Source organism: Schistocerca piceifrons, chromosome 2, assembly GCF_021461385.2.
Source record: "Schistocerca piceifrons isolate TAMUIC-IGC-003096 chromosome 2, iqSchPice1.1, whole genome shotgun sequence".
Taxonomy (NCBI): domain Eukaryota; kingdom Metazoa; phylum Arthropoda; class Insecta; order Orthoptera; family Acrididae; genus Schistocerca; species Schistocerca piceifrons.
Genome location: NC_060139.1, coordinates 1,000,506,866 through 1,001,083,581, shown reverse-complemented (window position 1 = coordinate 1,001,083,581; position 576,716 = coordinate 1,000,506,866). Strand labels below are relative to the sequence as shown.

The 576,716-nt window shown below is 43.3% G+C and overlaps 2 protein-coding genes across 2 annotated transcripts; one reads left to right on the top strand and one right to left on the bottom strand.

The window, feature by feature from the left end:
• Nucleotides 1–133,382: 133,382 nt before the first annotated feature.
• Nucleotides 133,383–525,543, bottom strand: LOC124776049. The gene is made up of 14 exons (XM_047250889.1): nucleotides 525,358–525,543; nucleotides 523,390–523,435; nucleotides 194,960–195,061; nucleotides 185,860–185,988; nucleotides 176,889–177,039; nucleotides 167,520–167,695; nucleotides 166,722–166,824; nucleotides 163,586–163,774; nucleotides 157,702–157,935; nucleotides 153,534–153,616; nucleotides 153,289–153,458; nucleotides 147,751–149,602; nucleotides 139,823–139,970; nucleotides 133,383–134,510 (listed from the first exon to the last, which is right to left on the bottom strand). The coding sequence occupies exons 1-14, from the start codon at nucleotides 525,409–525,411 to the stop codon at nucleotides 134,411–134,413; spliced, it is 3,537 nt and encodes a 1,178-aa protein (XP_047106845.1). The 5' UTR covers nucleotides 525,412–525,543; the 3' UTR covers nucleotides 133,383–134,410.
• Nucleotides 255,729–256,889, top strand: LOC124775476 (methylosome protein 50-like). Its single transcript, XM_047250309.1, is given in 2 exon segments — nucleotides 255,729–256,169; nucleotides 256,172–256,889. Coding segments are annotated over 2 exon segments (1,062 nt in total). The 5' UTR covers nucleotides 255,729–255,745; the 3' UTR covers nucleotides 256,810–256,889.
• Nucleotides 525,544–576,716: the final 51,173 nt, after the last annotated feature.

Sequence of the window (576,716 nt, the reverse complement as noted above, 5' to 3'; positions counted from 1 at the left end):
GGGTCGGCCCTGTTACTATGGACCTGGCAATGTTACTGTCAGAGGATGGCTGGATGCCCTTCCTGTCGCCATCCCGTACCCTCTTGAGACGGAGGTAGTGTACCCCAGCTGTCTGCGTCTAGTGTAAGCCATGAGATAGTGCGAACGTTTTCGTACGTCTGCTAGTCGTGCAACTGAGGCGGGACATGAGGACCAGTCCGGTATTCACCTACCAGGATATGAAAAACCACCTAAAATGCACATCCAGGCAAGTCGGCACACCGGCCCTCGTCGTTAATCCGCCGGGCGGATTCGGTCCGGGGCCGACGCGCCTACTCGAGTCCAGGAAGCAGCGTATTAGCGCTCTCGGCTAACCTAGCGGGTTCTGTCTGTACAGATACGTTTCTAAAATTCTCTGTAAAGGTGAGCAGGTGCGTTCGAGGTTTACGCCGAACTCGGGGGTCTTAGAGCGACGCTTTGTTATTTCAGTCACGCGTGCATCAGTGTCGCGTCCCCCCGGAACCACGCAGCAGGAGGACAAAAATAGGAACTCTGAAAAAGTATAAGCACTATTCGCTGCTTTGGAACACGTTTAAATTTCATCGAATGATTTGAAACGGTCCCTAGTGGTTCCATCACGTACGCGAGAGCAGGAATTGCTGTTCAGCTGTGCTCCAAACGGGTGCGATCACGTTCGACTGTTGCAGCCCTAGAATGTCCTTAGAGGAGGGATGAAACGCCATGGGGAATCTGCAATGTCATTTCCGACAGCGAAATCGGTGGGAATCAACGGCCCAGGAAATGGGTTGGTTTTACTGACGCCGTTTATTCCACGACCCAGCGGCCTTTTCCTGCCGATTCTGAGCGCCTGTGTGTCTGTGTTTTTCTCGGGTACTCATAAGAAAACCACGTAACTTCAGCGCTGGGCATCGCGGCTCTGACCTTCATGGCAGAGGCGTCAAAGAAAAGGGTGAAATATGGGTAAGAGAGGCTGACACGTTCACGGTGCCATTTGGTAGAATTGTGGTGAAGTTTGGTGCCAGTGTCACATCACTAGCTAGCCTTTCACTTCTCATAAATTTCTGAGCTGTGTCCATTGTTCGTAAGTGTCGACACCTTCTCGAGCCCGAGAGTGGAGTTGCAAGGTGCCATCTTTTTGCATCGTTAGAGAGAAAGGTTTCACGCACTTTTGGGCCAAATTTCAAACTTAAGCGTTGCAATAGGTGGGAGTTACTGGGTTTTGGAAAATTGTTCCTTCAATTCTGCTGCGCAGTGTGCTATGGCGTCTTCTCTGGTGCAACTACACGCAGTTCGGAGATTTTCGAAATTCAGGGTACACATGTTGTGTTAGCACGAATGTGGATTGCTTGATAGTGGACCAAGGTCTGACCCTGTTTGCCATTTCGTAATTTTATTGAATCATGGTAATTTGCTAATGATTGTCATCCAGCTTGCTGGAACTGTGTAAGTACTTCCAGTTAAGTTTCACCATCGATCTCGCAATGGATAATTTATTGCTCCTCTTGCATCAGAGCTCCACAACAGGCAATCATAACGTATACTGGCGCCGTTTTTGGTATCCTCAGTTATTCATCCATTCAGGATGATTTCGCATTAACAGAATGTCAAAATAAAGTATGTTTTTTCTTCAACGAAATTATAACAGTATAATACAGCAAAGCATAAACGATCGACGGAGCGCGTAAGACTGCTACCGTAACGTAAAAGTATTAAAGCTTGTCGGTAAAGTGACACACTGGCCGTACACATATTTAACGTGAATAACAGATTGAAAAAATAAGAAATAACACTATACCACACGGTACATTACGCAAGCAGTAGGGAAAACCAAAAGAAATTCTGAAGCAGGATTACAATTTAGGGAAAAGAAGAGAAACTTCTGGATTGTCGATTACACTGGAAATCTGACAGGGACGCGTAGGACTTTGAAGAGCAGTTGAACATAATACATAGTGCCTCGAAATGGGTTTATAAGATGAACTTCAACAAAAGCAAAGCATGTTACTTTAAGGAATACAGCAGCGAACCACGTTTTATGTATTTTTGTATACTAAAATATGCATTTCGTGCTTTCGCTCATCTTCAGTTGGCGTAATATATATCTCATTCTAACAGTAAGTAGCTAGTTAAAACATCAATAGCAATTTTGCTGCTGCAGCTGGTCTGTGCGAAATAATAATTTAGTTCAGCTATTACACTTCTCGAGTTGTATACTTATGGTATATTACTCGTTATGTGTAGTTACTTGCTACTCTGTCCGATTTTTGCGTTTCTAGATTTGGTACAACCATTTTCCCACTTGTATCTTGTACAAAAACAGCGCAGTACTCGCCATGTTGCCGAGTGACATCATTGTTAATATAGGAAAATTATATGTTTTATCAAAGTAATATTATACTTACAGTTTCTGAAAGTACTACTTCCAGATTAAACTTCTCCAGGATGCACTAAAATTCCCGTTACAAAGTTGTAGGACTTGTAGAGGAGACTGAGTATACAATATTTTGAAATGGAACTCACGTCCGAAAAGTACCGTTTCCGTGTTACTGCTGTTTGAAAGCATGTTTTCTTCGTAGGTAATCAATAGAGGAGACCTGACGGGGGGGGGGGGGGGCTGCTTAGGTCGAATCGGCTGTTGTACCTCTCTGACATGGTTCGAGCCTCATTCACGTCTCTGTGAATGATACAGAAACATAGTTGAGTACACGTTTGCAGAATACACCAATAAGTTTCTTCTCTGTAACGAAGCTCAAAGTAGTGGAAGAGCTGCTCCTCGTCTTTATCAAGATCATTATCCTCATCGCCCGACTCCATCGCAAACCCTGTACGCCACAATAACGCAACGGCTTCGAGAAAAGGGTACTTACACAGTAAGCAGACGTCACTATGATTTTTCAAGGAGGCGCCGCGCACCCGCAGAGGTCGTCTGCATCTCGTGGTCTAGTGATTAGTGTTGTTGCTTCAGGATCTGAGGGTCCCGGGTTCAATTCCTGGGTGGGTCGGAGATTTTCTCCCTCGGGGAATGGGTGTTTGTGATTTCCTCATCATTTCTTCATCACTTGGGAAAATGGTGGGAGTGGACAGTGAAAAGATTAGGAATTTGTACGGACGCATGTTAAATGCATCGTTGAGCTCCCTACAAACCATAAAATCGTCATCATCATCGTCATGGAAGAGGCCGTACTGCAATACTGCGAAGAGAACCCGCCATCGAGTAAATGATAAATTGCGCGGTTCAATGGATGTTGCTCCCAGCACGCTCTGATAATTTTGCATGACCAGCAACTGCATCCATACTACCTCCAAAGAATACAGTCACTAATGCCAGCAGATTTCGAACCACGCATTGAGTTCTGTACGGAGTGTCTGCGCCACTGCATCAACAAGAGCCCTAAAATTTCCATGGTGCATTCCTTTCACAGATGAATTTAAATTTACTAAGGATCATATTCCCAGTTCACGAAACAGCCATGTGTGAGCAGACGAAACCCACTGTTACCCAAGTCCAGGAATTCCAACACAAATTTCGTGTCAATGCATGATTAGGTATCAATGTATGGGCAGGTACTCTGCATGGCCATTTGACTGGACCGTACATGCTTCCATCCAAGCTCGCGGGTGCCATCTACTTGACATTCCTACAACAAGTATTGGGCATGTTGTTCGATGCTGTGCCACTTAACGTCCCTCGAGACATGTGGTTTCATCATGGCAGCTCACTTTTCATGTCGATTCCGGGAACATCTGGGCCAATGGTTCAGACACAGATGGACAGGCAGAGAAGGTCCAATGACGTGGCCTTCACGATCGCTGTATTTGACTCCAATGAACCTCTTCCTCTGGGATCCAATAAAGAGTTTTGCTTATGAGACACCTGCAGAGACAGAATATCTGGTGGGATAAGTAGTGATCGCTACAGGACAGCAGGACAGGCTGCAGAGACACCAGGTGTGAAAAAGTGTATGTCACATCATTCGTAGCTGCATTGTGTCCACCGAACCTTACTTGTAGTCGATCAGTACCATAACCCACCTGTGATAAGGACAAAAACGGTTTATGTTTAACTGCAAACAACAGTGATTGTGAAATCTGATGAAGTTTTCTTTGATTATTATGAGTGGAACTGTAAAATAAGAGAAGTAATAGGTCACGCCTAATAAATCACTTGTAAAACTGGTAACGTTAGCACATGCTTTCAAATGGTCGTAGCACGGAAACGGTACGTTTCCAGACGTGGGTTGCAGTTCAAAATATTATTTATTCAGTCCCGTCTATAAGTCCTAGAAGTCTGTAAGGGGAATTTTAGAGCACCCTGTATATGACTAAACTCCGTCCGAACAGGTCTTGGAAGGCCCAACGGTACCGACCGGCCACCGCGTCATCCTCAGCCCACAGGCGTGACTGGATGCGGATATGGAGGGGGCATGTGGTCAGCAGAGCGCTCTCCCGGCAGTATGTCAGTTTACGAGACCGGAGCCGCTACTTCTCAATCATGTAGCTCCTCAGTTTGCCTCACAAGGGCTGAGTGCACCCTGCTTGCCAACAGGCCTGTAAACAGAAAAACAAGGGTAACAGTGTGTCACCGAATTAAATCAGGCGATTAGTGAAAGTAACTGTTGCTTTGCTATTAGGGGTGCAAAATCATTATGGCAGGAATAATGTGGTTGTAAATTACAGATCTGCAATAGCAAGAGAGGCATTTCTGGAATTGTGCGGCACTTTTAACATCTAGTATGAACTGTGATGAATTCATTTTTAAAAGTGACCGGGGAGTAGGTTAGTGTGGAAGTAATGTGTGGACGACAAACAGTACGAGGTGTATTTATTCATGCACATCAGAATTGTCCCCGTCATAGCAATAATATTCAGATACAATACACTTGCGTCGGCCTTTTTTTAAATTTTAGAAGCACTTTTAGACTCACTTTTCGTTATGGTGCTCGGTTCCTACAGCTATTCTGCTTTTATCTCACCAATCGTGGCGAAACAACGTCCTTTCATGGTTCTCTTCAGCCTCGAGAATCGAAAGAAGTCCTAGGCGGCCATGTCAGGCGAATACGGTGGCCGAGACCACATAACGGTTTCGTTTTTTGCCAAACTATTACGAACAAGCACTGAGGGTGTGACTGAGAGCGTTATTGTGATGAAATTTCCACGAGTGGTTTTACTACAATTCTGGTCGTTTTCTTCTGATTGCTTCTCCCAAAGAGCGCATAACTTCCAGGTAGTATTCGTTATTCACCGTACGACCACGACAGGAAAACATGATGCAGCATCTCATTGTAATCGAAGAAATCAGTGAGAAGAACTTTCACATGTTGATCGAACTTGTCGATTTTTTTTTTCAGTCTTCGCTTTCCAATCAGTTTCCAGTAGCGGCTGGAAGTTCGGAGTCCAATTTGGTCTCTATAGTCTGAGTTGGAGACATCCCGACTTGCAGTTCTCTGCAACAATATGGGACAAGTCTACACTTTGACGTCCCTTCAGCAAGTATGTTCTGACTTTACAAAAATTACGTACTTCTGACAGCATCGAAAACTCCCAGGCAAACTACAGCAGATCTTGAGAGTCCCGATCAATACAAATTTTATAAACAAGTTTAACAATTTTCTACTCTTGCGGATTTTGTCATGGTTAACCGATAATGGTGTGGCGTTGGAGAGAAAGAAGAAAATTACATGTCAGATTTCCAGTCATGACCAACTAAACGCCTTGTACATAGACACGCTCAGTAAACCACGACATCTACCGAAATAATTAATGTGAGCCAGTCACAGAACTCCGTATTCAGATCTAAAAGAAATGACTATACTGACTGTTGGTGTCCAAGTCATAAAGTACACGAAGTATAATGAAACCAACCAGAACTTCGACTGTAATATACTTCTTACATTGCTATGCGGTGCGGCAACTTCCAGTAGCTGGTGCCCATGGCTTGAAACTCTGCTTTTTCACCTGGCTTTCAAATCTTGTCGCTATGAAGAATCCGGTCAGCATCTCGCCTGTTTATCTGGAACGTACTACGGCCTTTGCTACGCTGCTGCTGTTTGAACACAGACCACTGCTATTTACCTGTTCTATAGCTGAACGGAGGCGGTTTCCATAACCATACAAATTTGTGACACCTCGCACCTCCTAAGTTAACTTCCCAGTCGCGAACCTGCTGAAGAAAGCCTCTGAGTCTACACGAATAACAGGTCTCCCTCACCGTATTAAAAGGAATAGAGAAGAGGAGTAAATAGCGGTGGAATCATTATGAATAGTTAATGCTGTCTGAGTTTTCATGCAGTGTCAAAGAATTAACTATAGTGACTATTGGTGGCCGAGTCATAAGGTACACCGAGTATAATGAAACAAGACAGAAACTACAACAGTAATATACTTCTTACATTCGTCTGGTCCTACTTGACAATTGGACAACAAATATATAGTTTCCAAAGATATGCTGGTCGAATTTTTCAAATGCCTCACTAAAAAATGTGCTGTGAAATGAAATGCAGTGTCCGAACCAACGTGATGTTTGTTCTACGATTACTTCGATATTTATTTTTTATTTCTGATGTATTTCTTGGTTCTTCGTTAGTTGTCTGTTTGCAAGTGCTCTTTTACTTTTATGGTATACGTATACAGAGCACGTAAAATGATGGTCACTTCAGCAAAGAAAGAAATCTTTTCATTCTGGACTTGAGGTCTTGCCTCTTAAGTTCAACCTGTCAATAAAATCATACGACATTATGTCTTATTATTAGTCTGTTAATGTCGTGGTCATAATTCTAACGACTGATGTGATGGAGCTCTCCACTATAGTTAGTCCTGTAAAACATTCGGCATATCAACTGAAATCTAGTTCTAGCTGAATCTATTGACTGTGATCAAGCTTTGGCCTCCCTCTACGATTATTATTCCAAGTACTACCCTCCATAAAAAAATGAAATAATCCTCAATGTATCAAGGTGTATTCTACAACCGATACCCTCTTTTTATAGAGTTGGACTACACAGTTGTTTCTCCCCTGTTCGATTTAGTACCTCTCCACTAACTTGGGAATCTCCTGTAGCACTACATATTGAGAGATTTCTGTTCTCTTCTTGTAAGTACGAGGTGTGGTCAAAAAGTAAGGAAATTTTTTGATTTCATGGGTTTTGTACGTAAGTTTTTCAATTTTTTTCTTTTGTCTTTTTGTACATGTGCTCCTGATGTATGTTCGCATATTTAGCTCTTTTAACAGTTTTGAATATTTAGTTTACTGTTGACAGTCGTGTTTTCGTGTGCTCGTAAATTTTGGTTTTTGAAGAAGATGGATCAAAGAATTTGCATTGAATTTTGCTTGGAAAGTGGAATGTAGTGCAGCACCGCGTTCTAAATGTTGACTGTAGCTTTTGGCGAATGTACTATGAGGAAGAGAGCTTACCAGTGGCATAAATGTTTGAAAGATGGCCGATAAGACGTTTAACGCGACGACAGCCCGGATCACCCTAGCACATCAGTTGCTGCGAACAATATGGAAAAAAGAAAGAAAATGTTTCTGGAAAATCACCGAATCACTACCAGAGAGTTTCCTGAAGATGTTGGGAAATCCTTTGGCTCGTGCCAAGCATTTTTTCGAATGTTTTCGGCACGAACCGAGTAGTAGTAAAGTTTGCTCCGAAATTTCGACCAAGAACGACGAGGCAAAGACAGGTATCGAAACTTTGGTGTGGGGGTAAGACATCGATATCAAACCCCAATATTCCAAATAGAAACTGGGTGGAAAGCGAAGACTGAAAACATTCGCCAAGCTCGATCAACATGTGAAAGTTCTCCTCACTGATTTCTTCAATTACAATGGGATGGTGCATCATGATTTCCTGTCTTATGGTCGTACGGGGAATAACGAATATTACCTGGAAGTTTTGCGCTGTTTGCGAGAAGCAATCCGACGAAAACGACCAGAACTGTGGCAAGACCACTCATGGAAATTTCATCACGATAACGTTCCCATTCACACCTCGGTTCTTGTTCGTAATATTTTGAAAAAAAAAAAAAAAAAACCAGAACTGTTATGTGGTCTCGGCCACCGTATTCACCTGACTTGGCCGTCTACGACTTCTTTCGATTCTCGAGGCTGAAGAGAACAACGGAGTGACAACCATGCCTGTACGGATCTCGCTCCGTCTGCCGCCAACAGCAGTCATAATAGCGGTTGAAATCCTGATGAAGGGCCGAAACCGGTTGCTAAAAAATAAAAACAATTTGAAAATGCGATCGAGACTGTTTTTATCTGATTTTTAGCATTTTATACTGATCGCTGTGTCCAATTACAGAATGCTTTCTCAAATGATAATATCAATGGTTGTGGCAATTCCACGAACTAGGTTCATTGGAAGGGACGACTGGGCTCACATGAACAAGCTATCATCAGCACGTCTCACGGCAGCTGAAACTGTGCCTCAAAAACATTTCCTAACTTCCCATTCTCGCATTACATTGAAACGTCTTACACAATACTACATTGCCTGACAAACAAAATGAACCACCCAGAACTGGAGCAGGAAACGAAATGAACCTTCATGCGTCGAGAGGTACGTGATGATATTTAATTGATTACAAAATTGAGTCAGATTTAAAAGGAACTTAACAGTGTGAGCCGACTTGGCAGTATGAGTTACACCACCTCGGGCCTGGACGCATACACTGATTTGATTGGGAAAAGTCTCACAAAACCCTTGTATTCTTTCCAGAGGCAAGTTGGCCCACAGCTGTTGGATCTAGTCCTTGGCATCTTGGGTACAGACACTGGGATAGAGGTGAAATCCGAGCTAGTCCTAACATGTTCTGCCAGGGACAGATGTGGGGATTTTTCTGGCCACGGGACAAACTCACCATCACGCCGACGGTTCATGCATCCATCTACGTTAGGTAACGTGGAAAAATGGTAGCACGAAACTGTCACATGAGAGATAACACATAATGATGCAGGATGTCGGTGACGTGCCATTGATCGTCAGAGTCTCTTCAGTCAGAACCAGTCCTGACCTGAAGTCATACCCGATGGCCCCTCACGTCATGACATCAAGTGTGACACCATCGTACCTCGTTGAAAGATTGGACCTCTCCCCAGAACACCACTGTACTCATCGAGGATGGAAGGCAGCCTCCTGTGCTTTCCGACAATTTTTTATGCTGAACTGCAGCTTGTTCTCCCTGCCAAAATGTCGTCTTCATAGCCAGCGGTTCATCTGAACAGCGATGGAATTCAAAGGGAGCCAAGATCGGGCTTTATGACAGGTCATCAAACACTTTCCATCGAAAACACTGCAGGAGCGTACTCATTGCCCTGCAAGGGGGCAGCCGAGAACTGTCATGAAGAAGGAAACGCATGTCTGCCAAATTATGTGCGATTGCATAAAATTAGGCGAAATCTTCCGACAGGCACCCAGACACATAGGTTGGAAACTCTATTTTCTAGGCATCTTTACACGCTCACTGTGCGCTCAGAGCCGGGAAGAGCAATTTATCTACGACCATACTAGAGACACTGCCCAGCACATACGTCCAAGGTTTCATCTCACTTCGCGACCGATCGTCTTTTACTTCCAATTGCCCTCGTACACAACCGCGATTCATCGTTGAACACAGTGCGACGCCACTGACCAGCTGTAGATGCTTGCAAATCATGGAATCATTCCAAATGCAGCCGTTTTCGTTGTTGGGTTAACGGCAATCTACGCACGAGGTGGTAATTCCTTAGTCCCCCTGCTGGTAGTCTCTGACCAACGGCGCGCGATAGCACAGAATGTTTCAGAGAGTCCATTACTTGTTCCTGGCTGGCAGGCGCAAATGCGAATAGGTTACGATGTGCTTAGTGCACAACACGGCCATCCTGTAGTGGCGGTGGTGGTGGTGGTGGTGATGGTGGTGGTGGTGGTGGTGGTGTGTGTGTGTGTGTGTGTGTGTGTGTGTGTGTGTGTGTGTGTGTGTCCTTACAACGATTAAAATTAACGAATATGCATAAAATGGCTAAAAACATTGTCAAACAGTGAGGGGTAACCTTACAAAACGACGTTCACTCACTCAGTCTCACCTTATTCGCACTGATCCACGCAATCACTCTATCTCACAAGCCTTAGGAGAACGGAGAAAAGGCGAAAAATGCTGTACCTGTCAGTAAAACATAAGTGAAAGGGGTTAAAATAGCCACACAGTGAAATGTGACAGACTGACCACTTTCAATAACAAGCATGTACCAGTCTGTAAAATACCTTAAAGGTTCTAAATACGACAGAAAAGCTAAAATAGCAGCGTAGGGAAATCTGTCTGGTCTTGTGATGGTCAGACGTGGTCGACTGGAACGTTTACCACGAGCATCACTCAACATCTGACGCCGTTCACGCCCCTTATATGCCCCGCCAGGCCTGATAACAACATTAATGCAATATAAATGTGACTTAAAGTCGTGCAGGAGGCATGCGACCGTTATTACAGTAATCAGTAGTTCCTCATTCAGGCTGACTGGGTCGAAAATGGTAAAAGTCAAACGCCAGGCAAGGAATGACCTCATAGCTCATATGATGAGTTTCAGAATTCATGCATCATCAGATAGTTACAAATACTCAGATACAAAAATATGTTATTAAAGATAGTAATATGTGGCTATTGCATTTCTCTTTTATTGAAAATACCTGTCACAAACTATAATACAACTGCCCAGGAGCGATTGTTGCACGTAGATAACGCGTTTCCAGTTGTGTGTGAAACAGACATTCCCTGACTACTGACAGAATTCCACAGAGTGCGGACCAAGGCAACATTTTTGTCGCTAGGTGATGTTACAAAATGTATAGTGGTGTCAAGACACATCAACTATTGTCCATTTATTACACCGTGTCTTCGATGAATACGAAACAACTTATTATAAAAGAAATACACCGCCGGGAAAGAATTAGTACACCTGCAAGTATCCGATGACGGCATGTGCCACCTCGGCAATAGTAGATGTACTAATAATGGTTTCAACGTCGTTCGCCAATATATAGGCAATGCTCACAGCCAGACGGCTCAGTGTGGTGCAGGCGTATGGAGCAAGCGGGAATCCATGCCACAGGGACGACTCGTGCTTCCTACAGCAAACTGAGCGAGTCTGAAAGGCGTCAGATTGCGGCCTTCCGAGTGGCGGGATGGACCTTCGATAACTGTCACTCAAGTTGGACGTGCTACGTCAGTTGTGCAACGAAGTTGGTATCAGTGATCACGTTAACATCCTCGCACCCGCAGACGAGGTTCTGGGTCCAGATTAGGATCGTTGTGTTTTAAGAGAAGCAGGGGCAGTTCGTGCAGCTACCACAGCACAGATAAGAGGGTTTGTGAGCTCAGACGAGTCAACATGAACTGTTGCGAACCGGTTTCTGGCAGTGGTCATAAAAACACGTACATCTGTAGCCCGTCTTCCACTCTCGCCACAGCATCGACGTTCACGGCTCGACGGACCTGCTGTCTCGTAGAATGCATTCGTCCAAGACAAGTTGGTTCCACCCCAGGCCCTATCGTCTTTAGGCCGACAAGCTACAACTCTCGTTCGTCTTTGGTGTTTTTCGAGGTAACTACAGCTCGGTACGTGTAGAATGTTGTTATACCCGTTCTTTTGCTGTTCTTGCGACGGGAAGGTTATGTGTTGTTTCAACAGGATAATGCTTGTCCATACACTGTCCGTGATACTCAACGTGCTCTGCAAGAAGTGCAGCAAGTCCAGGACCATCTCCTCCAATTGAGCACATGAGGGATATGATGGCACGAGAAGTGAATCGTGTGTCTCGCCAACAAACAATACGTATAGAACTACATGAACAGGTCGAGCAGGGTTGGCGTAACGTACCCCCAGGTAGTATTCGCTATCTTGAAAGGTATGTGCTAAGTTCTGATCAGGGTAGCTCCAGAAAATAAAGTCTGTAGTTGCCAACCGCAAGGTGGAACGAGTATATCTTTTAGTAAGGGGATCTTTGATGGTTAAGAGAGCCGGGCGAGCACAGTAAAAAAAACCGGGGAGTCGCAGCTAGGTGCCCGGAGGAAGCAGACGTGTGCAGACAGCGTTAAGGTAGGTCGCTGCCCCTGAACAAACTTTAAGACGTAATTGAGAGAAGATATATAATCATTTCAAATTGGTTTTTGTTAGATAATGTTCAGAGTTAGAATTTGTATGTCCAAGGTTTGACGCAGTAAGCGTTTTGTAAAATTTTTTGTAAGAGTGATTCGTGCTACGAAAATGCTTGAAATGGTAGGTTTTGTGTATGATTTAAAATTTTAACAATATATATATTGAGATCAACATTGTGTTTAAATCTAACAGCATGAATCATAATCTACATCCTTTGCTTATACTGAATATGAAAATGAGTAGCAAAGTAAAGTTACCCACCAATGAAAGAATGTAAAGAAAATGAGGCCTCTATGCAAGTGCAGCTCATACTTTGAAATCGATTTTGGTATAACTAACGTTATCAGAGCAAAGTTATTTCAAATAACTAATTTTACGCCATTGCACAACTAGCATTATTCAAGTCAAGATATAATTTCATTAAGTAAACATCAGGTCCAAAAGTTAATTTTCCAGCACCATCTTAATGCCATTGCACAAACGGCATTATTCTCTTAAACTTGATTGCTGAGTCAAATACATGTCACATTTCTCGCAAAATGGAGGAATGCAAAAAAAGAGTTCACAGTCGCAGTCAGATGCAGGTTTGTTGAAAAATTAATTTAGAACAATCTTATCAACGATACTCACAAAAAATGTAACAATTTTGGTTAGATACTTTCAATCTGCACCATTGAGTGAATTTCAGAGTCAGCGCATGCATTGCCGCCGGGGAGGCTACACTGAGTACTAATATCGGCGTTTCAGCGTTGATTGATACCTGGTACTCAGAACCGCTCGTGATACTGATCTGTAAATGTAATTATTTCATGTACGCCACACGCAGTATTGCAACAATAAATCTTGCGTGAGTTGGAAACCTCTAAAAAGGTTCACCAATTTTTTTCAGGCAGTGCATTTCGTTTACACTAATGGTAACCACTTTCCGGTGATATAAGGTTACACAAAATATTGGTTTAATTTGTGAGAACGTGTATCTGATTTTTTTTTTGTCGTTATCTAATGACGGACAAATTCAGAAACACGTGTCTGAACAGTAGAGTCCTACCTTCTTTTACTATTAAAAACAGTCTTGATCACGATTTATTTATTAAGGTGACCAGTTTCGACCACTACTGTGGTCATCTTCAGCAGAAAGAGGTACCTGCTCAATGGTCTGAAGATGACCACAGTAGTGGTCGAAACGTGTCACCTTAATAAATAAATCGTGATCAAGTCTGTTTTTAATAGTAAATATTTGTAAGTCACTGATCACTGCCACCTCCATAACGTATTCAAAAGTAATTAAAGTCCTTCCTTGCCTGATGTTGGCTTTCACACAGTCAGACCGAAAAAAACAACTGATTATTAATACTAAAGCAGTCTGGTGACCGTTGTGTCTGAGATGACTGCCATCTGTGTGTACCTGTATGAAGTTACACTCATGGCACTGTAGCGTGGTTCTTTAAACGACACGATGCCACATAAGTGAATCTAATGAAGGCTAAAACAGAAAGTTACGCTGTCAATCAGGCATAACATGTAAGAAAATAATGTCAAAATAATGCTCGTATAAACTTCTGAAAGCCCGTCGGTAAATTTAATCTTCGCCGTGTACTCGTTCGTGTCATGACCACTCGCTGCGACGTCTTGCCTTCTTACCGGAACGTTCGACGGCAATCGTCGCAGTGTTTGGTAGCTCGTGGCGGCTGTTCGCCAATTAGCCGCCCCTATTTTTAGGTAAGCGAGAGGGAACACGCAGGACCTGGCGCCGTCTGTGCGTTCACCGTAATTAACGCGGCCCCGCCGTCCCACCCCGTGGGAGAGGAAGGCAACTGCTCTGACGTCATCGGGACACTGCGCCGCGCCGCCGTGTGTCAACACATCCGCTCTTTATACCACTTCCCTCACTGCCAACCGTGACCACCGTTCCGCTCAATTTACAAGCGCTCTAACCCCCCACTAATTCAGGCAGGTCCACTGCTACGTCTGGTTGTTTTGGTGGTTGCCTTTTTCAAGTTACGATAAGCCAGAGTAACCAGACACGAGATAATTTATCACGGTAATTTACTTGGTACAGAACCTGAAGTATCCTGGACATGGAACACTTCCACAAGAAACGCGCGAGCATTTAGTTCATTCTCTATATTTAACAACACAATGACTTGAACACAAATGACGTTCGTTGGCCGTCATAGACAACAAACTTTGCAACTAATTCCTAACAGGAAAATAAGTTCACAACTGAACGCAAGTATTTGGAATACAAACATTGGTTGAGAAAACAATATGATGAAAGTTTCTAAAGTCAGAGTTCGTTCTCCACTAGTTTCACTAACATGTGAGTTACGAACTGTACGAATTCACAGTCTCTACAGTCTTGCGAAATGAGCCCGACAGGAGACCAAGAGGTCCGCGAGCACTTTGCCGAGGTCTCTTGGCTGCGAAGGCGGCGAGCGGTCGAGGCAGCATTGGATCCGGAGCATACTTCTTTCTCTTGGCTGGGTCTGTCGTAACTGACGTGATCGGCAGAACGCGGTCTTAAATACCCGCACGCCGGAAGTACACTTCATCCTGATTGGCCGCACGTAACATTGACGGGTGCAGCTAAAACGACCTCTCTTGCTGATTTACGTGAAGGCTCTCTGCAGATCGCGCTGGAAAAGGCGCAGCCGGAACGTCATCGCAAAGGCTGTACTGGCAACCAATGTGGCAGCGGTGAATTGCAGTGTAGCGTCGGCGACTGACGGCTTTTGCGACACGTCACTAGCAACAACAAAACAACGAAGGATTAAAGTACAAGAAATGTTCATCAAATACACAAATTCCATGACATTATAACTCTTACTTCTTTGGCTGCTTCCTTGCGGCGAAATGCTTGTCGGCAACCCCACCCCCCCTCCCCATCACCGCCGGCCGCTGTGTCCGAGCGGTTCTAGGCGCTTCAGTACGGAAAAGCGCTGCTGCTACGGTCGCAGGTTCGAATCCTGCCTCGGTCATGGATGGGTGTGATGTCCTTAGGTTAGTTAGGTTTACGTAATTCTAAGTCTAGGGGACTGATGATCTCTGATGTTAAGTTCCATAGTGCTTGGAGGTATTTGAATTTTTTTTTATCTTCCATTCACCCTTTTTTAATGTGTGGGGGGCCAGTAATGTTGGGATACTGTTACTTGATTTGACATGCAGTTCTCGTAACAACAGCCCGCGTCTCTTCTGTCGTATATCGGTTACCCATCAGTTAATCGTTGACCTCTGACGAGGTGAACTCGGTAAGTGCCATCACCCTATTTCCCAGGAACTTGGCTCTGCAGAAGAGGAGTCGAAATGTGCCAAACACGTCTGGCTTATCAGTAGGTATTCGGCCGTTCCTATCACGCAAGATGGTTCAGTGGTTAGCACAATGAACTCGCGTTCAGTTGGTTCAAACAAGCGTCTGAACAGCCAGATGTCGATTTGCCATCATTTCCCTACATCGCTCCAGGCAAATGGCGGCATGATTCCTTTAAAATGGCATAAGCGATTTCCTTCCCCATCCCTGACACAATCGGAGCTTGTGCTCCAATGACGTCAGACGGCCGCTGCGGCCGAGAAATTCTAGGCGCTTCAGTCCAGAACCGCGCTGCTGGTAGGGTCGCAGGTTCGAATTCTGCCTCGGGCATGGCTGTGTGTGATGTCCTTAGTTTAGTTAGGTTTAAGTAGTTCTGAGTCTAGGGGACTGATGACCTCCGATGTTAAGCCCCATAGTGCTCAGAGCCATTTGAACCATCTAATGACCTCGATGTCAATGGGTCGTTAAATCCAGTCTTCCCTACTTCCTTCCTTCGACCGTTTCTGAAAAAACGACCGTCAAAGTTTTCGAGGTACTTGATGTGCCCTTTACTTTGCAATATCGTCAGACGAAACGGTAGTTTGGATGTTGCCGGCACGGTAGCTCACGATGTTCGGTCAGAAGGGTAGCTGCCCTTTGTAAGAAAAAAACTGAGTGTATAGATGAACGGTGAACTTGAACAAGCGTCACGGGACGTCCGCCCCGAACAAATACAACGACCAATAACGAACAACATGACATTTAAAAAAAGGTAAAACTGTTTATAGCGTCGCGGTGTCTCAACTTTACGCCCTATGTTCGAAACCCGACTCTGTTTTTATTTAGATTATTTTATTTTTATAATTTTCATTTAACTACCAATGTCCGTAGAAGATTACTACAGGAATGTTTCTTATCAAATTAGGGGATACAAGAGCGTTATATCAATTGTAAATTTATATATGATTGACATTGTCAATTTGGGGAAATCTACGTTAATATACAAACAGCAGTACAACTTCGAACAGCCAAGATCTCTATTGTCCAGCATTTATTGTGATGACTGGTTTCAGCAAACTGCGTTTTCGTCATCAGATCTTCTGTAGTACATTTCACTGAATCTTTACCAAATATCGTATCTTATTATAGGACGATGCTTCATGAACATGAGAACACTAGTACGAGGGTTGGAACTTTAACAGTGGCAACTATTCATTTACAGCTCGTACAAAACAGTTACGTATTTCAAAGTTTTACTGACCTTCAAAATAGTCACTAGCATTGTGTATAACCCCTTGCCAGCGACGTGGAAGTCGTAGGATACTCTTAGCAGTGCCAGTTGTGTTGACAGATCGAGCGGCGCGGTCTCTTGCCCGTCGAATTTGTAGCAGTTCTGAAGCGAATGACGTGAAGTGTTTCCTTCAGGTTAGAAATCGAGTTGAACGTAAGTCAGGTGAGTGCAGTAGGTGGTATTTCACTTAACAGCCCAATCAGTCAAACAAATCAGTAACAGCTTGCACTGTACGTGCTTGAGCATTGTCCTGCAAAATGATGGTCAGGTCCTGCAGAAAGTGTCACCACTTCTGTCTCTAAGCTGGTCGTAGGTTGTGTTCTAAAAATGAACAGCAGAGGGACAGAAGTGATGACACTTTTTGAAGAACCGGACCATCATTTTGCAGGACAGTGCTCAGGCAGGTACAGTGCAAGCTGTTACTGATTTGTTTGCATGATGGGGCTGCTAAGTGCTGTATCACCTGCTGCACTCCCATGACTTAAGCCGTCCTAAGTTCAACTCGATTTCTAAACTGAAGGAAACACTTCACCGCATTCGCTTGAGAACTGCTACAAATTCGTCGGGCAATAGACCGCGCCCGTTGAACTGTCAACACAGCTGGCATTACTAAGAGTATCCTACGACTTCCACATCGCTGGCAAGGGATTATACACTGCTGGTGACTACTTTGAAGGTCAGTAAAACTTTGAAACACGTATCTATTTTGTACGAGCTGTAATTAAATAGATGCCACTATTAAAGTTCCAGCCCTCGTATATCACAAGTCAAATATAAAATAATACATACATCAATGTACATATCGAAATGATTGTACAAGCTCATGTTCGTACGTTATCAAATTGGAGACTCTACAAGGAGCTTCAACCCTTCTCTAAGAACGTTGTGACGCAGTATCCCCATCGAAGGTGATCACATCCGTTTGGAGCGCAGCGTGACTGAAATTTTTGTTCTCGTGTACAGGCTGGAACCACTAGGGACCGTTCAAAACCATTCGACCAAATTTGAAGGCGAACCGAAGCAGCTATGATTATGCTTTTTCAGCTCTCCAACGAGCTAATAGATCATACGGGATGAGAGTGTGTCAAAGGGATTGTGCAAGCGCTTAGCACGTCATCACGGATTCTGTCTGTACAGGTGCATTTTTAAAATTCTCTATAATGGTGGTCGTGTACAATCGAGGGTTTTGCCGATGTGGGCGGTGGGGGAGGCGGGGGGCGGGGCAGGGTAGTATCTTAAAGGGAACCTTCGCGGATTCACGAATGTGTCAATGTCGCATCCATCCGCGATTATGGCACAGTACACATAAACAGGATCTGCTTATTGCGTTCCAGGGGTGTAGGAGCAGGCTATTAAGCAGCTAGTGACCATCATCTTGGTGTCGAAGCTCTAGTAGGTTCTGTGTTTGTAGAGTAATTGCAGGACGTCAGATCCGCCTACTATAAAGACGACTTTTTTTATACTGTAAATGACCAAGCACATTCCAGCACTTTTGTTATACCAGTATACAATACTGTAAAGAGGGTCCTTGTAAGAGTCCGCCTATTGCCGTAATGCTACTGCATTTTACGTGACGTTCTAGCGACGAGATCGGCTAAATTATGTAATTGATGGATGGTCAGCCGAGAGTACAGACATGATCCAAGAAGTGGAGTTTCCATGTTTCAGCGCTGTGATATATGTCACAGAGTGGTTTGATACTTGTGGGCAACGCTGTCAGCCACGATTAAGATTGAGTACCTGACCAATGACTGCACATAGGCTGGTCCAGGATGCTACGAACACCAAAGAGAAATATTATCGACAGCCGCCGCCAAAGACGAAATGGAACATAAAAATTAATATTAGATCTGTTACATCATTACTGCTGTAATATTCTAACAGCATCTTGAAACCTTGTCAACGAAACTTCGACTGTAATGCCTGAACTTCATAGTTCGTCAGGAATTGGCTGGCGCAGACTTGTATTACTTATGAGAAAATGTAAGAGTGGTTACTACTGTTGGACGTAATTCGGTAGTTCAGGCACATTTGACTGGAATGGCTGAGCAGTGTGATGTGTAACGTGACAATTTTTCAGTGATTCATCGCTGAATTTGATTATGATAAGTAAATTAATGATTCCAGGATGAGATTTTCACTCTGCAGCGGAGTGTGTGCTGATATGAAACTTCCTGGCAGATTAAAACTGTGTGCCCGACCGAGACTCGAACTCGGGACCTTTGCCTTTCGCGGGCAAGTTTGGAAGGTAGGAGACGAGGTACTGGCAGAAGTAAAGCTGTGAGTACCGGGCGTGAGTCGTGCTTCGGTAGCTCAGTTGGTAGAGCACTTGCCCGCGAAAGGCAAAGGTCCCAAGTTCGAGTCTCGGTCGGGCACACAGTTTTAATCTGCCAGGAAGTTTCAAATTAATGATTGGTTCGTGTGTATATTATATTTGATTTATTATGAGCATGTGGGTTATTCCTTGACATCCGTTAATGGAATAGGAAGGTTTTACACTCGACTTCTTCTGATTAACCACAGTTAATGCGAAGTCAGGGACTATAAATGACTAGCAAATGTCGTGTATAAGCAGGGGATAAAATTTTTGTACTTCAGCCCTCGATTTCCGTGGATTCCACAGGGGTGGTAATTAAAATTATATATATATATATATATATATATATATATATATATATATATATATATTCAAGGTGCATTATGATAACGAGGGCTTGCCTTCTTATTACGTTGCGCAGGCCATGGTGATGCACACTTCTTAGCCACTACCCGTGGCCACCACCAGGCAGCAAAACTATGCTAAGCTGGGGAAGCCACGGGCACTGTTGCTCACATACCAACATGTAGAGGTGGGGATGCGTGGAGTTCTTTTGTGTGTTCTTTGGTATCATCTTTTATTTACTTACAGCAATACATTTTCTTTTAAAGAAAAAGACGTGAATCTAGAAGCAGAAAAATATTTACTGCAAAATTTAAGAAGAGAAGGAAAAGAAGACAGGAAAGGGTAGATGGAGATGTCCCTTAACCAACACCACTCAGTGAAGGGGACTTGATATTGAACTTCAACTTCCGGCCGCTATGGCCGAGCGGTTCTAGGTGCTTCAGTCTGGAACCGCGCGACCGCTACGGTTGCAAGTTCGAATCCTGCCTCGGGAATGAATGTGTGTGATGTCCTTAGGTTAGTTAGGTTTAAGTAGTTCTAATTTCTAGGGGACTGATGACCTCAATTGTTAAGTTTCATAATGCTTAGAGCCATTTGAACCATTTTTTTTAACTTCAACTCCAGCGTCTCCGTGTGGTGTTAACCATTTCAGTATTATTCGCATGAACATTACTCATCGGGAAAATTCAATATGTTTGTGTTCCTGACATGTTCAATCTCGGTGCAATCTGCATTGTGTAGAACTGAAGAAAACGTCATAAGTCGAAATCCCTAAAAAAAGCATTATATTAAATGAGTGGTTTCTAAGAGCTATGCTGTCATCATCAGATCTTACTCTTTAAATTTTTTACATCTTTTTACAACTAATTTTTGCACTTTAAAAGTTTTACTTCATATTTTAAAGCATAGCATCCGATGATGACAGCATAGCTCTGTCAAAATCAGTCGTCCTGTAAAATACTCATTAGCGTTCTTGGATTTTGAAGTTTTCTTCAGTTATCGATTTCTTCAGTCCAAGCGGATCTAATCTAAAATATGTTGGTGCTGTTTGTTACCGTGGTGTGCGAGTTAATATTTGCTATGTTCCATATGAGCTAATTACTAGTCTTCAATACTGTCCTTGTTAATTTTGTATATATTGCGTAGTCCGCTTGATCTGTCCCTGTTGTATATTAATATTGTTTGAATTACTGCTTGCATGCTTTATAATACATTTATATTACATTCACATTACTACATTTACAATGATGTGTCTATTTTACTTAACAATCTTGCGTCCAGTTATAATGTAGATTCTAGAACAATATATATCCACGGACTATTCTAATTTCTTCTGCTTTCAATTACATTCACGCATAATGAGGTATAAAATGCGAACTTTGACTAATGTTTATGTTACTTTTTGCGTATGGCTTATGTGTTTCGTGTGTCTATGCTATATCAGTGTTGTCACTATCACTCATTTCATCGTGCATACTGGACCTACTCGAGCTATCTATGTCGTTCCGTCTTCTGGGCCTTCCGTGTGGATGAGTCTGTATAGGTGAAACTTGTTTGTATTTCAACCTGACTGCTCTACAATGACAACAAGACTTCAAATAATTAACACAAAAGAATGGCCCTGAATTGGAAGGCAGCCTAACAATAACTCGTATTTTTCATAAGTCATTTACCTCACAGAAAATCTTCATAACACGAACTATAGCAATTACAGCAAGCAGCAACTGCAGCCAGCTAAATAAAAGGATTCACGGGTTTAGTTAAACTGCTGAGTGCAAATGAACCCTTCCATCTCGTTACTTATTTTTATCATTTGTACACTGACATACGGAATTTTCCCTGACAAAGACGACACAAACTTAACCTATTTATAAAAAAAAAGAAAAAAAATCTATTCATTTTTTACCCACAATATACAAGACCAACGCAGTCTCACTCCTCTACAATGACAACATGACTTCTAATAATTAACAAAAAAAAAGTGGCCCTGAATTGGAAGAAATCCTAACAATAACCCACACTTTTCATAAGTCACTTACCTCACAGGAAATCTTCGTAACACGAACTACAGCAATTACAGCAAGCAGCAACTACAGCCAGCTAAATAAAAGGATTCTACTACAGACTCTAACTACTAGTAGGCATTTGGTTAGCAAAGGACAGATTTTGTTGAAGAGCAAACAATATATTTAGTAGATTTTACCTTATTCATGTGACATCCAGTTCCAAAAATTATATAGCCGTCAATAATTCCACTACCCAACAATGCCAACTACTTCCACCATCATTTTACAATGTCTGTCCTACCAACACTGAGTCTCCACGAAGGACACACATCCAAGCCGTCCGCTCGCTGACTGCTAACTGCTGGCCCGTCCAACCACATAGTCTCTTACCGAGGGCGCAGAGCACGGTCAGCGACATTAATTACAGTCTATAGCGCCTACAACAAACAAACATATGAAGAGGCTACTTACGTATGTTATCTTCTGCTTTTGAAATGTTGTTAGGGATTGCGTTCAGCTGTGTCCATGTATCTGAGTTCGCTTGTTCTTCGTACCGTGTAATTTCAGCTATGTATTCTATGTTGTTAGGTAAGTGCCTGTAAGCCTATCAAACGCATTTCAAAGGGAAGTGGTCTGGGTAATCAGTTTCCTCCCACGTGCGCCAACTGCTTTCTGAAAGGGACACGTGCTGCAAGTACGTGGAATAAGAGGCATTTCCAGTCACGGAGTGAACCATGGCTCAGCTAGAGTTGACATGGCGCATCCGTAACCTCCTGGATATTCAAGAAAAATGAATATATTCGACGGCCCGTATCACTCTTGACCCACTATTTTTGCAAGATGTCCACACGCCAATGTTTTAGTTGGAGCCTGTCTTCTATGTTTTGTCCAGTGATCTGCAACACTACCTCGGGGCTACCCATCTTCAGCCAGTATGTTGCAGCCTGATGTCTGATGCTTATAACGAACTGGTATATTCCAAGAACCACACACAGCGAATCGAACGACGTGGTGCAGAGTTCCTCAAACAGCCTAAGTAGCACATTCCTCTGCTGTCGCCTGACAGTGATCCTGTTCACAGTAAGTGCGAGTCTGTGCTCTAATGTATCAGCCGAAAAGCTCAATATCGACTCAAAAAACGCATAGTGGTACGTCATTACGTGAGTAAGTAGTAGTCTCTATCTTGTCGATTTTAATGTCGCTAGTTCGTGAAGTATGCTTTCGGCTTTTTCCATTATTAGTCTATGTGTCGTTCGTCAGATATCGAGTTACAACTTCTCGTTTTATGTCTGTGTTGTTGAATTTAACTGTCGGTTGTCTCTGTAGTGATCCTTTAAGCGTTATATACGCTGTTTTATGCACTGCTATGGATAATTTGTTTTGATTGTACCGTGTTCTCCAACACTGTCCTTGTGTTGGCTGATATCACAGCTAACAGGTCGTCAGCATACTGAACAATCCCACCTGAACACTTGTCTCAATCGATTAAATTCAAGAGAGGTTCAATTGAAGACATGCGCGGAAAGACGGACTAACCTTCAAATGCAAAAACTTAGAGACAAGTACATACGTTTTTGGATACGGTACACCGCTAGGAAAACACAGTTTTTTTTTTTAAATCCCGAACATGTTTTACTGCTGTTGCAGCATCATCAGTGGGCTTTTATTTTATCGCTGTTAAACATAAAGAATGTCTTTTACTGTATGTATACATGTAAATATTAGATTTTAATCGTAATTACAGATTTTTGAAGAACACTCACGTGGAGAAAAAACAAAGTGAAACACAATGTAAATAGACACACACTCACACACACACACACACACACACACACACACACACACACACACACACACACACACAAAACCTTCCACATAGAATTAACTTCAGGCATAGCCATAACAGTTCCCAAATCATAATTTTGCTTAAATAATTTGTCTACATTAAGTTGTATATGGTTGCAGATGACATACTGTGAAAGAAAACAGGCACTATAAAAACATAATGCATCAGGAAAACCACACCACGTGGTAAAAAGGTATGAGTACATAATATTATATGTCCTTCAAAAATCCATGATTACGATTAAAAACTAATATTTATATTATACAAACAGTAGAGAACGTTCTTTATGTTTAACAGCAATAAAATAATAGCCCATTGATGATGCTACAACTAAAATGAAACATGTTTGGGATAAGAAAACAAAATTCTGTTCTGCTAAAGGCGGATCCTATCCTGAAATACATGTATTGTTAAAGCAAACACGGACAATAGAGCCTAAGCTTCAAGGTGATTTGTAATATTTGATGAAGTCTGTGTGCCTCTCCTCATAGTTATCCCTGCTTAATATATTTCAGACAGACACACAGCCGTTTGACTGTATTGTTGTTTATTTAATTACTATCCAGGTTTCGTTCTATTAAGTAATTTTCAAATGATTGAGAGTATGTCATTAACATATATTGCAGGACATCAAGCTCAAAATTGGCCATAAATTAAGAAAAATATTCTCTCCCCACGAAATTCCAGATGCAAAATCATTAATATATGTCTGTCATAGAATCGTGTGTGATCTAGGGCTGTTGATAAACGATATTTTATATATAAATCATTATCGCCATATATATATATATATATATATATATATATATATATATATATATATATGGCGATAATTTTCTCCCGATAAATCGTTATCAAAATGGCAATATCGGGCGCCGATATTTTCATTTTATATTTTCCTTTTTCACAATTTGTTGTTTTGAAATTATAGTAAAACATAATTTTACACTAACAGCGTGAAAGAGTCTTACTACTATTTGAGTTTACATCACGACCAATCTTTCTCTTTGATTATTTGAATCAAGTATATGCGGCACAAAAGATGTCGTATTGCAATGCGGGTTGGCGGTGTAAATCGAAGAAAAAGTTTCCGATGTCAGGAAATAGCACACCAGTTGCGTTAAAAGACAAGTTTTAACACAACTGTTGTGCTGTTTCTTCACTCTGGCATTTTTCAAAGCCTTTTGCTGAAAATGGTGAACAAAAATCTAAATTAGAAGATTGGTCTTTGCTGTGAGCGGCGACGTGTGAGGGGAAATGCTCACGTAATCGGCACTCGTTGCTACTAACAGAAACTGCAGCGTTTACTTTCACCACGCAATTTTGACACTACAGTTGCCAGGTGACTGGTGGTGGCGGCAATAGAAAAGGAGGGCATGAAGTGTTGTGGACAATTCCGACAGATGACGAAAACGGACCCATCGGACTACTTTTACTGTGCCACTTCCGAGCAGTTACCATTGTGAGTGAAGTGGTTATCGCCAAGTGTAAACGTGCATAGTTTGCCTTTCAATTCTTGCTCTAAGCGGGATAGAAAAGCTGCTATCTCGTTGACGTGCAGAATATCTAATAGTAAATCAATACTTAAATATACAGCTCTAAAACTGGCAGTATGTTCACGATGTACAGTCGATATTTTTAGAGGCAGTGTGCTGCCACAGGCTTAGACCTGTCCCACCCCTCATTAAATCGACCAAGACCTATACGAATAATTGTAAGAACAGTTATTATTATTATTATTATTATTATTATTATGTTCTTTAAGTTTGTTTTTGGATTTTCGGAAATACTGTGGGAAGAAAGTTTATTTATGTTGCAGATAACGTGGAAGACGTTGCCCAACGATCACCACGAAAGTTCGACGTAGCGGCAAGTGGGCAAGGAATAAAACGAATGCTGCAAACTACCGCGAGCCATGGAAGAGCCTGGGCCGCGAGGGCGTAGAACTTCCTAGGTCGTTGTTGGACAACGTCAAAGGCAGAGATATTCTGCTTTCTCTTTGTAAACAGATCGATCGAGTCTTGAAAGGTTCATGTAAAACGTATAGGCGGGTGACACATTAGGTGGGACCCGATGCCTGTAATACTTCCGCAGTTATTAAAAAGTTGTTAAACGGCAAGACCAATAGTTCATCATTTATATAGATAAAAAGTAGTAAAGATATAGGAAAGGAAGAGTTGCGGCGTCAGAACGAAAAGTGATACATCGCTCAGCAACGAAGAAGGACGTAAACAGCGGGCGTTACGTGGTGAAAACAAATCAACTGATAAAATAGTAAGTCTGTAATTAAGCATAAAGCCACGTAACACTGGAGCAGGTAAGTCTTCGTTTTTTCCGTCGATATATTGATGTACCGTATTTCTTTCGATATATCGAGACAATAATGTTATATTTTTAATTATCGATATCTCGGTTTCCTGATATTTTCAAAAATATCAGCAGTCGTAGTGCGATCTGCTTTAGTCTTTGTGCTGATGATGACTGCATTATGATCGCTTGTGGTTACATTCAGATGTACACTTGTCCGTTTCTGTATTTATAGCTGTAGTGTTAACTATGGTCAAGTCTATATTGCTACTGCCACCTGTATTTCTTATATATGTAGATGTTTGTCCTTTTTTGTTGATAGTGTACGGGTTGTTCTCACTTAGGATGTCGTTGACGATCTGACATCAATCATCATTCCTACCACAATGCCTCAAGGTGGATATGGCATTGATGTCTGCTGCAGTGATCATCATCTTCCCTCTTGAGTAAAGTGCTTATCTACTGAATCATGTCTGTCTGTGGTTGAATCGAGTGCGAACAGAGGCGTGCAATGAAGCCAATACGCATGTGTCTGCACCCTTGCGGAGCTCTACTGATACACCTTGTCTTTCACACAACTGTGTAATTTTTGCAGTCTGACACTTGGTGTCCATTGTCTCTATAGTCACTATAGCAGACATTAACTCTCTATCTTTTCTCATCTGAGTTGTCTGGCTGAAAAACACATTAATTTACTATTTTTACAGTTTGTATCCTGAGGACACGTCAAATCAACGTTAAACTCTTGTACCAGCATTGGGAGTTTCTCACATATTATTCTGCTCACAGCATTGAGCTGAAAGATATTTACGGCTGCCTTGTACATATGTAGCACTTCAATACCATCTGCAGTTGGTCAAAGTACACCCTCACGTGAACCCTGACAATGACTTTGTACATTTTCTTAATGTTGAGAACTTCTGAACTCCGCCTGCAGACCTTTCTCAGCAAGCTCATTCCAATGAGCTGGGGAAGTTCCCGTGCGAAGGATTATCCTATCAATCTACTCCGTTGAAGGGAAGCAAATGAAATCACCCTCCTCGCTGCGCGGGATTAGCCGAGCGGTCTAGGGCGCTGCAGTCATAGACTATGCGGCTGATCACGGCGGAGGTTCGAGTTCTCCCTCGCGCATGGGTGTGTGTGTTGGTCGTTACGATACTTTAGGTTAAGTAGTGTGTAAGCTTTGGGACTGATGACCTTAGCAGTTAAGTCCCATAAGGTTTCACACACATTTGAACATTTTCACCCTCCTCGTATAACTAATCTTTGTGAAGTTTACAGCATACCCCTCTTCTCGAGCCTACTGAGTATTACGTTCAACTCACGCATACTTCAAGTACAAGCCCTCAGGTTTCAAGCACGACTGACGGTGGACTACTCCCGATGACAATACGAGGCCGACTGATAAGACAATTGCCACATACTAAAGAGACCAGCAATGTAGAAATTAACAACTTAATGCAAGAACCCGCTGATGAAGATGCTGAAACATGTTACGGCATTTATAAAAAACGTTTCCGCAATAGGTGGGCCTGACTTCCTGTAAGGTGGTCACAATGTTTCGGCTCATCAGTGTAAAGCTGCCCAGGCCTCCTTCCTTCCTCAACTAGTCGAGAGCTACCACAGGTCACACCTGGATAAGACGCAAAATTCCACTTTGTCCTTCTCCTTCCTTTCTCGCAATGCAGCAGAAGGTGTTTGGTGCAGAACATGGTGCACCATACCTGCAAGCAGACTTCTCCTGTTAGCCACCGTTGTTCACTCGATCGGAGTTCTCTTCTCGGGAAGAGTCAATAAAAAGGGGAGAAGGGCCTTCGACGTTGCCTTATAGGCGACAGTGGGGAGGAAATCACGGTGGCCGCCAGCTCCCCCCCCCCCCCCCCCCCGCCCCCACTGAGGCAGAAAGACGTAAACATCCCGGCGTGGTGCCTCTTCCAACACAGCTGTTGCGCGACGCAGTATCTGCCAAGCTTCTAGGAAATGCGCCGCGATTACCTGGCCACAGAGGGACGCTTTGACGCGGCCGTATTAACAGGGCCTGTCTTTGTGGCGGCGGTTCCTATCGCGGGCTATTGTGCGCCTCGCGATATGAGCTGCCGTGGAAAAGAGGAGAAGCGGAGAGCAGCGCAAAAAAAAGGAGCAGAGCGCGCCTGCCGTATCCTCGCAAGTGGTGGGGCACAAACGACACAGAATTTACCACGTTGCTCGCTCGCTCATAAATCCTCTTCCATTATTTTTCCGAGTCCCTTGTTTTAATTGAGTTATAAAACAAAATACCGGCGTCCGGTCCGGCCGCTAACTCGGTGTTCCCCGCGTCCTTCCACCCCCGCCCCTTCCCCCCACCGGCCGCTGTCCGCTTTACGCCTCGCCCCTCCCTTTCCGCCGGCGACGCGTCCGCAACACATTGTTTCCGCGTATAAGCAGAGCGCATTCTTTCTGGCGGGGCGGTTCGCTCGCGTAATTTACGCCGGCCGTTAGACTAGGCGCGGCTAACAGGCTTACCCGCAACGGTTAAGTCCCGCAAGCCAGATATCACCATTTGCCAGCCGCTCGACTGCTGACAAATGCAGGGCGGAAGGAGAGAGAGAATGCCAAAGGGATGTGTGACACGCCGGATGTGGGAACAGAGAGAAAGAGAGAGAGAGATACAGTGACAGATGCTGACGCAGAGCGGTAATGAACCGTAACAGGTTTCCTGCGGCGCATCGATATTCCCGCTCTTTCTCTTCGCGTCGGAAATTATATGCCGGTAATATCGTTACTTTAGTGCGTGCTGTAATACGGCTGAGGTGAAGCGACAAAGGCTGGCTTGTGAATGGTGAAGCGTTTTACGAATTGTACCTTTATATACATAATTCAGCTGTAGTACAATGTAGTGGCAACGGAGATAGAGCTAAGCCTGGTGCAAGTGGTGCTGATACGTAACTGAAATACGTCATGTACCCAAATCGCCAAGAGGTACTGATAAATAATTCTTTAATTACTATCGGTTTCAGTCTTCTGATCGTCTCCAGATACAAAAAAATTATTTACAGCAGCCTCCGTGGCAATGTTATCAGTGTGGCGTCAAATAAAACAAAAGCAATTCTGCTGTTAATAGTAGAATACGTGATATGTCTATGGTCAATAGTAACATAGATCACTATGTAGAGTGTGTCGATGCTAAAAAATAGAGTCTGATTAAGGCAATATACAGACTGATTATATTGACGGTAGCGACTCACGGCGGCTTTTATTTTAGTTGAAGCCGCACCAAGGAAGTTTCCATGGAGCTATATTACCCACCTCTTCTGAAAATGGGCTTCAGAGTAACAATTTATTTTCTATCCTCACATTGTGATAATGGCAAATGGGATGTTGTGTCTATCACTGAATGAAAGTATCCTTCTTTGTATCTTAAGGCCTAAAAGGATAATCGTGTGGACTGTAACGTCGATACACAAAGATTTCCTAAAGTTGCTGAAGGTATTTAAAAACGATTAAATAAGGCAGTCGAGGATGTTGTTGTTCTCATTTACGAGGAAAATTTTATTGTTCGGTGCATGGTACATTATTAGAAAGCGACGTGCCTAGTACCTTCCCGACTCCCATGAAACAAAATTATCGCATCTTCGACATATATTTTGTAATAAGGCGTTAGATCCCCAATTTCACTTCTACATTGTTTATAGAAATGTCTGCTTCAGTGGCAGTTACATCATTTCCTGCAGCCAAACCTCAAACTGTACATACGTTTTGTCTTTAAAGTGTCAAATTAAAGGCCGGCCGCGGTGGCCGTGCGGTTCTGGCGCTGCAGACCGGAACCGCGGGACTGCTACGGTCGCAGGTTCGAATCCTGCCTCGGGCATGGGTGTGTGTGCTGTCCTTAGGTTAGTTAGGTTTAAGTAGTTCTAAGTTCTAGGGGACTTATGACCTAAGATGTTAAGTCCCATAGTGCTCAGAGCCATTTGAACCATTTGAATTTTGTAAAATTAAAATGAAGTATCAACTCCGAAAACTCTATCTACTAAATTCTAAGTAACCTAAGGACAGCACACACATCCATGCCCGAGGCAGGATTCGAACCTGCGACCGTAGCGGTCGCGTGGTTCCAGACTGAAGCGCCTAGAGCCGCTTAGCCACACCGGCCGGCAAAACTATATCGATTTTTTAATTTCAACTATATTGGGTTTATCATATTTTACTAAATTGTTTTTAATAATTGTTGTAGTCTCCTTAACTAGTACATCTGCGTATATATTCTTCACTCCTAGCGATACGAATGTGAAGTCTAGAGGTACTTCAACTTCTTTTACATTACTTTGATTATGCATAACATAAAAATGATTCTGTGAAAGGACACACATGAAAAGAAGTTTTTCATCATCTCGGTTCCGAGAGTTCCGGAACCTGTACTGTTAATTGGAATAATCAACATAAACATCATTTCCTCCTCTTTTAACACTCATGAAAACCACACGTTGCATGTTGTATAACCTAGCAACCAGATCTTCTGAGGTGGTGGTCCAGATTGCTGTACAAACCGGTACCTCTAATACCCAGTAGCACGTCCTCTTGCACTGATTCGTCGTGGCATACTATCCACAATTTCATCAAGGCATTGTTGCTCCAGATTATCCCACTCCTCAACGGCGATTCGGCGTAGATCACTCAGAGTGGTTGGTGGGTCACGTCATCCATAAACGGCCCTTTTCCAATCTCCCAAGCATATTCGATAGGGTTCATGTCTGGAGAACATGCTGGCCATCTTAGTCAAGCGATATCGTTGTCCTGAAGGAAGTCATTCACAAGATGTGCACGATGGGGGCCTGAATTGTCGTCCATGAAGACGAATGCCTCGCCAATATGCTGCTGATATTGTTGCACTATCGGTCGGAAAATGGCATTCATAAATCCTACAGCCATTACGGCGCATTCCGTGACCACCAGCGGTGTACGTCGGCCCCACATAATGCCACCCCAAAACATCAGGAAACCTCCACATTGATGCACTCGTTGGACAGTGTATCTAAGGAGTTCAGCCTGACCAGGTTGCCTCCAAACACGTCTCCGATAATTGTCTGGTTGAAGGCATATGGGACACTCATCGGTGAAGAGAATGTGATGGCATTCCTGAGTGGTCCATCCGGCATGTTGTTGGGTCCATCTGCACCCCGCTGCATGGTATCGTGGTTGAAAAGAAGGATCTCGCCATGGACGTTTGGAGTGCAGTTGCACATCATGCAGCCTATTGAGCACAGTTTGAGTCGTAACACGACGTGCTCTGGCTGTACGAAAAGCATTATTCAACATGGAGGCGTTGCTGTCAGGGTTCCCCCGAGCCATAATCAATAGGTAGCGGTGGACCACTGCAGTAGAAGCCGATGGGGCTGCTTGAACGAGGCATGTCATAGACAGTTCCTGTCTCTCTGAATCTCCTCCATGTCAGAACAACATCGATTTGGTTCACTCCATGACGCCTGGACACTTCCCTTGCTGAGAGCCCTTACTGGCACAAATGCGGACGCGATCAAATCGCGGTATTGACCGTCTAAGCATTCCTGGTGGAATGATTGGAACTGATCGGCTGTCGGACCCCCTCCGTCTAATAGGCGCTGCTGATGCACGGTTGTTTACGTCTTTGCCCGTAAATTCGAAATAGAAGGATTCACAACTCTGGGACGAGAAACACGAAGTCATTTTGTTTTTTTCGTGTTTCTGTTTGGAATTTAATAGCCAGGTCCTTTAGATCTTTAAAATTATTTCCAATTTTAAATTTCGTTTTCTCTGTGTACTTTTCAAAATGTTATCTACTTGCTCATTCATAGATCATGCGATTATCTTTTGTCCATTTCCTTTTCACTCTGGTCTATATTTGGAGAACTTTAAAATCAGTTATCTTTAAAGCAGTGTCTAAATGTTCAAATCTACTAAATTAACGATGTCCACTTAAACGACAGTTACCTTCAATTGTTTATAATGAAATGCACAATTTTAAATTGTATCCCAAACCGTAATTCGATAAAGATTCCTACTCTTTGTTAATGTAACTTTGGACAAATTTACAATTCTTTCATAAAATAAGGTTACATAGATCGGTTACATAGTATCTTGTAGCTTAAATCCAAGTTAATGAACTTTTTCTCTTGTCATTTCACTATGTTATTTTGTTGTTTCACGGTTCCACGATCAATTCAATTCCTTACACAATGATAACATCACTTTTGCATGAGAGCGACTTTCTTATGAAGAAGACATTTACACTTCACGACTCTGGAAGTTGAACATTAACCCATAACTTTTCATTTCACCTTACACGCAATACACGATTTACCTTCTCTTTTTATTTTATAATATTTTGAGATTACGTCGCTTTGTAAACAAATATTCTTAAGCCTCATCTTTGTGTTCCATTTCATAATTTTAAACTTAAATTTTGGAATTTCAGTATTTCTTCTCTCGCCTTAAAAGAATGGTATTTCACAATTTAAAATATATTATTCAAAGGTCACCGTGACCGCATCCATTGTGTAGGAAGACAAACATAGTTAATGTTACTTTGTTATTTTGTTGGACAACGGATCGATCCAATTTTTGGTCGTTCTCTGATCCATTAATTACTAAAAAGAAAAGGAAAAATGGTATGATAGTACAGATATAGTTGTAAACTGACACAAAAATACATACACGAATGATCACAGTTTTCTGCTAGATGCAATGTTTTATTGTATTTTCTGATCCTTGTCCAAAAAAAAAATAAAAGTTAAATCAAAGCTAAATAAAATGCAGCAACTGTAAAAAAAAAGAAATTTTATGAAGGAGAGTGTCGTAAGAAAGACACCAATACCTTCAGTCAAATGAAAAGTGTTTCACAATGAATTCCTTGGCCAACGCTACCAAAGATACTTTTCTGTTTCCACGTCTGTGGGATATGTTGATTACAGTTTCGTTCTTGTGTGGACTATAACAATTATCAGTGCAGAAATAAGTCATTTCTGCAGATGAAGGATGGTGTCACTGCATGATGCTGTTTTGTATGTGTCTACTGGAACTCTTTAGGTGCAGATCCCAAAAAGCATGTCCAGAGGACATGCACATGCTACATATCACCAACATTTGCACTTTGAAAAAGTTCCAATCATTGGCAGATTTCAGAGATAGTTAGCTGTAGAACAGTGACTGCAGATTCAGTAATAGTGACATGGACTCAGGACCACAGAATAGCAAAAGAGTATGCACATGCCCTTCAAGAAAGAGTTTACCTTGAGAAGTTTAAGATATTTGAATGATTATAATTTTTCTGGGTATCAATATACATTACTTTAAAATATCTATACTATATAACTGACTTTTTGGCCATATTCGAACGGCGTTTCTCAGCGCAAGGTTGGTTATACTGGAGCAAAGGAGCCCCTACTTATTACAAGACTGTCGGTGTGACTACATCAAATTTCTGGAAGTGTATTGGCCCTAGAATACCTGCATTACACAGCACTAATGCATGTACTGATCGGGTCTATACCACCACAGTACGGAAGTCTCTTGTTATAGGCGACGTCACTAGATGCCAGGTTTTAGTGAAACAAATATGCCTGAGTGTGATATACCAATGGTTGAATTTTGAGGCAGAAGCATTCTCGTCGCCTGAGTCCAGCGGCACGACCATGATGCCAGTGCCATGCTCGATAGTGATACGACTAGTAAACGCATGCAGCAACCATGTGTTCGAAACCACCAGCACCTGCCACCAGCACTAGTTTCCTCTGGGGCTTGGTGCCACAGTCCAGCCAACCTGCCGTCTGCACCTGTGGCTGCCAGAACAGAGTTCCCGCCCTGGGACTTAATGGGACAGCACCTGCCGCCCTCCAACTCCTGCCAGAGAAGGGCAGATCAAACCCCCCAGACACAGCAGTCTTCTTGCTGCCAGTGATAAACTGCAGAGCTGATGGCCCGGCCCAGGTGTAGTCGCCAACAGAACAGTAGCACCCCACAGTCACCATGGTCGTCACATAGAGAAGCCACTTACTGTCGGAGTGACTGCTGTCAGCACTGTGGGGCACCTACTGAGCATCCTCTCACCAGGGTGGAAGCTGTTACCTGTATATCAGCGCCAGCCACGATCAACTAAGTGGGGCGTGCTTTGCCGCATTGAGCCCTGAGAAAGCAGGTACCGAGACCTGCCCGTTACCATGCCCACTCGCCACTCTTCAGTGCAAGTGCACCCTTCAGGGGACTGGTCATGATGAGAGAGAGATGGTAGGCAGAAGGCTACTCGTGGACTGTCTTGTCGATGTTTGCCACCTGTCTGAAAATCAGTGTTTCCCTTCTGGTGAGCACGTTTTCTTCCTGGTGTGTGTTGTTTGGATTCAAATTGATCTGTAGTGAAGAGGTCCTCCAGGATGTAGATCACGAACTACACTGTGGGCTCTCACATCCTTTCCCAGTGAGACTTTTTCCTCATGACCACGCGTGGTCTGTCGGAATGGTGTAGTTGGGAGCCAGGACATTTCTCCCGTCATGCAGAAACAATCCGACTAACAAATAAAAGAAGGAGACAGGTGTGACAATCTCCGAGTAATAATATTAGACTGCTGCAGTACAGTGCAGTGTGCGGAGAAATAAAAGGGGCCTGGAGAACTGACTTCCAGGGTAAAAAGAAACAGGAAAGAAAATACAGTACTAATCTGACTATAGCAGAAAGTACAGTGGTAATCTGACTACAGCAAATGTTGGAAGTAACCGCCATTCTTCTCTTGGCACTTTTGGGCCCTGGTCGGCAAGTTTCCGAAGGCGAATCAGAAGTGCTGGAATTGCTGCAGTCTCATCTGAAATGTTCTGCTGCAGTTTCCGGATGCCTTAGACTTGAGGACTTCCCACACAAAGTAATCGCACACTGACAGATCAAGTGACCTGGGTGGCCAGCTGGGGCAGCGACCAGAGGTATTGCAGAAGATCGTAGAATTTTTGGAATGTCTCTGACAAGAATGGACAGTGGAGCATTGTTTACTGGAAGCTGGGTAGAGGTCTTGAGTTGCCATGGGTGAGATGTGGCTGTAGTCTATCCCCAAGTTAATGAATCTGTGCATTGAGTGAACTTTAAAAGAAACCAATGTGAAATTTGGAAATGGTATCAAAGAAATAAGAAATTCGAAGTCTGCCGAAGACACAATTCTGACAGATCCAAACAGGTCTTGAAACATCAAATGATTGGAACCTGGACAGTCTTGGAAAGAGATTATAAGATGAACGACAGCTCCAAGACTACACTGGACTTGCAGTATGATTTGAAAGGTTATAGGCGATCCTTAGTTTATGCCCTGACAGTAATCACTTTAATTACTAAGCCTTCCACTTGACTACTTGGCCTATATGTTTGCTAAACTGATGATGTCCTTCGACTGTGGTTGCTATTGTTGTTGTTAACCTGCATTAGAGGTTATCACAGAATCAAAATTGACTTGAATGCTTAAGTAATCTAATAAAGTGGTGGTGGTGTCATTATTGTAGACAATTGTTAATGTGTGATTATTTTACACTGGACTTGCAGTATGATTTGAAAGGTTATAGACGATCCCTAGTTTATGCCCTGACAGTAATCACTTTAATTACTAAGCCATCCACTTGACTATCTGGCTTATATGTTTGCTAAACTGATGTTGTCCTTCGACTGTGATTGCTATTGTCGTTGTTAGCCTGCATTAGAGGTTATCACAGAATCAAAATGGTCTTGAATGCTTAAATAATCTAATAAAATGGTGGTGGTGTCATTATTGTAGACAATTGTTAATGTGTGATTATTTTATCAACATTGGTTTGATCTCTTATAAAAATTATTGCACAGGTTTATTGAACATAAAATAGGACAAACTATACAAGCTAAGCCTGATGATAAGTAAGTCATGATATGTTAGCAACACAAATAGATGCTACAAATGATTAAAACCCCGCTGGATGGCGACTGTTTGACAAAGACTAAGGTTTTTCTGATTAAGCTATTTACTCTGGCTCAACCATGGATAAAGCAGTCTGAAATTATCTATCGCTCAATAGACTTTGATGGATTTACCTTACACAGAAGTTATTCTACGCGAGACTGTAATTCTGTTTGCCTTAACAAGCTGGATTATCAATGCTATACCCCTTTCTCGATGCGTAGCAGTGTCTTAGACGAAGGTCGTGGTTCGAGCTTCTGCAGTGCAGTGATGTGCAACACTTATAATTCGTTATCGTGGGCTGTACGTGGATACCAAGCCTCAAATGTCCACTGTAAGATTTACTATCAAATGAGAAAATTGCCTGCTTGTTCTTAATTCCAGCAAATGTTATTCGAAGGGGAGTCTCCATAAATATCTCACAAGCATTAACAATGTATTTGCTCCCGTCAATACCTGCTTATGTTGATAACTTTCTGTCATCTCACAAAAATGATGTCATGGCTGTAAAATCAAGATTAAAGGGTAGCCTTGAATATGAAAAATAGTGAGAGAGTGACATGTTCTCACTCAAAGTGAAACAGGTTTAGTGGAACAAAGATCAAGTGATACTGAGGGATTTAGATTAGAAAATGAGACTCTAAAAGCAGTGGATGAGAATCACTACCTACCTGTTTAGCTAGTGAAATAATAAATGGTGGCCCAGGTGTAGAGAAAAAAATGCAGACAAGCAAGAGCAGAAAAGCCTTTCCTGAAGAAGAGAAATGTTTTAACAAGTAAAGTAAATTTAAGTGTCAGGAGATATTTTCTGAAAGAATTCATACGGCGTGTACCCTTGTACAGCAGCGAAAAGTAGACGCTGAACAGTTGAGACAGGTATAGAATATAGTTTATGTGGAGGAGCAAGGAAATGCTAAAAATTAGATTGTTAGTTCGTATAATTAATGAATGGTTACCGAATTTAATTGAACAGAATAGGACTTTATGATATAGCTTTATTAAAAGAAGGGATCGATGGAAAAAACACCCTGAGGCAATTTGGTAATGGTGGTGTGTGTAGAGGAAGGGGCAGGAATAGTAATAAATGGAGATTAAGGGTTAATTACAGTAAGCAAGCCGGCCGCAGTGGCCGTGCGGTTCTAGGCACGTCAGTCCGGAACCGCGTGACTGCTACGGACGCAGGTTCGAATCCTGCCTCGGGCACGGATGTGTGTGTTGTCCATAGGTTGGTTAGGTTTAATTAGTTCTAAGTTCTAAGGGACTTATGACCTCGGATGTTGAGTCCCATAGTGCTCAGAGCCATTTTGAACAGTAAGCAAGCCCAAGTGGATGTAGGTTGAAATAGTTATGCAGAGATGCGTGGAGAACTACAGAGTGGGGCAAACTAAGTGGTCCGGACGAGTGGGTACGAATGAACGTGAATGTATGCATATAACCACGCCCTGTGACGTGAAAACCATTTGTACGTCCGCCACCTGATTCCCACTTCAGAGCGTAGTGTGGGGTGTGTTACTGTGAGGGGAAGAATCCAAACGATTCAGTGGTACTCACAGTGGAACAGTGGGTGTTCGTTGTGGAAACTTCAGTATAATAACCTCCATTTGAAGCACGGGCCGCTGCAGAACGTGCAAAAAGAAGGTAAGTGAGGCTCTGTGAGGCACCGAACTGGGGTGTGGAACCATGCTGAGGCCCTTTCAAGTTGGTCCCGCAGATTCTCGATTGGGTTTAAATCCTGAGAATTTACGGTAAACTCATCCTGATGCTCTTAGGACCACGCACGTAGAATAACGGGATCAGCCAGGGAATGACACTAAAACATTCCCCAGAACACATCGCCATATACACGCCAACGGCCATCTATGCGATGGAGCATCAAAGATGATTCATCTGAAAAGGCCATCTGCCACCACTCAGTGGACGTCGGGTTGTGGTAAATTGTAGCCTTTGTCGCCGATGAACAGTAGTCAGCAAAGGTGCATGAACCAAGCGCCTTCTGCGGATTCCCGTACGCAGCAACGTTCGCTGGTAGCCCCTTGGTTCGTCTTGGCGGTCAGTTGTTCAACAATTGTTCGTCTATTCGCCCGTACACATGTCTGTGGTTAGCCCCTCTCACCTACATCCCACGGTGCACCACGGTTCCTTCGGCGTCAGTTTTGAGTAGTGTCATTTCGCCATCCTCAGTATAATCACGGCGGAAAGCGAACAGTTTGCAAACTTAGCCGTTTTGAAAATACTGCCTCCGTTGGCGGAAACGCCAATAATCGTGCTCTTTAGGACGTCAGGTATATAACTCCGTTTCAGGATTACGACAACGACGTTTCTGTGTCCCCTCCCCTTTCCCCGCCACACTTTATGTACCTTGCACTGCTAGTGCTGTCATCTTCCGTCAGTGAGTGGTTACTGCACGGTGATGTCCAACATAGACAGTGGTCACATGTGTATATTTATCAGAGAAACACACGTAAACGGAGTTTATAAATGCCTTTAGCAGTGAACACAAAGCTGATGTTGGCCTATCAGAATCACGCTGACAGCATTAAAGTTAGCATCCGTCTGTGGGCAAAGAGTGTACTGAAATTAAATGAAGCAGCACGATGGAGCACACGCACACAAACATTATGCAGAAAACCCAGTTACAGCAACAACTCATTGCTGTACTGCAATTAGTCATTGCAGGGACTAATTTATCCAATGGCGTTACCAGAGTGGAAATAACGGAGTATGCAGGAATGGAAAGTGATGGTGGGACAGTGTCACCTCGTAGACAACTCTTCACATGTTGGCGCGGCGGTTGTGACGTAGGCGATACAAACGGCTGCGTAACTGAACTAAGAGCTTAACAACAAGATGCTGGCGGCCTTACAGCTACTCAGATTTTCCGTTGAGTAGGTCCCCTGGCTCCGGACTACAAATCAAGGGGCGGTGACCTGAAAGGAATCACCCCTGACTCTTCCCTTGGACAAGGCAAGGGTGAGGACCTCCCATAGTTGGCAGGAATTGGCCATATACCACCTAAGGCAGCGGACGTGCATTGTGTTTTCCTTTCTTGGAGCCAGTTATGTCGTGACTGACTATTCTTCCGTCTAATGGCCAAACTTGGCGCCCTTTTCACATCACCAAGACTTTTGAGCAGCAGGCATAAAAATATTTGCTTTGTAAATAAAACCACCTTTTCTTGCTGCGCTGTATATTATTTCTCCTAGACGCGTTTCGAATTTTTCGCTTTAAGGCGTCACCTGTGGGATAGTTCTTCGCATTTTTGATTGGCATCTGCATTTCCTCTCATCTAGTCACATGCTGGAGGTCTCACTACAAGTCTATTTACGAAACATAAGCATGTTTTTGTGTTCCGAACTTTTCATCTTGTTTGCCCTTATTGTTACGATGCACAAGTGTTCTGTCACTGGTTATAGATATTTGATCAAAATATGTATAACTCGTGACAGAAGACTAGAAGACTAATAGCGCATCACAGAAATAAGGAAAATTCTTAGACTGACCATTTTTTCAAAGGAAAGGGTACCGTTCAAAGGTAAAGATGACAATCAACTGCCACTCGCATTTTGATATTACAGCTGCAAAACTGAGATCCTTCGTTTATAATACACAACTAGGTCTTGAGATAACGGTATACAAAAAAATATGGATAAAGAAATCCTTAGGTGTGCTATTAGCATGCATGAAGAGATATGAGGGTACTGAAAGGATAATTTGGTACTTAAAGGGAGGTTAAAATCCAATAGTCGTGGGAGATTGGACTACGGTTGCAGGGGAAGGAACAGAAGAAAGGATTACGGGAAAATACGGGCTTGGCATAGGAATGAGAGAGGAGAAAGACAAAGTGAATTCTGCAATAAATTCCAGACGGTAATAGTGAAATACACCGCTCAAGAACCCAAAGAGTAGGAGGTATATCTGGAAAAAGTCGTGATAAACAGGAGGATTCCAATTAGATTACTTCATGGTCAGGCAGAGATTTCGAAATGGGATATTGGCTTGGAAGGTGTACCCTTGAGCAGATTTAGACTCAGACCACAATTTAGGAATTATGAAGAGTGAATCAGTGCGCAAAGAAGAACTATACGGAAATACTAAAAAATGAAGGGACCCACTTGAAGTTTTCTGGGGCTATAGGTGATGCGATAACGAATAGCTAAGCAGACAGTTCAGTTGCAGAGGCAAGTACATCTATAAAAAGGGCTATCGCAGAAGCTGGAAAGAAAAACATAGGTAGAAACAAGTTAACTACGAAGAAACATTGATTAGTAGAGGAACAGCCAATCGACGATGGAAGAAAGTACAAACACGTTCAAGGAAAATCAAGAATACAGAAACACAAGGACGTTAGGAAGTGCAGGGAAGCTAAGGCGGACTGGTTGCACGAAAAATGTGAAGAAGTGGAGGAAGGAATGATTGCGGGAAGGACTGACTCAGGACGTAGAAAAGTCAAAAGACCTCCGTCACTAGTTATAGATATTTCGGTGAAATTAAAATGGTCGTATCATGAAGAGTGCAATGGGAATTACACTGTTAAGTGCAGCGGATAGAGCGAGTGGGTGGAAAGATTCCACTGAAGGCAGGGGTTGTCTGACGTCATAGAAGAAGAAACAGGAGTCGACAGGGATGAGGTAGGGGGTCCACTACTAGGGTCATAATTTAAAAGAGCTTTGGACAACTTAAGATCAAATAAGGCAGAAAGGATAGATAAAAGTTCATCAGGATTTGTAAAATAGTTGGTGGAAGTGGCAACAGAACTACTACTCACGTTGGTGTGTAGAATGTATGAGACCGTCTATATACCATCCACACAATTCCGAGGATAGCAAGAGCCGGCAAGTGGGAGGATTATCGAACAACCAGCTTTACAATTCACATTCCAAATTGCTTACAAGAATAATATACAGAAGAACGGAAAAAAATTGAGGATCTGTTATATGACGATCAGTTTGGCTTTAGGAAAGGTAAGAGGCAGTACTTAAGTAGCGGCTGATAATGGAAGCAAGACTGAAGAAAAATCATGAAACGTTCACAGGATTTGTCAACCTGGAAGTCCGTTCGACAATGTTGAAAGGTGCAAGATGTTCGAAATTCTGATGAAAATAGGGGCAAGCTCTAGGAAAAGACAGTTAAAATACAATATGTTCCGGATACAAGAGGGAACAATACGACTGGAAGACCAAGACCAAAGAGCTCGGATTAAAAAAGGAATGTAATCTTTTACCCTTACTGTTCAGTCTATACACCGAAGAAACAATAATGGAAATAGGAGAAAGGTTCAAGATTAAATTAAATGACAAAGTAAAAGATTCGCTGATGACATTGCTACCCTCAGTCAAAGCGAAGGTGTATTGCAGGTTGTGTTGGATGAAAGTTGGATGAAATAAAATGTAATGAGTGCAGAATGTTCATTGAGAGTAAATAAAAGGAAGACAGAGGTAATAAGAAGCATGAAAAATGAGAACTGCGAGAAACTTATCACCAGAATTGAGCCCACTATGTTGACGAGTTAAGGAATTCTGCTACCTAGACATCAAAATAACCCATGATGGGCAGGGAATGGAGAACATAAAAACAGACTAACAGTGCAAAAGAGGTCATTTCAAACCAAAAGAACTCTACTAGTATCAAACATTGGCCTTAATTTGACGAAGACATTTCTGATAATGTACGTTTGGAGCACATGTTCCTTACCCACGACTGGCATGTTCCACATCCACGACAGTCATCTCGTTTTTTGGGTCTATGGAACGAAAACTGAATCTAATCCAATCCGACAGCATTGTACGGTAGTGAGACATAGACCGGAAGAGAAAAGAATAGAAGTATCTGAGATGAGGTGGTGCAGAACAATGTTGAAAATCTGATGGCGTGTCAAGGTAAGAAATGATGACGTTCTCCCACATAACAGGCGAGGAAAGGAATGTATGGAAATCACTGACAAAAGAAGGTACAGAATGATGGGAAATCTGTTAAGAAGTCAGAGGACAACTTACAAAGTTTTAGAGGGAGCTGTAGAAGGTAAAAACTGTAGAGGAAGACAATATTGGACTATACCAAGAAAATAATCGAGGAAGCAGACTGCAAGTGGTATTCGGAGATGAAAAGAATGGCGCAGGAGAGAAATTTGTGGCGGGCCGCATCAAACTAGTCAGAAGACTGATGACGTAGGGAGAAAAAACAGGTTTCGTATTAATCCTATAATTATGTCACATAGTTTACATTACCAAAGTACCCATATGCAAAAAGTCAGGAGAAATCTGCCAAGAAAATTATTTTATCTGGCTTGAGTCCATCATATTGTACCGTGTTCAGTGATTCGAAAGTCAGCACGTCCATTCATCATTACGCATCCAATGTAATACATGGAACCCCAGAACGCTCGTGTTCGACTATGTTCCTGGGTACCTTAGGTGTTCCCATCTCTCGCTTTCTGAGGCACGTCCAGCATTGATGAATTTGAGCCAGATTTTCAATTTATCGATACTTGTGCTGCTTTAGTGTCATTTAATTTAGTATTGAGGACTAATGTAACTGCCGTTTGTTTTAGTGGAAGCTTTGTGAGCGTTCTTGTTTAATATTTATTTACGCATTCTTTTATGCAATCAGCCTGAGTTATTCGTATTTTATCCAAAGAGTTCAAAGATTTTTCCGATACTGTTACGGTCTTTATGTTATGCTTGCCCATTAGTTTTTCATTTGTTGGGTTTACAGATCTCAATTATGTTGAATGTTGATGTACTGTTTTCTTTAGAACATGTGTTAACTGAAAATTGTCTGAGTGCTCTAATAATGTCTGAATTTCCAGCCAGTGTTATGCTATTTTCATAGAAGACGCCCGTTACCACTCTCGCTGGCTACACTGTTTCACGAATAATAAAAAATTTCAACTCACTTTCATTTTCTTGCTGTCCGTGTTTAAAGATAATATGAAACGATACTGTAGTGCGGGAAAGCCATATTTGCCAACGGGCGATGTAAACGGTTGTTCGTACTTTATTTTTAATTTTATACAGTTGCTTTGTTACGAAACGCGCTACGAACATGGAGGAATTTCCGTGTTACATTATTTATAGAGTCAGCAGCAAGAAGCAGCTTATACCTGTATTATTACTAGAACTGCTAACAGGTAATAAGAATACATTACAGACTGAGACAAATAGTTGTGTGATGTTACTTATTGTTATATTCATTGATGAATAAATATGATATGACACTGATAGAAAATATACAACACCAAAAAAAAAATATCATGTAGAGAAATGATATTTCTCGCATACATTCGTCTAGTTAACACATCCAAGTGATTAACATTGCAAGATCGTAGGTTAATGTAAGCACGAGGTAAGCCATTGCAAATGTGAAATGCTGGCACATCAATAGCCTGTGTAACCGTCAGAATATTGAATGCAAGCATGCAAACGTTCATGCTTTGTACAGGTGTCGTATGTCAGTTTGTTGGATGGAGTTACATGCCTGTGGCACTTGGTCAGTCAATACATGGACGATTAATGCTGTTTGTGAAGTACACTGGAATTATTGCCCAATAATGCCCGGTATGCGCTCGATTGGAGACAGGTCTGGTGACTGAGCAGGCCAATGCGACATGCAGACACTCTACAGAGCACGTTGGGTTACAACAGCGGTATGTGGGCGAGCGTTATCTCGTTGGAAAACATTCCTTGGCATGCAGCTCGGCCGGCCGCTGTGGCCGAGTAGTTCTAGGCGCCTCAGTCCGGAACCGCGCTGTTGCTACGGATGTAGGTTCGAGTCCTGCCTGGGGCATAGATGTGTGTGCTGTCTTTAGTTAGTTAGGCTTTAGTAGTTGTAAGTCTATGGGACTGATGACCTCAGATGTTAAGTCCCATAGTGCTCTGAACCATTTGTTAAGTCCCATAGTGCTTAGAGCCATTTCAGACATTTTTTATGCTGCTTGTAAATGGCAGCACAACAGGTCGAATCATCAGACTGACGTACAGCTTTTCAGTCAGTGTGCGTGGGATAAGCACGAGAGTGCTCCTGCTGTCATACGAAATTGCACCCCAGGCCATAAATCCAGTTGCGGGTCCAATGTGTTCAGCATGCGGACAGGTTGTTTGCAGGCCCTCAAGTGTACTCCTTCTAACCAACACACGGCCATCACTGGTACAGAGGCAGAACCAGCTTTCATTAGGAAACACAACAGACCTTCACCCTCCCCTACAATTAGCTCTCACTTGACACCACGTAAGTCGCAAATGGTGGTGGAGTGGAGTGTTGTCAGTGAAATGCTCGCTACACGGCGTTTGGCTCGGAGCTGTCCTTGAAGTAACCTATTTGTAACAGTTCGTTGTGCCACTGCGGTGCCAACTGCTGCTCAGATTGCAGTACGATGGACCAGAGCCATACGCCGAACGCGATGGTCTTTCCTCTCGGTAGTGCCCGTGGTCGTCCGGAGCACGGTCATCTTGCGACCGTAAATTCTCGTGACCTCTGTCTGCTGTTAGTAATCATGTACACTGGCTCCATTCTGCAATATCTCACAAGGAACATTCAGCTTCTATTCCACGACAGCGTTCAAACTGAGTGAAATGTTGACAATGGCTTCTTTGTCGCCTTAAAGGCATTCCTGAATAACATCAACTCACCACGTCGATCTCGCAGGTAAGTGACTCTCACGACCGTTACAGCGTGTATTTAAAGCAAACCTGATTTGCATCCTCACAGTGTCGCTAGTAACGCCATTCTTAAGCGACTCATAACTCTAAGGCTACTATTAAAGTAGTAATGTGCCGATAATGTTATTCTAGTGAAAGGCTTTTTATTTTGTAACCGTGACGGTTTGCAGTGGGAAGGTATGGAACTAAGTTCGTTTCCCTAAAGCAAACTGTTGGGTATCGAATCAAGGTTATATTAGTAATCTATTAAACTGTAATTTCGTGAAAAGAAACTGTCGCCAGCCTGATGAGGCAAAGTTGTACCCAGTACAATCACGCTTCATAAAGACACTTAACTAATGGGGTTGACTTAACTTGATGTGATAAGATACAAGACTGTGGCACAATTTTGTAAGCAATGCACCATTGATTGGACTTGATCTACACAGGACGAGTATTAATCCGTTTGGGAAACAACTGGCTCTCAGTAACACTTACTAGCTGTGCATTAGTAGGAAGATAATGATTATTACAGGCAAAAGATTATTACTGGTGGAGCACCACTGACTTCGGCAAGATAACCTTTTGTCAGTTTAACTGTAGGAAATTACTTTACTGAAATAGTTATGAAGTAATATTATCTTTTGTACTAACTTTTATTAGTATTTTCAAGGAACATTCAATTCCTTATATTATTTAGCTCAGGTGGACTATGTGACACAAGGATCTAGTACAGTATGAATATGTGTAGCCAGTTGCTTACTCTTGATTACTGTTATTGTAATATATTTAAATGTAATTCAACTATGAGCATGGGAACCCAGAAACCAATATATCGGTAGACTGAGGTCGTGACTGAACACTTGAGTCACACACACACTGTTAACTACACAGGGTGGTCCACGGATCGTGACAGGGCCAAATATCTCACGAGATAAGCATCAAACGAAAAAACTACAAAGAACGAAACTTGTCTAGCTTGAAGGGGGAAACCAGATGGCGCTATGGTTGGCCCGCTAGATGGCGCTACCATAGGTCAAATGGATATAAACTGCGTTTTTTAAAATAGGAACCCCCATTTTTATTACATATTCGTGTAGTACGTAAAGAAATATGAATGTTTTAGTTGGACCACTTTTTTCGCTTTGTGATAGATGGCGCTGTAATAGTCTCAAACATATGGCTCACAATTTTAGACGAACAGTTGGTAACAGATAGGTTTTTTCAATTCAAATACAGAACGTAGGTACGTTTGAACATTTTATTTCGGTTGTTCGAATGTGATACATGTACCTTTGTGAACTTATCATTCCTCAGAACGCATGCTGTTACAGCGTGATTACCTGTAAATACCACATTAATGGAATAAATGCTCAAAATGATGTCCGTCAACCCCAATGCATTTGGCAATACGTGTAACGACATTCCTCTCAACAGCGAGTAGTTCGCTTTCCGTAATATTCGCACATGCATTGACAATGCGCTGACACATGTTGTCAAGCGTTGTCGGTGGATGACGGTAGCAAATATCCTTCAACTCTCACCACAGAAAGAAATTCGGGGACGTCAGATCCGGTGAACGTGCGGGTCATGGTATGGTGTTTCAACGACCAATCCGCCTGTCATGAAATATGTTACTGAATACCGCTTCAACCGCACGCGAGCTATGTGCCGGACATCCATCATGTTGTAAGTACATCGCCATTCTGTCATGCAGTAAAACACCTTGTAGTAACATCGGTAGAACATTACGTAGGAAATCAGCATACATTGTTCCATTTAGACTGCAATCGATAAAATGGGGGCCAATTATCCTTCCTCCCATAATGCCGCACCATACATTAACCCGCCAGGGTCGCTGATGCTTCACTTGTCGCAGCCATCGTGGATTTTGCGTTGTCCATTAGTGCATATCATGCAAGTTTACGTTACCGCTTTTGGTGAATGACTATTGTCGCTAAATAGAACGTGTGCAAAACATCTATCATCGTCCCGTAATTTCTCTTGTGCCCAGGGTAGAACTGTACACGACTTTCAAAGTCGTCGCCATGCAATTCCTGGTGCCCAGAAATATGGTACGGGTGCAATCGATGTTGATGTAGCATTCTCAACACCGACGTTTCTGGGATTCCCGATTCTCGCGCAGTTTGTCTGCTATTGATGTGCGGATTAGCCGCGACAGCAGCTAAAACACCTACTTGGGCAGCATCATTTGTTGCAGGTCGTGGTTGACGTTTCACATGTGGCTGAACACTTCCTGTTTCCTTAAATAACGTAACTATCCGGTGAACGGTCCGGACACTTGGATGATGTCGTCCAGGATATCGAGCAGCATACACAGCACACGCTCGTTGGGCATTTAGATCACAATAGCCATACATCAACACGATATCGACCTTTTCCGCAATTGGTAAACGGTCCATTTTCACTTGGGTTATGTATCACGAAGCAAATACCGTCCGCACTGGCGGAATGTTACGTGATACCACGTACTTATACGTTTGTGACTATTACAGGGCCACCTATCACAAAGCGAAAAAAGTTGCCAACTAAAACATTCATATTTCTTTACGTACTGCCGGCCGCGGTGGTCTCGCGGTTAAGGCGCTCGGTCCGGAACCGCGCGACTGCTACGGTCGCAGGTTCGAATCCTGCCTCGGGCATGGATGTGTGTGGTGTCCTTAGGTTAGTTAGGTTTAAGTGGTTCTAAGTTCTAGGGGACTGATGACCACAGATGTTAAGTCCCATAGTGCTCAGAGCAATTTGAACCATTTTTTTTCTTTACGTACTACACGAATATGTAATAAAAATGGGGATTCCTATTTTAAAAAAACGCTGGTGATATCCGTTTGACCTATGGCAGCGGCATCTAGCGGGCCAACCATATCGCCATCTGGTTTCCCCCCTTCAAGCTAGACGAGTTTCGTTCTTTGTAGTTTTTTCGTTTGATGCTTATTTGGTGAGATGTTTGGCCCGGTCACTATCAATGGACCACCCTGTAGAAACCATGACATTGTAAACACTATTTTTTTTTCAATAAGAAAAATCTTTTAACTGAATACTTTTACTGTGCATTTACATGTAGTTTCACAAAACTTATTCTCACTAAATACACTCCTGGAAATTGAAATAAGAACACCGTGAATTCATTGTCCCAGGAAGGGGAAACTTTATTGACACATTCCTGGGGTCAGATACATCACATGATCACACTGACAGAACCACAGGCACATAGACACAGGCAACAAAGCATGCACAATGTCGGCACTAGTACAGTGTATATCCACCTTTCGCAGCAATGCAGGCTGCTGTTCGCCCATGGAGACGATCGTAGAGATGCTGGATGTAGACCTGTGGAACGGCTTGCCATGCCATTTCCACCTGGCGCCTCAGTTGGACCAGCGTTCGTGCTGGACGTGCAGACCGCGTGAGACGACGCTTCATCCAGTCCCAAACATGCTCAATGGGGGACAGATCCGGAGATCGTGCTGGCCAGGGTAGTTGACTTACACCTTCTAGAGCACGTTGGGTGGCACGGGATACATGCGGACGTGCATTTTCCTGTTGGAACAGCAAGTTCCCTTGCCGGTCTAGGAATGGTAGAACGATGGGTTCGATGACGGTTTGGATGTACCGTGCACTATTCAGTGTCCCCCTCGACGATCACCAGTGGTGTACGGCCAGTGTAGGAGATCGCTCCCCACACCATGATGCCGGGTGTTGGCCCTGTGTGCCTCGGTCGTATGCAGTCCTGATTGTGGCGCTCACCTGCACGGCGCCAAACACGCATACGACCATCATTGGCAGCAAGGCAGAAGCGACTCTCATCGCTGAAGACGACACGTCTCCATTCGTCCCTCCATTCACGCCTGTCGCGACACCACTGGAGGTGGGCTGCACGATGTTGGGGCGTGAGCGGAAGACGGCCTAACGGTGTGCGGGACCGTAGCCCAGCTTCATGGAGACGGTTGCGAATGGTCGTCGCCGATACCCCAGGAGCAACAGTGTCCCTAATTTGCTGGGAAGTGGCGGTGCGGTCCCCTACGGCACTGCGTAGGATCCTACGGTCTTGGCGTGCATCCGTGCGTCGCTGCGGTCCGGTCCCAGGTCGACGGGCACGTGCACCTTCCGCCAACCACTGGCGACAACATCGATGTACTGTGGAGACCTCAAGCCCCACGTGTTGAGCAATTCGGCGGTACGTCCACCCGGCCTCCCACATGCCCACTATACGCCCTCGCTCAAAGTCCGTCAACTGCACATACGGTTCACGTCCACGCTGTCGCGGCATGCTACCAGTGTTAAAGACTGCGATGCAGCTCCGTATGCCACGGCAAACTGGCTGACACTGACGGCGGCGGTGCACAAATGCTGCGCAGCTAGCGCCATTCGACGGCCAACACCGTGGTTCCTGGTGTGTCCGCTGTGCCGTGCGTGTGATCATTGCTTGTACAGCCCTCTCGCAGTTTCCGGAGCAAGTATGGTGGGTCTGACACACCGGTGTCAATGTGTTCTTTTTTCCATTTCCAGGAGTGTAATTATGTACTTTGCAACTCCACAAGGTTTGATAACTTTTGTTACAGTTCAGTAAAACAGGATCCTCGGATTCGCAGTAGCACTTGTGATAAGACCCTGTCTAGGTAAATGCCTAAGGATAAAATACGGTGGCCGAACGCAAAGCTTACAGAACACAAAATTCTTACTGAAAACGATATCACATAACCGGTCCATCCAATGATACAGTACCCAACTGATAATTTGAGCTGAAGGTAATGGCAGCGTCGATCTCCCGTGATATTTAAAAAAGGGCGGCAAAAGTATCCATGGCTCTTCCTGTCTAACAAGCTCTGAAAATTGTCTTCTTAGCGTCGGATTTTCATAGCACAGAGCTAACCAAAGTATGCCTTGAGTGATAAGCCGCATTACTTCTTCATCCAAAGTTATATTATGTTATCATGGCGTTCTTCTCGTTTCTTTCAGTTGAAAGATGCGAACTCTTTGCCTGCTGGCTAACGGCCGACTCATGCCACACAGGAGTCTTGCAGTTCGACCGCCAGGTCCCCCTTTTCTATTCCAGCCTAGCTAGTTTCGTTGCACAGCGACTTCCCTCCAATTTTTAGATGAAAACAAACCTACTATCTCTATCAGGAGACCAGTATTACAATTAACTTTTTAGCTTTTACATACCTTTACAACATTTTACTTTTGAAATTATATTCATAGATTAATTACAATCAGATAAATTATCACAAATAAAGAATAAGCAATTTACATTTATGTTACGAGGGTTGCCCTGAATATAATGCACTGTATTTTTTCTACAACAATTCTTTATTTAACTCAATGAGAATTACACGAAAGAATGGTGTTTTATCTACCCACCCTTTTTTTACACGTAATCTCCATCCCGTTCTATGGCCTTCCTCCAACGCGTAACAAGGGCGTGTATGCCCTGTCCGTAGCAATCCTCGTCCTGGTGGTGGAGTCAGTTCCTCTCTGTGTGACTCACCTCCTCATCCTCCTCAAAATTCCGAGTCGCAATGCCGTGTCCTCTCGAATAACATCAGCTCGCTGCAACGTATCAGGTGTGACAGCCGTGGATGGTCTCCGCAACAGCTGTAATCGTGGAACTCCGCCGAGCGGCGTTCTGATTACCTCACCCTCCGTGCTCAGCGAATAACTGCGCTTCTGTCGACAGCTGATGCTCCTTAGACCGTGCACAAGCGTTTGTGAGTATTCCCCACAGTTTCTTTCTATGCCGTGAGAAATCCAATGACGGCACGATTACTGTAACACACATAACCTACAGACGCCATTTTGAAACTGTCCTGCAGCTGTGCTACCTGTCGAAAGTAACGGAAACTTGGCGGTCTCACTTGGGAGACTTCAAATAATACATACGTAACGTTTTGCTCTAAGGCGCTGCAGTCATGGACTGTGCGGCTGGTCCCGGCGGAAGTGTGAGTCCTCCCTCGGGCATGGGTGTGTGTGATTGTCCTTAGGATAATTTAGGTTTAGTACTGTGTAAGCTTGGGGACTGAGGACTTAGCAGTTATGTCCCATAATATTTCACACACATCTGAACATATTTTTAACGTTTCGCATTCGTAGCATTGTTTTCGGCTGAGAAAAAAAAATGCGGTGCATTACTTTCTGGGCAACCCTCGTAGAACAAAGAGCATAGTTATGCAAAAGTCACATTGAGTAAAAGCCGATGTAATTTTTCTTCCTATCTCTGTAATTATGTAGTTATGTAGTTCTAAATTCGTTCGAGCACTCAATCATTCATAATAGCAAACACAGTCATAACTCAGTCACTCAAAATGATTCAGAAATTTTACTTGTTAGAATGAAATCAGGCGATGATTCTTCTTCTCTGCAGGCTCGTGCTTTGCGGCAGTCTCCTAATCTGTACAAATAAAATGCCTCGTATTTTTGGGATCCATCGGGAAACCTCAGATCAAGCGGATATTTGGCTTTGATGAAGTTTAACCTTCTGAAGAGGTAATGGAGCTCTTGGATTATTAAATGCAGGTTCGTATCCAGTCTTTCGGATGTTTCCTTCTGATTAACAACTACGCAATATATCAATGAATATCATTAATTCTCAAATGTCAAATAATGTAAATTGTTACACACCTTTTGAATGAAGGCGCAATATATATATATATATATATATATATATATATATATATATATATATATATATATATATATATATATCCCTTTTAATCGTACAATTTCGTACCAGTTATCTTCTGTCATAAATCTCAATATTTAGATTACAATTCTTCAAACAACCACCAGAGAGAGTACTACAAAGAATAATTATACACTCATGGCATAGCTATTGTATGAAACTACTTTTCGCATGGATTCTGCGAGTATGAAGATAGAAAATTAGTAAACGTGATTCAAGGGTAGAATTGTATCAGAATAATTCATCGAATATAAAGAGATATTACACCGAGAATGAAGTTAGATAAGACCATTACAGGTAATATCGATAATTGTGTTAGTGGCTGGCGCGGAATTTGAATATATATCACCTTTCAGATGTCGAGACACACCTGCCAACTTCTGTTTATATCGCTTAACTTGTCGATGATTTGTTGACATTGCACGTCCCTGCCAGCGACCTCGGCTAGTGGACTGCAAAACAAATGCGCAGCGTCTAGAACGACTATCTAAGATACTGCTCACATTTCGGCGGAGATGTAGTAAAAGCGAAGAGGTCACTGCGTGTGCACCACACAGATCGTGGGAGCCGAAACTCGTTGGTCGTTTTCTCCAGTGGCCACCGAGTCGGCTGCCCTCGTATGTATACCGGAAAGCCCGCGGCGGCCCGCCTGCGCAATCCACTGTGCACTGTGGCCGCGCCACACGCACTGAGTTAGTAGGCCAGAGGCGCCGCGCTGTTCGCGTCGGCTGATGCGACGCCAGCTTTCACCGCGCGGAAATCGGGGCTCTGTGCGCAAAGCGTACATTCGTATAACGCGGAACACGAATTTCCGACGAGCGGGCGTGTTCCGTTACTCGCACGCCGTGACCGACCCAACCTCCTGATTTCTAAATGCGGTCGAATTACAGATCACCGCCATCTAGCAGCGATGTTGCTCAACACATCCTCTGCCTCAAAGACAGGTTTCTGAGCCTGCGAGGCAACCTCTACAATACTGCACCGTTTTTCTGCTGTACACCTCCGCATCTGACCTTTGTTGCTTGCAGCGCAATGAAGGCCCATCGCAGAATCCGCTGTCACAAACGTGCAGCAGCAGGCACTAACTTATGCTACAGTTCTCGACCGTCCAGGGGCTGCGGTTCAAAAGGAGGTTGAAAGTTACTGTGACAAACTGTTTCGTACCATTAGCCAATCACCGAGCGAGGTGGCGCAGTGTTTAGACACTGGACTCGCATTCGGAAGGACGACGGTTCAATCCCGCGTCCGGCCATCCTGATTTAGGTTTTCCGTGATTTCCCTAAATCAATCCAGGCAAATGCCGGGATGGTTCCTCTGAAAGGGCACGGCCGACTTCCTTCCCCATCCTTCCCTAATCCGATGAGACCGATGACCACGCTGTCTGGTCTCCTTCCCCAAAACCAACCAACCAATTAGCCAATCACTGTTGCTAACTCAGGAGCTCAATAAATTCAGAAAACTACACACGCTATTGAATACACCTCCCACCGCCTTGATCCCCCTCACCCCCTGGTTGCTCCTGTCCTCTCCCGTCCCCAACCCCTGCCACACCTTAACTGTTGTGTCCCCCCTACCCTCCATCTCTACACCCATCATCTCCTTTCTCAAGGTGGCTTCCATCAACGCCCCCTCCCGGATGATGCCCTCTCTCCCTTCATTTATCCCTCCTATCAACTCTCATCCTCCCCCCCTCCCTTCCTCCATCCTTTCCCTGGGATCCCTCTCCCCCCCTTGCATCCTATTTTCTACCTGCCTAACCTCTCCTTACCTCCCTTCTCCCCCCCCCCCCGAGTCCATTTGTATTCCCCTCCTCTGCCTTCCCCTCTCCCTGTCACGTCTGCCCAGCACCCCCCACCCCTCTTATGGCTCCTCATCCTCCATCGGCTCCTTTACCCCCTCCCTCCTTACGTTTTTCATCTCCTTCCCCCCTTTTTATTTTCCCATCATCTGTCCCGTTTCCCCCCACCTGCTCTCGGCTGTGGTCTGTCATATTTACCAACTTTTAGTGCAGTGTTTCAAGTGAATGTTCCGTGTTTGTTCGTCTTTCCAACGTGTTGCGAACAGAAACCATGCTGTCGCTGGGTGTGAATTTTATGTCTTTTGCGAACAGAAACCAGACTGTCGCCGTGTTTTTTTTTACCAGTCTGCTTCAAATGTATTTGGTTAGCACCATCATCCCTTTGTTCTATGTTTTAAGTTCCACGATTTTTTTAAGTCTCCGATTTTATCGCCTGTATTTCTTTATTATCTTCCTTTTTAAAACAAAGTCTGTAAGCTGAAGAGTGGCATACTAAGCTGCTGCCACCCCGCCCCCTTCAGGGAATCGAAACTCAATAAAGAAAAAAAAATCACGCTATTGACAACTGGGGCTGCAAATGAAAGAACTAGTTCAAATGGTTCAAATGGCTCTGAGCACTATGGGACTTAACATCTATGGTCATCAGTCCCCTAGAACTTAGAACTACATAAACCTAACTAACCTAAGGACAGCACACAACACCCAGCCATCACGAGGCAGAGAAAATCCCTGACCCCGCCGGGAATCGAACCCGGGAACCCGGGTGAAAGAACTAGTATCAGCTGGAACAACAGAGCTCAGATCTGTGAGGCGTCCCTATGAGGATCCCAAAATAGAGTAACTTGAAGCGGGCCCTAGACAAAGAATGTCTGGGAAAGCCAGTAGAAAATTATTACTTTACGTTTGTTTGTTATTTTTCCCCCAAGATTTCCTTCTCGTGCGCGACCGAGAATTTCCACTGGGATAGCTACGTCAATGCTCTCTGCGGATACTAATGGCGTATACCAAGATGATACTCAGCGCAGTAGCTGATGGGAGCGACCATACAGGCATTTTCTTTTACTTGTTGACACGCAGTCTGATCATATATTGGAAAGTAAGATGCGATATGTCGCGAAATGGAAACGACAGAGAAAATCCCATTAAGCTTTGCACGGGAGTATTGGGCAGTGTCTCAAGTGTGCCTGTCGGCCGAGTCACGTCGCTCCTTTAAGTTCTGAGCACACAGTGAGCACAGCTTACTATGTACCATGTTTATGTCTGTAAATAATTTTTGTTTTTCTCTATTTTTTCTATATCGCGTCTGATCGGATCTCACTTTCCGAACAGTTCTCGTATATTTGTGTGCATGGTTTTCCTTGTTTGAAGATCAACATGAGTAAATATAGCCCCTAAGATGTTCTCTGCCATACATTAACTTACGGGCTGTGAAAAGAATATTAACAACCAATATCACTTCTTATTTTTTAAAAAAAATTGTGGAAACGACTGTTAGGATGCATTTGCCTTATTGAACTTTCTCTAAAATGAAATGTACTTGCATCTAATAGACGATACGAAATCAGTACACTACATAAATTGATTAAAACATTTATATATTTTATGTTTATTGACTTTTATGGTACACTTTACACCTCTTCTGAAACATAAAGCTAACTAAGGAGTGTAATCATTTTAAACTATTTCCCACCCCTGCTCTAGTGCCATGGAAGTTATTACCTGATGTGTTAATACATATCCTATAATCGTGTCCCTTCTTCTTCGAGTATTTTCCAGATGTTCCAACTAAGGAGTGTAATCATTTTAAACTATTTCCCACCCCTGCTCTAGTGCCATGGAAGTTATTACCTGATGTGTTAATACATATCCTATAATCGTGTCCCTTCTTCTTCGAGTATTTTCCATATGTTCCATCCTCATTTATAAAATTTTTCTGTACCACGTCATCTCAAATGCATCGAATCTCTTCTTTTCCGGTTTACCTACAATCCATGTTTCACTGCAATCCAATGCTTTACTCCAAACGTACATTCTCAGAAATGTTTCGTCAAACTGAGGCCTATGTTTGATACTACTAGATTTGTCTTGGCGGAAAGTCCCTTTGTGCCTCTCCTAGTCTGCTCCTGACGTCCTCCTTGCTTTGTCCGTCATGCATTACCTTTCTCCCAAAACACTTCGTCTCTTTCGTGATCACCAACATTGGTGTCCACCCCCCGCTAGCTGAGTGAACGCCGGCACGGTAACTCAGCGTGTTCGGTCAGAGAGTTAGCTGCCCTCTGTTATAAAAATCTGAGTTAATGGATCAACGACAAACAGAAACGGGTGTCTAGGGACGTCCGCCCCGAGCAGATAAAACGAACGAAAAAAACCTCGTCGAATTATTGCCGGCACGGTAGCTCTGCGTATTCGGTCGGAGGGCTGCTCGCCCTCTGTAATAAAAAAAAACTGAGCAAAGGAATCAACGATCAACTTGAACGGATATCTTGTGACGTCCACCCAGATCAAACGCAACGAACAATACCAAATAAAATGGAAAGAGAGAGGGAAAAAAGTAAGTGGTCAGTGCGACAGAATATCAATCCTAAGGACCCGGTTTCGATTCCGGCTTGGTCGGAGATTTTTCTCCGCTCAGGGACTGCGTGTTGTGATGTCCTAATCATCATCACTTCATCCCCATCGACGTGCAAGTCGCCGAATTGGAGTCAAATCGAAAGACTCGCACCCGGCGAACGGTCTGCCCGACAGGAGGCCCTAGTCACACACGACATTTACATTTTACCAACATTGGTGTTACATTTATCGCAAATTTCATTTCCGCTACTCCCCGTTACTTGAGTCTTACACAACAACATCGTACCTAGCAACTACGCAGGTTTAATGGCACAAACAAGTGTCGGTGTGGAAAACTTTCAAAATACGATATCTTGTAAACGACTCACGTCAGAATCCTGCAAGAAACACCACCAACATTCTAATTTACTCTACTTTTACTTTGTTAGTGTCAATAGGCATTGTTCCATTTAAAAAATAGTATGAACAAAAATATACATTTTCTAAGTATTATTACAGTCCGTCGATTGGGTAACAATGCGATCCCCTGACTACCAATCTATTCTGTAACAACTGCACATCAATAGTAGTTTCCATTTCCGCAATGTTTGCGGTGCACGTTTTAGGTGATTCACCTTATATACCGTGTAGCAAGTCCCTCTATTCACTGGGAACGTGACACTGGTGAAAACAATTAGATGTATATGGATTCTGGTCGAGTTATTCACAAAAAATAAAAGACAGCGATGTTATTTCGTTAGTTACACATCACGTAATTTCGACAGTAGTAAATATAGCACCAATCCGGAAAACATTGCAAGTTTCTCTACCGTCTGACTTACCCAGACAAAAATCATGACATGGTTTCCGAATAGCGATCCGGCACACAGTTTCCTAGGGTTTAAATACAGACAATCTAAGTCATACGTTTGTGTTTTGGTTAAACAGCTAAAGGTACAAGAGAAGTAGAAGGACCAATGAGAATGCCAACAGAGGCCAGTCCATTAGGCACTTCAGGGCTGTCTGGCTGAAAAGTTTCAGCATTTACATACTTTCTTGAGATTCTTTGAATTCTTTAGGTACTGGAGTCAACTGGTACGCCTCCTGGGTGTGAGAGAAGCCGTCTATCTATAAACGAAATTTCGTTGCACGAAAACATATCGGGACTATGCTTTTCGATTACTTACATTAACTTTTGGAGTGCACACACACACACACACACACACACACACACACACACACACACACACATACAAGCGCGCGTGCGCTCGCGCTCGCGCATGAACAAAGGAAGTAAGTTAATTTCAAATTTGGTGCCAGTGAACATCAGTCATCACCCAGCGATAGACACACAGCAGCAACACAAACGTTGTGATATTTGAAGTGCAAAAGTGGAACAAGATCTGAGTCCTTGCGAACATGTATCGTATTTCTGTGTGCATTTCAACAACAAATAAGCATCCAGATAAGGACGGGGACCTCGAAAAGAAATGTAAGTAATCCAAAATAAAGTCGCGAAACATTTTCAGGCAACAAAACAAAGTTCATTGATAAAGTGAGTTGTTAACTCGGCAACCAGACTCACAGTAACACCATTTTATTACAGACGTCAAGCTACCGGCATACAGTAATGTAAAAATTGTCTGCTGAACTAATCAATGTAGAAAATTAGGTAAGAATCATAACAGACATGAACGGTTTTATGTCTAAATTTCGTTAGAATAAATAGTACTATAAAGTTAAAACATATATGTGCTTTAGAGAACCGAGTAAAAGTACTCACTGATGATGTGACAAAGGTGCAGAAATATGTTTTCGTTATTTATAAGCAACAGTTATTTGCATAATATCCATATCTGAATTCGTGTAACTTCATTTTAAGCAATCAAATACGTGAAGGAGGCGGAAAAAGTGGAAGAACTCAGCGACCGAGAGAATTTATGCCAGAAGAATGATGCAAGGACGTCATGAGCAGATATTGCAGACAAAAATATCGACCCGGGGATACTGAGGTCATTAATGAGGTGCGAATATGGGCAGATATGTACAGCTGCGTTACAGATATATGGTTCAAATGGCTCCGAGCACTATGCGACTTAAGTTCTGAGGTCATAAGTCGCCTAGAACTTAGAACTAATTAAACCTATCTAACCTAAGGACATCACACACATCCATGCCCGAGGCAGGATTCGAACTTGCGACCGTAGCGGTCACGCGGTTCCAGACTGAAGCACCTAGAACCGCACGGACACATCGGCCGGCCGTTACAGATATAACTAGCATGGGATGAGATTTGGAGATGATTAACTAGCTCGCAAGAACTTCCACAGAAAGTGATGTGTGCGTTTAGACAGTGAACTTTATATAAAAACAGTAAGCGATTGCTACTTCCCAGCTGCAGACATGTGACGTAAACTTACCTTAATGTTTTACTCTTCCCTCCTTCCTACGACCTTTATGTTTTACGAGGAAAATGTGCCAAATCTAAATTAGCGAACGGGGATTGAGACGCGTTCACTCTAATACCCACAAAATACGTCCACAACTTTTAGCTATAACAAACTCAAACGTCTGATAAAACGGGCGTAAGACATTCCGGCAGTGTATTGCAAAAAAAACAAAAAAACAAAAAAAACAAAAAAGTGTGTGTATGTGTGTGTGTGTGTGTGTGTGTGTGTGTGTGTGTGTGTGTGTGTGAATTCCTAAGAGATCAAACTGCTGAGGTCATCGGTGCCTGGACTTACACCTACTTAAATTAACTTATACACTGAACAATCACACACACACACACACACACACACACACACACACATGCCCGAGGGAGGAATCGAACCTCCGGCGGGAGGGTCCGGCTACCTGTACCACTCCGCGCGGCTTCTGTATTGCCATTTTGGTTAAAATGCATCTGATGATGCATTATTAATAGAAAAGGTGGAAAATAAACTACTGGAAAAGTACTTTCAGTAGCACGATATGATTCGTCGGCAAGCTTTTGAATGTTTTTGTTTCCTAATAATGAAACAAATTATTGCCATAGCAGCCAGTTTGCACCGGCGAGTTGTGTGTATTTACTCTTCCATTGAATATTCACTGGACGCGCAACTGTCAATACTATTTTTCATTTTCATCACCGATAAAATCAGTCAGAACAAAAACAAATTGCAGCCTTGGATTATCTGCAATGCCAATTTTCAGTAACAACGTAACCACTTATCGAGAAATTGTTTTTATTGTTTGAAATACATTTGCTTATTTCTGTGACATTTTCATTTTTCTGTTGCTTTTAGGACACTCACTATGTCAAAGAAACAAAAAAACATGAGATGCATAATAAAAATGTAGCAGGTATCGGTAACTATGCGAAGATTCGTACATGGTATAGCACATGTAATACTTTCAGAAACATTATTGTCGCTGATTCGAGCTAAAAGAAAGAAAAAAATAAAGAAGATATTGAAAATGAGTAAGGGTATGATGAGTTTTACAACAAGGAAATAAGGTAATACACAGTAGGAGGTCAGAAAATACTGTTGCATGAGAACCGACATTACATACGATTTCCGAAAGATTGTTAGGAGCAGAACATCGCACGCCAAAGGAAGGTTCTGCGATAAAAGCGACCATTTACTGGCAAGTATTTGTCAAAAAATACGAAAAGAGTTACTGTGACTGGACTATCGGGGCACAGTAAGACTATATTGCATTTATGAACCTTTAATGACGAGTGTCGTAAGGAGCAATAATCCGATTTGACTTTTGATTCGAGCAAGGACTTTCCTTAAATCTATCCTGATAGACGGCTGTGGCTTGGGAAGGTGACCCTGACTGTTACTGCCCAACAGCTGGAGAATGGAACATTTACCGCCAGTCCACAGGTCGAGTGATACGTGCTGTGAATCCAGAACTTGAGGGGCTGGTTTTCCCTAATTCTTTTAAAGTTAGCTGTTCGATAGATTCGTGATATGCTTGCTGGATGTTGGGCTTCACGTCTGTTATGGTGGCTTAAAGGTGGAAGATTATCCGAATGCCTTAGGTGTTCTCCCAGTACCATAAAGATGTTCTTCAGTCACATTATAATCAGATATCGCTCTGCTCATAGCATTTCAAATTGAAAAACTGCCTGTGCCTGATAATTTTGAAAATCGAACGAGTTCCAGTAGCAAAGATTTTTGATAATAGCTATTGTGTTACACCATGCATGCCTACCGGTTCCCCCAACAAATGGAACCCAATCAAGGGGACACTGTACCGTGTGGTATTGGAAGTATCTGATTCGGTAACACTTTTCCTTTATTTGCAGATGTGAATCAAGATGTCATATTGAAAATTAATTAGCCTAGTCGAAGCTTATCATGGGGATGTAGGCGAACATGGAGGACAGTATCACAAATTCGACTCCTTAGCTGTGATATATTCTGCATTCAAGGCTTACAAAGCAATACAAAACGAATATTAACTTCTGAAATCAGGAGGAGGGATAACGCTAAAGTGCAGTATCAAGTTCACATGTTATCGGGTATCTGTTCACATAAATGTTACAAAAATGAGGTGAATTAAGCTCCCATATCTTTGAGACGAGCAGAGAGAGAAATATTAATTAACAGTCGGGAGTAACACTGAAGCATCATGGCGCGTAGGCCGTAGCACCTCGCCGTATTGCGCCGATAACGACTGCCGTTTTTGCAAGTGGGTCTCTGTGATGAACCATCACGCTACGTGTTGAATAAAGTGGGCGTAAGTGACGGACGCTACTGTGTCGCATTTAAAATCTTGGTCTTCCCTCTTTTCTCTAGTTCCTTTTTTATTGATTAATGATATGATAATCTTTAATAACAGAAAATATTTATACTTGCAAGAAAACGAAGCTATCCACTGACAGACATTATTAATCACATTAACAGAGAGTGTTGATAAGTCCAGAAAATGTACGTGGCGAATGTAAAGCCACTGAAAAATCTGGATATGTATACCTCACTAGTCTTGTTATACCGCATCTTGTTCTTCGGAGCTCAAGCTGGACAGATGTAGGTTTCGTAGTTGTCCCATACCGATTAATGTTATGGCTCAAAATGGTTCAAATGGCTCTGAGCCCTATGGGACTTAACGTCTGAGGTTATCAGTCCCCTAGAATTAGAACTACTTAAACCTAACTAACCTAAGGACATCACACACAGCCATGTCCGAGGCAGGATTCGAACCTGCGACCGTAGCAGCAGCGCGGTTCTGGACTGAAGCGCCTAGAACCGCTCGGCCACAGCGGCCGGCAATGTTATTCCAATGTATCTGTTTTGACGGCTCTGTCACTGGTTCGAACCACCACCTTGTCTCCTAAGCACGTGCTTTGTTTACTTTGTGATTTATATATGTTTCAGGAAAATAGATCGGCGGCGGATTGTTCGGTGACTTTTTTTGCTCGTTCGTTGATATCTTTTTTTAGGGGCCAGAGCCCCGTGAGATATTTAAGCCGATCACTTTTATGCTGTACGAAATACTGTGTAGGAAATATTACGCTAGTTTTATCGGTTACTGTTTCCGAATCCTGAAACCAGTCAACCTACTCACTGACATGATATGACGAAAATGACTGTCTAAAATAAGAGAATTGGCTCCACTAAGATAAATTAATTAGTGTATTTCTGGAAAGTTTTATATGTAGTACTGCAGCGTGCAACTTATGGACACGATAGCCATCCCTAATGTGGATTGCTTTCATGTCGCGACTGTTACATTTACAGAACATTAAATTGAAGTCGCTAATTTTGTAAAAAGTAGTCTACACTCCCCTAATTGCAGTGAGAAGAGGGCAAGGGCACAAGGCATTTTTTTCTATTGCCACCATAAACGGCAGTTCCTACAAAAAGTTACTTCTGTCTTAGCAGCGAGTTTTGAGCGAACTCTCCCTATCTGTTAAGTTGTCATTACCTGGCTGTTCCTGACCGCTAACTTCCTCGAAACAATGTCTTCCTGCCCTCCTGGTATTCTTATTCAACGGTATTATTCTAATGGTCACAGGCATCTCGGTGACAACAAATGATTATAGTTTGGAAGACGATGCCTTAAAATTAACTGTCCCAGAATTACCCTTGTGAAGAGCAAATAATCTTAAGTAATTTCTGTCTTACTGTTGTCTCGCGAACACACAGAAAATCGAAAGGCAAATTCCTTTTTATTACATTTTATAGCTTGATTCCCCAATAAAATAAATGTAGTATCACAGGTTAATATAGGTACAATATCATTTTCGATGAGCTACAGGACACAATCAACCAAAAACACACCAGTTTGGGAAGACGCTCCAGGATGCAGCACAACGGTACACAAGAAACTTACACGGTGGCGCACTAAATGTGTGACCAATTTGTTTTTGAATAAACATTTTACTGTCAAGACAAATTCAAAGAAATATAAAATACCATGGAAAACTCTCTGTGGAGTGTTGTTCTAACTTAGCAGATGCTCAGTTTGTCCACCATTCTGATTCCTTACTTCCTCCCATAGAAAACTGATGTTAGCGATAAACCTACGGCATCTGTCTTCCGTGATTTCGGTGCAAGCTTGAAGAACAAGGCGTCTGGTCTCCATTAAATCATGTGGACGTTTCACGAAAATTGTTTCCTGTAGTTATCGCAAAGATAGAAGCCACGTGGGTTGAGGTCTGAGCTATTGGGGGTCCAAAATTGCCCATTAATGAAATGACCTGAAAATCTGTGTGAAATGTGTGCAGTCCTAAAGCGTCAACTGCACACCGACCAGCGCAGCGCGTCGAATCGGCATCAAGAAGGCGCTGACCTGCGCGCCAATGAAAAGAGGGGGCAGTGTCACGTCACCCAGGAGGACAGAGGTCAGCGCCCTCTGTAAATGCTGATTTAATCAGCAGCCATCGCTGGTCGACCCAGTTCGGTCGTAGACATCGAGCGCATCGTTAGTGAGTAAACAGGGAGATGATACTTATACTGCGTTCTGCGAGTAGTAATAGATTGTCAAAATACTAACACCTAGGAGGCAGAAAAAGTTAATTGATGGGTCTCTTCTTTGTAAAAATCAAGCATTATATTAGTCTTGAAGTTTAATGTACACACCATTTTTGATTCCTGCTACCGGGCATCGCAACTTACCTCCTTCCTTCTTTGTGTCGGTGCTGACGGCCGCAGTAGCCTACACATCTGGCTACCTACACATCTGGCTACGAGGATTCCAGAACCAACGCTGCCTTCGATCTACGCCGCTATTTCACAGCCCGTCACTAATATTTTTCTCTTTTTCTTCAGAGGCTCATTAGTACTAATTACTTATAAGTGTTTATATAACTGTGGTGCTACGCTCCTTGCATTAAAATGGCCTCAAATTCGTTCCTACACCACCTGCGCTTACGCCTCCGTCTACTGTTGGCTTTGACCTATTGCAGTTTATTTAGTTTCAAAACCACCAAATGTCGCAGTTGAAGACCGTCGTACAGCAGCTCATTAATGCCCAAGCCGCTACTGCTTGAACTCCGTCACAACAACCAGCCACATCCATGAGACTGTCTCTGAGCATTCCATTGTTCCCAGCTTTCAGTGACCAGCAAGAGGAATGGAATGAATACTACACTCAGTTCAATGCTATCTGTGCTACGTGTACACTGCAAGGAGATTACCATCTCACTCAGAAGTTATTCTGTAAGTAGGCTGTTGAGGTTTTTATGTTGGTAACGACACGTAGCGCTCTGTATGAAAATCACTGATTGTGCTGTGTGCAGTCTGTGGCTGGTGGAAATCGTTGTTGGAATATTCGCTTGTGTAGTGTTGGGCAGTTGGATGTGAACAGCGCGTAGCATTTGGCAGTTAGAGGTGAGCCGCCAGCAGTGTTGGATGTGGGGAGAGAGGTGCCAGAGTTTTGAGCGGACAATATGGACGTGTGTCCATAAGGAAAAAATAAATTTGTTTAAAAAGGTAAATAAACTGTTCGTTTTCTATCAAAATCTTTCTTTTGCTAACTATGCCAATCAGTAGTTATTTAGCTGGCAGTATTGGCGCTTACTGTATTGCAGTAGTTCGAGTAAAGAAGATTTTTGTGAAGTAAGTGATTCACGAAGGGTATAGGTTATTGTTAGTCAGGGCCATTCTTTTGTAGCGATTATTGAAAGTCAGGCTGCGTTGCGCTAAACATATTGTGTGTCAGTTTAGTGATATCAGAATAAGTAAAGAGAAAACTGTCTGAGTAGGTTGAGTTTTTGCCCAGCTGTTTGAAAATCAAATAATGTAAGAGTTTTTGCAGCACTGTCATTCATAATTTTTCTAAGGGGACGTTTCAATTCCCGACTAGTAGACCGGAGTTGCTGATTTTTGAAGATCTCTGTTACGCCCTCACTAAGTACACCGAAGTGCCAAAGAAATTGATACACCTACTTAAATATTGTGTAGGACCCTCACGAGCATGCAGAAGTGCCGCAACACGACGTGGCATGGACTCGACTGATGTCTGAAGTGATGCTGGAGGGAACTGACACCATGAATTCTGCAGGGCTGTCCATAAATCCGAAAGAATACGAAGGGGTGGAGATCGCTTCCGAACAGCACGTTGTAATACATCCCAGATATACTCAATAATGTTAATGTCTGGGGAGTTTGGTGGGTAGCGGAAGTGTTTAAACTGAGAAGAGTGTTCCTGGAGCCACTCTGTAGCAATTCTGGACGTGTGGCGTGTCGCCTTTTCTTTCTGGAATTGCCCAAGTCCGTCGGAACGCACAGTGGAAACGAGTGGATGCAGGTCATCATACAGGCTGCTTACGTACGCGTCACCTGTCAGAGTCGTATCTAGATGTATCAGAGGCCAACTGCACACGCCTCAGACCATTACAGAGCCTCCACTGCTTCAACAGTCCCATGCTGACATGCAGGGCCCATATAATTCCTGAGGTTGTCTCCATACCCGTTACCGTCCATCCGCTCGATACAGTTGAAAATGAGACTCGTCTGACATGTTTCCAGTCATCGACAGTCCACTGTCGGTGTTGACAGGCCAGGACGAGGCGTAAAGCTTTGTGTCGTGCAGTCATCAAGGGTCCACGACTGGGTCTTCGACTCCGAAAGGCTATATCGAAGGTGCTCCGTTTAATGTTTCGCACGCTGACACTTTTTGGTGGCCCAGCATTGAAATCTGCGGAAGGTTGCACTTTTGTCAAGTTGAACGATTCTCTTCAGCCGTCGTTGGTCGCGGTCCTGCAGGATCTTTTTTCGGCCTCAGCGATGTCGCAGATTAGCTGTTTTACCGGATTCCTGATATTCACGGTTGTTGTTGTTGTGGTCTTCAGTCCTGAGACTGGTTTGATGCAGCTCTCCATGCTACTCTATCCTGTGCAAGCTTCTTCATCTCCCAGTACCTACTGCAACCTACATCCTTCTGAATCTGCTTAGTGTATTCATCTCTTGGTCTCCCTCCACGATTTTTACCCTCCACGGTGCCCTCCAATGCTAAATTTGTGATCCCTTGATGCCTCAAAACATGTTCTACCAACCGATCCCTTCTTCTAGTCAAGTTATGCCACAAACTTCACGGTACACTCGTGAAATGGTCGCACGGAAATATCGCCACTTCATCGCTACCTCGAAGATGGTGTGTCCCATCGCTCGTGCACCAACTATAACACGACGTTCAAACTCATCTAAATCTTGGTAACGTGCCTCTGTAGCAGCAGTAACCGATCTAACAACTGCGCCAGACAGTTGTTGTCTCTAGGTGTTGCCGACCGTATTATGAGAAACAGGTACAGGTTGTTGCAACTCGTTACAAGTTCTTTCGATTTCGGAAAAAGCCACAACAGGCATGCCGTCAATGGTCACCGAACATAAAAAAAAGGCTCTAAGCAATATGGGACTTAACATCTGAGGTAATCAGTCCCATAGATTTAGAACTACTTAAACCTAACTAATCTAAGGACACCACACACATCCATGCCCGAGGCAGGATTCGAACCTGCGACCGTAGCAGCAGCGCGGCTCCGTACTGAAGCGCCTAGAACCGCTCGGCTGCCGCGACCGGCTCAGTGAACTTCAGGTCGTTTTTAATGTAGCTGTGGACAGTACTATAGTGACGCAATGATTCATGATGCAGTTACATACAATTTGCCAGAAAGCAGGAATCGTGAACAAATTTTTAAACATTCTGATCCTACTTTGAATTATTGAACGTCGGGACCCGTGTGAAGGGCTGTGGAAAACTTTGAAGTAACTCCCATCTGCAGTCTAACGCAAAGTGACAAACAAGTCCGGCCTTGCGACCGCCCGCAGCATGCAAATAGGTCACGGCGCTGTGGTCAAAGTATACAAGTGTCAACGCATGTGTCTGCTCTCAAATCGTGTCCCTGCTGCTTTTACACTCATACAAGACAAAACTGCTCTTTGCGGAACGCGACTTGCTTTTCTTGTGGGGAGCCAGAGTCGTGTTTGTGTTCTTGCAACAGAAAAGAACTCCACCAAAGCTCGCTTTCGTAAGCATGAAGCACCATCTCACTCAGTGAATGCAGTTTTTTTCTAAACCAGGTACCAGTACTAGTAATGACTAAATTCTGGATGTACCTTCACCCCAACCAAATGCTGTGCAACGGCAGTCAAACAAAAACTGTGAACTTAGTCATCGCCGGATGCTGTCTGCGACTTCTGTTAGACACTGACGCTTCCGTTACATTGCTTTATCGTGCCACTTATGAACAGTTGGGCTCGCCACAGTTGACAAAACTTCCACACAATTTACTGCGTATAATGGTCAGACACTACAGTGTTTGGTACATGTAGTTCGCCTGCCACATTGCACTCCCACACCAGAACAGTGACATCACCATTTCGCTGTGAAAATATTTTTAGATTAGTTTCATTTGATATGTCTGGTCTTCGTATTCAGGACGATGAACTTTTGTTTTCTGCTTTCAAGCCCAAAAGACTGCATCACTCAACTGAGTAAGCAGTTCCCTGATTTATTTTCTGAAGGACTTGGCAGAGCAAATAAATTTCTAGCCCATGTTACAATGAAGGACAATGGGCAAGCTAAGTGTTTTCGGGCGCGTCCCTTATGCACTTAGAAACAAAGCTGCAAGTGAGCTTAAAGACTGGTAACACAATGGTGTTATTAAAATTGTGTGCCGGACCGAGCCTCGAACTCGGGACCCACAGACAATAATTGATACTTATTCGTTCCCTCGCCCTCAGAAATTTATGGACAGGCTTATTGCAGTCTGCTATTTTTTCAAAAATTGACTTACGTAATGCGCATTTACAAATTCCACTAGCTGAGGAGTCTTAGAAAGTGTTCGAGGTCAACACACATTTACGGTTGTTCACATTTTTCCGCTTACCCTTTGGCTGCGCTTCCGCTCCTGCCATATTCCAACGCTATCAAGAACAGCTTACTGCAAAAATTCCATTTTGTTCCAATTACTTGGAAGATATTTTGGTATCAGAATGTACACCAACGGAGCATGTCAGTGACCTTCGTACGTTCTTTCTTGTGGTTTCAGCTGCAGGTTTCAAGTGTCGGCTGGACAAATATGCCATTTCTCTGTCTGAAATACTGTACTTGCGCCAAGGAGTTAACCCCCTTCTGCCACATTTTCTGGTCTATCGAGGACCTCAGTGCCCCGTGGTACGTAACGGAATTGCAGTAAGTTGCAGCCCAAATCGCGGCTCCATTGCATCGTTTGCACCGGAAGCATGAACTTTTTGTTTGGACCAGAGAGCGTCAGAACGCATTGCAAGCCTTGTTGAGTGACAGAGGTCTCGTCCACTTCTATTCCGCTAAGTTTTTGGTTTTGGCGGTGGAGGCTTCTTCGTACGGAATCGGAGCTGCGCTCTCGCACAGATTTGGTTCGCAGGACAAACCGATTGCTATCGTTTCCAAGTAATTGAATAAGATACAATTTAACCTTTCCCAACATGAAAAGGAAGTGCTCGCTGTTATCTATGGTATGACAAAGTTTCACTATTATTTGTTTGGTCGGAAGTCTAGCTAGGGACGAGCCATAAGCCTCTCCAGCCTTTGTTTCTTCCGTCCAAACCTGTTCCGCCACGCACAGTTCAGAAGCTTCAACATTCGACTTTTTTTTTTACTATTCAAAAATGGTTCAAATGGCTCTGAGCACTATGGGACTTAACATCTGAGGTAATCAGTCCCCTAGTACTTAGAACTATTTAAACCTAACTAACCTAAAGACATCACACAAAGCCATGCCCGAGGCAGGATTCGAACCTGCGACCGTCGCGGTCGCGCGGTTCGAGACTGAAGCGCCTAGAACCACTTGGCCATAATGGCTGGCATTTTTAGAGTGCCAGAGCGAAATATTGCACCGGCCTACGTCGAAGCATCCAAATGCAGACGCTCTTCTTCGCCTTCCTGTTGGTCCTTATTTTGAATTCGATGCTACTACCACGTCTTGTCAAATCGATGCGCAGGACACTGAAATTTTACAGACTTTTCCACTGAACTATAGGAAAACTGCTCAGGTCAGAGAAGCAGACCCTGACCTGAACTTTTTGTTGCACTACGTCCGTACTGCTTGGCCTCGTTCAGTGAAAAAAATTCGGAATTCTTTTGTGCGCCGACATTTTTCTCGTCGGCATAGCCTCTCCGTCCAGTACGGTGAGATTTTAGTGCAAAATGACTACTGACAATCGCGTATGCTTATTCCAAAAGTGATGGAAAAAGATGTTTTGCGACAGCTCCATCAAAGACATTCGGGAATTGAACGCACAAAACATTTAGCGCGTAAGCATTGTACTGGACCGGGCATGGATGCCGACATTGAACTGATGTCGACACAGCCGCAAACATTTTCGGCTTGGCCAAGGTCTCCATCGCCATGGCAGCGAGTGCATATTGACTTTGTTGGTCCCTTTTGCAGCATTCGTTGGCTTAATTTGTGGACAATTTTTTTTAGAAAATATCCGTTTGCAATGCGCATGAACTCGAGTACGTCACATGGTACCTATCAGGCTTTGTCATCTACTTTTTGCTTCGAAGGTTTGCCTAAAGTCCTGGTTACAGACAACGGAGCACAGCTATGACTCACGACTTTGAATTGTTTTGTACAGCCAACGGTATCACTCATCTCAACATTGCTCCGCTTGATCCCCAGTCGAACGGAGAACCTGAACGATCTGTGCGTACCTTCAAGCAAGCAACAGATGAACAAACTACGTGCCTCCCGCAACGCAAGCTACTTTTCCTCGCAACGTACCGCCCCAATCCCGCAAGGGTTCGTCGCCGGCGGAGCTTCTACACGGCTGGCGCCACCACACGCTGCTCTGGTTGCTACACCCACCACAGCGCAGCACAGTTTTTGGTCGCACCAGGCGCTAACAGAGGGGATGATTTTTTTTTTTTTTTTTTAATTTGCGCACTTGCAGATATTAAATTCAACATGCTACTGGGTAGCTGCACCGCCATCCAACCAGATTTTTTTTACTGAGATTCGCGTCCTAACAGCATCTAGCGGCCAGCGTGGCCGCCCCAGGATGCCTCTTGGAAATCGCCTGCTTAACCGGTAGAGCAACACCCATCGCCTTAGCCGCCGCAAAAGCTCAGCTTCCCGGCGCTCGTCCCGGCGCCCGCCGAGGACTTGGCGGCGTCGTCGTCGTCGTCCTTGTAGTCATCGCTCCCGCCGTCGCCATCGCCGCCCTCTGCATTTTTCGTCGTAGCGACACAGGAAGAGGGTTCCCGAGTTTTCGGGGTTTTTCCGACCGATGTCGAGGCGCAGCCGGGGGGCCCGGGGTCGGTCCCAGTTTCAGCTCCCAGCCCCTTGCCGCCACCCAGCTTCCTGCCTCCCCCCCCCCCCCCCCCCGACTCCACTCACCCATCAGGTGTCGTCAGATGGCTCCGTACACGACAACTGTGCCGCATTTTGGGGGGGGGGGGCGGCGAGAAATGTGTAATCCTTAAGCTGCGACTGTACACCGAACAGCGCACTGCCGCAGAATGTCATCAAGAAGGCGCATGGGATGCTTCCATTTTTAGACGTTATGGTTTATAAAAAAACAGATGGTACTTTGGGACACAGTGTTCACCGAAAGACGACACACAGGGATTGGTATCTGCATCCTAAGAGTTGTCATCCACTACACCAACGGAGTGGCGTCCTTAGAACTTCGGTACGGAGAGCATATGCCATTTCCGACGCAGACAGCTTAACCCAAGAACTTGAGCATTTGATGGCTGTTTTTAAGGAAAATGGATACACCGAGAAGCAGATTCGTTGGGCTATGGAGTTTGGACCATCTCCGGAAGTGTATGAAGAGGAACATAGATCTGTGGCCTTTCTTCCTTATGCTGGAGGCTTATCGTTTAAGATAAGGAATTTTAACATTAAGAGTGTGTTCCGTCCACCTTCTAGATTAGGGCTCTGCTCGGCTCTGTGAAAGATGATTTGGGGCTTAGGAAACCCGGTGTGTACAAAATTCCGTGTTAATGTGGGAAAGCTTACATTGGCCGTTCGATTCGCACAGTGCATGACAGGTGTGTGGAACATCGCCGTCATACGAGGCTATAACAGCCGGAAAAACCGGCAGTAGCAGAACACTGCCTAAATTAAGGACACAATATGAAATTTGATGAAACTGTGGTAGTTGCTAAAATTTCCGGTGTTTGGAACAGTGTCTATAAAGAGGTGATTGAAATTAGGTTGGCTGATAATTTAATCAACAGAGACAATGGATTTACTCTTAGCAAGACGTGGAATCCTGTACTATCTCGTATCAAAACTGAACGTTCTTCGGTGCGGCCTTGATTGCGATATATCGTTGCCAGCAGTGTTTCACTAACGGCGGCGCCACCTCCCTGTCCTGGAAGGCAGAAACCGTGATGGGCGGCGCATGCGCCGTGTACTGAACGGTGGCCTATATAGGACGTCGATTTGCAACCTGGCGTCAGTTCTCAGCGGGGCTCATCACCAGAAGCAGCATTTTCCTGAAGATGGCGACCAGTTGGATCGCCGAAATATCGAGTCAAGTTGATTTTAGAATCCGGCAGCAAACCCGAAGAGACTTTCAAGACCCGCGCCTTGCTAAGAACGGGCAGCGCCACACCACCGAGAGGACCGAGTTCATCGTCCCCTGCCAACGCTGATTTAGCTAACCACCCGTCGCCTGTCGCCCCAATTCGGTCGCAGACTTTGAGAGCATCAGTATTGAGTAAATACGAAGACGACAGCACGCATTCGGCGTGCAGTAATACACTCCTGGAAATGGAAAAAATAACACATTGACACCGGTGTGTCAGACCCACCATACTTGCTCCGGACACTGCGAGAGGGCTGTACAAGCAATGATCACACGCACGGCACAGCGGACACACCAGGAACCGCGGTGTTGGCCGTCGAATGGCGCTAGCTGCGCAGCATTTGTGCACCACCGCCGTCAGTGTCAGCCAGTTTGCCGTGGCATACGGAGCTCCATCGCAGTCTTTAACACTGGTAGCATGCCGCGACAGCGTGGACGTGAACCGTATGTGCAGTTGACGGACTTTGAGCGAGGGCGTATAGTGGGCATGCGGGAGGCCGGGTGGACGTACCGCCGAATTGCTCAACACGTGGGGCGTGAGGTCTCCACAGTACATCGATGTTGTCGCCAGTGGTCGGCGGAAGGTGCACGTGCCCGTCGACCTGGGACCGGACCGCAGCGACGCACGGATGCACGCCAAGACCGTAGGATCCTACGCAGTGCCGTAGGGGACCGCACCGCCACTTCCCAGCAAATTAGGGACACTGTTGCTCCTGGGGTATCGGCGAGGACCATTCGCAACCCTCTCCATGAAGCTGGGCTACGGTCCCGCACACCGTTAGGCCGTCTTCCGCTCACGCCCCAACATCGTGCAGCCCGCCTCCAGTGGTGTCGCGACAGGCGTGAATGGAGGGACAAATGGAGACGTGTCGTCTTCAGCGATGAGAGTCGCTTCTGCCTTGGTGCCAATGATGGTCGTATGCGTGTTTGGCACCGTGCAGGTGAGCGCCACAATCAGGACTGCATACGACCGAGGCACACAGGGCCAACACCTGGCATCATGGTGTGGGGAGCGATCTCCTATACTGGCCGCACACCACTGGTGATCGTCGAGGGGACACTGAATAGTGCACGGTACATCCAAACCGTCATCGAACCCATCGTTCTACCATTCCTAGACCGGCAAGGGAACTTGCTGTTCCAACAGGACAATCACGTCCGCATGTATCCCGTGCCACCCAACGTGCTCTAGAAGGTGTAAGTCAACTACCCTGGCCAGCAAGATCTCCGGATCTGTCCCCCATTGAGCATGTTTGGGACTGGATGAAGCGTCGTCTCACGCGGTCTGCACGTCCAGCACGAACGCTGGTCCAACTGAGGCGCCAGGTGGAAATGGCATGGCAAGCCGTTCCACAGGACTACATCCAGCATCTCTACGATCGTCTCCATGGGAGAATAGCAGCCTGCATTGCTGCGAAAGGTGGATATACACTGTACTAGTGCCGACATTGTGCATGTTCTGTTGCTTGTGTCTATGTGCCTGTGGTTCTGTCAGTGTGATCATGTGATGTATCTGACCCCAGGAATGTGTCAATAAAGTTTCCCCTTCCTGGGACAATGAATTCACGGTGTTCTCATTTCAATTTCCAGGAGTGTAGATTGTCAATGAGCCGTGCTGCAGTTCGCGTTGGTGCTGTTTGTAGGTTTCCGCCCTCTGTTGGAGGCCAGACGGTATCGTTTAGTTGGCATAGTTACCGTTGTTTGTCTTCTTCTCGTGTTGACTGGCGCCACTCTGTTTCGCAAGCGTTGCCTGTCCGCTAGTGGCAGTAGCGGCGGTTATTGATATGTAGTAACTGTTGCCCTATCTTTGGGGCGACGTCGTTGTTTTTCCGGTTCGAGTGAGTGGGCCAGTTCGGTTGGGGACTCAGGTGGAACCAGGTCCGCGCTGTGCCAGAACATGCCGGGACTACTGGCGGCACGCATGGACTACCGGATGGAATAGCTGTCGTCACCAGGGTGTACGACTCGTCGTAAACCGGATCCAGCAGCCTTTGAGAAGAGTGCATTTCAATCCAAGTAGAGAAACCTACACGACTGTGATATCTCTCGATTCTCCAATGACTTGGGTTCGTGTTGCTGCTCGTGGTGTCGCCAAGGCGAAGAGCAGCAATTGGAGTGCTTGGGGAAGGCGGATCTGAATAGCTTTCCTCGACTTCTTATTACTATTTAGTGCGTTCAACTTATTACAGTTTGTTAAGTTAAACCAGCGGTAATTTTTCTTGCCTGGTGGCCGCTAACGCTCAAGTTACCTGCCCTGGGGGGTTAGTCTATGTAACGGCTGTGTACCTTTCCTCGCCTTGCCGCTGCTGTCCGGTAAGGCGTGTAATTTTGACAGTTTTCTTGAGTGTAGGCCGGTTTGTGACTCTTCTACTCTGGTGGTAGTGATTCCCTTCTCTTTCTGGGCGCTGTAAAAACAGTATTCTGGGGACGTAGCGCAGACCGCTGATTCCGGCATTGGCGTATTGTTCCATTGTTGCATTTGGTTTATCGGACGTCAGGTAGCTTCAGCAAGATTATCATTAGTCGTTAGTTAGAGTGCCACTTGTCGGAGCTACCATCTTGTGAAGTGAATGCAACTCTTGGCTGCCTATCTCATCGATCGCGAAAGTGTTTGTTGCCGGACCTTTTCATAGGCCGATTCCTGGAGTACCGTCTGTGGCCCCTTGGTTTTTGTAAGACGTGTGTTCTAAAAGGAGGTCTGATGGCCAGTAGTTCAGTGTAACGCTCCTTCGCGACACGCCTTCTGCGGGTATAATCTGCCTCAGTATCCTTTAAGGAACTTATGTACTGGTCGTTGTGTTTTATTATTGTATTATTTATTACAATACAATGCCTACATTATAGGTTATACTTGTCTAGTTAATAGCTCTGTTCCCCTTCTGAAATAATTCTAGCAGTATAGTGTTCAGTGGATGTCAAGGCTACTGTTACAAAGTTCACCATCATCTTATTTCACCCGTTTGGTGATCAGTTTGCTTGTTTTTTTATTAATCTTTGCTATTGTATTTGCTGTTTTACAGCAGGTTTCTAAATTTTTTATATTATTGCTGTTCCTGGCGTGTAAGGCCTTTAGCCGTGATTGTGGTCTTTTGCCTTAAAATTCTAATTGGTATTTGTATTTTAGCAGTAGGCCTTAAAACATATTTACTGCCATTCTTGGCGTGTGATGCCTTCTGCTCTGTTTGTGGCCACTTGCCTTTAATGTTTCAATACCTGTAATTTGTAAGTTGCAGCCAGTATTAAACAATTCTTGATTTATTGCCATTCCTGGGGTGTAAGGCCTTCTGCTCAGATCATAGAGACTTGCTTTTAAAACATTATCTGCTGTATCTGTATTTATTGGTGATTTTCTAAATTGTAACTCACTTAAAACGCTATTTTTCACACAGTTGTTTATTCCTTCATTATAACGTGTGATATTTTTATTTATTATTGAGTCTAGAATTACTGGTTTAAATGAAATTGTAACTGTAGAAGGCAACCAATAGTAACTGATTGCGGCCCCGTGCACAATCGTAACCGAATCCTGCCTTTCCTTGACTACCAGGTTTCAGTCAATGTACGTGGACGTAGAAGGCAGAACAAGTTAAGTAACGTTTCTGTTCTTTGCAGAAATAAAACGTTATATTAATCTTAAAGTTTACTGTCCAGATTATTTTGGATTCGTGCAGCTGGCCATCGCAACTACTTTCCTTTCTTGTTTGACCCACTTGACGAAACGTTCGTGTAAGAAATCCAATGCAGTATACGGTCTTGCTCCATCTTGTATGAACCAGTGCGTGTTGAAGAACAAAGCAGTAGCAAAAATATGTATAACGAAATTATTGCGGTGCATGCTCAAATAACAACGCACTGTTCGCAGTTTCTTCAAAGAAAAAAAGTCCAATAAGTCCGTGACTGAAAACTGCGACCCAGACTGTAATCCTCGGAGCATGACGTCGTTCATGAATCATTTGCGGACTATCAGTAGCCCCTTAGCGTACATTTCGTTTGTTAACCACACCATCCAAATGAAAATACGCCTCGTCTGAATACCAGAGCTGTTGAGAGTTTGTTCCCTGTCCTCCGCCCTGTGAGCAAACAATAGTTTCAACCACTTGTGTTCTGCAGCGAGCTTCCGATCAGAGGTCATCTTGTAGTCCATATCAGGAGGTCACGTTTAAGAATCGTTGAACAGAGCGTCCGCGTAAGCCCAGTTGCACTGCTGCCTTTCCACACGGTTTACCATTGCCTACCTGTGGCGCAAGTAGTACCGCTTCAATTTTCTCCGGCGAACAAACAGGCTTCGGCCGAGGTCGCTTCGCTTCCAGTATTGATCCATCCCGTACAAACTGATCAGCTGTTAATGACTGTCTTGCAAGAGGCCCACCAAGTGTTAAACTTATGTCTGAACTGTCAGTCGCAAAAGCCTTTTTGTTTCGTGAATAAGTAACACAACGGCCGATATTTGCTGCGTTGTTAGCCATCCATTATCGGCCATGTTCTAAACACTAGTCTTCCAGCGACGGTATTGTTAACTGAGCGTCATTTCGTAGCTCAGTTAATTCCCTATGCCCTACTGCAGCCGCTGTTGAGATCTCTAGAGTATATCTAATGCGACATATACATTATGTACGAAACAAATGGTGCCACATTTAGTGCGCCACTCTGTATTTCGGGGGGAGTAGGTGATGGCCAATGACAATTCTCGCACTCGAGGTAAAAATGCCAGGACTTATTATCTCAAAGGCTTCAGTGATTGAGCAGTTTTGTGAGACGCTTGGAGCTCATGAAACAAGGGGTTTGCCGACGTCCTTCTCGGGTGTAGGAGGAGTTGTAGGCCATGCGCTCCAGAGGTGTCATTTAAAAGCGTTTTGGGAAATTCCAAGTTACTGATTCAGAGTGACCCCTAAATTACCGCGTCACTACAAAAAACTTACAAGAAGTCACAAAGCCATTCCTGTACGCGGGTGTGGAATTCTGGTAAGTGAGCCGTGGCTAGCTCATGTTATGCGTTAGATTAAACCTTGGTTGCTATTCTGTGTTTAGTCTCCCGCGGTTATCCTGATTATGCTGTTATCCTCTCTCTTCGCGAGTGGCAGCAGCGGTGTGTATCTATATTCGCCCCTTGTACTACTTTTGGCCTGTCGCTTATAGTTCCGGCTGTGCGAGCAGTTGGTCGGTTGGCGTGGAGCAGCGAGGAAATCTCCGCGGCGCGTAGTTTGGCCGAGGCCGCTGGCGGCGTCCACGCGCGGTCGGAGTGTGGGAGGCGCTGCTCCCATTGCTACGAGATCCGTGGCTCGCCGATCCTGAGTTTTGACCTAATCTACCAGCAAGTCACGACTGTTCACACTGTGTCGATGATTTCGTTGTCGGCTGTTGGGACATTCCCGCGAACATCAATGTGTGTTTTCAAGTTGGCAAATTTTAGCCACCCTCCAGTGGAGTTTAACTGTACTTGGTTATTTTTGAATTGAAGTGCACTATCTGAATCTTCTGCCTTGTAGCCGTTTACGTTCTGGTTAGCTGCCCTGGCCGTTGGCGTAAATTCAAGCAGTGTATTGTCCTCATCGTTTTGCTGCTGTCCACCACGGTGTGTAGTTTGGTAGCTCCCTGTATGATCGGTTGTGGGCGCCAATACCTTCTACGTTGTTCCATTGAACTTCCTGTTGTGTGCTGGGCAGTTGGAGTGGAAGTTATCTTGTCGGTGGGTCCGTTGACTGTCTGTCGCTTGGGCTGTCATCGGTTCGAGAATGGTTGGACCGACTGCCTGTCTCACCTAAGCGAGCGTTAGTGTTTGAATTCCAAGCCGACCCTCGAAAACTTCTGAGCGCCGTTGGATGTACTCCCTTTTCCTATTTGTTCTTATTGTTTGTATTAGAATGGCTCCTAGTCGATTTTTTACATTAAGGTAGTTTTGCCCTTAAGGCGTAAGATTGTTTGGGCCTTCAGCCTAATTTAAAGAACTGTTTTAAGGTAAGGCCTTGGCCTTTTAAAAATTTATTTTGGTTTGAGTCTTAAGTGATGGGCCTTCAGCCGATTTTTAAATTAAAGTTGTTTTGCTCTTAAGGTGTCAGATTGTTTGGGCCTTCAGCCTAATTGAAATAACCGATTTAAGATAAGGCCTTCTACCTTTTACATTTCTAATTTTGGTTTGAGTCTTCAGTTATTGGCTTTTAGCCGATTTTGAATTAAAGTGATCTTGCCCTTAAGGCATGAGATTGTATGGCGCATTCAGCCAGCGATTAAGTTCAAAAAATTAATGTTTTTTTTTTAATTTCTTGACTCTTGTAATGTTTGGTCAAATAAATAAAGTTGTATGTTCGAGTGTAACTGACAGCCGCTTATTTTGGCCCCTTTTCACGATTTAAACTACCTGTCGTGTCCTGTGGGTTTAGCAGAGCGTCTCAGTAAGTTTTCTTCCAGTTGTTGCGGTTTTAGTGAACACACATTCGCAGGCACAAGCCTCGTATCTTTGTATCTGATCATGGCACCTAGTAGAAGGGGGCGTTCGACAGAAGACACAGACTTGATGCGGTTTAATAAAAGGTACAAAATGGCAACTGTCTGAGTACGTGTGACCCTACAGTTACGTAGTTTTAAACTGTTGCGCTACTTTCTGCTTGAGGAAGTTTCTGTTTGTAATGAATCTACTGATTGCTAGCGATCTACGTTTTCCTGTCAATTGGTCGGATTTGGAGTCTTTTAGAGTGCAGTTATGACTCTACCTGGCGTTTATCATTATCAACAGGTGGATTCCATATTTCTAGGTTTCCGTAAAGCCTTTGACACGTTGCCACACTGCCGACTATTAACGAAGATACATGCATACGGAGTAGATCCCCAGGTACGTGAATGGCTAGAAGTCTTCTAGAGTAACAGAAAGCAATACGTTGACCCCGACTGCGAGTGTTCATCTGAGACAAGGATGTCACCAGGAGTGCCCCATGGAGTGTGATGGGACCGCTGTTGTTCCATATATAATCTGGTGAGCAGCAATCTGCGATTGTTTGCTCATGATGCTGTGATGTACTGGAAGGTGTCGGCGTTGAGTGACTGTAGGGGGCTACAAGATGACTTAGAAAAAACTTCTAGCTGGAGTGATTAATGGCAGCTGGTTCTCAGTGTTAATACAGATGAGTAGGAAAAATAAACCCATAATGTTCGAGTACAGCAATAGTGGCCTGCTGCGTGACACAGGCACGTCGATTAAATACACTCCTGGAAATTGAAATAAGAACACCGTGAATTCATTGTCCCAGGAAGGGGAAACTTTATTGACACATTCCTGGGGTCAGATACATCACATGATCACACTGACAGAACCACAGGCACACAGACACAGGCAACAGAGCATGCACAATGTCGGCACTAGTACAGTGTATATCCACCTTTCGCAGCAATGCAGGCTGCTATTCTCCCATGGAGACGATCGTAGAGGTGCTGGATGTAGTCCTGTGGAACGGCTTGCCATGCCATTTCCACCTGGTGCCTCAGTTGGACCAGCGTTCGTGCTGGACGTGCAGACCGCGTGAGACGACGCTTCATCCAAACATGCTCAATGGGGGACAGATCCGGAGATCTTGCTGGCCAGGGTAGTTGACTTACACCTTCTAGAGCACGTTGGGTGGCACGGGATACATGCGGACGTGCATTGTCCTGTTGGAACAGCAAGATCCCTTGCCGGTCTAGGAATGGTAGAACGATGGGTTCGATGACGGTTTGGATGTACCGTGCACTATTCAGTGTCCCCTCGACGATCACCAGTGGTGTACAGCCAGTGTAGGAGATCGCTCCCCACACCATGATGCCGGGTGTTGGCGCTGTGTGCCTCGGTCGTATGCAGTCCTGATTGTGGCGCTCACCTGCACGGCGCCAAACACACATACGACCATCATTGGCACCAAGGCAGAAGCGACTCTCATCGCTGAAGACGACACGTCTCCATTCGTCCCTCCATTCACGCCTGTCGCGACACCACTGGAGGCGGGCTGCACGATGTTGGGGCGTGAGCGGAAGACGGCCTAACGGTGTGCGGGACCGTAGCCCAGCTTCATGGAGAGGGTTGCGAATGGTCCTCGCCGATACCCCAGGAGAAACAGTGTCCCTAATTTGCTGGGAAGTGGCGGTGCGGTCCCCTACGGCACTGCGTAGGATCCTACGGTCTTGGCGTGCATCCGTGCGTCGCTGCGGTCCGGCCCCAGGTCGACGGGCACGTGCACCTTCCGCCGACCACTGGCGACAACATCGATGTACTGTGGAGACCTCACGCCCCACGTGTTGAGCAATTCGGCGGTACGTCCACCAGGCCTCCCGCATGCCCACTATACGCCCTCGCTCAAAGTCCGTCAACTGCACATACGGTTCACGTCCACGCTGTCGCGGCGTGCTACCAGTGTTAAAGACTGCGATGGAGCTCCGTATGCCACGGCAAACTGGCTGACACTGACGGCGGCGGTGCACAAATGCTGCGCAGCTAGCGCCATTCGACGGCCAACACCGCGGTTCCTGGTGTGTCCGCTGTGCCGTGCGTGTGATCATTGCTTGTACAGCCCTCTCGCAGTGTCCGGAGCAAGTATGGTGGGTCTGACACACCGGTGTCAATGTGTTCTTTTTTCCATTTCCAGGAGTGTATATGGCGCTACGTTGGAAAGAAATATGAAATGGAGTGAACATGTAAGGATTGTAGTAGGGAAGCAAAATGTTTGCTCGCTTTGTTTCGAGAAACTTGGGGATGTGAGGTTCATCTGTAAAGGAGACAGCATATAGAACACCAGTGTGACCTGTTATTGAGCACTGATCGACTGTTTGGCATCTGCACCATGTCGGATTAACGGAACGGGCTGAAGCAGTTCGGAGATGGGCTCACAGAAATGTTGTTTGAACAACAAGCAAGGAATACGAAGATCCTTCCGGAACCCAAATGAGAATCACTGGAGGGAAGGCGCCGTTCTTTTCGAGGAGCACTATTCAGAAAATTTTGTGAACCGGCATTTGAGGCTAACTGCAGAATGATGTTTAATCCTTTCTCGGATGTCAAAGCGAAACAGGCAAATGTAGCAGTACTGAGTTTCGCCCACGATGTATGTGATACTTTGCGAGAAACCTCAACACCACGGAGAAGCCGTAGGAACGTTACAAGTGGTGGATGGCAGTGAAACATTGCCAAGTTAGCCCAGAAGTGAAACACAGGAAAGGGATTGACAAATAAGACAAGAAGAAATTGTTGGCGTAGGATATTAGAAACTATTTTATTACCAAATTTCCCCACAACGATCCTTTTGCAAATTTCCTCTGCAGTTACAAGATGCTATTTGTATGTGTACACATACTTCCCTTAGTGCATCAAGGTTAATGTTTCCAATACAATAGGCAGTATAGCTCAGCTATAACGTCAGATGCTGTGCTCCAAGGAATGTGAGCTCTCGTCGAAATACTGTTACTGTTGCGGTCTTCTTTACGAGACTGTATAGATGCAGCTCAGTAGTCGAAACTAGCCGTTCCAGTGCAAACCTCTTCACCTCTGCGTAACTACAGGATCGTACCTTGCACTAGTCAGGCTTGGTATCTCTTCACATCCTCTCACACTTCCTTACTTACCAAACTGACGATATCTTGATGCCTCCGAATGTGTTCTATCAAGCAGTTCCTCGTTTTAGTCGAGTTGTGGTGTAAAAGTCTTTCCTCCCCAAGTCCATTCATTGTCTAATTTGTTCAGCAAAACTGTAAAGACACTTTTTACAGCGTGTATTATCTACTTCTTTGAAATTTCTGTCATCCATGTTTTACTTCCGTATAAGGATACATTCTTGCAAATACCTCCATGAAAGATTTCCTAACATTTAAATGTACACTCCACGTTAACAAATTTGTATTCCTCACAAACACATCTATGATACTGTCATCCTGCATTTTACATCTTCTCAACTTCGGTAATGACACATACACTGCAGCGCCAAAGAAACTGGTTTAGGCATGCGTATTCAAATACAGAGATATGTAAACAGGCAAAATAGGGCGCTGCGATCCGCAAAGCCTATATAAAACAACAAGTGTCTGGTGCAGTTATTAGACTGGTTACTGCTGCTACAATGGCAGGGTTTCAAGATTTAAGTGAGTTTTGACACGGTGTTATAGTCAACGGACGATCGATGGAACACAGTATGTCCGAGGTAGCGATGAATTTGGGATTTTCCAGCCGTGAATATCAGGGATCCGGTAAAACATCAGAACTCCGACATCGCTGAAGTCGGAGAAAGATCCTGCGAGAATGGGACCAACGACGACTGAAGAGAATCGTACAACGTGACAGAAGTGCTGCTCTTGCACAACTTGCTGCAGGTTGCAGTACTGGGCCATCCACAAATGTCAGCGTGCGAAGCATTGAACGGAGCACGATCGATATAGTCTTTCGGAGCCGAAGGCGCTCTCGTAGACCCTTGATGACTGCACGACACAAAGCTTTACGCCTCGCCCTGGCCCGTCAACACCGACATTGGACTATTGATGACTGGGAATATGTTGCCTGATCGGACGAGTCTCCTTTCAGATTGTATGGAGTGGATGATCGGTAACGGGTATGGAGGTAACCTCATGAATTATGGACCCTGCATGTCGGCAGGAGACTGTTGAAGCTGGTGAAGTGTCTGTAAGGGTGTGGGGCGTAAGCAGTTGATGTGAGACCCCTGATACACTTAAGTACGACTCTGACAGGCTACAGGTACGTAAGCATCCTGTCTAATCAACTGCATCCACCCATGTCCACTGTGCATTCCGATGGACGTGGGTAATTCCAATAGGACAATGCGACACCCCACACGTCTAGAATTGCTAGAATTGCTACAGAATGACTCTAGGTACACTCTTCTGAGTTTAGATACTTCCGCTGGCCATCAAACTCAACAGATATGAACATTATTGAGCATATCCGGGATGCCTTTCAACGTGCTGTTCAGAAGAGATCTCCACTCCTTTGTACTCTTAGTGATTAATGGTGTCAATCCCTCCAGCTCTACTTCAGACAGGAGTCGGCCCATGCTAGGTCGTGTTGCGGCACTTTTGCGCGCTCGCGAGGGCCCTACAGGATATTAGTCAGGTGTACTAGTTTCTTTGGCTCTTCAATGTACTCGTATATTGAGGCCTAATTGATAGACCTCATCTACTACTTTTCGTGTCTCGTTTTCTACTCCATTTTCTTCAGAATCCCTTGATATAACTACACTCCATTATCCCAGTTCCATGAGGGGCGTTCAATAAGTAACACAATACCATTTTTTTTTCGGGCAAATTTCGTCTGAAAAAATGAAGATTTCCCTATTCACCCTCTATAGTTTTATCAAGTTTCGATAGGTTGTAGTACTAAACGTAGCCCTCACAATGTGGTGTTAACGGAGATGCGTTCTAAGCAGAGACTGTCACTTTTGGTGGGAAACAAAATCATCGCAACTACGCACAAATGCTTGTAGAATATCTACTAAGACCTCAATCAACAAAACCATCATCAGTTGCTGAGTGAGGCGTCTCTTATCATCGGCAGAAGGACGCACAGACCATCTGATCTCCATCATGCTGCCCGGCCGCACACAGCACTGACTCCTGCAGAGTTGGAACGCACTTTCGTTCGACGTGATCGACGGGTCAAATACCTCGTTGCTCAATTGGACGTCTCTGCTGGTAGTGCTGACACACTCGTCCACCAGCTGGGGTACTCAGAGATGTGTGCCCTCTGGCCTAACAGAAGATCATAAAGAGTAACGAAGAACCGCCTTTGCGGTACTACTTGCGCATTACGAAGCTGATCGTGACAGGGTTTTATAGAACATCTTCACAGTCGACGAAACAAAACGGCAATCAATGGAGTGGCGCCAAAACACTTCTAGTCCGAAGGAAGTCTTCAAAACCGCTCCGTCAGCCATTAAAATCATGGCGACGGTCTTCTGAGACACTGAAGAGGTTGTTCTGTTTAATATCTTCCCTTATGGTACAAAGATTAACTCTGCAGTGTATTGTGCTACTTTCAGGAAACTGAAGAAGCGATTTCAGCGTGTTTATTGCCACAATAATGCAAACGGACTGCTCCTTTTTCATGAGCACCCGAGGCCTCAAACAAGTCTGCACAACCGAGAAGAGCTCACAAAACTTCATTGGACCGTTGTTTCCCATCTACCCTACAGCACCTTCAGACTTCCATCTATTCGGCCCAGTGAGGGACCTAATGCACGGTAAGCAGTACTTGGATGATGGGGAGGTTATTGATTCAGCAAGACGTTGGCTCCGACGTCGCCCAATAGAGTGATACTTCGCGGTCCTACGCGCTCTCCCAGTAAGATGGGGTAAGGCCGTCACATTGGAAGGAGGTTACGTTGAAAAATATAGTTTCGTGACAAAAAGAGTAGAGAATAATATGGTGTATTGGAATCCTGAATAAAACCAACTTGCTTTCAGAAAAAAATATGTTGCATTACTTAGTGAACATACTTCGTACTTTTGTTAATTTTCTTCTCATAACTTGTTTTCAAGACACTATCCATTTCGTTCAAATCATCTTCCAAGTCTTTTGCCGTCTCTGACAGAATGTCAATGTCATAGGTCGGTCTTAAAATTTTTATTTCTTCTTTCTAAACTTTAACTCTGTTTCCAGATATCTTACTCAATCAACAGATTAAATAATGGTTCAAATGGCTCTGAGCACTATGGTACTTAACATCTGAAGTCATCAGTCCCCTAGAACTTAGAACTACTTAAACCTAACTAACCGAAGGACATCACACACATCCATGCCCAAGGCAGAATTTGAACCCGCAACCGTAGCGGTCATGCGGTTCCAGACTGAAGCGCCTAGAACCGCTCGGTCACTCCGGCCGGCCAGATTAAATAACATCGGTAAGATGCTACAGCATTGACCACTGCTTCCTTTCCTCGGCCTTCGATTCTTATAAATGCAATCTGGTTTCCGTACTTTCAGAAATACAAACATTTTATCGGGGTCAACATTGTCAAAAACTTTCTCTAAATCTATAAATGCTATTAAGACAGCTTCTCTCCTCTTCGATCTGCCTTGAAAGATAAATCGTAGGGTCGCTGTTCCCTCCTACATCTCTGTGGGATCCGTACTGATATTCTCCGACATAGGCCTCTACCAGTTTTCCATTCTACTATAAATCATTTGTGCGAGTGTCTTTCAGCACTTTCTTCTTTGGAACTGGAATTATTACGTTCTCTTCTTCGCCTGTTTTATATACGCTCTAAGTAAGAAAAAAATCTATGTATCAGCAAAGCAGCAAAGAATTGTCCGAATGGATCGAAAATCGGTAGTTGTGATACACGTTTAAAGACAAAGAAATGATTACGGTTTCAGAAAAAAACTGGATGATTAATTCAAGAGAAAGAGCTTCATAAATTGAACAATACAATAATGTTTCTAGAATGAAATTTGCACTCTACAGCTGAGTGTGCGCTGATATGAAACTTCCTGGCAGTTTAAAACTGTGTGCCGGACCGAGACTTGAACTCGGGACCTTTTGCCTTTCGCGGGTAAGTGCTCTACAGCGCACTTGCCCGCGAAAGGCAAAGGTCCCGAGTTCGAGTCTCTGTCAGGCACACAGTTTTAATCTGCCAGGAAGTTTCAATACAATAATGCGTTGGCCCACCTCTGGCCCTTATGCAAGCGACTATTCACCTTGCCCTCGATTGACAGAGTTGTTGGATGTTGTCCTGAGGGATGTCGTGCTAAATTCTGTCCACTTGTTACGTTAAATAGTCAAAATCCCGAACTGGTTGGAGGCACTGCCCGTAATACTATAAGTATCTAAACTGGAAAGAGATCCGGCGACTTTGCTTGCCAAGGTAGAGTTTGGGAAGCACAAAGACAAGCAGTAGAAACTCTCGGCCTGAGCCTGTGGGCATTACCTTTTTGAAATGTAGACTTAGAATGGCTTGCCATGATTGACAACAAAACGGGCAGTATACTATGGCCGACGTAACTCTGTGCTGTAACAATCCCGCGGATGAATACCCAAGAGGTCCTACTATGAAATGAAATGACACCCCAGACCATCACTCCTGGTTGTAGTACCGTATATTGGGAGACAGATTGGTATCGCACCACTGTCCGAAACGTCGCTAGACGCATCTTTGGTCTAGAATATCATTGACTGGAGGAGAATTGACTTCATTGTTGATGTGATGAGTCCTACTTAGAGCTTTCTTTCTTTTTTTATTTTGAGTGTATTTTCCGTACGACGTGGAATAGTTTGTCATGAAGGATATTAGTAATTCCGAGGTAATATCATGAACTCTGGAGCCTTTTTCCGATTTATCTACACTCCTGGAAATTGAAATAAGAACACCGTGAATTCATTGTCCCAGGAAGGGGGAACTTTATTGACACATTCCTGGGGTCAGATACATCACATGATCAAACTGACAGAACCACAGGCACATAGACACAGGCAACAGAGCATGCACAATGTCGACACTAGTACAGTGTATATACACCTTTCGCAGCAATGCAGGCTGCTATTCTCCCATGGAGACGATCGTAGACATGCTGGATGTAGTCCTGTGGAACGGCTTGCCATGCCATTTCCACCTGGCGCCTCAGTTGGACCAGCGTTCGTGCTGGACGTGCAGACCGCGTGAGACGACGCTTCATCCAGTCCCAAACATGCTCAATGGGGGACAGATCCGGAGATCTTGCTGGCCAGGGTAGTTGACTTACACCTTCTAGAGCACGTTGGGTGGCACGGGATACATGCGGACGTGCATTGTCCTGTTGGAACAGCAAGTTCCCTTGCCGGTCTAGGAATGGTAGAACGATGGGTTCGATGACGGTTTCGATGTACCGTGCACTATTCAGTGTCCCCTCGACGATCACCAGTGGTGAACGGCCAGTGTAGGAGGTCGCTCCCCACACCATGATGCCGGGTGTTGGCCCTGTGTGCCTCGGTCGTATGCAGTCCTGATTGTGGCGCTCACCTGCACGGCGCCAAACACGCATACGACCGTTATTGGCACCAAGGCAGAAGCGACTCTCATCGCTGAAGACGACACGTCTCCATTCGTCCCTCCATTCACGCCTGTCGCGACATCACTGGAGGCGGGCTGCACGATGTTGGGGCGTGAGCGGAAGACGGCCTAACGGTGTGCGGGACCGTAGCCCAGCTTCATGGTGACGGTTGCGAATGGTCCTCGCCGATACCCCAGGAGCAACAGTGTCCCTAATTTGCTGGGAAGTGGCGGTGCGGTCCCCTACGGCACTGCGTAGGATCCTACGGTCTTGGCGTGCATCCGTGCGTCGCTGCGGTCCGGTCCCAGGTCGACGGGCACGTGCACCTTCCGCCGACCACTGGCGACAACATCGATGTACTGTGGAGACCTCACGCCCCACGTGTTGAGCAATTCGGCGGTACGTCCACCCGGCCTCCCGCATGCCCACTATACGCCCTCGCTCAAAGTCCGTCAACTGCACATACGGTTCACGTCCACGCTGTCGCGGCATGCTACCAGTGTTAAAGACTGCGATGGAGCTCCGTATGCCACGGCAAACTGGCTGACACTGACGGCGGCGGTGCACAAATGCTGCGCAGCTAGCGCCATTCGACGGCCAACACCGCGGTTCCTGGTGTGTCCGCTGTGCCGTGCGTGTGATCATTGCTTGTACAGCACTCTCGCAGTGTCCGGAGCAAGTATGGTGGGTCTGACACACCAGCGTCAATGTGTTCTTTTTTCCATTTCCAGGAGTGTATTTCAGTACTTTGGCAAATTCTTCTCACAGTCTCACATCTTACAAAAAATGGTTCAAATGGCTCTGAGCACTATGGGACTCAACATCTTAGGTCATAAGTCCCCTAGAACTTAGAACTACTTAAACCTAACCAACCTAAGGACATCACACACACCCATGCCCGAGGCAGGATTCGAACCTGCGACCGTAGCAGTCCCGCGGTTCCGGACTGCAGCGCGAGAACCGCACGGCCACCGTGGCCGGCTCACATCTTACAAGTTCCCCTTTCCTTTGTATACTATTGTAGCTAGATGAAACATTATGAACTAAAGTCACATTTAAATAGGAAATATCAAGAGCTATTGTCTAGTCGACAATGACGTAATTGCAGAAAGAGCGCGAGGAGAATAAATCGCCATAATTTTTCTAATATTAGTCAAGGTTTTATCATGGCACTGTCATGCTTGTTAATAAAGGTGAAGGGCGAAGTAGACAGAAGAGGAAAGACGTATGCAGGAAATACTTCAGAGCGGAAGTGGCCAGATTAGTACTCTTTAGAGGTATAAAAAGTACCAAAATTGAATTTAAATGCTATTAGCTAATACAACACTTAAGCAATTATTGAGTGTGAATTGGAAGTTACAGGTCTTCAACTACTAAAGGGATAAAGTAGAGAGCGAAAAAAAATTTGTGAAAAGTATTTTGCACTTAACTTAATTCTCCTCGTTTGTTGAAAGTTCTTGCTCGTGGCACACTCGTCGTAGGTTAATCATTCGTCATGCCAACGCCGAAAAACGGTGTTCTGTCTATCCACACATTAGAACAGTAAAACCATGGATCTGGAATGTATTTTCTCTCCAAAATTATTTTATTCCACATTTTTTAGCCACGCGGAGTAGCCACGCGGTTAGAGGCGCCATGTCATGGATTGCGCGGCCTCTCCTGCCGGAGGTTGGAGTCCTCCCTCGGGCATGGGTGTGTGTGTTGTTCTTAGCAGTTAGTTTAAGTTAGAGTAGTGTGTAAGTCTAGAGACCGAAGAAAATGTCCAAATGTGTGTGAATTCCTAAGGGACAAAACTGCTAAGGTCATCGGACCCTAGACTTACACACTACTTAAACTAACTTAACGCTAAGAACAACACACACACCCATGCCCGAGGGAGGCCTCGAACCTCCGGTGGGAGTGGTCACGCAGTCCGTGACATGACGCCTCAAACCACGCGGCTACTCAACGCGGCTAGAGACCGAAGACTTCAGCAGTTTGGTCCCTTAGGAATTCACACAGATTTGAACACATTTTGCACTTTTTACAAATTACCACAATTCTTAAAAAGAGCTGCTAACTTTCAACTGTTAAATTTCATAACAACGGCAGCTTTTACAACTACATCGCAATTGCCTCTTGCCAAAAATGAACACACGCTCCAAGTGAACACGAACAGAGATATATCAGTTTCAGGACGAAGATACGTTGACATGACTGATATAGTCGAATGTCCTTTACCAAAGATTACCAATTTTATTAATATTTCATGAAAGCGGAAAGAGATACAGGCTTCTATTCATTTCACCTTTTTGAACAATTACTGGTAATGTGGGTCTATAAGAACTAAATATTCCCGACGTCACAAATGAACAAGTATGTGAAGCACATCAGAAAAACAAAAACAACCACATCTCTCATAAAAGAGTTAATTTTGTGTCAGGAGTATGCTTCGTCAATGTCCATTTACATCAGAAGTATAGAAAATTATAATTTTCGATTTTAATACTTTTAGAACGGATTGTGGACTATAACTATCAAGTACTTCGATACTCGACGAAGTAAGAGGTGTACTGAAGACTTCCATTACAATATGCAAAAGTATTTGGTACCAAAGGAAGCAATTTGGGGAAGAAATTTCAGGGGCCGACTAAGGCCGGAGTAAGAATCGCAGATTTTTGGGGAAGTAGGGGTAGCATTTTATGACGCGGTCATTGTCGTACGACTGTTATTCGCCTCGCCATATACGGCAGTCTTTTGCTTTCCGCCCGTTGTTCCCATTTGAGATGCATGCCGCCAGGCGGTGCGTGGGTCAGACGGCAGTTGTAACACTTGACGGTGGCTGAAACTGGGATGAACGTAAAACTCGTGGATTTTTAACCACCTGTCGTGACCAGCGACGCGACAACATTTTATGTATTCATGTAGGCACGAGGCTGGGCATTCATAAATTAAAGCGCCATGAATATTCATAGAACTCAATAGTTTGTGCAATATATTTTTGTCCCTGGGAATAGAGAAGAAACCGAAAGAAATAGTAAATAAATAAATCGCATCACATTTATGTCATCATGCCTCTCAAGCACTTATTTCTAAATATGTTGAATATTTTAAGATATTATATCCACCACCATGCCATCGATGTAGAAATATAAGGATGACGTGAGATTCAAATAGACGTCTTTTTCTGAATTGTAAAAATAGTCTCTTGTTTTGATATCCTTTTATTTAGCCTACCAGTTTCGACTCCACAATAGGGTCATCTTCAGGCCCTATACAGTAAAAATTACAAGCCAAATACATAATTATCAGACAAATACATAATAAGATATCATACACAGTATTGTACAAACGAAACAAAGGTACGTATTAATACATATAAGCAAAAGGATACCAGGAACATAATACATTCGGTGTACAACCTAGGATACGTTGTAACGTATTTTGCAATAGTTCAATAGTCACCTATTAGAAATAACTCATAGAAACAGTAGTGTTATTGCAATACAAACATTGATTCTATATATGCATTGTCTAAAACTTTGTAAGAATATAAGTGACAAGGGCCATAGTAAAATGAAGAACAACATCAGAGAACTAACGTAAAATTTTAAGAAATGTAAAATAATAAATAACGTTATTAGCAAAATGATCCTACTTATTAGTCGACCAACGTCGTGAGCCAAAGGTGTCAGCGCTACATAATATGAATAATTCAGTAAAATAGGCGTTAGTGTCATTAACCATCATCATAGTAGCAGAGCAAGGTAGTATAAGAAATGTGGGCCAGCTCAAAAATGGTTCAAATGGCTCTGAGCACAATGGGAATTAACAAAAATGGTTCAAATGGCTCTGAGCACTAAGGGACTTAACATCTGTGGTCATCAGTCCCCTAGAACTTAGAACTACTTAAACCTAACTAGCCTATGGAGATCACACACATCCATGCCCGAGGCAGGATTCGAACCTGCGACTGTAGTAGTCGCGCGGTTCCGGACTGCGCGCCTAGAACCGCTAGACCACCGCGGCTGGCTGGGAATTAACAGCTGAGGTCATTCGTCCCTGGAACTTAGAACTACTTAAGCCCAACTAACCCAAGGAAATAACACACATCCATGCCCGAGGCAGGATTCGAACCTGCGACCTTAGCAGTCGCGCGGTTCCGGATTGAAGTGCCTAGAACCGCCCGGTCACTGCGGCCGGCTGTGAGCCAGCTTCCAATAAAAGAGTATCAGGTCGGTCACTGAGCGTTTAGACATCCTGTGAGCACTAGGTGAATCTACAAATAATGAAACACCTGAGGACAATCCGATTCACAAGCGAAAAAGTAATAGTTACAACTTAGGAAAGTGTCAACAAGATATTCATACTTACTAGCTACTGGACGAGCTTCAATCAAACAATAATGTCAATCAACGTACACGAAAGTACAAATTAAGGACAGACAGGAAACATTCAGAAAATGACCTGTGTTGAAGAATATTACGCAACTAAATCAGCAAGTAGGCCTGAAAACTGCACAGCAGTAGGCGACCTGGTCGTCAGTGAAATGAGGAAAACGTAAACGAAGTATCATATGCAAAGCAGAATCAACATGCTATAAAAAGCGAGGAGTGCTGCTACTCTTCGTTAACGAATAGTCTTACAAGATGATATAAATGAGGAAGGGATCTGACAACAGTTTTGACGAAAAATGACAACCGTACTCAACGGCTATCGGAAGAATGTCGGTAGAGAGAAAATACCAGAAAGCTAAAACAAGAAAGTATAAAAATGTGAAAAAATTCACATAAAGAAACCAGTACTGGGACTGTGTACATGTTGTGAAAATTGGTGAATTTACAGATAAAAGAAAACACGTAGAAAAAATTACTGGTGTAGCCCGAAGGCGACACTCGTAGCCTGCTAAACAGTTTTCGTAATCCATCATGGCAAACGAAAATATGAGATGTGAACATGCAGTAACAGTGCAGTGACATATGGTGTATGGGAAAAGTACATCATTTACCTGAATCACAGTACAAGTCTAAAGAACTGTCAGGTCGTCTAGCAAAAAGGATGAAGACGAAAACTGAAATATTATACGGAAAACGAGAAGACTGCTCAGTAGAAAGTAAGAGGTCACCATCCGAAACTGACAGTGTTCGGAATAATACCAAAAAGCAAAAACAAGAAAGTATAAAAATGTGAAAGAAATTCACATAAAGAAATCAGTACTGGGACTGTACTTGTGAACAGTTATGCTTATCAAGAAGGCAATGTCACCAACATCTTGCCATATATAGCATAATGAAATCTAAATATGCCCTGTGTACCTTAATACAAACATTGCATTAAAAATACTAAACGTCCATGATAACACCTATCATGAGGTGAAATGCGAATATCTGGGTTAGAAAAGGAAGGAAGAAGATGGGAAGGCTGTTAATTTTGGGGAAGAGGAGGGACGATGGAGGAGACGAAACACAATTTCCTACAAAGTAAAGCTCAGGACTTCTGAAAAACTGTGTGAATTAACCACCAGACAAACTAAATTAGTCACTTTATAGCAGTTGCCTACTAACTACATTATTCTTAATGGAGAGAGTAAAGACAAATTTTCACCTTGTCTGCATATCATAAGCGATTAGGCCTCGGAGGAGGGGCAACGGGGGATAAAGAAAACCGTTCCCTCTACACAGGTTCGCTGTGGCCTCCTTTCTGGGTTGTTAAAACTGACAGCCCTTGCTCTTCCTCAAGGACGAGAAAGTGTCGCCATGTTGCACGCACCTGACTCTTCTTTGACGTCAGAGGACGCTATCGCCCTGCCATGCAAATAGCGACACGGGAACTGTTTCTTCGGCGCTGTCGTTGCTCGCCCCTGCATACTAACACTGGTTCCGCCGATATCATATCTTGACGTCCCCCTTCTCTTTCTTCTGTCTCTTTCTCTCGCTCTCTCTCTCTCTCTCTCTCTCTCTCTGTCGCTAGCACGAGCCGCACACCACTTTTGAAACCTTCGGGCACATACAAACAGTGATAAGCCAACGTTATAACCATACCCACCGAGGCGTTGGATTCCGCCTGGTGGCGTTACGGGCACATGCCGCGGTAACACATAACGCGGTAACGGAAGTACGTAAGCGGAGCAGACAGGGACAGGGGACCACCTTAGTGAAGATATAGGCTGCAAATGGGGAAATACATTGAGATAAGTGACTCTGACAAAGGGCTCATTATTGATATGCAAAGCCTGTGAACGAGTATTTCGAAAATGACGAAGCTGAATGTTGACTTGATACTGTCGTGAGCATCTACGAAAAGTGTGTAAGGACACTAGGTACTAGGTACTGAATGGTTGGACGTCCGCGTTTCTTCACAGTACGTGGGGCTCGGAAGCCTATGTGTTGTGTAAAATAGGATAGATGGTGATAATGCTGGTGGAAGCACTAATGTTACGGAACATACCGTTCATCGCGCATAGCTGAACATTTAGCTCCGCCGCCGACGACCCCTACGTGTTCACATACTGACCCAACGACATGGTCAGTTACGACCAACGGGATTCCGCAGTCGAACAGTGGAAAAGTGTCGGCTCTTCGGGTGAATCACGTGTTTGCTGCTCATGGTCGCTGGTCGTCTCCACAAACGCCGTCATCGAGGTGAACGGCGGCTCGAAACGTACAGCGTGCCACGGACGCTGACGAGTGGGAGCTATATTATGTTATGAGAGACATTCTCCTCCGCTTGCATAGGCCCTTTGCTACTAATAGAAGACACACTGACAGCTACGAAACACCTGCATCCCTCCATGTTTGGAACCGATTACCTCGCTGTATGGTCCCCTCCCCCGAATCAACCAAACAATCTTAATGCTTAATGTCTTCCCCGACGGTGATGTCATCTTTCAGCGGCATAATCGTCCATGTCTCGGACCCAGAACCGTGATACAGTGGTTTGAGGAGCATTATAGTGGACTCACGACGATGTATCGGTGACCAAATTCGCCTGATGTAAGTCCTGTGGAACCCACCTCGGGCGCCATCACCGCGTACGCAAATCAGCGGTCCGTTATTTACGGGAAGTACATGCCCTGAGCGTAGACATCTAATGCCACATTCCCCCACAAACCTACCAACGAACTGTCGGATGCCTGATATGCAGAATCAGTGACGTATTTTGTTGCAAAGACGGACAAATAAGCTATTAAGCAGGTGATCATGTTGGTTTGGTTCATAAGTGTAGAGTTTCTTCTAATACTAGCTGTATTGATGTGAAGAATTTGAGGATTCTCCTTTACATTAATTTCCAGTCTTTGGATCGTTGTAAACCAAGCTTTTTACAACTACTTTTATTCTTAACTTTCGATTGTTTCTTTTTGTGTTTACTTAGCAACTAGTGGTGCATCAGTCCCGAATGCTGACAGAGTTAGTGATGACGGTAATTATGTCTCATGATCATCGTCTGTTTCACGCTTGCGGATCTGTTCCAGTACAATCTTCCCTTGTCTGTCCATCATCTGCAGTTCTCTGCAGTTCATGTATTTAACATTAATGATATCAGTAAATCACAAGAGTTCCAAACGGAGAACATCATTTCCTTCTTATGCCTCTAACATGTAGTGCATGAATTTGCCAAGGTAAATCCACACAGGGACGAACGTCGAAGGTGACTTCTGACACGAAAATGAACAAAACGTTCGTTTCAGCAAGTGTCTCGAAATGGACTGTGAATTTGTAATAAAAGAATTAGTACTGGTTTATTATTATACATATTAAATGGTATTAATTCAGTATTTAATCTATTTTATTATATGAAGACAAGTCAATGTTTAATGTTGGTACCAAAAATCTGAAGAAATGTATGACTGGTTTACTTCAGATTTTTAAACGATTCTCTAATAAGCATTCAGGTGGACATAGGCAATATTAAAAAAAAAAATAATGTACAGGTTTCATGTTAAAACTAAAAGTGAGAAAGAAAATGCTGTGCTATACTGAACCGTAAAAATAGGTAGTTTCTTTTACTTTCTCCCAGTCATTTTCAATTACGACAGCAGGGCATATAAGCCTTTCGATAAATTGTTTCCCTTATACACTGAAGCGCCAAAGAAACTGGTATAGGCATGCGTGCTCAAGTACAGAGATATGTAAACAGGCCGAATACTGCGATCTGCAACGCCTATATAAGATAACAAGTGTATGGCGCAGTTGCTAGAAAGGTTACTGCAGAATATCCGAGGGAGCGATGAAGTGGGGATTTTCTTGTACGACCGTTTCATCAGTGTACCGTGAATATCAGAAATCCGGTAAAACATCAAATCCACGATATCGCTGCGGCCGGAAAAAGATCCTGCAAAAAACGAACCAGCGACGACTAAAGAGAATCGTTCAGCGTGATAAAAGTGCAACCCTTCTGCAAACTGCTTCAGATTTCAATGCTGGGCAATCAACAAGTGTCAGCGTATGAACCATTCAACGAAACACCATCGATATGGGCTTCGGAGCCGAAGGTCCACTCGTGTACCCTTGATGACTGCAAGACACAAAGCTTTACGCCTTGCCGTGGCCCGTCAACACCGACTTTGGACTGTTGAGGACAGGAAACATATTGCCTGGTCGGACGAATGTTGTTTCAAATTGTAATTAGCGGGTGGAAGTGTATGGGTATGGAGACAACCTCATGAATCTATGGACCCGGCATGTTAGCAGGGGACTGTTCAATCCGATGAAGGTGTAGGGCTTGTGCAATTGGAGTGATATGGGACCTCTGAAACGTCTAGAAACGACTCTGACAGTGACACGTACGTAAGCATCCTTTCTGGTCACTTGCAGTGATATATGTCCATTGTGCATTCCGACGGACTTTAGCTATTTCAGCAGGACAATGCGACACACCACACGTCCAGAATTGCTACATAGTGGCTCCAGGAACACTCTTCCGCTAAACACCAAACTCCCCAGACATGAACATTATTGAGCATATCTGGGGTGTCTTGCAACGTGCTGTTCCTAAGAAATCTCCACCCCTTCGTACTCTTACGGATTTATGGACAGCCCTACAGCATGCATGGTGTCCATTCCCTCCAGCACTACTTCCGACATTTTTCGAGTCCATACCAAGGGCCGCGTGCTCGTGGGGCCATACACGATATTAGGCAGGTGTACCAGTTTCTTTGGCTCTTCAGTGTATATACAGAGTGAACATTAATAAAACCGACAAACTGGAGTGACGGATTCCTGAATGAAAATGCAGGAAAAAAGGTACGATGAACATATGAACATGTATCCAAAACTGGACGGCGTGCGTTCAACGGCAACAAATCGTCCCGGAACATAGAAAAAGCTGCGTTCCATCTACGTCACAACAGATGTTCAAAGTGGCCTCCATGAGATTATAGGTGATACGGATAGTAGCGGTTGTCATGTAGGGACACATAATCGTACTTTGACTTGCACCAAGTCTGGGGCCACTGGGGCTTGGACAAGGGTTCGTCTCGATATCCCATAAAACCTGGTCCTCCCTGTCTGGTGTATGCACAATCCGCCGTCTCCCTGCACATTCGTTTGTGTGAAAGGACCGACGGTCACACAAACGCGAAAAAAGGGCTTGAAATGATGTGTGATGTGGTTTTGTCTGTGAGTGTGCTTGTTTTTGTATAGCCGTGCTACCTCTCGACCGTTTCCATCTGCCTGACCGTACACAAACAGCATCTCGGCTTGTTCCAGGCATGAATACCGGACCATTCTGTTGCTTACAGTACGCTGTGTCAATCACACGGCCTGCAACGCACAAGGAACACACGACAATCCTCGACACATGTTCTTAGCACCTTTTATCCTCCAGTTCCAGTCAGAAATCCATTCCTGCAATTCGTCGGTTTTCCTAGTGTTCACCATGTATTCTTTCTGGTTATGCTGTACATAAATCGAGACAAAAATTGTACACACAACTATGTGTTCTGTGGTTACCTTCCTCGCTGTCGGTTTTAATAGAAATCAGGAAAATTGCAGTCATGGTTTTGCAATCCTACCCATTTGCGGATTAAAATTATGGGAAACACTGTCATCGATGCTATTATCCTCACAGATACCGTGTATGCAAATCAGCCCAACCGATTTACCCATTTATTTTAAGTAACTTAAAATTGCAATCAAGGTTTCATTGGCTATAACAATAAATTGCTAAATGGGGGAAAATTAAATGGACAGTGAGGGGGGGGGGGGGGATGTGGAGCCATAATGGATATAGAAAGGAGGGGGGAAGAGGAGACGGAAAGAGAGAGGAGGAAGAGCAGGTGGAGAGTGATGTGGGGAGGAGGTGGACAGAGAGGGGGAGAGTAGATCAAAGAGAGGGGAGAGGAGGAGATGGACAGAGGGGGACAGAAAAAGATCAGAATGTATATCTAGTTCCCATACCCGTACGTACGTAGCATTTGCGAAGCATTGCTGGGTGCGTTAGTTAATGCGTATACTCCTGTTACGAGCGACATTATTGTCTGTGTTATCGGTCGTATTCACGAAACGATAAGCATCAAATCCCTCAGCCTGGAGACAGCAGTGGGATTAGTTACAGGTCCGCATACAGTGTTATTTTTCGACGGCGTGGCCGGGGTGGGGGAGGGGGGAGGATGGCAAATAGAAAATCTAATTATACCTGGTGTGACTTTTTTTGTTTTTGTCATCAGTCTTCTGACTGGTCCGATGCAGCCCCCCACGAATTCCTCCCTTGTGCTAACCTCTTCATCTCAGGATAACACTGGCAACCTGCATCCTAAATTGTTTGCTGGATGTATTCAAATCTATATCTTCCTTTACAGTTTTTGCCCTCTTCAGCTCCCTCTAGTACCATGGAAGTCATTCCCTCATGTCTTAACAGATGTCCTATCATCCTGTCCCTTCTCCGTATCAGTGTTTTCTACATGTTCCTTTCCGATTCTGCGAACCTTCTCATTCCTTACCTTATCAGTCCACCTAATTTTCAACACTCGTCTGTAGCACCACATCTCAAATGCATCGATTCTGTGCTGTTGGGGTTTTCCCACAGTCCTTGTTTCACTACCATACACTGTTGTACTCCGGACGTACATTCTCAGAAATTTCTTCCCCAAATTAAGGTCTATATTTCGTATTAGTAGACTTCTCTTGGCCAGGAATGCCTTTTATGCAATTGCTAGTCTGCTTGTGATGTCCTATTTGCTCCGTCCATCATTGGTTACTTTACTGCCTAGGTAGTAGGATTCCTTAACTTCATCTACTTCGTGACCATCAACCCTGATGTTAAGTTTCTCGCTGTTCTCATTTATCCTAGTTCCCATTACCTTCGTCTTTCTTCGATGTGCTCTCAATCCATACTCTGTACTCATTAGACTGTTTATTCCGTTCAGCAGAGCATGTAATTCTTCTTCACTTTCAATCAAGATAGCAATGTCATCAGCGAATCGTATCATTGATATTCTTTCACCTTGAATTTTAATCCCACTGCTGAACCTTTCTTTTGTTTCCATCATTGCTTGCTCGATGTACAGATTGAACAGTAGAGGCTAAAGTCTATATCCTTATCTTACACCCTTTTTAATAGGAGCACTTTGTTCTTGGTCGTCCGCTCTTTTTATTCCCTCTTGGTTGTTGTATATATTGTATAAGACCCATCTCTCCCTATAGCTTACCCCTACTTTCTTCAGAATTGCGAACATCTTGCACCATTTTACATTGTCAAGCGTTTTTCCTGTGAATGTGTTTTCATTTTCCTTTAGTCTTGCTTCCATGATTAAACGCAACACCAGAATTGCCTTTACCCTTCCTAAAGCGAAACTGATCGTCATCTAACGCGTCCTCAATTTTCATTTCCATTCTTCTGTATACTATTCTTGTAAGCAATTTGGATGCATGGGCTGTTAAACTGATTGTGCGATAATTCTAGCATTTGTCAGCTCTTCCCGTCTTCGGAACTGCGTGGATGATGTTTTTCCGACAGTCAGATGGTATGTCGGCAGACTTATATATTATACATACCGACGTGAATAGTCATTTTGTTGCCCCCAGTAATTTTAGCAATTCTGATTGAATATTCTCTATCCCTTCTGCCTTATTTGATCTTAAGTTCTCCAAAGCTCTTTTAAATCCTGATTCTCATACTGGATCCTCTATCTCTTCTGAATCGACCCTGTTTCTTCTTCTATCTCATCACACAAATCTTCCCCCTCATAGATGCTTTTAATGCATTCTTTCCACCTATCCGCTCTCTCCTCTGCATTTAATAGTGGAATTTCTGTTGCACTCTTAATGTTATCACCCTTGCTTTTAATGCCACCTAAGGTTGTTTTGACTTTCCTGTATGCTGAGTCTGTCCTTCCAATAATCATTTCTTTTTCGATGTCTTTACATTTTTCCTGCAGCCCAGCCATTTCCTCTTAGCTTCCCTGCACTTCCTATTTATTTCATTCCTCAGCGACTTGTATTTCTGTATTCCTGAGATTCCCAGAATATTTTTGTACTTCCTCCTTTCGCCGATCAATTGAAGTATTTCTCCTCTTACTCACGGTTTCTTCGCAGTTACCTTCTTTGTACCTCTGATTTCCTTCCCAACTTCTGCGATAGCCCTTTCTACAGATGTCCATTCCTCTTCAGCTGTACTGCCTACTGAACTATTCCTTACTGCTGTATCTATAGCCATAGAGAACTTCTACCATATCTTGTTATTCATTAGTACCTCCGTATCCCGCTTCTTTGTGTATTGATTCTTCCTGACTATTGTCTTAAACTTCAACCTACTCTTCATCACTACTACATTGTGGTCTGGGTCTGTATATGCTCCTGGGTACACCTTACAATCCACTATCTGATTTCTGAATCTTTGTCTGACCATGACGTAATCTAACTGAAATCTTCCCGTATTACCCGACCTATCCATGTATACCTTCCCTTGTTGTTATGTAAGTAGGCTGTTTAGGTTTTTTTATTGGTAACGCCACGTAGCGCCCTGTATGAAATCACTGGCTGTGCTGTGTGCAGTCTGTGGCTATATGTAAGTAGGCCGTTTAGGTTTTTTTATTGGTAACGTCACGTAGCGCTCTGTATGAAAATCACTGGCTGTGCTGTGTGCAGTCTGTGGCTAGTTTGCATTGTTGTCTGCCGTTGTAGTGTTGGGCAGTTACACTCCTGGAAATTGAAATAAGAACACCGTGAATTCATTGCCCCAGGAAGGGGAAACTTTATTGACACATTCCTGGGGTCAGATACATCACATGATCACACTGACAGAACCACAGGCACATAGACACAGGCAACAGAGCATGCACAATGTCGGCACTAGTACAGTGTATATCCACCTTTCGCAGCAATGCAGGCTGCTATTCTCCCATGGAGACGATCGTAGAGATGCTGGATGTAGTCCTGTGGAACGGCTTGCCATGCCATTTGCACCTGGCGCCTCAGTTGGACCAGCGTTCGTGCTGGACGTGCAGACCGCGTGAGACGACGCTTCATCCAGTCCCAAACATGCTCAATGGGGGACAGATCCGGAGATCTTGCTGGCCAGGGTAGTTGACTTACACCTTCTAGAGCACGTTGGGTGGCACGGGATACATGCGGACGTGCATTGTCCTGTTGGAACAGCAAGTTCCCTTGCCGGTCTAGGAATGGTAGAACGATGGGTTCGATGACGGTTTGGATGTACCGTGCACTATTCAGTGTCCCCTCGACGATCACCAGTGGTGTATGGCCAGTGTAGGAGATCGCTCCCCACACCATGATGCCGGGTGTTGGCCCTGTGTGCCTCGGTAGTATGCAGTCCTGATTGTGGCGCTCACCTGCACGGCGCCAAACACGCATACGACCATCATTGGCACCAAGGCAGAAGCGACTCTCATCGCTGAAGACGACACGTCTCCATTCGTCCCTCCATTCACGCCTGTCGCGACACCACTGGAGGCGGGCTGCACGATGTTGGGGCGTGAGCGGAAGACGGCCTAACGGTGTGCGGGACCGTAGCCCAGCTACATGGAGACGGTTGCGAATGGTCCTCGCCGATACCCCAGGAGCAACAGTGTCCCTAATTTGCTGGGAAGTGGCGGTGCGGTCCCCTACGGCACTGCGTAGGATCCTACGGTCTTGGCGTGCATCCGTGCGTCGCTGCGGTCCGGTCCCAGGTCGACGGGCACGTGCACCTTCCGCCGACCACTGGCGACAACATCGATGTACTGTGGAGACCTCACGCCCCACGTATTGAGCAATTCGGCGGTACGTCCACCCGGCCTCCCGCATGCCCACTATACGCCCTCGCTCAAAGTCCGTCAACTGCACATACGGTTCACGTCCACGCTGTCGCGGCATGCTACCAGTGTTAAAGACTGCGATGGAGCTCCGTATGCCACGGCAAACTGGCTGATACTGACGGCGGCGGTGCACAAATGCTGCGCAGCTAGCGCCATTCGACGGCCAACACCGCGGTTCCTGGTGTGTCCGCTATGCCGTGCGTGTGATCATTGCTTGTACAGCCCTCTCGCAGTGTCCGGAGCAAGTATGGTGGGTCTGACACACCGGTGTCAATGTGTTCTTTTTTCCATTTCCAGGAGTGTATTTTAAAAAGAAAATTTATATATATATATATATATATATATATATATATATATATATATATATTATTATTATTATTCACGTTTGGGCCCTACTGGACCACGCGAAGTACAATCACGGGGCATTCAGTTATTTTCTTTTAGACTTTCTCTCTGCCCAAATTGTTTTCATTCTCTCGGAACGAGCTCTTTTCCTTTCATCAGACCATGTGGTTCCAGTTTTCTTTGGTTTTTCAGCTTGACCAACTACCCAGTCATGAATTTTTTGCCCAAATAATTTTCTGTCTTGAATTTCATCTTGTTTTATATCTGCCTCTTTCATGTCCTCTTTTATAGCAGCAATCCATTTTATTGTCTCAAATTTAGCTTTACTTCGATTTTCGTAGAATTCCACTACTTGTTTAGTTAGTCTGGTATCATCCATTCTTTTAATATGCCGATAAAATTTTAATCTGCGTTTTTTCATATCCGAATATATGCTGGTGTATTGTTGAATTTCACTATTTGCTCTTAGCCTGTATGTTCCTTCTTCAGTATATTTTGGACCTAGAATTTTTCTGATTACTTTTCTTTCTCTTTTTTGGATTTCTTGAACGTCCTTTTTTCTGTTTAAAATTAGCGTTTCAGCCCCATAAAGGCACTCTGGTTTTATGACCGTGTTGTAATGTCTCAATTTAGAGTACCTCGAGAGACATTTTTTGTTGTAGATGTCTTTTGTAAGTCTAAAAGCTGTCTCCATCTTTTGACAACGAATTTCATTTCCAATTTTTTCTAGACCAGTCTCTGAGATTGTTTCACCTAAATATTTGAATTGCGAAATTCTTTTGATTTTTCCATACTTAGTTTCCAAAAGTTTGGGTCCCAGTTTGTTGCTAGTCATATACTGTGTTTTTTCAAATGAGATTTGGAGACCTACTCTTTCTGCTGTTTCTTTAAGAATTTCTATTTGTTTCTGAGCAATTTGGATGTCCTGCGTTAGAATAACCAAGTCGTCTGCAAAGGCCAAACAGTCTATTCGAATATTTGTTCGTCCTAATTTCACTGGTTGGTCAATTTTGAACTCCAATTTTCGTTCGCGCCACTCTTGTATTACTTTTTCTAGAACGCAGTTAAATAGCAACGGAGAGAGTCCATCACCTTGCCTCACGCCTGTTTTTATTTCAAAGGATTCTGAAATTTCTCCTCTGAACTTTACTTTTGATTTTGTACCAGTTAGCGTGTCTCTGATAATTGCCGTGGTTTTAGGATCCAGGCCTTGTTCTTTCACAATTTGGAAAAGAGATTCACGATCCACTGAGTCATAAGCCTTTCTAAAATCTACAAAGGTACAAACTAGTTTTTTATTGTAAATTTTTTGATGTCTGAGAATTAGTTTGAGGACTAAAATCTGTTCTGGGCAAGATCTATTTGGCCTGAAACCTGCTTGATATTCGCCAATTTTCCATTCAAGTTGTTGTTGTGCTCGGTTCAGAAGACATTGAGAGAGGATTTTGTATGTGACTGGAAGAAGAGAAATTCCTCTGTAATTATTAACATCAGTTTTGTCTCCCTTCTTATGAAGTGGGTGAATCAAGGCGGTTTTCCATTCATCAGGAATTTTTTCAGTTTGCCAAATGTTTTGCATGATTGAAGTAATTTCTTTAACGGTTTTTGGACCAGCTGCCTTTAAAAGTTCTGCAACAATTCCATCTTCACCAGATGCTTTGTTGTTTTTCAACCTATGAATTTCTTTAATGATTTCCTCTTCATTTGGTGCAAGTGAAACTGGATTGCATTGTTGGGGAATTTTTGGTGGAAATCTTTCTGTGGGCTCGAGGCAATTTAGAAGATTCTTAAAATATTTAGAAAGTTCTTTGCAATTTTCTTGGTTGTTAAGAGCCAACTGTCCATTTTCCTTCTTGAAGCAAAGATTCTGGGGTTGGTACCCCTTTATTTTGGTTTTAAAAGTTTTATAAAAATTTCTGGTATTGTATTTCTGAAAATCTACTTCAATTTCTAAGAGTTGACTATTCTCATATTGTCTTTTTGTTTGTCTAATTAGTTTTGAAGTGTCTTTTCTAGTTGTCAGGAATGTATCATATGTGTCTTCTGTCTTGTTGCTATTCCATGCTTTAAATGTCTCTTGTCTGGCTTTGATTGCATGATCACAGTTTTCATTCCACCAAGCATGAGCTGTTTTGATAATCTTGTGTTTGAGTTGTTCCCAATTTTGTGCACTTGTTTTGTCAAATTCGTCTGCTAATAATGATGGTTGGATTTTACTGGTGTCAAATTTGGGGATTAATGGTGTCCTTTTGTTGAAATTTTGGGGTTTTAGCTTTAGTTTCACACGGGTTAAGTAATGGTCTGAGTCAATATTGGCGCCTTTACGGACTTGAACATTTAAAATTTCTTTGTGACATGGATACGAGATTGCAATATGGTCAATTTGGAATTCACCTATGTCCTTGTTAGGTGATCGCCATGTCTTTTGTTTTGAAGGTTTTTTCTTAAAATGACTTGACATAATTTTGAGATTGAAATTTCTGCAAAATTCTACCAGCCTCTTTCCATTTTGATTGGTCCATTTATGTGCAGGGAATACACCGACCGTTTTTCTAAATTTTCTCTCTTTCCCTAACTGTGCATTAAAATCACCCATTAAAATCTTTACATAATTTTGAGGAATTTTGGAGACTGTATTCTCTAACACTTCCCATGACTTATTTACTTTTTCTGGATTTGTTTTATTCTCCTGGTTGATAGGCATGTGTGCGTTAATTAAACAGTACATTTTATTTGCACATTTCATGGAAATTGTCATTAGTCTGTTGTTTACTGGATTTACTTCGATTACGGAGCCAAGAATGTCTTGCGAAATTGCGAATGCAACACCCAGATGCGGAGTGTTTTTAAGAATTCTTTTGTCTGTTTTACTTTTAAACAATCGGTAGTTTCCAAAATCCATGGTATTCTCATCAGGCAACCTTGTTTCTTGCAGGGCTAAAATTTTGATATTTTGTTCTTTTAGTGTGTCTCCTAATTTATAGAGTTTTCCTGGTGTCAAGAGAGAGTTAATATTGATAGTTCCAAAAAATGTTTCGACCTTGGGCATGAGTCGGTCAAAAGACTTCGATTTCCTCTGGTTTGGGATATAGCGTTTCAGCCTAGTCTCCCCAGAATCCGATAGACTAGTTGCGCCACTGATGGCGGAGGATTTATTACCACCTGGGGTAATTTTGTAATTACTAAAACGCTCCATAATAGTACTTAGAATCAAAGGGTTGAGCTCAGAAAAGCTCAGTGGTTAAGACTATATATATATATATATATAATTCTTTTTAAAATAACTGCCCAACACTACAATGGGAGACAACAACGCAAACTAGCCACAGACTGCACACAGCACAGCCAGTGATTTTCATACAGAGCGCTATGAAGTTATTTTAAAAAGAAAATTTAAATATATATATATATATATATATATATATATATATATATATATATATAATTCTTTTTAAAATAACTGCCCAACACTACAATGGCAGGCAACAACGCAAACTAGCCACAGACTGCACACAGCACAGCCAGTGATTTTCATACAGAGCGCTACGTGGCGTTACCAATAAAAAAACCTAAACAGCCTACTTACAGTTATTGCTGTGTTTGTACGGACCTTTTCTTCTGCTCCTTCCCCTACTACTGCATTCCATTCCCCCATGAATATTAGATTTTCGTCCCCCTTTACATACTGCATTACCCTTTCAACATCCTCATACACTTTCTCTATCTCTTCATCTTCAGCTTGCGACGTCGGGATGTGTACCTGAACTATCATTGTCGGTGTTGGTCTGCTGTCGATTCTGATTAGAACAACCCGGTCACTGAACTGTTCGCAGTAACACACTCTCTGCCCTACCTTCCTATTCATAACGAATCCTACTCCCATTATACCATTTTCTGCTGCCGTTGATATTACCCTATACTCATCTGACCAGAAATCCTTGTCTTCTCTCCACTTCACTTCACTAAATAAAGATTTGATTAAACTTTTTAATAAATCAGTCAGGCGGAGAAGAAGTAATTTTCTGTTTTCTTTCTCCTTAAGTGATCCATAAACGTGATAATATCCCCAATTTCCACAAAACTACTAGATAAATTTAGTTTACAGCAATGTTACTGGAGTATCAAGTGTTGCGGCGTAAAGTCAGGTGCTGGCACGCCAGGTGGGAACGACAGGGAAGAGAAGGCTATGAGAAGAGATCAGCCAATCGCAAGCTGACCGGACATCACTCCAGGACCACAACGCGACAGCAGCGGCCCCTATGTGAAGAGGACATAAGCGCCGCCCCAGTCAAATAGCAGCTTGATAACAGCGTCTACGTTAGCGACTTCGATAGCAGTTCAGGAATGACTTTTGTCACTTAGAGATCAGCATTCACTGCAAAGACTGATTATTTCGTATGTCGCCCTTTGCTTGTGACACATCTGTGTGATTGCCAAATGAACTATTCCAATAAAACTCATCAATACAACTTGTTTGATTGTTTGTCTAGCGAACCGAGTATGCAGGCTTGCTAGAGACTACACCAAGTTCATTGCTTAATAGGTTATTGTTTGATTACTATTATAGAACTGAAGAATAGGATCCTGTCTAGCTAAGTTTGTTACTCTATATCAAAATGTTTGAAATACATAAAGCTGCACTTGAAATTTTATACTTTTTTCACCTAACTGGTTGGTTAGAGCGCTTTACTGATATCCCTGAACTCATCCTCAATGCATTACCCAGGTCGTGCCTTCCGCTTGTAAGAGTATCATACAACGTGACCTACCTATATAGCGGAAATACGACTCTGAAATAAGCTCATGGGGGCAAAAGCGATACAATATAGGATCTGTTTGAAAAATTTCAACGGACTGGGAACGTGACGGATGAACGTGCTGGAAAGGTAGGGCGACCGCGTACGGCAACCACAGAGGGCAACGCGCAGCTAGTGCAGCAGGTGATCCAACAGCGGCCTCGGGTTTCCGTTCGCTGTGTTGCAGCTGCGGTCCAAATGACGCCAACGTCCACGTATCGTCTCATGCGCCAGAGTTTACACCTCTATCCATACAAAATTCAAATGCGGCAACCCCTCAGCGCCGCTACCATTGCTGCACGAGAGACATTCGCTAACGATATAGTGCACAGGATTGATGACGGCGATATGCATGTGGGCAGCATTTGGTTCACTGGCGAAGCTTATTTTTACCTGGACGGCTTCGTCAATAAACAGAACTGGCGCATATGGGGAACCGAAAAGCCCCATGTTGCAGTCCCATCGTCCCTGCATCCTCAAAAAGTACTGGTCTGGGCAGCCATTTCTTCCAAAGGAATCATTGGCTCATTTTTCAGATCCGAAACGATTACTGCATCACGCTATCTGGACATTCTTCGTGAATTTGTGGCGGTACAAACTGGCTTAGACGACACTGCAAACACCTCGTGGTTTATGCAAATGGTGCCCGGCCACATCGCACGGCCGACGTCTTTAATTTCCTGAATGAATATTTCGATGATCGTGTGATTGCTTTGGGCTATCCGAAACATACAGGAGGCGGCGTGGATTGGCCTCCCTATTCGCCAGACATGAACCCCTGTGACTTCTTTCTGTGGGGGCACTTGAAAGACCAGGTGTACCGCCAGAATCCAGAAACAATTGAACAGCTGAAGCAGTACATCTCATCTGCATGTGAAGCCATTCCGCCAGACACGTTGTCAAAGGTTTCGGGTAATTTCATTCAGAGACTACGCCATATTATTGCTAAGCATAGTGGATATGTGGAAAATATCGTACTATAGAGTTTCCCAGACCGCAGCGCCATCTGTTCTTGAAAATTGTAACTACTGTAATTTCGAAAGTTTGTCTGCCTGAAAATGCACTGTTGTCCCAAGCAGATTGCAACAAACGGTGTATTTCTATCGCTGCTCGTTTAGTTTTTATTCCCGTTTCAAATATACCGGTCATTTTTGAAACACTCTGTATTATCAACTAATGGGAATATTTACGCAAATACAGATTTAATAATCTTATGAAACTTTTCACTATCTACAAGTGTTGAAGCCTCATAGAGTTTCGTGGATCTTCCTCTGCTGTTATCCGTCAGCTTCTTCATACCTGAAACTCTCTCCAATTAAGTTTCGTTAATGCTAAAGAATGAATAATATTAAGAAAACATTTTGGTGCTGGAAAATTTCCATTGTATCTAGTATAGATATCCCCTACGTGCAGGCCTCACTAGTCAGGACAAAAATCTCTCCAGTACTGACGTATTTCATGGAAATCACAGAACCATATCTCACAGTGAGAAACCTAACAACATTAGAAATAATTAAGGCAAAACAAATAAAGAAAGTGATCGCAGTGTCCAAGACTACACGATCCAGACCCATGTAGCTGCTGGCGAGGGATTCTTTCCGTGTTGAAGAACTCCGCACATACCAGAGGCTACCCAGCACCCGCGTTGCCATCTTGCTACGAATGTTGAAGGAGAAAGGGAAGACATACCTCCACAATTTAACGACATCGTGGCCATGACTGACCGAACATGGGTGAGGAAAAACTTCTAGATGAGACACATGATTACCAGAATGGCAGCCCGTAGTTACCCTTCTTACACGCAACAACGTATCAGGAACAAATCACAACGCGTGAATGTAAACAGTGCAGATGAATATGCGGACATTACCAGACAGAATACGGCACTAGAAGGACACGGTCAAAAGTAACTACACAAACTACACTCATGCTCATAAATTGAGGATAATTGCAGAATGTGGTGCCACACCACATGGCACTACACAAAACTGGCGCTAATAGCATAGGCACATAGGGAACACACACAACACAGATCTGTAAGTCCACGGTATTGGTGATAAGTTGAGAAAACCGTCCCGAAACACATATGCCACAACACGCCACTGTTTCCTACGCATGTACCCCGACATCAATATGGGATATGATCACCATGCACACGTACACAGGCCACACAACGGGTTGGCATACTCTGGATCAGGTGGTCGAGTAGCTGCTGGGGTATAGCCTCCCAGTCTTGCACCAGTGCCTGTCGGAGCTCCTGAAGTGTCGTAGGGGTTTGAAGACGTGCAGCGATACGTCGACCGGGATCATCCCAGACGTGCTCGATGGGGTTTAGGTGTGGAGAACAGCCAGGCCACTCCATTCGCCTGATATCTTCTGTTTCAAGGTGCTCCTCCACGATGGCAGTTCGGTAGGGCCGTGCGTTATAATCCATCAGGAAGAAGGTGGGACCCACTGCACCCCTGAAAAGGTGGACATACTGGTGCAAAATTACGTCCGGAATACACCTGACCTGCTACAGTTCCTCTGTCAAAGAATGCAGGAGTGTACGTGCACCAATCATAATCCCACCCCACACCATCAAATCACGACCTCCATAAAGGTCCATATCAATGACATTAATGGGTTGGTATCTGGTTCCTGGTTCATGCCGGATGAAAACCCGGCGAGAATCACTGTTCAGACTATACCTGGACTCGTCCTTGAACATAACCTGGAACCACTTTCCCAATGACCATGTAGTGTTTTCTTGACATCAGGCCTTACGGGGTCTCCTGTGACCAGGTGTGAGTGGAATGCCCCTTACAGGTCTCCTGGCGAATAAACCATGTCAGTCGTCTGTAGACTGTGTGACTGGAGACAACTGTTCCAGTGGCTGCGGTAAAATCACGAGCAGGGCTACCTGCAGAACTCCTTGGCCGCCTGCAGGCACTGATGGTGAGATATCGGTCTTCTTGTGGTGTCGTACTCTGTGGACGTCCCGTACTGTAGCGCCTGGACACGTTTCCTCTCTTCAGGAATCGTTGCCAAAATCTTGAGATCACACTTTGTGCCCCACGGAAGGCCCATGCTACGACCTGCTGTATTTGACCAGCCTCCAGTCGCCCTAGTATTCTACCCCTCATAACGACATCAGTATGTGTTCTTTGAGCCATTTTGAACACACAGTCACCATTAGCACGTCTGAAAACGTCTGCAAACTTACTCGCTGCGCCGTACTCAGGCATGCACCAACACACCTCTGCGTATGTGGATTGCTGCCAGCGCCACCGTGCGACGACCGCAGGTCAAATGCACCGCTTGGTCATACCCCAAGGTGATTTAAACCCGCAAGCCGCCCACCAAAGAGTTGTTTCACCATGTGTCGGCATTATCCTTAATTTATGAGCATTAGTGTAGATGTGTAATGTTTCTATTTTCTAAACTTGTATAGTTATTTGGCTGCAATAAATGTGTTATTAATATACGAATTTTTCCAAGAGCATGCGATATGATTTTCGTCCCTGGTTAAACCATGTATACGTATGTTTTACCACAAGTAATAAACTGTTGCATTTCTCGTTTTCTCATCACTGCAAGCTTAAGAGCTAAGAGTTCATTTGCTTATGTTACCAAAGGTTTTGTATCAAGACGTCTGCGTGTGTTTTAAATATATCCTTGCAAATGATGTAAATATTTGAATCTGTTTCCTATCTGTTTTTGACCAGTTCTAACTAAGTTACTGCAGTGAATAGAAACCACGAACCAAGTTTCATGAGATTTTTTGCAATCTGTTACGTATATGTTAAGTTAGTCAAGAGTGCTTTATTAATCTCTATATCTATATCTATATCGTAGAGGGAGACCAAGAGATGAATACACTAAGCAGATTCAGAAGGATGTAGGTTGCAGTAGGTACTGGGAGATGAAAAAGCTTGCACAGGATAGAGTAGCATGGAGAGCTGCATCAAACCAGTCTCAGGACTGAAGACCACAACAACAACAACAACAACAATATCTGTATGTGGGCAATGTTAATATAAGTAGGCTCAGTTCTTTTTACTCCGTTTACTAATGTTGACAACGGCTGTGTTCCCAGCACGTAAGTAATTTTTGTCAACAACAAATCTAGTTTATTTCAAGGAAGTACTGCAAAACACGTCTGCGTTTTTCCAGTGTTATGTTTAATTTTAGTGTTCATTACTGACTGCAGCATAACCATCACAAAATGACCTAAAATTCGAAATTGTAATTGTGTAAACTGTACGACGTCGATGACGAACGTAAAGCGCTTTAATAAATCGCAACGGTCAAAATCAGCAGTGATTTAGCTTGACTCCCGGACGATAGGATTAGGGGTACATTCTGCCTAGTCAATTTGATTTTTATTTTCTGGGGTACCTGAAAAGAGCAAGATCGCAAGAGCCGACAAGTGCAAAAGAGCTCATTCATCCAAGTTGCTGAGGACAATAATATACAGATGAATGGAAAAGAAAATTGAGGATATGCTAGATGACCATCAGTTTGACATTAGGAAAGGCAAAGGCAACAGGTGGCAGTTCTGACGTTGCGGCTGATAGACGAAGCAAGACCGAAGAAAAGTCAAGACCCGTTCATCGAATTTGTCGACCTGGAAAGAGCGTTCGACAATGCAAAACGGTGCAAGATGTTCGAAATCATGAGACAAATAGCTGTAAGCTGTAAGGAAAGACGGGTAATATATGTAGAATATGCAAGTACAACATCTATGTACAATGACCAAGAGAGAACAATGAGAGTGAAAGGGCAAGAACGAAGTGCACGGATTAAAAAGGATGTATGATAGGTACGTAACCTTTCGGCCTTTGTGTCCAATCTATACATCGAAGAACCAATGACGGAAATAAAAGAAAGATCCAGGTGTGATATTAAAAATTAGGCGAAAGGATATCAGTGTTAAGATTCACTAATAACATTGCTATCACTCAATGAAAGTGAAGAAGAATTACAAGAGTTGTTGATTCGACTGAACAGTCATATGAGTACGGACAATGGTTTGAGAAGCTAGAAGCATCAGAAATGAGAACAGCGAAAACCTTAACATTATAATTGGTGATCACGAAGTATATGAAGTTAAGGAATTCTGTTACCTAGGCAATAAAATAATCCATGATGAACGGAGTAAGAAGGGGATAAAGGACTAGCACTATCAGAAAGGCCATTCCTTGCCAATACAGGTCTGTTAGTATCAAACATAGGTCTTAATTTGAGGAAAAAGTCTGACAATGTACCTGTGAAGCACACTATTGTATGATAGTAAAACACTGACTGCGGGAAAACTGGTACAGAAGAGAATGAAAGCATTTGAACTGTGGAGCCCTGGAAGCTTGTTGAAAATTAGGCAGACTGTCAAGGTAAGGAATGAGGAGGTTCTCCACAGAATTGGCGAAGAGAGGAATATATGGAAAACACTGACATAAGACTGATGACTCAAAAAAGAAAAATAGTGCTTAGCCAGTTGCTGATGTCCAGACCCTTCTTGCTCAGCGTGTTCTTGTAGTGTGACGTTATTGGGCTACAGCCTGGAATACTGGAAAGAATTAGGGAATCCATGTTGAGAAGTGTGAACTCTTGCATTCCACAGTATGCCAAGGTGTTAAAACTTTGAACATCTTTTTTTACTTGGAGGTAATAAATAACGTGTAATGTACCAGTACTTACAGCTTTTTTGTAAACTTACTGTCAATTTGCTGTCGTACGTTGATATTACCAGCTCCGCTTCTGTACACGTCAAGAGTCACATCCTGAAAAGTGTGTCTATATATACTTCATGTGTAAATCAAGACGAAATAAATTCTGCATTTCTGTCTACCAGTGCTAGCGAATGGTAATTATGCGGGAACAATGAAAATCTGTCAACTCTGGATTTTGTGTTTCGTATAGCTACTCTCTCCTGTAATCAAACATGTGTATTACAACAAGAATCCTGCATGTGTTTTGTATGCATAGTAGTGCTGTCTACCACAGAAACATCGGCTTGGGGAGGAAATTTAGTACCTCATATACTGGTTAAGGTTAATGGCTCCGTGTCTTTTTGTATGTGAGATATCACTCCAAACCAAGCATTGTGTCCTACCAAGTCAAATGTATACAACTGCCAAAATAAAAAAAAAGATAATGCTAGCCAACTGTTGACATCGGAATTACCCTATCATGGGATTATTATAATGTACAACAACTGCTACAATTTTGTTGGAACATGGTAATGTACGGAACAATTTTTTACAAATTTGCTTGATGCATATATGTAACCGATAACATTATTTATCATCTAGTAGGTGAAACAATGTGGTGCAATTTGTTGCAGTTAACCCTTAAAATGGCGATGTATCACCTAGCCTCCATTGTACGGAACCATTAATGGTTCAAATGGCTCTGAGCACTATGGGACTTAACTTCTGAGGTCATCAGTCCCCTAGAACGTAGAGCTACTTAAACCTAACTAACTTAAGGACATCACACACATCCATGCCCGAGGCAGGATTCGAACCTGCGACCGTAGCGGTCGCGCGGCTCCAGTCTGTAGCGCCTACAACCGCTCGGCCACTCTGGCCGGCGAAACCATTAAGAGCAAAGATCCACAAAGACGTGTTGTTTTCCATAACCCTGTCTTGGAGGTCACTCAAATATATGAACGGCTTTTTCACAAATAATACAGATAATTCAGGCATTGGTCAATGCAACTGTATTAAAAAAGAAACGGAAGTACTCGGGAACTGTAATGGGCTTCCATGGAAGAAATACAGCGTAGTTTTCGTCAAACTGTGTTAGGTAAATTTCGATAATCTGTATTCGAAAAAGGATGTGTGTGCATAATACTACAACTACCGTATAACTCTCATAGGGATCGTACGAGAAAGGCGATTATGACACAGTCATTTTCTCCCCATTTTTGATAAACAAATGGAATACGTAGAGTATAGTAATCTGTCCAATGTAATTTCCGGTTGCTTGTTAGGTTCATACCTGGTACAATAACTCTCAGTGCATCTGACGCCGCTATCGTGGTGTTAATAAGACGTAATATAGGATCCAACAGAGTTTAACAAGGTCAAACCGAAAATAAGCAGGAGACAATTGCAGCAAATTTACTAGACGCATATAGCGACACTGAGTTTAAGTGTTAGGCTAACATACGAGGACTGTTCGGAAAGCAACATCCGATCGATATGCTAAACAGAAACCACATTGAAAATCTAATGAAACTGTGCATAGATGTGTTGGACAGTGTCTCTAGTATGCCCATCGATCGCATTACTTCGCTCTTTTCACTACTGAACACACAGTGAGCACGTAAAATGTCTATAAAATAGTGTGTCTCCCCAAGTATGAGTTCGTGTGAGAGATATCACCTGATTTCATGTAGCCCGCATAACGTAACTGTCATGCGTCTCCTTCTTCACTACAATTCTCGGCCGCGCATTGCAGGGCTCAGTGGACTTTTCTGCAGCATTCTCGATGGCAAGTGTTTGATCACCCACCACACAGCCCGCACGTGGCTCCCTCTGATTTCCGCTTCTGCTCAGATGAACCGCTGGCTATGAAGACAACATTTTGGCACAGACATCGGATTGCAGGTGAGCGTAGAGAATTGGCAGAAAGCACAGGTGGCTGCCTCGCATGGTATGGGTATTGGAAAGTTGGTACAATGCTACGACAAATGTCTCAATCGGAGCGGCGACTGTATGGAGAAGCAGCTGGAAGGGGTAGGTAACATTTTTGATTTTCATTTTGGTTTCCATTTCGCGACTTATCGCATCTTAGCTTCCGAACAGCCCTCATACAAGACTTGCATAACGTTAAGAATTTTTAATTGCGGGGGCAGTGGGGGACACCACCGATCAGTCTTCTAAATTTTAAAGGCACGAAATAACCGGAAGTGATGACATTATCACGCGATCTGAAGTGTCAATAACTTGGATCTTAAGAGTATGTAACAACACTTGACAATAGCAACTAATTAGTCCTTTACGCATGTCTCACTCCTAAGTGCTCTACATCCCTCAGCTCTTGAAGAAGAAGATGAGACCAACTGATGAAAGTTTTGCTTGGTGGTTATTACTGAAGAACCTACTGAATCTTGTTACTGATATTGGTAATATAAATTACACTGAAAACAGTAAGCTCCTCAACAATAAAAATTAAATTGACTTGCACTCATTACAGAACTGTTTCGTGAGAACGTTATGGTGGTTAAAATCTGTGATCAAGTGGACTATCAAGAACAATTCGTAAAGGAAAAGTGATGTCAACGGGAACTACCATTTCTCCTACGAGGGAACACTAATTCGATAGGAATACTGTAGAATGGTCAAGGAATCACCTCGAGGTGAAAAAAAAGTCCTGTAGCTGTACTATATAAAGGGGAAGTGGCTCAGTTTCTAATCGAGCAACTGCCTTGACATTTGCAACAGCTTTATGAAGACAACTGTTACCTTGTGGACCGGGCTATAACACAGGATTTTGCTGGGATTTTTAACAAAAATACATATGTGATCACGTAACATCAAACGACGACTTCTAATTGCAATGAGACTACCAAGGAAATGACAGAGTGATTGTAAACAACGATGACAGAGTTTTAATAAACTGTTTAATTCGGAAGAGCTCCAACTATAGAATAAAATGTGGAACAAATTTATGTGCCGAATCACAAGCCCAGGAGAAAACAAAGTTACTGTAAACCATTTTATCGACTTTATGAAGTACCGTGACATACATCTATGAGGAATTTTCACATCTTTGGCTAAAGAATATGGTGTTTCCAGTCTAGAAGCTACAGTATATAACTATGGATGGGGTGTTTGACCCTATGGAACACCGTCTGAGAATATTCCACGCCAATTAACAGTATTTACAGCATGCTCCACTGTACTCTGTACCAATAACCTATATGCTGTGTACATTCCTGGATAGCTTGCAAAACAGCTGCCGTGTTGTATTTACCTGTATTCTTCAACTTGTTCACTGAGGCAATAATGACACACAAATGTGACTGGTGTGCGAGTCAAAGTTCTGGAGAACCAACAATGCGAAAAGATTACAAACTTTGGCCTGTCGACCTGTTGTTTTTAGCATTTACCTGTAAACTATATGAAGATTGTTAAAAAGATTTCAATAAAGACAACATAAGTAATATACATGAGTGTCACACTGCAGCTAGAGAAACATATTTTTCTCAGTCTAGGACATCTCCACAATACCGGCGAATATAGGCATTATGAAATTAGGACTGGTTTGTGTTAATAACGTTATTCCACAGGTCTTAAGAAAAAGAATCAATGTATCAAGAACATTAAACTATCCTCTATTAAAGAAATTGCTTCCTAAAATGCAGTTAACATATTATACATACGACATTTAAAACTGAAACTGGAATAGGTTGAAGTAAAGAAAATAAAACTGGATTATTTGCCGAAAACATTTGCCATGGAGCAAGAATATAAACTGCTACTGGAAAAATTGCAAGCCATTTCTAAAGTGAGAGAGAGACTTACAAGTTGCTGTATGCACATCATAAGGAAAAATCTGGATATGACTGGGAAATACAAGATATAAGCGTTTACTGTGAACAGCAATGGAAAGTGCTCACATTTTTATTATCTCTATGTCCATTTGGATCTGCTTAAAATGGTGGGTACAGTTTATTTAAACGTCGTGGGCTGCACATGCTAGAGCAGAAAATTCATTTGCAGAGGTAAAACTGATGGAATAACTAATTTAATAATAGTTCGTTGGCTAAAGATGTAAAGTTCCATAAAGGAATTCCACAAGAACGTGGATGATAAGAATCGCCAATCTACACCCAATAAGATATGGCTTTCTTTGACCTTTGTGTAATACAGGAAGTAGAAGGCAACAATAAAATTGCCGAATGCTCTGGCTAGAAGCATTGGAAGAGAGCCAATTGTTGAGGGAATAAGGCAGATAGTTTACAGAAAAAAATATTAGATACATATTAGAATTTGAGTGCATACCTTATTTGCCTTATCGGCATATTGGTTGGAAAAGAGTTATATGACTACGATGTAAATTCAAATCATATATGTTAAAAGTTAAGCTGTATGCTATCAAAACTATTCCACACAAACGCAAAGAAAGATTGCTTTCTGTGAGTAAGATTTTATACAAGTGTACCTGTTTCCTTATTCGTTTCCCTACCAGGTGTATGGAGATTTCCTTAGCATCTAGCAGTGTTTCAGGTTCCATCACACAGCCAGAGTATGTACAACGAGTTTGAAGGCTCATTTCTTCTTCTTCATCGAAATATCTGATCAGAAAAAGAAACTTTTGTGAAGACAGTGCTATCTGTCAGAGCCACTAAATATACTCGTACATACTGAAACACATGGATTATTCTGGAAGTGACATTATTTCAATATTATAAAGTGGATCGTAGATAGGTGTGCTGACATTAGATGTCACTTTATTACTACCTAACGGAGGTGTCACCCATTTTTACTTTCTCTTATGTTGGTAAAACAGAATACAGATCAACTGCGGCTATAGAAGCTACTTGTTTTCTCGGAAGATCGACGATCTATGCAACAAAAGGGTATAATGTTCGAGGAACTGACTCATTCAATTCTGAGATCGTATCCCAATTGCACTATTTGGTGTGCACTTTTCCAGCCATTAATTAGATTAATACAAATAAGATATGAAACCTCCTGGTAGATCAATACTGTGCGTCATACCACGACATGAACCTGGAAACATTGTTGGGCAAGTGTACTACTACATGACCTATCCAAGCACGACTCGGGACCCATACTCACAGCCATACTTCCACCAGTACCTCATCTCCAGAGGTTCGTCTGCGGAACTTGCAGGACTAGCACTTCTCGGGGAAAGGATATTGCGGAGACAAGGCTTAGCAACAACCAGAAGGATGGTTGTCAGAATGATTCTCGCTATGCAGTGGGGAATGCTCTGATATGAAACTCCCTGGCAGATTAAAGCTATGTATCGGACTGGGACACAAACCCTGGACTTTTGCCTTCGGTGGGCAACTGTGCTAAAGACTGAGCTATCCAAGCACGAGTCACGATTCGTCCGCACAGATATATTTCCTCCATTATCTCGTCTTCTACCCTCCAAACCTGACAGAGGCTCTCCAGCGGATCCTGCAAGACTGGGGCCCCTGGAAGAAAGGAAATTGTGGTCATCTGGTCTAGCAACAGCCTGGGGGGTTGTTTCCAGAATGAAATATCACCTTGCACAGGAGTGCACGCGGATATGAAACTTCCTGGCAGATTAAGCAGTTATGCAGGTAGAAGGGGCTGAGTGGAGAGAACTGGGCGGTTTTTACGTTAGAAGAGCTCGGGAAAGTGTAGCAAGAGATTCAGTTTCAAAGGCTGCACGATAGACGAACCGTGTTCAGGTAGGACAGATTACAGATTAAATACTGTTGTGGTTGAGTGTTTATTGCTGTAGTGAAACTGAAGTAGGTAGTTCCTATGAGTTAGTATGGGTAGAGGCTATACTTCACAACAGAATAGATTATTAACTGGTTTCTTTTACAGACCCCGGACACAGATGATACAGTTGTTGAACAATTCAATGAAAACTTGAGTCACATTTCAAGTAGGTACCCCATTCATACAGTTATAGTTGATGGCGACCTCAATTTACTCTTTATATGTTGGCGAAAATACATGTTCAAAGCCGGTGCTAGGCATGAAACGTGGTCCGACGTCGCACTAAGTGCCTTCCCAGAAAATTATTTCGAACAACTAGTTCAGTAGCCCATTAAAAGTGTAAATTGTTGCGAAAACGTACTTTCCTGTTAGCAACAAATAATTGTGACCAAATAGGGAGCAATAAGACGGATACAATGGTTAGTGACCACAAGGTTGTTGTAGCTAGACTGAAACCGTAACATTCAAACTCATCATCAGTAAACGCAAAATGCATCTACTGAAGAAAAGCAGATAAATGTTCTCTTGATACCTTCCTAAGAGTCAGTTTTCACCCCTATGAACCTAACTGCGTAAGCGTAGAGCAGATCTAGCTAAAATTCAAACAACTGGTATCGACGGTAACTGAGAGATACATAGCAAATAATTTAATAAGAGATGGTACTGATCACTCATGGTACTAAACACAGGTGAAACGCACCTGCAGAAGCAATGACAAAAGCATGCCACGTTTATAAGAACGCAAAATCCTCAAGATTGGCGAAGGTTTATAGAAGCTCGAAACTCAGCACGAACTTCAATGCGAGACGCTTCTAATAGTTCCTACGACGAAACTTTATCTCGAATTGTGGCAGAAAAGCAAATGAGATGCTCGTCGTACGTAAAGATTACCAGCGGCAAAAGCAATGAATACTGTCACTGCTTGATAACAATGTTGACATTACTGATGACAGTAGCGCTAAAGCAGAGTCACTAAACATCTGCAAACAGTTTTTCTGCTGCTAGAAGCAGCGTGTTCAGTATACCTCATAGAGATACAATGTGACCACCATTTTTTGAAGAGATCCAAAAGGGCATAGAACTAATATACAGTTTTCTCGTGTGTTCTTTTAACACATAACGTCCTGAGATCCATTATTTTCTGCACACACTCCAACATATGACCACTTTTCATTGGTATTTACAGTAAATACAGATATTTAGTACTCCCTAGTTCTATCCAGATTTTTTCATACGTAGTCTGCAAAGTAATTTCCAGCCCTCACTTGCACATCTACAATGACCTTCTACTTTAGTAGTAATGGATCGTAATCCTTCTTCGTGGCAAATGTTTTCTCCAAATACTGCAGTTTTTTTTTCTCTGCTTTGCATTTCCATTACGAGTTTTCTATTTCATACACCTAACACATTAAATGAATTTTATCCATAGTGGATGCTGTCGAACTCCGTGACTGTTCCTTTATGGGGTTGTAGAAAAACATCCGCTACCAGTCACAATAATTGTGACTGGTAGCGGATATTTTTCTACAACCACATAACACATTAACAGCACTTAAGGGAGTAATTTTTTTAATAGGGAATGGGTTTTCTCTTCTTGGTGCATAGGTTCTTTCTCTTAAGAAACCAATCCTAATCTGGAAATACACTGAGGTGACAAAAGTCATGGGATACTTCCCAATACCATGTCGGATCTCTTTTACCGGAAGTAGTGCAGCAACGCGATGTGGCAGGGATTCAACAAGTCGGTGGAATTACTCTGCAGAAATATTGAGCCATGCTGCCTCTATAGCCGTCCATAATGCGAAAGTATTGCCAGTGTAATATTTCATGCACGATCTGAGCTCTCGATTATGTCGATGGGACTGTCCAGAATGTTATTCATATCAACGGTGAACGACTGTGGCCCGGTGACAAGGCAGATTGAGATCAATAAAATATTCTATCGTTTTTTGGGAATAAAATGCCCATGAATGGCTACAAATAGCCTTCAAGTAGACGAATAGTCGATGACAGCTTCATTTCCAACAGAGGACCCAGTTTACTGCACATAAACAGAGCCCACACCATTATGGAGCCACCACCAGCTTCTACAGTACCTCGTTGACAACCTGGGTCCATGGTTTCGTGGGTTACGCGCGAACTCTGACCCTACCATCAGCTCATACCAACTGAAATCGGGACCTATATGACTAGATCAGCCGTCTAGGTTCGAATCGATATGCTCACGAGCCCAGTAGATGAGCTGCAGGCGTTGTCTGCCGTTAGCAAAGGCTCTCGCGCCGGTCGTCTTCTGCCATAGCCCATTAACGTCAAATTTTGGACGTTGTCCTAACGGATACGTTCGTCGTTCGTTCCATGTTGATTTCTGCTGTTATTTCACGAATTGTGGCGTGTGTGTTTGCACCGACAACTCACGTAAAGGGCGCTGCTCTCGGTCATTAAGTGAAGGCCGTCGGCCACTGTGGTGTCTGTGGTGAAAGATAATGACTGATATTTGGTATTCTCGGGACTCCCTCGACACTTTGAATTACCTATCGATTTCCGAAATGGAGTGTCCGATGAGTCTATTTCCAACTACCATTCCACGTTCAAACTTTGGTGTTAGGTAGTCATACATCTCCTTTTGTTAAAAGTCGCACCAAATTCTTGCGTTATAGCCAGATAAATAATGTAATAGCTGTCTACACGAAGCTATTAAAAATTCCAGGCTGTTGCTTCATTAAAATATCCATTTTAATATTATCCAGTTCCATTTATATAGTTTAGTCAAAGGGTTTCTATATTTCCTCAAAAAGGTTTCCAATTATTCCTTGCCAGTTTTTCCAAGATGCATCTTTCTGTCACTTTACACTTCCATGTAGGAGACATCGTAGTTTTGCCTTCACACCGTGTCTTCCAGAAACGAACTTGGAGAATTTGCCATGTAGATAACTGCTTACTGTACGACGAATTTCTTTATTTAGCATTACAGGGATACCGCTTTCTATTTCTTCCTGACGGTCCATTGATCCCATATTTTAAGAACCATAATAATAATAATAATAATAATAGTAATACAATGCCGTTTTGTAATGGGTGTAACAATGGTTAAGTCTTGTTATCATTTTTTATGTAATTTATGTTGCCAACAAGATTCATTAGGTTTTCTAATAATAAACATAAAGCAGTTTTTTTTTTTTTTTTTTAGTTGGTCTCGTCTTCTTCTCTAGCAGCTGAGGGATGTTAGGACATCGTAGCGAGATGTTTCGACACACCAAAAAAAACTAGTCTTTGCGGTTATCGAGGATTGCTGTACACTGTAGAGACCCTAGTGTTGACATCTGCAGTCAAACTGCAAGCAGTTAGAAAGTCTTTAAATTATGTATGCGAATGACTCTAAATACAGTATCTCTACAAGTCTCTGGCATATTCGTTGCAATTATCTCCTGTTTACTGGCGATTTGTCCTCCTTAATGTCTGTTACGTTTTGTATTGCTGTTTACTAACATTACCATATCGGTGTCATGTACACTGACAGCTACAGGACCAATTTCGTACCTAACATGTAATCAGAAATTATACCACAGGGATTACTTTACTCAACCTATTCCATTTGTGTACTGAATATGGGTGACCAATGACTGAAATAATCTCTGTTTCCTTGTGACCTCTACAAGAGACAAATGATATAGGCAGCATTATGCTCGTACCATCTTCGAAATTTACCTAACTGTTTCATAAGAGGAATGTGGACAGCAAGGTGTTACACATTAGTGTAGATGAGCGAAACAGGAAGGGAGATTAGGGTTTAAGGCCCCTCAACGATGACGTCCTTACAGACGGAATCATGATTGCGATAAGGATCAGGGAACTAAACTGACCATATGCTTTTGAAAGGAAGCTTCCCAGTATTTTCTTCAGCGATTCAAGGACACTATGGAAAACTTACTCCGAGATGGCCAGACTATTTCTGCGCCCATCAACAGAGTGAATGGAAGCTGGTGTTCTACATGAAAAAGGTCGATTTGATGTATAGGAAAAGTTACCACCACGGTTTTCTGAATTGCAAAAATGGGCATTTTCCTACTCACTGCTTATTTAAAGGAGGTAAGGAAAATAGTGCTCTGTGCTCTGCTGTTCTTCTACACAAACTCTATGGCTAAATACGTGATAAAGTGACCTGGAGTCCAGCCTATTCATTAGAACTAGCGCCGCCTTTCATCTACTTTTCGAGGATGGAATCTTCTCACTACAAAAATGTTGAACAAACTGCGTTCACTCGCAGGGGATTAGGGCGAAAAATAAGTAGACTTGTGACACAAAATATACGAGCCTTTCGTTGCAAACTGAGAACTTTTCATATTTCCCTTGTAATAGGGAAACCAAGAGCAGACGAAACACTCAGGAAACCTACGTGCTGCTCGTGCCACGAGGCGGAGGCAAATACGAGTATACCGCAGAGGAGATGAGGTTCAGTTGGAGCTTAGATCCACTGCAGGGCACTTCTGTGTTGGCGGAGTGGGCAACGTCGGCTGGTTAATTATTGACGAGAGTTGGCAGTGGAGTTAGCGCGCAGACGTGATTCTCGACGCACGCCCTGTAACTCGGTGCCGGAATAACTGGAAAGCTGCGTTATAACATCATGGGCACAGTAATGGATTCTTAGGTACACTGTACATGCCGAGCACGTCATCAACTTTACTCCGTACAAAAACACAAGAATAACAGGAGGGGGAATGGAAAAGCCGGGAGATATGAGAAGATTTCAGTTAGATTATCTAGTGGTCAGGCAGAGATTCCGGAATCAGATATTGGATTGTGAGGCCGCCCAGGAGCAGATACAGACTCAGGTCACAATTAAGTCGTGACGAAGGGTAGGCTGTAATGTAAGAAACTAGTCAGGAAGAATCAATGGGCAGAAATGTGAGTACTAAGGAATAGAGATATTTCCTTGAAGTTCTCCAAAGCTGTAGATAGTGCAAAAATGAATGGCTCAGGAGGCAGTTCAGTTGAAGAGGAATGGACATTTCTATGAAGGACAACCACAGAAACTGGAAACAGAAACATAGCTACTGAGAAAGTAACTGCGAAGAAAACATGTGTAGCAGATGAAACACTTCAGTTCATCGATGAAAGAAGGAAGTACAAAGATGTTCAAGGAAATTAAGGAATTCAGGGCGTTCAGAAATGCAATAAATAGGAAGTGCAGCGAAGCTATGGCGCAATTCCAGAATGAGAATCGTGAAAAAATCAATAACGAAATGATTGTTGGAAGGATACAGAAAAGTCAAAACAACTTTCTGTGAAACTGAAAGCAATGGTGGTAATATTAAGAATTCAATGACAATTCCACTGTTAAATTCAGAGAAGACAACGGCTAGCTGGAAAGAGTACGTTGAAGTCTTCTATGAGGAGGAAGACTTATCCGATGATACGATACAAGCAGAAAAGGGAGTCTATACAGGAGAGATAGGAGATGCAGTATTAGAATCAGAATTTAAAAGAGCTTTGGAAGACTTAAGATCGAATAAGGCAGAAGAGGTGTACATTGCTGCTACAAAAACAAGGTGCAGCTTGTGTGTTGTTTTCGTAGCAACAATGGAAGGCATTGGGCTAATAAGTCTGATGTTGATCCTTGCTAGGTATATGTAAAAAGGTAAGAAGGTATTTAACTTTTAATTTTTGACTTGAGTATGTCTGTTGTGAGCTTTGACTAGTGCCTTTTAGCAATATAACTTTACGTAAGTAATCCTTCGACATTTTTCATCTTGGTTAATGTTTATGTCAAACTTACTTTTCTGTGCATTATTTTATAGGAATTTTAAAATTTCAGTCTGATGAAGACCTCTTTAGAGGTGCCGAAACCTAGGTCAGTGTACTAAACTATTACCTGCAACCGGTTGGCTGTATTGTTTCTCTAATGGAAAGGTAAAAGCACCAGAGACACAGTTAGGACATTCCGGCTGATAATGGAAGCAAGACTAAAGAAGAATCAAGACCCCTTCATATGATATGTTGACATGGAAAATGCGTCTGACAATGCAAAATAGTGCAAGACGTTTGAAATTCTGAGAAAAATAGGAATAAGTTATATGTACAAGAGCCAAGAGGGGACAGTAAGAGTGGAAGACCAAGAACGAAGTACTCGAATGAAAATGGGTGTAAGACAGGGGTGTAGTCTTTCGCCGCTTTTGTTTGGACTATACATCGAAGAAGCAATGACGGACATAAAGGAAAGATTCAATACTGGATTAAAATTCAGGGTGAAACGATATCAATGATAATATTTGCTGATGACATTGCTATCCTGAGTGAAAGTGAAGAAGAGTTACAGGACGTGTTGACTTGCATGACCAGTCTAATGAGTACAGTATATGGACTGAGAGTAAACCAAAGAAAGACAATAGTAACGAAAAGTAGCATACATGAGATCAGCGAGAAACTAAACATCAGGATTCGTGATCAAGAAGCAGATGAAATTAAGGAATTCTGCTACGTAGGCGGCAAAATAGCCCTGACGAACGGACCAAGGAGGAGATCAAAAGCAGACTAGCCCTGGCGAAAATGGTGTTCTTGGCCAACAGAAGTCTGATACTAATTTGTGGAAGAAATTTCTAAGAATGTACGTCTGGAGCACAGTGTTGTATGGTAGTAAAACATGGACTGTGGGAAAACCGGAACAGAAGAGAAACAATGAATTTGACAAGTGGTATTACAGAAGAATGTTGAAAATTAGGTGAACTGATAAGGTAAGCAATGAGGAGCTTTCCCGTGGAATCGACAAGGAAAGTAATATACAGGAAACACTGACGAGAAGAAGGGACAGAATGGCAGATATATGTCAAAAAATCAGGGAATAACTTCGATGGTATTAGAGGAAGCTGTAAAGGGTAAAAGCTGTAAGGCAAGACAGAGCTTGGAATACATTCAGCGCATAATTTAGGACGTAGGCTGCAAATATACTCTGCGATGAAGAGTCTGGCACAGGAGATGAATTCATGGCCTGCCGCATCAACTCAGTAGGAAGGTTGACGATTCAAGAAAAGAAATTGAGGGAGAGAAAAAAAGAGGTGCAATCTTTCGCTCCCTCTGTTCAATTTATGCAACGAAGAAGCGATGACGTAAGTGAAAGAAAGGTTCAAGAGTGGGTTTAAAATTTAAGGTGAAATGGGATCAGTGACATATTCACTGATGACATTGTTATTCTGAGTAAATGTGCTCCCTGCCGCCGTTGGATAAGCAGCTGCAGCAGCAAGTCGTATACTCCTAGCTCACTCATTTGTTACATAGTTTAATTCTTAATTTCTTTGCGTGTTTTTGGTACTTACATTGTTTAATTCATAAATTTCGAGCGTATTATAGTATTTGAGAGTTGTAGCATCGCGTTTTAGTACCTGAATAGTGTAAATTCGCGTAGTCGTTTGTCTACTGTTTTGTTTTGAACGGCCAGTGTCGGTTGGTCGCAGTCAGTGTGCTCCCTGCCGCCGTTGGATAAGCAGCTGAGCAGCAAGTCGTATACTCCTAGCTCACTCATTTGTTACATAGTTTAACTCTTAATTTCTTTGCGTGTTTTTGGTTCTTGCATTGTTTAATTCATAAATTTCGGGCGTATTATAGTATTTGAGAGTGTAGCATCGTGTTTTAGTACCTGAATAGTGTAATTTCGCTTAGTCTCCTTCCGCCGCCGAGCAGTGTCAGCAGTGCGCAAGTAGCAGCATTACTGCATTTACTAGGCAATCTTGTATTTTAATAACCGTTTAAATTTTGTCGATTTGTTTGCGCTCTCTGTAGATTAGTTCAGACGTTCTTAGCAAAACAGTTTTTAGCATGGATAGGGACTGCAACTGCTGTGTTCGGATGCAGGCTGAGTTGGCATCCCTTCGCTCCCAGCTTCAGGCAGTGTTGGCTTCGGTCACACAGCTTGAGGCTGTTGCCAATGGGCATCACTGTGGGGGTCGGGATGGGGGTTTGTCGAGGACGGCCAGCTCGTCCCACGCATCCCCTGATCGGACTACGACTGTGGTTGCCCGGGATACTGCCCGCATTGAGGCTGATCCCTCACCTGTGGTAGAGTGGGAGGTCGTTTCAAGGTGTGGCAGGGGGCGAAAGACATTCCGGAGGGCTGAACGGAAAGCCTCTCCAGTTTGTCTGACGAACCGGTTTCAGGCTCTGTCTCAGGCTGATACTGATCTTCGGCCTGACATGGCTGCTTGTCCTGTTCCAGAGGTTGCCCCTCAGTCTGCAAGATCCGGGCAGTCGCAGAGGGTGGGCTTACTGGTAGTTGGGAGCTCCAACGTCAGGCGCGTAATGGGGCCCCTTAGGGAAATGGCAGCAAGAGAGGGGAAGAAAACCAATGTGCACTCCGTGTGCATACCGGGGGGAGTCATTCCAGATGTGGAAAGGGTCCTTCCGGATGCCATGAAGGGTACAGGGTGCACCCATCTGCAGGTGGTCGCTCATGTCGGCACCAATGATGTGTGTCGCTATGGATCGGAGGAAATCCTCTCTGGCTTCCGGCGGCTATCTGATTTGGTGAAGACTGCCAGTCTCGCTAGCGGGATGAAAGCAGAGCTCACCATCTGCAGCATCGTCGACAGGACTGACTGCGGACCTTTGGTACAGAGCCGAGTGGAGGGTCTGAATCAGAGGCTGAGACGGTTCTGCGACCGTGTGGGCTGCAGATTCCTCGACTTGCGCCATAGGGTGGTGGGGTTTCGGGTTCCGCTGGATAGGTCAGGAGTCCACTACACGCAACAAGCGGCTACACGGGTAGCAGGGGTTGTGTGGCGTGGGCTGGGCGGTTTTTTAGGTTAGATGGCCTTGGGCAAGTACAGAAAGGGCAACAGCCTCAACGGGTGCGGGGCAAAGTCAGGACATGCGGGGACCAAGCAGCAATCGGTATTGTAATTGTCAACTGTCGAAGCTGCGTTGGTAAAGTACCGGAACTTCAAGCGCTGATAGAAAGCACCGAAGCTGAAATCGTTATAGGTACAGAAATCTGGCTTAAGCCAGAGATAAATTCTGCCGAAATTTTTACAAAGGTACACACGGTGTTTAGAAAGGATAGATTGCATGCAACCGGTGGTGGAGTGTTCATCGCTGTTAGTAGTAGTTTATCCTGTAGTGAAGTAGAAGTGGATAGTTCCTGTGAATTATTATGGGTGGAGGTTACACTAAACAACCGAACTAGGTTAATAATTGGCTCCTTTTACCGACCTCCCGACTCAGCAGCATTAGTGGCAGAACAACTGAGAGAAAATTTGGAATACATTTCACATAAATTTTCTCAGCATGTTATAGTCTTAGGTGGAGATTTCAATTTACCAGATATAGACTGGGACACTCAGATGTTTAGGACGGGTGGTAGGGACAGAGCATCGAGTGACATTATACTGAGTGCACTATCCGAAAATTACCTCGAGCAATTAAACAGAGAACCGACTCGTGGAGATAACATCTTGGACCTACTGATAACAAACAGACCCGAACTTTTCGAATCTGTATGTACAGAACAGGGAATCAGTGATCATAAGGCCGTTGCAGCATCCCTGAATATGGAAGTTAATAGGAATATAAAAAAAGGGAGGAAGGTTTATCTGTTTAGCAAGAGTAATACAAGGCAGATTTCAGACTACCTAACAGATCAAAACGAAAATTTCTGTTCCGACACTGACAATGTTGAGTGTTTATGGAAAAAGTTCAAGGCAATCGTAAAATGCGTTTTAGACAGGTACGTGCCGAGTAAAACTGTGAGGGACGGGAAAAACCCACCGTGGTACAACAACAAAGTTAGGAAACTACTGCGAAAGCAAAGAGAGCTCCACTCCAAGTTTAAACGCAGCCAAAACCTCTCAGACAAACTGAAGCTAAACGATGTCAAAGTTAGCGTAAGGAGGGCTATGCGTGAAGCGTTCATTGAATTCGAAAGTAAAATTCTATGTACCGACTTGACAGAAAATCCTAGGAAGTTCTGGTCTTACGTTAAATCAGTAAGTGGCTCGAAACAGCATATCCAGACACTACGGGATGATGATGGCATTGAAACAGAGGATGACACGCGTAAAGCTGAAATACTAAACACCTTTTTCCAAAGCTGTTTCACAGAGGAAGACCGCACTGCATTTCCTTCTCTAAATCCTCGCACAAACGAAAAAATGGCTGACATCGAAATAAGTGTCCAAGGAATAGAAAAGCAACTGGAATCACTCAATAGAGGAAAGTCCACTGGACCTGACGGGATACCAATTCGATTCTACACAGAGTACGCGAAAGAACTTGCCCCCCTTCTAACAGCCGTGTACCGCAAGTCTCTAGAGGAACGGAGGGTTCCAAATGATTGGAAAAGAGCACAGATAGTCCCAGTCTTCAAGAAGGGTCGTCGAGCAGATGCGCAAAACTATAGACCTATATCTCTTACGTCGATCTCTTGTAGAATTTTAGAACATGTTTTTTGCTCGCGTATCATGTCATTTCTGGAAACCCAGAATCTACTATGTAGGAATCAACATGGATTCCGGAAACAGCGATCGTGTGAGACCCAACTCGCCTTATTTGTTCATGAGACCCAGAAAATATTAGATACAGGCTCCCAGGTAGATGCTATTTTTCTTGACTTCCGGAAGGCGTTCGATACAGTTCCGCACTGTCGCCTGATAAACAAAGTAAGAGCCTATGGAATATCAGACCAGCTGTGTGGCTGGATTGAAGAGTTTTTAGCAAACAGAACACAGCATGTTGTTATCAATGGAGAGACGTCTACAGACGTTAAAGTAACCTCTGGCGTCCCACAGGGGAGTGTTATGGGACCATTGCTTTTCACAATATATATAAATGACTTAGTAGATAGTGTCGGAAGTTCCATGCGGCTTTTCGCGGATGATGCTGTAGTATACAGAGAAGTTGCTGCATTAGAAAATTGTAGCGAAATACAGGAAGATCTGCAGCGGATAGGCACTTGGTGCAGGGAGTGGCAACTGACCCTTAACATAGACAAATGTAATGTATTGCGAATACATAGAAAGAAGAATCCTTTATTGTATGATTATATGATAGCGGAACAAACACTGGTAGCAGTTACTTCTGTAAAATATCTGGGAGTATGCGTACGGAACGATTTGAAGTGGAATGATCATATAAAACTAATTGTTGGTAAGGCGGGTACCAGGTTGAGATTCATTGGGAGAGTGCTTAGAAAATGTAGTCCATCAACAAAGGAGGTGGCTTACAAAACACTCGTTCGACCTATACTTGAGTATTGCTCATCAGTGTGGGATCCGTACCAGGTCGGGTTGACGGAGGAGATAGAGAAGATCCAAAGAAGAGCGGCGCGTTTCGTCACTGGGTTATTTGGTAACCGTGATAGCGTTACGGAGATGTTTAATAAACTCAAGTGGCAGACTCTGCAAGAGAGGCGCTCTGCATCGCGGTGTAGCTTGCTCGCCAGGTTTCGAGAGGGTGCGTTTCTGGATGAGGTATCGAATATATTGCTTCCCCCTACTTATACTTCCCGAGGAGATCACGAATGTAAAATTAGAGAGATTAGAGCGCGCACGGAGGCTTTCAGACAGTCGTTCTTCCCGCGAACCATACGCGACTGGAACAGGAAAGGGAGGTAATGACAGTGGCACGTAAAGTGCCCTCCGCCACACACCGTTGGGTGGCTTGCGGAGTATCAATGTAGATGTAGATGTAGATGTAGATGAATGTAAATAGCGGCCTAATGAGCACAGAAGATGAAGTGAGAGTAAATCGAGGAAAAACGAATTTCATGAGAAGTAGTAGAAATGAGAACATATTCAGGACTGATGATTACAACGTAGATGAAGTTAAGGTACATAGGTAGTAAAATATCAAACTGTATGAAAATAATTTTACCTTTCTTTAAACTACCTTTTAACACAAAATATTAGGTCTGTATAGCCTTGAATGTGTCTCAGTTTCTCTGTAAACCAGACTGATATCCGCCAAGAACGTCCGCTACCAGTTTTTCCTTTCTACTGTAAATTATTTGTGTCAGTATTTTAGAATCACACCTGTCAGCACCTGTTCTCTTAGAATTTGCAGTTATTACATGCTTCTTCGAAGCCTGAAGGTATTTCCCCTGTCTCCTATATCTTGCACTCTAGGTGGAATGGTTTAGTCATGACGTACTCTCCCGAGAATATCAGTGGTTGTGATGGAATGTCGTCTACTGCAAGGGTTTCGTTTCGGCGTAGGTCTTTCAGCGCTCTGTCAAATTATTCTCGCAGTATCACATATCTAATCTCATCTTCATTTACTTCCTCTTCCATTTCTGTAACACTGCCTTTCTGTACATTCCATCCATCTTTCAGCCTTCCTTCCCTTCTTCAATCAGTATTGATTTTGTCCCAGAATTAAATTAAAAATACTTATCCCCCTTTCTCATTAATCTGTACGTTGGTCACATGGCAAATACTGCAACTGCAAATCCTTTCCAAAATAGTGCCAGCTGGGACTCACTACCAGCTTCCTTACAACCAGTTTGTCCCGTATTTGGCTGAAAAGAACCTGACTGTGCTGTGTCTAAAAAGCACAACAAACCGCTCTGCCATTAGGGGTAGAGAATGAAAAACAATTAACATAATGATGAATGTTAATATGTAATAAATTGAAATTGTGGCATTACTGGCTTGGAGACCCCGTCTGGTGTAGTTTAGCCACCTAGGGTAATTCACTCTGACGTGACTTTGGCGATCGGCACGCCGATAAACACGACATGAAATGATAGGACAACACTAACACTCAGGCTCAGAGTGAATTAAATCCAGGATTCGCGATCGAAAAGCAACTAGGCACTATTCCATGAGCTGAAGGTTAATGTAAATAATTATGTAGACAAATAAAGCACTGTATGAAGAAGAACTGAAAAGAATGTGTGGTGTTAGAAGTCTGTGGAAGATACAAACAGAAGAGACGTGTTAATAAGATTTACACTTCCACCTCACGAATAGTTAACCTAGTGATGAAAAGAGCAGTAGAAGGATATCGCGGTAAACACAGATTAACAAGGAGACTACACAGCAATCGGATGTTAGTTTTTTTATATAAATATTTTAGATACACTCAGTTCAAAACTCGAATGTCGAATAGAAAAGCAATAAGATGCAACTCCGAGAAGCTTTCGAGAAAATTTAAAGTTTCTCTGGTGTCTTTAATATCCTAAAGTAAGAAGGCTCTTAGGCAGTGTTGTATTGTGGTAGAATGCTCGCCCGCCATGGTGGGGAAGAGGAGGGGGTGGGGTGGTTGAGCTCGATTCCAAGGTGACGCATATGTTTAAACAAAGTTGGATGTTCCACGAGGATCTCCTTCAAGCATAGAGTAGATGAGGATGGGAAAATAATCAGTAGTGCTCAAGGCTAGTAATGGCTGGTTCGAGTCTTGTTTCGTTCATTATTTTTCCGATTTTATTTCTCTGTGCAGTTCGAATATCTGTGTCACTTAATTACAAAATACATCAGTTATATACGAATCAACACATACATAACGGTCATTTGTATGAAAACACGTTTGTTTCTAATGACATACGGCACTATAATGCATTTTTCATTCTAAATGTAAATTCTTTTATAAAAGATTGTTAATAAAGAATGTTTACATTTAGAGAATAGCAAATTAACCTTCTTTTCACCTTTATGTATTTTATGCTTCACAGAAATGTTCATGAAATACGGATTTTTCTCTACAATTTTACGATGATGTTTATGGAAGACGATCATTCTACCACAGAGCCACATTGTCTGTCGAAGAGTCGATCTTACCTTGTGCTATTAAAGACGAAACTTAAAAGTCGACTCTCTTGACAATTGCCGGAAAATCCATGAAACTGCTTTGGGATATTCATATTTGAGTGGTGAATATAATCACGCTATATACCCAAAGTTTGTGTCCTACAACCTTGTCGAGCTGCAATTCACAAAAATCCATGTGCTCGGTCGTATAACCTTGTATTGTATGTTAACCGGGGACCTAGAAACGACGGAGAGGCTCCGTACCCGCCGCAGCCGCAGTGGTCCACAACCCCACGAAGACTACCGCAGTCCACTTCACCCCTCCGCCGCCCCACACCGAACCCAGGGTTATTGTGCGGTTCGGCCCCCGGTGTACCCCCCAGGAAACGTCTCACACCAGATGAGTGTAGCCCCTATGTCTGCGTGGTAGAGTAATGGTGGTGTACGCGTACGTGGAGAACTTGTTTGCGCAGCAATCGCCGACATAGTGTAACTGAGGCGGAATAAGGAGAACCAGCCCGCATTTGCCGAGGCAGATGCAAAACAGCCTAAAAACTACCCACAGACTGGCCGGTTCACCGGACCTCGACAGAAATCCGCCGGGCAAATTCGTGCCGGGGTCCAGGCGCTCCTTCCCGATCGGAAAGCCGTGCGTTAGACCGCACGGCCAACCGGGCGGGCTGTGTAACCTTACTTTACTAGAAACACACTCAGTAAGATGTTGATAGTGACCTCCATGTTTGGCGAAGATTCTGTGCGAGCATACGTATGCTGTACAGATGACACTATAGGCTTACTCTGGCGGAAACGTCGCACAGGGAGCTGTTGTTTGGATAAAGCACTTAATTATACAGGATACCGAGCTGGGATTGATCTAGTCGTTGTTACATACGAACCTCTTATTTTTGTGCCTCTTGTAGCTTGCAGAAGAAACTCTCTGTTGTTGTAAAAATACAGGTGGCTAGTAGTTGCTATGTGGGGTTCGGAGCAGTCACTTTAAAATAATAAAGAATCTCATTTAATTGGGTTTTACCAGAGGCAGCAAGCTGTATTGTCCCACTGATATTCACCACTGTACATATTATCTCCTCATTATGACAATAATGTTTCTAACCCAACTCGTTCATTTTTAGGACAAATACAAGAAAGTGGCACATGCAATTAGATCCACCCTCTCACCACTCTGAGATGGGGCAGTGGTGAGGCAGTTAATTCAGAAAAGGTGGCTGTGTGATTTGGTTGCAAGAAGTTGGCAGGTGAGGCGGGTGGTACTCTTGGATGTGCACACTTCAGGCGCACGCATGCCTAAAAGCTCTACCCACTGTTCCTCAAGCAGAATCAGCGAGCTGATATACATTGCTACTTTTGCCAAATCCTAGAGCCAACTGACTTTGATGCAATGTCGTACTGAGGTGATACTACACCCCTGGCTTTGATATTAGCGTTTAACGTCCCGTCGGTAACGAGGAAATTTGAGACAGAGTATATGATCCGATTTGGGGTCCTTTTCAAAGGCATCACCTCAGAATACTTTTTAAGTGATTTAGGGAAACGTATCACATGCCATCAGCATGAACTGTTTTATGATCAGGCCGATAAATTGTGTTACTCTTCCGGATGTTGCAACACCCCCACTCCAAATTAATGAAGGAAGGCAGGTGACGCGGGTGGTACTCTTGTTTGTACACACTTCAGACACGCATACCTAAAGCTCTACCACTCACTTTGCGTCTTGTGATAGACGTGTCCCTCTCACAGAAGATCTCACACAGTCGGTAGGTCCGCTAATCACATATGTCACGAATGTAATGAGGGTCTAGGATTCTCTGAATCTTCTGAATTATTCCGTATTTTTCAGGGATGTCACAGTATTTTACTGCCATTCGGCAGTGTGTGCCACTACATTTTTTCACTGTCAGAATGTAATGCTTGTGTAAAATAGCAGTTGAACGAAACCACACTGTCACATTGTGTATATGTCTGTCACAACGCAAACTCCTGCTTAGAGCGACATCATTGTCCCAAATGATATCACCAACCTGGTTCTAAGCCGTTCTGTAATCTCAGTTCCCGACTTTTTAGGCAACCAGATGTCAGGAAAGGCAAAGCTTCCTTATAAGGGAATGCTGTGGTCAGGCAATGGGAGACGAGAAACGGTCGTTCACCTAAGTATTCGGCGCGTGATGACGACATAATAGGCGAGGCCGTGGTTTGCTTTATGCAATATTGCACCAAATCAAATTTCCAGCAAGACCCAATCAGCCACAAATATTACAGTGTCAGTACAGGGATTTGAGCTGCCATCTTCCTGAACACAAATCGACTGTGCTCACCACTGCACCATCTCACTCGGTAATAAACAAAGAGAACTATGAACTCTTAGGACGCCTACAGGGTTCAGTCACTGGTCCAGAACTTTACTCGCTGTACACTACTGATATTTACTCTGTGATGCATTCTTGTAACTGTCATATGCTGACGACATCCATTTGTATATAAGCCCTTAGAACACTGCTCTTACCATGACCGAAGATCCTCGTTCAGAATCAGAATATGCACAAAAGAAGATCTTAAACTTAAGTCTAATATGTCAGAGTCCACCCTCATATCATGGTGAAAATTGGTCATCGAGCACTTCTGTGAAACAGTTCCCCCTATACCCTTGAATGATATCCAATTACACTATCATAAAAATGTACTCTACACCCAATTTTTGATGAGGGAATAAGAAAAACAAACTATCTTAGCGCGAAAGAAATTTCTCTCTTGCCTACATGCACTCCAAAAATTTAGTATTCTCACATAAGATAATTCAAAAACCAGTCCATTCACTGGCTCTCGAAAATCTTTGCTACTGCTATTTAGTTTAACACAGCAAATTCTGTGAGCCCTCCAGATAGCTCGAGCTAGCCCTGAATCCTTGTCTAAGGTATGTGTGTAACATTCGGTGTTTGAGTCTGCCGGTACTTCCATTGTTTAGTTGGTATGGATGCAGCGGGACAGGCAATATGATTTTCATGCTTTCAGTTTCCTTCGTAGAATTTGGTTAGTTACCAGTGTCAATACCGCCCCCTCCCTTATTTTATCACATACCTATCACCATTCCATAACTGCAATGCAAGGTCTGACAAGTTCAGTATCCTGGCTGTATCTGTGCATACAGTTATATATTTCTCCACCTCTTTCTCCGTTTCAGTAATGCTGTTATACACTTCTGTTTGTATTTAAGTGCTCATACTCAACAGAAATGTAATGACAAAATTAATAAGATGATTCTGGAACACCATATGTTTATCTTATAACTATTACTCGTATTATTGTAACTGTTACTATAATATTATGCACCGAGTAGGAGAGAGCATAAAACCCCTAAATTCCCGACGTGAAATAAATGCATTATTAAGTACACAAAAAGAGGTGCCTGCATCTCACTACAAAATGGAAGAACTGTCTTGCAACTATGGTTTCTGGAATGCAGAGGCAATATCTATAAGATGGAGTCGTTGAGTTTACCATTATGCAAGAAACAGAAGACAGTGGCAATGAAAAGTTCTAGTTCTGTATTTAATTAAAAACAATATTTATAAAGGATACTTGATGAAGATGTTGGGAACAATCTAATCTTTTGAAACTTTCTTTACCAATGAAAGGAATGTAAAATGATCAATATAAAAAATGACAGTTAATTCAGTTTCAATTTTTCCATATATTTATCTCTTCAAATTAATATGTTACAGTGCTCTTTACATATATAGCAGTGTCTCGTTTAAGGTAAGTAAATTATATTACATACACAGATAAGATGTTTAAGTCACAGAACATTCTAAATAAGAACTTAACAAGCCAAAAGAATAATCAAATAATTTCAACTCTTAAAAATAATTATTCCAAGAACTGTGACTTAAAATTAACGTATGTGTAATACTTTCATAAATGCTCTCTACACCGTCCTGAAAATCCTCTATCACAGAACCTGACTAGCAGAATAAATATTTCAGAAAGTCTCTGACCATACGCACACAGTACCATACTATTTACAAAACCTGGCCGTCTTTATAATCAGTCACAAATTCTTTTTCAAATACGTAACATGTCCCGCAATTTCAGTCAAATTTACAAGTCTGTAGAAAAGCTTATATGTTACAAAAGTAATAGAAAATTTGTTTTTTTGGTACAGAGTACGTAAGGTACATCTGGAAGGGTACCTACTGATAAAACATTTTTCCTTACGAATCGATCAAGTAAGCTCAAAACATACAGACTTTTACTTACAGTCCGTAATTCAGTGCTTTGAGAACGTCTCAAACGCAAGTTACGTCGCAAGCAGGGAAGTCAAGGAAACACTCTGTTATCTCCACGCCTTTGTTATAAGTAATAATCTGATGTCTGGCGACTGTGTAACATTGTGTTTCCTTTCACATGGTCTTGTTTCTCTGTCTAAGTTGCAAAGATCGGAAGTGAAGACCTTTGTGATAGCTGAGTGCCTAAGATTCAAACGTGTTATAGTTACATATATTTCCTTTGTACTACTGAAAGGTAAATATGTTGCTTTAAAATTTTTGTAGGAATTGAGCCCATTTTCACTCTGTACAGTATGGCAAATTTTGATGTCATCCACTTTTTTACACTTGTAATGCTTGAGCTTTTATTTACAGAATGTGATCATATTACAGACAGCGGTAGAAACAGTCAACTGATACGGCCTCTGGCTGTGTCCCCTGTAGTAAGCTTCAGTAGTCCTCCTACTTCACGTTGGGCCCACCTTCAAGAGCAGATCTGTCAATGAGCTGATATTCATTTCCAGAACGTGGCTTCAGTGTCGTCACAGCCAGCCGCCCGAACCTGTAAGTATATCAGGCATTAGGCAACTGCCACGAATACATTAAATGCATATGCAAGAAGTCAGTCTTACAGTAACATCACACTGTTATATTCTACAAATTCTTTTGGTTTCTGGACCGAATCGTAATATAAAATGATGAACGAACGATTCAGCCATAGTTGCAAGTGGCTTTTCAACAGGATATGTAATGGTACTTATATAATGCATTATATTCTAACTTCACTCATATCATTGTACTTTCATACAGGTGCATGAGTAAAATTCTTCGTTTGATTGGATGTCGTTGTTTTCTACAGCAAGAATGTGTGATAATGTGATAAGTTACTTCAAAACTACGAATATGCAAAGAAAAGCACACTATTCATGCTTTTAGAACCAATTGTGCCTTTCTCAGGAACGAGGATATTCGTCCCTCCTTGGACTGAGCAAAAAAACTCGTCATCTGTCGCCTCCTTCCTCCTTAATCAGACGAGCAACATTTGAACGTAGATGGATGTCTACACACGATACCCACAACAGCTCCATGCTACTGCACCTTTTGTTTTCACTTTGCTACTTCTCTCCATATTGTTGGGAAGTATGTCTGTTTTACCTAAGCTGCAGTCTTATCCATATTCACCTCACAACCGACACAGTTGTGGCATTGTGAGCGGTCTCCTTTTTTTTTTTTCTTTTACACCACTGTGAAGTGGTGCACTTCATACTCGCCAGTGCCGCAGGTGTCAATGCACGAACAATGGAGGCAGTATTGTGTCAGAACACAGGTCCAAGTTCCAAAACCCTTGTGTAGGGTCAGCTACGCCACCGCATCTGATGAACTACTGAGACAAAGCACATAATGTGAATGAGGCGCTGTAGACATAGACAAGTAAATTGTGAATTTGTGAAAAGCTCATCACACTATACAGTAGCTTAGTGTAATGTTTATTTTGAAAGTACAAGGCGACCCAAAAGTTTGTACAAATTTGAAAACGCAGTAATTCACGAGATAAAGTAGGTAGAGAGGTATAACCTGACAAACGTGCCTGAAATGACATGAGGCTTTATTGGAACCCAAAACAAGTTCAAAAATACGCAAACAGTCGATACTGGACAGGAGGACGAGAGTGACGAGTTGTGACAAACGTACATAAAATAAGCTGTAGTGAGTCAGGGCGTTTATCATCCCTAACCTGGCTGATAAACAGTGCTGAAGGGTTCAATTTTTATGTGCGATTCTGCTCCATCCCAAGTGTGAAAGATCTCCTCCATACATTGAATGGCGACGGTCACGTGCTGAACCGCCTCGTTCGTGATGCTTTGCCACCCCAGGCCTCTTAATCCATGTGATTATTGGTTGTGAAGTTACTTCGTTGCAAGTCTACCGCGATCGTCCGATCTTATTAGGGATGCTAAAACACAGCATCCGACGCCAATTTCTCACCATACCTACTGACATGCTGTACAGTGCTGTACAAAATATTGTCCTTTGACTACAGATACTGTTGAGCAATGATGGACGACGTGCTGAACATTTGTTATAAAGAACATCGTCTTTACTAAAAATCAACGCTTTGGTATCATATGAAGCACCGTCTGTTGGTGTTTTGTTTTATTAAAACCCCATGTCATTTCAAGAACTTGTGTCGATTTTTATCTAGATTATTCTGTGAGGTATTAAATTTCAAATATTAACTGGCATTTGGGTCATTGTGTGTGTAAGAACTGTAATGATGCAAATACATTTAGGTGCAAATAAAGCATATCTGCACTTCGACTAATACGCAGTTATATCACAGACAAGTCGGTTCAAAAACATAGGAAAAGTACGGTAACATAACATGAATTTCTCGTACTTTTTAATAGCTTTAAAATTACTGCAGTACCGCTGTAATCGCACATACATTAGTATGCTCCCACCCTACACAGTTCTCTTTTCACTGCTTTTCTCTAAAAAAAATACTTGTTTCATCTATTATTCTCACGTCTGTTCTTATTTATCATCGTGTCCTCGTCTCCATTGCGACAACAAAGAAACACTGGTAGAAATCAATCGACAAAACAGATTTTTTATTCATTGTACACTACTCCAACGAACTTGTAAAGACGAAAATGCGATGTCATGAAGTAATCTGTCTCTTGCTCATCTATACGTTGACAAAGTTTAGATGTTATTACATAACAACAGTAGTATCGAGAGCCACATCCTTCCGAACGAGAAAATTTTCGTAATTAATATTCCACGTCAGTGAAACAGATCGTGTTGGTGAAAGGTACATTGACAAGAAACTGAACTCAACTAAAGACGAATGGAAGGCAAAGTCACCAGCGATGACGACGTCGAATCTCTGTGGACAGCCAGTTCCCGCCGCCTTGCATTTCAACTTTAGGACATTTACCAGATATTTTTGCGAAAAGTGTCAATGCCGACACTAATAAGCTTTATATCACTGTACTCGTAATTTCAAACTTTTGAATGACAGTAAAAAAGTATACCGTTTCATTAAAAGGACATGATTTCTTCAATACCTAGGCTGATTCAAGATTCAAACGGATTACATAAGCGACAAAGTTGCAAATATATTCCCTTCCAAGCAGTATACCGCGCACATCCATGTTACGTCCATATTATATATTGCTTACTGAACGTCATCCATCCGGACAGATAGTGTTTCTACAAAACTGACTGACTTTGTTGTTCTAGTTCCTCTTCCGAATTATGGTCATACTACGGTTCCTTCACAATATTATCGCACCTACTCCTTCAATTTCATTGCTTCAGTGCTTGCCATCTACTGTCCATTGCGCTCTTGATGGGTTGAAAAATCCTTTCATTTCATCCTGCAGTTAATCCGCCAAATATAAAAACTTTGGATCTGTGCACTGAGCTGTTTAACTACGAATCACCCGCCCGGAAAGCTTAGCGCGTCAAAGCGCCCTCCTTACGGACATGAGGATGCGCGCCGGCCCTTGAGAGAATCCGACCGGCTGGTTAACGACAGGGGTCGGTAGGCCAGCCAGCCTAGATGTCGTTCTTAGGCCGTTTTCCACATCCAACGAGATAAGTGTCGGGCAGGTTCGCAAGGCCCGCCTCCGTTACACGATTCGCAGGCACTTTCAAACACTTGCTTATGCGCTCTCCAGCTTCCATGTACTTAATTTTATTTATCTGACAACCCTACTCTTAGGGCAATATCTGATTTTGACTAATGGAGCTACGGAGACGTTTGTAAAAATGGCAACGACGTATTACTCCATGTTAATATAATAGTGCCGACTTCTGAAGAAGATAGGTTTAAACTTATCGAAACCTAGGTAAAGATTACTTTATCCTTTGCAACGGGTCGGCTGTTTTTAAATCTAATTACGTGGAACCGTTGCTGTTACGCAGCTATGTTTAAAATAATGACTTTCAAACACGTTATTGCATTTAACCACATAATGCCCACGAGATACAGACAGCAGAGGTACACGGATTACTCCCTGGGATGAGATGGCAGTAGCTTTAGAATGCGTTTGGGAGCGGTGACCCCATCGTAATAATAGCATATATAGAGGTATGGTTGGTTCTTCGCGCTTTTATTTTTTGAATCATCAGTCTTCTGACTGGTTTGATGCGGCCCGCCTCATCCTCCTGTCCTGCACCAACCTTTTTATCTCACGCTATTACTTGTACCCCACGTCCTCAATTACTTGTTGGATGTATTCTCATCTCTGTCTTCCTCTACAGTTGTTGCTCTCTACAGTTTCCTCTAGTACCACGGAGTTATTCCTTAATGTTTTAACACATGCCTTCTGATCCTGTCCCTTCTTCTTGTTAGTCTTTTCCGTATGTTTCTCTCTTCGCCGATTCAGGAGCTTATCTCTTCATTCGTTACCTAATTAGTCCACCTAGTTTCCAACGCTCTTCTGTATCACCACGTTTAAAACGCTTCTCTTTTGTTCTGGTTTGTCCATTGTCCATGATTCACTAACACACAGTGCTGTTCTGCAGCCATATGTTTTCAAAAATTTCTTTCTCGAATTGAGGTGTCTCTTTGATTCTCTGCGTAATATAGAAATTAATATTTCCACTTCCGACCCAACATTAGCTGGATGAATGGGAGCGGAATAAATGGATGGATTTACCTACGGATCATGCTACATAAGATCTTGCTCTAATGCCATACCTGCACCTTACTTCTATCCGTGAATGAAGAAGAGACAACGTGAAGAAATAAAATAAGGATTTCCAATTTCCGGCCGAGAGAGTTCGTCCGAATGGTGCAAAGTTCCGATGAGTGTCGTTCAGATCACATTTTGTTCGTCGAAATGGCGCAAATTTTCGTGATCAAAACCGTCTTGACCGTTAAACAAATTTATCTATTTATTACGCAGCTGCTGTCATCAACGGAAATGTTGTGTGGCTGTGGCCTCCAGTCGGGTAGACCGTTCGCCTGGTGCAAGTCTTTCGAGTTGACGCCACTTCAGCAACTTGCGTGTCGATGGGGATGAAATGATGATGATAAGGGCAACACAACACCCAGTCCCTGAGCGGAGAAAATCTCCGACCCAGCCGGGAATCGAACCCAGGTCGTTAGGTATGACATTTCGTCACGCTAACCACTCAGCTAGCAGGGGCGGACAGTTGCTGTCATTGGCATCGTCAGATATCAAAGGCAACTTTGAACTTGCGAAACAAATTTCAGTGTCAATCGTAAAACGTGTGCCTAATTGAGGCATCAACTACCCAAGTTAACGCCTAGATTAGGAATAGCATTCAATATTGACACTGAACGTCTCTTCGCACTTAATAAGCTTCTTTTGATATCTGATTATGACTGTAGCGGAAGCGGCGAAATAAATAAAAAAATTTATTTAGTGATCAAGACGGTTTTATCCACATAACATTCATACCGATTGTAGACCCATATAGGAACTATATTTCCTTTATTAACAAGGCGCAACGTTTTGGCACCATCCCATCATCTTCCGGCGATGATGACGGAAGTGACAGGCATTCAAATGTCGCACGATCTCGACCAACTCACACGGATGACGACCTGAGAGTTTCATGTTTATTCAGCTCACCGAGAAAGAATGGTTCAAATGGCTCTGAGCACTATGGGACTCAACTGCTGAGGTCATTAGTCCCCTAGAACTTAGAACTAGTTAAACCTAACTAACCTAAGGACATCACACACATCCATGCCCGAGGCAGGATTCGAACCTGCGACCGTAGCGGTCTCGCCTTTCCAGACTGCAGCGCCAGAACCGCCCGGCCACTTCGGCCGGCCCACCGAGAAAGAAAACGAGATCATAACATGAGGAAACATCGCTACATCACACTCACCTCATCGAATCAGGAACATCGGAAGACCCGTGCGAGGACAAGGAGAGCGTCTCGATGTAGTCGGACATGTCTGAGGTGCCGCTGCTGGTCGAGCGGGAGTCTGGGTACGGCACCACGATGGCGCTGTCTCCGCCAGGGCTCTGGAAACCTGCAACACAGCCGTTTGTCAGCGTCGTTTATCAGGGTTGTAAAGAGTGTCCCACAAAGAACACAGTTCTTCAAATACCCGTCACTTCTGTCCTAGTAAGTTGGCAGCACTGGACATTACACGATTTTTATCTGTTTCCTTCGTAACCACAAAGTAATGAAGCCTTCACGACAGAACAGCATAATGCATTGTGAAAACTTATTTCAAATGTAGGGAATGTTGTCGAGGCGTGGCTGTCAGACTCCGTTCGATGTTTGGTCAACGTAAAGCACTGAATAAATGATCTGTAATGAGACTGACAGCTAAGCTTCCAGTCACTATGAAGATGCCAATACATTACGGAGTCCATTCGCCCCCCTTTTCATGGGAGAGTTCAGTTATTTTTTTCCTTTCAAAAATTTCTGGGTTCTCCGAAAGATTTTTGGGGGAACTTCAAATGTCCCGCTTTTTTTGTGCCTCCTCTTCGCGTAAGTATTTTACGCTACCGAATGTTTGATTTGCATTGTACTGCGCACTGTGCAAGTATATACGATAGGAACTGCACTTGAATAAGTTGCTCTATAATCTTTATATAACTGCGTTCATGTTTTGCACTGTTGGTAGTACCGATTCATGTACACTGTTTCATGATGTCCAGAATTTTAACAGCAATACTGCAAGTGAATTTACCTTTCCTCTGGCAACTGAGAAACTGTAGTAGGCGCGTTGTGCAAATAGAACTTTGCTATTGGACATGGTGGAAGTTCTGACTTCGTTAATTGCATTAAGACGAAGGGACAGCACATGTGTGTTCATAGGAAGATGCACCTCTTGATAAAATACACAGAAGTGAAAATTACGGCGAGAGTGCAGCAGAATAATCGTAATAAGTCATTTGAGATCATGTGAGTGCATGATGCAAAGGTAAACTTCTCTGTCCATCGAATTTTGTCGACATAATTTGTTTCCCTTTTCCTCTGAATTATCCCAGGTTTCTTTCTAAAATTTTCAGAATACCCCATTATTTAAAAAAAATGAAACTGACACCGTACAGTACATCCATAAAGAGTGAGTATATGGTATAGCATTTGGACAGAGGGTATAACTAAACCGTAATTCTTCGAAGATGGCACCGGAAACATATTACCAATGGTCGACGAACGCTGTCGCAATATATCAAGAAGTTTTTGTGGTCTGAGCAGGTTAGTGCGGATACTGTAGAGGTTTCGTTTCCAACGGGATGCCGTAACCTGTCACATATCGACTACAACAATGGACTTGTTATCGAAGAGGTTCCTTGTAGCAATCGTGACGTGAATTGACCACCCATATGTTGCGATCTTGTGATTTCTTCCTTTGGGGAGGTATTTGAAATTTCGTGTGCACGCTAGAAAACCACGCTCACTTCCAGAGGTAAAGGACATCCATTTAAGATTAGGGTCCTTTTAGATTCCGTTTAGGATCATCTTTGTTCGCGTAAGACGGGTGTCTACCGTATTCCTTGCAGTTGTGTCCTGTCATATATTGGTCAGACTATCAGGACCTTGGAGAACCGATGTACTGAGCATAAGCGTCACAAACGCTTAAAACAGCCGAGCAAATCTGCTATTGCAGGGCGTTGTCTTGGCACCGCCAATCGAATGGTATATAGCAACACGGAGAGTCTGACAAGTACTTCCAGCTATTGGTACAGTGTTATTACGGAAGCAGTTGAGATTAAATGAGCAACTGACGTTGCAAATAGAGACGGAGGAACTCTGCTCATGCCCCTGTCAAGAAACAGAGGGGCAGAGTTAACGCTACCTCATTCGTTGTTTTTCACAATCGATGACTTCTGGAGTCAGTCATCCTTAGTTTTGAGATGGAGCTAGTTTACAATGTGTGTGTGTGTGTGTGTGTGTGTGTGTGTGTGTGTTACCTTTCCGGAACGGCTCTACAAACCGAGGTTTTAAATTCAGTCGCAGAGCGCTTACTTGCTGCAGTGTTGACTTGAAAATGACATGGTGCTCACTGGTCGAAACATCGGCAATTGTCGACAACGTCACCATGTAGCATTCACGTAAGTTATTTGAACGTAGTATACGTCGGGGAGAACTGAGAACTCACGTGTTCAGCATTGCTTTCACGAGAAAATAAAATAAAGCAATAAGCTTGCAGTATTCAGCAATAAATTATAAATCATGCCTCAAACCTAATAAACGTTAAAACTGATATTTTAAGAAGTAACAGACTTAATAAAATACATGATTTAAAGCCTAAACTGTAGAAAAGTATGAAATGAGAACCGAATGATACGAAAGGAAGATAAAATTCTGGTATCGAGTTTTGAGCGGACGAAATTCTGCACAGCTACATCCCAGTACACATAAAGAAAGGGAAATGTACCGAAATGTACCGAAAAACTTTGAGACGTCCAGGAATTTTCATTGAGTGACTTTGATACAATGATCTTTTGATGTGCTACCAAATAGTTTGATAATGTGTTAGGTATGCAATGCGTACGATAAATGTACATAAAGTACAAAGCATTTGAATTCAAAATTGTGCAAACAGCAGCGGACCATTTTCAAGTAGGGAAGCAATAGTCAATTCATCTAGTGGTACCAGCTGTTGAATCTGGAAAGTCCCTGTATGTTCCTGCTTACCGTCTTGTACCGACTTTTTACGATTACCTTAAAAACAATACGCAGTCACCTTCAAGTTTCCAGAATGGATTTTTTTCTGTGGGGCTACATGTAGTCGTGGGCGTATGAAATCCTGGTACATACTGAAAGGAAACTGATTTGTAGGCTTCTGCCGTCCGTCGCGTTGAGCAACAGAGATTAGGAATATTTCATAAAGTGGGACACAGTTGTATGTCCCGTTGTAATAGATGCCTTGAGACTGGCTGTCGTAACTCTGAAAAACTTCTATAATCTTACATTGTTGCTTAACACGTAAATTGTTTACGTCATTAAAAACTCAATTTTCGACCATTAATTCCTTACCTCGCAGTACTCAATTTACAATACTCCACCAGATATACACTTTTGACCCTAAAGGTTTTGGGTACGTGCATGTCAATCATGTTCTCATTTTCCCATGTAACGCAGGCTCACAGTGGACCAAAGTTTACGAATTAAGCCAATATGCAACGCAACAAAATAAGGCAACACATGAATTCTTCTCTTAAAATACTAGACGCTATCATTTCCATTTTTTGCTTGTTTGTTTGGATCGCTATGGCCACGACTATCGCAAAAATTCTGCAAGGGAACTTCGAAATATAAGTAATACGGGCCAAGTAACTGTTACTGAATGTGGCACCATATGTTCTGCCACTCACTCATTTCCTCGACGTTAGATATGCGCTCCTCGGTCACTGAGTCGATCTAGGACAACAGTGTAAACTTCCTCGACGTCTACGAATCTTGCCCTCCCACTCCTATGTTATCCCTCCATCGCCTAATTGGTTGGTTGATTTGGAGTAAGGGACCAAACAGAGAGGTCATTGGTCCCGTCAAATGAGGGAAGGATAGGGAAGGAAATCGTCCGTGCCCTTTCAAAGGAACCATCCCGGCATTTGCCTGAAGCGATTTAGGAAACCACGGAAAACCTAAATCAGAATGGCAGGACGCGGGTTTGAACCGTCGTCCTCTCAAAGGCGAGTCCAGCGTGCTAACCACTGCGCCACCTCGCTCTGACCATAGCTTGGCATAGTCGTCTGTAGTCAATGGCTTTCCTACCCTATCAACAACAACCATTTCTGTGCGGCCTTGGTCAAACTGCTGGCACCATTTCGTTACAACTAGAGGTGATACCGAATTTGGTCCAAACAACGTCATAATTTCACGATAGCTCTGTGTGCAATTTAGACGTATTGGCCGCAAGAATCTCAGGTTCTCCCGTACTTCAGTCCAGGAGAATATTTTCAGTTGCTCTCTTCTGATTATACGCCACTCTTGTTGCGCAACGGTCTCAGCGTGAGACGACATGTGTAGCTTACGGGGGTCGGTCAAAAATATGGTAACGCCAAAAACGCAACACATTACCATTCATAATATGGAGTAGGAAAACCGTTAGCTTCTAAACAGCTTCCAGCGTCTCAGAATGGTTAAATACGTGTTCTGTATGGTTTACAAAGGTCTTACACCACATATGCTTGACATTGTCAAGTTAGTTAATACAGAAACCTAAGTACAGCTTCAGATAAAAAGGGTTGAAATGACTCTGAGCACTACGGGACTTAACTTCTGAGGTCATCAGTCCCCTAGAACTTAGGACTACTTAAACCTAACTAACCTAAGGACATCACACACATCCATGCCCGAGGCAGGTTTCGAACCTGCGACCGTAGCGGTCTCGCGGTTCCAGACTGTAGCGCCTAGAACCGCTCGGCCACTCCGGCCGGCTACAGCTTCAGACAGCCAAGATCACTATTGTGCCGTTCTTATTGTGATGACCGGTTTCAGCAAACTACGTTGCCATCATCAGATGTTCTGCAGTACATCTCACTGACTCTTGACCAAATCCATCTTACATCGTATCACATCATACAACGATCTTTCATGAACAGTAGTACATCAGCAAATCAAGCATAAAATAACTATTACGTAGAACAACGAATATATTGTACTGATTATACAAGCTCATTTTCGTACTTAGTAGAATCAAGACTCCTCGTGCTCACAAAAACAGTCCTGGACGATACTGGCTGCGTGAATAGCCCCACCCCCCCCCCCCCCGCCCTGTCCGCAGCTCGTGGTCGTGCGGTAGCGTTCTCGCTTCCCACGCCCGGGTTCACCAGTTCGATTCCCGGCGGGGTCAGGGATTTTCTCTGCCTCGTGGTGACTGGGTGTTGTGTGATGTCCTTAGGTTAGTTAGGTTTAAGTAGTTCTAAGTTCTAGGGGACTGATGACCATAGATGTTAAGTCCCATAGTGCTCAAAGCCCTTTGAATAGGGCACCTGACATCTTAGAAGACGGCCTTACTATTGGGGAACAATTATTCTACCATAGGATGGACCTGATCAGCCAGAATGGTCAAATAATTCTTGGCAGTAATGCGATCTCGCAGAGGGGGCCTATGTAATATAAAGATATAGCTCCCCAAATCATCACCGAAGCCCTATCATGTTTCACTCTTGGGACGTAGAGTCCTCCAGAAGTTGAAAGCAGGATGCAACAACACTCATCCGACCAAATGATTTTCTGACATTGTTCCATAGCCATAAGGCTTTGACACCACATTTTCTCGTTACGGGCATTTACGTCACTGGCGAGTAGTTTTGGATTTCCTGGCTCACAATCCTATTTCCTACTTACGGAGCTCATTTCATGTTGTTCTGGTGCCGCCGGGATTTGCAAGTGTGACATTCAGTTGTGCAATGACTTTCAAACTTGTCGGCATCTTGTATTTCGTCACAATGTTCTTCAATGTCCGTTCGTCACGATCACTTAGCAAACACTTTCTTGCGCGTTTTGACACAGCGGACGATGTTTCTCCGCTTTCCCTGTACGCGGTGTAATCTTCGATACGCTGCCCCTTGAATCTACAACAACGTCGGCTCCCTTGGTTGCTGAAGTATCCTCCACACCAGCACCATCAATTTTTCCACGTTCAAATTTACTGAGATCTGACATAATGCACTCACAACTATACAGAACACTGTTCTGACAACGATTGACCCTTCATCATGTTGAGTACATTTTGCACAGAGGCTGTTTGTGGTCAAATACAACAGTGAAACTCGCAAGCTTAGCATCTCCATTTATCTTCAAGTTTGCATTTCTCGCGGCATTTCCATATTTTTGTCTAACATCTACACTTTCTGAAGTGTCCTCGTATCATCCTACGAAAAAGGTGCTCAAGAGCAAGATCCGCGAGTGTGTCAAGTAATGTAGAACTTCAGGTGGTCGTGGAAGAAGTTCTTGGGTGTTATATTTGATGGTTGTCTACCCATGCAACATAATGACCTAGGCAAATCAAACACTGGCAAAACTGTCCATGGAAATGGTCGATAATTCCCAATCATGTGGTCGAACATGACACATATTCGGAGTAAAGTTACACAAGTGTATCTGGAGTAATAAATCGAACACAGTGCAGGTAACTAGCTACCTCATACGATGGTACGAAGGAAATTTCCTCATATATACGTAGATCTTTGGCCGGGATAAATAAACTCCCAACCACGTGACGCCAGTGCAGTAGCATACACTAAAGAAACACCTTTTACCGGCTAACAAACATGTCAAGGCACTTTCTGCTGAAGGAAATGTACACTCCTGGAAATGGAAAAAAGAACACATTGACACCGGTGTGTCAGACCCACCATACTTGCTCTGGACACTGCGAGAGGGCTGTACAAGCAATGATCACACGCACGGCACAGCGGACACACCAGGAACCGCGGTGTTGGCCGTCGAATGGCGCTAGCTGCGCAGCATTTGTGCACCGCCGCCGTCAGTGTCAGCCAGTTTGCCGTGGTATACGGAGCCCCATCGCAGTCTTTAACACTGGTAGCATGCCGCGACAGCGTGGACGTGAACCGTATGTGCAGTTGACGGACTTTGAGCGAGGGCGTATAGTGGGCATGCGGGAGGCCGGGTGGACGTACCGCCGAATTGCTCAACACGTGGGGCGTGAGGTCTCCACAGTACATCGATGTTGTCGCCAGTGGTCGGCGGAAGGTGCACGTGCCCGTCGACCTGGGACCGGACCGCAGCGACGCACGGATGCACGCCAAGACCGTAGGATCCTACGCAGTGCCGTAGGGGACCGCACCGCCACTTCCCAGCAAATTAGGGAGACTGTTGCTCCTGGGGTATCGGCGAGGACCATTCGCAACCGTCTCCATGAAGATGAAGCTGGGCTACGGTCCCGCACACCGTTAGGCCGTCTTCCGCTCACGCCCCAACATCGTGCAGCCCGCCTCCAGTGGTGTCGCGACAGGCGTGAATGGAGGGACGAATGGAGACGTGTCGTCTTCAGCGATGAGAGTCGCTTCTGCCTTGGTGCCAATGATGGTCGTATGCGTGTTTGGCGCCGTGCAGGTGAGCGCCACAATCAGGACTGCATACGACCGAGGCACTCAGGGCCAACACCCGGCATCATGGTGTGGGGAGCGATCTCCTACACTGGCCGTACACCACTGGTGATCGTCGAGGGGACACTGAATAGTGCACGGTACATCCAAACCGTCATCGAACCCATCGTTCTACCATTCCTAGACCGGCAAGGGAACTTGCTGTTCCAACAGGACAATGCACGTCCGCATGTATCCCGTGCCACCCAACGTGCTCTAGAAGGTGTAAGTCAACTACCCTGGCCAGCAAGATCTCCGGATCTGTCCCCCATTGAGCATGTTTGGGACTGGATGAAGCGTCGTCTCACGCGGTCTGCACGTCCAGCACGAACGCTGGTCCAACTGAGGCGCCAGGTGGAAATGGCATGGCAAGCCGTTCCACAGGACTACATCCAGCATCTCTACGATCGTCTCCATGGGAGAATAGCAGCCTGCATTGCTGCGAAAGGTGGATATACACTGTACTAGTGCCGACATTGTGCATGCTCTGTTGCCTGTGTCTATGTGCCTGTGGTTCTGTCAGTGTGATCATGTGATGTATCTGACCCCAGGAATGTGTCAATAAAGTTTCCCCTTCCTGGGACAATGAATTCACGGTGTTCTTATTTCAATTACCAGGAGTGTATTTCAATTGCTACAGAACGTGGACAGGTTAAATGTGAACATGGATCTTTGAATCTCTTCGTTCCCACAATAGTTTAAAGTTAACTTACACAGTCATTTGGGTGGACTCACCTCTGCGTTTTGGGCAGACTGGCACCTCAGCTTCAGCAGAGGAACATTTGGCCTGCTGCTGCTGTGAGTCGTCTGACACCTCAGTGAACTGGAAGGTGATGTCTCTGAGCGGATCCACAGACTTGGAGCGGCGAGGCAGAGAAGAATGCAGGCAAGGTGAACCTCTGCCCCCACCGCTGACTCCGGACGACACGGGTGAGTGGTGGTGATGGTGCTGGTGGCTCCCACTGCTGCGCATGGCCATATGGTGTCGTCTCGCGGACATAGAGGTGGTCAACGGCAGCTCAAACTCGGCGAAATCACCTCCTCGGTGCCTCAGTGACGCGATGGAAACGCCAGAATCATTGGAACTGGAGGAATCGCGGTTGTTGCCGCTCACCGCGGAAGCTGCTCTGTGGCTAGGAACGCTCGAGGACCGTCGCATGCACGCGATCCGTGCTTCAGTTGCATGTAACGTCGAGGTGACAGAGCTCGGTTCTGGAACACGAGGTGACGTCTCCTGCTGAACTTCTACTGCCTTATTGGACACTGGCTCCACGTTATCAGCGACCATCACTTGAGAATGAATGACACTGTCGCAGCTGCCAGCTTGTGGGAGAGACACGGGGCCGTCGAGGGAACTGGGTTCATCTTCAACATCATCAATGAATCTGGAGGCATCGGCTGAACTAGACCTTTTCCTGTTGGCGAACTGCTGCTTTCTAGAGTCCTCCATTTGCGAGGAAGCGTCCAGCTCGTCTAGCGGCGCGTGTCGCTTCAAGATATCGGCCACTTCGAGCAGGCTTTTTGCTTCTTCCAAGTTGGGACTACTTGCAGACTTCTCAGTCTGTCTGCTACCTAGTGGAGAACTTGCCGCCACAAGAGACACGCCACTCATTTGATGTTCATTCGTTGCAGCTGTTGCTACTAGATGTTCTTCACTTTTGGCAGTGTCGTGGTCGGTATTTTCTGTGTCTCTATAAAGAGCTTTCACAACTGACTGCATTGAAACGTAGTCAGCATCTAGTTTCTCATTTTCTGCATTACTGTCTTCTGCAGGAGGAACTGCATTTTCAGCTTCATCACTCTGTCCTGGAGATTTACCTTCAGTGTTCTGACACGTATGCCTGCACTTATCACATACGTTGATCCTTTCCTGTGGCATGGACGGGGAAACATCTTGATCCACCAAGTCTGTTACTTGCTGTCCCATACCTGCTCGATTGAGCACGTCTCTGGCGTTCTCGTAGTACTCTAAAGACTCTGAAAAGGCCAGGTTGGCGTAATCCCTGAATTTTGGTTTCATGTTCCTATCGAGAGAGTTAACTTTAGACACTTCGAGGGTGACGCCGGCAGCAATGCCGCTCCTTTCCTCGGGCAGTCCGTAGGAGCTTCCGTCGCGGTGGAACTGGTGCGGCAGACTCGGAGCGGAGTCGTTGCGCACAAACTTCTTGACGCTGTCGCTGGGGTTGTAGATGGCTATGTCGCCATTGGGGCTGACGACCGGCATCTTGCCTTCGCCGCTGAGCCTCACTTTGGTGATGGGCATGGTGGTATTCTCGACGCCGTTGCCGCGCTTGCAGTAGGGCAGCGTCATCAGGTTCTCGGCCCAGCCCATCATCCTCTGACAGGGGCAGGAGTGCCTCTCCACTGGACTGTCCGCAGACGCAGACACAGGAGTTCTGGGGTACTTCATCCCGCAGCCGCAGAGCCTCTGCACCGGCCGCGCGGACGCTGGGACGTCGTAATTTCCGTACGGGGACTGACCGTCCATGGTGGGAGTTGTCAGGTGTTCCCTTAGACTCCTTGGCGTGTCGTAGTATCCGTCAGGAACATCGGCTTGTCCAGCTGGTCTCAAGTTGCTCATCTGGTCCTGGAAATTAACGAAGGAGAAACATTTAAATAAACATTAAAATTACGCAAAAGATTAGATGCCGCACGGAATAATTGGATGAAAGCTATTCTTCTTGATCATGGAAGGATGTCTCTCTATTTGCTCCGTGTAAATGAATCTGGTAAGTGTATGCTAAGTGAAATGTTACTGATGAAGAAAGACAGAGGCTGAAGTGGGAAACATGTAGACAAGTTATACTCGTATGACGTACAATCACAGTTACTGTCAAACTTAATTCCGTATTACTTTTGAATACATTATGAGAGAGAACAGTGATCAATGTGTTACAAATATTTACTATCAAAAACAGTCTTGATCACAATTTATTTATTACGGTGACCGGTTTCGACCACTACTGCGATCATCTTCAGACCAATGAGTAAGAACCTCCTTCTGCTAGAGTAGTAGGCCAGGCCTACTGCTCAGTAGTGATTCTCCAGCAGAAGGAGGTTCTTACTCGTCTGAAGATGACCGCAGTAGTGGTCGAAACCGGTCACCGTAATAAATAAATTGTGATCAAGACAATTTTTGATAGTAAATTAATTCCGTATCTTATATCTCATACCTCTAAGTTACTTACAAGACAGAGATACAGAAGACTGGAAAAGGAAAGTGCAGATCTGTTAGATGATGATCAGTTTTTGATTAGCGAAAGAGTTTTAAACTTATCTCGCGGTTCTAAGCAAGGTTGGCCACCCTTATGTATCGTGACAGTATACAAAGTGATTCCGTGATGATTCTACAATTTTTAGGGAAGATGGAGCAGGATAACTGTATCAATTCAAGGGAAGGGAACCTCGTCTAGAATCGACTGTGTCGAAAGCTATAAGTGAAAATCATTTCGATGCGTGTGACAGTGGAGTACATTTACCATTACTGTTGCTGCTGAGATTATAGGGCAGGAAAGTTACAGACATGATAGCATGGAGAAAAATAAGAAAAACCATCTAGTAAACATAGGTTCTAAAACTCATACCTTAAGAACTATGAGCACTTACTCATCTTCAATACTGAGAACACATCTCTTCTACTGCAAGCTCTTTGGTTTCCTTATTTTGAAGAACGTAGTATGGAACAAAACATGAAAAACATTTCGAGAAAGTAAGGGTTCTAAAATGTACACATTAAGAACTATGGGCACTTGTTTAGTGGAAGAGATTTCTTTCACGGTAGAGAAGATCAACAAGTGCTCATAGCTATCAAAGTACGCATTTCATATATACTAGACATTATTTTCTTGTCTTCATCCATACTAATACCTCTGAAAGTTGCCAATCCCCAAACTCGTACTAACAACAGTACCGTTACATGTATTCCACTTCCAGAGGTACCCGAACGATTTCTGCTTATAATTTTCGAGTCAGTCGTTTTCGGACCAGGGTCCCTAACCCTTGTCCGTCATCCCTGAAAATTTGTAACATTCTCACGGTATCACCATATGTAAAGGGTGATTCTCTTTAAAGTTTAAAAACTTCCGAAGCGACGTAGACATTGCTGCGATAAGTAGTTTAATACAAGAATCACGGGGTCGCAAATGTCGGGATGTACCCCATAAGCGGATGACAAATATTGAAGAAATGACGTCACCTGATGACGTATCTCGTCGCACGTGCAGGGGTTGGGCTTGCAAATACTAACCTCGCCGGTGGGGGCAGTGCTGCCTATCGCAGCACAACACAACAAATTTCGAACACCTTTTGTAAATGTGGTCTGCTGTGAACGTAGAAACTACAAAATTACTATCATCACTATAACCAAACAAAAACTGTTCGTATTTTTTGTTCCTTTCTTGATGTCACTTCTTGCTTTGTTTACAGACATTATTTGCTAAAGAAAACGTAGGTCATCTATTGGTAACAACGAAATTCGGAATCTTACACTCATTTACTTGTGACGCAATACGGTAATTCTTTGTTGTACTGTACTTTGCAGTAAACTAGAGGAGACCGCGAGACTGGTAAATTAAATGATAATCCTAACCTCAATTTAAACACATAACTGTTCAAAACAATGAAAAAATAATTCCTGTAACACGCTAGATTCGAATCGTGAGCCCCACGCGCTAAAGTCGCGCACGTAGTCCCGGGGCCACTGTTTGGTATGATCAGGTGTGACAGATCTCAATCGATGCACGTGCAGTGAGGTATGTCATTTGGCGCCATCACATGTTCAACATTTTTCACCCACTTTGAGGTTTTCCCGATATTTTTGGACCATTTGCCTAATATTAAGCTGGCCGTGGTGGCCGTGCGGTTCTAGGCGCTTCAGTCCGGAACCGCGGGACTGCTACGGTCGCAGGTTCGAATCCTGCCTCGGGTATGGATGTGTGTGATGTCCTTAGGTTAGTTAGGTTTAAGTAGTTCTAAGTTCTAGGGGACTGATGACCTAAGATGTTAAGTCCTATAGTGCTCAGAGCCATTTCAACCATTTGAACCTAATATTAAGTTACTTGTCTCAGTGTCATCTATGTCACTTAGGAGGTTTTTAAACGTTACTAAGGATCACTCTGTATGTAGCAGCGCATAGGAGTAACCTGGATCCACCAACAAGCGTTTAGGAAGTAGTCATTGCAGCAACACTTCGTTTGGTTTATATCGCATAGAGCATGGTTCTAAGAGCATATGGACTCTTTTCGCAGTAGGAGATAGGATTCCGCCCGACGCTACGCCAGCTCCGAGACGTATCAACTATAGTGGCATGATTCTGCCATTATTAATTAGACACTGTAGTGCCGTTGGATAATGTTTTCAGACGCACTTTCGTGCTCCCAATTCGTTCCTCACGAAAGTTTCGGTATGTTATTGTTACACCCCTGCGTAACCAGCAAATACGTGGGTTTACGGAAGTAAAATTAAGGTTGAAGGGTGGGATTAAAACTCAGGGTTTGATGATATCGACGATAAGATTCGATGATGTCATTGTTATCCTGAGTGAAAGTGAAGAAGAATTACAGGATATGTTAAATGGAATGAACAGTCTAATGAATACAGAATATGGATTGAGACTAAATCGAAGAGAGATGAAAATAATAAGAAGTAGCAGAAACGAGGACGGTGAGAAAGTTAATATCAGAATTGTGGATCACAAAGTAGAGGACAGGAATTTTGCTACCTTGGCCGAAAAATAACGAATGATTGACGGAGCAAGGACAGAAAAAGCAGCGTACATTCACAAAAAGGGTATTCCCGGCTAAGAGACGTGTGCTGGTATCGTACAGCACAATCTCAGAAAGAAGTTTCTGCTAATGTGCATTTGCAGCACAGAACTGAACGGAAGTGAAGCATGGACTGTCGGAAAACAGAAACAGAAAAAAAAATCGAAGTTTTGGAGATGCGGTGCAACGGGAGAATGTTGAAAATTAGATGTAGTGACATGGTAAGGAATGAGGAAGTCCTTCGCAGAGTCGACGAGGAAAGGAATAGATGGGAAACACAGACAAGCAGAAGGGACAGGATGATACGACATCAGGGATAATTTTATGGTAGTTGAGGGAGATGTAGAAGGTATACCTGCAGAGCAACACAGAGATTGGGATATTTCCAACAAGGCTGCCACAGGAGAACACAGGAGAAGAATTCGTGACGGGTCGCGTGAAACAAGTCAGATGAAAAAAAAATGCTTACTTCAGCAACAAACAGGAAGTGTGGTATGAAATTCATAAGTACCTTGACGGCTAGATGCCCGAGTATCGGCTTGGGCACGTCGTAATTGTCGTAGGGCGAGGTGGCGGAGTCGGCAGAGGTTAGGCGGCGGTAGGCGGCGGCGAACCGCGTGCACGCGCATGCGCAGGCCGGGTTCTGGCAGGCGGTCGGACGCCCCACCGGCAGCGCCAGGGGCAACGGCAGCGGCAGGGGTAGAGCCGGCGGTGGAGGCTTCCGCTGTGGCGTCAGCGCCGGCTTGGGGGGCCGGCAGGGCGACGCCGCGGGGGCGGCGCGCGCCGGGCTCTTGGGGGGCAGCACTGGCGGCGGCGTGCCCAGCCGTGGACGGTCGTACCTGCGGGCACACCGCAGGCTCACTCTCTCTCCTCCAGACACTCACGATGAATGTATGTGCGATGTTCAGAAAGTTGTTATTATCACCTCTAAAAAATAAAGTTCCGTAACTAATTTTTGCAATCCTGGTAGACACAGAAATGCCCGCTCCGCAGTAAGTAGCACGACCTTACTAGCCAAAATCATACGGCGCAGCGCTTGTATAATCTTTTTGCATTCAGGGTGGAACATCGCTGCACCAATCCATGCTGTGCTGCTGGCACTGTACTACGAATTATCTCAAGGAAAACGCTATATTGACACATAATCAAAACGGATTCAGAAGATGTCGCTTGTGTGAAACAACTAGCTCTCCACTCAGATGACAAAGTCACCAGATACCTCCTAATTCGTGTCGGACCTCCGTCTGCCCACAGCAGTGCAGCAGCTCGACTTAATATTGACTCAAGAAGCCGTTGGAAGTCAGCTGCAGAAATATTTAGTCATGCTCCCTCTATAGCCATCCTTAATTGCGGAAGTGTTACCGTTGCAAGATTTTGTGCACGAACTTACCTCTAGATTATTTCCCATTGCTCGATGCGATTTATGTCGAGTGATCTGGGAGTCCAAATCGTTCGCTCGTTTTGTCAAGAATGTTCTTCGAACCAGTCATGAACAGTAGTGGCACAGCGATATGGCACATTATCACGCCTAACAATACCATCGTTGTTTGATAATATGACGTCCATGAAAGGCTGAAAATAGTATCCAAATTGCGGAACATAACCATTTCCAATCAATTATCGGCTTAGTTTCACCCTCTTTGGGGTGCGCTGGATCAATCATTTCTTTGTGCGTTGTTCTTTTCTTAGGGCCCAGTATTTCTTCATTCTTTCTGATCTTCTTCTCCTCTCTTCTTCCGAGATGAAGGGTTTGGAGTTTTGTGTAGATTTGTCTTGGAACCTTAAGTTTTCATGGATAGTAATTAATTTAGCTGTTCGATCAATAAGTGAATTTTCTGAAATCTTTAATTCTACGAGGTCTTTCTCAGTATCTTTAAACCAGTTGGGTTTGGTTTCGCGATTACGGAAGAAGTCAAAGATTTGTTTAGTTAATCTGTTGGAATTCATTCTGAGAAGATGTCAATAAAAATTTATTCTCCTTTCTCGCATATAATCTGAAAGTCTTTCAATTTTCTTGTAGAGAGTTTCGTTTTTTATGTATATAATCTTATTGTCTTGAAATTTTGGCCGAATGATTTTTCTTAAAATTTTTCTTTCCTTTAGCTCAAGTTTCTCCATTTGGCCTTTGAAATTCATGTTAAGTGTTTCTGCTGCATACAGTGCTTCTGGCTTAATCACTGTCTTGTAATGTGTAATTTTGGACCTCCATGAAATGGATTTTTTGTTGTATGTACTTTTTTGTCAGTTGGAAGGCCAATTAAAGTTTATTTTTTCTGGATTCCATTGCTTTGCTTTCCACAGCATTCCAACTAATCCATTCTCCGTGATATTTGAATTATTTTACTATTTCAATCTTCTGTTCTTGGACTTCGACTTCAAGGTATTTACATGAGTGCTTGATGTTTGTCAATATCTTAGTTTTTTCAAAGGAGATGTGAAGACATATTTTAGCTGCTTGTTTCTTTGGTTCAAGGATTTGCTCCCGTGCTTCTTCCATTGTTTCAGGACACAGTTCATTCCACGTAAATACATCCCACACCGTCATGGTTTGTCCAGTGACTTGGGTCGATAGCTTCGTGTGTCTGCGCCACACTGAAACCCCACCTTGAGCTCTTACCAACTGAAACCGGGACTCATAGAACCAGAGCAGTCCTTCAGGGCGCAGCCGATATGGCAACGAGCCCAGGACAGGCGCTGCAGACGAATTTATGCTGTCAGCATAGACAATCGCGTCGGTCAGCTGCTTCCATAGCCCATCAGCGCCTAATTTCGCCAGACTGTCCTAACGGATACATTCTTCGTATGTCCCACATTTTCCGCGGTTGTTTCACGCAGTGTCGCTTGTCTGTAAGCACTGACAACTCTACGGAAACTTCGATGCTCATGTCATTAACTGATGGCCGTCGGCCAATGCCTTGCCCATGGTGAGAGGTAATGCCTGAAATCTGGTATTCTCGGCACACTCTTGACGTTGTGAATCTCTGAATACTGAATTCCCTAACAAATTTCGAAACGGAATGTCCCATGCGTGTATCGCCTACTACCATTCTACGTTCAAAGTCTGTTAATTCTCAACGTGCAGCCATAATCACGTTGGACACCTCTTCATGAGTATCACCAGAGTACAAATGCGCTGTCGTTTTACACCTTATGCGCGTGATACTACTGCCAACTGTATGTGTGCATACCGCTACTCCACGACTTTTATCATCTCAGTGTATGTTCTCATTAAGTAATGAGCGCTGTCGACAGGGGACCTCAAATTGAATCCAAGTTTCCAGATTTCCTGAAAGCTTTCGTTACCGTTCCCCACAAGCGGCTTCTAATCAAATTGCGTCCTTATGGAGTATCGTCTCAGTTATGGGACATTTCAGAAAAGGTCGTAGCTCGTAGGAATGGAAGGTCGTCGAGTAAAACAGAAGTCTCTGGCGTTCCCCAAGGAACTGTCTCTGATGTGATTTAGACAAGATTTCTGCGTGGTACAAAAACTGGCGATTGATGCTGAATAATGCAAGGTCTGAGGTCATCTACAGGCGTCCTAAAATAAATCTATTGATTACAATTCGTTTACACGATAAATCCCACAGATCTGAAGGCTGTCAGTTGAACTAAAATACCTATTTAATAAAATTAAACAGCTAAACACCTACAAGGCAAAGTTAAGGCGATGTTCACTGTGGTTGGAAATTGGACGTGAGTCTATAATATTTCGTGTAATAGAATTTTCTCATTTTGAGAGTGCTAAAGGGCAATCTGTTTTAAATGCTAAAAACCATTCAACAGCCAAGATCGCATAAAATATTTCTTTCTTTAAGAGAACCAGTTTCGACACACTTTGCTGCTTGAGGTCTTAAAAATGTTTTTATTGTAAAATGTGTTCATTTTACGCTGAACCTCAGGCCAATATGTCAAGTGAATAATGTGTTGACTTTTATCCACTTGACATCTTGACATGAGGTTCTGCGTGAAATGAACTCGGTTTACAACAAAAAGATTTTTAAGTCCTGAAGAAGACAGCAAAGTCTGTTGAAACCTGTTGTCTCAAAAATGGCTCTGAACGCTATGGGACTTAACTTCTGAGGTCATCAGTCCCCTAGAACTTAGAACTACTTAAACCTAACTAACCTAAGGACATCACACACATCCACGCCCAAGGCAGGATTCGAACCTGCGACCGTAACGTTCGCGCGGTTCCAGACTGTAGCGCCTACAACCGCTCGACCACCCCGGCCGGAAACCTGTTGTCTCGAAGATAGAAGCATTTTATGCGATCTTGGCTCTTGAATGGTTTTTAGCAATTTTATGTAATAACTGAAACCTATTTGTTTTTCATGTCCCAAAAAGATGCTTACTTCATCGTTTGATGTCCTTGCATCTGGTCCGTTACTGTGTTGACTAACAGTTTTACAGGCATATTCTTCCCTTAAATGTAAACTGTTCTCATCCTTATTTCCGTAAGAGAATATTATTGATAAAATGTTGATTATCCTTGTAATTTTTATCCAGTTAATATCTTTGAAGAGTGCAATTTTTTAGTCAACTATTTGTTCTTAAGGGGCTGCTTCCTTGTGGTAAATGAACACGATTTTTCAAGAAAAAAAAATTATGTCCTCTTTAATTCTGAGCATTAGCCAACCTGCTAATCTCTATCTTGATGTTATTAACTGAGTCACATTACATAGTCTTGAGATTGGTATTAACTGATGACTTAAACTTTTAATCGATTAATTGTTTAATTAAATTGTTGTCTGTGAATGGTTATGATAAATATGTTTCTGTCTGAAATGAAACGGTGAATGGTGTTGACCAGCCGTGGGTCAAGTACTTCCATGTGAGTGTTTCGCTAGAAATTCTTTGGATCACGATTTGCCCCTTTCGTATCTGCCGAGTGTAATGCGTGGAGCCAGCCTTGTAGGAGCCTTACCAGAAGCAGGGCGCCTCCTGCGAGGAGCGCGGGCCGTCGCTGCCGTGCGAGGAGGCCAGGGAGGCGGCGCTGGAGCGCGCGTCGCGGCCCTGCTGGCCGGCGGGTGTCTGCTGGGCGTCGTGCAGCCAGCACGCGGCCGTTCCAGCTCCAGGCGGGCCCGGCGTCAGCGGCGTGCACGTGCCCGCCGTCGACGAGCGCGACAGCGCGCCCAGCTTGCTCATGCAGCTCACGCACCTGCCACGGCACCACCACACCCGTCATTCACAAAGGCCGCAGACAACATACAGGCAACAATAAGAACGGAGGCCCATGGTGGAAATGCTCGGATTAAAAGGCTTACAAGGCTTCCTCCACTATTAGTCAGTCTGAACGTCTAAGAGAGAATGACGGAAATAAGATCCAGAACATGGATTAAAATTCATGGTGAAAGAATGTTAACTATAAGATTCGCTGATGACACTGCTATCCTCGGTAAAAGCGAAGGAGAATTGCTGGACCTGTAGCAAACAATGAACATTCCAATGAGAACACTCTATGAACCGAAACGGAAGAAAGAAATGAACAGTAGCAGAAATTACATCAGTAACATCACGAAGTAATCATAGGTAAGGAATTCTGCTACCTTGGAAGCAAAATAATACAGGACGCACGAATCAAGGACACAAAAAGTACACCAGCACAGGCAACGGGACACTCCTGCTCAATAGAAGCTTACTAGTATCAACCAGTGGCCTTAATTTGAGGGAGTTGTTTCTGAAAATGCACACATCATTGTATGGAAGTGGAACATAAACTTTGGAGAAACCTGGACAGAAGAGAACCGAAGCATTTGAAATGTCACACTATAGTATAATGTACACCACTGGCCATTAAAATTGCTACACCAAGAAGAAATGCAGATGATTAACGAGTATTCATTGGACAAATATATTATACTAGAACTGACATGTGATTACATTTTCACGCAATTTGGGAGCATACATCCTGAGAAATCAGTACCCAGAACAACCACCTCCGGCCATAATAACGGCCTTGATACTCCTGGGCATTGAGTAAAACAGAGCTTGGATGGCGTGTACAGGTACAGCTGCCCATGCAGCCTCAACACGATACCACAGTTCAAAAGTTCATCAAGAGTAGTGACTGGCGCATTGTGACGAGCCAGTTGCTCGGCCACCATTGACCAGACGTTTTCAATTGGTGGGAGATCTGGAGAATGTGCTGGCCAGGGCAGCAGTCGAACATTTTCTGTATCCAAAAAGGCCCGTACAGGACCTGCAACATGCGGTCGTGCATTATCCTGCTGAAATGTAGGGTTTCGCAGGGATCGAATGAAGGGTAGAGCCACGGGCCGTAACACATCTGAAATGTAACGTCCACAGTTCAAAGTGCCGTCAATGCAAAGAAGAGGTGGCCGAGACGCGTAACCAATGGCACCCCATACCATCACGCCGCCTGATATGCCAGTATGGCGATGACGAATACACGCTTCCAATGTGCGTTCACCGCGATGTCGCCGAAGACGGATGGGACCATCATGATGCTGTAAACAGAACCTGGATTCATCCGAAAATATGACGTTTTGCCATTCATGCACCCAGGTTCGCCGTTGAGTACACCATTTCAGGCGCTCCTGTCTGTGATGCAGCGTCAAGGGTAACCGCAGCCATGGTCTCCGAGCTGATAGTCCATGCTGCTGCAAACGTTGTCGAACTGTTCGTGCAGATGGTTGTTGTCTTGCAAACGTCCCCATCTGTTGGCTCAGGGATCGAGACGTGGCTGCGCGATCCGTTACAGCCATGCGGATAAGATGCCTGTCATCTCGACTGCTAGTGACACGAGACTGTTGGGATCCAGCACGGCATTCCGTATTACGCTCCTGAACCCACCGATTCCATATTGTGCTAACAGTCATTGGATCTCGACCAACGTGAGCAGCAATGTCGCGATACGATAAACCGCAATCACGATAGGCTATAATTCGACCTTTATCAAAGTCGGAGACGTGATGGTACGCATTTCTCCTCCTTAACGAGGCATCACAACAACGTTTCACCAGGCAATTCCGGTCAACAGCTGTTTGTGTATGAGAAATCGGTTGGAAACTTTCCTTAACTCAGCACGTTGTAGGTGTCGCCATGGGTGCCAACCTTGTGTGAATGCTCTGAAAAGCTAATCATATGACAGCATCTTCTTCCTGTTGGTTAAAATTCGCAAGTCATCTTTGTGGTGTAGCAATTTTAATGCCCAGTAGAGTATGTTGTTTGGGCCGCTCGCCCTGCAGCCCTGCAAACACACTCACACCGTAGGTATGCGAGCCAAAAGGGGCTACATCAGCAGACGGCCTCACGTGCTGGCTAGGCCAGCAGGCAGCTTCCATGGGACACGCGATCGCCAATAGTCCCTCTAGTATCTCGAGAAGGCCTGGGAATTTAGAGCAGCTCAATCCATCTCTCAGCTAGTCTTCTGCCGAGCTCTGAGCCAGATGCAGACAGCACCTGCAATTCTTCAGAGTCTAGATTGAAATCTTCGCTGTGCATGACGCTATGCTACTCGTCAGCCACCGCCAATCGAGGGAACCGCTACTGTCTGTCACTACCATAAGCAGGAGTTGGCCTCTGCATCGGAGATGACCAGGAACTTCGTACTGGTGGTTGATCTTTTCTTCTTCTACTTCCAATTGAATATCAAGTTATGACTATTACATCATTCTAGCCTTCAGCCTAAGCTCAAACTGGTCTAAATTCATTGCCAATCACGAGCTTTCACAAACTAGTGTAGTGATTAATTTTATTCCAGCAGAAGATTAAATTGGTTGCACTTTTCAATAAAACTGTTCTACATCGTTTAACCTGGTTAGGTTCTCATTGCTCCCCAACCATCGCACAGCCAGTGTGTTGGCTAAAAAGATTTTTCTGCCTCCAGCGCCTCTGTTGGTTCTGCTGCCACCTCCAAGTTTTGTCCCAGATCTGTTGGCGATGAATATTTTCTGGGTCTCCTCTTGTTCCTCCCATGTCAATGGACGTCACCCACAGTCTCGTGCGTCACCAGTTATACGAGCTGCCGCAACCTTCCTGAGTCTTTGAGATGGACACCAACCTCTCATCATTCACAGGAGCAATTGGTGTGGTGTATGGGTCGTTTGCCCAGAAGACCTGCAGTCCTTCCCATATCTGTGGTTTACAAGCGGCCTAGCCCAGATGGGGTTACACCAGTGAGCAACAAAACTTTAACCACACATGCTCAGTAGGCCACCAGATGGCAGCCCTTGTTCCACCACTGGTCGTCAGCTCTGCTGATCTCTTTCCTGCCGCAAGACATATTATCACAAGTACCTTGTCTAGTATCTCTATTGGGCTTGGGAGTTTAGAATGGACTCAATGCAAGTTCAATTCTGTCTTCAGTCGAGCTCTGAGCCAGGCGCCAAATGTACCCACAGTTCTTCAATCAGTATCTCGATTACAGACTCTGCTTCTTACAATGCCAAGCCATTTGCTGTCCAATGCCGACTGAGGTAGTCACGAACGTCTTTCAACAGCATCACTAGGACCTGCATTCTGCATAAGTGGGAGCAGGGACTTATTATTAGCCATCTAACTTCACTACAGTATTTTGCTCTACTTCTAAATGAAAATTATATTTTGACTGTTTCATCATTACAACCTTCAGCCTAAGTTCAGACTTTTGCAAGTTTAGCGCTGATGGTGTCACTGAATGACAGTAGTTCCATTCACCATTGACTCGTGCTGCATGAACTCTAGCCATCTATTTCTCCTCACGTTCCATGTGTGTGCTTACAACTGCAGGGACAAAAATGAAAAAAGTAGGTTCAGTATCGAGACGACATTTAACTCTCCTGCGCCAACTCGTGAGTAATGCACACAGTCGTGAGTTATCAACATGTGACCCCCAGTAATGCTTTTCCTCCAGGAATGCAGCACAAGGACACAAGCATGACCTATCCGTACAGCTGTGAGGAGAGATTTAAGACCAAAGCGGGACAAGTGGATGGATGCCTGGGGCGCCAAGCGGAGAGGGGCGTCAGAGGTCCACAAGTGCAAATTTGTATACGCGGTATATCGTAATTAGCAGCGAAAAGAGACAGAGGTGAAAGTATATGATATTAAAAGCAAAGATGTTCCAATAAACATTTGCGAGGGAAATGCGACAGTGTGGTTACATGAGCTGCCACTGATTCAGTATTGTAATAATGATCTACAGTCATGGGATGGTAAAGAACTGAAAGCTACATGCCTGATTATTGAGACTGTGCCAACTGATGGTGATGAAGGTGACACCAACAGAAAGGAATTAAGCGATGGAATTTTGATATTACCGGCCATACTTCCTGCTGGAAGTTATCTACAGAGCTCAAAATCTTATATCACAAAAAGCAATTACGTTGGCAGTTTTTCCAATAGTTTTGATGCTTACTACTCCTCCTGATGTTATCTGTATACGGAGCTAGAGGTGAAACAAGTTTTTCAGTACTCGGGCTGGGAAATACATATATTATGTGAGTACATCCACAAGAATGATTGAGAGGATTGTCAGCTTTAGTTATTGAAATGATACCTTCAAGTCAATAGATTCACGATGTGATCAGAAACATTTTCCGAAGTTAAATATTACAACATTTCAATGTCAGTGCATACAGTGAACAACTGTAGGAATTGCAAATGACTTTATTAATAGGCAACTTTTTTTCTCATTTCAACTGTACACACAAAAATTTTGAGCGTGTTTATCAGTTTACAACAACCTTAATCGTAAATTTTCTAAGGTTTAAGTACTTAATGGTGAGTTTCTTTGCAGATGAAACATAAAATTACGCAGTCAAACGGTTTCTCGTGTTTAAAATGTAACTACAAAATTAGATGATTCCTTGTATTTCACTGCCACTGTTTTCTATGGAAAGTAAAAAACATCATTAAAGAAGTAAAAAAAAGTTCCATTAAAAAACTTATAAATTACAGAAATTTTGTATTACCATCCTTTCCACTCAGTTTAATAGATAGCACATTTTTACTGACGTTAGAATGATACAATATGTTTAGTTCTTTCTGCTTCACTAAAAGCTTTTCAGTATTTCAAAGATTATCTTGAATGTAAACTAATTCTTTCTTCTGTAAATCTGTACCACTGTAATACGTCTCAGAAATTTATTTGTCACAGGTGAATGTCTATGTTGTACTTATTTAGAAGTACAAAAATAATTAGTTAAGAAAAAGGTTGTCTAAATGTTTTTTGTCGAGCGTTTTTCTATATAGCTATGGAAGTTGGAGAGAGAAACAGACAAAATTGAAATGTTCCAGATGTCAGTGGGGAGGAGAATGGAGAAAATGAGCGGATACATAAGGAACAATAAAATACTTGAAACAAAAAGAAAACTCTCCCAGACCTGGTTAAGCAAATGAAAGAAGATTGAGTGGGGCATACACAGCCAGAGAAGGCGATCCTAACAGCAGCTACCGAAGGTACGGTGGAAGGACAGAAGAAAACGGGAAGGAGAAGGATGAAAACAATAACAACGATACAGACGACCAGGAACGGGATCAGATGGAGACATTAATGGCATCAGGAACCAGTCACCTATGCAGAACAGCTTCTGATTGCGATGACGATGACCTAAGAGCCCAAGGAAAAGCAAGTAATATGTGAGGGGTTTGGGGTAAGGGGTGGTGTCTTCAGGAGGGGAGGGGGGCGCAGATGTTACGACCATTGTGGAGGGAAAATCTGTAGGGCCATACCTAGTAAAGCACTGCTGCGTTCAAATCAACCTTCGTGTCGAGGACAGCTTTGCTTCACAGTCGGGAAGACCTCTTTCGGTGCAAGGAGAGCGCGGCTGCCTTCGCGAAGTGACGCTGGACGCTGGCTCACTCACCTCTCCAGAGCTCCGCCGGGCCCGCTGGAGCCGTGCCAGCCGCCCCCGCCCGACATGGCCGACTGGTCGTAGTGGTCGCTCACCGACGACGTGTCGCCGCAGCCGTAATTGCTGTCCAGGTCCGAGTTGCGCGCCCCGCCGGAAGACTCGGTGGACAGCCAGTAGGGGGAGCTGCCGTCGCGGTGCAACCTGGACAACCAGCCACACACGCCGTATTTTCTCGCGTAAGCTACTGCATTGTATCTGCATATGTGCACGTGTGCATCTGTCTACGTATGGTATTTCTTAAAACTGTTCAAATGGGTTCAAATGGCTCTGAGCACTATGGGACTAAACTTCTGAGGTCATCAGTCACCTAGAATTACTTAAAGCTAACTAACCTAAGGACATCACACACATCCATGCCCGAGGCAGGATTCGTAGCGGTCGCGCGGTTCCAGACCGTAGCACCTAGAACCGCTCGGCCATCCAGGCCGGCTTAAAACTGTTCATATTTGCTTTGGGTTACGTCCCTGTACGGTGCCACCTGCGGTAGTTTATATGGACATTATTACACAGGCTGATTCATAATGAATGGGACAAAAGGAAAGTATTCCTGTGACTAAACAAATGACAAACATACTTTAGAAACTGAGACTCAAAAGTTAACTCTCACAGTGTAGGTTGCCAAAAATGAAACAATGGAAAACCGCCGCTGTTGTTCACCGCTGGTCTTATTACTAAAAACGGTCGCATAGAATATGCGACAAATCAACTATAATCGTTGCTCACAGACATTTCCGACCACGTTTGGTGAAGTGGCAGCACTCTGCCATATCCAAGAAGCAAATCACATTGTGGCAAACTGTAGACAATGAAGTGGTCGAAAATATTCGTACGGTCTACGAAAGAAGTCCCAGAAAATTTACAGGTCGTGCCAACAGAAAATTGAATGAGCTGCAATCAACAGTGGAACATGTCCCATGCAAGCATCTGCAGTTCAAAGATTACAGAACTGAATTGTTGCAGCCGCTAAAACCAGCTGATAATCCAAAATGATGAAAATTTTGCATTGATTGACAAGGATAGATGGGGACATATGGTTTCGCAGATGAACTTGCATTCTCAGACAAAGTCAAGTTTCACTTAAATGGCAGAGCGAACAAGCATAATTTGAAAATACTGGTTACAGAGAGCTCGCATGCCTCTCTGCAACGTGAATCTCCGAAGCTGAATGTTTTCTGCAAAATATGTAGCCACATACTCCTTGGTCCCTTCTTTTACGTAGAATCTATCGTTACAGGGATAACCTATCTCGATATGCTTTCTCTATGGTTGACAGAAGAGGTATCCGACTTCATTTTGCAGTAGAGCGGAGCCGCGTCACATTGGCATAACATCGCATGTGATCACCTCAACGAACGTTTCCACAATGCGGAATTGGTCATGCTGGGCCGAATGACGTGCCATTCATATCGCCACCCCCGTAGTTTGCCTGACCTTACACCAATGGAGTTTTTTCCTTTGGGGATGTGTGGATAAGACAGTTGACAGACGCTAATTTCCGCAGCACTTACAGTAGCTATAGCACTGGATAGTCGGTGTGGATGGAGCAATTAACTCCACTGGGTCTGTTAGGAAACGCAGTACCGGACAGACATATGCCATTTTACAAATGGAGCACACATCGAACATCCGTGTTCGTCCATAGGAACTGTGAGAGTTATTCTTTCACTCTATATGTCTATTAATATGCCCATATGTATATGTATATTATACGTATGTATATTAAATAAATATATTTGTGGAATAAAGTCGTAACTATAATTAAAGAAATACTTTCTTTTTGTTCCATTCATTTTGAATCACTCTGTATTTATGATGTGCTCACAAATTACTGAGAAATTGGTACAACAATCATTACATTATGTAAATAAGAGGGTTGCTCAGAAAGTAGTTCACCACATTTTTTATTCTCAGCCGAAAACAACGCTACGAGTACGAAACGTTATGTATGTATTATTTGAAGTCTCGTAAGTGAGCGCGCCATGTTTCCGTGACTTCCGACAGATAGCGTAGATGCAGGACAGTTTAAAAATGGCGTCTGCAGGTGATGTACGTTACAAGCAACGTGACGTCATTGAATTTCTCACTGCAGAGAAAGAAAGTGTGTGGTATATTCACAAACTCCTGTGCATGGTCAATGGAGCACCTGCTGTCGGCATAAGTACAATCAGTCGCTGGACACGGCGGGTGAGTTCGTCAGAAGACGGTTCGGCGGAGCTCCACGATTTGCAGCGGTCGGGGAGACCCCTCGGACTCCCACTTGTTTTGGGACATTAAAGGATGGCATTCGTGGAAGACATTTTGAGGACGATGAGGAGGTGATTCGCACAGTGAAGCACTGGTTCCGCCATCAGGACAAGGATTGGCAACGACAGGGCATATACGCCCTTGTTTCGCGTTGGAGGAAGGCCATAGAACGGGAAAAATAGGGTGTTTAGGTAAAATACCATTCGTTCGTGTATGTAAATCTTATGTTCAATAAAGAACTGTTGAAGAAAAAATGTGGTGCATACTTTCTAGGCAACCCTCGTATTTATACATCGTTACTCATGAGTACCTCCGGAGTTTCTTAACATAACTGCGAAAATTACAACACATTCGGTAAAAAGACACTCATCAGCATCTCTCCAAATTTTAACTTACATTTCAGTTCCTCGGTATGGACAGCATTTATGATACAGCAAATTTCAGTATGTACTTCAGTTCACTGAAATCGCTGAAGTATATTGCCTGGGAAGACGCGACAGTAGCCCACTTTGGAAATCTCTTCACTGGGTTGCCTATCAGATGGTGGGAATTCATTTGATGCACTATTAAGTGTACGATTTGTACAAGTATTTTGTCATACCTGCCTACTTGTGCAAGTACATCATGGTACATTAACGGAAACTTGGGTAGATGCTGATACGTGTCACTTTCCTGTATATCGTGTATTTTTCGCACAGTGGTCTTCTGCAACCCCACAGGCTTTTATGAATAACCCTGTATAGGTTGTCAAGATCATTTTCTCTTCAAATAAACGTAGAACTGTACTAAACATTACTTTCTTATTGGTTAATATTAAACTTGAAATAAAAGAAACATCACGTACCTGCATAAGTCATCTGAGCATAGATCAGACAGAGCCGGAGTTGCCAGAACGGAAGACACCTCTGATGTTCGGGGTAGCATCTGTCGCCGGGGACTGTCCATCACTGCAAAGGAAAATGAAATGAAAATCGTCAGTCAGTGAGTTAAGTCAATCAAAAAGTCGTATACAAGTGCAATTTCGGAGTTTTTCTCAAGCAGACACGTGTCAAATATGTCAGATATAGTACATAAAATGCTGTCAGATGTTTGTATGTTGATAATCGGCAATACTGTTCATTTATGACATGAAACGTAAGTAGCACATTCCACAGAGGTTTGTAAAATATGGGAACAGGTTTGTCACAATGTTGTTTTCATATTTGACAAATCTGTTTCTACTTTTTTCACAAACTTCTGTGGATTGTGGTACATGCAACCCACTGCAGTGCCACCATGGAATATGTGATACTGTCATAATGGAAAAAATCAGAAGATGACAATCTTAGCTGTTGAAAACGGTCATCAGGATTAAATAGTATTGAATACTATCTTGGCTATTAAATTTTCTTCAATATTAAAAGTGGATACTGAAGAACACACAGAAAACGTGACAAGGACTTCTACGACTACCATGACCGATACAGACTGGCCCAAAGGATTTTACGTCTCGTTGATGAAGTCAGTTATTACGATTCCAGAAAGTCTGAATTCTAATTTTGTGCTTCAGATGGATTATGTACCACGGCTACGTGTTACTACCAGCAGAGAAGTGACAGCCACGTCTACTGCACTACCGTGCAGCGGCCAGTGTGTTACTTACTGGACATGTTCCTGGTGACGGGTCGCCTCCTGACTGCCACCTTGCCCTGGGCTGCCATCTGGAAGGTCCTGGTGATCTCGTCGCCCTGGTCCGTGACGCACACGTGCACTCCCTCGCCTTTCCCGCAGCGGGAGCCACCCTCAAACACGAACCTGCCCTCCACCACGCCATAGCGCCTGCAACAAAAATAAATAAATTTATTCGTTTTGTGGAACGTACTTGACTGCATTAATCGTGCATTACGGTGAACCTTAATGTCAACATCAAATGAAAATTAAGGCATCTGCAGTCGTCTCGTTTGCATTTAATTTGTTTACAGAACCAGTTTCGGTGTTCCACTATACGCTCTTCAGGTAGCCTGACCAACGTAAATTGGGAGGAGTCCAATCTCAAATGGTTCAAATGGCTCTAAGCAGTATGGGATTTAACATCTGAGGTCATCAGTCCCCTAGACTTCGAACTGTGTAAACCTAACTAACCTAAGGACATCACACGTATCCATGCCCAAGGCAGGATTCGAACCTACGACCGTAGCAACCGCATGGTTCCGGACTGAAGCGCCTAGAACCGCACGGCCACAGCGGCTGGCACTCCAATCGCGTTTAGAGACATAACAGGAGCCAGTATTAAGTAACCGGTGTCTGTAAGTCTGTGGTTTACACGACGCTAACTCTTCGTTCATATTGTCCGGTTTTAGAACTGCTGTCTTTGGAGGGACGCTTGAATTTGCGTGCTCAACTGCCTGACTGGCTAACTTCAACGGCAATTAACTCGGAATTCACCTGTTGTGCCAATCTATTCATCTCAGAGTAGCACTTGTAACAACCGGTACAGTGCCCTTTGCGTTCAAAAACCGAATAACTGTGGGCAGTTCGCACTTGGCGGTAACATTCAACGTGAGCTCCATTCTCAACGGCTGCCTCAGCGCGGCGTGGACATGTTCACACACACTACGTGAAGCACTATTCATAACAGTGTGACCAACTGCCACACAAACACGGTTCTGCACTAATAAAAAAATAGGAGACCTTACTTTTGGGATTACCCTCGTATTTTACACGGAAATGAAGAATGTTTATGGTGATAGCGTAATGAATGAGTCCTCAATGAGGAAACGGTGCATTGCGTTTGATCTAGAAAGAACCAGTCTACACGACGAACATCGGAGTGGAAGGCTATCAGTCATTACGCTGTCAGCTCGAACACAGCAAAAAGTTCAACGTCTTACGTGACACCAAGTTATTTTCATTTATTCACGAAACTAAAGGAACTTTTTGATGTAAAATAGTTTGCAAACAATAAAGATCTCTAACAAGCAGTGACATTCTGACTCAAATCTTTGGCGGTAGAGGATTAAAAAATGAGAAATGAAAAATTGGTCCCACGTTACACCAAGTGCCTTGGCAGCTATGACGAGTACATTGAAAAATAGAGATAGTTATTTTATTTACAAAATATTGTCCTGACGCCTTCTGTTTTTATTTAGCTATGCCAAAACGGTCTTTATTTTCTGGATGAGCCTTGTAGTACCCTTAAGTACTATTATAAACGTTTGTAAACCGGAAAGTAGAGGACGGAACGAGAAAGAAATTTGAGATAAACAACACTAGTAATCGAGCAAAGGAGAAAACTGTAAGAAGAAATGTAGTTTAGCATTTAAGCACGAATTAGGCGACCCACAGTATATATGCAGGCATCAAAATACATGCGCAGTAAGAGAAAATGATTCTACAGCAAATATAACACATGAAGCATTTTATTGCGATGAAAATCAGCTGCCAAAGAATTATCTGTGATAGACACAAATGCGAAACACCAATACAGTAAGCCTTAGCAATACGTATATAATCTCAAAAAAGGATGGTCCGAAGAATTTCACATTTTTATAGCATTAAAGAACTTCTCGTAGCATTTCTGTCGTACAGCCGTTTAGAGAGATCCGCCAGCAGAGATTATTTTAAATTAAAACGGTCGCCTTGTTTACTGCCGACACTTTGTCGAACTTAATTGAATGGTTTCTGGTAACTGGCAGCGCAATAGCCGCTGGAAGCGGCCTGGATGCCAGACAGCACGATGCGATTAATTCCAATCAGATTGTCTGCCAGCACAAAATGTCGCAGAATAAAGAGGTAGAGCACGTGAGTGATTCGAACGCCATGCGTGGCTGAAAATAAACTACCGGCGTACCTAAAGGACGTAAGTGGATATATTAACACGCGGCCGTATGCCACTGTATTACGTAAACTCTCTGACGATTCCATTTTCCCTTAGGTCATTGCTTTTAACCGGTAATACGTATCAACGCGCAGCATTCCTGGTCTTTTAGACCAGCTCAAAATAACAAGAAGTCTTTAACACAAATGATTTAGTGGCATTTAAAAATACCTCCAAACATATTTTACTACTGATATTTGTAGCAGTAATACTGTAGGTATTTTTAGCATACTGTGAATGTATTGCGGAAGCATGAAACATCGCATTCACTTCGCTACTGGCACGGCAATAAATTTTTTACATTTACGTACATCCTGAATTACAAGTAACGGATAAATCGTAATTATTACTACCACGTCCACCGTATTGTACTACATCCAGCTAATTGCACAGAATATCCCCATCTTTGCCGATCAACAGTGGAAAGCTATTAGTGGCCAACTATCGAAGTTCATGGTTCATAGATCGAGTTGCAGGTTGCCTATCTACAGACTACCAGGAGCAAATTTCAGTTATCAGTATTTCATGAAATTATTGGCCGAATTAAAAAATGTGTAATGCTGTCATAAGCTACTAATTAAAAGGTATAATCACATGTTAAAGGTTTAACACAGCAAGACACATGATAGCTAGAAACTGTGTATCTGTCTTGAAGTAACTATGCCCAAATTACTAAGACTATATTCTCCCAGTATTTTAGAATGAGAGCACTTAACTACTTCTAACAAATATTAAACATAATTTCATACCTTTATGAAACTTTTACTAGCTGACTCCCGCCTCAAAATAATAGAAGGAAAGCTTTTATCCCGTAACACATTTTCGTTGTCCTTCCAGAAAAACTTTAGCATCAAACGCAACTTTTGTTTATTAGAAACTCTATTCGCAATACACATTCCAAACAGTATCCACATACACCAATTATAATGTTGTAGGGCATATAGTTCAGGAGATATGACATCTCAAACAATGATTGGGTGAAAAACTATCTTTTCTAAAGTCAGAGTGCAAATTACTTAGACTAAACACGCCCATTGTTCATAATTAGAGCACTTAGCGACTTACAACGAACATAATTTGAAGCTTTTTTACACACGAAAGTTCGATTCTTTAAAGAATCGGGGCTTGCGAATAAAATTGATTTTACGTCCAGTAAGTTAAATAACTATGTTCCACATTCTGATAGGAGCTCAAAACAGCTCTCCATCACTGACTTCTGCCGAACGCAGCTGGTTGTCAGCGGATGTCGTTGAGTGGTCACCGAGGGTGAATGCAATTCGAGACGCCCGGTTTCGATTCATGGTCGGGTTGGAGATTTTTTCCGCTCGGGGACTGGGTATTATTACGAGAGCTTCTGTAAAGTTTGGAAGGTAGGAGACGAAATACTGGCAGAAGTACAGCTGTGGGGACCGGGCGTGGGTCGTGCTTCGGTAGCTCAGATGGTAGAGCACTTGCCCGGGAAAGGCAAAGGTCCCGAGTTCGAGTCTCGGTCGGGCACACAGTTTTAATCTGCCAGGAAGTTTCATATCAGCGCACACTCCGTTGCAGAGTGAAAATCTCATTCTGGAAACATCCCCCAGGCTGTGGCTAAGCCATGTCTCCGCAGTATCCTTTCTTTCAGGAGTGCAAGTTCTGCAAGGTTCGCAGGAGAGCTTCTGTAAAGTTTGGAAGGTAGAAGACGAGATACTGGCAGAAGTAAAGCGGTGGGGACCGGGCGTGAGTCGTGCTTCGGTAGCTCAGATGGTAGAGCACTTGCCCGCGAAAGGCAAAGGTCCCGAGCTCGAGTCTCGGTCGGGCACACAGTTTTAATCTTCCAGGAAGTTTCATATCAGCGCACACTCCGCTGCAGAGTGAAAATCTCATTCTGGGTGTTATGTTGTCACCACCATCATTTCATCGTCATCGACACATCGCTGGCGTGCTCTCAAATAACAAGACTTGCACCAGGTACCTGAAGCCTCGGAAAGGGAACTCCCGGTCAAAATACGCCGTACGCACATTCCATATACTAGTACATGAAAGGGACGCATGTTTCTGAAAAAAAATGGACTTCTTCATGGGTGTTGAATACAGTACTACCTTTGTTCACATCGCCAGAAATCCAAAGCGATCAAGCTCAGTTGAACAGTTCCTGGTCATGCACCTCGACTATTCTCCACCGCTGGTTAGAAGTTGGTGTCATTTACTGCCACACAAAGCGTAGAAAATGGTGTGGTGGCCCCTCGTGTATAACCTCATCCGCTGCCCAAGGATTGCGGTAGTTTCTTGCGTGTACATTGATATTCAACCAACTGGTAATCTGTACGATTTTATGAATCTGTGACCTGCACCTGTCGCTTTGTCTGCATGATCGCTCGGAGATTCGCACGTGCCCGCTTGTGAGCATTGTTTTAATTCATTTTTTTCTGCCGACCAGACTGTTCTGTAAATAAAATGCGACCTATGAACAGCGAGTCAGCACGTTTCTGTCTTGGAATTCAAGAGTAACTCGCATCCTCGATTCATTAAAGAATCGAACTCCCAAGCATAAACTGCGTGTTTCACGCATCTCAGTGTTTATGACGCCATTTCACCTGAACTATGTGTCGTAGATTGATATATTTTTGCAGATACATTCAGCTGTATATGTGGATACTGCAAATCAAATACTTGTCAGCCGTCTAGATTTCCAGATTGTTATTTTATTGGGCTACCAGTTTCGGCCAATATATTACGCCGTCTTCATGATCCTGAAAGACTTGTAGGAAGATTCCAGTCTCGGTTATGGTCAAAATAGGGGCCAGCAATCAAAGATTGATATCTGTAGATTTTTGAGACAATGATCACTTCAAACATCACCAGAGTCGGCAGGCGAGATAGGAATCTTTCTACAAGGCGGTCAGGGCGTCTGAAGATGGCGCAATATATTGCCGAAACTGGTCCCCCAATAAAATAACAATTTGGAAATTTAGATGGCTGACCGGTGTATGATCTGGAATTCTGTACTTAAATGCTGAGGTTCTGCAAGCATCTCTGAAAAGATGGACATACAGAGATTTGGAAAATGGGTTGCGAGTAGAGTTAGTAATGATTAAGTAATAAAAAGTAAGTTTTTTAATGATAACTAAAATTATATGTCGCACCTAATACTGAAATATTACTGCATAAACAGCTAAAATGTGGTAAGTGATAAAAGCCGGCTGGTTCTAGGCACTTCAGTCTGGAACCGCGCGATCGCTACGGTCGCAGGTTCGAATCCTGCCTCGGGCATGGATGTGTGTGATGTACTTAGGTTAGTTACGTTTAAGTAGTTCTAAGTTCTAGGGGACTGATGACCTCAGATGTTAAGTCCCATAGCACTCAGAGCCACTCGAAACATTTTTTATAAACTTTTTATTATTATTATTATTATTATTATTATTATTATTTCGCGAATGGTGCCAGCGAGGAAATTTTTGAGAAGCTTTGAAATTATGTATAAAGTTTGTTAGAAATCGCTAAGTGCTCTCGTTCTCAAATACTAGGTGAATATAGTATGGTTAATTTGCGCTCCGTGAGTTACGCTTCCACAAATCATATACCCAGTTTCTAGCCGTAATACTTGTCTTAGCGGGTTACACCTTTACTATAATATTTACCTCCTAACAAGTAGATAATGAAAGCAATTTAAAATTTTTAATTCGGTCAGTAATTTTGTAGGTGAAATCCCACTCTAGGTCCCGACGCGCCAATCGGACCACTCCGGCCGCCGTGTCTTCCTCTGCCAATGGCGTCAGCGGATGTGCTAAGGAGGAGCATGCGACCAGAACACCGCTATCCGGGTCGTTGCTGGGTTCGTTGACCTTGGAACTGCTGCTAATTGGTCGAGCAGCTTCTCAGTTGGCCTCACAGGGATGAGTGCAACCCGTACCTGTACACCCACCAATGAAATATCCGTGCCACTACCGGGAACTGAACCTGGGTCCCTTCCATGGCAGTCAGCCAAACTTCCCGATGAACCACAGACTTGAAACTTTTTACATAGCTCAGAAATGGAAGACAATGCAATATTACCTCGCGTTCTTGTTTGGTGTGTGGTGAAGGGTACTTTGTTTACTACTACCATTTTCTGATGAACTGCAGGCATGCAACTTTCAACATAGCACAGAACTGGATGACAATCCTATGTTAACTCTCTTTCTTATCTAGTGTGTGGCGGAGGGTACCACTATCACTTTCTGCTGGATTAGATAGTTTAAGTTTTCACGTTGCTCAGAACTCTATGACAATGCAAAATTAAGCCTCTTTCGTGTCTCGGGTGTGGCGAAAGGTAATTCTTGTACGACTTTTTCCCTCTTTTCCGTTCCACTTGCGAGTGTTTAGTGGTAACAACGGCTGCTGGTAAGTCTCTGTGTGAACTCGATTCACTCTAATTTTTACCTTAGAAGTCTTTTCGTGAGATAATCGTAGGAGGAAGCAATGTATTGGGTGACTCAAGTGAAGAGAGACTCAAATAATCCTGATATTTACCACATGCCTTTATAGTCATCTCACCAAAACATTTCAAATGGTTCAAATGGCTCTGAGGTCTATGGGACTTAACTTCTGAGGTGATCAGTCCCCTAGAACTTAGAACTACTTAAACCTAACTAACCTAAGGACATCACACACATCCATGCCCGAGGCAGGATTCGAACCTGCGACCGTAGCAGTCGCGAGGTTACAGACTGAAACGCCTAGAACCGCACGGCCACTTCGGCCGACCAAAACATTTCAGATCGACTGAAAAATCTGACACACACGTGACTAAAAAGAAGAAAATAATTATTTAAATAAAAATATTTTTAATACTACACATTATTAAATCTTACTAAAAATTATAAAATAACTTCTCGTAACACCATTCAGATTGTTGACTCTATGAAGATAGTTCTGAAAATTTGCGCTTGTGAGTTTTTAATGGCTACGAAAATACTTGTAGCGTTTAAAACGAAAAAGTTGGGCAGCATGTAATGCATAATAGTAAAGGTGATATTTTCACCCATCAGTTATGTCCAAGACTACTGTCAGGACTACTTGTATGGGGGTTAGGAATTGTTTTATACTTTCTTGTCCGTTTCAAAAATGTGTCATTCAATTTGGCTTTATTTAAATATTCATTTCCCGGGTTTAATTAGTACTGTATCCTGTAGTAGTATAGGACACTTTTTAATACCCCTCTACAAGACAGAAGGTTGCTGAAGGTGGTGTGCAACAAAAGGTCTCTGTCAGTAACATAACACATTTTTCTAAGAAATCGAGAAGAAAGTTTCTGAAACGATTCTCATACAGCATTGTATAATATCAACGTACACGGGAAATCCGGAAAACAAGAATGTGTACACGACTGAAATGCAGTTTTGTGAGGGTATACTAGACTTTAAGCAGGAAGATAAACTACAAAATGAATACTTACTGTAAAAGAAAAAGGTGATGACAGAAAGCTGTACCAGAAAAAGATCAATGACTAAGCCATGCAGTAACAGAGAACTAGTCATTAATAGGAACAATAATCGTAACAAATTGTGTGAAGAGACAAAAACTGAAAGTAGAGGAAAATAAATTTTAATAATGTTTCAAATGGCACATCGTTCAGCGGGCGTCCCGCATATCGCATGTCGCCCAAACGCTACCCATTCCGAACTCCTTAGCGCGTAGCATTATGGCAGCGCTGGGATACTTCGTCACCGCTGGTATGTTACTGAAGATCAGATTCGTATCTCTTACCCTCCCCAAGGAAAAAGGTGGTCTCGGCCTAGTTAACGTCCATGATAGGGCCATTTCCCTCTATGTTAGCTCACATTTATGTCTGCTGCGTTGTTGTCCTACGAGCCTCACGAGTCTGCTTCTGACGGCGCTACGACCTGCTTCACTAAGAGCGCCGGTGCCACTACAGGAGCCAGCCGCGGTGGTCTCGCGGTTCTAGGCGCGCAGTCCGGAACCGCGCGACTGCTACGGTCGCAGGTTCGAATCCTGCCTCGGGCATGGATGTGCGTGATGTCCTTAGGTTAGTTAGGTTTAAGTAGTTCTAAGTTCTAGGGGACTGATGACCACAGCAGTTGAGTCCCATAGTGCTCACAGCCATTTGAACCATTTGAACCACTACAGGACATCCCAGCGCCCCTCTTTTATATAGGAGGTTTCTATTTAGAACAAAGTTATTCCAGTGTAGCGCTCACGACACCACAAATGGCCACAACTCGACGTCTATATCACGATATGCTGCAACGCCGCCCCCTAAATGTGGTCGAACTAAAATATCCTGACGTACGGTGGCGTGTGGTATGGAAGTCTGTACACGATGCCATGCTTGATTCCGATGTTGTTTCCCAATGGTACGTAGACGTTAATGAGAAGCTGGTGTCACAAAGACGTCTCTACAATATCCACATGGCAGACTCTCCGAATTGTGTGGGTTGTAATATAGTACATTCTGACGAGCACCGCCTGAGCTGTAGAGAGGCGGAACCGGTTTGGCACCTAGTGCGGCAGATGCTGGCTTATCTCTTGCGAGTTATGCCGGAGCATATATCTGCACGCACGATATTGTTTCCGGATGAGACATTTTACCCCAAGACTCGGACCAACTTCGTCACTTGGATACGTGGACATGCGGTCCATTAACTCTATCGTGACGGACACAAGAATTTACTTGACTACTGGCTCTATTTGCAAGAAAGACATCATGCTATTTCCGGGCATACCAGATATCGACAATGCTTCGCAAACTACCTATGGAGTGCCTTTCACAGCCTGCCGTGTTGCTGGAATGTTCCAGGCAGTGGTAGACGAGGTCAGAACGAACTGCAAACGATCATATATTGAACTATCTTTATCAGTGGGCGCAGTCGCTGGGAAGCCTAACTACGAAGTGGTAGCTTTATTTTCATGTTATTTATGTTTACTATCTTCGATGGAGTCTTCATTCTGTTTTAGTTTTCCAGGCTTGATTAACTGTGACTGTTCGCACATTGATATCTATATAAATAAAAAAAAGGCAGGATTTGAACCCGCGAGGATAGCAGTAGCACGGTTCCGGTCTGAATCGCCTAGAACCGCTCGGCCACAGCGGTCGGCTTTAATGATACAACAAGGCAGCCCATACAGCAGGCTGCCTTGATGTAAGACAGACAAGAGAATAATGCTGAGCTGACTCACCTGAGCTGGCTGATGTCCCAGAAGCCCAGCAGCCTGGGTGGTACGCCGGAGGTGAGGCAGAAGCGCTGCTCCTTCACGTGCAGCCGCGCTGGTCCAGCAGCTATCTTAGCGCGCGGAGGAGCCGACGTTATCTGGATCAGGAACTGGACGTCTAAAGACACAGGACACAGGGCGAAACGCATTAACCGCAATATGTCGCACCTCAATGACGGATATACACTACTGGCCATTGAAATTGCTACACCACGAAGATGACGTGCTAAAGACGCGAAATTTAACCGACAGGAAGAAAATGCTGTGATATGCAAAAGATTAGCTCTTCAGAGCATTCACACAAGGTTGGCGCTTGTGGCGACACCTACAACGTGCTGACCTGAGGAAAGTTTCCAACCGATTTCTCATACACAAACAGCAGTTGACCGGCGTTGCCTGGGGAAACGGTGTTGTGAAGCCTCGTGTAAGGAGGAGAAATGCGTACCATCACGTTTCCGACTTTGATAAAGGTCGGATTGTAGCCTATCGCGATAGCGGTTTGTCGTATCGCCACATTGCTGCTCGCGTTTGTCGAGATCCAATGACTGTTACCAGAATATGGAATCGTTGAGGTCAGGAGGGTAATACGGAACGCCGTGCTGGATCCCAACGGCCTTGTATCACTAGCAGTAGAGATGACAGGCATCTTATCCGGATGGCTGTAATGGATCGCGCAGCCACGTCTCGATCCCTGAGTCAACAGATGGGGACGTTTCCAAGACAACGACCATCTGCACGAACAGTTCGACGACGTTTGGAGCAGCATGGACTATCAGCTCGGAGACCATGTCAGCGGTTACCTTGACGCTGCATTACAGACAAGACCGCCTGCGATGGTGAACTCAACGAGGAACCTGGGTGCGTGACTGGCAAAACGTAATTTTTTCGGATGAATCCATGTTCTGTTTACAGATTCATAATGGTCGCATCCGTATTTGGCGGCATCGCGGTGAACGCACATTGAAAGCGTGTATTCCTCATCGCCATACTATCGTATCATCCGGCGTGATGGTATGGGGTGCCATTGGTTACACCTCTCGGTCACTTCTTGTTCGCATTGACGGCACTATGAACAGTGGACGTTACATTTCAGAGGTGTTACGACCCGTGCCTCTACCCTTCATTCGATCCCTGCGAAACTTTACATTTCAGCAGGATAATGCAAGATCGCATGTAGCAGGTCCTGTACAGTCCATTCTGGATACAGAAAATGTTCGACTGCTGCCGTAGTCAGCACATTCTCCAGATCTCTCACCAACTGAAAACGTCTGGTCAATGGTGACCGAGCTAGTGGCTCATCACAATATGCCCATCACTACTCTTGATCAACTGTGGTATCGTGTTGAAGCTGCATGGGCAGCTGTACCTGTACACGCCATCCAAGCTCTGTTTGACTCAACGCACAGGCGTATCAAGGCCGTTATTACGGTGAGAGGTGCTTGTTCTGGGTACTGACTTCTCAGGATGTGTCCACCCAAATTGCGTGAAAATGTAATCACGTGTCAGTTCTAGTATAATATATTTGTCCAATGAATACCCGTTTATCGTCTGCATTTCTTCTTGGTGTAGCAATTTTAATGGCCAGTAAAGTAAAACATTTAGTGGTGGGGAGGAGCATGTAGAAGAATAGTTGTCCGTAAACTTGATAGATGTGTACCCAGCAGAACAGCTCATCAAGGGAGGGTCCCTACATGGTATACAGTTAGTGTAAAAGCTCTTGTAGAAACAGAGGTTACAGCACAGTACGTGTAAAATCTAGCATAAACCATAGAGCTGTAGGTAGAATGATTCTGAACAAAACGCGTTTGGTTGCCAAGGGGGCAACGCGTGAAGTCTACAAAGACTACCATGGAAGAATAGTGTCGAAACATCTATGTCTAACAAAGCCAAAAGATATTCTAGTTAAATGTAAAGGTTGCCAGTTAGGTACCAAAGTTAGTTTCCAGGCACTGATGGACGATACAGGAACTGAAACTGGGGAGACAGAGCAAAAGCTTAAATGCTGAACGCCGTTTTCAAATGTTTCCTTACAAAGGAGACTCCGAGAGTACTAGCGCAGTTTAATTCTCGCACCACCACAAAGTTGATTCATGTTATAGATATTGGTGGCGTTGTGAAGCAGCTGATATTTCTAAAACTGAAGATAGTTCCATCGCCCAGGGGAATTCCTATAAGAATCTCTACCGAACAAGCGGTTGAGTTAGTCTCTATTTTAACCACAATACACCATAAAATCCGGGCAAGAAACTATTCCCAGAGTTCAGAACACATCACCGGCCACACACGTTTACGACAAGTATACTTGGCATCAGTTGGGTGCAGAATAGTAGAACATACGAAGAGCGTATTTCCAAAGTGACCTTTCTCCAATAAATTAAAATTTTTGGGACACAAATTTTAAATGGCGTAACCGTTCCTTCTGCGCAGTTTTTGACACATAGCACCATTTTCATGTTTTAAACACAGACGCAACAGACAGACAAATCCTAGTCCACAGGAAATACTTCCGGTTTAGGAGTTAAGTCGCTCCGTATAAAAATCACTGAATTTTTCTGTATATTGTCATTAAAAACAAGTACAATTTTTATCTGTCTGACATAAAATGTCAATAACATTTACACAGTCTCAAACACTAAGTAATCTACTGCATTTAGGAATGAATTAATAACTCATTATTTGTTGGGAACAATATACACTTTCTCTAAAGAGAGAACACTTTGTTATAAAATGACTGTAGATCAGTTATCCGTGATTTTCTTAAAAGCCGGTTCACAACATAAAATTTTCCATGTTTAAGTCCTCTACCGACTGACTCTTACGTTAACTACAAGAGACGACCACTCATTGTCTCGTTTCAACATTGTGGGCTTACACTTCGCAAGCAAAGCAGAATAACATCCTTACTTCTAACTCACGTGCATCATTCTCAAGTGACTGTGCAAAAATGTGACACAAAATAATAAGTAAAGGAGGTATGAAACTTTGGGAAATAACACTTATTTACCGATGCCATATTGAAAAAGTTTAATGACACACCGAAAACAAAAGCCAAGGAGCATGATGAAAGAACATTTAGACAACATTTTATGTACACAAACTGGATATTGGTCTGAAGTGTAGATAGGTCAGTTTCGAAATACGACCATCATTTTCTGAAATCAAACATAGTGAGGTATCTCAAACAGAATGAGCTCCTCGATGCCAACGAGCATGCATTCCGACAATATTGATCATGTGACAACAAAGTCGCATTTCTCTCACATGACATACTTAAAAAGCCATGGAACAAGGCAGTAAGGAGGTGCAGTATCTCATGAATTCAGATAAGTGCCAAGACTTGTAAGCGACACTGCTGCGTAAGGGGGCGTCAAGCAAATTTGTGATTGGGTTTTGAATTTATTGGTAGGGACGACACAGCATGTTATCTTTAGAATGGAGCATTGACAGATGTATAAGCAATTTCAGGTGTGCGCCTGAGAAGTGTGTTGGTATCCTTGCTGTTCGTGTTGTATATTAATTGCCTTTTAGACAATATTAATAGAGCCTGAGGCCTCTCGCCGCGGATGCAGCCACTTATAGTGAGTAACTGTCGGAGAAAAGCTACACAAATATTCAGTCGGATCTTGATAAAATTTCGAAACAGTGCAGAAATTTGAAAATTGCTTTAAATGTTTAGAAACACAAAATTTTGCGCTTCAAAAAAAGAAAATATGTAGTCGCCCATGACTTCAATATCAACGTGTCGTAACTGGAATCCATGAACTCATACAAAGTCTTGGGTGTCAAAATTTGTAGGGATTTGAAATGTAACGATCACATATGCTTAATGGTAGTTAAATCAAATGACAGACTTTGGTTTATGGGTCGACTACTGTGGAAATGGAGATTGCGTGCAAAGCAATCGTGCAGTTAATCCTAGAACGTTGCTCAGATGTGTAGCACTGGTACCAAATACGACTACACTGATATAGAACGTATGCACGGAAAGGCAACACAGACGGTCACAGGTTTGTTTGAGCCATGGCATAGTGTCACAGCAATGCCGAAGAAACTGAACTGGGAGGAACCTGAAGACAGACGCAAACTGTTTCGATGAAACGTGCTTGTAAAGTTTCAGGACCATCACTAAGTGACGATTCTAGGAATACACCAAATCCCCCCTTGGTATCACTCTCGAAGCGATGACAAGAATAAACCATTTATATCGTGCACAGAGGTGTTTAAGCGATCGTTCTTTCTGCGCTGCATATGTTGATAGAACAGGAAGAAGCCCTCTGCCATGCATTACAAGTTGCGTGCCGAGGTTAAATGTAGATGTAGGTTGTGAGCTGCATTTTGATGTGGAAATTTCTCGAGGACGTTCCCATCGTCGGTCACAACAAAGGTACATAACAAAAGTTTGTCCCCTTTGTTTCCATTATGACTTACAGGCGACGCGGCCGTGTGTCAGTCATGTTTAACAGTGGACAATAGCATTTTCCTCTCCATATGCGTTAAGCATTGTTACGTGCTTGCATCAACTAGTCAGGCGCGTGGGTCAAGTGAGATCTTGATTCGCACTGTAGCCGAGCAAGGGATTCTTAGGTGAACATACAGTATATAAATTATTGAAGATAGTGAAATGGTTTGAGGGCAGATAATCAATATTGCGTAACAGAAATGATGTAAGGAAAAAGGACTAAACTTATAGAAAGAAAGGACAAGTGTGGCTAGCGCAAAAAAATTTTGTAAGTCTAGGACAGAACGCCTAAGTTATGTACCGACAGAGGAATCTAAATATTCCAACAAGCCTAAGAACATGTCTAGGGAAGGAGAAAGTTACCAGAGCTCTACATCTTTACATTACTAAAAACCTAGTTTTCAAAATTTTTGTCGGACAAAAGTTGCATAACATTAGCATTCGCTTCATTAATACACTTTTCTCTGTATCCTTTGATCTTTCACAGTTGATTTCGAAGGCGGAAATTTATCCCGAACTGAGGTACTCATAGCAGACCCTTAATTCGGCGGCAAATAAAAATCTCTTTGACTGAATGACCCTGGCGAATGGAGTGTCCCAAGCGTGACCCTCTTACTATTTGGCCAAGATCAAATGCCATGATTCCACCCGCTATGTACTAGTGAGGCAGTACTGCAGATACGTTTGGTAATGGAAGCAACACTTTGGAAAAATCAAGACTCGTTCGTAGGATTAGTCGACCTAGAAAAAGTCATCTACAATGCTAGATGCTGCAAGACGTTCGAAATTATGAGGAAAAAAGTAAGATATAGTGAACGTCGGGTATTGTACAATATGTATAAGAATCAAGAACGAACATTAGGTATGGAAGACCAAGAACGAAATATTCGAATCAAAAAAGGTGTAAGATACAAATGCAGTGTTTCTACTCTACAGCTCAATCTCTATATTGAACAAAAAACTTTGAAGATTGGTATTACAGTTCAAGATGAAAGGATATGAATGATAAGTGACGCTGATGATATTGCTATTTTCAATGAAAGCAAGGAAGAATCACACGATATACTAAGAGAAATGAAAACAGAATGAGCACAGAATACGGACTTAGAGTAAGCCGTAGGAAGAAGAAAGTAATGACAAATAGAAATGAAACTAGCGGTAAAGCTAACATCACGAAGTAGATGAAATGAAGGAATTCTTCTACCTTATAAGAAAAATAACGAATGACGGACGAAGCAAGTAAGATATAAAAAGCAGACTAGTACAAGCAAAGATGGCAGTCATGACCAAGAGAAGTCTACTGGTATCCAAAAGAGGCCTTTATGTGAGGAATAAATTTTTGAAAATATACGTATGGAGCACAGAATTCTAAAGAAGTCATTCAAGGACTGTGGCAGAAACCAGAGAAGAACAGACTCGAAGCGTTTATAGAATGATTCTGAGAACTATGGTGTCTAAGAACGTATGAAATAATGTTCTCTGCAAAATCGGAGAAAGAAAGGACAGTATGATGGGGCGTGTGTTAAGACATTAGGGAATAATTTTCAGGGTAGTGGTGGCAGCTATAGAGGCCAAAAAGTGTATGGGAAGACTGTGATTGGGATAGATCCAATAAACAGTTGAGGAGAAAGATGAAGGTGTTAGCAGGGGGAAGAAGTAGTGGTTGGTCACATCAAACCATTCGGGAGAAAAAAGTTCACTCTTAGCTCGACTATTTACGACGATGGCTGGAAAAAGGTCGGCAAGAGCGATCTCTTTCGAATAGCATCTATGTCTAATTCAACTGCTCAAGAGCGTATATCAAGTATACAGGGTCATCAAAAACAACCTCGAAGGCTTGTAATGGCTACAGTGCCAATTAATTCCGAAGAGGCGCAGCAGAAGCTATCCTGCAATACCCTTACAAGCTATTCAGACTGTGTCTGACGCCTCTACATTTGCAGTCAGTGTGGAGGAAAGTACCTGCTTTCAGGATTCATAGTATTGGTAAATGGAAATGAGCGTTCGGTGTCATTGGCCGGAAGGCCCCTTGCGGGGCAGGTCCGGCTGCCTTGGTGCAAGTCTTATTACATTCGACGCAGCATTGGGAGATCTGCGCGCCGGTTGGGATGAAATGATGATGAAGACAGCACAACACCAGTCCCTGAGCGGAGAAAATCCCCAACCCAGCCGGAAATCGAACCCGGGCCCTTAAGACGGCATCCGTCACGCTGACCACTCAGCTGTCGGTGCGGACATAGTATTGGTGATACTGAACAAAAAACTTCAAATGAACGTCTGCCCTTTTTTTAACCGTATCCGACACAAAGCTGTTTGAAAATCATTGCAATATTTCATCAGTACGGGAACAGAACTGCTGTCACTTTCAGTGTATTTACAGTGTCCGGGCGCTACGAACGTGCAGAATCTCCTCTGCACCCGATCTGCATAATCCACTACACCCTGATCGCTCTAAATCCTGGTATATCTGGGTGTGCGTTCTTCACCAGCACTCACATGTGAATGGAAACAAAGCGACATCAGGCTACACAGTGTTGGCTTTACTGACTATTTCAATGCGCACTTCAGTTGCTTATGGCGATGAGACGAGAGCTGTAAGTGTAGGACTAAACGTTGCTTACCTCACGTCTCAGTACTACAGTGGTTGCACCAATGTACTACAGTGTTGTTCCGTGTACAGTCAAACCAGTACGGGACAGTGCAGCGAAAATGCCACTGGTCGTCGCACATGTGGAGTATGGTGACATGACCTTTGTCTATGGGTTTCGCAATGGGAATTCCAAGCCCGTTGTTCCCGAATACGATTTCCTTATCGGAGAGTTCCAGATAGCAGGGTATTTAGCAGCGTGTGTAACAGATTGTGTGCGGTGGAACGCTTCCCAGGGTACGTGTTGTATCAAAGAACTTTCTGTCCAGCAAGACCTTACTGTAGTTGAGAACATTCTTGAAATGAAAGAGCGTGGCCCAACTACCAGCTTCAGAAGAATTGCTGTACAGCTCGCTATTCCACCAATGAAGGTTATGGACACGTACATTAGCAGGATCTGCAACCGCATGATCGGCAGATTGCGCAACATCTGCGTGTAGGAGGTGATACCAAACGACAGGAATTATTTCGGTGGATCTTTGCCAATGAACGCTGTATTCCATGTATTCTGTTCACTGATGAGTCAATATTTGCCCGCAATGGCATCAATGACAAGCACAACTCTCACGTGTGTGCAGATGAAAATCTGCACGCTACTGTGGAGACAAATTTTCAAGTTGTTTTCTCCGTGGACGTGTTTTGCCATATTATTGATGATCAGCTCATCGGTTCACACGTATGGAATACGGTATCTTCATTTCCTTCAAAATGCATTACGAGAATACTTGGAGAATATTCCTTTGGGAACACAGCGTCATATGTGCTTTCAGAACGAAGAAGCTGCTTCATATTCCGGTCGCTGCAGAGTAATTTTTTGGCCATCGAGGTCACCCGATCTTACGCCATTACATTACTGTTTGTGTAGTTGGCTTAAGAGTGAAGTCTACATCTGCAGAGTGGACGTGAAGCAGGAACTTCTCGCTTGTATTATCTGTGTGTGCTCAAGTAAAGGACCATACGAATCAGCAACACAGCAGCTGTCTAAAAGAGCTGCAAAATGCATTGTAGTTGACGTTGCACTTTTTGAACGTCTTTTCTGAGGAAATATACACAATATTATAAAAAACAATTCTTCATTTGTGAGCCCATACTGTCCGTAACTGCTTTACAATTCCTGAATGTATTTTTGTTCCGTCATTACAACTAGAAGAAAACGCATCTTCTTCTCACCAGATACGTTTCGCTTTATTGAAGTAAAGCATCATCAGTGGTCTGTAACTGAAGAGATTTACAATTTGATTTCTTTTTAGATCGAAAAAAGTTCTTTAACAATTCTTTGTAAAAGTAAAAGTAAAAACCAACTATCTGTTGTAAAAGTAAAAGTAAAAACCAAAAAATTGTTAACGAACTGCTTTTAGATCTAAAAAAGGAATCGTTTTTAATTACAGACCGCGATGCTTTTCTTCACTGAAGCAAAACGCATCTCATCAGAAAAACATGCACCTTATTGTAGTTGTAACGACGAAACAAAAATATCCTTAGGAATCAAACAAAACGTTAGATCACAATGTTTCATTTACTATCCCCTTCACTTGTCCTGTTCCATTACTGTCCTCGGAAACCTTTAAGAAGAGGATGTACCTTCCCACCTGACTCATCCTTTAAATCGATTTGAAATGACTGTTGTTTCAACCACATCAAGAATGAATGTAAATTAATTTTTGATAAATTACGCACAAAAATAAAACATTCTTATTCTTGTTCAGTAAATAAGCTTGCACTTACAGTAAAGCAAAAATGTATGGAGAGACTGACAATAGAATATCTATGTGTCATTTAAGGAACACTGCATTACTTCTTAAGTTAGAATACTGTAGCTTTTTATGCCTTACCTTCGCCCAGATTGTTTGATATCTTCACCTGCCACTGCATTTGCCGCTCTCGGGTGTCGAATGCCAGGATGACCGTCACGTCCTGGCAGATGATGGCTATTGTGTTGGACTCCTTGTCTAGTGTGAAACCTAGGAAAACCATACAACCACACATCATTCGACCGTCAAGGAGCTGTTCAGTCACACGCTCTTACAGCTACTACACAGAATACTGAACTCCCAAACCCTGATATCGTGTACCATTCTATAATAGACTACACTGTACTGCAGAGACTTTTGAAGGCAAACACCGCACGTGACGAAGCCACAAAGGCTGCGTAGTCCAGTCCCCAGTATAAAGAAAGAGAGACGAGTAAAATTAATTTCGCGATTTCAATCACACATTCCAGTTGCCTGAAAAAATTCCGAGTTCTTTGACAGTAGCCACAGACCTGATTGCCAACTAATTAGAAAATAATCAAACTAAATCGTTTTACGCCATGTAATCCATTTAATTTCTCCATGCCAACGGACACCACTGATAGCCTGCCTGTATGGAGGATCATCGATTAGTTGGTGGTGAAGTAATCTTCCCTTTCACTATTTAATTAATGTAACAAGTATGCAAGATGGCGTAAATCCGTTAAGTTTCCGAGACTGTTTTTATCCATGGCAAATAAGCGGCGGCAGAGTATTACTACGGTGGCAGCTTGAACTAACAACTGTAAACAAGAGCTGTACATTCGACCAGTCAGTTGTGAAGAGACAGTGTTAATTAGTGTGTGTGTGTGTGTGTGTGTGTGTGTGTGTGTGTGTGTGTGTGTCCGTAGTGTTTCAACGATGTTGTGTCACAAATCGGTATGGGGCAACGTCTCTGAAGTGATCAAGACACTCTGGAAAACATACAAGGTGATTCAGCTGGCCCTACCTATGGGTTTTATGCAACCTGAAACGCCACCACGCGCAAAATTTACGTATTCTCTCGATCACTAAGTGCAAACTATAAGTCTTACAGAAAAAATGAACAGGTCCCTTCCGCTGGAAATTTAATGCAGTTAATTTTTTCCTTTTTTATTGGGACACGTTTTTGTTGAAGGCCACGGTATTTCAGTTATTCAAGGGAGGCGCCTTTGAAGAGCACTTACGTACGTTTCTCTTGAATAATTAGGAAACTACGGCCTCTATTGATAACGTATTCCGGAAGAAAATTTAACTACATTAAATTTCCTACAAAAAGGTTCTGTTTCTTTTTCCTGCAGGACTGACAGTTTGCACGTAACGACCGAGAGTATATGAAAGTCTTCTGCATGGTATTTGAAGGCAATGCGGGTTGCCTAAAACCCATGGGTAGGGGCAGCTGAATCACCTGGTATGTAGTAACTGTAACAACACCAGGTGTGTTTATTGGTTTTATTTATACGCTATCGCTGAGCTGATATGCTGATCCCATATCCTCCAACACACACAGTAAGTAGTTTTGCGGATGCTGATGGTCCAATATAACAGCTGTTGTCCCAGAATCCAGCAGGAGACGAAATGTTTCGAAGAAGAGAAGAGTGTGTGCAGCTTTTGTCCCACACAGCTTGACTCCCAAACGAAAACAAGCTAACAGTGGATTGTTCCCATGACCTGATTTACATGCAAAGTGAGGCCAATTCTTCCCTGGAAAGAATCGTCATGGTGATGAGAATTCGTGGTATCATTAAGAAACTGCCATAAAAACGCAGAAATTCACATGAAGAATCAACTCTTTGGTGACATAACCGACATAAGCCAATGTCACGCATGAGTCGAACAACATTCCAAAGAAGGACATTTTTGACGCTTTCACTCAATTGTATGAACGTTCCCTGTTCTGTTCAAATGGTTCAGATGGCTGTGAACACTATGGGACTTAGCTGCTGAGGTCATTAGTCCCCTAGAACTTAGAACTACTTAAACCTAACTAACCTAAGGACATCACACACATCCATGCCCCAGGCAGGATTCAAACCTGCGACCGTAGCGGTTGCGCGGTTCCAGACTGAAGGCCTGTTCTGTACTCAAACTGGAGGAAACTATGTAGATCACCATCTTCACACTTCTCTATTTTTTCCGTTTTCCTTTTTTCCGCGGTGAACCAGCTTGCCTAATAATACGACTCCAAAACGAAGCAAACGCGCACCACAAGTGACTGCTTTTAAACCATTTTCCAACAGAGATGTTGGTATTTTTCTTGCCATAAACTTTGATATCTGTAAATTGAACTTGCTTTCCTTAAATTCACATTTACTAACTAACGGCCAGGTCCCTGCTCTATTGACCCCCCCCCCCCCCCGCCTTCACCTAAATCCCAAATCCTTCCCAGTCCGCCATCGGGCAAATGTTGTCGCGAGTGCATTCGTGTAGTGGTTATGTAAAAGACTGTAGCCATTTAATACAGTCAGGCAAACGCAGCGTCAACATCCGATGTCTTCTTCCCCTCTCTATGGTGCATTATGCTGGGATGGGCAACAGTCTTCTTGTTATGGACTAATATTCCGAAGGACGACCGTTCAAATCCCCGTTCGGCCACCCAGATTTAGGTTTTCTGTGGTTTCTCTAAATCGCTCACCGCAAATTACGGAATGGTTCCTCTGAAATGGACGCTGCCAATTTCCTTATCCATATTTACTTCCGTCTCTAATGCCACTGTTGTCTCGTGACTTCAGTCGTCTTTCGTCATTTTTGTAGCGGGACTCCTTTGGACATTCTGCCTCAATCACTTATGCTACCGCACTCGAGTTTAGGCTTGGACGAATAAAGCAGAAGACAGTGTTTTGCGGAGACCTCTGGAAGAGGTTGTTGTGATAATTGTGGATGCGCACTTTATCAAAGAATGTTCACTGCGCCTCTTAGCAGTGAAGCGCAGTTCTGGCAACTGCAGAATACTGGAAATGCCATCGGTACCGTCATGTTTAGTTGTTACTGCCAATCTAAACGGCTACCCACTTTTAACGCATGCGCTAAGCATTCTACTGAAGTAGCACTCCACGGAATTAGCATGTCCGCGCAACCTGCTTCAGCAGAGGTGCCGGTTAACACGATACTGTTACTAAGGCCTCTGCTCCCAGCTTTCTCACGTCCTGAGGAAGACGAAAAACCAACCAGAGATTCGTAGCTTTCTGTTTTTTGCATAGCTGTGAAATCAAATAACCAAAGCCTCATCGGCAAGTTTCTAAAATAGGTCACTTAAATTGATGAACATATGTGATGAACGCAGGTCACAGGAATACAGTAGGTGTTAAATACATCATACTGTACGTTAGTGGTTTCGTATCGCACACAATGTCAGCCATATTATGAATCTTCGATATGTACTCGTATTCTGCAGTACAACGACTGGTCTAGAAGACCAGAAATATGCTTTTCCGACGATGACATGTCGCAGAAAGATCAGACATTTTTGAACGTTTCAAGATGCACTTGAGATGGCTACAAAGCTGAAATCATGATTATGTAAAATAAACAAACAATTAACAGTCAAATGGCGGAAATTTCTATAAAAACTGGGGAAAACGGTCCGAATTAAAACTGAAACTTTGTCATACCAGTTTTCTTAGTAAAGTCAAAGTTCTCTGCGTGCATTGATAGTGAGATGGCTTCATAGAGTTTATCTGCGTATTGGACGTAGAAAAGGATCCACAACGAATTCTCAGTTTTGAGGACAACTTGAAACTGTTTCCTTCTTGTCTAACCATGAAGTCTATTAAACAGTCTCGGTGCATTTGTCGAGTTATTATCTCTACGAAAATCCGACCTTTCGACAATATACTCCATGTTATTCGTCAGAAAAATAACTCTTAACTGTAGAAGAAATGATGATCTCTGCACCAGAGATTACACTGCTGCCAACACTGCAACTACGAAACGTCACTCGCAGCATCTTTGTTTCCTTTACGACATATGACACAGGACACACTCCTATTCCTTCTCTTTTTTTAAGAAAAAAATTCTAATTCTGTTTGTTCACAAGATGTGTTGGAGATTGTCCTTGACTGTGGGATGAAAACTGGTAATACTCTCCCAGTTTTGACCGAAATTAGTTATCATTAATGACAAACTGCAACTGAGACTGTTACAACAGATATTTTTAAAAATAATAGACTTGCAGCATCTCTCATGAGAACACTCGTATGCCATCCATTACCCTCTCATTTACTCCTAATTAGGAGGTTGTCCTTGGTTACTGGGCAAATGCAGGAACTGCTAATCCTCTCACATTTATTCCTAATTGAGTACCTTCTGCCTCACTAGCAGCTTCTCTGGCAACTGGCCGAAAAGAACGCCGATTCTATAATGAGCCGCATAGCAAACAGCTCTCTCTACTCCTTCACGTAAAGAATGAAAAGTACACAAAGTTCCTCGGTTCAAGTACCAGCCCCCAACCAGAGCTGAGTGCAAATCCCTTATCTCTCTCGACTCCTTGCAGCACGGAGAAAATCGCTCTCTTGTGACCCTTGTTGCACGAAATTTGTGAATTTTGCAATACTCGATCTTAGCGTGTTTTTCTGGTTATACCCTGCAATTAGTTGTAAAAGATATTTTGTAACCTCTCTGCAACGTATTTCTTAAAAATCTGGTGATACACGTTTTGCTTCAGAATGCTGTTGAGACCGCTTATTGTTTGGTTAAAGAAATATATTTACTGATGAAGTCAGAATGAATACGTTATTGTTTTACGTGTAAAGATTTAAAGGAAGCTACGTAAAACACTCAGAAAATTTCAAATTTAAATTTCTGAAAACAGTCTCCGTATTTTTTTCAGAATACAATGGTACGTTGCAAGTGCTGCATATCCAGGATGCTTGTCCTGGCACGAAGCACACCTTCGTGGAATTTCTGTTGGTTTCTGCAACTTCCGCCACTTGAGAAGAAGTTGATTGCCATCATTGCCATAAGGGAGTTCTTGCGTCAGGAAGTGTTTCACTGACAAGTATTTGGTTACTCTTCCCCAAAAACGTACCATTACTCCAAACGGAAGCGTTAAATTGATTTTCTGTTGTATTTCGAATAATTTCAGACTGCTTTTCAAGGAGGCTGCTGTGATGCACAGAGATGTAAATCTTGCATTCTTCTGTTAGCGTTGCAAATTTCTCAAAATGTGGCCACTAATGTTTAAAACTACCATACAACTGCGCCAAAATGTAAATCAACGGTCTGTTAGCAAAGAATTTGGAATTTACTGGAAGTTATATGCAATGAAACAGAGAAGCCGTAAACTCTGAACTATGCACTAATTACAGTAAGATGACCTGCCGCTAAATGCGCGCAAGCTAATTTATCACTACTGTTGGTGATAGCAACGTTATTTGGTAAGTGACATCTTGCATAAGTGGCGATAGCATACAAAAAGTCAGTCACCATGTAGCAACGATTGAAATTTTTACCACTCATGATTTGAATCACTGTGTCACCAAGAGTTACAGTTATTTACACATATTCTAATTACCACTGCTCGTTTGATGATTGATCGCCCTGCACCGAAGACAGCGGCACTTGTGGGTTCTGTCAAAGATGCTCCGTAAGCTTGGGTTTTACAAGATCCCCAGAGAACGTGGCCTTTCGTATATTAGGCAGACGACTCGTACAATCCGGCAAAGATATATTTAACACCGTAGACATCCCTGACTCTTGCAGCACAATAAATCTGCTGTGGTAGAGCGGTGCATTGATACCGGTCACTCTATGCCGTATGGAAATGAAATTCTAGCGTCAATTTCATCTTTCTTGGGACTCTGCGGTGAAAGAGGCTATCGAAATTCGTTGCCGAAAAATTTAACTAACAAAGATGGTGATTTCAACGTAGACAAAACATGGAATTCAGTGCTTCATTCAATAAACTCACAATGACATGGCTACAGTAGAGCTAAACATTACACATCGATATCCCTGTACGGATTGACTGCGTAACGACAGATTCAGTTTATGCATACTCTTCGCCGCCGACCAGTGCCTCTAACACTTGTCGCTTTCTGTAGTTTAAAACAGTATCGTTCTCCAGCTTCAGTTGGCCCACTCTGAAGATGGCAGAAATTTATACAGCGGAAATATTAGATAAATAAGAAATATAGTTTATGTAGCTTGTAAACTGTTCAAATCATCTCTTTTTCTCGTGAAGTCTCGAATAACCCGACACATTGTGATTCACAACACGATCGTGAGAGTTAGAAAATGCAAGTTTTGTATTTTACACAATTCTGATGTAAATGCACACTGATAAAGCATAAAGGTGACATAATATTAATAATTTTAAGAGGAACATTATTATTTTTATATTTCTAATGTACTTCACAGCATTCTTCAGTTGTAAAATCGAGAACATTTGGGTTTAGTATTATACTCATAGTTATGCATAATTGTTAGAAAGACGAACTGAGCAGAAGATGGTATTTCTTTCTGCTTTCGTGATGTACTAATCGAACAGTTAATTCTTGGTAAAGGACATCTATCGTACTGATCACACAAACATGTCATTTTACTGAAACTGATACATCTGTGTCTGTGTTCGCTAGGAACGGGTATTACGTTTTGGTTGGAGGCAGTTGTAAAGCTGTATCATAGAGAAAGTTAGCTGTTCTTGTAAAGAAGTGTGTTAATTCGCAAAAAGTGCAAAATATGGCGTAAAATAATTCTGAAGAGAAAATACATTCCTGCTTCATTTTGTTACTAATTTGATGTGCTGATAAACAGAGACTGGACATTTCTTTGCAGCTTTAGCGTGAAGAAATCATTAATCTACCACGACCGTGCCAAGCGAATGAAGAATTTACAAAAAAATAAAAATTTATCAGAAATATGTTAAAAGCAAAATAGTTTTCACTGATTCTCTCGCTCTCTACTTCTCTCGAAATTTAATGTGTGAATGAACTACTTGCTCTATTTGAATGACACAGCAGTTGACTCCTGTCCAGCGAAAATGTCTGTTATTTTTCCTTTTCAACAGGATCTTGAGGCACACACAATGTAAGTAACTCAAATGGAAAAAAGAAACGGAGACGACAAGTTTTCTATTGGTTGTTTCTCATGTTCAGGGTGTTTCCCAATTCTAGAGAGTGTAGAGGGGACCCAGTAGATCAAGTTTTACATAGGAAACCTTGTGCGGGAACGTCATACATCGACGCTACACGGGGTCAAAGTTACAGACGCCGGCGACTAAATGTATCAATTTGAGGCAAGTGTTCCCGTACCGGAAACGAAGGAGTCGAAAGTTTTAAACAAAAAAGGTGCTGATAGCTCTGACAATGGCATACATGTACTGGTATTGTTGATACTAAGATTATACGGTAGACAACTTTCAGAGGTGGTAGCACGGACATAAAAAAAGAAAAAAAACTGCAGTAAGCATGGGCTGTAAAATGTATACCTGAACTATGAGGAGCACCTTTTCGTCTTCGCTTCTGTGGAACGCATCTCCTCCATTGAACGGCTGCCAATACCAGTTAACACATGTATTTTAGAGCTCCAGTGTACTAGACTTTTTTTTTTTTAACAGTACCATCTCCGAAAGTTGGCTACCCTACAGTCTTAGCGACAACAGTAGCAGTACATGCATTCCACTGTCAGAAGTATCAGAACAGTTTTGGTTTACAGCTTTCCACTCTTTCGATTCCGGTAGAGGGATTCTTACATCAAATTAATATATTTATCCTGCTCGGTTACCCTAGAAAGTTTGTAACATAATCGTGAAATCACCCTGCATATAGAAAGATCTACTGGCACCGGCGCCTACATCTTTCACGTTCTGTAGCGTCGTTGGATGAATTTTCGGATATGGGTTACAATGTAAAACTTGATCTAATGAGTCCCCTCTACAACTTGTACAAAAAAATGGCTCTGAGCACTATGGGACTCAACTTCTGAGGTCATTAGTCCCCTAGAACTTAGAACTACTTAAACCTAAGTAACCTAAGGACATCACACACATCCATGCCCGAGGCAGGATTCGAACCTGCGACCGTTGCGGTCTCACCGTTCCAGACTGCAGCGCCTAGAAGCGCACGGCCACTTCAGCCGGCCAACTTATACAAGTGTGTAACATGAACTGTCGAACACCCTGTATACATGTTGTTAATTAAAGTCCTCTGCCCGGTTTTTCTGTCTGTATGTCTACAGGAACTACTATAAGGATTCTGAAATGGTTTTCACTAAAAGATAGATTCACGAGGTTGATTCGAATATACAGGATGTTTCAGAAGTGCTGGTCAATATTCAATGATTTGACAGGAATGATCATTCGAAACAAAAACGTCAAGTAAACTTTGGCTCCAAACGCATACCTTAAGAGCTGTGAGCAATTCTTGATCTTCGATATTGTGAAACAAATCTCTTCTACTACAAGCACTTTGCTCTCCATATTTTGGAAAATCGTAGTATGGACCAAAACAAGAAAAAATGTCCAGTAAATGTGTGCTCTAAAATGCATACCTTAAAAGTTATGAGCACTTGTTTATTAGAAGAGTTGTGTTTCAAACAAGCGAAGATGAACAAGTGCTCATAGCTCTGAAGGTACGCGTCTTAGAGCACATTTTTACTGGAAATTTTTTCTTGTTTTGGTCTATACTGCGTATTTCCAAAATACGGAGAGCAAAGAGCTTGAAGTAGAGGAGATTCATTTCATAGTACGAAGATCAAGACTTACTCATAGGTCTTTAGGTATGCGCTTTAGAGCCCACGTTGACTCTTTTATCTCGAATTATCATTCCTGTTACAGTCGCTAAATATTGACCGTCACTTCTGAAACAGACTGTATAATTTACTAGCGCTACGCTAGACGAGTCGTTGAAACTGGAGAGTGTCGCCAGCAGTTCATAAGGCTTTGGGAGAGACACAGTTTTATGACTAGAAATGCAGTCAGTCAAAAAATACGTCTCGACAAATGCTTGCATCGTCAAAAATATGAAAAGAAATTGTAATATGCGAAACTCATAGAAATATGGTGCAATCAGTTTCCTACAGTAGTGACAATTTCTCATCTCACGGCGAACGTTCAAGTAAAAACAGACGGAACGTTATTTGCTTTCCCGAGGATGATGTTAAAGCTCTACTCTTTTAGTTGCGTTCGTTGAGTTACGTCAGTGTAGTAGGGCATTGAGTGACTCACCAGTTTCGATGGCGAGGAAGTGTTGTAGGGAAAGCGACGCTTTGGTGTGTCCCTGCTTGTAGCGTTCTTTGCTGTCCCGATACAGCTGCAGGTGTAGGCAGTCTGAAACAAAAAAAGGTCACATTTTTATTGCGCAGCAAGGTAATAATCTCAAAGTTACGTAATAGAGAGCGAACAGGTACTATTTCAAAAGGGAACTTTCAAGGACTGATTAACAGTTTCTGGGCTGCAGGAACAAGCGTGTTATTTAACTTTTTTCCCTCTTTCTCGGCTGCAAGTGAAAGAGCAATCGTACTGATATATCGGGAATACGTTTGGGTAATTAACATCTTTAAGTGATTAACATTGCAGGATATAAGGTTACTGTATGCGCGAGGTAAGCCGTTGAAAATGTGGAATGCTGGCACATTAACAACCGGTGTAACGGCCAAAACGTTGACGGGCCTGCATTGTGTTGTACAGGTGCCGGATGTGGGTTTGTGGGATGGAGCTCCATGCAAAAGCACTTGGTCGGTCAATACGAGTACAGGGGTGGATAATGCTGCTTGTGGATGACGATGGAGTTGTCGTACGACAATGTCCCATACGCGCTCGATTGGAGACAGATCTCGTTAACGAGCTGGACAAGGCAATATGTCGACTCTCTGTTGAGCATGATGACTACAACACCGGTATGTGGCCGAGCGTTATCCTTTTGGAAAACACCCCCTGAAATGCTGTTCATAAGTGGCAGCATAACAGGTCGAATTACCAGATTGACGTAGAAATATGCAGTCAGAGTGCGTGGGATAACCACGAGAGTATTCCTGCTGCCATACGATATCGCACTCCGGACCATAACTCCACGTGTACGTCCAGTGTGTCTAGCATTAAGACTGGTTGGTTGCTGGCGCTCACGTCGCCTCCTTTTAAGCAACACTGGACCTACATTGGCACCGAGGCAAAACCAGCTTTCACCAGAAAGCTCCACAGTGCCCTCTTTTGAGCTCTCGCTTGACACCACTAAAGGCGCAAATGGCGGTGGTTTGGGGTCAGTGGAATGCACGCTACGAGGGTAATGGAATGTAGTCGAATAAAGTCGGGTGATGCTGAGGGAATTAGATTAGGAAATGAGACACTTAAAGTAGTAAAGGAGTTTTGCTATTTAGGGAGTAAAATAACTGATGATGGTCGAAGCAGAGAGGATATAAAATGTAGGCTGGCAATGGGAAGGAAAGCGTTTCTGAAGGAGAGAAATTTGTTAACATCGAGTATAGATTTAAGCGTCAGGAAGTCGTTTCTGAAAGTATTTGTACGGAGTGTAGCCATGTATGGAAGTGAAACATGGACGATAAATAGTTTGGACAAGAAGAGAATAGAAGCTTTCGAAATGAGCTGCTACAGAAGAATACTGAAAATTAGATGGGGCGACCACATAACTAATGAGGAAGTATTGAATAGGATTGGGGAGAAAAGAATTTTGTGGCACAACTTGACTAGAAGAAGGGATCGGTTGGCAGGACATGCTCTGAGGCATCAAGGGATCACAAATTTAGCATTGGAGGGCAGCGTGGAGGGTAAAAATCGTAGAGAGAGACCAAGAGATGAATACTCTAAGCAGATTCAGAAGGATGTAGGTTGCAGTAGGTACTGGGATATGAAGACGCTTGCACAGGATAGAGTAGCATGGAGTGCTGCATCAAACCAGTCTCAGGACTGAAGACCACAACAATAACAAAGTGTTTGGTTCGGAGATGTCCTTGAACTAACCGATTTTTAACCGTTGTGTCACCGTGGTGCCAGCTGCTACTCTTATTGCTGTTTAAGAAGCTGTACGATGCGCCAGAGTCATAGGCCGAGAACGGTGGTCTTCCCTCTCGGTAGTGCCACGTGTCCGTTCTTCTTGCGACCATGCATTCTTGGGCCCATAGCTGCCAGCAATCGTGTACAGCCGCTGCATGCCTTCTAAGTCTTTCAGTAATATCGCAGAAGCAACATTCAGCTTCTACTACCGCTATCGCACGACCTCGTTCAAACTCAGCGAGGCGTCGATTATAGCATTTTTGTCTTGACTAACACTACTCACCACGTCCAGTCTCGTAGATAACTAACGCTTGCGAGCGAAATCTGTATAGACATCATATTTCAGACGTAGAAACATGTCTGCCAACTGTCGATTCTGTCGCACAACTCCTTCTTGGTGCTGAGATTTTTTTCTGTCGGCGAATTTTGATCAAGTAACCAACATGGTTACTGCACTATTGCCAAACGCGATAGTACAACGGAGATGCTGTCCCAACTCCAGTCGTTCAAGCTACAAGACAGACCCATGTTGCATCGCAAGAGATATGCTGCTAATATTCCGTGAGCGTGAGTTGCAAGTCGTACGACGCAACATATTTTTTCTTTCACATAAATTTCGCTACGTGATCATACGGATAAAATCAAAGAAATTCTAAATCACACGGAGATTTACCTTCAGCAGGGCTTCCCGACCTTTTCAGCTGGCGGACCCCTTCTTCAGTCGAAAATCCATGGCGGGCCTCTAGTCAGTCAAGAGCACAGTAACTTAAAATTTCAGAGTGAAACCCATGGGACATGGGACCTGAAAGCTTCTTAATGCAAGTGCCATGTTCCCAGTGACCCCCTGCCCCCCCCCCCCCCCCCCCCGAAGTATCAATAGTTTTTGGTTTAGAGATGAAATGAAAACAGCTTGAAATTAGCGAACCAATTTGAATTCCCACAGTATCCTGACACTTACTAGTGGATTTACTCCCTTTGTTCAACACACTATAGCCTGATTAAAATTACGTGGTAATTGAAATTTGACACGATGGAGCTTTCTTCCTCCAAGAGCAATCAACGTCACGTCCAAAGTGTTCGCTGTTGACAAGCTGTCACTTATGGTCTGTTCACTTCCACTATTTGGCTACTGTTGTGTAAGGAGCATGCATATTTCTTAACAGTCGTGTGTGTGTGTGTGTGTGTGTGTGTGTGTGTGTGTGTGGTTTTTCTCGAAATCCGAAGAAAAATGTTCAAATGTATGTAAAGTCTTCCTTTGGTCGTCCTCCCTCCTCATTCATTTCAACTGGGAACTTCCCTCGTTGTGCACCCTTCTTCAATGATCCTGACTTCAGCCACCGATCCATGTTAGAAATAATAAACTGGTCAAAAATCGACTTATGAAATAGGTAGTGCACTGACAAGGCAAGTTTAACATTTAGTGATGCCTGGGGCCGCATACGTGCCAACGAGCGCTGTGATTGGTCGACAAAGCTCGCTCCGCGCATCTACTCCCGTGAGCCGGCGCACAAACGACCCCCGTATTGTTGCTAAACAGTCGATCAGAGAAGCCGCAATCTCCGGCAGTAAACTGTGTATACGTTCTGACTTAGGAACCGCAAAGGCTGCTTGGGGCCTTTACCTGAAGTAAAAGTACACATGTTTTTCACACGAAAAAAACAATAGTGATGAGTTTGATTTTCACATTTTTATTCAATAATTTTACTCATTATTTTATACGATTTGGTGAAAGGTGGCTGCGGACCCCCTAGAAAGAGCCGGCGGACCCCTAAGGGGTCCGCTTACCACAGGTTGGGAAGCCCTGACCTACAGTATTCTTCCCACTCACCATTCACGATTTGAACAGGTAAGTGTGGCAGGCTAGTGAGAGGTGGTGGTGTGAGTGGTGAGGGGGGGAGGGGGCAGGAGGGGGGGGGAGGGGCAGGAGGGAACGATAGTGGCAGCAAAAGTACCCTTCACTACACATCAAATGGAGACGAACGTGGCGTAGATGTAGATGCAACAATACCCAACACAACATGAACACACGAACGTACAGTATTTATGTCAACGTAAATGAACATTACACGCATGCTTTACGCTGTGTCAGAAAAGTCATGGGATTTTGATAATCAGACATACAGATGTCGATAGTATCGCTTATACAAGATATAAAAGGGCAGTGCGTTGGCGGAGCTGTCATTTGTAGCCAAGTGCTTCATGTGAAAAAGTGTCCGCCGTGATTACGGCCGCACGAAGCGAATTAATACACTATGAACGCGGAATGGTATTTGAAGCTACACGCATGGGGCATTGTATTTCATAAATCGTTAGCGAATTCACTATTCTGAGATCCGCAATCTGAAGAGTGAGCCGAAAGTACCTATCACCGTGGATAACACAGTAGCCGCCGGCCTACACTTAACGACCGAGAGCAACGGCGTTTGCGTGCAGTTGTCAGTTCTAACGGACAATCAACACTGTGTGAAATAAACGGAGAAATAAATATGGGAATTACGACGAACATATCCGGTAAGACAGTGCGGCAAAACTAGGCGTTAATGCCGGCCGGGGTGGGCGTGCGATTCTAGGCGCTACAGTCTGGAACCGCGAGACCGCTACGGTCGCAGGTTCGAATCCTGCCTCGGGCATGGATGTGTGTGATGTCCTTAGGTTAGTTAGGTTTAAGTAGTTCTAAGTTCTAGGGGACTGATGACCTCAGAAGTTAAGTCCCATAGTGCTCAGAGCCATTTGAACCATTTGAACTAGGCGTTAATGGGCTATGTCAGCAGAAAACCGACTCGAGTGCCTTTGCTAATATCACGACATCGCCTTCAGCGTCTCTCCTCGGCTTGTGACCACATCGGTTAGACCCTAGATGACTATAAAAACATGGCCTGATCAAACGAGTCCCAACTGCAGTTGATAAGAGCTGATGGTAACGTTCGAGTGTGGCATGGCGCAGATCCCACGAAGCCATGGACTCCAGTTGTCAACAAGGCACTGTGCGAGCTGGCGGTGGCTCCATAATGGTGTGGACTGTTTTTGCATAGAATGGACTGGGTCCTCTAATCCAACTGTTACGATCTTCGACTAGAAATGGTTTTTTGGCTGCTTGCAGACCATCCGCAGCCATTCAAGGAATTCATGTTCCCAAACACCGATGGAGATTTTATGGATGACAGTGTGCCATATCACAGGGCCACAACTGTTCGCGATTGGTTTGAAGAATATTCTGGGCAATTCGAGCGAATCATTTGATCACTCAGATCGCCTGACATGAATCGAACATTTATTGAACATACTCAAGAGGTCAGCTCATGCACAAAATCGTGCGCCGGCAATCCTTTCGCAATTATGGCTGGCTATAGAAGGAGGGGACTTCCAACGACTTGCTGAGTCGATACCACGTCCAGTTGCTGCACTACTCCGGGCAAAAGGAGGTCCGACCCGATGTTAAGAGGTATTTCATAACGTTTCTCACCTCAGTGTAGCCTGCGTGAATACTTTCAAAGCAGATGACACTGTCATTACATTAACTAGTTAGTTGACTGCAGTCGCTCTTTCACCCGATAGTCTGGGATGAGTGGAATACATAATTTTACATGCTTCTAGGCTTGAGATTCTGTTCATACTTATGCCAACCAACTTCTCACTCCTACTAACGCTTAGCACGTGTAATGGGATTTTAGAGACATATTATCTAGATTAATTCGGTATGTACCAGAGGTACTACTGAGGCACATCAGTAAAGACGAGGGTGTCTAGTGAGGAAAGAATAAAGAAGAAGCAGTCCGTCGTCTCTGCTGGTTGCGAATAATACGCGAGAAGAGGCCTATCTCCGAAGTGATCGAAGTTCCCACTTTGCAGTGTTGATCTAAAGATATAGAGAACGAGTTAGCAACAGGCGTGGAGATGAAAACAGAGCGTGCTGCGAAGAACTGGGCGATAACTCAGGCCGAGACAGCGAGCTGTTACGAGAAAAAGAAGGGAAGCAACAGGTGGCTACCGCAGGAGCCGGTAGCCGTCGCACACGTACAGCAGTATAAGAGGAGACGACAGGCGGCGCTGCTGGAGGGAGCAGGCAACGGACAGGGCTCTTGCCTGTCATCCTCCTGAGCTGAGCTGGGGACTCCGGCCCGCCTCGCGGAAAAGTGAGCAGCGGAGGACGAGGGAAACAACGCTCACTGGACGCTTCTGCCACCCCCCCCCCATTCCCCTCGCCCTAGCTATATAACTCTTCCCAGAATATCAGGCAATACTTCTGTGACGGTTTTCTGGTGTGTTCCACCAGACCGATTTAGGAAGTATGAAGTTGATGCACAAGTTCGTTGCGCTTTTGTTTTGCATCTTGACATTACAGTTGCTATGGATTTATTTATCGATTGTCATTTTATATGTAGTTCACTGTTGCTATTGGAGTTTACGTATGGTCATTTTTTCATTTGGAGGTAGCGAATGGAGCTGTGGACCTAGAAAAAGGAGTGCCAATTTGAGAAATCGAAATACTTTCGATATATTCTTCTGTTTGAGTTCAATAGAGGGGTGACGATCAATTTGGCGTTAGGAAGGGTAAAGGCAGCAGAGATGCAGTTGTAACGTTGGGGCTGATACTGGCAGCGCGAGTAAATGAAAATCGAGATGCGTTCATACTATTTCGTGACCTGTTAAAAGCATTCGACAATGTGAAATGGTGCAAGATGTACTACATTCGGAGAAAAATAGGCGTAAGCTATAGGAAAAGAGGGGTGGCATGCGATATGTACAAGAGCCAAGAAGGAACAATAAGAGTTGGCGACCGAGAACTTGTGCCCATATTAAAAGGGTGTAAGACAGGGACGTAGTCTTTCGCCCTTAGTGTTCAATCTGTACATCAAAGACGCAATGACGGAAATAAAAGAAAGTTTCACGAATTGAATTAGAACTGAAAGGTGATAGGATTTCAATGATAAGATTCGCCGGTGACATTTCTACTGTTCCGGCGTAACGACAAGCGACGGCACGAACATGAAGAACGCAAGAGCACAGAAGGCTGTGAGACGACGTCAGTCAATAGTCCGCTGACTAGGACCGAATCGCGACCGGAGCCGCCCCTATCCGAAGAGGATAATAGCGCCGTTCCTGCCAGCCTCGGGCGGACAGTAGAAGTCGGAGACAAGTAGACACGGACTAGAAGAACTGTTACTTGTGATCCATATCCATTAGTTGCAAGGACTGGCAGATAGCGAAAGATATTGATTATTTGATGTCGCCAACAGCTTGCGACACTACATTGTAAACCAAAGTTAAGTATTATAAATCTACTTCATTTTAATAAAAAAAAATTAATATGATTTTCTCGAATTGTGGTATAACTATCCGAGAAAGCAGCATCCTTTAGGCACCCAACAAGAGACGAGTGGACAGGACCCCATAGCTATCCTCAGTAAAAGTGAAGAACAATTACAGGATCTGCTAAATGGAATGAACAGTCTAATGAGTACAAAGTATGGGTTCTGAGTGAATCGAAGAAAGACGAAAGTGAAGTAGCAGAAATGAGAACAGCGAGAAGCCTAGGCAGCCTAGGCAGCAAAATAACCCACGATGGACGAAGCAAGTAGAACATAAAACCAAACTGGCACAGGCAAGCAGGGCATTACTGGCCAAGAGATGTTTATTAGTATTAAACATAGGGCTTAATTTGAGGAAGAAATTTCTGAGAATGTACCTTTAGACCACAGCACTGTGTGGTAGTGAGACATGAACTGTGGAAAAAATTGGAAGAGAAGAGAATAAAAGCATTTGAGTGCTACAGAAGAATGTTGAAAATTAGGTGTACTTTAAGATAAGGAATTAGGAGGTTCTTTGGAGAATCGGCGAGGAAAGGAATATGTGAAAAACAGTAATAAGAAGAAGAGAAAAGATGGTAGAACAAGTGTGAAGATATTATGAAACAACATCCTTTGTACTGGAGGGAAGCATAGAGGGTAAAAACTGTAGAGGAAGACATAGATTGGAATACATCCAGCAAATAACTGAGGACGTAGGTTGCTTCTCTGAAATGGGAAGGTTGCTCACGAGAGGAATTCGTTGCTGGTCGCATCAAACCAGACGGAAGATTAATGACTCAAAAAGAAAAATGGAGGGGTGACAGCAGATGACGCAGCCAGCAATATCTATGCCGTGCATGGGGAAAATGGCAATGGACAGAGCACAGCGATGAAATGGTTTTCTCGTTTATGGGAGGTTCCTTTTGGCATCAATGACACTCCACGTTCAGAAAGACCTTCGTGGTTTGATAAAGATCGTTTGAAAACATTTTTTTTTCTCTTTCACTCTCTATCGAACAACCTTCAAGGAACTTCTTTTCATCGCCTCAAAACCAGATGATTCGCGGAATCGAAAAGTAACCGCAACGTTGGTAGACTATTGTAAACAGTAGAGAAGAATATTTTATTGCTGACTAAAGTTATGTGTATCTGTTGTGTTAATTAAACTTGCGGAAAAACTCTACGATCTTGTACGTCAACCCAATATTTCGAGTGTCGAATATAAATGCAGGGTTATTTATAAGTGCCACCCGGTTTCAAAAGAAATCTGTGCAAAAGCTACAAGACATGCAGAAAAGTGGCGCACAGCAGCGGACACAGTATCTATCCAAGTTTCGATTCGTAATATGCGCCATGGTGCAGTTACAGTCGTATCAGGGCATGCAGACAAATTATCTACTTTGTACGACGGTTATTCGGAAAGTAAGGAACGATCGGTCGCGAAATGGAAACCACAGTGAAAATCCGGTGAAATTTTGCAGAGGTGTCTTGGGCAGTATCTCTAGTAGGCCATCGATAGCGTTACGTCGTTCATTTTACTTCTGAGCACACAGGGGGCATATAAAGATACCTAGAACAATAGTGTATCCCGCCAAGTACGAGGGCCTGGTGAGTAATTTCGCCTGAAGCTATGCAGCCAATATTACACAACTGTCGTGCGTTTTCTTCTTCAAGACAATTCTCAGCCGCGTTCTGCAGGGGCAAGGAAGATCCTCCTGCATTGTTTTCAATTGGAAAAGTTTGATTACCCACAATACAGCCCGTAATTGTCTCCCTCTGAGTTTCGTCTCTGCTCACATGAACCGCTGGCTATCAAGACAAGATTTTGGCACAGACAACAGGCTGTATGCCAGCGTAGAGAATTGGCGGAAAGCACTGGTGCCTGCCTTCTATAACGAGGATATTGAAAAGTTGGTACAATGCTACGACAAACGTTTAAGTCGGATCGGCGACCATGGAGCTAAGTGGCTGGAGGTTGTATCTAACTGTTGATTTTCAATGGGGTTTCCATTTCGAACCTATCGTTCCTTACTTTGCGAATAGCCCTCCTATTGTCGTATGGAATTAGATCGCGCCTAAAGACAGACAATCCAAAACACAGTGTTGCAATGCTGGCTGCTGTCGTAGCAGCAGCACCGACTTCAACGAATTGCGCACACACACTTTGACGTCTGCTACGCACCCGGTGGTGGCCACATTGGGCAGCTGCAGTTTGAGTTAAAAGCTTAGAGTGCTGTTATATCACTGCGATGTATCTACACTCCTGGAAATTGAAATAAGAACACCGTGAATTCATTGTCCCAGGAAGGGGAAACTTTATTGACACATTCCTGGGGTCAGATACATCACATGATCACACTGACAGAACCACAGGCACATAGACACAGCCAACAGAGCATGCACAATGTCGGCACTAGTACAGTGTATATCCACCTTTCGCAGCAATGCAGGCTGCTATTCTCCCATGGAGACGATCGTAGAGATGCTGGATGTAGTCCTGTGGAACGGCTTGCCATGCCATTTCCACCTGGCGCCTCAGTTGGACCAGCGTTCGTGCTGGACGTGCAGACCGCGTGAGACGACGCTTCATCCAGTCCCAAACATGCTCAATGGGGGACAGATCCGGAGATCTTGCTGGCCAGGGTAGTTGACTTACACCTTCTAGAGCACGTTGGGTGGCACGGGATACATGCGGACGTGCATTGTCCTGTTGGAACAGCAAGTTCCCTTGCCGGTCTAGGAATGGTAGAACGATGGGTTCGATGACGGTTTGGATGTACCATGCACTATTCAGTGTCCCCTCGACGATCACTAGTGGTGTACGGCCAGTGTAGGAGATCGCTCCCCACACCATGATGCCGGGTGTTGGCCCTGTGTGCCTCGGTCGTATGCAGTCCTGATTGTGGCGCTCACCTGCACGGCGCCAAACACGCATACGACCATCATTGGCACCAAGGGAGAAGCGACTCTCATCGCTGTAGACGACACGTCTCCATTCGTCCCTCCATTCACGCCTGTCGCGACACCACTGGAGGCGGGCTGCACGATGTTGGGGCGTGAGCGGAAGACGGCCTAACGGTGTGCGGGACCGTAGCCCAGCTTCATGGAGACGGTTGCGAATGGTCCTCGCCGATACCCCAGGAGCAACAGTGTCCTTAATTTGCTGGGAAGTGGCGGTGCGGTCCCCTACGGCACTGCGTAGGATCCTACGGTCTTGGCGTGCATCCGTGCGTCGCTGCAGTCCGGTCCCAGGTCGACGGGCACGTGCACCTTCCGCCGACCACTGGCGACAACATCGATGTACTGTGGAAACATCACGCCCCACGTGTTGAGCAATTCGGCGGTACGTCCACCCGGCCTCTCGCATGCCCATTATACGCCCTCGCTCAAAGTCCGTCAACTGCACATACGGTTCACGTCCACGCTGTCGCGGCATGCTACCAGTGTTAAAGACTGCGATGGAGCTCCGTATGCCACGGCAAACTGGCAGACACTGACGGCGGCGGTGCACAAATGCTGCGCAGCTACCGCCATTCGACGGCCAACACCGCGGTTCCTGGTGTGTCCGCTGTGCCGTGCGTGTGATCATTGCTTGTACAGCCCTCTCGCAGTGTCCGGAGCAAGTATGGTGGGTCTGACACACCGGTGTCAATGTGTTCTTTTTTCCATTTCCACGAGTGTATTTGCTGTATGTCTCGTACTTTTCATGCAGTCACCTTCTGAAACCACGGAGATACTTAGGAATAACGCCTCGCACGCAACTGCAACCCCTCACTTGTGGATTTTTTTTCCCACGAATTAACTTTACAGCACTCACCTTGAGCAGCTCTCCAAGTTTCGATTCGTAAGAAGCTCCGCGGTGCAGCTGAAGATGTGTCAGAGCATCACCCTTTGAAGCGCGATGTGGAAAATCGCCTTGCGGCAATATGGACGGTATTGCCGTTATAATCCAAGAGTGGTGACAGAGTTTTCAACTGACGAACTAATCGAAATAGGAAGAACTAATTTACCATAGACTCATGACGACCTGCCGATTCTATATGAAGACATCCCAACATCAAAAAACTAAATAAATAAAAATAGCAGTTCTTCAAGAAATTGTGGTAATGGTAAGCCTCGAGGTATAATTTAAAGAAACGTGCATGTGTATCATCAATCTGGTTCCCGAACTTCCAACAAATAAAACGGCAAAGTCACGACATTTTTTTCAGTTCAAATATTCTGGCGAAATAATTGAGGAGACTTGCCAGGAAAAGACTGGTTATAAAAGTCATTCCCATAAGACAGAAACAAACTCAAAACTTACATAAAATATCTACAACAAAAAACAACCCAAAATACAGAAAAGAGAGACACTAAAACACAGTCATCAAGTCGAGTGCTTTTACGCGTTCTGAAAGATTCATTTTAAACACAAAGAGAGACAGTGAAGAAATTCAAAAGAAAGAACACACGAGTTTGTAAATTTTCTGCTTATCATTCGTGGTTTTCTTTTATTTGTATTTGCACGACACCCTTTACCATTTCCAGATGCGTTTTTCTCTGTGTGCTATGCCATTTTTTCATAATATTATAGATGTACGATGTTCTGCGCTGTATTGGTGTTTTTAAGTTTTCTTGTGCTCCATTTGTGCACAGTCCACACATACTAACAATCAGACACAATTTTTCGTGCAGAGTACACATCGAGTATAATAATCGTATACAAACAACCAGTTATAAAGATGTTTTCTAATGGATCGAGTCAGAGAACACACATATTCAGCTAAAATTCATGCCCAAACTATAGTAAAGATGTAATAAACAGACAAAGAGCAAATAAGGATACTGAAAAGTATACCAACACTTATTCGTATATGAAAAGACCCAGGCAAACATTTATTGGGCGTATTGAAAGATTGGAAGCAGTTAGACTCACTAGAGATGTGAAATTCTACGAAAGAAGTACAGCTGCAACTGAAACACAAAAATTAATCGTTGGAGTAAAATAACACCTGATGGAATCAAGGATACGAATGTGATATAACAGAAAGACACATTTTTAGGTAGACGACTAAAGAGTTTGCCTGACCAGAATAATTTGGTCTAGTGGTAATAAGAAAGAAAGTAATACGGCCGCAAGAAATGCTACAACAAAAACCTGAAAATGCTCTTTGTTGTACATAGGACCCAATATGGCCGAAACGTGAACAGTAAATATAATACTTCACCTTGTACGATGAGACATGACGGACCGCCTTGCTCTTAATTTTCCATGACAACTATTATGAGGTAATCAGAAATGATAATTGATTGACCGTCTGACAGTGGTTTGTAGTGAAGATAAAATGCAGTTTCATGTTAACAACAAAGCAACGTTACAAGTAGCAGCTGCGGCCCGCAAGCAGATCAGGCTGCAGATATTGGAATTCCAGCGAGCTGACCAGGCGTGTCCACTGTGCCCGCAACGGTCTCCTGTTTACATGGAACGCCGCTCACCTGCCCGCCGTGAACGGAGAGCACCAAATGAAGAAGATTATCTGCCGCTGTCGTGTCCATCCCATTGTCCTTGATTACATTCCACGTCAGATCATCGAGCACCTGCTTTCACTTCCACATTTACATGGAAATCCTCTCAATTACAAGCAGCGTGGTAGTGTGCAGTGAATTCGTCGCTGATTACAAGGTAGCTTCGATTTACACAATACCGATATTCGTGGTGGGAGAACTTTTATTCCCTAGTTCGATTTAACAAGTACGGATGGTAATTCAGTTCAATGGACATTTGACAGCTCTTTGAGTAATCGTTACTGTGTTTAGAAACATCAAAATACCGACTTTTCTTACTCGAAAACGGTGACGCAGCTATTAGGACTTTCTCTTTCATCCGACAACACAATATTTTTAAATTTAACTACTTTTTTCGGTTGTTTCTTTATTTATTGTCTAGTGAATGAGGTGATTTTACATGACTGAAACTGAGAAAGAGGTCCCCACGTTATTTTATTATTTATTGTTACTTTCATCAATCTTTTATCAACAGCTGCAGGTATATTATCTTCGCTCGCGTGTGTCCTTTTCCTTCTTCTGTCCTTTCATATATCTCCAACCAACGATTCCAAATGTTAAAGGGCCGGCCGCGGTGGTCTAGCGGTTCTGGCACTGCAGTCCGGAACCGCGGGACTGATACGGTCGCAGGTTCGAACCCTGCCTCGGGCATGGGTGTGTGTGCTGTCCTTAGGTTAGTTAGGTTTAAGTAGATGTAAGTTCTAGGGGACTTATGACCTCAGATGTTGAGTCCCATAGTGCTCAGAGCCATTTGAACCAAATGTTAAAGGAAGATCATCTTAAAGTCAAACTGAGAATACGACAGCAAATTATGTATACTCCCCTATACAAGGCTTTCTTAAAACATTTTGAAAGTACTGGTAAGGTAGAAATTGAATGGCAATTGCCTACGCTATCTCTTGTACACGTTTTATAGAGTGGTTTCACTAACGAGTATTTCAGTCTGTCAAGAAATTAACTACACCTCAATGAGAAGTTGCAAAAGTCACATAATCATACTTCAAATTTCACCATACCCATGGGAATCCTGATTCTTGCTGCGTAGCACAATACCTTGATCGGCAGTTTCCAACGAGAAACTTCTCAGAGACTGTGCCCTGTCACTTGAGCCACCGAAGAGCTGACATGGAAATAATAACCAGTGCCTCATGTTTCCATTTGTTTCACCGTATAGTCGCTCCGAATGTATTTTTCGTACCTCCAGAGAATCTTAAATAATTCCTAATACAAAGAGTTCACCCCCTGATTCATTTAGATCTTCGTTTAATAATGTACACTACCCTTGCGGACACTGATTGTACACTTCCCACCCCGGGAAGCGATGATTCTGTTTAATGATTTTGCTCTTTTCACTAACATGAGCTTGTTCGCCCACTTTGAAACGCTAAGCATCGATTTCGGCCACTGGCAGCGTCCGTAAAGTACGGCAATTCAACGACGAGGGCTGCACGGTATCATTTTCCACCCGCAATACCCGAATCCGGCCGGGCTTGCAATGGCTACCCTTATTGCTCCCGAACGTTGCACTGAGCGCCTGACCAGTATGAATGACGATGGTATTACTCAAAACGGAGAAAAATTTGTCACCGTCTGTCTAGAGTTTACGCGAAATAGTCTTTCTTTTCGAATTATCTTCGCAAAATTATTTAGAGTACATTCATCTGACTGAGGCGCTGGTATTCGTAGTGCTCTTTCTGTAATTTTTACTGCCGTACGGAAATGGGTTTCGCGCAAAATTTCAACAGGATTATGGGTACTGCAAATTCCAGGACAGACAACAGCGGTTGTTGTTCATACGCCCGACGACGTAGTAACGGACCGGGACAATAGCGTCGTTTATGACCTTCGCCATAACAAATGAGAGCAGTAAACGTTTCCACTGCACAGCTTTGTACTTTTGTTAGATAAAGTAAACAGCAATAAGTGTCTGGAACATTCAGCAACAGAACATAAACTGTGGAAGTTCTACAAACTTGATATTTCCGTGAAATGGTTTTCAGCTCACAAGACCGTCGCCAGATGACATCTATCCCCGTCGAAGGCGATATCAAGGTGCTTGAAAATTTTCAGTATCGATATTATCTACGAAATATGCTTCAATAACTTACTGAGTAAAAGTCATTCAATTGTGGTATAGCAGATCATAAATCGTCTAACCAATATGAGTTCTGCTGTGATAACTAACTGCTGTAGCTCGAGAATAGACTTTGAGCCGAAACCTGTTGCGTCACTACCTTTAGTTCCGTGCAGTGCTGCCGCTATTTAAATAAATCGACTAGAAAACAATAAAATTAAGAATGAATAAGTGGAAACGAAGAGGTGGAGACGAAAGGCAAGCGAGCGAAAAAAATTTTAGGTTTAGAGTGTGGAACAACAGAATTACAATCTGTAACCGAGTAATTGCTTACATTTTGTAGCTAATTCCACACCTTAAAACAGCAGAATATAAAGTAATTTAAGAGTAATCGGAAGCTGTAGATTTAAGAACAAAGAAGTACTAAGCTTTTTCAGACAGGTTAATCTTAATTATGAACTGTATGCTGAGAGTTCGTTGATTTCAAGAACTTTCAATAGTTCCAGCTTTCGCCCTGTATTTGATAATTGACTGGTAACTTGAACATTTTGTCAGTAGTGCTCAGCGTATGTAGTCAGGACTACTGCATCCTCCAGTTGCCTATACGTAAAACAACAGCATCGTCCTCGAACAAACACACTGAGCAAAGGACATTATGTGCCACAACATGTTGCGCAAAACGTACAACTCTTTTATTTCACGAAAAGTTCAGTACATTGAAACGAAGTTTTCGGTAATTGGTAGTATGCGAAGGTAAACAAGACTTTGTTGTACATTTAATCCTCTTAACACTTGTGTAAAATTAGACACTGACGGAAGTGGGGTTTTCTTACATGAAACGATGTACTTTTCATGACACTCCAAAAGTTGTAGGAAACACAAGTGCAGCGATATAACGCTTATTAATATCGGCAGTGAAACTTTTCGCATAAATCTAATAATATTTCTAAAATGGATGTACACTTATTCCTCACTGTCGGGCAACACTCGCTCTGGGGTTAAGAACGACATACATACCACCCTTCACTAAATATGACGTTATAAACAATTACACGCTTGAAAAACTGCCGCTTCATGCACGACTTTAAATTTTTTACTTCTGTGCTACTAACTCTATTCTAAATCAATTTCGCATAAATTAAGTATCCACATAGGATGCTAAATGCAAAAAAAAAAAAAAAAAAAAAAAAAAATGGTTCAAATGGTTCTGAGCACTATGGGACTTAACATCTGTGGTCATCAGTCCCCTAGAACTTAGAACTACTTAAACCTAACTAACCTAAGGAAATCACACACATCCATGCCCGAGGCAGGATTCGAACCAGCGACCGTAGCAGTCGCGCGGTTCCGGATTGCGCGCCTAGAACCGCTAGACCACCGCGGCCGGCTGTTAAATGCACCTACAGAACTATATCATAGTACTTTACTATAAGACACTTACAGTCGAGTCAACTAAAAGGAAATCCCTGACACGTGGCAGCGCTTTTGACAGCTTTCAGCTGCGAAGCGCAAACTGATGTAGGTGAAAACTATACCCGTAGACGCGCCAAACACCTGCTCCCAGCTTAGGGAAACTACGTTTCTAAGTTTCGATAGTGTACTTATACATTGTACATTATGCACATTTCTTTGCACGACTCTTCCATAATTTCAAAGGTGTTTTCACGAATGCACGTAAATAAATTTTTTCCGATATTACGCTACAAGCACAATTTATTTTTTTTCGTTTCTAGCCAAAAATTGGCAAAATGTATACCCGGACAATGCCGGGTTTTTGAGCTAGTATCCAATAAATGTGCTAATACTAAATAAACGTCGTGTGACTAGGGCCTCCCGAGGGGGTAGAACATTCACCGGGTGCAAGTCTTTCGATTTGACGCCACTTCGGCGTCTCGCGCGTCGATGTGGGTGAAATGATGATGATTAGGACAACACAACATCCAGTCCCTGAGCGGAGAAATTCTCCGACCCAGCCTCCAGCCAGGAATCGAACCCAGGCCCTTAGGATTGACATTCTGTCGCGCTGACCACTCAGCTACCGTGAAAGGGGGTGGGGGGGAACTCTGCTAATACTGAAGGTCCAGGAGTGCGGAATCAACTATATACAGAACCAGCTAGAGCTGAACACCGCAACTGTATCAAGTTATTAGATTGTTTACTTGTTTGCATAAAAGATTTCATTTGTACGTAAGTAAATAAAAAATTTTGAATTAGTTTTCCCAAGAACCTTCTGATAGGCTACAAACCAGCATACAAAAATCACAACTGACGTGTATCTATCGCGTATAAATTAGGGCGAGTAGCATAGATTTCCATGCTGCGTATAACGACGGAGTGTCGCATGAGAACTCCTCTTGGTGGTGTTCACACCGTAATTTCCGGTTTCTTGTTTTTTGCCTTTCAACGTCAGTAATTTCTCGTATTTTTTCGAAAATTTTAACGTCAAAATTGACAAGTGTTAAACCACTGTACTCATCATTTAAAGAGTTTTCCGCTTTTTGCTGGAGAGAACTATATAGTTTCATTTAAAAAATACTTGCTTCGGTATTTCGATTGATAGATGGGCTATGAGCATTGTCATTACAGCAAAGTTATGTGCCCCTCCGCCTAGTAGCATTTATCGAAACGTAATACTGATGAAAACTAGAACAAAAGTTCCAGTAACTATATGTCCGAAAACCAGTACCTGTTGTGAAATGGGCAGTTTTATTTGTGGCGAGTAATGTACAGTATTCGATCGTGCAAACCGTTTTACCGCTGCACTTCGCTGCGCATGTTTGAAGGTGGCCCGAAGTCAACGACTGCTTTACGCCGGCGGTGCACCACCCCATTTTGTACGGGTCGTGACACTGTTTGTCACCGCTACGTTTCATGCATGGGCGGCCGACTGGTCGTCGAGGCTCAGTAGCGTGACGTCCCGGTTCAGCGGATGTGAATCCGTTCGCTTTCTGGTTATGGCAACATTTAAAGTCATTGGTGTGTGGCCAACCCATCGATCTTGCAGTAGTTCGTAAACAACACATGTGACTCAATCCGAAATGAGGTAAATAAACAGTGCGTGATTCACTGCGAAGGAGGACTGAAGGATGCGTGGTAACCACATACAGCACAGCCTGTAGGGTTTGCTTCTACGTTAAAAGATCGATGGGAATGACAGGACGGATTGACCCATATGTCAACAGGTATTGGTTTCCGGATATATCGTTACAAGAATGTGTCCTCTACTTTTGACCAACACTACCTCCTGAAGGAATACGTGACACACTTTTTTTCCGCCCTGTGTACACTGAGAACAACAAGAACCTTGTCTCATCCATTTTGTATAGATCTAAAGCTGCTTTCATATTTGATAAATTCTTCGAGTCTGGAATGGCGTGCTGCCTGCGAGAAAGTCAGCTCGGTCACGAAGATACGGAATTCCGCCAGGCTCGTATTCTCTCCGCCAGGCACCAGTACGAAATATGAGGTACTAGTAACAAACGGTGACGAAATAAATCAACTTACCATATGGAAATAAAGTGTATAAAAGTTTGTTGGGTCCAACAGTTAAGTGCACATGGAAAATGTAGCAGAAATTAAGAAAAGATGGAGGACAGCAAGAAACCAGTAGAAGAATGGTGAGAAGCCAAACAACAACCTGAAAAAGATGACAGTTCAAAAATCTGAGGATCGTCTTTCAAAAATTAGCAAGCATTTGACGAACATAGAGAATAACACAAAAACAGAAATTCTGACCTACATGTATTCTACATCTTCTCAGCAGAGAGCTCACAGAACCACTTTCATATTATTTATCGACCGTTACACTTCCGAATAGCACATGAAAAATTGAACACCTATATCTCTCTTACTTTACTACGACTGTCATTCCCCCCCCCCCCCCCACCCCCTATCTACGCGGGTCTTGTGTTCAGAAGAGAATCAAGGCGTTTGAGAAGTGATGCTAAAGAAGAACATTGAAATTTAGGTGGACTGGTAAGGACCATCTCCTCAGAATCGGGGAAGAAAGGAAAACACTGACAAGAAAAAGAAACAGGACGATAGGACATGTGTTAGACATCAGAGTATAAATTTCATGGTACTAGAATTGGAATGTCTTCAACAAATGATTGAGGGAAAAAGGTGCAAGAGCTGTTCGGAAATAGAGGTTGACACAGCAGAGGAATTCGTGGCAGGCTGCATCAAACCAATTTGGAGGCTGGAAAAAAATCCAGTGGGAGTCAACGAAACATTATTGCAATATGAGGAAATAGTTTTCGTTTGAAGATTCGTGAAAACATCGCCTTTGTTTTAATGACTGCCAACTCAACTACATTATCAAATCCTTTACACACTCTCTCCCCTATTCCAAGATAAAATAGAACGAACTGCCCTTGTTGTAACTTTTTTCGATGCCCTCCTTCAATCCTATATGGTAAGAATCCCACGCTGCGCATAAATACTTCAGAAGAGGACAGACAAGCGTAATGCAGGCAGCCTCTTTAATAAAATCGTTGAATCTTCTTTGGTTCGCCTTCCTCACAACATTTACTGTATGAAAGTGTCAGTTTAAGTTGTAATTTTAGTTGAATCGGCAGTATAAAAATTTAACAAACATTTTTAAAGTATATATGGAGGATCTCATACTGCTCTGGGTCGTCATTTTTTGCACCGTGAATCATTTTGCAATTAGTTTTCAACTTCTGATGACTTATTATGAACTGTCACGTTTCTCAAACAAAATCACGAGTCAAGTCGCACGACTGAGATGATGCTTAACATGCATGCAATTTAATTAGAAACTCGAGGAGCAATGCCGTTAGCGTCCTGGATGTCCCACAATAAAAACGAAGTATAATGTAGAGGCGCCTTCTAATCAAGCTGTGGGCCTATGGGGTATCGTCTCAGTTGTGCGACTGGATTCGTGATTTCCAGTCAGGAAGGTCGCAGTTCGTAGTAATAGACGGCAAATCATCTAGTAAAACTGAAGTGATATCAGGTGTTCCCCAGGGAAGCGTCCTGGGACCTCTGCTGTTCCTGATCTACATAAATGACCTGGGTGACAATCTGAGCAGTTCTCTTAGGTTGTTTGCAGATGATGCTGTAATTTACCGTCTAGTAAGGTCATCCGAAGACCAGTATCAGTTGCAAAGCGATTTAGAAAAGATTGCTGTATGGTGTGGCAGGTGGCAGTTGACGCTAAATAACGAGAAGTGTGAGGTGATTCACATGAGTTCCAAAAGAAATTCGTTGGAATTCGATTACTCGATAAATAGTACAATTCTCAAGGCTGTCAATTCAACTAAGTACCTGGGTGTAAAAATAACGAACAACTTTCAGTTGGAAACACCACATAGATAATATTGTGGGGAAGGCGAGCCAAAGGTTGCGTTTCATTGGCAGGTCACTTAGAAGATGCAACAAGTCCTCTAAAGAGACGGCTTACACTACACTCGTTCGTCCTCTGTTGGAATATTGCTGCGCGGTGTGAGATCCTTACCAGGTGGGATTGACGGAGGACATCGAAAGGGTGCAAAAAAGCGCAGCTCGTTTTGTATTATCACGTAACAGGGGAGAGAGTGTGGCAGATATGATACGCGAGTTGGGATGGAAGTCATTAAAGCAAAGACGTTTTTCGTCGAAGCGAGATTTATTTACGAAATTTCAGTCACCAACTTTCTCTTCCGAATACGAAAATATTTTGTTGAGCCCAGCCTAAATAGGTAGGAATGATTATCAAAAAAAATAAGAGAAATCAGAGCTCGAACAGAAAGGTTTAGGTGTTCGTTTTTCCCGCGCGCTGTTCGGGAATGGAATGGTAGGGAGATAGTATGATTGTGGTTCGATGAACCCTCTGCCAAGCACTTAAATGTGAATTGCAGAGTAATTATGTAGATGTGGATGTAGAGGAAACGCACAGTGGCCCCTCCGCACGGCACGTGAAACGTCAGCGCCCGGCAGCAACAGCAGAGGTTGTCAGCGGGCCTTCCGGCCGGCTACTGGAGCTCCGCTGTGATCGGCGCTACGCAGACAGCCGCTGGATAATGCATGGGATAGGCGGGCCGCGGCATGTTTCACGTAACCCTCCCGTCAGGCACGCGCATGCGCACTGAGGCCGCCTGCCGTCCTTGATGCACCCACTTTACGAATTGATGGCGAGCTGCGTCCAGTGTCCGATATGCCTTGGCACACCACTCTACCTGTCGGCGGCCGAAATTTTCACAAGTGCTTTATGATTCCCAATATTACATATACCGCCTCTCTGCTGGATTTCCCATTCGCAGATACGGTAAAGTTTTTTCCACTGTATTTCTTGCCCCATCTATAACTTTTAGTTACTATTGCGGACTTTTTTACAGTAAAATTTAGCATTTATTTCCCCATAACCTCCTAGTTGGATCTGCACAGTTACAACAGAAAATCAGGCTAGCTTTCTATTACGACATTCATGCTGTTAAGGTAAGGATACTTTTGTGATGGCACTCTATTAGAGACATTTGGATCTAATATTATTCACTACATTTCCATAAACCCTCTATATACTCCTTCCACGGAAGAGGATGTAGATGAAGATGCAATGGGAGATATGACACTGCGTGAAGAGTTTGACAGAGCACTGAAAGACCTGAGTCGAAACAAGGCCCCCGGAGTAGACAACATTCCATTGGAACTACTGTCGGCCTTGGAAGAGCAAGTCCTGACAAAACTCTACCATCTGGTGAGCAAGATATATGAGACAGTCGAAATAACCTCAGACTTCAAGAAGAATGTAATAATTCCAATCCCAAAGAAAGCAGGTGTTGACAGATGTGAAAATAACCGAACTATCAGTTTAATAAGTCACAGCTGCAAAATACTAACGCGAATTCTTTACAGACAAATGGAAAAACTGATAGAAGTCGACCTCGGGGAAGAAAAGTTTGGATTCCGTAGAAATGTTGGAACACGTGAGGCAATACTGACCCTACAACTTATCTTAGAAGAAGGATTAAGGGAAGGCAAACCAACGTTTCTGGCATTTGTAGACTAAGAGACAGCTTTTGACAAGGTTGATTGGAAAACTCTCTTTCAAATTCTAAAGGTGGCAGGGGTAAAATACAGGGAGCGAAAGGCTATTTACAATTTGTACAGAAACCAGATGGCGATTAAAGAGTCGAGAGGCACGAAAGGGAAGCAGTAGTTGGGAAGGGAGTGAGACAGGGTTGTAGCCTCTCCCCGATGTTATTCAATCTGTATACTGAGCAAGCAGTAAAGGAAACAAAAGAAAAATTTGGAGTAGGTATTAAAATCCATGGAGAAGAAATAAAAACTTTGAGGTTCGCCGATGACATTGTAATTCTGTCAGAGACAGCAGAGGACTTGGAACAGCAGTTGAACGGAATGGACAGTGTCTTGAAAGGAGGATGTAAGATGAACATCAACAAAAGCAAAACGAGGATAATGGAATGTAGTGGAATTCACTGGGGTGATTTTTGCTATTTGGGGAGCAAAATAACTGATGGTGGTCGAAGTAGACAGGATATAAAATGTAGACTGGCAATGGCAAGGAAAGCGTTTCTGAAGAAGAAAAATTTGTTAACATCGAGTATAGATATAAATGTCCGGAGGTCGTTTCTTGTATGGAAGTGAAACGTGGACGATGAATATTGTAGACAAGAAGAGAATAGAAGCTTTCGAAATGTGGTGCTAGACAAGAAAGCTGAAGATTATATGGGTAGACCACATAACTAATGAGGAGGTATTGAATAGAATTGGGGAGAAGTGGAGCTTGTGGCACAACTTGACTAGAAGAAGGGATCGGTTGGTAGGACATGTTCTGAGACATCGAGGGATCACCAGTTTAGTATTGGAGGGCAGCGTAGAGGGTAAAAATCGAAGAGGGAGGCCAAGAGATGAATACACTAAGCAGATTCAGAAGGAAGTAGGCTGCACTGGGAGATGAAGAAGCTTGCACAGGATAGAGTAGCATGGAGAGCTGCATCAAACCAGTCTCAGGACTGAAAACCACAACAACAACAACATTATTATTTCAGGTAAATTTCACCGCTAGTATCTGGCAAGGACAGGGATAGGAGGAGATCATTAGACTGTGTGTCAATGTTGTGGGTTGTATCTCAAAACTCTCCAGAGTACAGAGGAACGAGGGCTTGTGAGAAGACGTAAAACCATTGATACCTAGACAAACTACAGTGCGAATGTACTTCTCTAGTCAGACATAGCAGTGTTACTCTTCGGCGTATAATCCAAGCTCAGGGATGGTAATGGCAGAATTCCTGATAGCCCCCTATCCTCAGTCATCAACCCGAAGATGGGTTGAACACCACAGTGCTTTACTAGGCATGGTCCTATGGGAGGTGACATGCTGTCGCCTTTCGCTGACCTCTGAACAGGTTTACACAGCCTGTTAGACCTACAGCTCAACGTGAACTCCGAACCTGGATGTAGCTCGGCAATTTTTACTGATGACGCAACATCGTAGCTTCAGTGTGTGCTACATTTGAGGTCAAACTAGAATCCCAGTTATTCAGTGGGGTGACACAGAATTCTATTTTTATTTTCGAAAACATGTAACACAGTTGGGCTTCCGTGTAACACAAATACAAATAGTCCAGAACCTGAGATTGCCGATGACGCACGAGCATTATTGCTGGAATTTCATTTACGCGGCAGAAATATAAACGGAGCAAGAGACGGTGGTAAAATCCTACGGAATGACTGACACATTGTCTGCTAACAGCATGCACCAGGTGATGGTGAAGTAAATACAAGCTGAAGCCTTACCAGTCTAATCTCTTTACTCTTCACACTGAAAAAAAAATCCTTCTTTCCTAATATCAGTGCACTGTGTTTCTTCTGTACAAGTTAATGACATTAACACTGTTGCTTTAAACGTACTACCTTTCCAATTCGTTCACGTCTCCATTGTTTCTTTGACTGTTTGTCATTCAATCCCCTCTTTCAATGTAGGTGTCAAATTTTGTGCTTGCCTCCCATTTCAATAGTTTAGTTGCAAAGAGGTTGACAGTCAAAACATTTCTTTCTGAACGCCAACAATCTGCAGCACTTGCAGAACTTAGTTAAATTAAAATACTTTTTTTTGCTATTTTGGAGTATCGTTACTGCATGTTGCTGCGGGGTATCCTTTTTTAAGCGTGCAGCACAAACCGTCTCACGAACTTATTTGCTCTTCAAGACATAGCTGGTCAAAGAATAGTGGGTTGTTCGGACTTACACATTAACCTTATGAGACCAAGTATTTCTTGCACAACTGTACCTAACGGACCACTTACCAATAGTGACGAATAACAAATAAAACGATACACCAGAATGGCAGTGTGTTGCGCTAAGAAACTTCAGTTTCAACTTCTGTAACTGACGTTATTCAAACGACTTTCCAGCAGATTGAGGGTTCATCATAATTCGTCAAAGATTTTCCTAAAACTCATTTTACCCTCACAAAAAACCCGTTTTCATTATGAAAGGCGTAAAGCATATACCTTTTTTTTGCTTCTTCCTGGTACACGGACGATAAAACTCTGCTATGCAATGCAGCTGCAACGATAGAGACAACCAAGCCTGACAGAGTTGTTCGGACAGTGGGCTTGTATGTGAAGGAACTACTAACATCCATTTCGCAATTCTGATTTAAATTTCTCGTCATTTTCGAAAATTATTTTAGCAGACGTCGTAAAGGTCAAACAAACTTCCTGTTTCAGCTTTAATCTGAACGTCTCTCTATCTATAATGATGTAGATGTAGAAGACAAGTACTACTACTTCAGTCTCTAACCTAACCTAACCTAGTAAAGTGGTGTCATGTCTCTAAGGTTCACACATAACTCAACAAAAAACGCAAATATGGGAAACACGTACATACGAGAAAAACGCAGATGGGGGAAAAAACGCAGATTTGGGAAAACTCAGAATCGCAAAACGCTAAAAAGTGAAAAACGAAGAAATGGGCAAAAAATTGCCAAGTGCAAATACGGGAAAAACAGGTACATGAAAAACGCAAATAACGGGAAAATGTAGACATGGGAAAAATGGAGTTATTGAGAAAAAAAAAAAAACACTGACAGGTTAAACAACGGACATATGGGAAACAGGCAGTTATAGCAATGACGCAGTTATGCGAAACGCATTGAACAGGTAAAATGCATGTATAGGAAAAACGAAAATATGAAGGAAATGAAAATAAGGGAAAAACTCAAATCTGACAGTAATGGAAATATGCTCATCACACACAGATATGCAAAAAATACAGACATGGCAAAACACAGATATTGTAACAATGCAAATATGGGAAAACACAAATAGAGGACAAATAAAAATATGACATAAACGCAGATACGAGGAAAACTCAAATATGGGAAGAACGTAGGTACTACAATAACACAGATACGCGGAAAATGCAGATATGTGAAAAATACGTGTTTGAAACAATGCATACAAGGAAATAGCTTAGATATGAGCAAAACGAAAATATGAGAAAATGCACTGTAAGCTTCCTGTCTTAATTATTTAAGCCATGCAACGGTATGTACAAGTGCAATAAAAGACTGCTGTAACATAATTGTGGACAAATGAAAGCTAATGTTTCCACACAAATCGTACGTATGTTAATAATTCTGCGAGCTCTATGGAGGATTACTTCATGAGTGCTGCTATTCGTCATATCATATCCAGGCATGTAAAAGTAAGGAACCTCTGTTATATATAAAAGCCAGGCAACATTTCTACGAACACATACAGCAGTCAATTGCTAACAGTTACTTAACATTCCCAGAAAGTAGATCGGCTGAACGCCTCTTCGAGAATATGATAAAGCGCGCGAAACTTTTATCTCCTAACTCATAAAAATAGACGAGACAGTTCTGTTGTTAATCTAAGCGATTTTAACACAGTTCCACCAACTCATTGGTATCTGTGAAGGAATGACAGAGAATGTTACGACCTACTGAACAGTACTGGTCCATTGTTTCAAGTGTATACCCAGTACTCCTGGTGGAAGCCGTACTCAAAATGATGCAGCTAGTGATGTAAGCAGGACGATATGCACATGCCACAGACATACTCATGAAATACAAAAGCGAGTCGTAGATGGAAAGGGCGACATTGTTCATGTGAAATCCCACCGTGTGAATCTAGAGCATCGGTTGTCAAGGTTGACTGCAGATTACTCTACTGTCTGCACCGTATATCTTCGGCAAAAATTATGAGACTAAGATAAGAGACGCAGTGACATGCAGACATACATTCTTCTCTTGCATCGCACGTGAATAAATAGAACATGTAGAGGCTAATGAATATTGGCACCACGTACTCTCCGTTAGCAACGCGTGCGAGCCCACGCGTGCGCGTATGTGTGTGTGTGTGTGTGTGTGTGTGTGTGTGTGTGTAGGCTAGTGTACTTACGCGTGATGACAACTTCAAGGCTTCTCAACAGAAGTGATGTATCTTTGCAGTCTACACATTTCATTTCCCACAACAAGCTGTCAACAGAAGTGGTACCAGTGTGGCTACATGTGGACATTAAACATCAAACAAACTAGTCTAACGTAGTTCAGCTTACACCTTAACCTCCAAAGGTGTTAGCCATTGGCGACTGCAGATGTGCGCGACGGTTCACAGTAGTTTACGGATGCGAAGAATTTACGTCGTCCGGCGTGTTCACCGAAAGGAAGGAATAAAGGCGATTTTTGGGCGCCCTTCCGCGACCGTCCGCGAACCCGCCCTAAGTGGAGACCGTAAAGCAAACCCACAAGAAGTCCCTTCCTGGCACCGCCACTATATCCAAACTTCTCGAGCCGCGGCAATATGACTCCGGTCCGTATCACCAAAGTTAAAAGACGGAACGAAACTCTTTATGTGCTCCGCTTACTACTTATGGACTACAACTTCTTTCTGTCGTAACAGTAAATAAAATAAACTGAGTTCGAGGCCTCGCCAGAACTGATTCATAACAGCCCGATTGACTTAATTTACCTCCCCGCCTCTCTCCCTATCTCTCTCTCTCTCTCCCTCGCTCCTATCTTCAACTTTTTTTCGCGTCTGTAGCAGTTCTGTCAAGTCGAGCCTGTCGTTCCTCTCTCAATAACTGAACAAACAAACAAACACACACACACACACACACACACACACACACATTCACACACACACACAAAATACTTTCCAATTCTTCCATTTAGTTTTCGTTTTCCGTCATTCTATGAAGCTGAGCAAGTTCATCGTTTCTCATTAAAGTCTATTAGTTTTCTTTTTCTAGTTACCTTTCTCCTTTGCTATTTTACCCTTCTGTGGAAGTTGAGGCTTTGAACACAGTCTATAAGCTTTAAGCATTACAGTACTTTCATGCAATTGTCCATACTCCCATTCTGTCACTTCTTTGATAAAAATCCAAACAAAAGCCCCATACACATACCGTTTAACATCCAGCTATCACATTCTCGTAATTGGTTTGATATGTTCTTTTGAGTTACATCTTTGCAAACTAACAGAGCTGTACCTGTAGGTAATCCGAATTTTTAATTTTTCTGACATCCCCCGCAGTTCTTACCAATGCCATAACTGATTAACTTGGCCAGGACATTATAGATTAAAACGTAGTTGCCTGTTGATTCTTCAACAACGTCTCTTTTTTTGTTGTTGTCAATTAATGCTCATTCATGTAAGAGACATTCTTGGCTCAAAAGTACCGAAAATTAAAATTCATTCTCATTCTTATGGGGGTTATGACTACTGTCTTCATCACCAGGCGACAAAATAAGACTGCTCACAAGTTTACTGCGAAAACGGCACTTGTAAAATATATACGATGAGCAATAATTGCCTGATATATCACATGCTGGAGCAGTTTTCCTCTTAGTATTGTAGCAAACTGAGACTACAAGGCTGCAGAAAGTTCCGTGTGTAAACTTCGTCTTTTGAACTCTCTATGGAGTTTTTTGTGTCAACTGAACATTTTCACTTTTGTTAGATATTTCTTTCCTGAATCTTGTACGTCATTTTTAAACGTTGCATAATGCTAGTTTTAAATTTTTTTCTTCAAAGATGTCAACTCTATAAGTTAAGATAGCTGCCAGAAGATACCTGCATATTGCTTGGACAAAAGTGTTACATGAAGCACCCTTATAATTAGTCATTCAATTCATAAAGATTCTCGGCATACACCCTGCGTAATATGCAGAAAGGTCCTATCTAACAAACGTAAAAATGTTCAGTAGACACAGGAAACTTGGCAGATAGGCTGAAACACCAAGCTTTCACATGAAATTTTCTACAGTTTTGCTGTCATGTTTTGTCACAATACTAACAGGAAAACTGCTGCAACACGTGACATATCAGGTCAGGCAGTTATTGTAAATTATATATAGCCTTTTACATGTGTCATTTTCGCAAGTGTTGTTCATGGTTTTGCAGATTCTTTACTTCTTTTTTCAATATTCGACCACTGCCAGTGTTGCATGCTCTCTCATGAGATAGTGTCGGAGGAATATTGCAGCATTTAAGAGAATGTGTGTGTCTGTCTAGTCCGTCTATATGCTTATATGCAACAAACAGTCTTCCCTTCCATATCTGATTTATATTCAATATGCTTCAACGTGGGGAATCGATAAGTAATTTCATTTTCCTTTGGAATACCATTACTTGCTGTGTAATCTACTTTGATGGTGAGACGTGAAGCCAGACTGCTCTTTTTCATAAGCTCACAGTTTTCTTCCACCGCATAAATTCCGCCACTCTTCCTGATGGGCCATTTAACGGGGCCATGTTCCTGCCACAGAGCAGAAAGGAATCCCTTCGTACAGGGAAATAGTGGGTTACAATTCTCAGTATGTCTTTATCAACCATATTAAGCAGAAACGGAACCAGTGTATGATTTCTACTGTATCTAGGACAAACGCCACTAAACAGTATTCGATGATGCACATAATGCTCTTAAATATTTTGTTTGGAAATTGGAAATTTGTGGTACGTTCTATGGCACCAAACTGCTGAGGTCATCGGTCCCTAATCTTACACACTACGTAATCTTACACACACCCATGCTCGAGGGAGGACTCGAACCTCCGACGGGGGAGCCGCGCGAACAATGGTAAGGCGCCTTTACCGCACTGATACTCCGCTCGGCAAATATTTTGTTGAATGTACTCCAACGAAAGGCTATCCCGATGGGTATATGTAAGACTGTTCTGCACAGTGCATAGAGTTACATTCCTGGTATAGGTGGGTGTAAAAAAACCGGAAATTTTGTCAAATGTTCCCTTTCTGCGTCTCGAAGTTAAAACATTTTCGATGTAAACTTAAAGAAAAGAAAATATTGCAGCTCTGATTCAAACTATGTTGATGGTAACCACTGATAAAGAATATCACTTCTATACAAAAGCTGAATTCAAAGGAATCACTGAGTCGTTACACAAGTCACTAGACGAAATATGGGTTAAGTATTAGACTCAGGAAACGAATCGATGTGATGATCGTTTCCGGTGGACAACGTCATGTCGCCTGTTGGTAAGGGCCATCATATATACTCATTAAAAAAAAAAAAGGAAACTTTGAGTATAAAAGTGGTAGTGGCGTAGGACATACGGTGCCATATGTAGTTTTACTTATGTCTGTTGAAGTTATCTTATTGATCTCGACGCAGCCTTTGGGCTAAGACGTTTTTCATTTTTAAAATCTTATGTAAGTAATATGTTATCACGTACGTAATTTTAGTAATTTCTGTATAGATTGTATTTCTGGTCTAGATGTTATTTTGATCAGTTTTTAGGATTTCTGAAGAGGGCTATATTTTTATAGCAGAAACCATGGTTAAGGTTTAGAATAAACATAATTAGTGCAATTGTGGGCTGTTTTTCATTCGAGACAAAAGATTTTGTCAACACCCAAATTACCCTGAACTCAGTTTTTTTCCTTCTTTTCAGCCAGATTTCATTATCGTCATCAGAAGGTAAGTGAATTATATTGTCATTCTGCCCGGTGTTGTAATGACGTTCCAGTAAGTGTTTTCCAGCCATCAATAATGCGATGGATATTAATGACTGTAGAAATAAAAATATGAAAACTGTAGTCTCCGTAATTACCAGTAGTCTAAATTGTTATTGCGAGACAATTCAATAGGTTTCAGACTGCAACAGAATGTTACTCGAAAAACGTAGAACAAGAGATACGATGTCATCGAAGGGACCCAAATGAATCCCAAACTTTGTGACGGAATACCATCGTTTCCACCACATTCATATATTTCCAGGGCAGGTTCGAGAACGTTTCTCAATATAAGTGACATTTCACTCGGCGCTTCTCCCTTCTCCCCCTGAGACTTTAGTTGCCTTTAAATAAGACATTTAAAAATAAATCTAAATTTAGTGACCGCTGGTTTTTCCGCTGAATAAAGTTAGTACATAGACAAATATCGGCAGAGAAACAAAGTTCTTAGTCTTATTCCAGTGCCAAACATTACAGGCAGAAACAGTGTCCACTTAATGTAATTCCTGCGAGCTTTAAAATCTTTTAGTGGAAGCTAACGAGCCGGCCGGAGTGCCCCTGCGGTTCTAGGCGCTACAGTCTGGAACCGCGTGACCGTTACGGTCGCAGGTTCGAATCCTGACTCGGGCATGATGTGTGTGATGTTCTTAGGTTAGTTAGGTTTAAGTAGTTCTAAGTTCTAGGGGACTGATGACCACAGCAGTTAAGTCCCATAGTGCTCAGAGCCATTTGAACCATTTGAAGCTAACGAACTATACCCACTGTGTTGCTCTGTTTTCAACAAAAAGGTGCTAGCTATTAAACTGGATAAAAAAGTAATAAAATACAAAATTTCTGTTATTTTAGTTTACTAATACAACTATTTATGTCTATACCTTATAGATTTTACATTCTATAGGTAAAAATGGGACTGAAATACAAAAAAAAAGCCATCTACTTTTGTACTGGCATGTTGAAAATAAGACACAGTTTAACTACGTAAGTTCTATTTTACATGCGAAGAAAACTTTCTAGAAAGTAGTTAAATTTCAGAAACTTTCTCGTTGAAAGTATCTGAAATTTTCTATAAACAAAGTCCAGAGTTCCTTATGTATGCAACCGAGAAACACAAATCTGTGTGTTACGAATGTGAAATATTCTATTGATGAAGTACTGTGAGAAGGATTTACGGAGCAAAAATTGAGACATATATTCCGCTGAAGTAGTTTTGCATTTCGTGTTACGGCAGGATTCGGGCAAAATTTAAGCTCACTGACACGGAGATTTAATCGAAATGTTTACTTTTCAGTGCTGCCAAAACGAGAAAAAAAAGGCACAAAAATGTCTTTCTGAAAGCATCATTTTTACTAAATATGTAATTTTCAGGTGAGTAGCTGAACCAAAACCATACAAAACGCACATTTTTAATTTTTTGGCCTAAAACAGATAAACGATCATGAAATTTAATATTACGCCTGAAAGAAAGGAATTTAACCCATAGCTAAACACGGACAGATTTAGAAATATGTCTGGGTGAATAAAAAGAAATAAATTGTGTTTTGCCTAACGCGGATTTAAAGAACCTAATTACAGTTACCTTTATACTGACTAGTGTAATATTTGATACTGAAGTCAGTGCTGGCTCGTAGACACATATTATCTCGCAAACAGCTCGTTTGTGGACCAATTTTTACTGGAACTATTTTGCTTCTGTTGCTTGGATAAGCAAATTATTAACATTACAGCATAACCACTTATGATACAATCTACACAAAAAATTTTCACCTGAGCGCCCCAGATGCTCCTCTCAATTTGACACTCCAAGCACGTGGGTCTTAACCAGCGCTGTATATTCTCACAGTAAGGTAACTGAGGGACGGTACGAATTACAGCGCCTTCACAGTACGGGACTGAAAGAATGTCTGCAGGACATAACAAGTGAGTTGACATCACTCACATGGAATGTTTTTGTGATGGAACTAATAACGTTCGGGACAACATAATGGTCAGCGTTTTTCTGCTGTTGTTATTTATCTCTGCTTGAGACACACGAGGTCAACGATAACTAAATTAGGGCTTTCTCATTTAACGAGTGGATGATAAATCCCGCGAGATAAGACCAAGATTTATGTGACCAGTCTCGGCATTAATTGTTGAGAGAAGGGTCGGTTCCTCTCTTATAGAAGCCGATAAGAAGACGTTCGTTTCGCTGTTCGCTGACAGAACATATTAATTAATTCAAACAAGCGTTCCCACGCAATACATGGGAAAAGATTCAAAGTCATTGCGTAATGTGACGGAGGAAGGGAGGGAAGAGAGGAGCTACGGAGGGGGACGGGGGAGGGGTTCGTTTCGGATTAAGGCGATACTGGATCGTATGTCCGCAAATCTCTGCTTAAAGGCTTAAGCTTTCATATTAATCTCCTGTTATCAGTAACGTGTTAAGTAAGATCATCTCAGAATGATGTAATGGCGCGTTCATTAAAAAAGTTTCTCACTGTACTACGCAGCGCTTGCATTACACAATAAATATGTCCTCCAATTAAGACATTCTACTGTACTTGAAGAGAAAAGCAATAAACCGAAGAAACATTACGGCAGTTAACAAACTCATTTTATTATAACCGTGTAGCTGAAAGAAGCGAGCACGTAATTAATAATTTTCTTCGTGTAGCAACAGTTTTACAACCTAATCCAAATTCCATCCATAGAATTCGGCTTATTCTTGTATGATTTAGCCCAGTAAAGCAACGACGAACATCTGTGCCAAATTAAAAGGCTAAAACCTGCAAAAAACGAGTTGAAATTCTGGTGTTCTTAGATTTAAAGCGGGCTAGACGGATGTTAAGCAGTTCTCGACGACTGCATTATTACCTGCAATCACAAACAAGTACTACGTGAGTGGCACATAGCCATAATCAACCAACTGTATGCTGTTTCACCCACATCTGTCCCCAAGCAAAAACTTCTATCTCAGCCTTTTGGTTTATGTAGAACATACAGGAGTCTAACATGAACAGCTCTTCATCAATATTATTTACTACGTGGCAGTTTGGGCTAATGTCACCTGTTGTTATATACACTGAAGACAGCTATGTAGTAGTTGAAATCTGAAACTGCTGTCATAAAACGACGGATTTCGTGATCGATTGCTGTTCTTTTCTACATTGTTTATCTACGTTTATGTCCAACCATGGACTTCTCAACCTGTTTCGACCTTTTGTCTAACCCCTGTACAGTTTAACGTAAACTCCGGAGCACTTAGCATTTTCTTCACCAACGTTCCCAGAAGTCAAAAAGAGAGGTGACAGATAAAAATTCTATGGCCGACCAGGGATCGACCCCTAGATCCGTTGTCTCATAATTTACAGCTGACCAACACTCTGCTGCAATACATCACGGAAACTGCAATCAAGTAAAGAACTGCACCTCGTTCAGAAGCAAAAGCTGATATGAAACATCCTCTGAGGCAATCAATGAAAGGTATAATGAATGTGCCTGGTCCAACCCCATTAATCCAGAGAAGTGGAGTAGCAATTAGCACATTGGTTTCGCAAGCGAACTGATGGCATTTCAAATCGTACTCATGCCATCCAGAATTACGTTTTCCACGGTTTCTCCGAATTACTTAAGGTAAACGCTGGGATGATTGTTTTGGAAAGATCAGGACCGATTTCCTCACCTGTTCTTCCCCAATGCGAACTTGTGTTCCTTCTATAACGACGTCACCGTTGACGCGACGCTGAAGCCCCATCTTTCCTCCATCCTTTTTTCAATTCATGACACTACCGATTTCTCCACCGTGGAGTGCTACACGGGTGACCACTGAAATTTGCCGCACAGTCGAAGCTGCACGGAACAAACTAAAATTGGCGTGAAATATGCTGCATATTTGGATATACAAGTGATCTATTTTTCAACGCAATCGCTCAAAGTAGGAAGCAAAAATGCTTCCACATTCTGTACACAAATAAGAATATCCAGCGAGTTTAACGTGCAGAAATCATATTTAAATGCAAACTGTTTGTCAGAGGATCTTGTTAAGCCTCTTGTAAGAAGAAGAAGCACGTGTCGGAATTGAAGCCTACGAGACTGCTGTTAATAATATCGTTATGTCGCTGCACGTGTCGATCGGGATCTCACGAATGCCATGCGAGTAGGGAATCGGTGGGTTAAGAAGAATGTGGGTTCTGAACGGCCGCACGAGACTAGCACCAGAGAGTACAGACCGATTGTTCACTCGCCTGTGCAGGATATTACATAAATGCCACGCACCTGGCTCAAAAAACTGGGCTTCTCTCCAACATCATCAATATTCACACTGACAACCCGACAACGACCGGAACACTTCTTAAATAAGGAGATAATTCAGAGGCTTCCTTTACGAGGATACAGGTTGGCTGGCAGCTTTTCTAGGAGCTCTTTACGGTGTGGGGGAGTAGCCATGTATGTGAAAAACGGTATCCCATTTGAGTCAATTGATGTTTCAAAGTACTGCACTGAAAAGGTGTTTGAATGTTGTGCAGGTGTGGTTAAATTTAGTGGAGCTAAACTTCTTACTTTTGTTATTTATAGATCCCCAGACTCCGATTTCACAACATTTTTGCTAAAGCTAGAGGAGGTTCTTGGTTCACTTTATAGGAAATACAAAAAGTTAGTTATATGTGGTGACTTCAGTATTAATTGTATAAGTGAGTGTGCAAGGAAAAGGATGCTGCTAGACCTCCTTAATTCATATAATCTTATGCAAGCCGTATTCTTTCCAACGAGAGTGCAAGGGAACAGTAGAACAACCATAGACAATATTTTTGTTCATTCGTCATTATTAGAAGGGCATTCTGTTAGCAAAAAGGTGAATGACCTTTCAGATCATGATGCACAAATTTTAAGTCTAAAAGATTTTTGTGTTGCAACACATGTTAAATATAGTTACCAACTTTTTAGGAAAGCTGATCCAGTTGCTGTACAGACTTTTGTAAACCTTATCAAGGAACAAGAGTGGCAAGATGTTTATAGTGCTGATACAGTAGACGATAAATATAATGCTTTCCTCAAGACTTTTCATGTGCTCTTTGAAAGTTGCTTTCCGTTAGAACGTTCAAAACAGGGTACTAGCACAAACAGGCAGCCTGGGTGGCTGACTAAAGGGATAAGAATATCTTGTAGAACAAAGTGGCAATTATATCAAAACGTTAGAAACAGTCTAAATCTAAATGCAGCAGCCCATTACAAAAGTATTGTAAGGTGCTTAAAAAAGTTATTAGGAAGGCAAAAAGTATGTGGTATGCAGATAGAATAGCTAAGTCTCAGGACAAAATTAAAACCATATGGTCAGTCGTAAAGGAAGTGGCTGGTCTGCAGAGACAGGTCGAGAATATAGAATCAGTGCGTAGTGGGGATGTCCGTGTTACTGATAAGTAGCACATATGTACAGTACTTAATAATCACTTTCTGAATATAGCAGGCGAACTAAATAGAAACCTAGTCCCAACAGGGAATCATATAGCGCTCTTAGAAAAAAGTGTTCCGAGACTGTTACCTGAAATGCTCCTCCATGATACTGACAAGAGGGAGATTGAGTTAATAATTAAATCACTAAAGACCAAGAACTCTCATGGATATTACGGGGTATTTAGCAGAATACTGAAGTATTGTTCCACGTATGTTAGCTCAGTACTTAGCCATATCTGTAACTTTTCCTTTAGGAGTGGTCGGTTTCCTGACCGATTAAAATACTCGGTAGTGAAGCCACTTTATAAAAAGGGAGACAGGGATAATGTTGACAATTATAGACCTATTTCTATGCCATCGGTGTTTGCTAAAGTTATCGAGAGGGTTGTATATACATGGTTACTGCAGCATTTAAATTCACATAATTTGCTGTCAAATGTACAGTTTGGTTTTAGAAATGGCTTAACAACTGAAAATGCTATAGTCTCTTTTCTCTGTGAGGTTTTGGACGGATTAAATAAAAGGTTGCGAACGTTAGGTGTTTTCTTTGATTTAACGAAGGCTTTTGACTGTGTTGACCACAAAATATTACTGCAGAAGTTGGACCATTATCGAGTAAGGGGAGTAGCTTACAATTGGTTCGCCTCCTACTTTAAGAACAGAAAGCAGAAGGTAATCCTCCACAATATTGAGAGTGGTAATGATGTTCAGTCCCAATGGGGCACTGTTAAATGGGGCGTTCCCCAAGGGTCGGTACTGGGGCCACTGCTGTTTCTTATTTATGTAAATGATATGCCTTCTAGTATTACAGGTGATTCAAAAATATTTCTGTTTGCTGATGACACCACCTTGGTAGTGAAGGATCTTGTGTGTAATATTGAAACATTATCAAATAATGTAGTTCATGATATAAGTTCGTGGCTTTTGGAAAATAATTTGATGCTAAATCACAGTAAGACTCAGTTTTTACAGTTTCTAACCCACAATTCAACAAGAACTGACATTTTAATCAGACAGAATGGGCATGTTATAAGCGAGACGGAACAGTTCAAGTTCCTAGGCGTACGGATAGATAGTAAGCTGTTGTGGAAAGCCCATGTTCAGGATCTTGTTCAGAAACTAAATGCCGCTTTATTTACCATTAGAACAGTATCTGAAATAAGTGAAATTTCAACACGAAAAGTAGTATACCTCGCATATTTTCATACGCTTATGTCATATGGTATTATTTTTTGGGGTAATTCTTCTGATTCAAAAAGGGTATTTTTGGCTCAAAAACGGGCTGTTCGAGTTATGTATGGTGTAAGTTCGAAAACCTCTTGTCGAACCCTATTCAATAGTCTGGGAATTTTGACATTGCCCTCACAAAATGTATTTTCTTTAATGTCGTTTGTTGTTAGCAATATTAGCTTATTCCCAAGAGTTAGCAGCTTTCACTCAGTTAATACTAGGCAGAAATCAAATCTGCATGTGGAATGCACTTCCTTGACTCTTGTGCAGAAAGGAGTGCAGTATTCTGCTGCATCCATTTTCAATAAGCTACCACAAGAACTCAAAAATCTTAGCAGTAGCCCAAACACTTTTAAGTCTAAACTGAAGAGTTTCCTCATGGCTCACTCCTTCTATTCTGTCGAGGAGCTCCTGGAAGAGCCAAAAAATTAAGCAAATTCCAGTGTTACATTCTTGATTTTCTTTATTTAAACTAACGACTTGTCGCCTGAATATGTTTCTTATATTTCATTTTATCTGTTTCTACAATCGTGTTATAATTTCATGTATTGACTCGTTCCATGACCATGGAGACTTCTCCTAAATGTGGTCCCACGGAACAATAAATAAATAAATAAATAAATAAAAGACAAGGACTGTCATCAAAGTAACCATTGTTGCAGCTTCCGTATTGCCCAATCAAAGTAATGTGTCCAACTGTCAGAAACCTAAATAACCACCTTTCGCAGCGCGTACCCCTGCGAGAAATGCCGGTAAAAAGTCAGTAAGGTTCGGGAAGGTTCCGAATCCAGCACCGTGGCCAGCTGCGCTAAATTTCTCGGTTGAGGATCCATGGTGCGAACAGCCCGATTGAGGTTGTCCCACATTCTCCCGATTGGGTTTAAATTCGAGCAGCCTTTCGGCCAAGGGAGTATGGACAAGTCATTCGGGTGCTCTTCGAACTACTCACGTACGCTGCTAGCTATGTGACACGTTGCTTTGCCCTGCTGGTAGATGCCTTCGGGCCGAGGAATAACAAACAGCGAGTAGGTATGGACATGTTTCCTTTTCTTTCTTTTTTTTTTCCTGAGGGACCAAACTGCAGAGGTCATCGGTCCCTAGACTTACAGACTACTTAAATTAACTTAAACTAACTTATGCTAAGAATAACACAAACACCCAAGCCCGAGGAAGGGGCCGCGCAATCTGTGACATGAAGCCTCAAACCGCGCGGCCACTCCGCGCGGTGGTGTACATGGCCCCCAAGGGCAGATTCATAATTGTGTTGATTCATTGTGCCCTCCAGAATGACGAGATCACCTATAGAATACCACGAAAACATTTCCCAGACCATATAGGCCCTCCTCCAGCCACGACCCTCTGCTTTCAGACGTCACACGCCATACGCATCAACGGCCATCAGTTCGAGAGAGCATAAAACGTGATTCATCTGAATGGACACAGGTCGCCACACTGTGGAAGTCCAGATGCAGTACTGGTGTGGAAATTGCAGCCTTCGTCGCCGATGAGCAACAGTCAGCATAGGTGCAAGAACCAGACGCCTGTTGCGGGGACACATACGCAGCAGCTTTCGCTGAAGGGCCGTTTAGGAGACACTGTTGGTAGCCCCATGGTTCAGCTGGGTGGTCAGTCGCTCGACAGATGCATATGTAAAAGTCTTTTAATGAAACAGAATCGTATGTAAGTTCCTAAAACTGAAAATTTATTAATCAGGTTACTGGTTTTCAATCGTGGTACGATAATCGCCAGACCATTCAAACTCCATGATGAGTGTTGGAGAGGACAGGAACAGCCCGCTATTTAGCGGTGATGAACACTGCTCCGAGTTCCACATCTCTTAGTCCGTACATAACTCCCCAAACAAATTTGGCAAGGAGCTAAACCAAAATAGAATGATGAATACATACCTGTCATCTAAGTTCGGTTCGACTCGGTGCCTAGCTAGATTAGAATCAAAGTTACTGCCCATTCTATATAGCCCAAATCACCTAAAAATCGTGAGTTGTATATGTATTCAGAGACGTGAGGCCATCCATGTAGCGTAACGTATTGCCTGTTGGCTTCCGACTGGGAATATTCGGCCGGCGTGTGTTTTACGATTTTCCTGGCGTTTTGGCAGCATGAGTTGCTGGCTTCGTCAACCCTGGTGGCAAAAATAGTCCGTCATAAACACTGGAGAGTGAATCTCGATAAGTGCCAGCCACTCGTTTTAGCTGAATGTCACGAAAATCGTTAAATAATCGTCGGTCGAAGATCCTGAGCCAAAACCCAACAGCCAATAAGTCGACAAGTGCTCACGAAAATCTCAGAATATTTGTAAGTGTCGTAACATCGACACCATTAATGTTTGACTGATAAACATGGCACTAAGCCCGTATGGAAACTGAGGTGTAGCTGATACGCGTAATGCTGACGACTGCTATCGCCACCACAAAGATGCTCCTTGGTATCTGAGCATCGCTGGCTACATCGATAAGTGGAAGTAGCAAGACACGTCCACAGAAGTTCTCCGCGCCACCGTCGGCGACCTATCTTGAAATAGACCTATACACGGAACTAGGTCAAGTTCTAAGCCAGCCTAAGTTCCAGTCAACGCCTAGTCCACAGAAAGCAGCGAGAAGAGGGTTGTGACCGGCGACAACAGTGCTAGAGGCAACCAGTTTGACTCTTCAAATAATCTGCAAGTCTTTGCATATGTTTGTGAACTTTGTCTTTGAACAGTGTTGCGAGAAACAGTTTTTATTGATCAGTGATTCGAGTTTTACTACCAACGACAGTGTCGCATCGCAACTGTTATCCTGGTACTATCAATGTATAGCAGAGAAGACGGTGTATAACAAAAGATAAGTGTTCGACAGTAAATATACTTCAATTCTTACATTTTACACGTGCAATAATCACGTATCACCTGTTTAGATCCCTATTAATTTGTGACAATTCGTCACAATATAAGCCATCTTCATCGATTTACAGTAGAGCAAAATCTATAGCGTCAGTATAGTTGCTGATGGCTTAATCTCTACCGCGCGCACAGCAGATTCTGCGGGAAGCAGACGCAGAATTGCGATTCGGAAGCAGAGCATGAGGAGGGCGCTGCGGCGGGCGCGCCCAGTAACTTGTGTCCGCAGCGGCGGTGTGCTAATGAAAACGAGATAATATACGCGCAGCTACACATTTAATCTGCAGTTTAATAATGCAGATTTTTGGCCTGCTGGAGCGAGCCGGACGTGCAGCGGCCGCCAGCGCTGCGTTAATGCGGCCGGCGTGCTTTACGAGCGACGGTGCGCCGCCTCCGGTGGCGCGTTCGCCCAGCCGCCAGACAGAAGGGGTATGCGGCGGGAATCTGCGGCTCTGACGAATCCTCTGGAGGTCGCAGTTACCAGGTCACGTAAACAGAGTAAAAGTAAATCTTACCTAGAAATTTTTAGTGAGTGGTTAGCTGCCTTAATTGAGTAAGAATAAGCGTAATATCTTGAATGTGTACGTCGCTGCCTGCATCGAGCTGAGTAAAATCCTGCTGGTAAAGTTTGTTTCCACCATGTGCAGCCCTACATACTTATTTCGCCTAATCTTCCTCATTTATCACTATTTTCACTCTCTACCCTCCTCCTCGCATTTTCATTTTTCTACTGCTCTCTCTTCTTCCTCAGTCAGTAATCACTTTTCTAGTTTTTCTTCTATTCTCTTACTATTCTCGGTACTGCTCACAAGCCCTACGCTCTCTTCTTCTAGTTCCTCATTATGTTGCTCTTATTTCTTCTCTCTTTTACTTATTTCACGTTTTTTTGATCTCTTTTTCTATTTTTATTCCTAATCCACACACTAATCGTACTTTCTCTTAAAACATTCACTCTTACTTTTATCACTCCTCATTTTGTTCGTCATCTTTCTACTATTTTTTTATTTTGCACATCACTTATTGCGTGTGTAGAAAGATGTGCTTCCAAGATCCAGATCTAGGGAAGCCAGCTTATACTCATGTTCTACCATCGTGACTAGTCCTCCATAGCTTACCAAGTCCACGAGAATGTCGAGATGTGTATTCACGACATACTACCGGTTGGTACAGTGACCAGCACTATCAGGGTTCTTTTTATAATTACTCTACAGTTGCACTTTTATTTTCTCAAGTGAATGGAAGTATAGGTGCCAAGTACCATCATCAGTTCATCATCTTGAGCGTAGTTGCCCCAATTGTTTAGGTAAGCTGATACACCATTATACTCACTTCGCGACTTACCTACTGGGGTAAGCGATTCTGAGGATTGTGCGCCAGGAGATGACCTGATTTTCATATTTGTTACTAAAACAGGTAGTCATTTGACAAAGTGTGGTGTCACCGCCAGACACCACACTTGCTAGGTGGTAGCCTTTAAATCGGCCGCGGTCCGGTAGTATACGTCGGAACCGCGTGTCGCCACTATCAGTGATTGCAGACCGAGCGGCGCCACACGGCAGGTCTAGAGAGACGTCCTAGCACTCGCCCCAGTTGTACAGCCGACTTTGCTAGCGATGGTTCACTGACAAATTACGCTCTCATTTGCCGAGACGATAGTTAGCATAGCCTTCAGCTACGTCATTTGCTACGACCTAGCAAGGCGCCATTATCATTTGCTATTTATCTTGTGATTCATGTACCGTCAGACCGATGTTCACCAATTATGGATTAACGTATTCCAGAAGCTACGTACCTTTTTTGCTAGTCTCTATTCCTTTAACTGTTCGAGACCTCACGCCAGCCTGTGTGAGCTCAAACACGTGCCTTTCGGCTTCCTCTCATAGTGGCTTGGCTGTCTTGCCAAGCCACAACACAAAGTAATGGTGTGACTGTAGAATACAGCAAATAAAATGTTCGAGACGGTTTTTCCAGTTCCACTATGGTCAGTTCACCGTTCTTACTTGTACAATCCAAGCTAGAGTTCTGTCTGCAGTGGCCTTAATTTCAATGACGACTTAAAATGGACACCTTATGTTTTTCAATCCTTATGTCTCCTCTCCTCTTTCTCGTTCTCATCTTCTAGGCTTTTTGAGGTTTGCGTGTTGTTTCGCTACGGTAATACTCGATGTTTTCCATCTAATTCCACATTCAATCATCGGGATACGTCTCCTTGGATCCAAAGCACACCCGCGATTTTTCGATTCTTGCTCCTGTAATTAGAAAGACGCGAACGGACGAAGAAAGATAACTGAACTCAGAAATTAAAAAAAAAAATAGATTTTTCCAAAATATGTCTATTTTGTATAGCACATCTTCCTGAATAGTTTTATGTATGAAACATATATATTTGAGAGATTGTAAGGCACTTTATTTGTTCTTAAGCGTCATGGTGAACGTAGAAGTGCCACTAATGAAAAACCATTTCTTGGAGAAACTCTGATTAAGGCAGCCGCAGGGCAGGACGTCACGGAAGGCCAAGAGCACCCCTGAAGCAACTGCGTAGAAATAAAATTGCGTAATTCACTGGTGATTGTAGCCTGAAATACCTAGAGTTCCGTGCCAACTAATCTCACAACCAATCGCCGGGAAATAAGTAGACTATTATTGGCACTGGCCTGTACCTTGTCTAATAACAAAGTGTTATCTTGCGGAACTTATGGTAACCATTCAAGTTCGTGTAACGTTTCGAACGAGTTCCTCTGGTAAACCGTTCAGTAAATTTAAAAAGTAACCATTGCTGTTGTTGTTCTTGTTGTTGTCTTCACACGGAAGACTGGTTTGATACAGTTCTCCACGCTAGTGTGTCTTAGTGCAAATCCTTTCATCTCTGCATAAGTGCCGCAACCTACATCTCTTGTATTTCTCGTTGCAGCAAGTACAAGAACGCGCGGTACAACTATAATCTTGGATACTGGAAGCTACTGGTCGTAGCAAAGATGACAACCCGTACGAAGAGCCGTAAATCGTAAGTGCTAATAATGAAGCTGTCTCTTGTCCGTGATCCCAGAGAATGCATTTTTCTGAGAACGCCAGCAAGTCACGTCAGAGGTAAGTTGTATTTCTACTGGTTGGGTGCTACGGTGCTACATATCACCGTCTAATGTCTTGTGCTATGTTTACGTCTCTACCTACTACTACTTTACATGGAGTTATGCACGTTCTGTTCGCTCTCGACCCCTAACATTTTTCCCTCTCTGCTTCTCCTGCACTATTTCTGAATGCCGTGGGAGACGTCTTACTATCCTGGCAGCTCTCGTAGCATCGATTTTCATAGAATTTCTTTCTCACCTGACCTACATAGTATTTCATTTCTTAGTCTGTCTACTTCCTTTCTAATATCGATAGCACATCATTTAACCCCATTATGCCGACTGCCATGACTCCACGTCGCACCAAAAGGACGCTAATAAATGGGAGGTCGACTGTTTTTGAGCGCCAGTGAATGTAGGTACAGATCCTACACGACGCTACTAATGCCTCTGACATGTGCTGCCATTTCCTGAACGTTTCGGGTACTTTTACAGTGATCTGCTGTTCTCGTCTTTCTTACGAAACACACATGGACAGTTCAAACGTCGTGCACCATCTACACAGAGGGCCTGTGTCAATTTCAATACTCCACGTAATAAATGAAGTTATCTATTAGAATTCAAACTCAGAATAGCAGAGGCACTCCGCAAGCAACGAAAAAGAAATGAGAAAGTGAGAGATGTTGGCCTTATGCCAACGTTCACTTGTGACTAAACAAGAGCAGAAACTGTTCCGGCAATTTCACGAATAAGACTATATTGCATTATGCATAATTATTTAAGGTTTACGCCACCACGTATTTTTCTTATTTGTTATCATGTCAATCCTTACCAAGGTATCATCAAGATGTTAAATAAAAATCTTTTAATAATGAAGTATTGTATGTGTTCAGTTTGTCAGATGTCTGTTATCGGAAGTATGCGACATATAAAATTATACCTGACGGGTAAAACACTACTAACGCATGTTAAGTCGTGGGCTGTCCATGACTAACTTCTACGTTAGGGATATTAATTAGTAATATTCCGTCATCAGTCATAAATGTTGTTTCCTAATTGCTGAACACGGCGTTTCGGAGCTAAAGCTCCATTTTCAATGACTGTGCTGTCATCTGTTTCAGTTCTTCACTTTCATTAAATCACATGAGTTTCGTCTTCTGCTTTGGTATAAACTTCCACACTTGCCGTTAACACTTTGAAGCTATTCGACACATTTGTTACAGTACTACATACTGAAATAACTATGTCAAATAGTTCCCAAATGTAAGTGCAAATGTGGAAGTTTTTCATCAGTGCAGAAGGCGAAACGTGAGTGAGAAAAAGAAGCATGTGTAAGGCCATATATGTCAGATATCCGTACTGTCCTTGAAACTGTAATTGTGGCAACAAAACGCATTGGACAGCAGCCAGAAAATAAAATTCGTGTCTGATGACGGAATGTGAATTAATAATCCCTAACCTAGGAATAACATGTCTTACATTTGACTTTATGTACTCCAGAACAATTCATTATTGGTTTTCCAGTTCTACTTATACTTACAAATGTGCTCTGCAAGCCACCGTACGATGCATGGTGGAGTTTACCTTGTGCTACTGATAGTTATTGGACTTCAGCGTGATTTTTATACTGTACAGGTATGTTTATTAACAGTCTGTTTTAACAGACTGTTAAAAAAGGGCATAGAACACGAAATGGTGAAAAACCACTGTCTATAAGCTTCCGTACGAGCCCTGTTTCTCTTACTTTCTCTCCACTGTTCTTACGGGGGATACATAAGAAGCGATCAAAAAGTTTCCATCTTCGGGCTTTGTTGCAGCGTGTGTGTAAGGTAGAGTGCGACTCCAGTGTAGCTATACAGACACAGACTTGTAGGGAAGGCATTAGTGTGGCATTTGTGTCTTTCCTACGTGCGTGCGTTAACAGTGGAAACGTGAACTATGGTGACATTATTAACAAATGCGTCCAAAGAGGCCTAACGTCTTGCTACTCTTTTCTCGGCTGCCGAAGGACATACGGCGTTAGACATCCAACGGAGATGCAAGAATGCATGTGGGTAGCGTGTCTGTCGAAAGAGGTTCAAGAGCCAGCTACATACTGGGAAGGTGATGCCCGCCGTATTCTCTGATTACCAGGACCCATTGCTTATAAATTACATGGAACCTGGTGTCTCCATCACTGGAGAAAGGTGCTGCGCAACGCTGGGGCAACTACGGAGTGCATTTAAGGCGAAACGTCTGCAACAAGGTGTACTGCTGTTTGATGATAACGCACGTCCCCATATCGCTAATGTCGTAATCCAAGTGGGAGAAACTCGAGCACCCGCCCTGTCGTCCTGACCTCTTCCCAAGCGATTATCACGCTTTGGGTTTTGAAGGGTCGACATTCCTGTCGAACGAGGATGTGCAGCAAGCGATTACAGACTTCTTCACGCAGCAGGACGCGGCGTTTTACAAAAGGATATATTCAACGTGGGGCGTCGGTGGGATGATTGCCTCAACGCTCTCAACGATTTTGCCTGACTGGAATGACGATTATGGACCGTAAGGGCCTTCGAACGGGAATCTTTTGATCCCCCGTTATACGTCAGTGGTAGTAGGACGTTCCTGCAGTCTGTTGCAAAATAATGCTTATTCTCTACACTATCTATTTATCTCTGTCAGAAAGATTATCGTCCTGTTTCCAAGGATTCCCACTGGAGTTCACGGAGCATTTCCGTAATGCTCGCGGATTTATGGGAGGTAGCGAATCTAGCAGCACGGCTCTTAATTCATTCGATGTCTACCATTAATTCGACCTGTTGGTAAACACCTGCAGATTGCTGGTCACCATATTCGTCAGAGCGTTTATGTATACCGGCAATAACAAAGGCCCTTTCAAACTTCCCTGGGGCTCGCCTAAAGACGCCATTGTGTCCGATGAACACCCGCCGGTCAGGAAAGCATGCTGGATTCCATTACTTAAAAAGTCTTGCTAGCATTTTGTTTCGTAGCTAGCCATGCAATTTCCTGAGAGAATATTCCATAAGGTCGGATCTTTCTTAACAAATGTCATACGAAATTTTAATAACTTCAGATTCTGGATGGCGAAATTGGAAATGTTCGTACTGCTCATTTCCCGCTTCATTCTCCGTATTCTCCCTAAGCCCCGTTACGAAAACTGCAACCTCTCCATTAAAAATCGCAGATTAATTCACTGGTGGCCGAGCGGTTCTAGGCGCTTCAGTCTGGAACCGCGTGACCGCTACGGTCGCAGGTTCGAATACTGCCTCGGGCATGGATGTGTGTGATGTCCTTAGGTTAGTTAGCTTTAAGTAGTTCTACGTTCTAGGGGACTGACGACCTGAGATGTTAAGTCCCATAGTGCTCAGAGCCATTTGAACCATTAATTCACTTGAAGGGCGCGGCTGCACATAAATGTGAGCTTTCGAATGTCCTCCCCACCTACATTCTCTCCACCTCCGTCGTTCCTCTACTGCTCACTCTCTGACCAGACAAAGACAGCTGCTTTATGTGCCGTATCCCAGAATCAATGATCGCCGCGTCACTTTTATTTTCGATGCTCCTTCACCGATGACCCTGCCAACAGCGCGAAATATTTTGACAGTCCAAAATGCTGGGTCACCCGCGTGAGTTAGCTGTCGCCCAGCACTTTTCAATACTTTGCCGAACGCCGTAAAACTGCGCTGGCGGACCGCGTGTCCCCCGCCGTAAAGCAAGCTCGCCTGCCGCTCGCCGGGCCCGTAAACCTGCGGCGCGGCATGTTTATCGCTGTTTACCCTGGTTACTTATGGGCAGAGCCCAGCGGGGCGGGCTGGCTCGTGGGCCGTCACTTCCGCGATCTGCGACACGCCCCGCGCGAGGCGCAACTGGCGGTGCCGAGAGTATTTCTGGAAGGTTTAGAGCCAAAAATCCTGAGGACTTCATCGCAATACTCGCAGCTCCTTGATAACCCCAGACTCCGGTAAATCATTCGCGAACATATACATATGTAGATGTAGCTGAACGATTTTCTCTACAGCTGTTAACAGATGTTTCAAGCAACGACTGTAAAGACTGAAGATAGCAGACATAAAATACAAGGAGCGAAATGTTATTTACAACTTTTACAGCAACCAGACTGAAATTATAAGAGTCCAATGACATGAAAATAAAGCACAGGTTGAGAAAAGCGAGGCAGTTTTGGCTTATTCTAGATTTTATTCAACCTGTACACAGAGCAAGCATTAAATGGAAGTAAGTAAAAATTTGGAAAGAGGATTACAGATCAGTGAGAAGAAATAAAAACTTTCAAGTTTGCTGACGACACTATAATTCCTTCACAGACTGGAAAGAAATTGGAAGAGATTTGAATGGTATGGATAGTGCCTTGACAAGAGGATATAAGATGAACATCCACAATAATAAAATGTAATTGAGTTAAGTCAGGTAATGTTGAGGAAATTAGAGTAGGAAACAGTCAGTCACAGTAGTCAATTGGTATTTCTATTTGAGCACAAAACTAACTGGTGATGCCCGAAGCCGGTCGGAGTGGCCGAGCTGTTCTAGGCGCTTCAGTCCGGAACTTCGCTGCTGCTACGGTCGCAGGTTCGAATCCTGCCTCGGGCATGGATGTGTGTGATGTCCTTGGGTTAGTTAGGTTTAAGTAGTTCTAAGTTCTAGGGGACTGATGACCTCAGAAGTTGTCCCATAGTGCTCAGAGCCATTTGTAACATTTTTTTTATGATGCCCGAAGTATAGAGGCAAAGGTAGAAAAGCGACTCTGAAAAGGAGGAATTTTTTACATCCAATATGTACTTCACTGTTAGGAAGTCTTTTATAATTTATCTCGAGTGCAGCATTACACGGAAGTGAAACACGGACGATAAACAGTTCAGACAAGGCTAGAATAAACGCTTTAGAAATATCGTCTAGAGAAGAATACTCAAGATTAGTTGGGTAGACCGAATTATTAAGGAGAAGGAGGTGAATGAAGTTAGAGAAAAAAAATACTGTGACACAACTTCACTAAAAGAAGAGATAGGTTGATACGATGCATCCTTTTGCTTGAAAGAATCTAAGTGGTAATGGAGGTGAGGGCGGGTGATAAATATTGCAGGGGGAGACCTTGACACTTTCCCATCAATGCAGTAATATGTAGAGATGCGTGCATGATCAAGTGGTTATTCCGAAATGAGACTTACACAGGAGAGAGTAATATGGAGTGCTGCATGAAACCAATCTTCGGACCACAAAGTATCTTCATAAAAGCCAACTTATCAGTCTTATTGAATCAGTGGTTCTTATTTCTGGTGTTCTCCGGCTTTATCTATGAATTTTATTTATTACTAGTAATGTAACATTTCCAATAAGGTGCTGTCTACAGAATTGAGATTTCAGAAGACGCTTTTCTTTTGTAATTATATTCTCACTTTGTGAGGTCTGATTTCCGTTCTTCAGCCATTGTGTTACATAATTTTAGGTTTAGTATGAAGTAACTGAAGAAGTTTAGGCATTTGATCTCCGTCATGAAAATGGTAATTTATATTCTCTTCACTATGAGGATGACATCACAGGAGTTCCTTTCCGCTATGGATAAGGATTGGGACATGGGTAGTGTTGGAGAGGATGTTATATGGAAAAGTATGTGGGATGTCTGTATGGAAAGGAAGACAGGTAGAATGTACGTGTTAGAAGACAAGCGCTATGCCAGAAACGGTGCATTGAAGCCTTCAGTTAGAGTGGGTTGTGGTGGGTAGGCGGGTAAATTTCATAGATGAGTTCATGATGTGGGAGGAGTAGGTGATTAAAACTTACTTTGAGGAAGGACATTGAGTGTCTATAGATGGAAGGAAACTGGGACCCACTGAGAGGGCCGCAGCAGAGGCGAAGGTGTTCTAGGAGTCGAGGTAATGTGGGGACTTTAAGAGCTGGTACAGCATGTGGATGCGAGAAAGTAGTTGCGTACAGACAGTGATGGGGATAACACTTGGGAAGAGCGGAAGTCCAGGCTACATTTGGCAGAAGTCAGGATGGGACGCATGAGAGTTTTATATCTATGAAAAATGCTCGTGGTTAGAAGTTTTATCTTATTACGTAATTTCTTTTGCATGGTTAGCAGGTCAGGTTTTGAGCAGGGCTTTAGGGCAAGGCACCTTAGAGCTTTAGTTAGGTGGGTCAGATTGGATGGATTGCCTAAAGTGGTAGGCTGCTTTTAACCTATAATTATTGTTTCGTTTTTACAGGAATTATGGAAAGGTACCACTAGTTACACTGGGAAATGAAGTTGTCCAAATATACGTGGATATTTGGGATGACTGGAGAATAATATAGAACACGAGGAAGGAGATCTGGTCAGAAAACTGGAGTAGGAAGGAATAGTTTTTGGGACGTTGATTGTATGTATGAGATAAAGATCCTTTGGAGTGAAGGGGTGAGAATCCTCGCAGTAGGAGAATTATCGAGAGATTTATCTTAGCCGGTTCGTGGATTACAGCTGAGAGCAACAGAGGCCAGCGGAGGCATTAATTCATTTACGATGGCACTCAAGCTGCCGCTTCTCCAGAATGGGTATTGCGTCACGGCCATAACGACGCAAATGTCTTTTATGTCCTTCTTCTTGAACGTGTGCTACTGACGCTGTTTGGCGAAGAGTGGCATAATGCAGCAGTAAAGACAACCGGGAAAGGACGCGGACACTCGGTTCCCGCTAGGAGAGTGATAATTTATAGGACCGGAGGTTGTACGCTCGCGTCACGACCAGAGCTACGTGGGTGAACAGTTAAGCGGATGAGAAATAGGAATTACAGCCCATCCACTGCCATGAGCCACACGAGAAGCTAAGTATTTCAATATTGATTACGATGGGTGACCTGATTTGTGCCTACAGTCTAGGCATAACATGAAACTGACCTCTTCCGAAAATCTGTAGATGACTGTTAGCTATGTGTATTGCCAACCTGGTAATAAAAATGGTTCAAATGGCTCTGAGCACTATGGGACTTAACATCTGAGGTCATCAGTCCCCTAGACTTAGAACTAATTAAACCTAACTAACCTAAGGACATCACACACATCCATGCCCGAGGCAGGATTCGAACCTGCGACCATAGCATTCCCGCGGTTCCGGACTGCAGCGCCTAGAACCGCACGGCCACCGCGGCCGGCTGTATGTTTATATTTACAGTGCTTAGAGACCCAAGTGCTATGGCAAAAATGGGCAATTTGCATCCTGGGAGAACGGATCTGCATCTGATTCTATATTCCGCAAACTGCCGTACGCTGAATAGCGGAAGGCACCTGTAGTACAGCTGTAATATTTCCCCCATCCCACTCTCTTTCTCTCTCTCTCTCTCTTCCAATACGACGGTAGCTCGAAAGAATGGCTGTCGGTAAACTTCCGTATGAGCCCTAATTTCTCTGATTTTTCGGCGTGGTCCTTTCGCAACAGATATCTCAGAGGATATAATATGTTGCCCAATTCTTGTTGGAACGTGCAGTCACTGAATTTCGACAGAATCATCCTCCGTGATATACAACGACTCTCTTGTAGAGATTGCCAATGTAGTTTGTTGAATATCTTTGTAACGCTCTCGCGCTTACAACAACCCCCTGACGAAACTTGCGCTCTTGAATTTTTTCCGCTGTTAATCCCATTTGGTAAGGGTCTCAGACTTATAAAACTCAAGAATCAAGCCACTAATTTCGTTGATGAATTACATTCCATCAGACTCATCCGATGAATCACAGCTTGGCATCTGCTTTTCGTCCAATTTGTTTTGGTCATTCAACTACTGCTACGTATTTTATGTTTGTTATTGCTGTTGTGTTGGCAGAAGAGCCAACACCGTGTTACTACTGGGGGCCGAAATGCACGCGTTTTAGCTCACGCAGGTTGGCGTGAGGAGGGAAGGACTATGCTGATGTGAGGTCTGGAACAGGACAATGAATTAGAATTCAGAAAGCGGACGTAATTAGTTTAATACTTTAATCCATTAATGATGAACGTCGCTCTTGACGGTACATGATTCACAATATTATCTGTTCAGAATACATTCTAGTAGCTGAATATGGCGCCTTGCTAGGTCGTAGCAAATGACGTAGCTGAAGGCTATGCTAAACTGTCGTCTCTGCAAATGAGAGCGTATGTACACAGTGAACCATCGCTAGCAAAGTCGGCTGTACAACTGGGCGAGTGCTAGGGAGTCTCTCTAGACTAGACCTGCCGTGTGGCGGCGCTCGGTCTGCAATCACTGATAGTGGCGACACGCGGATCCGACGTATACTAACGGACCGCGGCCGATTTAAAGGCTCCACCTAGCAAGTGTGGTGTCTGGCGGTGACACCACAATTGCTTCCAACGATTTTATACCAATAGCGCAGTCGAACAGTATAGAACACTTAGGTGACGAAAGTCATGGGATAGCGATATACCCGTATACGGATAGTAAAATATGGCTCGCAATAGGTATACAAGGGCAGTGCGTTGGCGGAGATGTCATTCGTACTCAGACGATTCATGTGAAAAGGTTTCCGACCTGATTATGGCCGCACGACGGGAGTTAATAGTTTTTGAACGCCGATTAGTAGTTGAAGCTAGACGCAAGGGATATTCCATTTCGGAAATCGTATGTGAAGTCGATATTCCGAGTCGCACGGTGTCAAGAGCGCGCCGAGAATACGAAACTTCAGGTATTACTTCTCGTCACGGACAATGTAGTGGCTGACGGCCTTCACTTAACGACCGAGAGCAACGGCGTTTGCGTAGAGTTGTCGGTGCTAACAGACAAGCGACACTGCATGGAATTTCCGGAGAAATCAGTGTGGGACGTAGGATGAACTTATCCGTTAGGACAGTGCGGCGAAATTTGGCTTTAATGCGCTATGGCAGCAGACGACCGACGCGAATGTCTTCACTAACAGCACGACATCGCTTGCAGCGCCTCTTCTGGGCTCGACACAATATCAGTTGGGAATCTAGACGACTGGAAAACCTTGCCCCAGTCAGATGAGTCCTGATTTCAGTTGGTAAGAGACGATGGTAGCGTTCGGGTGTGGCTCAAACTCCACGAAACCATGGACGCAAGTTGTCAACAAGGCACTGCGGAAGGTGGTCGAGGCTCCATAATGGCGTGGGCTGTGTTTACATGGAAAGTACTGGGTCCTCTGGATGTCTGGCTACGTGGAGACCAATTTCAGCCATTGATGTTCCCAAACAACGATAAAATTTTTATGGATGACAGTGCGCCATGTCAGTGGGATACAACTGTTCGCGACTGGTTTGCACAACAATCTGGACAATTCGAGCGAATAATTTGGCCACCCAGATTGCCTGACGTGAATCCCATCGAACATTTATTGGACGTAATCGAGAGGTCAATTTGTGGACAAACTGCCGCACCGGGAACAATTTCCCAATTATGGCTGGCTGTAGAGGCAACATGGATCCATACTTCTGCAGGGGGTTTCCAGGTACTTGTTGAGTCCATGCCACGTTGAGCTACCGCACTACGTCAGGAAAAAGGAGAACCGACACGATATTAGGAGGTATCCCATGACTTTTGTCACCTCAGTGTAGATATGTCCTGACCCGATATCCTGATTGCTATTGAGCTCACCATAATGGGAAACCTCCAGCACGTAGCATCCCGAAGTTTCAGTGCATCGCCCTCTCTGCTTCTCCTTTAAAGACAAATACGCAATAAACGTCAGTATGAGTTGCGCTAAGTCTGGTGCATTGATTTCGACAACTCGTTTCGACTGTTTCGTCATCATATTGTAGATATTTTGGGTGATGCAGCAAGCAGTCGATTACCCGAGTGAATGTGCACTTGAGTCTGCACGGATAACCGAAAGAAATGAATAACTGAAAACAAACATTTAAAAAATGGTTCAAATGGCTCTGAGCACTATGGGACTTAACACCTGAGGTCATCAGTCCCCTAGAACTTAGAACTACTTAAACCTAACTAACCTAAGGACATCACACACATCCATGCCCAAGGCAGGATTCGAACCTGCGACCGTAGTGGTCGCGCGGTTCCAGACTGAAGCGCCTAGAACCGCTCGGTTACAACGGCCGCCACACACATTTAAAACTGGCAACTGCTATTGACTATGCTTATAAATCAGGCTACAGGTCACATTACTACATGAAGACTAACTGTAAGACAATTGTATTGCAGTGGTGTGAGAACTGAAAGTAACCTTCCCATGATGTGTGACTGGTGATAAAAATAGCTCGATAAAACTTGGACCATACACAGAAACCTCTGTTACAGTATAGTACAGAAGGTAAATAGAAGATCTACGCACTGAGACGAGCAGAAATGACTTATTGAGAGACAATAGTTCCACTGAAGTCACCCCGATTAATGATGGTCCCCACAGCGATTAATGATCTTCCACTGGATTAATGATCTTCCACTGGACATCGCAAAAGGCAGGACGTGGTTCTTAATAGGATGTGAGGTCACCACGAACGGCCATCCATGCTCTGCAACGCTGCCCCACGCTCGCCATAAGGTTGATAAGGATTTCGTGTGGTAGGGGATTTCATCCCTCGACCACCGCGTTTATCAATGGGTGGATGATCGTTTGTGCATGTATCCGCGCTGCAATGCAGGGTTATTACAAATGATTTAAGCGATTTCACAGCTCTACAATAACTTTATTATTTGAGATATTTTCACAATGCTTTGCACACACATACAAAAAAAGTTTTTTTAGGCATTCACAATTGTTCGATATGTGCCCCTTTAGTGATTCGGTAGACATCAAGCCGATAATCAAGTTCCTCCCATACTCGGCGCATCATGTCCCCATCAATGAGTTCGAAAGCATCGTTGATGCGAGCTCGCAGTTCTGGCACGTTTCTTGGTAGAGGAGGTTTAAACACTGAATCTTTCGCATAACCCCACAGAAAGAAATCGCATGGGGTTAAGTCGGGAGAGCGTGGAGGCCATGTCATGAATTGCTGATCATGATCTCCACCACGACCGATCCATCGGTTTTCCAATCTCGTGTTTAAGAAATGCCGAACATCATGATGGAAGTGCGGTGGAGCACCATCCTGTTGAAAGATGAAGTCGGCGCTGTCGGTCTCCAGTTGTGGCATGAGCCAATTTTCCAGCATGTCCAGATACACGTGTCCTGTAACGTATTTTTCGCAGAAGAAAAAGGGGCTGTAAACTTTAAACCGTGAGATTGCACAAAACACGTTAACTTTTGGTGAATTGCGAATTTGCTGCACGAATGCGTGAGGATTCTCTATCGCCCAGATTCGCACATTGTGTCTGTTCACTTCACCATTAAGAAAAAATGTTGCTTCATCACTGAAAACAAGTTTCGCACTGAACGCATCCTCTTCCATGAGCTGTTGCAACCGCGCCGAAAATTCAAAGCGTTTGACTTTGTCATCGGGTGTCAAGGCCTGTAGCAATTGTAAACGGTAAGGCTTCTGCTTTAGCCTTTTCCGTAAGATTTTCCAAACCGTCGGCTGTGGTACGTTTAGCTCCCTGCTTGCTTTATTCGTCGACTTCCGTGGGCTACGCGTGAAACTTGCCCGCACGCGTTCAACCGTTTCTTCGCTCACTGCAGGCCGCCCCGTTGATTTCCCCTTACAGAGGCATCCAGGAGCTTTAAACTGCGCATACCATCGCCGAATGGAGTTAGCAGTTGGTGGATCTTTGTTGAACTTCGTCCTGAAGTGTCGTTGCACTGTTATGACTGACTGATGTGAGTGCATTTCAAGCACAACATACGCTTTCTCGGCTCCTGTCGACATTTTGTCTCACTGCGCTCTCGAGCGCTCTGACGGCAGAAACCTGAAGTGCGGCTTCAGACGAACAAAACTTTATGAGTTTTTCTACGTATCTGTAGTGTGTCGTGACCATATGTCAATGAATGGAGCTACAGTGAATTATGAAATCGCTTCAATCATTTGTAATAGCCCTGTATGTGTTCCCAAAGTATTCCGCACGTACTCGGCCGGATATAAGTCGGGGGAGCCGGCAGACCAACCCATCTGCCGATATTCCCTGGTTCCAAAATCTCCTCCAACTGTACAGTCCGATGCGATCACTCATTCTCACTCCTAAAAATAAAGTTGCGGCCCCGAAAGCATCCCTCAAAAGGCACAGATAGAGAAGGAGTGCAAAATCACAATACTGTGGAGCCGCGAGGATGTGGTGTTCAAAGATTTGGACGTCAGGACGCCCGACAACGTAATACCTCCCCACACCGTGACAACCGGACGTATAAAGCGATCACGTTGATGCTAGACGTGCCCTCATATGCCGAAAGGTAGGAATACGTAATGTGCCCACGAACATTATCGACCGTGACCGTTTTCGTGGCCCATATGTCCTGGTAAGGGGTATAATTGTGCATGGGCGTACTATCCTCCAAATCTTTGTGCACGGTACACTCACTGGTCAGCGATGTTGTGACACTGTACCCCTTTCTGATGTGGGTCTTTTGAGGGGAGTATTCGGCCCTAGCTTCATCTACACCTAATCTACATCTACATTTACACGGTTACTCTGCAATTCACACTTAAGTGCCTGGTAGAGGGTTCATCGAACCATTTTCAAACTACCTCTCTACCATTCCCCTCTCGAATGGCGCGTGGGAAAAAGGAACACCTAAGTCTTTAAGTTCGAGCACTGATTTCTCTTGTTTTATTATGATGATCATTTCTCCCTACGTAAGTCGTTGTCAACCAAATATTTTCGCTTTCCGAAGAGAAAGTTGGTGAATGAAATTTCGTAAATAGATCTCGCCGCAAAGAAAACCGCCTTTGTTTCAATGACTGCCACCCCAACTCGCGTATCATATCAGTGACACTCTCACCCCTATTGCACGATAACACGAAATGGGCTGCCCTTCTTTGCACTTTCTCGACGTCCTCCGTCAATCCTACCTGGTAAGGATCCCACACCTCGCAGCAATATTCCAGCAGACGACGGACAAGGGTAATGTAGGCTGTCTCTTTAGTGGGTTCGTCGCATCTTCTAAGTGTTCTGCCAACAAAGCGCAGTCCCCACAATATTGTCTATGTGGTCTTTCCAATTTAAGTTGCTCGTAATTGTAATTCCTAGGTATTTAGTCGAATTGACAGCGCCATTAGACTTGTGCGATTTATAATATACCCAAAATTTATCGGATTTGTTTTAGTACCCATGTGGATGACCTCGCACTTTTTTTTTGTTCAGTGCCAATTGTCACTTTTCGCACCATAGAGAAATTCTCTCTAGATCATTTTGTAACTAAAAATTGATCGTCTGATGATTTTACTACACGCTAAATTACTACATCTTCTGCAAACAATCTAAGGGGGATGCTCAGATTATCATCTAGATGATAGCAGAGGGCCTATGACACTACCTTGCAGAGCGCTAGATATCACTTCTGTTCTACTCGCTGATTTACCGTCTATCACTACGAACTGTAACCTCTCTGAGACGAAATCACGAATCCAGTCACACAACTGAGACGATACTCCATATGCACGCAATTTGATGAATAGTCGCTTGTGAGGAACGGTATCAAAAGCCTTCTGGAAATCTAGGAATATGGAATCCAGCTGAGATCCCTTGTCGACAGCACTCGTTACTTCATGGGAATAAAGAGCTATCTGCGTTGCACAAGAGCGAAATTTTCTGAATTTGTGCTGATTACGTATCAATAAGTCATTTTCTTCAAAGTGATTCAGAATGTTCGCGTACAGTATATGCTCCAAAATCCTACTGCAAATTGAGGTCAGTAATACGGGTCTGTAATTCAGTGGGTTACTCCCATTTCCTTTCTTGAATATTGGTGTGACCTGTACTACTTTCCAGTCTTTAGGAACAGACCTTTCGTCAAGTGAGCGGTTGTATATGATTGCTAAGAAAGGCGCTATTGTGTCTGCATACTCTGAAAGGAACTTCATTGGTATACCATCTGGACCGGAAGACTTGCCTTTCTTAAGTGATTTGAGTTGTTTCGCAACACCTAAGATGTCTACTTTTATGTCACTCATGCTAATTCGAATTCTGAAATATTTACTTCATCTTCTTTCGTTAAGGAAGTACGGAAAACTGTATTTAGTAACTCCGCTTTAGTGGCACCATCATCGGTAACATTTCCATCGCTATCGCGCAAGGATGGTATTGACTGTTTTTCCCACTGGTATATTTTACATACGACCTGAATCTCTTTGGGTTCTCTACCATATTTTGAGACAATGTTTCATTGTGGAAACTATTAAAAGGATCTCGCATTGACGTCCCCCTAAATTTCGAGCTTCCGTGAAACTTAGCCAGTCTTGGGGATTTCGCTTTCTTCTGAATTTGGCATGCTTTTTTCATTGCTTCTGCAACAGTGTTCTGACGTTTTTTGTGTACCATGGTGGCTCAGTCCTGCCTCTTATTAACTTATGCGGTATGAATCTATCTATGCTGTCGGTACTGTATCTTTGAATTTGAGCGATATCTGGTCTACACTTACATAATTAGCTTGGAAGGGATGGAGACTCTCTCTTAGGAAGGCATCAAGCGAATTTTTATCCGCTGTTTTAAATAGATAGCCGGTCGGAGTGGCCGAGCGTTTCTAGGCGCTACAGTCTGGAACCGCGCGACCGCTACGGTCGCAGGTTCGAATCCTGCCTCGGGAATGGGTGTGTGTGATGTCCTTAGGTTAGTTAGGTTTTAGTAGCTCTAAGTTCTAGGGGATTGATGACCGCAGCAGTTAAGTCCCATAGTGCTCACAGCAATTTGAAACATTTTTTAAATAGATATATTTTGCATTTATTTTTAGTAGTTTTGGTTGATATGGTTTAGAGCCTTGTGTTCACTAATCCCTGTATCCGTCATGACGCTCTCTATTAGATCAGGATTGTTTGTGGCTAAGAGTTCAAGTGTGTTTTCGCAAACATTTACAATTCGTGTGGGCTCATGAACTAATTGTTCAAAGTAATTATCAACGAAAGCATTTAGTAAAATTTCGGAAGATGTTTTCTGTCAACCACCGGCTCTGAACTTCTATTTTCGCCACTTTTATGGCTGACAATGCGCGCCACATCGAACTGCGTAGGTAAAGGACCATTTGTAACCAGAAGATAATCGGCGAATGGACTGGCCTGCCCGTTCTCCTAACTCAAACCTCATCGCGCAGATGTGGGACGCATTGGGGAGGCGTACCGCAGCACGTCCACATGCACCAGCGAAGATACATCAGTCGTGAGCCGCACTAGTAGACGAATGGAACGCCCTACCACGAGCCCAGTAGCCAGAATGGGAGAACGTTGTAGAGCATAGACTGCTGTCCGTGATGGCTCCACGTCATATTAAGAACAATACCACATTTTCTGTACTGTCCAAGGGACCGTCTAAATCGCAGTGAATTCAACGTAATTATTGTCCTTCTGTGCGGCTGGTCCCGGCGGAGGTTCGAGTCCTCCCTCGGGCATGGGTGTGTGTGTGTTTGTCCTTAGGATAATTTAGGTTAAGTAGTGTGTAAGCTTAGGGACTGATGACCTTAGCAGTTAAGTCCCATAAGATTTCACACACATTTGAACATTTTATTGTCCTTCAATAAAAGTGTCATTTCTGTTCGTCTCACTGGATTTTTCTTTCAGTTATCTTCTACATCTACATCTGCATCTACATCTACATCCATACTCCGCAAGCCACCTGACGGTGTGTGGCGGAGGGTACCTTGAGTACCTCTATCCGTCCTCCCTTCTGTTCTAGTCTCGTATTGTTCGTGGAAAGAAAGATTGTCGGTATGCCTCTGTGTGGGCTCTAATCTCTCTGATTTTATCCTCATGCTCTCTTAGCGATATAAAAGAAGGAGGGAGCAATATACGGCTTGACTCCTCGGTGAAGGTATGTTCTAGAAACTTCAACAAAAGCCCGTACCGCGCTACTGAGCGTCTCTCTTGCAGAGTCTTCCACTGGAGTTTATCTATCATCTCTGTAAATGATCCTGTAACGAAGCGCGCTGCTCTATCTCTTCTATCAACCCTGTCTGGTACGGATCCCACACCGGTGAGCAGTATTCAAGCAGTGGGCTGTGCTATACTGCAACGGTTCCGTCATTGTACGGTCCAAGTTGCATAAAGCTATGTTAGCTGGCAGTGACACACCATACCGAAGTTGCTTTCGTTCTTACGATTCGATCACTAGGTATTAATTATTCAAATCCGACTTTACTGCAAACAGCGACTTTTTCCTTTCATAATCCCGAGGCAGTTTGCCAGCTGAATAACCACCTGTACCTCTTCCATATTATCATCTTTTGAGACAAAGGTTACGTGAGTGACAGTTTTATCTGGCATCAAATATTTCATTTGACACTCTTCCTCAATTCTCTTTGAAATACCGCTGCAGGAACAGGGAACGCTTTCGCGCGTTAGCACCTGCACGTCCAGGTGCTCAAAGGTAGGATGTTGCGTAACAGAGGTACAGCAGCAATGAAGGTTTTCCCAGCCGAGCGTGAAAAACCGCGTCCGGCATGTCCTTGCACACCCAGGTCGTGGCCGACTGTGTGGGAGGTACAAAAAAGCTGCTTCCCTACCAGTTTTTCGCTGCCCCGGTGCAAACGCCTGCGGCTGCAGATCGGCTGTTACTGCAGTGGCGGTTACAGTGTGTTACTGAGTATAGTTCTGCCGACGCAACAAATAAAGCGATATTGAGCAGCTTCGTCTGATCTATAAAGAAAAATCACAACATAGTAACTAAAATTGAATTATTTAATTAGTACGAATGTCAGGAGCTTTACTCCGTCATCAGGCGGCTGTTTTGGTGTTAAGTTCATCAGCATCAATCCTGCAAAATCACCCATGCTGAAATACCTACAATGTTTAAAATTTGTCGCTTTGATTTCTTATTTGAAAGACATAGTGAAAAAGGATTACGATGTGGAAAAAAGAATAAGTAACAAGAGAGTAAATGCAAGCACATGTTTACAGAGAAAAAAGCCAGAATTAAGTTCTGAACATAATCGAAAGAGAGCAACTGCTAAAATACAATGCGAAAAACCACACAGATGAAGTTGGGGCACATACATACGTGACCTACAAAATGACCATTGTAACAAAGCAATATATCCTGAAGTGATAGCGACCGGCGTAGCTGACGTGGGTACTTACAGAAATCATGCAACCTGTTGATGAGAGACTGAGCGAGGTGGCGCAGTGGTTAGCACACTGGACTCGCATTCGGGAGGACGACGGTTCAATCCCGCGTCCGGCCATCCTGATTTAGGTTTTCCGTGACTTCCCTAGATCGCTCCAGGCAAATGCCTCAATGGTTCCTTTGAAAGGGCACGGCCGACTTCCTTCCCTAATCCGATGAGACCGATGACCTCGCTGTTTGGTCTCTTCCCCCAAACAATCCAAAAATATTGATGAGAGGCAAGGCGGCTCACCGACATCAAACATCCCAATGGAAACAGAAAACTGTTACATCCGCATCGTTGTTCCTGGATCACCTTAAACGTAGTTTCTAACCAGACATTGAAACGGGTAGCCATATGGTACTGTACTATCAAATTTGCAACACTAAAATAAATTTCGGACGTAACTATCAAACTTTACAAAGTTTACGTCTGCAACGTAAATGAAATGTAGGATCAAATTCGTCGGTTCTTAATTGCAAAACCAGGCACATTTTATGTTTGTCGATTACTGCGCCATCTACCACGAATGTAAAACAATGGTGGACGTAAACCTTAAGTGTCCTTTTGGCGTAGAATACGAATATGCAATAAAAATGGCAGGTTTCCATTTGAAAATAGGAAACTGACCGCGACCGCGCAGAAAGGGTGGTTAGGATATGTCCATTTGCAGCACAGAGAGATGTCCGCTTTACTGATATTAGCTTTTCTCCTACAACATTTTTTTGTGCGATGCGGCGTTTTCGAGATATTTGTTTTAGTTGTTTCACGTTAAACAAACTCCCGGTGTATGTACTCGCCCTAAACAGCCTGGTCCGAGTTGAGGGCCACAGCATGCTGGCCCTGTGGTGGTCCACGCTAACGGTACACCGTCCGGTTTTAATCCGCCTCCAACAACTGAATTCGATGCACTCTCCGCTGCTAAGCGGACCACTTTCATTCATCGCCGCTGTGTTAACTGCGTCCATTACGCAGCGTTAGCGGGGGCACACATGTAAATACAACCGACGCAAGTGTTTAGCTCGCGAGGCCTCTCGGTTACTATGCGACATATAACAGCTGTTAACAATCTGCATGAGTTTTACATGGCAGCTGGTGCAAAGTGCAGGTGAGCCTTGTTTCACGACCGGATTGTCTGAGAGCCGACGAAGTATATATACTTGTCGTTGACGACACCTATATCACGTGTATGGTCAGTGGTTGGTAACTAAATATGAATGTGTATACACGAAGACGTTAATGGGTATGTTGGCAATACGGGTCGAGGGCATTTGTTACAAGCGGAAAGAGCATGTTTCGAATTTTGTAGCAGAAAAAAGAGGGATTGTTAAGTTTAGGTAGGTACTAGGTAGAGAACGTCTTGGAAATGGAGACAAACGTAGGACTGTACGAAGTAGAGCCTAATCGGAATGCTGAAGCTTATCGCAACTTGCAGCAAGAACCTGTTACAGGCATTGCAAAATATTTAGATATCATCGAAATTGCTGATGATGGATCTACGTTACTTGGATGTTCAGAATTAACGGGGCGGTTTTGGTGTGGCTCGCTGTGGTATTTTGAGGATGCAGAACTTACGCCAGATGTGTATAAATGTCTAGCAGGCGTGGATCGTGATACGGGTGTATGCGATGGGAAGTTCCTGCAAGATAAGTATAAAATTGTTGTTGGCGAAGACTCTGGTGTTATTCAAGTACTCGCCTTGATTGAATCTGAGAATAAAGATTCATTTCATTTTACATGCCTCGGGTCTGCTTGCGAGCATGATGATAGTGTTGCTCCCTTTCAACATTTAACGATAAGAAGAAGGTTGTTTCAGGAAGTTTTGATTTCAGTGTAAAGGTATGGGATATAGAGGCACTAGCTCCAGAACATACGTACAGCCCTGCTCACGCACATCATGTGACGTCAGTGACAACTAATCCTATGGACAGATGCCTTCTGGCATCAACTTCTCTTGATGGTACAGCACTATTCTGGGACACAAGGAAATCCCAACCATCTTCAGTTTTATTGAGGGATGTAGGGTTCACTTCAGTAGACTGGTGGCCACAAAAATCTGAGTTTCTTGTTGTTGGTTCCATAACTGGTGATATTTTTACTGTCGATGTTCGGCACCCAAAGCAACCTCTGGATGCATTGACTGTATTTAGCAGACCTGTCTATAAACTTAGGTTTTCCAATTGCCATGATCTGTTGGCAGCCTGTGCTGAAAGTACAGAAGTAAAAGTATTCGACTTTAAGAGCGACACAGCAACAGAAATCTATTCTGATGACCGTCACAAGGACTTTGTTCGTGGTATTGCATGGCATCAAAGGGACACATCATTTTACACCTGTGGATGGGATAAGCAGGTATTTCGCCATATTCCAAGTGAAGCTTCAGCAGAAATGGAAGCAAACGAAATTGGTGGAGATCGTGCCCTTTCTTAGGAAAGCTTTTCCTCCTCGAAAATTAATGTTATTAATTTTGAAGAATTTTTTAAAAATAAAGGATTTCTCTCAACTGGTAAAAAAAAAGTGTACGTTCGGTGATTAACAACTGGTACACTGCTCGCCTTGCAAATGCTGTTGTATAAAATTGTTAACGCCTCACTTTGCTTACTGCTGAGAGCTCCGTACTTGAGTATGAAGTAGATAGCTGGCCCTTGGAGGAAGGAGGCACATGCTAAAGCGTTCGACGTTAGCTCTTCAGTCGCACAGAGGAAATTGTGTTTATCAAAATATCTGGTGTTGATATCAAAAGTATAATAAATCATTTACGATTTTCACAAACTTTTTTGTTTGATGGTTTCTTAGTCGCTGGTACTCCTCCTTACAAATCTAACACCTATCATCAGCCAGCATCTGCAATATCAGATCGGATACGTCCTTCGGGACTGACTCTACCTATGCATAACACTGGACCGAGCGAGGTGGCGCAGTGGTTAGGCACTGGACTCGCATTCGGAAGGACGACGGTTCAATCCCGCGTCCGACCATCCTGATTTAGGTTTCCGTGATTTCCCTAAATCACTCCAGGCAAATGCCGGGATGGTTCAAATGGTTCAAATGGCTCTGAGCACTATGGGACTCAACTGCTGAGGTCATAAGTCCCCTAGAACTTAGAACTAGTTAAACCTAACTAACCTAAGGACACCACAAACATCCATGCCCGAGGCAGGATTCGAACCTGCGACCGTAGCGGTCTTGCGGTTCCAGACTGCAGCGCCTTTAACCGCACGGCCACTTCGGCCGGCGCCGGGATGGTTCCTCTGAAAGGACACGGCCGACTTCCTTTCCCATCCTTCCCTAATCCGATGAGACCGATGACCACGCTGTTTGGTCTCCTTCCCCAAACCAACCAACTTATGCATAACACTGAATCTTTCTCCATCTCCTTCTCGATTTCAGCTATACAGCTCTGCAAAAACCTACCCGTATCCTGCGACTTATCAAAAACCATTCCGCATTCAAGAAGATATTAAACTTTTGTGTGTTACCGTCGGTATACTTTCTCTCTCAAGATATTCCAGCTGTTTTCCGACTGTCCAACAGTGAAGCAGTATCACATCGTCAACAATATCCACGCTCTTTTCATACGAGTGTTTTTTGTTTACTTTCTCCCATCTATAATACATCCACATCTACATTTATACTCCGCCAGCCACCCAACGGTGTGTGGCGGAGGGCACTTTACGTACCACTGTCATTACCTCCCTTTTCTGTTCCAGTCGCGTATGGTTCGCGAGAAGAACGACTGATGGAAAGCCTCCGTAAAGTCTTGTAAATCCTGCTATCCTTATCACCTCACACTTCTCTGCAAAACTTGAGGGCGAGACAGATTAAGTAACGGTAAATATAAAGTACTAGGTATAAATGAATGAAACTGTAGAAGCATGTTGCCAAATGTCTCCCAGTCGGGCCCAGAAAGCTGGACGACAGATGGAGTGCAGTCATAGTGAATACAGCGCCAAATGGGGCTGGCCACGCAACACGAGACAGTTGAAGGAACGAAAAAAGACAGTCTTGTCAACCAGCGACTAGTTATGGTGCACTATGGCGGTGTTCTCCGTTACAAAATAGCCCAGAAAAATTTAGATGACTTCAAAGGGGAAGAATCATCGGGAAACTGGAAGAAGGACGAAGTGTGACGAGTGTACCCGAAAAGTTTGGTACTGCTTACAGCACTATTACACGGGGCCGGGGAGAATTCCGAAACACAAAAAATGGTTCAAATGGCTCTGAGCACTATGGGACTTAACATCTATGGTCATCAGTCCCCTAGAACTTAGAACTACTTAAACCTAACTAACCTAAGGACATCACACAACACCCAGCCATCACGAGGCAGAGAAAATCCCTGACCCCGCCGGGAATCGAACCCGGGAACCCGGGCGTGGGAAGCGAGAACGCTACCGCACGACCACGAGATGCGGGCTCCGAAACACAGGCACTACTGCCCGAAGGAGGGGAGGTTTTACTTTTTGTTTCTATCTATATACTCTGAATAAAGAAGGAACATCAGTTCACTGTCTCATGTACATCGAGGTCTGTATGGAGAACCATTCTGCCATTTGCCTGCAGTGACTGATCTGATCACTCGACACATAAGTCAGGCGGATTTTACGTCCGATTGTTCCACAAGTGAGTCGACAATCTCTGATTCATATTTTGAGGGCATGACGAGATAAGTAACAGAAATGTGGAACTGGTGCAGAAAATTAATTAAATTAGTAAAAAACAACGTAATACCAGTACACTGAAAACAAGAAATAGACGATTAATAAAAACTTTGTGTACTAGTGCTTGTGATAACTCCGAAGAAAGATCGAGTAGAAGCTGAAAGAGGATAAAAAAGAATGAAACTCAGTCGTAATCAAAAGTAAAATCTCAGTTTGCCTGAAACTGGAGTCGTTGCCACTTCTAAAGTTTAGGAGTAGTTAAACACATATTTATAAACCATCCATATAATGAAACAATCAAAGGCATGATACCTGATAGAACTATGAAGCACGAAAAAGGGGAATATAGTTAGGCGAACTAACGTATTAGGGCAATTGCTTAATTCTTCCTTGTAAGTAAGAAACTAGATAATGATAAAAAGTTAGGAGTCTGATCAGCAAGCAGCCAGACTATACGTGGATGCGAAAAGCTGAAGACTGTGATATGTAAAGCATCTGGAGATGTTTCTCTCCTACACGAGGTCACAGTTGCCGCTGATGATAAGGGTGACTCGTGTTATCTTATTCCCGTAATGCATCAGCGTGCGGAAACGAATCCCTGTTGATATAATTTGTTTCACTGCAAGTTCTGTTTACTCGTCAGACCAGTGGTGGTAATCCCTGAATTTATACATGCTCGTGCATCGTCTGTGCTATGCTTATTGCACATAGTATCGAAAGACTGATCCTAAAAGTTGTTGCAGTTGAATACAAGATCGGTTAATATCACGATAAGCTACTGCTCGAGGTCTTTTTTTTTTTTAAATTCATATCCTTATGTTGTCACAATAATATTAGCTGATAAACGGAATTCATAAGCTTCTCCTTTCATTAGAGTAGACGTACAGAATCCAGGAAGTGCTCGGTTATGTCTCGGGCTAAAGCAGACATACAAAGACGTAATAAGTCCCCAACTCAAGCACTGAGCCTTGGGAATAATACAAATTGGCGTGTTGCACCCCTGTACGAGCTTCTTCTGCAAGTAAATTAGTGGTACGTTCATTAAATTTGCCGTGAAATGTTTACCCCACACATTTCTTTCCATTGCCAAGTTGGTGATACCTTGATACAACATTCCTTTAATTAAATTGTGCACCACATTTCAAAAGCATCTATTCTCTTCTTGTTTGAAGTGCTTATATCCGTAATCCACTTCCGTACAAAGCTACACTCTGTATAAATATCTTCAGAAAAAGGCTTTCGATCATTTAAATTTATATTGGATGTTAAACAATGTGTCTTTTTCAGAAACGCTTTTGTACCTATTACCAGTTTGCATTTTATATCGTCTCGATTTTGGTCATCACCATATTGCCGCCAAAACAGCAAAAGTCATCGACTTCTTTTATTGTTTGATTTCCTAATCTGGTTCTATCAGAAGCAACTGATTTAATTTGAATACGTTCTATTATCCTTGTTTTACTCCTGTAGGTGTACATGTTCTTACCCCTTTTCAAAAAATAATCCTTTCCGTTCAACTGTTTCTTCCGAGTCCTTTGTTGTCTATGACGGAATTACTTTTTCATCGGCAACCCTCAAAGCTTTTATTTCTTCTCCCTGATCTTTAATCTCATTTTCAAACTTATCGTTGGGTTTACCGTTTTCTCAAGTTCTCATAACGTGTCTAGTATATACCTGTATGATATGGGTAACAGTGACAGTGTTTTACCAGTTCTACTCTTCACTCTCCGTCTCTCTCACACTCATATAGCCCCCCCCCACACACACACAACATTTAACAGCTGTGTACTGATAAGTCAGAACAAAATAATAAAGAGAAAGATTGTCCTTTGGTCATCACTTTGTAATGTAACACACTTCATAGCATGTGTCAATCTCTGAATATTATTGAAAAATGTTTATTACTGAATATATTAAACAAATGGCATATGTTTCTTGATCATAAATGTATCCCTAAATGTTTAAATGTTTTCCCTGAAAAAAACTGTCAGATGTAGCGTCATTTGAGCCAGACTATAGTTTTCTGTTCTGCTCTCTTCTATCTACTTTCGTATGATGGAACTGCTGTGAAGATAAAACGAGAACACTAGCTCAAGGCGCGGCCGTTGAGGCCGAGCGGTTCTAGGCGCTTCAGTCTGCTTAAGTAGTTCTAAGTTCTAGGGGATTAATGACCTCAGATGTTAAGTCCCATAATGCTCAGAGCCATTTGAACCATTTGAATACTAGCACAAGGAAGATCCAATAACAAAGGATCGATGCCCAAGACGCTGCACTGAAATGCTAAAGGATAAGTTCCCTCACATTGTTCCACTTGTGTGCCTATTAAAGTTGTTGTGCTCAGATATTTTAGGCTACCAAATAATCAAAACTTCCTCGGAAAATGCAATAGAGATTGTCAAAACGGTAAAACACAGCCACATTTTACAAGCAGTGTTCGATGAAATATCAGGTGAAAAAGAATTCACATATATGATTTCACTGAAGTTCCCAGGATGGACAATATGAGGGAGCCATATTTTTTGTCTTGAAAGGTTGCAGTCAAATAAAGTTTTCTTACAAAACCTAGTTGCAAACAAAATGGCGCAGTTATACATGCAGCCTGAAATAAAGAAGAGAGTTCTGGATGATGATGCTTTCTGGGCAAGAGTTGAGAAAACGATAGATGTCATGAGCCGAATTGTTCATTTGATTACAGCTGTAGGGTTAAGTGAGCCTCAAGTTCGCAAAATAGCCACAGACTTCAATAAGTTGGTAGAAGTTCTCACTGAGAAACTACGGTCCTCTCCTCTGCAGTCAGCACAATAAAAATCAATCTTATCTAAATTCCAAGCTGGGAAGGCATTCGTTGTGTCTTCTATCCATCTTGCAGCTAATCTTCTTGATCCGGCAGCACAATGTAGTAACTCGAAGCCTGTCGAGATGCTTGATGCAATAAGCTTTGTTTGTGGCACAGCAAAGAACAATGGACTAAATGTTAGTTAAGTTAGAGTCAACTTGGCTGATTATAGGGAAAACAAAGTATTTGGCCCGTACAGTTTCTGTGGGAAGGAGTGAAGTTGACAACTCCCTTTCCCTACCACAATTCTCACTTGATCCTTCCATTTCATATGGCTTTGCAACTTTCCGCCGAGCTATTTAAAGAACATGATTGTTTCAAGCAGGGCATTATTAATGCTGTATCCGAACATTACGGATTTGCTTTTTTGCTACTCATTCACAATAACTCACATTTCCTCAGTTAGAGCTATCTGCCATTGGTCACTTCAATTACAAATTTTGTCTAAATCAGTATGAAACCTATTCCCACAAAAGGTCTTGGATTATGAATTGGAAATGTTGTGCACGACACCTAACGTTCATCATTGTATTGTGCATAACTTTTTTATAAAATGAGCCCGTAGCCTGTATGAATTGTTAAAGGGGCGTCACAAGAAGCCTATGGATGTGGGACTTTCATTTTGCTGTAGCAATTTTGACGTTACGCAATCGTCAAGTATAAATGATTGGTACCATGTCATGGCAAAGACATAAGTTATAATTAATGGTAACTTTGTTTGGGGGAAGTCCCACTTTACAACAATGGAAGCAATTGATGTTATTTCAGAAGACACCAGTTATTTATGCTTGACAATGGCGTAATGCGCGAAATAACTGAACTTCAACAACCATAAGAGCAATATGGCATCATTTCTACTAATTATACGTGTTACCTGTTGCCCTGTTGTTTCAGTATTATCTTGTTTGATTTACTACGGGCTTTGTATGTACTTGCACATAATATATCACTTAATATAATGCTTGGTATTTACTTATGTGAATACTGAAAAAAGAACATCGTTGCCCATCGGCAAAGATATGAACTGTATTTTGTTTTATTCGAAATATCGCTAAGAACTTTTTAAATTGACGGTTTGCAATTGGGATAAATTTTTTCACACGTATTTTCATGCCCGTCATCGTCTGAGATCCACGAAAACATTTTAGAAACTACTGAATGCATCTCTTTTTTCTAGACAACAGGAAGCAACGAATGCGAGTGGTTTGCATGGACAAATCCTGCGTGGAGTGTGCACTGGTTGTATTTGCAGAGCGGATTCACCATTCATTTATTATTACGGCCACTAACACCACAATCGGATATTTATAGCAGTTGTAACGTTTCAGTTTGGAGAAACAATTTACAGTTGTCGATTTCTGTTTCATTCGTAGTTTAGGACCTACAGAGGAGAAAGCATAAAATACGCTTAATGATGACACCCCCTCGAGGTCAAAGGCGCTCATCGTAAAACATTCCAAACGTTAGGAGAGTAAAAAAAAAAAGTGCCCTCTCTCAAGGTAGTCCTATTTGGGACAACACCTCTAAACGAGGATCTGTTGTCGTAAAACAGTAAACAGAGACCTCAACATGTACTAACAGGAAGCTGAAAGGTATTCCTTGTCGCGGCGGTCATCGGTGGTCCACGTCTCAAGGAGAACAGGGCAACGGCTGGTGCAGCCCTGTATCGCGCAAGGACGTGGAGACTCTTCTCGCGGAAGACGACTTTATCGGTGGATGTAGAGACGATTGTAAAAATTTCGTCCGTAAATCGGAAAGCGCCGTGGCTCGCAGTTCTGTCATGAATTTCTACCTAAAGGACAAACGCAGAAGGAGACGGGAGGGAAAGGAGCGTTTTACGACTTCGCGCTACATAGGAGAGCATCGACCAGTTTCGGCGCGAGTCCTTCAAAAGTTTATCACCGAAAGTCTAGCTGAGGGCGGGAGACAAGAAAAAAAAAGAAAAAAACTTGGGGGAATTGGGGGAGGGTGTGGGAGGGAGGAGACGATTCCCGCCGTAAATCAGCGCGAAACGCGAGGCGGCCAGTTTCAATTTGCGAGAGAGCTCACCTCTTTCTGCCTCGCCGCATCCCTCTCTCTTTTTCCCCTTTTCTCTCTTTTTTGTATCCTGCCGCCCGTAAAACACACGCAAGCCGCGCCGCACGCACAGTGACCGCCGCCGCCAACACCATCTGGTGTCGGTGGCGCTTACCGCGGTCGCCCGCCGGAAGCCCAGCTTCCTGACGAATTAACTGCGTCAATCAGCCGCCGGCCAACACACTACGGCGCTCGCAATCAATAGGCGGGGTACAGCCGTGCACCTGAACGTGTGTGTGTGTGTGTGTGTGTGTGTGTGTGCTGCAACTGTGGCGCTCCGCTGCGCGAGTTGTCGGCGCCGCCCCCACTGTGCTAAGTCTCTCGCCGCATCCGGTCCCGGCTGACACCTCTCTACAAGCGCCAACGGCGCGCCTCCCGCAATCGCGCCCCCAGCAGAGCCCATCGGCAAACAGGCGCCCAGATACACGCCGGGGTCCAAACACACACACACACACGGGGTGCCCGTCCGCCCGGTATGGATCTGCAATACTACGGCCCCCGCGGAGCCTCTGCTCGGCCAGTTCTCACTGCCTCTGCGGCGCAACTTCCTCTGCGGTCTGCGTTCACCAAAGTCGTATTTCGGGCGTGTACGCTGCCCTCGGTCCGACAGCCGTTCGCACAAACACGACGTTCCAGTAGCTGACTTCGTCACTCATACTGAGAAGGGAACTGCGCCTGGTGGTCATCAAAGATTTCATATAAATTCGTGGTTTACAATCTGTGCTTGGCCAGAAATGAAAGTGACAAAAGAAGGAGATCCAGATGGTCAAGGGTTTAGCAATAAAAAACTGACCAGATGCGAGGAAGACACGTACACTGAGGGTTCCGTAGAAACTTAGTTATGTATATCGACAGTTCATCCATTCCGGGAATCGAGGATATTGAGATTTTTACTTGTTATCGACATTAATACTGGCAATACATTGGTTCCAGACTTTTGAGAAAGTTTCATTTTCATAACTTTTGTTCTTTCAGGCCCGCAGTGCAAAATATGTCTTCTAATAAGATAAGCAATACGAATATCAGCCAGCTACACTGATCTTCAAGTGCTTTTTTATTTTATAAATCATTCACGATGATCTCACTTCGGCATACTGCCATCATCACGTGCTCTGTGAATACACAAGTAAGTAATGGTCTTAAAATAAAGGTCCGTAACTATGATGAGAAAAGTTATATAACATCGTTAGCTGTTTTTACGTTACATGTAATATCGTTCCTTTCATGTCGTATCCTTTTTCAGAACGGTTAGCTTCTCCTTAGATGTGCACTAGAGCTGTACACCTGATTTAGGTGGTTTTTATTTATGCTTTTTTTCTCTTGACACCTTGGATGCAGTGGATCATTACATGTTTACAATTACCATTATAAATGACTAATGCGCAGAAAATTTGTTTTCTATTACTTTAATTTCAATTCTGAAGTCGGATAACAAATGACAAAAGAAATATTTTTTCCTGTATGATATACACTCCTGGAAATTGAAATAAGAACACCGTGAATTCATTGTCCCAGGAAGGGGAAACTTTATTGACACATTCCTGGGATCAGATACATCACATGATCACACTGACAGAACCACAGGCACATAGACACAGGCAACAGAGCATGCACAATGTCGGCACTAGTACAGTGTATATCCACCTTTCGCAGCAATGCAGGCTGCTATTCTCCCATGGAGACGATCGTAGAGATGCTGGATGTAGTCCTGTGGAACGGCTTGCCATGCCATTTCCACCTGGCGCCTCAGTTGGACCAGCGTTCGTGCTGGACGTGGAGACCGCGTGAGACGACGCTTCATCCAATCCCAAACATGCTCAATGGGGGACAGATCCGGAGATCTTGCTGGCCAGGGTAGTTGACTTACACCTTCTAGAGCACGTTGGGTGGCACGGGATACATGCGGACGTGCATTGTCCTGTTGGAACAGCAAGTTTCCTTGCCGGTCTAGGAATGGTAGAACGATGGGTTCGATGACGGTTTGGATGTACCGTGCACTATTCAGTGTCCCCTCGACGATCACCAGTGGTGTACGGCCAGTGTAGGAGATCGCTCCCCACACCATGATGCCGGGTGTTGGCCCTGTGTGCCTCGGTCGTATGCAGTCCTGATTGTGGCGCTCACCTGCACGGCGCCAAACACGCATACGACCATCTTTGGCACCAAGGCAGAAGCGACTCTCATCGCTGAAGACGACACGTCTCCATTCGTCCCTCCATTCACGCCTGTCGCGACACCACTGGAGGCGGGCTGCACGATGTTGGGGCGTGAGCGGAAGACGGCCTAACGGTGTGCGGGACCGTAGCCCAGCTTCATGGAGACGGTTGCGAATGGTCCTCGCCGATACCCCAGGAGCAACAGTGTCCCTAATTTGCTGGGAAGTGGCGGTGCGGTCCCCTACGGCACTGCGTTGGATCCTACGGTCTTGGCGTGCATCCGTGCGTCGCTGCGGTCCGGTCCCAGGTCGACGGGCACGTGAACCTTCCGCCGACCACTGGCGACAACATTGATGTACTGTGGAGACCTCACGCCCCACGTGTTCATGTATTCATGTCCAAAGAAACTTTGCATCTTTATCAGAATACCACAGCCACAGCAATATCGTATTTGTCTTCCGATACCGGGCAAGCAACTTTCAAGCACTATGTCTGACGTGTACGGGAATATGCATAATGGATGGACCAGTACAGGACGTAGACGCATGGTTCACCACATGTGGGAGTTTTGGTCAGACCGTGAGTAGTGCACGGATAACCAAATGGTAAGGCGACCGCTCGCGATAAGCGGGAAATCCGGGTACGTGTCCCGGTACGCCTCGAATTTTCAATGTCGTCATTCCATTCTACAGTTGATGGTTGCCCTTATTCGCAATTGCGAATACATTTAATGTACTTCATAATGGCTATAGTCGCCGCAGTGCCCGTTCCTGTATGTCCAAAGGAAATTTGCATCGTAATCAGAATAACATAGCCACTGCAATATCGCAAATACCCGTATGGTTGAAACGGCCATGTTCTATTACCTGCTCTGTCCTTATCCAATATGAGTTTTCACTCTGTATCTGTGGACTCTAATGACATATACATATATATATATATATATATATATATATATATATATAAGTAATAAATTATCTCAGAACCTTCTGTCGAAGTCGCGACCTTGCGAATATGCTCCGTACTACAGCGGATTTCAGGAAATTTATTATAAGAAGTAATTATTTCTGGTAATTGGTTAACTTTTTTGAGGAAGCTACCACACAAAATAAACACTAACGATAAGCAAAAGTTGTGACTTTAGCTAGGAGAGTGATCTCCATTTCATGTCAAATTCCAACAGAATTGCGCCCTAGCATGAGTTATCAATGCGCTACAGTACAAGTAGCAAGTAATACCGACAGAATTCCACGTTATTATCACGTACTTTTTTCATTTGCAACATAATCCGCAAACTGCCTAACGGTATGTGACGTAGGATACTTCTTGTATCACTAAACGTTCCTCCTCCCCCCCCCCCCCCCTTTTCCTGTTCCATTTGCAAATGGTGCGTAGAAAGAGTGACTGCCCGTAAGCCTCTGTATTACCTCGAATTTTCTCGTCGTGGTCATTTTGCAAGATGTATGGGAGAAAGCCATATGTTGTACGGCTCTTACCGGAAAGTGCTCACCCAAAATTTCAATAGTTAACTTCTCCTTGATGCACCACGCCTCTCTTGTAAAGTCTGTCACTGGAGTGTGTTGAGCTTTTCCGCAACGCTCTCGCGCCGACTAAACTAACTCGTGACGAAAAGTGCCTATCTTCGTTGGATCCTCTCTATCTCTTCTATCAGTCCTAACTTGTAAGGGTCCCATGTTGGTGAACAATAATCGACACTCGGTCGAACAAACACCTTGTAAGCCACCTCCTTCCTGAATGAGCTACATACCCTTAAAATTCTTCCTATGAATCTCAGACTGATATATGCTTTTCCTACTATTTGTTTTTTGTGGTTATTCCACTTAAGGTCGCTCTGGCTAGTTACGGTAGATTCTGTTTCCAGAAATTTTTCGTCGATAGTGTGGTTGTACAGAAGTGGATTTCTTTTCCTCTGTATGCGACAAACGTTACATTTACAGTATTTACGTTCAGGATCAATTGCCAGAGTCTGCACCATTCATCAAACTTCTGCAGGTCATTCTGCAAATACATTCTGTCTTCTGGCATTGCTATTTCATTACAGACAACCGCAACAGTATTAAAGAGCCTCCGACGCTTAATATTAGATCACTCATATGCACTGTAACCAGTAGCGGTCCTATCTCACTTTCTTGGGGTACTCCCGAAATTATCTTATCGGTCTATTTTGTTCTTTTAAGAGCGACGAGTTGAGCTCTATCTAAAAGGAAGTCTTGAATCCAGTCGCGATACTCGGTAACTTCGTTTTTTTTTCCTTTTTTTCACTAATTGCCAGTGCAGCACCTGTCAAATTCCATACTGAAATCAAGGAAACGTCATCCACCTAAGCACCGTTGTCTAGAGCGCTATGGATCTCGTGGAGGAGCACAGCGAGCTGAGTTTCGCAACAACTTTGTCTGCGGAGTGCATGATGATTCTTTTACAGGAGATTTTCGTTCTCCAAAATCGACATAATTGTCGAGAATTAAACATGTTCCATAACAGATTGATGTCAACGACGTAGGCCTATGAATACGTGCGTACGTCATACGATCTTCCTTAGAAAAGCAAATGACATGCGCTTTCCCAGTCACTAGATACTCTTCGTTGTTTCAGTGATCCGCGATAAGCTGCTACTAGAAGGGGAGCAAATTCTTTCGCATAAACTTTGTAAGAGTCTAATAGATAGCCGGCCGGATTGGCCGAGCGGTTCTCGGCGCTTCAGCCTGGAACCGCGCGACCGCTACGGTCGTAGGTTCGAATCCTGCCTCGGGCATGGATGTGTCTGATGTCCTTAGGTTAGTTAGGTTTAAGTAGTTCTAAGTTCTAGGGGACTGATGACCTCAGATGTTAAGTCCCATAGTGCTCAGAGCCATTTGAACAATTTTTTCTTATAAGTATCTCATCGAGTAACGACGCTTTCCACTACTAAGGAATTGTATTGTAGTTGCTTTACTGTTCCACGATCGGTTAGCTCATTGTCTGCCATTTTAATGTTCGTGCGATGACCGAAAGGAGGGATCGTGTTACGATCTTCCATGGAGAAGCAATTTCGGAAGACTGCATTCAGTATTTCGGCCGCTTACTGAATTTACATAAGAACAAAACCTCTTTGGGTTTTCTCTCAGATCGGCTGACAAAATTTTAATTTCAGAGTCCCTGAATGCTCCTCGCATTGCTCTCCTCGCGCTCATTTTCGCTTCGTTCATGTTTTGTAAATCATCTAGGTTGTGACTATTGCCGAATCTGTGATGAAACTCTCTTTATTTCCGTACAGCTAAAGAAAATTATCTCTTTTCTGGACAGGATTTCCAGTTATCATCCCAAGAAGAAGAAACAATGTGATGCCGGGAAGCTCATGAACAATTGATCCAATCATGTCTCCGTGAAAAGTGAAAAAACATTCCAGAAGCCTACTGCATTAAATGGATATTGCCTTGATATTTACGGACAACTACACGGAGAATGTTGCAACGAACCCGCTACTTTTTTCAGAAGCTCTAGTTGTTGCCGGTAGAATTCACTTTCTCTTCCTTAGGGGAGTAACGTCATACAATGGAAATTACTGCCGTGGTCTCACGCGTGTCATTCCATAAGACAGTCAGTCGGAATTAAATGCAATTATCCATTTCATCCTTCACAACCATCATTCACATTTTTTGAAAAGTGTCTTATGATTGGAGACTCTCGGGAAACTTCACAGTTAGAGCTACCGTGGAACGTGACGAAGAGGCTCCTTCCGCCGTTCGCTACCGCAAGAATGAGGACTCTACTTCCTCTGGGCCGAGAATTTACTGTCGTGGAGTGTGGAAAGTCTTACGAATACGGAACCAAGCAACTGGCTGTTCATAGGTTGAGAATGGGAAAGAGACAATAACTGATGTATGATTTCGACTAGATACTTTGTGCAAAAGTTGGATGAATTTAGAAACAAATAACGGCAAAGGTAATGAAGCGCGTGTATCCTACTGCATCAAAAGTAGTTTCGAGGGTCAATATTTCAAGTTACGGCAAATCGCAATGTGTGACAAATTCCTAATTCATCACAAAAGTGAAAGAATGGGACTCAAATGTTGCTTTACCAAAGAAGGTCCAGGAGCAGTGTCCCACTTTAATTCTCTTACCACCACAAGTGTGTGTCACTGGCATTGAGAAACAGATGAAACAGCTAAGACTGAACAAAGCTCCAGGGCCCTGTGTAATGGCTATAATGTTCTACAGAGGATTTGCGGCTGTCCTAGCTAGGCAATCTTTCAACCACTACAACTCCATAGAACAATAAACTGCTCTCAGTGCTTGGTGAAACACAAGTCACACCCGTCCACAGTAAGGTTTGTGGAAGTGACTGACAAAGCTACCATCCGACACCATTAACATCTAACTGGTGTAGAATCTTATTACATATTCTGAGCTCAAACGAGTGAGGTATCTCGAGCACAATCCATGCTATCCGCCATGGATTCTGTAAACAACATTAACTAGAAACTCAGATCACGCTTTTCTCGCTTTTCATGAAAGCACTAGATCGAAGCAGTGAGGCACATGCAGTATTTCTTGACTTCCGAAAAGAATTTGACTCAGTGCTACACTAACGAGCAAAATTTTGAACTTGGTTGAAGACTGATTGGGTGGAGAATCATTGACACATGTAGCAGTAACGTCAGGCGTACCCATGGTGGCGCATTGGGACGGTTGCTGTTCATGTATATGAATGACCCGGTGGACAGTATCACTAGTAACCTCAAACTTTTAGCGTCTGACGCATTGTCTGACTAAAGCTGCCCACATAGTCAATCAGTTCTTGATAAGATCTCAAATTGGCGCAAATATCAATAATCAGTTTTAAATGTTCAGATATGCAATATTTTGCGCTTGACAAAATGGAAAAAAATTTAGTGACGTACGACTAAAAAACAATGAATTGCTGCTGGTATCAGTCATCTTGAGATCTTAGGTTCAGTCATAGGTGCAGCAGGTCGAAGACTTCGGTAAACGGCTTTTACACTGGGAAAATGCAATCAGTCTACAAAATCTGGCATACATAACACTCGTCCAGCTCATCCTAGATTTCGATGAAGCGTACAGGGCCCAAACCAAACAGGACTAACAGGAGATATTATATGTATACACAGACAGACAGCATGAACGGCAACAAATTTATTTAATCCACGTGTCGGCGTCTAAATTGGCATACGATTGAAGATAAATGTCAACAGACCTGAGAAAAGCAAATTGCAAGGTTCAAAGAAACCGTGTCAAGTGAGGAATCTAGGGATATACTACACTACACTGAAACTGAAGGACGAAAGTAACTTTCGAGTAGTGTAACATTAGCAAGTAACATAGCTAGATGATACTTGGATGACACGTAGCGGTTCTAGGCGCTTCAGTATGGAACCGCGCAATCGCTACGGTCGCAGGTTCGAATCCTGCCTCGGGCATGGATGTGTGTGATATCCATAGGTTAGGTAGGTTTAAGTAGTTCTAGGGGACTGATGACCTCAGATGTAAAGTCCCATATTGCTCAGAGGCATTTGAAACATTTTGCAATTATTGTCCTTTAATGGAAGCATCATTTCTGTTCGTGTTATTGTGCATCTATTTGAGTTATCTCATGTACAGTATTGTAGCCGTTCTTTGTCTATGGTCAAAATTTCATCAATATATGTTACTTTGACGCATTATGCGAAAGCTACTTTTGTCCTCAGCTTTTGCACACCACAGTAATACATTCGCCCTGTCGTCAGTTTTCCGGGGATTAAAGCGTTAAGTAATGTGACATGTAGCCTGATTTGTACGTAGAGTGAATAGCAATTTCCGGTTTTAAATGTGTATGTTCTGGATTATTATTTTTTTTTTCAGTTATCCATACAGGTTCGAGTCCGCATTAACTCGGATAGTCGGGAGCATGCTCACAACAACAAAACAAAGAGAGCGAGGGAAAAAAAAAGAAAAACACTGTACAACACGTTGCGTATAGGCTCGCGCAGGTATCCGCGGAAACAAAATTTATTAATCACCACGTATACAGGGGTATTTAAGTAGTCATACCGCTCGCGCTCCATACACGAATGGACCGGAAATGAAACCGTAATATGCGGTAACATGGGAGGTACCATCCGCCACGTATTCACAATGATGTGTAGGGCCGAGATGTACACGTAAAGAACGCGGAATTTTACCTCTCTACAGTGAATTCACTCATTATGTGCGGCACTGAGAGATTTAGCGAACACTAGAGAGGTTCACACGTAAAAGCGTACGTGCTGCTCCTCTCCACACCCTATCGGTTACTCTCTTTTGAATCGGCGACCTGGGAACTTCGCGCAATAAACATCTGCCACTACAAAAACCGGCCGCTTTGTCGTGGCAGTGCTCCATTCGCACCGACTGCTGGTGCGTACCTCTCATCGATACCGCGCAAAAAGCTTTGGACTACCGAGGTAAACAAAAAAAGAACACAAGCAAGTAACAAATGCCGTGAATCTCCCATCGATTGTCCCCACCGGCCGACCCGCTGAAAACTACAGCGCAGGTACGTCCGCTGCGGGGCAGCTCGCGCGGGCTACCGGAGAGAGAGGGTATGTACTCGTCGGGCGTGGCCCGCTACGCAACGCGTGCTGACGTCACTGGATGTGCGTGTGTGTCGTGACGTCACGCAGAATATCGCTTGATGTACTACTATAGTATGCTCTTTGCATGTCCCGCTATTTTGTGGTGGTACATTTCGTACTCCCTTTTCCAAATTACTCGACCGCCATCACTACACGCACAGCCGCTAAGTTCGTCATGGGTTTTACCAGTCTGTCAATGAGTGGCTATGCAGGACGAAGGAGGGGGGGGGGGGGGAGAGGGACGGTAGGTGGTGACATGTGCTCGTTTGAGGAAAGTTATTTCAACATGAGGGTGATGTCCCCGTTTCAATGCACTTTGAACGAGTAACAGAGATAAGGTGAATGTATCATGTGGAATGATGCAGTGTTCTCCAAAGACCATAAGCACATCAAGAGAAAAAAAAGAAACGTAACCTAAAAATGGTTCAAATGGCTCTGTGCACTATGGGACTTAACTGCTGAGGTCATCAGTCCCCTAGAACCTAGAACTACTTAAGCCTAACTAACCTAAGGACTTCACACACATCCATGCCCGAGGCAGGATTCGAACCTGCGACCGTAGCGTTCGCGCGGTTCCGGACTGAAGCGACTAGAACCGCTCGGCCACTCCGGCCGGCAAACGTAACCAACGCGACGCTTCGATGGCTTATGCTTTATTCTGGATGATTACAAAAAAAAAAAAACTAGAAAAAAAGGAAAAAGAGACAAAAACCTGGAAGCGAAGGCAATGGATACCAAAATTTAATTATATAAAAATGAATCGGTAAAGAGTTTACAGGGAACGTGAAACTGCTTATGCAGTTACAGTAAAGACGTTGAAACACAAAAATAAATATTAAATTAATTTGCTGTATAGACATAATGGACAGGGACATGAAAGAGTGGTGTACTGAAAATGCAGTGCTATACTCTGAATACACCAAGGACTCGAATGAGTTGGACAAAATGAGAGCAACACACCCACGTAGTTTCGTAATGACACTCATACGCCACGAGTTAGACGGAATAACTATTTCCTTTAAATGTAGGCTATGAGCAGCAGACTAAGCGGGGTAGGACAGTGATTACCACACTTGACTCGCACGGTTCACACCTGCGTTCACCCATCCTGATTTACGTTTTCCGTGATTTCCCTAAATCGGTTAAGGCAAATGTCGGGATGGTTCCTTCGAAAGGGCAAGACCGTTTTTCTTCTCCATCCTTCCCTAATCCGAGTTCGTGCTCCGTCACTAATGACGTCGTTGTCGACGGGACGTTAAACACTAATCTCCCTCCCTATTAGAGTACGAAAAATTTTATCCTTTCAACAAGAAATTAGTGATTTTCTACTGAAGTCTGTTTCATCGATAAAAACCTATTCGTGCAGTATGAAGTGACATGGGGAAGAAAAAACGTGTAAAGTTCAAAATAGGAATGTAAAACGACCGACTTTTAATAACTAGGAGGCTCGGGAGATATTGTAAGGTCAATACAAAGGAGGCAAAGAACAAGACTCTTATGCTACGAGGCTTTTCTGTACCACTGTTTGGGAGTCTCAGTTTGGCGAAACAAAAGAAAAATATCTAATGAACACCGCAGCGCGCTACTACATTTGTAAATAGTGGTTTGAATCACCAAGAGAGATCCTTGGACATGTCGAGACATCTTACAAGGGGATGTCTCAAAGCTAACAGTACTATTAGAAAAGATGAAAGAACCAATAACCAATACAAACTAGAATACTGTTTTATTTTTAACACGTTTTTGTTAGGTCGTTGTCTTATCTTGTTTGTTCAGCACAGATTTTATAGTTGATTTTAAAGTAACTTTCCGATGAGCCCTTTCATACACTCAACACTAAAAATCAGAAAATAATTATTTAAATAAAAAACCTTTTAATGTCATAAGTTTTCAAAACGGACTGAAAGATATAAAGTAATTTCTCGTAGCTCTATATAGACTCTTGAATCCTTAATGATGGTCTTGAAAATTTGTGCTTGTGAATTTTTAGTGGCTATGACAATACTTGTAAAATTTAAAACGAAGAAAATACGACTCATGCAACAGATAACAGTAAGGAGTGTAGGGATTAGCTATTGTTGAGAAAAATCACACAATTAATATCATTTGCAGTACAATAAAATTGTTAGTGACTCGTGTAAACCAATCATGCATCAGTTACCTAGTGCATGCGCTCCAAGGTTTTCGTTTTAAATTTTACAGACATTGCCACCGCTATTAAAAATTTATAGGGAAAAAATTTCGGAACTATCTGTATGCGGCTAGGGCAGATTACTTTATACTTTTCAGTCCGTTTTAAAAACGTGTTACATTAATAAATTTTTATATTAGTAATTCTAACATACCTGGCACCAAGTCATTCGCTCCAGTGTTATGGGGACAGTATCGACGAGTGTCTGCACTCTGCAGCACTATGTTCCGTTCCAGGGTTTGCAACTAACACGTTACATGAGGATGGTCATTGGAAATACCACCCGCCCAACTGATGGTTCTGGAGTTCGTACCTTGTTACTGAAGACTTCGCACGCCTATTCTCCAAACAAATGTTACCTGTCGGCCCTAGAGATGGAACTCATGTGTGATTATGTATTGCTGTTTAGTACAGTACTAGGTTTGAGCCGGTACTAAGCTAGAGTCCGTGTCAGATGCACTGGTATAAAATTCTGCTGCAGTGGTTATCGGTTTCAGGCTGCCATGCCCATTCTCAAACAATAACACCTTTGCTATTAATTGATTATTCATACAATATGGAGCCAAAAGGTACTAACAGCTTCTGTACACCAAAGTGTACAGTGGGAAACAAGTACCGTAACTCACATTAGCCAATGTGCCTGTTACGCCAACGGCCTTGCAGCAGTGATAACACCTGCTTCTCCTCAAATCACCGAAGTTAAGCGCTGTCGGGCTTGGACAGTACTTGGATGGGTGACAATCCAGCGTGTTGGCAAGCAGGGTGCACTCAGCCCTCGCGAAGCAAATTGAGGAGACGTAGCGGCTCCAGTGACGAAAACTCATACCGGCCGGGAGAGCAGTATGGTGACCACACGCCCCTCGGTATCCGCAACCAGTGATGCCTATAGGCTGAAGATGACACGGCGGTCGGTCGGTAAAGTTAGGGACCTCCAAGACCTATTCAGACGGAGTTTAGTTTAGTAGTAGCCTGTTGCAACTGATACATAGGCTAAGATCAGTGAAGATACTTGCTTCCCACGGTATAATTTGGTGTACAGAAGCTGTTCGTGTCTTTTGGCGGCATTTTTATGAACAATTATGGTTAATAGCAAAGTGTTCAGTTTGCGAATTGGCGTGTCAGCCCGAAATCGGTAACCACCACAGCAGAATATTATATCAATGTAACTGAGATGGGTGAAATCAAAAATTATCCTATTTTCTCGTAACAAACAGTCATAGTCCTACCATCTCTTGGCAGTATGACTTGAATTTGCAAGCTACTAGGTCTGTTCATAGGTAATGATGTAAGTTCGTGTTACTTCCAGGGTCCTAAGGCTTACTCCCTATTGCAGTTTTCGGCTTTCGACTTGGCGTCTGTCTCGGTTTCCACACGCTACGTGATTAGCGGCAGTGACCCGACTAGTTTGTGTCTCTATCTACATCAACATACATACCGCGCAAGGAACCATACGGTGCACAGCAGGGCCTACTTTTTACCACTGCTTTCATTTTCCAGTTGCTAATGGAACGAGGGAAAACGACGGCCTATATGCCTCCGTGCAAGCCCTGCTTTCTCTTGTCTTCGCGGTCCTTACGCGATAAGCACGTAGGTGACAGTAGGATATTTCTGCAGTCAGTCGCTAATGCCGGTTGTCTAAACATTCTCAATCGTACCACACGCAAGGAACGTTGTTTTCTTCCACAGTTTCCCATTTGAGTTTACGGAGAATTTTATAATATTCGTATGTTCATCAAAACATGAAACTTCCTGGCAGATTAAAACTGTGTGCCGGACCGAGACACGAACTCGGGACCTGTGCCTTTCGCGGGCAAGTGCTCTACCCTCTGAGCTACCCAAGCACGACTCACGCCCCGTCCTCTCAGATTTACTTCTGCCAGTACCTCGTCTCCTAGCTTAAAAACTTAACAGAAGCTCTCCTGCGAACCTTGCAGAGCTAGCACTACTGGAAGAAAGGATATTGCGGAGACATGGCTTAGTCACAGCCTTGGGGATGTTTCCAGAATGAGATTTTCACTCTGGAGCGGAGTGTGCGCTGATGTGAAACTTACTGGCCGATGAAAGCTGTGTGCCGGATTGAAACTCGAGCTCGGGACCTGTGCCTTTCGCGGACAAGTGCTCTACCAACTGAGCTACCCAAGTACGACTCACGACCCTTCCTCAGAGCTTTACTTCTGCCAGTACCTTGTCTCCTACCTTCGTTTATTAAACGTGTTGGTAACAAATCTAGAAGCACGTCTCTGAATTGCTACTGTGTCTTTCTTTACATCGATCTTGTGGAGATCCAAACATTCAAGCAATACTCAATAATAGGCTGCATAACTGTCCTTTCTATACGTGTTTATTTTACAAATGAACTATGCTTTCCTTTAATCGCCCAGTACCCCGAAGACGACATTGGCATTCACTGTAACTGATCTTATGTGCTCCTTCTATTTCACATTGCTTTCCAATGTTACATCTAGATATTTAATTGACGTGATTGTGTCAAGCAGCGTACCAATAATATTGTGACTTATCCCAACACCGAACGATTCCGCATTAGCTTGCATTTTTCTACATTGCAAGCAATCTGCTATTCGCCACACCAAAGTGAAATTCTGTCTAAGTCATACCCTACCCTCCTACAGTCACTCAACGATGACACACTGTCGTACACTACACAGTCTTCATCAAACAGCCGCAGACTACTGCTCACCCAGTTCGTCAGATAATTTATGCATACAGAGAACAAGAGTGGTCCTGTCATGCTTCCCTGGGGCACTCCACATGATAACCTTGTCCTTGATGAACACTCGCCTTCCAGGAGGAGGTACTGAATTTTATTGCTAAAAAGCCTTAGAACCGCTCTCATATCTCAGAACCTATTACGTATGCTCTGTCTTTCGTTAACAGTCTGCAGTGGGGCATTGGGTCAAATGGTTACCGGAAGTATAGGTATATGGAATCTGCCTCCTGCCCTTCATCCATCGTTCGAGGGATATCGTGCGAGAAAAGGGCAAGCTGAGTTTCGAAAGAGCGGTGCTTTCTAAAACCGTACTGTATTACTGTGGACAGAAACTTTTCCGTCTCAAGGAAATTTATTAGTGTCAGGCTCCGACTTAAAATAAGCCTCATAACGACAAGACAAGAGAAATTAACGCACGTACGAAAGGGTGCATGTGGAATGTTCCTTCGCATCTTTGGTGTATATAAAAGAAGAGGGAGAGGCAAATGTGTTACAAAGAGGGCTCCGTTGAGTGAAAATCGAAGGCTTAAGACGGATAAAATTGCATGATGAAACGGAATTTGCTAGAAGTGACATATCTTACCTCTTATTGGGGTGGTTTTATAGTAGTCGTAAAGAAAGTTGCTGTAAATTAAATGCCAGGCAACGCCCTCTGCGTTTATCTTTTCATTCACGTTTAATTAAAATGAGAGACCCTTAACACTGCAACAAAAAGCCACGCGCGGCCGCAGGCCATTTCATCCTAAAAACAAATGCGTGAGGTGCGGCGGTTTATTCATCCAGTTTGCTGAATTATTTATGTAAACATTCCCACGAATAACGGTAACTACACGCTGAAACAAGCCGATGCACGAAAATAATTAACAGCGCCATTAATTGTTGCTATAAATACTTTTATTTATTTTGCGGTTTCTGCAATCAGAATATTTTACCGTGTTTTTAACGCCGTGAGTTATTGAATGCGCTTAGTGTTGCAGCGGCTGATTCCAGTAATTCGCTTTACAGTGTCGAACTGATAGAAATCGTGATAAGAAGGAATTTACCGAACTTCAGCCGTCTAGTGGTGTAAACATACGTGACTGAAATCCACTGTGTCATTTAGGCGAGTGTAACAGCCTTTCTATCGACTGCTGCTTCCTCTAAACTGGATGGTTTGTGGGTGAAATATAGTGAAGAACAACGATATAATCGGAACAGCCCTACGAACGTCTGGAAGTATCATCACGTGGCACGAGCCATCCACACGAAACGATGAACTGACTGGTTTTGTGAATGTGTAAGAGCAAACTACGGTGAAATGCTCGTAATATGTGTTTCTCCATAAGTAAGGTCCTTCTACTGAATTTGGTTGTGCCAGATACACTGAGAAACACACACACACACACACACACACACACACACACAACTGATATACATGCATATATACACATTTTTTGAAATACTGAATAGGATAATGGACAACATTGTCCCACAAATTTAAACAGTTCCAATCCCTAGGTTTCCAACAAGGTTTCCGGAAGGCTTCACTTCATCATCAGGTGAATGCTGGAACTGGAAAGCAGGACCTAAACATTCTCAACTGTGGGGCGCTCTCCTTCACTTTCATCCTAAAGGGGTATTTGGCTCACAAAAACAAAGTTCTATGAAAGTCCGGCCAATTCTTGTGAGGCGAGTGAAACCCGTAAAAGCCGCGCGGGATTAGCCGAGCGGTCCAAGGTGCTGCAGTCATGGACTGTGCGGCTGGCCCCCGCGGAGGTTCGAGTCCTCCGTCGGGCATGCGTGTGTCTGTTTGTCCTTAGGGTAATTTAGGTTAAGTAGTGTGTAAGCTTAGGGACTAATGACCTTAGCAGTTAAGTCCCATAAGACTTCACACACATTTAAACACTTGAAACACGTAAAAACTAAAATAAAATAAAATAAAAATTGCAATATTCTAGACTACAGACTCCTTAAATTCTGTTAATGTTTCATGCCACAAATGTTCTTTCGTTGAAACCGAACGTTTTTCCCCGTGGAAATCTATGACAGTCTAGTTATTATAGTTTCCTTTCTTCCAACACTTTGGGTAAGATTTAGAAACGATGTTTTCTGGAGAGCTAAGTTCTTGCAGTACTTTTTCTTGTATTCCTCTTTTGTACACGCGTTTCGACACGGAGAACAGTCAGTGAATTAACACACACAGTAAATAGAAACACTATTTAACTCGGAAAGAACATTTATCTTTTGTAGCTTTCCAATCCGCTATGACTGTATATGACAAGCTTCGGATTAGATAGCGCGTTAGCTGCTACAAATACACAAAGAAACAGCGCAAACACAGTGGTGCGTGATGCTGAAAATCTGTAGTACCTGAACTCTGAATCTTTTAAGCGCCACTATTACTTGACATCTGTACTCAGTAGACGCTAGTGCGACGTGAGCTCGGCAGAACAAGGCCTCGACGAACCCGAACACAAGCAGCGAGAAGCAGGGTAGAAACAGAACTGTCAGCTTGTCTCTTGCGGGCTGCATTTCATAGCAGTATTCCGGCACAGAATAATAAAGGGAACAAATGACAATTTTTTAAAAATACTCAGTCACATTGCCACAGGCAAAATCAAGCCATGCCAGACACACAGGCGGAAGCAGGAATCAAGCAGGTATGTCGCAAGTGGATCAGGCTGTCGACACATGTTACGACTCCGTCTGGCGAGTGAGGATACGCATTCTGCAGAACGCAGACTGTAACAGAATACCAAAGAAAGTGAGACAAGCACATTTGTTACTTTGTAAGACATATTGCAAAAAAAAAAAAAAAAAAAAAAAAAAAAAAAAAAAAACTGTCTCCTTCACACGAGCACATAGCGAGATACTGACACAGCAGTTAACAGTCTTTTAAGTGAATATAGCAGAATAAGGATGACTTGTTAGGTCATGATGGACCGAGCCTTGCGTCATAGCTCCCTTCAAATACCGCAGCTTTTTTATGATATTGCAGATCACTTCTGTATCTTTGGAAATAAATCACAGTCTTCCCAGAGTTTCGAACGTGTTACTACATACTGGTCTGTAACATACCTTCCTCTACGTCCAAAAATGCTAATTCCCTTTATTCTTCACTTGATCCCTTAACACAAGCCGGCCGTTGTGGCCGAGCAGTTCTAGGCGCTTCAGTTCGGAACCGCGCTGCTGCTGCAGTCGCTGGTTCGGATCCTGCCTCGGGCATGGATGTGTGTGCTGTCCTTAGGTTAGTTAGGTTTAAGTAGTTCTAAGTCTAGCGGACTGATGACCTCAGATGTTAAGTCCCATAGTGCTCAGAGCCATTTGAACCATTTGAACCTTAACACAAGATGTGGATAGTTCCTCAAGCACTGACATATCCTCAGTAAGTAGAAAATAACGATAAAAGAGTGTTCATTGCGAGGACAGGTAGAGTGGATTCCCAGAAGGCGATGCAGAAGGTTTTAATCTCACCTGCAGGCTGGAACCCGCTTTTTGTCCAAGAAAGCGCCCCATCGCGGCACGACGGTGCACCACGCCGTGCTGCTCTCGCTTGCGCCTCCGCCTTGGTCGCATGAATATTCAGGCACTGCGATGACGGCGCGGGCGTACGTCACGTCTTAACGGTGCTGACCACGTGAAAATTTGATTGCGAGGCTCGCGACACGTGGCGAGCCTAGCTGCGCCGTCCTCTCGTCTCCTGGCCTGCCCGCCGGTCGTACCTGCGCTTGTGTGCGTGTTAATCACACTGCTGGTCACCTGACACCGCGGATATCGGCGTTAATTAACTGCCCAGAGCCCGGTGTTCCTGCCAATATTCACTGAGAGAGAGACAGAGAGAGAGAGAGAGAGAGAGAGAGAGAGAGAGAGAGAGAGAGAGCAATGTGTTTGTACCCTTTTTGGGATAAGGACATGGCGAATGTGTGTGTGTGTGTGTGTGTGTGTGTGTGTGTGAGAGAGAGAGAGAGAGAGAGAGAGAGAGAGACGTTACCTGAAGAGGAACGGTAGGGGCGAAAGTGGTCAGACGTGAAATCCATCACTCAGAAGAGCTCAAGGAAGGGTTCTCTAATCCCTTACTTATTCCGCAACTTGCACTGCAGGTCAAACAGCGGCGTCGTCAGCCTGAGATCACGTACCTTGTAACCGGTGTCCGAGATGAGAACAGCAGTGTGCCAAAAAAAAGTAAGCTACTGAAAATTTATGTTAGACATCATTTTGAGAATGTCCGCCCCCGGTAGCTGAATGGTCAACCTGACGGATTGTCGATCCTCTGGGCTCGGGTTCGATTCCCGGCTGGGACGGGGAGTTTTCTCCGCCCAGGGACTGGGTGTTGTGCTGGCTTCATCATCCTCCTATCATCCTTACCGACTGCAGGCCGCCGAAGTGGCGTGAAATTGAAAGACCGGCACCCGGAGAACGGTCTGCCCGACGTGGGGCCCTAGCCATACAGTTAATTAAAAATAAAATTTTGAGGTTGTCAGGGTACAAATATCGACACCACTGCGATGTAAGGAATCTTACCACCTCTGTTGGATCTACGAGCTCAGGTGAGGTGGGGAAGCCCCCTGCCTCCTAGGCTAGGTAATGGGGTGGGGATTCGCACATGCAGAAGAGAGCTGTAGGTACTTAGTATCGGCTAATGGGGTGAACTAGTTGGGTGAACAAGTACGAGTCAGGACGCAGCCCACGCTGGTGCGAAGACAAGGGCGAAGTATTTATTCAATGATTATTATTATGCTGTATGGAACTATGGAACAGCATACTTTCCTTTGCGGCGACCAAATCGAACCTCACAGTACAACATATAATTTGAGAAATCATATGAATAGTGTGAGTGTTCATTCACTCTGAGTGGACTTAGATCGACATGGCACATTTTCCGTGAGCTCAGGGCATAATAAACCCCTCGGTTCTTCCTTTCACCACAGTACATTCATTAATTGATTTATTTCGAACAGAAGGTGACAGAGGACACATGTCACATAGGCACATAGTTATGAATTTACAACAGCTGAGCACAAAGTCCTCAGGAAAGCCACTTACAACAGTAGCCGAAACGCCAGACAATATTATACATTGACAATGTGGTCAACAGACCAGAAGAATTTTATTAACAAGGATATGTGTACCTCAGGAATATGTTCTGTGTTAATGCTGCTAAAAAATGACCGATGCCTAATTATTATGACAGCAAACAACAAGCCAAGCAAACGAACAGTTTATATAACATTCAGACAAGCAGGTGAGTTACACAGCGTATCACTAACGTATAGCGAAAGGGGCCAGACATTTTTAGTTCATAAATAATTTACATCCAGGCACAATGGGAGAGTGGAATGTAATGATGAACAAGCTGACAACAAAATCAAAGAAACACAATCTTTCTTTCCTTCACTGGTGCCATGTCCCACGCTGACGCAGAGTCGGCATTGTTAGGAACGGATTTGGCAAGGTTAGTGGAAAAGGGTGGCCGGATGCCCTTCCTGCCGCCACCCCGTACCCCCCGGGAAGGAATTAGTGAACCTCTGCTGTCTGCGTAGAGTGTTAATGGAATAGTGTAAGCGTGTTCAGATGTCTGCGAGTCGCGTAACTGAGGCGGAACGTGGGGACCAGCCCAGTATTCACCTAGCGGGATGTGGAAAACCGCCTAAAAGCCACATCCAGGCTGGCAGGCACACCGACCGGCGACGGTAATCCGCCAGGCGGATTCGATCCAGGGCCGGTGCGCCTACCGAATCCAGGAAGCAGCGCATTATTTCTCTCGGCTAACCTGGCGGGCAAAATCAAAGAACCACAATGACACTGAAGAAAACGGAGCTGACAGCAGCCGTCATACAGAAGTTTAAAGCTTGACGTTACTGCACTGTCACCAAACAACATCATATCGTTGCTCTGAAGATGTCTAACACACAGGGGACACTTTCCTGGAAAACAGGCGTCCATGCTCCTACAACCCACCAGCCGGCGATCCAAATACGACGAGCCACATGGAATTATTCTCTTCCACAAGGCACGTGATCGAAAGTAGGCCCGGCTGCACCCTTCCACCGAGTGGTACTAAGGGCAGCACGCGGCCATGGCCAGATGGCTCGGAGTGAGTTTACTGGGCCAGGCACTGATTCCACAAGAAGTCCATCAATCAGCATTCTCACTCGAGAGCCATCTCTACGAAGTCACTCTGTTCACATCTGACTTGGCGACCGCAGGAGCTGCCAGCTGTGAACTTGAGAGTGTTCATGGCCTCCTTGCTGAGGAAGATTAGAACTCACTCTTCATGGCAGACTAGTGGACTTATAAATCTATTCGTGCTAGATTATTAATTGGCTTCATGCTGGACTTCGACGATATTGCTGCCTGCAGAGTTAAAATTTTGTTCATTCAGTTTGTACTTTGAGTGTCCTACAGAAAGTTGAGTCTCATAAAGTTTGTGTTTAGTGAGCTTACAGTCAGTGACATTCTAATTGGCCTTCAGGCACCAAAAGTATTGTCCTATTTCAAGAACTGGCTTACCTATTGTTTTTTGTCAGTTCACTTGAGAATACATGTGCTAACAGTCTTTGATAAATAAACATGTTTAGTCATTGCTAGCTGGATACATTTAGTGCCACAGGCATCGCACATGTCAGTTACCATAAAAATATCTTTTGAACAAAAGTACTTGCAATTCAAGCTCGGCGTTACCTCTAAAAGTAAATCATATATTGTTATGGCAAGCCAAGAAACTTTTATTGAATGCTGTACTATATGTCAAAATGACGTAGATAAATTGACGCAATTTTTTCAACACAGTCACAAAGTCTGTGTAAGCAACAATCGGAACGTTCTACAAGTAATTTATTTCCTCGAAGATACAAATCGATTCATTGGTCACAGTCACATTCGAGAACTGCTGCGTGAACTTCCTAATAATTCGAAAATCTCCCACCCCCCTCCCCTCACCCTCCTTTCCCCCTCATATGTTCTTTCAGCTTACAGGAAGGTGAAAAACACTGCGCGCAGATCTGAACCTCCCAATAAGCATTACACATGTCTTTGCGCCCTTGGTCAAACTGTTTTCGCCGTGTCACTAGGGCTGGTAGTATTTGGTCCATATACCGTTATAATTCCAAGGTATATCTCTGGTGTTATTTTGAGGTTTGCTCAAAAGAATCGTGCTGTCTCAAACTATGAAGTGCATTTCCAGTTGACGCGCCGTTTTGTCTTAATACACGTCCTATTAACCTGTCCCTTCTTCTTGTCAGTGTTTCCATACATTTCGTTCCTCGCCGATTCCGCAGAGAACATCGTCTTTTCTTACATTATCAGTCCATCTAATATTCAACAGTCTTCTGTAGCACCTCAACTGAAATGCTTCGACCCTCTTCCGATGCTTTTCCCACAGTCCATGTTTCGCTACCACACGAGGCTGTCCTGTGCTCCAAACACCCGTTCTCAAAAATTTCTTCCTCCTGAAATAAAGGCATATATTTGATACTCGCAGATGTCTCTCTTATTGACAGTATCAATCTGCTTTTGATGTTCTTACTCGTCTGTCATTTGTTACTTTGCTGCCTAGGTAGTGCAATTTCTTAACTTCATCTGCTTCGTGACCATCGATCCTGATGTTAAATTTCTCGCTGTTCTCATTTCTGCTACTTCTCGTTACTTTCGTCTGTCTTCAATTTAATCTCAGTCTATATTCTGTACTCATTAGAATGTTTATTCCATTTAACATATCCTGTAATTCTTCTTCACTTTCGGTAAGGATGTCAGTGTAATCAGCGAATCGTATCATTAATATCCTTTCACTTTGATTTTTTTAATTCCACTCCTGATCTTTGCTTTTAATTTTCCATCACTGTTTCTTCGATGTATAGACTAAACAGTAGGGACTTAAGACTATATACCTGTCTTACAGCCGGCCGGGGTGGTCGAGCGGTTCTAGGCACTACAGTCTGGACCCGCCAGACCGCCACGGTCGCAGGTTCGAATCCTGCCTCGGGCATGGATGTGTGTGATGTCCTTAGGTTAGTTAGGTTTAAGTAGTTCTAAGTTCTAGGGGACTGATGACCTTAGAAGTTAAGTTCCATAGTGCTCAGAGCCATTTGAACGATTTTTTGAACCTGTCTTACATCCTTTTTAATTCGAGCACTTCGTACTTTGTCTTCCACTCTTATTTTTCCCTCTTGGTTCTTGTACTTATTGTATATTTCCTTTCCCTATAGCCTTACTCCTATTGTTCTCAGGCTTCCGAAATTCTTATACCATGTGACACTATCGAATGCTTTCTTTCAGGTCGACAAACCTTATGAAAGTGTCTTAATTTTTCTTCAGTCTTGCCAGGAATACCTCTCTAGTGCCTTTACCTTTCACAAAGCTAAATTGATGGTCATCTAACTCATCCTCAATTTTCTATTCCATTCATCTGTATACTATTCTTGTTAGCAATTTGGATTGCAGGTGCTGTTACGATGATGGACAGGGAATTAAATCAACTGCGTCTTACACTCCTGGAAATTGAAATAAGAACACCGTGAATTCATTGTCCCAGGAAGGGGAAACTTTATTGACACATTCCTGGGGTCAGATACATCACATGATCACACTGACAGAACCACAGGCACATAGACACAGGCAACAGAGCATGCACAATGTCGGCACTAGTACAGTGTATATCCACCTTTCGCAGCAAATGCAGGCTGCTATTCTCCCATGGAGACGATCGTAGAGATGCTGGATGTAGTCCTGTGGAACGGCTTGCCATGCCATTTCCACCTGGCGCCTCAGTTGGACCAGCGTTCGTGCTGGACGTGCAGACCGCGTGAGACGACGCTTCATCCAGTCCCAAACATGCTCAATGGGGGACAGATCCGGAGATCTTGCTGGCCAGGGTAGTTGACTTACACCTTCTAGAGCACGTTGGGTGGTACGGGATACATGCGGACGTGCATTGTCCTGTTGGAACAGCAAGTTCCCTTGCCGGTCTAGGAATGGTAGAACGATGGGTTCGATGACGGTTTGGATGTACCGTGCACTATTCAGTGTCGCCTCGACGATCACCAGTGGTGCACGGCCAGTGTAGGAGATCGCTCCCCACACCATGATGCCGGGTGTTGGCCCTGTGTGCCTCGGTCGTATGCAGTCCTGATTGTGGCGCTCACCTGCACGGCGCCAAACACGCATACGACCATCATTGGCACCAAGGCAGAAGCGACTCTCATCGCTGAAGACGACACGTCTCCATTCGTCCCTCCATTCACGCCTGTCGCGACACCACTGGAGACGGGCTGCACGATGTTGGGGCGTGAGCGGAAGACGGCCTAACGGTGTGCGGGACCGTGGCCCAGCTTCATGGAGACGGTTGCGAATGGTCCTCGCCGATACCCCAGGAGCAACAGTGTCCCTAATTTGCTGGGAAGTGGCCGTGCGGTCCCCTACGGCACTGCGTAGGATCCTACGGTCTTGGCGTGCATCCGTGCGTCGCTGCGGTCCGGTCCCAGGTCGACGGGCACGTGCACCTTCCGCCGACCACTGGCGACAACATCGATGTACTGTGGAGACCTCACGCCCCACGTGTTGAGCAATTCGGCGGTACGTCCACCTGGCCTCCCGCATGCCCACTATACGCCCTCGCTCAAAGTCCGTCAACTGCACATACGGTTCACGTGCACGCTGTCGTGGCATGCTACCAGTGTTAAAGACTGCGATGGAGCTCCGTATGCCACGGCAAACTGGCTGACACTGACGGCGGCGGTGCACAAATGCTGCGCAGCTAGCGCCATTCGACGGCCAACACCGCGGTTCCTGGTGTGTCCGCTGTGCCGAGCGTGTGATCATTGCTTGTACAGCCCTCTCGCAGTGTCCGGAGCAAGTATGGTGGGTCTGACACACCGGTGTCAATGTGTTCTTTTTTCCATTTCCAGGAGTGTATAAGAGGGAGCCATACCAGCACCTGCCTCAACCATGGTAGGGGAACCATGTGAAATCTGATCCTGGGTAGTCGGACGCGAATTCGAACCTAACTACTTCCTAATCCGCTGACGTGACATCTACTACTGGAAGTAGAGCTCTAGTCTCCACGCTAATAATTTGCGCTTGCCTGCTTTGCACCGTCCGCATGTTGTTGCTGGGCGAAAAGTTTCGATCGTTCACTACGTAATTAACTGTAATTTACCGGTTTCAGACAATACACCTGAGGCCACCCTAGGCCTGTTAAATTAGCAGGCCATTCTAATACTTCAGTAGAAGAGACGTACACAACCAGAGTAATTGCTTCCTTCAGGTATGATGCGAATTTTACAATCTTCCTAATGGTTTTGTTTCTGCAAACTGGTAGCGGAGTTTTGGTGCCCCAGGAATATTTCGTGTGGTTTATGTCTGTACTGTGAGTGCCCTGCTGCTAATTGACAATCATTTCGGACACTATTCCCCAAACATGTGTTGTAGATGTTTCCGTAGTACCAAAATTGACCACATGTAGCGTCCGGTCTGCAGACAATTTTCCAAGACATTTGATATTGGTGGTAACAACTGTCACATTTGTAGTATGTGTCTCTGTGACATTTATTGGCAGCAAAAACGACAGTAAGCAATGCATCACGTAAGATAAAAATACGTAAAAATGTATTGAGATGTAGGACCCATTACACAATTCAATATCAGTTTACATTTAATAAGTCATAATAGTCAAGGAATATGAAAGGAATGGAGTGAGACAGACTTGTAGTTATTCCCCACGTTATACAATCCATACATTCGCCAAGCAGTAAAGGAAGCCGAAGAAAAATTTGGAGAAGTAATTGAAGTTCAGGAAGAAGAAATAAAATCTTTGAGATTTGCCAATGACACTGTCATTCCGTCAGAAACAGCAAAGGACTTGAAAAAGCGGTTGAATGGAGTGCACAGCGCATTAAAAAGGAGATATAAGAAGAACATCAACAAACTCAATCCAATGGTGACGAATGTAGCTGAATTAAATCAGGCGACGCTGAGGGGATGAAGAAACGACATACTAAATGTACTAGAGGAGTTTTGCTATTTGGGCAGTAGAATGACTCTTGATGACCGAGGTACAGAGGATATAAAATGAAGACTGGCAGTGGCAAGAAAAGAGTTTCTGAAAGAGAAAAAATTGTTAACATCGAATATGAAGTATTAAGATCTTTTCCGAATTTATTTGCTGGAGAGTAGCCTTGTACGAAAGTGAAACGTTGAACAGTTCATAGAAGAAGAGAAGTTGGTGCTACAGAAAAATGTTGACATTAAATGAGTAGATCATATAACAAATGAGGAGGCACTGAGTAGGATAGGGGTTAAAGGAAATTTGTGGCAAAAACTGACTAAAGGAAGGGATCTATTGATTTACGTTCTGAGACACGAATATGGCATTGGAGGGAAGTGGGGAGTGGGAAGGGGGGGATTGGTAAAAATTATAGAGGGAGACCAAGAGATGAATACAATAAGCAGTTTCGGAAGGAGGTAGGTAGCAGTAGTTACTCGGAGACAAAGAGACTTGAACAGGATAGAGTTGCATGGAAAGCTGTATCAAAGCAGTCTTCGTACTGAAGACATTTAATAAGTACTTGCTTTGTTCATGTATGATATTCATAAGTAATACCGTATCTGAGGAAACGAGGCCAGCTTTGTTCGGAGATGAAGAGGCTTGAACACGATAGAGTGGCATACAGAGCGGTATTGAAGCAGTTTTCGTACTGAAGACCACAACAACGACATTTAATAAGTAGTTGCTTTGTTCACATATCATAATTATCAGTAATGCCATATCTGAGCTTTGTTCAAGAGGCACCTATATTGCTTATAGTACTTGATTTTACGATCTGCATATAAATAAAGATTTAGCTAAATTAGCGCATAATTTATTGGTTTGTGTTGCATCTCATGAGAAGTGTGCATAAAACACAACTGCCAACGTCCGGATGACATAATGGTTTTGAAAAGATACATTAGAATTATCACCGATTGTTGCACTTGTCTTGATACAGTCCATCTAGCTCAGCTCCTGAAATCTGTGACATGTGACGTAACAGGCTTATCTGAGTGCTATCACTTCTTGGCAGAAATATTCTAGTTGTTCAAGATCCGAAGGATCAGGATCTTTGGCCGGTACGTTTTGACACCGGAGGGAGAGCATTGATCCGCTGTGTCAGCTAGTACGCCGTCTGGCTCGGTAACAGGTCGTAGGATCACTTCAGTACCAATTGAAAACGTAACTCTCCGACAGCTTGGTGAATTGCCCATTCCGTGACAGTTGCGTGACCACATCCGTCCGACCTTTGCTAGCTATCGATCTTCCTTATGAGGCTTCGTTACAATGCGTTCCACTTTCAACTTACTGTGGAACTTGCCGAGCTAAGAAACACAATCAGTACTGGATTGCAAAACTAAGTCCTGGGATACTACTTCCCTTGCAGTCGGAGGCAACAAGCAAGGAAGTAACTTAGGTATTTTGAATTCACAAATTGTTGTCACGTTGTTACGAAATAGCTATTCCACATAAAATTTCATTTATTTTCAAATGATACACTTTTACAGGTCTGCATATTTTAATGGGGTATAAGGCATATGAGCATCTCCAGTTGCATAAGGACGTATATATTGTCATAACCGGTTTCATCCATAACCCATTTTCAACTTACATCATTTCTTGTCATGGTAACTAAATGATCACTGAAAAAAAGTGGCTGAACAAGTTGTGGCAATAAATACTTTCTTAAGCAAATGGGTTTGCCATTTAATCAATGAAATATTTACGGATGCTCTAAGGAGAAAACCGGAAAAATATTACGTTTATTAGCTCAACAATCAAACTAGATGACACAGAGAAGTGCTTCAAGATCTAAACTGGGTAGCGTGACAGAGCACAGTGTGATGGATAGAAATATTTTTAAAGAGAGGAAGTAGAGCACTTCGTTATTTGAAGACGAACTTGTCAACTACGGGCATACGAAACAGTTAACGTTAACATCAATAGAATGGAGAACATATGGGCATGGTCCATACTCCATAGATGCTCAAAGGGTGTTAACCTGATTAAAGCTACCTGCAACAGCTGCCGAAACGTTTGTAGTTCTGATATATTGTGACGCGGTGACAAACCCAAAAGGGTTTGACTGGGATAGCCTGCGGTGACAAGGATGTACGCTCTTATACGCCCCACATAGTAAAAAAATTAGAAAGAACCGGAAATTGTAGAAAAGCTTCCGAGAATTTCTTCCATGTCAGAACTTATCAACTGAGAAGATTTCACTTTGATGATCAGCTTATTTGATGGTACATCAGCATATAAGTCATCCGACACATATGGTCACTAAAAGTTAAGAAACTTTCGCAAAAATAGCGTGTCACTGATCCGTTAAAGGGAGAGGTTAGCAACGAGCAATGAGGACAAAAATGTATGTTCGTCTCTCTCTCTCTCTCTCTCTCTCTCTCTCTCTCTCTTTCCCTTTTTTGTTAGGTAGAGTTACGATGCGTCCCGATGGCAGCATTACCTGCTGTTTAATTAAATTCGTAATTTAATTACAGATGTTTATCAGATTCAGTTGTTTCACAGTAAACTTTTATCGGTAATTGACTGCTCCCGTAGAAATTAACATTCGAAATCAGAGCTGCAGAAATTTGCTACTGTGTCCGTGACTCGCATACAGGCGTGCAAATTCAGTTCGCAGAGCGATTTCCGTTCAGTCCAATCGCGTGGTGTAAAGCTTCTGTGTGCAAATTATCGACAGGTTCAGTTAACAAATCACAATGAGAAAGAAAAAGAAATTGGAAAATTTACTTGCTGTCAGTATTCTGAAAAATTTAAGGTCGCTTATTTTAGTTCACTGAACACAGTGATTAAAATTCGATAATTAAGCATCAAAATGGCGCACAGTCTTTTCAACAGCATCCACTACCTTTGCTCCTTGTCCCCTTTTATGATATTTAAATAATTCTGAAGTAAGGTGCGTTGTTGTCAGCGTACGTCAACTGAAGTAGGAAATTTCCTATCGAAATAATGCCAAGGTAAGTAAAACAGCGACTCAATATGCACTAGTTTCGATCTCATAACACAGAAACTTGAAACAATTTTCTTTATTTAATCAGAGAATATCAACACTACAGAACCACCATAGGTACTGATCACAATACGCTTGGCAGAGTACGTCTGCTGCCCCGGACATCGAATATTTCCGGTGCCACGTTTTCTTTTTTCTTCCTATAAATTACTTTAATTTGATTCGAACGTGATATTTTCAACGAGTCCCCTGACGATTCCTTCACCCGCGAGGTGGCTTTGTGAAGTTTTCATGATACGAGGATATAACGAACGACATACAGGCTGACAATTATTGAACTATATGAAAAAAAACGTAAATTAGTTACAAACTACGGGGTGTACACACTCTATTCAACATGTAAACGTCACTACAGATATTTCGGTTTAGGTTATGACATGTTCGACATGCCTGCCATCATTGACCGTGATGTGGTGCAGACGAATAGCTATATTCTGCATGACCCGCTGAAGTGTCGGAACATCGGTACTGTCGATGACCTCCTGAATAGCTGTTTTCAGCACAGCAATCGTTTTGGGTTTATTGCTGTACACATTGTCTTTAATATATCTCCACAAAAAGGAGTCACGTATGTTCACATCCGGAGAATATGGTGGCCAATCGATGCCCACGCCAGTCCTCTCTGGGTACCCCAGAGCCAGAAGGCGGTCCTCAAAGTGCTCCTACAGGACATCAAATAGTCTCCTGCTTCGATGGGGTCGAGCTCCGTCTTGCATGAACCACATCTTGTCGAAACCAGGACCACTTTAGATAATGGGGATGAAATCATCAACCAAACCCTTCACGTACCGTTCGGTAGTCACCATGCCATCAAGGAATACCGCACCAGTTATTCGGTGACTGGACATTGCACACCACGCAGTCATCCGATGAGGGTGAAGAGACTTCTCGAATGCGAAATGCGGATTCTCAGTCCCCCAAATCGGCCAATTTTCCTTATTTACGAACCCATCCAAATGAAAGTGGGCTTCGTCGCTAAAGCAACCCATACTGTACATACTAATTCCCATCATGTCCCCAGCCATAGGTGCAGTTTGAACGTCCTAACGCAAGCCGTTCGGTAGTTACGACAGTTTTATTTCATAAAGTTCAATAATTCTCACCCTGCACATCAGTTCCGACAGTGATGAGTATAGTTCTCGAAACGGTATTTTCGGTAAACTGCTAGGGCGGCACATCACTGCCGAAAATTATCATAATGAAGAAGAATAGCCGGCCGCTGTGACTGAGCGCTTCTAGGCGCTTCAGTCCGGAACCGAGCTGCTGCTGCAGTCGCAGGTTCGAATCCTGCCTCGGCCATGGATGTGTGTGATTTCCTTAGGATAGTTAGGTTTAAGTAGTTCTAAGTTCTAGGGGACTGATGATCTCAGATGTTAATTCCCATAGTTCTTAGAGCCATCTGAACCATTTTTTGAAGAAGACTAAATAAGTTTCTGTGTGACCTCCGAGAACGTTAATTCACGGTGTTCAAGAAGTTGTGGCTACCGGGTAATTCACTTGTGTGGCGTAGTGTGTGTCTGAATAAGCAGCTCACTGAAAATCATTTTGAAAACAGACATTCAGACACGTCTACGAAAGCAAAGATTCAAGTTTGTTTCTCACAGCCATTTCATTAACAAGGAAGAATGATTTACATTGCAAACACGACAGCGTCCCAAGTAAATCGAAATAAAACCTTTACTGATGATAAATTGTAGATATGCTAGGAGATTTAGCAAACACAGGTATCACCTGCCGCAGGCATAGTGACCGTTGTGAATAATATTCAGATAAAGCAGCCAAAAGTCGCACACAGTTTGATTGAACATTTAAGAGGTTTCGTTCGTCCGAGGTGGAGATCGCCAAATCTGTAAGAGTATTTAGCAACAGAACGTCATATGAAATTAATCACTAGCAGTCAGTTTCTTTTATTTCTTCTTCTTGTCTTTTATCCCCTATCTTCACGTAGTCGGCAAACTAACTGTAGACTGCCTAAAAACCACATCCAGCATGGTCGACACACCAGCCTCGCCCTTAATTCCCTGGACGGAGCTGATCCGAGACCGCTGAGTCGCCCTGAATCCCAGAAGCGGCGCACTAAGGAGTGCGGCTTTCTGCGTCTAGCAGTAGTTTTCGACTTAATAAGTTATATTCGTTGCCGCGGTGGTAACATCTTAGGAAATTAAAAGTACAATTCGGTACCATAGTCATACGCAAAGTGCTGTGCGTTCGATCTCTAATATTCATATAGGCTCTTTCCTCAGGTGTATGACGAAAGCACAGCAGTGGAAGTTATCACATATGCTTGGGCAGTCCTGTAACATCGTTAAAAATCCATTCAATTTGAACTCACTCCGTTCACGTAATACATTTTGGCGGTTTCTTTTCTTTTTCGTAAGTACTTCCAATTCCTCCATCGTATTTCATGAGCCTTCTTGTGTCAGATATGCTCATGCTATGATTTTCTACTACGGTATGTTTGGTTGCGTTTAAATTTTCACTGACAACGTGATGCTGCCACTGAATCTATTGTATGCTACTACATCCTAAGCTGACGTTCTGTAATTAATTTTATCACACGTTCTTGTTGACAAATACTCAAATTTTTACAGTTGTATGATGCTCGTGTAGGACGGGCAAAAATGCCATAATAACAAATTATGGGCGTTATACTAGAGGCTTTTTTTGTCTTTTTTATGCTTCATTCCCCGTTGATAGCGTCTAATTAAAGGTAGGTGAGGGGGGAGGGGGGGGGGGGGGTACACACGCAGAAGGGAAGGAATAGGCTATCGATCCGCTGACGAAAGCCAGCATTATTTTCACGGGGTCATAAATCAAAATGATGAGATGGAATCTTATCTAGCACAATAATTTTTGAAGTACTGAAACGTTTCCAATGAAACTGGTTGTTATAGGTTAATGATGCGTGAACAGATTTGAATGTAATACTAATTTTGCTTCACTGACTGATCTTTGAGCAACGACGGACTCGGGTGCGCTTCACATCGCAATGGACAGCACACATTCAGCAGCGACTAACTGAAAACTGAGTGATAGTTGCATTTCCTCTCTAACTTTACATTCTGGATCAAATGTGCTTTTAGCAATGAAAATTCTCTCGAAGAGGCTCTTTAAAGGCTTAGTGTATAAATTTCGACAATGTTCCTGCAGGAAAGCTGAACGGAATGGTAGGTCGTTGCCCAGAGTGATAAGGACTAACAGTTCACGCTGTACCACTGGATGAAAGCAGAGGGCCGATGTTCTGATTACAGAAGCGGGTCACGAGCATTTCGAAACATATCAGTAAAGTGTCCGCTGATGGGATTTCACTTGACTTTTCGAGATAGCGACGGAATGACAGAGATTTTTAATTAGGTTTCAAGAACGACGCGAATTCAGGGTACGGCTGGTTTCAAAATAGAATAGGGGTGGTAGGAAGATAAAGACGTTATTGGAGACATAGTGTAACCATGGAAAGATCAAGGATGGGAGAGGAAATCAGCCATGATTTTAAAAGGAACGAGCCTGGTATTCGGCTTCATCCATTTAGAGACACCAAGAACAACCTAAATCAGAATTTCAGTAATTTAATGTTGACTAATAGATAGTTCTACGACTGTTATGGTAATACTGTTATTTTGGAGAGCCGGTATCTGATATAAGCCTATTTTCAGCTGCATAAATAAAGTCGACTTATGTTAATTCGATCTTCGACAGTTGTTCGACAAATGGAAGAAATTCTACGTGTTTTTCGTACTCTCGATAAATCGAAGCGACTGACACGGCAGACGGTACACAATGCATTACCTTATCAAAAGTATCCGGACACCGGTATTTATTGCAAAATGGACCACCAGTTGTCACGAGACCCAGCCAGTATAAAAGGGGCCGGGTGAGAAGAGGAGTTTGTGGCACAACTTAACTAGAAGAAGGGATCGGTTGGCAGGACATGTTCTGAGGCATCAAGGGATCACCAGTTTAGTACTGGAGGGCAGCGTGGATTCAGAAGGATGTAGGCTGCAGTAGGTACTGGGAGATAAAGAAGCTTGCACAGGATAGAGTAGCATGGAGAGCTGCATCAAACCAGTCTCAGGACTGAAGACCACAACAACAACAGTCTTGCGTTGTCAGCAGAGAAGAAATAACAACAGAATGGGTCGGTTAGGAGAGCTCAGAGATTTTGAACGTAGTCTACTCTGGCTGTCATGTGTATTTCAAAACTGAACTCGAATGTCAGTGAAATAGGGGGTGAAAGATTTTAATAAAATATTTCGTTACGTTAAAAAAATTTGAAGCTGATTCTATGATGACTGGTATTTTACTTCTCGGTTAAATATGAAGAAATATGTGTTAAGGGCTGAAAATTTTGATAGAAGTACCACCGCAAGAAATCAAAAGGCATGATTAACAGAAACCTTGGACCTCAGATACGGGAACTGCTTCTTGATCTGAAGTACATTCTGAAAAGGCCATGCTTGTATGGCCTTAATTAGCATGAAAAGTTTAGAAGGTGTTGCAATTTCCGAATAACATAAAAATTCATCTAAAGAAAAGAAATCTAGACAGACCGTACAGTCTACTCGAGCGAAGCAGCTGGTGCTGAGCTAGTAGTATCATTAAATATAGCTTCGTAAAGAAAAGCTAGATTATGTGTAGACTACTTTTCTACCCAGATAAGCAACTACTCACTAATTTTTCTACAAGTGCGATAAACGGTATCTGAATGTCATCAAAATTGGTGATTGACACTAAATAATGAAAATTGTGAGGTCATCCACATTAGGGCTAAAAGGAATCCGTTGAACATCGATTACACGATAAATCATTCAAAACTAGAGGCCATAAATTCAGCTAAATACTTAGCAATTACAATTGCCAACAATTTAAATTGGAAAGAACACATAGAAAATGTTGTGCGGAAGGCAAACCAAATACTGCGTTTTTATTGGCAGAACACTTAGGAAATGTAACGGATCTACGAAAGAGACAGCCTAAACTACGGTTGTCCGCCCTCTTTCGGTGTACTACTGCGCTATCTGGGATCCTTAAAAGATACAATTAACGGAGAACATCGAGAAAATTCAAAGAAGAGCAGCACGTTTTATATTACCGCGAAATAGGGGAGAGAGTGTCACGGACATGATACAGGATTTGGGATGGACTGCACTAAAACAAAGGCGTTTTTCGTTGCGGCGGAGTCTTCTCACGAAATTTCAGCCACCAACTTTGTCCTCCGAAAGGCAAAATATTTTGTTGACGCCGACCTACAAAGGGAGAAATGATTATCATTATAAAATAAGGGAAATGAGAGCTCACACGGAAAGATATAAGTGTTCGTTTTTTTCAGCGCGCTGATCGAGAGTGGAATAATACAGGTGGTTCGATGAACCCTCTGCCAGACGCTTTAGTGTGGTTTGCAGAGTATCCGTGCACATGTAGATGTAGATGTAGAAGTGTGGTGCTGGCAAACAAAGAGAATGGATTATTGTTTTAGTTTTGGTTGCTGATTCAAGGATTATTTTCATTTTTCATCCTTTGTGATCCATGAATTATTTCTATGTGTTTAGTTCCTTAATGTTATAGGCTTAAAAACGAGGTTCTGCGTGTGTTTCGGGTGGGGGGAGGGAGGGGGTGGGGAAGGAGGAAGTACAACAGAATCAAGTGAGTATTACCGAATCTGTGGGTCGTATATTTTAAGAGAAAACACCATCGAAAGTACCCGACGGCTGTTGACGGCAGGCAAAGAGTTACATTGTTTATCGTTTAAAAACAGCTTTCCGTGTACATCCGTGAGTGCAGTCAGCTCGAAGGAATGCACCCGATTGCTGTATCAGCCATTGTCTCCCGCACGGCGAGTCTACGTGACAGGAGTCTGTGCCTACCGGTGTTTCTGACCACGAGATGTTTTCTGACCTCAAAAGGTTCACACTAACGCCTTGGCATCCTGCCACGAAACATGTTGCTAACAATAGCTGAAGGTCGCTGAAGCTCTTAGTGTGTTCAGGCGTTAACTTCTAAGAGAGCCGTTGGTCTCTGTCACATTATTTCGTCACATATCAAACATCGTTACTTCCCTATCGAAATTTAAGGAATCACATTGGAAACTCACTCATTTCGAAGTTGTTCCGTACGGACTATTGCCCATTTTAAGGGTCCAGTGAAACTGAAATTCTGCCCTCGTATGTGAGGTTTCCGAGAAACGTATCTGAAGTTGTAGCTGCCAGCAGCCAGCTAAAGGCCAATTTCATTCGGATTTGAGCTACTGGTGAGATACACTGAGTGGCGTAAAAATATAATTTGCAATTCCATTACATTTTTCGTGATAGAGTCAGTCCAATAGCAACAGTAGAGATACCTATATTTCAGCAAATAATGTCATGGTTTCACGCGCAAAGTGATCCATTTGCGGTGATTATTCCCCTCGCTCAGTATCAGTACTGATCAGAGATGCCACACAATGAAATTCTGTACTCATATTTCGGGCGAGGAGAAGAGCTCATACAACTCTCAAAGCAGGATGAACTCTACAGTAAAAGATATCGGAGTACGCCTCAGGGACTGACTCAAAGGACCAGCGTGCCCCTATTTCTCTCCAACTCTTCTAAACTTTAATAAGTTCCTCCTTGTAACCAAGTACGAAAGCACCCCTGGGTGTCATCGTATGACTAACTGTATCTTAGCAACGGCAAACAGCTAGTTTCAGCTCTAAAATCTCGTGAAGTTCACATACGAAATACTTTCCGCGGGAAGATGATGTACAGCTTTCGTTCAAAGTGTCTTCATAAGAACTTAATCTTTGGCTTTGTACAGTTAGAAGGGTTACACTGAATTTGAAATCTGAAAGTGAGAAAAGCGATAATAATGACGTGATGGTTCAACGTTAATGTTTCATACACTCCACAGCACCAGGAGATGTTTGTAGAAAGTCTTTCACGCTACAGTGGAATGATCTAGAAAGCACTCAGAACTTGTGGCACTTCGTTATCCAACGCAGTGACAAGCGAAGCAGATAAAACATCGCACCAGTCATCGCTCTTGCTGGTCTGTTTACCCGGATCAGTTTAACGCCTTGGTGGTTAAATACCGTGCTTTTAGATAAAGTAAATGGCTACATTTTTGACGCAGTCCCCTCGAGATCAATGCATGTTTTTTCCAAATATTGGATTTCATTCCGACGTACTGTTTTGTGAGGTCTGCTAACACTTGCTTTTAAGCTAAGCGGATAAGTGTTGGAAGAAAGGCTTCCTTCCCTCAGAAAGGCACCAAATCTTCTCTTCCAGAAATGTACGTTCTCCCAATACAGTCTAGAGTTTTTTATTACTGACAATTACTGAAACAGAAATTTTCTAATAATTTCCTTCTCTGCGTTTCTAACATATTTTAAATTCATCAGTTCGAATTTCTTGCTTTTAGTTTTCTCTTCGTGTTCGTCTCCTGATTTCAGTTTCGCGAATATATTAGTTGAAACTGTGTCATCACTTCTTAATCAACGTAGTGTCTCAATGGGCTGCTTCTATAATTCACTATAAATACACCTTTCTCGGATAATGATAAAAATTGCACCTTTGACGTATAATTTTAAATGAATCTGGAGAAACACGAGTATACAGCAGTATATTCATTTTTCTTGAATGAGAACCAAAGAGGATTTCTGTCCAATGCAGATGATAGCTTTTTCGACCAAAAGGAATCCATGAAAGCGCCAATTTTATACGGCGGAAAATGTTGATCGACAACATAGAATGTTTCGCATGTGCCGTGTATATATCGTAAGGGGAAAAAGAGCTTAAAAATAGCAGAAGGCTGCTCTTTGCATATAACGCCATTTCTGGCAGATTTATCTTGTTTGTCTCGGCAAGAATGGATCATATACCGTCCCAACAATACCACTGTTTTGTAATCATTCTATGCTTATGTGGTACGAATAAAGAACTTAAGCTAACAGATATTCTCTGTCCCCTACATTACGTAAAATTTGTCAACATTATCGTTGATCCTCAAAGCAGCTTTACGTTACCTCGTGCTGATGCAGTGTGACTCGACACGCAGTTGACATATCTCGTAATCTGTGTACGGAACTGTCACTATCGATCACATAAGCTGATGCAAGAACAACAAAACGTAGTGTATTGCAGGTGCAGGTCACATTTGTTACAAGGGTGCCGTTTGAATGATGCATTAATGGACTCTTTCTTGAGGTAGCTTATTTCGATCCAGTATGCGGAATAGGTCAGCATCTCCGATGGAACACTAAGATAGCTGAAAGGAGCTCTTCCACACGTAAGAGGTGGAATAGATGATTGGTTTCCCGTTCCAGAGTCTAACGACTGTTTTCCGAAGAGACAGAAGCAAGTGCTATGTAACTATAAAGCTACGTTTTCCTAGTTGAGGGAGTTTATCGCAAAGTGCAGCGGAATACGCTTGCGTTTTTCGCTCGGTGCGGGCCGCAAGACGCTGCGTGAAACGTTTTCCTAGGCCTAGGTCGGTGTACGTCTGAACATTAAAAACTGGAGTTGTTTATATGTATAATTTGAGAACTGTGCATGATAGAGTAATACAAGAACTGACTTCCCACACTTTTTTTTAGTTCAATGGACATTTTGCGCTGTCGAAATAGAAGTATATTTGCGCTTTTAAGAATTTTTGGCTTTTTGCGCTGCTCAATATTCATCACGCCATATTTTCTAAGCTATGTGTCGTATAATAACATAATTTTATAGTTGGATTCAGCAGTATTTGTCGATAACGTGTGCAGCCATTGTAGCCAACAGTGCTGAGTGAAATAATACATCAAATTGTCATCTACATTGCGCAGTTTTTAAGCAAACCATTATTCGAAATATAGTAAGCAATAAATTTTTTCCCTTACACTTTCTGTTGCGGGTCTACGCGAGAAGAAGTTTCGGAAAGGTTTGCATTTATTTTTACAGTTTGTTGGGAGTCTGTGGATGCTACAGTTTCCCCTAGACGAGAGCAGTACTGTGTGGTACATCGGTGCGACGTGAGCTCCAATTCACTGCGGGGAACATTTTGCTATTATAGGCGACGTGCAATGCAGCATGACAGTGGTAGCAGAGGCAGTGAAAGAACAACATACAGTGCAGTGATCGATCTAAAAACCTGTTAATTTTGGCAGAGGAAGATTGCATATTATTGGGAAAGGTACATAAGAAGTGCAAAGCACTCACACAATCATCTTCTCACATCGCGAAGAAGAACGAGGATATCACGTTTTAGTAACATAATATTTGCTCGACGATGCAGAGGAATGCCAGATCCCGCTGCCTTATGACACAAATGTTCCAGAAATCAGTCAACTGCCCGGACAACATGATACCCATGGTAGGTGTCGGCGGTTACGCCTAAGATGAGGGATTCACTGTGAGTTGCGGATTCACTGAACACTTCAACAGGACGAATTTTAATCGTTGTTCACTGTACTGATCACGATAACAACAACGTTCAAGTCATTATTAGTATGCGCAGAATGTCGTGGCTGCTACAAGCGCAGTAGTGGTGGGGGCTACAGGCAGACACTGTAGGGGAAACGCTGAGTGCTGGAAGGGAAATGCCATTCTAAACTGGAGCCTATGCTCACATTTTCTGTAAATATAAAGTGGGGGCCCTCCACATCCACACTTGCATGGAGGCCATTCAAAAAGATCAAGTGTCACCTCTGCTTTGGTTAGTATCTAAAAAGAATTTCGCCAAAAATGCAGCAATTTTGTTGCACCTGTGTTGTTAACCATTTGTAACTTTCCGAGAAGCATCATGGAGGGTGAATTTTGAGTAAAACCTACACATTTCTATGGTTTCCATGTTTAAATTTTATTCTTTTGCCAAAGCACAGTGTAGTTTACACAGTCCCGCCTCTTTAACATGTGGTGCAGATGCAGTTGCAAAAGAATTCTGAAAAAGAGGTTTATCAAGTTTGTTAAGTGAGGAACTGAGGAAAAGTAAGGTCAGTACCTTATGAAGAAGCACATTCTTGGTACAAAATAAATGTGTAATGTCTTCACTTACAGTTTTCCAAAACCCATAACATTTCTCTCTTCACCAACTATGGATGACCCTTAAAAACTGCTTTCTTTCGTCGAAAACGTCTGTAGTTGGTGGAATAAGACTTTAGATAATGAAGTTTTGCATAATAATCATATTGTAAAATACTCTTCTCTTTACGTGCTATTACTTGCCAAAATCTGATTTCAATATTTCAGACCGTTATGAGATATGAGCAGTGTTGTGGATATTTCCTCTGGTTTTATCGCTGGCGCAGCGCGATCGCAAATGAGTGTGTGACGTCAGATCAATTTCCCGGAGACTGGTGACAGAGACGTCCGAGCCAAATCTAAAGAAATATTCAGTATGTTAGCTAAATTTCATACGTTGCAACATACTATGTAATATGCACCAAATGCATTCTTTAGAATGTCCTGATTTGGACTCTAGCTGAATGTTGCTTTTTTTCGAACAGTTTTGCTCAGATACCATACCATCCTATCTACATACAGCGATAAAATACCACAATTTGGCACAGTGGTCACAAACAGAAACATCTTTACAACATTCGTTACATAATATGCACTTACAAGACGACATCAATTATTGGACATGTGTAAGATCATGGCAACTTTTATCCAGATGATACTACAATCCAACTGCATCAAAACCATAGAATCAGGGAAGCAACCTACTAACACAGTAGGTAGTAAGTAAACGGAGTAAAACACATGGTCAGACCGAAGTGGCGTACGTTCTTCTGGAGGTATATATATACGCAGAATCTTTTCCAGAGATGTTCTCTGCTGATAAACGAATAGTCGATTACATTCTCTGGTGCCAGCTATAGGTTCAAAATTTAATTGTTAATGGCCACTTAAGATCTGCCTGGAAGTTTCATATCAGCGCACACTCCGTTGCAGAGTGAAAATCTTATTCTGGAATGGCCACTTAACATGTGATAATGAAACTATCATCTTACTAGCTAAAAATTAATGTATTTAATCTGGTCAAAATAATGAGCACAGTTACAGTAGGAAGACTGACTGTACAATATTGTTAAAAATCTTATTAATTATTAGACACACTGTCAATTACGTGTTTCCTATTGCAGTGAGACATGAAACATACGTACTGACATCTGTCACACTGACATAAAAAAGATGGATTCTCTATAAAGATAGTGCCGGAATTGTTAAATAACTTGCTGAAATTTACACCTACCACTTTAAGTATGTGGTTTCGCTTCCGTTAGGAAGGAGTCATATTTTCATGTACTGCAAAACTGAGAACTGCTAACAATGCCACCGCGCGGCTGCTACGGTCCCAGGTTCGAATCCTGCCTCGGGCATGGATGTTTGTGATGTCCGTAGGTTTAAGTAGTTCTAAGTTCTAGGGGACTGATGACCTCAGATGTTAAGTCCCATAGTGCTCAGAGCCATTTGAACCATTTTGCTAACAATGCCGGCACGGTTATCAATATCCGTTATTTCTTACACAATCATCATAAGCAGCTCTTGGTGCCATGTACCACAGGTTTGTGCACTCAAAGAATAACGCAATCACAAAACAGCGGCCGGCCAGGGTGGCCGATTGGTTCTAGGCGCTTCAGTCTGGATCCCCTCGACCGCTACGGTCGCAGGTTCGTATCCTGCCTCGGGCATGGATGTGTGTGATGTCCTTAGGTTGGTTAGGTTTAAGTAGTTCTAAGTTCTAGGGGACTGATGACCTCAGATGTCAAGTCCCATAGTGCTCAGAGCCATTTTAACCGCAAAACAGCTTCTGAAAATAATGCCCTATGTTCGCTTGGCTACCATTAATTGAGACCAAAACGGAATCGATCATGATAAGCTGCCAACACGAGTAAGGAGAAGTAAATCAGGTAACTGATAATTTTACCGTTTGCCGTATTGAAACATATTGTTCACACCGCTAGGTTAGCAGAAGGTGTCAGCATAAAATAGATGGGAGCGGAGGGCAGTGCCAAAATAATCGAAGGGCGTAAAAATTATCAAAAGATTGATTATCGTAAAGAGTAAAAATGTCTCGTTTTTGAGCGAAATGTGAAATATTTTGTCTCTTCATGTCTCTGGTCCAGAGAACAAGCGGTCTAGCACCCAGATAGCGCACTGAACATGCTGTACTGCTTGCCCTGCTCCGCAAACACAACAGGAACGCAATACCGTCATAAATAACGGAGTAGGAGAGTAAATATGTAAACAACCTACTGCTAGCTTCTCTTGATACGTCATCCGGCGCTTGCGTATAGTTTTTGAAAAGGTAGTTAAGAAGGAAGTGCAGCGGAGTAATTATCGAGTTGTGGTGTGTGGATGGCGAGGCCTGTTTCAACAGTGTTTGGTATACAGTACGTCAGCGTGCCGGGCACCTGTTGACACAGACGTCTGCCTCTAATAGCTGGCGTCACCTGCATGCGTGTATTTAGCGACCACGTGTTACCGATCGCCGTTACGTGAGCCGCTTCCAACTGTCCCCTAATTAGTACAATAAAGCAGATAAGACACTAAACATGCACCTCGTAACCTATTTTTAGCTGTGCCACTGAATTGACTCTGATACAACCGTAAGCATCCAATGTTGTACTTGACCAATATTGGTTTCCGAATAGGTTTCTCTAGAGACAACGGAAGTAACCCCCGACAGTCTAATTATCGGCAGACCTAGAGTTCTGGCAGATGGTAAGCATCTAGAGGTTCTCTAATTGCACAAATGGGAAAGGATGGCGACGACTAATTTATTTTTAGGGGGCATTGAGGGGGGGGGGGGATGGCGAACACGGGTGTGAGCCGAAGGTTAAAGGGAGGGGGCGAAGTGTACAGCAGGGGTTGAAAACATTCAGAATTGCAGTTCTTCTTCAAACATTCGTAAAATATATTTAAAAAATTATTTCAGTATCAAAAGCGAGGTTTTGTACGAAAAGGAAATTGATTTCTTAAAGGGTGCTGCCATGTTACGTGATTATTCTAATTACAAGAAGTCAGTTCGAGTATCGTATTTGTTTTGCTAAACTCGTGATACAATTATCAGACCCGTTAATCTCATAATACGAATGTGGTTTCACAACAAAATATCGGTTTTAAGCCGTCCCGTATCGTTTTATTCCTGTCGTTTCATTCTGTTTACCTCTAAGAAACAAAATCTCACCGAAGTATTTGTAATTTTTCTACTAGGTATGATAAAATTGCTTAAATACAATACGCAACCAAACGAATTAAGTGAAATTGTACAAAGCTATTTTTAAAAAATCGAAATTTGTGTTATTTTGGAGCATATGACAATATTCAATCTAACACAATATTGGATGTACGATATTAAAAACACTCAGGATTCGATATTTTGTAAAATTCTACAGAAAATATCACATTTTGCCTACCATTTTGGAGCCGCCGTGTGAAAACTGCAGTTCTATCGGATCGCAGGGAAGGAGACTTTATAATCTTTGGGTCACAAGGACACGCAAACATTTTACGTTAACAATAGCTTGTGAAAAACATATGAGGATGTGGTGACTTAAAACAGTTGGAAAGAGCTTGCAGGCCGCTAAGCGAGTTTTCTACAGCCATCGGGGCTATAGGTCACTCAGGCTGCGGGTACATAATGCAGGTAATATGACAATGGGAATGTCAGTAGATCGGGTGATAGGTGCGACGGAAGTGCTAGAGCTGCGTCACTGATTTAGGCTCGCCAGTTTACGTTCTGCGGAGGACGCGTCAACAAAATCAACGACATACACTACAAAGAAGTACTCCAGTCCGACGGGAGCAGTAGCCCACAACGGTTACGATGAAGAACGTTCTTAAATCTGGATTAGTAAAACCTCGTAAAATTTACAATGGCAGTTGGTACCAATTCGGTGGTATCCGCCAATGTGGTATTGTCAGTATAGGGTGTGAAACAGGTCAACTTTTACTTGTATTCTATGTAACACACCATAGAAGACCTTATAATTGTAATTAACTAGTGCATAAACTGTAAATTATGAGTTGATTTGAATAAAAAAGCAGTAGTAAAATTTACCATAATTTAGAAACAATGAAACACCCTCTTTAGTGTTGTGGGGTTAAACAGTCATATATTAGCAATATATAGGTTGAACATTAATGACACCGACAGGGACGGATTCCTGACTGGAAATCGAGGTAAAAAGGTCCTATGAACATGTGCCCCAAAATGCATCGTTGCCGCTGTAGATGTCGATGAAACTTCCTCTGACCACGTGCCATGTTTTCCTTGAGTGTTGCAGATATGGTTCAAATGGCTCTGAGCACTATGGGACTTAACTTCTAAGGTCATCAGTCCCCTAGACTAAGAACTACTTAAACCTAACTATCCTAAGGACATCACACACAGCCCTGCCCGAGGCAGTATTGGAACCTGCGACCGTAGCGGTCTCGCGGTTCCAGACTGTAGCACCTAGAACTGCTCGGCCACCCCTGTTGCAGTGAGTGCGATTGGCGGAGCGTACTGTAAGCAGCAGAATGGTGTCTTATTCATGTCGGGAACGAGCCGAGATGGTGTTTATGTACGGCCAAGCAGAGGGAAACGGTCGAGGGGCAGCACGACTACACCAGAACAAGTACTGAGAGGCATCAACCGTATCACACTATATTTCAAACCCTTTTTGGGCGTTCGTGTGATAATGGGTCCTTTCAGACAGACGAACGTGCAGGTAGGCGGCGGATTGTGCGTACACTACATTTGGAGGATCCTATTCTACAGGATATTGAGTCGAAAATTAGAACAAGCTCCAGGCAAGTGGCCTGCCAACATTTTGTAAGACAAAATACGATTACGTGTATCCTGCACTATCCTGCTACTATCCATATCACCTGGAAACCACTTTGAGCATCTGTTGTGACAAGGATAAGATGCAATTCTGTACTGTGCTCGAGGATGATTTGTTGTCGTTGCGCCGATCGGGGTGGCCGAGCGGTTCTAGGAGCTACAGTTTGGAACCACGCGACCGCTACGGTCGCAGGTTCGAATCCAGCCTCGGGTATCGATATGTGTGAAGTCCTTAGGTTAGTTAGGTTTAGGTAGTTCTAAGTTCTAGTTGACTGATGACCTCAGAAGTTAGCCGGCCAGTGTGGCCGAGCGGTTCTAGGCGCTACAGTCTGGAACCGCGCGACCGCTACGGTCGCGGGATCGAATCCCGCCTCGGGCATGGATGTGTGTGATGTCCTTAGGTTAGTTAGGTTTAAGTAGTTCTAAGTTCTAGGGGACTGATGACCTCAGAAGTTAAGTCCCATAGTGCTCAGAGCCATTTGAACCATTTTTTGAACCTCAGAAGTTAAGTCCCGTAGTGCTCAGAGCCATTTGAACCATTTGCTGTCGTTGCGCACGCACCATCCATTCCCGGGCACATGTTCATAGGGACTTTTTCTTCCATTTCCAATCAGGAATCCGTCCCTGCTCTTTGTCGGTTTTATTAATGTTCACAGTGTGCACTATTTAATATTACACAATGTAATCCAGACTTCAGAAACACTAAGTTCAGTACCTGATACTGTGCAGATATTTACGGATTATAGTATATTATAATTTCATTGAGTATTTATAGAATAGTTACCAACGCTACAGTCAGGATTTTATCAGCGCGTCTTTCCAGGGCACTCGTGTGATCGGTAGAAGAGAAATATTGTAAATTTTACTATTAAAACTTTATGTAGTGTGGGTCAGTGGTTAAGTGTCAGACTGCGGATTCAAAAGTCTTAGGTCTGGCCCCAGGTCAGTCTTAGGATTTTTATCACTTATTTCACCTTTGGAAATGTCCGTTAATGTGAAACATACAATTTCGCTCTATAATTGGCTGTGTGAGTACGTCGGAAGAAGGCAACGGTATTACGTGCTCAGTACGAACATGCCTATTAAAGTACTGTAGTGTTCAGACAAACATTCGCGTTGGTAACAGCTTTACCTTTAATCTTATGGACCCATTTTTACTGCAGTTTAGTTAAAATGTTCTTCCCATTTTTAATGTTTTGTGACGGAATATGAAACTTTGTGATCATTCATTAATTTTAGGAAAAAAACAGTGTTGCTGAGTCATTTCTTGTTGCTAGACGCAGTTCCACGAAACGCCAGTAAAAAATTGTGTGTATATCTGTTGATAATGAAAGTACTTGTTTTTGTTCCCAATACCAGCGACATTTGTTGTTGTTGTGGTCTTCAGTCCTAAGACTGGTATGATACAGCTCTCCATGCTACTCTATTCTGTGCAAGCTTCTACATCTCCCAGTACCTAGTGCAACCTACATCCTTCTTAGTGTATTCCTGCTTAGTGTATTCATCTCTTGGTCTCCCTTTACGATTTTTACCCTCCACGCTGCCCTCCAATACTAAATTGGTGATCCCTTGATGCCTCAGAACATGTCCTATCAACCGATCCCTTCTTCTGGTCAAGATGTGACACAAACTTCTCTTCTCCCCAATCCTATTCAATACTTCCTAATTAGTTATGTGATCTACCCATTTAATCTTCAGCATTCTTCTGTAGCACCACATTTCGAAAGCTTCTATTCTCTTCTTGTCTAAACTATTTATCGTCCATGTTTCACTTCCATACATGGCTGCACTCCATACAAATACTTTCAGAAATGACTTCCTGACACTTAAATCTATACTCGATGTTAACAAATTTCTCTTCTTCAGAAACGCTTTCCTTGCCATTGCCAGTTTACATTTTATATCCTCTCTACTTCGACCATTATCAGTTATTTTGCTCCCCAAATAGCAAAACTCTTTTACTACTTTAAGTGTCTCATTTCCTAATCTAATTCCCTCAGCATCAGCCGACTTAATTCGACTACATTCCATTATCCTCGTTTTGCTTTTGTTGATGTTCATCTTATATCCACCTTTCAACACACTGTCCATTCCGTTCAACTGCTCTTCCAAGTCCTTTGCTGTCTCTGACAGAATTACAATGTCATCGGCGAACCTCAAAGTTTTTATTTCTTCTCCATGGATTTTAATACCTACTCCGAATTTTTCTTTTGTTTCCTTTACTGCTTGCTCAATATACAGATTGAATAACATCGGGGAGAGGCTACAACCCTGTCTTACTCACTTCCCAACAACTGCTTCCCTATCATGTGCCTCTACTCTTATAACTGCCATCTGGTTTCTGTATAAATTGTAAACAGCCTTTCGCTCCCTGTATTTTACCCCTGTCACCTTTAGAATTTGAAAGAGAGTATTCCAGTCAAAATTGTCAAAAGCTTTCTCTAAGTCTACAAATGCTAGAAACGTAGGTTTGCCTTTCCTTAATCTTTCTTCTAAGATAAGTCGTAAGGTCAGTATTGCCTCACGTGTTCCAGTATTTCTACGGAATCATGTCATGGTCATTACACGCTGTAATTAAGATTCTGAGATGTTATGTTAAGTATGTGGTATCGACCACGAAAAATCACAGTCTCGTGCTAGTTAGTCACAGTTATGTCCGAGGTCAACCAGCAATGGACCACTCTGCTTATCAGTAGTATTTAAAGTTCCGAACCTAACGGGGCACTATCTACAGAGGCATATCTTAAGGGTAGTAACAGATTCATAGCAGAATAGTGAAGCTTCACCATTTATGCTTTTGCATTCAAGCAGGAAGAGATAATACATCGCCTCCACCTCTGGGATCGTAAATTCAAAATGGTTGACCGCTGAACTGTACTAAGGTTAAAAATAGCTGAACACCTCGGTGATCGTAGGCCAGAGCAGATTCTTGTATTAACTGTCCATCAGCTGTCGGGGGAAATTGTATCTAAGCCATGGACGTGGTTTGACGGTGCCTACGTGTTACAGTTGCCGGCCAACGTGTCGTAAGGTGTCTATTCGCTGGAAGATAGTGTCTGCGTCGTCGCTTATCTTTTCACTGAGGTATTTTTCGTGAAGAGTCCTGTGAATCGCTCGTGCACTTGTCCGCCACGGGAGACCTAAACACGATTTAAGGCATTTGTTCAGGAGAGTCTGAAGTTCTTTAATATTAGAGTTGCAGGTCGTCCCTCACGCAGCATTGCCATATAGAAGGCTGTGTTGTCTTTTTCCTCTCCGCAGCATGTGTTTTGAAGATAAGTCCCTTGTCTAGCCATGCACGGAAGTACTTAGTGTGAGTTTTCCAAGGTATCCTGTATTCGTTGATCATTAAGCTCACGTCCAGTATCTGCCGTTTCTTCGTAAATATGACTACTGCAGTTTTGATTGCCTTAATGGTTATTTTCTTGTAGATAGCCATGCTTCAAGTCGATCCAATAGTAGCTGCATGCGGGCAGTCAGCTGCGGTACAATACGACCCATGTCTAAGAAATACGCGTCATCGGCATAAAGACCAGTGGACACGTTGCGTTTCAGTGGCACGTCGGTAATATAAATATTAAACAGTAACGGCGACAAGACAGAGCCCTGGCGGATGCCAGTGACGGGATGTTCCGTGCCAGACTTCTTTCCTTCAAGCTGAACGAAGACCTGTCTGTCGCGTAGGAAGCTCTCCAAAATCTTCACATACCACTCCTGAATAGACGTACTGGTGAGAAGCTTCTCCAACAATTTAAGGTGCCATACCTCATCGTACGCTTTTTCTATATCTATGAAGACACCGAGGGCAGAGCTGGACCTGTTAAAATGAAACTGAATAAATTCAGTGACTAGATGAGCTGAATTTCCGCAGCCAACTTTGCCTGGAAACCAAACTGTTTTGGCAATATGAAGTTGATGTTGTTCCACCTGAGCGGTGAACCTGTTAAGGAGAATTCTTTCCAGCACTTTCCCCACAGTAGGCAATAAGCTTATCGGGCGATGGTTTACTGGTTTAGAATGATCTTTCCCAGGCTTGGGTATTGGGATAACGCGAGCTATATTCCATGTGTCCAGCTAGTACAGCAGTAAAATATAGTTGCTAATAACCCTGGTAAGCAGTACTAGCGGCTTTCGCGGAAGATTTTTGAGTAATATCTACTACCACACCTGTTCCTTGTATAGGGTAGTTCATCTGCTCCTATATATGGGTTTTATGCAACCCACAACACCTCCAACAACCACGAGCAAGAGTTTCATATTCTCTCTCTCGCTGTGTGCGAAGTATTAGTCCGACAAATCAAGTTAACAACACCTGTCGGTAGGAAATTTAATGTAGTCAAGTTCTGAATGAGATCTGTTTTCGCTAGAGGCAGTAGTTTTCGAATTATTCAAGAAACACGTAGAAAAGTAACCTCCAAACGCGTTTTTCTTGTGTAAGTCGAAAACCGTATCTTAGTGAAAAATATAACTTCATTAAATGTCATACAAAAAAGTCCTCTTCATTTTTCTGTAGGTCTAATAGTTTGTACATAGAGAGAGAGAGAATATGAAAATCTTGCATACAGTTTTTGAAAGCATTGTGGGTTGCACAGAGCCCATAGGTAGGGGCAGCTGGATTACTCCGTATATGTGAATGAGCTTCCACTTAACATTAAATGAGCAGAATTGGTACTTTTTGCAGGCGACACTAGTGTTATAATAAATCTTTCTAGAGACAAAGTAACAGAAGAGACTTTAAATGATATCTTCCAAAGAATTATACAGTGGTTCTCAGAAAATGTACTTCTCCGAAAATGTACCCTCACTAAATTTTGAAAAATCGGTCTAGGTCTCGTTCTATTCTGTACAAGTAGAATTACATGAGCAACTGGTGTAGTGCATCAGCAGCAGTCAATAGTGTAGAATGCTCCAAATTTTTAAGTGTGCGTATTGGTGAAAATTTCAACTGGAAGAATCATGTTACTGAGTTCTTCATATAATTGCTAACCTTGGAGACAAACGAATTAACGTCCTAACATATTTTTCATATTTTAACTCAATAATGTCTTATGGAATAGTTTTATGGGATAATTCATTACTTAGGGAGAACGTATAGCTTGCACAAAGCAGATAGAATAATATGTCCTGTTAACCCACAGATGTCATGTAGCTAACTCTTCAAGGAGCCAGGAATTATATTTGCAACGTCATGACGCATATATTCAGTAATGAAATTCGTCGTAAATAATCCCTCACAGTATGAGAAGAGCAATTATGTTCATACCTAGAATTTTAGAGGGAAAAATGACGCTTACTATCTATAAGAAAAGCTGTCGCTGACTCAGAAGGGAATTCAATATGCAGCAACGAAAATTTTTGGTGTTTTGCCCAATACCGTAAAATGTCCGACAGGTAACAAAGCCAGTTTTAAACATAACCTAAATCCTTAACAACTGCTTCTATTCCATTGACGAATTTGTATTTAAAAACTGTTAGCCATTAAGAAAAAGAAGCAAAAATCTGTATTTGAAGAGAAGTTGCATGAGTAGGTCTAAAAAAATAAAGTATTAAATAATGTTAACACTAATCATGTATAGTTATCCTATAAATTTACTCGTTCCGCATCATTTCGATAACAGAATCGTTCAGATGATCTATGGAACATATAACCAACAAACTAACGATGGATCTCGAGGTCCAGTAGCTCAAAACAGACCATTCCTGTCAGCGGCACATACAGCTGCATGTCTTCATTTGGCCAAACAGAGGAAGTGGACATGAACATACCAGACTAGTGCATTGTGATGAGACGCTACTTTTCCTCTTTACAAATAATGCATGGCATGGAGTGTACTAACACGCAATGAGATGTTTAAGATGCAGGGGGTATAGTTCGAGCCAGAGATAGCTCAGTGAAGTTTTGGATAACTTTTCGTACCATGAGTTGGACCCACTCATTCATGTAGCCATGAACATGAATCACATGTTTACTTCAGCATTCCTAGTGACTACGTATTGCCCTTTCTCCTATTTCTTTATGCTTCATATGGGCATGCTGTGGATCCTCACGTGGTCCAAGATAATAATACACGTGTTCACGGGGCTGTATAAATAAGCTCCTGGTTACAGGGACACTCAGATACCCTATGAATCCTCGACTGCTGCGCTAAAACTTGATCTTATTTACATAAAAGGTATGCGACTATTTGGAATAGCAAGCGAATCTTAGCAATCAACATACCTGGAATTTGGAAATTCTGTGGAATATAACATCGAATCATGGCTTCAGCCAGCTATGACATACCTTAAGAATAATAGCATATATAGGGTGATTCAGCTGCTTCTAACTATTGGTCTTATGCAACATGCAACGCCTTCAAAAACCAGATGTAAGATTTTCATACTCTCTCACTCACTATGTGCTAACTACTAGTCCTATAGAAAAAATGAGCAGGACATTTTTGCTGGAAATTAGTGTAGTTAAACTTTGTTCTGGGATACGTTTTCACTACAGGCTCCAGTTTTCGAGTTGTTCAAGAAAAACATACAAGTGCCTTCAGGCCTGTTTCCTAGCATCCCAGTACAAAATTTAACTACATTAAATTTCCTACAAATAGGTCCTCCTCTTTTTTTCTGTCAGACTAATAGTTTGTGTGTAGCGACCGAGACAACACGAAAATCACACGCGTGGTTTCTGAAAGCATTGCAGGTTGCATAAAACCCATAGGTAAGAGCAGCTGAAACAGCCTGTGTAACATATTTGGAGAGACGTGTCGGATGTATGCACTGTTAGCAGGTGATTCCTGTACAAGTGTGTTACATATGGTAGTCGTAATGTTGCTTGAAACGTCGAAGCTCTTCTTACTTATTATTTTCTAACAGGTCCACACTTACAAGTTATTGGATAGATGGGGTAGAAAAACCGTTTGCACTCCAGTCTTGGTCATTATTAGTTGCTATATAAGAGAGTTGGGTTGTTTTGGGGAAGGAGAGCAGACAGCGAGGTCATCGGTCTCATCTGATTAGGGAAGGATGGGAAGGAAGTCGGCCGTGCCCTTTCAGAGGAACCATCCCGTCATTTACCTGGAGTGATTTAGGGAAATCACGGAAAACTTAAATCAGGATGACTGGACGCGGGATTGAACCGTCGTCCTCCCGAATGCGAGTCCAGTGTCTAACCACTGCGCCCCCTCGCTCGGTGCTATATAAGATTTTGGCAGCGAATGGAATTGAGACAGAAACTCTTTTCCGGATCACTGAACGTTGTCACGACTAAGTCTCAACTGGCAAAATGATTTCATCACGATTTCTTAATATACCTCGCCATAAATGTAGCACATTTATTATTATTATTACAGTTTTGTGAAGAAAACTGATTTTTGTAGTGTGCGAGTTTAGTAAAAGATTACGAGACAGTAACGAAGTATGAACAGACTTCTAGTCTGACACTTCAGCCGATTATGCATCCCGCTGGTCGACGTCTAGCTCTCCCATATGGCATTCAAAATTCTCGCAAAACTTCGATCTCAGTTGCTTGCAATCGCTTCAGCAGCCTTTACATTTAATAATGTACTGTAGTCGTGCGAAGTACCAACAAAATCGGGGACCCTTCGTTACTGGAGGACTCCTCATATTCACAGTACGCAGTAACAAATGAAGTAAAACACTGTAGTACGTGACGCGAGGTAAGCTCCTTCTATTTAGAACACTTGGCAGCACCCTACGGGATCACATCGAACGTATCGCCTGGCTATCCCCTTCATTATACATTTTCTGATCGCAAGAATTACACGGCAGATTTTTCGTTTCGTTGTCTGTCGGCCCTGAGGGACTACACGAATGCACATACGCTTAGGCCGCCATCTGGATACCGGCCTTGCACGCAGGGTTTTACGCCCTACATCCTCGTACGCTTACACACGACCTGTGCGTTTACCCTACATGACGTAATCGGATAATCGATAGAGGATTAATTGCCTCGTTTGAAACGTAATTTTCGCGGTTAACGGAGCGCGCAGACATAAAACTTAATGGATATTTCGTGTGCGCCCGCGCCGGCCGCTCGGACCGCCCGGCCGCTGTATCGCCTAGGAAGCGCGTTAATCGGCGCCGACGCTCCAGTTGGGACCGACCTGGCTCGGTGAACCTTGCGCCGCCCGCTGGGTGCATTGTCCGCCGGTCGCACGGCCCCCCTGACCTCTTTTGAGCCGCGCTTTGACGTCGCTCGTCTGCGCCACAGCCCACGGCCGCGCACCGTAAACACCGCTATAAGACGGGCATCCCGGTCGTGTTAAGGCCTATTACGCGAGCGACTTTCGTGTCTCGATCGACTGGTTCTGACAAGTGAGTCTACTGCAGCGCCCCTGGCGTATTTTTCCTGTAACGTGTCTCTGTTGTCAGGTGCGAACCGAGGATCTATTTATGTATACAGCCCCTGGGTAAAGTGGAGATGCTTCTGCTCCTACACAGGGTCTTCCAATGTATATTTGTTTAGCCCCCATCTTCTGACTGGTTTATGCAGCCCGCCACGAATTACCCCCTGTACCAACCACTTCAACCACAGTAGCACTTCCAACCTACGTCCTATATTAATTGTTAGATTTATTCCAATCTATGCCTTCCCCTACAGTTTTTACGCTATACAGCTCCCTCTAGTATCACGGAAGCCATTCAGTGATGTCTTAACAGCCGGACGGCGTGGCCGAGCGTTTCTAGGCGCTTCAGTCTGGAACCACGCGACCGCTACGGTCGCAAGTTCGAATCCTGCCTCGGGCATGGATGTGTGTGATGTCCTTAGGTTAGTTAGGTTTAAGTAGCTCTGAGTTCTAGGGGACTGATGACCTCAGAAGTTAAGTCCCATAGTGCTCAGAGCCATTTTTTGATAACAATGTCGTCAGCGAATCGTAAGATTTATATCCTTTCACCTTGAATTTTTATCCCACTCCTGAACCCTTGTTTTATTTACTTCATTGCTTCTTAGGTTTACAGGGGTGAAAGGTTACATCCCTGTCTTACATTCTTTTTAATTCGAGCACTTCGTTCTTGGTCGTCGAGTCTTATTATTCCCTCTTGGCTCTTGTATATATTGTATTTTCCCCATCTCTCCCTATATTTTACCCCCATTTTTGTGACTACTTCGAACATCTTGCACTATTTGACACTATCGAAACAGTCTAAGGCACTGCAATCATGGACCGTGCGGCTGGTCCCGGCGGAGGTTAGAGTCCTCCCTCGGGCATGGGTGTGTGTGTTTGTCCTTAGGAGAATTTAGGTTAAGTAATGTGTAAGCTTAGGGACTAATAACCTTAGCAGTTAAGTCCCATAAGATTTCACACTCATTTGAACACTGTCGAAAGCTTTTTCCAGGTCGACAGATTCTATGAACGTGTCTTGATTTTTCTTTGGTCTTTCTTCCATTATCCATCGCGTCAGTGCCTTTATCGTTCCTAAAGCCAAACTGATCGTCATCTAATACACGATGTGTATTAGTCGACCGCATTGTTATTGCAGCTGGTAGAGAGGATGCTTCTGTTGACTTATGGCATGATATTTCATGATGACACGCTGAAACACTTGATAGTATACGACCAACTGTCTTGAAATCGTTCACAGTGCCGTGCGTTTTCGTTTGTCTCCACCGTACTTGTTTACCGTAATGCCACCGCGTGTTTCCGATAACGGCCACAGGAGGCCAGGTGGAATAATATCTTGGTCAGCTGGTAACAGTGGAGTGGCCGAGCAGTTCTAGGCGCTTCAGCCTGGAACCGCGCAACCGCTATGGTCACAGGTTCGAATACGCCTCGGGCATGTATGTGTGTGATGTCCTTAGGTTACCAGAATGAGATTTTCACTTTGCAGCGGAGTGTGCGCTGATATGAAACTTCCTGGCAGATTAAAACTGTGTGCCCGACCGAGACTCGAACTCGGGACCTTTGCCTTTCGCGGGCAAGTGCTCTACCATCTGAGCTACCGAAGCACGACTCACGCCCGGTCCTCACAGCTTTACTTCTGCCAGTATCTCGTCTCCTACCTTCCAAACTTTACAGAAGCTCTCCTGCGAACCTTGCGGAACTAGCACTCCTGAAAGAAAGGATACTGCGAAGATATGGCTTAGCCACAGCCTGGGGGATGTTTCCAGAATGAGATTTTCACTCTGCAGCGGAGTGTGCGCTGATATGAAACTTCCTGTTTCAGGTCCTTAGGTTAGTTAGGTTTACCTAGTTCTAAGTTCTTGGGGACTAATGACTTCGGAAGGTAAGTCCCATAGTGCTCAGAGCCATTTGAACCATTTTTTTGAACCATTTGGTTTTGGAGCCCTATCAACAATCGTGTTGCCGACTAAATTATGGGAGCTCAAGTATTCCTGGTATCCAAGTAGCTGTTGTTTATAAATGTCCAAATACGTTTCAGCACCTTTGTGCCAGCATCAGTAGCTATTACAAAGTTAACTTTCGAATTATCTGTCATCTGCTTGCTGCTCTGATGTGAAGATGAAGACAGAAACACGATACAGGTTTCCGAGTAACTCAACTTGTTATATTATGGTACATCACAAAACAGAATGTTTATGTTGCTTGCTATTGTGTGTCTGTGTGGTCTGTGCGAAGAAGATCCTACAGAACCAAGCAATGAATAATGGGCAGTCCAATGAAAACTAAACAGACGAAAAGAGATATGTAAGCTTGGCAGGCCCACGTGTTTCCAAAATTCTTTCGACGACGCAGCAGAAGTTTCGCTGGGAAACCCTTACACATTCTGAATATTTTTGGAGCCTGTAGAAAGACTTTCGTGGCAGTCGATTTGCTTCGAACGAAGAGTTACACTTATGGATATAATCATGGTTCCGTAGGCAAATGCAGTTTTCCGTGAAGGCATTGATTGTCTTATCTTAAAATGGGATAAATGTAATAACAGTTACGGCGATTACTTTTTAAATAACAAACGGTTTACTTACCTTTTTTCCGTGTATCTGCTTTTCATTTGACTGCCCTTTATAGATAATAAGAACTGAATAAAAGTATCTACAGTTGACGGCAAAAAGCTCTAAAACCTGTTTGGACATTTAGAAACAGCATTCATTTGCATAACAGGTGGATGCATCTTATAGATACACTGAGTTGACAAAAGAGACAGAATGCTTCCTAATATCGTGTCGTAAATACTTTTGCCCGGCCTAGAGCAGCAACTCGGTGTGTCATTACTTTCTTCCAGGACTGCAAGTCCCACAATGTATGCAGGTGAACTTCTGTAAAGGAAAACTTCTGTAAAGCTCGGAAGCTAGGGGAGGGATACTGGCGTAGGTAAAGCTATGAGGGAGGGTCGCTATCCACGCTAGGATAGCTCACTCGGCAGAGCACTTTCCCGCAAAAAGCTAAAGTCCCAACTGCGAGTCCCAATCTGGCGCCCACTTGTACCTGAAAGGAACATTCAGATTGAGCTCTGAGAGATAGCTTTGTTCTACGATGAGATGTTGCATCTAGTCACTTTTCCATCAGATCAACTACGTATTAATAACTGCACTACTGGCCATTAAAATTGCTATACCAAGAAGGAATGCAGATGATAAACGGGTATTCATTGGGCAAATATATTATACTACAACTGACATGTGATTACATTTTCAAGCAGTTTGGGTGTATAGATCCTGAGAAATCAGTACTCAGAACAACCACCTCTGGCCGTAATAACGGCCTTGATACGCCTGGGCATTGAGTCAAACAGAGCTTGGATGGCGTGTACAGGTACAGCTGACCATGCAGCTTCAACACGATACCACAGTTCATCAAAAGGAGTGACTGGCGTATTGTGACGAGCCAGTTGCTCAGCCACCATTGACCAGACGTTTTCAATTGGTGAGAGATCTGGAGAATGTGCTGACCAGGGCAGCAGTCGAACATTTTCTGTATCCAGAAAGGCCAGTACCGGACCTGCAACATGCGGTCGTGCATTATCCTACTGAAATGTAGGGTTTCGCAGGGATCGAATTAAGGGTAGAGCCACGGGTCGTAACACATGTGAAATGTAACATCCACTGTTCAAAGTGCCGTCAATGCGAACAAGAGGTAACGGAGACGTGTAACCAATGGCACATCATACCATCACGCAGGGTGATACGCCAGTACGGCGATGACGAATACACGCTTCCTGGATTCATCCGAAAAAACGACGTTTTGCCATTCGTGCACCCAGGTTCGTCGTTGAGTACACCATCGCAGGCGCTCTCGTCTGTGATGCAGCGTCAAGGGTAACCGTAGCCATGGTCTCCGAACTTTCCTCGTGTCAGCACGTTGTAGGTGTCGCCACCGGCGCCAACCTTGTATGAATGCTCTGAAAAGCTAATCATTTGCATATCACAGCATCTTCTTCCTGTCGGTTAAATTTCGCATCTGTCGCATGTCATCTTCGTGGTGTAGCAATCTTAATGACCAGTAGTGTAATTTCAAGCCTAAGTTCATTTACAGACGGTAGCATACAGTTCCAGTGGAAGTTATTTAGTACGTAATATTTTATGAATAATTTGAATATTATTTCTCTGTGCTATCAGTGCGAGATCTTTTTCTAGTTTAAGAGAAGAGATACAACTAAATGACATAAAAAGCGTAAATCAATTAGTGAAAACAAACGAAGAGAAAGTGTTGGCCACCGTGAAAGTCTATAGGTACGGGAAAGAAGGGTGGAGGGCGGGTACTGGAAAAAAGGAAGGGCGGAGGGTATGCAAGAGGCGAGGGAGACAATAGGGAGAAACATGAGTGGTGGATTAGGCTGGCAACAGCAGGTCGTGGTGAATGAAGGCCTACAAGCTGGATAAGGCACGCGCGATGAAAGCGAAATGAATAATCCGGGGGATAGGGGAGGGTTGGCAGCCCTCTTGTGGAGTGCCCTGGTAAGTACTAGGAGGTGCGTGGAGGAGGACGGGGGGGGGGGGGCGTAGAGGGAGCTTAGCGTACATCAGGAACGGAGAGTCAGGGGAGAGAAATACCTGTCAGTGTGCTCGGCGATGCATTCTTACGCTTTCAGCGCCCTCGGTTTTCGACGGGCAGTTCGCATACGATCCACTGACGACTGCCAGAATGTTGCGGTTCAGTCACGCACATGCAAGTCTTGTCGACAGGAGAGATTCCCTGCACAAAGAGCCTCTTTCACAAAACATCAGCTACTCCCTGTTCTATTCTTGTAACATGTGGCGTATACATTGTTAAATCCTACAAAAAATTAAAACAAAATCTGGATAAGTACGAGTGGGAGCCATGCAACGAGGGTTCCGTACAGTGTTAATTATGTATATCGGTAATTCATCCATCCCGGAAACCGAGAATCTCGATGATATTTACCTGCTATTGATATCGATTCTGGGAAGATGGCTGTGTATTTTGACTGCATTGATACAGAAGCTCAAATTTTGCAGAGGGACTTGATGCGTCTACCCGTTTCTATGAAAAAAGAATTTTAACAGACGAACAGACAGGCAGTCAGAAAACAAATGAAAAAGAAAATTTATCTGACATTATTACAGATTAACAATTTCCGGAATATTTTTCCTTTACTTGCACAAAGGAACCTTGCTTCTTGCCAAATTTCATGATTCTGAGTCAACGCGAAGTTTTTATACCGTCGAGGGTCTTCAGACCTTGGTATGTCAGGCAAATTTCAAGTTGATACATGATAAAATGGGGTCTTACCAGACAGCAGGCTTATGACAAATAAAAAATATTTTTCTCGTGATATAATTACAGATTAACACTTTCCGGTCATTTTACTTTACACGTACTGTGAAACCTTGCTTCCTGTCAATGTTCATGATTCTAGGAGCTGCCCTATACGTTCTGATGAGTGAGTTCTAGAGTTTCAGAATATGACGTAAATGGACGTATCTTTTGACTGCATTGACATAGAGGCTTAAGTTTACTACACCGCCATGACGGGTTTAGACCTTAGTACGTGACATAAAGTTCAACTTCTACGACTGCGTATACCCGTTCCTGAGAAAAATGATTTTTTAACAGTCGGACAGACAGAGCGACGATGATCTAACGCTCCAATTGGACATAACTTGCATGATAACCCTAAGGAGGATGTACAACAACTCTGCTAATCAGTCAAAACAGAGTAACTTGTTGCCAGGAGTGGATAAACGAGTTATTGACTTGCTCGATCTGTAAAGCTCTTTTTCTTGAATAAATCATACTATTTTTCTGAAATTGTAATTATGTATTAAGTATAATATAAACAAATGTACAGCACTTCATTATAAAAATAAAAAAAAATTTGGCAACATGTTACATCTTGAGCGATTTGTTTTATATAAGAATAAATGATAACTGTCTATATCACACATTTTCGTGTTTTATGAGGGCTGTGCTTTGGTACTACAGAGCAGCTCCAAACACCGGCTACCATTACACAAACCCTACACCATCAGCAACCCTGTCACTATCTAGACATTTTAAAAAGATCAAGCAATTAGACATTTTAAATATTGTGAAAGACAAAAGCGAAGCAAAAATTTTAAGCACGGTTTCTACACTGCCACGGTCTCACCAGTTCTATTTTCGACAAAACAGCATATAGAATATATCTGTATGAGACATAAGATGAATGTAGTAGATTTGCTAAGTCTACCTTCGGTGCGGGTTCTGTAAGATCAACATTGATTTTCTTGGAACTGTTAGATTATATCATCTCTCACACTTTACTATGGGCACCCAAAGAAATTTATTCAGAGTGCGCATTAATCTTAAATTGTCACTTCTTACATAAATGAATTGGATAATTTCGAGACGTGTCATGCAGTAAGAATTAAATCTCAGCCTATACATGATACTCAAAACTTACAATTGCCCAGAGAATCAATCGTTATCCACACTATATTTGCTATACGTAGATTATTTTGTCACATAAGAAGTAAGAATTACTATCTACAAAATACATATATATACATGTATTATTAAAATTTTTGTGGGTTTGACATCTTTCTGAAATTGATGAAACGCATATGGATATTGATGATTAAATGTGACACACACCCAATAGAACGATCGTTCAGTCAGCTAATAAAACAGTAAACATTTAGAAAAGGTATTTTAATCTATATACAAATAATGTCAGATTGATACCGAATATTAACAGTTGAAGGAAGAAAAACTGACAATTTCATTCTTTCGGAGACAGTTTGGACGAGCAGCTGAACTGAATGGATAGTGTCCTGAAATGGTATGATAATATGAACATCAATAAAAGTAAAACAAGGTTAATGGAATGTAGTCAGGTTAAAATAGATAATGATAGCATTACATTACGAACTGAGACACTGGAAATACCAGATGAGTTTTGCTGTTTGGGCATCAAAATAACGTATGACAGGTGGAGTAGAGAGGATGACGCAGAATGACAATAGCATGAAAAACATTTCTGATAAAAAATCTGATATCGCCAAAATTGCTAGTAAGTCTTTTATAGAGGTAACTGACTGGAGTGTAGCCTCGTATGGAAGCGAAACATAGCGATAAGCAGTTCAGACAAAAAGAGAATAGCTTTTTAAATGATGTGCTATGGCCGCGCGGGATTAGCCGAGCGGTCTCAGGCGCTGCAGTCATGGACTGTGCGGCTGGTCCCGGCGGAGGTTCAAGTCCTCCTTCGGGCATGGGTGTGTGTGTTTATCCTTAGGATAATTTAGGTTAAGTAGTGTGTGAGCTTAGGGACTGACGACCTTAGCAGTTAAGTCCCGTAGGATTTCACACACATTTGAACATTTTTGATGTGCTATAGCAGACTGCTGTAGATTAAACGGGCAGATCGAAATCCAGATGAAGGGGTGCTGAAGTGAACTGGAGGGAAAAGAAATCGTGATGTAACTTGAGTAAGAGAAGGGATAAGTTGACAGGACACATACTTGGCAATGAACACATTGTCAATTTAGAAATGGACGAAAATGTTGTGGTGGTAAAAGATGAAGAGGAAAATCTAGACATGAATACAGCAAGCAGGTTCAAAGAGATGAAGGTTGCTGTAGTTTGCAGAGATGAAGAAGCTTGCACGGAACAGATTAGTATGGAGAGCTGCTGCAAACCAATCTTCGGAATGAAGACCACAACGATAACATCAACGACATCATCCACTTTAGCAACTTTTTACTAATCTAGTGGCGCGTCTCTTAATTCGGGGTCGACTTGACCATACTGATGCACAGAAAGATGTAAACCAATCAGCAATATTAAAATATTTTATCAAGTCCTTTCTGAATTAAAGGTGCTGACAGATAATGACATTCTCGCACAGCAGGACCATTACAGCTTCAAATAACATAGACAGTTCAAATGGCAAATAATTGCTAATGACAAGCGAGATCCATAATGAATTACTCTGCATCGGAGTGTGCGCTGTTTTGAAACTTCCTGAGAGATAAAACTTTTTTTGCTACACCGGGATTCGAACGGGACCTTGGCATACGCATGCTAAGTGAGCTCCCCAGGCAAGATTCACAAACCGCCACGTGCAGGTTTCCGTGTTCGTGTCCGTCACACAGTTTTAATCTGACAGAAAGATGCACATTACAAAAGTGATTGTAAAAGCACTGAAGCTGTTCCATAATATATAAATAAATTATTTCTGTATGTTCGACGTTGCTTCTTCTAGCAATAACTCTTGTGTTATGTATAATGACTAAGAATCGCTACCCCGAGTTATAATCATGAAATTAGCTCAAATAGCCAAATTTTAAGTGCATTATAATCAATCTGTTTTCGCAAGAATGCCGTTTAGGTGAATATATCTGTGCTTGGACTTGAGAGAAGAATAATCGCCTTTTTATCTTAAGATTGTAGCTGATGAGATAATAATGGCAGACTGCTCGCACACGCCTGGATATTTTACGTTACCTCTTTGCCGCGCAACATATATAATAAGAATCACGTTGCTAGTGTGCAAACTAAGTGTAAAAAAATAACTTGAGTAACTAGATTAAAAAATAAACCTTTCTCGTGTATCACAGTACACTTTCAAAATGTTATATGTGAAAAAACTCGACGTTGCTGTGCAGTTAATTTCTTGTAAATAATGATAATAGTGCTAAACCAATGCTACGAGCGTAGGTAGTCGCATTAAAGTCTTTCTACTTAACGCAGTAACGAAACTTGTCCTCAGATTAATCTACAAATTCTGTTTTGAGAGGCACTGGCATCGGTTTGCATAAAACGTTCACCGTTTAAAGTCAATTTACACTCCTGGAAATGGAAAAAAGAACACATTGACACCGGTGTGTCAGACCCACCACACTTGCTCCTGACACTGCGAGAGGGCTGTACAAGCAATGATCACACGCACGGCACAGCGGACACACCAGGAACCGCGGTGTTGGCCGTCGAATGGGGCTAGCTGCGCAGCATTTGTGCACCGCCGCCGTCAGTGTCAGCCAGTTTGCCGTGGCATACGGAGCTCCATCGCAGTCTTTAACACTGGTAGCATGCCGCGACAGCGTGGACGTGAACCGTATGTGCAGTTGACGGACTTTGAGCGAGGGCGTATAGTGGGCATGCGGGAGGCCGGGTGGACGTACCGCCGAATTGCTCAACACGTGGGGCGTGAGGTCTCCACAGTACATCGATGTTGTCGCCAGTGGTCGGCGGAAGGTGCACGTGCCCGTCGACCTGGGACCGGACCGCAGCGACGCACGGATGCACGCCAAGACCGTAGGATCCTACGCAGTGCCGTAGGGGACCGCACCGCCACTTCCCAGCAAATTAGGGACACTGTTGCTCCTGGGGTATCGGCGAGGACCATTCTCAACCGTCTCCATGAAGCTGGGCTACGGTCCCGCACACCGTTAGGCCGTCTTCCGCTCACGCCCCAACATCGTGCAGCCCGCCTCCAGTGGTGTCGCGACAGGCGTGAATGGAGGGACGAATGGAGACGTGTCGTCTTCAGCGATGAGAGTCGCTTCTGCCTTGGTGCCAATGATGGTCGTATGCGTGTTTGGCGCCGTGCAGGTGAGCGCCACAATCAGGACTGTATACGACCGAGGCACACAGGGCCAACACCCGGCATCATGGTGTGGGGAGCGATTGCTGTTCCAACAGGACAATGGACGTCCGCATGTATCTCGTGCCACCCAACGTGCTCTAGAAGGTGTAAGTCAACTACCCTGGCCAGCAAGATCTCCGGATCTGTCCCCCATTGAGCATGTTTGGGACTGGATGAAGCGTCGTCTCACGCGGTCTGCACGTCCAGCACGAACGCTGGTCCAACTGAGGCGCCAGGTGGAAATGACATGGCAAGCCGTTCCACAGGACTACATCCAGCATCTCTACGATCGTCTCCATGGGAGAATAGCAGCCTGCATTGCTGCGAAAGGTGGATATACACTGTACTAGTGCCGACATTGTGCATACTCTGTTGCCTGTGTCTATGTGCCTGTGGTTCTGTCAGTGTGATCATGTGATGTATCTGACCCCAGGAATGTGTCAATAAAGTTTCCCCTTCCTGGGACAATGAATTCGCGGTGTTCTTATTTCAATTTCCAGGAGTGTAATTACACTTCGGAAAGATATAATTTGCCTTACCATGAAGTCTGACTTGCTACATACGTGACACTTCTGAAATCATACCAGTCACAAAGAGATTTAGAGTTCTCCCGAAATATCTGAGATGTGAGTGCCCACGGGGAACAAATAATAGAAGACTACCACAAAGTACAAATCATCAGTTCTGGAAGAATGAGGGTTTCCACCTAGAATCTAATATTTGATTGCAATTTTTCAATTCTTAATGGAAGGATGATTTGTAAAATGGTGGGAAAATAATAATAATTACGTCAAACGTGTAACTCTTTATCAGAAACAAAATCGTTACTACAATAGTATAATTACATTTCTCTCATTCTGGATCTCCATTAGTTTCTCCCTCAAATCTGTGTAGGTGTACTTGTACAAGAGCCCTTCAAAACACCTAATTTTTAGGATGCAACATTTGTGACCTAAATGAGAGCCAGCATATCTCAAAAACGTAAAAAATGATGAAACCATCATCAAAATGGTTGTAGAGCTTGTGCATTTACCTTAAATGTCTCTCAGCTATTGGTCACCTCCAGTGATTACAAAGAAACCTACGCTAGGATTGCTTACGTATTCGCTTGAAAGTAAATGCTCCAGGGAGAGCTGTACGCTCAAAATTCAAAGCTGTCAGCCCACAGGGCTTTCATTTTTCTATTTGGATTACTACGAGTACATGTTTTAAAGACGCGTTGCTGCTAGATTTAATTTTGTTTTAGCCTATTATGAAGAAACCAAGTATATATAAATGGCTCTGTTATACAAAACCCGACGTTCAATAACGGATGTATCATCACAAGACCATTTTTCATAGTACAAAGTTGTGATTCTAAAGTCAACAATATTCATACTACTTACGTTTATATCTCTGAACAATTCAGCTGCTTACCTGTAACAAAGAGAAAAAACTATTTCATTACATTTAAAACGACATTCTGCACTACTGTCTTAACATATGGTATTATACGACAAAACTTCATTTTGTTGTTGCGAGGACGAAGCACACGCGAATGCATTGTCATCAACATCCCTTAGTACTGAATTATTATTTAAAGGTTATGAAAATGCGTGAAATGCATGATCGAAAAATGAAAACTAATAAATAAAGAAGAAATGGAAATGAGTGAGTAAAAGAGAAGATTTAATTTTATTCGAAAGAAGAAAGTTCATGCTTCTCCCATTAGAAACTGTAGAGATAGAAATAAAAACTGCACTCGTTACTTAAAAATTGTTCAGATAAGATGAGAACATGAACAGAAATTCTTTGGCGTTTTCCTTATTTTCAATCATCGTCATAAATAGAAGGTAACTCCGAAGCAAAATAAAGTACTGCCTTCTCACATACAAAGTGGATTCACTATCCTAAAACAAGCTACATAGGTAGACGTACACCACAAACACTTCACATTGGTCGATCCTTTCACCAGAGTGGGGCCGACTGCACACCGACCAGAGCAGCGTCGCGAAACGGGAGCGCTGACCTGCGCCCAATGGGAAGAGCGGGCAGCCACCTGCCAACAATGATTTAACCAGCCGCCCATCGGTGGTCGACTAAGTTTGGTCCCAGTCTTCGGGAGCATCGGTACTGAGTAATGGAAAAATGATACTTAGTCTGAGTTCTGCAGGTACCCATAGTGTGTCAATGTAATTGCATGTAGGAGTCTGACAAAGCCCAGGTAGCCACTTCATAATGGGTTATGTTCCTTTCCTATTTAGATATAAAATGTTCTACTAACCTAACACACTTCGGTACAGATCATTTTGGATTCCTGCCAGTGGCCACCGCAATTTCTCTCCTTCCTTCTTTGTGTCCGTGATGACTCCCACAACAGTCGACACAACAGTGGGAATACATGCGTCAGAGGTAAGTGAAGAGTTAACTGTGCCTTTGTGGCTGGAAGGAGCTACGCTAAAGATGGGTAGTACGCTTTACCAAGCACAGATGGTTTTCCTACACTTACAACTGCATCTTCCCCCACTTACACGCAATCATGTTTCGTCAGATGGGTTTCCTACCCTTCCAACTACATCTTCCTCCAATTACTTACAGTCATGTTTGTCAACAGATCGGCCACTCTGTATCAGTAGGAAGTGTTTAGGCTCCTTCGGTTCCTACATCCACGATTTTGTTCCCCCAAACACCGTATGTTCTGGTACCCGAAAGAATAAGAATATTTCAATGGTGTAATGTAGACATTATAAATAGCAAAAGATGGATATTTAAGAATATTTAAATCTAATTATAATCATAAAAAGATCTGCTTCTTGCTGCACAGCATACATCAGTATGAAGAATGCGAAACTTAGACCATCATATCAAAGACAGACAAGTACAAATTTGATAGCATGCGTCCTCAGAGGTTCATGTAATTTGTGTTCTATCCACTTTTGCACAACTGCAACACAAAACGCCCCGACGCCAAATGTCAGTGGATTTATTACGATAAACGAGTGTAAGTTTACAGCAAAACACTGCTACCGCACCAAAATTATCTTCAGAATTAACAAAGATAAACTAAAAGGATCCAGGTGCTGTTTATTATTTATTTTGCCTTCTGGTTTTCTTGGTTGCCGCATGTAGTGCAGTATAAATTTATTACAGACCAGATATTTCTTACATGTCAGCGAGAATACTGAGACGGGTGGCAATAAAAATACTACACGCTACGCTTTCTTTCCCTATTACGTATTTTCTTATTACCGTATATCCCCCCCCCCCCCCCGGAGCCTGAAAATGACGCGTCAGTTTGAACTGAGAAAAGTAAATAATTATGGCAAATTTCTGTTGCAAAATGTGAAACTGATTTTGCTACTCGAACGGTTTCACTTGCGAGATTAGTGTACGGCCAATTAGTCCGGCTACGAACATTCTTAAATCGCACTGCCTGCAGGTACTCAAGCCCATGGTTCTTTTGTCTAGTTTTTTAATATTTTTTCTCATACTGATTCGTGGGCATATTTAATTTACACGTCTATTTTTAGGTTCCTCTTTATTTTAAGGCTTAGGGTTCAAACATAAAATTTTAAATAATTCAACTGATCAAAGTTTCAAATGGAGAAAATTATTAACCTGTTCATATATTTTAGATTTTTTTAACTATTTATGTAGACAATGGCAATAAAAGCCTTTCTTTCAAACAAAAGGGATACTTTATAACAAACATTGCTTACACTTCTGGCAAGGGTTCTGAGTAAATAAGTTGCAGTGAAATTTCTTTCCACTGTGCCTACAGACTTTGTCCCAATGATCCCCACAAAATGATGATAATAATAAAAGAATATTTGGGATGGCTCCAAACAAAAATTGCATCTGATCCGTTCGGGCGTAACTCAGACGGTATCCACTTAATCTTGCCATGAAATACCACTGTTATTCACTACACTTTACCTAAATAGCAAAATCAGACTTCTGTCTCGATATCGGTCTTATTTTGGACGACAGATAAAAGTTTATTATTCACATAAGAGAACCGCGGTTTGCTCCCTCGAGGATAACGCCAGGTATTGTTGCGTGCGCATAGATAGTACTTTTTTTAGAGGCCATCTTCGTGTGTTCGTAACAAGGTGAGTTATTCTCTGGAGCTTGCAGCCGAGTGTAACTGATACGTATATTATCACGCCCAAATGGACAATGTGACTCCAGTGTGGGTCATGTGCATGGTGAGATATGTGAAAAACCGTTGAAAAACGGTAAGCTGCACGACAACAATTGAGAAGATTACCAGGACAAACAGGAAAAAAGCAAATAAAACAGGCAACAAACCGGAACGGAAGCGTAATTATGACCGTAATGAAAATGAAATGGTGATGGGTGGAACATTTAGTCAGGTGAAACAATGGTAAATGAAAGAAGTATTTTTCTGTAGTGTAAGAGATAATAAAAGGTCGAGACAATGGCCTAATGGAAGATGGGAAAATGACATTGTAAAATATGCAGGAGCAATCTGGATAAGTCTAGCTAATAATGAGAAAGTCCAGAGCAGGCCTTGAAGCAATAATAAACATTTAATAGCTGTTGTTGCTGATGACAATAACATTTCATTACACCGTAAGTACACAGATAGACTGAGATACCTCATTCGAACCTAATTTTGTAATTACATCATAGTTAACAGTGCAAAATTAACACTGTTAATAGGAAGGTTTTATAAAAATTTTGTTTTTTAAAACACCACCTTTGGAAAACACAAAGTTTCCCATTGTTTCACTTCTTTAACAACATACCACATGTTTAGATACCAATGTGGCATCTTCAGCGGGTCTCATTTTATTTCATAAAAGATTTTACAGATGCTGTTGGCTATCCTAGGCCTAAAGACCAGTGTATTTGTTTACGCTGTGATTACTCACCTGAAGCTGCATGAATGGTCATGATCTGACAACACAGGTTTGTCAGTTGTTATCCGTATTGTGCCTTGAAAGCGTGACTCCTGCCAAGCAGTTGGAAAAAAAAATATTTTTTGCTCAAGGAAAAATTGTTTTTGAAAACTTGTCCCGAAAGTAACATTAGTGGATATTATGTATTAAATGTTCGTGGTGCAGTCACCATGTTAATTCTCCATGAAATCTGTGCTTTCGACAACATCCACCATTGTCATCGTCCGGAAAACAACTGACTGTTGTTCTGTTTTTCGTCGTATTTATACTCCTTGGTGTAATTCTTTGCTGGTTGTAACTGCCCCCACTGTTCTGCTCACCTTTCTCACTGCGTCTCTTATCGAAAGTTTTCATACACAAAACGAAAAATACGAAAACTTATGGCGGCACACTCGCCGAGAGATATTATGTCGTAGCTGCTATTTGTCCTGATATTTTTGTCCGATTTGTCGCTGATCTTGAATGTTTGGTGCGAGTTTGTATGGTTTGAGAGCTGAGGTCAACATAATTCATTTGGTATCGTTGTTCACCTTCTCGCCCTTCTGGACCATGCAATGTAACGCAGACGATGTACAACAACAGGCGTTTTCAGATTTCTTTTTAATCTTTGGAAATGAGCTCTTTTCCACTCATCTGGCCGTTGTTCGTGTCATCTTGCGTTTTTTCTGCCACGCCAACAACTCTCCAGTCGGGAATTTTCCGCTTAACAATTGTTTTTTTATTTGGTATAGCAACTTGCGTTATTCCTGCTTCAGTCAGGTCCTTTACTGCACCAGTTCATTTCATTGTTTCAATTCTAGCCATACTGTGAGCTACGTAGAATTCTTCAAACTGTCTAGTTAATCTAGTTGGTTACATTCTTTTAACAAAAATGGCTCTGAGCACTATGGGACTCAACTGCTGAGGTCATTAGTCCCCTAGAACTTAGAACTAGATAAACCTAACTAACCTAAGGACATCACAAACATCCATGCCCGAGGCAGGATTCGAACCTGCGAGCGTAGCGGTCTTGCGGTTCCAGACTGCAGCGCCTTTAACCGCACGGCCACTTCGGCCGGCATTCTTTTAACATGCCCACAGAATTTTAGGCTACGTTTTCTCATGTACGAATACGTATTGGTATACTATTCAATTATTTATCTTCTCTTAGTCTGAAGTCGCTTCCTTAGTATAATTGGGACCTCAGATTTTTCTGAGTAGGTGTTGTACTCTCTTTTGGATTTCTTCACTCTCCCTCCCTTTCTGTTTAAAGTCAGTGTTTCAGCCCCATAAAGACATTCTGGTTTGGTGACTACTGTAGTGTCTGAGTTTGATGTATTTTGAAATCAGTTTTTGTTATGGACGCCTTTTGTAAGGCTGAAAGCTGGCTCCATTCTGTCCAGTCTTTTCCAAACAATTTACCTGGCAGATTACGCTTAAATACTTGAACTGAGAAACTCTCTATTTTCCCTTATTTATTTTTTTGAACCGTGGGTGCCACGTTGTTGCTACGTACGGTTTTTTCTTTCAAAAGATATCTAGAGCCTACTCCTTCTGCTGTATTTTTAAGAATTTCTATTCATCTTTTACTGTTTCAACGTTCTCACACAGTATGGCCAGGTCGTCTGTAAAAAGTAAGCAATCTATCTTAATATTGGTTTGTAGAGTTGTCGGGTGTCCGTCGGGATCACTTCATAAGGACGTAGTGCCCCTTTCCATAAGTGTAACACAAAAGACCTCGGGATTCGAGACCAGGCATATGAAATTCATCGGTATAGACGTAGGAACGTAGGCTTCCGCGGCCATTGTCACAGTCAATAAAATTTTCTGATGTTTCGGTCACTGTTGCACGTGACCTTCTTCAAGGTGTTTTTGTTCAAACAACATATTGACAATGCGGCAACAAACCCAAAAAAATTTTATTGACTGAAAATCTTCGAGTTTGTGCTCACCTCAACTTACTTCTTATTCGAAGGAAATAACTATAAACAGAAGGACGGCGTCGCCTTGGATTGTCCTATGTCGGATTTGTGACGAATTTTTTCAAGAAAGATTTGGAGCAGAAGGCTCAACTAAAACTATCCTGTTTTTATCGTTCTTCGTTCGTTTACATGGATGGGACAACTTAGGTGAATTTCTCCTTTGCCACACCTCGATTCATCCCAACATACAGCGTACAGTGGAGATGGAACATGCTAGAGTCCTCCCGTCTCTTCAGGTACTGAAAAAACGGAAACCAGTTGGCAAGCTGGGAAACAGTGTATACAGAAAGCCTACACACACTGATCTGTATCTACTCGCCTCCAGCAGTCACCATAACTCCTAGCGTCAAGGTGTCTTAAGCACACCTGCTCACAGGACGCGATCCATCTGCGACCAGCCTTCCAACTGAGCTGAAGCACCTGGAGACAACATTCCAAAGGAAGTGATAGGGCGGCAAGCAGATAAGACGTGCGGTTGGACAGGTTTTACCTAGACGACGCCAGGGGCCAAAAGGGGCAAACCGTTTGACGGTAATTCCTCCAGAAAAGCCTGCACGTAATATCGAATGCGTATTTCACTTTTTCCAAAGCTGTTTCACAGAGGAAGACCGCACTGCAGTTCCTTCTCTGCAACCTCGCACAGACTAAAAAATGGCTGACATCGAAATAAGTGTCCAAGGAATAGAAAAGCAACTGAAATCACTGTACAGAAGAAAGTCCACTGGACTTGACGGGACATCAGTTCGATTCTACACAGAGTACGCGAAAGAACTTGCCCCCCTTCTAACAGCCGTGTACCGGAAGTCTCTAGAGGGACGGAAGGTTCCAAATGATTGGAAAAGAGCACAGGTAGTCCCAGTCTTCAAGAAGGGTCGTCGAGCAGATGCGCAAAACTATAGACCTATATCTCTGACTTCGATCTGTTGTAGAATTTTAGAACATGTCTTTTGCTCGCGTATAATGTCATTTCTGGAAACCCAGAATCTACTATGTAGGAATCAACATGGATTCCGGAAACAGCGATCGTGTGAGATCCAACTCTCTTCATTTGTTCATGACACCCAGAAAATATTAGATACAGGCTCCCAGGTAGATGCCATTTTCCTTGACTTCCGGAAGGCGTTCGATACAGTTCCGCACTGTCGCTTGATAAACAAAGTAAGAGCCTACGGAATATCAGACCAGCTGTGTGGCTGCATTGAAGAGTTTTTAGCAAACAGAACACAGCATGTTGTTATCAATGGAGAGACGTCTACAGACGTTAAAGTAACCTCTGGCGTGCCACAGGGGAGTGTTATGGGACAATTGCTTTTTACAATATATATAAATGACCTAGTAGATAGTGTCGGAATTTCCATGCGGCTTTTCGCGGATGATGCTGTAGCATACAGAGAAGTTGCAGCATCAGAAAATTGCAGCGAAATGCAGGAAGGTCTGCAGCGGATAGGCACTTGGTGCAGGGAGTGGCAACTGACCCTTAACATAGACAAATGTAATGTATTGCGAATACATACAAAGAAGGATCCTTTATTGTATGATTATATGACAGCGGAACAAACACTGGTAGCAGATACTTCTGTAAAATATCTGGGAGTATGCGTGCGGAACGATTTGAAGTGGAATGATCATATAAAATTAATTGTTGTTGAGGTGGGTGCCAGGTTGAGATTCATTGGGAGAGACCTTAGAAAATATAGTCCATCAGCAAAGGAGGCGGCTTACAAAACCCTCGTTCAACCTAAACTTGAGTATTGCTCATCAGTGTGGGATCGGTACCAAGTCGGGTTGACGGAGGAGATAGAGAAGATCCAAAGAACAGCGACGCGTTTCGTCACAGGGTTATTTGGTAACCGTGATAGCGTTACGGAGATGTTTAGCAAACTCAAGTGGCAGACTGCAAGAGAGGCGCTCTGCATCGCGGTGTAGCTTGCTGTCCAGGTTTCGAGAGGGTACTTTTCTGGATGAGGTATCGAATGTATTGCTTCCCCCTACTTATACCTCCCGAGGAGATCACGAATGTAAAATTAGAGAGATTCGAGCGCGTACGGAGGCTTTCCGGCAGTCGTTCTTCCCGCGAACCATACGTGAATGGAACCGGAAAAGGAGGTAATGGCAGTGGCACGTAAAGTGCCCTCCGCCACACACCGTTGGGTGGCTTGCGGAGTATAAATGTAGATGTATATGTAAATGTAGATCCTGACAGTACTAGATTCAGCCGGCCCCTGTGGTCGAGCGGTTCTAGGCGCTTCAGTCCAGAACCGCGCTGCTGCTACGGTCGCAGGTTCGAATCCTGCCCCGGGCATGATTGTGTGTGATGTCCTTAGGTTAGTTAGGTTTAAGTAGTTCTAAGTCTAGGGGACTGATGACCTCAGATGTTAAGTCCCATAGTGCTTAGAGCCATTTGAACCAGTACTTGATTCAGTATACGATGATATAGGAGTCTGCTGAATCTACTATCAATGGGCAAGGCGTACAGTCAGAAGCCTATGCGTACAGTAGAAGAGAGATACCTGTTGTGGCCGACAAAACTAAGGTACTTAGGCCATCTTACCCCTTCTGAGACTTCGCGATTAAGGAAGCCATTAAAATTACAAATCTAGATGGTCTAATTAACAAAGCGGCCTGCACTGAGCCGTGATAAAGCAAAGCGTATACACAGCGGCCCGCAGCCGACGGGGATATTGCGGACGCTGGAGAACACAGTTCACAGCCATGCGTCACCGCCTCCACCTCCACCCACCTCGACAGCTGCGCCGATAGCGACAAAAGTGTAGTGATGTAGGGGTAACGGTCAAAGGTCACAGTAGGCCAACGCGAGCAGGGCAGCACACATCAGAAACGACTTGCAGATGACATCGAGTCTGTTTGCATCGCGGAGACCGTAAGACGAGACCCTTGCGGACACTCGAGATTTCTACAACATACAAATACGCCGGGAAAACATCAGATCGCGTACCTAATATTGGTTCTTCCTCATTTTATTTACTATTCAACATACACTGATTAGCCAGAACATTGTGACCACCTGCCTAATATTAGGGAGGACGACGGTTCAATCCCGCGTCAGGCCATCCTGATTTAGGTTTTCCGTGATTTCTCTAAATCGTTCCAGGCAAATGCTGGGATGCTTCCTTTGAAAGGGCACGGCCGACTTTCTTCCCTACTCCGATGAGGCCGATGATCTCGCTGTTTGGTCTCTTCCCCAAAACCAATCCAATCCAATCAACCATCTGCCTAATAGCTGGTATGTCCACCTTTGAGATGGATGACAGCGGCGACGCGTCTGGAATGGAAGCAATGAGGTCTTGGTAGGTCGCTGGATGGAACTGGCGCCACATCTGCACACACACGTCCCCTAATCCTCGTAAATTAAGGGGGGGGGGGGGGAGTGATGAGATCTGACGCCATCATATCGCAGACGTGTTCGATCTGGTTTACATCTGGCGAGTTGGAGGGCCAGCTCATCAACTGGAACTCACCACAGTATTCCTCGAAAGGGAAATACGACCGTCAAGAGGGGGTGTACTTGTACGATACTTCTTGGCAGCAACGGCGCCGTGCAGGATTTCCACTGGGCCTGTGGATGCCCGAGTGAATGTTTCACAGTGCATAATGGATCCACCCCAGCTTTTCTCCGTCCCGCTATATATCTGTCAAGAAGCTGTTCGCCTGGATGACGACGGATTCGCGCCCTCCCTTCCGCGTGATGAAGAAAGTATCAGGATTGGTTCAAATGGCTCTGAGCACTATGGGACTTAACATCTGAGGTCATCAGTCCCCTAGAACTTAGAACTACTTAAACCTAACTAACCTAAGGACATCACACACATTCATGCCCGAGGCAGGATTCGAACCTGCGACCGTAGCGGTCGCGCGGATCCAGACTGAAACGCCGAGAACCGCTCGGCCATCACGGCTGACTCAGGATTCATCAGACCATGCAACGTTCTGCCACTGCCAAAACTTCCAGTGCGGGTGGTCACGTGCCCATTCCAGTCCTAGTTGCCGATGTCGTGGTGTTAACGTTGGCACATGCATGGGTCGTTGGCTGCGGAGGCCCATCATTAGGAGTGTTCGCTACACTGTATTCAGACACACTTGTTCTATGTCCAGCATTAAGGTCTGTCGTTATTTCCAACACAGTTCGCCGCCCGTCCTGTTTTACCAGTCTGCTCAACTTACGATGACCTACATCTGTAATGAGGGATGGCCACCCGACGCCACGACATCTGAACGCGGCTTCCCCTTGGTTTCGCCACGTATTGAAGACACTCATCACAGCACTCCTCGAACACCCGAGAAGTCGTGCAGTTCCAGAACTGCTCGTACCGAGCCTCCGGACCATTAGAATCTGCCCTTGATCGAACTCAGACAGATCACGCGCTTTCCCCACTCTTCATACTGACAGCACGCTCACTGATCCTACACGCACGTGCGCATGTCTAACTAGCAGTCATTCCTCGCCTGGTGACGCTGATGTCGTCTGGACGGATTTATATCGATTGTAGGTCGGTGGTCATAATGCTCTGGCTCAGCAGTGTAAATATAGAAAACAGCAGCCAGCCACTTTTTTGAAATAGGTATTTAATCACTGAAATGGATACCGATATTCTTCAGGATCATTTCACGATGGTGCTTAAGACTAGTTTAAACAGTGATGCTCGGCGCTGTCTCTGTGACAGTACAGGACTCTTTGTTATTAACATAAATCAAATGGTTCAAATGGCTCCGAGCACTATGGGACTTAACATCTGAAGTCATCAGTCCCATATACCTTGGAACTACTTAAACCTAACTAACCTAAGGACATCACACACATCCATGCCCAAGGCAGGATTCGAACTTGCGACCGTAGTGGTCGCGCGGTTCCATACTGAAGCGCCTAGAACCACTCGGCCACACCGGCCGGCAATCTCAGTCTATCACTGTCGGTTGGTAACGCATCACTCACTTGTCACTGGACATGTATCTATTTACCGATAGTTACGAACCTTGGCCAACATCCAGCATGTGCCCAGTTCTACAGCTGTAACACTCGGTAAATAAATACGTATTCTGTGAAAAGTAAGCGTTACCAACCGTCAATTACAGCGGAAGTTGATAGATAGCTGTTAATAATAAAGCCACCATACTGTCACAAAGTCAGCTGTCAACATTACGCTTTGGAATAGTCGTGTAACCTCCAGTGCACCATCTGAAGATGAGCCTGAAAAGGTTCGAAAACTGGTTTATGGAATAAATAACTATTTCAAAAAAGTGACGCAGTTTTCTATATTTATATTGAATAAACAGCAACATCTTCTTAAACATCCGTTGTAGGTAACCTTAATCTTATTTCCATAATCTTAATTGCGATTGGGTCTGCGACTGCGATGAATTTTTTAAAATGATTTCGTGATGCCTTCAGCTAGCATTCTCTTTAATTGATGAATGGTTGTACAATTTCGGCCTTCGGTCATTTTCAGTTATCTAGGAAGAAAGCATTATATACTGGACATATTTGTATCACTCATAAATTTAATATAGGAAAATCTCATATCCGAAGATACACTAAGAAAATTTTAACTTACGACGTGAACGATTTTTAGTGGTGTACTGTGCCATGTACGTCCTTGCTCCTATGACTGTATATAATTGTCATAAAATAAATTAAAAATGACTGTATGTAACTGTCATAAAACAAATTAGAGGTAGTTTTTTGTTTTAGGAGCACGTTATTTTCGAGCAGTAACTGCAAAGTTCGATGTTTTTAACGTACTTAAACTAAGAGGATTATAATTATTTTACAGAAGTTCGGTAATTAAGCTGTATCGAAAACGTCGACCATATATATAAGAGCTTTGCAACAACTGCTCAGAAATAACGAGCTTCTAAAACAAACAAAAAGTTACCTCTAATTTCTTTTATGACAGTTACATACAGTCGTAGGAGCAAAGACGTGCATGGCATAATATACCATTGAAGAACTGTTCATAAAGTAAGTTATATTCCTAATAGATTTTGGGATATGACTTGCTCCTAAGTTTAACTCAGAAGTAAAAGTAATGCATCCATTGTACAATTCTACCGTGTTAGACACTTAGAAATGGCCTAAGGCCGAAATTGTACAGGCATACATACATCAAATAAAGGATATGAAGGCATTACGAACTCATTAGATATTTTTAATCAACATAATAACATTAACTACTTGTTGAAATTTCACCAGAAGAGAGAGCCAGTTTCGACCAGCATATGAGACTTTTACCTTTTTACCCTTTTCCTACACTGCTCTGCTATCGCGCATTCCTTACGAGGCGGAAATTACTGTGTGGCATCGGCGTCGACGGCCGAGGATGTTAGCGAAAGCGGACGGCCGACGGGAGGCGCGAATTCGTGGGAAAGAGGCGCGCTTTGGCGACCCAGCCGGGTGGGCTGTGGGTGTGCGGGTGTGTGGGTGTCTGTCCTTCCGGGAAAGCTCCCCCCCCCCCCCCTCCCGCCCTTCCTACTCCCCACCACACGACCAGCTCACACCTGCCAGAGCAAACGACCGCCCACGGATGCGGCCGGGGCGAATATCGAGCACCGGGCACGCAAACGAGCGGATCTGACCTCGTCAGCAAATTGGCAGCTCCGCTGCAGAGAAGAGAAGGCTTCCTCAAGTGCACGGGAATTGGCAGGTGATCTGTGAAAGAGGGATCAGGTAGCAAATGATCTCTGGAGAAGCGAGCTAAGTTTCTCGTTACGCGGTGACACAGCTGCTTACCCACTCTCCCACACGCCATTCAGTCAACAAATTATCGATATTTGCTATGTAAATTTCGGCACGGCTTCATCAACCATCTTTGAGCCAAAGTGGCGCTCATTTCGTTGGATGGCTGTTGCAAGCCACCCAACACCAGCTTCTTTGTATGCATAAAAAAATACGGGCATGTTGAAATCTGTAGTTCAGGTATAAGGTCGTATGTAGTATTGGGCTTCTGATAGAAGTAGGATTCGAGTGAGAATCTACGGGGTGGCGGGTGAGGGTGGAGAGGAGGGATGAACGGAGTGTTTGTGAGAGTCATGACACCCAATTCTCATATTTACATTCTACTGAAAGCGTTTGCGTAATTAATTTCCCAATTTTTCAGGTAACTTTTGAACACAGTGCCTAACATAAAGAGTAGGAGTCTCGAAAATGGCAAGAAAGTCTAAGAAATTATAAGCTTTGTTTAACACAGGACCCTCTCAGGTTTTTTGGCCGCAGAGTGGATTTGTCACCTACTAATCTGATTTTGAAGAGTGAAACGCGTTTGAATTCGTCTGTTTTAGAACGACGATACCGGTAGCAGAAATTACTATAGTTCTGCTGCAAAAGTGAATTTTCATAGCGATATTCCTGTCTTTTAATAGAGCTGTGAGAAGAGTTCATAAGTCATTTAGCAATGACATTTCCTCAATACCTTTTTGTGAGAAGAGAAATGCAATATCTTAAACGATTCTGGAAATATCTTGGGAGGGGTGGGGGCAACATTCTCTCTCTCTCTCTCTCTCTCTCTCTCTCTCTCTCTCTCTCTCTCTCTTTCCGTTCCTTTGTTTCTTACTTTTTTCAAGGATACTAACATCATCATTTGCAACATATTGATGGATGATTGGCCTTCATCAACTTAAAATCATCATTTGCAACATATTGACGGATGATTGGCCTTCATCAACTTGTATTCGATCATGTGCACTTGACCCTTGGATTAACTGAAGAAATCAAACTTTTCATTGAAGCCTTCATAAATAGCACATGTTGGTTCTCATTCCAGTAAAGGTAACAGCACGATCAGTGCGCTTCGTGGCAGTTTCGGATGCATAGACCTGGTTCTTCGAAAGATAGTAGACGTCTTTCTTCATGCGTACTGTCACAACGTACTTCGCGATAAAATAAACAACGTAAAGTGAGAAAACTTTGCTTTGACAGAGTCTCTTAGGCGAAATATATCGAGTGTGACTAGAAAGACTTTTGTTCGATCTTTCCCTAAAGCATTTCGGTAAATCGCTCTCTCTCTCTCTTGATGACGCCTTGGATGCATTTACACTGTTATTACTCCTGAATTGCCCCTTTCTCTGTTGTCTCAAATGGCGCCCCATAGTTGGCATATTAGCCTCTTCTGTCAGACCGAGTGGAGTAGCGCGTTGTTAGCACATTGGACTCGCATTCCGGAGGATGACGGTTTTAACCCGCTTCCCGCCATTCTGATTTGGGTTTCCGTCAACTGCCGGGATGGTTCCTTCGAAACGACACAGCCGCTTTCTTTCTCTGCCCTTCCCCAGTCAGTGCTCGCGCTTCGTCTCTGTTAACCTCGTTATCGACGGGGCGTTAAACGCTAATGTTCTTCTCCTCATCCTCATCCTCCTCCTCCCCCTCCTCCTCTTCTCTCAGACTGTACTTCACTCTGAATTCGGTCACTTTCTATCAGACATATTCCAGCCTGCGCGACTTCGCGCTCTAGGGTACAATACGGCTATTACGAAACACAAATTCGTATCTTATCGGTCTTGATTAATCAGGCGAAAATTCCTCGTGCAAAGCTAAAATTCACAGCAGAATTATTAACTAAAGCGTCTTAAGTATTCGACCTGACCGCATCGCCTTCAGGCCAAAACTAAAAAAAAAAAAAAAAACAAGAAAATTTAAAATTAAATGAGTAATACCAGTATAGCTCTAGCGCCTTAAGCTTGAATTTATTCAACAGACTGCATCCGTTTGTGGCCACATCGGTTCTAAATTCTTGAACACAAAAATGCGACTTACCAGTTTAAAACTATAGAGACTTGCAATGACTATCGAATGTAAACACCATTTTTATCATGTACGCATATCGTAAGGATGTTAGACGCATTACTGCTGTTTTATGCCATTGACATAAATGTGGATTTTTCAGGAGCTCAATTTATGATTCACATTCGAATAGGAACTTGCTGTTGTTGTTGTTGTGGTCATCAGTCCCGAGACTGGTTTGATGCAGCTCTCCATCCTACTCTACCCTGTGCAAGCTTCGTCATCTCTGAGTAACTACTGCAACCTACATCCCTCTGAATCTGCTTAGTGAATTCATCTCTTGGTCTCCCTCTTCGATTTTTACCCTCGACGCTGCCCTCCAATACTAAATTGATGATCCCTTGATGCCTCAGAACATGTCCTACCAACCGATCCCTTCTTCTTGACAAGTTGTGTCACAACCTCCTCTTCTCCCCAATTCTATTCAATACTTCCTCATTAGTTATGTGATCTACCCATGTAATCTTCAGCATTCTTCTGTAGCACCACATTTCGGAAGCTTCTATTCTCTTCTCGTCCAAACTATTTTTCGTCCATGTTTCTCTTCCATACATGGCTACACTCCTTACAAATACTTTCAGAAACGTATTCCTGACACTTTAATCTATACTCGATGTAAACAAATTTCTCTTTTTCAGAAACGCTTTCCTAGCCATTGCCAGTCTACATTTTATATCCTCTTTACTTCGACCATCATCAGTTATTTTGCTTCCCAAATAGCAAAACTCCCTTACTACTTCAAGTGTCTCATTTGCTAATCTAATTCCCTCAGCACCACCCGAGTTAATTCAACTACATTCCATTATCCTCGTTTTGCTTTTGTTGATGTTCTTCTTATATCCACCTTTCAAGACACTGTCCATTCCGTTCAAGTGCTCTTCCAAGTCCTTTGCTGTCTCTGACAGAATTACAATGTCATCGGCGAACCTCAAACTTGGGTTATCATAATATTGAACATTTCATGTTTAGGATAATATGACTTTATTTCATTGACACGAAAAAGTATTGTGGTTAACAAATAAATTCACAATGTACGGACGAGTGCTGCAGACTGTGCAATTCCACTATTATGACAACGCCGTGTGTAGAGGAATGCTGCACTATGCGTGAAGAAATTTACCCTTTGCGGTTTGTTTCAGGTACTGATACCCGTGGCACGATTGCATGACGTTTAGTGACGTTTAGATAAAGGCTGTCGGCCTCACGGCCAGTGTTTTCTCAGCAGGTCTGTCAAGAGTGAGTTAGATTTCCGTCGCAGTCATTTCTTTGCGGAGAGGGCGTTAAACGCGCACGGATAGCAGGCGACATTTTCCGTGCACCACGTGTAACGCGGCCAGCGCTCGTCACAGGTTATCTGCTGCCTTAAAGGCTTTTGTTTGTACGCAGATAGCGCGCCGCGCTATCGGTAGGGCAACACTCGACTTCCCAACACGTCGCACCGGGCGCCATTGCGACAGTACTTACACCGTTAATCCTCGTTGCAAGCGCAGGGCCTCCACGTAACCAGCTGTGGAAAATCCGTTCCTGAGAAATACTACTTGTTCTTCCTGGGATTATTAAGGGCGGAAACTATTTCTCCATAGTTATTATTTCCAGTTTTTCTCTGAGAAATTTCTGTTGTCTTTCTATAAAAATGTATAGTAGTGTGTGTGTGTGTGTGTGTGTGTGTGTATAGGTGTGGGTGGGTGGGTGGGTTCCTAACGTAACAAAAATACCTGAAAAACTTTCAGCAATAAATATCTTCTGGAGTCTTCCGCTGTATGGAAAAGACGCAAAAATATTCAATTTCCTTACGTAACTAGTGGTATACTTGGGTACTGGAGTATTGCTAGTTAGTGTGAGAAAAACATTAAACAAACGGAAAATATTATTTATTGCAAAATATGAGAAAATCAAGTGAAACTTTTATTTAAAAACTGATACACATATTTCCAGGTTCTTTTCTGAATAGGAGGTTACGTCCTATGGATATGAATCCTGTTAATGAAATTTATATACAAAGTGTGGGAAAGCCCTTTTATCCCTTTTCTTTAAGTATGTTGTTTACTCGGCAGAATGGCTGAGAGCCGCGCCTACTCAACTTGAATAATTATCCAACTGAATTTTTCTAAATACGGTCGAGGCTGTCGTGTGAGAAATGTAATGGAGTGACGTGAATGAAGTATGTTATTTCTAATGGAGGAAAGATGGGGCTTACCTATGTTGTAGCGCACAATATCGTCAGCTGTGATGACTGCTGCTTGCGTCGTTTGCTGCTGAAAAATAACAAAACTATCTCTTTCTATCTGGATTGACATTCTCCAATCTAACTCTCACTACGCCTTGATGAAGTCAAGGTCTCCCATCTGACCCTAGTCTAACTATTGGCGTGGTACACTGGTCAGATAACCAGTCCACTGTGATGCCACTCAATGTTCGGTTGCAGGCGCTAACTAATACTCTGTCTGTGTTCACACCGCACATTAAGTGTCGCAGCCAACACAGTGAACAATTGCTTTATCACGAGCAACTCAGTATAGAGTATCACTCTAATTCGCTAGCGACAGAGGTGCTCTCTCAGTGAAGTACTGAGGAGAGACTTCGTTCCTCGCTCTCTGCATACACGCACAAGTGCACTCGTTCCCGCTACGTGTTCCCGCGTCACGGGAACCACCTCCCTCCATGCAAAAAGTGAAAGGTTATATCATCTGCTGTCTTTCCCTCAGTCCTCCGGCTTATTGCGTCAGAAATATTCCACCAGTCAGCGTTACTCTTACAAACGGGAGAACGGCGCTCTGTTTAAGCTGACCAATTCGGAAATATATAGCATCTGCGTTAGGCATTTACTATCCACCTGTGAGAACTCTGAAACTGCGCACTAGGTCCGTCAAAAAATGCGTATGCTGGGGCTCTCCCAAACAATACGGCAGGTTTTGCTTTTAAGGTGAACACGCAGGCCATTATCCCTTTTCTCTGCCAAAAAACTGTTTTGGTCCTTGGGTGGTCGGCCAGCCGGCACAGCTGTGTGCTAACTCACCCTCCTACAGACTTTCCAGCAGGCTGGTTGCCTCCGCCGAACAAAAACTCCTGTGGCCATCGTGTCTTGAATGTTTGTGTACGCCTCGATTTTTTTATCTCTGTGCGCACTTGTGATTTATTTATTAGATTTGCATATCGATTAAATGGAAATATGTAAAATTGACTCCACCCTATCGAATTTGGGCTCGAAGGAAACGTCTTGATATGCAGAATACGATGGTGAGGTCGGAATATGTAAGAAATGAAGGTCAGGAGACCACGCCACCTTACAGTGTGTGTGTTAGGATTAGCAACCACAAAGAAAGGAGCACAAAAAGCAACTGCGACAGAGTAGCATAATCAAAAACGATTTCTTGAAGGTAAGGCTGGTGAAAAGTAGGACTCTACGGTGAGGCCAAAAAGATATTCGTCTAGCTGTAAGAGGCAGTCCTGCGGAAAGTGATTCTATAAATTGTTACTATCGAAAAACTAGGAACTAAATACATTCATGGCGATAACGATGTTAGCAAATCCTGATAGTTCATGCAGAAGCTACTTAATGAAGTACTCGTCCGCCTTCAACCTACGGCACTATCTAGAATCAACCGTCCGCAACCACTGCCTGTCACCTGTTGTTGTTTTGAGCGGCGCCCGGACTGTGCACTTTGCAACAGGGGACGTAAGCACAGTGTGACACTTGCATAATCAGTGCACATCTTATTACGAGATTGTTAAACTAGTAGGGAAACCTAAATCAACGGTTCGCTAGATAACATGTCGCTTTTTTATAAATAAAACATTGAGAAACCAGCCATGCACCTCACACCCTCGCTCACTGACCGATGATAACTTGAGGCTTCTCGTGAGCGTAATCGAGAAAAATTCTAAAATCAGCGCTCCGTAGGTGGGTGGAGAAAGAAGATATGTCCAAATACAGTCAGAAATACTCACACCTGCAAGAAATACGGACGTAGTGTCCGAGAAGCTCGCAGGAAATTTTGTGTCAACATAATCGTGACAAACGTCTTCATTTTGCCCAGGACCATAGATTCGAGAACAATGGTTTCTGCAACACAGTTATATTTTCTGATGAAGGTAAGTATAAAGTACTCGGGTCGGGTGACAGGCGAATGGTGTGGCGTATGAAAAACACGGAGATGGCGCCGCATGACCTTGTGGCCATCCTGATGGTGTTGTGGTGTACGAGAGCTGCAGGTGTTGGGAAATTTTTTTTTTTTTTTTAAGCATGCGGCTAGAATTGGTAGTAGGACGTGGCACTGTAAAATACACTCCTTGCCAGAGTCCTGATATTAATCCTCTGAACATCTTTGGAAACAGCCGGAAGAGATCGGAAGAAAACTAATTTCTACGAAGAAAGACTTAAAACGAGCTTTTCAAGAAGAATGGGAGTAAATTCTATCCTCTGTGAGAGCAAACTTAGTCAGCTCTAAGTTCAGACGTCTGCAAGCAGTTATAATTGCAAGGGGAAACACAACTCACTATTAATTTTTGTAATTTGAACAATTTTTTCAGCTTATAAATGTCGAAAAACTAGAGTGGACGAGTACTTTCTGAAGTAGCTTTCGTATGAAATTTCCTATTTCGTTAAGCTTGTTATCGTTATGATTATATTTTTTTCCTAGTATTTCAAAAATGTTCAAATGTGTGTGAAATCTTATGAGACTTAACTGCTAAGGTCATCAGTCCCTAAGCTTACATACTACTTAACCTAAATTATCCTCAGGACAAACACACACACACACCCATGCCCGAGGGAGGAGTCGAACCTCCGGCGGGACCAGCCGCACAGTACATGACTGCAGCGTCCAAGGCCGCTCGGCTAATCCCGCGCGGCTCCTAGTATTTCAGTAAAGATGATTTACTGAGGTACTTTCCACAGGATCAGCTCCTCGGATTTTGTATTCGCTTCTTTTCACGTGCCACAGATTTAAGTTTTAAAAAAGATAAACTTCTAGACGAACACTTTTTTGGCTCACAATTAGTCGCACGAAGTAGTGATCCACGGGCAGGAAAACGAATACCGACACCAGTGCGTGAACGCTATTTTGGAATCTCTCAGTTTTCCATACTGCAAGAAATAAGTCCGTTGATGATGAAGGATCGCCTTTTTCCGAATTCTGAAGTACGTTACGAAAATACCACCTCTGTTCCACAAGGCTCACGGCTTCTAGGACCGCTCTATTTGGGCGGGTCCCTAAAACATTACACGAAATTATTTAGCGTTAAGCAATTCTAGCTATGAATTTTTCATTGACCATTTCCTGCTCCCACTTACAGTGCTTTTGTAAGGTGGTTTCTCCTGGCAGGACTTTCAGTAGTTTATCTGCCACAGGTCCCAGAAAATACTGGCCATCAAGTGCGCTTCAGCCACAATCCATTTAGGAGGATTAGTGAGAAACAACACCAGGTACTGACTCTGACGGTTACAAACGCTACCTGCCGAGCATAAAGGGTTTCTAGGAAACGATATTTTCTTGCAAACCTTGCATATTCACAGATACAATGAACGGTGATTAAAGTCCTTTTAAAGTATGATGCACAGTAAATACCGTAACCGTGTTTATTTATCAAATGGTAAAGAATATTAGCCACAGTAATAACTGCACGGAGAGGGGAGCAGTGGCTACTTGGGTCGAGCAGAGTATGATTTAAATACAATAATTACTTCGGTTTTACTGAGGTCTCCACAAAGGAAATTTGGCACAGTCGCTTAAAAGGCATATTGCAGTTAATTTAACACTGTTGAAATAAGGCAACCGTCAATCGAAATTAAATAAAAAATTATTTCAAAACGCGTGACCATTAAGGATACAGCTTGAACTAAGCAGTTACAATTATGAAAGCTTAAACATAGAATTATACAGCCAACCAGTTGCAAATAACTCTTTGGTACATTGACCTAGGTTTCGACACTTTCTAAGGACGTCTTCATCACAATGAAATTTTGAGAAACCGTAAAATTACATTGCGAGAAAGCAATGATAAGGATTAAGAGCAGGTATGCTCAAATCAAAAATGGAATTAAACACGTGCCAAAAGCTGGAGCGTTCTTTATTTCATTTTTGGATTGAGCATATTTGCTCTTAATTCTGATTATTGCTTTCTCGCAATGTAATTTTTACGCTTTCTCAAAATTTCATTCTGTTGAAAACATCTGTAGAAGGTTTCGAAACCTAGGTCATGCACGAAACAGTTATTTGCAACTGGTCCTGTATAATCCTTTGTTGAAACCAATATGTGGTTGCCGAGAAACAGCCATGTTTGAAAGTGGAAGAATTATGAAAGCTGTTCTGTACAACTTTGTACACAGTGGTAAGGAGAGGTGGGCTACAGAGTCGTGTGGCAAGTATCGTTGTACGAAAGCTGGACGGGAGCTGACATCACTATAGAACAACGTAATGCAACAAACAGAGGATTTACTTAACTTTTATCTCCGCAAGGGTACAAAGTCTCTTTAGAAGTAATGTAGCAAGAAACAGAGTCCAGGCATCTCAATGTCAGTAAGAATGAAGCACGAAAAGTGGTATCACTGCGCAGTGGCTCCAAGTGCAAGTGGGCTGAACAGCTGTCACCGGCCATCCTATATTACAGTGGAAGAGGGCGCTCTTGGTACGGAGACACTGGAGTTGTGGCTCAGCAGATACACACCACTGGGTCTGCCAGACCTGCGGGATCGCGGTCGACGTCAGGCGGAAGCTCTCTACCCTGTTACCAAACCTGATGCACCATGGGGCGATATCAGTCAATACATGACACCAGAAAAACAGTTTTAAAACCAAAAATGGTTGAAATGGCTCTGAGCACTATGCGACTTAGCTTCTGAGGTCATCAGTCGCCTAGAACTTAGAACTAATTAAACCTAACTAACCTAAGAACATCACACACATCCATGCCCGAGACAGGATTCGAACCTGCGACCGTAGCGGTCGCTCGGCTCCAGACTGTAGCGCCTAGAACCGCACGGCCACTCCGGCCGGCTTTAAAACCAACAAAAGGATAAAGTAACACCCTTCAATTATAGCTTTAAACACTTGGCTTCTAAGAAAATTGCAAGATTGACAAGTGTCAAAACAAATGAGAATTTATAATCAGCTTCTTTGTAGCCAAGCTTGGGTCGGTACAGGTGGTGTGTGACCTATCCAAGTTAGGAATATCACTAGTCAGAACGGGCCACTTGATTGCAACATACAAAATGGAAAGTTACACACGTGCAGTACACTTGAATGCATAAGAAATACAACCACTCAGTTGACATCAAAACATGAAATTCGAGCCTAGAATAATTAGTATTCAAGCTGTACTTTGCAGTGCACTGGACTTAATAATCCGGAGACAGAAATATTGCCAGTTTATATAATATCTGTCCCTAGATTGCTCGTGCTTTACGTTAACAGACCTCAGGAAACGATTTAGAGTACCATATGGTTTCACCACAAGAAAAGCCACTTAAAACAATTTTCAACAGAAATACTTAAGCGCGGCAAAGGACAGTACAATCAAATCGAGTTTCCACGGAACACGACGCACAAGCTCAGGTTAACAAATGAAGCCTCGCCACATTCAAAACAGTACTGCTGCGCAGATGAGATGGCCGTAAATCGCCGTAAATCTAACTCAGCAACCTGCAGCCAAGTTTAAACTTGGCATAGCAAAAATATCCAACACAAACGACGCCACAAGTCGCCGGGCGATACTGCTCGATGATGATGATGATGACGATGATGACGTTTCGTCTGTGGGGCGCTCAATTGCGCGGTCCTCAGCGATCGTACAAAGTCCCAATTTTTTTCAGTCAAATTTTTCCACTGTCACGAATGATGATGGTTATGATGATTATTGATGAGGACAAGACAAACACCCAGTCCCCGGGAAGAGAAGACCTCCAACCCGGCCGGGAATCGAACCCGGGACCAGGGGAAGCAACGCTGGTTTCTAGAGCTCACGAGCTGGGGACGATACTGATCGACAATAACGTTCCTGACGGTGCGCCATACCCCGATAAACTGCCGGTACAACGCACCCATTGCAGTGTGTGACACATTTGCACTCTTGCAAACGAGGCGGCGTACCAGCCAACAGCTCTAGCGCAAGATCCGGTGAGCAAGACTTCTCTCTCCCTCTATCGGGCTGTAGCAAAGAACATCGCACCGTGGTGCAGCACCTATACTTTTCACAATTCTTATCAGGTATCAATAGGAGTCGGCTCAATTTATTTACTGTAGGTTACAGAAATCGTAAATGTCTACAAATTGCATGGCACAAAAAAGGGGGAAGGAACGAAATACAACTAGGGTTTTAAGTTCCTTCGACGATGTGCTCAAAAAAAAAAAAAAAAAAAAAAAAAAGGCTCTGAGCACTATGGGACTTAACTTCTGAGGTCATCAGTCCCCTAGAACTTAGAACTACTTAAACCTAACTAACCTAAGGACATCACACACATCCATGCCCGAGCCAGGATTCGAACGTGCGACCGTAGCGGTCGCGCGGTTCGAGACTGTAGCGCCTAGAACCACTCGGCCACTCCATAGAACCACTCGGCCACTCCGGCCGGCTGATGTGGTCATTAGCGACAGCGCATACGCTAGAAGTGAGGAAGGAACTCCGTCGTGGCCTTTACGAGGGAACCATCCCGGCGTTCGGCTTGATAGTTTCGGAGCAGACTCATAAAAACTAAATCTGGGTCACTGAATGTGGCATTGGTCCTCCCAAATGGTAGTGCTGTGATGTTCACTACGCCGCCTCACTAAATCGCAAGTGACGAAAACGATGGTCCCTCCACTTTACCGTTTCTGAAGCGCCCATGTGTCACCGTCCTCTGTGTCACCAAGAGATATATAATACATGTCCGTGTTCCCGCCCCCCCCCCCTCCCCTTATGTGGTCCATTACACGCTTTCGGCCCAAGCACCCGGCCTCGGCCATTAGACACGACACTGTACGAGCTCGGCAGACAGCTGCGCGGGCCACGACATACGTGGCGAACGTTTAGCGAAGGTCGGCCCTCTGGTTTTTACAACAGCAGTCGCGGGCAGAACAGACAGGAACAGACCCGGGCACACGGCTGGCTCCGTTTGGCTCGCTCGAGCGTGAAGGGTATCGCGTTACGGCGGAATAAAGAGGGAACGCGCAACGCGAGCCCTAGGGACGGGCGCGCATGCGCAAAGGCGCGCACAAAGAGGAGTAAAATAAAGAGTGTGCGCGCGGGACGGCCGGGGTATTCCCTCGCGCGCAAAAGGAATTCGAGACGGCCGACGTCTGTGCTAGCACCCAGTAGGGAAAAGAGCGAAGACCGTCATTATTTCCGCGAAAGCGGAGCTAGAGATGACTGAGGGACCCCTGCATGAACAGTTGCCCTCTCTCCGTACCGGACACGATGTTCCCTTATTAATTAATCAATTCACTGCCCCGCTCGGCGCTGAGCGTCCTGCGCAACAGAGAGTAGCAATTACGAACGGCTTAACCGGGGAGATGGCCTTTGAAAGATTTTAATAACGGCCGCGTTAATTAATGTAATTATATCTGCGGAGCGGCTGTTAACAGTGGCGCAATGGGAACACAAGGAGCGGAGGTGTCTGGTTGCGCAGTCGCTGAGAACGGACGTAATGATACGTAATAAATGTTGATCTCGAGGGGATCTCTGTTGGAAATGGCGCTGTAAAAAGGCGTTTCCCTGGAGGCGGTAAAAGTACCTTGGCGGAAGAATTTATTGTAAGACGTTTCTACGTTGGAGTATTCAGGCATCGTCGCTACGCACAGTAATCAGTTTAGCTAATTGACACAGAATGGTCATCACTTTTTTGCACGATAATCACAATAGAAGGTGATCAAATAGTTCCGTCCCAAACCGGGGACTCCCAGCCTATAGAATTTGTACTTCTGTTCTACCATCGCCTAATTCAGCGACTGTACAAAAATGTTTTATATAAGGTGCTGATCAACACGAAAGCTGGCAGCAGTATTTATTCTGCGTGATAAACTTCGGGAGAGCGCTATGAACTGGCTTTCGTGCACCACTCAAGAAAGGCAAATTACCTTTAAAAAACTTACGGATGTCAACGAAGAGAAGTTGTATTTTTGTATCAGTAAGCAAGTCGTTAATTACTGCTGCGACAGTTCACGTGAAGTGTAATATCGTATTCGGTTATACGCTTGGCCCTGTATAGTATGACGAGGGTTGCGTCAATCTGCACGTATAAGTCTCTAAAATGTTACAAATTAAATGTTCTGTTCGACTATGTTATCATCTAAATTTTCTATATCATGCACTAGGGCTTTTGATAAAATAACTATATATCGATATTTTCGTGACAAATAATGATATAAGCCGGCAATATTTCTTTTACAGATATAGTGATTACCGTTTTTTCTCCATATAGAGTCGCCTTTATGATATTACCCTCCTTTTTTGACATCACTGTGCTCCAGTGCACTCTTGCACTATAGAATTTATAGTAGCGCAATTATAGAATTAATAATACCCGAAATCCTTTTAGATATCCGTCAATACACTCTAAGACAAAAACGAGAAAGAGCTTCACAAATGTAACAAGTCAGTACCATTTAACAGCAGCGTACGACATTAAATGATGTCATACTCAATAGTTTGCCTTTTCAGGAATTCTTCAATGCCAAATATTTTTCATTTCAGACAGCACATTACGTTCAACCACAAAATTCACGAGAATAACTAGCGACTACAAAGAACTGGCAATCGTTTCTCAAATACCTTCTATTAGATTACTACTGTCCACTGCTTACTTACATCTTAAAGTGAGAAAGATGATTCTGTCTTTTTTTTTAATTTCATGCAGTGAAAAAAGGAAAAGAAACCGTGCATCAGTCCAGGGCAAAAATAAAATAATCATTAGGTGAACAATTGCAAACAAGGATAAAATTTGAATATGAAGGCGTAACTCTTGCGTTCCGTGGACATCAAGATAACTGGAACATTTTTCCTGTTGCTGTATGCTGCCCGGAATCCACTTGTAGTGTTTCAGGTGCGGTATTTGTAAAACTCGCTTCAGAACACCGCTGGACGGTGCTTTGAAACCTGTTCTTGTCACGTACGAGACAGGATTATAGTACTAAGAAGAGTGTGTCACCCAAACCCAATTGTTTAGTGAGTCATACGGTATGGTGCTGCTATGCAGCTAATCAACACTGCCTGATGTCATTCACGGTACGCACTACACGCCGATTAACCGTTACAACCATAACGCAGGTACGGTGTTGGGCAGCTACATTCTGTGAAGGTCGTAGAATCAATAATACCACAAATCTTTTTAGACAGCCGTCAGTACACTCTAAGACAAAAAAAGAGAAAGAGCTTCACAAATTTAACAAGTCAGTAACGCGGTGGTCCACTTCTGTGGCCCTTATGGAAGAAGTTAGACGACTTGGCATTCATTGACAGAATTTCTGGATGTCGCCCAGAGGGACAGTGTGATAAATTCAGCCCAATTGGCGCGTTAGATCGTCAAAATCCCGAGCAGACTGGAGCGCCCTGCCCACAATCCTCCAGACGTTCTCCATTGGGGACAGGTCCGGCGCCTTTTCTGGCCAAGGTAGGGGTTGGAAAGCACGAAGACAAGCAGTAGAAACTCTCGCCTTGTGCAAATGGCCGTTATCTTGCTGAAATGTAAGCTCGGGATGGCTTGCCATGAAGAGCATAGAATATCGTCGACGTACCGCTGTGCTGTAAGGGTGCAGCGAATGTCAAACAAAGTGGTCCTTCTGTGGACAGGATGGTGGGCGACAGTCAGGATGGTACCCCACCGCTGCCCAAGGTGTCTTCAGACGCCTTCGGCCTGGAATGTCATTGACTGGAACAGAATTGCCTTCAGTGATGAGTACCGCTTCCAACTGAGCCCCGATCACAAGCAAAGACGTGTCTGGAGATGCTCCGGACAGTGGCGGGATAACCATTTGTAAAGCCTTTTCTCTTGAATAAATATCAGGATTATTTCAGTCTCTCTTCACTTGAGTCACTCAATACGTTGCTCCCTCCTACGATTATCTCAGAAAAAGACCTTTAAGGTAAAAAATGAGAGAGAATCGAGTTCACATGCAGACTTACCAGCGACCGTTGTTATCGCGAAACACTCGCAAGTGGAACGGAAAAGAGGGAAATAGCAGTCGTACACGAAGTACCCATCGCCACACCACAGACACGAAAGGGGGTTAATTCATAGAGTTCTGAGCAGCGTGAAAATTTAAGGAATCTAATCCAGCAGAAAGTGATAGTGGTGCCCTCCGCCACACATCAGATAAGAAAGAGAGTTAATATAGGACTGTCATCCAGTTCTGGGCTATGTTGAAAGAAGTGGTTCAAATGGCTCTCAACCTTATGGGACTTAACATCTGAGGTCATCAGTCCCCTAGAATTTAGAACTAGTTGAACCTAACTAACCTAAGGACATCACACACATCCATGCCCAAGGCAGGATTCGAACTTCCGACTGTAGCAGTCGCGCGGTTCCGGACTGAAGAGCCTACAACCGCTCGGCCACAGCGGCCGGCTCTTGAATTACTGCTTCCAGTTTTTGTTTTTTTTTTAATTGTAATCATTTGCTTGTCTGTACATGCACATTAGATCTATCGATTGCCGTCCCATTTCGAAAATTCCTTCGTGGTGCCTTTTTTCTTCTTTTCTTTCTTTTGCTACTGCCTGTATGCCGCATTATGCGCAAGGTCGGCAGGGTTAAGTACGGATTTGGCGTGGTGAATTGTAAGGGGTAGCCAGATGCCGCCACCCCATACCCTCCAGGACGGAATTAGCGTACCCCAGCTGTCTGCGTCTAGTGTAAATCGTGAAAGAGTGTGAATGTGTTTTAAATGTCTGCGAGTTGTTTAACTGAAGCGGGACATGGGAACCAGCCCGGTATTCACCTAGTGGGATGAGGAAAACCGCCTAAAAACCACATCCCGGCTGGCCGGCACACCGGCCGTCGTCGTTAATACGCCAGGCGCATTCGATCCGGGCACGGCGCGCCTACCCGAATCCAGGAAGCAGCGCGTTAGCGCTCTCGGCTACCCTGGAAGGTGTGGTGCCTGTTTTTCTTCTGAGAATATACATAATGTAAAACGTCCTTCAAATCAAATTTTATGTTTATTCTGCTATACGTTTGCGAAGTTTGCAACAATTCAGATGGCTGAGCCTTAGTGAACCATCAGAAAATGCGAGACACTCGTTACAAGCAACGTGCTGTAATTGAATTGCTGACTGCAGAAAAAGGACCTGTGGTTCGACATATCTCAATTGGCTCTAGAGCTATCGCTGAGCAATGGACATGTGTGTGTGTGTGTGTGTGTGTGTGTGTGTGTGTGTGTTTATAGTAGTAGTAGTAGTAGTAGTAGTGAGAATACAGAGGCTTGGATATTCAAATGCCTGCTCAAGATGGTTTCCACGACTGCTCATACCAGACCACAAGATACAAAGAAAAGACTTTTCATCTGAGATGCTGGATCGATCTCGGGCCAATATAGAGCGTATCACTTTGAGCCGCAAACATAAAGAGAATTAGTGAAGTAGTGCAGTCACAAAAAAGAAGTAATTCAAGAAAGCTACCTCTGACACCAAAGTCATGATGTCCACCTCAAGATTCCACCAGAAATCTGCTTCCAACAGGACAACGCATGCCGAGACACCCAGTCTCAGAATAAAGGGACACAGTGCAAAACTGGTTTGGGCATCTTTGCCTCATCAATCCTACAGTCCAGACATGGCGCACTCGGATTTCCATCTGTTCGGGCCTCTTAAGGACTCTCTACGTGAGAGACACTTTGAAGATGATGCGAGCTATTACCTGCTAAGAGTATCTTGCACAATGATGACGAAAGGCCATAGAACGTGATGGAGACTCTGTAGAAAAACGGTACATGTAAAAGAAATGTTAACTGATACTGTCACTAAATTCTCTTAGTAATAAATTAGTTCTGAGAAAAAATTTGTGGGGCATATTGAACGACCCGCGTATATGGTCGGCATCTGTGCCGTCTGAGAGCAACTCGATCGAAATGTTGGTTTGCTAACCTACAATCGGGTGTATGAGATTTCGTCAAACTTTTTTTCCGTTATCGATCCACCATTTTACTTTTAACTTTAATGTTACGTCAACTCACCTCGAGCTTTATCTTAGGCAGGGCGATGACGTAAGTTACGTTATCAGTGGTCATGTGTCCCACCTGACGTCCCATCATTCTTCACACGTAATCTTATCAACGTAAGACTGTCGTTAAAATTGGAAAACTGTGCCTGAGTATCTGCTATACCTTCCAAACAACTTCAAGCGCCGTAAAAAAAATAACGAGACGAAAGGGAAGAGAGATAGTACTACGATATTTATGCTGCTCCGATTTTGGTGAACCAGTTACACACGTAGTCCACAACAATTAAAACAGAAGACACAGAAAGAGAAGTAGCATGAGAATCTTAACATAAGAACATAACGTGAATCATACATGTAGTTTTCCAGAAACTACCAAAAATTTGGTGTTCTTCTGGACTGTGCGTAGAAGAATAAGTCGAGAGTGGAAACTATGTATGGAAATACCATTCGATGCTACGTAATATCTAGAATATGGAGTTATTACCTCAACAACAAATTATACGGAAAAATGAATTACGCAGTTGTCGTACATACATTTCAAAGAGGAAAGATTACGCACAGATACTAAAACTTAAAAACTCGTGCGTGAATTAACGGGACTGCAAAATGCGGTCGCACAGGTGTCCTTTGTATTTTGCTAACCTTCTCTTTCTTTTTTTGTCGCGCGTGCACTGAAGCTTTCCAATGAAATCAGCCAGATTCGCAACAGAAACTAAAATTATACTGCATAAATTTCGTTACGCACAATGCCGCTATTAATTATTACATCATTTCAGTTTATCACTCTTCTTTAAACGGCGACGCAGAATGAAACGAACGGATAACAACATACACGCGAAACAAAAGCCCTATAATTGGGCGAAAAAACATGGTTAATAAAATGGTTAATAAAAAAATGGCTCTGAGCACTATGGGATTTAACATCTGAGGTCATCAGTCCCCTAGAACTTACAACTACTAAAACCTAAGTAACCTAAGGACATCACACACATCCATGCCCGAGGCAGGATTCGAACCTCCGACCGTAGCGGTCGCGCGGTTCCAGACTGAAGCGCCTAGAACCGCTCGGCCACACTGGCCGGCAGTTTTAATCTGCCAGGAAGTTTCATATCAGCGCACACTCCGCTGCAGGGTAAAAATCTCATTCTGAAAACATTGGAAACATCCCCCACGCTGTGGCTAAGCCATGTCTCCGCATATCCTTCCTTCAAAAAAAAAATGTTCAAATGTGTGTGAAATCTTATGGGACTTAATTGCTAAGGTCATCAGTCCTTAAGCTTAACACTACTTAACCGAAATCATCCTAAGGACAAACACACACACCCATGCCCGAGGGAGGACTCGAACCTCCGCCGGGACCAGTCGCACAGTCCATGACTGCAGCGCCCTAGACCGCTAATCCCGCGCGGCTAATCCTACGCGGCTATCCTTTCTTCCAGGAGTGCTAGTTCTGCAAGGTTGGCAGAAGAGCTTCTGTGAAGTTTGGAAGGTAGGAGACGAGGTACTAGCAGAACTGAAGCTGTGAGGACTGGTCGTGAGTCGTGCTTGGGTAGTTTAGATGGTAGAGTACTTGCCTGCTAAAGGCAAACGTCCCGATTTGGAGTCTCGTTCCGACACACAGTTGTAATCTGACAGGAAGTTTCATCGGTTCTAAAATTCCTTTTTGGCATCTAATCTCTGTGAAACACGTTATCGGTGTACTCCCAAACGATTTTTGGATTTCCTTAATACCTTTCCATTCTCCTTTCAATTGGATGTTCGCCTTTAATATATGAACTGCTCATTCGAATCAATGCACACGGTGTACACTGTTATCTTTCACTGTCAAATAATTAAAAGAAAGCGGTATAACTGTTGTATATGAGCGATGTTCTTCTCATCAAAAAATTGGCGACTTCTCCAGCGTAGTTTTAATCAGAGCCGGCTGTACTGTACAGAACAAAAAAGTTGCCTTCAAAAAAAAAAAAAAAAAAAAAAAAAACGTGTGGACACACTCATTGGACGTGATCGACGGATCACAATGAAACACCTCGTTGAACAATTGGACGTCTCTGTTGGTAGTGCTGACACACTTGTCCACAAACTGGGGTATTCAAAGGAGTGTGCCCACTGGGTCGCTGGACGCCTAACAGAAAATCATAAAGAGCAACGAAGGACCATCTGCGCGGAATTTCTTGCGCTTTACGAGGCTGATCGTGACCATTTTTGCCAAACATCACCACAGGCGATGAAACATGAGTTTATCACTTCGAACCGGGAACTGAACAGCAATCCGTGGAGTGTCGCCGTACCACCGCATCCTCAGCCGGTAAAGTCAAGGCTACTGTCTTCTGGTACCCTGAAAGGGTTATTCTGTTCGATGGCCTCACTCAAGGTGCAACGATCAACTCAGAGATGTATTGTGCTACCGTCAGGAAGCTAAAAAACCTTTCCAGCGTGTTCGTTACCACAATGCAAATGAACTTCTCTTTCTTGGTGACATCTCAAGGCCCCACACAAGTCTGCCCACCAGAGCTCATAAGACTTCACAAAACTGAAGAAATGATTTCAGCGAGTTCGTCGCCAGAAAATGCAAACCCACTTCTCCATGACAAAGCAAGGCCTCACGCAAACCTATGCACCTGAGAGGAGCTTGGACTGCTCCTCCTCATCCATCCTACAGCCCGGGTCTCACAGCTTCCCACTTTCCTCTCTTTGGCCTAATGAACGATGCACAGGGTGATTCAAAAAGAATACCACAACTTTAAAAATGTGTATTTAATGAAAGAAAACATAATATAACTTTGTGTTGTACATCATTACAAAGAGTATTTAAAAAGGTTTTTTTTCACTCAAAAACAAGTTCAGAGATGTTCAATATGGCCCCCTCCAGACACTCGAGCAATATCAACCCGATACTCCAACTCGTTCCACACTCTCTGTAGCATATCAGGCGTAACAGTTTGGATAGCTGCTGTTATTTCTCGTTTCAAATCATCAATGGTGGCTGGAAGAGGTGGCCGAAACACCATATCCTTAACATACCCCCATAAGAAAAAATCGCAGGGGGTAAGATCAGGGCTTCTTGGAGGCCAGTGATGTCGCGGGCTGCCTGGCGGCCGATCCATCGCCTCGGGATAAGGTTTCATAACTAACCTTTTTCGTAGGACTCTCCATACAGTTGATTGTGGAATTTGCAACTCTCTGCTAGCTCTGCGAGTCGATTTTCCTGAGCTGCGAACAAATGCTTGCTGGATGCGTGCTACATTTTCATCACTCGTTCTCGGCCGTCCAGAACTTTTCCCTTTGCACAAACACCCATTCTCTGTAAACTGTTTATACCAACGTTTAATACACCACCTATCAGGAGGTTTAACACCATACTTCGTTCGAAATGCACGCTGAACAACTGTCGTCGATTCACTTCTGCCGTACTCAATAACACAAAAAGCTTTCTGTTGAGCGGTCGCCATCTTAGCATCAATTGACGCTGACGCCTAGTCAACAGCGCCTCAAGCGAACAAATGTACAACTAAATGAAACTTTATAGCTCCCTTAATTCGCCGACAGATAGTGCTTAGCTCTGCCTTTTGTCGTTGCAGAGTTTAAATTCCTAAAGTTGTGGTATTCTTTTTGAATCACCCTGTACTCTGCGGGAGGCAATACGTGAATGATGGGGAGGTTACTGATGGAGCAAGGCGTTGGTTCCTACCGCGACAAGTAGTATGGTACCATACAGGCATAGAGGCCCAGTAAGATGGCGTTAGGCCATCGCACTGAAAGGAGCTTATATTGAAAAATAGTGTTTTGGAAACAAAAGAGTGGAGAATAATATGATGTATGGGAATCCTCAAGGAAACCAATCTGCTCCAAGACCAAAGAAAAAGTATTCCTTATTGATTGCTCCTCGCTGAAACTTCACGTTATCTTAATGTACGGTGCTGACAGGTATGAGTAGTAAGACGTTTGTTTAAGTCTCTATTCTGCTGTACTATCAGTCACTACAAATGAGTATCGCTGTGGCTCGTGAGATGGGGTTAAACATCTCCCAACTCGGCCAGCCGAAGTGGCCGAGCGGTTCTAGGCGCTACAGTCTGGAACCGCGCGACCGCTACGGTCGCAGATTCGAATCCTGCCTCGGGCATGGATGTATGTGTTTGTCCTTAGGGTAATTTAGGTTAAGTAGTGTGTAAGCTTAGGGACTGGTGACCTTAGCAGTTAAGTCCCATAAGATTTCACACACATTTGAATCTCACAACTCGAAAGACAAGAATCGATATTCCTGCAGATACTTTCAGGAAATGTTTCGACATCCGACCGCTAGACAGGAATATGTTCATCTCCAGCAGTTCCGTACATCTACTCCAACTGGCTACTGACATCATCTTCAACGGCCTTCGTATGTTTTATCGGAAATAGCTACTAGTCAAATAGATATTTCAAGCAGTGAAGTGTACGGCAATCAGTCGCAAATGGTGTTTATTGCATTCCTGTACCCTTTACTGCTTGAAATGAATACAGTCGCTAGGAACAACGGTTTTCCTATGGAACTGAACCTGGTAAAAGTAGATATTTTATATATTGAGGCAACAAAAGTCATAGAGACATGCACATATACAGATGGCCGTAATATCGCGTACACAAAGTATAAAAGGGCAGTACATTGGCGCATGTGAAAGAGTGTCCGACGGGAATTAACGAAAAATTGTTCAAATGGCAATGAGCACTATGGGACTTAACATCTGTGGTCATCAACTTAGAACTGGTTAAACCTAACTAACCTAAAGACATCACACACATCCATGCCCGAGGCAGGATTCGAACCTGCGACCGTAGCAGTCGCGCGGTTCCGGACTGAGCGCCTAGAACCGCGAGACCACCGCGGCCGGCTGGGAATTAACAGACTTTGAACGCAGAATGGTAGTCGGAGCTAGAGGCATGGGACATTCAGTTTCGGAAATCATTAAGAGATTCAGCATTCCGAAATCCACAGTGTTAAGAGCGTTCAGAGAATACTAAATTTCAGGCATTATCTCTCAGCACGGTCACCGCAGTGGCTGATGGCCTTCACTTGACGACCGAGAGCAGCATCGTTTACGAAAAGTTGTCAGTACGAATGGACAAGCAACACTGCGTGAAATAACCACGGAAATCAAAGTGGGACGTACGGCGAACTTATCCGTTAGGATAGTGCAGCGAAATTTGGCGATAACGGGCTACGGCAGCACTCGACCGATGCGAGTGCCTTTGCTAAGAGCACGACATCGCCCGAAGTGCCTCTCCTGGGCTCGTGACAATATCGGTTGGATGCTAGACGACTGGATAACTGTGGCCTGCTTAAATGAAACACGATTGCAATTAGTAATAGCTGATGGTAAGGTTCGAGTATGGTGCAGAGCCCAAAAAGCCATGGACCAAAGTTGTCAAGAAGGCACTGTGCAAACTTGTGTTGGTTCCATAATAGTGTGCACTGTGTTCACATGGGATGGACTGCTTCCTCTTGTGCAACTGAACAGATCATTGACTCAAAATGGTTACGTTCGGCTACTTGACAACCATTTGCAGCTATTTATGGACTTCATGTTATGAATGACAGTGTGCCATATCACTGAGCCACAATTGTTCGCGATTGGTTTGAAGATCTATCTGGAAAATTCGAAATAATGATCTGGCTTCCCAGACCGCCTGACATGAATCCCATCAAACATTTATGTGGCGCAGTTGAGAGGTCAGTTAGAAGACAACATCCTGCACCGGCAGCACTTTCGCCATCACGGATGACTGTAGAGGGAACATGGCTCAATATTTCTGTAGGGGACTTCCAGTGACTCGTTGAGTCAATGCCGCGTCGAGTTGCTGCACTACCCTTGGTAAAAAGAGGTCCCACACGATATTTGGAGGTATTCCATACCTTTTGTCATCTCAGTAATGTGGTAACCAGAGAGATGTTTAATCTATGCAGGGGAAATCCATTTCGCGTGGCACCAGCCACAGATAGCCCGATGTCCTTGGGAAGGCGAGGGCCGGCCAGGAGAAATCTGTGGTGGGAGGAGTGGCCGCTGCACCTGCCTGCCTGCAGGGAGCCGGTCCGCGCGCGCAGCTGCCCCTTGCTGCAGGTGTTGTCTGGCGGCACGCGACCTGCTGCCTGCTCTCCGCTACTCACCGCCCACGGGCAGCGGCAGGTGTGCGCTGTTCGGCGGCTGGACCTCCAACGAGACCCCAGCGCCGAATCTGCTTTGTGGACTGGGCGCGCTGCCGCTTCGCACGCTCTCTGCTCCCTCAAAACCACTGTCTTTTTTGTGGTTTCAATCCGAATAGTATTTTGGTGCGGCTAGGCTCTTCTCTGCAGATATGTAAAGCTACCGTAGGCTACCGTAGAGTACCGGAAGCGATGATTGCAGTAGTTTTGCAAGTAGCTTTGGTCAGTTTAAACAGTACCCGCCTTACCTGTGTGTATGGACTTGCATAGCTATCAGGCGTTACCCAATAACAATTGCTTTCTTCACGTATACAAACAGTATTTTAGCAGATTCCTCTCAAATGTGGATGTGGCGAAACAAATAAAGGGTTGGGTAACCTAGGGAACATTTCTGTTTTACATAGTTAAGAATAAACAGGGATTATAGCAAAATTGAAATTGTAAATGTTTAATTCAGGTTTTATTTGAAAATTATTGATTCGTAATGTGAAACAGAAGGATTTTGTAGTAAAAAGTAAAGAAAACAACACAGATTTATCATACAATGCTAAAAAACGTAATACTCTCAACAAAAAGGTAAAAGAAACAAAACCAGAAAATAAAAATATATCAAACAACGCTACAATACCTTGTCGAACTTATACAGAACGTGTTTCTGTTATTCATAGAAACTTACGCATTCTTCAATAATAACAGGTAACTCTTGTCCTCGATCGTGATGCAGAACGTTCTACCAAGTGCAAAATAACAACAATAATCATATACAGAATGGTTGTGTTTCTATACGTAAACTGTACTTGCATCATAAGTGACTGATTTCGTTACATAAAAGTGCCGAAGTTACGCGAACGACAAATTTTTAGTGCTTATAAAATGCGTTTTAACTTATGTAAGGATATAAAATACACAATAAACTAACACCGAATGATGTGTGGTTCTAAGTAAAATAAACGAAAGAGAATTGGACGGCCTCTATTTTCTCTCTTACACTGCCTATAATTTGTACCAATACTTCCGGTAACTATGCCATTTACAACCTCATTTACGTAGTGTTCCATAATTTTGGTTTCGAGCAACCCTAATTCTGAGCAATCCAACAGACCACCTTTTTTTCAGTCATCTGTGCCAACCTCTTCAACTCAAGAGTAGCACTTTCAACCTACGTCCTCAATTATTTGGTGGATGTATTCCAATCTCTGTCTTCCTCTACAGTTTTACGCTCTACAGCTTCCTCTAGAACAGTGGAAGTTATCCTTGATGTCTAATAGATGTCCGATCATTTTTTTAAAAATGGTTTAAATGGCTCTGAGCACTATGGGACTTAACTGCTGAGGTCATCAGTCCCCTAGAACCTAGAACTACTTAAGCCTAACTAACCTAAGGACATCACACACATCCATTCCCGAGGCAGGATTCGAACCTGCGACCGTAGCAGTCGCGCAGTTCCAGACTGTAGCGCCTAGAACCGCTCGGCCACTCTGGCCGGCTCCCATCATTCTGTCAATTCCTCTTGTCAGCGTTTTTCACATGCTCCTTTTCATAAATTGCTGTGCACCAACCGCACATTTTCAAAAATTTTCTGCTCGAATTCAGGCCTATGTTTGATACTAGTAGACTTCTGCAGGGCTGGAATGCCCTTTTTACCAGCGCTAGTCTACTTTTGATCTCTTCCTTTCTCCGTTCGTCATTGGTAATTTCGCTTAGCTTCATCTACTTCGTTCCCACCAGTACTGATGTTAAGTTTCTCGCTGTTCCCATTTCTGCTATTTCTCATTGCTTTCAGTGTTCTTCCCTCTACTCTCAATCCCTATTCTTTTTCATTAGACTGTTCATTCCATTCAGCAGATTACGTAATTCTTCTTCACTTTCACTGAGAATAGCAATGTCGTCAGCGAATCATATCACTGATATCTTTCCATCAAGAATTTTAATTCCACTCATCAACTTTTCTTTTATTCCATCACCATTGCTTATTCGATATATAGATTAAACAGTAGGGGCGAAGGACTGCATCCTTGTCTTACACCCTTTTTGGTCGTCCTATCTTATTATTCCCTCTTGGCTAATGTTGTCTACTTGTTGTGATTACCCGCCTCGCCCTACAACTTACCCAGGTTTTCCTCAGAATTTCGAGCATCTTGCACCATTTGACACTGTCGAACGCATTTTCCAGGTCGACAATTTTTTGGTCTTGCTTCCATTACAAATCGCAACGTCAGAATTCCCATTCTGGTACCTTTACCATTCCTAAAGCCAAACTGATTGTCATCTGACCCATCCTCAATTTTCTCTCGTCTCCTTCTGTACATTATTCTTCTCAGAAACCTGGATGTATGAGCTGTTACAGCTGATTGTGCGATAATTCTCTCACTTGTCAGCACTTGCAGTCTTCGGAAACGTGTGGATGATATTTTTCCGAAGGTCAAATGGTATATCGCCTGGCTCATACGTTCTACACACCATCGAGAATATTCGTTTTGTTACCGCTTCCCCCAATTACTTTAGAAATTCTGATGGAATGTTATCTACTCCTTCTGCCTTATTTGATCTTAAGTCTTCCAAATCTCTTTTAATTTCTGATTCCCATACTGTTTCCATCATCTCTTTTAAGTCAACTCCTGTTTCTTCTCCCATCACGTTAGACAAATCTGCATTCTCATGCCGTTGATCATTGCTGATTGTTCCGCCTTTAAGGTCAGTTTCCCACACCAAGGGCAAGTGAGTGCCCTGAATCTACTTCCGCTCCTACGCCCTCTTTGACAAGACCCACTTTGACTAAGCCGTTGGCAGAATGTAGGTGATTTCTTATACCGGAAGTCTGCGGCTGCCAATGTTGATAATTATTTAAAATTTAAGCAGTGGCGGGGTTCGAGGTCGGGACCGAGGACTCAGACCAGGGGCGCACTGAACTACTTAACGATGAGAAATCCTCAGACGTAAGCATCGATTTGTAGTAGGATTTTGGAACGTAATTTACACCGTGTTTGAACATTATGAATCACTTTCAAAATCAAGATCCATTGACAGATAACCAGTTCGGATTCGAAAAAATTGTTCTTGTTAAGTGTGTGTTGATCTGCACGAAGTAATCTGCGCTACTGACAGGGAATCTCAAGCTGATTGCATACTTGTAGATTTACAAAAGGCTTTTGACACCACTCATTACAAGCGCCTTCTAATAGTGGGTCTATTGAAGTTCCGTCTCAGCTGTGTGATGGATTCGTGATTTCCTGTCACACTGGTAAGACGACTGGAATCCACGTGATGCAACTGAAGTTATGTTTAGGGTTCTCTGAGGAAACGCCATAGGCCCTCTGCTGTTCTCAATCAATATGAAAAACTTGACGGTAATCTGAGCATCGCTCTTGGGTCTGGACATCGGCAAATCATAGTTCTTTCACTGCTTGTTCTTTATACAGCTTGAATAGCATGGTGAGTTCCGTTCGCACATGTACGAGAACTCTTAATTCATTAATAATTCAACATAATATACGTCTGACATTGCTTCAGTTTGGGGGCGTTCTGAAAGTTGTATTATTCTTGAAACGATTTACAGAACTACCGTCCAATTCTTCTATTTGCTGGATTACTAAAACATCTGTCAGCTGAGACTCAATCCACACTTGTCCCACATATATCTTGAAAGCTATGAATCAAGGCAGTCGAGTAGTTGCAGTATTGCTTGGCTTCCGGGGCGCATTAAGCACAAATACACTCCTGGAAATGGAAAAATGAACACATTGACACCGGTGTGTCAGACCCACCATACTTGCTCCGGACACTGCGAGAGGGCTGTACAAGCAATGATCACACGCACGGCACAGCGGACACACCAGGAACCGCGGTGTTGGCCGTCGAATGGCGCTAGCTGCGCAGCATTTGTGCACCGCCGCCGTCAGTGTCAGCCAGTTTGCCGTGGCATACGGAGCTCCATCGCAGTCTTTAACACTGGTAGCATGCCGCGACAGCGTGGACGTGAACCGTATGTGCAGTTGACGGACTTTGAGCGAGGGCGTATAGTACATCGATGTTGTCGCCAGTGGTCGGCGGAAGGTGCACGTGCCCGTCGACCTGGGACCGGACCGCAGCGACGCACGGATGCACGCCAAGACCGTAGGATCCTACGCAGTGCCGTAGGGGACCGCACCGCCACTTCCCAGCAAATTAGGGACACTGTTGCTCCTGGGGTATCGGCGAGGACCATTCGCAACCGTCTCCATGAAGCTGGGCTACGGTCCCGCACACCGTTAGGCCGTCTTCCGCTCACGCCCCAACATCGTGCAGCCCGCCTCCAGTGGTGTCGCGACAGGCGTGAATGGAGGGACGAATGGAGACGTGTCGTCTTCAGCGATGAGAGTCGCTTCTGCCTTGGTGCCAATGATGGTCGTATGCGTGTTTGGCGCCGTGCAGGTGAGCGCCACAATCAGGACTGCATACGACCGAGGCACACAGGGCCAACACCCGGCATCATGGTGTGGGGAGCGATCTCCTACACTGGCCGTACACCACTGGTGATCGTCGAGGGGACACTGAATAGTGCACGGTACATCCAAACCGTCATCGAACCCATCGTTCTGCCATTCCTAGACCGGCAAGGGAACTTGCTGTTCCAACAGGACAATGCACGTCCGCATGTATCCCGTGCCACCCAACGTGCTCTAGAAGGTGTAAGTCAACTACCCTGGCCAGCAAGATCTCCGGATCTGTCCCCCATTGAGCATGTTTGGGACTGGATGAAGCGTTGTCTCACGCGGTCTGCACGTCCAGCACGAACGCTGGTCCAACTGAGGCGCCAGGTGGAAATGGCATGGCAAGCCGTTCCACAGGACTACATCCAGCATCTCTACGATCGTCTCCATGGGAGAATAGCAGCCTGCATTGCTGCGAAAGGTGGATATACACTGTACTAGTGCCGACATTGTGCATGCTCTGTTGCCTGTGTCTATGTGCCTGTGGTTCTGTCAGTGTGATCATGTGATGTATCTGACCCCAGGAATGTGTCAATAAAGTTTCCCCTTCATGGGACAATGAATTCACGGTGTTCTTATTTCAATTTCCGGAGTGTATATGGAGACTGAAACGAAATTAATCGGCAGTAATTCTGGAATATAAATGTGAGAGATTGTTTTGTAGAGCATTAAGGCTAGAGAAGTAGTCCATCTGACTGGTTAAATGCGACCCGCCAGGAATTTCTGTCCTGTGCCAACCTCTTCATCTCAGGGTAGCATTTCCACCCAACTTCCTCAATTATATGTGGAGTATCTTCCAATCTTTGTCTTCTACTTCAGTTTTCACTCTCTACAACTCCCTCCTTCTTATTCACAATGTTTTTCACATTTTCCTTTCCTCGCCCATACTGCACAGTACCACCTCATTTTAATATCAGTCCATCTAATTTTCAACATCCTTTAATAGCATCACATCTAAAACGATTCATTTTAATCTTTTGCAGCTTTCCGACAGTTCCTTATGACTCACTTCCATACAATGTTTTGCTCCAGATGTACATTCTCAGTGATTTCTTCCTCAAATGTTTGATGTTCGAAACAGGAGCCTTGATTTGGCCTGGAATGCCCTTTTCTCCAGTGCTATATGGCCTCCTTGCTCCGTAGACATGGGTTATTTTGCTACTAAGGCAAGAAAATTCCTCCCAATCTTGATGTTAAACTTTTGCTGATTTCATTTCTTCTGCTCCGCGTTACTTCGTGTATGGTGTGTGCTCATTAGAACGTTCATCCCATTCGACAAGTTCTGTAATTCTTCTTTATCTTCACTGACGATAGCAGTGACGTCAGTGAATCTTATCTTTCCCCCTAAACTGTAATCCCAGTGCTCAACTTTCTTTTATTTCCATCACTGCTTATTCAATGTATAGACTGAATATCTTCGACATCTTCCTTTCAAGGATGGGCGAAAGGCTCCATGCCAGTATGACACCCATTTTAATCCATCCCTGTTTTGCTCTCTTGATTTCCGTACACACTGCATACAACCTGCCTAAATATTTTCCTGAGCGTTTCGAACATTTTGCGCCATTTTACACTGTCGAAAGCTTTTTCCGTGTTGACAAGCCCTACGAGCGTATCGATTTTTCTTAAATCTTTCTTCCATTACCAAGCGCAACGCCAGAACTGCCTCTCTGGCGTCTTTTCCTTTTTTAAATCTAAGCCGATCGACATCTACCAGAACTTTACACTTCTTTTCCATTATTATCGCACGACAGAGACTAACCACAGTTCCGCGATAAGCGTCCACAGCAGTGGGGAAAGTTCGCGCTCATGAACAGTGACTATGACAACGCGAACCAATGGAGCACACTCCCAATACGCACCTAAGATTCGGAAACTGAACAATTTCGTTTAGTAATGCTTGTAAGTCCACACTGCAACTGCTCATTATTAAGGTAACCGCTTGTCAGATGACGATGTGCGGCTTGAGATCGCTAGAGCTACTCGGCATTCGAACAAGATTTCGTAAGACAAAACTATCTCATAACTAAACATGACGATACAGTTGCTAAATTACGCGACACACACGTAAGTAATCCGCAGTTTCAAACTCGTTTAAATGGCATGCACCAAGTCCCCGGAGCAACGTTGCCGTAATGTAAATACTAATTTATAACTGCACTTTATTACTGAGAATATGTAAGGGTAAACGTAAACTAACCAGACAGGAAACGTTACTTCCAACGAAATAGCCTTGTTACGCTAGTCTGTGAAGGGCGTATAAGAGATATAAACTCACTGCATTTACTATCGTTAACCTTCGTTCCGTGAAACATGGTAGGTTGTGGCTAAAAGATACGTGTGAAGAGCAAGTATTTTCGCAGTATTTAGCTCGAGTTTCTGGGAAAGCACAAAAGGACGGTGCTGATGCACCTGCTGATAATATCGAATGCGGTTAGGTTGTGCACGCAATAACTCTCAACAGCTCCAAAATACTTGGTTCAGTTCTATTCCTATGGAAAACTTTAATCCACTTTGTGTTTCACAATGTACAGTGAGACTTGCATCACAAATTTGTGAATGAAAGGCTGACAATCTGTGCATGACTTATCCAAATCTTTCTTTTTTTTTTTTTTTTTTGCCAATCCAGGTTAGTTAAGTTAAACAGCTAAAAACTGTATCTTATCGTTTTGCACTACAATTAGTGTTCAGATTTTGATATAATACTATCCATGAAGAAAGCTTTCCTATAGTCCAAATAAAACTGGATATGCTTTAATTTAAATCGTTTAGCAAATAAGTTTAGCTTTTGTAGGTTGCATATGCTAGAAATGTAGCTCGCCGTCTCCTTCCTGTTGTTAATATTATTATTTTTACTCATGGCATTCATTTTGGGGCCTGCATGATCTTTCGGCAACAGCCCTGCCATCTGTCTGTCAATCGTGTAATTTCTGTTCTGCACTTTCTTATGTTTTCAGTTCTGTTGTCACTGCAGGATAACACGCTACATCCTCCCTACCGAGATATCCTCAATACAGGCAGTAATGATATACCCCAGTAAGGTCGCTTTTGTTAACAAACGATGGTGTTTTGCTTAGTCACGTGCTTTTCGGAAGTCAAGAAATACTACTGCTTCCACTTGACTGCCATGATTCGTAACTCTCTGGATGCCACTGAAAAAAGTGCAAGTTGGGTTTTGCATGATCGATGTTTCCGTAACCCATTCCGGTTGGTATGGAGGAGGTCTTTCAGTAGGTGAGCTACATTTGATGGTGCCTGCGCTCGGAGTATGTCACTCTACAACAGAGGACGTCAGTGAGTTAGGCTGCAGTTTCTTGGATCACTTTTGCTATATTTCTTTTAGACTGGTGTGACTGTGCTTTCTCCCAATCACTCAGCATAGACTTCTGTTCACAGACTCTATAGTGACGTCCACGAGCGTAGCGCCAAAGCAATATTGGCAGCTCGCAACGAAACTATGCATGCCGCACAACGAATGATTAATTCCGGGGTAGCCACGCCACTAGAGCTTTTCCACGCCACTGCAACGGCTCGTCTACTCAACGGCTGAGCTGAGGATTGCTCGGCCCAGTTCGCAGTCAACGATCAAGACGACAGCATGATCCTAGATCGGCCGTCAATGTATTATATGTCTTAGGAAGAATATTATGTGAACATCAAACTGATGAGCGAAAACATTAGGACCACCGCTTAATGCCTTCTTTATTCTTCTTCTGAATGAAATGCATCACTGATTTTGTGCATCAAGGAACCGACAGTTTCTTGGTAGGTCTGTAGAGGTTTGTGGCATTAGATGTGTACTCACAGGTCACGTAATGTGTGCAAATAAAGGGCCACTGATTTTCGTGATGGGGCCCGACAGCGACCCAAATGGATTCCATCGGATTTACATCAGGCGAATTTGGTCGCCGAGACGTCAACATGAGTTCACTGTAATGCTCCTCAAACCACTCTAGCATGGTTCTGCTAAAAGACGATATCGCCATCGGGGAAGACATCAAGCACGAAGGGATGCAGGTGGTTCGCAGCTGTCAGCGTTCAGAACTGGTTCAAATGGCTCTGAGCACTATGGGACTTCTGAGGTCATCAGTCCCCGAGTACTTAGAACTACTTAAACATAACTTGCGGTGTCACCGCCAGACACCACACTTGCTAGGTGGTAGCCTTTATATCGGCCGCGGTCCATTAGTATACGTCGGACCCGCGTGTCGCCACTGTCAGTGATTGTAGACCGAGCGCCGCCACACGGCAGGTCTAGAGAGACGTCCTAGCACTCGCCCCAGTTGTACAGACGACTTTGCTAGCGATGCTACACTGACAAATACGCTCTCATTTGCCGAGACGATAGTTAGCATAGCCTTCAGCTACGTCATTTGCTACGACCTAGCAAGGCGCCATTACCAGTTTATATTGAGATTGTAATTATGTATCAAGAGCGATGTTCTCCAATTATGGATTAAAGTTAAGTATTCCAAGAGCTATGTACTATTTTTTGGCTACTATAACTACTTTACCTTGTTCCAGACCTCACGCCAGTCTGCGTGAGCTTAAACGCGTGCCTTTCGGCTACCCGTCACTGTGGATTGGCTGTCTTGCCAGTCCACAACATAACTAACCTAAGGGCATCACACACATCCATGCCCGAGGCAGAACTCGAACCTGCGACGGTAGCGGTCGCGCGGTTCCAGATTGTAGAGCCTAGAACCGCTCGGCCACTCCGGCCGGCCAGCTGTCAGCGTGTGTTCGATTACTACCAGAGGTTCCATGCGAGCGCAGGAGAATGTCTCCCATAGCATAATACTGCATCCGCCAGCTTGCGTCCGTGCCTCATTGCACGTTTCGAGCCGTCGTTCAGCTCGAGGACGGCATTTGTGAATACGACCATCGACCTAGTGTAGCAAAAATGTGATTCACCCGACGAGCCGACACGTTCCCATTGATCGACAGTCGAATCCCCATGGTCCCGCGCTCACTGCAATCGTGAATACGTAGGGGTGCTCTGCTATGGAGTTCCATGTTCAACAATATACGAACGGTGTGCACCAGCACTGAGCTCCTTCAGCCGAGATGCTACAGATCATCTACTGTACAGAGCAGAAAAGCCTCCAAACCTCTTCTGAGAAGAGTTGTGGACGTCCACCCATTTACCGCCTAGTGGTAGTTTCACTCTTTCCGTAGATGCTCACGACAGTGGCAGGTGAACACTAGACAATCTTTCCCGTTTTCGACACACTCGTTCAAGGGTTCTGCGAGTCCGCCCCGATAGCTGAATGGTCAGCGTGACGGACTGCCGTCCTAAGGGGCCTGGGTTCGATTCCCGGCTGAGTCGGGGATTTTAGCCGCTCAGGGACTGGGTGTTGTGTTGCCTTCATCATCATTTCATCCCCATCCGGCGCGCAGGTCGCCCAATGTGGCGTCGAATGTAATAAGACCTGCACCAAGGCGGCCGGCCAATGACGCCAAACGCTCATTTCCATTTCCACCGGCTCTGCGTAATAATAATCTGACATCTGTCAAAGTCACTTATCTCAATGGATTTCCCCATTTTCAGCCCGTATCTTCGCTAGGGTGATCCCCCGACCGTATCTGCTCCGCATACATACATTTGCTACCGCGTCACGTGTTCGAAAAGCTACCAGCAGCATCCAACGTTGCATTGGGTGGTGGTCGTAATGTTTTGGCTTTTCAGTGTGTTAGTTTGTCTTCAAGTGAAGAGTCTTGTAAATCTGTATCATGTGATACCTTAATATTCAGAGACAGTTCTAAATACTCACAATATTCTTGTGGAAATGGATTAAACAAAGTTACGTAAATCTTCTTACCTTTGTTGCAATAAAGTGAGCTAATATTTTATATGCTCCTTCGGGAGCAAACCAAAGAACCCACCGTTGTGCAGGCGTGTGTATTTTGGTACGGCACAACAGGATCTACAGTCTACTCTACCACCCTTTCATTATGTCGTAGTTGCGGATTATTGACAGTTGCCCGACCAACGGACACCAGGGTTCCTGTGACTACTTGTTACGTACGCCGGACCGTTCTCCGTGGACTTCCGCCGCTGCGCCAGCAGTTAGCGGCAGGGGAATGGCAGAAGGCTGCTCGGGGAACGCCGCAGCCTTCCAGCTGTGCTCCTGTTTACCTCTTGATTAACATGGCCGCTAACAAGTTTAGCCCTCGCGAGCGGCTGCTTGCTCGGGGTCCAGCAATCTGTTTCTCGTGTCCCCGGGCGCCTCCAGTTTGCAGAAGCGTCTGCCTCCTCAACGCGTTCTTATACTCTGCTTCTAGAACTGTCGTGCCACATCTTCCCATATATCCACTGGCGTAGAGAATGAAACAGCTATTCAAAGACATCCGTGCAGCTACAATAACAATGTAAAGATGAATCAACTGTTACACCACTAAGGAGTAAGCAGGGTATATAAAAACCCGGATATTTGGAAAAGAAACACAACCCACTGGATTAAATTGGGATTTTTTTGGGTTTTTTGGTACTGACCATTAAGAACTTCACTTTAAATTCTTACGATTAATTTTACAAAACACTAACCCAGTCTTTCGACAAATTTGTTCTAAATACGTAGAAATTGAAACAAGTCACTCTGAAGAAGATCGTGCTCACATTAGCGATACCTTAGATAATCTTATGTATTAAAAATATGACAATCATCTCCCTCAATAACTGTCAGAGGTATGTAGAGTCCTGGACATTCTTCAAGCGAACAGCCTAAATATTGCACAAGCTGTCGAACTATGGCTCTAAGCACTACGGTGAGGTCATCAGTCCCCTAGACTTACAACTACTTAAACCTAACTAACCTAAAGACATCACACACATTCATGCCCGAGGCAGGATTCGAACCTGCGACCGTAGCAGCCGCGTGGTTCTGGACTGAAGGGCCTAGAACCGCTCGACCACAGCGGCCGGCGTCAAACTATGGATCGATCTTTTTGAAAGTCATGATATGGAACGTAATAAGAAAACGGAAGAAACAACCACTAGAACTCTTCCACTATCTGTGCTACATCCAAGATTCAGAGAGAAATGATTAACTGCTGAACTAGAAAATAGTACAGAAAACTGGCTCTCAGAGATCGTGCAGAGTGGTTTGTCAGTGTTAAGTATTTTAGGACTGCTAATTCTGATTATTTTCCTTTCACTATGTTTCTCGATGCAATTGTGAGACAGTTCTATCCAAACATATGGTGCAAGATAATGTAGCTGAAAGCCTCAAAAACCAGGAAACTTACCTGCAGGCTTTATTACTCTTGTGAAAAGTTTCGTTTCTCTCCCTGCCAGCCCTATATCCACTGAGAGATTCGCCTCCTGATACGGGCTTGTTCGCTCAAATACGAGATATATGGTTCAAATGGCTTTGAGCACTATGGGACTTAACTTCTGACGTCATCAGTCCCCTAGAACAAAGAACTACTTAAACCTAGCTAACCTAAGGACATCACACACATCCATGTCCGAGGCAGGATTCGAACCTGCGACCGTAGCAGTCCAGACTGTAGCACCTAGAACCGCTCGGCCACTCCGGCCGGCTATAAGATATAATTTAGGAGAGAAATGAGCTGAGAAAACAGTGAAGATCTATAAATTTCTGCAGGTTTCCAAAAAAGGGCCAAATTGTACATTATAGTCACTACGATTCTACATCAACTTAAAGTTGTTTTTCTGGAAGTTTAATCTTACTTTCTGTATTCGTCATACTGCAAGAAAATAGTTGTCTTCAGTTAATATAATGGCTCTTTTTAATTTATCTAGGGCTAACTTTATAACACTTTGAATGTCAATTAAATATTCGTAATCAAATATAGTTAAGTTTCATTATGTTTTCTAGAGGTTTTTTTTCATTTGTTTTAAAAAGACGTCATTGTTTTTTGGGCCGGTTTAAATAACAAATACCCTGAATGTAAGGACTCCCTAGGATGTTACATTTCAAGTAGAATCATGAAGTTCGGTGCAACTTACATTAACCCTGTATTCATTAACCTCTGCTATCTTTCTCTCACATGTGGTCAGTGACGTGACAGATTGAAATACTCACCCGTGAAACAACTTTGTGAAGAAGAGAGAAAGAGACAACTCAGAAAATAAGCAGCGTTTAGGAGAGTAGTGGCACATCACATTACACGTAACTTGCTGTCAGACCCTCGGTTTGGTTTCTCAAAGTTGGTATCCACAAACAATTCAATTTATTCTTCTGTGTGTGAAGTATTGCAATGGCTGAACGGTAAGTCGAGGACAGTAGGTATTTTCTTTGATTTAATAAAAGCATTTTATTGCGTATAGAATACTTTCGCATAAAGAGTTAGGTAACGTGGGGGGAGAGGGGTACCACGGGATTCTGCTCTGGGTCCTTTCGTCTTGTTGGTTCTAATGGTTCAAATGGCTCTAACCACTATGGGACTTAACATCTGAGGTCGTCAGTCCCCTAGACATAGAACTACTTAAACCTAACTAACCTAAGGACATCACACACATCCATGCCCGAGGCAGGATTCGAACCTGTGACCGTAGCAGCAGCGCGGTCCTGGACTGAAGGGCCTAAAACCGCTCAGCGACAGCGGCCACATCTTTCTTATTGGTCTTCTTGATATGTATGAATGAGTTGCCGCTAAACGTAACAAAAGGCTCAAAAACTGTAGTCTTTGCAGATGACACAAGTATCACTGTGAAAGACATGGAACGCAATATAAATGACACATCTAACAGAGTGATCAATAATATCAGCACTCGGTATTCGGAGAACAGGGTACCGCTTAACTGTAACAAAACGCAGTATATACAGTTTCTGACAGAGCAACTCTTGCAAAAGTGAAATTTTACTCTCCGAAGGTAATCAAACTGCCTATGAAGTCGACCATTTCAATTTCTTAGGAACAATCGTTGACGAAAGGCTTTCTTGTATAAAGTTCCAAACCTTGTGCTCTGAGGATTCCGTACAAAATTACCTATACAGATAATAACAATAGTAATAATAATTTATTGTGGCTAAGTAGCCTGGTGCAAGTCTTAAAATTGGATGCCGCTTAGGCGCTACTTGCGTTTCTCCAAAAGTATTCTCGTCATTCAATCGGGGAAAAGGGACCTATAGTTTAACGTGGAATCCGAAACTCGTGTTGGTCTCACGTCGTAGAGAAGTGAGGGACTGAAAAATCCGTGGTCCGGTAGAGAATCGATCCCGCAACCTGATGGTTTCCAGGCACACGGCTTACTGGTGGCCCGCCGTGCACATGTATAGTTCATCTATGGGTTTTGATGAATGAGTTTACGAGTATCAAAATATCTGACATTAATGATAGTGTCTTTTGACGACATTGACTTAGAAGCTTAAAATTTTTACACCGTCAGGGGACATAGACCTCATTATTTGGCATAAACTTCAAATCGATACCTCTAGCCGTTCGTGAGACAAAGGGGTCATAACAGTCAAACGGCTCCAAAAGTTTACCGATTGAGGTGCAGAAACCTCAAAATAAAGTCAGGTTAGAATACAGCTCTCAAGAGATGCACATGAGGAAGGAGTACCATGCCGCAGCACCCTTGACGGGTAAGTGTAGTTTCAAACATTTCGAGGTCAATTAGCCCACACAACATTATACCTCTCTACACCGTAACACATGGACTTCAAAACAATCATGTTCGACAATGTTACTAGATGCATGTCGCATTCCCACCTCTCGCCACATGAAGGTACATAACGCACCAGGAGGTAGCCAGCAAAAATCCTGATACGAGTTAAAATTTTTGTCGCCAGTATTTGGTCTGCAGGAGGTGAGATTATGGCAAAGAGCTCGATTTCCAGGCTTAAATTCGAAAGATATCAACAGAGTCTCGTGAAGGCGAGTGCATGTAAGACTGTAAATGATGACCCGTCCGCGTCCGTTGGATGAGGATGTAAATTTTATGGCCCACTTAGCACAGTTCGAGCATAGGAGACTATCTGTTGTCTCTATCGCCTTTCTTTCTCTCTCTCGTTGTCATCAATAACGCAGACATGACACTACAACTCTAACTCACTTACACAATTTCTTAAACTTGGCGGAAGCGCAACCTACTTCGCGAAGGAAAAGTGGAATTATACGAGAAAAAATATGAATTTTCCAAACGTGGCTTATCTTATCTATTGGGGTATACCTTGCTACAGAAAAAAAAGAGATAAAATACAAGAAAATGTTTTCTACGATCTATAACTTTTGTATTGTATTGCAGTAAACCGGGGATATTGCGTATTAAACGGATGACCTAGAAATGACGGAGAGGTTTCGTCCCACCGTAGCCCTCAGTGGTTCACAACCCCACAATAGGCCACAGCAGTCCACCCACCCCACCGCCGGCCCACACCGAACCCAGGGCTACTGTGCGGTTCGGCCCCCCGTAGACCCCCCCGGGAACGTCTCATACCAGACGAGTGTAACCCCAAATGTTTGCATGGTAGGGTATTTATGGTGTACGCATGCGTGGAAACGGTGTTTGCGCAGCAGTTGCAGACACAGTGTAACTGAGGCGGAATAAGGGAAACCAGCCCGCATTCGCCGATGCAGATGGAAAACCGCCTTAAAAACCATCCACAGACTGGACGGCACACCGGACCCGACACTAACCCGCCGGTCGAATTCGCGCCGGGGACCGACACGCCTTCCCGCTCGGGAAGCACCCCGTTAGACCGCACGGCGGGCTATCTACAACTTTACTTACTATCCACAGAAAAGAGTAAAGTATGCAGCATTATAAGAATTTGACCAGTTACTGGAAACAGGTATAAAAGCAAAGTGAAATCACTTCTGCCTGATTAGTCCACAGAATCTATGAACAAATAGTTCGTTAGTGTGGTTAAGTTTCATTTGTTTAATATCAGTTTAGTCGGCATGTAGCTAGTAGCATGGTCTGTTATTCTAAGTGATTGTTTTTACTGATGTGACAAGCCCTTGATTCTAGGGGCCCTAATTTTTACATATGTACATACGGACAGTTGCCAATAAATGACATGTGGAGACAGCTTTTACTAAGTGAATTGCTAATGTGAAATTTGTCTGTCCTTCTGAAGAAAACAGCTTTAGATCCGTCAAATCAGTGGTCAGGGTTATTTGAAAACCACTATTTTTCCAAGTGGTTGACTGTCCTCTATTTCTGCTGTTTAATATCTCTGTTTTAAGGCAAAAGTAAAAATACAGTTCCGTAAATATTTATTATGGAGCGATATTTTCACTTAAAAATGTAATTAAACTGAAGCTTGTACTCAAAATTTTGTTCCTAAAACGCTTCAGCTTCATAATAAGAAAAAGCTCTTATCTTTTAAACGTAAAACAGTTTACTATGGGCCTGATCGAAACGTTTTCAGACGCCGGCATGTGTTACGTAGTAAGACATGGCCGCCTTGGCAAGATTCCACTGTGCTGGCGCCAGATTCATTAGAATTGCAGATGAGTCACTCTATGATTTATCCGTAAGCCCTGAACATTAATGTCAATTGCGGGCTAACGAACGGCTATACAGCCTGACAAACGGGTAACAAGTACACTTATTTCTCTGCGAAATCCCGGAGTCCACATGCAAATCAACAGTGTGGAAGGAGTAGACAATGTTACATAAAAATGTCACATAAAATATTCTTATGCTTCATTTATCCTGCTATAAATTATTATTTTATCTGCTCGTTTTCACTCAGATTCGTCTTTTATGGGGACAAGAGCCCATCTTGTAGCATAATTGTTGCAAAGGGTTGTCTTTTTTCTCGGCGGTCGAGGCGTGGGTAGTAATACGTCTTCAATACTAATAAGGCGTGAACTGGGAGAGCACTTGCGGAGTGACGTTTGAAAACAATGTGAGCCAGGACAAAGAATTTATTTGTTTATTAACCTTAAAATCCAGCCTGCAATGTTGATACCTAATGGCGGCAGTATATATAAGTCCTTGGTAATCTACCGGAAGTGTATGGTACCTCATGTCTACGTACAGGTCACGCAAGGCCGTTAAATTACAATGATCTGTGAGCGCGGACCTATCGCCCTAGAGCGGTTTAACTGTGTTCCATAAGGTTCAGATCAGGCGAATTTCTTTATTTAGTTATTCCTTATGTAGCCTATCCAGATAAGGGCCTTAAGACCCTCTCTTTCATCTGACCAGAAACATCACATACCAAAGATATTATAAAAACATTCACAGGACTAATAATAATGATAATAAAAATAATAATAATAATAAAATAATAGTTGACACCAATAATGATAATAATAATTGACAATAGTAATAACAATAAAAACAACGACTGACACTAATAATAATGACGATGATGGTAATAATAGTGAAGTGCTCTAAGAATGGTATAGATTAGTCTAGCACACTAGAATACATGTTCAGTATTATAAAATCGAAAAGGAAAGAAATTGAAATGAACAATGACAGTGGCTGTTAAGAAAGAACAGAAATTAAATAAAGGACTCTGCCAGCATGGGAGAGGGAAAAGTTGTAGGGGAGATGGGATTGACGAGAGTGAGATGCAGACTAGTGTATGGCAGAGACAGTGATAGAAGGTGAACCATTAACTGACCTTTGAAGTTTGGAAAGAATTTAACTTCCTTGATTTTGTTGAGGAAGATTGTTGCGATGCGGCGTTCCTCTTACAGAAAACGGTTTAGGTAACACGGCAGTGTTATGTGAATGGTACAGAGAGGATTGTACTTTGTTGAGACCGAGTGTTTCTGCTCTGCTGTTCAGATAGTACTGTAAGAGTTGAAGATAAATAAGAGAGAGTACAATGACTGAGACTACGGTAGAGCACACATAATGATAATCTCAGCGCTTATTGGTGTGCAGCCAAGATAATTGTAAAGAGGAGTACGTCACAAATGTATCGCAGACAAGCGTTCATCGCCAGTTGTAGCCTTCGTGAGCTTTCGTGCAAAAGTTCTTGGAGAATAGCGTCATGATAGTCAAGTTTGGAGAGTTTTAGTGACTCTACGAACTTATTTTTTAAGATTTTAAGATTTTGGTAGCCAAGACTTACCATGAGTTCCTTACTGTGCTCATCAAACCACTGCAGCACTATCTGGCCTTTCACAAGAACTGTAGTTCTGATGAAAGGCGCCATCACCGTCCCGGAAGGTATCAAGTACGAAGGAATCCAGGTGGCTCGCAAGAATGTTCACACAGTCCACAGATGTGACGATGGTGTCGACATACGCAGGAGCCCAGATGAATGCCGCGCGTAGCATAATACTGGCTACATCACCCTGCGTTCGTGAAGCAGTGCACGTTTCGAGTAATCGTTTACATCGGCGACGGCATTGCCGGGCATTACAATCGACATTGTGTTCCAAGAGACGTGATACATCCTTCCAGGCGGCAGTTTCCTCAGATGCATGATCCAGTCGCGGTAATCCCGTGCCCACTGCAAGCTTAAATGACGACGTTTCTGGGTCAACATGGCAACACATTGTCGTCTGCTGAGAAACACCACATTCAATAATATGGGCTGAAAGGGGTGACCTCAACCATGTCTGCACCAACAGTGTATTCTGTCGTCACTTCTGCCACAGATTGCCTCCTTTCCTACTTAATAGGGTTTGAAAGTCCTCGGAGGTCAAAGTGCTAGCTTTCTGACCGCAAATGTGAGAGTATGTGTCCAACACTAGTGGGAAAATGAAGGTCGAGATAGCGAGGCAACATCAAGTTTATTGAGTCCTCCATTGTTTGTGGGCGAGATTTCTTGAAATTCGAGCCGAATACCGACATGCAGGTTTCTGGACGCTCCTCCAAGACGATGACCCAGTCCACAAGGCAAAAAATGTGTGCCACTTTGTGGCCAGCAAATGGCCGTGGTCCTGGATTACCCGCTGTATTCCCGGGATTTGGCTCCAGCCGACTTCTTGTTACCCAAATTGGAATTGGCAGTCAGAGGACACAATTACGATGCAATTGAGGACATCCAAACGAACTGTACTGCAGTACGCAAGACAGTTCCAAAAAAGGGATTATAATGTCCGTTTCAAAACACTTTTAAAACGATTTTAGCTATTGATACAGGGAGGATCTATTTTGAGAAAATAAAGAACAGTGGTTTTCTGAACGTAACCCTTATTTTTCATATCCACAGTCCTGACGGAACTGGGACATACTGTGCATACGAAGAGCCGACTAGTTTCGCTGTCCGCAGTTAGTTGGCCATAACAGAATGCCCTTTAGTAAATAATATCGTAGTCAGCCTTTGACTGTAAAAGCTATTTATTTGCATTGTTGCAAAGTTGGCCGTGTGTCTATTATACAGCGGTATATTTGTGAATTAGCACATAAATTTTCGATTCAGCTCCGGTATTATCTGCATTTCATTAAATTTTCTGCACACTTAGAAAAGTCACCCTATGTGAAAGTAGTGCAGAATAGAACTTGGTTAGATTGTCAGCCTTTGTTCTGCTTTTGTAGAATGCGCCATATCAAAAGAATTCTTTATTTCTTAACGCTACAATTCCGTTTCATCACCGCTCACCAAAGAAGTGCAATACACCTCTCTGAGTCGTTCCGCGTTTCAAGTAGGTTATTACTAGGCTAAATAAACTCTTCACGCGAGAGGGACCATAATAATAAGTGCTCTTGAGGACCGAGGAACGAAGACGCTAAGGCTGTGAGGGCCAATTACCGAGATCCTTGAACAGCCAACAAGACGTCCGTAGCGGAAAAAATCCTTTGCTGGCATTCTTTCCGTAAGGAGACGTCATTTAAATAGCTCTTTGGTAGCGTAATGGAAAGACTTGCTGGAGATGTGGCGGCTAGAAGCCTCCACAAATTGACGATTCGTTTTTCGAAGAACATATTTAAAATATGCTGTCACTAGTGTGAAAGAGGCAATGTTACAGTTAAAAGTTTCGCTGACTTCGAAGTCGTTAGAGGTGGGGCAGTAGCATCAGGTTGGGACGAATCAGAAGCTCTTTTATCAAATATACTGTTCAATCATTCCTCAGAGGAGAGTCACATGAAAAACCGACAACCTGAATTGGCTGGCTGGATTATGCTACCAGTTCCGTTCCTTTCGTATGCAACTTCCACCCCTTAATCGGAACGTCACATCCCCACGACGATACCTAGATAGACACCTGTTGAGATCGGTTCCGTGGTGTTCCATGAATACTAATGGTATCACAACAAAACGTACGAGACGGAGTAAGGACTTTTCTTAAGATGCTGAGCGTTTCAAAAGCTTTGTGAGATACGCAACTTTAGATTTTCGAGGCTTCGCTAAATTTATTAAAAAGTGTTTGGTAATGTTTCCTTTGAAAACGGCGTGACCTGTCATCAATGATTACATTTTTTTCCGCACATCCTTCTGCCTCACTATCCAGAATCTAGTTTCAGGATCTAAATCTGACCGTGAACCGTGATGTAATCTAACTGAAATCTTCCCGTGTCTTCCGGCCTTTTCCAAGTATACATCCTCCTCTTGTAATTCTGAAACAGCATATTCGCTATTACTAGCTGAAATTTATTGCAGAACTCAATTGGTCTTTCTCCTCTCTCATTCCTAACTCTCCCATAAGCCTTTCTCCTACTCCTTCCCCTACAACCGCTTTCCAGTCCCCCATCTCCCTTTACGTATTGTATTATTCTTTCACTATCCTCACCTACTTTCTGTATCTGTTCATCTTCAGCTTGCGACGTCGGCATATATACCTGAGCTATCGTTGTCGGTGTTGGTTTGCTGTCGATTCTAATGAGAACAATCCTACCTTTTAACTGTTCTCAGTAACACACTCTCTGCCCTACGTTCCTATTCATAACGTACCCTACTCTCGTTACATCGTTTTCTGCTGCTGTTGATATTAAACTATGCTCATCTTACCAGAAATCCTTGTCTTCTTTCCACTTCACTGACCCTCCCTATGTCTAGATTGAGCCTACATTTCCCTATTTAGGATTTCTAGCTGACATGTTGGATCTGAATGACAAAAAAAGGTGTCAGTACAGAGAAACTGCGGTATGGTCAGCTTCGCTGAACTGCTACAGACTAGTATAGTGGCAGTCCACTACGTCAACGGCCTAAGTAGACACTGCAGGTCGTCATTAGCGAAAATGCAGACACCGTTGATTCCGCTCAGCTTGGGCGATGTGACGCACCATGGTCGGAACTGTGAACTCTGCAAAAGCAGGAAGACCCTAGGGAGAAGGAGGAAGAATGTTTCACGGAAGATTACGACTCCTAGGGACCCTATATTATTAGGGCAGAGTCCAATTGAAAATTGGAGAACGAAACAGCTTGGACTTGCCTCCAACACGCAAGCCCGTAACGCATTTCCCTCGCTCGGGTGGCGCCGTGTTCGTGACTATCCCGCAGTAGCAATCGAACCACCCGCACGCCATCTGTCGGACAGACCGCTCGTCAATTACTCGGTCGGCGGGCGCGCCGCAGGTGGTAATTAAAACATCCCCGGCAACAATGGTGGTGCTCTCTCTTCCGCAGCCGCAGGCAGGCAAAGGCGGCCCGCCAGGGTCCCACAATGGCGGCCATTGTCGGGCTCGCTGTCTTCGTGTGCGTGTGCGTGCACAAAGAGCAGCACGCAGGACGGCGGCCGCAGGTACGTCGCCACGCACAAAGCGGCCTTCCCTCGCCGCGACCGCCGCCGCTGCCTGCAGCGATGCTCGTCTCCTCCCTGCCTGCACCTTGGCCGCGGAGAACTGTTTTGTCCGAGAACGCACCGTGCGCACTGGAATTTCCCGCTAGCCGCTAAGACCATCCTACTACACAATCTCGAAAGTGCGGTACAGAAAAAACGAAAAAGATAACAGAAGACGTTTTGTTGCGGGAGTAGCGACACGGAATAAGAATGGATACTTCTAGATATGGAATATTTTTCGTGTACTTTTCCAATCGATACTTCTGCTCATACACCATCTGAGCAAAAGGATGCGGACACCACAATGTAATGTTGAACTGACCAGTGTCATAGAGGCAGACCTTCCAAAATGTGTGGAGACGGAGAGTATTTCGTTTATCAATAATATACATAAGAAAGGAAAAGAGAACTGAGGATGTGTTAGAAGACGATCAGTTTGGCTTTAGGAAAGGTAAAGGCACCAGAGAGGCAATTCTGACGTTGTGGTTCATTCGATTTGTCGACCTGGACAATGTGTTCAACAGTAACAAATGGTGGAAGAAGTTCGAAATTCTGAGAAAATAGAAATATGAGCTTGAAACGTTGTTAAATAAAATGGCAAGCACATCGATTCATTAGAAAAGTAGAGGAAAAAGACTCATAGTATGCTTCATCCATGGCAAAGAATGAAGATAATTTGCTTATTTGGACAAAGAATAGAGAGTAATACACGAGTTCGTGCGACAGTGTAGTACTTTTTCTTTTCAACCGAACTATCGCAGGCAACATCAGTACAGCTTGCTCAGGCGATGGTCAACAGCATGTATAAATTTTTAAAAATGCATAACAGTCTGCTGTCTGTAACAATGTTATTTTGTTTTGCTGCCGGTTTCGATCCTGAACCATCATCAACGACAGGAAAATTCTTAGAGATTTGTTACATGCCATACATGATTAAACGTAAGTTACCACAAGAAACCATAATTGTCAAGATAACACAAAATCAAAGATTGTGACAAGATTAAAATATGATGGCACATTGATACAAAGACAACAAGTGATTCACATCACTTGTCCTTGAGTCAAGTGACATCACATTTTAATCTTGTCACAATTTTTGATTTCATATTCTCTTGGCAGTTGTGATTCCTTATGGTAACTTACATTAAAGCATGTATGACATGTGTTACATCTGTGATAATTTTCCTGCTTTGATGACGATTCAGAAACGAAAGCGGCAGCAAAAAAACATAACATTATTACTGACAGCTCAGCGTTATGCATTTCCTATATTCTACCGAATATGAACTCCCGTCCGTTAAGTGTAGCTTTTAGTCGATTGCTGTCTTGAAGTTTGCGCCGGAATACGTTTCGTCTCATCCTCTGTGACTGACACTGCCGCAGTAGGGAGAAACCGCTTACTCACAACCCAACAGCCATGAATAGTGCGAAGTTTAAAATCCATTTCTGATGTGGCAGGCGATGATTCAACACTTAATTACAGAAATAGTTGCCAAATGAGTGAGGCAGAAAGCGGTAGAATAATCACTGGCTTATGAGGCCCGTATACGACGGACCCAGGCCGTCATTACTCGGTGTTGCGTGAACCTTAACCGACTCCTCACAGAGTAATCAAATCATGAATAAGAGCCATGCGTCCCCAGCCGTCAGCGATCACTAGGAATGTCAGACCGCTGCTCATCTATACTTTCACCCTCCTACGCAACTTGTGATTACCTGATCACCTTCCTATGTTAGGTGACAGTCTCTTCGACTGTGTCCGTGAACACAGGCACCATATGCCAGACAAATAATATGTCCCGTAAAGTCACTCTCTCACTCACAAACGAACACACACAGACAGACAAACGAATCCATGTACGCACTTTTGCATTCTCCCCCCCCTCCCCCCCCCCCCACCACCACCCCTACTCCCTCACGCACACACTCCATACACACACCGACTTCATGTTCAATAGGAAACAGCGCCTTCCCACAAGAGGACGCCATACACAGGAAGCAAAGAGGAGAAATAAATGCTGCGAAATTCATACACTAAACCACACACCTGGCCACGCAAACAAAATATACCACCTGGAACCCAACCAAGCACACCGCACAAAGAAAACACAAAGGCAGCTAGGGAGTGAGGCCCGATCCCTCTTGTGCTCTTCATCTCGCCCCACTACAGGATCTACGTAACAATCCGTCACTAACCGACAAGTAAACATAGCGAAATCCTCCGCCCCTCATCCTCCCCACCTCTTAAAAAACACAAAGACTGAACGTGAAACGTAGCATAATAGCTTCTATGCTGTGAGTCGGGTCATTTAGCTTGATTGTCGTGACTAGATTAAGCAAAATTATGTTCTAACGTGGCTTGGACTCAAAACTACAGATTCACCACTCCTTTTCCATTTCATTAACGAATTACATGGTAGAGTAGTTTTTTTTATAAGAAGTCAGTTTTGTAAAGATAGTTCTAATAGAAAAAATCAGTTTCATAATACGTTTTTCAAATGCTAGTCTCTTCTATATCATTCAGTAAGTTCAGTTTCTTTCACCGTCCCCATACTAAAGTTTTACCTTGTAATCGTGTGTCACTCCATCACACTTAGCTGAACATAGTTGCTCTAAGCTTAACGTATGATTGGCTTAGCATAGCTGCCTTTCATTGCACTGCGCTTGGTCAAGGTTTTCTTCAGCCTGTTTGCTGCTTCACTGCATTTTAACATTCGAGCAGTAACGATTTTCCGTTTACACCACGTAAGTAGCAAAAGTTTGTTATGGCCTGTTTAACGTCGAACGGTCTACCCCACGGGAGGTCCTAGTCTCACGACCAGACGTCACTATTAGGACACAGTCCCAACGGCCTTGCCACATTAGTAACACCGGTTCCCATCAGATTACCAAAGTTTCGAGCTTGGCTAGCACTAGGATGGTTCACTGTCTGAGTCTGCCGAGTGCTTTTGGGAAGCGGAAGCAAGCAGCCCTTGTGAGGCCAATTGAGGAGCTAGTTGACTGAGAAGTAGCCGCATCGGTCACGAAAACTGGCAACGGCCGGGAGAGCGGTGTGCTGACCACATACCCCTCCGTATCCGCATTCGTCGATGTCTAAGGGCAGAGGATGACACGGCGGCCGGTCGGTGCCATTGGGGCTTCAAGGCCTGTTCGAATGGTGTTTTTTTTTATTGATATTAGGACGCAGTAAGATAATTTACAGTCAAGTATTGTGTTTCAAAATTATCATCACTGTCAGTTCAGTTGATGTTTGATTCAGATCTCATTCCTCTTCTCAGACATGTTACAGTCCAGTCTTACAGTGGAGTTTACATATTTTCGTATATGTCGTTTAAAGTCTGGAATTTTACTCAGTTTGGGTATGTAAATCTGCAGTGCATTTTAACAAAAGTATTTTCAGCATGTAGTAGTTCTAAGTTCTAGGGGACTGATGACCTAAGATGATAAGTCCCATAGTGCTCAGAGCCATTTGAACCATTTGAACCATCTTCCAAATTTCAGTTTGTAATTTTATACAGGATTTTTACTCTGTTAGTTCTGTGTGGTAGTATTGCAAGAAACGTACTGTGACGTACTGCACTGCACAATACAGAGTTCCATAAGATAGCTTCTTCAGTGTATAGTTTTACGTCTTCCAATTATTTTACTAAAAGTCAGTTGGCATATAATTAGTCAATTTCAGACGGATTTGGCGACGCATTTCATTAGATTGCATTTACGTAAGCATACCACTCGCATTGTTCAGTTCACAGAACGTCCACATTACAATACATACACTCATGAAAATTAAGACCAAGGGACTATTAAAAAAACATAAAAAGTGCTGTTACAACCATGAGACTACAAATGCAAATGGTCCATGGTTCGAAAGTCATTCACAAAAGACTGTTACTCCTTTCGGTCTCTCTTTTCTGGAACTTTAGAACTTTATCTTTTTTTTTTCTTTCAACGAGGAGCGAACCATTCCGCTGCGTGCTGCTGTCTGCATTGTATTTCTCCACAGCTCTACAGTTGCTTCGATACCTGGCTCTAATGTCGAATCGGAGGATGGGAGTATCACCTCCAATATCACAACAAACAGGAAGGAAAGAAGGTAGGGTTTAAAGTCCTGCCCACTGTGAGTTCATTAGAGACAGAGCATAAACTAAAATTGGGGAATGGCATAGATCAGTCTCAGCAGCATTTGCCTTAAGGCTCTAAGCGATTCATGGAAACCATTCTGAACCTGGCTGTCTAAAGGGAAGGAGGGCGGCCTCTTACTGCATTCGGATCCATCGTGCCATTACACCACCTTCTCCCTCGGTTCCAATATCACCTCACCTGGTGATGGATAGCGGTTTTCAGACCAACTTATCAGTTGATGATGAACGAAGAATAGGCAGTCTCGGTTGCAAAATTTTTTTTTATTTATTTAATTTGTGACGCATTTCACTATCACAGAAGCATCATCAGACACCTGTTAGAAACACTCGAGGACCACTACCAAGTGATTTCGGGACGTTCTGTACTCTTGCCAGTGGTCGTAGAATTTTTTTATCCGGTGGATGTGTCCCGTAAATTTTGTTGGATCACGTGCCATTTTTGGTGACTGCGATACTTTCTGTGCACTTGCCAGTGGTCCTCGAGTGTTTTTACCCGATGTCTAATGATGCTCCTGCGAGAGGGAAACGCGTCACAAATTAAATAAATAAAAAACCGTTTTCCAACCGAGTCTACCTATTCTTATCTGAACATCTCAAGAGGTTGCTGTAATACTAACCGAAAGACGGAGTAGTGTGATTTTTATCCACTGATAATGGTTTTTGTAAGTTGACTGTTATTTGCTTATGATAAAGTTTCCAGAAGAAGTAATATTGCATTACTTTTCTTTTTCCAACCCCACAGTTGGCTACGTCCTGTGCTTGCCTGCCACAATTCAATGAGGGTCCTTTTACTGGGACAGATGGGACAGGTCAGGAGTTATTCCACATTCTGATATTCGCCCGAATCATATTTATCTTCATTTTCTCTACAAGGCCCCACTTGATCAGGTTCGCTTTCGCTGGTGTCCAGGTTAGGATCGTGATATGAGTACGGAGCAGCCAATCAGCTCGCTGGTGTCACAACCGTTCTGTGCAATTCAGGATCCTCAAAAACTTCATCACAGGTTATCGTCGCTGGGAAATTCGTATAGGAGGGAGTAGTCATTTGCAGGCTCGATAATTTCTTTGTTCGTGATTCTCCTGTGGGATTCAAGTCTTCCAAGTCCACAGGAAGCTCCAATTAAGGAGTGGCATTCACCTAATGCATGCGTACGCCTATCAGCATGTTCGTGACCAGTACTTAGTGTGCTTGTGTTCGTAAATCAGGCCACTTTGTATAGTTTATCAAAAGACGTGGGTTCCGTGGAGCCATTTATTCGTCATGATGTTTAATTTTAGCTTCATAAGATCTATCTGACACGTACAGATCTGGATCACAGAAACATATCATGCTGAGAAGAAACGCCTTTGTTCTATTTTCCCAAATGCTGTCAGCCAATCTTCTCAGCACGTTACGTCTTACTTCGACTTTATGACAGGTCTTCTCGCAGTGAAATTTGCGCGTTAATTTCAGGTCCAGTACGACACCCAAGTGTGCCCCGGAACGACGTCATTCCAGATAATATTCATATTTCGATCTGGGCGAAGGTGGAAGACGCTGACTTGAGTCTTCGAGTGATTTGATTTAAGAGAATTTTCTTGGTAAAATTCAGACATGGTGCTCGGGGCGCATTCCATGTTCTCAAAGCTCTTTTCCTGAGCTGCGATGGCCAACCGTCTTGATCGTTGGCGAACAGATAGTGGGTAGTGGTGTGATTTGGTGTTGGTTAGTCACTGGTACACAGGTTGAAATGGAGGGTGGTGGCTAGGACACCACCGTGGTCATCCGATCTTCCTGCTCTCCAACGTACAACACATAATTCTGTTTTGCATCAGTGATTCAGTGATTATTCTTACAAGGTGGCAATACTTACTAGTGTCGTAGGGCTTAGAACGATTAAATATAGCAGACATACTAAAAGGTAACGCAACGAGCAGTCAAGTTAAAACAGAAAGAAGCAAATTTTTCCTCAATGCTAATCTGAAGAAAACTTCTCTAGTTTTCGTGACAGATACGTTAAAATGTCACCGGTCACTGAAGTGCAAACACACGTACGCGCTTTATTCTCGGAGACGGCAGTTCCATGAACGCTATCGCATCTTCGATAGCCTTTCATGGGCAGGTATCAGTTCCGACCTTGGCAGTCTCTCCGCGCTCTCCGCTAACGTTCAACAGTTTTGCACCGCACAAAGAGTCATCATTGTTTTCATTTCGGAATGCTAGCTCTAGCTAGAAATTCGTAAACCATATGATTGTAGACTTAGAGAAAGCTTTTGACAATGTTGGCTGGAATACTCTCTTTCAAATTCTAAAGGTGGCAGGGGAATAATACAGAGAACGAAAGGCTATTTACAATTTGTACAGAAACCAGATGGCAGTTATAAGAGTCGAGGGATATGAAAGGGAAGCAGTGGTTGGGAAGGGAGTGAGACAGGGTTGTAGCCTCTCCTCGATGCTGTTCAAGCTGTATATTGAGCAAGCAGTAAAGGAAACAAATGAAAAGTTAGGAGTGGGTATTAAAATCCATGGAGAAGAAATAAAAACTTTGAGGTTCGCCGATGACATTGTAATTCTGTCAGAGACAGCAAAGGACTTGGAAGAGCAGCTGAACGGAATGGACAGTGTCTTGAAAGGAGGGTATAAGATGAACATCAACAAAAGCAAAACAAGGATAATGGAATGTAGTCGAATTAAGTCGGGTGATGCTGAGGGAATTACATTAGGAAATGAGACACTTAAAGTAGTAAAGGAGTATTGCTATTTGGGGAGCAAAATAACTGATGATGGTCGAAGTAGAGAGGATATAAAATGTAGACTGGCAATGGCAAGGAAAGCTTTTGTGAAGAAGAGAAATTTGTTAACATCGAGTATAGATTTAAGTGTTAGGAAGTCGTTTCTGAAAATATTTGTATGGAGTGTAGCCATGTTTGGAAGTGAACATGGACGATAAATAGTTTAGACAAGAAGAGAATAGAAGCTTTCGAAATGAGGTGCTACAGAAGAATGCTGAAGATTAGATCGGTAGATCACATAACTAATGAGGAGGTATTGAATAGAATTGGGGAGAAGAGGAGTTTGTGGCACAACTTGACCAGAAGGGTCGGTTGGTAGGGCATGATCTGAGGCATCAAGGGATCACCAATTTAGGACTGGAGGGTAGCGTGGAGGGTAAAAATCGTAGAGGGAGACCAACAGATGAGTACACTAAGCAAATTCAGAAGGATGTAGGTTGCAGTAGGTACTGGGAGATGAAGAAGCTTGCACAGGATAGAGTAGCATGGAGAGCTGCATCAAACCAGTCTCAGGACTGAAGACCACAACAACAAAAATATGATTATTTTGGAAAGGTGAAACGTATAATTACATCTGTTGTGGCAGCTTGGGGTAGATTACTAACAAAAATTAATGATTTTGAATGTAGTCAGCTGTAATACACACAAAAGTTGCGAAAGATAAACACAAAGATACAGGGAAAATCGTGTTACGAAAAGTAGGAAAATGGACAATCATTTATTTGATAACTAACTCTAAATTTTAACAGGAAATATGAAGACGTTTTCTGGAAAGAATTAATTGTAGTAAGGAAGGATTAAGTATTTCTCGGAAAATATCTGGCCCATCCTGAAGTAAAAAATACATTTGTCTTAAAAGGACTATTGTGGCGGAAACCTTTAGGACTTCAATAAAACTTAATTCAACATCTGTGCGATTCAGACTTTTAATTAACATCTACTGTGGAAAGTTCCACCAAAGTTTCGCTGGAAATTGCTCCGAAGGTCTCTGGATTTATAACCGGAAGTGTTTATAAAAATCAATACTTAGAGGTGTTAGTAAAGTTTTAAAATCCCATAATTAAGTAATTACTCGTGAAGCAGTTCTGCTTACCTCTGTACCCACGTAAAAGGCCGAAGGTTGCCTGAGATACTGACATACAGTAGCAACTAACAAAAAGTTCGCCTGGTTGGCTCTGAAAAACCACAGCGCGAAATGGCGTTTTCAATACGACCAGAAGTCAAATACCCGTCCATAAGTACTGCCTCAACACCTTAGGACCAAGGATGAGGTGGTTCAGCGAAGCCATGAGCTGTCCCCTTCCCCCTCACTGTTCAATTAATCACTAATGAGCACGTCATTGACCTATTTATTCGTATTTAAATACCAATCTTGAGCATCATAAATATACGAAACTAAATTAGCGCCCTCTGCTTCGTTCGCTTAGACTACATGGTCTGCAGAGAGTTTTTTTTTTTTTTCCTTAATCGAATTTCTACGTTGTTCTCAAATTGCAGCATCTTCTAAATTTTTCACTCTAGTTAATCCTATAGCAGCATGTTCTTTTCCGAATGTACTTCTGATCAAAAGCGATTCTCGAATTTGGAGTCCAAGGTTTTTGTTAACTGTAACTTTTGCGTTTCGTGATGATATTTCCATTGAACTTTCATCGCCTGACTCACATTTCTTTATAGATAACCAAGAACTATAATAACAATTTTCACAGCTTTCGTTTCATACAGGGTGGTCCATTGGTCGTGACCGGGCCAAGTATCTCACGAAATAAGCCTCAAACGAAAAACTACAAACAACTAAACTTGTCTAGCTTGAAGGGGGAAATCAGATGGCGCTATGGTTGGCACGCTAGATGGCGCTGCCATGGGTCAAACGGATATCAACTGCTTTTTTTTTAAATAGGAAACCCCATTTGTTATTATATGTTCGTGTACTATGTAAAAAAATATGAATATTTTAGTTGCACCACTTTTTTCGCTTTGTGATGGATGGCGCTATAATAGTCACAAACATATGGCTCACAATTTTTGACGAACAGTTGGTAACAGGTAGGTTTTTTAAATTAAAATACAGAACATAGGTACTTGGCAACATTTTATTTCGGTTGTTCCAATGTGATAAATGTACATTTGTGAACTCATTATTTCTGAGAACGCATGCTGTTACAGCGTGATTACCTGTAAATACCACGTTAATGCAATAAATGCTCAAAATGATGTCCGTCGACCTCAATGGATTTGGCAATACATGTAACGACACTCTCCTCTCAACAGCGAGTAGTTCGGCTACCGTAATGTTCGCACATGCAATGACAATGCGCTGACGTATCAACGTTTTCAGGCGTTGTTGGTGGATCACGACAGCAAATATCGTTCACCTTTCCCCACAGAAAGAAATTGTCGTACGTCAGATCCTGTGAAAAAGCGGGCCATGGTACGGTGCTTCGAATATTTGTAGTGACATTTATTTGTTGAATAAAGTGTGTGCACGCCGTAGTTACGGTGTAGTTTACGTTTCAGAATGAGATTTTCACTCTGCAGCGGAGTGTGCAGATTAAAACTGTGTGCCGGACCGAGACTCGAACTCGGGACCTTTGCCTTTCGCGGGCAAGTGCTCTACCAACTGAGCTACCCAAGCACGACTCACGCCCCGTCCTCACAGCTTCACTTCTGCCAGTACCTCGTCTCCTGCCTTCCAAACTTAACAGAAGCTCTCCTTTACATTTCTTTCATGCAATTGAAAAATTCTCACCCTGTGGGTGACACAATGAAGCCTCCTCTTTTTTTTCTGCTATCTGAATGCTGTCTGGCCGAAATCAGTTACGGTGAGGCGAAATATTTATGTGACTAAAGAAATAAAACAACGCACTGTATGTCTTAGTTTGCAAAAGCTCCAGTCAATGAGCGTTGATACTTTGCGAACGAGTGACACAGTTTGCGACAGGTATGCCATTGCCAGTCCACGTCAGCTGCTAACTAATCCAACCGGAACGGCTGGCCAGGGTGCGCCCTGCCAGGGAGAATCAGAATCGTACGGCGCTGGGCTTCCGGCACGGCGCGAGCGGGGCGCCGTATCTGGGCACAATACGTGGGGTTGACTGGGGGGGGGGGTTGGATAGGTGGGAGGGAAGCTGGGGAGTGGGGGACGGGAGAGAGAGGCTCGGGTCTAGCTAGCTGCGCCGTCGTTATTGCAGCAGCGCGTTCGGCACAAGAGGTGGGCAAACAGACGCGGCGATCCGGGTGTCAATCGCCAGATTAGATAACAGAGGAGCGCGTCGGGCGCTCTGTTTGTGGACTCTGTCGCCGCAGCCCCACATCTGCGACGCCTAAGCTCGCCACAGTGCGTTCACTTTCTCTTCCTTTCCTATAATTCGTATAATGCGAGTAACTGTCTACGACACCACATGTGCAGCACCTGGGAAACTGACACGTGGTTAGTCCTCAGCGTCAGTTCACCCAAAGGAAATCTGCCATCTGTTTTACTGTGGACATTTTAGGTGGACTTACAGGGCCAAAGTAGTCTGACGGAGACGCCAAAGAAATGGCCTACCACAAGGAAGTCGGAGAGCGTGCTGAAAAGTAATGCCTCCGAACTTTTTATTTGGTTCTCAATACTGTCGTGCTTATACTCGGTCCACTTTGCCGCTTCGCTGACGCAAGTTACAACCCTCTGCCGCTAAAGGGCTCCGGATTTCAACGTGTAACATGGCACTGTGTAACTTAACTACGTAGGTGCGTCAAAAACAGAGTGCTGTAATGGAATTTCTGACAACACAAAAAAAGCCTCCAGTTGAAAACTGTTGTGTACATAGCTCCGCGTAGTCAGCACGTACACAACTTTCCCACTAGAGCGCGCGCCGCTAAGCACAACATCGCAGGCGCAGCGTTCATCCGTCTCCGCACTGCGAGATGGCGCTGCCTTAGAGACGGACCAAATTCTGCTTCCATCGATCCGCGTATTAATATGTAACGCAGCCAATGAGATTTCTGCTAACGTAGAACCTTTTCTCCTCGCGGATCACCCTCGTGCAGTGATACCTGAACGCGCTAGGTATTATAACGAGTGTACAGACCTCCGATTAGTCAGTCTGCATTAGTCTGTACCAGTCTATAGTCAAGTTCCAGTCTGCACCTAAGAAGAATATCGCATTCCTGTACATAGCCATGAAGATACATGTATAGACACTTCATCAAGTATCAGAGATATGTGAGAGTCAGATTAACGTGCCAAGACCAAAGGAACTTCAGATTGTCAGCTCTAAACAGCATCCAGAATCAAGTTACGTAATGTCTATGCTTTTTATTATTTTAATAAATGTGTGTGAAAATTAATCAAGTTCTGTTTAAAGTTGGTCACCGTCAATCTGCTACTCTAAGCGTGCAAGTGGCATTTCAATCGTCTTACCTAACGGCAGAAGATAAACACGCCACGATTAGACCACGAGACATATTGCTGACACTCGCCTACTTCGTTAGAGCGACAAGTCAAATAATCTGATGGTGTGTGTACCGAAAGTCTTACAGTACACACACCACATAAACCATAGAAGAATAAATGCTGTGTATATTGATGGCTGTATCCATATCCATACTTTGCGGCGTTGGGTTTTTCGTATCCGTAATGAAGGGAACGGTGGAGCTAGTCCCTAAAATGTATGGCAGAGCCTGAACTCGACGATCATGTACGGCAGGTGAGGAGACTCGTCGGAAACAGTGAAACAGGGGAAAACATCTAACAACACTGAAACAGCTCTAAGATAAGTGTGGCATATCACGAGAGCGTGTACTGGCCATCGCTGCAGAACTTTGTGCATGGTGGTTGCCTCGAAATTTCTTCCTGACGGAGGAGGCAGTACACCTGTCGACAATTTCTTCTGCGTTTCGAGCATTAAGGTGACGAGTTCCTTAACGGTATTTTGACAGGTGATGGAAGCTGGGTTCACCATTTTGAACCCGAAAACAAAAGCAAAAAAGCAGTTCCGCCACAAAGGATCACTGACGGCAAAAATGTTCAGGTCCATGCCATCAGCAGGTAAAGTCATGCTCACAGTATTTTGGGGTGTTCAATGTGTGGAGAATTGGCAATTCATGCCTAGGGATACTAAAAATTCCTCAGAAAACCACAGAAAACTAAAAGCACGAATTCGAAGAGTTCGTCCACACGTGACTCAGCAATACAGGGTGATTCAAAAAGAATTCCACAACTTTAAAAATGTGTATTTAATGAAAGAAACATAATATAACCTTCTGTTGTACATCATTACAAAGAGTATTTAAAAAGGTTTTTTTTTCACTCAAAAACAAGTTCAGAGATGTTCAATATGGCCCCCTCCAGACACTCGAGCAATATCAACCCGATACTCCAACTCGTTCCACACTCTCTGTAGCATATCAGGCGTAAGAGTTTGGATAGCTGCTGTTATTTCTCGTTTCAAATCATCAATGGTGGCTGGGAGAGGTGGCCGAAACACCATATCCTTAACATACCCCCATAAGAAAAAATCGCAGGGGGTAAGATCAGGGCTTCTTGGAGGCTTTCATCACTCGTTCTCGGCCGTCCCAGAACTTTTCCCTTTGCACAAACACCCATTCTCTGTAAACTGTTTATACCAACGTTTAATACACCACCTATCAGGAGGTTTAACACCATACTTCGTTCGAATGCACGCTGAACAACTGTCGTCGATTCACTACTGCCGTACTCAATAACACAAAAAGCTTTCTGTTGAGCGGTCGCCATCTTAGCATCAACTGACGCTGACACCTAGTCAACAGCGCCTCAAGCGAACAAATGTACAACTAAATGAAACTTTATAGCTCCCTTAATTCGCCGACAGATAGCTCTGCCTTTAGTCGTTGCAGTGTTTTAAATTCCTAAAGTTGTGGTATTCTTTTTGAATCACCCTGTACATTGCCAGACCACACACGAGCGCTCTGACATCTGCAACAATACAACGCCATGGGTTCGCTGTCATCAATCATCCTCCTTGGAGTCACAACTCGGCGTTATCCGATTTTCATCTTTTTCCAAAACATAAAGAAAATCCTCGAGGACTTCACTTTGTAGTGATGAAGAAGTTTCACCGACTGAGGTCTAGTGACGGTCCTGGACATCGTAAACTCCAGCTAATGGCGTTATTCTGAATATGGCCTAAGACTAGACCGAAACCGGCCATTTTAAATAAGATAACCATTGCAATCTACACTGTTTTGCACTAATTTTACATTAAATAATCATTTTCCAGGTTCAGGTCCAGATGAAATTTCCTCAATACCAACAGCAGCAGCCACAGCAGGGAAACAATTGTGGTTTTTCGACTTGAGAATAACTCTACTTAGGTTATCCTTTCGGAAACACTACCACCTGGCCATGAACAGCATTCGATTGTATGGATACCACTCAGCCGATTTCCTTCTGGAGCTGGACGATCCACAGGAGTAATCTGCAGAAATGACATTTCCCTGTGGCTTCGGAGAACCACAGACCATGGATTGCTAACAATGCCCTGCATCTTCCACAGGACAAGAGATCTGTGCAGAACTGAAGTTGCAAGGCTCTGGTCAACTGTAGTGTAACTTGAGGATCCTTTCCTTTATTTGCTTCTAATGGGAATTACAACTGGAAGAGATTATTGCAAAAGGCTTAGATGGGAAAAGAGGAGTATGTATTGGTGGAAAGAGAATAGAATCTATAATAATTGCTGATGACATGGTATTAGTGGCAGAAAGTGAGCGGACAGTGAATAACATGCTGAAAGATCTGAATAAAGCTTGTGTGGAATATGGGATGCAAATAAACACAGCAAAAACAAAGAGTATGATCATCAGTACAAGACGTAGACTGTCCAATATTGAAATAGGACAATCTACCATTAGCCTAGTGAGTGCATTTAAATATCTTGGAAGCACAATAACTGAAGACTTGAGATGTCACCAGGAGGTGAAAACATTCAACAGAATGAGGAGACTCTTATGTGGAAAATTAGATAAAGGTATAAGGAAAACGCTTGGAAAATGTTTTGTCTGGAGTGTGGCACTATATGGGGCAGAAACATGGATTCTGAGATGAGAGGATGAAAAAAGGTTAGAAGCATTTGATACGTGGATGTGGAGGACAATGGAGAGAATAAGCTGGATAGAAAGAGTGAGTAATGAAAAAGTATTGGAAAGGGTTGGTGAGAGAAGATGTCTGCAGAAGGTTGTAAGAGAAAGGAAAAAGAACTGGTTGGGACATTCACTGAGAAGGGAGTGCTTGCTAGCAGATGCCTTTGAAGGATTGGTTTGTGGGAAAAGACTGAGAGGAAGAAGGAGATACAAGATGACAGACGACATAAATGGAAGAGGAAATTATGCATACCTGAAGAGAGTGGCAGAACATCGGACAGCCTGGAGAACTACCATGTGAAAACCTGCCTTTTGGCAGAACACTGATGATGATGAATGGTAATTGCCATGTATTTTTACTGAAACATCCTAGCAAATTGAAACTGTGTACAGGATTGGTACTCGAACCTGGAATCTTTGCCTTTCACGGACAAGTGCCCACCGGCTCTACTATCCAAGCATGACTCACGACCTTAGCACGACACACGACCCGCCCTCACAGCTGTACTTCCGCTAGTACCTCATCTCCTGTCTTCCAAATTTCATAGAAACAATCCTGATTACGTTATGGGACTAGCATTACCGGAAGAAAGTATATGTCGGAGATATGGCTTAGCCACAGACTGACTCGAATACATATGTAACTAAATGGTTCAAATGGCTCTGAGCACTGTGGGACTTAACTTCTGAGGTCATCAGTCCCCTGGAACTTATAACTACTTAAACCTAACTAACCTAAGGACATCACACACATCCATGCCCGAGGCAGGATTCGAACCTGCGACCGTAGCTGTCCCGCGGTTCCAGACTATAGCGCCTAGAACCGCTCGGCCACCCCGGCCGGCATATGTAACTAAAGTAATACCCCCCGAAGGATTACACTCAGGTATTTGTAAAAGTTGATCGATTCCGGTTGTTTTTCCTTTAATGAAGTACAAAATTTTAAATTTCTGAACATTTACAGCAAGTTGTTACTTACTCTCTGCATTACTCTAAAATCTTATCAAGGTCTGACTCAATACTTGCGAAGTATTTTTCAGACGATACTTTGTTATACGTGACAGAGCCAGAACGAAAATGTTTGTAGTACGTATTGCTGTGAGACTTAACCATGTGTCACGCACACTTTAGTAGGTAGAAGGTACATAAGCCGGCGCCTTAAGAACTGAGGTATTTAATACTAAAAGCATATGATTCAAGATCTGTGCCTGAAGATGACAATGATTGCATTACTTACAAAAGTGTCTTCGTGTTCTGCTTCCTTACCTGAAACAGAGAGAAGATTTGTTGAACTCAGAAATACACTAACAATCTTTCATTTTAAATCTACATTCACAAGTATACTCTCAGAGTCCTATGAGTTATTCAATGATGTAATACACATGCAATGGACAGTGAATGATATATGTGAAAACTTTTTTAAAAATCCAATAAGATCGTTCACTCTCTGTTTCTTGGATAGCTTAAGTTATTAACCATTGCACTGGAGTAAGAAAATATTTAAGAGCCTTTTCTTAAAAAAAAAAAAATCTTCGTTAACAATAAAATTCAGTTAATTAGAACAAAATGTTTTAAAATTTATGTCAACAGAAAGCATAACGAACAGTGAGGTTTTACCAGTACAACGTATGTTTTCTTCTCCTAATGTTACGTCTACTGTATATTTTTATATAGTATTACACTACTTTCATAAAAAAATGGAGGGAAAATGTGTTATGTGCATACGAAACGATTGCCTGTATGTAAGGCTAGTTTGAGGTTCCACAAAATGTCAATTAGACGAATCTATGATTCTTTGCATGTTTCAAAAGGAGTGCCAAAAAACCATCATCTCGATGAATGTAGAAGCTTGAGGTAAATTTTAACTTAGGCATACGCAGACAAAGCTTTTATATGCAGAACGATCCGGTATTACATGCATGCAGATACAAGCTGTGATTATGCTGCAGTAATCCCTCATAACGCTTTTTACTTTGTTTTCCTTTTTACATCAAAGATAGAACTGCAATAGAGTAGATTTTGTTTTTGGTTACTATAGACGTTCTTTAACTGCCTTCAAAGGGATTATTATTTTTCATTTTCTGTTGTTGCGTCTTTATACTTTTATTAACATGTTGTTGAAATCCTTCCAGTCATTAGATGGACTCCAGCATGGACAACATAGTAATAGGCATCCCTGGCATAGAAAAGTAATTGAAAGATCTGCAAACAAGTAAGTCACCGGGTCCTAATGGAATCGTAGTTCAGTTTTACAAAGAGTACTCTATGACACTGGCTTCTTAGCATTTATCGTGATTCTATCGGACAGCGCAAAGCAGCAAGCGGTTGGAAAATGGTGCAGGTCACTCCACTATATAAGAAGGATAAAAGAAGGGACCCGCAAAATTACAGATCAATATTCTCAACACCAGTTTGCTGCAGAATTATTGAACGTATTCTCAACTCGAATATAGTAAATTTCCTTGACACGAGAAATTTTCTGTCCACAAATCAACACCGTTTTAGAAAAGAACGCACGTGAGAAACTCACATTGCCCCTTTCTCACATGACATCCTGCGATCTATGTATGAAGGGCAACAGGCAGGTTTCGTAATTCTGTATTTTCGGAAAGCGTTTGATGGTGCCCCACGGCGAAGCTACGAGCATACGGAATAGGTTTCCAGACATGGGAGTGGTTCGAAGACTTCATCTGTAACAGACTGTCCTGGACGGCGAGTGTTCACCAGAGACAAGGGTATCGTGAGATATGTTCCAGGGAAGTGCGATAGGACTGTTACTATTCTTTGTATACACAAATCATCTGATGGAGAGGTGAGCAGCAATCTGAAGCTGTCTCCTGATGATGCTGTGATGGTTCAAATGGCTCTGAGCACTATGGGACTTAGCATCTGAGGTCATCAGTCCCCTAGAACTTAGAACTACTTAAACCGAACTAACCTAAGGACATCACACACATCCATGCCCGAGGCAGGATTCGAACCTGCGACCGCTGTAGCGCCTAGAACCGCTCGGACACTCTGGCCGGTGATGATGCTATGATGTACGAGTAGGTGTCGTCGTTGAGATACAAGATGACTTAAATAAAATTTCTATTTGTTATGATGACTGGCAGCTTGCTCTAAATGTAGAAAAATGTTAGTTAATGCAGATAAGTAAGAAAAACAATCTCGTAATACTCAGATGCAGCGTTAACAGTGTGCTGCTTGGCACATTCACGTCACTTAAACATCTGGGCGTAACGTTGCAAAGAGATATCAAATGGAACGAGCATTTAAGAATTGTAGTAGGGAAGCCGAATGATCGACTTTGGTCCACCGGGAAAATTTTTGGGAAGTGTGGCTTATCTGTGAAGGAGACTACGTATAGAACACCAGTGCGACCCTCTCTTGAGTACTGTTCCATTGTCTGGGATCCCGTCCAGATCAAATTAAAGGGAAGCATCGAAACAATACAGAGGCCGGCTACTAGTATCTCTTATTGAAGGAAATGGTGCGCATATAGTATTAGGAACGGAAAGTTGATTAAAACCGGAAGTGAACAGTAACGAAATCCTAGACACAGAATGGAATATATACCGCAAGGATAGGATAAACGCCAATGGTGGAGGAGTATTTATAGCAGTAAAGAATTCAATAATATCCAGTGAAGTTATTAGCGAATGCGAATGTGAAATAATCTGGGTTAAGTTAAGTATCAAAGGTGGGTCAGATATGATAATCGGATGCTTCTATAGACCACCTGCATCAGCAACCGCAGTAGTTGAGCGCCTCAGAGAGAACCTGCAGAACGTCGTGAAGAAGTTTCGTGATCATACTATTGTAATAGGGGGAGACTTCAATCTACCAGGTATAGAATGGGATACTCACACAATCAGAACTGGAGCCAGGGACAGAGACTCTTGTGACATTATCCTGACTGCCTTGTCCGAGAATTACTTCGAGCAGATAGTTAGAGAACCAACTCGTGAAGCTAACGTTTTAGACCTCATAGCAACAAATAGACCGGAACTTTTCGACTCCGTGAATGTAGAAGAGGGTATCAGTGATCATAAGTCAGTGGTTGCATCAATGACTACAAGTGTAATAAGAAATGCCAAGAAAGGAAGGAAAATATATTTGTTTAACAAGAGTGATAGGGCACAAATCGCAGAATATCTGAGTGACCACCATCAAACGTTCATTTCTGAGGAAGAGGATGTGGAACAAAAATGGAAAAAATTCAGAAACATCGTCCAGTACGCCTTAGATAAGTTCGTACCGACTAAGGTCCAAAGCGAGGGGAAAGATCCACCGTGGTATAACAATCATGTACGAAAGGTACTTCGGAAACAAAGAAAGCTTCATCATAGGTTTAAGAGTAGTCGAATCATAGCTGATAAGGAAAAGCTGAACGAAGCGAAAAAGAGCGTAAAGAGAGCAATGAGAGAAGCATTCAACGAATTCGAACATAAAACATTGGCAAACAATCTAAACAAGAACCCTAAAAAGTTTTGGTCATATGTAAAATCGGTAAGCGGATCTAAATCCCCTATTCAGTCACTCGTTGACCACGATGGCACCGAAACAGAGGACGACCGAAGAAAGGCAGAAATACTGAATTCAGTGTTCCGAAACTGTTTCACTGCGGAAAATCGTAACACGGTCCCTGACTTCAGCCGTCGCACGGACGCCAAAATGGAAAATATTGAAATAAACGATATCGGAATTGAAAAACAACTGCTATCACTTAGTAGCGGAAAAGCATCCGGACCAGACGAGATACCCTTAAGATTCTACAGTGATTATGCTAAAGAACTTGCCCCCTTTCTATCAGCAATTTATCGTAGATCGCTGGAAGAACGTAAAGTACCTAGCGACTGGAAGAAAGCGCAGGTCGTTCCCATTTTCAAGAAGTGTCATAAATCAGATGCGAATAATTATAGGCCTATTTCGCTTACGTCAATCTGTTGTAGAATAATGGAACATGTTTTGTGTTCTCGTATTATGACGTTCTTAGATAATACAAATCTCCTTCATCATAACCAACATGGATTCCGCAAACAGAGATCATGTGAAACTCAGCTCGCCCTATTTGCCCAAGAAATTCACAGTGCCGTAGACACTGGCGAGCAGATTGATGCCGTATTACTGGACTTCAGGAAGGCATTTGATACGGTTCCGCACTTACGTTTAGTGAAAAAAATACGAGCTTACGGAATATCGGACCAGGTTTGTGATTGGATTCAGGATTTCCTAGAAGAAAGAACACAACATGTCATTCTTAACGGTTCAAAATCTGCAGATGTAGAGGTAATTTCGGGAGTACCGCAGGGAAGCGTGATAGGATCTTTATTGTTTACAATATACATAAATGACTTAGTTGACAACATCGGTAGCTCTGTGAGGCTATTTGCAGATGACACGGTTGTCTACAAGAAAGTAGCAACATCAGAAGACTCGTACGTACTCCAGGAGGACCTGCAGAGGATTAATGCATGGTGCGACAGCTGGCAGCTTTCCCTAAACGTAGATAAATGTAATATAATGCGCATACATAGGGGCAGAAATCCATTCCAGTACGATTATGCCATAGGTGGTAAATCATTGGAAGCGGTAACGACCGTAAAATACTTAGGAGTTACTATCCGGAGCGATCTGAAGTGGAATGATCACATAAAACAAATAGTGGGAAAAGCAGGCGCCAGGTTGAGATTCATAGGAAGAATTCTAAGAAAATGTGACTCATCGACGAAAGAAGTAGCTTACAAAACGCTTGTTCGTCCGATTCTTGAGTATTGCTCATCAGTATGGGACCCTTACCAGGTTGGATTAATAGAAGAGATAGACATGATCCAGCGAAAAGCAGCGCGATTCGTCATGGGGACATTTAGTCAGCGCGAGAGCGTTACGGAGATGCTGAACAAGCTCCAGTGGCGGACACTTCAAGAAAGGCGTTACGCTATACGGAGAGGTTTATTATCGAAGTTACGAGAGAGCACATTCCGGGAAGAGATGGGCAACATATTACTACCGCCCACATATATCTCGCGTAATGATCACAACGAAAAGATCCGAGAAATTAGAGCAAATACGGAGACTCACAAGCAGTCGTTCTTCCCACGCACAATTCGTGAATGGAACAGGGAAGGGGGGATCAGATAATGGTACAATAAGTACCCTCCGCCACACACCGTAAGGTGGCTCGCGGAGTATAGATGTAGATGTAGATGTAGATGTAGTTTTGCTACTGGTTCAAATGGTTCAAATGGCTCTGAGCACTATGCGACTTAACTTCTGAGGTCATCAGTCGCCTAGAACTTAGAACTAATTAAACCTAACTAACATAAGGACATCACACACATCCATGCCCGAGGCAGGATTCGAACCTGCGACCGTAGCGGTCGCTCGGCTCCAGACTGTAGCGCCTAGAACCGCACGGCCACTCCGGCCGGCTTGTTACTGGTAAGGTCGATCAAGACGCAAGTACTGCGGCGGGCCTTCTGGTACTCAAGTGGGAATCGAGGAACACTACTGAAAATTTTTTAGAGAATCAGCATTTCAAGCTGATTGCAGATCGATATAACCGCCGCCAACGAACATTTCACATAAGGACCACTGAAATTCAAAGAGGAATTCGGATTCGTACGGAACTCACAGGTGGTCTAGGGAGCCGGCACGGTAGCTCAGCGTGTTCAGTCAGAGAGGCGCTGGCCCTCTGTAATAAAAAAAACTGAGTTACGGAATCAACGATCAAGTTGAACGGATGTCGGATGACGTCGGCCTTGTCAAAGAGGACGGACGAGCGGACAGAGGTTCAGGGCACTCTATTGTCCTAGTGGTGGGGAACTGCCCCTAAAGGCGGAAGAATCAGCAATGATCAACACCATGAGGATGCAGAAGGCAATGGAAACCACTGCATTAAAGACAAGTAACGTGTATCCACAGGATATGTGGCTTGCAATTGAAGAAGTGTCATGATGATCTCCCCATTAGCAAAAGATAGAATAGTCTCCCATTCGGATCTCCGGGAGGGGACTGCCAAAGGAGAGGTTACCATGAATAATCAACGGAAAGATAAAGTTCTACGAGTCTGGGCGTGGAATGTCAGAAGCTTGAACGTGGTAGGGAAACTAGAAAATCTGAAAAGGGAAATGAAAGGCTCAATCCAGATATAGTAGGGATCAGTGAAGTGAAATGGAAAGAAGACAAGGACTTCCGGTCAGATGAGAAGAAAATGGCATAACGGGAGTAGGATACGTTATGAATTGGAAGGTACGGCAGAGACTGTGTTAATGTGAACAGTTCAGTGATAGGGTTGTTGTTATCAGGATCTACAGCAAACCAACACCGACAACGATAGTTCAGGTATACATACCGACCTCAGCATGGGTTGTCGGTGTTGGTTTGCTGTCGATTCTGATAAGAAGCTGAAGAGATAGAGAAAGTGTATGAGGGTACTGAAACGGTAATACAGTATGTAAAGGGAAATGAAAATCTAATAGTCATGAGGGACTGGAATGCTGTTGTAGGGGAAGGAGTAGTCGAAAAGGTTACAGGAGAATATGGACTTGGGACAAGGAATGAGAGAGGAGAAAGACTAATTGAGTTCTGTAACAAGTTTCAGTTAGTAATAGCGAATACTCTGTTCAACAATAAGAAGAGGAAGTATACTTGGAAAAGGCCGGGTAATAAGGTAAGATTTCAGTTAGATTACGCCATGGTCAGACAGATATTCTGAAATCAGATACTGGATTGTAAGGCATACCCAGGAGCAGACATAGACTCAGATACAATATAGTGGTGATGAAGAGTAGGCTGAAGTTTAAGACATTAGTCAGGAACAATCAATACGCAAAGAAGTGGGAAAGGGAAGTACTAAGGAATGACGAGAAAAAATTGAAGTTCTCTAAGGCTATAGATACAGCAACAAGGAATAGCTCAATAGGCCTTACAGTTGAAGAGGAATGGACGTCTCTAAAAAGGGCCATCACAGACGTTGGGAAGGAAAACATAGGTACAGAGAAGGTAACTGCGAAGAAATCATGGGGAACAGAAGAAATACTTCAATTGGTCGATGAAAGGGGGAAATACAAAAATACTCCGGGAGACTCAGGAATAGAAAACACAAGTCTGAGGAGTGAAATACATAGGAAGTGCAGGTAAGCTAAGACGAAATGGCTGCTGAAAAAATGTGAAGGCATCGAAAAAGAAACGATCGTTGAAAGGGCAGACTCAGCATACGGGAAAGTCAAAGAAACCCTCGGTGACATAAAATGCAAAAATGATAACATTAAGCGTGAAACGGGAATCCCACTGTAAATGCAGCGGGTAGGTGGAGAAAATACAGTGAAATCCTCTATAAGGGGGAAAATTTACGTGATGTGATAGAAGAAGAAACGGGAGTCGATTTAGAAGAGATAGGGGATCCAGTATTAGAATTAGAATTTAAAAGAGCTTTGGAGGACTTAGATCAAATAACGCAGCAGGGATAGATAACATTCCATCAGAATTTCTGAAGTCATTGAGGAAAGTGGCAACAAAAGGACTATTAACGTTGGTGTGTAGAATGTATGAGTCTGGCGACATACCATCTGCCTTCGGAAAAGCATCATGCACACAATTCCGAAGACGGCAAGAGCCGACAAGTGCGAGAAGTACCCCACAATCAGCTTAACAGCTCATGCATCCAAGTTGCTTACAAGAATAATTTACAGAAGACTGGAAAACAAAATTGAGCAAGCGCTAAATGACGATCAGTTTGGCTTCAGGAAAGGTGAAGACACGAGAGAGGCAGTAAAATAACCGATGACGAACGGAGCCAGGAGGACATCAAAAGCAAACTAGCAATGCTAAAAAGGGCATTCCTGAGCAACAGAAGTCTCCTAATACCAAATATCAGCCTTAATTTGAGGTAGAAATTTCTGAGAATGAACGTCTGGAGTACAGCGTTGTATGGTAGTGAAACATGGACTGTGGGAAAACCGGAACAGAAGAGGATCGAAGCATTTGAGATGTGGTACTACAGACAGATGTTAAAAATTAGGTGGACCTCATAAGGGAAGGAATGAAGGAGGTTCTGCGCAGAATCGGAGAAGAGAGGAATATGTGGAAAACACTGATAAGGAGAAGGAACAGGATGATAGGACATCTGTTAAGACATAAGGGAATGACTTCCATGTTACTACAGAGAGCTGTAGACGGCAAAAACTTTAGAGAAAGAGATTGGAATACATCCAGCAAATAATTGAGAATGTAGCACAGGAGAGGAAATTGTGTCGGGCCGCATGAACCAGTCAGAAGACTGATGAAAAAAAAAAAAGTGGCATATAGATAGTGGCATTCCCTCGCCCCATTTTCGAGAGGAACAAGAAAGGTAATGGCTACTAGTGATGCAAGTTTCCTTCCGCCACGCACCACACGGTGACTTGCGGAGTATGTATACGGTACAAGGAGACGAATCTTTCCGAATCAGCATGCAGTGTAGTAGTATTGGAATTCGATGATGTATCAGCAGTTCTGTAGCACAGAGTGGAAAAATCATTTCTTTCTGCCTCACAGCCTCGCATCGCTTAAGCCGTCGGCACACGGACCGTGCTGTCGAACGTTAACGTTGAGCGTGCCAAGTTCAACGTGCTGCTGAACGCTCAGGGACGATGCGACTTGTGCATACGGTACGTGGGCCCCAACGTGGTATACGCGATCGCAACGCACTCCAGTGGCAGTTGAGGAATGTTTTTAGTTCGTAAATCACACTGTTTACTCAACGGGCGCGCGTAAAATTTCCACGTTAGCTCCATTAAAACGCACATTTCTTCCATCGTCCGCGAAAAGGAAAACACCATGACCAATGAATAAGGACACAGGCTTATAAAAGTGCCATTAAAAATAGTGCGGCACAAATTTGGAATACTTCTTCGCATAAGATAAACATTATTTCGTCATTCCTACATTTTAGTAAAACCCCAAGGTCAGTCTTACTTGATCACTGTTCCTGCCCAGCAGCAGGATCTTTGCAACATGTGAATTACGAAGCGTAAAAGAATAAGGAGCAAAATATCTTTATACAAGTAGGGCATGCTGTCAAAAAAAATCAAATATTATAGTATGTACTTATATTAAACTAATAATAAAGTACCAAAACCTAATAAAACGCGAATGTCAGGAAAAAAATTAGGAAGTGTGAAGACGCGAACCATCGCCCCAACAAACAACTTAACACAGGTCAGTGACGCTACACTTTACGCTGAACCAATACCACAGCCCCTGTATCTGATCATAATGTACTAGCTCTTGCTGAAAATCTTAGTCGTAGATATGTTACTAATTGCAATATAATTATAACAAATTGTACCAAGAACAATGCGTTTTGGGTGGATCTTCAGTGTGTCGATGCCTTCAAGTAGCCTACTCTCATAATACGCATGTTACAATACTTCTTTTGCCACGAATACGATGTTTCTAATTATTGTATTGGAATGAATCACACAGTTTTCCAGTAAGTCGAAATTTGCTGGTGCTCAGAAAAGGCAAATATACGTACAAGCTTGAGATGAATGCCAATATGGCGCCTCACAACTCTGTACTGAAGGGAGACGGCGTGCGTGTGACGTAGGTGGCGTTGTGCCATCACATTGGTCAACGCTCAGACGCACGCTCAGAATATCTGACATGCCAGATATTGCTCTGCACGTTCGGAAAGACTCCCGAACGTGCTATTCCACGGTACGACGTCAGAAACTCGGCACGCTCATCGTTCGGATGCACGGTCCGTGTGCCGACGGCTTTAGTGTGCGCAGCGATGCGTGCGCCCTTTGCTTGATACCGACTCTCACAGCACCGACTCCCATAGCTGTGTCTCTGAGGGGGAAAAATTCCCTCTCGACGGCCACTTTCATGCCAGGTGACGGCTAGCCGCTGAATTATTCGCCACTTGCCCCCGTGCTCGTGTATTATTAGCAACAACGTCAGCAGTGCCGGAGGGGTGCAGTATACTGCCAGCCTCGGACAGCCCCTCGTCCAGGTGGCGGTCACCACTAACTGACGTGCGCCGCACGTCTTCTGCCCGAGACACGAGCTCCGCTGGCAGGTAAATTTATTCATGAGCGGCGCGGCCGAAACCCGGCGACTGGCCGTCTGGCATCAACCCTCCCTCCCCTCCCGCCCCCCACCAACTCCTCGACGAACAACCCCACGCCATCCGCGGCTAACCTGGTCCTTCTTGAAGCGAGCCAAAGCCGAGCGCGCTCGCACAATGACATCGGCCCACGGGCGCCGAAAGCGCGGCCCTGAAAGGAACCCTCCCTGCGGGCAAACTGAGTGGTTCCTTGGTTCCTCCGCCAGCGGTGCTCGGAAATAAGCCCGCCCCGAGGCGGGGCCGCCGTGGCGCCGCCAATAACGTTGCTATATTTCCTCCTTTAGTGGCGAATTTCCGCGATATTGCTATACAGGACGAGCAAATGCTCCCGCTGCCGGAAGAACACGGGGAGGGCAGGCGCCGACATTGAGTGACGAGATGCCAGCCCGTACTGACGCGGCAACTCTATCGCGCGATGCCTCTCTCCGCATTGTGCACTGAGCCTGAAAAAAAAATTGTTTTTGGCCTTTGGTGTTATTATTCACCGTGTGGATGTACCTGTGAGTCTGTAGCTAGATCTGGACCTACTGACAGACTGGGCGCTACCTAGAATCCAAATGCTGGAGGAAGCTACGCAACGGATTTCATTTAATGCAGTTTACGATGAAGTGGCCGTAGCACTGAATCACAGGTATTGGCACTCGCATAATTTTATTTCATTAATTAATTACAAACTGACAGGGTCCAGGTAAACCCTCAAAATATTTATTGCAACTTATTGTGTGCACAGGCGCTTCAATCTGGAACCGCGCCGCCGCTACGGTCGCAGGTTTGAATCCTGCCTCGGGCCTAGATGTGTGTGATGTCCTTAGGTTAGTTAGATTTAAGTAGTTCTAAGTTCTAGGGGACTGATGACCTCAGAAGTTAAGTCACATAGAGCTCAGATCCATTTGAACCATTGTGTGCACAAACTGATCAGAACATTGCAAGATGTAATGAAGCAGACGTCAGCGACACATGACTGAAACATGAAATCAATACAAAAGCACACTAATAGGTCTGACAACGCTATCAGATGAGGATGCAAGCCGCTTATTAATTTATACTTCATTATTAGTTGCTACAGTCTGGCTGGTTGGAAATTAGGCATCGGACATTCATAAGCAGCCAGTTTTGGAGTGTGAACTCACTCCCAAGGTTCATGTGCCGATAACTGAAGTTTTGACGGTGAACCTACGAAGAATGCCCTATCTATTCTCCCACTCTGTTCTGTAATTCATTTCCTTCGAAAATTCCAATAATGATGCAGAGGTTGCAGTACGTGAACACTTTCGTACAATAAAATTTATTTCACTTGAAATTCTTGTTCCACGTTCCTGGATCAAGGAAAGAATTGCAGTGGGGATAAAATGCATGTATTCCCTCACTGAGATTCTCAGCTCAGAATCTATATCAGCGAATACTAAGACGAGAATCTACACTACTGGCCATTAAAATTGCTACAACAAGAAGAAATGCAGATGATAAAGGGGTATTCGTTGGACAAATATATTACACTAGAACTGACATGTGATTACATTTTCACGCAGTTTGGATGCATAGATCCTAAGAAATCAGTACCCAGAACAACCACCTCTGGCCGTAATAACGGCCTTGATACGCCTGGGCATTGAGTCAGAGCTTGGACGGCGTGTACAGGTACCGCTGCCCATGCAGCTTCAACACGATACCACAGTGCATCAAGAGTAGTGAGTGGCGTACTGTGACGAGCCAGATCCTCGGCCACCATTGACCAGACGTTTTCAATTGGTGAGAGATCTGGAGAATGTGCTGGCCAGGGCAGCAGTCGAACATTTTCTGTATCCAGAAAGGCCCGTACAGGACCTGCAACATGCGGTCGTGCATTATCCTGCTGAAATGTAGGGTTTCGCAGGGATCGAATGAAGGGTAGAGCCACGGGTCGTAACACATCTGAAATGTAACGTCCACTGTTCAAAGCACCGTCAATGAGAACAAGAGGTGACCGAGACGTGTAACCAATGGCACCCCACACCATCACGCCGAGTGATACGCCAGTATGGCGATGACGAATACACGCTCCCAATGTGCGTTCACCGCGATGTCGCCAAACACGGATGCGACCATCATGATGCTGTAAACAGAACCTGTATTCATCCGAAAAAATGACGTTTTGCCATTCGTGCACCCAGGTTCGTCGTTGGGTACGCCATTGCAGGCGCTGCTGTCTGTAATGCAGCGTCAAGGGTAACCGCAGCCATGATCTCCGAGCTGATAGTCCATGCTGCTGCAAACGTCATCGAACTGTTCGTGTAGATGGTTGTTGTCTTGCAAACGTCCCCATCTGTTGACTCAGGGATCGAGACGTGGCTGCACGATCCGCTACAGCCATGCTGGTTAGATGCCTGTCATTTCTACTGCTAGTGATACGAAGCCGATGGGATCCAGCACGGCGTTCCGTACTACCCTCCTGAACCCACCGATTTCAAATTCTGCTAACAGTCATTGGATCTCGACCAACGAGAGCAGCAATGTCGCGATACGATAAACCGCAATCGCGATAGGCTACAATCCGACGTTTATCAAAGTCGGAAACGTGATGGTACGCATTCCTCCTCCTTACACGAGGCATCACAACAACGTTTCACCAAGGCTGTTTGTGTATGAGAAATCGGTTGGAAACTTTCCTCATGTCAGCACGTTGTAGGTGTCGCCACCGACGCCAAACTTGAGTGAATACTCTGAAAAACTAATCACTTGCGTATCACAGCATCTTCTTCCTGTCGTTTAAATTTCGTGTCTGTAGCACGTCATCTTCGTGGTGTAGGAATGTTAATGGCCAGTAGTGTATAACACAGTAATATGCCCAGCAAACACGTACAGTTGAAAAACCTAGAGCGTGAAAAAACGCGAAAAGGAAAAACTATTAATATTTGAAAGGGAAGTGATCAGGAAGATATGGGGACTATTCTTAGATAAAGAAGCTTGGAGAAGAAGGAGGAATGAGGAAATCTACCTCTTAGTGTAACAACCAACAATACTACAGAAGCTGAAGAGCAAAAGAATCCAGTGGACAGGCCATACAGCCCACACGCCAGAAGAAAGACAGGCGAAGAAAGCATTCGAGGGAAACCAAACACCAGACGGCTCATAGGACGACCAAGAAAGCGATGGATGGACGACCTGGCCAAGGATCTGGCAGACCTAGAGATTGAAGACACCTGGAGGAGCCGAGCACAAATTAGAAAGGAATGCAGGAAGATTGTGGAAGCAGCGCGTGGTCGTCAGGGCCTGCGACCGCTGGATGTGTATGTATGTATGTACGCATACATGTGTCTTCTTGTTCTGATTGCACTCACACTACAATTACAGTCACTCATCTGCACTGAAGAGCCAAAGAAACTAGTACACCTGCCTAATATCGTGTAGAGCCCCAACGACCATGCACAAGAGCCGCAACAGGACGTGGCATGGACTTGACTAATGTCTGAAGTAGTGCTGGAGGGAACTGACACCACGAATCCTGCAGGGCTGTCCATAAATCCGTAAGAGTACGGAGGGAGGGGGAGGGGGGAGTGGTGAAGATCTCTTCTGAACAGCACGTTGCAAGGCATCCCAGATAAGTTTAATAATGTTCACGTCTTGGGAGTTTGGTGGCTGGAATGTTGCAGCCTTCGATCTTTGGCCGTTTACGATTCGGTTGCTACATGGGTGACCGAGCCCTTCGTGTCTGGCCCCACATGGATCCGTCACGTGCTCGCTCCATGTCTGATGTTCGGACTGCGGGTATGCGAATAGCCGAGCATGACCGCTCATAGGTGACGTCTCAAATCCGACACTAGGATGGGGCATAGCATCTGTAACGCTGACTTCTTGATAATGTGCATCTAGATAAATTAATTCTTGGCCTAGTTCTTTAAAACCTTCACCGGAAACAGTATTAAAAGGCCCCATATCTTTAGTACACATTTGAACGAACGTTGTTGTTATACTATTTCTTTTTACTACTGTAGGTAATTCTGAAGGAGCTGTGTCAATATGGGATTTCTTACAACTATGTTTCTTTAACTGAGTTGTTCCCGACTTGAAACACTTGTAGATCAGTTTATGCAAAATACGTCCCGGTGGATGTTCTGTTTTCATTTACAACGAATACAAATGTATTCCATGCGTTTTTAGACCCTTCCGTTTCTTCAATTTGTAAGCATTGGTTTCAGTTTTACTTCTTACTGCACTGTCTTCCTTACACTGCATGATTACAAACATACGACAAATTAAGCCTGTGTTCGCGAGAAATAGATTGTTTATCTCCCAAGATTCCTGTGTAACTTCTTCTATACATTTCTATAGGTTATTCTGGGTTGTTACGTTCCTAGAAAGATTCAGAATGCCCGGCGATCATAAAAACTTGGAGTTCTTGGAAAAACGTTTTGTCTAAGGAGTGCGTGATTGATTCTTTTGTAAAAAGTTTTTTTGTTTATTTATAGACACAATCACATGTTTATGACACATAGAGGACGCGCGCTTCTAGCGCAAAGAGAGTGAAAAAATGTGTGTGAAATCTTATGGGACTTAATTGCGAAGGTCATCAGTCCTTAAGCTTACACACTACTTAACCTAAATTATCCTCAGGACAAACACACATACCCATGCCCGAGGGAGGACTCGAACCTCCGCCGGGACCAGCCGCACAGTCCACGACTGCAGCGCCCTAGACCGCTCGGCTAATCCCGCGCGGCCAAAGAGAGTGAACAGAATCTATCAAAAAGCCTAAAATATACTAATTTACTATTAATATTTAGGTCAAATGTACATAAAACTTAAGATTACAGAATAGTTCGTTAAATCATTAAAATAACATTTCAGAACAAGGCAAAAGCATTGCTACAGATTAAAATAGCAGTAGCAGTAGCACTTGTAGAGTGTATCTCTGACGCCCGATGGCGCTTTATTTCCGGCTATTGCCTGTTTATGCCGTTGTTTATTGGTACGACAGGGACGACACTTGGTGTTCCTAAGTAGGGTTAACTGTGATCGCTGTACGGAAGCGCCAGAAGAAAAATTACAGGTGTTTCAGCAAGGTCTGTGGCGAAAGAATTATCATTAGCGTAACTCGAGCTAGAAAATAAGAGCATAATAATTATCATTGGCACAACTCGTCCCAGAAAATAAAAGTAGAATTAAGACTGATGAGACCCCTATTAGCAGTATGACATATGATTTCACGAAAATGTTGTACAAATTAAATCTATATATGATACCCTCGGAGGCTTGCAGCTGCGCACTTATCGCGAGGTTGAAGCGGAACGAAAACATTCCTTTACATGGTGATAGTCTAGCCTCTCGGCATATATGACGTCGCGTTCGCCAGCGTCGCTATGTATTGACAGCGTCCTCGTATCACTGTACTTAGGGAGTCATCAGTTAACAATGACTAAACAGTACCTGCTGATCTGCACTTGAATCCTATAGCCGCGCGATTATGTATGTGCATTATACAGGATTGTGTGGTTTGGGAGGAGTTCCAAAGCTTGTTCAAGATGCTCTGATGTCTTTCTGGGGGAGGAGGGGTTGAGGGGGGGAGGGGGTTATCCGGGGAACAGAGGAAACAAGATCCCCCCAACATACCGACAGACACAGGTAGAGTGGTAGTTCGGAAGGGGAGCGGGAAAAAGTACACGTACGTTTACTGCTTTCACACAGCACGACAGTCACTTAGCAAAAGGCTACGGAACACACAGGTACTGTATTGTTAGTTGGCCAATGTTGCCTGCGTCCGGAATCAAAACACTCATTATTCGAAGACGACCGACTTCTACCGGTTTCATCCGAACCGTGGCCGGCCGCTGTGCCCGAGTGGTTCTAGGCGCTTCAGTCAGGAACCGCGTTGCTGCTACGGCCGCAGATTCGAATCCTGCCTCGGGCATGGATGTATGTGATGTCCTTAGGTTAGTTAGGTTTAAGTAGTTCTAAATCTAGGGGAACCGCACCGGGGAAGCTGTCGTTTCGAATGTTTTGAACTAGTCTCCTTCATTGGGTCACCTATCATTTGACAGATCACATGCCGCCCGCCACGACTTCTTCCACTGTGCCAGCACCTCAGAGCAGCACTTAAACCGTAAGTTCAACCGCCAAGCATGCAACGCTACTAACAAGGAAAGGCCTTGACAATAAAACACCAGCAGCGAGCAGCTACAGCAATACAAGGGGATCACAGATCTTCTTCGAACCTTGTACACCTTTTGTAGGCCATTAAAACAACATGATGTGCAAGTAGTAAGGTACACGAATCTGGCAAATCCGAGAAAATCGCGAGTGAAGTTTTACGCTCTTTTATGTGTGTTATATATCTGTGAGTAGGAGCAGAACGTTAGAGTTCATGGTAGGCAAGCAGTCAGTGTCCGAGTTTCATGAATACAACTCCCCCTCAAACCTAAGTTTTAATCTATACTATCGGAAGAAGGCGAAATTTTTCAAAATGTCAACGAGGTGTGGTTTCCCTTAGAAACTCTGAACATTATTTATCGAGGTTAGACTTGGGCTTTGCAAACTTGTCCCTCGTCCTCGAAAATTTAATTAAAAGTGATAAATAGAGAAATAACATATGAAATTCACTGCAACTTCATGAAAATACACATGGGTATTTTTCATTATATTACCTCTTCAATGTCACACAAATTAAATAATGTGACCAAGAAAAAATGTAGACTAAAAAATAAGTGTTGGTAGGATTCGTACCGTCGCCTCATGTACGACCGTCTTGCTATGCGCAATCTCTCACCACTTGAGCACAATGACTTTTTACAGTCCGGACCTTCCCACAGATACATAATAAACTCGTAAAATCTGTGCTGCGATTTTCTCGGAATTGCCTGAGTAGCGGACCTTATTATTTGGTTCAAATGGCTCTGAGCACTATGGGACTCAACTGCTGTGGTCATAAGTCCCCTAGAACTTAGAACTACTTAAACCTAACTAACCTAAGGACAGCACACAACACCCAGCCATCACGAGGCAGAGAAAATCCCTGACCCCGCCGGGAATCGAACCCGGGAACCCGGGCGTGGGAAGCGAGAACGCTACCGCACGACCACGAGATGCGGGCGGACCTTATTATTTGCACATCATGTTGTTTTAATAGCCTACTTAAGGTGTACAAAGTTTGAAGTAAATCCGTGATCCCAACGTCGTGGCCTCCCATTGTGAGTGCAAATTAAAAACAGGGATCACCACTAACATTACGCACGGCAGACACATCCTAATTGTAACGCCTGTTTTTAATTCGCACTCAGATATTATGTCCGGCTGCTATATGTGTCCACCTACGTTTATTACATTTTGTGGTTGTCATTGAGCCAGTTGAGGTAATTACCGATTTCTTTCAACTTGAAAACGGCTCTACAGCCGAAATCGCGGTAGTGAAATAAATAAACAATAAAACTTACAGTCAAACGGTGGAAATAATATCCTTTGAAACATTCTGTTATGATTGTGCCCTCCAACCAAGCAAAAGTCATCAGATTTAATTTAGACTGACCTTTCGTCGATGGATCGGATCCAAAGTAAGTCCTTAGAAGGATGCTCGAGGTTCGTGTGAAGCATTGCCTTATGAGGGTAAGGCTTAGCTTCTGCGGGATAAGTTATCGCGCGGCGGGCACAGTTAGTTACGGGCCAGCTAGCGGGTAGATGGGCTGTGCATAGCCGCCAGATAACACTCTGGCCCCGATACGGGAGACCGGGCCGGGCCGCCGCGTACTGGGCAAACAGCTGCCGCTAGCCGTGTGTGTGGGTGTATGTGTGTGTGTGTGTGTGTGTGTGTGTGTGTGTGTGTGTGTGTGTGCGTGTGTGTGTGTAGGCGGGACCACCGCTGCAGCCAGCCCAGCCGCTGTTTGCGTTCCGGGCTCCGCTGGGGCGACCCTTACACAGTACGCAAGCAAATCCGGGCCAAGGTCAACATTTTCCTGTACCGACACCTGAAATCACGTTCTCTTGCTGAGTTGGTGGGTCCGCTAGGAAGGGCAAGAGGGGGGGGGGGCAGGGGGGAGGGGGGAGAGGGAGAGGTGCAATGGAGCGAGGCTGCCCTCGCGTGCTGGTACTTGCACGCTGATATTTTGAGAGGTTTCACCTCTGCCGCTGAGCGCCGTAAACCTCTACTGACCACATTTACGAATACACTCCGCAAGCCGACGTAGTGTGTTATAGCTTATGAACAATACGTCAGTAATCAAGATCGCAAAAATTATTTATATTCTTGGCATCTCGTTAGGGCTAAAACTACTAGCTATCTTCAGATTAAGTACGACAAAAATAATGTAGTGAAGGTCGCAAAAATTATTTATAATTATAATATCTGTTGATCAAGACTATAAATAATATTTCCGACCTTCATTAATAATTCTTTATAGGAATCCATAACTTTTAACGTATACAGATTGTTAATCTGCAGTCTACGTCAGGAAGCAACAACGCTTGGCGAACAGTACGTCGTACCAATATTATCACGCACATTATCCTGTTACATTCATCCACTGAGCGAAAGAAAAATTACTACGAGACAAAGTCATTACGATTTATCATCTTGAAAAAACAATATTACGTAAGTAATTTTTTTTCTTTGCAGGTACATGTCTCCAATCCTGGTACACACTGAATTTCTTACGCCACAGTGCTGTAAGAAGCCGTGGGGGAACATCCGTCTTGTAACTGGTACGAAATACTCTTGCGTGTCATTCTCTTCGCCTCAGACAAGGACTTGCACCCAAGTTTTCCATTATTTGCTGGATATATTCCAATCTGTATCTTACGCTACAGGTGTTACTCTCTGTAAATTATCTCCTTAGGTCTTAATAATATCCTATCCCTTCTTGATGTCGGTATTTCCCACAATTCTCTTGTACTCGCCCATTCTGCGGAGAGCCTCTTCATGCCTTGAAACGTCCCCTTTTTAACAAATTATACACGACTGTTCTTAACCTGACACACAATATTTTTAGCGCAACGCAATCTGACTTTCAAGAATCCCTACAAAAGAATAGCCCTGACTAACATTAAACTATACCTTTCACAAATCACTTACCTCACAAAAATCTTCGCTGCTCAAGCTACTGCAATACAGCGAGTGCCACTACTGCCAGCTAAATAAAAGATTCAAACTACGGAAGGCACTAACTACTGATAGGGATAGTTAGCAAATGAAAGATATTAATAGAGAACAAACAATGTATTTACCTTGATATCATCATATATAAATATAGCAGTTCATGACAAATTTCAAAACTCCGCCATCTCTCTCCCCACATCCACCACTGCTGGCGGCTCACCTCCAACTGCGCAATGCTACGCGCTGTTCACAGCCAGCTGCCTAACACTACAATGGCGAGTATTACAACAATGCAAAGCAGCCACAGACTGCACACAGCACAGCCAGTGATTTTCATACAGAGGTGGCGTTACCAATAAAAAACCTAAACAGCCTACTTACATAGCCCCCATGCTCCCCACAAAAAATTTTGCAAATTGGATTGGGCAGTGGCCAATACAGATTTGGAAAAATTTTTCATAATTACGATAACAAAGAAATCAAATGCACACACTTATTGATACAATGTTGGTCAAAAGCTAAAATTTTCTCACAGTCTATAAAGACAGTCGTGATTCATCACAGTAAAATTACAGTGTTTTTCTTTTTTTTTCAAAGTCTGAACAGTAAAAGAGAATGCACACAGAAGTAGTGGATTTCCATGCAGTCTTGAAGAAGTAGTGTCCTTCCATCAGAAAGACAGTGCTGACTCTTGACATGCTGACAGGTAATGGGCCACAACATAGCAAACCCACAGCAGAGTCATTCGACGTTTTGAAGAACATTGGTAGGTAGGTCATCACAGAGTAGACCCACTGCAGTCCTGGTAGAGATTACGGTATTAGTGGGCCATCAGAGTCGCAGACCCACTGCAGTCCTTGCAGAAATAATGGTACTGGTGAGTCAGCAAAGGTGTTGACCCACTGTAGTCTTTCTAGAAATAATGGTATTGGTGGGCCACCAAAGATGCAGACCTACTGTAGTCCTTGTAGAGACGGCCAGCAACCATCTGTTGCGACTGTGCAGGTGCACAATCACCATCGAAGAGTCTTGAGGAGAATATAGCAAGTCCATAAACCACCACTTGTCCACTCACAAAAAATTTGTTTGAATGTCCTTAGAACCAGCAATGCTGTTATCCAGTCCCTTGCTGAATTATTAACACTAACAGTCCCTACTTCTCACATATTGTCCATATACTATGACCAACAGAAACGTGTGCAGTGAAATGAATGCTTACAAGTTACTTAGTTTGATAAACTGGTGTCAATTACAATTTTATAACATGAGAATACAATTACAAAGGTACAAAATACATCATTAAAAACATAATAATACAGATAACATTTGTAGTACAGGCTTTACAACAGAATAGAAATAAACATATACATCAATGTTACAGGGATTATGAGATAAGTAGATACATAAAAGATCAGAATAAATTTTGAAACATCAACTTCACACAGGAGCCTTAAAACAAAACAGAATAAATAATGTTTAAACATCTTTACAAAGTAAATAACATATTCTTAGAAAAATTCTACAACATAACAACATCAGCTAAACACATAAAGACAGGATGAACACAAATACACAAGGGTACACAAACACATAGTGGGATAACACCAATAGGAAAGGACAGGGTTCGTTTTCAGTGTAACATGTGGTACTGCAGTCCAACCCAAAACTTCATATATCTTTCCTCTTATTTCATCCTTTGTTTCCACCAAAAAAATTCTATCTAAGCATGCTTTCTGTATTTATATGCTCACACATTTCTTACCTCAACATTTATTTCCAAGAAAATCCTACCTAAACCTGTTTTCTGTACTTTTTTCGTATAGCCTCTCAGTGCATTTCTTCAAATTCATCGCAACTCATTCTCTTATAGGCTACCCCCTCTTAAGCTAACTTAAATCTACTGAGCTCAGATGCTAAACTAAGGGACGAGGCAATGCAGCATCACATAAAACAATTAATATAAACAGCAATGAAAAAAAATGGAAAATCGCAAAGCAAGCTACACTAAATCTAAATTACCAAGCAATTCAACATTACAACTAATATGAGGCAATGCGCAGCAAACAAAAAAATAAATCTGGCTTAGCAGAGTAACACAAATTAAAGTTCAGTAGCACTATGCCTGGCAAACAGCAGCTTATATCTAAACATGACATAGCTCAAGCAGAAAAAATAGTACACTAAAGATAACAATGCAGATAAGGGAAATGTATAATCACATCTTAATGTCTAAGTAATTAAAGTGGTGCACCACAACAACTTATTGTAAAAGAAATATTACCATGTACTTGAAAAGAATATTATGTATGCAGTTACTGTTACTAGTCCCTTCTTATTGTTCTTTCCTTTCCAAGTGCTTCTTTTTTGAAGAATGTGGATCACAAAATTATTATTTAACAGATCTGTTGACAGAAAGTGTTCACATTAGCAAATGCATTTAATTTTATTTTATGAAACCAATGCTGCAACACAGCTGGAAAACAGATGTCAAATGAAATAAGCAATTACGCAAACCAAAGCATAAAAATATCATTCAATAGTCATGTGGCATTTCGTAAGTCAGTAGCTCTCAACTCTCGTAGAAAGACACTTGTCATAATCAGGTGTACGAATATTTCCCATCAATTCATAAGCATTTCAGTAATTAGCACAAAGTATGAGTAACCATATGTTTTCAGGTAATGAGCGTGTAATATTTGCGATGCTTTCTACAAAGGAACGTCAATAGCCAGGATAATGGCCTCCCTTTTTTTTTCTACCTGTGCCGCTGAAAGGCTAATGGGTTTTTTTCGGGCGGCTGTCGCCCAGGTGGGTGCCCGCGACGCATTACGTGCAGGTGGTCACTTAACTTTCTTACGGAAATATTTACGACAGCAGTTTCCGCTACAGTGACAGTCTCACATAAAAATATTTCACAGGTCAAGAATTAGCGTTGCAAATCTGTAGAAAGAAAATCCTATAAATATAAGTGTCCAAATAAAATATTCGTCAGCATTGTGATACAGTCACGCATTTACGCGCATTTCATAACTCTTAAAGTACGATTCTTGGTTTCCAACATACTTCTTGTTCCTCATATACGGTAGCATCATCTTATTGATCATAAACATATCTCAACAGCATAGTACACATCGTCATCGTAATAATATCATAACATCTCAGTCAATTCTCAAAATCGTTGTAGCTTCCTCCAATAATTTCAAAACCTAAAAAAAATTCTCTGCTCATTTCAATAGTGTCATCTACCTCAAACGTATTTTAAAATCATGCTCCCTTACCAAATACATCATTCAAAGCTCTCATAGTATCACAATGGTTCTGAAAAAATTTGAACAGTTCACAAAGTACAGACAAAATACAGTTTCATAAGTGTGAAGTTACCCAACTGTGTATTGCGTAAACATGTGCCACTGATGTAGTAAAAAAATGTTTATCTCTCAGTTAAATGATCAGATAGCTGTGTAATTTGTGTGTTAGAGAAATATGGTACCGATGTGTAAAGTTGTATAAGCAAATACCATATTAGCTAGGGTTCCTTGTGGTTGCCACACGCATGGTACACAAAGTAAGCGTGTACCCCCCTGAGGATTAATGTAATTATACCCTCAGGTGTTACAGATTACAGCAATGGAATGAAATGTATCACGGAAAACTTTCTTTGTAATTCAAAAAATCTTTAAAAATAAATGTTTTAAGTACAAAATTAATCACTCAAATACGTGTACTGTAGCGCTAAATGTGCGTCTTGTTGCAACATAATCTGTGTGGAAGTGTCGTAGTTATCGTCCTCCAAAAGCTAAGTTCTGCAGAAGTCAATGTACTTACCTCATAATACACAAAAGTGAAATGCTTTGCGTATAAATGTCTTAGTTATTACGCTTATTGCCGTGATGAAGAAAGTACTGTACTGTAACGTATTGTTGTGCTACGGAAAAGGCAGTCTCATTGTAGCTATACTACAAAAGTTACTACTAAAATCTGTTTTACTTTCCAGAATAAAACAGAAAACTGTGCAGATATAAAACAGAAACACTGCAAAAGCAACATTGTAAATTTTCACTCATTAGTAGCGTCGTGATAAAACCGTGTAGTTGTCACATAAACTAACCACTGTGTCGTCTGGTATCTCACAGAAAGTACTTTAAACCCAGAATGTATTTTCAAGTAAACCAAAATGTTGCATTAAAATCTCATTAGCAGTACTGGTAAATGTTCTAAGTATGTGAGCCTTATAGTCGTTACGTAATCGTGCAACTAACAAGCAAGAATGTACAAATACAACACTGTGTCGTCTGTTCACTATAAAAATGCATTCGTAATTTCTGTTTAAAAATGTTCCCTAGGTTCTAGACTGGATATTTAACTTCAAACATAGTTGTATGTTAACAGTTTCTTAAGTCTGACACAGCATATTTTTAGCGCAACGCAATCTGACTTTCAAGAATCCCTACAAAAGAATGGCCCTGACTAACATTAAACTATACCTTTCACAAATCACTTACCTCACAAAAATCTTCGCTGCTCAAGCTACTGCAATACAGCGAGTGCCACTACTGCCAGCTAAATAAAAGATTCAAACTACGGAAGGCACTAACTACTGATAGGGATAGTTAGCAAATGAAAGATATTAATAGAGAACAAACAATGTATTTACCTTGATTTCATCATATATAAATATAGCAGTTCATGACAAATTTCAAAACTCCGCCATCTCTCTCCCCACATCCACCACTGCTGGCGGCTCACCTCCAACTGCGCAATGCTACGCGCTGTTCACAGCCAGCTGCCTAACACTATAATGGCGAGTATTACAACAATGCAAAGCAGCCACAGACTGCACACAGCACAGCCAGTGATTTTCATACAGAGGTGGCGTTCCCAATAAAAAACCTAAACAGCCTACTTACAGCCTCAAATGCTTCGATGCTCTTCTGTTCAGGTTTTCCCATATTCCATGTCTCACTTTCACACAATGCTGTACTCCAAACGTACATTCTGAGAAATTTCTTCCTCAAATTAAGGTCTTTGTTTGCCACTAATATGCTTCTTTTGGCCAGGAATGCCCTTTTTGCCAGTGCTAGTCTGCCTTGTACATCCTTCTTGGTCCGTCCTTCATGGGTTATTTTGCTGCCTAAATAGTAGGATACTGTAACTTCCTCCGCTTCGTAACCACCAATGCTCATGTTAAGTTTCCCGTTGTTCTCATTTCTACTACTTCTCATTGGTTTCGTATTCCTTTGATTTACTCTCAACCCATATTCTATATTCGTCAGTCTGTTCATTCCATTCAGCAGATCCTGTAATTCTTGTGCACTTTCATTGGGGATAGCAATGTCATCAGCGCAACTTGTAGTTGTTATTCTTTCACATTGAATTTTAATTTTATTTTACTTCCGACATTGCTTTTTCGATGTATGTGTTGAACCGAAGGGGTTGTGGTATCGATAACCACGATGCCACGGCGTAAGTGCAAGTACTCAAGTTGGCACTACGACCGACACCGACGATAGCGCCCTGCAGCAGGCGCTGTGCAGATCTACGAACTCCGCTGCAGATTCAGCCCATTTGAACAAGAGCAGACGGCCGGGACACCTCGGTTCAGCTTCGCTTCAAAAACTTTGCTCTACTTACGACGAGTTTGAGATTTGCTCATCATTACAAAGTTATGTACGCCCTGGATATATTCATGCACCTGTAAACAACTTTTACTTTCTTGCAGTACCGACGTGTATTACCTTTTCCTGCTCCTACTCACTTCCTTTATTCGGCCAACCTTTCAGTTTTCAGGAGCAGACGTACGCGCCGCCTTCCAGGTTGGATACAAAAGGGGTGAAAGCCTATGTCCCTATATTATACCCCTTTTAATCCGTGCGCCTCGTCCTTGATCTTAATAACAAAATAAGATAGTTCCGCACGGAAATGGAAAGTCTTTCGCCAAACAAACCAGTATTTCCACATCTGTGGGAAATTCTGATCTAAATTTCATCTTTATTTGAGCTAATTTTCAGTACTGAATAAAGCCAACCCTACAGTTGAACAAAGGTTGGAGTAAATGATGACCATTTGGTGTCTCTAACGTTACTGGAAATTTTCGGATAGCGAGCGCATATTTAGAAGATGTTGAAATGCAGCTAATCGTCATCTTTCGTATTTTGAGAAATGAAACATTTACGAGCATCATACAGACAGATCACCTAAACAGTTGGCTGGTATCGAAATGGGTGCAGGAGTGGGTACGATTTGGACACAGGACAGCTGTATAGCAAGAAGAATAAGTACGGGTACTTCCAGAAGGACAAAACAACGGGAATATTGTAGGAGTGCTCTACAGGCGCTCACGAATAGACTGATGACAACAGATGAAGTCTTGGCGGAGGTTACAGACTGTCACCACGAAAGGCCGAGAACAAATTGCTAGACGCTAGCGAGAGATCTGGAGTTGCCATACCTAAAACAGAGACCTGCATGATGAAGAGACAGAGTCAATTGGGCAATGGGTGGAGTTCTGTGACCTTCAGCGGTAAATATCACTTGTGTTTGTGGTGATCAGATCGACGCCAATGTGTCCATGGTAGCCCTGGTTAACGGTCAATGGAAGGAGCTTTTGTCAAGAACCATATGCCTCCAACTTCTGCGATCATTGTGTGTAGGACCAGTGGATATTATGACAAGACTTATTTAGTGACTTCTGACTTTGGTACCAACGGCACACTCCAGCAGGATATTCAACATCTCACACTGTATCTTACACCAGAAAAGACTTGAGAAATGTACAGACCCTTGGCTGGTATGCCCAGATCCTTGGTTGGCATACCCAATCCTTTGGCTGGCATGCACCAACCCTTGGCTGGCGTGCCCAGAACCTCGCCTGACAAGCCTGAACTCTTGGCTGCCTGAACTCTTGGCTGGCATGCCTGTTCCCTTGGTCTCTCACCCATAGAACATGTCTGGGATGCGATGGGAAGACGTACACCTTGATACCAGCCTTCAGCCAGAAATCTTCAAGAGCTGATAGAGCATATATTTCAGACAAGCCAAGAAATTCCTCACGAACACATTTACAGGCAGTTTCCACGCTACAACGTAAATAGAGTCTATTCGAGACTGTAACGGGCACACCACACTGATGTTGATAACAGACATGAGTTTCAGACGGATTGAAAGTTTCATTAGTACCAATCATGTGAATCAACAACTCCGAGAAGTTTATAAACATGGGACTGGGGCTTCATGTCGTAAAAGTGTCTATTTTCCTTAGTGTAACAGAACGAAGTTCTGGGATTGACAAGAAATTTCAATCACCGCGACTTCTCAGCAAACAGAATCCTTCCACGTTTAGTACAGGCGAGGGTACCACACAGCAAACAGATTCTTGTAATTATTTATATTTATGGTAGGTGAACTTTAGAACTTAAATATACCTCTCCCAAAGCAGTTCAATGCAACTCTCAAAATTTCTCGAGAAAATCGACCTTGAAGTTTTGCGACCAAGTTTAATATGCTGAACTATCGCAGATGTTTTTCAACATGCAATGTGGCTCGGTGGCAAAGTGGTTTCTCGCTCCAAAGAGGCCTGTTTTAGAACCTTGGCAGATTCCAATTTTTAAGCAAAGGTGCCTATTCTATACTCATTTACGTGAATCATAAAATACAAAAAGGCAGGAAATAATTAATTTGAGATTTGTTTTAATTATTTATTCTCGACTAACAATATTTTATACAGGATCGGTAATTAAGAACTATTGTTTGCAATAAAAACTGGATTTTTTTAGGCAATATATAATTATAAATAAGAAGACATGAATTTTTCATAAAAATTACTGTTAGGTGTGCTAATTAGCATACATTTGATGAATTTTATATTTAAATGATGTAGGTATTCGAACTGAATGGAAAAAGTTTTGATCGAAACGAGACTTGCGATTATTGGGATCGTGCGCCTTCTGTATTCTGCTCTTCACGAATATGTTAGTAGGATTTGCACCTTTGTTTAAAAATTTGTTTCCACCTGGAATCGAATTCACGCCCGCTTCTTCTGCCCCCCTCCACACACACACACACACACACACACACACACACACACACACACACACACAGCAAGCGAGCACTCTACTCACAACCACATTGCTTACCAAAAAATATTTACCTTATTTTAGCGTGTTAAATGTCGTCCGAAGACTTCGAACTCGATTTTCTTGAGAATATGTGGAAGTTTCGTCGGACTGCTTTGGGAGAGGTATATTTGATTAGTGAACTTAGTCTACCATAAAAATAAAAACAACACGGTATTGCCTGGATATTCATTTTGACAATTTTGACCCGTCAGGTTAGCCGAGAGTGCGAATGCGCTGCTTCCTGGGTTCGGGTGGGCAAACCAGCCCCGGATCGAATCCGCCTGGCGGATTAACGACGAGTGTCGGTGTGCTGGCGAGCCTGGATGTGGCTTTAGGCGGTTTTCCACATCCCACCAGGTGAATACTGGGCTGGTCCCCACGTCCCGCCTTATTTACACGCCTCGCAGACATTTGTAACACATTCGCACAATTTCATGGTTTACACTAGACGCAAACAGCTGGGGTCAATCATTCCGTCCCGGAGGGTAAGGGGTGACGGCGGGAAGGGCATGTCGCCACCGCTTAAAATTTAACAACGCAAAATCCGACTTAACCATGCCGACTGTGATCAGAATGCGGGACAAAGGCGCTAGCGAAAGAAGAAGAAGTTTCATTTTGACAATTTGGTATCAGAAACGAAAACAAAAACTGAACCTCGAACTTCCAGCAAACTGGAATAATTGCAGGTCACCAACTTCTGTATGTGCTGTAACTGTTCATTTGCACTTCATAATACGTATACATTTTGACATGGTTTTGCATTTTTGGAAATATCGTTTTGATTACCCAGCACAATGATTTGAAAATGGGTCCCGGTCCGAAACTTGTCGTCGAGTAAAGAAAAAAATGAAATTTGCAACTTTGGATGGTTGTTTAGTAGCGCTAAAAATGAGCTGTTTTGTAATGTGATAATAAAAATTTTCATTTCCATACATTTATCAGAATACCTTTGAAACTGTGAACCATTCAAGCATCAAACTATGCACAGTGTAAAAATTTATAATTACAGTTTTCCGTACAGTTTCTGTACACTGGGCGCAGTTGATTCGCTTGACTTTAACGCGGTTTTGTAAACGCCTCCGTGTCAACCCCACTTTATTGCTCTACAGATAGCTATTATTTCCGCCTAGAGCCGTTTGCATACCGCAGTTGAAAACTGTCAAAAGCGCTGCCAGGAGTCAGAGATTTCCTGAAGTTGACTCGACTGTATGAGTGCCTTAGTAGTAAAGAATAAATGTATTAAAACTTCATTAACGATGCGGCATTTTTTCACGCATCTCGCTAGTTATGACGTCATACCTCCTGAACTGTGATAGGTAGGTGGTTATTACTGCGATAGCGATCGTTGCCGGACTGTAACCGATATGTGTACCAAGTTTGATTGAAATCGGTCCAGTGGTTTAGGAGGAGATGTGGATCATATACGGCACATACATACGCCCATTTTTATAATATATATGGATTATAAAAATCCAATTGCGAATGGTCCTCCGTGGTTGTAGGAGTTCTCTGAACAACGTCAATCAAGAGATGTAAAATTGGTTACGGCAGTTCGCTTACGACGACAATATTGGAGGGGAAACTCGAGCGAAACACTTATTTCTTTTTCAGATTCGGGCCGCTGCATTGTAGTTAGAGGGAGACGCTTAGCCAGAGGGCTGCCGGTGGTCGCCAATTGTTTTTCGCGGGGAGAAACAAAACAAGAAAGGAAAACAAAAGGGAACAGCAGGGCAGTTGGCCATTCTCGGGCGGCTGCACAGGCGCAAATATTCGCTCCGGAGAGCGGTCCTGCGTGCTCGAAAATGAACACGCGAACTGGCAAAACTACGGAGAAAAAGAGCAAGAGAGAGAGAGAGAGAGGGAGAGAGAGAAATACGGTGACAAAGGCAAAATTACTGCACCAAGTAGGTGGGCAATATTCATGTGCGCAATTGGAGTCACTGGAGCCGAGCTAAATGGCGAAAACCCGCCTTCCTGCTCCAGTGGCCGCAATAGTTCGATGAATACGGGAAAACCCCCGAACGAAATATTGTGTGTGACCTGGCAAGCGGGGCGAATTGCTCCCATGAATATTGAAAACGTACGGATTACCTCTCGATCAAAAAGATCACGTAGTGATTTATGCGCTGCTTCAAAGCTGCAGTTGCCAGACTGCAGTCCTACTGTGGCCAGTATAGTTAAGGTCAACCGACGCAGACCATTATCCACTTTGTATCATTCATGGTGCTCCGGTAAAAGTATTAAAGTAGCTTAAATGTTGTGTTAATCCTTTGGTATCCAGCAATTGTCGTGTTTGAAGAACTACGCAAATCATAAAGTGGATGTTTGACAGGCAGAAAAGCAGGAACCGTAGTATTTCTAAATCACGAAATTTTCAGGCAAGAAATGCCTGCAGAAGTACGACAGTTAGTCAAACTAAATTTGTAAATATGTTGTTGTTGTGGTGGTCTTCAGTCCTGAGACTGGTTGATGAAGCTCTCCATGCTACTCTATCCTGTGCAGGCCTCTTGATCTTCCAGTACTTACTACAATCTATACTGAATCTGCTTAGTGTATTCATCTCTTGGTCTCCCTCTACGATTTTTACCCTCCACGCTGCCCTCCAATGCTAAATTTGTGGTCCCTTGATGCCTCAGAACATGTCCTACCAACCGGTCCCTTCTTCTTGTCAAGTTGTGCCACAAACTCCTCTTCTCCCCAATTCTATTCAATACCTCCTCATTAGTAATGTGATCTACCCATCTAATCTTCAGCATTCTCCTGTAGCACTAAATTTCGAAAGCTTCTATTCTCTTCTTCTCCAAAATATTTATCGTCCATGTTTCACTTCCATACATTGCTACACTCCGTACAAATACTTTCAGATACGACTTCCTGACACTTAAATCTATACTCGATGTTAACAAATTTCTCTTCTTGAGAAACGCTTTCCTTGCCATTGCCAGTCTACATTTTATATCCTCTCTTCTTCGACCATCATCAGTTACTTTGCTCCCCAAATAGCAAAAGTCATTTACTTCTTTAAGTGCCTCATTTCCTAATCTAATTCCCTCAGCATCACCCGACTTAATTCGACTACATTCCATTGTCCTCGTTTTGCTTTTGTTGATGTTCATCTTATATCCTCCTTTCAAGACACTGTCCATTCCGTTCAACTGCCCTTCCAAGTCCTTTGCTGTCTCTTACAGAATTACAATGTCATCGGCGAACCTCAAAGTTTTTATTTCTTCTCCATGGATTTTAATACCTACTCCGAATTTATCTTTTGTTTCCTTTACTGCTTGCTCAATATACAGATTGAATAACATCGGGGAGCATCAAAGATAATATTAGAGAAGAACAATAAATATATCTTATTACTTCGAAAGCTTCGTTAGACACGGTTACAACTATGATCGTGAAAAAAAGAAATAAAAAGCTCAATTGCATTCGTCATAATCGATGTTTTTCGAAAGTCTGGAACTGTGTCATCCATGATTTACATTATAGAAAACTGCACCAGTTACGTTTCTTAAGGTATGCCACAATGTGTTTCAGTAATTTATTCCGATTTTATGGCGCAACTATTTTCTTTGGAAGAGAAACAGAACAACAATCATCCAGAGATTGCACACTGTACCACTGTAAATAGTTGTACTAGAAAATGGGAGACCCTAACTGGCGAAGCGTTTTCTGATTTAAATCAGAAATTAAATCCATCTAACCTCAGGATTTTGTGGGCAACGAGAATAATTCTGAGTCGACACTGTAAAAAAGGCACTGAGACGGCTATTGTTTTTCAAATTATGGCCACATCTACGCTTCTGCATGGGACCTTAACATAGACAGGGAAACCGGATCACTAAAATGGAATGTTCTACATTCCCTATACGATTAAAAGTACACGGACACCTGTTAGTGGATATTAACATGCAGTGTGTATACACTTCACCTTTATGGCGGTTTGAACTCAGCAGGGGACATAATTCTTGTGAGATGTAATATTTTCACGGCTAATTAAATATTCGAGGAGATTTCGGGATTGCCACCGGCCGTCGTAAACTTCGTCACGATATTTAGAAGATGGCAGGTGCCCAGTCGAAATACTGTGGTGTGAAATTTACGACGACCGGCTGTACTCCCGAAATTCTTCCTCAAGGTCCGAGGCCAGAGAAAATAGTGGTGTCGCACGCGGGGGTCTGTCACCGGAGTCTGGACTGTTCCAACTCATCCCGAAGGCTTTCCAGTGTATGCAGGTCGAAACTTGCCAACAGCCATGCCACGTTGGCCTTGTACAAGTCTTCCTACTGGATGCCACTTCTATGACTTACGTGTCCCTAACCCACCCCATTATCCAACCGGAAAAAACAGACCTACAATTTAACGTGGAATCCGAACCGGCTGTTGTTTCCAGCGATTCATCACATCGCTGAGAGGTCAAGGCTAGCTTAAAACGAAGGCTGAAAAGTCCGTGGCCAGACCTCGGAGATTCCAGCACGCACTTTACCATTAGATAACTACGCCAGACGCGTACATACGGAGTTCAACAATAATAAAGTTTTAAACATGGCTGCTTGGTTCAGTGACGGTTTCTAAATTAAAATTAAAACAAATGACCACTCGGTCACTATAACTTTTAGTCTTACTGACCAGGTTTCAACACTTCTAAGAGTGCCTTCATCAGAATTAAAACAATTAAAATGGTCTATAACGTAGTTACAAGTTTATAGGAAAAGACATTTTTATATAAAAAGTGTATGTACTGACTAACAATAAAAGACAGAGGCAGTACTTACAAGCCACATATAAAATAATTCAGAGGCCAGAAGGGCTTCAGTCACAAAATATATAAAAAGGAATGCGTGAAGGCGAGCCGCTATGGGCTGCTCGTACCTGTACAGCCACAGGTTGCAATAGACTGTTAGAAGTGTTGAACCTGGTCAGTAAGACTACAAATAATAGTGACCAAGGGCTCATTTTTTTTTTCAATTTTATTTCAGCAATAGGTTTCGATGAGTGAGTTTGCGAGTACCGAAATATATGGCGACATCTTCTGATCGCATTGACTTAGAAGCTTAAATTTTTCACTCCGCCAAGGCACCGTAGAAGTGACATAAATTTTAACATGATATTTCTGTCGGCTGCAAAACGCCAGGGTAGCCGAGAGCGCTAATGCACTGCTTCCTGGACTCGGGTAGGCAAGCTAGCCCTGTTTCGAATCCGCCCAGCTGATTAACGACGGCCGCGCGGGATTAGCCGAGCGGTCTCAGGCGCTGCAGTCATGGACTGTGCGACTGGTCCCGGCCGAGGTTCGAGTCCTCTCCCTCGGGCATGGGTGTGTGTGTTTGTCCTTAGGATAATTTAGGTTAAGTAGTGTGTAAGCTTAGGGACTGATAACCTTAGCAGTTAAGTCCCATAGCATTTCACACACATTTGAACATTTGATTAACGACGAGGGCCGGTGTGCCAACCAGTCTGGATGTGGTTTTTAGGCGGTTTTCCACATCCCACTAGGTGAATACCGGGCTGTTTCCCAAGTCCCGCCTCAGTTTCATGACTCGCAGGCATCTGAACATGTTCACACTGTTCCATAGATTACACTAGACACAGACAGTTGGGGTACACTAATTCCGTCCCGGAGGGGGGAGGGACGGCAGGTAGGGCATCCGGCCACCCCTTGAAACATTATCAACCTTGCCAAATCCGATCCTAACCATGCCCCGACCCTGTGAAACCGTGGGATAAAGGCGCAAGTGAAAGAAAGACTACTATCGGTTGCAAAGGAAAAGATGTCTTAACAGTCGGACAGACGGACAGTGAGACAGACAGACAGAAAGAGGATTGAGGTATGGAATCCTAAAACCAAATGAAAATGACTTTGTCTTACGGTTTTTTCGTTTGAAAGCGAAAGAAAGAGTTAAAAATAATTTAGTTATTGAAAATTAACTTACGTTTCATTTGAGTTTTAGTAAAAACTTTCTGCTTCTCTTCGTAAAGAAATAAATTTTAATAGCACCATTTCTTAACTTTCTTCTACTTTTTTCTGATTCCACTGAGGTCAGTTAAACATCTGTTATACCGAACTCTCAATTATTCATACTTCTTGTTAGGTGCCTTGGACATCGAATCATAGAGAGTCGCCTCTATTATGCCAGTCACTCAGTGTAAATTCAAGAGCGGCTGCGCTGCGCTACGCCGGTTACGACACAGGGACTGAATCGACGTGTGATTTCTCAGCTCTGCCGCCACCCACATGTCTGGACAGCAAGACGTAATGAGCGAATTTCCCTGTCCAGTGCAGGATGACGGCTTAATTGGCGTGAGCTGTTGCAAAACCTGTTCCGCCAGCTGCGTAACCTGGAGACGGCATTCACGGCGAGCCCTGGCCCGAGACGGCACGTCCGGAATTCTCGCAGCTGGCGTGACTCTGGGAGAAGAGCCCCTGCAGGTGCTGCTGGGTACCCCTTCGCAAAATGTACAGGGCCTCCACTTCTGGTAGGAGTTCCAGTAAGCACTAGCTGCAGGAATAAGGACAACACTTGTTCAATAATTCTCATCGGTCTAGTACCCTTGCAATGTAGGCTTTAAAAAAAAAAAAAAAAAACCAAAGAAGAGCGGTCAGTTACACCACCGATTTGGAGCGAGGATGCACACCACTGTTCAGTGGTTGACGAAACAAGATAATCTGGTTGCATCTCCTGAGGTGTACTGAGAAAATTTGGTGGGCTTGTGTCCCAAGAAGCCTCAGGTCATATATCTCTTCTTTTCATTGATATCAGACAACATGACCATGGTGGTACTGTCAGAGACATTGTAGTTCATAGACAATGTCCCACTATTAAAACGGGGAAGGCGGTTAATCATAGTGATATCACAAGTACTCTCCGCATCACACTGAATAATGGCGTGTGGAGTATAGACAGAGACGTAGAAATGACGAACAAATTGGTTCAAATGGCTCTGAGCACTATGGGACTTAACATCTGAGGTCATCAGTGCCCTAGAACTTAGAACTACTTAAACCTAACTAACCTAAGGACATCAGACACATCCATGCCCGAGGCAGGATTCGAACCTGCGACCGTAGCAGTCGCGCGGTTCCAGACTGTAGCGCCAAGAACCGCTCGGCCACCCCGGCCGGCGAAGTGACGAACACATGCACATGATTTTAGTATAGTGGCATCGACGTAAGACAGTGAGGAACTAGAGAGGTTGGACAAAATGAGGAAACACGGCGAGAAAGGTATGCTTGAACGTAAATGAAGATGGTAACCAAGCCTACACTTTGCGCTGTTGTATTTGACACCTCTGCACTGTTGTCCATACGCTGCAAGTGTCAGTCGTGGTCAGAATAGTGAAGTGTATAGTGCATTATGTCGGAGCTAAGTCAATTAGAGCGCGGGCGAATTATTGGTGCTCGTGTGATAGTTTCTTCCGTAAGCAAGGGAGCGGAAGTGTTTGGTGTTTCAAGAGGCACCGTACTGAAAGCTTATACCGCATACAGGGAAAGCGGAAAAACGTTATCCGCTATGCCACAACGCGGACGAAAGCCTGTCTTCAGTGGTCGTGACAGACAGCCATTGAAAAGAACTGTGGCAAAACATAATAGAACAACGGCTGCAAAAGTTAATGCGGAAGTGAATGTCGCACTCGCGGACCTTATCAGCACCAACACAACACGAAGGGAGCTCCAGAAGCAGGGAATTGCAGGGCGAACTAGAATTTCGTAGCCACTCATGCAAATACCCGCGACAGAACATCGTCGTGCTAAAGCCGTAAAACGAGGACTATGGAGCAATGGAAGAAATTTATTTGTCGTGTAACTCTTATATGGCACTGTTTCCAACATCTGGCCGTGTTTACGTCCCAAGAGCGAAGCATGGCTGGTGTTCGGAGATGATTTGGGGAGCCATATCGTGGTATTCCATGGAACCCATGGTCTTTCTGCAAGGTTGCGTTGCTGCCAAAAGTTATGTGACACATTGGCTGATAGGGTCCATCCTATGGTACATGCTTCTTCCCCAGTGGTGATGCTTGTTCCAAAACGACAGGGCCCTGTTCATACAGCTCCCAGCGTCCAGGACCAGTGAACTGTTGCACCTTCCCTGGCCACCACGCTCACCAGGTCTCAGTACTATTCTTTGTAGTTTCCCTAGGAGACAAGGGTGCGTGATCCCTCCCAACTCATAATCGTTACCCGAACTTGCCACTGTTTTGCAGGAATAATGGTTTAAGATTACCTTGAAAACCATACACGATCAGTATTTATCCATCCCGAGACGACTGGAAGCTGTTTTGAATGTCAGTGGTTTTCCTACACCGTATTAGGCGTGTTAATTTGTTATGTTTTCAGCTTTCCATATTTTTGTCTACCCCTTGTATGTGAAGTGTGCATGAGAGACTAATAGATGGCTGTAAAGGCAGTTAATCAAAAAACAGCGTGGTGGACGGAGTAGTAACATAATTCTGAGCTTTTAAACCATAAGCCATGATCACTCTAGTTGAATTTCTCAGTGGGCTGTTGTTTTGATCATACTGTTAGACTTCTAAAAGTGGCAAACACATCAGAAAGGTGTCGAGGAGCAGTTTGTGCAGTAAACTAAATTGCAGTCTGGCAACACATCGGGATTCTGGCAGGTTGTATGGTAATTTCATGGAACTATTAGACTTCCGAAATGCTTTGGACTCTGTACCATACCTACGCATGTTATCGAAAGTGAGATAGTACGTAGTATCAAGCGGAATCTGAATTAATGGTTTCTTTGCAGTGAAGAGGCAAAATGTTATCTCCAAAAAGGAGTCATCAACATATCTACAAGTATCTTCTGGTCTGCAGCAGGGAAGTGTGCAGAGACCATTGCTGTTCACGTTGTACATTTATGGCCTTGGAGATAACATTAATCGTAACCTTTGCATTTTTTGCAGATGACGCATTTATCTGTACTGAAGGTCTTGATAAGGTTTTAAGGTGGTGTAAAGATCGGCAGCTTGCTTTAATACTCAGAGATGTAGAACTGTGCACTTTAATGTACGAATAGACGTATAACCCTATGACTACAGTATCACTGAGTCACAACTGAAATTGGTCAACTCATACACGTACGTGAGTCTAACCAATTACGATCATTATTATTATTAACATGCTCCTTTACTTAATTACGACTTTTGTTGTGAACACAAAAATATATTTGAAATTTACAAATTTCTCTTACGATGGATGTGACTTACAATTATTAAAAAGGTTGTTTCGAAGCTGGTAACCGAAATGAAGCTGTTTTGAAATTTCCATTAAATTACAGAATTTGCAGAATACTTTAAAAAAGGGATGTAATAGTTCATTCTGCTAGCTGGCCATTTTCCGATCTTCATTAAGGAGGAACGAGAGGCTGGCGATAGAAAAAACACGAAAAAATTCTAATGTATGTACATTGAAGAATTATTCCCCACAATATTATGCGCGAACTTCAAAAAGTAACTGTTTTATGAGCGTCTGAAGCTAAAGCAAACTATGAATTGCAAAGCTTTAAACACAAAACGCCATTGCCACAAGTCGTTACTTATACCATCACCCCTATTTATACCGATCTGAGTAAGGGTGATTTGCTGGAGTTTGAGCGCTTTTACTCATAATGCGGCCGAAAGTTTTATTTGGAGACACGCTCTAAAAATACCAAATAGTCGAAGCGAAAGTGTCGACATTGCTTCAAATTTGGCCGTATGTCAATTGAATGTAGGGCATAATGCTTTAACGCACGTGGCAAAAGCCCTTCAAATCAAAATAGGCAATGAAGTGCGACGATTCTGTGAAGATAAGAACTCCAGCGGCGATGCGCTCAGCGTATCTATTTAATATAGATTTTAGATTAGGAGAGTTCGGTAATCTGGTGCACAGATAGAAAGCATTGTTTCGTGGTGATTCCTTTTGTCGTCTGTTGCCAATCTTTTTTCCATCCTTCCAGAACTGTTTTTCGTGGCATTTGTTTCACAGAGGTTATGGGCGCTTGACATACACTCCTGGAAATTGAAATAAGAACACCGTGAATTCATTGTCCCAGGAAGGGAAAATTTATTGACACATTCCTGGGGTCAGATACATCAAATGATCACACTGACAGAACCACAGGCACATAGACACAGGCAACAGAGCATGCACAATGTCGGCACTAGTACAGTGTATATCCACCTTTCGCAGCAATGCAGGCTGCTATTCTCCCATGGAGACGATCGTAGAGATGCTGGATGTAGTCCTGTGGAACGGCTTGCCATGCCATTTCCACCTGGCGCCTCAGTTGGACCAGCGTTCGTGCTGGACGTGCAGACCGCATGAGACGACGCTTCATCCAGTCCCAAACATGCTCAATGGGGGACAGATCCGGAGATCTTGCTGGCCAGGGTAGTTGACTTACACCTTCTAGAGCACGTTGGGTGACACGGGATACATGCGGACGTGCATTGTCCTGTTGGAACAGCAAGTTCCCTTGCCGGTCTAGGAATGGTAGAACAATGGGTTCGATGACGGTTTGGATGTACCGTGCACTATTCAGTGTCCTCTTGACGATCACCAGTGGTGTACGGCCAGTGTAGGAGATCGCTCCCCACACCATTATGATGGGTGTTGGCCCTGTGTGCCTCGGTCGTATGCAGTCCTGATTGTGGCGCTCACCTGCACGGCGCCAAACACGCATACGACCATCATTGGCACCAAGGCAGAAGCGACTCTCATCGCTGAAGACGACACGTCTCCATTCGTCCCTCCATTCACGCCTGTCGCGACACCACTGGAGGCGGGCTGCACGATGTTGGGGCGTGAGCGGAAGACGGCCTAACGGTGTGCGGGACCGTAGCCCAGCTTCATGGAGACGGTTGCGAATGGTCCTCGCCGATACCCCAGGAGCAACAGTGTCCCTAATTTGCTGGGAAGTGGCGGTGCGGTCCCCTACGGCACTGCGTAGGATCCTACGGTCTTGGCGTGCATCCGTGCGTCGCTGCGGTCCGGTCCCAGGTCGACGGGCACGTGCACCTTCCGCCGACCACTGGCGACAACATCGGTGTACTGTGGAGACCTCACGCCCCACGTGTTGAGCAATTCGGCGGTACGTCCACCCGGCCTCCCGCATGCCCACTATACGCCCTCGCTCAAAGTCCGTCAACTGCACATACGGTTCACGTCCACGCTGTCGCGGCATGCTACCAGTGTTAAAGACTGCGATGGAGCTCCGTATGCCACGGCAAACTGGCTGACACTGACGGCGGCGGTGCACAAATGCTGCGCAGCTAGCACCATTCGACGGCCAACACCGCGGTTCCTGGTGTGTCCGCTGTGCCGTGCGTGTGATCATTGCTTGTACAGCCCTCTCGCAGTGTCCGGAGCAAGTATGGTGGGTCTGACACACCGGTGTCAATGTGTTCTTTTTTCCATTTCCAGGAGTGTAGCTACCTTCATCTTGTGATCTGGATGTTTTGCTAAGTGGTCTGCAACTTCTTTTCTGGTATCCCTCTATAACCTTTACTCCGTATGAAGTGGAAAGATCTAATAGGCTCAGTAAAGAAATAATTCAAGCAGATGAAAGGCTTCAGTCCTGTAGTAAGATACAAGGAAAAGGCTACAAAAGAGATGACTGAGAAAAAAACTCGTGCGAACCGCTCTAAAATATTGCTCAGGTACTCAATATTGCTCTGAGTGTCCAAGAAATGCTGCGACAAACTTCTATGGGAGGTGGCGCACGCCATAAAGATTTAAAATTGCGTAGCAACCAATGGCCACAAACGTCACGAGTAAAGCGCTAGCAGAGGTCTAATATCAGAACATTCATTTGAAACATTTAAATGAGTATATATGCCGTTCGACATAAAAACAGCTCGAATGTTGCAATAGAATGTCGAAGTTTGTACCATCCGACTCCACGTACGACTGACATCGATTGAGCATTGACTACCGGACACGTTCGAACACACTGGGAGTTCCTTTTGTTATAGCAGCTGCGCGGACGATTCTTGCGAAGAGATCCATTTCAGACTCCACAGGATCGCGATAAGTGGGAGATTTCATGTCTCCTGACAGAAATAAAGCAGGGACCGAAAATCCTGTGAGCCTAGGTGCCGGGGAACCGGTCCACCACGTCCAATCCATTCAAGCGAGAATGATCTGTTCAAACGCCAGTCCAAAATGAGCAGGCACCTCATCGTTTTAGAATCACACACTGCTGGAACATCTTTAATCAAGCCATGAAGAGCCCGTTCCAGAATGATAATTCACGGTTATCAAGCGCCTCGTCCATTGCACTCAGAATTTTATACATTAAGTGCATATCGGCAAGCTCACCGCTCGGATACCGTTCCAAGTTCCTCGTATGCTGACTAGCGCTGGAATAAGGAAATCCTCACGTTTCTCTCCAGTTGTCTCGTGTACAGCACCAACTAGCGGCGCACGCCGACTTTTATGGCCATGCTTTCCTGTGTAATTCTCACTCCTTATGAAGTGCCCCATCTCCCTAGAGGTTTGTTGCCCTACACACAAAGAAGGGCAGCACAACAGTCACATGTTTGGTCAATGGGAGAGTGTCATGGAGGTGCTGAGAAACTGAACTGGCAGATGTCCAAAGATAAACGAAAACTGTATGCTGCATCAACCAGTTTTCAGTGAGGATTCGAAAAATATGCTGTGGTTCCCCGGGTGCTTCTCCCGCAGGAATCGCGAAGATAAGGTTACACTAATTGTAGCATGCACAAGGGCTTATAATCAAACTTTCTTCTTAGACTGCATAAGCGAATGAAACGGTGTGGTGTCACCGCCAGACACCACACTTGCTAGGTGGTAGTTTAAATCGGCCGCGGTCCATTTAGTACATGTCGGACCCGCGTGTCGCCACTGTGTGATCGCAGACCGAGCGCCACCACAAGGCAGGTCTCGAGTTACGGAATAGCACTCGCCCCAGTTGTACGACGACTTTGCTACCGACTACACTGGCGAAGCCTTTCTCTCATTTGCCGAGAGACAGTTAGAATAGCCTTCAGCTAAGTCAATGGCTACGACCTAGCAAGGCGCCATTAGCCTTACATAGTTTGATAGTTATCGTATGAAATGTCTCATCAAGAACGATGTATACAACAAGGATTAAAAGTTAAATATTCCAGCAGCTACATACTTTTCTTTATAACATTAATAAGTATCCTGTTTCAGACCTCTATCTAGCCTACTTGAGATTACGCGTGCCTTTCGGCTACTTCAGTGTGGCGTAGCTGTCTTGTTACGCCACAACAAACGGGATGAGGCATAGACCCTTTGAAATGCAATACACAGTGATTTGTATGTTATAGAGGTACAGGATGGGCTAAATAACTCAGCCGCAAAATAATTCAACGACCTTAAGATAGGAAGCTCAACTTACGCCATCCACATACGGGCAAACGATGTACGTTAGGTAGCCTGTTTTAAGGGGCATGAATTATTTTACGGGAGTGTTTTATTTTTCCCACCCCGCAGACTGTGTATCAGTGTTCGAGCCAACAGTGCAAAGAATACTCAAATGCACATCACCCTAGTTTCGGAAGACATCAATATACATATTCACACCCGAAATGGTATTGCCGACAGCTCAAAGACTTCAATAAAAATTACGATCGACAATGTCGTGTCTCAAGCAGCTACGCATCGCACTGCCACTCGCCTACATACGCGCACGTCACTTCTAGCGGTCGCAGGAGAACTTTGCATTCGAGACGCTTTCGGAGATAAGCTACAGCTTTGCCCGCGATGCCCTGAACCGCCATTCCCACAGCCATAGCCGTGTTTATACGGTCGCCTCGGATGGCGCAGCCCATGAAACGTTATCGCAGCCCGCGGATCTGGCTTCGTTGCAGGTCGGGTTTTGGACAGAACGCCGAAGCCCCGCGACCGCTGCGGGAGACCCCTGATGTCGATGTCGGTGTCGATGCTGCCACGGTGGGCTACGGCATCGGCCGCGCTCATAAAGGCGCGTGCCTTCACGCCGCCCCCATAAAACGCTTTACCTCCGCCGTAAAACAATTGTTACTGCCGCCACGCGCGCCAGATAAAGTAGCGTCGCCCGCGAAACGGTCTGTGCAGCTTTGCACAGTGCGGGCTACTAGGGGTTCACACGCGCCGCTTATGCGTAGGCAGTAAGTGAATACGGTGTTACTCTTTATGTAGACCCTTGATGAAGGAACTGTGTGTTGTCTTGCAACTTAGGACAAGAAGAGTACAGGTTTAAAAAGGAAAGGTAACTGACAGATGATCTTCTTCTCCTTTTTCCTGACGTGTATCTCGTATCTTCGTGGCTTTGCTATGCTAATTATTGTCTGTGGTACCTGGTGACCGGATGCCTTTCCTCCCCACCCCTCCTCGCAGCTCGTGAAGGAATTGGTGTACATCTGCCTGCGTCTAGTATTATCCCATATCCCATGTGAAAGACTGAAAAGCGTGTAAGCGAGACGGGGCGTTGGTACCAGCCCGGTATTCAGCTAGTCGGATGTGGGAAACCACCTAAAGGCATCAAGGCTAGCAGGCACACCAGCCGGCGCAGTTAATCCGCCGGGCGGATTCGATCCGGGGGCACCTTCAATCTCTGAACCGAAGTGCTAAAGCGCGCGACTATCCGACAGACACACATTACAGGATCCGTTGATGTAATTATTTTGCGGGGCAGGTGGGGCAACGTAGAAATTCACTGCGGAAGAATTACTTTCATTCTAGTGAAATCCGTCTGAATGCACTGAGACATCTTCATTTTCTTTTTCCCTCTCCTTTTTGAATCATCAGCCTTCTGACTGGTTTGACGCATCCCACCACGAATTCCTCTCCTGTGCCAACCTGTTCATCTCAAGAGTAGCATTTGCAACCTACGTCCTCAATTACTTGCTGGATTTCATATATTCTTCCTTCACGGTTTTTGCCCTCTACAGCTCCCTCTAGTACCACGAAAATCATTTCCTGATGTCTTAAAAATGTCCTATCATCCTGCCCGTTATCCTAGTTAGTCTTTTTCACATATTCCTTTCATCTCCAGTTCTGCACAAGACCTCCTCATTCCTTACCTTTATCAGCCCACGTAATTCTCAACATTTGTCTGTAGGACCATATTTCAAATGCTACGATTCTCTTCTGTTCTCTTCCCAAAGTTCATGTTTCACTACCATACAATACTGTACTCCAAATGTACGTTCTCAGAAAATTCTTCCTCGAATTAAGGCCTATGTTTGATACCAGCAGACTTCTCTTGGCCAGGAATGCCCTTTTTTGCCAATGCTAGTGTACTTTTGATGTCCTCCTTGTTCCGTCCATCATTGGTTATTTTGCTACCTACGTAGCAGAATTCCTTAGTTTCGTGTACGTCGTGACGATAAGTCCTGATGTCAAATTGCTCCATTTTCTCATTCCTACTACTTCTCATTACTTTCGTCTTTGTTCGATTTACTCTCGGTCCATATTCTGTACTCATTAGACTATTCAGTCCATTCAGCAGATCACGTAGTTCTTTTTCACTTTCACTCAGGATAGCTATGTCATCAGCGAATCGTATCATTGATATCCTTTCAGGCTGAATTTTAATTCCGCTCCTGAACCTTTCTTTTATTTTCATTATTGCTTCTTCCATGTACAGACTGAACAGTAGGGGCGAAAAACCACATCTTTGTCTTACACCCTTTTTAATACGAGCGCTTCGTTCTTGGTCTTCCACTCATGTTATTCCCTCTTGGCTCCTGTACGTATTGTATATTACCAGTGTCTCCCTACAGCTTACCGCTATTTTTCTCAGAGTTTCGAATATCTTGCAACATTTTACATTATCGAACGCTTTTTCCAAGTCTACAGATCCTATTAACGTATCTTGATTTTTCTTTAGACTTGCTTCCATTATCAACCGCAACGTCAGAACTGCCTCTCTGGTGCCTTTACCTTTCCTTGTAAATTCGTAAAACGCTAAAATAATAAAACAATCGATGCTTCAGTCATTCTGGAGAGGCGTTTCTCACGGCATAGACTAATTTCGCTGCTGACTGGATCTTCAAGATGTTGTGTTCCTAACGGTGACACAAAAACGGAGTAAGTGCTTGGATTAAAAATGAAGTAGACAGAAAATCAATCATTCGGAGCTGCTGCTCAATGTATACAACGAACAAGTAATGACAGGAACAGAATAAATGTTATGAGTGGGATTAAAGTTGAGGCTGAAAGGTTATCAATGATGAAATTCGATTATGACATTGCAATCCTCAACGTGGAGAAGAGCTTCAGAACTCGTTGAAAGGAATCAAAAGTCTAATGACTGCAAAATATGGATTGAGAGTAAACTGTGAAACAACAAAAGCAATTAGAAGTAGGAGAATTGAGACAAGCGACCAACTTGACATGGGGACTACGAAGTTAAGAAATTCTGCTTCTTTCGAAGCGTGGAGGACATAAAAAAGCAGACCTGCACAGTCCAAGAGGTCTATCCTTGTCGAAAGAACATTAATAAACTCAAATATTGTCGCTAATTTGAGGACGAAATTTCATAATCTACGGTTACACCATAGCACGGTATGGAAATGAATCATGAGCTGTGGGAAAATCGAAAAGGAGAGACTCGGAGAGTTTCAGATATTGTGTTGTAAAACGATGTTTAAAATTAGATGAAGTGATAAGACAACAAGTGAGGCTATCCGCAAATTGACGAGGATAAGAACACCAATAAAACATTCTTCGGTAAAGGATGGTAGGAACCACTTTCCGGCTACCCGGTACTGTGTCATATACCACTACTTTGAACCTTACCCGCAAGTCAGTTTACTTGTCCGACCTACCTCCAAAATCCTACCCAACGAGAACCTTACATACCTCAAAAGCTCAATAGACCTATTCCTGCTCGCTTCCTTAAGCCGAATGTTAGCTACTCAGAACTTTGACGGCAAAGAAGGGAGCTGTAGAGGATAAAAGCTGTAGCAGAAGGCAGAGACCGTAATACTTCTAACGATAACAGAGGGCGTGGACTCTGAGATGCAGAGTGTTACATGACGGGTCGCCAAAACCAGAAGAGTGAAAAAAAACTGTAAAATTAATAAACAAATATAACTGACGTAAAATTTATAACTTTTATTGGCCCAAAGTATCACTAGGTGATGTTAGAGGATCTACACATCTGTGGGATAAGAATTTGGACTTTTCTTTAGCTACTGCTTGGATTGTTCATATCTTCCCGGATAGCTGAGCGCGGTAACGCGTCTGCTTCCTGGACAAGGGGACAAGAGCAACCCCAGATCACATTCGCCTTGCGGATTAACGGCGAGGGCTGTTGAGCCGGTCAATATGTATATGATTTTTAGGCGGTTTTCAACTTCTCGTTAGGCAAATAGTGGGCTGTTACCTGACAGATTTTACGCAAACACTTAGAAAACGTTATCGCATTTCACAATGCGATCTGCACTAGACGCAGACGGATAGGATACATATATTCCTTGCCGGGGGGTGGGGGAGGGGGGGAGTAGTGGCTTCAGGGAGGGCATTCGGTCAGCAAACCACCAGCACTGCCAAAACGGATATAACACCGACCACCGGTGAAAGCGCTACACGAAAAGAGGACTGACTGTTTACGTTGGGCCCGCATCTCGTGGTCGTGCGGTAGCGTTCTCGCTTCCCACGCCCGGGTTCCCGGGTTCGATTCCCGGCGGGGTCAGGGATTTTCTCTGCCTCGTGATGGCTAGGTGTTGTGTGCTGTCCTTAGGTTAGTTAGGTTTAAGTAGTTCTAAGTTCTAGGGGACTGATGACCATAGATGTTAAGTCCCATAGTACTCAGAGCCATTTGAACCATTTTGTTTACGTTGGTTTACGACAACTTGCTTTTCGGTTAGTAGTTCGGAATTGGCTGGAAAATGGTGTCGTAGTTTTGCTTTCACTTGGCAAAGGTGTGTGCGCTATACTTGTGACTGGTCGCGGTAAAACTGCTCTGTGGTAATTTTCGAAACAAGTTATTAGTGGTGTATCCAGTGGTGTACTAAAGTCTAGTTCTTCAACTACTGAATACCTTTTCAGAGATATAAGGCATCATCGTATTTGGTTATTAATTCCAACCATAATACATAGTTTTTCAATTTCAACATTTTGTTGGCAGGGAACCAGTCACATTTTTTAAATATTTCATGAAGGAATATTTCATGTTTGGCTACGTATTTCGAACCAGCTGGTTCATTTTCACATTCACATGTGCCACTAAGCAACTCAAGTCTTCATTTGCTAAGAGGCACATTTGGATTCTGACAGTCACTCTGCTAACGTTCGATAATGGTATTGCCATTATGATGTTAATTTTTGAGATCACACGCTTTCAGTTCAGCTTCAGTACACCAGGTCTGAAAACGAATCAGTTCTTCGAAACTAGCTACCAAAGGGAGATATGTACTGCAACAGTTGACAGATTTGTTAATAAATGCTTCATAAAATAACACAGATAGACTAGATAACATGTCTACCGCACGATTAAAATTCGTGAATGGTAAAAACGATCCCCAAGACGAACATCATATTTGCAGCGACAGACTTCCGAGCGAATAACACGCCCACTGCGAACTGCTCAACCGAGTACCCGTTGTTCAGCGCAGTTTTATTGCATAAAGCCAGACATAGCTATAAATGGTTACGCATAGAACTGTTAACTGGGTACTGGCGGGTTTATAAACGCCAAATGTAACGAGTAGGACCAAACACGTACAGTGCATAAACAACCAACAGTCAGTCGCCCACAGCTGCGAACACGGACCTTGTATTTGCATCATTGGTCACGTACTATCGCGCTTTAAGCTACCCATATGGTCTGAAGACGGGGAATTTCAGTCGCTCGAACATATTTGCCACTGCAACAAATCACACGTGTCCTAAATTCCATTACGCGCTCGGCGGCGCGCGTAACACCCGCGAAACGGATAAAAGTAAACACAGGCCGTCTGGTACGCGTATAAATTTTAATTCAAGGCAAACATTACTCAAAATACGAAGTGACGAATTCGCTGGGGGATTTAACCGAATTTGTGTTGAGCACAATGGAGATTTGTGGACAGTAGTGCATGTTTCTTTTTTCCTTCGAGAGGAAAATAACTTAATGGAAAACTATGGTGTCAGATCGAAAGCTTTACGTGTAATAACAGAGGATTATGTAGAATGTTTGTCTGAGTTGTGAAAATTTCCGTTACGTCGCCTATCTACGTCTACATCAGTAACCCGCAGGTCAACTTGCTATAAATGGCAGATGACAGTCTCTACATATACATTTGTATAATAATTCTGCAGTTCACAATTAAGTGCATGGCAGAGGGATCATCGAACCACCTTCAAGCTATTCCTGCACCGTATCATTCTCGAACAGGGCGCGGAAGAAACGAAGACTTAAACCTGACCACGCAAGCTCCGATTTCTCTTGGTTCATTATGATGATCATTTCTCCCTATGATAGTGGTTGCCGACGACATATGTTCACTTCTGAGGAGAAGGTGACTGAAATTTCATTAGAAGATACTGCCGCAACGAAAAACGCCTTGTTGTAATGTTGCCACCCCAATTCGCGTATCATATCTGTGGCACTCTCTCCCACATTTCGCACCGATACAAAATGAGCTACTGATCTTTAAACTTTTTCTATGTCCTTCGTCAGTCCTATCTGACATGGATCTCACACCGCATAGCAATACTCTAGAAGAGGGAGGACAAGCGTAATGTAAGCATTCTCTTCAGTGGACCTACTGCATCGTTTAAGTATCTGCCAGTAAATCGTGGTCTTTCGTTTGTTCTCTCCACGACATTATCTATGTGATCGTTCCAGTTTAAGTTATTCGCAATCATAATCCCTAAGTATTTAGTTGAATTTACATCCATTACATTTGCGTGATTTATCGTGTAACCGAAATCTAGAGGACTCCGCCCGCATCTCGAGGTCGTGCGGTAGCGTTCTCGCTTCCCACGCCCGGGTTCCCGGGTTCGATTCCCGGCGGGGTCAGGGATTTTCTCTGCCTCGTGATGGCTGGGTGTTGTGTGCTGTCCTTAGGTTAGTTAGGTTTAAGTAGTTCTAAGTTCTAGGGGACATGACCATAGCTGTTAAGTCCCATAGTGCTCAGAGCCATTTGAACCATTTTTTTCTAGAGGACTCCTTTTCTCCTTTTGATACTCATGTGGGCAACGTCACACATTTCTCTATTTAAAATAAGTTGACACTTTTCGCACCATATAGATATCTTATCTAAGGCATTTTGCAACTGGTTTTGATCATCTGATTACTCCACAAGACGGCAAATGACAGCATCTTCCGCAAACAATCCAAGGGGACTGCTCATGTTGTCTTCTAATTTGATTATACAGATTAGGAACAGTAGAGAGCCTATAACACTTGTTTAGGGCAAGTCAGATATAACTTCTGTTTTACTCGATGACTTCCCGTCACTGACTACGAATTGTGACTTTTTTGACAGGATATCAAGAATCCAACGCAGAATTGAGATGTACTTCGTAGGAGTAGTAGGAACGGGTCAACAGATAGAAGTAAAGTGGAAAGACGCTTATACTGCGTGGATTTCGCCGAAGCATGTTGAAAACACTAAAGTTAATTGTAGTTCACATTTCGCGTTTATCATCTCTCAATGAGTCGCTGCGCTGCCATATTCCCATATTCCGCTTGGGCTTTCCTTTCAGTCACGAGGATACTTAATACAGACCGCCATAAAAAAAAAACTAATCTAAATAAACAGAAGAACTTAACCGTCATGCATTGTATGGAGAAATCAAAAGAGCACACATTTCCTACAAGAAATAGAATCTGCGGCGTGTAAATGGCACGTGGTTTTAGAAACACTGCGCCACTCCTTCCTCTATGCTACCACAGGCAACACGTAACTGTCTTAATTTGTAGCGGAGTAGCAGGATGCGTAAGGAACGTCGTTGTACCTTGCTACATCAGAACGAGATACTGAAGTTCTAATAGTACCACCTAGCTGGAATCTTCAAGTGATGTCATTACTCAGCACACAAGTACCAAGTAGGTTTTCGCTGCATTTGATAAGTGGCTGGAATTGTAGTGAATCGACCTATGGCTTTTATTTCACCCAAATAACCATATACACTACAGGCCATTAAAACTGCTGCACCACGAAGATGAATGCTACAGACGCGAAATTTAACCGACAGGAAGAAGATGCTGTGACATGCAAATTATTAGCTATTTAGAGCATTCACACAAGGTTGGCGCCGGTGGCGACACCTACAACGTGTTGACATGAGGAAAGTTTCCAACCGATTTCTCACACACAAACAGCAGTTGACCGGCGTTGCCTGGTGAAACGTTGTTGTGATGCCTCGTGTAAGGAGGACAAATGCCTACCATCACGTTTCCGACTTTGGTGAAGGTCGGATTGTAGCCTATCGCAGTTGCGGTATATCGTATCGCGACATTGCTGATGGCGTTGGTCGAGATCCAATATAGAATCGGTGGGTTCAGGAGCGTAATACGGAACGCCGTGCTGGGTCCGAAAGGCCTCGTATCACTAGCAGTCGGGATGACAGGCATCTTATCCGCATGGCTGTAACGGATCGTGCAGCCACGTCTCGATCCCTGAGTCAACAGATGGGGGCGTTTGCAAGACAACAACCATCTGCTCGAACAGTTCGACGACGTTTGTAGCAGCATGGACTATCAGCTCGGAGACCATGGCTGCGGTTGTCCTTCACGCTGCATCACAGACAGGAGCGGCTGCGATGGTGTACTCGACGACGAACCTGGGAGCACGAATGGCAAAACGTCATTGTTTCGGATGAATCCAGGTTCTGTTTACAGCATCATGATGGTCGCATCCGTGTTTGGCGACATCGTGGTGAACGCACATTGGAAGCGTATATTCGTCATCGCCATACTGGCGTATCACCCGGCGTGATGGTATGGGGTGCCATTGGTTACATGTCTCCGTCACCTCCTGTTCGTATTGACGGCACTTTGAACAGTGTACGTTACATTTCTGATGTGTTACAACCCGTGGCTCTGCCCTTCATTCGATCCCTGCGAAACCCTACATTTCAGCAGGATAATGCACGACCGCATATTGCAGGTCCTGCACTGGCCTTTCTGGATACAGAAAATGTTCGACTGCTGCCCTGGCCAGAACATTCTCCAGATCCAATTGCAAACATCTGGTCTATGGTGGCCGAGCAACTGGCTCATCACAATATGCCAGTCACTACTCTTGATGAACTGTGGTGTCGTGTTGAAGCAGCATGGGCAGCTGTACCTGTACACGCCATCCAAGCTCTGTTTGACTCAATGCCCAGGAGTATCAAGGCCGTTATTACGGCCAGAGGTGGTTATTGTGGGTACTGATTTCTCAAGATTTGTGCACCCAAATTGCGTGAAAATGTAATCACATGTCAGTTCTAGTATAATATAATTGTCCAATGAATCATCTGCATTTCTTCGTGGTGTAGCAATTTTAATGGCCAGTAGTGTATGTGATTTATCCTCAGTTAGAGGAATCTCCCCTGATCGCACTTCTTGTATTACTAAGTACAGCTTTCGGCATTCTTTTCATTGCGTTTGACATTATCCATTGGTTGGCTGTATCACCAGCTCCATGAAACATCAGTTTATCTACGAAGATATTGTGGTTCACACAGTCAAATGCCTTAGATTGGCAGAACCGGTGTTATTTCGTTATTGAATGAATGTAACATCTGGTGAGTGAGCGTGTAAATGGTAGTCTCAGTAGGGCAACTCTTCTGAAATCTAAATGCCACGAGAGATTGGAGAAAAACAGCGAATTATTATAGAGGACTCGTATGTACTTTAAAGGAAATTTTATGATCGGTCTTCTTTCTTACATCGGCGTAAGTAATTAGACAGATGATTCGAATGACCCGTACGCGGTGCTGTAAACACGATCAAAACTGCTCAAGTGTAAGACCTGTCACCCAAGGCACGAAAAAACATATTTTTCTCCGCCGTTCGGAAATGGCGTAGGAGACACTTTCGCGGAGGTCGTCCTTTGCGGGCGCGTTTTCCTTCCCTAACCTGAAATGGTTTTCCCCACTGAAAGGACTCGATCGCGTGGAACTAAGCGGCCCTCTGCGGCCGATTCACACCGACTTGTTTTTCCCCCGTCTTCCCCCCTCCTTCCCTTCACTTCTGCACGCCGCTTCCCATCGGCGTGCGCGACGGCCAGCGCGCAGACGGCAAACGAGCAGGGCCGGGGCGGGGGGCCAGAAAGAGCTACGGAAACCGAGTGGGTGGTTATTTTTGCGCGTCCCTTTGATGGGCAGCGCGTGGAACAAACGGACGCGTGGCCGGGTTGATCAGTCGGCGGCATGCGGACCGGGCACCGCGCCGCCCACACGCGAGTAAACACGCGCGTGCGTGCACGCACACACACACACAGACACACACACACACACACACACACACACACACGCGCACGCCAAAATCACCCTCTGGATGCTTGGGGGCACGGTCGCTGAGGGATTAGGGCGGGCCGCGCCATTGCCTCACTTGCCAGAAGCCAGAATGGAGGGGGCTTGAATTTTACAGCAGTAAACTCTTGCTGACGTTCCGTCTGTAGCTCAACAGTTTCTCTCCCACCCACCTCCGCCCCACAAGCAAATTTAAGGGCTACGCAGCAGAACGTGGCAATGAAGATGAGTTCATTAGTAGTAACAGAGACTGACACTGTGGTATGACTAAGAGGGACATGTAGAAGAAATATGTTAATAATTGGCAACCAATGCTGTACAATCGCAATAAACTCATGAGACACAGGAGATGAGATACTGGCAGAAGTAAAGCTGTGAGGACCGGGCGTGAGTCGTGCATCGGTAGCTCAGATGGTAGAGCACTTGCCCGCGAAAGGCAAAGGTCCCGAGTTCGAGTCTCGGTCGGTTCAAATGGTTCAAATGGTCTGAGCACTAAGCGACTTAACTTCTGAGGTCATCAGTCGCCTAGAACTTAGAACTAATTAAACATAACTAACCTAAGGACATCACACACATCCATGCCCGAGGCAGGATTCGAACCTGCGAGCGTAGCGGTAGCTCGGCTCCAGACTGTAGCGCCTAGAACCGCACGGCCACTCCGGCCGGCGGTCTCGGTCGGGCACACAGTTTTAATCTGCCAGGAAGTTTCAACTCATGAGATGTTCAATTGATTCTTTTATTAGAACCTGTTACGCGTTTCGGGATTACACCCATCTTCAGACATGCTTGTGTCGCAGTCATATGTTATTCGACACTTTTTTTGAGTTGTCAAGGCTGTACGCCTGGTTGGTTGGGAAGGAGTTGAAGTTTGTGATGTCTGAAGATGGGTGTAATCCCGAAACGCGTAACATGTTCTAATAAAAGAGTCAATTGAACATATTATGACTTTACTGCGATTGTACAACATAGGTTGCCGATTATTAACATAAAAGTGATCGCAGGCCTCAGACGGGGTTTTATGTCTTTATATCGAATAAATATGTGTGAAAATTCTAACAATGAGGAAGAAGGTCCAAATGCGTTTACCCCAGAGGGCTTTTAGGACAGAGCGATTTGTGATTTCTGAGTGATTATGGGACCTGCTGTTTAAAGATGATACCGTGTTCCCAGTTGTGTGGCTCGGAAGGTCATCCACTACGAAATACACAGGGTGTTTCGCAATTCATATTACACTTCTAGAGGTTGTAGAGAGAACTCAGTAGATCAAGTTTTACGTTAGAACCCATATCCGGAAAAGCCATCCAACGACGCTAAAAAGCTTTAAAGTTGTAGGTGCCGGCTACTCAAAAAATGGCTCTGAGCACTATGCGACTTAGCTTCTGAGGTCATCAGTCACCTAGAACTTAGAACTAATTAAACCTAACTAACCTAAGAACATCACACACATCCATGCCCGAGGCAGGATTCGAACCTGCGACCGTAGCGGTCGCTCGGCTCCAGACTGTAGCGTGCCGGCCACTGTAAATGAAAGTATATACTGGTTGACTGCGTGATGATGTCATAAACTTTCTAGGATGATGGAGAAGGATAAATGTATCAAATTGTGTAAAGAGCCCCTGTGCTGGAAGCGAAAAAGTCGAAAATTACAAGCGAAAAACGTTCTGATACCTCTGACTGGAATTCGGTCGAATGTTCAAATGTGTGTGAAATCTTATGGGACTTAACTGCTAAGGTCATCAGTCCCTAAGCTTACAAGCTTGTAATTAAGTTATTGTATCCGTGGGAAACCAAAAATAAACGTGTCCAATTATTAAGGATCAAGGGACACACTGATATCTCATGGAAAACCACCTGGCGAAACAAAATGTGATTGATGACCAAATTTTCTACAGTTGCCTTCAACATTCGGATTTTGTTGCTGGCCCAAAGAAAAAAGGCCCATCATGAATGGTTACAGACGTGGGAGATCTCACAACAGTCCAAAGGAAGACATTATGCGACAGTTAAGCCGAGTATTCCACGAAACCCCTGGTTATCCGAAATAAAGCGTCATACCACTACTCTAACGCACATCAGGCTCGGTCACGGCTGTTATCGTTCATATAATTATAGGATGAAAGTTCATCCCTCTCTGTACAGTGCAGTCCACCCCGCTGTGATTGCAGACCTCAACAACATGATAATAGGGTATTCACGCTGTGACAGCCAACGCCCCAAGTTTCTAAAGGCCTTGATCAGAGCAGGAATTCCCCGGCCTACATTTGTGACGGACCAGTTTTGACAGCTGTCCACAAAGGACCATGCCAGCATTGCCCAGTTTCTGTAAGAAGCGGATATCGAGTTTAAGTCAGACACAAAGGATTCAGCGCGAGAATATATGAACTATGTTGAATGTGTGAATGCACACTTTTTTTTTTTTTTTTTTTTTTTTTCACTTGCCGCCCTGATTTTACGACCCACCACCTAAGTGCTTAAGGTGGGTCTATTTTGACCACTTGGCCGCTACGACCGGTGTGCGGACTCTGATGTAGTTGATGAAACTCACACCAGTTCCCGCATCCGGTCGCACCGTTGCCCGTGTCCCGCCACGTGGAGGCGGGTCTGTGCTTTTTTTTTTTTTTTTTTTTTTTTACTTTGGCAGCTTTCCCAAAACCGATTTAACAAAAATTTTACAAAAATTAATTTTGAATTGGAAGAAGGAAATACAAGGAATAGTTTAGTCTGAAGAGGAGAAAAGACGATAGGAAAGGAAGAGATGATAGTCCCACCACCGTAGGGGACTGAGGATGAGCGTCTTGGGATTTATCTTCAAGCCTCTGATCCAAGCACATGAGCCGTGGCGACACTGGCGCCAGTATTGTCCCTGACATGAGGACCATCGGTTTCCTAGTGCAGGGGTTTGTCTTTGGGCTTCGGCCGGCTCGAGATATAAGAGAGCGCCGACCGCGAGTAGAGTGAGAGGACATACGCTTTGAGAACGGAACGCTGCGATGCGCGAGTCGGCGATTGACTGGCGGACTGAAACGAAGACGGCGTGCCTGGGCCCTGGCGGCAGTTATCATGTGGTTGTACTGGAGTTGGCGGAAGTTGGCCGGCGCTGTACGCTCTCCGGTAACCTCGTGAGCTGTGGATGTGCCCGCTTCCTTCGAGGGACATGCTGTTATGGTCTTGCGAAGTGATGGTCTGACATCTTCACAAAATCGCCCCAGCATCAAGACACTCAGTTAAGTACTCTAATTACTAAGAGCGCTTAGTTAATTGTGATTGTGATCGCCCTTGGTGCAGTAAGACGTTGCCGGCCGCATGATGTTATGTGTGTTCGATTTCATTTGATGCCTCTTACTAACCCTGTGCTCTGTCTCCGCATAATATTGATGTATTTGCAGAATGTTAGTTCATTAACTATTATTAGCAAGTGTTTAATTTGCTTACGACATCGGTTAATCCATTTCAGTATGTCCTCTGCGGGCAGTCTGAGTTTTTATTTCTGAACGTTACCGTCTTGAGCTTTGTCGGCCCATTGACGGTGGCCAATAAGTGTCACTAAAGTTCAGTGAGTGTCGGTTCTCGTGAGCCAGTTCATTTACCACTCTTAGCGTTTGTTTATCAGGTACGGTTTCACTTAAAGAAAGGACACGCGAGTGAAATTAGTTGTTGTTTGGCCTTGATTTAATAGTGCTAATTTACTGGTCAATCTTTAATTTAAAAAGCTAAGAAAAGATTTTTGGCCTCCTGTTGTCGGCTGTGGTCTGTGTTTCAATGAGCTGAGGCAGCGGGCAACCGAAGTGCAGGGCTTCCTTTGGATTACAAGTTTGGCTTACGGGTAGTGGACTTCGCCTGAACTCGTGTGTTCCTCTTCGGTAGCGTTTGCTGGATTCACATTTCGGTGGCCTACTCCACGTGGGGTTACAAACAGAAGTTAAGTCTTACTTCTCTCAGTCGGTTCCACCGTTCGTGGTTAAACTTCGCCTTTACTAGCTTGTACCTTGCTGTTGTTGTTACACATTTATCATTGTACAAATTTTTAGACAACATAGTTGCGTGGAGATAGCAGCGATTGGTTTACTTATAATCAATCAATCAATTCTGATTGATTGCACAAAGTTGTAACTTTCCATGCCCTAAACGTCCATCTTACAAGTCAATGGGCATTTGAATAATTTCGGGTTCGCCCTGCGAAATTGCCCAGCTTAAGTTTAATAAATATGTTTTAAGTATTCGTTTTAAAGTTGAGACTTTGTGTCCACTGTTATTTTACGTGTAATGTTAGAGTTGAAATTGAAAGGGTCTTAAATAATGTGTCTTAACTAGAGTTGTTTGTTAAAGTTATCATTAAATTCAGCCTTAGTGGGTTCTGCCAATTTTGGTGGGAGATTGTGGAAGATGATTTATTAACTTGTTTATGATTTTATATAACGAGAGTTTCTTAAATATTTTGCCTGACTGACGGTTCTCATTGTTTATGTGAGATGATTTATTAACATGCTTATGATTTTATGTAACGTAAGTCTCTTAAACAATCTTGCCCGAGTGGCGCCTGTCAAATTCCATGTCATTGTTTTGGCTAGCTAATAAACCCATTGGAATTGAAATGTTTACTTTATTGGGTCAGCCCTTCCACCTCATTTAGATTTAAAGTTAAACAAACAGGCGATAAGTAAAAACGTATCAGTACAAACTGCACCATTAAGTTTATCCAGTTCTGTGGCCAAGTGACTAATGCCAAAGCCAAAAAAAAAGAAGAAACACCTTACGCTCTCTGGTGGCCGTTCTCCCTGTCACAGAAAATTACAGCTCTAATCATTTACATACCTGCTGCTATTGTGCACGAGTACGAAGTTACATTGACAGCTGACCTTGTTTTCTGTGTCCTTCATATTTTTTGTCTCTCAGTTCACCTCATAATTCATTTTCATCCGTTTTTTCACTAACAAACTGTCACCTGTGGACTCATGAGACAGCCAGTGTTGCCGTACACAGTAATAACTGTTAAGGCAACATCACTGGGAGGTGTTTGGGTAAACAGGTTCCACGCATGTCACAGCCACTGCCACCGCCAGCTGGCGACAAAGCATTGCTCAGTCAATTTCCGCGCTCACAATGCTTCATTACTGTTTCAACCGGCCACAGTGTAACGCCATCACGGACAATGCGGTGTCCTCCATTCAGCAGCTTCCCCGACGCCACTGCAAAGTCAAACTGTCCAAAAATTGCCACACAACGCCTCCCCAACCCCCTCTCCCCACTGCCGCATCCCTACCCACTACCCGCTCACGGTTCCGCCAGAGAAATCCGAACGTAACGCTTGCACGGTCTCACTCGACCGTACAGCGCCGTGTCGTCATCATCCGGCAGACGTTAATCGAAATCCCGCGAGCCGAGTTCGTTCCATACTGCCCCACCCACGCACCCAGACCCTGCTGTCCGAAAAACGGCATAAAAAAAGGGAGCGGCACAGCTCCGAGTTCGCACGCACAGTGCTCGAAGCCGTGTGAACGCCCAGAGGCATTTGCGTGTGCTGTGCCACCGTGAGGGCGCAAAGCATTAACGAGGACGCGCATATCGATTACGCGAAGACAAAAGACTGGCTCCCCTCATCTACCGACAAAGCGTGGCAGGCTCTGGTCGTTCTCTCCTCCACCCTACCCCCTCCCCCCCCCCCTATACCATGGCACACCTCGACCCGTCATTTTTACCCCCTCCATCCTCCACCCAGGCTCCGTGTGTGGCTCCCAAGCGCTCCAAATTCCGACCATATGCCACGGTACTGCGGACCTGCTGCTCACAGATGGCAATTATTCATTCCCCCTCCCTGTGCCTACTGCAGGCGGAATAACTAGATCGTCCCCTCTCTCTGTAGCAGCAGCCAAACTTGCAAAATGGACGTGCTCCCCCCATTCGCTGTGTGTAACGTCAGGAACAATAAAGGTGGCCAGCCCACCGTTTGACCACCGCGGAACAGCTGGTTGTCATAAACAGTGGCCGGCGGAACAATCGACAGTGGCGGCAGGACCGCGAGTAACAAATTACGCTCATCGTTTATTCAATACACATGCCGTCCCCATTCCTCGCTGTCTTTTACTCCTCTGTAGTGCCGAAATTTTCGGTGATAAATCGCTTAACGTATTAGCCGCGAACGGCCATAATAGCTACAAACTCAATGAAGTCGCTATGGGTGTAGGAACAAACGAAAGAAAACGCGTGCAGTGGGAAAAAAAATAGTACAATTACTTCTACGTCACTACTGTTAAAGAAGACTGACGAAAGAGTGTAGATGAAAACAGAAAAATAAATACATAGTAAATAAAAGGAATCATCTGAGCGCCTGTGCCCTGAGATAAAAATCTGTATTCATCCAGAATGATATTTTCCCTCTGCAGCGGAGTGTGCGCTGATATGAAACTTCCTGACAGATTAAAACTGTGTGCCTGACCGAGACTCGAACTCGGGACCTTTGCCTTTCGCGGGCAAGTGCTCTACCATCTGAGCTACCGAAGCACGACTCACGCCCGGTCCTCACAGCTTTACTTATGCCAGTATCTCGTCTCCTACCTTCCAAACTTTACAGAAGGTCTTCAGCGAACCTTGCGGAACTAGCACTCCTGAAAGAAAGGATACTGCGGACACATGGCTTAGCCACAGCCGGGGGATGTTTCCAGAATGAGATTTTCAGTCTCCAGCGGAGTGTGCGCTGATATGAAACGTCCTGGCAGATTAAAACTGTATGCCCGACCGAGACTCGAACTCGGGACCTTTGCCTTTCGCGGGCAAGGTCCCGAGTTCGAGTCTCGGTCGGGCACACAGTTTTAATCTGCTAGGAAGTTTCATCTTTATTCATAATTCTCATGTCTTCCAGGCGCATAAAATGTTATCGATTTCGTTCAGCTAGCTTTTTAGAAATACAAAAAGATTAAAACGTGGCAGAAAAATAAAAATGCCATCAACTCGAAGAGTACACTGTCCAGCCACATAAGTGTAACCACTAGCTAGGTTCAACGTCAACACGCACTAACTGGTCACATAAGGCAGGATGCAACACTAGCCATGGAGGGTATATAAATCACGTGAGGACGCGGAAAACAGTGCAGTCTTCGACATGTTACGGAAACGAAACGAATCATCTGACGTCCAAAAGGGCATGACCATTGACTTTCGGGCCAAGAGTGGAAGTATTTCCGGCAAGGCTAAGTTTTTTAAGTAGTTCGAGTGCCGCTGTGGTTAAAGTATTTCATGCACGGTAAAATGGTGCTATCCAAAACCGTCGCCGAGGTAGCTGTGGTGCATCGCAGGCAGTATACAGGGTGTTACAAAAAGGTACGGCCAAACTTTCAGGAAACATTCCGCACACACAAAGAAAGAAAATATGTTACGTGGACATGTGTCCGGAAACGCTTACTTCCCATGTTAGAGCTCATTTTATTACTTCTCTTCAAATCACATTAATCATGGAATGGAAACACACAGCAACAGAACGTACCAGCGTGACTTCGCACACATTGTTACAGGAAATGTTCAAAATGTCCTCCGTTAGCGAGGATACATGCATCCACCCTCCGTCGCATGGAATCCCTGACGCGCTGATGGCAGCCCTGGAGAATTGCGTATTGTATCACAGTCGTCCACAATACGAGCAGGAAGAGTCTCTACATTTGGTACCGGGTTTGCGTAGACAAGAGGTTTCAAATGCCTCCATAAATGAAAGTCAAGAAGGTTGAGGTCAGCAGAGCATGGAGGCCATGGAATTGCTCCGCCTCTACCAATCCATCGGTCACCGAATCTGTTGTTGAGAAGAGTACGAACACTTCGACTGAAATGTGCAGGAGCTCCATCGCGCATGAACCACATGTTGTGTCGTACTTGTAAAGGCACATGTTCTAGCAGCACAGGTAGAGTATCCCGTATGAAATCATGATAACGTGCTCCACTGAGCGTATGTGGACGAAACTAAAATGAGCTCTAACATGGGAATTAGGCGTTTCCGGACACATGTCCACATAACATCTTTTCTTTATTTGTGTGTGAGGAATGTTTCCTGAAAGTTTGGCCGTACCTTTTTGTAACACCCTGTATATGAGATGGATATACGACAGCGGTGGCGATGTGCGCGGACGAATGGACGCGCAACTGTTGAGCTACCGAGCACCCACATGAACGGAGAGGCTATACCAACAGTGTCTCCACAAGGACCTTTCAGTGAGCGTCTGGGCTTATGGGCCACAGTAGCAGGTGCTTGGTTCGTGCACCGATGCCGACTGTGATTCATCGGCGACGAAAGCTAGAATTTGCACGCCAATACTGCAATGGTGACAGGTGACGTCTGCAAAAATTGTGCCTGCATTTCACGTCAAACCTTCAGTTCTTCTACAGCAGCGTCAGACTGATTTGCCTCAAAACAAAATATTTTATAATTTTATGTACACTCTGAATAGTCAGTACAAGAATTCAGCATCAGTCGCCTCGAGGCTTACCTGTAAAGTAAAGTTGACTCAACAGGATTTGCCAGCCGGCCGGAGTGGCCGAGCAGTTCTAGGCGCTACAGTCTGGAACCGCGTGACCGCTACGGTCGCAGGTTCGAATCCTGCCCCGGGCATGATGTTTGTGATGTCCTTTGGTTAGTTAGGTTTAAGTAGTTCTAAGTTCTAGGGGACTGATGACGTCAGATGTTAAGTCCCATAGTTCTCAGAGCCATTTGAACAACAGGATTTGCCGTTTCTTCCGCCTATACCGTCAGCCCACATCTCGAGCACAACAGTATGTAAACAAGCGTTTTGGAAATGCGGGTGCTGATGACCCACTTACACTGTGTTCAAACAAATGTAGGTCCTCGCGTAATAGATGAATTCTTCCCAGTACACAGCACACTACTGGAAATATTATCCTAGGTTTTTATGTTGGTAACGCCACGTAGTGCTATGTATGAAAATCACTGACTCTGCTGTGTGCAGTCTGTGGCTGGTTGGCATTTTTGCAATATTCTCTATTGTAGTGTTGGGCAGCTGGATGTGAACAGCGCATAGCATTGTGCAGTTCGACGTGAGCCGCCAGCAGTGGTGGATGTGGGGAGAGAGATGGCAGAGTTTTGAGAGCGGAAGATCTGGACGTGTGTCCGTCAGAAAAAGGAAATCTGTAAGACTGGATGTCATGACTATAATGACTTTTGAACATTATTAAGGTAAATACATTGTTTGTTCGGTTTGTTCTCCATCAAAATCTTTCATTTGCTAACTGTGCCTATCAGTAGTTAGTGCCTTCAGTAGTTAGAATCTTTCATGTAGCTGGCAGTATGGGCGCTCGCTGTATTGCACTAGTTCGAGTAACGAAGATTTTTGTGAGGCAATTGATTCATGAAAGGTGTAGGTTATTGTCAGTCAGGACCATTCTTTTGTATGGATTATTGAAAGTCACTAAAAATAAATATTGCGTGTTAGTTTAGTGATGATCAGAGTAAGTAAAGAGAAAAATGTCTGAGTACGTTCAGTTTTGCTCAGCTGTTTGAAAATCAAATAACGTAAGAGGTTTACCAGCACTGTCATTTATAAATTTTTTCTAAGGGGATGTTTCACTTCCTATTCAAGTATAGGTAACGAAAAATGTTTTCATAAGCAAAGGTTAAAGACATGTTCTAGCCTTATGCGAAGACGTGATTTAGACGTAAAACGCTAGGAATTCGCATATCAGGAGTTAGTATTTGAGTGCCAGTCTCGCTACTCCAGAACACATTGTCCTGACCGGCAGACAGTTCTGTAACATAGAGCCGTAGGACGACAAAGAAGGTCACTAACACAAGACACCATAACATTATAGTAAGCAATGAAAGCGCATGGAACACACTGAATAAGCTAAACGACATCTTCTCTGCAGCACCGCACAATGAATATTTGAAAACAAGACGATTTTGTGAACAACAAAATATGCAGCAGTTCAACTGAGTACGATGAATGGGGAAGAGTTGAAGACGTTTAATATGTGACATTTACTGATTGGCAAACAACTACTAAGTAAATAGACACAAAATGGTTGAGATGGCTCTGAGCACAATGGGACTTAACATCTGAGGTCATCGGTCCCCTAGAACTTAGAACTAAAACCTGACTAACCTAAGGACATCACACACATTCATGCCTGAGGCAGGATTCGAACCTGCGACCGTAGGGGTCGCGCGGTTCCAGACTGAAGCGCCTAGAACCGCTCGCCCACAGCGGCCGGCCAAATAGATACAAGACAGGTATAGAAAGCGACCGGTTGTACTAACCAAATGTCATCATAAACCTACACAGAGACGTACATACAACGAAGGCGTGCCGGAAAAGTATTGCCGTCGAATTTCTTATGCGAAAATCCTTAAAGTTCTTTAAATAAAACAAACGTTGTTGACATTCTACATCTTTATTCTTCATGTCTACGTATTAATGTCTCAACAGAGTCTCTGGTGATGGACACATTACTCCCAAAGACCTAGTTTGTAGATACGGTTACTGTAGAATGTTTGACTTTGTTGACGCAGCCACAACCTCACCTCTGCCTCCACCGCCTCATCACTACCAATGTGAAGTCCTCGAATGTATTGCTTACGTTTGGAAACACATGAAAATCGGATGGGGCCTTGTCGGGACTGTATGGAGGATGACTGATGACAGTTAACTAAAGGCGTCGGATCGCTGCAGATGTTGCAGCGCTCGTATGTAGTCCGGTCATGCCGCAGGTGAGGGTGCTCCGTGTGAGGGAGAAATCTTCTAATTCGGGACTCGTTTGCAGCACACTGTTTCTCATACAGCTGGGTAGTTACGTTACACACCGCCATGTCACACGCTACAATTCGGAGCCCTCTAGCGGCAGGGAGCTACAAATATTTGGACATGAAAATAAAGACGTAGAACGTTAATAACATTTCTTTCATTCCAAAAGTCTTAATACCTTTTACATAAAAACTCTGGAGGCATTGCTTTGCAGCGCACCCTCGTAGTTGTAGACGTAACTGGTTATTGTACTATAGTGTCACAATAAACCTGTACATGGCTGCATATATTAGATTTAGTTATCGATAACTGTAAACGTACTTCACATGACATCCTACATATTACAGCTGAACACAATAACACAGCTAGACTGCAACACTTGGGGTGAACGAAGTGACTGGAAAGCTAAAGGCGACTGGACGTCAATATCTCGTTAAAGCATTCCGAGGCTTTCATCGCCGGATGCTAAGATGTATATTTTTGTTAATCAGTGTATAAATGTTGCATTTAAAAAACTAAAAGGAAACAAAAGGTAAATTTCGACGTGGTCGGGTGCGCGTGACAGTTTGGTTGGGGATGACGTCCTGGTTACCTCAACAGTCAGTGCAACGCATACCAGCATTAAAGAATTAGGCAGCCGCCCATAAAAATAAAGCAGCAATTGAAGAAAAATTCATTTTCGTACGTTTTACGCATGACTCTAGTATTTTCTTGTTCCTTCTCTGCATTAACTAGATAGTGTTGGTCATGCACTGTTACGGAATTTTATCATTCTTTTCTTGCAACGGAGTGCCGCAGGGTACAAGGAGCCCACCTGGCGGTCACGTTCCTCCAATCACTTCTCGCCTATGCGTAATTCTGGCGTTAGCTCCAACAGAGGGCGCTGATTATGTGCAGCACCATGTTTTCTTTCATTGTGGCTCCTTCAGCGATTTGTTTTGTAGTTTTTTAATATTATTCTGTGCACTGTCAAAGGTGTTTCTCTTCCTCTTTTTAACAATCTGATATTTGTCATGTTCTATTTCATCGCTTTTGTTACTGTAATGACTTTTATATGTTATAAGCTCATTACAGACTTCAACTATTGTATCCCCCCTTTATTTTACGTTGTTCAATTAATCATTGGAAACTAGTGCATGCCCACATTAGCGACATCTGGTGAACTTCCAAGACAAACTTCTTGTGGTTACTGTACAGCAGCTTGTTTTGAACAGTAGTGCTACTGATAACATGACTCGTGCATATGATATATATATATATTTGACGATGCTGATGCTGATTTTGCATTTAACATTTGATGATGCCACTATGGCTGCAGTACATTAGGACTTTGTTTTTATAAAACAGGTATGCCACATCATATCTAAAGCGCACAAATGCATATATATGTCACTAGTGCCTTTCATTATGGTCTATTTATTGTTTTTAAGCTGTAGACAATCTGCGAGTGTTCTAACATTTTGCGTGGTGTCTGTTTGTTCCACATCGTGTCTCCCTACCACTTTCGCGCAACGACGCTCTGAGCGTGTTTTTTAGGGAATTGACTAGTTTGAACCTGGGCCCTGTTGCTGGTAAGGAGACGCCAGACCACACATGACATGTAGAATTCAGAAGAGGTCAGTGAGACTAGCGATGATATAACCAAATTCTTAATGATTTCAGCGTCAGCTCCACTGCACTCCCTGTAAAAGAATCTTAATACTAACTAAATATAGTGGAAGGGGTTCAAGGCTTTCCTAATTTTTAGTTTGCTGGTAAAATAACGTCGAAAAAGCAGTGAAGTTTACCATTGGAAATTTTATTCTACTCACAAAACATTGTTTATAAATTGCACTATTGATAAAAGGAAATGTTTTAAAACAGGATGGTAAAAACCGACTGCGTTCAACAAAAATGTGAATGAATATCCCTGAATGGGTTTCCAAGTTCTGCAATGGATCGAAGGATGACCTATGCCATATCACATCTATAATCTAGGTTTAAATTAAATTTCACAAAAGAGAAAACTATCAAATGGTCTACAGTGACCCTCAATTATCTTTAATTACTTATCTAACTTGTCGTAAATTACAGTGGCTGATGTGGCTTCTCAGTAACTATATAACAGAAAAATAATCGCGTTTCAGATTTTTACTTCAAGTGGCAAATGTGAACACCATGAGCTTTAATTGACGATTAACACTAGTATTACGCAAAAAGGGGATGTAACAGATGAGACTTCTGCAGTTCTGAGTGAAGCCTTATGCGCTCAAAAATGCGGCATCGCGTGCGTTCATTACCTTGTCGGTGTTCGTCAGCGGGCGACGGCCAGCACAGCTCCGCTCACCTCGCCGTCTCTGAAGCAACTCTCTTCCTAACTTTTCCTTACTACAATTTACCAAAGTTGGTTTAAGAAAAAAACTATCTGGCTGTGTTTTCATCTGACCAATCAGGGTCGCAATGTTAACCTTAAGCTCCGCCTACAAAAATTCTGTCTATCCAATGAGAAACGTTATACTTTTCGTGGTGGGGCAATGTTTTTAAAGTTTGCAACGTAACAGAGACGCGAAAAAGTCTCACGCTAAAACTTGCCGCTGGTGTGGTCCCTTTAGCGTTATCGTAAGACCTATACTGTTCTTCTGGAGGGCTCTAGCTTTTAACATTGGCTGGGGGGTGGTCTTGACGTAACAGAGACGCGAAAAAGTCTCACGCTAAAACTTGCGGGTGGTGTAGCCCTTTTTGTGTTATCGTAAGATCTATACTGTTCTTCTGGAGGGCTCTAGCTTTTAACATTGGCTGGGGGGTAGTCTTGACGTAACAGAGACGCGAAAACGTCTCACGCTAAAACTTGCGGGTGGTGTGGTCCTAGCGGTTAGCTGGCGACGTGGGTGTCCGTCTGTCCCTTATCGTAGGGCCTTCCAGCTTAACACGGTTCTGCTCTCGGCATCTGTTTTCGTTTCTCCCCTCGGAACTGCGTCTGTCTCACGGTGGGAAGGTATGACATGCATTTAGGCATTCTTGTGTTAGTCTGTGGTATTCCATTTGCTCACTCGTTACTCGTATTACTTTGGTTAATTTAATGTCACGATTTATTCGGAGCTATGTGACATACTACTGGATTTGCTTATCATGTCAGGGTTTTCATGGAAGGTGTCGGATTTGCCTGACACCTTACAGTGTACTTATATTTTTTACCATTTTTATTATTATTTTTTTTTTTTTTTGCTTCATATCTGATGATGGTCAATATAGACCAAAACCTGTAATATTCTAACAGAAAGTTTGTGACCATAGCCGTTAATTAAAGGAAACTAATTGAAAAAAGTTCTGCTGCATATATTTTAAATTCATAACGGAATACCACGGAGTTTGTCCTTTTTTCATATCTGATCTGAAGCCCTCCCACCAATGTCTCCGAATCATCAAAAAATAAACAAATGATGATAAAACGTAAAGGGCTCTCACAATTGGCTCTCAACAGTCAACAGTATGTGGAACAGATTATCGGAGGTGTCTGTTGTAGTCGAATGAAGAAGAGATTACCACTTACTAGATCGGGTTGACGGAGGAGATAGAGAAGATCCAAAGAAGAGCCGCGCGTTTCGTCACAGGGTTATTCGGTAGGCGTGATAGCATTACGGAGATGGTTAGCAAACTCAAGTGGCAGATTCTGCAAGAGAGGCGCTCTGCATCGCGGTGTATCTTGCTGTCCAGGTTTCGAGAGGGTGCGTTTCTGGATGAGGTATCGAATATATTGCTTCCCCCTACTTATACCTCCCGAATGTAAAATTAGAGGGATTCGAGCGCGCAAGGAGGCTTTCCGGCAGTCGTTCTTCCCGCAAACCATACGCGACTGGAACAGAAAAGGGAGGTAATGACAGTGGCACGTAAAGTGCCCTCCGCCACTCACCGTTGGGTGGCTTGCGCAGTATAAACGTAGATGTAGATGTAGATGAATGTAGGAACCGGCCGATGTGGCCGAACGGTTCTAGGTGTTTCAGTCTGGAACCACCGCCCACTACAGTCGCAGGTTCGAATCCTGCCTCGGGCACGGATGTGTGTGATGTCCATAGGTCAGTTAGGTTTAAGTAGTTCTAACTTCTAGGGGACTGATGACCTCAGTTGTGAAGTCCCATAGTGCTCAGAGCCACTTTTGAACAATGCAGGAAGAGGTGGAGAAGGGCCAAACAGAGAAGTGAAAAAGCAGAAGGAGGAAAAAGAAAACATTTAAACGAAAAGTACTCGCGAAAGGTGTCAGAAGATCCATTTGTGAAAGGAGAGTAGCGCTACAGAATGCGGTGGCCGGAAGCAGCTGGCTGCAGATTGGGATAGGCGCGGAAACATTGTGATGCAAACTGGCGCCGGCTAACATCCGCTCCTTTCTGCGCGCCGGAGAGTCGCGGCGACACAGAAGGGCCGCCCCGGCCGTGTCATTATCCGCTCCCGTCTCCCACAATAAAAATGAATGCGGGCCAGACTTTCCGCCGTCGAGCGTGATGGGCCAGCAGGCGCGGGCAGTCGTGTCAGCTGCGCGTTTCTCTGTTCTGCCGGCGCTTCATGACTCGGCCAACTGCTGTGCAGCAGTAGCCGCTCATTGTACTCCCCGCTCTCTGGGGCTAGGTGGTGCCCCTTAACCCCCCCCCCCCCCCTCTTCCATTGCACCTACCCATGCACGCGCGCGCGCTACCGAACCCCCCAATGTCATTACCGCCATGTTCGCACCTGGATGCTCAACCGGAAGCGTTGGCAGGCAGGCGCGAAAGGTCACAGCGGCACCTCCCCAGCGCCCGTTGCTCTTTGCTTCTCGGAGAATTTGTTTCTACACATACACTAAGCCAACAAAGATCACGGGATACTTAATACACTACTAGCCATTAAAATTGCTACGGCAAGAAGAAATGCAGAAGATAAAGGCGTATTCCTTGGACAAATATATTGTACTAGAACTGACATGTGATTACATTTTCACGGAATTTGGATGCATAGATCATGAGAAATCAGTACCCAGAACAACCAACTCTGGCCGTAATAACGGCCTTGATACACTGGGCATTGAGCACTCGCATTCGGGAGGACGACGGTTCAATCCCGTCTCCAGCCATCCTGATTTAGGTTTTCCGTGATTTCCCTGAATCGTTTCAGGCAAATGCCGGGATGGTTCCTGTGAAAGGGCACGGCCGATTTCCTTCCCAATCCTTCCCTAACCCGAGCTTGCGCTCCGTCTCTAATGACCTCGTTGTCCACGGGACGTCAAACACTAACCACCACCACCATCACCACCACCACCAAACAGAGCTTGGATGGCGTGTATAGGTACAGTTGCCCATGCAGCTTCAACACGATACCACAATTCATCAAGAGTAGTGACTGGCGTATTGTGACGAGCCAGTTGCTCGGCCACCATTGACCAGACTTTTTCAGTTGGTGAGACATCTGGAGAGTGTGCTGGCCAGGGCAGCAGTCGAACACGTTCTGTATCCAGAAAGGCCCTTACAGGACCTGCAACATGCGGTCGTGCATTATCCTGCTGAAATGTAGGGATTCGCAGGGATCGAATGAAGGGTAGAACCAAGGGTCGTAACACATCTAAAATGTAACGTCCACTGTTCAAAGTGCCGGCAATGAGAACAAGAGGTGACCGAGACGTGTAACCAATGGCACCCCATACCATCACGCCGGGTGATACGCCAGTACGGCGACGACAAATACACGCTTCCAATGTGCGTTCACCGCGATGTCGCCAGACACGGATGCGACCATCATGATGCTATAGGCAGAACCTGGATTCATCCGAAAAAATGAAATTTTGCCATTCGTGCACCCAAGTTCGTCGATGAGTACACCATGCAGGCGCTCCTGTCTGTGATGCAGCATCAAGGGTAACCACAGCCATGGTCTCCGAGCTGATAGTCCATGCTGCTGCAAACGTCTTCGAACTGTTCGTGCAGATGGTTGTTGTCTTGCAAACGTCCCCATTTGTTGACTCAGGGATCGAGACGTGGCTGCACGATCCGTTACAGCCATGCGGACAAGATGCCTGTCATCTCGACTGCAAGTGATACGAGGCCGTTGGGATCCAGCACGGCGTTTCGTATTACCCTCCTGAACCCACCGATTCCATATTCTGCTAACAGTCATTTGATCTCGATCAACGCGAGCAGCAATGTCGCGATACGATAAACCGCAATCGCGGTTTCCTACAATCCGACCTTTATCAAAGTCGGAAACGTGATCGTACGCATTTCTCCTCCTTACACGTGGCATCACAACGTTTTACCAGGCAACGCCAGTCAACTGCTGTTTGTGTATGAGAAATCGGCTGGAAACTTTCCTCTTGTCGGCACGTTGTAGGTGTTGCCACCGGCGCCAACCTCGTGTGAATCCTCTGAAAAGCTAATCATTTGCATATCACAGCATCTTCTTCCTGTCGGTTAAATTTCGCGTCTGTAGTACGTCATCTTCGTGGTGTAGCAATTTTAATGGCCAGTAGTGTAGTATCGTGTCGGGCTTCCTTTTGCCCGGCGTAGTGCAGCAAGTCGACGTCTCCAGTCGGAAGTCCTCTGCAGAAATATCGAAGCATGCTGCCTCCATAGCCGTCCACAACTGTGAAAGTGTCGCCGGTGCACGGTTTTGTGTATGAACTGTCCTTTTGATTATGTCCCATAAATATCCAATGAGATTCATGTCGGGTGAAGTGCGTGACCAAATCATTTGCTCGAACTGTCCTGAAAGTTCGCCAGACCAATCACCAATAGTTGTGACACGCTGACACGGCACACTTTCATCCATAAAAATTCCATTGTTGTTTAGGAACATGATATCAATGGCTGCAAATGGTCTACAAGTAGTCGAATATAACCATTTCCAGTCAGTGATCCAGTCTGTTCCAAGTAAACACAGGCAACATCAGAGTATGCTGACACAATAGCTCCATACTTAACAATCACCTACAACCTTTCGTTCTACGAAAGATCCGTACCCAAAGACTGGAAAGTTGCACAGACCACACCAGTATTCAAGAAAGGTAGTAGGAGTAATCCACTAAATTACACGGCCATATGATTAACGTCGATAGGCAGCAGGATTTTGGAACAAATATTGTGTTCGAACATTATGATTACCTCGAAAGAAACGGACTATTCACACACAGTAAACACGGATTTAGAAAACTTCGGTCTTGAGAAACACAACTAGCTCTTTACTCACACGAAGTGCTGAGTGCTATTGACAAAGGATTTCAAACTGAGTCTGTATTTCTCAATTTCGAAAAGGTTTTCGACTACTTACCCGACAAGCGATCTGTAATCAAACTGCATGCTTATGGAATATGTCTCAATTATGTGACTGAATTCGTGATCTCCTGTCACAGAGGTAGTAATTATCATCGAGAAGAACAGAAATGAGTTCTGGCGTTCCCCCAGGCAGTGTTATAGTCCGTTTGCTGCTTAATATCTATATAAACGATTTAGGAGACAATGTGAGCAACCGTCTTATGTTGTTTGCAGATGACAACTATCGTTTATCTACTAGAAAAGTCATCAGAAGATCAAAACAAGTTCCAAAACGATTTAGAAAAGATATCTGTAGGGTGCAAAAATCGGCAACTGACACTAAATAACGAAAATTGTGAGGTTATCCACATAAATCAATCAAAATCTAAAGGCCGTAAATGAAACAAAATACCTGGGAATTACAATTAGGAACAACTTAAATTTGAAGGTGCACATATAAAATGACGTGGAGAAAGCTAACCAAAGACTCCGTTCTACTGGCAGGACACTTAGAAAATGTAACATATCTACAAATGAGACACTCTACACTACGTTTGTCCGCCCTCTTTCAGAATACTGCTGCTCAAAAAAATGGTTCAAATGGCTCTGAGCACTATGGGACTCAACTGCTGACGTCATTAGTCCCCTAGAACTTAGAACTAGTTAAACCTAACTAACCTAAGGACATCACAAACATCCATGCCCGAGGCAGGATTCGAACCTGCGACCGTAGCGGTCTTGCGGTTCCAGACTGCAGCGCCTTTAACCGCACGGCCACTTCGGCCGGCAGAATACTGCTGCACTGTGTAGAATCCTTACCAGATAGGATTGACGGTGTACATCGGGAAAGTTCAAAGAAGTGCAGCACGTTTTGTATTACTGCGAAATAGGGCACAGTGTCATGAAACGAATGAGGACTTGGGATGGACATCATTAAAACAGAGGCGTTTTCCGTTGCGGCGGAATCTTCTCAAAAAAAATGTCAATCACCAACTTTCTCCTTCCAATGCGAAAATATTTCGTTGACGCCGACCTACATCGGGAGAAACGATCACCATAATAAAATACAGGAAATCACAGCTCACACGGAAAGATATAGGTGTCCGTTTTTTCAGCGCTATACCAGACTGGAACAGTAAGGAATTATTATGAAGGTGGTTCGATGAACCCTCTGCCAGGTAGTTAAGTATGATTTGCACAGTATCCATGTAGATGTAGATATAGATGAAGCCACCAACCTTACACAGTGCCTCGTTGACAAGTTGAGTCCGTGGATTCGCGAGGTTTGCACCACACTCGAACCTTACCATCAGCTCTCACGAACTAAAATTAGGTCTCATATTACCAGGCCACGGTATTCCAGTCGTCTAGGATCCACCAGATATGGTCACGAGCCAAGTAGAGACGCTGCAGGCCATTTAGTGCTGTCCAAAAAGGCACTCAACGTCGGTCTTCGCTGCCATAGCTAATTAACACCAACTTTCAGAACGCTGTCCTTACATATACGCTGGTCGTACGTCCCACACTGATTTTTGTAGTTATTTCAAGCAGTGTTGCTTGGGTGTTAGCACCGACAACTCTAAGCAGCTCTCGGTCATAAAGTGGAGGCCGTCGGCCACTGCGTTATCCGCGGTGAGAGGTAATGTGTGAAATTTGGTACTCTCGCCACTCTGTTAACGCTGTGGATCGCGGATCTTGAAATCGGTAACTATTTCCGAAATGGAATGTCCTATGTGTCTAGCTCCAACTACCATTCCCTTTTCACAGTCTGTTAATTCCCATCGCGCGGCCATAATCACTCAGCATATCAATCTGCACTACACTTCTCGATCTTCAAGACAACAATGCAACGCCCATATGAAGTGGTCTCGCCGGTAACGGGAGCATTACACACATTGGTTCGTCGAGCCAGCAGCAGTACTGGAAGAAAAAGACCTTAGTTCCATACGTCTACAGGGGGTTCACAAATAGTCTGAAAATGGTAGAGCACTTGCCCGCGAAAGGCAAAGGTCCCGAGTTCGAGTCTCGGTCGGGCACACAGTTTTAATCTGCCAGGAAGTTTCAGTCTGAAAAAGTTGTGGAGACGCTAAAGGGTAAGTTTGTGCTGAAAAATAATTATTATTAAAGAAAAAATTATGTATCTTGGGACTTTTCCGAGGTAATTAGCACTAATGTTAGCCATTAAGGCCGTTGCACGCACAAATTCAAGTGGCCCGCTAGAGACGATGCCGTCAAACGCGTTCTTCGTACGGTTTCCTAAAACCTAACAAGAAAGTGATAGAAAAACTGGATATGGGACGGTAGTAATGATCGAAAACGAACCAACAGGTGACCAGTCTCGTGCTCTGTCATCTATGGTATGGGAACAACTGGTACTGCTACTTGAATTTACGCGCCCAATGACATTGCTATCCCCAGTGAAAATGAAGAAGAATTACATGATCTGCTGAATGGAATGACCAGTCTAATGGGTACAGAATATGAAACGAGAGTAAAACGATGAAAGACGAAAGTAATTAGTAGCAGAAATGAGATCAGCTATAAACTTAACATCAGGATTGATGATCGCGAACTAGATGAAGTTAAGGAATTCTGCTTCCTAGACAACAACTAGCACTCGAAAAAGTGCATTCTTGTCCAAGAGAAGTCAACTAGTACCAAACATAGGCGTTTATACAAGGAAGAAATTTCTGAGAACGTACGTTTGGAGTACAGTATTGTATGGTAATGAAACATTAACTGTGGGAAAAGGGGAACAGAAGAGAACCGAAGCATTTGAAATATGGTCCTACAGACGAATGTTGAAAATTGGGTAGGCTGATAAAGGTAACGAATGAGGAGGTTTTGTGCAGAATCGGAGAGGAAATGAATATGTGGAAAACACTTCTAAGGAGAAGGGACAGGATGATCGGGCTTGTGTTAAGATATCAGGGAATGACTTCCATGGTACTAGAGGGAGCTGTACAGGGCAAAAAGAGGAAGACGGAGATTGGAATACATCCAGCAGATAACTGAGGACGTAGGTTGCAAGTGTCAGTTTTAGATGAAGAGATTGGCACATGGGAGGAATTCTTAGCGGGCAGCATCAAACCAGTCAGAAGACTGATGACTCAAAAAAAAAAAAAAAAAAAAAAAAGGAAACCTGTATGAATATCAATTGTAACCAGTTTGTACTTCGTGGTGCCTCGTTTTTTCCTCTTAGCTTGTATTAACTTAAGTAACTGGTGAGACTGATTGCACTAACCTGTCCTCTAGCAGCTGAAGAATGTTAGTCACTCAAAACAGAGGAAAGTAGACAATTTTCTAAAATACAAACAATATTTCAAGGACTAAACTCTCCCACAACAGACTGAACACCTAACGTCCCTTTAATCCCCTTATTGCAGTTTCCTTAGTGAAGTCATTTTCAAATATTACCGATTTGTTCCGTCATAACTTCTATCGTGAAAATTTCAATGCACCCTATTTAAAACCCACTTCAAAATAATTTGATGTTTATGGATATTATCCACAGAAAATTATCGCAGTACAAATCCGTACATAACGAACGAACCGCCTCCATCCAACGGAACTTTCCGTCTATAAGTGTTTTTAATCCTGAACAGGCATCAGTTCGCACCATCGGCATTTATAATCTTGAACGGGCACACATACGAAAGTGTCTAAATTCCACAACCAAACAGCAAAGATAGGAATATTGCTGCTTTGTTGACATTTATCCTTATTTCTTTTCTTGGCTTTCACTTCCAGTATCGCTGAGTTGTATAAATTGAATCTCTAATCACGACGATTGCAATTTCGACTGCAGGATTAGTCGTATTCCACTTCATAATGACTCAACGGTTGAAAGTACAGTAGTGGTGCTGGAAATTAAGCTGATAATCAACGGCGAGAATCTTCATCATAAATTTTACACGACTATGAACGCTGCTGAAATGGTAAATTTCCATAACCATCTAGTCCTCGCGTATAAAGACGAAGTCTTTTGAGACGAATTCATTGTGTTAAATGTTGTTCATGCATTTTTCGCTTTGATTCTCCACAAAAATGTCACTTTTCGACATTAACTCAAATTGTCTTCGTCACGAAGGGGATTAGCCGTCAAAGAACTAACGGAATCATAAAGAGGTGAGCATCATTACTTCATTTTCATCAGGCGAGCTCTAATTAATGCCACAACATTACACAGATCTCTCACTGTCATAGAGAAGGCATACATTGTAATGACATATGTTTTGCTGCCTCCCGTATCATTCTTGTTTTTAAAGCTAGCCGTTCGTGAGCTAAATTACAACAAATATTGTCTTACCTCTGATTACGAATGGTATAATAGAATTAACTTGTGTTACTGTACCTACCAGCAAAACGAATGAAAATATCAAATGTATAGTTAATATTACACTGTGCAGTCATTTCAAACGTGTTACGTTACAAGCGAGTACCAGTATTTCATTCGCTGAAAGGTCAAGCCGAGGATAAATCTGAAACCGTGAAATGGTATGATGTAATAACTGCAATTTTACGTATTTTGTTGTAGAGTTGCGTTTATTTGATACCGAGTCGCAAGAAGCATCTTTTTCTCTTCTACCTCAGAACATGAAACTGTGTAACAAAAACCCTAGCACAAGGCACGAATTACATATTTATGAGGCTTCCGCGATGCAACAGCGAGGCCATGTTTTGTACTGTCTCGACGGTACGGTCTCGCAGCGCGCTTTTGTGCGAAAAGCGCGTTATTCTCAGGTGGCCAACTGCATATTCACTTTCCCCGAGTTTTTCCTTAGGGCATGTTACGCAGCAGACATTTGTCAAGAGCGGACGAGGCGTTTCGTTGAAGTAGTCGGTTTTTTTGTCAGATCTATGCCGAGGTGTCATCCCCTCCCCCCCTCCACCCTTTTTCTCTCTGTCTCCCTCTCTGTCTCCCTTTCTCTCATCCACTTCCCTCTTCTTTCCTATTCCTTACTCCACGAATCAGGCCAACTGTGAACGACATAAAACAGTTGCTCATTAAGCGTGTTTTCGGCCGGTTTCTTCCTGCATTTCTTACAGTCCTGATTTTTTTTCCTTCCTTTACTGATTTCTCTGTTTCTCGGTGACAACCGAGCGAGGTGGCGTAGTAGTTGAGATATCGAACTCGGTGTTTGAATCCCTGCCCCGTCATCCTGCTTTAGGCTTCCTATGTTCCCCATAAATCACTTTGGACAAATGCTGAGCTGATTCCTTAAACAAAGTTATTTCTGTTTTTCTACCCCACCCTTCCCCAGTCAGTTCTTATGTTCTGTCTCGTAATTATCGCAATGTTGATACTAAGTTAAATTGAATAACATTTATCTTCTGTTTTTATGAAAAGCATGTATTTACTTTTAGTTTCGATTTTTTACTGTGACGAATGCCTTTATCAGGTACCTTTATCTTCTAGCTCCAGAAAGTTTCAAATAAATATGCATGGAGTGCTGTTTAATGTTAAATAATAGAGGACAAAGCACAACAAATAATGGAATTCCTGAAGTGGAAGTACTTTGATCAAATTTCTCCAAAAACTGGACTAATTTGCGAAACATTTTCTTAAGGAGCAACAAAAGTACTAGGGAAAGCACGTAGTAGCTGACTAATACCTAACGTTTCTCGCCACACAAGAGAAAAGAAAAAGCGAAAGACAGAATGAAAAGCTAAAGCTAACTGTATAAAGTAGGCGTGGAGTCTTTAACGGTATGTTGCTGGTAGTTATACATCATACAGTTTAAGATAAAGTTGGAGTTAAAATTTAAAAACCGATGAATAATCGAAGCATTACCATGAAAATATTCCTATGGGCGAGCTGTTGGACAGCAGTTCGGTAGCCTACGTAATGCTTGTTAATGCACGCAAGTAAACGCGCAGCCAATTGACCAAATGCAAATCGTATCGGATTACTCGTAGCCCTTTGTGAACAGCTGGGAGCACGAATATTGAAGTGAAAAGACCTGTTTTTCCCCGTGGCCATTCGGAAGCCAGTTTGACACAGTGGGCATAATCTGATTAATTGCCTAGCTAACTGATGGTCTTTCATGTATCAGAGGCAACTGAGAACCTGATATGAAGGGCACAGGTAATTCCACGACGTGAACGAACGGCACAGAAATATCGGCTCAGTATCCAACACATCAATGGGATTTGTTACAACACACATATCAAAGAAAACGAGTGTGTCATTCGCGAACAGCTGTGTACAGCTCGCATTATACCAGAGCCTAGCGTAGCAGCTGAGTTTAAGCTTATCGAACGATGTTGAAATTCGAACATTCTAAAGGCGTAGGAAATGGCCAGTCCCTGAAGATCTTCGCAACAAGAGATTTATACCTTTCGCAGATAACATAAAATAGAGTTAAACAACAAGGGAATTTGCAACCAGTTGAATGTCAAAGGCTCGAATAATTGTAAAAAAATATGGAATAAGCCAAATAAAACTTCCGAGATAAAGTAACTGACGCACTACATACAGCCATCAGAAAATGAAAACGATCTTTTACGGGTATCCAGTTGATTGAATCAAACATGAAAGTGAAAGAAGATTTTTAAAGACATTAATCGAAAAGAAAATCACTGCCATCGAAAAAAGACGAAGCAAGAAAAGTTTAAAATTTCACGTCCACTAGACAACGAGGTCATTACAGACGGAGCACAAGATCGGATTGTTTCAAGGACAGGGAAGTAAATCTGTTGTGCCTTTTCAAAGCAACCGTAATATGCCTGCATCGATGTAAAGAAATTACAGGAAACCTAAATGTGGGTGTTCGGACGTGCATTTGAACCATCATTGTCCCGAATGTGAGTCCAGTACAAAAAACAAGAATTGGAGGATATATATGAAAGCGACACGCTAACTACTTCGCGAATAGTCATGGACCTAAACAAAGCCCATTTGAGGGAAATTAAATGGAAATTTTTAAGATTATTGAGATATACTGAAAAGACACACCAGGGAAAGTGTATTACATACAAAACAAGCGGAAAATCAAGAAAGGGAATTCTTGTTGCGAAACGAAGGAAATTCCATACAAAGACCCGACGTGCAACGAGAGCGGAAAGATTCTAAGGTTCTCCATTACAGTATTTCATTATAGATACTGTAACCGCTGACTGTTCCCATTCTATGACGATTAGCTTGAGATCTATATGCGTAACAATATTTTGACGTAAATCTACGCTATCAGATTGGAGCACATAGAAGACGGTCACCAGCGTCTAGTACCAGTGTTGATTAAATGCAGTCTCGGTTTTAATGTGCATATAAGTTAGAATTGTTGAGCACAGTAATCTGAAGATGGCCGTCATAAACTGAAACCAAGCGTTTACTCCAATCTGCAGCCTAATATTAGAACCAAGGAACTTTGACATTAATCCTCGATCATTTCCATTATCCACAGAGAAGATCACACATTTTCACAGACAATATGTCTCGCAGACGAAGTAGCCCTTTTAGCTGAAGTAAGAAAAACTCGGAAGTAATGAAGAGTTGATACTAGTTGTGCCTATGATGGTTTTCGTGGAGTGTCAGTACAATAAAACCTTCGCGTGTTTCTTTACGGAAAGACTACTCTCTGGCCTACGACGGAAGATCTTAGGCAGCAAAAAAAAAAAGTCAACATTTTATTGTGATACCAAATGCTTCAATTGGGACAGTTTTTCCTCAAATCATATGCTTGAATCACAGAGCTGCATGAATGGTGTACTACAGAGAAATTGAAAAACAAAAAATTAGAAGCAATGGTTATCTAGTGGTGCAGGAGGACTTTAACTAACGTGAGCAAGTAAAGTATAAGATAAGAAAATACTAAAAAGACTAGATAAGGAAAGGAGCCTGTAGAAAAGCTGTCTCAGACCAAAGATAATACACTATGATCAAAGGTACCTGGACACATATTTGTTGACAATTAACGTGGTGCGTATCTATCCTTCACAATTATGATATGGTGTGAGTCCGCCCTTCGCAATTGTGTCGGTTTGAAATGCTAGAAAGACTAGGGAAGGTAATGAACCCACAGAAAAGCCATCTCAGACGGAAGATAATGCACTGTGATCAAAGGTACCCGGACACGTATTAGTGGAATTAATATTTAGTTTGTCAACCTTCGCATTTGTGACGGCTCGAACTCCTCCGGAGTCACTTTCAAAGAGGTGTCTGACTGGCTATGGAGGGAGTCGAAATCAGAGAAGATTGTGGTGTTAGGCGCTGGGGGTCTGGAGCAAAGTCGACGTTCTAACTCATCCCAAAGTGTTCCACTGGGTTGAGATCGGAACACTAGGTAGGCTAGCCCATTTCACGAATTTGTCCACAAACCATCCCCTCACACATGCTGCCTTAGAACATGGTGCAGTTTCATGCTGACAATAGCCTCCGAATTTTTCTTCTATTGTAAAATGTGATCATTTAGCGTTTTCTTAAGCGCAGTAAGGGTACCACACCCCAACCATACAAAACACCCCTATACCGTAACACCACCTCCGTTATACTTCACTGTTGGTGCTATATACGATGGAAAGTAACGTTCTCCATGTATTCGCCCAACCCAACCCTTCCATTGGACTGCCACTTAATATTGCTTGACTCATCACACGAAATCACTCGCTTCCAATCAGCCACTGTCCAACGCTCTTTACACCTCCGCAAACTTCCTGCTAACAGAAAGGCGAGGCTTATGAGGAGCTACACGACCATTGTATCCCATTCTTTTCAATGCCCTACGCACAATCATTGTTCTAATTGGATAGATGGCAGCAATTTGGAACTCACAAGTGATTCCTTCCGCAACACTCGTCTCCGTAAGTCACTGAGTCCTCGTGAGCGACCTTTTTGCCTTTATTTCTTTATTACTGACTGTGACGAGACAATACTCCCCAGCATGTCTTCCTCCTGTGACCTCAAGTGGTCAATTTCGCTTTTACATAGGGGTATCCGGATAGTTTGATCACATAGTGTACATTGTTGGACATGTGCAAAGGTAGCCACAATTAGTAAACTTGGAACTGGAAGGAATACACTGCTGCAGTAGAGAAAGACCAGGATGCGCAAAACATGCTGAAGGACGTTTTGTGAAGTAAGTATGCGGTGGAGAAAAGTTTAGCTAAGAGTCATATGTTGAATACTGGAAAAATGGATTTCATCTCGAGATCGCTTGCAAAATTGCACTGCCAGCACTGTGATCAAATTCCTCGTATCCGTGCATTGTTGGAGTGCCAAGGGGCACAGAATGTGCACACAGAAGGGAGGAGCAAGCTTTTGGGAAAATGTGAATTCCTGGGATAATCTTAAAGAAAAGCCGTAAAATCTGAACGCAAACACTCTTTAATACATTAAATATCTTCCAAAACCTTACATAGGAAATTCCAAGCACAACTTTACATAGCAGAAGCTACGAATATTCTTCATCCTCCACCCTACGGTGCGCATAGAGTCCGTACAAATAAAATTCCACCGAAAACAGGTTTGAGCGCAGCAGTACGCAACATTTCCACTTACGAAAGTTCCACTACTTAAATAAGTCTCCTTTCTTTTCTATTTTCTACTATATGAAACGACAGAGGAATGGTTCCATGAATACTCTGCCAGACATCTAAGAGTGAACTGCAGCATTTTCATGTAGATGTAGAGACGTGTATCACATATACCACTCTGTTAAATACTTATCCGTCGTGTATTTCACTAAAATTTGTTATTTAATGTTTGATTTTCAGATCGCTGGATGTAACAATATAATTAGTTTTTTAAAATTTTTTCTCTGATAAAATGTTTTAAATTTAACACTCACTAAAACCAAGTGTCAAAGTTACTGTCTGAAAGCCGATCTTCCTGTGTTTAAATCGATAAATTCAAATGAGCTAAACAAGTAAAATGGACTACGTTGTGGTCTTAAGTGATCAGTTACTTGTGAAGGAACCTATAATTAGCTGAAGAAGATTTGTGGGACTTAGGAGGCACAGAAACAGGTCGATAACTTTAGAAGCTCGCTTCGTTAATAGCGCGAAAGCAAATTTTGATACACGGCACAATGAAAAGCACACTCTGCTGTGCAGTTTTATAAAGTACTTTGCAGAGTACGGATGTGATTATCGTGCTACAGTTAACGGTTCTCAACGTTACATTCAAATATGAAGCACGATTGCTTTCATCCTTACTTTTCAGTAACGCGTGACAGTCAATGTTTTCTGTGATTTAAAGCCGACAAGCACAGCCTATTACGATAAAGCTACACAAGAGGACGCGACAGTGCGGGGGCCGAGAGCGCATATCGCACTGAAACGACACGAGAGCCGCCGTTCCTGTGACACGTTCACTCATGTTTTTAACGGCAGAAGCTGAAAGTGCCGCCCGGATTCTATAGGCGGGCAGGATATAGCAATACAGAAAAGAGAGAACAAACAGCGGGTTCGCCGGCACACTTTGCGTGCAATCCACCTCGCCATTACTGTTGACGCCACGCCACACGGAACGAACATTTGTGCGGCGGGCGGCGCCTTTTGTCGTGCAAGTGACAGCGCGACAAAAGTTTTGCGCAACTCTCACTTACGCGGGATGCCATTTGCGAGGTGCGGTGCATTTTACGTAATCCGTGGCGTGACGTTTGAAGCTAATTAACTCCCAGCGGAACTGACAGTCGTAATAATTTTCGCGAAAACACCGAGCCGGATGGGAAAATGCAGGTAGACTAGGGGGAAAGGGAAACACGAGGGAAACACACAGAGGGGGAACTCAAGCTTGAGGCACAACCGTCGACACCCACGAACAGAACTACTTTCCACAGACGCATTTAGAAGTTTACAGTGTCTTTGAAAAGAGATCATACGTTTTCACAAGGTTATAATTGTCTCCTAGGTAAATGAAAACGGGAATGTAAGATTAATTTTAACTTAAGCATCGAAACTAAAAGTTTATCTTGGCGCCAGAAGGTCGCGTCACACTTCTCCGGCTGCCTAGTGAACCTGTACGACTGTCGTGTAGCCGCTGTCTACATCATCAAGAAAGCCTTGTTAACGGCGCGCTAGTTTGCCCCTAGTATACCCGACAAGAGAATAGCGACTGGAACACCTCATACGTTCGCAATTGTACACATATTCCTCAATTTTGAATGGGTGTATTAAGCAAATGGATCACAAAAAATTACCAGACTGGATGGTCTTGCCCAGACGCTGGAAAGAAAAGAATAAATAAGATGGGGGCGGCTTCATGCTGCTATTTTAGGATACCTATCCAGTTTTTTGGCGACTACACCTAGATGAAAATACCACAAGCCTCCTGACGGTACGTAACGGAGGGTAGTCCCAGTAGCGCTGAACCCCCCGCCCCCATCTTCCCTGTCCAACAGCGAATGCCGCGTGGAAAGAATGATTGTCAGTAACTCTCTCTATTAGCTCTCGAAGTTTTTCCTCGTGCTCATTTCACGAGATATATGTGGGTGGAAGTAATATGTTGTACGAGTCTTCCCGGATGGTACTCTCTCGAAATTTCAATAGCAAACCTCTCTGTGATGCATAAGTATTATTTCATGTTTATATTTCTCAAATAGTTCAAATGGCTCTGAGCACTATTGGACTTAACATCTGAGGTTGGCAGTCCCCTAGACGTAGGCTTCAAACTCAAATGATGCATTTATAACGTTGGCTTTGGCAGTCCAAGGAGAAATATAAAGCCGGCCGTTGTGGCCGAGCGGTTCTTGGCGCTTCAGTCCGGAACCGCGCTGCTGCTACGGTCGCAGGTTCGAATCCTGCCTCGGGCAGGGATGTGTGTGATGTCCTTAGGTTAGTTAGGCTTAAGTAGTTCTAAGTCTAGGGGACTGATGACCACAGATGTTAAGTCCCATAGTGCTTAGAGCCATTTGAACCATTTGAATCTGTAGCCGTTCGCATTAGCGTCAAAATAAAGCACACACGAATAGTGTTTGCATTAAAAGTGACAGACTTTGGTGGTACGTTTATTAGCTTGTTTGACAAATGTGCTGCTAGACGGATCGAATTTGACAAAAAAGTTAGATGTTTTACAAGGACCTTGGGGGAAGTACAGAGCTAGTATTTTACCATTGCCCTGCAAGATCGACTGATTTTGTGAGGTTTGTCAGTGCCTCCGTTTCCAACTATTTCGAATAATTAGTTAATGAAAAGCCGTTGCAGTTGCAGTAACTTCATTAAATGGTTCAAATGGCTCTGAGCACTATGGGACTTAACAGCTATGGTCATCAGTCCCCTAGAACTCAGAACTACTTAAACCTAACTAACCTAAGGGCATCACACAACACCCAGTCATCACGAGGCAGAGAAAATCCCTGACCCCGCCGGGAATCGAACCCGGGAACCCGGGCGCGGGAGGCGAGAACGCTACCGCACGACCACGAGCTGCGGACAACTTCATTAAGTCTACGAATATTTTAGAGCTTCACATCACGCCCTTTTCAGTTGCATCTGAAACTGCAATTGCTAATACATAATACCATGGATATACAAATATTTCACGTAATAGGAAATGAGAAGTAGGGCTTAGATATGCAAAGTATAAGTACAGAAAGTAAAATATTTGCGTAGCCATTAAATTATGTATTGACAATGGCAGTTTCAGATCCACTTTAAAATGGCCTGACTATAAAGGGCGAAAGTAATCGTGGACTTAATAAAGTTCTCGTTAGCAGAATCAGCGGTTTTTCTGTAGGAGATTTAGTTTTGTGTAATCAGGCGAATCTTTTAAAAACATACTGTATTGTTGTCACCGTATTCACTGACATCGACTACCACAGAGACAGACTTTGCCGTGTGCAACAAGTTCCGTTTGCGTCATATTTCGTGCAAGCTAGTCAGATATTTCCACACTTTTTTTTTGAAAGTGTTCTTCAAGTTAGGTCTCATTGGTAACCAGTAAAATATATCCACCTGTGACTTCATATGCTTACTACTAGTGTCGATACCTTTGCCTCCATGTGTAGTTGTTATTGTGAACAATACTTTGAGATATCCGTCTCCCGTTTCTGAACTTCAAACCAAGTTCTATGTTAGTTTGTATTCCATATTGAACTTATGGTCTTTAATTTACCGCTTCGTGTTGTAATCAGAAGACCCAGCCGTCTGTGTCCAAAGCATCAATTTACCTTGAATCCCAAGGATTGTCGTCGACTGTAGTGAAAAAAATAAAATTGTTATGCATTCCAAAATTCTGGCTGTCAGTTTTAGGAGCGTACAACATCATACATCTTAATAAATGTCACGTAATTTTTATGTAAGTGCGTGCTTTAAGATTTCCGCGATAACAAGATGGTGAAATGGCTATTCATTAGTGCTAAAGTTAGAACTAAAAGTTATGTAGAAGTGCGGCAACTGTCAGGGATAGTATAATGTTAGCTAAGGAGGATGAAGATAAAAAACAGTACTTGAGATGGCGAAGTTGATTTCGCCTGATAATGGCGAATGGGAATCTAGACCCAACGTTGTTTCAAGGCAATGTTATCAGTCAGTGGGTATTCCAAGACTAAAGGCAAGTCCGATTTTCTCGAGTACGGTATCTGAGAAGAGGCTGCGCGGACGTCTGAGGGCAGGTACCGCAAAATAGGCAAAAGCTTTGGTTTCTGCAAGGTCTATGTAGAGGTAAAAGTCCCTGAGGCAATACTAGTGACACATACGATGAATAAGGAGATAAATGGAGCCACCCCTTGTCTCAGCAGAGCATTGAGATATGAGAATGGACTCGTGTGTTCGTGGCCGGCTGGTGTGGCCGAGCGGTTCTAGGCGCTTCAGTCTGGAACCACCGACCGCTATAGTCGAGGGTTCGAATCCTGCCTTGGGCACGGATGTGTGTGATGTCATTAGGTTAGTTTGGTTTAAGTAGTTCTAAGTTCTAGGGGACTGATGACCTCAGATGTTAAGTCCCGTAGTGCTCAGAGCCATTTGAACCATTTGTGTGTTCATATGAGAGTGCTTTGGTGGTTTCGTTCAACGTCATAATCGCCATTTTTGTATTTCTCAAAATATCGTAAATTAGCAATTAGAGAAATGTCTGTGCCTCAGCATTCGGTAAGGCTCTATTCACAGTCTACACAGTTCTGGAGAAACATTCATTACTTAGAAGAAAACAGAAGTGCTACAGAAGAATGATGAAGACTAGATGGACAGACAGGAAAATTAATTAGGAGGTACTGTATAGGAATGGATAGAAAAGAAATTTTTGGTACAACTGAAGCAAAAGAATGGTATATAAGACACGTCCTAAGGTATCAAGAAATCGTCAGTTAGGTAATGGAAAAAAGTATGGGGGGAGCTAAAAATTGTAGCGAGAGAATAAGGCTTAAATACAGCAAGCAGTTTCAAATGGATGTGTGTTGTAGTAGTTATGCGGAGATGAAGAGGCGTGAACAGGATACACTAACATGAAAAGGCACATCAAACCAGTCTTCGAAATGTGGAGCACAACTCAATTGCCATACATTATTTTGTAGAGACATTTTGATATTGTTCTTGAATCATTGTTCCCTCTTGGTCCAGTCTGTAGGAGCCAAACTGTAGTAGCCTGTATTGTAAGGCACTGAGCGGAGATTTCACGCACTGTATTTTCAAGTTTTTCTCTTGGGACATCTTCACTTTGGCACTCCCTTTACGGTTTCCCCAAAGTATTGCGAATACTTTTGTAAATGAAAGGTAGAGAGAGGGTGAAACCCAGTACTTATAAATAGCTTCCTCATCTCGAATATCTCCGCCATCAAGATCAGCGAACAGAAGCGGATAATTGTGACACTCTGTGGAGAGATTTTGGGTTAAACCCTGAACATTGGCGCACTGTTATTGTCTCGGTAAGTTCTCTCTCTCTCTCCATCCTGGTCAAATACTGCCGAGAAAAGGCATCAGGATTCGAACCTTCCAGACTGAGCGCCGACGCACGGGAATAATTCAGCTGCTGAATGTTAACAACCACACAGAAATAAGTAGACATAAAAAGCTAATTATCGGGAAACCACAAGCAGCGACGGAAGTTTATAAGTTCATCGGGTCATGAAGAGCTGTCAAAACTTTTCCGTTCCGACGTTTCGCTCCGTTCGTAATGAGAAGTAAAAATAATGATCAGATTACTGAAAGTTCGGATTAACCCTAAATTTGAAGCGTTTGTACCTCGCTGCTGCCTTCCACCACACTGTAGTCGTGAAATGGGACAGCGCTGGACGACACTAGTGAGTGATTGTTCAACGTCATATTGGTGTATCTACAGATGAAGATGGAGTGGGAGATATGGAGTTCGCTAAACCAAGCTTTGACGGCTCCACGAACTTTTAACATCCAGATCCAACGGATCGATCACTGTCAAAACTCCATTACGTCCTAACGTTATGCGCAAATGTATATATTCGGCTTTAAACGCGGGACACTGGCATCTACTCAGGAACCGTATGCTGCCCACTTTCCCTAAGGTCTGTCTTAATCTTGTGGTCTGCCAGTGAAATATATGATAGACGCAGTGTCATCTCTATCTCGAATATTTGTTCTTTAAACCTGTCCAGCAGTGATTGGTAAAAAGTACGCTATCCCTAGGAAACACTCACGTAAGATCTTTCGGCGCCTCCGAAAATGCCTCATATCGGCGAGTTTTACCAGCAGTAGTCAAGAACAGCGTACGTTTTTACGTCATCTCCCTCCAGGATGCATATTATCTTGCAATTCTGTCCATATATCTAAATCTTTCTTTTTCATATCGTACCGCTCGACATAGCCACTCAATGTTATTCATATATCCACTGTACTGCGTACCGTGACGTACCACAAATACTAAGGCTATAGTATTGTTACCTCCAAATTACTCGAGTTAGCCTGTCGTTAGGTATGTTCCGCATAAAGTATTTTGAATTTCCGTCGAGACGCTTAAAGATGATACTGCCTGTAGCTTACTGTGACATCAGAAAACAACTCTCGGAGGTGATATTGTCCTGTGACTTACTGTGACGCCAGAAAACAGTATGATTGTGCTGCTGACAATTTGAGACACGGCGTCTGTGCACAGGAAAAGCAGGTTTCATATTTTTGCTATATAAAAAAGCTCACTACAGAAATACCCATGGCACATAGTTGTATTACACTACTTAGATTATCAAAAAATTAATACGAGGCTACTCTTAATTGTTTCTATGTCGTTTCATTGTTCCAAAGCAATTAGCACCCCTCTGTATTTAGCATTCCAGTACCAGTACGAAGAATCTCTTTACAGGGATTACAAAGAATGCTTCAATCGACAAACACTTCATAAATTATTTTGTCATTATACTCTTAGTTTATGCCTTTAACATGCGTACTTTATTCAAAATAAAATTTTACGGCTACTAAATCTTTTTTAAACAGCCTGTACAGTGAGAACAAGCGTTATCTTGCCGCACTTCCCTCAGTGCTTTACAAGCTTACTCTGTTCTGATGAGCACTCACAGCCCAGGATACCCTGCTTGGGTATCATAAAGAATATCTTCACAGCCTGCGTTGAATCCTCACTGGTATTTACCGGGTAGTTATTATTAAAGCGTAGGTGCTCACAGAGGTCTGCTGTGGTCTGTAATTATCGGCTGACAGCGAAACTTGTAGATACGCTAATGCGTGCATGCGGAACCGATTTTTGCTGAAAAAATGTTAGTTCCAATTCTGGACATCTTGTATAAAACTGACGCTGTGAATGTACGAAATACATGTAGAAATGAAACTTCCTGGCAGATTAAAACTGTGTGCCGGACCGAGACTCGAACTCGGGACCTTTGCCTTTCGCTGACAAAAGTAAAGCTGTGAGGACGGGGCGTGAGTCGTTCCTGGGGTAGCTCAGTTGGTAGAGCACTTGCCCGCGAAAGGCAAAGGTCGCGAGTTCGAGTCTCGGTCCGGCACACAGTTTTAACCAGCCAGGAAGTTTCATATCAGCGCACACTTCGCTGCAGAGTGAAAATCTCATTCTGGATACGTGTAGAAATGTTTCCATATGTGATGGATTAGACACGGTACATGGACAGAAAATGTCAAACAAGTGAGAAAGGTATAACGCTGATTTTATTATTAAAAGCCACTTATACCGCTTGTTCAGTATGATCACCGCAGACACCGGCGAGATGCTCCACCCTTTAAATGCTCGCAGCAGTTGCGGTGAAATATGAACAACGTGTTCCAGTATATTGTGCTCCAGAGCCAAAAGTCACACGGATTCATATCAAATGATCTCTGGAGATAACACATGCATCGAAGGTTGCATTAAGCAGACCCTTCACTGGGAAAGCGAAATGAGATACTGTCTCTTCTTACATGAAAACAGTAGTTTCCACACACTTGAGCTATTCCAGAGCAGGAATCGCATGCTTTACAAGGAGATCCCGGTAACGTGTGGACGTCATGATACATCTGACAGGCCATCTAGACGTATTCTCTTCAAAGAAGAAAGGACCGAGAATACATATGTTCGTGAATCTACACCACACAGTCACGTGCGGCAAGTGCAATGGCCCTAAGGTTTAATAGTACCCCAACTCGCCAGTTCTGTTTATTCACTGTACCCTCTAGTGTAACATGTGCCTCGTCAGTCCGCATAATATTGCCTGGCCACATGTCATCAACGTCGATAAGTGCCAGAAACCGAACAGCAAATTCAGAATTTTGCTGCTAATCATGGGGTTTCAGCTGCTGAACCGTCTGGTTCTTGTGCGGTTCCATACTGTCGATCAGGGTGAGGACAAATCTTGTGAGACTGCACGAGAACTGGCGCTACCTAAGGCACGTGCTGCATCGACACTTACAGTAACAGCAAGCTTGTCAATAACTTCCACCGGGATGGAATGCCTTCCTCTTCTAGGTGCCACACGAAGCTCACCCCTATTTTCCAATTTCGTCATCACTATCTTTAAACCACTTCATGACATCGGGTCTCCCCTCAGACGCCGGCCGGTGTCGCCGTGCGGTTCTAGGCGCTTCAGTCTGCTACGGTCGCAGGTTCGAATCCTGCCTCGGGCATGGATGTGAGTGATGTCCATAGGTTAGTTAGGTTTAAGTACTTCTAAGTTCTAGGGGACTGATGACCACAGATGTTAAGTCCCAAAGTGCTCAGAGCCATTTGAACCATTCCCCTCAGACCTCACAGCCGATATTCTCTTCATGCAACACTGTAATTGCTGCAGTTCACATGAAACATTTAACTAACAGCACAGTCTGTCTTCATAGCCTTACTGTTCACTCAAGTTACCGCGTCTCAAATGACAGCATGGATGTCACGCCGTCAGATGAACAGTAGGCTATACAGAGCAAGAATTGTGCAGGGTGGGCACAAATGGAACTAATTTGTTTTCCATCATAAATCGATCCCTCTTGAACGCACTAGCATATCTAACAAGTTTTGCTGTTGTATGATAATTACAGCCCACACTGGAGCTCCGTCAATAGCTGCACATTAATAATAACCAAAAAAATGGTTCAAATGGTTCTGAGCACTATGGGAGTTAACTTCTAAGGTCATCAGTCCCCTAGAACTTAGAACTACTTAAACCTAACTAACCTAAGGACATCACACACATCCATGCCCGAGGCAGGATTCGAACCGCGACGTAGCAGTCGCGCGGTTCCAGACTGTAGCGCCTACAACCGCTCGGCCACCCCGGCCGGCTAATAATAACCATCCGGTACTTCTGAGCTGAAAAGTTACGGTAGATGCATAAAATTACAAGCTGTATAGAGAGCACTCCATTTATCCCGTAACACGGAAAGTGCTCGATTGTCCCTGACAGCTGACATCACTCTTGATTTGCACAATGAGAGAAAAATTATACAGATGCATTACTTGCTATCGAGAATCACAGTCATTCGGTGCCTTCTGTAACAGTTCATACTTCCGCTATAAATTCGGCTCTTTGAGCTTCTTATGCAGTTGTCACTGTCTCATCTCAGAATATTTCCGCTGCAGATGGGAACGAAACATTATTGAATAGTTTCAATCACAGTCCACAGCCTGTTAGCTCATGATGTGGTTTTAAGACGGTTTTTCTCATACGAGTATGCAAAGAGAGTGCTGGTAACCATGTCCCTCGCCGCGCGGGATTAGCCGAGCGGCCTTGGGCGCTGCAGTCATGGACTGTGCGGCTCGTCCCGGCGAAGGCTTGAGTCCTCCCTCGGGCATGGGTGTGTGTGTTTGTCCTTAGGATAATTTAGGTTAAGTAGTGTGTAAGCTTAGGGACTGATGACCTTAGCAGTTAAGTCCCACAAGATTTCACACACATTTGAACATTTTTATTAACCATATCCCTCCTCTTGCTCGGCTACGCAAACACTTAGACCACAGTGTCGCATTTGGACATGAAATCTACCTACACGTAGACAGATGGAATACACAGTTACAACTCCGGAGAGACGTCAGGGAGAGCATCCGCTCACGAACTGGCACACACACTGAAAAATTCGATATAACAAATCTGAACCCCAAAGAGAAACGGGAAATGGCAATACGAAAAGAAGTCGAAGATGAAGTGCCTGAAGATGGTCATATAGACTGAAACACTTTCTTCTTTTTTGCACATTTACCTATCGAGGTGCTACTTCCGTCGGTTTGTGACGCTAGATCTCACAAACTCCGCAATAGGCGCTACGACATACCGCAGATAGCGTTGCAGTGAATTTATTTAACTGAGCTGCTGTAGGAGCTGGTCATAATGGCATTGTCGTTTATTTGAAGTACTTGGATATGTCACATTTTCAACCTAGCCAGATATTTGTTAAGTTACTCTGCATTCCCGTATCTTCACTGTCAAAACAGAAAGTAAAACGTAAGAATAGATTGGTATATATTAGTGTTAGACGTAGGGTACTGAAATGTAAGTAAGAATTTGGCATAGAATGCGAATAAAATTACATTTCAAGAGAAATACACGAAATACGGGAGAGCATTTCCCAACGGCCATTGACTGATTAAAATATATGGCGGATCCAGTGAGAAAATACCGCTCCAGGAACTTCAAAATGAAAATGCGAGGCGGCATGATGAAATATAACTGTGGAGAATGTTGTTATATAAAACGGTAGGTTGCGGAAAATGTAAGGTTCCTGTCTAGCAACAATCACGGAAATCGGTCATTCCGGAAATACTCAGCAAACCTTTTGAAACTATCATTTTAAATGTGACTTCCGCGAATAAACGACCAAGCTAACACCTTCTAACCTCACCGAGAGCCGACGAAAGAGGATCCCCTATAGCTGCAGTGGCTTTCATTGCTGCTTCGCTCGTCTCTCTCAACCAGTCACGTAATGTGGTCCGGTATACGTCACTATAGCAACGATCTAGTATTTCTGCAGCTCTTTACACGACTGCTGTTTTCGCCCGCAGCCGTTTGCGCTTCCCAGTTGAAAGCTAGCAACAGCAGTGCCAGTTACTTTCGCCACTCTATTGTACACCTCGGGCTACGCTACGGATCGTTATCAAAGCCAGTTTCCTTCCACTCATGTTTGTTGGCTTCGCAATCTCGCAACCAAACTAAACTTCCAAACCAACTTGTACCTCGGGCTAAGGCCGGTATTACACTATCAAACTTCTTTGTCAAATATCTATGTCAAAAATCTTTGTCGAAGATCTTTGATGGTGTAAGTTGGAACTTTGTCAAATGCTGTCCAATATTTGATCAAATCTAGGGCCTCGCTGTAGATTTGATCAAAGAAGTCGCTTGTCTTCTGTTCACTGCCATGTGACATGTTACCACATGGAGCGCTAGCACCGCTACAGCGTTTTGTCGTCTGTAGTGTTTCTATAAAAATTGCCGGTAAATGCAATTGGTGTCCGCCGACAACTACAAAATTAGTAGAGATGTATGAAACTGATGAGGCGCTTTACAACGTGAAGCACCCTGAATATGACCTGACCTAACCTAACCTAACCCTCTCCTGTAGCAAGGAATCGGAGTGTTACAGTGAGCCTGTCTTCTGCAGATGTAGCAGTTCTTAAGTGAATATTGTGCTTTATGATATGAGGATACACTTCACTGAGCACATTCAGAAACGTATGCTCATCTATTCTCATGTAATTGATGTACGACTTGACGTCCTCCACTATAAGCTCACGTAACAAGTTTTGTTGAATGCTTTTATCGTGTAGTCGTAAAACCCACGGCTTCACCCAGGTATGTTTCCTTTTTTTCCCCCGCTTCTCCTCCGCATGCGCACATAGTGCAATTGTGGTACATGCAACTGCTGCGGTTAATAACAAGTTGTTGTTGTCAGCCTTCTTGAACTTTGACGAAAAAATATGATGACATTGTAATACCCCTTCTAGCGCTACGTCAAAGATCTTTGTCAAATATATATGACGGAATATTTGATCACATCTTTGATCAAATCTTTGACAAAGAAATTTGATGGTGTAATACCGGCCTAACCCATAGATCTGTTCATAGCCGCAGCCAGCCTTCTGCACCTTTGAGCATTTACCGATAGAGGCGCTACTCCTGTCGGATTTTGACAATAGTTCCCATAACATCCGCTAGAGGCGCTACTATACACCGCAGTTGGCGTTGCCAACTTCCCCACTGTGCAGACTAATACTTAAATGTAGGCGGGCAGAGTACCGAGTCAGACGTCTTCCGGAAATCTGTTCGCCTGCGTGTTAAGAGCAGGCCGCGGCCACTTCACCACAGTTTCTTTAACCCTAAAGTTTTTTTAATTTTATCTTATAGTGCCTCATTTGCGGCAAGTCGTCCTATCATTGCAGTTTTGTGATAACTGGCTGCTCGGCGGTTTTTAGCTGGCCTCTCGTGACGACGGCTGACAGCTGGTAGCGGTCTCTTTCGGGAGTCAGCATTTCCGGAAGGCGGCACGGGGGGGGACTGCACTCCGCACGCCAGTTGCCGGGTTCCGGGAACGCGAACGCCAGCGTAGCGCGGCCACCTGTGGCCCGCCAAGATAAATACCGCTGACGTCAATGGCTCTCCGCGCAGAATAATGTATCCACACAGGCAATCCATCCACCAGGTTTCCGCCGCTTGTTCCGTAAGGCACCCGAACACCTCGCTATCTACCGGCTCCTTTCTCTTCTGCACGAAAATAAATGAAGTGGCGAAATAATGTTCTCCACCGGCTTTGTGGCGTCAAGATTAATGCACACGCAGAAAGCTAGCGTTTTCTTCTGCGTTATCGTCATTCAGAAAGATCGAGTAAGCCAGTTTTCCCGTCTCCAATCAGTCTCATCATCTTTGCCTGTATCCACTAATCAATAACTAATAAATTTTTCTTGGCTGACGCTCCTAGTCAAATCTGATGTTGCCGTCGCCTTCGATTGTTGAAGCAATCTATTCATATTTCATTTATTTATTTAATAATGAGGCATCATGAGCCACAGCTATTTGGTCGTGGAACGAGAGAGTACACAGTTTACAGAAAGCTAAACATAAAATTTATAAAGAAATGAATTACAGTATTAACCCTCTTCTTCTTCTTCTGCCTGGATTAGGCCTTGTGGATTGTTCTGGTCTCACCATCTCTTCTTCCCTGACTTCTTCTTCCAATGCGATTGTTTTTTGTCACCTATCGAGAGAGTCTCTGAGGTGATATAAAGGACACATGCTGTTTCCCGTCTACTGCTACATCTCCATCTACGTGGCTACTACGCAAATCATACTTAAGTGCCCGGCAGAGGGTTCATCGATCGACCTTCACAATAATTCTCTATTATTCCACTCTCGACGCAGAAAAAACGGCCTGAAAGGTTATGGCGACTGTCTTTTGGGATACGCAAGAGATAATCCTCATCAACTATCAGGAAAAGGGTAAAACTATTACAGATGTATATTCCTCATCGTTGTTGGACCGTTTGAAAACCGAGCTGCAAGAAAAACGCCGGCGATTGGACGGCAAAGAAGTCATTTTTCATCACGACAATGCACCAGCACACACCTCAGCAGTTCTGGTCGCAAAATTAATGGAAATAGAATTCCAACTCGTTTCACAGCCCCCTTCCCCTATTCTCCAGACTTGGCTCCCTCCGACTACTATCTGTTCCCCAATTTGAAGAAATGGCTGGCGGGACAAAAATTTTATTCAAACGAGGAGGTGATTGCAGCAACTAATAGCTGTTTAGCAGACTTGGACAATTCCAATTATTCGGAATGGATCAACAAATTAGAACAGCGTTGGACGAAGTGTATAAGTCGAAAAATAAAAAAAAGGTTTACCCCAAATAGGTACGTAGCTTTTATTTTTGCACGGAGTTTTCAAACGCTCCTCGTATTTTGACTCGTCAGTAGATATACAGCTACAACGCAGCATTGTTAGCACACTGACCTACAGACAGCGCTAGCGAATGAACTCGTTAGTCTGTTATACAGAGCGACTATCTGCTCCAATTCAACTACTGGCAGCGCGTGCGCGTCAATTGTCCCTATGTTCCCCTATGTAAAACAGGCCCCAACTATGTCGCGGATGAGTCAGTGACGTCAATGATCAATTTAAACGTGTCGAGTGTAGAACTCTGAAATGTTGAATATACTGAAGACAGTGCAAGTTCAGAAACAGTGGTGGGCTTCATCGTCAAAAAATCCTCGTCAGCTCCAGTCATGTTACAGTAGCACGTTTTCTGTCTTCCTAATTTTTATTTTATTTGTTGTTTCCTTTTTCGTGAAACGCTGCAAAGGTTGCACGAGGATTTGATTTTTTCGTTCGAGTGTGCGCCCGAAGCAGAGACCAAATAATATTTGGGCTTCGCGGTTCGTAACGAAGAAAAAACTTGCTTTGCGCACAGATAAAAAAGTAAAAACAGACAAAAATTGAAATGAAAATTGTTTCAAAAGAGAGAAACCTTGTCTATTGAAGGAGAAAAATAGTTCCGGTTGTTATCTAGCCCTGGGAAAGAAAACGAGACACAAACGGTAAAGTAAAAAGGCGCTATACACTGCAGTCTAATGTAAGTATTGTTTGATGAGTTTGTACGAATTTATTTTCTCACGCAGTTGATGATGATGTCTTTTAATGTTTGGATGACATTTTCTCTAATCTTTCAGTTTCAGATTCCAAGAGTGTTTAACACACACCTTCGTCAAGAACATTAATAATGAAGTGGGTTTTGCTCGTAATTAAACTTTACTATCATTGCTAGTTCCTTAAAGATGTCACAATAAGTATTTTCATATTGGGCGCCACAGGCCATGCAGTTATTAAAAGACATTTCTATTTTCCATCTCGGTTGTATCATGAGCAGAGTCAAAAAAATGGTTCAAATGGCTCTGAACACTATCGGACTTAACTTCTCAGGTCATCAGTCCCCTAGAACTGCTTAAAAGTCACTAACCTAAGAATACAACACACATCCATGCCCGAGGCAGGATTCCAAGCCGCGACAGTAGAAGTCGCGGGGTTCCAGACTGTAGCGCCTAGAACCGCTCGGCCACACCGGCCGGCGAGCACAGTCATTTATTTCACTCAATCAGATGACTGTGTCAAAGACTTCGTGTGTATACGTAGTTAGGGGTATATTGCACAGAGCATTGCTCTCCATGCGTCGATTTTAAGTGTCATACCAGCCACTGGATTTGAGTTTTTATGTTCACGTACGTACGTCACCAGGGCAGCAGAGTTTTTCAACCGTTGACGTTTATGAAAAATTGTTCCCGCACGAGTCTACACCGACAGCAGTTACGTACTTAAATGACAGACGTACATATTATGACTAACGACTCGACAATGGTACGCCACCAAAATGGCTGATCATGTGAAATAAAGAAGACGATTACACTGATAAGGTGCAACTTGGCGTTGCTGTACTCAACTTTTTGTAAGAAACGTCAACTTCATTTTCACAGCAAAAATCACTCACAATATGCTGCTCGTGACACGGAAGTTTCTGTATAGGAACGTCGTAGTAGATTCGCTTACCACGAGTAATCGATTGAGACAAGGAAGTCGCTCTTGTAAAGGGGCTGTACTTTTACAGAAGTGGGCTACTGACAGCTTTTCAGGCGGCACCAAGGTGTATTTTAAACGTAAGTTTCCTGTCGATTTTAGCCGTTAGGGCTATGGGACGTCCATTGCTGTGCGCTGAGGAAAGAAATTGCTCCTTACAAAAGTACACCAGCTCATCAAAACTGCTGTATCCAGCTCATTTAACGATGTGGACGGAACATTGATAGTCCTGTCAGCAGAGCGGCACTGCATACACTTTACACCGCCAGGAGCTGGTCGCTGGGTGCCGTTAGAGGTATAGCGCCTCTCGCCAGAGACCAGCGGCCTACATCTGCCCTTATACAGCCTTCTACAGGCCACAACTTCTCCTTCGTCATTCACCCTACTGTAGGTATGTCTCAAGGCTCTCTCCGAGCCTCCCTCCACTGCGTCCTCTACACGCTGACATTTCTAAATCGCCACCTCTACCTACCTCCTGTAAAATGCTGAACACACAATCACCTCCCCCCACCTCGTTCCCTCCCATCACTACCATGTCTCCCTCCAACGACGTTTGAAACTCCTGTACCGGAGGTGTAGGACTTTTAGAGCTTCAAGTAGAAAAGCCGAACCATCATCTTTCGTCGCACCATTCGACGTTCCCTTCGTCCAGATTTCTATTTCGCCATCTACAACCAACCTTGCCTAATACATTAAAGTATTTAGGACTAGCCCTTCACTGAAAACTAATGAGTAATGGACACGTATTTATCATCCAACACAAAGCCCGAAACCGATTACAGCTATTAGCAGAGTACACCTCGAAGTTTTACATCCTTGTACCCTTATTCTCAACTATAACTGCCTCCATCGCTGCCTCTCCTAAATTCTATAAATCCCTTGAAATCCTGCAATAAACATGCGCTCTGGCTCGCCATCCGATCCACCTATCTTCCCCAACTCGTATCGAATACACTTTTTTCTCTTCGATGAGCATCTTCGGACACAATTAGCCGCATAACGCAGTCCCGGCACTCAATACCTTGCGCAACACTACATCCTTACCCCACTTTCCATTCATGGCTTATCTATCTCGTCCCACTAGAATTTCAGTCAGCTCCTACCAGTCAACGACGAAATCACAACGTTCCATCTCACACCATTCCCACATACCTCCGCCTCGCTCAATGACGTTTAATAGTTACCTGCGGTTACACAAGTCGCCTTGTAGTCATCATTCCACCATCATGAACATCATAGTCAATGACTATACTATTATTATTGAAATATAAAATCATCTAAAAAGTTTTAAAAATCATAAAATATTGCTACTTTTCGAACATTTTAATTGAAATTATCAGCCAATACAGATGTAAGGGTTAGGAAGTCTTTTCAGGAAGTATTTGTCTGGAGCGTGGCCATGCATCGAAGTGAAACGTGGACCAGAAATAGTTTAGACAAGGAAGAATAAAAGTCTTCTAAATATGGCACTGTATAAGAATGTTGAAGATTAGATGGGGTAGATCTCGTAACTAATGAAATACTGAAATGAAATCGGGAAACTAGAAATTTGTGTCACAACTTACGAATGTAGGCTGTAGTGGTTATTCGGAGAATGAAGAGGCTCGCACAGGATCGTGTAGCATGGAGAGCTGCATCAAACCAGACTTTGTTTAAAAAAAAAAAAAAAAAAAAAAAAGTCCACCAAACTGTATGTTAAAACGACAAAATATATTGTCCCTTGTTTTTATGTAGTTTAAAACTTATTAAATACGTGATACCTGCTGGTATCCTAATTTTCCATGGAGAATTAGAGACATAGTATAATAATAATAATAATAATAACAGTACTTTGACAGACACTCCCGGCCGAGGAAATAATTTTATTATCCGGTAGAATCACATTCATTCATACCGAAATAACAGGTTTTGCTCGGCATCGGTCATTCGCAGGTCATAAAATACAGGCTGTGGTTCAATCACTTCACCGCGTAAACCACATTGTCAACGTGTTGCGGTCGAAACCAGTCATTCTGTTAGAGATAAAAGCGTACCGATAATTATGTTCTAAACAACCAATCATTGTGATTTCCTCGACCAGATGTAGTTCACTTCATGAAGTTCCGACCGTGTGCCTACGCCTCCTCCACTTTCTTTTGCCTCCGATCCAGTCATGGATCTTGGACGTTGCCACGCTCTGATGACGGACTTTTACTTTGGACTGCGATACCATTTTCTTTTTTTTTTTTTTTTTTTTTTTTTACAGCCGTTCACGTGCTCCTTTGTTATTGGGTGTTCTCGACCGAACACTGTAATTCAGCCTGCGCCTGTGTATTAAAAAAAGAATCATAACTTTCTGGTAGAAATGACTGAAAACACAGTGGTTTTGATTTTCAAAACTGTTACAGAAACGGCACGCAAGTTACTGCATATATTTGCCCGTCTCAGCACAGTGAACTGCAGATTAACCATGACTACTATAAGAACTGTTACTGTGCTGTCTTCGAGACAGCCAGTTTATCGGCACATCTACGAGTACAATGCACCGCGTCTAATAACTTGGTAGCAAAGCGTGGACAGAGGAACGTGCTTCCGCAGCAATCGGGAGGGTGGGGCGGGGGGAGGGGTAGGAAGCTTTCGGCACTACGTCAGTGGAGGCTCTATGCTTGGCGCTCGGGATACACGGCGCTGCTACATACGAGTAGCAGCTGAAAACGGGTAGCACTGGGAGATCACTTAAGTCCCTTTAGCACGACTGACTTTCTTATCTCAATTGACTACCCGAGACAAGTGCGTCTACTGCAGCGCCCCTGGCGGTTTATTTCCATGCTGAGTCAAGTTTGTTTCGAGTGGTCGATTTCGTTTACACGTCAGCGCCAAAATTACCGGTTTTGTGAGAGCTGTGAGCTGTGAAGTTTGGCATCAGAATGCTGGAAGTGATCTTACGAGGGTCTATCGTTTTTCAAATGGTTCAAATGGCTCTGAGCACTATGGGACTTAATTTCTGAGGTCATCAGTCCCCTAGAACTTAGAACTACTTAAACCTAACTAACCTAAGGACAGCACACACATCCATTCCCGAGGCAGGATTCGATACTGCGACCGTAGCGGTCGCGCGGTTCCAGACTGTTGCGCCTAGAACCGCTCGGCCACCCCGGCCGGCCCTATCGTTTCTACTGTGCGGTATGTCGTCTGAATGCTGAAAGTGAGTTTCCCTTTCTACGGAAAAATCGTAGTAACCAAATGTAGGATCAAGCAATGGCAGTAGAGTTTATTAATGACAAAAGCAGAATTCATAGTGGAAGTTCTGATTAAAAGTCTTTCGCTAAATTACTCATTCTCATCAGAACTGAAAGAATACGAATAGCTTCATCGAAACATTTCAGAACATGTACATTTACTTGCTTGTGCAAATAGATACTTGTAAACACATCGGGCAATATGTAGAACGCAGTAAATAGTGCTTTCCTGCTTCATCCTTTGTATCTTGTTTTCTTGATAAGCCCCATTTAACAATGAAAATTATGTTTCTCGTCCAATAATTTTGACTTTTTCACTATTGATTTAATTTTTATTAAAACACATTTATCTGCTTGCGTACTTCTATACGCATAATGTCAGTCTTTTTCTCTGTAAACGTAAAAACTTTATGTCAAATGTTTTTTATCTCAGTCTCTGATCACAATATAAAGTCCTTAGACGATGACCCGTGTCACTCAGTAATGACCATCTTCATATCCACAATAGAAAAAACATACAACTAGTGAGCAGACTATCTTTCAAAACAATACAGTATTTCATATCGCGATATACTCTCATATAGACTGGGAAATGTACAGCACATCTCCTTTTTGTCGGGCTTGATTTAGATTTGTTAGTTTTCAAGTGTATTACATACGTAAGCGAATAAATTCAATAATATAATATCGTGAACAGAATAATACATGTTACAAGCAGCAGAACATACAGTTATCGTCATGAACTGATGACTCCCAGTGTCTTTTCATTTCGTTAAGTTTTCCTTTCATTTCCAATTTCATTATGTATCGGTAGTGGACGAAGGAGAGAAACACGAGGCAGCTGCACCCTCCACATAGCAGGCGGCAGTAGCTCCTTGTGTAGCACATGGGTGCCAACCTCGTCTAGAAACATCTCCAATGCCTCTCACATATTTTCTCCAGGCTGGAAAGAGGTATGACTCCCCTTGCACCACTAAAAACGATTTCCAGATGTTAGCTATGTTCCGTACGCCCTAATGTATGGCATAAAATGCACCAAACGTAAACCGGCCAGTGACAACATTTTACGTTCTTAACTTTTCAAAATATGTGTGATGGTTACATTACTTTGAAGACCGCCTCTGGTAGCTGAGTGGTCAGCGCGACGGAATGTCATACCTAATGGCCCGGGTTCGATTCCCGGGTGGGTCGGAGATTTTCTCTGCTCAGGGACTGGGTGTTGTGTTGTCCTTATCATCATCATTTCATCCCCATCAACATGCAAGTCGCCGAAGTGGCGTCAACTCGAAAGACTTGCACTAGGTGAACGGTCTACCCGACGGGAGGCCCTAGCAACACGGCATTTCCATTACTTTGAAGTGTCACAATGGCTATGACAAAAACGAAAAGAAAAGTTCATTATCAAGCTGTGAGCTGTGGGTCGGCCGAAGTGGCTGAGCGGTTCTGGGCGCTTCAGTCTGGAACCGCGCGACCTCTACGGTCGCAGGTTCGAATCCTGCCTCGGGCATGGATGTGTGTCATGTCCTTAGGTTAGACACGTTTAAGTAGCTCTAAGTTCTAGGGGACTGATGAACTCAGATGCTAAGTCCCATAGTGCTTAGAGCCATTTTGTGAGCTGTGGGTTTAAGACGTACAAAAATAATTTCTTTACCGAATAGTTTCCTCAAACTCGAATGGGAGAGACCGTATAGCAGAGCACACACGCGAATCCTGAAACAGTGGTTTTTATTTTTTTATGTGAGAAATAAAAATTTACTGCTTTGCTTCATCTATATAAAACAATTTTTTAGGCAAATTGGATGACTTAAATTTCGCTCCTCGTGTATTGTACGAGTAGTGCGGAGCGACCAGCACCTCTGTGGTTATGGGTACCCAGAGGGATTGGGAAGCTAGACAGACCTCGTGCATCCCGAACGCCACTCAATATGGGTTTCTGAGGGTCATCTGGTGGCTGCTGCACGGAGCTGAGAGACGCCTGGCGAGCTGTTGTGCCCAGATGGTGGCAGTCTCTCGCCGTACTTGATGCGTACCTCCTATGTGGTGCCCAACAATGTGAAAAGCACTCCGTCTTCAGGCCACGAGTGGCCTACCGGGACCATCCGATCGCCGTTTCATCCTCAGTACAGGATGCGGATAGGAGGGGCGTGGAGTCAGCACACCGCTCTCCCGGTCGTTATGATGGTATTCTTGACCGAAGCCGCTACTGTTCGGTCGAGTAGCTCCTGTAGCGACCCTTTTTTCTATCCCGACTTCCGCATCTTGCATGAAAGTTATTTTATCTATACATTGGCTGGTATTGAGGCGTTTTGTTTTATCCCAGCTAGTTCTTAAATTAATCCCAGTGAGTCACTACACGTATTGTCTTCCCAGTTCTGAAGGAAAAAGCCATAAGGAAATAAATACTAGTGTTTTCAATAGATTCTCGTTCACTTGTTTCAGTTACTAGTCTGCAGTTTATTCTTGGTGATAATAAAGTAACCTAATTATTTATGAACCTAAATCGAAGTAAAGTTCAAGACGAATAGTCAGAAGTTAACACGTTATTTTATTTAACAAAAACTATTAATAAACCAGTTCATTCACACGATCGCATTCAAAGGGGTTCTTTGAATAAGCATCTAATCTGGAATCCCGTCAATATCAGAGATACTAAACAATGTTCTGTCACTTTCGATAAAAAGATTGTTCCCGTTTAATATCTATAAACTGTCACGAACTATGATTACTAGCCGCGCGAAGTAAAGCTTTCCCACTATCACAATACAAAGTCCGAATCTGTCAAAAAATCGTTAATTCCGTAAAATATTTAAATCTTCACACGAAGTGACGTTAGAGAGATTATTGATCACCTCCTCGTTCCTCTAATATGACAAAAGTTCTAATTCTGATCTGAAATTAATGCTTCCCAAAAAACAATCTCGTCGCGATTTATTCTTGCGCCCTGGTTTAATAAAGCTCCTATTGTTGCTTCCCAAAGCTGTACGTCCTAATTGACTTCGAACAGACTAGAGGATAGAGACTGGAGCATCATGATTGCATTGTATGTCTATTTATACTTTAGTAAACGCTATCTTTGGTGTTCAAGACCTACGTTCTGTGACTATAATATTGATTTTCTCATATATAAGAATAACTAATAATTTAACCATTTCTATCGTTTTTCCCCCCTCCCATGCTTCCAAACTTTATGATTAAAATTCTTTAAAAAAATGGCTCTGAGCACTATGGGACTTAACATTTGTGGTCATCAGTCCCCTAGAACTTAGAACTACTTAAGCCTAACTAACCTAAGGACATCACACACATCCGTGCCCGAGGCAGGATTCGAACCTGCGACCGTAGCAGTCGCGCGGTTCCGGACTGAGCGCCTAGAACCGCTAGACCACCGCGGTCGGCAAAATTCTTTTCTTTTTCTATTATTTTTCTACTATAGATTTCCCTCTATTTGTCTCTTATTTCTATTTCGTAAATTACTACTTGTGGAGGGGCTTGGGACATTTTCTGAATTTATATTTCGAGGGCATGGGAGCTAATTTGGGAGCTATTTTGGTTTATTAACACCGAGAGGCGTTGTAGGTGTTCCACTCCTCAAGCGGCATCACGAGGCTGAGTGCACCCCGAAAAAAGGGCAACAGCGCATGGCGGCCCGGATGGTCACCCATCCAAGCGCCGACCACGCCCGATAGCGCTTAACTTCGGTGTAGACTTGGCCACTGTTTTTATGTGTATCGATACGTGGAACTGTTTCAGTGTTTCGGAACGGCTGTGGTTCACTGTTTCGAAACAGTGGTGTTTCATTTCGCCCCTGTTTCGGACAACCGGACCAGATTCGATCTCGAGCTAGACACAGAAACTGTATCGTTGTTTCAAAAAAGGCTGTTTCAGTCCACTTGTACTTGGAACGGACTAATTGTATCGAAACAGTGATGTTTCATTCCGCCCTGTGTCGGACGAGATTCGGGCTCGGCACAGGTACTGAATCACAACATAACTCTTCATGAAACACTTTCAAGAGTGTCGAAATCTTTTTGACAAGCAATAGCATGAAGCTTAAGATATCCGAAAATAAAGCTTCGTTTCTAGCTGACTGTCCTATTATGAAATGACGTAACATCTGCTTCATAAACACTAACCAAACAATAAAACAACGCATACTATTCACATTCAAAATAATAAATATGTTGAACTCATTCAGTTAAATTACACTTTTTTATAACATACGCTTCTCTGTTCATGTACAGTAATCACATTAAGAAACCCAAGTAAGCCTACAACATTTTGAATAAAAAAAGGCGTAGAGTGACAGTTATTAGACATCTACATAAATTTGTAGTAGGTATAATTGCAAGCAATCTGTTTGACGTATCACTGATAGTGTAATGGTGAACGGGAAGGGCTGGGAAGCATGGTGAATTTATAGTAACGGTTCGAAAGACCTTGAAAGACAAAATTTTTTTCTGTTATATTTTGTTATTTATTCGAATTATTTGGCGTTATTTGTGAGTCTATAGTCACTGTGCCTATTATCCACAATGAATCCCTTTGTGTGAATGGAATTAGCAGGATGGGTATATTACCCGTACTAAGAGAATATGGGAATCCCAGTAGCATATCCGTTGTTTCTGCAGTTTGCTCCCACCTCCAGTTCCGTTCGTGGTGGTTCTTCTGTCTTCAGCTATGGCTGTCCTCAGCCAATTGAAAAGTATGAAAGTCACACGACACGAAAGCAGCGCATTTGCTGCAGGAAATACGAAACTGCCAAGACGCCAAAGTGATAGTTTCATGCTTTCTGCGATATGATTAGCGCTCTCCCACCTCATTTGTGTTTATATGGACATACTTATAGAGTATACATTCAAGATGATAAAAATGTTTAGGTTTATTAGATTACAAAACACAAACTGTTTCACTGTTTCGAAACAGCGTATCGAAACATTACATTGTACTGTTTCATTTGTTTCGATACAGTTACGTGTTTCAGTTTGCCCATCTCTACTTCGGTGACCTCACGGGAACCGGTGTATCCACTGCGGCGGGAGGCCGTTGCCTGCCAACAATGTGCAGTTTAATATTGTGAAAACACGATCTGTCTTAGTCACTAGGTGGTAGCTCATTTGTAAATGACAGCGAATAAAATAAAATAGTTCCATTAGTCTGTTTTTAGTGCGGGACAGTAAGGGGAAGCGGCGCCCCAGTGCCGGGTGTCGGCGGCCTCTGGAAGAGGCGCCTGCTTGCAGACAGACACCCAATACTTCCGCCGGCCGCGCACTGTCGCGTGGGCGCTTGTTTGCCGCGGTCCCCGCCTGTGGCCCGTATCGACGCGCCGCCAACAGGCAGCTGCTTGCTCGCGCGCTTGTTCGGCCGAGGCCGCCTGCCACAGCTGCGCGAGGGCGAAGGGCAAAGGGCGGCGGCGGCGGCGGCGGCGGCGAGGGCCTCCGCGACCACAAACACCGCCGCTCTCCTCCGTGAATTCGCCGCCCCGCCCAGCTGCCACACGCACGCACACACACACACACACACACACACACACACACGCACACACACACACACACACACACACACACACACACGTGCGTGCGCACGCATTTATCTCAGGTGGCGGGCGGGGCCCGCTACAGCGCGCGCGCCGTAAACAATAGCAACCCGCCGTGCTTCCTCCCCCCATAAAGGCGCAGCGGGCGCCGCTCACCCCCAACAGGCCGTATTACACGCCGCCGGGGGACAAATAATTTCATTTTACGGCCACCTCTGCTATTCAAGCGCCACCGAGTTCGCCTCCGGGTGACGAACGACGAGTGTTGATGGCTGCGCGGCATTAACTTATAATCCGATTTAGACTTGACTCAACTGGAATTTGACCAGAGGCCTCTCCAAATAGTGCACAGTCTCAGCTGTTAGACGGGGAGCAGCATATTGCAACGAAGTTGGTTCAAATGGCTCTGAGCACTATGGGACTTAACATCTGTGGTCATCAGTGCCCTAGAACTTAGAACTACTTGAACCTAACTAACCCAAGGACATCACACACATCCATGCCCAAAGCAGGACTCGAACCTGCGACCGTAGCGGTCACGCGGTTCCGGACTGAAGCGCTTAGAACCTTCTCGGCCACCGCGGCCGGTGCTTTGCAGTTCACACTTCTTTGGCAGAGTGGTCAATAGAATGACTTCCAGAATATTTCTCGATCGTTTCACTATATAACGACACATTGGAAAATGAATACCTGTCTTTCAGTCTGGAACCGCGCGACCACTACGGTCGCAGGTTCGAATCCTGCCTCGGGCATGAATGTGTGTGATGTCCTTAGGTTAGTTAGGTTTAAGTAGTTCTAAGTTCTAGGGCACTGATGACCTCAGATTTTGAGTCCCATAGTGCTCAGAGCCATTTGAACCATTTTTGAGAATGCCTACGCTTTAATAATTGCCACCATAAGTCGCCTATCAAAGCCGTGATATATATCGTGTACATCTATACTCTATTTATCTATATCGTGATAATACAAAACAAGCATCCATTTCTTGAACTACGGGGTGATTCAAAAAGAATACCACAACTTTAAAAATGTGTATTTAATGAAAGAAACATAATATAACCTTCTGTTATACATCATTACAAAGAGTATTTAAAAAGGTTTTTTTTTCACTCAAAAACAAGTTCAGAGATGTTCAAAATGGCCCCCTCCAGACACACGAGAAATATCAACCCGATACTCCAACTCGTTCCCTACTCTCTGTAGCATATCAGGCGTAACAGTTTGGATAGCTCCATTAAATGTCGGGCATGCAGCCGCGCAATTTTATTTGCGCGGCTGCATGCCCGAAATTTAATGGATTATTCATTACGCCGCGAGAAGTTGAAAATGCGCAGTTTGGATAGCTGCTGTTATTTCTCGTTTCAAATCATCAATGGTGGCTGGGAGAGGTGGCCGAAACACCATATCCTTAACATACCCCCATAAGAAAAAATCGCAGGGGGTAAGATCAGGGCTTCTTGGAGGCCAGTGATGAAGTGCTCTGTCACGGGCTGCCTGGCGGCCGATCCATCGCCTCGGGTAGTTGACGTTCAGGTAGTTACGGACAGATAAGTGCCAATGTGTTGGCGCTCCATCCTACTGAAATATGAATTGTTGTGCTTCTTGTTCGAGCTGAGGGAACAGCCAATTCTCTAACATCTCCAGATACTGTAGTCCAGTTACAGTAGCACCTTCGAAGAAAAAGGGACCAAAAACTTTATTGGTTGAAATGGCGAACAAATGTACAACTAAATGAAACTTTATAGCTCCCTTAATTCGCCGACAGATAGTGCTTAGCTCTGCCTTTTGTCGTTGCAGAGTTTTAAATTCCTAAAGTTGTGGTATTCTTTTTGAATCACCCTGTATTTAGATGTCCGTCCATCCTATCTAGTAAAGATCCCTTACAGAGTTGCATTCTCGAGAAAAGGATAACAAGTGTAGCGTAGCCACTCTATTTAGTAGACTTGCTTAATCTTAGGAGTGTTTTCCTAAAACGCACAACATTTTCTATGTAATGATTCCAGTTCAGGTTGCTCGTAATTTTATTCGCCGGGAATTTACGTGAAAACCGTTCAGTTTGTGTGATTCGTTGGGCAACAGAAGTTCACCTATTTTTTTTAGAACTAATGTGGATGCCCTCACGTTTCTTGATGTTTAGCATCAATTGGCGTTTTCTGCATCGTGGAGGCATCTTGTATAAATCGTTTTGCAATTCATTTTGAACTTATGATGACTTTACTAACAACAACACCCGAACAGGCCTTGAAGGACCAACGGCGCCGACTGGCCGCCGTGTCATCATCAACTCTTAGGCGTCGCCGGATGCGGACAAGGGCGGGGGGGGGGGGGGGGGGGGGTTGGACGGTGGCATGGCTTGAGGCACCACACAACTCGCCCAGCCATTGTCAGTTTTCGTCACCGGTGCCTCTACTTCTCGATCAAGTAGCTCCTCAGTTGGTCTCACAAGGGCTGAGTGCACCTCCCTTGCCTACAGTACTCGGCAGACGAGGACAGACGCGGATAGTGATCCATCCAAGTGCTAGCCAACTTCGGTGATCTGATGGGAACCGGTGTTACCACTACGGTAAGGTCGTTAGCGATGATTTTACTAGACAGCAAACAAGCTAAGTGGGCTGCTCAGATTGTCTTCTAAGTCTCCCTAACTGTGGTCTGCAGTACACTAGTGTTCCACAGGAAGCTGAATAAGTACTCTGCGAAAACTAATTAATAACATGGCGTCTTTTTGACGATAATATTTTTTTTAAAAAAAACTATTATTATTTCTGTGTTGTCAGTTATGATTTAAAATTTAAGTTTTCCCCGAATAAAACAAGTTTGCTCTCATTTTTTAAAATTTTACTGAGCTTCAAAATGAAAAAAATGTGTTCCATCAAAGCACTGGAATTCTCAAAGTGTTTTGGTAACCTCTAAAATAGGGTAACAACACTAGAGGGCCTGTAACATTTCCTTGGTAAACGCCAGACATCACCTCTGTTTTACTACGCGACCTTCCACCAGTTACTATGAGCTGTGAGCTTCTAGACGTGAAATCACGAATCCAGTCACACAGCAGAGCCAATACTCCATAGGCACTCGATCTGTATTGCTACACGTTAGAGCAGTAGTCAACCTGTCCTAGTTACAGGTTGCCTATCTAACGGCTTACAGGGGTAACAAAAATGTGCTTTTTTAGCACTTCATATATTAAAAATTTAAAGCGTTGTCATAATTTACGCACTTAGAGGCATAATCTTAAGTTAAAGGCTTAACAAAAAAAGTTAAGTACCAAAGTTAGAAACTTTATATTTTATTTAGGCAGCCCAATTCAAGGTGCGCAAATTATCCGGACTTCATTAATCCTGTATTTCAGAATGCAATTTCTAAAAAACTTTATACATAATTTCAATTCTTTTTGAAAGACGCTCCTACAAAATAATGAGAGGAAAAAAGTTTATTGAATACCAAATTTGCGCTGTTCATGTAGTAAGATTTGAGCATCAGGCATGAAGTATTGTTTTACTACTTCTTTACTGCTAAGAATACATATTTAAGATATTTCGTGTGGTGTGTTGGTGAACTCAGGTGAACCAATGGAATACTCATACGGTGTTTCATTCAGACAACGTACGAAGTAATTTTACTTCACTTTTACAAATCAAACTTTCGCTAGTTGAGAGGGCTCCCATGAAAAACGTTTGATCGCAGGACAATAAAACTTCGTGGAAACATTTGTACGGAATAAACATCTGTAATGAGTAAACCTTGATGGAAAAATATTTTAATATCCACAAGAGAGGGTATTGTTTTTTAATTTCGTACCAGACTACAAACGTTGCTCAGTGTGACGACCACAGCCTCGCATCGCACCAAACTTTGGTATATTGCTGCCTGAAACATCTCAGGTCGGATATTGGCCACCTCTCTCGCTGTGCTAATGCACTGCTTGAAGATCGCACATAGCTTCCAGCGTTCTCAACGATGTCAACAGTAACTTCTTCAACAATTTGTGGCGCTATTGACTGTCGGCCTCACTCAGGAGCATTTCCCAAATCGACGGTTAGTTCCAATTTCCTAATCATGATCTTCAACCCCGGTGCGGAAAGAGGACCTCTCCGCATTCATTTAATGCGCCCATACTTGCGAAGAACAGTAGTTTTGAGAAAACAGCTTTAAGAGAAAAGTCGTGTTCACCTTGTCCAAACCCATGTTGACTCCTGCAGCTGTAACACATACTGATGACTGTATTTCAACCGTATGTCACCGTACCAATACTGGCACATAGAGACAAATAATGACACAACTAACAACGCAAATCCTGCAGCGCACAGTCTTAAATCACTCTTATAAAGTTGGGCACCCATAAGGTAAATAGTTTTGCGTCTACACTGGCTCAAGTAGCTAAAGTTTTAATCATAAGCGCCCTTATTGTCGTTCGTAAGTTGCAGCTGTTTACGAAACAAAACAGTTACGTATCGGTTCATGTATTTTACTTCCCAGGTTTGATCCCATCATCAGGCAGATACTATTGATCGCCTGCTTAGCTTGGTAGTAATGTGCTTGCCTCCCATCGAGACGGCGTGGGTTCGATTCTCAGTCGGGTTGGAGGTTTTTCTCCAATCGTGGACTGGGTGTTGTGTTGTCCTCATCATCATTTCATCCTCACCATCGGCGCGCAATTCGCCCAATGTGGCGTCAACTAAAAAAAGATTTGTACTTGACGGCCGAACTTCCCGGACGGGGCCTCCCGGCCAACGATGCCATACGCTCATTTCATTTCATTTTTTGATTCTTACACGCGCGTTTCAGCTGGCTGCAGTAACAGACTCTTTCGCCTCACGGAACTGCTGAGATCGCTAACGCACGCACGAACTAGGAGGTAGCTGGTTCGAGTCCTGTTGGTGGAGAAAATTTTCACGACCAGCATACAGCCGGCAATAAGGGGAAAGGCGGTGTCCTGGACTAAATTCAAGAACTCTCCCAATGCCTCAAGAAGTAAGGGCAAGAGGCACTGTCGATTTGGCCGTCGCATGGGTACACTAATTCCGGCGGTGTCCTTCGTGTTATTCGAGCGTAGCAGGCAATTTGCCGGCACTGACATCAGCCTCTCACTACATAAATTCGACACGGCATTATACATTCGTTCATTACAGTCACTTGCAGTGAAAGCATACACTTAAGTGACAATTCTAACAAACTACGATGAAAGGTGCCATTGCGGGCGGAGGAAGAAAAGACTTACCTATCGCTCTGGGCCTCCTAGCTAACAATGCCATACTCTTCTTTCTTTCAGTTCGTACGCAGAGACAAAAATATCTTGTTTGTCTTTTGTGTTACTGGTCCTCTTTCGGATGTTTTCATATAATGGTCATCTGCTCTTTCCGAATAATTCATATCCTCTGTCTATGTCATCGTAACCTCACAAATGTACGGAGAGTTGGCGGAGGTAATATGTATTTTCACGTTTTACTGTTTGCGTATTACAACTGTGACAAAAAATGGAACATTATCTTACCAGCTGGCAGATACAACAGACAAATGGTTTTTGATCCGAGTGGTCTATTATATCCAACTCTGTATCAACGCGCAATATAGAAGCGACGCGTTTTGCAGAGAGGCTAGCTTTCTTTTTTAAAGAATAAAAGGACGCTTTCAACAGATAAACATTTGAGTAAATATGTCCTCGAGGCATTGAGGCCGCTAGTATTTGTTCTTTTAATACGGAATCTCAACGAAGAAGAAGTAGCATTTTTCGTAAATTGCTCCGAGCAGCTATCAGCCCCTTGATGGTAGCTACAGGAAGAAGACGAAAGAGCAGATTATGATCTGCCCTTGGGATTCTATGCTAATATTCTCTGAGCCTCCAACTCGGATGTCTGTCACTGTTGATTATTTATGTGGCTGTAAATACAAACAGTTGCTCTAAAGCATGGGCTCTAAAATGGATACCTTAAGAGCTGTAAGTTTCACGTTCGACACTGTGGAGCACACCTTTGCTACTGCAAGCTCTTTGCTTTCCATACTTTGGGAGGAGATAGTTGTTCGGTAAACAAGCGCTGTAAAATGCATACACCAAGAGCCATGTGCACTTGTTCAGTGGGAGACGTGTTTCACATGAGAGAAAATGAACAAGTGCTCATAGCTCTTAAAGTACACGCTTCCGAGCCCATGTTTACTCGGCCTTTTTCTCGTTTTGGTCCATTTACCTCCTCGCAAATTATGGACAGTAAAAAGCTTTCAGTAGAAGTAATGCAGCAAAGATAAGTGCTCATAAGTCGTAAGGTACACATTTTAGATCTCACGTTTGCTAGACACTTTTTTCTGTTGGTGGAGCAAGGCGATACCGTGGCCACCACGAAATAGTCCCACGCCAAGCGCGCAGGCACAGAGGAGGCGAAAAAAACTGCTAGTATAAAAAAAATGCGAGAAAGAGAATTTAAGAACCAACCGGAAGAGACACTTGAGTTCTCGTGCTCCACGTCTTCCGGACTGCTGGAAGAAGCCGTTCTCTGGGCACGGGACTAAATACGCCCGCTGTTTCACAGGGCCGTTTTGTCCAAGTAGAGTATAAACAACGAGCGCTTGGATAGCTCAGTCGGTAGAACTGTGAAAGGCAAAGGTCCAGAGTTCGAGTCTCGGCCTGGAACACAGTTTTAATCTGCCTAGAAGTTTCATACCAGTGCACACTCCGCTGCAGAGTGAAAATCTCGTCCTGGAAACACCCCCGGGCTATGGCTACGCCATGTCTCCGACATATCCTTTCTTCCAGTAGTGCTTGTCTCGCAATTTCCGCAGGACAGCTACTGTGAAGTTCGGAAGGTACGAGATGAGGACGGGTCGTGAATCGTGCTTGGGTAGCTCAGTCGGTAGAGCTTTTACCGCGATAGGCGAAGGTCCCGTGTTCGAGTCTCGGTCAGGAACACTGTTTTCGTCTGTCAGGAAGTTTGATATCAACTTCACAAGCTGAGATATCGTCGCGAAAAAACAGTGACCCGTATATGTAATAAGCTTTAATTTACGTCTATGGTCACAAACATTTTGTTAACAGATTACCAGTTTCGGTCTTAAATGGCCATCATCAGATCTGTTTCATAAAAACAAAGTCCTAATGTACTGCGGTCACTATGGACTTTTTTTTTATGAAACAGATCTGATGATGGTCATTAAAGACCTAAACCGGTAATCTGTTAACAAAATGTTTGTGACCATAGGCGTATATTAAAGGAAACTTATTTGATATCAGTGGCACTCCAGAGTGAAAATCTCATTCGGAATACGTGAAATATATTTGACAAGTGTGTAGGGGGGCAAAGGTATGGGTCAGAAGCTGGAACGGTTGCAACCAGATTTGAATTGAGGGGGTAAGGAGCACCAGCGTCTTATTGGGGGTGAGCATGATAATGGGTAGGATGAGAGAGGTACAGATGGGAGGAAGGAATAGGGAGGAGAGGTGCTGAACAGAGAGAGGGCGAGGAAGAGATTAACAGAGCGAGGGAGAGGAAGAGATGGACAGAGGGAGGAGGAGAAAGAGTTGGACAGAAAGAGGGAGGACGAAATGAAAAAAGAGAAAACATGTAATTGGGGGAGGGGGAGAAGCAGATGATAGACAGGAGAAGATAGAGGAGATGGAGAGGGGCAGGAGGAGGTGGTCAGAGAGAGGAGGTGGAAGAGATGGACAGAGAGAAGGGTGAAGGAAGAGATAGACAAAGAGAGGGGAGAGGAAGAGATGGACTGATGGAAAATTGGAATAAATACATATACCCAGGCAACATTATATACCTAGTTTATTTATTACACTTAATATTAAATTTGTTGTGTGTGTGTGTGGGGGGGGGGGTGGTTTGAGGTTTTCGGGCGCTAAACAGCATGGTCATCAGCGCCCAAACGCATAGAAACAGGAACACATGCGGTGAAGGGACGAAGAAGGACAGCGAACGAGGAGAACGGCTAAAAGACACAGACCTGACGCAGTTCAAAATCTTCACATACAGAGGCAAAACAAGAGGAGAAGAAACGCACTAAAAAAGGAAAGGAAACACAAGGAAAGGAGAACAGAAATGAAGTGAAACAAGTAGGTAATCGTGCCTGGCGAACCTCTTACCTAAAACCTGGGTGAGCCAGTCACCCAGCAGCACATTAAAATCCTCTCCCTCAAATCCGAGGCAACAAATTGGGCAGGACACAAAACCGTAAGACGTTAACCTCAGTCGTTGCGTCGTCTTGCAAAATAGAGGGCAAATCCAGTGGCAAGGAAACCACCGCCCTCTGGTCAGAGAATAAAAGACAATCGGGTAAAATGTGGCGGACGATAATCTGGACGCCACAAGCACTGCAGATTGGGGGGTCCTCCCGCAGGAGTAAAAAACCATGCGTTAAGGGACTGTGCCCGATACGGAGGCGAGTGAGGAGAACCTCATCCCGTCTGCATGACTGGTAGGACGTACGCCATGGCCGCGTGGTGGCCTTGACCAGACGCAGCTTATTTTCACCGACTGCCAGCCACTCCTCTTCCCATTGACGCATAACACGAAAACGCAAAAGGGAGGTAACAGCATGGAGGGGGACGGCACATTCAACAACGTGAGGGAGGGAAATTGCATCTTTGGCAGTCACATCCGCCAGTTCGTTTCCCCTAATACCCACGTGCCCCGGCACCCAGCAGAAAGAAACCTCCTTCCCCTGCCGTTGCAGGTGGAGTAGGGCATGGTGGATGTTCTGGACGACCGGTCTGAAGAGCACTCAGGGAGTCAGAACAGATGAGAAACTTAAAACTGGGAACACATCTCATCTGCTCCAATGCTTAAATTTGTTCGACTATATAGGCCATTTAAGTAGTAATAACTCTTCATTCTTATTAAACCTTCCTACAGATTACAAAATGTCCTAAATCTGTGTAGAAACAATGGCAGAAAGGTAGTTTTTGTGGGGTGGAGGATGGGTGGAGGGAGAGATTAGCCTTGGCAGTGGAGCTCTGGCTCATCCCGAGAGGTGGTCCATTATGACCGGTACGGCCAGCCAGTAGCAGAGCGACGGCGCGCTTGCTGTAGGCAGGTGTCAGCAGTTTCGCTGTAGCCGGCGGTCGTTCCGAGCCAGCGCGGGCCGCAGCCACTGTGCTCGGCTCAGCGGCGACCTTGGCGGAGGGCGGCCGCAGCGCCTCGCGTGCAGAAGGCGGTCCAGGGCAGGCCACAACAGCGCAGCTGCCAGCCGGCAGAGGGTCTGAGGGACTGCGGGACTCCTGCGCGGTGTCCCGCTGCCCATTGTCCGCCTCCACGTGTCCGTCACGGCCCGCCGGGCAGCGCGCGGCGCTCGCGTCCGCTGCATTCCTCGCGAGCTGTAAAGGCTTTACTGCTGTGTCTCTCGTCCCGCCGGCAGAGCAGCGGCGGGGTCCGTTATGTTAACCCGAGGCGTCAGCCCTTTCTCTGCTAGGCTTCGGACGTGCGCAGTACCTGCACTGTTATTGTTCTTTCCCCTTGACGCCTTCAGTCCGATGTCTGGTTTGACGCAGCTGACCTAACCTGTGCAAGACTTTTTATCTCCGCGTAACCATGAAACTTTCTTTTCGTCCTCGCCTCGGAGCTTCGATGGTGTCGCGACCAGAATCCTCGCACACTTTGTCATGCGCGGTGCGCGAGACACGGACGTCCATCAGTTTTTCTCTATAAAAGAGTACATGTCAACTCAAACGCCTAAATATTTAAAAAAAACACATAAATTTAACATTGGCGTTCTCTGATAACAGCAACTCACTGTTTAAAGTTGTTATCACAAATCCTTTAAAATTTCATCACCGATTTACTTAAAAATTTTAAACTATACTCTGATAAACGTGCGGAGACACACAGAATTATATATGATACTTTTACTTTAACAAGAATTCAGACGGACGTAAGCTATACAATCTTTTTCTTCCTTTTTTTTTTTTCAAATGGTTCAAATGGCTCTGAGCACTATGGGACTTAACATCTGAGGTCATCAGTCCCCTAGAACTTAGAACTACTTAAACCTAACGAACCTAAGGACATCACACATATCCATGCCCGAGGCAGGATTCGAACCTGCGGCCGCAGCGGTCGCGCGGTTCCAGACTGAAGCGCCTACAACCGCTCGGCCACACCGGCTTTTTTGTTTTGGTTTTGGTTGTGAACGACAGTGTACAGTACAACGAAAAACCAGTGCAGAGCTGCATATTTCACTTGTTTTATTCCTTCGATGACTAATTTTGGACTGAGACCGATTTTACAATCAACGTGACATAGTCAAAAATTGAAAAACTGGTATTTCCGAAAGCGCGAAAACCATGTCACAAATGTGCAACAGTAACAGTTACTTCGTTATCTGTATCCGCAGCAACTGCTCGTTTGCGCTTTTTTTACGTGGTTTTTGCATTTTCGGAAATACCGTTTTGGACTAAGTTACGATAGTTTGAAAATGGGTCTCAGTCCGAAACTAGCCATCGGGTGAATAAAAAACGTGAAATTTGCGATTTTGGACTGGTTTTTCATTGTATCGATTAAATGAGGTTGCTGATTCACAGTTATTCCAGCGTGCTGGAAATTTTTAGACAACGTACAGGCTTTCTGTTAAGACCGATTGTGAAAATGAAAACGCTGCGTTGTAATAATGTACGGTTTCGTTTCGTTTCTATCAGTCATTTTTAACTACAACAGCTGGGCACTTAACCGTCAAACAAACTGTTTCTCCCATATATACTCTTCCTCCTAATATTTAATTTTATACCAAATTGTATGCACAACTATGTGCTGTTTTGTTTTCTTCATCACAGTACATTTTAACACGAAACACGAAAGTTGTACGTATCTCCTACCGCCTTGTGATTAGATTCGATGCAGCACACGCTTCTACGAAGAAATTTGCTGATTTAAACTCACCGTTTAATCTTTCTTCAAGCTAGATAAACAGAATCTTCGTTGATCACATGAATTTTTCAGAAGAGTGCTAGTACAGTTCACACTGCGAAACTATTGATTATGAGCGACATTGTGATAGGACCACACGAGTTCTCTGTGGCACATTTTCGGCTTCTCAGAATTCAGTTGTCTTGGTAGGAAGAACATTTATAACCTAGTCCTAAAAGCCTAACTTTGTTTTGCTTTGAGGCTATACAGTAGTGTATTTAAATGCTGCCTTCTCTTTGATTTGAATTCATAAAGCTACATTGCACGTGACACATTTAGCCTTGCAGTCATCACCTTTAACTCGCTTTATACGACAGTCACTCTCGAAACGATCTTTAAATTTACATTTTCAACGTGCTATTTCAGTTTTTGCTCTGATCTGGTCGAGTAATTTCTTACTAGTTGATCATACACAGCCCACAGGACTGCTGACAAGGAGTTAATGAAGATAATCACACAAGTAGCAAATGGCAGCTAATTTAACAAAGGCCCACATTGACCGGCACACGTACTATCAACTCAATATTTCGCAATATCGCACAATATGCTAAATCACTTTCGTCAGTATAATCACGGCATACGGGATCGGAAGAACGAGGCGTTAATATCCAGTAGTAAGTGAGCATGCAGTCGGCCGTGCGTAAGTTTAATAATTGGCACCAGTGCCAGCTACCTGTATGTTCTGTCAAAAACAAATAGGCCCAGCATGAAGTGCTGTCAACTTTAAATACAAAGCATTTTAGAAGGTACGAGAATGGGAGGTGCAAAAAAGAGTACATGTGTAAATAAAGGGAAAGTTGCAAGAGTACACTGAGTAGTTGAAAGGGGCACCTTGTTCTTTTCAGAGTACGTCTGGTCACCCTGCGCGAGACGCACTAAGCGACATACTGTTCCCTGCATTAATCGGAAACGTTTATCGGCGGATCTAGATTAATTCCTTACATTGTTACACATGTAAAATCAGTATAAATAATGGTCGTCAGGCCTCGCTTTGACGCTCGAGACAGGACTAAACTTCTTGCAAAGTCAAAAAAAAGCCCTGCAATTATCTACCTTCAGGAAACACCCGAGATCTGACCGCTGGACTGGAGTATGTTCATTTCTAACACCTCAGTCACCGCCTCCAGCTACCCACCAGCACCTCTCACCGATAATTACCAAAGCCAAAAAATAGGAAGACAGTTCAAAGGCAACAGGAAATTAGGCACTTAAAGGTTCCACTCTCAAACTTACTCTTAAATTTGCGTGGAAACAAATGTAATTCACTGGTAAGAATTACCGCTAGTCAAGCCAGTCTCGTTCACTAAAACACAACTTCCCAGCTAGCCAATAGGGTGACAATAAGCTCTTAGGTGCCTCCTTGATAGCAAAGAATCACAAACTCACACCTTCCGGAATAATAACACCTGAAAAATCGAACTCCGCTCCAGAGAGTAGTCCTCAATCGCATGGCGGCTGTCGGTCAAACTGCATCATTTTTGTGAGGCCTCAGATTTCTCCACGAAATAATTAAACCTTTAGGCATTCCAGAGATAATCAGGAACAGAATGTACGCATTCCCACTGACCATTTCCATTCCCTGAAGCCGGCCGAAGTGGCCGTGCGGTTCTAGGCGCTGCAGTCTGGAATCGCGAGACCGCTACGTTCGCAGGTTCGAATCCTGCCTCGAGCATGGATGTGTGTGATGTCCTTAGGTTAGTTAGGTTTAACTAGTTCTAAGTTCTAGGGGACTAATGACCTCAGAAGTTGAGTGCCATACTGCTCAGAGCCATTTGAACCATTTGAACCATTCCCTGTTTACAGCGTTTCTTGTAAGGTGCTTCCTTTTGCCAGGACGTCAAGAACTTTTCTGCGACGGATGTCGGAAACACCGGCCGTCATGGAGAAAATCGCTCTCTCCATAAGCCAGTAATTTAGGCTCTGGCCATAAACCATTCATGAGAAGTAAGAAACCAGAATCTGGCCCTGTTATAGACAATAGCTGTAGGAAGAGTGCTCGGTGACGACCAGGAAACGGGGTGTTATAACTAGTTTCATGAATATTTAAACTTCCCATCACTGACGGAACTGTGGGAATGCAGTGGTAAACGATGGTTTGCGAGTAAGAATGAATATGCCTCAGACTGCAACTGAACGATCTGCAGTTTTGTTCTAATGATTTAGATCTCCAGCTTTCTAGACTTGTCTTCAGGTATACCTGTTCAAATTAAGGAATCACAATACGCCAGTCCACATCTAATACGAATGCACTACTTACTGATTATCATTGACCTCTTCAGGTTATGGGATTATGTTCAAGTAGAAAAAAAAACCATGAAATTACAAATTCATACAGTCAATAGGCAAGAAATATTTACGCAATGATATTGTCCAGTTTAAGTATGTTGGATTAACATCTGATACTGTTTCTGCCGGCCGCTGTGGCCGAGCGGTTCGAATCCTGCCTCGGGCATGGATGTGTGTGATGTCCTTAGGTTAGTTAGGCTTAACTAGTTCTAAGTTCTAGGGGACTGATGACCGCAGATGTTAAGTCCCTTAGTGCTCAGAGCCATTTGAACCATTTTTTTTTAATACTGTTTCCTTTCACGATACTTTCTAAGTGGAGCGAGGTAAAATCGACTTCCTATATACCTCCACACTAGCCTAATTTCTCTTATCATATCTTCATGGCCCTTCTTCGAGATAGATGTTTGCCGGAGTAAATTTGTCCTGCAGTCAGTCGCAAATGTCGATTCTCTAAACTTTATCAATAGTGTGATAGTGAAGACACGTCGAAGAAATGAATTAAAATTTGCACCAATGGCGGGATTCGAGGCCTGGTCTCCTGCTCACGAGGCGAATGCGCTAACCACTGCGCCATCCTGGCACTGTGGCAAACGAATTACCCAAGAACGTTCCGTGCCGAACATAAACTCCAGTTCATGCCTCAGCCCATGTTATTCCCCTTCTTAACGTGTATCAGTATTGAGTAGGCTCCCCAACACATACATATAACATAGTCAGTTTTAACCACGAACAGTGACAGAACTTGACCCCATGCGACCTTCATCTGTTTCCAAAACTGAAAGAACTCATTCGAGCACTTCACTTTGATTGTGATGAAGCAGTGCAAGCAGAGAGAGGTTGTGGCTCCGTCAACAAAGTCAAACAGTCTGCAGTGATGGTATCAACAAACAGATCTCTCGTTGGGAGAAATGTGTGTGGAGGATGATCGATAGAGGTGAATTCAACGGGTCGGATTTTTGTAGACATCGCAGCGCTCGTGTGTTGTCTGGCATTGTCATGGTGGAGAAGGGGGTGTTCCATGTGTGGACGAAATTTTCGAATTCGAAACTCGATTACAACATCCTGTTTCTCACTCACCGACATAGTTACGTTACACACCGCTATTGTACGCTCTACAATTCAGAGCTTTCTAGAGGCAGATGTCTTCAAATATGTAGACATAAAGAATAAAGACGTAGGATGTTTATAACGTTGGTTAGAAGTACCAGTGCTAGATGCTGGCAGAAATGTGATGCAGTCCGTTGATACTGTGAATTTATTAGGAAACAAGAACGACATTGAAATAAATGCCTATTATAATTATTAGCTCCAGTGTAAAAACAGTCTCATTTATGTTGTTTGAATACGTTCGGTTTACTGTGGAAGTAAATTATACTGTTCCTCACGGCCAATAATTGCCATTGTTCTCCTCTAAACGAACTAGAATTCCATCTCCACCGAACTCGGCGGAACATTTCTTTATCAGGAACAGACGAACATTACTGGATGATGTGATGGAGAAAGCAATTTGGAAGCATTCTATGTATGTGGCTATGGGACGAGGAATATGATGGTGACATGAACAAACAGACTAACTACACACAAAACGTCAATTGCATAAGCAAAATACGTCGCAGAAAGCAACGTTTTTTCTAGGAAAAAAATCGTACACGCGTGCGGCGATAACAAACGATAAGAGTTATCCAAACTTCGCAAGAAAAAGTCTCAAAACGGACAGAAAATTGCGAAGAACGTTACGTGGCTCAACACTTTGTTATCTCGGAGCATAGCTTAGACAAAAACAAGAGCATTTACAGGCAAGTATGGGGTAAAAGAATGACTGATAGAAAGTTTTAACTGCGTCCAGGAAACACACTAATTGTGTTTGGGCGAAAAGTACAGATAACATATGACCGATAACAATGATTAGCTTTGTAACAGAAAAAACTTGTAACAGCAGTTGACCTTCTTGGATTGCTACAACTACCTTTCGCTTTCCATTTGATGGGTGAAATTAAAATTTTTTAGACTACTAGACTTTCCATTTAAGCTCTGCATGTGCGATGCGATGATAATAATCGACTCATGAAATTTTCTTTTAAACTTACCTTACCTCACAGGAAACGCCCAGTACCGTTCCAGGAGCATTGCTGATATAAAACTATATCATTTCACGCGAGACTCTGTCAGTAACGCCCTAACTAACAAGGAGGCAGGTAATTAAATGCGTGTGAATTCCTAAAGGACCAAACTGCTGAGGTCATCGGTCCCTAGACTTACACACTACTTAAACTAACTTACACTAACTTATGCTAAGAACAATACACACACCCATGCCCGAGGGAGGACTCGAACCTCCGGCGGGAGGGGCAGGTAATTAACACACTTCTCTACAGCACAGCGCAAGTCGGGATATGTCAACAAATCCAAGAGTGAATCAGTTAGCATAATACTCCGTCAGCATGGCGTGGTAGATTGTACCTTGTACTACTGCTGATCATTCGCTTTCCTGTTCCATTCGCAAATGGAGCGAGGGAAAAACGTCTATTTATATGCTTCCTTACGAGCTCCAGTCTCTCTTATCTTTGCATTCCTTAAGAGAAGTGTATATTGGCGGCAGGAGGATGCTTCTGCAGCCTGTCGGAAATGCAAAAAAATGGCTCTGAGCACTATGGGACTGAACAGCTGAGGTCATCAGTCCCCTAGAACTTAGTACTACTTAAACCTGAGGACATCACACACATCCATGCCCGAGGCAGGATTCGAACCTGCGACCGTAGCGGTCGCTCGGTTCTAGACTGAAGCGCCTAGAACCGCCCGGCCACTTCGGCCGGCTGTCGAAAATACAGGTTCTCTGAAGTTCCTAATAGTGTTTCGCGAAAAGAGCGTCTTCTTCCTGCCAAGGATTCCCACCTGAGTTCAAATAGCATTTCCGTAATACTCGCGCGATGATCGGACCTTCTGCTAAGGAATCGAACAACTTGCCTATGAATTGCTACCATGTTTTCCTTTAATCTGACCTGGAGGGGATTTCAAATGCTCGAACAGTACTCAAGAATAGGTCGCGCTAGTGTTCTGTACGCGCCTCCTGTACAAATGAGCTACACTTTCCAATAAATCTCCCAACAAATCAAAATCCACCATTAGCCTTCCCTCCAACCTGTCTTACGTGTTTGTTCCATTTCATGACATGCTATGCTTTAAACGTCCAAGTAACAGGAAAATGTTTGCCACAGTTCGCTTAAATCACTTTGGGCGAATTCTGGTCTTACCTCAAGGTTTTGCTCACTGCGTTTAACAGTAATCTTAGTTTTTCAAAGAAGCGCTAGCGAGTTACATATACGCTGGTTTGCAGACTGCCACATAAATTCGTACTTTAAGTGGAGCACGGAACTCCGACCCAACACCTGAATGATCGAAACTAGTTATGTCTTATGATTATCGACATCTAGAAAATATGGATACTGTGAAATTAAACATCGGCGTTTCAATATCGTTACTGAAGTGTTTGAAACAAAGTAGCGTCGATGTTAAAGATAAAATATCGACCTTCGATGTTTTGGAAAAAAGATTAACAGGCTACTAATGACCTGGTGGTCTAGTGGAAGCATATGCTAGGAAACCGAGAAGTCGCGGAGTCGAATCTCTTTAGGGCCACGAAAATCTTTCAGACAGTTTTTAATCTAGCGTTCACCTCTTAGCGATGTGGGGAATCAGAAGGAACAACACGTGATTAGGAACCGACATTAAACTGTACGTCCCGTTTCCCCGGATGGATTACTGATTTATGTATTAAGAAAACGCAATTCGCCGAAGTGGTGCCCAGCTGACGGACTTGCACCTCGCCATTGATCCACACGAAATAATAAAAATACTAACAAATCGCTTTCACTAACTGAACTAGAGGACCCTAGTTAAGGCTCACCTCGCTTCTCATTGTGAAAACTACTGAAGTCGTGAAGAGTCAGGAAACAACAAAAGTGGTCGAATCACCGCTACATCATTAAGCAAGTAAACTCTTTCTTTTCTTTATGTACTAAGGGGTTGACATTCTGTATTCGTATTGACTGACAGCGGGTATCAAATCTCCCTCTGGTTATCTACACTGATTCCATATCTACACTGATTCCATATAATCAAGCATCACTTCGGGTTAATAATCGGATGACTGCTTCAAAAAGATCATTCTTGTACAATCGGAACCGATCCTTGTCTCTAGTGACTATGATGCCGACGTGAGAGTAAATGATACAGTTTGTTCTTGTTACATGTTACAGATCGTAGAGTATTCACTGAAGTGCGGTTACAGCAGTCATCTATTGAGACTACTTCTAACAGAAGTTGCGCCATCAAATAACCACTTTGTGCAAACCTGCACGAGTCAACGATAGATGTTGAACGTAATTACAGTACACTAAATAGGACAACACTAAAGTCTGAACGCGAAAATTGCAGGACAGATCTTACCGTGGCACTTATGAGTACCGCTGTAACACACAAATCACTGTAAACAATGTAATTCACCCTTCAGCTGTTCGTTTCGGAAGATTGTTCCTCCGTTACCAGGGAGCCTTACTTGATTTTAACGAAACGTAGAAGGTTAGTATGTACGTCTTTTTTGGCAAAATATAACACAGAACGGTGAACGATTATTTTCCAGAATCGTCTCTTTTCTATGACCGGCTTCGAAGCCGAATGATTAGCGTCCCTCTCTTCCTATGGAAGGAACCGGGTTCGATTCCCTGTACCTCCTCGGATTTTTATGAGGTAGAGTCCACTCAGGCCCATTAGGTCATACGAGGAGCTGCTTGAATAAAGAATTAGCAGCATAAATAGGATTCATCGACACACAATAACACTTCGAGAGATTGGTGACATGCTGCTCACATGTCCCACGACATCGATCGTTCCTCATACTGCCTTGTAAGTAGCAGTCACCCAGTCGGAGCAGCGTAAGACTGCTGGCTCAGTGGCACCGATATCGGTTGATTCCGCCGAGGGACCGATCCTTTCAAATCAGTACGCCATTACGTGTGCGGTCACACTGCAGCTGATGTCACCGTCCTAACGTACAGACTTCGGACGACAATCGGTGAAATGCAGCTCAGCTTGCTTTTTCTTAGTAAAATCTTTTGTAGGCTATGAGAAGATGATGAGTTAAGTCCAAGAAAAGAGTCAGTTTGTAGAGTCCTGAGGATGAAAAATCATAGTCGGTATATATCCCGCAATGTATGGATTGAATCACAGGTTTACTGGAAACCACAAGTAGGCAAAATGTTTATGGAAAATGTTAGGCGTAAATTCTAGCCTCAAGGAACAGTTTTTCAAGTGAGAAGAGTGCCGTATCTCATGCTTGCAGCTCCTATACTGGACCATTTTTGGATTGTGGTAGATGGGTAGTAAATGTCTACAAATTACTATTACTGTTACTAGTGTTCCTATGCCAGTAGGATGGTGATTCTTTTATATGAAGCGGTTCGGAAAGCGGTGCAAGAGTTTCCACTTTCAGGTCTTCAGGGTTCAGAACATCTTATTCTAAACTTTATACTTGTATTTCATACGTTTGCTGAATGACATTCACTGAATGTTAATTGACTTGTCATCAGTCTACTGACTGGTTTGATGTGGCCCGCCACGAATTCCTTTCCTGTGCTAACCTCTTCATCTCAGAGTAGCACTTGCAACCTACGTCCTCAATTATTTGCTTGACATATTCCAATCTCTGTCTTCCTCTACAGTTTTTGCTCTCTACAGCTCCCTCTAGTACCATGGAAGTCATTCCCTCATGTCTTAGCAGATGTCCTATCATCCTGTACCTTCTCCTTATCAGTGTTTTCCACATATTCCTTTCCTCTCCGATTCTGCGTAGAACCTCCTCATTCCTTACCTTATCAGTCCACCTAATTTTCAACATTCGTCTATAGTACCACATCTCAAATGCTTCGATTCTCTTCTGTTCCGGTTTTCCCACAGTCCACACAACTCAGTCTACACAACTCCAAATAAATACGGCAGAACAGAGTGTTGGTGATCTTCTTTCTCAATGTCAACACGAATGATCTCGAGTATATACAATATGTATAATAGAACATTTCTCTCATCATCTCAAATATTCGCACACCTGTCTGGTTATTCCAATAACTGAGGAAAGTATACAGTACTTGCGACGTTCTTTTCGAGACAAGTATAATATTTGTCATATTTTTAATACCAAAAGCACAGAGGCGTCGTGGTATACATCTCTCACTTAGAGGTTAAAATCCGACCTACTTCGTACGTACAATAAATTCTGACCTAAGCTAATCTCTTTGGCTCGCCAAAAACTGACGATATCGTACACACTGTGACTAAGCTGTCGCCCGATGTCATCGTACGACTTCTGGAGACGGCGTCCGACGACCGCTGTCGGTGCCACAGTGAACGCAGCCTAAGGCCTAATACGGGAGTGCTGATTAGGTTACATCACTTTCTACCGAAATACATAAGCATGAATTGCAAAACGACTGAGCTGGCGGGAGGAAGAGATTCGGATTAGTTTTGCAATGAATGACGAAATAAGTTTGGGATTTCACGACGGAAAGAATACCTCGGAGCAGCACAGTTGCCACTAGTCAATATGCAGGACATGTTTTGGCTTTCTGGATAGGAAGGCTGGAGGCAAGGTGGAGCGGTGCCTCCAATTTCCCTTGCTTATCACTTAGGGACACGGTGTCGAACGAAAAGTATCAATATTTTACTCATGAGTGTTATCGTAAGACAAATATCATACTTATAAAAACTCGAAAGAACAGTATAGATATCTTCAGGTTTATCGAAATACTGCTAAGTTACGCTTTTAGTAGGCGCCATTCTGTCTGCTGAGTCAGTAATTCTTACACTTAAAACTGTTTCAAACAGCAGTACACAAATGCGCATCGCTCGTTCTGTTGTTGACCTTTGGTTCTCGGTCGTTGAATTGTAGAAAGTGTCATGCAGCAAAATTAAGTGTAAATAATAAAAATATAATAAATAATTACTAGGATCATTCGATTCGATACCTGCTATAAAACACTGATACGAGTGGAAGTATCAACTGGCGAGTATCGAATAAAAAGGTATCGGAGAAATGCATGGTGAACACTGTACTGCCTTACAATATATTTATTCACAACCGGTGTCTATCACTGACCATCTTCACAGTGGAAAAATATTGCCTGGGGAATAGTGCTGCGCACTTACTGCTGTTACGTGGTTTCATTTCTCAACGTTTTCTGCTTGCTTCAGCGGGTATTACGGCGTGAAGTATCTTTTTCTGACGTTTGCAAGTCAGCTATGGCGTCTTTTCTCTTTAAATAGTGTGTACGGCGGGTGAAGTTGCCACAACATTTTACCACTGTGAAGACGATCAATGATCGAAAAATTTTGTGAGTAAATATATTGTTAGACAGCATAGGGTTTACTGTGCATTTCTCCAAGTATATCCATGATGTTGACAGTCGCCTGAAAAAAATATTAAAAAAATTATCGCTAACCGGATGGAAGTATTCGATATCAAGAACTTTTGGATCTTTTCCGTGGCCCTGCCGTCACTGGATACGCTATTGAAGGCAAACATTTTGTACGTCCTATTTGTCCCAGAAAATGAATGGCAGTGCCATAGGCTGGCCAAAAGTTCACGAAGAGATTACTCTAATTTTAAAGAAATCCAAGTTTATCACCAACAACATTAGCAACACAAAGATCAGTTAAAGTTATTAATGAAATTGACTTCACGTGTCGATTAGAAGACAAAATGTGTTACACATAGCAAGTGCACTGGTTCGAATTCCATTACTTTCAAAGATTTAGGAATAATAGAGGGATCATCGACTTACAGTTTACTGTGCGACGGAGTAACGTTAACATAGTGTTACAAAGTTATTCTTTTCTCTCTAACAGCTAGTTTAGAGACGTCGGTCTCCTTTCACTTTGAGCACCTGGTTCCGGCGCCTTAGTGCCTCACGCAAAGGACCAGTGTGGCAAACTGTAGAACTGAAACACGTGTTTTGCCGAGCAATCATTTACTGTTCTAACTCTTTCTAGGTAAAGCTAAAAATTTCACGTCACTACATAAACAGTATTTCGAATCGAAATTTTGTCACTGACTTGCGGAAAATTCAACAAGGTGCGGCACCTCCACCAGAATGTCGTACGCTTATTCTCAGGCAATGCGAGCGAAGTGACACCGTGGTCAAGGCAATGGATCGACATCCTACAGGAAATGCGGTCCAATCCAATGCTGTCTTTCCGCTTTAGATATCCGTTTGTGTTTCTAAACTACCTTACGTTCTTGTAGCAACGTCACGACCGACTTCTAACACCCCCCTCCCCCTTTTCTCGTTCAACATCAGTAAATGCTGATTACCCTTCGGAGTAAACGGAAAATCTAATATCTGACACTCCCATCTTTTCCCATAGTAAGAATATTAGTTTCTCTCAGACATGACTGCCATGCGTCATGCGCCCAGGTTCCCGGGTTCGACTCCCGGCGGAGTCAGGGATTTTCTCTGCCTCGTGATGACTGGGTGTTGTGTGATGTCCTTAGGTTAGTTGGGTTTAAGCAGTTCTAAGTTCTAGGGGACTGATGACCATAGATGTTAAGTCCCATAGTGCTCAGAGCCATTTGACAAGCGTCATGCCAAATTGAATTTTTTGCTGGGGGAAATAAAACTTTAAAACTGTTTTATCTGTAAATGCTTATTATTATAGCAAAAGGTTTAAATAACAAACGCAAAACAGTGGGCGTTTCACCTCTGGGTGTTTGCGTTACGAGTCAGGCTACGGTCCTCAGTGTCACCAACAAGTGATACCGTTAAAGATGGAATGGAAAGGTCTCGCAGATTAGCTTTGGACAGAAGCAGCTATTTTAGCAATTACAAGGGCTATCTGGAAAGTAATTAAGTTAAAAATAAATCAGTGCTACATGAATAGAAAATTTATTAAACCAATTGTAATGCTACACCCTTTTATTACTTCTCAACTCCTCGCCTTTTGTTTTAAGCGTTTCTGCTATATTAACATACGGGTCGTTCGACATTGACAGTACAAGTAAAATCTCCCATAGGTGACACAATCCTGTAAAGTGATTGTTGGTGGGAAGAAAAAAACTATCTGCCAATGTTGAGAACAATCGTGAATTCTTTGCTGTAGGTTCATATGGTCTGAACACGACAGGTGAAGGAGGTTTGCGAATAAAGTGTTGTTTGTAGGTCCAGATGGAAGGTATTACCGGCTCCAACTGATTTCCTGTGTTCCTGCACGTAAAAAAACTGACTTGGCCCTTATCGTTGTGACTCCGGCTAAGGCTAGCAGACTAGCAATCCCACACGGAAGAACTTAATACAGAAGGAAGTTGTCCTCCGGCTGGGAGGTATATCAAACAATGTAGAGTGATTTTGTTTAAAATTTCCACAAAGTTACTGATCCAGTATTTTATTTACAAAATGATGTGTCCGTTCTGGATAGCCCTAGCGCCAACATTATGAAAGACTCAGTCAGGGCATTATCACGTTTGATTGCGTAATGGGAAAGTTTACAGCTTCTTAGAAACTTCGATTGGTTTAATTGCGGCCCTTTGTGGTGTGGCATATACGAATTCTCCTCGGAAGCTCTCAAAATGATCCATTATAAGTAGGTCTGAACCAGAATTTATGCGGCGCGGCTATACGTATCACCCAACACGACTAAGGTGAGTAAATAAGATATTTACTTTGCTCACAGCGTGATAAACGGAAAGATATAAAGATATAATTAGGTTCAATAAAGCCATCATCAACCCGATGTCTTATCGCCTTAAACGGGGAAGAAACTGTGGTGTTCATCTGCAACTAGTCATACACTGTGCGTCACCTGTTCCGTTCACAAATGGGGCGACGGCAAAATTACTCGTTTTGCGGTCCTTACACGAGCTGTACCAGTATGTTGCTGGAACATAGCTCTGCAGTCCTTCACATATTAACTTTTTAGACACATCTGCATGAATTTAATTTTCTCTACACTTAGAGAGGTCTGCCATTTATCATACCAAACAGACACTCTGTCCAAGTGGTCACGTATTCTCCAATAGTAACTTAAAAGACGTCACTGTCTCGTGCACTGCAGCGTCATCACCAAACAGTCGCATACTGCCGCTCACCCTATGCGTCCGATACCGTACTTCCTCCTTAGGCCACCCTATCCGTCCTCCTTAGGCGGTGCATAAACTGTTCTTTTTGGAGTAATTGTTTCCTTTCAGCCTTGAGAATATAGCTTCTTTTTTTTTAATTTCCATTATTTGGCCTTACCTAGTTATTTCTCTGTTTGTGTAAGCAAAATTTGGAATGGTATAAATGTGTACGCCAGCGGCCTTGTCTCAATGGTAACACTAGTTCTCGCTAGATCACCCAAGTTAAGCGCTGTCGGGCTTGGGTAGCACATGGACGTGTGACCGTCCTGAATCTGCCGAGCGTTGTTGCCAAGCGGGATGCACTCAGCCCTTGTGAGGTCAATTGAGGAGTTACATGACTGAGAAGTAGCAGTTCAGGTCACAAATACTGAGCAGTGTGCTGACCATATGTTCCTCCATATCTCCATCCAATTACGCCGATTGGGCGAGGATGACATGGCGGTCGGTCGGCGCCGTTAGGTCTTCCGAGGCCTGTGCGGATATATATATATATATATATATATATATATATATATATATATATATATAGAGAGAGAGAGAGAGAGAGAGAGAGAGAGAGAGATAAAGTCTGTAGACGTACTAGTATACTAGTCATGTTTTTTTACAACTATCAACGGCTGAGTTTCCTTGTCAGGTTGTATTACATTGCCATAATCAATTACGTGTATTTATTTTTTATTGGGATAGCAGTCCACATAGTATGTGAGTAGGAAAGCGTGAAGCTGAAATCACTTGACTACATGTCTGCAGAGATTAAGCCGATTTTCTTACGCCCGAAGGGCACCGGGAGCAGTCGAGGCAACGAAGCCCCTGAGAGTCTGCCTACCTTTTCCACAGGGTACATGCCAGACACACTACCAGCTAAGATATTGTCTACTCGTTCCTCGTGTAATATGTGCTAGTAGGCTGTGAAGCAGGACTATTTACAAAATTAGTCCTGCTTCCAGCGTGGAAGGCATTCGTTATTTGTAGGTCAGATAACGACAACGCTTATTAGCAAAAGGGGATCATTACATGACGCAATCCTTATGGCGCGAGTCGCAGAAAAGAGCCCAAGGAAATGTTGAACAGGGAGAGATGCGTCCTTATCCCAGGAGACACGCAGGGCCTGGAGACTCTTCCCCTCTCACCGTATGGAGGGTCGTAAAATTCTCCTGAGCCAGACAGCAACTTGAAAACAGTGAGACTACCACACAGAGAACGCAATCCTGCAAGCGGAGAGGTTAAAAAATATAACTCACCTGCCACTGGTGAAAGTTTCCTCATTACGCACCACCGGGATTTCCACTGCAACAGAAAACAATGCTTCGTCACGGATATATTTCTTGTTTAAAGACGCATTTTATTCTCAATTTTATGAGTGTGTAGAATAAGGAAACGAAATTTTATTTTGTGACAGTACAACCCAAATTAGGTCGATTGATCAGGTGAGGAATGAGGAGATTGTACGTAGAATCGGCGAGGAAAGGAATATTTGGAAAACACTGGCAGGAAGAAGGGACAATATGATAGGACATCTGTTAAGACATCAGGGAATAACTTCTGTGGTACTAGAGGGAGCCGCAAAGGGTAGAAACCGAAAACGAAGACAAAGATAGCGATACAACCAGCAAAGTGCTACTCTGAGATGAAAACGTTGGCACAGGAGAGAAATTTGTTACGGGTCGCATAAAAAAAGAAAAAATCGAATAAATAAATAGAATAAAATAAAAAATTAAAAAAGGACTTGGCTGCTGGCCGAAATTTCCAGCTGACGCAAGAGGGGGGGGGGGCGGAAAGACTCTAAAAATAGATTTATTTTTAATATGTAAATGAGCTGGTCAGTGTCGAAACACGTCATGCCATAAGAACTAAATTTTTTAGGTGACATAAAAAACATTATATCCCAGAGAACTGCTGGTTATCCACTCCCATTCAGAAGTTTTAGGAGATTTCTGCAATGAATAAAAGCTCCGCGCTCCAGATTCCGGGAGAAGGGGGCAGGTGGATCAAGTGTACCATCTTGGGCCCCTCCCCCCACCCACCCCCCCACCCCTCATCGTCCCCTAGTCTTGCGGACACCTATGGTACAATCCGAAATCTTTCCCCTTGACTGATCATTCGCTAGCTCTTCTCCTACTCAAAAATGAGTTTGTCTTTACCAACGGCAAATTCTTTTTCCTTCTTCCAACAAATTTTGCAGTTAACACTTGCAATGATATTTTGCATTGCTTTCATAAACCTTAAGCCCATGCAGATCGTCCTCAGTTTATCAAATTTAGAGAAGTCAGCATGAATGAAGTGTAAAAGGAGATTATTATTATTATTATTATTATTATTATTATTATTTTTAACTGCTGACTCGAAGATGCAATTCAAGGCGTATCTTCGACCCACTACAGCAATTGACAATTCTGTAAATTTGTTTTCAGATTTTATGACGAGTCTTACATGTACAGCATGACAAATACACACTCACTCCGTGGTAGTTCAAATGTATAAACGTAACAATAGTGAATCCGTATCCAGATTCCCAGGTCCACCTCGAATCCTGAATAAGATATTTTGAGCTTCCCCCCCTCCCCCCTCACCCTCTCCCTTAGGATCTAGAAGATAACCACACTATGATAGACGTAAAATTCAGATCCACAAATATCCATACTAGACATTTTTAACAACTTTTACCTTTTACTGAAGCTTGTGTCCCCTTTATGACCTAGCAGCACTGATGATACTAACTTCGAGTCTGGTTCAGCGCACAAATTCAGCTTGTCGCGTACAGTTGTCACAGAGTGTACCCAGCAGAAGAATTTTGTTTTATTGAGTAAGCAGACCTGTTTATCATTTAAATAATATGTCAAATCATAAACTGTAGCAGAGCTATTTTCCCTCACGCATTACAAATAACTTGTGATAATACGTAACAAACATTCGGTAGTGCCTGCAGATCGAAAAGATACGTCCACGATAATTTTACAGAAAACACTACAATGATTTCATGTAGTGTCGTTGCCCTATCTCTGTCACTGCAATTAAAGAATGAATGTAATTAGTAGCTCTACTGAGAACTGTTCGATTTCACATGTCTAGGTTTGTTTTTTAGAACATTGCTTGTACCAACAATGTCACTTAACTCTACTGGATGGTGCCACTGGACCAGAAGAGATTTTATCTTCTGGCGAACTGAAACAGACATTTGAAGGAAACCGAAATTATTTTACAGTATTTACCTTCTTCCCGTCGCGGAACTTAACGGTGCCTTCGATGATAGTGCTGTTATCCATGACTGAAAGCCGAAATAGTCAGGCAAGGTATACTGTACACGCCGGAAGGCACACCACGCTCGTGGTTCCACCACACGCACTGGGACGCACTCACTGATACGTCGCGCTACATCAGCACCTAGCGTCACGGGCCAGACGCACCGCAAGACTACCGCTAGGACCCGACGAAACTCGCGCGCCGCGCAGCAAGGCAGCTGTGGCGCCCTCTGCTACGACTGAGCGGCCATCTCTCGGCGAGGTCCTAAACTCCTACGAGCTTAAGCAGCGCGTGTTGCTTTCGGCAAGCGTCGCTGCACGGCTTCCCTACTCCTGGCTTCTTTCCGCACCTACAAGTGTTGGTTCGTAGAGGCGAAAGCTGTTGTTGGTTGCACGACCAGCTTGATATAATTAATCAGAGAAACTTGCACAAAATAAACTCGTTTCTTCCGTCAGATATTGTGTTGTCAAGGTATATATGGGACATAGACAACAATTTAAGAGGATGTAGAATCGGATTTTCGATGCCTTAAAACAATGTATTGCAATTGGTTGTATATCAAATTTAACCACACTAATTCATCAACTTTGTGAATCGATGGTTACAGTTTTCGTCATTGCAGACCGTTGCAGCCGGCTGTAAATCTATCAATCTTTCATCGTGATTTCAAGTGCAGTACTTTCCATCGATGTGACATACGTGAAGTTGCAGTGTTTTCCACGTATTTTATATCTCTGTTCGTGTAAATAGCACGTGGAGGACCCAGGTTCAATTCGTGGTACTGCCAGTGATCAATAATAACACAGGTCAACGAAAAATTTTTTGAAAAACTTTTTTTTTACTTTGATAGCTGATCTTTATAGATTTTTATAACCTGAATCCAAATCTAGTCTGAATTTTTCTGTGTCACCTATAGTTTTCGAGCAATATACTTTTTACTATATAGTATAAAAATCCTATGCTATACGGTAAACAGGAAAATTAATGAAACGCTTTGTTACAACATAAGCGTGGTTTGTATTTACAGTAAGCTACTTAAAACCATTATATGTGTTAATAGAAGTTTCACTTGTCAGCTGGAATTGGTTTGTATTTACTTCCTCTTTTTTCTTTGAAGCTTCTTGTGTAGCTTTTCCTACGATGAGTCGCTTGTTGAATTTCACTGTGAAAAGTGACCAATAGTAGTCCCCCATCACGTTGGTGTACCAGCGGCCTTGGTAGCGTTTTACCATCACTTTAATGTCCTGGCGAAAACGGTCTCCTTGCTCCTCACTAACATCTCCCATATTGTCAGGGAAATAATCAAGATGACTGTTCAAAAAGTGAACTTTCAGGCTCATTAAACATCCCAAAGTTTTAAACTACTTTAAATTGTAGCTATAATAGAAACATTCTGGGTTTTTTCATGTCTTAAGAACTTTGTAACAACTTGATTGAATGATACCCATATATCTTTCTCACTGAAGGTCATTGTGGATTCAAAGTTAACATCAAACATCAGTTTTCTGAAATGTCAGGTCCGACAAAGACGCCTTCTTTTATTTTAGCTTCTGAAAGGTGTGGAAACTTTTGGCAGAGTTACTTAAAACATGGGCCATCTTCAGGCAAAGCCTTTACAAACTGTTTCACTTGGCCTCACTTTATATGTAGAGGTGGTAGGAGTACGTTTTATGGATCTACAAGGTTTTAGCGTAGAATGTTCTTCCCACCAGAAGACTCCCTCACAGGCCAGTACCTTCTGCACCAGTGTTGATCCCTAGCCCTACTATCCCATTCACACAAGAAACATGAAATTTGGTAAAGCCACCTTACTGACCAAGGAGCATGCATGTTAATTTTAGATCGTCACATATAAAAAAAAAATGGTTCAAATGGCTCTGAGCACTATGGGACTTAACATATATGGTCATCAGTCCCCTAGAACTTAGAACTACTTAAACCTAACTAACCTAAGGACATCACACAACACCCAGCCATCACGAGGCAGAGAAAATCCCTGACCCCGCCGGGAATCGAACCCGGGAACCCGGGCGCGGGAGGCGAGAAGGCTACCGCACGACCACGAGCTGCGGGCCGTCACATATCATCCAACCATGAACAGAATAGTCTACTTTATTTTGCACTATTTATAGGTTTTCATAGCTTTCATTCATATGTACATAACGTCCAACAGGTATAGATGCATACATGTTACCATTGTGTAATAAAACAGCCTTTAAACTATTTTTGGATGAATCAATAAACAGCCTCCAATCTTCCTTTTTGTATTCATTACTATACTTATTCATCAGACCGGGAATGTCTGAGCAGTATACTAAATCACCTTGTTGTTGAAAAAGCTTGGAAAATTGCTGCTCTCTCTTTTATACATGTATATGCTGGTTCCAACTGCCCATAATTTTTTTTTTTTTTTTAATCTAGAGCCAAGCCATTCAGCTTTTTCTTTCGTTAAACCCATATCCCTAACCAAATCGTTAAGCTCAGTCTGAGTAAACCATTTGGGCTCTATACTTTCTGTAATATAATGGAATTCATCATCATCTGGCTCATCAAAATCAGATTGTACATCAGAAAATACTTCTGTTGGAATAGGATTTAAATCGTCTGGTGGTTCAGGATCCGGCAAATCTACACCATGTGCTACTGGTCGGATGACGGATGGAAGGTTAGGGTAGCTTATTACCTTCTTGTTTTTCGAATTATGACCAGTAATATCAACAATGCAAAAGTAGCGATCATCCGAATGATTTCTTGGCTCCCTCCATATCATAGAAACGGAAAATCTAAAGGCTCTTTTCTTCTTGTTGGGCAATTTTCTCAGATCTTAACACACAAATAACATACCCTATGTGGCGCCCAAGAGTTATCTTTATCACCAAGTTTAGATCCAGAGTATGATAAATAAACCTTTTTCACAAAGTCTGTAATGTTTCTTTGGTGTTTTTTAACCACAAACTCACCACAAATATGACAAAAACTGTCAGCAGAGTTTTTACAACCACGATTAGACATTGTACTGAGCACATGTACAGGAAACGGGAAAGTGAGGTTAGGTTTACAGTAAACAAAACACCATCTGTTAACACAAAAACAGAATCGACCATTTTTGCCAGCAAATGTTTTTCAGCAGTGCTACCAACGTCATCTACGTTCATTACAGCTCATTTTTAAATTATTTGAACTGTATAAAAGCTGTTAAATTCTTTCAATAATCGCTTAACTTAATAAATTTATCTGTAAAATGTGAAGAAATGGTGGATGATATCGTTTTTTATCTTATTTTGATTTCCCAGTCTAAAAAACATAAGAATAAGGTATTTTCAGCAAAAAATTTTCCATCGTTGGCCTGTGTAATTGATAGCATTCAGTCACTCTAATCGTACTTAACACAAATCAATACTTTTCGAGAGACACTACTTTCTCCATAGAATTGTCGACACTGAACTCATATGCTTAAAGTACGGGGATCATTTTTCTTCCAAGATACGATCAGTTACGAAAAAAAAACCACAGTGAAGAAGAAAACCGTTTTATTTGCAATATTTAGCTACACCTTCCAGCTAGTTTTCTGCATAATCGTCACTCCGACTTAAACATTTGATGTAGTGTTGTACCAACTTTCCATTGCCGTCGTCATACACGGTAGCCGCCTGCGCCTTCGGCCATTTCTCTACGCTTGTCTGCAGCTCCTTGTGCCAAAATTCTGTCCTCTTATCCAGTTGTTCATGTGGGAAAGAGATAAAAATCGGAGCCAAGTCCGGGATGTATGGAGGGTGATCAAATACTTCTCGTAAACACTGCAGGTGCTTCTTTGTATAAACTGCAGTATGCTGCTGAGCACCGTCATGAAGAAGAACAGTGCCCGATGACAACATTTTTGTTAGTTTGTTCTGAGGTGCCTTACGTATACGATTTTCTCGAAACGCCTGATCCACTTGCTCAACCAGATCATCGGATGGCACTCGTTTCCTTCCATGACCGCCTGCACCACATGTAAATATGTAAGTCTTCCTTCAAAATTCCTGCACCACTGCTGTACTTTGTTGTCACACTTAAGTGTCTCGCAGAGTGGACCACCTTCACTATAATTCTCTATTATCCCACTCTCGAACAGCGCGGGGGAAAAGCGAGTACCTGTATCTTATTTTCTTACGATGATCGTTCCTCCCAATGCAGGTCTACGTCAACAAAATATTTTCACATTCTGAGGAGAAAGGTGGCTATTGAAATTTCGTGAGAAGCTTCCGCCGCAACGAGAAACGCCTTTATTTTAATGGTGTCCACCCAAAATCCTGTATCCTGTCCATGACACTCTTTCCCCTATTTTTCTATAAAACAAAACGTGCTACTCTATTTTGAACTCTCTCAATATACACCGTTAACCCTGTCTGGCAAGGATTCCACACCGCGCAGCAGTACTCCAAAAGGAGACGGACATGTTTAGTGCATGCAGTCTCTTAAGTAGATCTGTTGTATCTTCTACGTGTTCTGCCAATAAAACGCAGTCTTTGGTTCGCCTTCCCCACAACACTTTTTTATGTGTTCTTTTCAATTTAACTAGTTCATAATTGTAATTCCTGGCTATTCTGTTGAATTTACGGCATTTAGGTTTTACTGATTTATCCTGTAACCGAAGTTAAATGGATTCCTTTTATTGCTCATGTGGATAACCTCGCACTTTTCATTATTTAGGGTCAATTGCCTAGTTTCGTACCGTACAGATATCTCTTCTAAATCGTTTTGCAATTTGCTTTGATCTTCTGATGATTTTACTAGAAGATGAACGACAAGGTCATCTACAAACAACCTAAGATGGCTACTCAGATTGTCATCAAAATCGTTTGTGTTGACGAGAAACAACACAGGGCCTATAACAATACCATGAGGAACGCCATAAATCATTTTTATTTTACTCCATGACTTTTCGTCAGTGACTACGAACTGTGACGGCTCTGACAGGAAATCACGAATCCAGTCACATGAGACAATATTCCATAAGCACTCAGTTTAATTACAAGCTGCTTGTGAGTTACGGTGTCAAAAGCCTTCTGGAAATCTAGAATTACGGAAACAATTTGAAATTCGTTGTCAATAGCACTCAAAACTTGATGTGTTTCACTAGAACGATATTTTCTAAATCCGTGTTGACTGTGTGTCAATAGACCGGTCTCTTCTAGATGATTCATAATTTTTGAACGCGACTTATGCTCCAAAATTCTGCTGGACATCAAGGATAATGATGATGATGAAGTCCCATACTCCGTGACGGAGCGTAGGGGAACGATGCGGGAGACCCGCACCGCCGTACTAGGCAAGGTCCTAGTGGAGGTGGTTTGCCGTTGTCTTCCTCCGACCGTGACGCGGATGAATGATGATTATGAAGACGACACAACAACACCCAGCCATCTCGAGGCAGGAAAAATCCATGACCCCGCCGGGAATCGAACCCGGGACCCCGTGCGCGAGAAGCGGGAACGCTACCGCGAGACCACGAGCAGCGGACAAGGATAATGATAAGCACCTGTAATTTAGTCTTTCTTCAATAGTGGTGAGACCTTTGGAGATTTCCAGTCTTTGTGTGTGGATCTTTCGGCGTGAGAGCGGTTGTATATCAACCCATCAGCATTAAGAAATCGAATGACAACACACGCTTCACACTTGCCAGGAGATAATATTGGTCTCGGCATCTTTACGTCCTCACTGTGCAATCCAAACTGAAAAGTGTGACGTGACACGATTGACGCATACTAGAGACACTGCACAACACACACAGGCATGCGCAAAGCTTCGTCTGATTTCCATTGTGATTTTAATTTCGCGACCGATTGGAGTTTTAAAAAAATAGTCCTCATACTAAAACGCTAACAACGAATTTGCAACAACTTATTTGCAGCGCGTTTCAATTGTATGTATGCTAGTTGAAGAAAAATTCACAAGTCAAGATCGCTAAGAAAAAAAGCATTTTATTGCATGACTGGTTTCGACAGAGCTATGCTGTCATCATCAGCATAGTTTTTTCGAAACCGATCATACAATAAAATGCTGTTTCAGCGTCCTTCGCTTGTGAAGTTCTCTTCAGTTACCCTATTTTGCAGAACCCTGCCAGACCCACCATGTCAGGAATGTATTAACCGCTATGTGTTGAGAGTTGACAACCTGATTATGGGAACAATCTCTGGACGCGCACTGTTGATTTGTGTTAAATAAAATCTGCATATTTTTCCAACTTGCATAATGACTTCTAGAGTCCGCCATCTTATCACTTTATCCAGGCCTTAGCGCTCCACACAGACCTCTTATCCGGTGCCCATGGCCACCACAGTGCTGCAAAATCGTGCGAAGCAGTTGAGGCCGTTGGAACCGTTGCCTATGGAACACCATGTGGAGGCGGGGCAGCGTGCAGTTCGTTTGTCTGCACTTATGTGTTGTCTTCTATTTACTTACAGCAGTTACACTTATTTTTTGAAGAAAAATACATGAATCTCGAACAAGGAAATTATAAATTTATGGTATAATTTAAGAAGAGAACAAATGAAGACAGGAAAAAGTAGATATAGATATCCCTTCATCAACACCACATGGAGAAGGGAACTTGGTATTGAACTGCAAGTCCAGCCTCCAGATGTGGTGCAACCCATTTTAGTACGACATACACGAACATCCCTCATAGGAAAAACTCGATTATTTCAGTCCATGCGGATCTAATCCATGTTGGTTTTCTGTGTTAGAGGTTTGAGTCCTCTGTGAGTTGATGTTCGTTAGGTCACATAACAAGTGCTATTACTAGGATAGTTAGTAAACAGGTTATGCATGGCTTTGGAATAATATCCTGCATCAATGTAATTAAATTATATATTCTTGCTACAAAGCTGGAAGATAAATAACAATTCACCGCCAACCTATTATTAATCTTGTAAAAACATTTTTGTTGAATAAAACTAGACTTTTTTGAGTAGTGGACACGTTAATTTTGTATAATTGCGTAATATGCATGATCTATTCCTATTGTGTATTTACACTGTTTAACTTTGGTTGCTGGCTTTATGTTAAATTTATGTTCATTCATATTATTACATTTACACTGATGTGTTCATTTACGTAACAACTTAACAATACTGGGTACAGGTTTAACGTGGATACTAGAACAATATCTGTCCACGATCTATTGTAATTACTTCTACTTTTAATTAGATTCATTGATGGTATGATATAAATTGCAACATTTGATTAATTTCACGTAAATAGCTGTGCATGTTTTACGTGTTTCATGTTATGTATGTTTTGCATGTTTGTGCTATGTCAGTGTTGTCAATGTCACTGGTTTCATCGTCAGTACTGGAGCTACTCGAGATATCTGTGCCGGCCTGTCTGTTAAGTACAATTAAAATGACTGATCGATACCACTTATTATTGACAAAATACGACAATCGATACCTCACGTCCAGAAAATGGGTAATACTAAAGAGCCCTTGATATTTCGTTGGCTGGAAGACCGGAAACGGGTGCACTCTAGCACATAAGCCCATATGAGGAGCCACACGAATAAGAAGTAGATGCCCCAAGGCCTGGATAATCAAACAACAGCCAGGACAGCGGTATGTTGAGGTCATGTACCTCCATACCGCGTCAAAACGACGCCATGTCGGATAGAATGACACAGCGATCAGTTAGCATCGTGTTGGCCGCTGGGCCTAATCACAAAAAAATGGTTCAAATGGCTCTGAGCACTATGGGACTTAACTTCTGAGGTCATCAGTGCACTAGAACTTAGAACTACTTAAACCTAACTAACCTAAGGTCATCACACTCAGCCATGCTCGAGGCAGGATTCGAACCTGCGACCGTAACGGTCCCGCGGTTCCAGATTGTAGCGTCTAGAACCGCTCGTCCACTCCGGCCGGCGCCTAATCACATTTTGTTCTTACGTATACGGTGTGTCCAATTCACCTTGACCAACGAAAACAGCTTTTCGTCCAGATGCAAAATAAAAAAATCAACCAAATATGGTTTACTTAACAGGGGGACATTAACTATCACGATTGCCTTTGTTGTATCATAGTTCGTTCCGTTCAACTGCACAGCAAAATGATTGTTTATTCGGGTATATCAGCCTTTGATGGTTAACTATTCTCTTAAATAAGTCTGTGTCTTGTGTGCGTCTCCTAAATGTGTGAGTTTGGAGATTTTTTTTAGCGTAACAGAAGCCAAGGTTTTTCTGCTTACATAAAAGGTGCTCACTTCAAATGTTGTAGTAACAAGGTGGTTACGCTTTGCTTTGCCTTACAAGCGGTCTACTGATCGAAACCGGTAGCACTCACCGTAAAAATAAATAACTGATGGTCACGTACAGCAAAGTTTCACAAACGAAAAAATTCTGTTCTGTTGCAAACAGTGTTCTCGGGGATACTTTCTTTCGCTGCAGCCGCACTGCCACCTGACCATGGACGTTTGCCTGTCCGTATGGAAAGATCGTGTTGGCCGCTTCCCAGTTGGTACACCGGGTCTCTGCGTTACTCTACACGAAACACTTCCACACCAGATTCAGTCAGCACCAGCTATGATGATGCCTCCTAGTACTATTGTGTGAGCACACCATCATCACTGATAACATTTCTGCCCTCTTGAGAGTGAAGCTAAAATACTCTTACAGGCAGAACATTTGCACTTGTCTGGTGTGCTGTCACTTGTGCTTTCAATCCTTGAAACCTATATTGTAAAAGATATTTTATTTACACCTGTAAGTGTATCTATCTCTCAAGAAAACCATTTCCAGCCATATGTCCGCATGACCATTGTTTCTTATCCTCTCAGAGATCTCTACCTGCAGTTTATCCCCATTAAGCAAAATTGCACTGTATGTACATACGGTGTAAAAGAATTATTTATGCAAACATTTGGAGTGGAGAGAGGAAGTAATAAAACGCTTGTTTATACAGGATACTTCAAAGTTTTTGCATCAAACGTCTACTGGTGCTGGATCGCGTCACGGGGAACAACTTTTCTTAGAGAAAAATGTTGAAGACGCTTACCGGCGACACGAGACCATTTATGCCCCTGAGTTACGGCGGTGTGTCGGCAGTATGTGGCGTTCGTGTACAGTGTTTGTTGTCTGACTCAGTTGCTCCGAGTGAAAGGTGAGAGGCCGTGCAACACTAAAGTTCCTAATTTGTTTCTTTCTCGTGTTACGAGTCCCTTGTTGACAATCACTGTATCAGTTTACTGGGGTACGTAGTATGCTGCATACCCGGTAGGTAGATCCTGCCAGTTGGGTCAAATTTCCCTCTCCCAGTGCTGAAAGACGCCAAGCCTCTCTGGGAAGCGTCGGCCAACGTTTTATGTCCAACAAAAGTCGTTCCTCATGACGTGGTCCATTACGTTTGTCGCAAGCACTTTGAAACACCCGGTACGTCTTCGATGTGTATAGTGACTAAATATTATTTGCAGGAATCTTTTCCTTTTTTCCCTGTTCGGCCCGAGGGTTTAGTCAATAATTAACGTCAAAAATTTTTGTCCTTAGAGCAAGCAGTCGCACGAAGATGACAGTACTAGCACTCGTGTGAGGGGCTTACTGGTTTTATTGGCAAGACGTTGCGGGTAGGTTCGAGGGGAAACGCGCCACATCTGTTCGATGACACTCACCAAGTATCTCCGCTTGCAAAGCCCACAGGAAGTAAAGAGTTTCCAGTGTTACGACCACTGTCGCGTACTGTAACTTTTTGTGCATTTTGTGATGTTGGGCTTTCTGTAGCCGAAATAGCTTGATTAAATTCTTAAAAAGGGACTTTTCAACGTATGGGTTAGTTACTTTTATACTCTTCTGATTTATGATTTGTGGGTTACTGTAAAGTAGTGACAGCTTAGTAAATATTGGTTTGTTTGGAAAATGGTACGTAACTTTACGATTCCTTTCAGCATTATCTGAACATCTTTCAATTTTGATTTCCTGTACTCATTCAGAAGTCACAGTTGGAGATACAGTTTAGTCAAATTCCTGGATTTCTTGAGAGACAGTCTCACTACAGCAGCTATTCGCTTCGTGTCTTATCTGTCTACTGCAAGCTCCCACCCGCGTGATTTTATGATCTCATCTTGATCGTTGGCTATGGAACTATAGGCTAAGAGACTTACTTCGCCCACGACGACAAAGAAAACTGAACTGTAGCCTAACTGTACTTGGGATAACTGCAGTTATTTACCACAAAATTAGTCATAAACTGGTAAGGTTCTTCTGAAGTAAAAGATGACGGCCTTTAACTTTTTATTCATTTATAAACAATGGAACAAACATCTAAATGCGCCGCGCTCATTCATTTTGATTAACTTAATTCTAAATTCATTCACTCCCAAGAAACCACGGACGGGTCAACATTCCTATTTCAACGAAATATATCTCTCACTGCGCTACTAAACACTTTGTAATTCAACTTAACGCATTTCTAACTCGTGACTCTTTCATTACATGTACATTCGGCTTAGTGTGCCACACTACTGCTACGTGGGTTCCCTACTAACTCGCACTGTTCCCTTAACGCGGTAATGCCTGCTCACCGGAAAAGTCGGGAGACTGCAGAAAGTTCTAGAAGCTAATTTTCCCAGTTAGTGCCTGCTGATGCGTAGGTCACTGACAAGGATATCGATCACGGTATCGTTGCACTATTCAGTCCTCCCCGCACCATGACAAACGCTTATGGACATCTCATGAGACATCCTCTTTAGAGCTCTTTATTCCGTGTTTTGTCCATCCACTGAATATATTGATGCGGTTCGTGTCACACCTGGTTGCTTGATTTTGGCCATGCTATCTTTCTAGCGATCTAGAGAAATGTCCCAGTAATAGTATAACAGGAGGATGAGAATATAATATTGACTACGATTACACACACAGTGAGATTTGTATATTTAACGCGGAAACCAAGCAAATCTAAGAGTTACAAAGAAAAAGAAACATACAGATCAGGGAACAGACTCAAGTGGAAGGCGAATTTTGACCTGCCGGAAAATGAAATGAAAGCCAGTCGAACAAATGATAAATAGGCCAAGGACGCGATGATTTAATAGCTAGTGGATAGAACACATTTAGAAACCTTGCAGGAGTGACATGAATGAATCGGTATGCATACGGCAGCACGCATAGGTAGTATGTTTCAAAATGCCTAGCGTAAACACGGACTTTCTGGTGCTCATACTCGGATTCAGTCGGTGATAAAATGGTAGGGCCAAGTGTTTTGGATAGCCCTTGGGCTGCGAACCATTTGTATTGAAACTTCTTTATTATATTTTTATTTAAACTGAGAAGATGAAACTTCTAAATGTATTTAATTCTGAAACTGCTGAGTGAAACTGAAGTGCTGTCTCTTTGTTTGTCTTTATCATTTCATTTCTGACCTACAGAATTGTTCCTGACAAATGCAACTCAAACTTATTCATTCATTACCTACAATATACAAGCAGAACGCGATCTGACTCCAAATAATTAACACACAAGAATGGCCATGAATTGAAAGAAATCCTAACAATAACCTACACCTTTCATAAGACACTTACCTCACAAAAAATCTTCATTACACTAACTACAGTGATACAGCAAGCACCAATACAGCCAGCTAAATAAAAAATATTCTAACTACTGTAGGCTATAACTATTAACAGGCATGTGGTAAGCAAAGGAAAGATTTTGTTCCTGAGCAAACAATGTATTTAGCAAATTTTACCTTAATAACGTGACATCCCGTTCAAAAAAATATATAATCGTCCGTGTCATTCAGTTCCAAAAAATATATAATCGTCAAATATTTTAAATCTTTATAACGGACACGTCCAGACGGTCCGCTCGCGCTAACACTTCAGACCTATAACCTCCATCACTGCTAACTATAAACTTCCAACAGCCATCACTGCTGGTTATAAACTTCCAATCTCCATCACTGCTGGCTACCACCCCAACGAGTCCGACCAGCCACACAGAGTCTCTTACAGAGGGCGCACAGCGCTATCATTCTATCGCGCTGCCAACATACACACATATGAACAGGCTACTTACAGTATACTCGGAAGAAGGATCGTCTTACTGTAAATATCCTACAGTACAGGGTCAAAGTTTGAATATTGCACAGTTCCTCCTGCTTCATGGACAGTTCCTTGGGATACAACAGGAAAAGAATTTATCTCATATATTTTCGCCGTCAACAGTGGACCAAAACCGAGCCAAGGATTCCAAGATGGTTATGCATTGCAAATGGCTAGAACTTTTATGATGTGGTCCTAAGATCCCGATCTCCAACAACCTATATTCTTCGTATATTTATCCGTTTCCAAGATACATAGATTCAAAGTTACACTGTAAGTAGGGTGTTTAGGTTTTTATATTGGTAACGCCACGTAGCGCTCTAATGAAAATCACTGGCTGTGCTGTGTGCAGTCAGTGGCTGGTTGGCATTGTTGTAATACTCGCCATTGTAGTGTTGGGCAGCTGGATGTTAACAGCGCATAGCGTTGGGCAGTTGGAGGTGAGCCGCCAGCAGTGCTGGATGTGGGGAGAGAGATGGCGGAGTTTTGAAATTTGTAAGGGGTTGGGTTCTTTGGGGAAGGAGACCAGACAGCGAGGTCATCGGTCTCATCGGATTAGGGAAGGACGGGGAAGGAAGTCGGCCGTACCCTTTCAAAGGAACCATCCCGGCATTTGCCTGGAGTGATTTAGGGAAATCACGGAAAACCTAAATCAGGATGGCCGAACGCGGGATTGAACCGTCGTCCTCCCGAATGCGAGTCCAGTGTCCAACCACTGCGCCACCTCGCTCGGTGAAATTTGTAAGACTGGATGTCATGAACTGCTACATATAATATGACTATTAAGATAAATACATCATTTGTTCTCTATCAAAATCTTTCATTTGCTAACTATGCCTATCAGTAGTTAGTGTCTTCCGTAGTTTGAATCTTTTATTTAGCTGGCAGTAGTGGCGCTCGCTGTATTGCAGTAGTTCGAGTATCCAAGATTTTTGTGAGGTAAGCGATTTGTGAAACGTATAGGTTAATGTTAGTCAGGGCCATTTTTTTGTAGGGATTTTTGAAAGTCAGATTGCGTTGCGCTAAAAATATTGTGTGTCAGTTTAAGAACAGTCATGTATAATTGTTCAAAGGGGACATTTCAACACTACTTCTACACGGAAAATGTGGTATGAAAAAAATCTAAGTAACAAATAACCGCAGCAAATTGTTCAAATTTTAACAGTGTATTCTCTAGGCATTTTTCTAGGACAGTCATCTCCCCGTTTTCAAAAATCCTCATCGACTATCGACAAACATCTCAGAACCTTGTGTTTTAGATACCAAAACCCAGCCAAAGATTCCGAAACGGCTATGCACAGCAAATGGCTGTAATTTTTACGATGTTTTCCTAAGATTGCGATCTCAAATTCCCTTGAAAGTTTTCTTCATATTTTTATCCGTTTTCGTGATAGAGAGATTCAGAGTTTCCAAATTGTATACGTAAAATACGCACATGAAATTCGTTGTGAGGCGAAAACGTAGTTTATAAAGAGACGTAGCACGGAGCCGTATGCTATAAAGCGTTACGTCATCGTCTGGGAATCCCACGTTGTAGTACTGAAGCACATGCAACTTCTTTTTTTTTCTCACGTAAAGTCCGGTCTAGGCTATAAAATAATTTCTGCGTTATTTCAGTTTCACCGATCACTACATTTCTTTTCGCACGAGTTACATACTCTGCTGCAGCAGCGATAACAAGGGAAACAGGACAAAAATTATTCTATTGGAGCGCTAAAAAAATGCGAATTTGTTCCTGTTTATTTAAAAGACTGCTATTGGAAAGTGGCGTACCAGTTGCCTGGTTCTACCTTCCGCAGCACCTTTGAAAATTTTCCGTACAGTTTTGTCATGCGAACATATTCGCGCTTTTTTATGCTTAGAGAGAAGAATACTGTGGCAGTGTGAAAGAGACGTAAAAGTTTAAGTGCTGGAAGACAGAAGACAGTGGTTGTGTTCTAGAAAGAGCGGAGACAATGGCAGTGTAGGATGAAGAGAGGGACACAGTGGCAGAGGAACATAGTTCCCAGTGACAGAATAGTGCTAGCAAAAGTGTGAAGGAGACAGTGACAGGGGCGAGGAATAAAGAGAAAGAGAAAAGGGAAGTGTGTGACAGGAAGTGACAATGACAGAGTATATGACAGTGACAATGAGGAAGTGAGAGATAGTGGCAGTCAGAAGAGACACCAGTAGGAAGAAAGGAATGAATTACTAGTAGTAAGAGAAAGCAAGAGGAAGACACTGGCAGTGTGAGGAGACAGTGGCTGTAACAAAGCAGACAATGACAGAGAGACACAAGGAGACAGTGAGTGATTGAGAAGCAGCAATGATCCGTAGTAAAGTTATCTTTGAAAAGCGCGCCGAAGCGCCTAGAGTGGAGCAGTCGCCCTCCGTTTTCTGGCGGTGGCGCCTTTTTCGCAATTGAAAGCTTCGGTGTCTCCCTCTAGCGGGAAAGGGGAAAAGTGGGCTATTCGCGTGGGTTTAAGAAATGGCTGTATGGGCTCTCGTGGAGAGTTGACAGTCGGGGCATCAAAAAGCGACTTCTCTGCCGGTGTTAGACGGCCAGCACGCAGACCGCGGCACCAGCGTAAGCGACGCGAGCAGCGGCTCCGTGGTATGGGGCGTTAACTGCTCGTCGCGAAAGGAATCTTCCTGAGCGTGGGTCCGGAAGGGGCCTAATCTGCAGGTCGGCCGTATGCTGTCGACTGGCGAGGAGGTTCTGAAAATCGGCGCGCCTTCCTGCGTCCTTTGAAACGGCTGTCAGCGGGCGGCTCGGCAGAGCATTTGGAGGTGCTGCGTTGGTTCAGTCCTGGGAGTCGTAAGGCACTAGAAGTTGAAAATTGGCTGTTAACAGATTTTATGAAGTTTAATTGAATTCAATTTACTTATTCTTGTTAATTATACCAGCTGTATTTTTTGTGGGGTTTCCCGCCACTCATTCTCGTCTGCCCGCCCGCGGGAAGGTGGTAATATTAGAAAGGGTGGTCCGTTTGTCCCCTTTTGAGGACGAAAGGGGGGAGGGGGGGGGTCAGAGTAAATCTGTGGTTCAGATTGATTCTTTCCCCTCCCAGCTTACCTACGGGTTTATTCGACTGTTAGCCTCTGCCATGTCTGTGAATGTCTAAGGCACCAGTGACTGTACTGTTTAAAATGCAAGGCACTAAGACCTGATCCATTCTCTCGTCTGCCATAACTAGTATTACTAGACTCACGTGTAAAACGTACTCTAAGAAAGAAGTGCCTCGTGGTAAGAACTAGTCAATTGCATAACGAATTCCTGCTCATCTGGAAGATGTAACTTACGTAAATCTGTGTTTGTGTATATTTGGCTATAATCAAGCAAGGTTGTTAATTTACGCCGTAGTGGATTTTTTATATTCTTTCTAGTCAGCAAAAACAGTTGTGTGTTTTTCCAAATCAATACCTTTTAAGGCTTTAACTCAACGTGCTCATGTGTTTTATATAGGTAGTTGGTTATTACTGTGTTTTCTTGACATGCAAAAGTTTGCCATTTCATGACGGGTAGAAATTGTTGCCTTGAAAGGAGAATGTTGTAAAAGTTCGCAGGACCTACCTGGCGAGCGTGTGTGTTTGCCGTACCTTAATTGGCAGAAATTTGTAAAATTTGTTTTTTATATATTTTGGAAATGTTAATGTTATTAACTGTGACTGTGTCCCCCCCCCCTCCCCCCGTGTGCATGACTCATGCCTTTTGGTTTTCCTATTTTGAGAACTTTTGTAAACTGGATTGTCATTGTCTTTGTATGTTGCAGACAAGTTAGATTCTGCGCCATTTAATGAATGGAGTGAAATTCACCTGTAATTTAGCTGAGCTTGAAATATTATACAGCGTCTCGTTGTATACGTTAAATTGCTTGCCTGTACTTGCCTTTTACTGACGTGAAATTTTTTATAATAATTTAATAATTTAAAAGTCCTTTCCTATCGTAAATTATAACTTCTTTGTTAAATGATTGTTGGCCCTTTTTTTAAAAAAAATATCGTAAAGTCTTGCTCCGAATTTGAATAAAGAGTGTTATTAAAAATTGTGTGTAATTTCACCAGTTATTCCTTGGCACCTACTTCCACTTTACATTTTGTATATTGATTGAGATTAATAACCTTTGGTGAACCAGTAGTAATTTTACGGTTCAGGCAACAGGGTGTGGATGGGAATGAGCGACTTCCGCCGATGGACCAGAAGGTGTGAGTTAAAGTCAGGGGAGCTTGTGGGAGTATGAGGTGAGCTATATGTTAAAAAGAGTGCGAATAAGTTATCATGTTAAAATCTTACGGAAAATTTTTAAAGGTGCTGGGGAAGGTAGAATGAGGCTGCTGGTACGCCACTTTTCAGCCAGAGTTACATAAACTGGATCGTGTTCAAATTTTTTGCTACATGTTCACATTTTTCGTGCTCCGATAGGGGCGTTTTTCCACCGATGTAGGATGTAGCTGAGGATCACAATGGTACTTGTGGGCTTTATCTAGCGGTAGATGCCAAGTGGCTAATATAATAACGATGAGGATATGATTATGACGATGTTTCTGTGACGCTTCTTTCCACGTTGTGATATTTACTGCTTGCTAAAGAGGATTAAGTATGACGTAAATTAAAACTGCGTACCGAAAGTGGACTCCAATCAATGTGCGCTCCTTCAGTCGGGAATGCTATTAGCCTTGGCTGCCGACCCCAGCGAAAAAACCCGACTTAATTATTTTGTTGCAGTCTGTACGCTCAATTCAGCACCAGTCACCTGGAAAGTTTTGTTCTCACTGGCGCTGACGTGCATTACACAGATTTCCACTTATTCACTGGCTGAAGGGGCGCTGTAGCTGGCAGCGACCCGAACACCTCCTGCCCGAGGCGTCCGATTAGCGAGAGGAGCGCCCGCAACTCGCTGCGTCTCCTGGCCAGTGCGGGGTACAGTCTGCTGACTCGCCAACTGGCTCCGCGAGCCCGTGCGTCAGTCCCGGTCGCAGCTGGCGCAGGTGGAAACAGCACTTCCAGCTCGCGGCCTGACGTTACACAGCCGGCTCTACAAACAAACGTCGTGCGTGACGGAGAAGGCACTGCCACCTCATGTCAAGGTGCGTTGACGTCAAAGCAAGCCATAATTGCATAACTCACTCTAGCTAACATATTACAACCTGAAATTACCGAACAGACAACCAACATCGACTATGAAAACATCGATTACGTGAAGACGGCCTCGCGCTTTTCTCACATAACTTCTTGAAAGCTAAGGATCAAAAAAATAAGATTGAGCCGTGGAAAAAAAATTGCTGTTTTGAAGAGCGCGCCGCAGCGCTTTGTGTGAAGCAGTCGACCTCCGTTTCTGGCGGTGGCGCTGCTGTGACAATCGCAGCTTTGGTGCCTCCCTCTGGTGAGAAAGGGGAAAGGTTGCCTGTTCACGTGCATTTAAGGGGCGCTATGAGCTCGCCAGTGGTGGTTAGTCAGTCGGAGTGAGTCTGGGTCAGTCTCGCGTCACCAGTTATTTGTCTGTCTCTCGTTCGTATTGGTGCGGCAGTTAGTGTCTGTCTGTCGTCGGGGTGCTAGTATGTCTGTCGTTTGGATCAAGCTTTAAAGCCGGCAAATGAGAGTCTTGCCACTCCGCCAGCAACAGAGCTAGTGGTCGCCCGGTTCCTGCAACTGAGTCTGCGCGTTAGGCCGCCAGTCTGCTCGAGTTGCTCGGGCAACGGTCATTGGCTGTTGGATCGAACGGTTAGTCGGTCCCGTACTGAGACACAAGATAACTTGTCCGCCTTGAGCGTAGGCGCATGTGAGATCGCCACATGAGTCCAGTGGGCCGCGCAGTATAGCGAGGGATGGTGACTTCGAGGCTCGCGGTCGACACGAGAGCAACAGGAGTCAAACCACGACATCGGGCTTGCCGGTGCGAGCTGCGACGCCGTGAGACGGGAGATTGACGCGCCTTCCTGCGTCCGCTGAAGCGGCTGGCAGCGGACGGTTCGGGAGAGCGTTGGGGGTGCTGCACCACGTCTTCGCCAGAAATCGCAGTTTATTAGAAGTTAAGTGATTGCAGATTTGTTGTTTCATTTACTTGTTAAATTCTACTTGTTTTCTTGGTGAGGTCACCAGCCGCTTTGTTTTGGGGTCGTCCCACCATTCTTCTCCGTTTGCCCACCCGCGGGAAGGTGGTTATTTATCAATTGGGTGGTCCGTTTTTCCCTTGTGGAGTAGGGGCGGGTTAGACCAACCTCCGATTCGCGTTGTTCAGTAATCTCGCTGTCGATCTGTCATACGTTAATAGCAGCCTCTGTCATGTTTGTCGGATTCCGAGTTAACGAATTTATTGCTTGAAGTGTAACGGCCGAATTCCTGAAATGTGTTTTTATCTTCCCTATCATCTTGTGAGGCGGTATATGTGTAACGTAGAGCATGTTTGTGTATTTTATGTAAGACCACATTTCATGATTTTTTATTTAAATGGTCATTTTAGTACATAAGGTTGCCACCCTTCAACGGTAAGAGTTTCCTTTTAAAAACAAGTTGCACTTTCGGTGGCAAGTAATTTTGTAATGTCAGTGTTTTGTACCATTTCCATCCATCCTACGGGATGCATAGTTTATGTGCTTGTGTGAGTTGTAAAAATTTTTAGTTTAAAGTAATCTGGTGTGTTGCAGATTTACACCAGTGTAGTCTTTCAGAGTTTGTTGTTAGCGGTCGTGACTACGGCCGTGTCAAAAGGGAGTGGCAAGGTTTTCAGCCCGAAAGCTCATACTGTCAATATTTGTTCTTTATGCCTCTGAATAAATTGTAACTTGATATTTTGAGGGTGCTTTCTGATTATAATTTTAAAAATCGTTGAAATGGCTCTGAGCACTATGCGACTTAACGTCTGAGGTCATCAGTCTCCTAGAACTTAGAACTAATTAAACCTAACTAACCTAAGGACATCACACACATCCATGCCCGAGGCAGGATTCGAACCTGCGACCGTAGCGGTCGCTCGGCTCTAGACTGTAGCACCCAGAACCGCACGGCCACTCCGGCCGGCCTTATAATTTTAAATCTGTTTCTTTGAAAAAATACTTTTAGGCACTGTTAAAGTGAATAAAATTCCCATTAGTTAACGGAAATTTGCTTATGATTTCATCAGTTACTCCCTGGCAACTACTTCCATGCTTACAAGTGTGATTAAATGAGTTAATGTTCTTGATGAACCACAAAGTAAATAAAATAAGTTCTTAAGAATATTCTTTAAAAAAAAATCATGGTTCAGTAGGTTTCAAAGATTGAATCCACAAGTGACAGCACACCAGGCAAGTACAAATGTTCTGCCTGTATTAGTATTTTGGCTCCACTCTCAAGAGGGCAGAAATGTTGCCATTAACGATAGTGCGCTCACACACCCGTACTACGAGACATCATTTTCATAGCTGGTGCTGATTGAATCTGCTGTGGAAGTGTTTCGTGTAGGGCAGCGCAGCGGCCCGGTGTACCAGCCGGGAAGAGGCCAACACGATCTTTACATATGGAGAGGCAAACGTTAATGGGCAGGTGGCAGTGCGGCTGCAACGAAAAAAAGTATCTCCGAGAACACTGTTAGCAACAGAAGAGTTTTTTCGTTTGTGAAACTTTACTGTACGTGACCATCAGTTGTTTATTTTTACCGTGAGTGCTACCGTTTTCGATGAGAAGACCGGTTGTAAGGGTGCTTTCTGATTATAATTTTGAAACATTTTAAAAAAAGGCTTTTAGGAATAAAATTTCCATTTGTTGAAAGAAATTTAATTAGTTTTCGTCAGTTACTCACTAGCAAATACTTCCACGCTCACATAGTGTGATTAAATGTGTTAATGTTCTTGATGAATCGCTAGTAAATAAACTAAATTCTTAAGAAAAGGTTTTGAAAGTAAATTCACGGTTGAAAGATGGATGCAGTAGTTCTTATTTAGATCAAGACAATAAGATTGTCTTGTTCTTATTGTCTTATTCTTGACTACTGCATCCATCTTATTGTCTTGATTCCTAGCTTTTAAGAAACTATGTGAGAAAAGCGCGAGTTCGGCCTCACGTATTCGATGTTTTCAGAATCGATGTTGGTTGTCTGTTCGGGAGTCTGAGACTGGAATACGTTAGCTAGAGTAAGTTATGCAATTATCGCTTGCTTTGAAGTCAACGCACCTTGACTTGAGGTGGCCGTGGCTTCTCAGTCAAGCGCGAGGTGTGTTTGCCTAGTTGTTAACTACCGCGAAATATTTTACTCGGTACGACACATTTACGGTTCTAATAAAAAGTGCGATCGTATGGCTTAACAAGCTACATTCGTAACTGTATTGAGGGTTTCTGAGTAGGCAAAACGTAACAAGGAGGGTCATCGACAGATACAGAAGTATTTTCAGACGTGTCCTACGCAGGCGTGTAGGACAGCTGCTGAGCATGTTGCCTATTAATAAGATTCCAGACAGTATTTTAGCAACGCCAGGCTGTTCGCAGATGACACAGTTTCCTGCAATGAAGCGCTGTCTAAAAAAAGCTGCCCAATTAGTCAGTTCTTGATGAGATTACAAAGTAGCGCAACGATCCAAAACTTGTTTTAAATGTCCATAAATGAAAAATTTAGCGCTTCACGAAATGAAAAGAAACTACACTGAAGAGGCAAAGAAACTGGTACACCTGCCTAACATCGTGTAGGGCACCTGCGAGCAACACGACACGGTGTGGACTCGACTAATGTCTGAAGTAGTGCTGGAGGGAATTGAAACCATGAATCCGGCCGGGCTGTCCACTAATCCGTAAGAGTACGAGGGGGTGGAGATATCTTCTGAACATCACGTTTCAAGGCATCCCAGACATGCTCAATAACGTTCATGTCTGGGGAGTCTGGTGGCCAGCGGAATTGTTTAAACTCAGAAGAGTGTTCCTGGAGGCACTCTATAGCAGTTCTGGACGTGTGGAGAGCCGTATTGTCCTGCTGGAATTGCCCAAGTCCGTCGGAATGCACAATCGATATAAATGGATGCAGGTGATCAGACAGGATGCTTACGCACGTGTTACTTGTCAGAGTAGTATCTAGACGTATCAGGGGTCCCACATCACTCCAACTGCGCACGCCCCACACCATTACAGAGCTTCCACCTGCTTGAACAGACACCTGCTGACATGCAGGGTCCATGGATTCATGGGGTTGTATCCATAACCGTACACATCTAACCGCTCGATACAATTTGAAACGAGACTGGTCCGACCGGGAACATGTTTCCAGTCATCAACAGTCTAACGTTAGTGTTGACGGGCTCAGGAGAGACGTAAAGTTTTGTGCCGTCGAGTCATCAAGGGTACACAAATGGGCCTTCAACCCCGAAAGCCCATATCGATGACGTTTCAGTGGTTGTTTCACATGCTGACACTTGCTGATGCCCCAGTATTGAAATCTGCAGCAATTTGCGGAAAGGTTGCACTTTTGTTACGTCGTTGGTCCCGTTCTTGCAGGATCTTTTTCAGCCGCACCTATGTCGCAGATCTAATGTTTTCCCGTATTCTTGATATTCAAGGTACACTGGTGAAATGGTCGTACGGGAAAATCCCCACTTCTTCGCTACCTCGGAGACGCTGTGTCCCATTGCTCGTGCGCCGACTATAACATCACGTTCAAACTTACTTAAATCTTGATAACCTGCCATTATAGCAGCAGTAACCGATCTAACAACAGTGTCAGACACTTGTTGTCATACATAGGCTTTGCTGAAGGCAGCGCCGTATTCTGCCTATTTAAATATCCCTGCATTTGAATACGCATGCCTATACCAGTTTCTTTGGCACTTCCGTGTACTAGCCTATACTATGACTACAGTACCAATGAGCCGCAAATTAATTTGGATAATTAATGCAAAGACATGGATTAACAATTGGTAGTGATATGAAATGGAACGATCAAAGAGACTCACTCGTAGATAAAACAGGTGTCACTTTGTTTCATTGATACTAGGAACTACAATCAGTTTACAGATGCTCATTTAAGACTTGTGCAACTCTTCTTACAGTACTGCTGAAATTTGTGGGACCCATACGAATATGTCTAATAGTGGATACTGAACGTATACTTAATGCGACAGCACCGATACGTCGCGCGGCAGTATCTCTTTCTTGTAGTGTCGTCTGTGGCATTGATATCGCTTGGCCGGCAGCGAGTCAGTTGTTCATCTCGGATGATGATGATGATGATGTTTGGCTTTTGGGGCGCTCAACTGCTCGGTTATCAGCACCCATATAAATTCCCAACTTTTGCTTAGTCCAAACTCGTCAATTTTATGAATGATGATGATGAAACGATGAGGACAACACAAACACCCGGTCAGCTCTAGGTAGGTGTAAAACCCTGACCCCGCCGGGAATCGAACTCGGGACCCCGTGCTCGGGAAGCGAGAACGCGAGCGCAAGACCACGAGCTGCGGACTGTCCGTCTCGGTTTCGGCTATTTAAGGCTGTATCGTCGAAGGCAGCAGCGCTCAGTATGTGGTTTGTCGGTTGCGGTTACAACAGGATCGCGAGGTTGACCCTTACTTGGTGCACATGCTCATTGCACGTGGAGTGCTGCGGCCGGAGACGACGGAAAGGTTTGGCTTCCGGCATGAGGGTTGGTGTTTGGCTTTTCTCGCCACGCAGTGCATGTTGAGAAGAAGAGGTAGCCGGAGCGTCGCCTGGCATTAACCGTTCGCCTGGGCATATGGTGTGTGTTTCATTTAAACAGTTGCAGTTGTGTGCTTAACTATATTTGTTAATTGTAAACTAATGTTGTCTGCAGTGTGAATTTGGTGACGAGTCTGATATGTCACACGTGGCATGATAACGGGGCTTGGGTTTTCCATCTTTGTTTCCTTCCACCTGATGAAAGATGTGCAGCTATATGTAAGGAAGTCCGATGAGCTGCTCATCATTGTTTGTATATCTACGGTTGTGGTAGCCTTGGTGATTAAGTACCAAAGTTTGCACATTAGTTTAAGAGTAACGAAATACTATACTGTCTCGTAAAAGTACATCAGATTTCATGAAAGTGTAGTTCTGGTGGGGTCTTGCCCATTTAAAACAATACTCAGCTGTTACTATCAAGTTTCAAGGTAAAATCTTACCTACTTTTATATTGTAGTGTTTAAATGAATTCTTGAGTTAAAAAAAAATATTTATCGAGCCTTCCTGTTTGGTGTTATCCTTTATTCTTTTATGTAATATGAATGTGAAGTAGCAAGTGGGCTGTTGTAGTTTATTTATGTTTCAGTTGTGCGGAGCGCAGTATATTTCCTCCGATGCAGTGGGGCGTGGCACCGGAGCTTGACGGCTTGACCGTTGCCAGTGGAACCACGCTGCATTAGACCGGGCTCCATGTTGCTCTCCTTCTGACTCGATCTCGTCCTTAAGTTGAGTATTGCTGCTCTCTTGGTTCCTGGCTCTTTCAAGTCGTTAAGTTTTGTAGATCGTTCCTCCGTCACTTTGGCGAATGCACCTTTCGCCCGAAATATGAATTTAAACCTGTAAAACTGTGTTTCACTGTAATTACAGCCTGATAGGATTGCCAGAGGCGCCGCCTTATTCATTCTATATTCCCTTATCAGCCATTTGTTTATTATATTGGTACCTTGTGTGCTGGTTGTGATGTTTAATTTCTGTAAAGGAGAGTTTCATGTGCGTGTGTTTTCAGGGAAGGTTTAGATAATGAGGTGTTGTGTGGCTACGAAGGCTTTCCCGGCGTAATAATTGATAATATTCTTCTCGGGTATGCAGCCGGATCATAATGTCTTCATGACACAATATTTCCGCGGTCCATCTGGCCGCCATCTTCAGGTGAGAGTGCTGGTGCACGAACTCGCCGGAACTGACTTCCTAGCGCAAGCTGCGGCCCCCATATAGGCCGCAGAAGACCCACAACGCGTGCGCGAGAAGGTGCCGTAACTGCCCTCTAGCGCAGTAAACATACCGCGCCGCCAGTGGTGGAAATAGGCGAAATCGAGATATCGCTGTCAAAAATTAAAAATTTTTTTATTCCGACGTTCGAAACACAGACCGTTGTTTTTTGGTGTCAGATAACACCGGGTCCCAAGTCTTACTTAAAAGATAGCCCTTGTCTCTATTAATAAGATTGTCAGATAAACGAATCTCTATGGATTCTTTTAAAACATAGTCCCAATAGCGAGATGCAGGGACAATCATTTGTGTCTTGTCATAGAGCACTCTGTGTCCCTCGGTGAGACAGTGCTCTCCGCCACTGCAGATTTCTCGGGTTGAAGCAGACGTGTGTGCCGCTGATGCTCAACACATCTGTCCTGAATGGTCCGGATTGTCTGCCCAATATAAGCCTTCCCACAGTGGCAAGGGATCTTGTACACACCGGGCTTCCTCAAACCCAAGTCATCCTATACAGAGCCAAGGAGCGCTCTAATCTTGGCTGGCGGACGAAAAATACTTTTGATATGGTATCTTTTCAGAATTCTTCCCATCTTCGAGGAAATGCTCCCAGCAAAAGGCTGAAAAGCCACCGATTTTCAGGTATCTTCTGGTGGTTCAGGCGAAGGTCCATACTGGAAAGCACGACGGATCTGTTTATCTGTATAGCCATTCTGCTTGAACACAACCTTAAGATGGTCCAATTCTTGTGTCAAGCTTTCTCCATCTGAAATGGCATAAGCTCTTCTCGCCAACGTCCGCAGGACCCCCGTACGCTGGAACGATGGATGACAGCTAGAAGCATGCAGGTAACGGTCCGTGTGCGTAGGCTTTCGATAAACACTGTGTCCCAGTGTTCCATCATCCTTTCTGTACACCAGAACATCCAGAAACGGAAGCTTCCCATCACTTTCCACCTCCATGGTAAACTTGATGCTAGGATGCAGGGAATTAAAATGATCTAGGAGGCGGTCAAGAGCTTCTCTCCCACGAGGCCACACCATAAACGTATCGTCAACGTACCTCCAGAAACAAGTTGGTTTTAAGGACGCCGTCTTCAGCGCCATGTCCTCAAAATCTTCCATAAAAAGATTGGCGACTATTGGGGACAATGGGCTCCCCATAGCCACTCCGTCAGTCTGTTCAAAATATTTGTCATTAAATAAAAAGTAAGTCGACGTCAGCACGTGGCGACAAAGCCTGGTTGTTTCCTCATCCAGTTTCTCACCAATTAATTGCAAGGATTCTTCCAGAGGAACCCGGGTAAAAAGCGACACGACATCAAAGCTCACAAGTAAATCCGAGAGACTAAGAGACAAGGACTTCAATCTCTGAATAAACACCATAGAATTGGGAATGTGATGTTCGCATTTACCGACGTGAGGGCCAAGAACAGATGCTAAATACTTGGCTAGATTGTAGGTAGGAGCACCCAAATTACTCACGATCGGACGAAGCGGGACCCCTTTCATATGAATCTTGGGTAGACCGTATAATCTCGGTGGCACAGCAGTACCAGGAAGAAGGTTTTTGAGAACGTCGTCAGGTAAAGAACTCTTCTTCAGCAGTGAAAGCGTCTTCCGTTTTATCCGTTCAGTTGGGTCGTCCTGCAATATTCTGTATGCTGAGTCTTCAAGTAAGAGATCCATCTTTCCCAGATAGTCATCACGTGACAGAAGAACCGTTGCATTGCCTTTGTCTGCTGGTAGAACTATCAGATCTTCGTCTTCTCTAATGGACCGGACCCCTGCCCTTTCGAGAGAGGAGATGTTACTCCGTGGAGGCGGCGCCCGCCGCAATGTACGTGAGACCTCTTGCCTAATCTCTTCAGCTTGGTCCTCCGAAAAGCTGGACACTGCTTGTTCGACTGCGCAGATTATTTCGGTGATAGGCACATTCCTCGGTGTAGGGGCAAAATTCAGGCCTTTTTCCAACACTGACAGCGTGGCGTCGTCCAGTTCTTTACTCGTGAGGTTAATCACTGTCCGTCGACGCGTGTCGTCATCAGATGTCGTGGGTTGAGAAGAAAGCCGTTGAAACTTCGAAGACTGTTTCATGACAGCGCTCCTATGCGTCCAATCTGATAGTGCCCAAGGAGAACTATCCACCCATTCCCAGGATGCGACCGACAGCAGCGACGATAACTCCAAGTGCAAGAAAAGTAAATCCTTGGATATGAGATCCAGTTGTCTTCGAGTGAAGCGAATGCGCTCCTTGATTAAGGCGAGACTGGCACGCTTCTTGATGTTGTTGGCCGTTTTCGTATCAATAAAATTCACAAATCTAGCAAACTTAGGTATTACTCTTCCATCGCGGCATCTCAGCAAAAAGGCGAGGGCACTCAGGAACTTGCCTTTCTTCTTACGAAGTTTATCAAACTTCTTCACACATTCCACCATCTCCTCCCCGTAGAGGCTTCTGATGTGGCTACGAAGGCTTTCCCGGCGTAATAATTGATAATATTCTTCTCGGGTATGCAGCCGGATCATAAGGTCTTCATGACACAATATTTCCGCGGTCCATCTGGCCGCCATCTTCAGGTGAGAGTGCTGGTGCACGAACTCGCCGGAACTGACTTCCTAGCGCAAGCTGCGGCCCCCATATAGGCCGCAGAAGACCCACAACGCGTGCGCGAGAAGGTGCCGTAACTGCCCTCTAGCGCAGTAAACATACCGCGCCGCCAGTGGTGGAAATAGGCGAAATCGAGATATCGCTGTCAAAAATTAAAAAAATTTTTATTCCGACGTTCGAAACACAGACCGTTGTTTTTTGGTGTCAGATAACACCAGGTCCCAAGTCTTACTTAAAAGATAGCCCTTGTCTCTATTAATAAGATTGTCAGATAAACGAATCTCTATGGATTCTTTTAAAACACAGTCCCAATAGCGAGATGCAGGGGCAACCATTTGTGTCTCGACATATACACTCCTGGAAATGGAAAAAATAACACATTGACACCGGTGTGTCAGACCCACCATACTTGCTCCGGACACTGCGAGAGGGCTGTACAAGCAATGATCACACGCACGGCACAGCGGACACATCAGGAACCGCGGTGTTGGCCGTCGAATGGCGCTAGCTGCGCAGCATTTGTGCACCGCCGCCGTCAGTGTCAGCCAGTTTGCCGTGGCATACGGAGCTCCATCGCAGTCTTTAACACTGGTAGCATGCCGCGACAGCGTGGACGTGAACCGTATGTGCAGTTGACGGACTTTGAGCGAGGCAGTATAGTGGGCATGCGGGAGGCCGGGTGGACGTACCGCCGCATTGCTCAACACGTGGGGCGTGAGGTCTCCACAGTACATCGATGTTGTCGCCAGTGGTCGGCGGAAGGTGTACGTGCCCGTCGACCTGGGACCGGACCGCAGCGACGCACGGATGCACGCCAAGACCGTAGGATCCTACGCAGTGCCGTAGGGGACCGCACCGCCACTTCCCAGCAAATTAGGGACACTGTTGCTCCTGGGGTATCGGCGAGGACCATTCGCAACCGTCTCCATGAAGCTGGGCTACGGTCCTGCACACCGTTAGGCCGTCTTCCGCTCACGCCCCAACATCGTGCAGCCCGCCTCCAGTGGTGTCGCGACAGGCGTGAATGGAGGGACGAATGGAGACGTGTCGTCTTCAGCGATGAGAGTCGCTTCTGCCTTGATGCCAATGATGGTCGTATGCGTGTTTGGCGCCGTGCAGGTGAGCGCCACAATCAGGACGGCATACGACCGAGGCACACAGGGCCAACACCCTGCATCATGGTGTGGGGAGCGATCTCCTACACTGGCCGTACACCACTGGTGATCGTCGAGGGGACACTGAATAGTGCACGGTACATCCAAACCGTCATCGAACCCATCGTTCTACCATTCCTAGACCGGCAAGGGAACTTGCTGTTCCAACAGGACAATGCACGTCCGCATGTATCCCGTGCCACCCAACGTGCTCTAGAAGGTGTAAGTCAACTACCCTGGCCAGTAAGATCTCCGGATCTCTCCCCCATTGAGCATGTTTGGGGCTGGATGAAGCGTCGTCTCACGCGGTCTGCACGTCCAGCACGAACGCTGGTCCAACTGAGGCGCCAGGTGGAAATGGCATGGCAAGCCGTTCCACAGGACTACATCCAGCATCTCTACGATCGTCTCCATGGGAGAATAGCAGCCTGCATTGCTGCGAAAGGAGGATATACACTGTACTAGTGCCGACATTGTGCATGCTCTGTTGCCTGTGTCTATGTGCCTGTGGTTCTGTTAGTGTGATCATGTGATGTATCTGACCCCAGGAATGTGTCAATAAAGTTTCCCCTTCCTGGGACAATGAATGCACGGTGTTCTTATTTCAATTTCCAGGAGTGTAGCATTCTGTGTCCCTCCGTGAGACAGTGTTCCGCCACTGCAGATTTATCAGGTTGAAGCAGCCGTGTGTGCCGCTGATGCTCAACACATCGGTCCTGAATGGTCCGGATTGTCTGCCCAATATAAGCCTTCCCACAATGGCAAGGGATCTTGTACACACCGGGCTTCCTCAAACCCAAGTCATCCTTTACACGTCCAAGGAGCGCTCTAATCTTGGCTGGCGGACGAAAAATACTTTTGATATGGTATCTTTTCAGAATTCTTCCTATCTTCGAGGAAATGCTCCCAGCAAAAGGCAGAAAAGCCACCGATTTGCAGGTATCTTCTGGTGGTTCAGGCGAAGGTTCATACTGGAAAGCACGACGGATCTGTTTATCTGTATAGCCATTCTGCTTGACACAACCTTAAGATGGTCCAATTCTTGTGTCAAGCTTTCTCCATCTGAAATGACATAAGCTCTTCTCGCCAACGTCCGCAGGACCCCCGTACGCTGGAACGATGGATGACAGCTAGAAGCATGCAGGTAACGGTCCGTGTGCGTAGGCTTTCGATAAACACTGTGTCCCAGTGTCCCATCATCCTTTCTGTACACCAGAACATCCAGAAACGGAAGCTTCCCATCACTTTCCACCTCCATGGTAAACTTGATGCTAGGATGCAGGGAATTAAAATGATCTAGGAGGCGGTCAAGAGCTTCTCTCCCACGAGGCCACACCATAAACGTATCGTCAACGTACCTCCAGAAACAAGTTGGTTTTAAGGACGCCGTCTTCAGCGCCATGTCCTCAAAATCTTCCATAAAAAGATTGGCGACTATTGGGGACAATGGGCTCCCCATAGCCACTCCGTCAGTCTGTTCAAAATATTTGTCATTAAATAAAAAGTAAGTCGACGTCAGCACGTGGCGACAAAGCCTGGTTGTTTCCTCATCCAGTTTCTCACCAATTAATTGCAAGGATTCTTCCAGAGGAACCCGGGTAAAAAGCGACACGACATCAAAGCTCACAAACAAATCCCGGGGACTAAGAGACAAGGACTTAAAACTTTGAATAAACACCATAGAATTGGGAATGTGATGTTCGCATTTACCGACGTGAGGGCCAAGAACAGATGCTAAATACTTGGCTAGATTGTAGGTAAGAGCACCCAAATTATTCACGATCGGACGAAGCGGGATCCTTTTCTTGTGAATGTTGGGTAGACCGTATAATCTCGGCGGCACGGCGGCACCAGGACGAATTTTTGAGAACGTCGTCAGGTAAAGAACTCTTCTTCAGGAGTGAAAGCGTCTTCCGTTTTATCCGTTCAGTTGAGTCGTCCTGCAATGTATGCTGAGTCCTCCAATAAGAGATCCATCTTTCCCAGATAGTCATCACGTGACAGAAGAACCGTTGCATTGCCTTTGTCCGCTGGTAGAACTATCAGATCAACCACTGATAGCTGACGGTTCCGTGCTGTCTGCAGGATGGCGCTGTTCGTGTTCTTCGTGCTGTGCAACGGCCAGCTACGCAGCAGTCTGCGGGCATGGGTGTCTCGTGTGGTGTGGTGCTGGCCCAGCAGCGGCCGACCGCCCGGCTACCAGCGCTCCACCACGACCACCAACACCACACGGATCAAGGACTCCTCCGACCACACTCCACTGGTGCGCCAGCGGCTGAACCGACTACAAGAGCAGTTGGAGCTCGATCTCAAGAAGCGCAGCAACAGACCAGCATGAAACCTCGAGAGACCGTGACGGAATCCCACGGATCAGCTCGCCTGAGAGACCAATACACACAAGACAGTATCATGATAACTCTTTTCTGAAATAGAATATCGCCGTAAGCCTGTAGATTTGAAGTTTTTCATTTTTAAATAACATTGTTTTCGCTTAACGAAGTTTCATTGGCACCCTTCTCCTTCCCTTTCACTTGCTTCCCAGCTGTTGTCAGTAGGACGTATGTGCATCACCATTAGGCACTGCGAGCAGTCAACTTCTACCTGCTACAAGTTTAATGCTCAAAATCGAGGTCACTGTGTGTCCTATGGTAGGCGCCCCCTTACTGCACTTGATTAACTAAAAAAAATTTTAGCAAAAATGGAAATCCCAAGAAAGCAATAGTTCAGAAGTTACGTATCTACATCTACATCTACATCTACATGATTACTCTGCAATTCACATTTAAGTTCTTGGCAGAGGGTTCATCGAACCACAATCATACTATCTCCCTACCATTCCACTCCCGAACAGCGCGCGGGAAAAACGAACACCTAAAACTTTCTGTTCGAGCTCTGATTTCTCTTATTTTATTTTGATGATCATTCCTACCTATGTAGGTTGGGCCCAACGAAATATTTTCGCATTCGGAAGAGAAAGTTGGTGACTGAAATTTCGTAAATAGATCTCGCCGCGACGAAAAATGTCTTTGCTTTAATGACTTCCATCCCAACTCGCGTATCGTATCTGCCACACTCTCTCCCCTATTACATGATAATATAAAACGAGCTGCCCTTTTCTGCACCCTTTCGATGTCCTCCATCAATCCCACCTGGTAAGGATCCCACACCGCGGAGCAACATTCTAACGGAGAACGGACGAGTGTAGTGTAAGCTCTCTTTAGTGGACTTGTTGCATCTTCTAAGTGTCCTGCCAATGAAACGCAACCTTTGGCTCGCCTTCGCCACAATATTATCTATGTGGTCTTTCCAACTGAAGTTGTTCGTAATTTTAACACCCAGGTAGTTAGTTGAATTGACAGCTTTGAGAATTGTACTATTTATTGAGTAATCGAATTCCAACGGATTTCTTTTGGAACTCATGTGGATCACCTTACAGTTTTCGTTATTTAGCGTCAACTGCCACCTGCCACACCATACAGCAATCTTTTCTAAATCGCTTTGCAACTGATACTGGTCTTCGGATGACCTTACTAGACGGTAAATTACAGCATCATCTGCGAACAACTTAAGAGAACTGCTCAGATTGTCACCCAGGTCATTTATATAGATCAGGAACAGCAGAGGTCCCAGGACGCTTCCCTGGGGAACACCTGGAGGACATCACTTCAGTTTTACTCGATGATTTGCCGTCTGTTACTACGAACTGCCACCTTCCTGACAGGAAATCATGAATCCAGTCGCACAACTGAGACGATACCCCACAGGCCCGCAGCTTGATTAGAAGACGCTTGTGAGGAACGGTGTCAAAAGCTTTCCGGAAATCTAGAAATACGGAATCAACTTGAGATCCCCTGTCGATAGCGGCTATTACTTCGTGCGAATAAAGAGCTAGCTGCGTTGCACAGGAACGATGTTTTCTGAAACCATGCTGATTACCAGGTGTAGCGGTATGAAATGAGCGTCAAGATACAAATGTGTCGATAGGGAACATTTGTTGTGAACGAGCCTTAATTTTCTTTTGTTTGGTTGGTATGACATCTGTCAAAGATATTTATTATAAATCAAGTCACGGAACAAACATCATAATATGTTTTCATCGTGTTAACAACGTCGAATTTTGTACCAGAAAGTGATGATTCGCGGAAAGCATTAATTTTTTGTTTTCATTTGAAAAAAAGTGCTGCAGAGTCGCATCGAATGCTTGTCGAGGCATATGGTGATTATGCTCTATCAGAAGCAACATGCAAAAGATGGTTTCAACGATTCAGATATAATGATTTTGATGTAAGAAATGAAGAACGTGGAAGACCACCAAAAAAGAAGACAATGCTCTGTGTTTGGTGGGATCAGAAAAGTGTGGTGTATCATGAGCTTCTAAAACCGGATAAAACTGTGAATACTAATCGCTACAGACAACAAATGATCGATTTGGTCGAAAAAAGACCAGAATGGGCCAGAAGACATAGAAAAAAGTAAATTTTTTACACGAAAATTCACCTGCACACAAAGCAAAACTGGTTCAGTATACAATCAAAACACTTGGCTGGGAGCTGCTACCCCACCCGCCGTATTCACCAGACTTGGCTCCTTCCGACTACCATTTGTTTTCATCAATGGAACACGCATTGGCTGAGGAACACTTCGATTCCTACGAGGAAATCGAAAACTGGGTATCTGATTAGTTTGCTTCAAAAGACGAACATTTCTATTGGTGTGGTGCCCACATTTTGCCAGAAAGGTGGTCAAAATGTATAGAAAGCAATGGTCAGTACTTTGAATAAAATGTTTTTACTTCTCAATTCAAAATTAGCGTTTCATTTTCACAAAAAACGCTCATTTCGTACCGGTACACCTGGTATTTTCTGTCTAGGAGCAGAAGAAGTTACTTGAGAGGAAGCACGTAGGAGGAACAGAGGTACAAAAAAATTCAAATATACAGGTTGAGTCGTGGCACGATGCACAAATTTTTTCAGATACCCCACAGAATCGGTAGGCGTGTCATTTTGTAGCAAATAACCTGAGGTTTCACATAAAAGTGTCAAGTGCCATTTCGGTTCGATGTGACTACAATTTGTGATGTGACAAACATTTCACCAGCAATCAGTTTCTTCCCATGCTCATTGCAACAAACCGGGCGTAACTTGCCCATCGGCAGCGTAGATTCGATTATTTAGTTCGGCTAAACTGTAGACCTGCTCGGAGGTTCTTTAGCGTGTTCGATGCGAACTTTACGCCCGAACAGTTGTTGCAGATTCGTTTCACGAAACCAAAACACAGAGCGTGCACGCTCCATACCGTGAAAGTAGCCATTTTAACGGTGTACTACGCTGGTGCTACGGATGGCGGAATGGGGTACTGATACACTACGTGAATCAAACTTGAGGTTGTTTGCTGAAAAATGACACATCTGTCTATTCTGTAAGTTATTCCAGTAAATTTCTATATCATTCCAAAATTACAAAGCCATTTTTCACTTACCCTGTAGTATTGACAGTGCCAACTGCTGAGTGGCAATTTCTACATAACTGGTCGGAGACTGACCGCTACAGTTCGACTCGGCTATGATGAACGCTAAGGGAAGTGATTGAGCAAAAAGTCAGATCCACCGTCCCCTGAGACAGTGATAGGCAACCACTCATGTGTGACGTATTTCCAACAGCATTGTACGGGAAGTGGTGCAGGATGGGTGACCACCAGAGAGAAGTCTCTAATAAAAGAGAGTGAAGGAACTGCGCTTAGGTGTGACCCTAACTTCAGCAACCAAAAGGAAATGCGGCGCGATGCTGACTTTGCAGCTCTCAGGTTCGTGGACACCAGAAATAGGCTGGGAGAGTGTTTGAAAGACTTGATGGAAAGACAAAGTTTGAAGTAAAATGTAATGCCTAAAAATTGTAAATATTCCGAGACTAGTTGGCCATCGTGTACATCTATCCCCCGTCTGTAGAAAGTGGTGGCACCCAATGTTTCCATAAGGGTGCCAGACATTCCCTCGGATAGGCGGTTTGCCCAGACAGACACTCAAGAACCAGGGAAGGAGAACTTTAATTGTTATTTCTAATTTTGCAACAGAGGTTTGTGCAATAACTTTAGAATGAGACAGCTAAAAAATGAAGTAATCTTCCACTATACATTATTACAGTACAATATAGCAATCATATACTAACCTTGTGGGTGTTCGCACCGAATAAACCACTGATCGTAAATAACCTCAATTGGCAATCGTGAAGCCTAAATTCACTGATAGTGCTTTAATCTTAACTCCATTATTTCCTTTCTAAAATTCCTGTTATCTCACAAAAGCTAAACAAACGTTTGCACTTAATATGCTATTACATGTAACCTCTAGGAAGTTATTTTCAATCGATCATCATTTTATAACTCATAACTTACACCCACATCAATTAGAAAATAAATGTGCGAAATATTTTTTTTTTTGCGTAATAAATTACATCTCTCGGGTAATGGAGAGACAGATGGATCCTGTCTCTGCTTTTTGAGTTTACATAAAAGCCCTCAGCAGATAAATGGATTGTATTGTTTCAATATAACATCTATAAAATGACAAATTGTGAAAAAATAAGTAAGTACTGTTTTAACGACGGGTGGTTTGCAATTTGAAATGACTATACTACCCAGTACAATTTGTATCTGCAGTCTCAAATGGCCCATCCATGCAGGGAAGATAAATATGATCTTAAAATCTGACACAGTTCTACTCACAGTTGTCATAAAACATTTCTTCCTAATAAAGACAGAATAGGCCACTTTAACATCGATCACCAAAAAAAGCTTGCACCATATACAAAACTGACCAATATAAATGTGGTAATCACTTCCTTTTATCAGTGAATTACAACCCTCAACACATATTAAAATCGTTATACAACTGTCATAAAACGGGGATATTCTACGATAAACAAAACCTGAAGTTATTATTTTGCAATGTTTAAAGGTGAAGTTACTCGACAAGTTTAAAAAGTCTACAAACTAGGCACAGTGACAACAAAAGGAAAGCTTACTTCCAATGTCAGGGCTTTAGAGGAAGGTGGCTTCGACAGAAGTAGGAATACAGAATAGCGTCTGTGACACTGCATGTGGGTAAGAAATAAAGAGGAGAAAGGTTTGGTGTTATCAGAGGGCACCGCCCACCAGTATCAGCAGAGGGACGATGACGGTCCCATTGATTCAGCAATGTGAAAATCCTGTGCCACTGCAAAATGTCAGAATTTCCCTCACCTTACTTTAGAGAGAGGGAAGACAAAAATACACATCTTACTCTTAAAATGTAAACATTATGTTCCTACCAAATATAAAACTCAAATCTGCATGAACTAACTGATACACTTGAATTACTCGTAAAACAATACAATATTCCTACAGACTCTATGACAGTGTGTAATGGCCTTAATATACCAAAGGTTCATGAAAGCTTTCTAGAACACCATTCCCATATAGCACATCAACTAATACAGTGACAAACACATGTGTAACCTTTTAGTGATGAAGTTCATGTCATTCAAATGCAATGAACGTTAATGAATTGTCCTCAGATAAACTATGGCTAATAAGTTAACAAATTTCAAAAATTTTTCACATGTAACTACAAAACTTAAAGTTATAGGCAAAAAGAAACACATGTGCAAACCTCTAATTCCGTTAGTCTCTCAGATCTAAGCGAATACATGTTGAGTGTCTTTTTGGGTTCTCCCACTAATAGGTAACACACCATGATATATGGAAATTACTTTTCAATGAAAAGTTATTAATTCATGCAAATTCCAGTTTGGACTAATATTTAAAAAATATAACCCTGTTCAGGTCTTAATTGAATAACAGGTACCAGTTTCTGCTAGAACACTTACATATAAATATTTCATAACCAACAGATCGACCGTCAAAAATTTACGAAGTTATTTCACTCTGTGAAGGGAGGGGGAGTGTTCGTTGAAGCTGACAAAAGTATTGTCTCTATTAAGGTCGAAGTTGAGTGTGACATTGAAGTCATCTGGTCGCGTATAACAGGTGCAGGTAATGCCAGGTTAATTACTGGATGTTTTAACCAGCCACCCGATCCTACTGTGACAGTTGTGGAGTCATTCAAAGAGGGTCTACGGTCAATAGCGCCTAAATACCCAGATCATGCAATACTTGTTGGAGGCGACTTTGACCTGCCGAGTATAGACTGGGAGTCTACAGATTCATTGCGGGGGTACAGAAATACTTTTGAACCCTTTTTTTCTGAAAGTTGTCTTGAACTGCTAGATTGGCAGCCCACACGCAATGTACATCCTTGTAGCTACAAATATGACGGATCTTATTGACAATGACAGCATGGAAACGAAGATTAGAGGTAATGATGTTACTATAGCAACTATGATTGCGAAAGTTAACAAATCTGTCAAGAAGGCTAGGTGAGTGTTTCTGGTAGATAGAGCAGATAAGAAGCTATTAACATCTCACGTGGGCAGTGAACTGGCATCACTTAGTTCCAGTAAGATGAATGTAGAGGAATTATGGACGAAGTGTAAGCAGATTGTAAATCGTGATTTAGGGAGCTATGTGCAAAGTAAGTGGATAAAGGATGAAAAAGACTCACCGTGGTTTGATAACGAAGTTCTGCGGATGCTGAGCAAGCACAGGCTCTTGTATTCTCGGTTCAAAAGGAAACGCATACATGACGACAAACGAAGGTTAGTAGAGATTCGTACGTCTGTGAAAAGATTTATGCGCGAAGCATATAACAACTACCACCGTCAGACCTTAGCAAAAGATCTAGCAGAGAACCCGAGAAAATTCTGGTCGTATGTAAAATCGCTAAGTTGGTCTAAGGCATCCATTCAGTCCCTTGTTGACCAGACTGGTGTGGCAGTTGAAGATAGCAAAATGAAAGCTGAAGTTTTAAATTTCACTTTCAAGAAATCGTTCACACAGGAGAATCATACAAACATACCGTCATTTGAATATCGGACAGACTCCCATACAGGCGACATAGTAATAAGAATATCTGGCGTAGAGAAACAACTAAAAGATTTGAAAGCAAATAAATCGCCAGCTCCAGATGGGATTCCAGTTTGATTTTACAAAGAGTACGCTACGGTATTTGCCCCATAGTTTATAGTATATCTCTCGCCCAGCACGAAGTCCCAAGCGACTGGAAGAAAGCGCAGCTGACTCCGGTATGAAAGAAGAATGAAAGAACGGACCCAGAAAATTACAGACCAATATCCTTAACTTCTGTTTGCTGAATAATACTCGAACATATTCTCAATTCGAGTGTAATAAACTTTCTTAAGCCTGAGAAGCTAATGCGCACGATCAGCATGGTTTTAGAAAGCATCGAGCGTGTGAAACTTAGCTTGCCCTTTTCTCACATGCTGTGCTGAGAACTCTAGGTGGAAGGGGTGCAATACAGCGAGCGAAAGGCTATTTACAATTTCTACAGAAACCAGATGGCAGTTATGAGTCAATGGGCATGAAAGAGAAACAGTGTTAAGGAAGAGAGTGAGACCAGGTTGTAGTCTATCCCAGATGTTATTCAATCTGTATATTGAGGAAGCAGTAAAGGAATGAAAAGAAAAATTTGTAGGAATTAAAGTCCACGGAGAAGAAATAAAAACTTTGAGGTTTGTCGATGACATTGCAATTCTGTCAGAGACAGCAAAGGACCTGGAATAGCAGTTGAACAGAATGGACAGTGTCTTGAAAGGAGGATGTAAGTTGAACATCAAAAAAAGCAAAATGAGGATAATGGAATACAGTCGAATTAAATCAGGTGATGCTGTGAAAATTAGATTAGGAAATGAGACACTTAAAGCAGTAGATGAGTTTTGCTATTTGGGGAGCGAAATAACTGATGGCGGTCGAAAATAGAGAGGATATAAAATGTAGACTGGCAACGGCAAGGAAAGCGTTTCTCAAGAAGAGAAATTTGTTAACATCTAGTGTAGATTTAAGTGCCAGGAAGTCTGTTCCGAAAGTATCCGTATGGAATGTAGCCCTGTATGCAAGCGAAACATGGACGATGAATAGTTTAGACAAGAAGAGAATAGAAGCTTTCGAAATGTGTTGCTACAGAAAAATGCTGAATGTCATATGAGTATATCAGGAAACTAATGAGGAGGTACTGAATAGAATTGGGCAGAAGAGTTTGACTAGAAGAAGGGATCGGTTGATAGGATATGTTCCGAGGCATCATGGGATCACCATTTTAGGATTAGAGGGCAGCGTGGAGGGTAAAAATCGTAGAGAGAGACCAAGAGATGAATATACTAAGCAGATTCAGAAGGACGTAGGTTGCAGTAGGTACTGGGAGATGAAGAAGCTTGCACAGGAGAGAGCAGCATGGAAGCATGGAGAGCTGCATCAATCCAGTCTCTGGACTGAAGACAACAACACAACACATGCTGAGAAGTGTGAATGAAGAGCAACGGGCAGATTCCTTATTTCTAGATTTCCGGAAAGCATTTGACACGGTGCCCCCTTGCAGGCTGTTAACGAAGGTACGAGCATATGGAATAAAATCACAGATATATATGGCTGGAAGAGTTCTTAAATAATAGAACCCAGTGTGTTGTCCTCGATGGCGAGTGTTCATCAGCGGCAAGGGTATCGTCAGGAGTGCCTCGGGGAAATGTGATATGACCGCTGCTGTTCTCTCTATACACAAGTAATTTGGCTGACAGGGTGGGCAGCAGTCTACTGTTGTTTGCTGATGACGCCGTGGTGTACGGTAAGATGTAGAAGTTGAGTGACTGGAGGAAGATACGAGTACAAGGCGACTTAGACAAAATTTACAGTTGTTGTGATGAATGGCAGCTGGCCCTAAATGTGTAAAAATGTAAGTTAATGTGGACGAGTAGGAAGATCAAACCTGAAATGTTGGGATGCAGTATTACTAGTGTCCTGCTTGTCACAGTCGATTCGTTTAAATACCTGGACATGACGTTGCAAAGCGATATGAGGTGGACCGAGCATGTGAAAACTGTGGTAGTGAAGGCAAATGGTCAACTTCGGCTTATTGGGAGAATTTTACGAAAGAGTAGTTCACCTGTAAGGGAGACCGCATAAAGGACGCTGGTGCGACCTATTTTTGAGGACTGCTCTAGTGTCTGGAACCCGTACCAGGTCGGACTGAAGGGAAACATCGAAGCACTTCAGAGGCGGACTGCTACATTTGTTACCGGTAGGTTCGAACAACACGTAAGTGTTACGGAGGTGCTTCGGGAAATCAAATAAATAATCTCTGGAGAGAAGGTGACATTCTTTTCAAGAAACACCTTTGAGAAAATTTAGAGAACCGACATTTGAAGTTGACTGCCGAACGATTCTACTGCAGCCAACATACATTGCGGGTTAGGACCGCCAAAATAAGATACAAGAAATTAGGGCTCCTATGGAGGGATACAGATTCTCTTTGCGAGTGGAACAGGAAACGAAATGACAAGTAGTGGTAGAGGGTACACTCCGCCACGCACCGTACTGTGGCTTGAGGAGTATCTACGTAGATGTAGATCTCCTATACACGTAGACCACATCAATAAATGAATATAAATGTTCAGGGCAGGGACTATTCAGGATGGCTTTGTCATCGGGAAAAGTAAAACTCGCTTTATACAGTTTAGATGTTGGAATAGTAGATCCCTTAACTGGATAGGTGGGTTAGAAAATCGGAAAAAGTAAAAGGATAGGTTGAAGTAAGATATAGTAGGGACTAGGACGAACAGAACTTCTTGTTGGGTGAGTTCAGGTTTACAAATACAAAATCAAACAGACATAATGGAGGAGTAGGTCAAATAATGAATAAGAAGATAGAAATGCAGGTAAACTACTATACACAGCATAGTGAACACATTATCATAGCTAAAATATGCTAGCTGCACGGATGATGAAGAGACGGAAAAAATGTACCAGTATTATGAGATACAGCAAAAGAAACCACTCAGAAAATTAAGAGAGAGGAAAATTTAATTTTGATGAGTGACTGGAATTCGGTTGTAGGGAAACGAAGAAGAGGAAAAATAGTGGGAGAATATGGACGGGGGAATGAAATGAAAGAGGAAGCCAGCCGGGTAGAATTTGTAAAGGGCAAATTTAATAATCGCTAATATTTGGTTTAATAATCATGAAGGAAGGTTGTATAAAGAGATACTGGTTTCAGGTTGATTACATAAAGGTAATACAGAGATTTCGGAACCATATTTTAAATCTTGATCATAATTTATTGGTTATGATTAAAATTGAAGAATTTGTAAAAGGTAGGAAATTAAGCGGATGGTAATAACAGTAAGCTGAAAGAACCGTCTGTTGTTGAGTGTTTCACATGGAACAGGGGAAAGGAATACAATGAAGGGTGAATGAGTAGCTTTGATAGATGAAATAGTGAAGGCCAGAGATGATCAAATATTGCACTCCAAAGAAATGTAGTAACACGTGGGGCAATACTGACCTTACGACTGCTCTTAGAAGATAGGTTAAGGAATGGCTAACCTACATTTACAGCTTCTGCTCGCTTACATCAAGCTTTTGACAGTGTTGACTGGAAAACACCGTGAAAATCTGAAGGTAGCAGGGGTAAAATACTGGGAGCAATAGATTGTGTACAACTCCTACAGAAACCTGCTGGGAGTTATAAGAGTTGAAGGCCATGAAAGGGAAGCAGTGGTTGTGAAGGCAGTGGGACAGGGTTGTAGCCTCTCCCCGCCGTTATTCAATGTGTACACTAAGCAAGCAGAAAAAAAGCCAAAGAAAAATCAGGAAAAGGTGCTAAAGTTCAAGGAGAACACAGAAGAACTTCGAGGTTTGCCAATGAAATTTTAATTTTTCCACAGACGGCAAAGAACTTGGAAGAGCAGTTCAGCGGAATGGACAGTATCTTGAAAGGAGACTATAAGATCAACATTAACAAAAGCAAAACAGGGGTAATAGAATAAAGTCGAATTAAATCAGGTGATGCTGAGGCAATTAGATTAGGAAACGAGACACTATTTGGGAGGTAAAGTAACTGATGATGGTCGGAGTAGAGAGGATGTAAGATGTAGAATGGCAATGTCTCAAATAGAATTTCTGAAGAAGAGAAATTGTTCTCATCGAATTAAATTTAAGAGTTACGAAGTATCTTCTGACGGCATTTTTCTTGCTTGTACAGAAGTGAAATGTAGACAATAAGCAGCTCCGACAATGAGAGAAAAGAAGATTGTGAAATATGGTGCTACAGAAGAATATTGTGGATGAAATCGGTAGACCGTATTGCACAGGGACGTCTACAGTAAGCAGGTTCAAATTCATGTGGTTTGCAGTAGTCATCGCAGATGATGAGACCTGCACAGGATAAAGTAACATGGACAGTTCTATCAACCCAGTCATTGGACTGAAAACCTCAACAGCGACAACAACACATGTCTACAGCTCAGTGCCAAGACCCCTAACACACCCTCACACTAGTATCCATATCAACAGTATAGGCCTCATCATTTTCGTCACACCTCTTCTGTGCAACATATCCATCACATCAAATTAGGTCGTCATCACTAGCATATTTATATTCAGTTCACGAAAATGCAATACGCGTCCAACACTTTCACTCTCTCATCCACATCTTTTTCAACATTACTCCAGTTTATTCTCATAGCACTCCCGTAAAACATAGCTCTTAAAAATTTTATTATTAGTGTGATCTGTTAAACATCCTCTTTAATTAGCCTCCATTTCTAGGTGTAAATCAGCGGAATGGTCAATATCTTGAAAGGAGACTATAATATCAGCATTAACAAAAACAAAACACGGGTAATATAATGTAGTCGAACTAAATCAGGTGATGCTGAGGGAATTAGATTAGGAATTGAGACACCATTTGGCCTATACTGTTGATATGGATACTAGTGTTAGGGTGTGTTAGGGGTCTTGGCACTGAGCTGTAGACATGTGTTGTTGTTGCTGTTGAGGTTTTCAGTCCAGTGACTGATTTTATAGAACTGTCTCGTGGGCCCCTACCACCACGGCACAGCGCGTCCCCAGGTTGCGGATAGGGGATACGCCTTCAGACATGAAGGGTGGCTGCGAATACAAAAAATAAGCAGTCGCGGACAGCTGTTGGGGAGCAGGCGATGGCGTGATGAATCATCCCTGTTTCTTCTTCTCTTACTATCCAATCTATTCATCAAGAATCAGCAACATTAATGGGCATGGGCCCCTTTGAAGTAAAATATTCCTGAGGTAAACTAGGTTCCCATTCGGATCTCCGGGCGGAACCTACTTCGAAGAGATTCAGGCCGAAAGGAACTTTCAGGTTGGGAACATGGAACGTTAAAATTTTGAACAGGCCAGGAACGTTCCAGACATTATTAGACGAATTACACAGATACGATGTAGACATTACAGCTATTCAAGAAACTCGGTGGCAGGGGGAGGGTAGCATAAAGAGGGGTAACTATACATTTTTCTATGGAGGTGCGGAAGCTCACAGTTTCGGAACAGGTTTCGCAGTACAGAGAAAAGTGCTTCACGCAATCAGAGATATAAGGTTCATTAGTGACCGACTATCAGTTATAGTGTTGTCCGGCAGGTGGAGTAGACTAGTAGTAATTAATGTACACTCACCAACTGAGGACACTGAAGAGGTTGTTAAAGACGGCTTTTATGAAGAACTAGATCAACTGTGGGATGAATTCTCCTCGTACAATACAAATGTAATCATAGGTGATTTTAATGCGAAGATAGGGAAGGAGGAAGCATTCCGGCCTACAATTGGGAAATAAAGTTTGCATGACATTTCGAATGATAATGGCACAAGGGTGATCAATTTTGCTGTTTCAAAAGACATGATTGTTGAGAGCACATATTTCAAAGGGAAGGACATTCATAAAGCAACTTGGGTCTCTCAGGATGGACACATCCGAAACCAAATTGATCAAGTTCTTGTAGATAGGATATGACACACTAGTATAGAAAATGTTAGCACTTTCAGGGGAGCAGACTGCGATTATGATCATTTCCTTGTAGTTGCCAAAGTTCACCAACGGCTATCTACAGCAACATCAAGGTGTCACAATGCAGAACGTGTAAGATTCGTCACTGACAAGCTAAATGATGAAAACTTTAGAAGAAGGTACATGACAGAAATTTCAAATAGGTTTGATTCTCTCAGGACACACGAAGATCAAGACGAGGATGTAAATAAACAGTGGATCACTGTGAGGAATAATATCAAAGAGGCAGGGAAGGTCACAACAGGTAGAATTAAGAAGAACCGGAGGAAACCGTGGTTTGGTGAGGAATGCAAGAAATTGGTAGAGGAAAGGAGAAAAGCGCGATTAGATTGGGATAGAATGGGAGACAGAAAACGAGAGGAGTTCTTGAACATGAGAAGGGAAGTTGGTCGTAGGTTATGGGCAAAGAAGAGGGATTATTTGAACAATCAAATTAAAAAAAAAAATTGAAACAAACAGTAAAACAAAAAACATTAGGGATCTTTACCTAGACATAAATGGGTATAGGGAGGGGTTCAAGGCTACGACAAATGCACTTCGAGGGGATGCCGGGGGAATACTGACAGACCCCAGTGCTATATTAATTAAATTGAGGGCGTATTTTCAGCATCTATTAAATGTACACCAGCAGGCGTACGAAATACATACAGCAGAACTCCAGATACCTGAGCCAACGTTAAAGGAAGTAAGAGATGCAATCAACAAATTGAAAAACTATAAAGCACCAGGATCAGAATGCATAACTGCAGAATTAGTTAAAAATGGGGGACAGAAATTGGTGGAAGTAGTTCACAAAGTGATAACTAAAGTATGGAACTCAGAGATGATACCTGAAGAGTGGCAGGAGTCGATTCTGATCCCAATTTTTAAAAAGGGCGACAAAATGGATTGTAGTAACTATAGAGGGATATCACTATTACCAGTATGTTCCAAAAATTTCTCGAATATTCTGCTAAGCAGGCTTACGCCGTGTGCAGATGAAATTGTGGGGGATTACCAAGCTGGCTTTCGGAAGAACAGATCAACTATAGACCAAATATTCACCCCGCGTCAAATTTTGGAAAAGATATGGGAATACAATAAACCAGTTCATAATCTTTTCATAGATTTTACAAAAGCATATGATTCAGTATTGCAGTCAAAATTGTACACAATTCTTTTGGAACTTGGAATACCAAAGAAGTATGTTAGACTTATAGAAGCGAGCTTGAAAAACACAAAAGGTAGAGTACGCGAGGGGAAATGGGAGTCAGTAGAATTAGTAATAAAGAATGGACTTAAGCAGGGAGATGCCCTGTCCCCGCTACTTTTTAATTTAGTCCTAGAATATATTGTACGAATGGCAGCAGATAATTCAGAGGGTGTGGATTTAAATGAAAATATTAAGATATTGGGGTATGCAGATGATCTAAACATCATTAGCGATAGGAAAGAATCTGTAACATCAAATGCGAATGCATTAATCAAGGCTAGTGAAGATGTAGGTCTAAGTATAAGTGAAGACAAAACTAAATACCTGGTTACTACTAGAATACCAACAGCAGTAGATCAGGAAATGTTAAGAGTTGGAGACATGCAGTTTGAAAAAGTGAACACATTTAAGTATCTAGGCGTGCACATCGCTTCGAGAAATGAAATTGAATCCTGGCGGGAAATGCGTGCTACTTCTCACTGAATAGATTACGTACATCACGGATGTAGTCTAGGAATTTAAAGATTAGAATATACAAAACTATTATTCTACTAGTTATGCTGTATGGGTGTGAGACTTGCTCTCTCACTGTGCAAAATGAAAAGCCGTTTCCAGTATTTGAAAACAAAATTTTGAGGAAATTTTTTGGAGCAAAATGGGATGATGTTAGTGGAGAGTGGCGAAAACTGAATAACTAAGAGATTCACGAACTCTATTCAACCCCTGACATAATCAGTATTATCATGTAGACTGCGATGGGCGGGTCACGTAGCTCGAATGGATGAGGGCAGGGCAGCGCGCAGAGTACTGGTAGGGCACTTTGAGGGAAAACGTCCTGTGGGGAAACCGAGGCGTAGATGGGAGGACAATGTGAAGGCTGATTTGAGGAGCCTAGAGATTGAAGGTGAATGGAAGGAAATAGCCCAAGACAGGGACAGATGGCGAAAAAACGTTGCTGCGGTAATGCACTCTCGAGTCCGGTATGACTAGTGAATGGGTGGTAAAGTAACTGCTGATGGTCGAGGAACAGATGGTCGAAGAACAGATGGTCGAAGAACAGAACGACGCCGCAGAGAGAGGGGTGGACTTGCCAACAAACCTTAAACTGAAAAGTTACCGTCCCTGTCTTGGTGACAAGATGGAATATGAAATTCCCCAGTTTAAGGTATGTAATTATTAGCGGTCTAATAGTATAGCAGGCAACCCTTATTCTATACAGGGTGTTACAAAAAGGTACGGCCAAACTTTCAGGAAACATTCCTCACACACAAAGAAAGAAAACTTGTTATGTGGACGTATGTCCGGAGACGCTTACTTTCCATGTTAGAGCTCATTTTATTACTTCTCTTCAAATCACATTAATCACGGAATGGAAACACACAACAACAGAACGTACCAGCGTGACTTCAAACACTTTGTTACACGAAATGCTCAAAATGACCTCCGTTAGCGAGGATACATGCATCCACCCTCCGTCGCATGGAATCCCTGACGCGCTGATGCAGCCCTGGAGAATGGCGTATTGTATCACAGCCGTCCACAATACGACCACGAAGAGTCTCTACATTTGGTACCGGGGTAGCGTAGGCAATAGCTTTCAAATGCCCCCATAAATGAAAGTCAAGAGCGTTGAGGTCAGGAGAGCGTGGAGGTCATGGAACTGGTCCGCCTCTACCAATCCATCGGTCACCGAATCTGTTGTTGAGAAGCGTACGAACACTTCGACTGAAATGCGCAGGAGCTCCATCGTGCACGAACCACATGTTGTGTCGTACTTGTAAAGGCACATGTTCTAGCAGCACAGGTAGAGTATTCCGTATGAAATCATGATAACGTGCTCCATTGAGCGTAGGTGGACGAAACTAAAATGAGCTCTAACATGGAAATTAAGCGTTTCCGGACACATGTCCACATAACATCTTTTCTTTATTTGTGTGTGCGGAATGTTTTCTGAAAGTTTGGCCGTACCTTTTTGTAACACTCTGTATAAACATAACCTAATGGGTGTGTGGTAATCTGTTTGACTGCCACAGAAATTGTTTCAATCCGGTTTGCTGCTCAGTAATGCTGTATTCCAAGGACAGAGATCTGCACTTATCTAAGTTGCAAAAAGTGTGCGAAAGTAAATTTACATATATCCACTTTAAACACAATTGGAGACATTCACTACTATTGTCATGTATTTCCATTCATGGCTAACCTCAACGCAGGTCCAAAGAGTAGGCATATCACCACACATTTTTGTAACAGCCTGCACGCTCTCCAACCCCTAAAAACTGAGTTTTATAAATAAACACTATATCCTCCGTTATGTAAGTGACATTGATTTGAAATTTGTATGGTGAGATGCTTCCTCTCCAACACAGACCAAGTATCTTTCCCACCAATACCCAGATGGGGGTGGAGAAGGGGGAGAGGGGAGGGGAGTGCTGAGGAATATCCCAGAGAGGGTGGGGTTGATTAACTGTTTGATTTAATTAATTAGTCAAATAATTTGATATCAAAAGTGGGCTTGTATTGACAAGGGAGGGGGGGGGGGTATGGGTAGGTGATTTCCCAGAGGGGTGAGGGTGTTGGAGGGGGATGGGGAGTGATAGGTGGGTTTCTCAGAAGCGTAGATTATTGCCCACTTGGAGTAGTAAATCAATTAACAGAGCAATAGGTTTGCCCACAAATATATGCCTGCACTGAATGTATGCAACATGCACAAACAAAGTGCACCAGCACCACCATTACCCTACTAGTAGTAACCATAATTATGAAGATGAACACATGTGACTGTTATTTTAGAACTAAACTAACAAATTTTTCTTCATTAATTATCAAAATCAAGAGCTATCAGCTTTACTCGTTCTCAGTGAATGAGAAGACAAAAAAACGTACCCTATATCTCCCAGCAAGGGCACAGAAATTAACAGCTTCATGATTATTAAAGCTGATACCAAAGATTTTCCAAAATGCAATGGAAAATCCAACAAAAATTTCATTGACATCTATGTGATGAAGTTGTTCAAGGTTATCACCATCAAGAAAGGAGACAATATCTTGTCTACGATGGAGCATCTGTGCATTTCTTCATCAGTTTTGTTACATTTGACTTCATCTCTTGCCAATGAGTTAAGCAAGGGAGGTCACATCCTCAACAACTGGAAGATGAAAAGTAACAAAATGAAGTACTTTTTTCACTAGGCATGCTTCGTGAGTTCTTCAAAGATTATAAAGAATTCATGTGGGAAAGTGATCCAACTATAAGTTTCACCTGGAGTTCAAGAACAAATGATGACATTTTTCATTGGTCTGACATCAACAATGGTAATTTGGACCAGGCTTCAGTTCCACAAGAAGGTAAAATTGTTGTGGAAAGCATGAAAATCTAGATTGCTGTAGTGACATATGAAGCAGAATATTTTCTCGAGGTAGAACAAGTTGAAAAATCCGAGGATTGCTATATATTTCTTCGAAGATAATACCAGCTAGATAGAAAGACTTACGAAAAAGAGAAATTTCGAAATTGATATCACAAACTACTACAGTTCAGCAGAATCTGACATGCCTTACTTATTATTCGATATAGACAAATAGAAAAAACAATCAGCTAGCTGACTTTTCCTTGTTCGATTATGTCAAACTACTGAATATGTAATTGAAGAGTGGAAGAAACGACTTTTTTCTTCAATAAATATGGAACCTCGAATCACCAAAAAACTTTTAGAAAGCATATGATTCTTTTCGTGATTTTAAATGTGTTACACAACTGAATGGTGATGTTAACGTAAGTCTATTCACTTCCATTGAAAATTATCCCATGTATGTGATAAAAGTATCATGAAGGATTAACATGCTGGAAACACAGAAAACTGTGTGCAACATTCAGTGATAAAATTCTAAAGGGCGTAGGTGTCTACACAATTATGTATGACAAGAAAAATTTTACGTACGATGCTTAACACAGAATTTGGAGTGAACATTTTTAATTTGTTTATATTTCTGTCGGTTTTTTTGTGTTTGGACGTCAGTTGATGTCTTTTGATGCCATCTCTACGTACTTCAGTTCCAAAGGTACACATAACGTTAATTTTTTCACGTTCAATGAAACCATTTTTACATATTTCTTTCTAATTGTTGTTACCGTGACGATGAGGAAATGCCTGTCTTCATAGATTAGCTGAATGACGAACATGTTTTTCATTTCTTTATCCTGGAGGGTGCTGAAATATGTGCTGATTTTGAATGTTACAGGAAACGGTGGTTACTCAAAAACGTAATGTCTATACGGTAGTGTGTGTACCTGATTTCCCAACGCAAATTTCTTGGTGTCTCGAGAGAACTCAACCCTATTTTGTTTATTCCGATTGAGTAAACCTCATGTCTAACACATCTGATGAAGTTCATCGTTCTATATTTTTCAACATCGTTGAACATATAGTCTTTTTAGTCTTGAAGGCATGTCTTATCCTTGATCACACATTTCTGGACTCCTTTCGATTTCTTCTTTTCCTTGTAATGAACCTTATAGGTATACATTTTTGCTCTCAAACCACAAAATTCTTCCAGTATCCTTCCGTTGCACTTCATCTTTCCTAGAACTTCCTTGTTCACTTGTAGGATTCAGATATTCTCTGTTGGGTAGTTATTTGTATCAATTTCTTCAGTCGTCATCTCCATGGTTTCATAGAAATCTACAGTCTATATGTTGTAGATGAAACTGTCCGTGTCTTGATAGAAAAGTATAATTTTTAAACCCTGCTTTAGTGTCATCACCTTTTAGTGGAAGTCATACATCAATTCTTTAGATAAGTCCAGTATATTTATACCAACGTGAATAGGTTTGTTGAACGTGATTTTCGTCTTCTTCGTGTGAATAGTAACGAGATTTTCATTAAAAATGGTTTTTCCTTTGAAGTTTGGCTTTGAAATGAGGTTTTCATACATTTCTACACTCGAGACCAATTTCTTGTCCACTGTGTTTCTCATGTTTTTTATCGTCATGCCGAACACTGACTTGTTCGTCAGCTTGTACAAATCTCTCGCGGAGTCATTCATTGCCTTCGTCCTCATCTCTGTGTTCAAGTCTCTGCACTTCTTCAACCAGTCAGATTACTTGACTTTCAAGACTTTGCGCACATTTGTCATTTTCGTTCCTAGGAATACGCATTTTTTGAGATTTCTGTTGTGTATAGTATACTTACATTTGTCGTTCGGTATAGTCAACAGTTTGCTTCCGTTAGTGTTTTTTACAAGCTTATATTCTGGAGCTAGTAGTAAATCTTTGTGAAGATCACGTAACACCTTTGGCTATCCTAGACCAACTTCGAAGATATATCCAACTTAGGATATCTCCTAAATCTCATATATTTCTTTCAGAATCGAATGAAGTTGTTTCATCCCATTAAAACTCAGCGTAAGGTAAAAATTAACTCATGGCATATCCATAGCGGTTGTTTGCATCGAGATATGTCAAAAAACGTAATGTCTTCATTGAATCGTAGTTCATGAAAAAAAATTTTTGTATGCCTTGACGTGTCTCTTACAACCTCTCCTCTTCTTACTCATTTCTCAACCATCAGACTCATGTCATAATCACGAAAAAGATCAATTGGTTGTTCAGACATTTTCAGCATTGCATCCAAAGATAATCTTGGTGCTGTGTGGAACGATCGAGATCACAAACATCCAAGCAAGTTTTTCTGAAATTTTCAAACACGTCAACCAACAGCAGGACATTAGTTTTAAGGCGAAGATCACGGTATTCACCAAGACTTACTACTTTAAACTCATGGCATTCACCAATAATTACTACTTTAAACTTTCTTCAAACAAACTGTGCATGTTTCTAATCTTCATCACTTATGGCGCAGTCAATCAGCTTGTTGTGAAATTCTTCCTTCAGTGTAAGTGGTGTTTCTTCAAATATCTTCCAAGAATCCATGTTATCATAAGATAAATTAGAACGGACGTTGGATGACACAGTTGTAGTTTACACTGATCGCACAGTGGGGCAAGGTATTTTCCAGTCAAACAATCGTGGTGACGAACTTTTCAGTTCCTTCGTAAGTAAAGTTTTTGACGCAGTGGACATTTTCTAGACTTGTCGCAAATTGGCTGTGCTTCTCGTGTGAGTGGTCTCATTTCTTCAATTTCAAAGTAAACTCTTTCGATTTCTTCAACTTATCTTTTCATACACTCGATGAATTTTTGCATGACAATTTTTTGCTCGATAGAAATCTGATTACCTATAGTTTCCGTTGATGTAGTAAGAAAACCCACTTTTTTTCATCTTTTCGATATATTGTCGTATACAAGGCTTCTGGATGTGGTTGACAGTTTTCTGTCTTAAAGAGTAAACTGTCGAAATCTGAATAAACCACGAAGGGAAATCTCATCGTGCGTTGAAAATTTCTGAAGACGATTCGTTGGCCTTTCACAGGTAATTCAACTGTGAGTGGCTTGCTGACTAGACAGTCTGGTGTGTGTTTATCTAATTTTTCCTTGTTGTTGAAGTGAAGTAGACACATGTCCAAGATAAATTTTGATTCTTTATGCTTTGAGATCTGTGTAGAAACAACACGAGATAGATCTTTTATCCAACAGTAGTGAGAGTTCACAACTTCTTTGAAATACAGTAGATTCAAGTGCTTTTCCTTCTTGTTAGTCGTTGTCTTTAATAGGTACACCAGAAATTTTGCATCAGATGAGTAAACATTGATGGATACGTTGATTTTTCCCTCAGCCTTGAGAATATCATAAATTGTTTTGGGAAATGAGATGTGTATTTTTACTTCAAGTTCTGCTAGAATTTTTTTGTAGTTACTCCTTCTCTCAGAATTTTTACATTTTTTACGATCTACAGGATTTAATGCTGATCATTATTTCTCACGTTCATGAAAGCTTGTTTGTCTCGTATTTTTTCTGACAGTTCATTGCATGATGATTCTCTCAGTGGAACGCATCGATTGGCTGCCAGCTTAAGGCCAATGACATTTTCAACGTCCAGGCTGATCCACGGGCTTAGTCGTTTTCGATAAAATCTTTCTTTTGGCTCTTCTACAGAACTTGAGTGAATCTCTCTCTGTTATGATCCTCTTGTTTTATGAAACTTCCTGGCAGATTAAAACTGTGTGCCAGACCGCGACTCTAACTTGGGACCTTTGGCTTTCGAGGGCAAGTGCTCTACCAACTAAGCTATTCACACACGATTCAGGACCCTTCCTCACAGCTTTACTTCCGCCAGTACCTCGTCTCCTGCCATCCAAAATTCACAGAAGCTCTCCTGCGAACAGTACGAGACTAGCACTTCTGGAAGAAAGGGTATTGCGGAGACATGGCTTAACCACAGCCTGGGAAATGTTTGCAGCGGAGTGTGCACTGACATGAAACTTCCTAGATATTAAACTGTATGCTAGACTTGCATGGTTCGCGGGAGAGCTTCTGTGAAGTTTGGAAGATAGAAAACGAGGTGCTGGCGGAAGTAAAGCTGTAA

Bases quoted from the DNA above. Each gene is read 5' to 3' on its own strand.
- LOC124776049 (XM_047250889.1), bottom strand. From the start codon at position 525,411: ATGGATAACAGCACTATCATCGAAGGCACCGTTAAGTTCCGCGACGGG. The intron at 167,696-176,888 runs GTGAGTCAGCTC...TTTTTGTTGCAG, and splicing joins TGGGACATCAGCCAGCTCAG to GCGCTATGGCGTGGTGGAGG. The intron at 153,617-157,701 runs GTAAGGCTCCTA...GTGTGCCCGCAG, and splicing joins CAGGAGGCGCCCTGCTTCTG to GTACGACCGTCCACGGCTGG.